This window comes from Sorex araneus, chromosome 5, assembly GCF_027595985.1.
Source record: "Sorex araneus isolate mSorAra2 chromosome 5, mSorAra2.pri, whole genome shotgun sequence".
In the NCBI taxonomy this organism is placed as follows: Eukaryota; Metazoa; Chordata; class Mammalia; order Eulipotyphla; family Soricidae; genus Sorex; species Sorex araneus.
In genome coordinates this window covers 30,056,219-30,628,934 of record NC_073306.1, presented here as the reverse complement: position 1 = coordinate 30,628,934, position 572,716 = coordinate 30,056,219, and the positions used below count along the sequence as shown (strand labels likewise).

Here is a 572,716-nt window from a genome sequence, read left to right as displayed (position 1 = left end):
GCTCCTGTTGCAGAGCATGGCACTCCACCCTCTGAGCCAGAACTCTGATCTACTGTACCACTTTTATTTTAAAGAGTTCACGTTTTCATGAATATTTTTACAAGAGATACTTATATGACTTCTGATGGACACCGAATCATAAACTGTACATTGACTTTTTTGCATGTGAAACTGAAATTAAATGTATTTTTAAGGGATTTCAATTCATTTTTAAAGGTGTACCTTAGGTTGGGACTGTTTTTGCCGCGCTGCCTTGCACTTGCTTAGCCCTAGCTCCGTGCTTTTTTGGCGGTGCTCAGGCTATCATATGCCTTTTCGGGATCGAACGTGCTTTTCTATGTGCAAGCCAGTTGCCTTCCCTGCTGGACTATCTCGCTTGTAGACCCTTTTTCTGATATCATTTATTTTTATATCTGTACTCATGGTTTTTTGTATCTTCTTAATCTCTGGTTAAAAGCAAGAGGACACATGGTGTCCTCCAGTGTGTAATGCTCTTCGGTGAAATAAACAAATTTTGAGGATGAGTTGTCTCCTGTCGTGACTATGACCGTTCAGGTCACCGTGGTCTGGTCAAATGCCAGAAGCCATGGGCTACCTGCCCATTATCTTGCCTTTGCCCTCCTCTGTTTATGTCTGTGGCATTATGAGTTCTATAGGGGCGTGGGTGGCCTGTTGACAGGTACTCAGACCCAGGACAAGGCAGAGTCATAGCCCCTCTGCGCCCTCTCTGGTGCCTCAACCATCTCTACCTTCCTCCTGCATGTGTGCAGGGAAGGGACTGTGGCTTTGCATGGACATGGTCAGGTCTGGGAGACCTGGGCTTCTTTCCCTTCTGCCTGGTCTAGGAGCTCACGGGCCTGCCACTGAGGCCAGAGTTCCTGCTAGCACCCAATTATGCCAATCCCTGAAAAGACATCTAGAGAAAATCCACCTCACTCCTCAGACCCAGTGTTCTCTTTGAAAAACACGTCTACCCATCCATACCATGAATCAGAGCACAAGTCTGCAGATTCCTTTCCATATGAAGATTGACTAAGGCCTCTGTGAACTCTTGGAGATCCCAGAGAGATAGCTGATTGGTGTGGAAGCAATGAATGCCTGAAACAACTATTTTATGAACAACTTTTTACATCACAGTGGGTAAATAAAGTTTAATTGAACACAGTCAAATTATTCGAGACAGTCATGTTTCAAAAACTACTTCTTGCCTCGGTGAGGAGGCAAGTTCCCACCATGGAGATGGTCCCCCTCGACACTCCCCCCAAACCACCACAGATCTGCCAGCAGACAGAGCGCAGGCAGGGTGAGGAAACCCAGTGTCAGCTGCCCAGACCAAGCTCACTCCTCAGCCCACTTGCCCCACAGGAGGCTCAGGGTCCTAGAAGGCTCAGGCCCTGAGAGACCTGGGTGGACGGGGCTGCCCCCAGGACAGACTGGGTGGGGATCTTTGTTTGTGCAGGAGCCAGGTCAATGAAGGACCAACATTCACCTGTGTCCCTTTACATGGCTCCTAGCACCCCTGGGATGGAGCGGTGATGGTAGGAGAGCGAGCATGCAAAATGCTCTTCTATTGAGCTCAAAGTGGGCCCAAGTCTACAAGAGTGATGGACGCTGCACGCCTTTATCATATTTTTGTTTGTTTCGGGTAGCACCTGGAGATGCCCAGAACTTACTCCTGACTCTGAGCAAAGGGCTCACTCCTACTAGGGCTCAGCGGCCATCCAGGGTGCCAGAATGGACCTGACCAGGCCACCTGCAAAACACTGTATGATCTCTCCTGACACCCTCCACAATAAGTCTTCTCTCTAAGCCTCATTTTGCCCAGTTTATAAAGACCAGAGACCATTATAAAGGCCAGAGTGATAGAACTTTGGGCATTGCATTTGCTTTGCACTCAGCTGTCCCTGTTCAATCTGAGCATCCAGTATGGGCTAGTAGACTTTGCTCTAGCAAATCAAATTGATTTAGCATTTTAAAAGTCTTTATTATATAAGGATTTGAGACAAAGAAGGGCCAGAAGTACTGATACTGTGGGCGTTACAACAGCCTGGTACGTGAAGGGGGCGGGGCGGGAGGGCGGGGCTGTTTACTGTTTCTGTTTCCACAGGGCATATCTGTTTCGGATTGAACCTGGATTTTCCTTAGCACTGTAACCTCAGAGTTTTCTTTTTTCTTTTTTTTTTTCTTTTTGGGTCACACCTGGCGATGCACAGGGGTTACTCCTGGCTCTGCACTCAGGAATAATCCCTGGCCGTGCTCAGGGGACTATATGGGGTCCTGGGATTTGAACCTGTGTTGGCCCCGTGCAAGGCAAACGCCCTACCCGCTGTTCTATCTCTCCAGCCCCAACCTCAGAGTTTTCGATGGCACCTGAAATACTTTTTTTCTTCATTTATTTTCTTATTTATTTTTTTATTTGCAGTCCAAATCTAGGTCTTGACATGCAAGACAATTGCTCTACCATTAAACTTCTTAATGACCGTAAAAGTTGTTACTATATATTTTTAGATGGTCAATATGGACATTTAATTTCAGAACTTAATAGCCCTTATATAATATCTATATCAGGCAGATATATAGTATATATTATATGTACATGAGGGATTTTGAGTAAGTCCGTGGCAGTCACAAGACATCTTATAGCCTAATTCTCCCTCTGCGAGAACCTGGCTAGCTACCAAGACTTTCCTGCCTTCAGAGGAGAGTCTCACAAACTCCCCCATGCTGTATTCCTAGGCCAAAATCAGTAACGATGATGGATCTCATTCTTCTGACCCTGAAAGAGCCTCCAATATGGCACCACTGGAAAGGAGGAGTAAAGATAGACTTCTAAAATCTCAGGGCTAGGATGAATGGAGACGTTACTTAAACGGCTGAAGAAATTCGATGATTAACGGGATGATGACGATCTTGATGATGATGATGAGGGGTTTTGAGGTACATAATGCATGTAGCAGTAATAGATTATATACAGTGGTAAAGCGTTTAGATGGAGGCAATTATCTTATGGAGATTAACTGTAGAGACACTGTCACCTGAAGCATCTATACTGCTCTTCTTTCTCTTGCTATTAGTACATATTAAATAGCTAAGGTTACATTTTATTTATTTATTAGCATTTGTTTTCATTTTGCTCTTTGGGTCACACCAGGCGATGCGCAAAGGTTGCTCCTGGTTTGTACTCTAATTGCTCCTTGTAGTGCTCGATGAACCAGATAGGATGCTGGGAATGAAACCCCATCGGCCGCGTGCATGGCAAATGCCCTACCCGAAGTAAGGCTACAGCCGTGAATGGAAAAAAGTGGATACTTCCTTCAGCTGTGTCGGGGGTGTTTTAATCCCACCCTCTCATTTGCGTATTTTATATACATACTCCTGTTTTTTTGTATCTCTTTATCTTTGGGTTCAGAGCAAGAGAACACATGGTGCACTTCACTGTGAAATGTTGTTCGATGAAAAAAACTGATGTTGAGAAATAGTTGTCTACTCTCGTGACGATCACTGTTCAGTTTACTTTGGTCTGGTCAAATGCCAGTAGCCACGGGTGACCTGCCCATTGTCTTGTTGTTGACTCTCGTCTGTTTATAACAGTGGGATTATGGTGCAACAGGGGTTTTGGTGGCCTGTGGATCAGAAACACTTACCCAGGTCGAGGTAGAGTCCTAACCCCACTGAGCTGTAACGGTGCCTCAGCCCTCTCTACTTTCCTCTTGCATGTGAGCACGAAGGGACTGTGGCTTTTGCATGGACATGGTGAGGTCTGGAGGCCCTGGGCCTCTCTCCCTGCTGACTGGTCTGGGAGTTCATAGCCCTGCCCACTGGGGGCTAGTTGGGAGTACGTTTTTGTACCCAGTTGTGCCAATGCAACAAAAAAGTATGGAGAAAATCCACTCTACACCTCACACCCAGGGATCCCTTTCAAAAATACTTCCCACGCACCGACTGCCTGAAACAGAGCACAAAGCTGCAGATTCCTTTCTCTGTAAGATTGACTCAGGCCTCTATGAACTTGGAGGCTCTGAGCTACAGCAGATTGGTACAAAAACAATGACTGCCTGAAAGAACTACATTATGAAGAGCTTTGTCAAACCCAGTGTTTACATAAAGTTAAAACAGAAATTTCAAAATCACTCCAGACTATCATGTTAAATAATTGACCCTTTGCCCATGTGAAAGGTAGCACTGTTTCTCTGTCGTGCCATTGTTCGTGGACTTGCTGGAGCGGGCACCAGTAACGTTTCATTTTGAAACTTGTTGTTATTGGTTTTGGCATATCGAATATGCCATAGGTAAAGTGGGTCGGGCATTTGCCTTGCAGATGGCCGACCCGTGTTGATTCCTCCTTTCCTCTCGACCAGACTGGAAAGATACGAGAGTTTCCTGCCCGCACGACAGAGCCTGGCAAGCTACCCGTGGTGTATTCGATATGCCAAAAGCAGTTTCAACAAATCTCACAATGGAGACCTTACTGCTGCTGGCTTGAGCAAATCGATGAACAATGGGAGGACAGTGCTAGAGTGCTAAGGTGTCCAGGTGAAGGGGCACATTCCCACCACGGGAGATGCCAAACCCTCATAACCCTGCCCCCAGTCCAGAGCAAGGCAAAGGTCTGGAAGCCCAGTGTCACTTGCCTCAGACCATCGCATCTCCACAGATAGCTGTGCCCCACTGGAGGCTGAGGGTCCCCAAGAGGCCCCAACCTCTTAGAGACCGGGAAGGGCGGGGCTGCCCTCAGCCAGACAGGGTGGGGCTCTCCCTCAGTGCAAAAGCCAAGCTAATGAAGGGACCAGTCTCAACTGTGTCCCTCAGCTGGGGTGAGAGAGAGCAGCTCTGGGATGAAGAAGTAAAATGCGGGAGAGAGAGCGGTAAAATGCGCTTCCACTAGAGTGTAAAGTGGTCCTAAGTCCTAGTTTGACCCCAGCAACTTTGGTCTCACTAAGGGCCGATGAGTAGACTTTGCTCGGGCAAATCAAATTGACTTAGCATTGTCTAAGTTTTCTCTAATACATATATTTTACACATAACCATTTGTGACAAGGAGGGGCCAAAACTATTGGTACTGAGGGGGCTCCAACAGCCTGGTATGTGAGAGGGGCGGTGTGGGTAGGGCCGTGCCGTTTATGTCTCTAAGTGTCAACAGGGTATCTCTGTTTCGGTTTGAACCCGGATTCTCGTTTGTTCACTAACCTCAGAGTTTTTCATGTCACCTGAAACCTCTTTGCCCACCATATTTACTTATTGATTGATTGACTGCCATCCAAACCGGGGTCCTAAAATGCAAGAATATTATTCTACCACTGAGTAAAGTCTCAGATTTGAAGAAAAGTGGTTATTTTCGGTTGTTTTTCCTCTCTCTATATTTTTTCTTTGATGGTCAGTATGGGCAATTCAGTTCCAGTACTGGTTCGACCTTATACAATATATGCTTTTCTCTTTGCCTTGCTACTCGTACATATTAAACAATTACACTTACATTTTATTCATTATTTATTTATTTACTCTTTGCTTTTTGAGTCAAACTTGCAATTCACCGAGCTTATCCCTGGCTTTGTACTCAGGAAATACTTCTGGTGGTACTCCTGAGACCATATGTGATTCTGGGAATCAGACCCGGGTGAGCCAAAAGCAAGTCAAACCCTTCTAGACTATGGCCTTGGTGGGATTGAAATCTGAGGCTCCATCACAGCATGTGGATGCTTGTAGGAAACTCTCTGGCCGAGCTCTTTAGGGCCTAAAGGACATTCACACCCAGTCACAGCAGCATCTCTTTTGTCTGCAGACATGGCCCTCCCTGTCCTAGCTGTGCACAATTAGTCTCCTATCCTGGATGTTTTTCTCTCATGTAATGTTCGAGAGCCCATCCCTCAGCAGTGTCCATTCTCAAACACCAATGAACCAGTATCATTCCCACCCCCGTTCCCATCCCTCCACCCAGCGTCTTTGGCAGGGCATTCCAATTTGTTCTCTCTCTCTCTCTACTTTTGGGTGTTGTGGTTTGCAGTAGGGGTATTGATTGGCCATCGTGTTCAGGCTCTAGTCTACTTTCAGCACGCATCTCCCTTTCCGAGAAGGATCTCCAATCACATTTTACTTGGTGTTCCCTTCTCAATCTGGGATGACTTTCCACCAACATGTGAGGCCCGCTTCCAAGCTATGGAGCCAACCTCCTGGAGACTGGCACTTTTAACCGCCCGGTACTCACCAAATTTTTCAATAGCAGCATGAGAAAGTAATTCCTATTTTCATCTCTGCACTGCATTATCGTTCTTCACCTCTCCCGAGAGGTCGCTCTCCTTGACCTGAAATGGATGAAATGGTCAAGCACAATGTTAAGTGGGGTAGACTGAGTCTGACCTATAATGAAGTCAAGTACAAGTGGAGTCAAAAACAGAGTCACAATAAGACACATTACCCCAGATGTCCATAAAATCTGACAGAAAAATGACCAACAGACAAACCGTGAAAAATGCCAGTCCTTTACACAAAAACTTGTCCAGATATGACTGCCCTGAGCACCTACTGAACGGAGTCCAAGTAGAGCTTGCAGTCCCAGGGTGTCAGGGATGTCTCCCTTCACACTCACTTCTTTTTTTTCTCTATTTATTTTTAATTAGTGAATCACTGTGAGGGTACAGTTAGAGATTTACTCATCTTTGTGCTCTTGTTTCCCTCATACAAAGTTCGAGAACCCATCACTTCACCAGTGCCCATTCTCCAACACCAGTAAACCCAGCATCCCTCCTATCCTCCCCAATCCCATCTCCCCCCACCCCACCCCGCCACTGTGGCAAGGTATTCCCTTTTGTTCTCTCTCTCTAATTAGGTGTTGTGGTTCGCAATAAAGGTGTTGAGTGGCCACTGTGTTCAGTCTCTAGTCTACATTCAGCCCGCCTCACCCTTCCCCCGCATGGCCTCCTACCGCATTATACTTGGTGAAACCTTCTCTGAGTTGCCCTCTCCCCAGAATGTGAGGCCAGCCTCCAAGCCATGGAGTCAGCCTCCTGGTACTTATTTCTACTAGTCTTGGGTCACACTCACTCTTGTTGACTCTCCAGTGGAACTGGTGGAGTCAGAACCCTTGTAAAATGTCTGTCCATCCTCAGAACCCCCTTTAACTCAGGCCCCTCGATCTTAAGGAGACAGCCCCTGAGCCTCAGGTCTCTCAGTCTCTGAGACTACTACTGAGTTCATTCACTCAGGGTTCTGGGTCTTAAGGAGACCGCCCCTGAGTGACCTCGTATTTTTGTTTACTTTTAGAAAACCTCTGTACTCCTCTAAGGTTTGTGTAAGTTTAACTGAGACCTCGGACGAGCCCCCAAAACCCGTGTTTCCCGTTTTACGGGTCAAAAATTGTGATGCCTAACATCCAAAAGAACAAAAGCAACCGCTGCTGGAGAGGATGTGGGGAGAAAGGGACACTTCTACACTGCTGGTGGGAATGCCGACTGGTTCAGCCCTTCTGGAAAACAATTTGGACGACTCTCAAAAAATTAGATATTGAATTCCCATTTGACCCAGCAATACCACTGCTGGGAATATATCCCAGAGAGGCAAAAAAGTACAATCGAAACAACATCTGCACATGTATGTTCATCGCAGCACTGTTTACAATAGCCAGAATCTGGAAAAAACCTGAATGCCCCAGAACGGATGACTGGTTGAGGAAACTTTGGTACATCTATACAATGGAATACTATGCAGCTGTTAGAAAAAAGGAGGTCAAGAATTTTGTAGTTAAGTGGATGGGCATGAAAAGTTTCATGCTGAGTGAAATGAGTCAGAAAGAGAGAGACAGACATAGAAAGATTGCACTCATCTATGGTATATGGTATATAGAATAACAGAGTGGGAGACTAACACCCAAGAACTGTAGAAATAAGTACCAGGAGGTTGACTCCATGGCTTCGAGGCTGGCCTCACGTTTCGGGGAAAGGTCAACTCAGAGAAGCGATCACCAACTACATTGTAGTCGAAGGCCATGTGGGGGAAGGGAGTTGCGGGCTGAATGAGGGCTAGAGACTGAGCACAGCGGCCACTCAACACCTTTATTGCAAACCACAACAGCTAATTAGAGAGAGAGAACAGAAGGGAATGCCTTGCCACAGTGGCAGGATGGGGTGGGGGGGAGATGGGATTGGGGAGGGTGGGAGGGACACTGGGTTTACGGGTGGTGGAGAATGGGCACTGGTGAAGGGATGGGTTCCCGAACTTTGTATGAGGGAAGTATAAGCACAAAAGTGTATAAGTCTGTAACTGTACCCTCACGGTGATTCTCTAATTAAAAATAAATAAATTTAAAAAAAAAAGAAAAGTTTCATGCTAAGTGAAATGAGTCAGAAAGAGAGAGACAGACATAGAAAGATTGCACTCATCTATGACATATAGAATAACAGAGTGGGAGACTAACACCCAAGAATTGTAGAAACAACTACCAGGAGGTTGACTCCATGGCTAGGAGGCTGGCCTCACATTCTGGGGAAAGGGCAACTCAGAGAAGGGATCACCAACTATAATGTAGTCGAAGGCCATGTGGGAGAAGGGAGTTGCGGGCTGAATGAGGGCTAGAGACTGAGCACAGTGGCCACTCAACACCTTTATTGCAAACCACAAAGGCTAATTAGAGGGAGAGAACAGAAGGGAATGCCCTGCCACAGTGACAGGGTGGGGTGGGGGGAGATGGGATTGGGGAGGATGGGAGGGATGCTGGGTTTACTGGTGGTGGAGTATGGGCACTGGTGAAGGGATGGGTTCCCGAACTTTGTATGGGGGAAGCATAAGCACAGATGTGTATAAATCCGTAACTGTACCCTCATGGTGATTCATTAATTAAAAATAAATAAATTTATTATTAAAAAAATTGTGATGCCTAGACCTCTTTCCTTTCTATCGTTATACACTTGATACCTTTTAGTTGGCTAACTGCTATGGCCAGAATTTCCAGTATTATATTGAATAGGACTGGGGAGGGTAGGCAACCTTGTCTTGACCCTGATGTAAGAGGGTAGGCTGTTAGGTTCTTCCCACTGAGAATGATGCTTGCCAAGGATTTGTGGGAGATGGCTTTGACTCTATTGAGGAATGTTCCTTCAATGTACATTTTGCTGAGAGTTTTCATCATAAATGGGGGCTGGATCTTGTCAAATACTTTCTCTGCATCTATTGTTATGGGCATATGGTTTTATATATTCCTTTCATTGATATGATGGATTATGTTGATTGATATGTGAATGTCAATCCATCCTTGAATCCCCGGGAAGACTCTTACTTGGTCATAGTGTATGATCTTTTTCTGAATCGTTGGATTCTGTTTGGTAGGATTTTGTTGATGATGTTTACATCTGTGTTCATCAGGATTATCTGCCTTTAATTCTCTTTCTCTGTGGTGTCTCTGTGTGCTTTTGGTATCAGGGTGATATTTGCTTCATAGAAGCTGTTTGGAAGTGTTACTGATTCTTTGATTTCAGAAAAATCTTTAAAAAGATTGTAAGTCCTCTTTGAAGATTGGAGAAATTCACTAATGAATCCAAATGGCAAGAATTGTATATTTCTGTGGGGTTATGAGTGCTAAAAGGTCTCGCGTGGTCTGTGGAGACAGGTAGTCAGACCCAGGACAAGGCAGAATGAGAGCCCCACTGAGCCATCTCCCGTTCCTCAGTCATCTCTACCTTTCTCCAGCATGTGTGCAGGGAACGGACTGTGGTCTTTGCATGGACATGGTTAGGTCTGGAAACCTGGGATTCTTTCCCTTCTGCCTATTCTAGGAGCACAACCCGGCCCACTGAGGCTTAGAGTTCCTGCTAGCGCCCAATTGTCCCAGTCCCTGAAAAAATGTCTATAGAAAGTCCACCGCACTCCACAAACCTAGTGGTCCCATTGAAAAATGCTTCCTACCACCCACACGGTGAAACAGAGCCCAAATCTGCAGATTCCTTTCCGCGTAAAGATTGATAAAAGGCCCCTATGATTCGTGGAAACCCCGGAGCTATAGCTGATTGGTGCGGAAACAATGAATGCCTGAAATGACTGTTTTATGAACAACTTTGTAAATCACAATGTGTAAATAAATTTTAATTTAAAACAGTCAAATTATTTTAGACAATCATGGTTCAATAATTACTTCTTGCCCCGGTGTGGGGGCAAGGTCCCACCCACTACAGGACATGTCCCCCCTGAACACCGACCCCATAAGCACAGGCCTGCAGCAGCCAGAGCAGGGTCAGGGTCAGGAAACCCCGTGCCACCTGCGTAGGCCAGCCTCACTCCTCATCCCTCCTGGACCACAGGAGGCTCAGGGCCTCCAGGAGGCTCCACCTCCTTGGGGATCTTGGTGAGCCGGGCTGCCTCGAGGCCAGACATGGTGGGCATCTTTTTCAGTGCAAGAGCCAAGACAATGAAGGACCTGTACCCCTCTGCATGGCTCAGAGCAGCTCTGGGATGCAGGAGTGTGGGCGGGAGAGCGAGCACGGAAAATGCTCTTCCTCTTGAGTGCAAGGTGCGCCCAAGTCTACAACAGCGATGGACGCTGCATGACTCCATCACATTTTTGTTTGTGTTGGGTGCCACCTGGAGATGCTTAGACTGTGCTCTTGCTTCTCAGCAAAGGAATCACACCTACTAGAGCTCAGAGGCCATCCAGGGCGCCAGAATGGACCTGACCAGACCACTTGCAAAACACCGTAGTATCTCTCCTGACCCCCTCCACAAAAAGACCCCCTCTAAGCTTCATTTTGCCCAGTTTATAAAGACTAGTGACTATTATCAGGGCCAGAGTGATAGAACAGTGGACAGTGCATTTTGCTTTTCACACAGCTCTCACTATTCGATTTGAGAATCCAGTCTGGGCCAGTAGACTTTGCCCTAACAAATCAAATTGAATGAGCATTTTCTAAGTCTTTATTATATAAGGATTTGAGACAAGGAAGGGCCAGATGTACTGAATTGAGGGGGCTACAACTGCTTGGTATGAGGGAGGGGCGGGGATAGTAGGGCGGGGCTGTTTACTGTCTCTGTTTCCACAGGGCAATTCTCTTACGGAGATTGACTCTAGAGACACTCAGTCGCCCGAAGCAGCTATGCCGCTTTTCTCTTGCTCTTGCTACTTTTACATATTAAACAATGAAGGTTACATTTTATTTATTTTTTACGAATTTCTTTTCATTTTACTTTTTGTGTCGCACCCGGGAATGCACAGGGGTTAGTTACTCCTGTCTTTGCACTCTGTAATTACTCCTGGGAGTGCTCACGGAGCCACATAGGATGCTGGGAATCAAACCTGGTCAAACGAGTGAAGGCAATTGCAGTCCCCGATGTACTTACGCACCAACCGTGAATTAAACAAGTGTTTATTTTCTTCATAGATTCTTTTTCATCTGCATATTTTTATATCCATACTCGCAGTGATTTTGTATCTCCTGATCTTTGGTTTCAGAGCAAGAGGACACATGGTGCACTTCACTGTGAAATGATCTTCGATGAAATAAACTAATTTGGAGAAATAGTTGTCTCCGGTTGTGACTACCCCTGTTCAGGTTACTGTGGACAGGTCAAATACCAGGAGCCATGGGCAACCTGCTCATGGTCTTGTTGTTGGCCCTCCTCTTTTTATTGCAGTGGGATTAGGAGTGCAAAAGTGGCTTGGGTGGATTGTGGATCAGGAACTCAGACCCAGGCCAAGGGTGAGTCATAACCCAACTGCGCAAGTACCAGTGTTTCAGTCCTCTCTACCTTCATCCTGCATGTGAGCAAGAAGGACCTGTGGCCTTGCATGGACATGGTGAGATCCGGAGGACCTGGGCCCACCTCTCTGCTGCCTGTCTGGAAGCTCATAGCTCTGCTCACCGAGGGCTAAGTGGGAGTTCCTGCTGGTGGCTTGTAGTGCCAATCCTCGAAAACACGTCTGGAGAAAATGCACCCTACCACTCACATCCAGTGGTCCCTTTCAGAAATACTTCCCACTTACCCACTGTCTGAAAAACAGCAGAAATCCTCACAGATTCCTTCCTCTGTAAGATTGACTCAGGCCTCCTGGACTTGGACGCTCTGAGCTACAGCTGATTGGTGCAAAAACAATGAATGCCTGATAGAAGCGTATTATAAACAGCTTTGACCAAATCCAGAGTTTAAATAAAGTTTAAACAGAAATTGAAACATCACTCCAAAATATCATGTTAAATAATTGAGAGTTTTCCCAGGTGAAAGGTCCACTCTTGCTCTGTCATCCCGTTGTTCGTGGACTTGCTAGAGTGGGCCCGAGTAACATCTCATAGTGAGACATGTTGTTAATGTTTTTGGCATGTCGAATATGCCACGAGTACAGTGGATAGGGCATTTCCCTTGTAGGTGGCTGACCCGGGTTGATTTCTCCTTCCATCTCGGCAAGACTGGAAAGCTACGAGAGTTTCCTGCCCACATGGCAGAGCCTGGCAAGCTAACCGTGGTGTATTCGATATGCCAAAACCAGTTTCAACAAATCTCACAAAGGAGACCTTACTGGTGCTGGCCTGAGCAAATCGATGAACAATGAGAGGACAGTGCTAGAGTGTTACGGTGTCCAGGTGAAGGGGCACATTCCCACCACGGGAGATGCCAAACCCTCATAACCCTGCCCCCAGTCCAGAGCAAGGCAAAGGTCTGGAAACCTGGTGTCACTTACCTCAAACGATCCCAACTCCACAGACACCTGTGCCTCAGAGGAGGCTGAGGGTCTCCAGAGGCCCCAGCCTCTTCGAGACGGGAAGGGCGGGGCTGCCCTCAGCCACAGGGTGGGGCTCTTCCTCAGCGCCAGAGCCAAGCCAATGAAGGGACCAGAACTGAACTGTGTCCCTCTGAAGGGGTGAGAGCAGCTCTGGGATGGAGGGGTGTGGGCAGGAGTGAGAGCCGGTAAAATGCGCTTGCACTTGAGCGCAAAGTGGACCCAAGTCTACAACAGCAATGGACTCTGCATGACTCCATCTCATTTTTGTTCCTTTTGAGTCCCACCTGGGGGTGCTCAGAACTTATTTCTGCGTCTGAGCGAAGGAATTACTCCTCCTAGGGCACAGGGGCCATTCTGGCGCCAGATAGGTCATGGCCATGTCACCTGCAAGATACCGTAGTATCACTCCTAACCCCCTCCACGAAATGTCTTCTCTCTAAACCTTTATTTGCCTAGATGATAAACACTTTAGGCCTTTATCAATAAGGGCCGAAGTGATGGAACAGAGGATAGAAATTTGCCTTGTTCACAGCGTTCCAAAAATTCCCAGCATCCAGTCCGGTCATTCGTAAAGCACCAGGAGTGATTTCTGTGTGCAAAACTAGGAATAAACCACGAGCCCCGCCGGATTAGATCCCCTGGCAAAAAGAAAAGAACAGACTTCATCAAAGGTATCTCAAGGTACCCAGCTGAGATGGAAATGTGCGACCCTCTGAGGACAGCTGCCCTGCGCCTTTGTGTTCATGAGTACCGTTAGTATGAAGAAAAATGTACTTCTGCCAATTGAAATCTCTGTTTGACCTGGTGGGCCAAGAACTCACCATCCAGGGGTCCCAAGACACGCCCCCAACAGGCGTGGCCAACCAAAAAGTGCCAGTTTGGAGTCCCGTACATCCCGCGAGACCAGGGGGCTATTAAAGGCCAGCCAAGCACGGCCCACTCTCAGTGCAGACCCGTCCACTGAAGGCCTCGCTGCTCGGTGCCGTCGCTGCCTCGGCTGACAAGGTGAGTCTGCAACTCGAATCTCGGGGTAGGGTGTGCATGAACCTGAGGTGGGAAATTATATGATCGAAGTCTCCTTGGCAGCGGGTTTCCCCTGCTCTAAGAGAAGGGAATTAAGGCATACCAGAGGGATGGCCAGCTCTGGGTTGTATAGACTGAGCGTCTCCCAAGTGCTCACCCCGTGCTTGGTCAGTTTGGTTCAGCCTGCAGTGGGGATGTAGGGGTAAGGGATCAGACTAACCGGTTGGTTCCTAGAATCTCTGCGTGGACCTGAAAGTTGGATAGCTGGTCCACATCTCCCCAGAATACTCTAGCCCTCAGGAACTAGCAAACTCGGTGGAAAAGGTAGGACTGAGAACTGGTAACTGGAAGGTATGAGGACTGGGAGGGGTGTGAGAGGAAAATGAGGCTCAGGGAGGCTGGGAATTCTGCAAGGGATTGAGCATGCCCTGAACGTCATAGTTGTCAGGTTTTATGTCCCCACAGTGCTGGGTATGATCCTGGGTTCCAGTTCAGTATCGTAGAAAGCTAGAAATAAGGAGGAGAAATAAAACTTACCTGCTGTCATGTTCCCAGGATCACGAAGATCCTAGGAGACGCTTAACCGTGGCTCCTCGAAAATGGGAGCCTCTGCCAGTTGCCCAAATGTGACGAGAAAGCTAACATCTGAGGAGTGGGGAGCTGTTCTCTCTCTGCCCCTAAGTTGAATTAGAGATTGCTTCCTAGCACGTGACTCGCAGGTTGTGGACAGACTTGTTTGCTGGGGTCCGAGTTTGACCCCAGCACCCTTGGTCTCACTAAAGGCCAATAACTAGACTTTGCTAGGGCAAATCAAATTGACTTAGCATTTTCTAAGTTTTCCTAATATATATATACACTTAAAAATATAAGTATCTGTGACAAAGATGGGCCAAGAGTATTGGTACTGAGGGGGCTCCAACAGCCTGATATGTGGGAGGGGCGTTGTGTGTAGGGTGGGGCTGTTTACTGTCTCTAAGTGTCCACAGGGCTTCTCTGTTCCGAATTGAACCCGGACTCTCGTTTGTCCACTAACCTCAGAGTTTTACCAGGTAACTGATACCCCTATATCAACTAGATTGATTGATTGATTGATTGATTGATTAATTGAATGCCGTCCAAACTGGGGTCCTAAAATGCAAGAAAATTGCTCTACCACTGAGCAAAATCTCAGATGTCAAGAAAAGTAGTTACTTTCAGTTTCTCTCTCTCCTCTCTCTCTCTCTCTCTCTCTCTCTCTCTCTCTCTCTCTTTTCTTTAATGGTCAGGATGGGTAATTTAGTTCCAGTACTGGATAGACCTTATCCAGGGACAGAATCCAAGTTCCAGTACTGGATAGACCTTATCAAGGACAGAATCCAATTTGATGCAGGATATCAAACCCAGGGTTTCCTCTCTGAAGTGAGTGCCCTGCCTGCTTCACTGTCTGATCCTAGTGACCATTTGCATTTAAGTTAGGTGGCAAGCACTCAACCCCACCTTGAATTTCCACACACATTGTCAGAGGCCAGTGTCCAGACTGCCCTGTACACTGCTGGGACGCCACAGAACAGGAGGGGAAATGTTTCAGAAGTATCACTGAGCAGATTGGAGCGCACAAGGGATGGATTCAGTGCAGAATCCGGGAGGGGTTTGAAGAGAAAACGGTGGGGTGTCAAGAAAAAAGTAAGCGATCCGGCTAGGAAAGCATCCATAGAGAGGAGGGGGAGGAATGAGGTGGGCGGTTATATTGGACACTGACAGTTCTCTAATTGTTGTCTCTTTATTTTCAGTATTCAACCATGGAGGACAACAGCCAAGAGAGGACCCCAGACATCTTCCATGGTCTCTTTGAGAGTCTTGAGGAGTTTCTCGAGACCTATGAGGTGGACGATCCAGCGGTGCCTCAGCACCAGCTCTGTGCTGCCCTGGCTTCCCGGAGTCCAGCCAGCCCTAAGGCCCCTGAGGGTCAGGACAGCTTCCTCGATCAGCTCCTTGAGGAGCTGCAGACGCCTGGGCCTCCCGATTCCCAGGCACAGGCCGGCCCTCAGAAGCTGACCCAGAACCAGGTCAGCGCTCTGGATCCGCTCCTCCACGTGCCCCCAACCTCTGTTTCACTCAACCTTGAGGGGCCAATTGAGGACAAGGACAGTGAACTGGACCAGCTCCTTGAGGATCTCAGGGACGTGCCATCCTGGGAGAAGAACAAGAGCTGCTCTGCTCTGTGCAATCCCACCGCTGCCTCCCAAAGGACACCTGACACAGACGTGCTGAAGACCTTCAATGGGGACCAGACCCTGCCTGGCAAATCTACGGAGATTTCTGGAGGTGAGAAGACCCCTAGACAGATCAAATCGCCCCACTCTGGTGCCCCTGGAATCCATGGGATTCAGATGTCCTTCTTAGGAGGTCAGACCCTGCATGGGATCCAAAGACCTTTCCGTTCGGGCAGTGGGACCCAGATGCCCATCGCTGGTGCCCAATCCCCTTGGGGGACCATGATATGCTACTCTGGGGACCAGGCACAGTGTGGGAGCCAGATGTCTCCCCCTGCTCACCAGAATGAAAACGCGAGGCAAATCTCTTCTAGAGTGGACAAGTTCATCCCACAGGTAAGGAACCGAATAATTTCCCAATTGGATATTGGAAAAAGTGTGTTCCATTTGTATTTTTCTAACACTCCGTGGCAATCCCAGAAAGACTCTGATCTTATATTTTCCTTGTGCTCTGAGATTCCTACTGTACTGCTCTGGGGACCATAGAGAGTGCCAGGATTAATTTCAGTGTAGCCCCGTGCAGAGCATGTTTCCTGCCCACTGGACCATCTTACTGGCCCCTCTAAAGATTCGATTTTGAGTGATGTGATCCCTATGGATCTCCACTCATATTGTTCAAAGCCAGGGTTGGTAGAGGCTTCCCACTGCACTGGTAGACTGCCTTGACACAGAAAATTTTCATTTCAGTGCGGTCAGTCTGGCCACATTTGGGGGGCACCCAGAGTGGAGTCAGTGAAGGATCTGGAGGAAAGTAGAAAGAAAAGTATGGGTTGTCAAGCAAGATAGATGGGGAGGTGGGCTAGGAGACCATGATCAGGATTGAGGGGAGAAATGCAGAATTGGATTGAGCTGAACACGTGTCTGATTTTGTTCTTTGTGCTGTTGTTGTTTAGGATTCTAGTATGAAAGACAAGAGCCAAAAGATGACCGCTGACATCGTGCGTGAGAATCATGCAGAGGTACTCCAGACCTGTGAGGCAGGAGATCCAGCTGTTCCTGATCCTGAGCTCTGTGGTCCCCTGACTCCCCAGGGCCCAGCAAGAACACAAGAGGCCCTAGACGGGCAGGACATTCTCGATCAGCTCCTTAGGGAGCTGCAGATCCCCAGGGCTGTCACACTCCAGGCTCAGGGCAGCCCAAATGAGCCATGTCAGAACCAGGCTAATCATCCGGATACAGTCGCTGAAGGGACCCAATTCTCTGAGTCTCTGACTCTGCAGGGCCAAGGCAGTCCAATGATGCCAACTGAAGACAAGGACAGTGCGCTGGACCAGCTCCTTGAGGAGCTGATGGAGACGACTTCTCGGGAGCAGAACATGAGCTGCTCTGCTCAGAGCAATCCCACAGTTGCCGCCCACATGACTCCTGACGCAGACATGCTGAAGACCTTCCATGGGGAACAGACCCTACAAGAGTGTGCCACCCAGAAAAAGGGGAGTGATCAGGCCCCATGTGTGTACCGCATGCCATACACTGGTACCCAGATAATAAATGGAATCCAGATGCCCATGGTTAGTGTCCAAACGCTATGGGGAAATCAGATACTTTCCAGTGGATACCAGACACCAAGTGGGAGCCAGATGTCTCTTTCTGGACAGCAGACTGTATTTGGGACTCCAGTGTCCATGAACACGAACCAGTCCTACTGCGGGAACCAGTTGCCTTTCACTGGTGCCCAAATATTAATGGTGAATCAGGTACCATTTAGCGGGGTCCAGACCATGAATGGGAACCAGATGCCCCATTCTGGAGTGCCGATGATCCCTGTGACAGGACTCCCGACAATGACTTTCATCAGTGACCAGACCTCCACTGGCAGTCAGCCTGTGTCTCAGAGTGGCACCCAGAGCCTCTATGGCATCCAGATGGTGCCACAGGGATCGCCACTGCCACAGTCAGGATTCCTGTATGCAAGTGCCCCTCTGGCGCAAGGACCATCCCTGGAATCAGAGCGGCCAAAGAAGCGCCAGAGGAGAGAGTACATCATAAACGCGGATGGTCTGAAGCGCTATGTGTGCCCTTTCCAGGGCTGCGGGAAGGAGTACAACAAAGTTTCCGACCTGCGAATCCATGAACGAGTCCACACTGGTGAGTAGGAACAACTGACACTCAGTTCAGATTGTTGCTCCTCCCTTTATGCTAGGTTACTCTGGTGGCCTAGAAAAGGTTGAGAGATGAGAGGGGAAGTGCCCGCGGTCCTAGGGGGAGCCTACTTATGGCCAGAATCCAGCTGGCTGGTCTCTGTGGAGTTGACTGTGGGCGGTTGGGACATGGAGAGATTGGTTTGCCCTTTGGGGCTCATCTTGACCTTGTCTCTCGGGCACAGATACCCCTTCACCACAATTTTCTCCCTGCTCTGACTCTCAGCGCTCTGGGTGTCCCTTACCCTCTTCCAGTTTTCCTCTTTTTCCAGCTCATGCAGTCTTTCTCTTCCTCTCTCCTACACATCTTCCAGTCTGCTCAGCTGCTCCCCCTACCCATGCTCACACCATTTTCTGCTCCATGCATTCATGCCTGATGCATAACAAGTGACACATCTCTCTCTTCCAGGAGACAAGCCCTTTGTGTGCGACGTGACAGGGTGTCCGTGGAAATTCCCCCGCCCCTATGAACTCAGAAGACACAAGAAAACTCACACTGGAGAGCGTTCCTTCCGCTGTCCTCAGTGTCCCATGGAGTTTGCCCGAGCTGATCATTTAAAGCAGCATGCAAGAGTGCACAGATAATGCTTGTCCATGAATGATACACTCAACAGCCTCGTCTCCCAGTGAAGACTTTTCTTGGCAATTCACACTAAGGTCTACATATAGAAGAAGATATTATGACATCTTATTTCTCTTGTTACTGTTTTTGGCATCTATGCCACACCCTGAGGTGCTCAGGAGACTGTGAGGTACTGAAGATGAGTGTCGGATTCCTGTTGCAGAGCATGGCACTCCACCCTCTGAGCCAGAACTCTGATCTACTGTACCATTTTTATTTTAAAGAGTTAACGTTTTCATGAATATTTTTATGAGATACTTATATGACATCGATGGACACCGAATCATGAACTGTACATTGACTTTTTTGCATGTGAAACTGAAATTAAATGTATTTGTAAAGGATTTCAAGTCATTTTTAAAGGTCTACTTTAGTTTGGGCCTGTTTTTGCCGCGCTGCCTTGCACTTGCTTAGCACTTGTTCCGTGTTCTATTGGCGGTGCTCAGGCCCTCGTATGCCTTTGCGGAATCGACTGTGCTTTTCCATGTGCAAGCCAGTTGCCTTCCCTGCTGGACTATCTCGCTTGTAGACCCTTTTCCTGATATCATTTATTTTTATATCTGTACACATGCTTTTTTGTATCTTCTTATTCTCTGGTTAAAAGTAAGAGGACACAACGTGCCCTCCACTGTGTAATGCACTCTGATGAAATAAATTTTGAGGATGAGTTGTCTCCTGTCGTGAGTATGACTGTTCAGGTCACCGTGGTCTGTTCAAATGCCAGCAACCATGGGATACCTGCCCATTATCTTGCCTTGCCCCTCTGTTTATGTCTGTGTCTTTATGAGTTCTATAGGGGCTTCGGTGGTCAGTGGGGGCAGGTACTCAGATCCAGGCCGAGACAGAGGCATAGCTCCCCTAGATTTCTCCTGTGCCTCAGTCCTCTCTATCTTGCTCCTGCGAGTGTGCACAAAATACTTGACCTTTGCAAGGACCTGGTGAGGTCTGGAGGATTTGGGCAACCCTCCGTCTGCCTGATCTGGGAGCTTATAGCCCTGCCATCTGAGGGCTAAATGGAGTTCCTTCAGGTGTCCAATTGTGCCAGTTCCAAAAAATAAATTTTGGAAAATCTTCTCCACTCCTTGAATCTAGTGGTCCCTTTGAAAAATACTTTACAGGGGCCGGAGGGATAGCACAGCGGGTAGGGCGTTTGCCTTGCACGCGGCCGACCCAGGTTCGATCCCCGGCATCCCATATGGTCTCCCAAGCACCGCCAGGAGTAATTCCTGAGTGCAGAGCCAGGAGTAACCCCTGAGCATCGCTGGGTGTGACCCAAAAAGCAAAAAAAAAAAAAATACTTCACAACCACTTCGATTCTGAAACGGAGCACAAATCTGCAGAAATTCTTTTTCTTTAAAGATTGACTCAGGCCTCTATGATCTTGGAGTCCCCGGAGCTGCAGGCGATCGGTTTAGGAGAATGAATGCCTGAAACAAGTGTATTATAAACCACTCCATCAATCCCAGTGTTAAAATAACATTTAAATTTAATAGTGAAATTATTCCAGATAATCATGTTTCAATCATTAGGACACTTTGCCCTGGAGAGGGGAAATATTCCCACCATAGAAGAAGCATGCTCGCAGTCCAGAGCAGTGCCAGGGCCTGGAATCCAAGTGTCACGTGCCCCAGTTCAGCCAAAACCCTCAAAACCCATGCCTCACCATGGAGGCTCAGGGTCCTCAGGAGGCTCCGCCCCCTTAGAGACCTGGGAGGGCGGGGCTGCCCTCAGGCCAGACAGGGTGGGGATCTTTGTCAGTGTAGAAAGCAGCCCAGGGAAGTACCCAGACACATCTGGTCCCACTGCAGGGGTGAGAGCAGCTGTGTATGGAGGGGTGCAGAGAGGAGATAGAGCAGGAAAAACACTCGATTTCACCTGAGTGCAACATAGTCTCACATCTAGAGTAGCGATGGACCCTACGTGACTTCATTACATCTTTGTTTGTTTTGCATCATAACTTGAGGTGCTCAGAACTTAAAACTGTCTCTGAGCGATGTGATCACTCCAGCTAGGGCTAATAGTCATCCAGGGTGCCGGATATGACCTGTCCAAGCCAGCAGCAAAACATTGTAGAATCTTTCCTGACCCCCTCCACAAAACATCTTTTCTCTAAACCTCTGTTTGCCCAGCTGATACAGACCATTTTGGTCCTTTATCAGGGACAAATTGATAGAAAAGTGGGTAGAGCATTTGTCTTGCTCGCAGCCTTCTAAATTTGATCCCAGCATCCAGTATGGTCATTCGTACACCACGAGGATTGAATCCTGAGTGCAGAGCTGGGAGTAAGCAAGGAGCATTGAAGGGTTTGGTCCCCTGGCATAAAAAAAAAAAACTTATAGCACTTTGGCACTATCGTCCCATTCTTCTTTGATTTGCCTGAGCGGCCACCCGTAATGTCTCCATCGTGATACTTGTTGTTACTGTATTTGGCATATCGAATATGCCACGGGTAGCTTGTCAGGCTCTCCTGTGTGGGCGAGATACTCTCCTAGCTTTCCGGGGTCTCTGAGAGGGATGGAGGAATTGACACCGGATTTAAATCGTACAAAGAAAACGCCCTACGGTGGTGCTTTCACTCCAGTTCTCAAAGGTATCTCATGGGACCCTGCTGAGATGGAACTGTCCAATTCAGAAACTGAAAAGGTATCTCGTTTGGTCCTTTACTTTCGGCACACATCTTTCACGAAATATTCCTCCAAGCATCATTGACATGGTGATCCCTTCTTTATTTCTGCTGCCTTCTTCTCTTTCTCTTGAGACAGGCTTCCACCTTTGAAGCAACATTGTGTCTACTGTTTGGGTGTCAGTCTCAAAATAGGTTTTTTTTATGTTCCACAAGTGAGATCAGTCATTCTATGTCTGTCCCTCTCCTTCTGACTCATTTCACTTAGCATGCTACTCTCCATGACCATCCATTTATAAGAAAATTTCATAACTTTATCTTTCCTAACAGCTTCATAGTATTCCATTGTGTAGATGTACCAAAACTTCTTTAACCTGTCCTCTGTTCTAAGGTACTTGGGTGGCTTCCAGATTCTGGCAATTGTTAATAGTGTTGCAATGAACATACAGGTGCAGATGTCAATTCTACCTTGCTTTAACAGCAGCATTAGAAAACATTTCCTATTCTAATCTCTGCACTGTTTTACCTATCTTCTCCTGTATCGAGATATCATGGCGCTTGTGCTTTTCATTGCTGAAATGATCAATCACAAGGGAAATTGGGGTATGCTGAGTCTGGCCCATAATGAAAGCACAAGGGGAGTCAAGAGCAGAGTCACACGATGACACAATACACCAGACGTCCACATTATCTGACACGGAAATGACCAACAGTGAAAAAACAAGCAGTGAAAAATGCCGATTATGTACACAAACACCTTTCCAGATCTAAATCCCCTGAGAAGCTACCAAATGGAGTCCAAGTAGATCTTGCAGTCCCAAAGTGTCAGGGACGTCTCCCTTCACACTCAGCTCGTGTTGACCTTCCAGTGCAACTGGAGGAGTCAGAGGCCATGTAAAATGTCTGACGGTCATCAAATCCCTCCTCTTACTCAGGCCCTTCAGTCTCAAGGAGACTGCCCCTGAAACTCAGGCCTTGCAGTCTCAATGAAACTACTCCTGATTTCCTTCACTCAGGCCTTTCGGTCTCAAAGAGACCACCCCTGAGTGACCGCGGGTTTTTGTTTTCTTTTAGAACCTCCGTACTGTTTTAAGGTCTGTGTATGTTCATCCGAGATCTGAGACGAGCCCCCAAATGATGTACCCCGGCTTTCGGGTCACAAATAGTGATGCTAGTCCTCTTCCTTTTCTATGTGTATACATTCGATATCTATTTCTTGCCTAACTGCTATGGTCAGAATTTCCAGTACTATATTGAATAGTATCCCAGAGACGAATCTAAAGAGCTATGCAGGAATATCCCATCTCACTCAAGTGAGAGAAGGAATCCAGAGTTCTGACTTCAATTGACGGTCAAGAATCAGGATGCAGTCTCGTTTGCCAAGGCATCAAAAATCAGATGGGCCAGTCATGTAACGAGATTCAGAGACAACCGCTGGACTAGAGCTGTTACCGACTGGATTCTACGGAACATCAGAGGACCGCGTGGCCGCCCACCAACTAGATGGTCAGATTTCTTGTCAAATCCCTGAATGAACGGTCTGAGACTCTTCCTGTTCCTGGAGCGAGCAGATATCATTGGGCTGCATAGCACGCGACAGGGACAAATGGAGAAATTCCTGGCACCCGCTTGAGCAAATGAAGTTCAACGGGACGAAAAGTGATGCAAGTGATACAAGTGATATTGGATAGGAGTTTGAAGGGCAGAAACCTTGTCTTGTCTCTGATCTAAGAGGATAGTGGTTAGGTTCTCCCGATTGAGAGCATTGCTTGCGATGCATTTGTGGGAGATGGCTTTGACTCTATTGAGGAATATTCCTTTAATGCCCATTTTTCTGAGAGTTTACATCATAAACGGGAGCTGGATCTAGTTAAGTGCTTTCTCTGCATCTACTGATATGGTCATTTGGTGTTTATCTTTTATTGATATCATGGTTTATGTTGATTGACTTGCGAAGGTTAATCCATCCTTGAATCCCTGGGATGAGTCCTACTTGGTCATGCTGTATGATCTTTTTTATGAGTCCTTGGATTCTGTTTGCAAGAATTCTGTTGAGCATCTTTGCATCTGTGTTCATCAGATATATCTGACTTAAATACTCTTTCTGTGTGGTGTCTCTGTCTGCTTTTGGTTTCCGGGTAAATTTGCTTCATAGAAGCTGTTTGGAAGTGTTTCCGATTCTTCAGTTTTCTGTAAAAGCTTTAAAAGGATTAGAAGTCCTCATCAAAGACTTGGAAGTATTCACTAGTGAATCCATGTGGCACTCCTCTGTATATTCCTGTGGGGTTAGGAGTGCTAAATGGGCTGAAGTGGCGTGTGGATACAGGTACTCAGACACAGGACAAGCAGAGTCATAGCCCCTCTGAGCCATCTCTGGTGCCTCAACCATCTCTACCTTCCTCCTGCATGTGTTCAGGGAAGGGACTGTGGACTTTGCATGGACATGGTCAGGTCTGGGAGACCTGGGCTTCTTTCCCTTCTGCCTGGTCTAGGAGCTCACGGGCCTGTCACTGAGGCCAGAGTTCCTGCTAGCACCCAATTGTGCCAATCCCTGAAAAGACATCTAGAGAAAATCCAGCTCACTCCTCAAACCCAGTGTTCCCTTTGAAAAACACGTCTACCCATCCATACCATGAATCAGAGCACAAGTCTGCAGATTGCTTTCCATGTAAAGATTGACTAAGGCCTCTGTGAACTCTTGGAGGTCCCAGAGCGATAGCTGATTGGTGCGGAAGCAATGAATGCCTGAAACAACTATTTTATGAACAACTTTTTACATCACAGTGCGTAAATAAAGTTTAATTGAACACAGTCAAGTTATTCGAGACAATCATGTTTCAAAAACTACTTCTTGCCTCGGTGAGGAGGCAAGTTCCCAACACGGAGATGGTCCCCCTCGACCCTCCCCCCAAACCACCACAGATCTGCCAGTAGACAGAGCGCAGCCAGGATGAGGAAACCCAGTGTCACCTGCCCAGACCAAGCTCAATCCTCAGCCACCTGCCCCAAAGGAGGCTCAGGGTCCTAGGAGGCTCAGGGCCCTGAGAGGCCTGGGTGGACAGGGCTGCCCCCAGGAAAGACTGGGTGGAGATCTTTGTCAGAGCAGGAGCCAGGTCAGTGAAGGACCCACACTCACCTGTGTCCCTTTGCATGGCTCAGAGCACCCCTGGGATGGAGCGGTGACTGTAGGAGTGCGAGCACGCAAAATGCTCTACTATTGAGCGCAAAGTGGGCCCACCTCTACAACGGTGATGGACGCTGCACGCCTCCATCACATTTTTGTTTGTTTTGGGTAGCACCTGGAGATGCTCAGAACTTACTCCTGCTTCTGAGCAAAGGGCTCACTCCTACTAGGGCTCAGGGGCCATCCAGGGTGCCAGAATGGACCTGACCAGGCCACCTGCAAAACACTGTATGATCTCTCCTGACATCCTCCACAAAAAGTCTTCTCTCTAAGCCTCATTTTGCCCAGTTTATAAAGACCAGAGACCATTATAAAGGCCAGAGTGATAGAACTTTGGGTAGTGCATTTGTTCTGCACGCAGCTGTCCCTGTTCGATCTGAGAATCCAGTATGGTCCAGTAGACTTTGCTCTAGCAAACCAAATTGATTTAGCATTTTAAAAGTCTTTATTTTATAAGGATTTGAGACAAAGAAGGGCCAGAATTACTGATACTTAGGGGGTTACAACATCCTGCTATGTGGGGGGGGGGGGGGCGGGAGGGCGGGGCTGTTTACTGTTTCTGTTTCCACAGGACATCTCTGTTTTGGATTGAACCTGGGATTTTCCTTTGCACTGTAACCTCAGAGTTATCGATGGAACCTGAAATACATTTTTCTTCGTTTATTTTCTTATTTATATTTTATTTGCAGTCCAAACCTAGGTCTTGACATGCAAGACAATTGCTCTACCACTAAACTACTTCTTAATGACTGCAAAAGTTGTTACTATATATTTTTCAGATGGCCAGTATGGACGTATAATTTCAAAATATAATATCCCTTATATAATATCTATATTAGGCAGATACATAACATATATTATATGCACATGAGGGCTTTTAAGTAAGTTTACGTGGCAGTCGCAAGATATCTTATAGCCTAGTTCTCCCTCTGCGGGAACCTGGCTAGCTACCAAGAGTTTCCTCCCTTCATAGGAGAGTCTCACAAACTCCCCATGCTGTATTCCTATGCCAAAATCAGTAACAATGATGGGTCTCATTCCCCTGACCCTGAAAGAGCCTCCAATGCGGCACCATTGGAAAGGAGGAGTAAAGATAGGCTTCTAAAATCTCAGGGCTAGGATGAATGGAGACGTTACTTAAACGGCTGAAGAAATTCGACGACTAACGGGATGATGATGATGATCTTGATGATGATCAAGGGTTTTGTGGTGCAGAATGCATGTAGGAGTGATAGATTATATATAGTCGTAAAGTGTTGAGATGGAAGCAATTATCTTATGGAGATTAACTGTAGAGACACTATGTCACCTGAAGCATCTATACTACTCTTCTCTTTCTCTTGCTATTGTACATATTAAACAATTAAGGTTACATTTTATTTATTTATTAGCATTTGTTTTCATTTTGCTTTTTGGCTCACACCAGGCGAAGCGCAGGGGTTACTCCTGGTTTATACTCTGTAATTGCTCCTGGGAGTGCTCGATGAACCAGATAGGATGCTGGGAATGAAACCCCGTCGGCCGCGTGCATGGCAAATGCCCTACCCGAAGTAAGGTTACAGCCGTGAATGGAAAAAAGTGGATACTTTCTCAGTTGTGTTGAGGATATTTTAATCCCACCCTCTCATCTGCATATTTTTATATACATACTCCTGTTTTTTTGTATCTCTTTATCTTTGGGTTCAGAGCAAGAGAACACATGGTGCACTTCACTGTGAAATGTTGTTCGATGAAAAATACTGATTTTGAGAAATAGTTGTCTACTCTCGTGACGATCACTGTTCAGTTTACTTTGGTGTGGTCAAATGCCAGTAGCCACGGATGACCTGCCCATGTCTTGTTGTTGACTCTCCTCTGTTTTTAACAGTGGAATTATGGTGCAAAAGGGGTTTTGGTGGCCTGTGGATCAGAAACACATACCCAGGTCGAGGTAGAGTCATAACCCCACTGAGCCGTAACGGTGCCTCAGCCCTCTCTACTTACCTCTTGCATGTGAGTACGAAGGGACACTGGCTTTTGCATGGACATGGTGAGGTCTGGAGGCCCTGAGCCTCTCTCCCTGCTGACTGGTCTGGGAGTTCATAGCCCTGCCCACTGGGGGCTAGTTGGGAGTACCTGTTTATACCCAGTTGTGCCAATCCACCAAAAAAGTCTGGAGAAAATCCACTCTACACCTCCCACCCAGGGATCCCTTTGAAAAATACTTCCCACGCACTGACTGTCTGAAACAGAGCACAAAGCTGCAGATTCCTTTCTCTGTAAGATTGACTCAGGCCTCTATGTACTTGGAGGCTCTGAGCTACAGCAGATTGGTACAAAAACAAAGAATGCCTGAAAGAACTGTATTATCAAGAGCTATGTCAAACCCAGTGTTTAAAGAAAGTTTAAAGAGAAATTGCAAAATCACTCCAGACTATCATGTTAGTGATACGATTTGTCACAAATCATAACTCTGTTTTGGTTTGAACCGGGACTCTCATTTGTCCACTAACCTAAGAGGTTTTCATGACACCTGAAACCTCTTTGCCCACCATATTCACTTTGATTTCTGTCCAATCCGGGGTCCTAAAATGCAAGAAAATTACTCTACCAGTGAAGAAAGTCTCAGATGTGAAGAAAAGTGGTTAGTTTCAGTTGTTTTTCCTCTCTCTCTCTCTTTTTTTGCTTTAATGGTCAGTATGGGAAATTCAGTTCCAGCATTGGTTCGACCTTATACAATACGTGCTTTTCTCTTTGCCTTGCTACTAGTACATATTAAACAATTACACTTACATTTTATTTATTATTTATTTATTTACTTTTTGCTTTTTGAGTCACACTGGCAATTCACCAGGCTTCCCCTGGCTTTCCACTCAGGAAATACTTCTGGCGGTACTCCTGAGACCATATGTGATTCTGGGAATCAGACCCGGGTGAGCCAAAAGCAAGTCAAACCCTTCTAGACTATGGCCTTGGTGGGCTTGAAATCTGAGGCTCCATCACAGCGTTTGGATGCTTGTAGGCAACTCTCTGGCTGAGCTCTTTAGGGCCTAAAGGACATTCACACCCAGTCACAGCAGCATCTCTTTTGTCTACAGACATGGCCCTCCATGTCCTACCTGTGCACAATTAGTCTCCTATCCTGGATATTTTGAATATCCATGAGTCTCAGGGAGAGAAACCCTGGTCTAGATGAGGGCTTCTTACACTTCTTACACATTTTCACTTTTGTCACTGTTTTTTACCAAGAATTGCTTACACCAACCTGGGATATCAGTTCATTCAAAGGTATAATAAATATGTTACAAAAAAAGCAACTTGATAGACTCAAAACCAAAATTAAAAGAAGGACTAACGGGGCTTTTGTAAGACAAAGAAAACCCCCACAAGAACAATAAACCCCACAGAAAGCCGACACAAACCCCATGACAATAATCACTCTCAATGTCAGTAGTCTAAGTGCACCAATTAAAAGACACAGAATGGCAAAATTGATTCGGAAACAAAACCCAACATTCTGCTGCCTACAAGAAACACACCTGAACAGTCAGAACAAACACAGACTTAAAGTCAAAGGATGGAAAACAATCCTGCAAGCAAACAGCTCCCTCAAAAACCTGGGGTGGCCATACTAGTTTCCGACAACATAGATTTCAGGTTGAAAAAGTTTAGAAGGGACAGCGAAGGTCACTTTCTATTTATCAAGGGATATGTACAAAAGAAAGAAATCACACTCTTAAACGTATACGCATCTAATGAGCGACAAGCTAAATACTTAAAACAAGTCCTAACAGACTTTAAGGAGGACATTGCTAGCAGCACAATTGTAGTCGGAGACTTCAGCACCGCCTGTACTAAAATACAGAAATCCAGAACCTCGAGGCCGCTACTGTGGCCACACGACCTCATATCTCTTCATTCTCAGCAACGGAAAATAAATTATCAAATGCTTCCTTTCCAGCAGGTCCAACTCCGGGGGCGGGGGAGGAGGGGAAACTCTAACAATAATAGTGAATTTTTTGTTTGTATGTAATCAAAGTAAAGAGAAAGTAAAGTGAAATTTATCAGCTACACAGGCGGGGTGGGGGGCTAGTGGGCGGGGATGGTTGGGGGGGAGGTTTACCGTGGTTCTTGGTGGTGGAATATGTGCACCGGTGAAGGGATGGGTGTTCCAGCATTATGTAACTGAGACTTAAGCCTGAAAGCTTTGTAACTTTTCACATGGTGATTCAATAAAAATTAAAAAATAAACCCAGGTTCAAACCGGAACAGAGATGCCCTATGGAAACAGACAGTAAATTGCCCCATCCCACCTACCCCGCCCCTCCCACATACCGGCTGTTGTTGCCCCCTCAGTATCAGTATTTCTGGCCCTTCTTGTCTCAAATCCTTATATAATAAAGACTTAGAAAAATGCTAAAGCAATTTGAATTGCTAGACAAAGGCTACTGGCATATACTGGATGCTCAGATCAAATGGGAACAGCTGCGTGCAAAGCAATTGCACTACCCACTGTTCTATCACTCTGGCCCTTATAATGGCCACTGGACTTTACAAACTGGGCAAAATGAGGCTTAGAGAGAAGACTTTTTGTGAAGGGGGTCAGGAGAGATACTACAGTGTTTTGCAGGTGGCCTGTCCTGGTCCTATCTGGCACCCTGGATGGCACCTGAGCCCTAGTAGAAGTGATCTCATTGCTATCAAGCAAGACCAAGTTCTGAGAATCTCCAGATGCTACCCCAAACAAACAAAAATGTGATGGTGCCATGTAGCCTCCATTACTGTTATAGAGTTGAGCCCACTTGGCGCTCAAGTGGAAGAACACTTTACGTGCTCGCTCTCCTGCCCGCACCCCTTCATCCCAGAGCTGCTCTAGCCATGCAGGGACACAGGTGAGTCAGGGTCCTTCATAAGCCTGGCTTCTGCACTAAAACGATCCCCACCCTGTCTGGCCTGAAGGCAGCCCCGCCCACCAAGTCTCCAAGGGTGTGTAGCCTCCTGTGGACCCTGAGCTTCCTGTGGTCCAGGTGGGCTGTGGAGGGAGGCTGGCTGGGGCAGGTGACACTGGGTTTCCTGACCCTGGCCCTGTTCTGGCTGCTGGCAGGCCTGTGCTGGTTTTTTTTTTGGGGGGGGGGGCGGGCGAGGCAGGCCATCTCCTGTAGTGGGAACTTGCCCCATCACTTGGGCGAGAAGTAATTATTGAAACATGATTTTCTGGAAAAATTTGACTGTTTTTAATTAAACTTTATATACACTCTATGATTTGCAAAGTTGTTCATAAAACAGTTGTTTGTTCATAAAACAGTTGTTTCAGGCATTCATGTTTTCTGCATCAATAAGCTATAGCTCTGGGGTCTCCAAGTGTTCACAGAGGCCTTAGTCAATCTATACGTTGATATTTAAGCGCAGTGGCCACACGTGTGTGGCCTTTCCACTCCTGCACGAGCATGATCCCCGAGCCAAACTAAACCACTTTGGGCACCAGCAGCTCTCAGAAATGTCTCTAGACTGTGAACTGAGCCACTGCCCCATGCAGTGCCAGGAAGGAAGTGTTTTTCTCTCTCGGCTTTTCCATTTTATGAGCACCACAAAGGGAAGTAAAAGCTTGCAGTGATGCAATTTCTGGCAGAAATTTCCCTGGGCTTTGTTACTAAAATACAGAAACCAAAACCGCGCGGCTTCTATTGAAGCCGTGCTAGACCTCATATCTCTTAATTGCCAGCAATGTAAAACATTATCAAATCGTTCCTTTCAACAGGTCTGACTTGGGGGGAAACTAAAAACAATAATAGTGAGTTTTTTCTGAAATATTGAAGGTAATCAAAGTAAAGTGAAATCTATCAGCTACACAGGCGGGGGTGGGGTGGAGTGGGGGGAGGTATGCCGGGGCTCCTGGTGGTGCAAAATGTGCATTGGTGATGGGATGGGTGTTGAATATTGTATAACGGAGACTTAAGACTGAAAACTCTGTAACTTTCCACATGGTGATTCAATAAAAAAATTTAAAAATCTTTACGCTGAGAGGAATCTTCATATTAGTGCTCAGTTTTATTGTGTGGGTGGCTAGGAAGTATTTTTCAAAGGGACTGCTGTGTTTGAGGAGTGGGGTGGATATTCTATAAACGTTTTTACAGTGATTGGCAAATTGGGCACCAGCACGAACGTTCACCTCAGTGGGCAGGGCTGTGAGCTCCCAGAACAGGTAGAAGAGGAAATGGCCCAGGTCTTCTGTCTTGACCATATCCATGCGACAGTCTCTTCCCTGCACACATGCAGGAGGAATGTAGAGAGGGCTGAGGCATTGGAGGTGGCTCAGTGGGGCTATGACTCTGCCTTGTCCTGGGTCAGAGTACCCGCCTCTGCAGGCCACTGGAGTCACTTTAGCACTCATAACCCCATAGGAATATACAATTAGTGCCACATGGATTCATTAGTGAATTCGTCCAATCGTCAAGGAGGACTTCCAAACTTTTGAAAGATTTTTCAGGAAATCGAAGAATCAAAAACACTCCCAAACAGCTTCTATGAAGCAAATATCACTCTGATACCAAAAGAAGACAGAGACACTACAGGGACAGAGAATTAAAGACATATAACCCTGATGAACACAGATGCAAAGATCCTCAACAAAATCCTTGCAAACCGAATTCAAGGACTCATAAAAAAGATCATACACCATGACCAAGTAGGACTCATCCCGGGGATTCAAGGATGAATTAGCACTCTCAAGTCAATCAACATAATCCATCATATCAATAAAAGAAAAGATAAAAAACTATATGACCACATCAATAGATGCAGAGAAAGCATTTGACTAGATCCAGCCCCCGTTTATGACGAAAACTCTCAGCAAAATGGGCATGGAAGGAACATTCCTCAATAGAGTCTAAGCCATCTCCCACAAACCCATAGCAAGCATCATTCTCAATGAGGAGAACCTAACACCCTACCCTCTTATAACAGGGATAAGACATGGTTGCTTGCCCTCCCACTCTTATTCAGTATAGTACTGGAAATTCTGGCGATAGCAGTTAGGCTACTAAAAGATATCTAGTTTACACAGATAGGAAGAAAAGAGGTCTAGCTGTCACTATTTGTGACCCAAGACCCGAGATGCACCATTTGGGGGCTCGTCCGAGATCTCGGATGAACCTACACAGACCTTAGAACAGTGCAGAGTTTTTCTAAAAGAAAACAAAAATACAAGGTTACTCAGCGGTGGTGTCCGTGAGACCCAGAACCCTGAGGGAAGGAACTCAGGAGTAGTCTCATTGAGACTGAGAGGCCTGAGGCTCAGGGGCAGTCTCCATGAGAATGAGGGGCCTGAGTTAAAGGGGTTTCTGATGATGGTCAGACATTTTACAAGGGTTCTGACTCCACCAGTTGCACTGGAGGGTCAACAATAGCAGAGTGTGAAGGGAGATGTCCCTGATAACCTGGGACTGCAAGCTCTACTTGGACTGCGTTCAGTAGGTTCTCAGGGCAGTCAGATCTGGAGAGGTTTTCGTGGAAAGGACTGACATTTTTCACTGTTTGTCTGTTGGTCATTTTTCTGTCGGATGTTATGGACGCCTAGTGTAGTGTGTCTTAGTTGACTCTGTTTTTGACTCCTCTTGTGCTTGATTTCATTATGGGTCAGACCCAGTCTACACCACATTCCCTTGTGATTGACCATTTCATCAATTCCAAGCCCAAGGACAGTGACCTCTTGGGAGAGGTGAAGAAAGGTAAAACAGTGCATGCAAAGATGCAAATAGAAAATGTTTTCTTATGCTGCTATTTAAAACTTTGGTGAGTACCAATGGCCTGGTTCTGTGTCTAAAGCATGTTTGAATGTGAATTTGTAAAGTATTTGGTGTAAAAATCTTATGATTTGAGAAAATAAAGGACTTTTAGAATTAAGCCAGGAAGTTTTTCCTATGCCTCATAAAAAAAGAAAATAGAAAAAAATTATGGTTGAAGGGTTTCTTAAGGTAGTGTGTTAATGTATATGTGTTTATATTTGTACTGGATTATCAGGATATGAGTAGAAATTATTGTTTTACATGAAAACAAGTTTAAAGAGTAATGGGTTAAAAACATGAGTTTTTTTTTCTTTTTGGGTCACACCCAGCAATGCTCAGGTGTCACTCCTTGCTCTGCACTCAGGAATTACCCCTGGCCGTGCTCAGGGGACCATATGGGATGCTGGGAATTAAACCCGGGTTTGACGCGTGCAAGGCAAACGCCCTACCTGCTGTGCTGACTCTAGCCCAAAAACATGAGTTTCTAAACTTGTAAAATTGTTGCAAAACTTTAATACCATCAGAGTTTAAACACATCAGTTTTTTGCTGGACTTTAAGACCCGCCTCAGGCCTTCTTGCTGAAGGAAAAAAAGTGAGTCCCTTTACACCCAAGCGGTTAAAAAAGGCCCCTTTGTTTTAGTGACCTTGCAGCTGAGCAGAGGCAGCTGGCCCTGGTCCCCTCTCCCTTCTCAGTGGAGGCAAGTGAGAGCTGAGAATGGTGACAGATCACAGTATTATGTTGATTCCAGTCTTGACGTTAGGGGGTTAATACTTAGGTGCTAAAAGTTGTGAACGCTTTTTGAATAGGGAATATCCAGTAGACAAAATATGTATTTGTGGCAAACAGGAATTTCAGGTCTAAAATATTCTAGTAGAAGGGTTTTGTTCTCAAAAATTAAGAAAGGAACTAAGAGATAAAACAGAAAACTAGAAGAAATATTTGACCTGTGTTCTCCGAAAAATATGAATAATCTAAAATTTTGTTCCCTTTCTCTATTTTTTTGTGATTTTCAAGGATTGTTTAAAAATACAAGCTTAAACTTAAATATGTGACGATTTGACTTGTGTCCTGGAAAGAAAATAAAAATTGAGGTTAAAGTCACTTTAAAAAAACAATAATTGTTGAAATGTTGAACATAATCAATGTAAAGAGAAAGTAAAGTGAAATTTATTAGCTACACAGCGGGGTGGGGGTTGGGGAGGTGGGGGTGTGGGCGGGAGGTTTCCTGTGGTTCTTGGTTGTGGAATATGTGCACCGTTGAAGGGTTGGGTGTTTGAGCATTGTGTAACTGAGACTTAAGCCTGAAAGCTTTGTAACTTTCCACATGGTGATTCAATAAAAAGTTTTTAAAAATTAAAAAAAATACAAACGCAGTCCACTGGCAGTGATGAAGTGGGCAAATGAAGGAATATGTAGGTAAATGATATATGTGAATCTTGTGAGTATTTTAACTATAATTCTGAATCCTATGTTATAAGATCTTTAATTATGAAGTTTTGAATATCAATGGGACTGATGTAATGCTTTGAATAGAGTGCCGGAGAGTACAGTTAGTCATGGTCATTGAGATCCTGATTAGCAACTTGTTTCCAAATTTCTTGGTAGATCAAAGTATATTAAGTTCAGTAAAATTAAGGTTAAAATCTGTGAGACATGACTTTAAGGAAGGAATATAAGTGTGTATTATAAGTTAAAAGGATGATGGATGGAGATCATTAGTGGGAAAAAGGAAAGGACCCCTACCAAGATATCCCACTGCACGGAAAAGCCTGGGAAGCTACCCGTGCCATATTCAATATGGCAAGAAGAGTAACACCAAGGAATAATTACTGAGTATAAAGCCAGGAGTAACCCTGTGCATCACTGTGTGTGTTCTAACAAGCAAAAAGAAAATAAATGAGTATGTGTGTGATCTAACAAGAAAAAAGAAAATAAATGAGTACGTGATAAATAAAATGTAACCTTAATTGTTTAGTATGTACTGGTAGCAAGGGCACCAGTAATGTCTCCATTGTGAGACCTGTTGTTTCTATTTTTGGCCTAAAGAATATTCCACGGGTAGCTTGCCAGACTCGGCCGTGCTGATGGGGTACTCTCGGTAGCTTTCCGGGCTCAACGAGAGGATGGAGAAATCAAACCAGGTCTGCCACGTGCAAGAAAAATGCCCACCTGTTGTACTCGAGGCATATTCGATAATCAAAAACAGTAACAAGTCTCACAATGAGACGTTACTGTAGCCCGCTCCAGAAAATCAAAAAACAACGGGACGAAAGAGCAACAATGCTACCCTTCATCTGGGTAAAATGTCAATTTATTAACATGATAGTGTGGCGTGATTTTGCAATTTCTGTTTAAACGTTATTTAAACACTGGGTTTGACAAAGCTGTTCATAATACAGTTATTTCAGGCATTCATTGTTTTCTCACCAATCATCTGTAGCGCAGAGACTCCAAGTTCATACAGGCCTAAATCAATCTTACAAAGAAATGAATCTGTGCAGCTTTGTGCTCCGTTTCATGGTGTGGGTGAGTGGGAAGTATTTTTCAAAGGGACCTCTAGATGTGAGGAGTAGGGTGGATTTTCTCCAGACATTTTTTTGAGGATTGGCACAACTGGGTACCAAAAGGAACTCCCAATTAGCCCTCAGTGGGCAGGGCTATGAGCTCCCAGACCAGTCAGCAGGGAGAGGGCCAGGTCCTCCAGACCTCACCATGTCCATGCTAAGGCCACAGACCCTTCATGCACACATGCAGTGAGAAGGTATTGAGTTCTGAGGCACCAGTATGGCTCTGCCGTGGGCTGGTCTGAGTTCCTGATCCACAGGCCACACAAGCCCCTTTTGCACTCATAACTCCACTGTTACAAACAGAGGAGGGTCAACAAAAGACAATAGGGAGGACTCCCGTGGCTACTGGCATTTAACCGGACCTCCATAACCAGAACAGTGATAGACATGACAGGAGACAACGATTTCTCCAAATTAGTTCATTTCATTGAAGAGCATCTCACAGTGAATTGCAGCATGTGTCCTCTCGCTCTGAACCCAAAGATAAGGAGATACAAAAAACACAAGTGTGGCTATAAAAGTATGCAGTCAGAGGGAGGGATAAAAAATACCCTTGACAAAACTGAAGAAAGTAACCACTTTTTCAACTCATGGCTAGAGCAATAGTACATCGGGTAGGGCGTGTGCGTGGACGACCGGGTTTGATTCCCAGCATCCTGAGTGTTCCACGAGCACCCCAAGGAGTAATTCCTGAGAGCAAAGTCAGGAGTAACCCTGTGCATCACCGGTGTGACCCCAAAAGCAAAAAGTGAATAAGTGTGTAAAAAAATAAATAAAATGTAACCTTAATTGTTTAATATGTACTAGAAACATGGGAAAGAGAAAAGCAGTATAGATGCCCTGGGAGACAGAGTGTCTCTAGAGTTAGTCCCCATAAAAGAATTGCCTCCATTTTAGCGCTTTATTACTGTAAATAATCTATCACACCTACCTGCATTCTGTACCTCAAATCCCCTCGTGTATATCACTGTCACTGTCGCTGTCATCCCGTTGCTCATTGATTTGCTTGATCAGGCACCAATAACATCTCCTTTGTGAGACTTGTTGTTACTGTTTGTTAATATCGAATATGCCACAGGTAGTTTACCAGGCTCTGCCATGTGGGCGAGATAGAAAATAAATTATTTAGAGGCTGCTATTGAGGCAGGCTTGGGTGGTGTTGGGAAATTAGCAATATTGGTGGTGGGAAGGCACAATGGTGGTGGGATTGGTGTTGGAATATTGAATGTGATCAATCATCATGAACATCATCATCATCAACATCATCCTGTTGAAAACGGGAATGCCCTGCCACAGAAGTGGGGTGTTGTGGAGGGGGATGGGGTTGGGGGGTGGGAGGGATACTGGGATCATCAGTGGTGAAGAATGGGCACTGGTGGAGGGATGAGTTCTCGAACATTTTATGACCAAAACACAGCACGAAAATATGTAAATATATAACTGTACCTTCTTGGCGATTCACTAATAAAAAATAAAATAAAAAAAGAACTAAAGGAATGAAATTCTAAATTAAATTTTTTTAAAAACACATTATCCGTTGATCGTTGATTTTCTTGAGTCGTCTCAGTAAAGTCTCCTTTCGTCCTAGCCCAGAGATTTTAGAAGCTTCTCTTTACTTATTCTTCCCAATGGTGCTGCACTGGGGGCTCGTAGGCGTGCTGGCCGATCATCATGAACAACTATAAAAATTTTTTTAATTTAAAAAAATACAAAATTATACCATGGCTATTTTTCAATGGCACTTTCTGTGATACTCTATCATTATTTGCATGACAAAAGACATGTGGAGCATGGCCCAGAGTGATATTACAGCAGGTTGGGCATTTGCCTTAAATGCAGCCAAGAGTCCAGCAGGGCTCAATCCCCAGCTACTCATATGATTCCTCGAGCACTGTCAGGAGTGATTTTTTTAGTGCAGCGCCAAAAGTAAGCCTGAGAATCACTGGGTATGATCCATATATCACTTGTATCACTTGTCTTCCCATTTTCTTCGATTTGCTTGAGCGGGTGCCAGTAACATAGCCATTTGTCCCTGTTGCGTGCTAGTGCAGCCCAATGATATCTGCTTTCTCCAGGAACAGGAAGAGCCTCAAATCGTTCATTCACGGATTTGACGAAGAAATCTGACCATCTAGTCGGTGGGCAGCCACGTGGTCTTCTGATGTCCTGTGGAATCCAGTCGGTAACAACTCTAGACCAGCAGTGGTCTCTGAATCGAATTACATGATCGGCCCATCTGATATTTGATGCCTTGGCAAACGAGACAGCGTCCCTGATTCTTGACCGCCGACAGAGGAAAGAACCCCGGATTCCTTCTCTCACTTGAGTGAGATGTGATACTCTAGCATAGATCTTTTGAGTCCTCTTTGGGATACCCTAATAGCGTTCTCATCCTGTTTGCGTAGGGCCCGGGCCTCTTAGGCATATGTTAGTGTAGGAAGAACGGTGGAATCGAAAAGATGTGCCTGGAGTCGGAGGTTCTTTGTCTTCTTAAGCACTTCTTGGATGCTCTTGAAGGCGGTCCACGCTGCTCTCTTCCTCCTGCGCAGTTCTGGCAACAAGTCATTCCTCATGTTGATTTCTCGACCCAGGTACACACAGCTGCTGCATTTGGAGATGTTCGTTCCATTGAGAGCAAATGGAGCGTCAGGAATTAGTTCGTTTTTCATGAGCATCATCTTGTTGAGATTCAACTGCAATCCAACGTTTCCACACTCGTGGTCAAAGTCGGCCAGCGTTTGTGCCACTTAGCTAATGTTTGGCATTATGAGAATGATATCATCAGCGAAGCGGAGGTGGTGTAGTTGCCGACCATCTATCTTCACTCCCATTCCTTCCCATTACAGTCATTGCATGATGTTCTCGATTGTGGCACTGAAAACTTTCGGTGAAATGATATCACCCTTCCGAACCCCTCCTCTCTTTACATCAATGATCACTTCCTTGTAGAGTGATGAAATCCTGGTGGTGAATCCACAATACAGCTCGTGGAGGATTTTGATATACTGAGTTTGAATGCCCTGTTTGGCTAGGGCTTCGATGACCGCTTCAGTCTCAACAGAATCGAAGGCCTTTTTTAAGTCGATGAATGTTAGACAGAGTGGCATCTTGAACTCTCGCGAAACTTCAATGAGCTTGGTCACTGTGTGGATATGGTCTATCATGCTGAATCCCCTTCGGAACCCGGCTTGCTCGCCTGATTTTCCTTCATCTAGTGTTCTGCCTATTCTAGTCAGGATGGCATGAGTGAACAACTTGTAGATGACAGACAGCAGGCAGATTGGGCAATAATTGCCAATGTCGTGGATGTCTCCCTTCTTGTACAACAGACGGTTCTACTGGTTTTCCACTGGGACGGAACTTTCCATTCACACAGGTAGCATGTGAAGAGCCGAGCCAGTGTATTGACGAGTACTGGCGGCAGATTCTTCAGGTGTCCGTGTCTGACCTTTTCCGGACCAGGAGATGGTGGTCCAATCCCGTTTGGAATTTGGGGGGAACAGCGACATTGGTCAGGAAAAACCTTCGATTGAATATGATGTGGTCAATTTCATTGCGGAACTATCCACCGGGAGACTCCCATGTCCAGCATTTAGATTTGGCCTTCTGGAACTGTGAGTTACCCTGGATATGGTCTTGGTCAACATGATGAATTCAGACAGTCTCTCACCCTGATCGTTCCATTCTAGGCCATGGGTCCTAATGTGGAGTTCTTCAGGCGACCTTCCTGGACCTATCTTGGCATTAAAATCACCAACAATGATCTTGTAGAAGGTGTTGTCTTCTTTATAGAACTTCTCCAGTTCCATGTAGAACCTCTCAATTTCTTCTTCATCGTAGTTGGATGTTGATGCGTAGACAATGAAGATAGAAACTGCAGGCAGTGAGCCACATCTATTCAACCATAATCGTCCGATTCAGGTTGTTAGGCATTCGAATGAATCAATGCTCATGGCCAAGTTCCATGTTTACAAGGACACGGACACCACCGACACCGTTTGCCTTACATGTGGCCAACTCAGGTTCGATTCCCAGCATCACATAGGGTCCCCTGAGCACCACCAGGGGTGATTCCTCAGTGCAGAACCAGGAGTGACCCCTGTGCATCACCGGGTGTGACCCAAAAAGCAAAACAAAACAAAACAAAATAGAACAAAACAAAAAAGAAATAAAACGAACGGTTTGAACATGGCAGTAGATGGAAGTAAGGCAGGTTGAGATTTAACCTCATGTACAGGTAGGGTCAGCGCCCCTATCAGAAGGAAGTAGCTCCAGAAGACGGAACTTCGATGATTATACCTTTAAATATTTATGTGGTGAAGTCTCTAGGGCAACATGATGTTGGCAGAAAATCCCTTCTTGTGAGTGAGAACCCCTTCATGGAGGAACCCTGCTTCCTTTGAAATTCCTTTGAGTCGATTGCTACTTCTCCAACTTAGCCTTGAAAAAGAAATTGTAAGCCAGAATATGTGATCTCTCTCTTCTCCAGTTATCGTTGGCCCCTAGATATATTAGGCCCAGCTCATGTGGGTCATGAAGCACACTGCCAGAGTAAACTCCTCATTCGTACACTTGAGAGATCTGGTCTGAATAAGGAAACATAAGGCTGCCACCCGCGTGGCACTTCTCAGTGGAAAGGTCCTTACATGATTACCTTGAACACACCAACTGCTCTGAGGGTGGAAGGAATCAAGATCTGGGTGCATGCTTCACATATAGACAGAAAACACTGACCAGTGATGTGTCTGGACAACGGGAGATGACCCTCTCCAGATAAGACTGAAGAAAGTGACTTAAAAGGACCATGGGAAGGACACAGGTTATTCTCTGACTCTGCAACTGATGGTACTCAGACAACAGTACAGAAAGTTTCCACAAATATTGGAAAAGAAAGAGTGGAATAGTCCTCCGCTCCCAAAAGCAGATGATCCCAGAGGCCCACTAACTTCTTTCGACATCTAGTGGCTTCTTGAGAGAAATGCCTCTAGACTGTGAACTAAGCTACGTCCCCATGCCATCCTGGGACGGGAAAGGTTTTTCTATCTCGACCTTTCCTTTCACGGCGGCGTGGCAACCGCCATATTATGGAGCCAAATAACCGGGGGTACAAGCTTTCGGTGACGCGAATTCTGACATAAATTTCTCTGGGCATAATTACTAAAACACCAGAAATCAAAATCCTCACATGTCTTCATTCCCAGCAATGCAAAAGAAATTATCAAATAATGCCTTTTCGGCAGGTCTGATATTTTGAAGGGAAATACCAAATGATAGTCATGAGTTTTCCGTTAAAATATTGAATGTAGTCAAAGTAAAGAGAGTAAAGTGAAAGTCATGAGCCACACAGACAGGTGGGGCTTGGGATGGGAGGTTTACTGGTGTTCTTGGTGGTGGAACATGTGCACTGGTGAAGGGATGGGTGTTTGATCATTGTATGACTGAGACTTAAACCTGAAAGATGTGTAACTTTTCTCACGGTGATTCAATAAAAATTAAATAAATAAATATTTTTTTAAAAAAAGAGTGAAATAGGTGGATCCCTTTACCAGGGCCATGTATTAGGATGATTCCTCATATGAACTACAGAAAAAGGAGAAATGTTAGGTACCCTAAAGCCAGACCTAGAGCCAGACTGCAGTCTTGACAGGCCGAAGCTAACAGCTATTAATATTTGTTATATTAATATAACATTTGATAAGTTAGTCAGTTTTGACTTTGTTAAGTTTTGACTAGGCTTAAGTTTATGTTTCCAGAAACTGAAATAGTAATTTCTGGAAAGGAACTGCTGGAACATCTGACTGGTCATGAAAGGTCACTATGTCCATGTTTTGGAACAACCACAAGGTGCTTTACTGTTATTATGTCCAGTTTTTGAACAACTAGAAACTGACTAACTTATCAAATGTTATATTAATATGACAAATATTAATATCTGACGACTGTCGCTTGGTCACTACCTATATAAACTGATTGCACTTGGAGGTCAGGGTTGCTATCAGAGACTGTATTGTGGGAGAGATAGTTGACCTCAGTTAACTGGAATAAAACTCCTTTGCACTTGGTTTACTGCATCTCTGAGTTTGTATCCATTCACACCGTGGTCCCAAAAGCCAGGTACAAGAGGACGATATGATACTATACTTAGAAAAGCCTAAACAGTCGTTGGAACAAGAAAAGCCTCTTCAAAAAGTGGTGCTGGGCTGGTTGAACTCTACAAGAAGAAATCATCCAACGCCGTCAAAAAATGGGGCAAAGAAATGAACAGAAACTTTACCAAGGAAGAGATACGAATGGCCAAAAGACACATGAAAAAGTGCTCTACATCACTAATCGTCAGAGAGATGCAGATCAAAACAACCACGAGATACCACCTCACACCACAGAGACTAGCACACATCCAAAAGAACAAAAGCAACCGCTGTTGGAGAGGATGTGGGGAGAAAGGGACCCTTCTACACTGCTGGTGGGAATGTCGGCTAGTTCAGCCCTTTTGGAAAACAGTATGGACGATTCTCAAAAAACTAGAGGTTGAGCTCCCATTTGACCCAGCAATACCACTGCTGGGAATATATCCCAGAAAAGCCAAAAAGTATAGTCGAAGTGACATCTGCATTTATATGTTCATCGCAGCACTGTTTACAATAGCCAGAATCTGGAAAAAAACCCGAGTGCCCTAGAACAGATGACTGGTTGAAGAAACTCTGGTACATCTATACAATGGAATACTATGCAGCTGTTAGAAAAAATGAGGTCATGACGTTTGCATATAAGTGGATCAGCATGGAAAGTTTCATGCTGAGTGAAATGAGTCAGAAAGAGAGAGACAGACATAGAAAGATTGCACTCATCTGTGGAATATAGAATAATAGACTGTAAGACTAATGCCCAAGAATAGTAGAAATAAGTACCAGGAGGCTGTCTCCATGGCTTGGAGGCTGGTGTCTCATTCTGGGTAACTCAGGGAAGGGACCACCAAGTAAAATGTGGTCGGAGGTCATGTGGGGGAAGGGTGATGCGGGCCGAATATACACTAGAGACTGAACACAATGGCCACTCAATACCTTAATTGCAAACCACAACACCTAATCAGAGAGAGAGAACAAAAGGGAAGACCCTGCCACAGTGGCAGTGTGGGGTTGGGGGAGACGGGACTGGGGAGTGTGGGAGGGATGTTGGGTTTACTGGTGGTGGAGTATGGGCACTGGTGAAGGCATGGGTTATCGAACTTTTGTATGGGGGAAACATGAGCACAAAAATGTATAAATCTGTAACTGTACCCTCACGTTGACTCTCTAAATTAAAAATAAACTAATAAAATAAAAAAAGTGGTGCTGGGCAAAATGAACAGCTACTTTGGGAAAAAAATAAAGGCTGATCTCTGTCTAATACGAGGCACAAAAGTTAGATCAAAGTGGGTTAAAACCTCAATATAAGACCTGAATCCATAAGGTACATGGAGGAAAATATACGCAGAACACTCCAAGATATTCAACCTAAAGGCATTTTTAAGGATAAAACACCATCTCCAAACAATTGGAAAGACACAGAAACAAATGGGTCTACACTAAACTAAGAAACATCTGCAGCTCCAAGGAAACAGTGACAAAAATACAGGGAGCTCCTATGGAATATTTACCAAATAGTCATCTCATAAGGGGTTAATATCCAGGATAGACACTAGTAGAATTGTACAAATACACCCCACCAATCCCAACAGAAAATATGGAGAGGAAAGGAACAGAAGCTTCCTCAAAAGAGAAAAACAAATGGACCAGAGGCACATGAAAAAATGCTCTACATCGCTAATCATCAGGGAGATGTAAATCAAAACAACAATGAGATATTACCTCATACCATCTCATCTCACACATGCAAATGAACAAAACAACCAATGTTTGCGTGGATATGGGGAGAAAGGGGTGCTCTTTCACTCTTGATGGGAATGCCGACTAGTCCAGCCCGTTTGGAAAGCAATAAGGACATTCCTTCAAAAACTAGAAATTGAGCTGCCATATGACCCCACAACACCACATCTGGGAATAAATCCTGAGGGTGCAATAAAGCACAGTAGAAATGACATCTGCACCTGTAGGTTTATTGGGACACTATTAACAATTGCCAGAATCTGGAAGACACCTGAGTACCTGAGAACAGAGGACCGGTTAAAGAAGTTTTGGTACATCTACAGAATGGAATACTATGCAGCAGTTAGGAAAGATGAAGTTATGAAATTTTCTTATAAATGGATGGTCATGGAGATTAGCATGCTAAGTGAAATGAGTCAGAAGGAGAGGGACAGACAGAATGACTGAACTCATTTGTGGAATATAAAATAACCTAATTTGACACTGACACACAAACAGTAGACACATTGGCCAGGAATATTGCCCCAAAGTTGGAAGCCTGTCTCAAGAGCAAGGGAAGAAGGCAGTTGGGATAGAGAAGGGATCACTATGTCAATGAAGCTTGGAGGAAAATTTCATGAAGGGAAATGTGTGCTGCAAGTAAAGGAACAAATGAGATAGCCTTTCAGTATCTGCATTGCACAGTTCCATCACAGCAGGGTCCCATGAGATACCTTTGAGAACTGGAGTGATAGCACAGTGGTAGGGCATTTTCCTCCCACGATTTCGAGCGGGGTCAATTCCTCCATCCCTCTCGGAGACTCCAGCAAGCTACCGAGAGTATTCCACCCACAAGTATCCCACCCACACGGCAGAGCCTGGCAAGCTACCCGTGGCATATTCGATATGCCAAAAACAGTAACAAGTCTCACAATGGAGACATTACGGGTGACTGCTCGAGCAAATCAATGAAGAATGGGACAACAGTGCTAAAGTGCTACAATACTTTTCTTTATGCCAGGGGACCAAATCCTGCGATGCTCCTCAATTACTCCCGACTCTGCGCTCAGAAATCAATCCTCGTGGTGTACGAATGATCATACTGGATGCTGGGATCAAATTGAGAAGGCTGCGAGCAAGGCAAATGCCCTATCCACTTTTCTATCACTTTGGCCCTGATAAAGGACCAAAATGGTCTGTATCGGCTGGGCAAACAAAGGTTTAGAAAAATATGTTTTGTGGAGGGGGTCAGGAAAGATTCTACAATGTTTCGATGGTGGCTTGGACAGATCAAATACAGCACCATGGATGACTACGAGTCTTAGCTGGAGTGATCACTTCGCTCAGAGACAGTTTTAAGTTCTGAGCACCTCAAGTTGTGATGCAAAACAAACGAAAAATGTAATGAAGTCCCAGAGGGTCCATCGCTACTCTGGATGTGAGTCTACTTTGCGGTCAGGGGAAACAGAGCGTTTTTCCTGCTCTATCTCCTCTCTGCACCCCTCCATACACAGCTGCTCTCACCCCTGCAGAGGGACCCAGGTGTGTCTGGGTACTTCACTGGACTGCTTCCTGCACTGACAAAGATCCCCACCCTGTCTGGCCTGAGGGCAGCCCCGCCCTCCCAGGTCTCTAAGGGGGTGGAGCCTCCTAAGGACCCTGAGCCTCCATGCTGAGGCATGGGTTTTGAAGGCTTTGGCTGAACTGGGGTATATGACACTGGGCTTCCAGACCCTGGCACTGCTCTGGACTGCGGGCAGGCTTCTCCTATGGTGGGAATATTCCCACTCTCCTGAGCAAAGTGTCCTAATGATTGAAAGATGGTTGTCTGGAATAATTTTACTGTTTTATTTAAATGTAATTTTAACACTGGGATTGGCGGAGTGTTTTATAATACAGTTGTTTGAGGCACTGATCGCCTGCAGCTCCAGGATCTCCAAGATCATAGAGGCCTGAGTCAATCCTTAAAGGGAAAGAATTTCTGCAGATTTGTGCTGTTTCAGAGTTGGGGTGGATGTAAAGTATTTTTCAAAGGGACCACTAGATTTAAGGAGTGGGGAAGGTTTTCCACAGAACGTTTTTTCAGGAATTGCACAATTGGGCACCTGAAGTAACTCCCATTTTGCCTTCAGAGGGTAGGGCTATAAGTCTCCAGATCAGGCAGAGGGAGGGTTGCGAGGACCTGCAGACCACACCAGGTCCTTGCAAAGGTAAAGTATTTCGTGCACACATGAAGGAGCAGGATGGAGAGGACTGAAGCACAGGAGAGGACTAGGGGTCTATGACTCTGACTCGGCCCGGGTCTGAGTACCTGTCCCCACTGACCACCGCAGCACCTTTAGAACTCATAACCCCACAGATATAAACAGAGGAAGGCCAATTCAAGATAATGGGCAGGTAGCCCATGGATGCAGACTTTGACCAGACCACGGTGAGCTGAACAGTCATAGTTACGACAGGAGACAATTTATCCTCAAAATTTGTTTATTTCATCGAAAAGCATTACACAGTGGAGGGCACCATGTGTACTCTTGCTTTTAACCCGAGAATAAGAAAATACAAAAAAACATGAGTACAGATATAAAAATAAATGATATCAGAAAAAGGGTCTACAAGCGAGATAGTCCAGCAGGGAAGGCAACTGGCTTGCACATAGAAAAGCACAGTCGATCCCGCAAAGGAATATGATGGCCAGAGCACCGCCAATAAAGCACGGAACTAGGGCTAAGCAAGTGCAAGTCAGCGCGGCAAAAACAGTCCCAACCTAAAGTAGACCTTAAAAATGAATAGAAATCCCTTACAAATACATTTAATTTCACTTTCAAATGCAAAAAAGTAAATGTACAGTTCATGATTCGGTCATGAGTATCTCATAAAAATATTCATGAAAACGTCAACTCTTTAAAATGAGTATCTCATAAAAATATTCATGAAAACGTCAACTCTTTAAAATAAAAGTGGTACAGTAGATCAGAGTTCTGGCTCAGAGGGTGGAGTGCCATGCTCTGCAACAGGAATCCGACACTCAGTCTTCAGTACCTCACAGTCTCCTGAGCACCTCAGGGTGTGGCACAGTTGCCAAAAACAGTAACAAGAGAAATAAGATGTCATAATATCATCTTCAATACATAGAGCTTAGTGTGAATTGCCAAGAAAAGTCTTCACTGGGAGACGAGGCTGTTGAGTGTATCGTTCATGGACAAGCATTATCTGTGCACTCTTGCATGCTGCTTTAAATGATCAGCTCGGGCAAAGTCCATGGGACACTGAGGACAGCGGAAGGGACGCTCTCCAGTGTGCGTCTTCTTGTGTCTTCTGAGTTCATCGGAGCGGGGGAATTTCCACGGACACCCTTTCACGTCGCACACATAGGGCTTGTCTCCTGGAAGAGAGAGATGTGTCACTTGTTATGCATCAGGCATGAATGCATGGAGCAGAAAATGGTGTGAGCATGGGTAGGGGGAGCAGCTGAGCAGACTGGAAGATGTGTAGGAGAGAGGAAGAGAAGGACTGCATGAGCTGGAGAAAAAGGAAAACTGGAAGAGGGTAAGGGACACGCAGAGCACTCAGAGAGTCAGAGCAGGGAGAAAATTGTGGAGACGGGGTATTTGTGCCCGAGAGACAAGGTCAAGATGAGCCCCAAAGGGCAAACCAATCTCTCCATGTCCCAACCGCCCACAGTCAACTCCACAGAGACCAGCCAGCTGGACACTGGCCATAACTAGGCTCCCCCTAGGACCGCGGGCACTTCCCCTCTCATCTCTCAACCTTTTCTAAGCCACCAGAGATACTTAGCATGAAGGGAGGAGCAACAATCTGAACTGAGTGTCAGTTGTTCCTACTCACCAGTGTGGACTCGTTCATGGATTCGCAGGTGGGAAGCTTTGTTGTACTCCTTCCCGCAGCCCTGGAAAGGGCACACATAGCACTTCAGACCATCCGCGTTTATGATGTACTCTCTCCTCTGGCGCTTCTTTGGCCGCTCTGATTCCAGGGATGGTCCTTGCGCCAGAGGGGCACTTGCATACAGGAATGCTGATTGTGGCAGTAGCGATCCCTGTGGCACCATCTGGATGCCATAGAGGCTCTGGGTGCCACTCTGAGACACAGGCTGACTGCCAGTGGAGGTCTGGTCACTGATGAAAGTCATTGTCGGGAGCCCTGTCACGGGGATCATCGGCACTCCAGAATGGGGCATCTGGTTCCCATTCATGGTGTGGACCCCGCTGAATGGCACCTGATTCACCATTAATATTTGGGCACCAGTGAAAGGCAACTGGTTCCCGCAGTAGGACTGGTTCGTGTTCATGGACACTGGAGTCCCAAATACAGTCTGCTGTCCAGTGAGAGACATCTGGCTCCCACTTGGTGTCTGGTATCCACTGGAAAGTATCTGATTTCCCCATAGCGTTTGGACACCAACCATGGGCATCTGGATTCCATTTATTATCTGGGTACCAGTGTATGGCATGCGGTACACACCCGGGGTCTGCTCACTCCCCTGTTTCTGGGTGGCACACTCTTGTAGGGTCTGGTCCCCATGGAAGGTCTTCAGCATGTCTGTGTCAGGAGTCATGTGGGCGGCAACTGTGGGGTTGCTCTGAGCAGAGCAGCTCATGTTCTGCTCCCGAGAAGTCGTCTCCAACAGTTCCTCGAGGAGCTGGTCCAGCGCACTGTCCTTGTCTTCAGTTGGCAGCATTGAACTGCCTTGGCCCTGCAGAGTCAGAGACTCAGAGAATTGGGTCCCTTCAGCGACTGTATCCGGATGATTAGCCTGGTTCTGACATGGCTCATTTGGGCTGCCCTGAGCCTGGAGTGTGACAGCCCTGGGGATCTGCAGCTCCCTAAGGAGCTGATCGAGAATGTCCTGCCCGTCAAGGGCCTCTTGTGTTCTTGCTGGGCCCTGGGGAGTCAGAGGACCACAGAGCTCAGGATCAGGAACAGCTGGATCTCCTGCCTCACAGGTCTGGAGTACCTCTGCATGATTCTCACGCACGATGTCAGCGGTCATCTTTTGGCTCTTGTCTTTCATACTAGAATCCTAAACAACAACAGCAAAAAGAACAAAATCAGACACGTGCTCAGCTCAATCCAATTCTGCATTTCTACCCTCAATCCTGATCATGGTCTCCTAGCCCACCTCCCCATCTATCTTGCTTGACAACCCATACCTTTCTTTCTACTTTCCTCCAGATCCTTCACTGACTCCACTCTGTGTGCCCCCACATGTGGCCAGACTGACCGCACTGAAATGAAACTTTTGCTGTGTCAAGGCGGTCTACCAGTGCAGTGGGAAGCCTGTACCAACCCTGGCTTTGAACAGTATGGGTGGAGATCCACAGGGATCACATCACTCAAAATCGAATCTTTAGAGGGGCCAGTAAGATGGTCCAGTGGGCCGGAAACATGCTCTGCACGGGGCTACACTGAAATTAATCCTGGCACTCTCTATGGTCCCCAGAGCAGTACGGTAGGAATCTCAGAGCACAAGAAACCATAAGATCAGAGTCTTTCTGGGATTGCCACAGAGTGTTAGAAAAATACAAATGGAACACACTTTTTCCAATATCCAATTGGGAAATTATTCGGTTCCTTACCTGTGGGATGAACTGGTCCACTCTAGAAGAGATTTGCCTCGCGTTTTCATTCTGGTGAGCAGGGGTAGACATCGGGCTCCCACACTGTGCTTGGTCCCCAGAGTAGCATGTCATGGTCCCCCAAGGGGATTGGGCACCAGCGATGGGCATCTGGGTCCCACTGCCTGAACGGAGAGGTCTTTGGATTCCATGCAGTGTCTGAACTCCTGAGAAGGACATCTGGATCCCATAGATTCCAGGGGCACCAGCGTGGGGCGATTTGATCTGTCTAGGGGTCTGCTCACCTCCAGAAACCTCCGTAGAGTTGCCAGGCAGGGTCTGGTCCCCACTGAAGGTCTTCAGCACGTCTGTGTCAGGTGTCCTTTGGGAGGCAGCGTTAGGATTGCTCAGAGCAGAGCAGCTCCTGTTCTTCTCCCAGCATGGCATGTCCATCAGTTCCTCAAGGAGCTGGTCCAGTTCACTGTCCTTGTCCTCAATTGGCCCCTCAAGGGTGAGTGAAACAGAGGTTGGGGGCACGTGGAGGAGCGGATCCAGAGCGCTGACCTGGTTCTGGGTCGGCCTCTGTGGGCCTGCCGGTGCCTGGGAATCGGGAGGCCCAGGCGTCTGCAGCTCCTCAAGGAGCTGATCGAGGAAGCTGTCCTGACCCTCAGGGGCCTTAGGGCTGGCTGGACTCCGGGGAGCCAGGGCAGCACAGAGCTGGTGCTGAGGCACCGCTGGATCGTCCACCTCATAGGTCTCGAGAAACTCCTCAAGACTCTCAAAGAGACCATGGAAGATGTCTGGGGTCCTCTCTTGGCTGTTGTCCTCCATGGTTGAATACTGAAAATAAAGAGACAACAATCAGAGATATGTCAGTGTCCAGTATACCCCCACACACACCTCATTCCCTTCCCCTCCTCTCTATGGATGCTTTCCTAGCCTGATCGCTTACTTTTTTCTTGACACCCCACCGTTTTCTCTTCACACCCTTCCTGGATTCTGCACTGAATCCATCCCATGTGCACTCCAATCTGCTCAGAGTGATACTTCTGAAACATTTCCCCTCCTGTTCTATGGCGTCCCAGCAGTGTACAGGGCAGTCTGGACCCTGGCCTCTGACAATGTGTGTGGAAATCCAAGGTGGGGGTGAGTTCGTGCCACCTAACTTAAATGCAAATGGTCACTAGGATCAGACAGTGAAGCGGGCAGGGCACTCACTTCAGAGAGGAAACCCTGGGATGGATCTCCTGCATCAACTGGGTATCTGTCCCTTGGCAGGAGTGGAAAATTAAAAAATAAATTTCAACCTTTTTGGGGGTCCATATTTATTTCACCTGTTGAATGAACTGATATCCCATGTTGGTGTGAGGAATACCTGGTTGAAAAAAGTGTCAAAAGTGAACAATGTGTAGGAAGTGTAAGAAGAGCTTATCTAAAGTGGATCAACATGGAGAGTATTACGCTAAGTAAAATGAATCAGAAAGAGAGGAACAGACATAGAAGGACTGCACTTATTTGTGGAATATAAAGTAACAGAATGGGAAACTAACACCCAACGATAGTAGAGATAAGGACTAGGAGGATTGCTCCACAGCATGGAAGCTGGACTTACATTCTGGGGGAAAAGACAGCTCAGATAGAGAAGGGACCACAAGCAAAGGATGCTTGGACGGCCCGCTTGGGGGGCGAGATATGTGCTGAAAGTAGACTATAGTCCGAGCATGATGGCCATTTAATACCTATATTTCAATTCACAACACCCAAAAGGAGAGAGAGAGTGAAAGGGAATGCTCCTGCCACAGAGGCCGGGGGGGGGGTGTAGGGGTGTGGATGGGGTGGTGGTGGTGGTGGGATTGATACTGGGAACACTAGTGGTAGATAATGGGCCCTGGTGGAGGGATGGGAACTCGGTCATGGTATGACTGAAACATGAGCTTGAAAGTTTGTAATTCTGTAACTACTTCATGATGACTCACTAAAACATTAAAAATAAAATTTAAAAAAGATAAAGAATTATTTACTAACAGAAAAAAAAAAGAAGAAGAGCTTATCTAGACCAGGGTTTCTCTCCCTGACACTCCTGGACATTCCAAACATCCAGGACAGGAGACTAGTTGCCCACTGCTAGGACAGAGAGGGCCATGTCTGCAGAGCAAAGAGACGCTGCTGTGACTGGGTGTGAATGTCCGCTGGGCCCGAAAGAGCTCAGCCAGAGAGTTGCCTAGAAGCATCCTCACGCTGTGATGGAGCCCATTTTTAATCCCATCAAGAACAAAAGTCTAGAGGCGTTTGGCTTGCTGGTGGCTGACCCGGATCTGATTCCCAGAATCACATATGATCTCCGGAGCACTGCCAGGAGAAATTCCTGAGTGCAAAGCCAGGGGTAAGCCCTGTGAATTGCCAGTGTGACTCAAAAAGCAAAAAGTAAATATATAAATAATAAATAAAATGTAAGTGTAATTGTTTAATATGTACTAGTAGCAAGGCAAGGAGAAAAGCAATATAGATGCTCCTGAGAGACAGATTGTCTCCTTGAGTGAATCCCCACAAGGGAATTGCCTCCATTTATACGCTTTACCACTATAAAGAATCTATCCCACCTACACTCATTCATACCTCAAACCCCTTCAGATATTGAATAAGGTGTATCCAGTACTGGAACTGGATTGCCTGTCCTGACCATCAAAGAAAAAGAGACAGAGAGAGAGAGAGAGAGAGAGAGAGAGAGAGAAACTGAAAGTAACTACTTTTCTTGACATCTGAGACTTTGCTCAGTGGTAGACCAATTTTCTTGCATTTTAGGACCCCGGTTTGGACAGCAATTCGTCAATCAATCAATCAATATGATTGAAAAGGGGTTTCAGGTTTCAGGTAAAACTCTGAGGTTAGTGGACAAACGAGAGTGCGGGTTCAATTCAGAACAGAGAAGCCCTGTGGACTCTTAGAGACAGTAAACAGCCCCACCCTACACATAACGCCCCTCCCACATCAGGCTGTTGGAGCCCACACAGTACCAATACTCTTGGCCCATCTTTGTCACAGATACTTATATTTTTAAATGTATATATATTAGAGAAAACTTAGAAAATGCTAAGTCAATTTGATTTGCCCAAGCAAAGTCTACTTATTGGCCCTTAGTGAGACCAAGGGTGCTGGGGTCACACTAGGACCCCAGCAAACAGGTCTGTCCACAACCTGCGAGTCACGTGCTAGGAAGCAATCTCTAATTCGACTTAGGCGGATAGAGAGAACAGCGCCCCTCTTCCTCAGATGATAGCTTTCTCGCCACATTTGGGCAACTGGCAGAGGCTCCCATTTTTGAGGAGCCATGGTTAAGCGTCTCCTAGGATCTTCGTGATCCTGGGAACATGCCAGCAGGTAAGTTTCATTTCTCCTCCTTATTTCTAGCTTTTTACCATACTGAACTGGAACCCCGGATCATACCCAGCACTATGGGGACATTAAACCTGGCAACTATGACATCCAGAGCATGCTCAATCCCTTGCTGAATTCGCAGCCTCCCTAAGCCTCATTTTCCTCTCACACCGCTCCCAGTCACTAGTCCTCAGTCCTACCTTTTCCACCGAGTTTGCTATTTCCTGAGGGCTAGAGTATTCTGGGGAGTTGTGGACCAGCTATCCAACTTTAGGTCCACAGAGAGATTCCAGATCCCAACAGGTTAGCCAGAACCCTTACCCCTACACCCCCACTGCAGGCCGAACCAAACCGACCAAGCACGGGGTGAGCACTTGGGAGACGCTCAGCCTATACAACCCAGAGCTGGCCAACCCTCTGGCATGCCTTAATTCCCTCCTCTTAGAGCAGGGGAACCCCCCGTACCCAAGAGACCTCCACCATATAATTTCCCGCCTCAGGATCTAGCACACCCTACCCCGAGATTCGAATTGCAGACTCACCTTGTCAGCCGAGGCAGCGACGGCACCGAGCAGCGAGGCCTTCAGTGGACGCGTCTGCACTGAGAGTGGGCCGTGCTTGGCTGGCCTTTAATAGCCCCCTGGTCTCGCGGGACATACGGGACTCCAAACTGGCACTTTTTGGTTGGCCACGCCTTTTGGGGGGCGTGTCTTGGGACCCCTGGCTGGTGAGTTCTTGGCCCACCGGGTCAAACAGAGACTTCAATAGGCAGAGCACATTTTTTTTCATACTAACGGTACTCATGAACCCAAAGGCGCAGGGCAGCTGTCCTCAGAGGGTCGCACATTTCCATCTCAGCAGGGTACCTTGTGATAGCTTTGATGAAGTCTGTTCTTTTCTTTTTGCCAGGGGATCTGATCCGGCAGTGTTCATGGCTTATTCCTAGTTCTGCACACAGGAATCACTCCTGGTGGTTTACGAATGACCGTACTGGATGCTGGGAATTACTGAGACAGCTGTGAAAAAGGCAAATTTCTACCCTCTGTTTTGTCACGTCGACCCTTATTGATAAAGGCCTCAAGTATTTATCATCTAGGCAAATAGAGGTTTAGAGAGAAGACATTTCGTGGAGGGGGTCAGGAGAGATACTACGGGGTCTTGCAGGTGACATGTCCATGACCTATCCGGCACCTGGGTGGCCCCTGAGCCCTGGGAGCAGTAATCCCTTCGCTCAGACGCAGGAATGAGTTCTGAGCACCCCCAGGTGAGACTCCAAAGGAACAAAAATGTGATGGAGTCATGCAGAGTCCATTGCTGTTGTAGACTTGGGTCCACTTTGCGCTCAAGTGCAAGCGCATTTTACCTGCTCTCTCTCCTGCCCGCACCCCTCCATTCCAGAGCTGCTCTCACCCCTTCAGCGGGACACAGTTCAGTCTGGTCCCTTCATTGGCTTGGCTACTGCGCTGAGGAAGAGCCCCACCCTGTCTGGCTGAGGGCAGCCCCGCCCTTCCCGTCTCGAAGAGGGTGGGGCCTCTTGGAGACCCTCAGCCTCCTGTGAGGCACAGGTGTCTGTGGAGTTGGGATGGTCTGAGGGAAGTTCCACTGGACTTCCAGACCTTTGCCTTGCTCTGGACTGGGGGCAGGGTTATGAGGGTTTGGCATCGCCCGTGGTGGGAATGTGCCCCTTCACCTGGACACCGTAGCACTCTAGCACTGTCCTCCCATTGTTCATCGATTTGCTCAAGCCAGCACCAGTAAGGTCTCCATTGTGAGATTTGTTGAAACTGGTTTTGGCATATCGAATATGCCACGAGTAGCTTGTCAGGCTCTGCCGTGCGGGCAGGAAACTCTCGTGGCTTTCCAGTCTGGTCGAGAGGGAAGGAGGAATCAACCCGGGTCGGCCACCTGCAAGGCAAATGCCCTATCCGCTGTACTCGTGGCATATTCGACATGCCAAAAACAGTAACAACAAGTCTCACTATGAGATGTTACTGGGGCCCGCTCCAGCAAGTCCACGAACAACGGGATGACAGAGCAAGAGTGGACCTTTCACCTGGGCAAACTGTCAATTATTTAACATGATATTCTGGAGTGATTTTGCAATTTCTGTTTAAACTTAATTTAAACACTGGATTTGGTCAAAGCTGTTCATAATACACTTCTTTCAGGCATTCATTGTTTTTGCACCAATCAGCTGTAGCTCAGAGCGTCCACGTTCAGGAGGCCTGAGTCAATGTTACAGAGGAAGGAATCTGCGCATATTTGTGCTCTGTTTCAGGCTGTGGGTGAGTGGAAGTATTTTTCAAAGGGACCACTGGGTGTGAGAGGTAGGGTGGATTTTCGAGGATTGGCACAACTGGCCACCAGCAGGAACTCCCACTTAGCCCTCGGTGAGCAGAGCTATGAGCTCCCAGACAGGCCGCAGAGAGGGGGGCCCAGGTCCTCCGGATCTCACCATGTCCATGCAAGGCCACAGGTCCTTCTTGCTCACATGCAGGATGAAGGTAGAGAGGACTGAAGCACCGGTACTTGCTCAGTGGGGTTATGACTCTCCCTTGGCCTTGGTCTGAGTTCCAGATCCACAGTCCACCCAAGCCCCTTTTGCACTCCTAATCCCACTGCAATAAGCAGAGGAGGGCCAACAACAAGACAATGAGCAGGTTGCCCATGGCTCCTGGTATTTGACCAGGCCACAGTAACCTGAACAGTGGTAGTCACAACCGGAGACAACTATTTCTCCAAATTAGTTTATTTCATGGAAGAGCATTTCACAGTGAAGTGCACCATGTGCCCTCTTGCTCTGAACCCAGAGGTCAGGCAATGCAAAAAACAGGAGTATGGGTATAAAAATATGCAGATGAGAATGAAACAATGAAGAAAGTAACCACTTTTTCAATTCACGGTTGGTGCGTAAGTACACCGGGTACGGCAATTGCCTTGCACTCGGTTGACCAGGTTTGATTCCCAGAATCCTATATGGCTCCTTGAGCACTCCCAGGAGTAATTACAGAGTGCAAAGACAGGAGTGACCAACCCCTGTGCATCCCCGGGTGCGGGTGCGACACAAAAAGCAAAATGAAAGTAAATGCGTAAAAAATAAATAAAATGTAACCTTCATTGTTTAATATGTAAAAGTAGCAAGAGAAAAAGAAAAGCAGTATAGCTGCTTCGGGTGACTGAGTGTCTCTAGAGTCAATCCCCATCAGAGAATTGCCCTGTGGAAACAGAGACAGTAAACAGCCCCGCCCTACTATCCCCGCCCCTCCCACATACCAAGCCGTTGTAGCCCCCTCAATTCGGTACATCTGACCCTTCCTTGTCTCAAATCCTTATATAATAAAGACTTAGGAAATGCTCAATCAATTTGATTTGCTAGGGCAAATTCTACTGGCCCATACTGGATTCTCAAATTGAACGGTGAGAGCTGCGTGAAAAGCAAAATGAACTATCCACTGTTCTATCACTCTGGCCCTTATAATAGTCACTGGTCTCTTTAAACTGGGCAAAATGAGGCTTAGAGAGAAGACATTTTGTGGAGGGGGTCAGGAGAGATCCTACAGTGTTTTGCAGGTGGCCTGGTCAGGTCCATTCTGGCGCCCTGGATGGCCCCTGAGCCCTAGTAGGTGTGATTCCTTTGCTGAGAAGCAAGAGCACATTCTAAGCATCTCCAGGTGGCACCCAACGCAAACAAAAATGTGATGGAGTCATGCAGCGTCCATCACTTCATGCCCCAGTGAGGGGGCAAGTTCCCACCACAGGAGATGGCCCCCCTTTCCACCGATCCCCCAAATCTGCACAGGCCTGCCAGCAGCCAGAGCAGAGCCAGGGTCAGGAAACCCAGTGACACTGTCCAGGCCATCCTTACTCCTCAGCCCACCAGCCCCACAGGAGGCTCAGTGTCCCAGGAGACTCCATCCCTTAGAGACCTGGGTTGACGGGGCTTCCCCCAGGAAAAACATTGTGGGAATCTTTGTCAGTGAAGTAGCCAAGCCAGTGATGGACCCACACTCACCTGTGTCCCTGTGCTGGGCTGAGAGCAGCTCTGGGATGGAGGAGTGAGGGCAGGAGATCGAGCACACGAAATGCGCTTCCGCTTGAGCACAAAGTGGGCCCAAGTCTAGAACAGCGATGGATGCTGCATGACTCCATCATATTTTTGTTTGTTTTGAGTAGCACTTGGAGATGCTCAGAACTTGATCTTGCTTCTGAGCAAAAGGATCACTCCTACTAGGGCTCAGGGGCCATCCAGGGCGCCAGAATGGACCTGACCAGGCCACCTGCAAAACACTGTAGGATCTCTCCTGACCCCCTCCACAAAAAGTCTTCTCTCTAAGCCTCATTTTGCCCATTTTATAAAGACCAGAGGCCTATTTCAGAGCCAGAGTAATAGAACAGTGGATAGTACGTTTGTTTTGCATGCAGCAGTCCCCGTTTGATCTGAGCAACCAGTATGGGCCAGTAGACTTTGCTCTAGCAAATCAAATTGATTTAGCATTTTAAAAGTCTTTATTATATAAGGATTTCAGACATGGAAGGGCCAGAAGTACTGATACTGAGGGGGCTACAACAGCCTGGTATGTGGGAGGGGGGGGCGGGTAGGGTGGGGCTGCTTACTGTCTCTGTCTCCACAGGGCATCTCTGTTCCGGATTGAGCCTGGGATTTTCCTTTGCACTGTAACCTCAGAGTTTTGGATGGCACTGAAATACTTTTCTTCTTCTTTTACTTTCCTATTCATTTTTTTATTTGCGGCCCAAACCTAGGTCTTGTCATGCAAACAGTTGCTCTACCTTTTATTTTTCAGATGGTCAGTATGGACATTTAGTTTCAGAACTTAATAGCCCTTATATAATAAGGACTATTATTATATTAGGTAGATATATAATATATATTATATATATACATGAGCAGTTTTGCGGTACAGAATGCATGTAGGTGTGATAGATTATTTACAGTGGTAAAGCATTTAGATGGAGGCAATTCTCTTATGGGGATTAACTCTAGAGATACTCTGTCACCTGAAGCTTCTATATGCTTTTCTCTTTCCCATGCTATTAGTACATATTAAACAATTCAGTTTACATTTTTTTATTTTTACGCATTTATTTTCATTTTGTTCTTTGGGTCACACATGGCGATGCACAAGGGTTACTCCTGGCATTGCACTGTGTAATTATTCCTGGGAGGGCTCGAGGAACCATATAGGATGCTGGGAATAAAACGGGGTCGGCCGCGTGCAAGGCAAATGCCCTTCCCGAAGTACTATAGCTCCAGCCATGAGTTGAAAAAGTGGTTACTTTCTCTTTTTTTCCTTCTTTTTTTTTAAATTTATTTTTTGATTAGTGAGTCACAGTGAGGGTACAGTTACAGATTCACACATTTTTGTTCTTGTTTTTCCCTCATGCAATGTTTAAGAGCCCATCCCTCCACCAGTGTCCATTCTCCACCACCAATGAACCCAGTAACCCTCCCACCCCCCCCCCATCCTCCCACCCCACTCCGCCTCTGTGGCGGCACATTCCAATTTGATATCTCTCTTTCCTTTTGGGTGTTGTGGTTTGAAATAGGGGTATTGAGTGGTCATCCTGTTCAGTCTCTAGTCTACTTTCAGCACGCATCTCCCTTCCCGCGCAGGATCTCCAATCACATATTACTTGGGTTTCCCCTCTCTATCTGGGATGACTTTCCCCCAGCGTGTGAGGCCAGCTTCCAAGCTATGGAGCCAACCTCCTGGTATTATATACTACCATTCTTAGGTATTAGTCTCGTACTCTGTTGTTCTATATTCCACAGATGAGTGCAATCTTTCTATGTCTGTCCCTCTCTTTCTGGCTCATTTCACTTAGCACGATACAAAAAGTGGTTACTTTCTTCAGTTGTTTCTAGGGTATTTTTATCCCTCCCTCTCATCTGCATATTTTTATATCCATACTTGTATTTTTTGAATCTCTTTATCTTTGGGTTCAGAGCAAGAGGACACATGGTGCACTTCACTGTGAAATGCTCTTCGGTGAAATAAACTGATTTTGAGAAATAGTTGTCTCCTCTCGTGACTATCACTGTCCTGGTTACCGTGGTCTGGAAAATGCCAGTAGCCACGATGACATGCCCATTGTCTTGTTGTTGGCCCTCCTCTGTTTATAACAGCGGGTTGTGAGTGCAAAAGGGGCTTGGGTGGCCTGTAAATCAGGAACTCATACCCAGGCCAAGACAGAGGCATAGCCCGACCGAGATATACCGGTGCCTCAGCCTTCTCTACCTTCCTCCTGCATGTTTGCATGAAGGGACTGTGTCCTTTGCATGGACATGATGAGGCCAGGAGGACCTAGATTTCTCTCCCTGCTGCCTGGTCTGAGAGCTCATAGCTGTGCTCACTGAGGGCTAAATGGGAGTTTCTTTTGCTGCCCAGTTGTGCCTAACCCGGAAAAAATGTCTAAAGAAAATCCACTCTACTCCTCACATCCAGAGGTCCCTTTGAAAATTACTTAGCACTCACCCACAGCCTGAAACAGAGCACAAATTTGCACAGATTTCTCTCTGTAAGATTGACTCAGCCCTCTATGAACTTGAAGGCTCTGAGCAACAGCTGATTGGTGTGAAAACAATGAATGCCAGAAAGAAATGTATTATGAACAGTTTTGTCAAACTCAGTGTTTAAAGAAAGCTTAAAGAGAAATTGCAAAATCACTCCAGACTATCATATTAAATACTTGACACTTTGCCCAGGTGAAAGGTAGCACTGTTGCTCTGTCGTCCCATTGTTCACTGACTTGATGGAGCAGGTACCAGTAACTTCTCATTGTCAGACTTGTTGTTACTGCTTTTGGCATATTGAATATGCCACGGGTACAGCATGTAGGGCATTTGCCTTGCAGGTGGCCAACCCAGGTTGATTCCTCCTTCCCTCTCGGCCAGACTGGAAAGCTACAAGAGTTTCCTGCCCGCATCGCAGAGCCTGGCAAGCTACCCGTGGCGTATTCAATATGCCAAAACCAGTTTCAACAAATCTCACAATGGAGACCTTACTGCTGCTGGCTTGAGCAAATCGATGAACAATGGGAGGACAGTGCTAGAGTGCTATGGTGTCCAGGTGAAGGGGCACATTCCCACCACGGGAGACGCCAAACCCTCACAACCCTGCCCCCAGACCAGAGCAAGGCAAAGGTCTGGAAGCCCAGTGTCACTTGCCTCAGACCATCCCAACTCCACAGACACCTGTGCCTCACAGGAGGCTGAGGGTCTCCAAGAGGCCCCACCCTCTTTGAGACGGGAAGGGCGGGGCTGCCCTCAGTCAGACAGGGTGGGGCTCTTCCTCAGCGCAGGAGCCAAGCCAATGAAGAGACCAGACTGAACTGTGTCCCTCTGAAGGGACGCAGCTCTGGGATGGAGGCGTGCGGGCAGGAGAGAGAGAGGGTAAAATGCGCTTGCACTTGAGCGCAAAATGAACCCAAGTCTACAAAGCAATGGACTCTGCATGACTTCATCACATTTTTGTTTGTTTTTGCATCATACCTGGAGGTGCTCAGAACTTATTCTTGCTTCTGAGCGAAGGGACCACTCCTACTACGGCTCAGGGGCTGTACAGGAGCCGGATAGGACCTGGCCAGACCGTCTGCAAAACACTGTAGTATCTCTCCTGACCCCTTCCACAAAACGTCTTCTCTCTAAACTCTGTGTGCCCAGCTGATAAAGACCAGAGGCCTTTATCACTAAAGTGATAGAACAGTGGGTAGGGATTTGCCTTGCTTATAGCCGTCCCAGTAAAATCCCAGCGTCCATTATGGTCATTCATAAACTGCCAGGAGTGATTCCTGAGTGCAGAACTAGGAGTAAGCCACGAGCACAGCTGGGTGTGATTCCCTGGCAAGAAGAAAAGAACAGACTTCATCAAAGCTACCCCATGGGACCCTGCTGAGACAGAAATGTGTGCCTTTCTGAGAATGGCTGCCCTGCACCTTTGGGTCCCCGAGTACTGTTAATATGAAGAAAAATGTATTTCTACTCACTGAAGCCAAAAAAGGAATTTTGAAATTTTACTTTTTGTTTTTCCAAATGCTCAGGGATCATTCCTGACCATGGCCAGAGACCAAGTTGGGTGCAGGGGATCAAACCCAGGGTTTCCTCTCTGAAGTGAGTGCCCTGCCTGCTTCACTGTCTGATCCTAGTGACCATTTGCGTATGTTTTGTGGCACTCACTCAACCCCACCTTGGATTTCCAACCACAATGTCAGAGGCCAAGGTCCAGACTGCCCTGTCCACTGCTGTGATGACATAGAATAGGAGGGGCAAAATTTCAGAACTATCACTATGACCATAATTGGAGCGCACACAAATGGATTCAGTGTAGAGACCTGGAGGGGCCTGAAGAGTAAACGGTAAGGTGTCAAGAAAAAAAGAGAGCGATCAGGCTAGGAAAGCATCAGTAGGAGATGAGGGAAAGAGAATGAGTTGTGCGGGGTATATTGGACACTGACAGGTCCCTGATGGTTGTCTGTTTCTTTCCAGGATTCAATCATGGAGGACAACAGCCAAGAGAGAACCCCAAGCGTCTTCCAAGATTTCTTCGAGAATCTTGAGGAGTTTCTGGAGACCTATGAGGTGGAAGATCCGGTGGTGCCTCAGCACCAGCTCTGTTCTACTCTGGCTCCCCAGAGTCCAGCCAGCCCTAAGGCCCCAGAGGCCAGGCAAGCATCCTTGATCAGCTCCTTGAGAAGCTGCAGACGCCTGGGCCTCACGATTCCTAGGCTCAGGCCGGCCCACAGCAGCCAATCCAGAACCAGGTCAGCGCTCTAGATCCGCTGCATAACGTACCCCCAATCTGTGTTTCTCTCACCCTGAGGGGCCAGCTGAGGACAATGACAGTGTGCTGGGCAGCTCCTTGAGGACATGCCCTCCTGGGAGCAAAACAAGTGCTGCTCTCTCAGAGTAATCCCACCACTGCCTGCCACAGGACGCCTGTCATAGACGTGCTGAAGACCTTTAGTGGGGAACCGACCCTGCCTGACAACTCTACAGAGATTTCTGGAGGTGAGCAGACCCCAAGACAGATCAATACGCCCCTCTCTTATCATCATCCCATGATTGGAAGTTTCATGAGTATGTTTCTGATCCGGACAGGACCTCTTATGTCCAGATCCCCCATTTTCTAGTAGCTATGTGGTCACACCCATAAACTGCCCCTGGCGCTGTGAAATCCCTTCAACAGCCAACATTCAGAGACTATAAAACCAAGCTCCCGGGGGCTGGAGCGATAGCACAGCGGGTAGAGCGTTTGCCTTGCACGCGCCCGGCCCGGGTTCGATTCCCAGCATCCCATATGGTCCCCCAGCACCGCTAGGAGTAATTCCTGAGTGTAGAGCCAGGAGTAAGTCCTGTGCATCGCTGGGTGTGACCCGAAAAGAAAAAAAAAAAACCAAGCTCCCGCGAAGAAGCCGCGCGACATCTTATAGCCTAGTTCTCCTTCTCAGAGAACCTGGGAGTTTCCTGCCTGCATGGGTGTTTCTTGCCTGCATGGGAGAGCCTGGCAAGCTCCCGCGGTGTATTCATATGCCAAAAACCAGTAACAATGATGGGTCTCATACCCCTTACCCTGAAAGAGCCTCCAATGTGGCACCGTTGGGAAGGACGAGTAAAGAGAGGCTTCTAAAATCTCAGGGCTTAGAAGAATGGAGACATTACTGAGACTGCTTGAGAAAATCGACAATCATGGGATGATGATAATGATGATAATGTTTATAAGGAATATTTATATGTCTTCCAGTGAAAACTGAATCATGAACTGTACATTGATTCTTTGCATGTGAAACTGAAATTACATCTATATCTAGGGTACCGCGGCCCGTGCAGCCAACCTGAACCGCAGCCAGAGAGAGGGAATGAGAGTTGAGTGGGCTAGGGAGGACTGCATGCAATATACGGCATACAGCAAGTTTATTAAAATCCAAGCAGGTTATATAGTCTTACTTTAGCAATAATCAGCAGGTTATGTAAGTGGCATAAACATTATTAATCAAGCAGTGCAAGCAACTTTATTTTTGCCAATATTGCTTGTTTTTCGGTTCCTTCTTACTATTTTGGTTCCTTATCTCAGCCTTGAGAAACATGGGAAAGCAGATGTGGCCTTGATCATGGCCAAGGTGGACGTGAGTCAATCCTCCCTTCAGCCTCCTTGCGAATCCAGCTGCCAGAGCATGGTGTCCCTTCAACTTTTCTCTTGAGGCAGGTCGCCAGAGCATGGTGGCCCTTCGACCCCCTTTCCAGGCTGGCCGCCAGAGCATGGTGGCCCTTCGGCCGCCTATCAAGGTCAGCTGTCAGGAGATGACTCGCCCTCAGGCCAAGTTTCTCCATACTCGTTCCTGTTTACAGGAACTAAGGTAGGGAGTGCCTAGGCTTTCCCCGCACCCAGTCCCTGTTTACAGGGACAGAGGCAGGGTGTCCAGGCCCATCCCCAACACTAGGGAATTTAAATTCATTTTAAAATGTCTAGTTTAGGGTGGGGGCTGTTTGTGCCACACCACCTTGCTTATGGTTTACTCCTAGCTTAGGGCTCTCCTAGTGATGCTCAGGCCATCATATGCCATTGCAGGGATTGACTGTGCTTTGCTATGTGCAAGCCAAGTGCCTTACCTGCTGGAATATCTCACCCTTAGACACTTTTTATGATATTCTTTATTTTTATATCTGTACTTGTGTTTTTTGTATCTCCTTTTCCTTGGATTAAAAGTAAGAGAACACATGGTGCCCTCCACTGTGAAATGCTCTTTGATGAAATAAACTCATTTTAAATAATAGTTGTCTTTTGTCATGACTATGACTGTTCAGGTTATTGTGGTCTGGTCAAATGCCAGTAGCCAGGGGCTACCTGTCCATTCTCTACGGCCTTGGCCTCCTCTGTTTATGCCTGTGGGGTTATGAGTGCTAAAGTGGCTTGGGCAGCCTGTGCAGCCAGGTACTTGACCCAGGCCAAGGTATAATCATAGTCCCCCTGAGTCATATCCAATGCCTCAGCCCTCTCTACCTTCTTCCTGCATGTGTGCAGGGAAGACCTGTGGCCTTTTCATGGACATAGTGAGGTCTGGAGGACCTGGGCTTCTCTCTCCCTGCTGCCTGGTCTGGGAGATCATAGTCCTGCCTACTGAGAGCTAAGTGGGAGTTCCTTCTAGCGCCCAGCTGTGCCAACCCCTGAGAAAAACATCTTGGGAAATCCACGCCTCTCCTCAAATTCAGTGGTTCCTTTAAAAAGTACCTTCCTCCTACTCATGAGCAGAAACCCATCACAAATCTGAGGGTGCCTTTTATTTTTCTTTAAAGGCTTGACTCGGGCCTCTATGAACTCAGAAGCCTCGGTGCGCGTTCCCCTGGAGATCTCTCCGGCCCTCGGAGAGACAACAGTGGAAAGCGCTCCTAATTGGGTGGTTTCTATGAGCAGTCCTGATCTGAAAATAAAGCTGATGAGGATAATAAATAGGGGGCTCAAGACGATAAGTACCGATCAAGAGCGTCTTTATTAACAGCCATGCTGGTTTTATACCTTTCTTAGCAGGGGGTTGGTACATAAGTTGTCAACCATCAGGGAAGTGTCTTCTCAGACCAAATAAGGAGAGGTTCGGGGTGTTATTTGGTGGGCTTACAACATTCTCCAAGAGTATGTTGAGAAATAGTGGGGAGAGGAAGACAAGGGTTTATCTGGCAGGAGCATCTGTCAGGAGGAATGCACAAGGCTTTTAGTGTAAAGGAAGGCATTCTACTTTACGGGCTTTTTGGGGTCTCATGGTTACCTGCCCTGGGCTACTTTTACTTCTCGAGTTTAGCTATTTCCTTTGTCACAAGGGCACCTGTGCCTCAGGTTATGCAAAGCTGGTAATGGAATTTTCCGGTTTGTCCAGGGTAAAGGTTTCGGGGTCCTCTTTTGTTCAGGGTCCTGAACAGTCCCCAACACCTCGGAGCTGCAGCTCATCTCTGAGGGACCAACCACATTTGGAAGATCACTTTCCATGTTGCACCTGTTTTCTAGGAAATAGTGTCATGGTAGTAATAAATTCAAAATAATCTGTGGACCTTGAGTTTGTGACCCCATTGTTGAGACTTTAAATGTGAAGTCCTTGTCATAAGTGTCCCCTGTTAGGTTTCCACCTCCCAAAACCATACCAACAGTAGGGGAGAGAGAAACAAACCTAGTTTTAACACCACATCAAAGTCCTATCACACAAAGTTTTGAGATCAGGTGTTGAGAGAGGGGTGCTTTTTACCCTGTTCCAAACAAATGGTCATCTGTGTGTGTGTGTGTGTGTGTGTGCACGTGCATGTGTGTGTACATGTTTCTGCACCAGAGTTTAAACTTTGGGTCTCACAAATGTGAGGACTGTGTAATCCTCATTGACTGATATTCCCCGTCTTTCCTAGTCTTTTCGTGGAGCAGAGAGTGAAAGGGTGGTGGGAATAGGGCTAAGGTTGGAAAAGCATGGAATCCATTGGGAGACAAGGGACTCAGCCATGATTCCCAGAAAGGAGGCCGCCTAGTGGGGTATTGCGTGGAACAAGACTCACACAGCAGCATGATGACTTTGACCACTACTTCATAAAAAAAAAATTCATTGAACTACCTGGGCATGGTTGGCTGATAAAGCAAGTTCCTCAAATAATGTTGCCAAGCAGGTCACCAAGCCAAGTCTAATAGCTCCCTGTCTTCTTGGGCCTCTCTGAATTATGCAAATTGGAATTTTCTCAACTGCTTCCCTGTGCTTAAGCCAGAATCCTAGGTGACCGCATTCTATGCTCCAGTGGTCTGATGTGCAAGAGCTGTGACCATACTACCTAATCAGTCTGAGCAACAGTCGCCAACCAGGACTGTGTCCAGGTAGCAAGGACAGGCTGATCTGGAGCAGTGAATGGAACCCTGAGGCACTATTCTGGCCAGTTCAGGAAGAGATGCCTCAACACTTAATTGTGTTTTCCCTCAAGGCCTCTGAGGGACTGTTCTGTTTCTCCAGGTCCCAAGTCAAATGTTGACAAAAAGGAGGTTCTCTGGTGTCTGGCCAGTGGAAGACAAGGGCGATGTGCTGGGCCAACCTTCCCAGGACAAAGGGGTGACAATAGTCTCACATTCAACACCTTCCTCCTGGATGGCCCTGAGAGAGAATCCAGAGCCTCAGGGAGGTAGGAGTGTGTGCATTGGAGAGCACAGCCAGTGTGGCTAAGAGACTCTTTGGCATCTCTTACTCTCCTCTTCAGATGTTGATTGGCTCCTTTCATTTATTTATTATTTTTATTTCTAATTGATAAGGACATAATCACTGGTGTGCTCAAGAGCTAATTCCTGGCCCTGTCTTCAGGGGTCACTCCTGATGGTTCTCAGAGAATATCATGAGGTGTTGGGGATTGAACTAGGTGACCACATGAAGGCAAGCACCTCTCCTCTTTATTCTTTCTCTGACTCCAACAAAACTTTGTTTTTATTTATTTTTTATTTCTTGGGTCACACCTGGCAGTTCTCAAGGGTTACTTCTGGCTCTGCACTCAGGAATTACTCCTGGAAGTGCTCAGGGGACCATATGGAATGTCAGGGATCAAGCCCAGGTTGGCCGCATGCAAGGCAAACGCCCTACCCGCTGGACTATCACTCAGGCCCACCAACAAAACTTTAAATATTATTGCATGTGTCCCAAAGGCACAGAAAGTTCTCCATAGAAGATAGTAGAGTTGCAGCTGTGAGCATCCATCTTCTTCACGGATCACAGAACCTGGTGCACATTCCTGGAGCAGCCTGCACTGGCCTGTAGGAGCCAGAGAGAACAGTGAAAAGTCAACAAGAAAATAATCGAGGCTCATCTGAACCAACATTGCTCTGCTACCTAAGGTGGATAAACCCATCACAAAGAGGATAACAAGAGCCAACATCTTTGATGACTATGGAAGTCAGAACCCTCCACAGAAGGCTTGAGACATGGGGATTAGAGATGAGGCACAGGGATTAGGCACTTTCCTTCCTTGAAATTGATCCTAGTTTGAAACCCTAGTGAGGTTTATGGTCCCCTCAATGCTGCAGGCATGATTTGTGATCCCCAAAGTCACAGATAAGAGTAATCCCTGAGCACTGCCAAATATAGCGCCAACTCCAAATCATATCTTAAATTGTATATGATAAGCAGACGAACAAAACAATGAAAATACCCTAAAAAGCTAAGAAAAATGTCCCACCATATCAAGTAAATTAAACATGACCAGAATTCTTCTCCATGAATACACAGACAATTCATTATTTTGATCATTCATCAAATTAATCAATATAACACATGGCATAAGTAAAATAAAGAAAGAAAACCCACTTCAATTGGTGATGAAATTTGGAACAATTCAATACCCCTTTCAGATGTAGAAAGATTAAAAATTTTAGAGCAAAAAAAAGGAAAGGAGGGAAATTCCCATCACAGGGCTGGGAAGGTAGTCAGAGGAAGGGCACATTCCCTACTTGTAGAAAGTCCTGGGTTTGATGCCCAGTACCACCAAGGAAAGAAAGAAAGAGAGAGAAAGAGAGAGAGAGAAAGAAAGAAAGAAAGAAAGAAAGAAAGAAAGAAAGAAAGAAAGAAAGAAAGAAAGAAAGAAAGAAAGAAAGAAAGAAAGAAAGAAAGAAAGAAAGAAAGAAAGAAAGAAAGAAAGAAAGAAAGAAAGAAAGAAGGGAGGGAGGGAGGGAGAGAGGAAGGGAGGGAGGGAGGAAGGAAGGAGAGAGAAAAGAAAGAGAAAAGAAGGAAAGGAAGGAAGGAAGGAAGGAAGGAAGGAAGGAAGGAAGGAAGGAAGGAAGGAAGGAAGGAAGGAAGGAAGGAAGGAAGGAAGGAAGGAGGAAGGAAGTAGAGAAGGAAGGAAGGAAAGAGAAAAGAAGGAAAGAAAGAAAGAAAGAAAGAAAGAAAGAAAGAAAGAAAGAAAGAAAGAAAGAAAGAAAGAAAGAAAGAAAGAAAGAAAGAAAGAAAGAAAGAAAGAAAGAAAGAAAGAAAGAAAGAAAGAAAGAGAAAGAGAGAAAGAACAAGGAATCTAAACTGAAAAGAAAAAATACAGTAATGTTTTCAGAGGATACAAACATGAATGAAGAAAATGTAAAATTCTGGTGCGGGGACATACAGCACATATCTCACATGTGAAGCCCTTAGGTTATATTCCTGGAATCCAAAATTGGAGTACAAAATCCTCTCAATAATATTGACACATCTTTATGCACATGTACTGAAAACCTATTCAAATAAAAAAAAATTCAATCAAGTCATGAGGGACCTGCCACATAGTTCCTGAAGCAAAACAGCATAGAATTATCAGGCAGGATAGACTTCCTAACCAACAGAATGGAATAGTGTTGAAGACCAGGAAGGCCCCAATGTCCAAAGAGCCCATTCATAAGTGGGACGAGGAGATAAACACTTCCACTTAGAAGACACAATGATGGCCAGTAGGTATATGAAAGTGCTCATTGACACTCATGATTTGGAAAATGAAAATCAAAACAACATCAGATATCATTTCATGCATGTGAGAATGGAACATATCAAAAGATCCCTCAGTACTACCAGGAGTAATTCCTGAGTGCAGAACCAAAAGTAATCCCTGAGCACCGCCAGGTCAAGGTCCCCCACTGCCCCCTGGAAAAAAAAGGCTTCTGCCCAAGTCAGTCCCAGAATATCATTCTCATATCCCTGAAGGGAGAAAAACAAGGGAGCATCAGTCGCTGAGACTCAGTCTTCACTGTTTGCTGCAACATGGACCTCGCTAAAGCTGAGCCTAAGTCTGCTGAAAGAAGTTATCCCAGCACAAGCCAAGAGCAAACTCTATTATTATATGAAAATCAAGGCTAGACTAGGTCCTCTTCCCAGCAGTAACATGCATCTGATATGCTTCCCAGTCCTTGCTGAAGACTCTTTTCCTTAGATGAATTAGAACTGAAAGGAAAATAGAATTTAATGAAATTAACATAGTAATCCAGGCATGACCATCTCTGCTTTTTGGTGGAAGTAATTGCAATGAAGAATTAATCTATGGCCTTGGAAGCATTTGACCACAATAATTAAATGCAGAGAACACTTAAGAGCTTTGCCCTGAGCCCTGAGTACTTTTGGAATTGGGCTGGAGCTATATCACAGTGGGTAGGGTGTTTGTCTTGCACTCGGTCAACCTGGGTTTGATTCCTCCGCCCCTCTTGGAGAGCCCGGCAAGCTACCGAGAGTATCTCACCCACAAGGTAGAGCCTGGCAAGCTACCCATGGTGTATTCGAGATGCCAAAAACAGTAACAACAAGTCTTACAATGGAGATGTTACTGGTGCCCGCTCGAGCAAATCGATGAGCAATGGGATAACAGTGATACCATGACAGTGATACTTTTGGAATTATCCCAAGAATCATGTCTTTATCAAAAATCTTGAGTGAAGGAAAAGATAACAGAACTGATTGGGCTGTAGAAAGGAATTGATGTGGCTCTTTATTTTTTGTGACTACAAGTGAGGATATTCTAAGCCATTGGGACTCGGTAGTATATTAGGCTGTTTCACATAAAACACAAGATTGAGGAAGGAGGTGCCAAAAGATTTACAGGGTTTTGTGGCATGTGGACTCAACCTGGCTAACGCCAAAATAGGCCAAGCTTCAAAAGCAGTTCTTCAGAAGCTTCTACAGGCTAGATCCAGGATATACCATTTCTAGGGAAATCATTTATTCATCTGACATCCTGCTAACATATCTGCCATAACATATCTAACATATCTGCTAACATATCTAGCGCTGTATGTATAGTTGACACAGTGATGAATGACAGGACCACAGTGACTCTGTTTTGGAAAGCCAGACTCTATGCCCTATGGTCATGAGTTTACAACCTAGTAAGAAAAGCATGGCAGACCCCAAGAGCACGGGCATAAATGCCCAGACAACTGACCACGGATAACAAGGATGATTCCAGTAACTGTAACAAGATGTGTTAACTGCTCTATTTTGCTTCTGTACCCTCTGCTTGCTTGCTTGCTCAAGGCCAGGAAAATGCACCTGGCAGGGGGACCCAGACACCCAGACACAAACCCAGGCACCTAGGCAGAAGGGCACAGGGCTTAAAAACCTTTCCCTGAGTGAATCGGAGTTCCAAGTCTCTGAAGCTGGTGAATTCTTAGCGCTGAGTCCCTTGTATATATTTTGGTGTGTTAATAAAACCCTAAAAAATCTGTCCTGTCTCTGTGTGTCCCAGTCGGCAGCTGGACTCAGGCTTGTACCACTTGACATTTGGAGGTCCCACTGAGATCTCTGGCCATTTAACAATTAATACAATGAGTTTCAAGTTTCATATAAGTATTTACTAATTTTCTGTGATTGTTCCATTCCTGTTTAAGCATGCTGGTAGGTTTTGTTCACTTGTTTTGTTCCTGTTGTATGTTCCTGATTTATGACCTACCCATTGCCTAGCTCCTAGGGTCATTAGAAGTCCTGCCTCTAATTTGTTGTTTCTGTTCCTGCTAAGTTTCCTTCTGCAAAGTGAAAAAATAAAATAAAATTTAACTAGAAAAAATTTTAAACTTTTAAAATTAAGGGGTTACTAACACAAATACAAATGTAGACGTTCACGTCTAGTCTTGTCAAAAACTAAGTTGTTGACAAAATTGAAAAAAACTAATTTTAGTGAAGTAAATAGTATTATTTAGGAAATATGAGATAGGGAGAGTGATCAAGTGGTATTATGTATATACATATATATGTATGTATATATGTACACATATATATAGGGAGGTAGAGAGAGAGCGAGTTGAGGTGTGCTTTGGCAGAATTCTTAATATTATTCCTCCAGTGTATTTCTTTCCCCGTGTGCCTGTTTGAGAAAAGGAGTTTTTCATTGGCTCTGGCTCTGGTGTCCCTGCAGATTTGAAGATAAAGAAATGAAGACCTGCAAGTTAATATCAGGTTAACAATTAATAGTCATAAAAATGTTCTTATGTGATCATGGAAATGATTACTCTGCACAAGAACAGAGTGTTGGAGAAATGCTTCTAAGCTATAGCCCCATGCCGCCCCGGAGGGGAAGGGTTTTTGTCCTTCAGCCTTTCCCATCTCCGGCAGCATGGTGATCACCATCTTTCAGAGCCTATCGGACAGAGGTACGAGGTTGCAGTGATGAGGCACGAGGGGAATCTCGGGATGGTGGTTCGGAACCGGCGCTGCTCCCCGCCCAGACAAGACCCTGATTGGCTGCCCACGAATGGCTCCTCCACTCCTGAATGGCCATGATCCCAGAGGCACACAAACCAATTTCAGAACCCAGCGGCTGCTGGCAGAAATCCCTCTGGACTTATTTACTAAAATACCAGAAATCTAAAACCACGCGACCACTGTTGTGGCCACGAGACATCATATGCTCTTCATTATCAGCAATAGAAAACAAATAATCTAATGATGTCTTTTCGGCAGGTCTGATTGTTTGGGGGGAAATTCCAAATAATAATAGTGGGTTTCCAGTCGAAAATTGTAATCAAAGTAAAGAGAGAATAAACTGAAAATTATCTGCCACACAGGCAGGGTGGGGGGTGGGATGGGGGGTATACTGAGGTTCTTGGTGGTGGGACATGTGCACTGGTGAAGGGGTGGGTGTTTGATCATTGTATGACTGAGACTTAAACCTAAAAGCTTTGTAATTGTTCTCATGGTGATTCAATAAAAAAAAGAAAAAGAAGAACCAAGTGTTGAAAGTAGGTAAAGGGACACACATGATAACCTTTCAGCATCTGTATGAACCATAATACCTAAAATGAGAGCAAGAAATAGAAAGAGAGAGAGAGAGAGAGAGAGAGAGAAGAGAAGTGCCTCCCAGAGAGGTAGGCTGGGATGGGGGTGGTTTTGGGGTTAGGAGGGAAACTGGGGACATTAGTGCTAGGAAATTACACTGGTGGAAGGATGGGTGTTGGAACACCGTATGACTGAAATCCAATCATGAACAGCTTTGTAATAATCTACCTCCCAGTAATTCAATAACAATAAAATTAATATTAAAAAAGGAGGGGGCCCAGCCAGCAACCATGAGCTTCTACAAGCATGGCTCCAGTATGTGGGGACCAGGACTATTTCTCCGAAAAGCATGGGTGCACTGGAACCTGGCAGATCCATCCCGGCTCCCAGTCCACCCCTGACCACAGAAGTCATGCCCTCAACCTGCCCCTGGAGCCATCTTGCGGGACTCAGTAGTGAAGAATCCTGGCCGGTGGGTGCCGCAATACAGAGAATGCTCCGGACCCCAAACTGAGCCGATATCACCTGGGTGCCCCAAACGGAGCAGGTGCAGTCTCCCCATCTTCTCCAGATGGAATCCCAGCAACTATGAGCTTCTACAAGCATGGCTCTGATATATGGGGACCGGGACTTTTTCTCCAAACCACACTGCCACTTACGCTGTGGCACAACCTTTCCTGATATGCAAAGTGAGCAATAGAAAATAGATGATCTAGGCTGGGCAGCCAGGACCGGACTGTCCGACCAGAGGGTCCGCCAGCCCCGAGCGCGGGGGCAGGGGTGGCCGCGCCCCACTGCTCCGCCTCCCGCGGTCAATGCCGCTGCAGCCATGTCCATCTGGGACCCGCAGCCAGGCCCGGTGCGCCTGATCCCCTCACTGAGCTTCCTATCCCTCTGTGCCCACGCGCTCTGCGTGTGCCCCGGACCCGATCTCAAGCCAGCATCCAGTGGGTAGGGACCCCCGCCCCTTGCCGCCACTGACCCTGCGCTTCCTGCCTCCCTATCCAGGTGCACCTGATCCCCTCATTGAGCATCCCAGCCCTCTGTGCCCTCGTGCTCTGCGCTGGGCCCCAGACCTGATCTCAAACCAATGTCCAGTGGCCAGAAGGGGCGTGGCCTCTTTGGTAGTGGGCGTGGCCCCGCTGCAGTGGGCATGGTCTCCGGGGGCAGCCGCAGTTATTTTCCCCTATTCTAGTATACTTGACAGACGTCTCAATCCCCATTAACTAACTTTGTGGAGATCTCCCCAGCTACCTCAAACACAAAATGCAAATAAACCACTAGCCTACTCTAATTGCACCAAAATATCGAAAACTCACAAAAAGAGAGATTAGCTCTAGTGAACTGGAAGGTCCCACCTCCATACAATCGTGACAGCATGAAGAAACAGCGCAAATCCCCACAGCAAGGAGAGGATGAAGAGTCCAGAAGCCTCAGCAGGGGTTTCCCACAAATATGATCTCACTGATAAAGAATTCAGAGAAGAAATTCTGAGAATGTTCATTGAACTTAAAGAAATGGTGGAGCAGTCAGCGAAGAAATTACGGTAAGAAATGAGAGCAGAAATAGGAAAGCTACATTCAGAAATGTCACAAACAAAAGACACTATAGACGAAATAAAAAACACAGTGGGAGCCTTCAACAGTAGAATGGCTACAGCTGGAGATAGAATTAGTGAGCTTGAAGATGAGCAGCAGAAAGCCCACAGGCTACAACAAACAATTGGAAAAGACCTCAAAATAGCTCTAGGGTGAATCAGAGACCTAGGGGATGATGCCAAGAAGAATAACATAAGAATCATTGGAGTTCCAGAAGGACAGGAAGGCAACCCTAATGAGAAAGCCACAGTTAAAGAAATCATTGCTGAAAGGTTCCCAGAGCTGGATAATGAAGATGTTCAGATCCTAGGAGCCCGAAAGGTGCCAGCTGGTAGAGACCCTAACAAAAAGACTCCAAGACATATCATAGTCAGAATGATGGATGCCACAGATAGGGACACAATACTGCAAGCAGCAAGGTCAAAAAAAGAAATCACATATAAAGGAGCACCCCTTAGATTCACAGCAGACTTATCAAAGGAAACCCTCCAAGCCAGAAGATAATGGTAGGATATAGCAAAAAAACTCAATGAAATGAACGCCTCACCACAAATACTTTATCCGGTTAAGCTCTCACTCAAACTCGAAGGAACCATACACCATTTCATGGATAAACAACAGCTAAGGAACTTCATAGACTCAAAACCAAATTTAAAAGAAGGACTAAAGGGGCTCTCCTGTAAGAAAAGAAAAACCCCTACAAGCACAACAAACTCCTACAGAAAGATGGCACAAAACTGCACAACAATAATCTCTCTCAATGTCAATGGTCTAAATGCACCCATCAAGAGACACAGAGTGGCAAAATGGATTCAGAAACTGAACCCAGAATCCTGCTGCCTACAAGAAACACATCTGAATGGTCAGAGCAAACACAGACTCAAAGTAAAAGGATGGAAAACAATCCTTCAAGCTAACAATTCCCTCAAAAAATCCAGGGTGGCCATACTAGAATTAGACAATATAGATTTCAGGTTGAAAAAGATTAGAAGGGACAGCGAAGGCCATTTCTTGCTAATCAAGGGATATGTACAGCAGGAAGAACTCACACTCCTAAACGTATATGCACCTAATGAGGGACCAACAAAATACTTAAAACAGCTGCTAACAGATTTTAGAGAGGACATCGCTAGCAACACAATAGTAGTTGGAGACTTCAACATCGCCTTCTTACCTCTGGATATATCAACAAGATCAAAACTCAGCAAGGAAACACTGGCCTTGAAAGAAGAAATAGAAGAGAGAGAGAGCTAGTAGATCTATACAGGGCTTTGCATCCCCATAAAAAAGAATACACATTCTTTTCCAGTGCACACGGAACATTCTCCAACATAGATCATGCGCTGGGCCCCAAAGCATACCTCTATAGAATCAGGAAGATAGAAATTGTATCAACTATCTTCTCAGACCATGATGCACTGAAGATAGAAATTAATCATGCACAGACGCTGAGGACCAAACCATACACCTGGAAATGAAACAACTCAATGTTGAACAATGAGTGGGTCAGGGAGTAAATCAAGGAAGAAATCAAAAGGTACCTGGAAACAAATCAAAATGAATACACGAGCTACCAAAACCTGTGGGACACAACTAAAGTCATGTTAAGGGGAGAATTTATAGCTCTGCAAGCATATCTCAGGAAGGAAGAAAGGGCACACATAAATAACCTGACCTCACAGCTCAAGACCTTAGAAAAGGACCAACAGAAGGAGCCCAAACCAGGCAGAAGGAAAGAAATAATAAAACTTAGAGCAGAAATCAATGATATGGAAACCCAAAAAACAATCTGAAAGATCAGTGAATCTAAGAGCTGGTTCCTTGACAAAATAAATAGGATTGATAAACCACTAGCAAGACTCACAACGAAAGAGAGAGAGAACTCTAATAAACCGAATCAGAAATGAAAGGGGGCATCACAACAGAAACCAAAGAAATTCAAAAGATCATCAGAGACTACTTCAAAAGTCTGTACACCACGAAACAAGAGAATCTAGAAGAAATGGATAAATTCCTGGATTCTTCTAGCCTCCCAAGGCTGAACCAAGATGATTTTGAATACCTGAATAGACTCATTAGTATCAAGGAAATCAAAACTGTAATCAAAATTCTCCCCAGAAACAAAAGTCCAGGTCCAGATGGATTCACTAGTGAATTCTTCGAAACATTTAAAGAGGACCTATTGCCAATTCTTCTCAAGCTCTTCCAGGAAATCGAGGAAACAGAAACACTCCCAGACAGTTTCTATGAGGCACATAGCACCCAAATACCAAAACCAAACAGAGACACCACAAAAAAAGAAAACTACAGACTGATATCTCTGATTAACACGGGTGTGAAGATCCTCAACAAAATATTAGCGAATAGAATCCAGCAACTCATCAAAAAGATCATACATCACGACCAAGTGGGATTCACCCCAGGATCCAAGGATGGTTCAACATTCAGAACTCAATCAACATAATCCACCATATCAACAAAAGAAAGTATAAAAACCATATGATCATATCAATAGATTCAGAGAAAGCATTTGACAAGATTCAGCACCCGTTCATGATGAAAATGCTCACCAAAATGGGCACAGAAGGGAACTTCCTCAATATAGTCAAAGCCATCTACCACAAGCCTACAGCAAGCATTATCCTCAATGGGGAAAAACTAAGGGTCTTCCCTCTAAGATCAGGGACAAGGCAATAATGCCCACTCTCACCACTTCTGTTCAATATAGAACTGGAAGTACTTGCAATAGCGATTAGGCAAGAAAAAGACATTAAAAGCATCCATAAGGAAAGGAAGAAATCAAGCTCTCACTATTCACAGATGATATGATATTATATTTAGGGAACTGCAAACCTCTACCAAGAAACTCCTCAAAACAATAGACTTATATAGTAAAGTCTCAGGCTATAAAATCAATACCCAAAAGTCCATGGCTTTCCTATATGCAAATAATGAGAGAGAAGAAAGTGATGTGAAAAAAGCAACCCCGTTCACAATTATGCCTCAGAAAATCAAGTACCTCGGAATCAACTTAACTAAGGAGGTGAAGGACCTGTACAGAGAAAATTACAAAATGTTACTTCACGAAATAAAAGAGGACACGAGGAAATGGAAGCACATCTCCTGTTCATGGATTGGGAGAATTAACATTGTCAAAATGGCAATACTTCCCAACGCATTATACAGATTCAATTCGATTCCTATAAGAATACCCATGACATTCTTCAAGGAAGTGGATCAAACACTCCTAAAATTCATATGGAACAACAAACCCCCACGAATAGCTAAAGCAATTTTGGGGGAAAAGAAGATGGGAGGCATCACCTTCCCCAACCTCAAGCTCTACTACAAAGCAGTAATAATTAAAACTGCATGGGGCTGGAACAAAGGCAGAGCAGTAGACCAATGGAACAGGGTAGAATACTCTTACACAAAACCTCAAATATCCTAATCTTTGATAAGGGAGCAAGAAACGTAAAGTGGAGCAAAGAAAGCCTCTTTAACAAATGGTGCTGGCAACTCTGGACAGCTACTTCCAAAAATTGGACTCAGACTTATACCTAACACCATGCACAAAAGTCAGATCAAAATGGATTAAAGATCTAAACATTAGATCAGAATCCTTGAAGACAAGGTCGGCAAAACCTTCCATGACATTGAAGCTACAGGTATCTTCAAAGAGGACTCACCACTGACCAGGCAAGTGGAAACAGAGATAAACAAATGAGACTATCTTAAACTGAGAAGCTCTGTACCTCAAAAGATACAGTGACCAGAATACAAAGACAGTCTACAGAATGGGAAGGGATATTCTGTTGGAGACTGTTCAGGACCCTGAACAAAAGAGGGCCCCAAAACCTTTACACTGGACAAACCGGAAAATTCCATTACCAGCGTTTGCATAACCTGAGGCACAGGTGTCTTTGTGACAAAGGAAATAGCTAAACTCGAGAAGTAAAAGTAGCCCAGGGCAGTTAACCACGAGATCCCAAGAGCCCGTAAAGTAGAGTGCCTTCCTCTACACTAAAAGCCTTGTACATTCCTCCTGACAGATGCTCCTGCCAGATAAACCCTTGTCTTCCCCTCCCCACTATTTCTCAACCGACTCTTGGAGAATATTGTAAGCCCACCAAATAACACCCTGAACCTTTCCTTATTTGGTCTGAGAAGACACTTCCCTGATGATTGACAACTCATGTACCAACCCCCTGCTAAGAAAGGTATAAAACCAGCATGGCTGGTAATAAAGACACTCTTGATCAGCACGTGTTGTCTTGAGCCCCTTTTTACTAACCTCACCAGTTTTATTTTCAGATCGGGACCGCTCATAGAACCCACCCAATTAGGAGCGCTTTCCACTGTTGTCTCTCTGTGGGCAGGAGAGATTTTCGGGGGAACGCGAAATATTCAGCCAATACCCATCGGATAAGAGGTTGATATCAAGGATTTACAAGGCACTGGTTAAACTCCACAAGAAGAAAACATCCAATCCCATCAGGAAATGGGGCGATGAAATGAACAGAATCTTTCTCAAGGAAGAAATCTGAATGGCTAAAAGACACATGAAAAAATACTTCTCATCACTAATCATCAGGGAAATGCAGATCAAAACAATAATGAGATACCATCTCACACCACAGAGACTGGCCCACATCCAAAAGAACAAAAGTGACCTGTGTTGGTGGGGATGTAGGGAGAAAAGGACTCTCCTTCACTGCTGGTGGGAATGCCGACTGGTTCAGCCCTTTTGGAAAACAGTATGGACGCTTCTCAAAAAATTAGAAATTGAGCTCACATTTGACCCAGCAATACCACTTCTGGGAATATATCCGGGAGACGCAAAAAAGTATAGTAAACGTGACAGCTGCACTGATATGTTCATTGCAGCACTGTTCACAATAGCCAGAATGGAAAAAACCCGACTGCCAGAGAACAGATGACTGGCTAAAGAAACTTTGATACATCTACATAATGGAATACTATGCAGCTGTTAGAAAAGATGAAGTCGTGAAATTTGCATATAGGTGGATCAACATGGAAAGTATCATATTAAGTGAAATGACTCAGAAACAGAGGGGACAGACATAGAAAGATTCCACTCATTTGTGGAATATAAAGTAACAGAATGGGAGACTAACACCCAAGAATAGTAGAAATAAGTATCAAGAGGAGTACTCCACAGCTTGGAAGCTGACCTCACATGCTAGGTGAAGAAGCAGCTCTGATAGAGAAGGGATCACTAAGCAAAGGGTGCTAGGCGGACCCACTAGGGATGAGAGATACAGGCTGAAAATAGACTATAGACCGAACAAGATGCCTACTTAATATCTGTAGCAGACCACAACACCCAAAAAGAGAGAGCAAGCAAATGGGAATGCCCTGCAACAGAAGCAGGGTGGGGTGAAAGGGACAGGGTGGGGGTGGTGGGAGGGATTCTGGGACCATTGGTGGTGGAAAATGGGCACTGGTGGAGGGATGGGCACTCGATCATTCTAATGACTGAAACATGAACATGAAAACCTGTAAGTCTGTAACTTTGTCTCATAAAATTAAATAAATAAGTAAATAAATAAATAAATTAAATAGATGATCTAGCATCTGCCCCCTAGAAGGCAGGCTTGAATGGTGGTGGGAATATCCAAGCAAAATATAATGCTCAAAACTGTAGAGAGTATCTGAACAATTGTCTGCTGTAGAGACAAGGTAAGGACTGAAATGAAAGAGGGGATAATGGGGATATTGGTGGTGGAAAGTTTTCAGTGGTGGAGAGATGGGTGATCGATCATTGTATTGCTGAATATCAAACATGTGGCTTTTGGCAGAAATGTGTCTGGACTACGCATTAGGTTTCCAGGGCCGGACCACCCCAGGTGGGGATAGGTTTCATGCCTGGCCTGTTTCCCCCGGTGGCTCAGTAGCTGCCGCCATCTTCCAGAGGCCTAGGGACAACCAGGGAGGGGCCCACAGTGATAAAGAACGTGGAGCCTCATGAGATGGGGGCAGAGCCAGTCCTTTCCTCCCCTCCCCCCCAGCCCCTATGAGACCCCAAGTTGCCACCCATGAATGAGCCTTCTGGCTGCTGATCAAGCTGCTTATGGGCCATGATCCCAGAGACTCAGAAACAAAGCTCGGAACACAGCGACTTTTGGCAAAAATCCTTCTAGATTTAATTATTAAAACTTCAGAATTCCAAAATTGCACGGCCTCAATAGTGGCCACACATCATCACATGCAATTCATAATCAGCAATAGAAAACAAATTGTCTAATGTTGTCTTTTCGGCAGATCTGAGTGTTGGGTAAAAACCCAAATAATAATGGTGGGTTTGGTGTCGAAATGTTGAATGTAATCAAAGTAGAGAGAGAGTAATGTGGAAATCGTATGCCACACAGGTAGGGGGAGGGTGTGGGATGGGGAGGATACTGGGGTTTTTGGTGGTAGAAAATGTGCACTGGTAAAGTGTCGGGTGTTTCATCATTGTATGACCGAGACTTACACTGAAAAGTTTGTAACTGCTCTCATGGTATTTCAATAAAAATTAATTAATTAATTAATTAAAAATAATAAAAAAAAATTTTAAGGAGAAGGCCTTGCAACATCATATGCTCTTCATTATCAGCAATAGAAAACAAATAATCTAATGATGCCTCTTTGGCAGGCCTGATTGTTGGGGGGGGGGGAATTCCAAATAATAATAGTGGGTTTTCTGTCGAAAATTGAATGTAATCAAAGTAAAGAGACAGTAAAGTGAAAATCATCTGCCACACAGGCAGGGTGGAAGGTGCAATGGGGGGTATACTGGGGTTCTTGGTGGTAGAACATGTGCACTGGTGAAGGGATGGGTGTTTGATCATTGTATGACTGAGACTTAAACCTAAAAGCTTTGTAACTGTTCTCACGGTGATTCAATAAAAAATAATTTTTTTTAAAGAAAAGAAGGGGGGGCTGGAGCGATAGCACAGTGGGTAGGGCGTTTGCCTTGCACGCGGCCGACCCAGGTTCGATCCCCAGCATCCCATATGGTCCCCCAAGCACCGCCAGGAGTAATTCCTGAGTGCAAAGCCAGGAGTAACCCCTGAGCATCGCTGGGTGTGACCCAAAAAGCAAAAAAATAAAAGAAAAAGAAAAGAAGGGGGCCCAGATAGATAGTACAGTAGATAGGGTCTTTGCCTTCACATTGCCAACCTAGGTTCCATTCCCAGTACCCCAAATGGTCCCCCAAATCTGCCAGGATTCCTGCACCCTGACAGCAGAGCCAGAAGTAAACCCTGAGCACTGCTGGGTGTGCCCCCACCACCAAATGGTTTTAAGAAAATTTTGTACCAAGACCTTTTTCTTTTGTTGAGGGGTGGAGGTTACACCCAGAAGTCCTCAGAACCTTTTCCTAGCTGTGTTCTCAGGGATCACTTCTGGCTCTACATTTAGGGGAATCAAACATGTCGCCAGGTATCAAACCCCAGCCCACCATGCTCAACGCCAGTCCTTAATACCTGTTCTGTCTCTTCAGCCCCTGTACCAAGACTTCTAACTGAGATTTGGAAAGTAAATTAAATGGAGGAAATTAAAATTTAATCAAAGTTAATTTAATGTACATAATCAAGGTAAATCCTATGACAAATTGCTTGGGGGATCTTGGGATTAAAACATGGTATATGACTTCTTGATTTTACCTCTGTGAGAAATAAACGTGCAAATATATCATTTTAATTTAAATAGGACTCTAGATTTGGCTTAAATAAAAAGACTCAATTAAAAGAATCACCTAAATTTCCTTTTAATTCCCTTATGAGTCATATAGTTTATCATTATTTTCACAGTATTTAAGAATTGTAAATGTAAACGTAGGTGTACAGTAAAGTTTAATCATACTGTAATTTATTTCTTCATACAGTTTTTTTCTGTGTAAATCTCAGACAAAAATAAAAGTAATGTGTCTATGAGATATGCTTACTGTTCTAATTAGAAGAAGTTTTAAGGGTCATATTTTTCTCAGATTTTTTTGGTTTTGTTTCGGAAGTCTTAGAAGCACCCCTAGTGATGCTCAGGAGATACCTCTGGCTTTGTGCCCAGGGATCAGTCTTTGTGATGCTCAGGAGTTCATATGCAGTTCTGGGGATCAAACTGAGTTTGGCTGCATGCAAGGAAAGTGCCTTAACCCCTGTACTATTTCTTTGGCCTTCGAATTTTTTGGAGGGGCCTCATGCATAGGTATCATACATGCAAGGCAAATGCTTTACAATTGAGTTATGTCCCTGGACCAATGTCATATTTTTATTGTATAATTATTGTATAATTCTTTAATAATAATTTAATTCTTCATCTAAAATTGCTCTTTTTAGAATCTTGTACTGATAGAGAATCGAGATAATTAGCAGTCATTGCTTATCTGGAAGCCTCCACAGAAATTAAAGTTTAGAGAGGGGAGAAAACAAAAATTGTAAGTTGTGATTTTCAAATGAACTTTTGATCTTCAAATAAAATTTGTCTTATATATTCTTGACTATATTTGGTTTCTGGAGGTCTTCAACTGTCAAGGCTCTGCTTGGGGCGGGGAGGGAAAGGCAACCCATCCCCTCCAAGGAGCCCCGGTGAAGAAAGCCAGGCGCAGGGGGCAAGAGACTCTGCGTTGCTCTCTTCCAGGAGCTTGGTTATATAGTCTCTGGATGTTGGCCCTTGGTGGGATTACACAGCGCCAGGGGCAGTTTGTGGGTGTGGCTGCCAAGCTACTGGAAAATGGGGGTCTGTGTGGAGAAGGCCCAGTCTCAATCCGAGCAGGCTTGGAGATCTCAGTCCCGGGTCCTGCACACCTGGGTTCCTCTGCCGGTCCCTTCATGCTTGAGGCTTATCCAAATGTGTGGAGAGTGGCCTTGAGCATGGCTGTGGCTGAGTTCTGGAAGTCTTCAACTGTCAAGGCTCTGCTTGGGGCAGGGAGGGAAAGGCAACCCATCCCCTCCGAGGGACTCCAGTGAAGACAGCCAGGCATGGGGGGCAAGAGACTCTGCATTGCTCTCTTCAACCCTTTTCAACCAAGCCATTCTCCACATGTTCGGACAAGCCTCAAGCATGAAGGGAGCGGCAGAGGAACCCAGGTGTGCGGGACCCGGGACTGAGATCTCCAAGCCTTCTCCACCCAGACCCCCCATTTTCCAGTAGCTTGACAACCACACCCACAAACTGCCCCCTGTGCTGTGTAATCCCACCAACGGCCAACATCCAGAGACTATAAGACCAAGCTCCCAGAAGCGCGTGGCCACAAAGCGGCCGCGAGACATCTAATAGCCTTGTTCTCCCTCTTGGAGAACCTGACAAACTACCAAGAGTCTATTGCCCACACGGGAGAGCCTTGCAAGCTCCCCATGGCGTATTCATATCCCAAATACAGTAAAAGATATATACATATGTACCTCTCGGAGAGCTCGGCAAGCTACTGAGAGTATCCCAACCACACAGCAGAGCCTGGCAAGCTACCTGTGGCATATTCGATATGCCAAAAACAGTAACGATAGGTCTCATTCCCCTGACCCTGAAAGAGTCTCCAATCGTTGGGAAAGACGAATAAGGAGAAGCTACTAAAATCTTAGGGCTGAGTGTAATAGAGACACTACTGGTGCCCACTCGAGTAAATCGACGAACAATGGGATGACAGTGATACAGTGATGTTTGGTTTACATATGTTTAAGTGAATATGTAAAGTCAGTCTATACCTCAACCACATTGCCCTGAATTGGACCATTCCAAATGACTTTGGTTCATGGGATCACTGGGGAATTCATACTGCTTTTGGAGGCACTCCAGTAAAATTTTGACTTAGTAGGCCTGGGGTTAGGACCAGATAATGAGGAATAGTGACTTAAAGAGGAAAACTAAGGCAACTTCTATCAATGTATAATAAAGTAGCAAATATTATAAGAAATGTATAAAAGAGAAACTAGACTGGTAGCTAAGAGAAAAAAAAGAATTAAGCTCTGGAGTCAGAGAGATAGTACAGCAGAGACACGACACTTGCCTTGCCATTCTCCAGATGTTCGGACAAGCCTCAAGCATTGACTGTCCCCAATACCCCATATAGTCCCCTGAGCACCACCAGGAGTGATCTCTGAATTAGGAGTAAGCCCTGCACACTGACAGTTGTGACCCCCAAAGTAACAGCAACAACAAATTGAGCTCTGTGTACATAATCCATGCCTAAAACAAGTGAAAAAAATCAGGGGCCAAAGAGATAATACAGTGAGCAGGGTGCTTGCCTTGTGGGTGTCCAACTGGGTTCAATCGCTGACACCACATATGGTCCCCCAAACCTGCCAAGAGTGCAGAGTCATCAGTAAATCCTGAGCACTGCTAGGTGTGGCTCCAAAACAAAATAAAATGTCATTTTCTTTCTGTTTTATATTGTGGCCACATTGGTTTCTAACATTGATAATATATTACAGGGATACAGTAGTATGCTTTTACTTCTGTGTGTGCTACATTTTGTTCACAAAAAAACCAATTTTGTCTTTCACCATACCTTTGGACCTTTTTTTTCTTTTTGGGTCACACCCAGCGATGCTCAGGGGTGACTCCTGGCTCTGCACTCAGGAATTACTCCTGGAAGTGCTGGGGGACCGTATGGGATGCAGGAGATTGAACCTGGGTCTGCCGTGTGCAAGGCAAACACTCTACCCGCTGTGCTTGGATTTTTTTTTTTACCTCTCATCCTCCTTCCCCTGGTTTCCAGGATTTTGTGGCTTAAATCTGTGTTGTTTCTTTGAGTAGTATTCTATCTTTTTCTCTATTTATTAGCAGTGCTGCAATAATTCTGAGGGTATCTTTTTTTTTCTTTTATGGGGTTTGGGCCACACCTGGCTGTGCTTGGGGCTTACTCTTGGCTCTGTACTTATGGATCACTCCTGACAGGGCTCTGGGGACTATATGGGGTGCCAGAAATCAAACCTGGGTCCATCATGTGCAAAGAATTTGCTCTTTTGAGAAGACTTAGTAGGAGTGGAACCTTAAAGAATTTTCTCAGATGTCAGCAGAGATGCTGGTCACCTATCTTGCTTTTTAACATGCAAGGAGGCAAAACGCAGGAACTCAAACTCTAGTTTTTATTTAAAATTGACTTTGTCCAGTATTAGAAAATCAGATGAACCTGAAGGCACTATGTTAACTTGGAGTGGAGCTAAATGGAAAAAGTCAGATAGAGACAAATTCTTGTGGAAGATAAAGACTCAAAACGAGGGGATGTGGCTCAGTGGTAAAGCACATTCTTCAAATGTGGAGGCCCTGAGTTCATTTCCCAGGGAAGAAAATTAGAAAAGGAGTCAAAACTAATGGACAAACCACACGAAGCAAAAACAAGCTTTTAATATTGCAAGAGGGGCTTGAGCAGTATTACAGCGGGTAGCGCTGCCTAATGTGGCTGACCCAGATTCGATTCTTGGTGCCCTATATGGTTCTCTGAGTTTGTCAGGAGTGATCCCTAAGTGGCAGAAGTAAGCCCTGAGCACTGCTCGGTGCAACCCAAAATCAGAACAAACAAAAACAAAGATTTAAAGAAGAAAATAGTATCTACAAGAAAAGAAGTGGAATGGGGGAGAGTGGAGCGGAAGAGGTCACCAGCCATAAAAGAGGGCGGCTGGACAGAAAGCACAGAACATAAATTACCAACAGGATGCATTCAATGTTACCATTATGCTTTTCATTTTCTATGTGACTTACAGGCTGGTGCAATAGCACAGCAGGTAGGGTGTTTGCCTTGCATGTGGCCAACCCAGGTTCGATTCCTCCGCCCCTCTCAGAGAGCCCTGCAAGCTACCGAGTGTATCTTGGCTGCACGCTGAGCCTGGCAAACTACCCGTGACATATTCGTTATGACAAAAAATGGTAACAAGTCTCACAATGAAGACGTTACTGGTGCCTGCTCAAGCAAATCGATGAATAACTTGACTGACGACAGTGTGACAATACTACAGGTGTGACTTACAGTGGCAGATGGTTTTCAGGATTTTGTTTTTTATATAGCTTATAGTGGTAATTTTCAATTCCCAGTTTGAGGACAAGGGCCCAGCTGTAGGTATCAGAAAAATTTAAAAACACTGATTTAAGGGAGGGGGGGTGTCTCTCATTTTCTGCATTATTTTCTCCTTTTGTATATCATTCACCTTTTTTGCTAATGAAAGGTTTTCATTTCTTTCTTGTTTCTGTGTTTCTTCTGTGTTGTATTGTTATTTTTAGGACCTGGGGTTTAGTACTTGCCTTGCACATCGTTGACCCTGGTTTGATTCCCAGCACTGGAAATGGTCCCACAGCACCCCTTGGATTGGCCCCCAAAACCACAAAAATAAAGTAAAATACGTAACACCTTTATACATTTTTAATCCCCTGATCTGGGGATTAAATCCTGATCTGGATTTACACCAGTTTCACATCATTAGCACACAAAATCTTCATTCCTATGCAGCTCCTTTCCCACTTTTTTCTGGAAGAGATAATGGGTTCAATATTCCCTGAAGCCTGGTGCCGTTAAATTTATGTTCCTACAGGGCCAAGGCTGTAGCTCATTGGAAGAGCAGTTGCCTTACATGTGTGGATCTCTGAATTCAAGTCCAGGCACTGCAAAAAAAATTAACCTTTTTGTCCCCTCTTTCCCTCCTACCCATGCACCCCAAAATTTACTATTCTACAGCCTTGATATTACAGGTTAATGGTCCTACAATTTCCATATGTAGATATATGTTATTCCACTGTTTCCTTGTTTTGAATATTTATATTGGGAATGTAATGCCAGATTGCCTTTTTCTCTTATAAGTAAGTTATTCTGGTTGGAGTTCTATATTTTTAATTTAATAATTCTACTAGCATTTATCACAGCATTTATCTCATCTGGACCATTTATCCTAGCATCTATGCTATCACCAGGTAAAAGTGAAACCATTTCAAAAATATTTCCTTGATTAAAAATTTTATAATTAGTTTTATTTTACTGTTTTCTTTTGACTTGGTTTGGGTTTGGGGCTACACCCAGTGGTTCTCAGGACTTCCTCCTGGCTTGCTGTCAAGGATCATTGCTGTCCGGGCATAAAATCCTGGTCACCTTATGCAAGGAAAGTGCCACACCTGTTCTACTATCTCTGGTTCCTATTTCACTATTTTGATTTTCCTCCTCAAGGACTGCAGTTATACATCTGCTGAATCTTTCTGCTAATTTCTTATATCTAGCTCTCTCTTTTAAATATCTCTTTAATTTTTTTTTTTGCTTTTTTGGGTCACACCCGGCGATGCTCAGGGGTTATTCCTGGCTCTGCACTCAGGAATCACCCCTGGCGGTGCTCGGGGGACCATATGGGATGCTGGGAATCGAACCCGGGTCGGCCGCGTGCAAGGCAAATGCCCTACCCGCTGTGCTATCCCTCCATCCCCAAAATATCTCTTTAATTTTTAAAATAATTTTCCTGGCTCTTTTCATTTCTACTACCTATATCCTTTTTAGTACTTTTATTTATGTGCTTGTCTTATTTTGGGGGTAGCACTCACACTTTGTGTGCTCAGGGCTTCCTCCTGGTTCTGCACTTAGGGATCACTGATGGAGGGGCTCTGGGGACCATATGTGGCCCCAGGGATGTAACCAGGGTCAGTTGCATGCAAGGCAAGCATTTTCCCACTGTACTATCTCCAGACCCTGATATAATATTTTTAGCCTCTGACTTCTCCCTTGAACACCTTATATTTTAGTCTTCATTTCTGAGTTATTTTGTTTATTTACTTTTACTATACTGGGGCTCATACCAGAGATTCACGTATGAAAAACAAGTGCTACCTGAGAGCATGTCCCTGGCCCTGAGGTATTTTGAATTTAGGTTACATCGTTTCACAATTTTCCTCTGCTATGTGATAGATTCTTTCCCCCTCCCATAATTATTCTCTCTTCTCCCTCTCTCCCTCCACCTCTTCCTCTACCTCTCTGTCTGTGTCTCTCTATCTCTGTCTCTGTGTCTTTCTCTCTCTCGTTCTCCCTCTCCCTCTCTCTCTTGTGCTTGGCTGTGCTCAAGGCTTACTTCTGCTTCTGTGACCACTCGTGGCAGTGCTCAGGGAACCTTATGTGGTGCTAGACATTGAATCTGAGTCAGCCACCTTTAAGACAAGTGTCTTAACTCTTGTGCTCTCTCTGGAACCATGAATTCTAATTTTTATTTGTTTTTGAGCAACCCCTGAAGGTGCTCAGGGGCTGTTCCTGGTTCTACACTCAGGAATCACTCCTGGAGGTGCTCAGGGGATGCCGCGGATTGAATCCTGGTCAGTGGAGTGCAAGACAAGGGCCCTACCCACTACACTACTCCTCCAGTTCGAGTGTCTGCTTGTTTGGAGCTTTTTTCAATCTCTCTTCTTGTCCTTTAGAGAGAGAGGAAAGAAAGAAAGAAAGAAAGAAAGAAAGAAAGAAAGAAAGAAAGAAAGAAAGAAAGAAAGAAAGAAAGAAAGAAAGAAAGAAAGAAAGAAAGAAAGAAAGAAAGAAAGAAAGAAAGAAAGAAAGAAAGAAAGAAAGAAAGAAAGAAAGAAAGAAAGAAAGAAAGAAATTCTCTAATAATATTTCATGACAAGTCAGACTGACAGTAGCATTGCACGGTAGCACTGTCATCCCGTTGTTCATCAATTTGAAGCGATAGCACAGTGGGTAGGGCGTTTGCCTTGCATGCGGCCGACTCGGGTTTGATTCCTCTGCCCCTCTTAGCCCGGCAAGCTACCAAGAGTATCCGGCCCACACGGCAGAGCCTGGCAAGCTACCCATGGAGTATTCGATATGCAAAAAGAACAGTTACAACAAGTCTCCCATTGGAGACGTTACTGGTGCCCGCTCAAGCAAATTGATGAACAGCAGGATGACAGTGCTACAACAGTGCAGTGCAACACTTCATGATGAAGCACAATTCACAACTCCCTTTTTTAATGGCTTACAACAATATTCACTTGTTCTTGCTTATGAATCTGCAAGCTTGGATCATTATTGGCTTCACTGGGCCCATAAAGTGGGCCCAACTGGGCTTGGGCCTGCTCCTAAACTCTCAAAGTTTCTCAAGTTCTCCCTGAGCACCACAGGCTATTACTTTAGCTAAAGCAGAGCACAGGTCCAGGAGGAACATTTGACATGCTGAGGGCTATGTCTTCCCTCTTTAGTGGCCTAAAAGTTAAAAAAATAAAAATTTGCTTTTGTGTGTCTTGGGTGGGGGCGGGGCCGAGGGTGGGTGGCCTGTCACATGTAGCTGTGCTCAGAACTACTCCTGGCGCCATGCTCAGGGGCTTGATTATATATGGTCCTGGGAAATGGAACAGCAGTTGGCCATGTGCAAGGCAAGCGCCCACCCAGTTGACTGTGTCTGGGACCCTCTTATTTTCAGCACAAGGGGCCGGGCCGGGTGTTCCCTCACTCTTCTAATTTGACATCCATAGGACCAGGATGGCCTGAGGCTGGGCTGGGGGCTCAGGGAAAGGCACAAACCCAGGGTTTCCGCTCGCACAGACCCTCTTGCAGATCCCTGGGCTCTGTTTTTGGACCCAGCCACCAGGACCCCCAGATACAGGTGCGGGGGTAGCCTGACACCATGTGGTCAGCACAGCCACCCCAGAGAACCTCCACAGAGAGGTCCCTGGACCTCCCAGAAACACATCAAGGATGCCTCTGGGCTTACTCCTCACTGTGAAGGAAGATGAGGGGCTGGGCTGTGTCCTCATGGCTGCTGCTGGTTTCCCATGCCTGAGAGGGGAAGACGGAAAAGGGGAGACAGCAGCTGGGCTCCTCTGTCCCCAGGACTCCCTTCCTCCAGCGGCTAGCCCTGGTGAGAATGCAGACACTGACTCTTTAGGGAAAGTTGAAGTTCCATTTTCCAAGCCATGGCATTTCTGCCTGCAAGCCTTCACCACATTGAAGTGTTACTATAACTTCAAAGAAGCTGTGGGTTCTGAAGTAGCAAGCGTTGATTGATTTCACTTAAAAGAGGCGCCCTACCAGGATGGCTGCACAGCTTGGAAGCCGGTCTCACTTCCTGGGGGAAAAGGCAGCTGGGATAGAGAAGGGACCACTAGAGTAAATGATGGTTGGAGGCCTCACTTGGGATGGGAGATGCATGCTGAAAGTAGGCCATGGACCGAACATGATGGCAGAGAGAGAGAGAGAGAGAGAGAGAGAGAGAGAGAGAGAGTAGGAGGGAGGAGGGAATGTGCTGCCACAGAGGGAGGGTTGGGAAGGAGTGGGGGTGACGAGAGGGATACTGGAAACATTGGTGGTGGAGAAGAGGCACTGGTGGAGGTTCATACATACGCAGACACTGCATGACTGAAACGTAATCACAAAAGTTTGTAAGTCTGTAAAAAAATAATAATAATAAATTTTTTTTTTAAAAAAAGAGGTGCTCTAGAGGCTGGACACTTGATTTGCATATGGCCCACTTGGGTTCAATCCCTGGCATCCCATAAGGTCCCCGGAGCATTGCTAGGTGTAATTCCTGAGCACAGAGCCAAGAGTAACCCCTGAGTATTGCCGGCGTGCTCCCAAAAACAAAAAGAGGGTCCTTATGGGTGTGTGGCTCCAAAGGGATGGCAGCAGGTGTGGGCTAGAGCCTTTAAGCCCAGGGAAGCCCCATGGTCCCCTGGACAGAACTCAGGGCTCCCACTGGTGAGCCAGGCCCTTCCCCGATCCTCTCCCAGAGCTGGAGTTGATGTCTTTTCTGGCAGTGTTGGGGATAGAACCCAGAGTGCCACATGCTCAATTTCTGCCGCTGAGCAGAATTTTTAAAAAATATTTGTATTTTAAAAATATATATTTGTATTTTAGTGAGGCATAAGTTATGTTAATAAATATTTCTTTTTTCATGATTTTTATTCTGACAGATAGGATCGAGAAACGCCATATTCTCCTCTACCCACTCTCTCCTAAGAAACATCACAAGTTTTCATTGCACCTTCCATTACAGTATAATCCTACAGAATTATTATTATTATTATTTATTCATTTTTTTGCTTTTTGGGTCACACCCGGCGATGCACAGGGGTTACTCCTGGCTTACGCACTCAGGAATCAATCCTGGCGGTGCTCAGGGGACCATATGGGATGCTGGGATTTGAACCCGGGTCGGCCGAGTGCAAGGCAAACGCCCTACCCGCTGTGCTATTGCTCCAGCCCCTAATCCTACAGAATTATTCTAGCCCTTCTCCTTTCCACATTTGTCATTCCCTTCGGCAGCACTCAGAAACCCCATTATTGACAGTATGTTTATTTGCTCCCCAATGCCCTGGGGCTTCCTCCTGGCTCTGTGCTCTGGGAGCCATAAGTAGGTGTCAGGGATCAAACCAGCATCAACTCCACCCAAGGCAAGCTCCTTAGCCTACCTACTCGCGCTCTGCCTGCATCCTGGTCGGTCTTGGCTTCACCAGACGGGCCACCCTGAGCCTGCCAGTACTCTGATCTTGGCCTCGCCAGTCATCCCAACCACGCTGCCTCTTTTCACTCCAGGGCCCCTGAGCAGATTTTCGAGTCCTGGCTTGCTCACTACACCAGCTGTGTTGCCCACCACGTGACTGCCAGACCACGAGAGGGCGTAGGGAAGAACAGGGTGAGCCCACCCTTCCTGACACTGAAGCAACACATTTGTGGTCCACCAGGGGCCAGAGGAGGCAGTGACCTTTTTGCCAAGTTGACCTAGTTCAAATCAATTTCCACTGATGGTGTTTTTAATGAGAGCTGAAAGTTGCTCACACTTTCTAGAGCAAAATTACTCTTGTTATTTTTTTATGAAAAACTGAAAGAAGAGTACTTACAAAGAAAAAGAACGCAAGCAACCCCCCCCCCCGCGCCCCCAGGAGGAAGGTGCTGTGGATAGTGCTCAGGGGCTATTCCTGGCTCAGTGCTCAGGAGTTACTCCTGGAGGGGCTGGTCCGTACCATCTCTCTGGTCCAAGTCCTTTTTTCTTTTTTGAGTCAGATCCGGCAATGCACAGGGGTTACTCCTGCCTCATGCGCTCAAGAATAACTCCTGGCAGTGCTTGGGGAACCATAAGGGATGATGGGAATCGAACTCAGGTCAGCCACGTGCAAGGCAAACGTCCTACCTGCTGTGCTATCGCTTCAGCCCTGGCCCAAGTCTTTTAACAAGTATCTTGAGTGCAAAACTCTTTAGTTTTATAGTCAGAGATCTCTGGAAGAAATAAATACTGTGCTGGCTTTCACACAGAGATAACTCCCTGGGTCCACATCCTCAGTGGGCTCAGGAATCAAGCAGCAACTCTTTCCCCATCCTCCCAGCCCCCACCCCTCTTCTCAGACCAGGCAAAAACTGCTTTCCTGTTAGAGGAGCCTGGGAGTTAGAATTCGGTTCCTTCTAGCGGAGCCCCTGGGTCGCTCTGGCCCTTGGGCTTCCTCACACTAGGTGGCAGCCACGTCCCTCTTCTCATCATTTGGTCAGCGCTTCCTTGCTTTAGAAATGTGTAATACTGAGGGAATCTCTAATGCAATTGTGACTTCTCTGTCTCCCTGCAAATACTGCCATATGTCACTTTACACATCGAATGTGCCCCTCTCCAGGCTAGAAATGATTCTTTTCCAACGTGTTGTGGCAGAATTCCTTCTAAAAAGGAATCTGGTGCCAGAGATAGTACAACAGAGACAGTCCAGCAGGTAGGGCGCTTGCTTTGTAAGTGACCGGCCCAGGTTCGATTCCCGGTACCTCATATATGTCTCTAAAGCTGCACTAGGAGTGATCCTTGAGCACTGTCAGGTGTGATCTCAAAACAAAGCAAGGAACCAAACTGGCACTGTGCCCTGGGGTGGCCCTTACTCCAACTCTGAGTCCCTAACCCCCCCTTTACTTTATGGCACTCTGGCCAAGGAGCCCAGGTCTTCTTTGGGGCACAAATTTCCTTTGCTTTTTAAATATCTCTGCCATGTGCAGCCCATCAAATGAGCCCAGGTCACCAAGGTGCTGGAAAGGACCAGGTTGCAGGGACGGGGCACAGACATGCTTGTGGAATTCATGCACGGCACGAGCGGCTCCATCATTTGCATCATGAAAGGCCCGGTCCATGAGGGGGATGCGATGGCCTGCTGGGGTTGGAGCGAGAGGCCCGTAGGCCGCGCTGAGCTCCAGCCAGTCCTGGATAGATCTGGCTTGACCCCATGGTCACCCGTAGATGACCTGTCACTGTGAATAAACTGATTTCTACCATGTGGGAAAAACAAAACAAAACAAAATACTGCAGACAGAACTACCACCTTTCTGGGGCCAGAGTGGTAGCACAGTGGGTAGGGTACTTGCCTGTACGCAGCCAACCCAGGTTCAATCCCCAGCATCCCATATGGTCCCCCTAGCACCACCAGGAGTGATACCTGAGTAACCTCTGAGCATTGCTGGGTGTGGCCCCCAACCAGCCCTTCCCCTCCAACACACATGCAAACCTACCCTCTTTCCCTTGGGGCCTCCGGCCTCAGAGCTGCTGCAGAAGCCCAGACCTGGCCACCCCCTGGAGCAAAGTGCCTGCAAGCCCAGCAGCTCCAGCAACCAAGAAGTGGGTTCATTTCTCCTCTTTTTTTTTTTTCTTGTAGAGCTGGGTTGACCACACAGGCAGACATATACTTTATACTCCATCTTCTTCACAGGAAAAAAAGAGACCAAAATTCCATTTCCAAGAACTTTAGGATTACTATGGGTTCACTAATATACCATGCAAGCTGGCAAGATAGTAAGCGGGTAGGATGCTTGCCTTGCACCAGACCTGACCGGGTTCAACCCCCAGCATCCCATATGCTGAGCATATCAGTATGGCCCCAAAACACACACACAAATACATTATTGGAAATTATTAAAATGAAAATCAAATAATAGTGCAAAAATATGTCCTTTGAAAAAGAACTTTTCTGACTCTGTCAGTTTGCAGGAAGCAGCAGCCAGGCACTCCCGAAAATCCTTTCAGAACCAATCTGGAGTTCTGAGGGCAGGATTCATCTCTTCAATATGCAAAGAAGCCAAATAAACAAAACATAAACAGAACAACAACAAAAACACAGAATCAACCCCCTCGTGGCATTGGTTGCCTTGAGAAGAACAGAGTCTGGCGCTTGCAGCTCCTCAAAAGATAATTCTCTGTGTTGACATTCATATTGGCGTCTCCATTTACGCTGCTGGATAGCTCCTGCCACACTCACTCTGTGATTTGACTTTATGAGCCAGGACTATTGGAATCCAGATTCATATCGACAGATCTTGCTCCGTGTCTCCTCTTGTAATTGGAAGCAAGAACTCACAGACCAAGCAAAGATACAGCCAGATTCCAAATGGTGAAGGTTGCTAGGAAGAGATCAGTGCTCACGTTTTCCAAATCTGTCTGCCACTGATGATTTTGACCACAGAGCTATATCCATTGGGGTCCATTCTCAGTCAACCTATTCTTAACTTGGAGAAACATTTCTGAGCCTATGGAGTGCAGTTTGAAATGGCCTGCATGCTTCTGAGAGATGCTTCTTGCAGAACAAGCCCTACCTACAAAGCATAGCTCTACTGGCCCTGTGGACAAAGACCTGGCGTTTACAACTGAAGGGGATGATGAAGTCTCCAAGACCTTCATTCCTGGAAGGTCTTGAAGAAAGATCACAGAGATAGGCATAGCACAGTCTATTCAATGTGCCAATGAGCCTACTCAAAAGGCTGGTGAACCAGACTACATGGATATTAACAAATACAGAAGAAAGCAGTAACACACTGATGACAAACTCATACTTAGAGCCAAGATTTTTAGAGTTGGTGGGGGGAGGGTTAGATGGTTTAGGAATGAATCAGGTCAGATGGAATTTTTTTTCCAAGAAATTTTGTGGAGGGGCTGGAGCGATAGTACAGCAGATAGGGCACTTGCCTTGCACATGGCTGACCCGGGTTTGATCCCCAGCATTCCATATGGTCCCCCAGCAACACCAGGAGTAATTCATGACTGCAGAGTCAGGAGTAGCCCCTGAGCATTGTTGGGTGTGACTTGAAAAGTAAAATAAAAAAAAAAAGAAATTTTGCTGAAACTATAATGAGATGAAGTTATCTCTTAATATGTATATATATGTATAATTTGATATGCCAAAAACAGTAACAACAAGTCTCACAATGGAGACATTACTGGTGCCTACTTGAGCAAATCGATAAGCAATGGGATGACTATGTATAATATATTAATATATACAATATATTAATATATGTATAATATATGAATAATATGTAAAGAATTGGTTTTGGGGTTATACCCAGTAGTGCTCAGAGCTTACTCCTGGCCCTGTAGTCAGGGTTCATTCCTGGCAGTGCTCAGGGGATCATATGTGGTTCCTGGGATCAAATACCAATTGGTGGTACACAAGGCAAAGACCTGGAATATCTTTCTAAACCCAAGATGCTTTAATTAAGAAGTTATATTTAATGATACTTCAGAAGTAATAGGGAACTGTAATAATGTTTTCATATGAAGAACAAAGATTTTTTGTGTGTGGTTTTAAGGACAACTGTGAAATTAAACTATTGCACCTGCTATGAGAAATTTTTTTTGCTTTTTTTTGGGGGGGGGGGTCACACTCCTGGCTCTGCACTCAGGAATTACCTCTGGCAGTGCTCAGGGGACCATATGGGATGCTGGAAATTGAACCCGGGTCGGCTGCGTGCAAGGCAAATGTCCTACCCGCTGTGCTTTTGCTCCAGCCCTGCTATGAGAAATTTTTGTGTAAATTTTTTTTTAGTTTTGTTTTAAGGGGCCCCAAGCCCAGTGGTGCTCTAGCACTATGGAGATTGAACCAGGGTTCCTGCATACAAAGCATTCATTCACTCCAGCCCTCTGAACTTTCTCCCCAGGCTTCCCACCCCACCTGTAATTTTGTGGTTTCATTTGTTTTGTTTTGGTTTTCATTTGGGGGCACATGAGCTGTCTCAGGGCTTACTTCTCTGCACCCAGGAGTCATTCCTGGCCTAACTCAAGCATGGGAGATCAGATGAGATGCTGAGGATCAAACTCAGGTCGACTGCTTTCAAGGCACCTCCTGTATTTTACCTCTGGTTCCATCCACCTTAGCTTATATTGATCTAGTATGGCACTTAAGTTGCTTTTCAAGTCAGAGAAATTCAGAAAGTTTTCTCTCTGTTGGGGCCAGAGAGACAGTACAGTGGATAGAGCGCTTGCCTTGCACACACTGACACAAGTTCAATCCCTGGCATCCCATTTGGTCCCCCAAGGCCACCAGGAGTGATTCCTGAGTGCAGAGCCAGGAGTGAACCACCACATGTAGTTAAAACAAAACAAAACAAATCAACCCAGAGTATCTCAAATCAAAGGCCATCAACCTCTACCTTTATTTTGTTCTAATTGGTTAACTGAGAGATTACTTCTTATCTCATTTTCCTCATCTGCCCTCATTGAGGAGGAAGAAAAGGAGGGGTACAGGGCCGGGGAGGAAGCAAGAAAAAGGAGAAAGGAAAGGATGGAGTGTGAGTGAGCCCTTTGGGAAATTTTTCTACATTGGGCCCTGGATCCCATAAAGCTGCCATGGAACTATTTATCCTTCTCAAGGGAAGCATATGGGATTAACAGACTGTGACAATGGTCTTTTATTTTTCCATAATATTTTAACTTCTATCTGTTAAAAGGCTTTCGTGGCTAAAGAAAGCAACTTAAAGAAAATAATTTGTATTATAAAATTTTTATTTGATCTAACACTTGATCTTTCTCTTTTGAGTTCAGTGGTTTCACTGAGGAGACACGTGAGGTGGGAATTCAGACCTTTCAAAATGGGAACTTTCAAACACACGCAGAGAGAACAGGATAACAAGCCTCCTGTCTCCCGTACCTGGTTCCAATGAGAATCTACATTCCCTTGATCTTGTTTACACTGTCTCTGTCCACCACTCTTCTCTGCTGATGGGAGTATTCTCAAACAATCTGCTATGATATAATAACTTGCACGCTTATCTCTGACGTTCTCAGACTGATCTTTAAAACCATTCCAAAACAAAATTTTGGGGGTGTATTTTTATTTTTAAAATTTTTAATTTTATAAAGTTGTTCATGATAATTTATCACTTGTATCACTTGTCTTCCCGTTGATCTGCGATTTGCTCGAGCGGGCACCAGTAATGTCTCCATTTGTCCCTGTCGTGTGCTAGTGTAGCTCAATGATATTTGCTCGCTGACCATCTTGTTGGTGAGCGGCTATGCGGTCTTTTGACGTCCCATAGAATCCAGTCGGTAAAAGCTCTAGTCCAGTAGTCATCTCTGAATTGCATTACATGTCCGGTCCATCTGATTTTTGATGTCTTGGCATCCCTGATTCTTGACCATCGACGGAGGTCGGAACTCCGAATTCCTTCTCTCACTTGAGTGAGACGTGATACTCATAGCACAGCTCTTTCAATTCCTCTTTGGGATACCTGAATAGCATTCTCATCCTGTTTGCATAGAGCCCAAGTCTCTGAGGTGTATGTTAGTGCAGGTGAAATCGAAAAGATGTGCCCAGAGTCGGAGGTCCTTCGTCCTCTTAACCACTTCTTCGACACTTTTGAAGGCGTTCACGCTGCTCTCTTCCTCCTGCACAGTTCTGGAGCCAAGTCATTCCTCACGTTGAGTTCTCGACCCAGGTACACATAGCTGCTGCATTTGGAGATGTTCGTTCCATTGAGAGCAAATGGAGCATCAGTGACTAGTTCATTTTTCATGAGCATCGTCTTGTTGAGGTTCAGCTGCAATCTGGCCTTTCCACACTCACGGTCGAAGTCAGCCAGCATTTGTGCCGCTTGGTTAATGTTTGGCGTTATGAGAACGATGTCATCAGCAAAGCGGAGGTGGTGTAGTTGCTGACCGTCTATCTTCATTCCCATTCCTTCCCATTCCAGTTGTCACATGACGTTCTCGAGGGTGGCACTGAAGAGTTTTGGTGAAAGTGCTCCAGAACCACATGTGATACTGGGGATTTAAACTGATTCGGCACAATTCAAGGCAAGGCCATAACCTGTACAAGCTCTCCAGCCCTTCTCTCTTAAATTTTATTTTTTGTGTGTGTTTTCTTGCCTGTGTTTTCTTACTTGACTGCATCCAGGAAATTACTCTGGATGGTGCTAGAGGTTCAGGTAGGGTGGGGGATCAGAACAAACTTCCTGGGCTTCCCAGAGAGAAGAGGCAAACAGGTAATTCAAGGCTTACAGACATACTCTCAGCCCCTCCTCACTTTGATTAGCCACGCTTTGGGTGGGGGGAGCTTCCCAGCAGTGCTGGGGGCCTTCAAGGCTACCATAGCAGAGCTCGGGAGACCATGTGGTACCAAGGAATGAACCTGGGCCCTGTGCACTCCAGGTTTATATTCCAGGTTTATATTTTAGTGAACCAGGCCTAATCCTCAGCACCCAAAACAAGGGAAGAGTTGTGAGAAGAGATGTTGAGGCTCGCGTGGCCAACTTGAACCTTGGCCGGAGAGAGGGAATGAGAATTGAGTGGGCTAAGGAGGACTGTGTGCAATATACGGCATACAGCAAGTTTATTGAAATCCAAGCGGGTTTATATAGTCTTATTCTAGCAATGATCAGCAGGTTACATCTTAATCAAGCGGTACAAGCAACTTTATTTTTGCCAATATTACTTGTTTTTTAGGTTCCTTCTCTCAGCCTTGAGAAAGATGGGAAAGCAGATGTGGCCTTGAGCATGGCCATGGCAGACGCGAGCCAATCCTCCCTTCAGCGTCCTCTTGAGTCCAGCTGCCAAAGCATGGTGGCCCTTCAACTTTTCTCTCGAGGCAGGTCGCCAGAGCATGGTGGCCCTTCGACCCCCTTTCCAGGCTGGCCGCCAGAGCATGGTGGCCCTTCGGCCACCTGTCAAGGTCGGCTGTCGGGAGATGACTTGCCCTCACACCAAGTTTCTCCATACTCGTTCCTGTTTACAGGAACTAAGGTAGGGAATGCCTAGGCCTCCCCCGCACCCAGTCCCTCTTTACAGGGACAGAGGCAGGGGGTGCCTAGACCCGTCCCCAACAAAGAGATACATACAAAAGTGCCTGTGGGTGTGAGCAAAGCCAGGTCTGTTGGCGTGACTGCTGTTGGCACCCCGTCTCTGTGGACCTGCTTCCCAGTTCATTTCCCCCATCGCTGGCAGCTGCCCGTCATCCAGCCCAGCGCTGGGTGTCTAAGCGCAGCATTCTTTCAAGCTGAGGACAGGAAGAGAATCTGGGGACCTCATGGTGCAGGAATGGACCCGCTGAGTCATTCTTGAAGGCCTTTCCTCTCCACTTTCCCCAGACCTCCTTGTTCCAACCAAGCCATCCCACAGGCCTTAAATGCTTAAGCCCCCAGCTGTGCTAGGATCCTGGCCCTGCTCCAGAATGGTGTCTCAGCACAGGCTTCTCAGAGCGGCATCTGGCAGTTCCATTCCTCCTGGTAAAGTTCACGGCTATATCCCAGAGGGGTGCTGGGTCCTAAGGATACTTTGTCAGACATCCAGCATCCTCTCAGCATCTGTTGTATCAGCCACATGCAGGAACCACATGATCCCCGAGAATCAGAGATCAGGCCTGAGCAACTTCACACAAAGAAACCTGCTGAAGGCATGTGACGAAGGCTCCTTTGGAGACCTCCATCACAGAGCATACAAATAGGGCCCCAACACACCCCGGAGGCTCTTCCTGGGCCTGTCTGAACTCTATGACTCCAGTTACTGTAAGGAAGCCCCTTGCAGCTCCAGGACAAAATCTTTCTTTACCTCCCATTTTCCATGTTGGGGCCCTCCTGTAACTGCATTTTTTCCAGGGGTTAAAATGAGGCTGAAGAACACCACTGGATTCCCAAACCCGGGGTCTGTTGTTTTGTTTCACGTTTTCTTTTCTTTTTCTTTTTCTTTTCCAGAAATGATCTTGAATTTTCCAGTTGCTATATATAATTGTAAAGGTTCAACCTGATTTTATCAAATGTGATTGCTTAAGTTGATGGAGTTTCTAATTTTAAAATAATTTGATGGTTGGGGTTCTGCTTAGGTGGTTAATAGTCACTGCTGTTATTGTGAATGGAATCCTATTTCCTATTACATGTTCTAATTGGTTATTGCTGGTCTATAGGAGAGCTATTGATTTTTATATGTTGATCTTGTATGTGGTCACCTTGCAGAATTTTCTTATTAGTTCTAATAGTTTCTCAATTGATTTTCTTGGTAAGCAATAGTGTCATCTGAAAATAATCACAATTTGCCTCTTTTTTTTCTAATGTTTATTTCTCTTATGACTTTCCTCCTCCTCTTGAGTTAGAGAAAGTATCTGTGCCATTTTGGATATTAGTGATGATAGGGTCATTCTTGCCCTAGTTCTAATTTTAACTGGGATGTGTCTATTCTTTCACCAATAAGTATGGTTATTGGCTATAGGTGTTTTTTTCTGTATATGACTTGATTATTTTAAAAAGTCAAACTAGGGGCTGGAGTGATAGCACAGCGGGTAGGGCATTTGCCTTGCACTCGGCCGGCCTGGGTTTGATTCCCAGCATCCCATATGGTCCCCTGAGCACCTCCAGGATTGATTCTTGAGTGCGTAAGCCAGGAGTAACCCCTGTGCATCGTCGGGTGTGACTCAAAAAGCAAAATAAAATAAAATAAAATGTCAAATTACAACTGCTCTTTTCCTAGTTTTCTAGGGGGATTTTTTTCTTTTATGTTGTTAATGGGTGCTGAATTTATTAGTATTTAAAATTTTTAATTTATCAATATATAAGATAAATTGCTATGTATTCTAATGCTTAGCTACCTTAGCAATGCCAGGATAAATCTTCCTTGAATTTGATGAATTATTCTTTTAACACAGTGCTGGATTTAATTTATTAGCATTTTATTTAGAATTGTTCTTAAGTGGGATCATGTATTTCATTTTCTCTGGTTGTCCTTGTCTGCTTTCATTTCAGGAAATGCCAGACAGTAAAATGTGTTGGCTGACTTTTCATCTTTTTTCCCCCTTCTTTCTCTTTGATAAATGACAACTTTATAATTTACTCTTAAAGACTGACAAAAAAAAACCCTTACCAATTCTATTAAAGAAAATGGAACATCTTAATCAAGAAGTAGGATAAAATGTATTCATTCATTGAATACTGTTAAGTTTTCTAACATACAACTTGGAAACATCTAGTATGCATGTTTAATTTCAGTACCATGAATTTAAGATAAAGTATGCTTGCTATGTGCGTGAGGGCATATTACAAATTATCATAGTAATCGTTAGTATCATCTTCAAATTTTCTTTTAACATGTTTGATAATTTATTCCCAATATTTTCTTTTTTTTATTTTAGAACCATACCCAAGCAGAGTCCAGGGCTTACTCCTGGCTCTGCACTCAGGGACCACTCCTGATGGGGCTCGGGGACCATATGGGGTGTCAGGGATCGAACTTTCAGAATGCCTTGGGTCCCACCAATGACATTCAGAGTCTAACTCTGAAGCTGACCTTGTAGGAACTGATGCTGTTTCAGCTGGAGTTCTCGAAGTAGATGGTTTCACTGGGCACCTTTGCCCTGTGAATACCAGGGGAGACCCCAATTGGTAGAAACAGACATTGTTTATGGGGTCAGGGGGCCTGCAGTAGAGGTGCTTGGTCTGCTAGTACCTGAACCAACACTTTGCCATGGAACTGTTTAACTTCCCACTAAGGAAACAGATGCCTTTTCTTATCCATAACTTACAATAGCCATGCGGTATCTTTTAGGGAGAAGTCTAGGGCTTGGATCTAGTTTGATCAAGGGTGACAGATTTGTTTTCTTTTTTATGCAGAAATGGCTCAAAGGGCTAGAATGCATACATGTCATGCAGGAAGGAGCTCCAAGTTTGGTCTTCCGAACAAAGAATAAAAGAGGAACTCTTGAGTGCTTCCTGGTCTGGTTCAAAGACAAGAAAAACAGAAGTATTTTTGATTTTTTTTAAATAAAAATTTTATTTTATTAAATCACCGTGTGGAAGATTACAATGCTTTCAGGCTTAAGTCTCAGTTATACAATGCTGAAACAACAATCCCTTCACCACTGCCCATATACCACCACCAAAAAAAAAAAAATCCACACAGTACACCTCCCATCCCGCCCCCCCACTCCCTACCTTGTAACTGATAAGTTTCATTTTACATTCTGTTTACTTTGGTTACATTCAATATTTCAACACAAACCTCACTATTGTTGTTAGGAGTACCCCACTAGATTCAGACCTACTGTGAAGACAAATAAGGTCGCGTGGCCGCTACTGCGGCCGCGCGGTTTTGAATTTCTGTACTTTGACACAAAGTCCAGGGAGATTTCTTCCAGATATTGGATCATTGCAGGCTTGAAAACCCAATCTGTGGTCGTCTTAATATGGCGGACACCGCGCCCTTCATCCCCAGAGAGAAAGAGGCGAGAGAGAGAAATACCTTTCCCCTCCTGGGCGGGCACGGGGCCGAGGCTTAGTTCTCAGGCTGGAGACATTCTGCGAGGAGTTGCCCATGCCGAAAGAGGTTTTCTTGGTCTGGATTCACGCTTGTGCAGCTGCGGAGAGGCCGCACATGCGTGCAGCCCCCGGGATCACATCTCGGCAGTGGGAGGGGCCGGTGCCTCCCCTTTGATTTTTTATTTTTGCCTCAAACTATCTAATAAGAAAATATATGGAGAAGAAGAGCAACACTGGGTGGACACGTTTACATCAATTACATCAACAGAATCTTTCTTAGCATTAGTAATTACTTGCATCATTCAGAACTATAGTCACAAATAGGAAGGCAATTCTCTCTACCATTGATATTTTTTCCCCCAGCACCTGATTTCTATTTTAAATTTTTTTTATTTTATAAGGTGGTTCACAATTTTTGATTACAGTTAATATTCAAACACCAATCCCACCACCAAATTTGGGATGTTTTCCATCCCAAGCCCCAATCCCTGTCCCAAAGCACAACCAAAATGATATATTTTGTATTGTCTGTTATGGAAAACCGCTGAAAATGCTACAAAAAAGTACCCATAGAGGAGACAGTGTGAAGATTGTTCTATTTTGGCAGGGGCCATTAAGACATCCTTTAGAATATCACTAACATGTTGTTAACGGTTGAGTGATGTGAGCTTTCATATACATATATCTGAAACTATGTATATATGCATATATATTTTTTCCTCTGTGATTTATTGCCTACTATTTGAACCCCATGAAATGTGGTGTGGTACTTATGGAGAATGGGTGAGGAGTGTCTTATGATGCGTCCGCGGCCGTGCAGTCCAGGAATACATTCACTCATACGTGAGGCTCGGCCTGAGCGTGTGGGGAGTAGCCTTGAGCGAGGCGGCAGTTGGGTTCTGGAGGTTTTCGGCTGCCAGGGCTGGGTCCCTTGGGGCTTGAAGGGTTCTCACCCACACCCCTCTGCAGCACCCTGAGTGAAACAGCCTGGCGTAGAGTCCGGCCCAGCACCTGATTTCTAACTCTAACTCATCATCTATAAGCACCATAACCTTCAGGATTTGTGTTTTTCAAGGAGCCGCTTTCAGCACTCCTGTGGGAAGCATCTTTGTCGGATTCTTCATCATCCAGGTCTCAGACCTCTAGTCCTACTGGCCCCCATATTCAGCCCCAGTGCTAATGCTAGCCCTTCATCTATCGAAGTCTCCCTCCGCCCCCAGGCCCCGCCTTTCCTGCCTGACCTGTTATTCAATCCTACCTCTCCCCACACTCTCTGCTAGCACTGGTCATTGGGCAGGATATTTGGCCTTTCCTATTTTCTTTCTCTTTTTGGTTTTTGAGCAACACCTGTTCATGCTCACTCAGGGCTTAGTCCTGTGTCTGCACACAGGGACCACTCCTGATGGTGCTCAGGAGACCATATGGGGTGCGGATATTGAACCTGGATCAGCCATGTGCAAGACAAGCACTTTCCCCTGTAGCATCTCTTGGCCTCCTTTCCTACTCCCCCCACCCTGGTTTTTGGATCACACCTAGCACTTCTTAGGGGTTACTCCCAGCTCTGCACTCAATAACTGATGCTCAGGGTGCCATTGGGGAGACAGTAGAGAAGAAGCAGGAGGGAGGAGGGGACATGGGAGAAGAGCCAGACAGGCCCTGAGGAGCTCAGGTCGACTATTTCTGGGCGCAGTGGTGATAAACAGGCTGGGGGAGGGGTGAACCTACTGTATTTGGATTCCATATCCACAGCCAGTCATGTAGGATCCTGGGGATTGAACCTACATCGGCCACATGCAAGGCAAGTACTTTACCCGCTGTACTCTCGCTCTGGCCCCAACTTTCCTATTTTTCTTAACTAGCTTATATAACCTGAGAATTGGGTATCCTTCAAAGACTTTCTCTCTCTGATTAGGCTCTGATGATGTGCTCTTTTCATACGTTGAATTGGGGAAAAATTTCAACTTCTTCTGTGCTCTAAAGTTGACTGGAACAAATGAGGAATAATCTGTTCCTTGAAGGTCAGCCAGAACTAACCTATTTATAATGTTCAGCCTGTTACCTTTTACAATTGTTGCTCATTAATAATAATTTTAGTTTTTCTAAGGTTATTGCTCAAGCTGGTTCTCCCATTCTTGGAACAATTTTGGCCACTTTTTTTTTAAGTTAGAAAAATGGGCAGAGCAAGAGTTTGAAAGGAAAATTCACTCTGGGGCCCAGGCCTGGGGAGGTGTGTCAGGACCCTTTCATTATGGCCTGACAGGGGTATGCAGGCCTGTCGGCTTGAGAGAAGAGGGGACTCCTGCAGGCCATATCACAGGCTTCCTAGGGGCTAGGAGTGGTCTCGGCTTCTCTACCTTCTGGCCTCTGACTGTGTGGGCTGTCTGGTGTGTGGACACCCCAGTTCTGCCAGGCTGAGAAGTCAGGGTTGACATTGGGCCATTTCCCATTGTCCTTGTTTCCTCTCTGAGTTTCCTACATCAGAGCCATCCCTGGGCCGTCTTTTTTTTTTGGGGGGGGGGGGGGGCGGGGCGGAGATTCACACCTGGAAGCGCTCAGTGGTTACCTCTGGCTTTGCACTCAAAAATTACTCCTGGAGGTGTTCAGGAGACCTCCCCCAGCCTATGGGATGCTGAAAATCGAACCCAGGTTGGCCAAGTGCAAGGCAAATGCCCTACCTGCTGTACTATCACTCTACCCCAACCCTGGGCTGTCTTTGACCTTATTAATTCGGTTCTGTGTCCATTTGAAAAAGTAGAAAATTTGCTCTTATTACTAAGAAATGTTTTCTTGCTTTCTGGGCTGCATCCTCAGGGGTCACTCCTGGTGGTGCCGGGGTGACCATGTGGTGCTGGGAATGGAACCCAGGGCCTCACACAAGCCACACAATCCCATCCCCATCCCAGGAAATTTCCCTTTTTTGGAAGGGGAGGGGCGGTAGGGAGCACTCCTAGTCGTGCTAGGGGTACACTTCTGATTTTGTGCTTGGGGGTTGCCACTGGCAGTGGTTTGAGGGGACCATGTGGTTCCAGGAGTCAAATCTGAGCCTCTACATGCAAAACCTGTGCTCAGCCTGTTAGCTAGCTCTCCAAGCCCTGCAAATCTATTGCCTAATTGGTGGGAGCCAGACATGGTAATGAAGATAGCCACCATAAACCTCCCCTTTCCCACAGTTTCTTTCCTTTCCTTTCTTTAAAAAAATTTTTATTAGCAAATCACTATGAGGTACAGTTACAGACTTACAAACTTTCGTGCTTGTGTTTCAGTCATACAATGGTTGAGTACCCATCGCTCCACCAGTGCCTATTTTCTACCACCAATGGTCCCAGCATCCCTCCCACCATCCCCACCCCATCCCCTCCACCCCACCCGCCTCTGTGACAGGGCATTCCCTTTTGCTCACTCTCTCTCCTTTTGGGTGTTGTGGTTTGCAATAGAGGTATTAAGTGGCCATCATGTTCAGTCTATAGTCTACTTTCAGCCCGAATCTCCCACCCTGAGCGTTTCCCACAGTTTCCAAGGAGCACCTCAGCATAGGGGGTCTCATATTGAAAAGCTCAGAGGAAAAGGGATGGACAGTGGGAGAAGAACGGGGAGGGAGAGGGGGCATGGGAAAAGAGCTGAGGGCCAGGCAGGCCCTGAGGAGCTCAGGTTGACTATTTCAGGGCCCAGTGGGGACGGACGGGCTGGGGAGGGCTGAGCCTGCTGTATTTGGATTCTGTATCCACAGCCAGTTAGATTCTGGTTCCTCCTGCTTCTCCCTTGCCAGCTACCTGACTCCTCGGCCTCCTAGCCAAGCTTCAGTCTTGCTCCCTGCCCCACCCCCGCACACACCTTCCAACTCAGGAGGAAGGAGAAACCTCCTTTGCTCTTGGCCCTGCAGCCTACTTGGCAGCAGCTCTTCCAGGCTTGGCAGGACCTGAAGGGGTCTTGGCAGCTCGAGGGGCTCTTGGGAAGCTGTCCTGGTACCCGCAGCCTAGTGTCTGCGGGTCAAGACCTCACATGGGGTCACATCACGGAAGGTGGCAGCCAACATTGACAACAGTAAAAGGTTTCTGAAGGGGGCAATGGTTGTAAATGCTCTCCAGATCAACACATCAGGGACTAGAGGTGCTTGTGGTTGGGTGCACGTTTGTCAGGGTGAAAAGGGTAGTGAATGGGAGGAGTTGAAGAAGCCCTGCCACAGGGGCTGGAGCGAGGCACAGCGGGTAGGGCATTTGCCTTGCATGCGGCCGACCTGGGTTCGATTCCAAGCATCCTATATGGTCCCCTGAGCACCTCCAGGGGTGATTCTTGAGTGCAGAACCAGGAGTAACCCTTGTGCATTGCCGGGTGTGACCCAAAAAGCCAAAAAAAAAAGAAGAAGAAGAAGAAGAAGAAGCCCTGCCACAGAGGACAACTGGGGATGCTGCAGGGCAAACCACCGGCTGGGCTGTAGCAGCACCATTTTGCCCCTGTGGAGGAAGAGTGGGAGTCGCCGGGGAGGTTGAGAGACACAGCCCTCTCACACCCCCTTCTCAATCCTAGGACTTAGTCAAGAGGCTTGGACACATCCTTTCTGAGGATTTCCCAATGACAGGCTGAGATTGGGGCCAAGGAACGATGACATGGAATTGCTCTCCAGTACAGCTTGAATTCCTTACTCACTGCCTACCTACCCCTGATCTCATCTTCCATTCCCCTCTCCTCACCCAACAACCCAAGACTCTGGCCTTTTTTTCCTTCATGTCCCTTCAACATGAAGAGTGTTTTCTCATCCATCCAGGGTCACTGTGTGTGTGGTTTCTGTCTGAAACACTCCCTCCTCAGAAATGCCTTATCTGTTCCTGTCATTTAAACACCCACTCAGATTCCCAGCCCTGAGGGAAAACTCTCTGGAAAATGCTTTGTAAAGGGGTCCACAATCCTCTTACCCCACTGTATTTTTCCACAGCTCTTAACACCATCAAAACTTACTAGATGTTATTTATATTATGTATTATTTATATGCCCAGTCTTTCTCTTCCTCAAGAGATAACTGTATTGCTTTCACACACTGGAGCCTGGGGCCTAGAACAACGCTTGAAACACTTTCACCAAACCGTCCCAGGATCTCACTCAAGGGAACTTTTTTATTAATCACACAACTCATTGGCTACAAGGAGGGGTCTAAGTGTTTGAGGCAAGGTGCAGGGCTCTGTCTACTGGTTCCAAGGCCCTTTCCTTTACTCTGTGGGCAACTTCTACTGCAAATTGAATAAGTTTTTAAGAGCTCAGATGATTCCCCAGGAATCGGGCCTCAGGAACACAGAAGAGTTTATACCTCTGGCTCAGTTCTTACACATTGTGGGAATCTAGCTAGACTTGTGGCTATGGCTGCTGCTGCTTCCTTGCACCCTTGTGCCAGAATACTACACAATCTTTATGGTTCACTTGTGAATCCTGCTTACATCTTAGGGCAGGCCTTGTTGAGCTCTTTTTCTCCTCCTCCTCCTCCTCCTCCTCCTCCTCTTCCTCCTCCTCCTCCTCCTCCTCCTCCTCCTCTTCCTTCTTCTTCTTCTTCTTCTTCTCCTTCTCCTTATTCTTCTCCTCCTTCTCCCCCTCCTCTCCTCCTCCTTCTCCTCCTCTTCCTTCTTCTTCTTCTTCTTCTTCTTCTTCTTCTTCTTCTTCTTCTTCTTCTTCTTCTTCTTCTTCTTTTTCTTCTCTTCCCACTCCTCTTCTCCTTCCCCTCTTCTCCTTTTCCTCCTCTTCTTTTTGGTTGTTGAGCCACATCCAGCTGTGCTCACTGGCTTATTCCAGACTCTTTATTCAGGGATCACTCCTGGGGGACTTGGGGAAACCACCTGTGATGCTGGGCTTCAGTGCTGGTCAGCCGCCACTGTATATCTCTCGGGCCCAGGTTTAGTCTTCTTAATGCCTTCGCAAGGCATTATCAATCGCCCATGCTCTCTTGGGGGCCTACTTGCAGAGATGCTTGGCAGGTCATGTGGTATGGGGTCAGTCCCTGGCCTTGGACACAACAGGCATGTGCTCTGTCCCTTTGCACTACCTTCCATCCCACCTCCCCATGCTTAGTGCCCACTGTCCCCCATGTTTGCAGGCTGACTTCCCCTGTCCCATCTGACTGACCTCAGGACCCTCTTGAAGAAGTGACTCTCCCAAGACATCAGCAAGTTTCTTCTCTTGAAGGTTACCTCCAGCTCTCCCAGCTGGGGGCTGAGTCCCAGGGCCTCTTTATAACCCACACAGTTCCCAGATGAGTGCAGGCCAGGACCTTGAGCTCCAGGAAGGCCCAAACCACAGACAGCCCAGACAGGCATGCAAGCGAGGGTCAGGCCTGGCAGCCATCCTGGGAAGTCGTCGAGCTTATCTCTTAGGCCCTGGCCTTTAGCACAGCGCCTTGTTCATACTTAGCATTAGGGAGCACGTAGCAATCACCATCACTAGCTCATTTAATGAAAAAGAATAAAGGTACCAACACTGTGCTAATGTCTCACGGGTACTTATCGTCCTTCAAGCAGCTATTTATTTTTAAAATTTTATTAATTTAGGGGCTGGAGAGATAGCACAGCGGGTAGGGTGTTTGCCTTGCACGCGGCCGACCCGGGTTCAAATCCCAGCATCCCATATGGTCTCCTGAGTATGACCAGGGGTAATTCCTGAGTGCAAAGCCAGGAGTAACCCCTGTGCATTGCCAGGTGTGACCCAAAAAGAAAAAAAAATTATTAATTTATTTTTATAAAGCTGTGCGTGTTTGGATTTCAGTCATACAGTTATTCCAACATCCATCCCTCCACCAGTGTACATGTCTCAGCACCAGTGTCTCCAGGATCCTTCCCAACACCCCAACCTGCCTCTCTGACAGGCGCTTTTCTTCTCTTTCTCTCTCTCTCTCCTTTTCTCTCTCCTTTTGGGCACCGTGATTTGCAATATCGATAACTCAAACAGCGAGTTAAACAGCTATCATTGTGACGTTCACTTAGTGTGTGAGCCCCGGGCTGAGAGAAATCAAGATCGCCAAACTCTGCGCTCTCTCGATATCGCCTGAAACGCAACGGGCAACGCTGAGCGGGGAAACGCCAGAGGGCCGGCGGCGCGCGGGAGGGAGCCCAGGAGCACGCGGGGCCGCGTGGGGCCCCGAAGCGTCCCCGCGGGGGTTGCCAGCCGGCCCCGTTTCCGCGGCGCACGCGCCGGAAGTGTTTCTGCCGGCCGCGTTTCCACGGCGCCCGGCCGGAAGTCTGGGTCCGCGGGTTTTCGGGGCTCCGGGAGCTGCGCGGCGGCCGCGGCGGCGGCGCGGGGTGGGTGGGGGGGCGTGCGGTCCCGGCGCGGGAGAGCCAGAGCGCGGCCCGCCCCCTGCCCTGCCCTGCCCTGCCCGGGGCCCGCGGCGCCCCGCCGCTGCCCGGCGCCATGGCCACGGGCGCAGATGTGCGGGACATCCTGGAGCTCGGCGGCCCCGAGGGCGACGCGGCCTCGGGGACCATCAGCAAGAAGGACATCATCAACCCGGACAAGGTAGCGCGGGCCCGGGGGCGTGCCGCTGCTTAGGGGGGACCCCTAGGGCGGTGGTGGCGGCGGCGGCAGCAGCGTCCCCCAGGCTGGCTCTCCCCAGGGGGCTTCGCGTGTCCTGTGCTCTCCGAGCACTGAGCTGTGTGTGTGCGGGGGGGGGGAGGGACTTCGGGGGGGAGTGTAGCGGGGCCGGTCCGGCTAGACTGCCCAGGGCCTGGCACCCCTGCCCACCCCGGGTCTCATTCCTGGCCCCGCACATCATCCCTGAGCACAGAGCCAGGAGCTAAGTCCCGAGCACTGCCAGGAGTGAGCCCTGAGCACTGCCAGGAAGGAGAGAGTTTGAGGGAAGGATTCTAAGGCAGCTGCCTCTCGCCGTCTGGTTTTTCCCCGCAGAAAAAGTCCAAGAAATCCTCGGAGACGCTGACCTTCAAGAGGCCGGAGGGCATGCACCGGGAGGTGTACGCGCTGCTCTACTCGGACAAGAAGTAAGCGGGAGCGCGCCCGTGCCCGCGCTCTGAGCCCCGACCCTGCACCCTGGCACCCGGCCTTTCCGCAGCTGGCCCTCCCTCCGGTCCTGCAGAGCCCGGGACAGGGCTGGTAGTGGGTGGCAGGGCGGGGGGCCCTCTCTGCTCCCAGAGACTTCTGTGTCCCCCTTCTCCAAAAGCCCCCTCCCCATCTCTCCACACCCCCTGACGCCTCTGACCCCCACCAACCCTGCTGCCAGGGATGCGCCCCCACTGCTGCCCAGTGACACAGGCCAAGGTTACCGCACCGTGAAGGCCAAGTTAGGATCCAAGAAGGTGCGTCCATGGAAGTGGATGCCGTTCACCAACCCAGCCCGCAAGGACGGAGCCATGTTCTTCCACTGGCGCCGGGCAGCTGAGGAGGGCAAGGACTACCCCTTCGCCAGGTTCAATAAGGTGAGCCCCGAAACTGGCCCGCTGGCCCACTTACCTGGGTCTCGGGGTCTTTTCTGCCCACCCCTTCCTAGACTGACGCTGGGTTCTCGTGGGTTCTTTTGGCACGTAGAAGTCCAGTGCCCACTCTGCTCTCTGCAGACCTGTCCCCGGTGGGCGTCTTGTTTGCCATGTTTGTCGTGGCTCCAGTTGCCCTGCGCAGGCCAGCGGCCCCCGTTTCGTAACAGTAATGCCGTCTAGCGTCACCGTGCCCATGCAGCTGTCACTTTACCTCCCTTCTCTCCCTGGGGGCCCCGCAGGTACTTTGGATCAGGACCCTGATCTTCCCTCTGTTCCCCACCTCAAGCCTGCCCCCCGTTTCAATGAAGCCCACTACTACCCTTCCTTCCAGTCACCCAGATTGGAAACTCGGGGGTCATCCCTGGCTTCGCGCCCCTTTATTTCGGCTCACAGTGGGACAGAAGGTAGAGGGAGACAGAATATGCCTGTGAGCAGGGAAAGAAAGGCTGCTCCTCGGAGGGCCAGCGGGAGAGCGGAGCTGGGAGGGAAGGGGTCTCAGGGGGGATGAGTGGACGAGGGTGGGCGGGGAGTGCCCTTGGCTCGGCCCCTCTCGTCCTCGAATCCTCCCCACTGTTTCCTGAGAGGCCATATCGGCCGGGCTGCTGCCCCTCTGTGCTCGCATCCTAGTCCCAGCTGAGTCACCTGTGCTGGTCTGTTGCTCAGGTGAACAACGGCCTGAGCCAGCCTCACCGGCCAGCACTGGCCGGGCCATCTGTGAGCCGCTGCACAGCACACCCCACACACCCCAAAGTTGGGAGCAGTCTCGGCTCGGTCTAAAGCACCAGGGTCCCCAGCCTCCCAGTCCCAGTATCTGTCCTGTAGCCCACTGTGCCCCCCAGCACCTAGACACCACCGCCTGGATGACTGCCAGGCTTGCGTGGGAGAGTGCTGTGCTTCCTCCAGCTACTCTGTTTCTCCGCCTCACCACCGTCCCGTGGAGAGGGCAGCTGAGGAGGATGGCAGGAGGTGAGGCCTTTAGGTGCTAGGGGGGAAGCACGGAGGAGGCCGCTGTGGGGAGGATAAGCACGTTCGTCCTGCATTGAGTAATGAGCGCTCCGTGCCACGTCAGACTGGCATGGAGGACACAGGGCCTGATGTGACCACAGGAACCAAGAGACTCTCCACCCTGCCGGGAACAGGAGGCTCCTGGCTGCTCCCCAGGGAGGTTGGGCAGGGGTGCCGTGACTTTCGGCTGTGGGTGGCAGGAGCAGAGGCATGAGGATGTGCTTGTCCCCACAGTGGGTGTCTGCTGGGGAGAATGAGGCTGGCAGACTCAGGCGTTGGGTCTGTGGCCAGAGTGGGTCTGGTTCTAGAAAGATCTGGCAGCTGTGGTGGGGTGAGGGGACTCCCATCTTCTCCTGGGGACCCGGCCAGGGCAGCTCTGCTGTGCCCTTGCAGCAGCCAGACCCTGAGTCCCGGCACAGCGTGGACCCCAGCCTCACATCCTGCAGCCAAGCCCCTCGTCTGCCCTTTCTCTGCCTCGGCGGGCAACGCTGTGCCTCCAGCCCGCAATCTCAGGAGAGGCAGTGACCTTGAACCACATGGCTCCTCAGCCCCCACACGGTCCAGGGCACTTCGACAGGGCCCACAGGCGGGGCTCAGGCTCATGCCCGCCCGTCTCTCCCCTTCCTTCTGCCCCAGATCCCCCACTGCTGAGCTTACCCTTAGTTGTCACTGCACCTGGGTCCCTGAGCCTGCCCTCGGCTGTCACTGCACCCGGGTCCCTGAGCCTGCCCTCGGCTGTCACTGCACCCGGGTCCCTGAGCCTGCCCTCGGTTGTCACTGCACCCAGGTCCCTGAGCCTGCCCTCGGCTGTCACTGCACCCGGGTCCCTGAGCCTGCCCTCGGCTGTCACTGTCCCCCAGGTCCCTGAGCCTGCCCTCGGCTGTCACTGCACCCGGGTCCCTGAGCCTGCCCTCGGCTGTCAGTGCACCTGGGTCCCTGAGGCTGCCCTTGGCTGTCACTGTACCCCCGGTCCCTGAGCCTGCCCTCAGCTGTCACTGTCCCCCAGGTCCCTGAGCCTGCCCTCGGCTGTCACTGTCCCCGGGTCCCTGAGCCTGCCCTCGGCTATCACTGTCCCTCGGGTCCCTGAGCCTGCCCTCGGCTGTCAGTGCACCTGGGTCCCTGAGGCTGCCCTTGGCTGTCACTGTACCCCCGGTCCCTGAGCCTGCCCTCAGCTGTCACTACTGTGTTCTCACATCTCTAAGCTCTGTGGCCTCAGAGCTGCGCCTGCTCACTCACCACCCAAGCTCATTTTAGTGGGCTGAGCTATGCCCAACGGGGGGTTGCTCCTTGACTGATGGAGCTGCCCCTTCCTCATTTCCGTTGTTGCCACCACACCGTCCGGATATCGCCATATGTGCCTGAAGGTTTGCATGTACATGGCTGCAGTGCCCAGAAGATGGCACACTTATGGCCTCAGGTGGCACCATGGCATTGCAGCTGGGAAGCAGATTTGGTGGCGGGCCGTGGTGGGCGTCAGACTCTGAGCTTGGGGCCGGAGAGATGGTGCAGTGGGTGGTGGGTGGGGCACTATCTTGCCTTGCACCTGGCTGACCTGGGCTCCAGCCCCAGTACCATATATGGTTCCCCAAGCACTGCCAGGACTAAGCCCTGAGTGTAGGTGGATGTGGCCCCAAAACCAATTCCCTCCCTCCCGCCAATACACAGACCAAACCCCCCACACAGCCTCTCACCCTGCCTGCAGCAGGCGCTGCCCACTGAGCCAGGTCCTGGGCCTCCAGCTCCTCTGGGTTATGAGATTTAAAAAGAAAAAAAAAAAAACATTTTAAACAGTGTTCAGGTGCCCTGGATTGCACCCAGCAGTGTTCAGGGGGCGGCTGGGGATCAAACTCAGGGTCTTGCACATATTAGGCACGTTCTCTGTCACTTGAGACATCTTCCTTGCCCCCCAGTTCTGAACCTTTTACTGGGATGTGCCAGAAGGACACTTCACTGAGCTGGGAAGCCTGAGTGCTCCCCAGAGATGCTGCCTGAGAGGAAGCAGGCGAGATGCCCTTCAGGAGGGAAGGGCCAGTGCAAGGCAGTCAGCAGGAACAGAGGCCCAGGAGAGCCTGGAATGTTCCAGAAGGTGCTGACCACCTGACTAGCACAGCATCGGAGGGACACGTCTGCCGACAGGCTAGCTCACTCCCTGACTGTATAGTCGGGGTGCCCTGTGCACCCTGCAGGGTGCACAGAGCAGTGCTTGGAGAGTTTGTGAGTTATCTAGATGGCCCTTAGCATGTGTGGGCTAATTGGGCTCATGGTCAGAGACATATTCTACAGCCGGGCTTGCATTATTTGGAGGATGTTTATTTTAAGTTTCCAGTTCTGCAGGCTGAGGAGAGGAAAGTGATTTTTCAGAAAGAAACGGTTTATCAGTTCCTTCCTGTTAGATCAGCAGCGTATGTTTCTGTACGATTGTCACAGAGACTTCTAGATGCCAACCCCCAGTCTCCTCACCTGGACCAGTGGTGGTGGTGACACGAGCACTGGCCCCGGCGGGTCTCGGAGTGGCCTGCTCCGTCCCAGAGCAGACCTGGTGCGGGTGGCGTGAGCAGGGGCGAGGCGAATTCTGGGACGCCTGAGAGTGTGGCCAGGGCAGGGGTGAGGCTATGCCTCTGGGGCTTAGGGTTAGGTGTGGGGGACTAGGGTGCTGTGGGTTGGGAGAGTGACAGGCCACATGCTGAGTTTGAGGTGTGAGTGGCCCCTCAGTGGGACACGTGTCCAAGAGCAGGCTTGGGCTAGTGTGTTTTGGGGGGTGGGAGGGAGCTGGCACCCCTCCCCCCAGCGTTCTCAGTGACGGCTTCCATCTTGGTGCTCAGGGACCGTGTGGTGCCAAGCTCGTGCTCCCACCCGCTGGGCCATCTCCTCCCCGACAGAAGCTCCTGGTGTGGCCCATCATGGGCTTATTCCTAGGGCCTCCTTTTACCTTCTGGTGCTCAGGGCTTAACTCCTGGCTCTGTGCTCATTCCTGGCCGGGTCAGAGGACCATTCCTGGGTCAGTTGCTTGCAAGGCAAGGGCCCTACCCACTGTACTCTGTGGTCCTGCGGGTCTCTTGGCCTCCCCAGCTGGTGGAGCCCTTTGTCTTTGAGGGAGGCCAAGGAGGCCGGGCGTGGGGGTGGGGGGCAGAGGGCGGGCCAGGGTGGAGTAGCCAGCCCCAGGCCTCAGCCCATCTGTGGAAGTGTGGGATGTCCCGGGGCTGCAAGGCTCACTGTCACCACTGGGTGGCAGGAGTGCTCCAGACAAGCCGTCTGAACTGGGCGCTCTTGGGGCTCTCTCTGGATCCCGCCTCACCCCACAGCCGCCTTCAGGTTGCACCCCCTCACTGTTCTGTGCGGGCAGAGCAGGTGCCCAGTGTGTGTGTGGGGTGGTTCTGGAGCTGGAAGTGCTGCAGGTGCTCCCCGGGCCTCCTTTTCTCTCCACGACACCCCTCCCCACTTTTCTCCAGCTGTGATCAGCAGGGACGGAGGCCCGGCCTCTCTTTCCTTCTGTTTTGGGGCCACATTCATCGGTGCTGGGGGCTACTCCGGACTCTGTGCTTGGGGGCTGCCTCCTGCATGTGGAGCCCAGGCACTGGCCCTCGGAGTGCCCCACGGTGTCCCCTTGTGCCCCAGACCGTGCAGGTGCCCGTGTACTCGGAGCAGGAGTACCAGCTCTACCTCCACGACGACGCCTGGACCAAGGCGGAGACCGACCACCTCTTTGACCTCAGCCGCCGCTTCGACCTCCGCTTCGTGGTCATCCATGACCGCTACGACCACCAGCAGTTCAAGGTAGCCCCTGCCACCCTACCCCTGCCCGTGTGCCCACCCCAGGCCTGCCAGCCTTCCCCTGACACTGAGCAAGTCTCTCCACCCTGTGTCTCAGAAACGGTCTGTGGAGGACCTGAAGGAGCGTTACTACCACATCTGTGCCAAGCTTGCCAATGTGCGCGCCGTGCCCGGCACGGAGCTCAAGATACCTGTGTTTGACGCGGGGCATGAGCGGCGCCGGAAGGAGCAGCTGGAGCGTCTCTACAACCGGACCCCCGAGCAGGTCAGCCGGGCCCAGCTGCCCTCGGCCGCCCTCGGGAGCCCCGGACAGCCCACACCCCTCCCCCAGGTCCGCGCCCCCCATCTCAGCCCCACCCCCTGTCCCAGGTGGCAGAGGAGGAGTACCTGCTCCAGGAGCTGCGGAAAATCGAGGCCCGCAAGAAGGAGCGGGAGAAGCGCAGCCAGGACCTGCAGAAGCTCATCACGGCGGCCGACACCACGGCCGAGCAGCGGCGCACCGAGCGCAAGGCGCCCAAGAAGAAGCTGCCGCAGAAGAAGGAGGCGGAGAAGCCGGTGTGGAGGGGCAGGGCGGTCCTCAGACAGGGGGCCTGGGTTTGCAGAGGGGTCGGGGACCAGGCTTGGCTCTTCCCCGTGACACCAGGGTCCCCTCTGCTCCTCTCCAGGCCGTCCCTGAGACCGCGGGCATCAAGTTTCCAGACTTCAAGTCTGCAGGCGTCACGCTGCGGAGCCAGCGGGTACGTGAGTCACTCGTGCAGGGGGGTGCTGGGCTCTCGGCACCCCAAGATGCTACAGGTCCCAGGGCTGGCGCCAAGGAGAGGTTGGGCATCGCAGCGTCATGACGTCCTACTGATGTCCCAGCTTTTCTGCCACCCCCCCACCCCCCGTGGCTCTCTGGCCCGTGTCCTGAGCTGCTAGTGGGGAGTTGGGCCTGAGCACCCGTCTGGGTCGTTGCAGATGAAGCTGCCGAGCTCCGTGGGGCAGAAGAAGATCAAGGCTCTGGAACAGATGCTGCTGGAGCTGGGTGTGGGTGAGTGGGGCTGGGCCCTGCAGGCTGGGGGAAGGGCTGGCAGGTGGCGGGTGGCCTCTGTCCTGGCCTTCCCCGCCCCCCAGCGCTGCCCGTGCCTCGCCCGCAGAGCTGAGCCCGACGCCCACGGAGGAGCTGGTGCACATGTTCAACGAGCTGCGGAGCGACCTGGTGCTGCTGTATGAGCTCAAGCAGGCCTGTGCCAACTGCGAGTACGAGCTGCAGATGCTGCGGCACCGGCACGAGGCCCTGGCCCGGGCGGGCGTGCTGGGGGGCCCTGCCACCCCCGCCCTGGGGCTCGCCCCCGCCTCCGCCGAGTCAGCTGTGCCCGAGCCGGGTTTGGGCCCCGACCCCACCAAGGACACCATCATCGATGTGGTGGGAGCACCCCTCACGCCCAATTCGGTAAGGGCTGGGGCCCCGGGAGAGCTGGGCTGGAGAGCCGGCGGGGAGGAAGGATGTGGGTGCATGTGTGGGCAGGTGCGCACAGCCCCGCTTCCCAGGGGCCGTGTAGGAGTCCTCCCGGGGGCTGAGGGGAGCAGGGGGGAGCCGGCGGGGAGCACCTCCCTGGAGGAGAGGCTCACGCCATGCTGGGCGCTGGCCTCAGGGCCACTGACCTCCGCACCCGTCTGTCTCCCCAGAGGAAGCGGCGGGAGTCGGCTTCCAGCTCGTCTTCTGTGAAGAAAGCCAAGAAGCCGTGAGGGGCGCGGGGCGCGGGGCCCGCCATGTAAATAGAAGCACTGAGCTGCACCAGCCGCTTCCTCTCCTCCTTCACCACGGGCCCCTCGCGCAGTGGGCAGGGGTGGCCACCGGGCCCACCTCGGAGGCTGGCTCCTGCCTGCAGGCCTGGCCCCTGCACCCACGGCAGCCCAGCCCGCGCACGGCCCGCACACGCCCAGGCCTCATTCCCCGACTTTATTCAGTGGCACGTTCACAGCAGGGTGGGGGTACACACAAGTGGGGCCTGGTCTGTCCTGGAGCCCTGGGGGCACCACGCACCATGCAGTATGGGTAGGAGGGGGCACAGGGGCCGGGCTGGCCCCAGCAGAAGCCTGTGTTCCAGGGAGGAGGCGGTGGGGGCCTGGCTCCCCCCAGCCCAGGCCCACAGCGAGAGGGGCTGACACTGGGCTGAGGTGGGGGAGGGGAGGGGGCACAAAGTATCTGCTCCAGAGGGGCCGCGGAGCCAAGCCCTTTCCCCGGGCACAAGCCCCCAGGGCAGCTGGGGGCCGCTCTGGACGTGGAGCTGGGCCACTCTCCTTGGTCCCTCCGTGAGGGAGAGGAGGGCGCTGGCCGGGCCAGGCGGCTACCCTGTCCTGCCCCATCCTGTCCTCGGCCAATCAGAACGGCTTCGACGTCTGCTTGAAGATGAAGCCGCGGTAGGCAAGCGTCTTCATGATGTTGGCGATGTTCTTGCAGTCATCTAGAGAGGAGGAGAAGGCATTTAGGGGCCGCGCCTGGCCCTCCGCGCCTGCAGTTACACAGGGAGCAGGGCGAGGCTCGGAGAACAGGCTCTAGACAGGGGCCTGGCCCCAGGGGGACTGCATCTGGGCTCCAGGTCGGGTGGACACTGGGGCCAGCAGAAACCTGGTCTCAGTGCCTCTCAGTCCCATAATTCATGCTGGAAATTGGCCAGCGTGTCCCGCCCAGCCCCAGCAGTGATGTATGGGCGCCGTCGCAGTAAGAAAAAGGCAGAGTAAATGTGTAATTTCTCCCTTGACGGCCCCCGGCCGCCGGGCGATCCTTCTTGTTGCCGCCGCGTGGGGACGGCCCGTCCGCCACACTCCGTCTTCCCGCCACCCGCCTTGATGTCTCCATTTCATTACTGTGCGGCCATTCATCACGCCCACGACCAGGGTGACTTTGCCGCACTTGTGTGTGTGTGTGGGGAAGTGGCCCGGGATGTAATCACTGGTGACAGGCACCAACCTTGGCACTTGCAGGCCAGGGCCCCAAGGCCCAGCCTCGTGTGCCGCCTAGACAGTGGGCACAACGGCCCAGGCGGGAGGTCCCCGAGGGGGCTGGCCAGTGGCAGCCCCACCCCCACCCCACCCCGCACACACCAGTGGCCCTCGGCCAAGCCCCTCCCCTGCAGGGCCCTCATTGCTGGGGGTGCAGCCTGTCGGGGTGAGGACAGGTTCCCGCGTGGGCTTTGCTATCCCAACGTGGGCCAGAAGGAGGCGCAGCTGCCCACTGGGACATGGGCAAGGAAACGCCCACAGGCCTGGGCTTGGCTTTCCCCGAGGCCCCTCTTCCTCTTTACCAATCCCCACTCCCAGATGCCTGAGCCTTAATCTGGCCTCAGCCGCCACCAGTCCTCGTGGGATCAGTGTGGTGAGACCCCAGCAGCACTGTCCATCCGTGACCTCACCAGAGGCGTGGGGGGGAGGGGCGCTGGGACGGTCAGAGTGGGCTCAGGACTGCAGCGGTCAAGGCCATCCCTTCCTCCCACCGGGCCCTGCAATCCAACCTGTGCAGAACCGCAGGCCAGTCCTAACCGTCTGGTCTCGGCTCAACAGGAATGGACCCCGGGGAATGGGACCCCGACACCGGCCTCAGCACCCCGAGAGGCCGGTCGGAGGCAGGACAGTGGGAAGACAGATGGCCAGGAGTGGCGGCCATGGCAACTCCAGACGTGACCCATCCCCGTGGTTTATGGGCCGGACACGCACCCCGCCTCAGCTGAGGCCTGATCATTTGTCTCCCTTAGCGCTGCGGGTCCGTGGGGGTAGGGGACAGAGGGCGATGCGGCGGGAGGCATCCAGCAAGGGGAAGAGGGCAGGAGGGGCTGGGAGCTGGGACAGGACCTCCCAGGAGCTACTCGGAGGGTCATTTTCCCAAGTCGGTCTGGCCTCAACAGGACCCTCTGATCCTTCCTGTCTCGAGCACTCGGGGGACTGTGGTCACTGTGCATATTAAGAATAAGTCCCCTCGTTATCTGCAATTACCCAGTGGCCACACACCTCATTTCTTCCAGCAGAAAAGAAAATTAGTTTTCTATTGACTTCATCTGGCTCCTCCCTCGTTGCCGGACAAATCGCTCAATCTGCCTCCCCGGACCCAAGTGAGTGTGCCCGGCCCCTCCCCCCAGGCCACCAGCCGACCCCTGGGCCACAGCACTGACCCCCCACCCCTGCCAGGCCCTGAGCTCTGTCCTTGACCTGTCCCCATCCTGCACGCTGGACACCTTAACCACCCGGAACTCCAGCCCCCCAAGGGAGCCAGGGCCTCCGGACTGCCTGCATGCTGGCAAACAAACGCCCCGACCGCCAAGCCCGAGAGGCCCGGGGGCATCCCACCACACTTCACCCCCTCGGCCAGTGAACAGCACCCCAACACGCCCAGACAAGAACCTTATCTCTCCCCCCAAGTCCAGTCACGTACGAGCTACACAGGGAAGTCTCATTCTGTGCTGTCCTTCGCCCTGTCAGCTGCCCCCCAAGTCCACGCCCCTCTGCTGCTCAGACAACAGCATCTGCACTGGTCCTGGCCCTGTGACCAGGCAGTCACCTTGCCTGCTGCCGTAAGTGGCACTCGGAGGCCCATCTGCCTCCCCCCTCCTCCAGGCTCCAGGACCCTTTTCTGTTATCTGAAGATGACTCAGGGTTTGGGGCAGACCTGTTTCTAGTCTCAGCTTGAGCCTGCGGAACCGCCCGGCCGCTCCACTGTTGGCCTTGTTCGATGGGCTGTGGGGCACTCACCACAATCCCGGCGGCTCGAGGAGGGAGGTGGCCGTGGTGCGGGGATGGGCGGGGTCAGAGTGATAGTACAGTGGGTAGAGCGCTTGCCTTGCACGTAGCTGACCAGGGTTTGATACTCCGCACTCCATTCGGTCCCACCAGGAGTGATACCCACGTGTGGAGTCGGGAGCACAGTGGGGTGTGCTCAAAAATAAAAAGAAACGGGGAGGTGGCAGCACAGATGGCCCGGAGCTGTGTGAGCCCGCAGGTGGCCAGAGTCCTCTGTATCCGCCCTGCCCAGCAGGGTCAGCCTGAAGCGGCAGTGGCTGTACTGTCTCCAGCCCCTTTTTCTCTTGTGTGTGGTACTGAGGATCAAACCCAGGGCCTCACACGTACAAGGCAAGTGCTCCACTGCTGGGCCACAGCCTGCTCTGCACTGTGGCCCTGAATTGTTTTTATGTTGTCGAGGCCACTGTGGGGAACAGGCGTACAACTGGCACCTACAAGCAGGGCACGTGTGTCTGTGAGCTGGACCATCTCGAAGGGAAACAGGATGCAGCACGCAGGCCGGCGTGACCTCGGGAGGGGAGGCCCTGGGCTGCAGCGACCCTCGCTCCCTGCCCTGCAGGCTCGGTCGGGCAGTGGAAAGGAGGGGGCTGCGGGAAATGCACCTCGTCCCGTCCCCAAGTGGACTGTGGGAGAAGTCAGGGCTAGAAGTAGGGGCCAGGTTCAGCACAGGGAATAACGTGTCTGGGGCACTTTGGAGGGCGGGTCCAGGGCGTCCAGAAAGCAGAATCCAGTTAGGCGGCGGCACGAGGCGTTAGGGAGGAGGGGAGGGGAGACCAGTGGCGGGGGCAGGACTGACCAGAGGGTCTCTGTGGAGCCCTGGCCAGGAGTGGCGAGCCTAGGTCCGACTGCTGAGCGCATCGGCTGGGCAGCTGCAGTGGTGCAGGACCCCGGGAGTGCAGACCTCAGTGTCCTGGAGAGCCTCAGTGTGAGGTTCTGGGGGAACCTCAGGCATCTCCTGTGCAGATTCTAAAGCTTCCACACACTGGTTTTGGGGCCACACCCAGCGGTGCTCAGGGATGGGGGGATGGGGAGTGGAACCCGGGCAACAAGTTCAGCCCATCAGCTCTCCAACCCGCAAACTTGCTTGTACCTTTAATATTTTTACCTGCCTGGAATGTCTTGTGCTTGTGGTGAGAAAGCCTCAGCCTTCTTACCCCTGAAGAAAGGGCTGGGAGGGTGGGGCGGGGCGGACGCCCCTCAGAAATGACTCTTGAATCCTGTGTTCTAGTCTGTCGTGGGACAGAGCCAGGAAGGGGTGAATGAGAAAGGTTGAAAAAGGCAGACTGGCCGGGCTGGCGTGCATGCATCGCGCATGTGTGTGCACCTCAGTGGCATAGGATGGCCAGCAAGATGTGGACCAAGTTTGAAAAAAGGCAGACTGGCTGGCCTGGTGCGTGTGCGCGCAAGCACATGTGTGTGCGTGCACACGTGCCTGAGGGAGTTCAGGTGTGGGGTGTGCCTGAGCCCATGTCATGGGGTAGCAAAGGTAGAGTAGCCTGAGTGCCCAGAGCAGAGGCCCAGCTTGGCGGGGTCTGGCCAACTGAACTGATCCCCAGGCCCAGGGGCCACCTGCACCCCGGGACTGTAACTGCTGTTCTGTATTTCACTGGCTAAACCACTCGACCCGATGCTGGGGGCCTCAAGTGCACCCCCAGGGTACAGTGCAGGGCACGAAAGACAGTGAATGAATTCCAGAGCAAGACAGGGCCAGGGCAGTGAACTTCATTGGTTTGCTTTTGGGCCACAACCTGGAGGTGCTCGGGGCCAGGGGGTGCTGGGAATCAGACCTGGGGCTTTAGGACACAAACCGTGTGCCCCAGCCCCGGGGGCAATGAATTCTGAAGAGAGCCACCACAGGACCTGTGCGGAGGTTCTGGGTTCAAGTGCCGCACCTTCTCCTAATTAACGGTGTGAACTTGCACAAGCTACTATTCTAGTTAACCCCTCGGTGTTAGTTTTTTCTTCTCTGAAATGGGAATAATCATCATAGCAATTATTTCCCTCCAAGGGTTATTTTAAAATGAAATGATTTTTTAATTGAAAAGTGCTTAAAACAGTGTCTGGGCGAGTCACCAGTGCTGTCGGGCCAATGGTGACACTCTCGGAGTCACACCCCAGGGTCCCCACCCTCTGTTCTTTGTCCCAGACATGGCCCCCCTAACCGTTCCCCAGACACTGACCCCTCTCCCTGCAGACACGGCTCCCCTCAGCCACTTTTCCTCCCCCAGCCCTGGGCCCTCCGAGCCTCAACTCCAAAGTGACCCCTTCTCTCCACCCTTCCCCTCCGCCCCCCCGCCCCTGAGGTGCCTGGGGTGCCGGGGCTGATGGTGAAGGATGACGGCGGCTGCACAATAAGGGAAAAGGCAATTTCATCTTGATTAGCAGCCGATTTCTCTCGCCGTAATAAGCGCGCTCCAAATAATTAGCGTGTTTTACGTAATAATGAAATTACAGAAATGCAGTCCACTTATTCAAACAACTCACCATTACCATATTTTTAAATATTAGACTTAATTAGAGTTTATCACTTTAGAGAAGTATGCGGACCGAAGATGTTTTTAAAAAAATCCTCATAAAGTGTTTATTAAGCGCTGGTAAAGCTGGGATAATGATGTGTTTGGAAATTAAGGCAATCAAACACTTACCCCGGCTCCTGGAGGCCGGCATGGAAATGAGGCCATTACACGCCCATTACCCGCCAGCTCACTGCCACTTGGGGGGCGGGGAGAGGACGCGCCTGGCCGGAGAGGGCACCGTGCCCGGGAACGCGGTGCCAGCCGCCCCCGGCCTGACCAGGAAGCCCTGCAGCGTGTGCCTGTGTCCTGGCCCTGGCACAAGGTGTCCATGCCCTCCCAACCCCAGCGCAGAGGTGGGAAGGACCAGAGGGCAGCCAGAGGGACGGAGCAAGGGGAGGCAGAGGGTGAGGCAGCTGCTCTCCCAAGTGGGGCCCCCGGGAAGGGCAGTCAGGTGGGGGGGAGGGGGTTGTGCCCAGGTGCACATCGTCGACCCGCTCGCGCTGGGGAGGCCTGGGAGCGGGGTGTCGGGCGAGGGGCCCGCGACTCCAGGCCCCATTTATCCCGGTGAATAACTAATTCCAGAATTTATAGTGCTGGGTTTTTGTTCTGTGGCCATTTATATCGTCGAGGGGAGGAAATGAAGAGGCAGCACGGACGCCACATCTTTCTGTGTTATTGCTTGTCTGCCATTTGCAAATCATTATTAATTGTGGGCCCCGGTGGCGGGCTGGGCGGGGGCCGCGCTGGGTACATCCACATAGCTCTTCATCAAGGACCCCAGCCGCTGCCCCAGAGAGCCAATTACCCCGCCCTGATTGGGATCAGATAAAGAGGGAATTTTTACAAATTAGGGAATAAATAGAATTTCCACACAGGGCGCGGGCAGGACCTGAGAGGCGGTAATGAAAAACCATCCGTCACCATCAGCGCGGCCTGGGCACACAGCCCCAGCACCCCCGCCCCTGTGGGCCCGCCCTGATGCTCAGGGTCCTGGATGGCGGGTCTGTGGACACCCCGGGTGCCCCCCGAGGCCCAGACGTGGGGAGAGGCGTTCCTTGGAGGGCACTGTCCCACATGCCCCGAGCCCTTCCCTCAGGGCCCCCATGTGCAGGAGTCAGGGGGAGGGCTGAGGAAGACGGGGCAGGAGAGCACAGGACGGGGAGCACATCCACGCCCCGACCGCTCTGGCAGCCCAGGGCAGCACCCCGGCCCGGCCCACTCACTCTGGCCTCCCATTAGCGCTCCTCCCCCTGGATCATTAAATATGTATATCTTATTACACGCCTTGTTAGAGTATCGAGCTCTATTGACTGATGATAAATCCCGAGCCTCGTCTTGGCCATAAATTTATCTGGAGATGATGAAGACTCAATAATCTAGTCAGGCAGATAATATCATCGGGCCTTAAAAAAGATCATTACATTATATGTCAGAATTAAAAGTGAAATACGCCGAAGTAACAGGGCGGCTGCCCTGGCCCTTCCAACAGGGGCCCGCCCCCGCGCCTCCGCCCCGCGCCCTGCCTGTACCCCATCCAGGCTGGCCACAGGGAGGGCCCAAAAGCCTTGGCCTCCACCTAACTTGGGGCCGGCCCACTGGAACACCCAGGAGCCCTCCTAGGGCATGAGGCCCGGGCCGGGCAAAGCATCTATCTGCCCGAGGCCTCAGGGGGACTGTCTTCTGTCCCTGAGTAACTCCAGTGGGTAAGTCCCTGCAGAACGGCCTGATTAGAAGGACAGATTCCTTCTAAAGGGCAGACCAGGGCACTGGACGGAACGAGGCTGCTCCCTGCCGGGAACTGGAGCCTCCCCGGTAACCCACGTGTGACAGTCCCTGCTGCCACCCTCAGCACAGCAGACACTCCCCGGGGGCTCCTCCCGGCCACACCCTCCACCTCTCAGCTTCCTCTGAAACACGACATCCCCAACCGCCCTGCTGTGACAGGGCCCCCCACGCAGGCACCCTCTCGCCTGCTGTACTCCCACCCCCCACTTTGGCTGGTTCCTCCAACAGTGATGTCCCTGCAGCCAAGCAGCCAGGGCCCCTCCACCTGGGGGACACCACAGTCCCCTTGGCCTGGTTTAGGAGGAGCCTGAGGGAAAAGTCTTCATGGGCAGGGAGGGCAGCTGCAGGGATTCGGGGAGGATGAAGAGGAGGAGCAAGGATAGATGCGGCCCCGGCCCCCGCCACAGCTCTGAATGAGCCTCAAAGTTTTGTGAGGTAACAGATCCCCTGATCACTTAAGACAGTCTTGTTCTGTTTGGGGGCCATCTGGTGGTGCTGGGGGTGGGGACAAGGATGCATATGCATGGGGCACCCACTGCAGCCCTCTGGGACCCTCCCTAGCCCCAGTTAGGATCGCCTTTAACAAATGACACTGAGCGGGGCTGGAGCAACAGTATAGCAGGCTGACCTGGGTTCAATCCTTGGCACCCCCAAGCCCTGCCAGGGGTGACCCCCGAGCACAAAGCAAGGAGTAAGCCCTGAGCATGGCCAGGTGTGGCCCCAAAAACAAAAAACAAAAGATAGTTAATGGATGAGGAGGCAGACAGCAGAGGTGTTAAGGCACTTGCCTTGCATCCCACTGACCCCAGTTGGAATTTCCAACACCATATATGGTCCCAGAGCACCACCAGGGGTCACTCCTGAGCAAAGAGCTAGAAATAGCCCCCGAGCACTGCAAATATATATATCACTGTATCACTGTCATCCCGTTGCTCATCGATTTGCTCGAGCGGGCACCAGTAACATTTTCATTGTGAGACTTGTTACTGTTTTTGGCATATTGAATACACCACGGGTAGCTTGCCAGGCTCTGCCATGCAGGTGGGAGTCTCTCTCTCTCTCTCTCTCTCTCTCTCTCTCTCTCTCTCTCTCTCTCTCTCTCTCTCTCTCTCCTCTCCTCTATCATTGTCATCCTATTGCTCATCGATTTGCTCGAGCGGGCACCAGTAACGTCTCCATTGTGAGGCTTGTTACTGTTTTTTTGGCATATTGAATACGCCACGGGTAGCTTGCCAGGCTCTGCCATGTGGGGAGATACTCTCAGTAGCTTGCTGAGCTCTCTGAGAGGGGCGGAGGAATCGAACCTGATTCGGCCTTGTGCAAGGCAAACGCTCTACCCACTGTGCTATCGCTCCAGCCCGCCTCTCTCTCTCTCTTTTTCTCTCTCTCTCTCTCTCTATATATATATATAATGTACATACATATGTATATATACATACACACATATATACACACATTTATATTTTTTGGGACGGGGGCAAACCCAGATGTGCTAAGGGTTTACTTCTGGTTCTGCATTCTGTACTCAGGGATTGCTCCTGGCAAACCAGATGTGGTGCCAGGGATCAAACCAGGTTGGCTGCATGCAAACACCCTACCCATTCCACTATTGCTCTGGCCTCAAGAAAAGATCTTTGAAACTGGGGTGTCTCTCCCGGCTACAAACACAGTGACCAACAGCGACTGTACAGTGGCTGTGATGGGAGCAAGGCCAGAGAGAAGGGCCGTGAGGCCCGAGTCCAGCCTGGGAAGGTGGCAGGTGCCCCTCTGCCGCTCTCCCCCAAACATCTGGCGGGATGGCTTCCTGCTAGACTTGGCCGTGCTTGTAACAGTCAGAAGTCACGTCCAAACAAGTGAGTGGTCACATTTTGAGGAAAGTCCATGTGAGAGGGGAGAACATACAGCTTCCCAAAGAAACTTTGTGTGGGGGGGGGAGGGCGCAGGGGCAGCTCCCCAGCAGTGCTCAGGAGCCCTGGGGTGTCACTCCTGGCACAGCTGTGCAATGCTGAGTGTTGGGGGGCATGTATGATGCTGGGGGTGTACTCCAGCCCTTAAGTGATCTCCCCAGCCCCATGATTACACTCTGCAATCTAACTTGACGTGGTTACAAACTCACTACTCTAGCTCCCCCACGGCTCCTGGCCCACCAAGACTGGGGCTGGTGCTCTCTGCTCTGCCTTCTCAGCACACTGCTTCCAATTTCCAGAAAATGGAAAGAGCCCAACACAGCTGCCGGAGGTCCAACCATCATCCCTACATTTTAAGAAAGAGGAAGATGGGAAGAAAAAAAAGAAACCAGAGAATAATCTACTCCCAGCGATCGGTACTGAGGTAACTGTTCTGGTGGTCCCACAGCCAGCTGCACACGGGGCTTTCTCCCGGCTCTACACAGAGTACCACAGCTGGTGGGGGTCAGGAGATCAAGTGGGGCTCCAGGAATCAAACCCGGGTTGGCTGGGTACAAGGCAAGTGCCCTATCGGCTGTGCTATTGCTCTGGCTATCCCTTACCCTTTCTGTTTTGTTTTGCGGGGGGGGGGGGGGGGGCTCCCAAGCAGCACTGAGGGGATCGGGGGGCCGAGCCTGGGGGTTTTTCCTGGCAATTCTCAGCCAAATAAACCAATGGTTGAATGCTAAGGTCCGAGGATGTGGTGCTTTCTAGGACCCCGTGGTTCCACGGACTGGGGCCATACCCAATGATGCTAGGGTCAGAGGGCCATGGGGGAGCGCACTGAAGCTGGGCACCGGCACAGCAAAGCCGGTAACCCCACCTCAGGGGTGGCGCAGGGTCCCACCGCTTCTCCTTTCATCTCGCTGGCTGGAACCCAGGCATCGGAGTCTCAGCTGCAGGACAATGTCTAGACAGGAGGTCGTCGCTGGACACTGCAGCCCCCCTTGTGCAGGGGCTCTCTTCAGAGAGGACAGGGGGAAACGGGGGCACCCACTGGGCGGCTTCTCAGCGGGCAGCTGGAACTCCTCACACAGGGCCTGCAGGGCCTTTCCCGCCAACACTCAACTCCCGCTGCTTTCCCTTCCCTCGCCCTTGTCCTTTGTGTCCCAGAGACAACAGGTCAGACCTCCCACCCCCATCAAACTGCAGTCATCCGGCCCTGCGGCATTCGTCCCCGATCTTTCTGCCGTCCACAGCCCAGTGCCCTGGCACAGAAGCCACTCTCCTAGGAGCCTGCAGGTCTCATCTCGTCCCAACGTCCTTCCCAACTGTCCTTTTGCTTAAGCACACAAATAGGTTATATCTTTGCCCTATTTATTTATTGTTTTAGGGTCACACCCGATAATGAACAGGGTTTACTCCTGGAAGGCTCGGGGACCCTATGTGGCGTCAGGGATCAAACCCAGGTCAGCTGCATGGAAGGCAAGCACCCTACCTGCTCCAGTCCCCAAATAATTTTTGTTTTAGTGGGAGGTGGTTTTTTTTTTTTTTTTTTTTTTTTTGTGCCACACCTGGCAGCGCTCAGGGCTTACTCCTGGTTCTGAGCTGAGGAATCACTCCTGGTGGGGCTCAGGGGGTCATGTGGGGTGCAGAAACTAAATCTAGGTTGGCCACGTGCAAGCAAGCCTACCTGCTGTACTGTCAATCTGGCCAAGACCTTTGCCCATTATATTTTGTTGTTTTTGTTTTTGCTTTTTGGGTCACACCCAGCGATGCTCAGGGGTTACTCCTGGCTCTGCACTCAGGGATTACTCCTGGTGGTGCTTGGGGGTCCATATGGGATGCTGGGGATCAAACCCAGGTTGGCCGCCTGCTAGGCAAATGCCCTACCCACTGTGCTATTGCTCCGGCCCCCCTGGCCCACTTTACCAGGCACCCCCAGGCCTGCTCTTGGAGCCCGTGCTCCCCCTTGGGCAGGCTCCTCACTTGCTCATCTCTAAGCGCTCATCTTGCTCTTCATGCCTGTATTCTCTCTCGAACACGTTTTTTTTTTTTCTTTCTCCTCATGTCATTCTAACTTTTGCTCAATAAAAACTCTTGCTTCATGAAAAACAACCAAACCCAAACACTTCCATTCCTGCCCTGTACCCCACTTTCCCCAAGCTCCTCCCCAAGGGAGGAGCTCCGTGAGCCGCTGATGGCCACCTCCATGACCCTTCCTTCAGCTTCAGTGACCTTTTCTCTCCCATCGTCTACCACCCCTAAGACATGGGGGGCGTCAGCTCTCCCTGGCAGCTGAGGCTTTCACTCTCTCTCCCAGGCCATTACCAGGCCCACTCCTCCTTCTCCTCCAGGTGCCAGGACCCCTAATTTTTCCTTCTGAGCCACCAACCTCACGCCTCCACCCTCTGCTGAAAACCCCTCGGTGATGGGTGGGCGCAGGTGGGCTGAGGGAGGCCTGTGAGTCAGAGGCTGGTGGCTCACCCCATGCAAGACTCTGGGATGGACAATGCACGACAGAGAGAAAGCAGCCCGTGAGGGTGGCTCTGTGCAGAGGCTGAGCCTGCGTCTAGGACGTTCCCTGCGCCCGCGCCTTCTCCCCTGCTCCCCTCTGAGCTTTCTCTCAGGCTCTTCCCTCTGCCCAGAGCAGCCGTCTTCCCCGGGCCCTGGTTGCTGTCATCTCCTGGCCTGCTTCCTGGTTCTACGCCTATTAGGGCTCTCTCTGTGTCCCCACCTACCCATGCCCCCCAGTGGGGCTGCTCTGGTCACTCCTGCTGGAACATACCTCCTGAGGCACCCAGGGGTGACCTGCACCTCAGACATGGAGGGGACAAGGCAGGACCAAAGGGGGTGGAACCCCCCTCCCGCCCAAACTCCTGCCACCAAGCCTAGGCAGGCCCGGGCCTGAAAACTAGCCCCAGTACTTGACCCTGATTCCAGTGTCCTGTGGGGGTCAGCCTGGCAGTGCCCCCCTCAGGTCCCCTGTATCTTGGTTCCTTCAGGTAGGTGGCCGGGGCGTGTGTGCTCACTGGTCTGGCCAGCCTTACCTGGCAGCCAAGGCAGTGGGGAGGGAGGGGCAAGGGGGGCGCCCCCCATCCTCAGCAGGGATGCCCTGGGGAAGGGCCCGCTCAGCCCAGGGAGCCAGGGAAGGGGGCCACCCACCCCAAGGCCAACCCCACCTGGTAAATATTTCATCCTCAAGCTGCTCAGCTAATCCCTATTAATTTCAACGCGCCGCCTTGCCTGGCTCGGCTCCCGATGCATTATTTATCCCCTTTGTTTGTTTGTCGCTAACAGGTGGGCCCCAGCGGAGGCGCTGACTGGGGACAAGCCCACTCCATCACAGCGTGGCCGTGAATTAATCATGAGGACTAATGGGAACCACCTCGGCTCCGGGCACTCCCCTGGCTGCCCCCGCCGGCCCTGGCACCCAGGGGTGAGCAGCGCCCCCCAAGTCCGTGGAACTCAGTTCAAGGCTCCACATCTTCCCCTCTGCCTCCCGTTCTGTCACACTCAGGGGACAGGCTGACAGGGAGAGGCACACAGAAGGCCCTGCCCTCAGGGCACATGCAGTCTGGGGACATTACCCCTCCTTTCCTCAGTGCCACCTTGTGAGGGGCTGTAAGAAGGTGCACACAGGCGAGGGGACCTCCCAGGAGGCGTCAGGGAAGGCTGTGGAGCAGCGCTCTGAGGGACAGCGGGGGAGAATGAGGCCTACGGCTGGCAGCCCTGAGGTGAAAGGGGGACGGGGGGGGGGGGGGGGGGGACGGGGGGGGGGTTCTGAGGCGGTGTCTGAGGGCCAGGAGTGGAGCCGCAGGTCTGAGAAGGGGCAGTGAGGCCTGGGGGGGGGGGGCGGGGGGTAGTCCTTCCCTCCCCTATGACCACCATTTGCCTGAAAGAACCGGGGGGGGGGGGGGGAGGTGCATCCTGAATGACCCCCACTAGCACGCTGCCCTGCCAGGCCTGACCTGGGCGTGTTGCCCAGCGGAGGGCGCCACTGAGGCCCCTCAGCTGCCCGCTCGGGACACGCCTGTGCGCGTTTGGTCTGCGGGCCCAGGGCGGCGGCCGGCACGTGAGTGGGCGTGTGTGGGCGAGAGAGGATGCCCCACACCGCCCCGGCGCGGGCCAGCGTCCCCGGGCTCCAACGCACCTGCAGCCCGGAGGCGCGAGCACCACCGCCGGGTTCAAAGGGGGCCTGAAGCGAGGGGCCCGGCCACCGGGGGACGGGCCTGGCCGGCCGCCGCGCCCCCCGCGAGCCTGCGGAGAGGCGCCAGGGCGCCAGGGCCGCCCCGCCAGGGCCGGGCTGCAGGGCGCGCACGGTCGGGACCGCGATCCCACTCAGAGCGGCCGCTTTGGAAATCCATATGTCTCGGGGCGCCCCGTCCATCACGGTGTCAAGTCCCGGAGCGGAGGCATCCATCAGCGGCCCCGGAGCCCGGCCGGGCCCGCCAGGCCGGCCCGCGCCCGCACACCCCGGCCGCCGGCCCCGCGCGGCCCCGCGCGCCGAGCCAGGCAGCCAGCACGGAGGCGGCCTCGATAACTCGCTAACGTGCTGCCCATGCTGTTCTTAAAAATTTATGACTGTGCAACATGAAAAATCCGGCTGAGGAGCCGTCATTAGCCGCGCTGCCTTCCTCCCCCACCAGAGCCGCCCTCGTAAATTGAGATTTATGGCTGCGGCAGGCGGGGCGGGGGGCGTGTGCGGGCGGCGGGGGTGCGGGGAGGCCGCGCGGCCCAGGCAGGCCCCAGGGCTCCCCCGCGCGGCGGCTCCGCGCACCGCAGCCCGCGCCCACGGCCCGCACGGCCCGCACAGCCCAGCCCGCATGGCCCGCACAGCCCGGCCCGGCCCGCAGTGGGGGCACAGCACGCGGGCCCAGGCGCCCGGCCAAGGACGGGCGAGCCGCGAATTGGGATCTGGCATCCTCCTCGCTGGACCCCCGTAGAAGCCTCTCGGCTGGGTGGAGGAGAGAACTGATGTGTCCCCGCAGGTGGGAGGAGAGGGGAAGCCCCCGGGGCCGGCAGGGGGACGAAGACCAGGCCAGGCCAGGCCTCACAGCCCCGTCCCCGTGGAACCTGTCCAGTCCGTCGCCCCCACTCCACTCGCAGGCCCTCCCCCAGAGCCGCCCCACTGCCTCCTCCCCTGCTCACTTAGCCCTGTCAGCCAGGCCATTATGAAATTGGGGTTTCATTTACAGACTAATTAAACATTACAGCTTGTTCACAATTACAACGCGGGGATGAGGGAGTAACTAATTACGGAAGAAATGAGCTAACATTTATCTCTGCTCCCACCCGCCTCTCCCCACGGCCGCCCCCCACCCTCCCCCAATCTGGCTGCTTCCCTCTAGCTGGTCAGTCGCAGCTCTCCGGGCTCCTGTCCTGCGGAGGGGGACGAGAAGCACCGGGTGGCCTGGCCGCAGGTCGGCCCGCAGCTCCCGGCCGCTCCCTGGCTCTGCGCAGGGCCCAGGCGTGGGGACGTGTGGCTCTGACATCCAGCACCCTGAGGTGTGGCGTGGCGCTCCATAAACGCTCACCGCCTGGGAAAAGGTTTGGTTTGGGCAGCAGAGGACAGTGTGTGTGACAGGCGGCGGGTCTGCATGAAACCCACCCCCAGAAATGGTGAGAGGAATGGCAAGGGGCTGCAGGGGATGGTCCATGCGGGCCAGGCCGGAAGCCCACACTCCACATCTCCAGTGGGGGAGTCCATCCACCCTCAGGCCCCAGGTGTCCCTGGGCTCCTGCAGTTGAGCTCACCCTTGAGCTGGCCGGCCTTGGCCTCAGGCCAAATGGCCCCTGGGGCTCAGGCGCCCACAGGGAGCCTGGGGTGCCTCCTGTGGGCAGGAGTCCTGGGGCCTGGCTGGCCTGGCACAGAGTTTAATAATAGTAACGGGGAGTATAAGCGTTTCCATCTTTCCTGCCTTTGGGCAGAAGAAGAAAGGAAAGAGGAGGGAGAGGAGGGAGTGGAGGGAGCCGGCTGAAGGGAGGCTTTGAGGCCTCAGAACTCACATCAAACGGCCGGATCTGGGCCTAATTGTCTGACCCCTGCCCCTGCCTTCAATCAGCTCCGCGGCTCCCCGCCCGCCCCTCGCCTAACTAGCAGCCATGTTCTCCTCATTAGGACAAGCTCCCCTTGCACATGTGTCCCCGGACATGTCCCCAGCACTCCCGGCTCCCAGCCCTGCCCGCTGGGAGGGTTCAGCAGGGACCCAGTTTCGGAGCCCCCCTGCCCTCCCCGGGGACAGCCACCGTCTGGCCTGCACTGCCTTGGCTCACGCCCTGGGCTGCTGGGGTCTGGAGGCCACGCGCTGCGACGTCACTGGGCTGGCTGTCCTCCTGCGTCCTTCCCGGCTGTGGCCAGGCACCGAGCTCCTCAGGGCAGGGGGTTTGAAGCCGGTCCCCCTGGGTCTGGTGAGGTCAGGGTACGGGGCATGTGGGCAGAGATGCTGGGGAGAAGCATCTGCATCCGACTCTCCCACCGCCTCCCCCATACCTCCTGCAGCCTCCTGTCCTCACCTGCAGCAGAGGCGCCAGCCCGCCTCCCCCAGGGCCTGGGGAATTCGAGGAGATAGGAGTCTTCAGGATCAGGTACTGCACCCGGCTCTGAGCCCACGTGGAGCAGATGCTGATGGGGCCCAGACCGAACGTATATGCCCCATGCAGCCAGCAAGGGGGCGGGCTCTGGACAGTAACATGGAGAAAGGGAGGGACTGCACGAAAGGGGCCAGAAACAGCCGGCAGGGGCGGGCACACCTCAGCCAGAGCTGAGATGGGGGGCTGGGGTCAGAGAGGGAGGCCGAGTGCAGGCTGGCTGGGCTGCTCTGGGAATCCATTCTCAGGGTCCGGCCTGCAGAGGGGCTGGCCTGGTCTGGGCCCTGACATTGTCTCTCACCTTACACCAGTGGTAATGACTTGCAAATATTGATGAAAACGCAAACTACAGAGATTGTGTTTTTCGGGGAGTGAAGGTGGGGCGAGGGGATAAGGAGGAAAATAAACTGAAATGAAGTCTGGTTATCTCCCATCTGTGGCTGCTCCTAATCCGCCAGCCCAAAGGAATCCAATGCAGCCCCTTATCGGCCCTGTCAATCACCCCATCGGCGCCCGGTGGGCACCGCAGGCCTTCACGAGGCACGCGCTCCCACATGCACTCGTGCATGCACTCGAGCAGCCACCTCCCCCCCCCACACACTCCTTTGAGTGGGAGCAGCCAGCACGCAGGTCCTGCCAGATGGAGGCGATTTGCATAATATCAGCAGTGGAGGCTGCAGGATCACCAGGGGTCAGGGCGCTGACATCCGCACAGTCTATCTGCAAGTGCTAATTTGGCCGGCATTGATCTGTCTTTCTGATTTCTTTGTCATTTACGTCTGCGATGGTTTGACAGGAGATACAGAGAGAGACAAGGGGAGGCCAGGCCAGGCCCCAGGCTAGGAAGGTAGGAAACAAAGATTGTACTTTCCAGCCCGTCACCCACACAGGCCCTCCCGGACAGATGCCTGAACCTTCCTCCATCCAGGCAAGGCCCACTCGGTGGCCTCCCTGTCCCTTGTCCACGCACAGCTGCTACTGTAGACTAGAGCCCAGGGTCTGACAAGGTGCAGTCCCTGGGGGTCTGCAGTCCCTGGGACAGATCAGCTCGGGGAGGAAGGAGGAACAGGAGTCCCCCGAGTACTCGCCAGTAGGCAGAGGCAGCCCACAAGTGCCTCTGAAGTGAGCCCTTCTCACGGCCACCCACACCATCTCCTCTCTCTTCCTGGGACCCACCACAAAGAACTGGACGGGAGGGGCTGGAGCGATAGCACAGCAGGTAGGGTGTTTGCCTTGCATGTGGCCAACCTGGGTTTGATTCCCAGCATCCCATATGGTCACCTGAGCACTGCCAGAAGTGATTCCTGAGTGCAGAGCCAGGATTAACCCCTGTGCATCGCCGGGTGTGACCCAAAAAGAAAAAAAAAAACTGGACAGGAGCTGGGCATGGGGGGCACAGGGACGGCTGCTGTCCCTGTCCTCCTAGTCCCCATGATGGCCAAAGTCAGGGAAGAGCCCGTGGGCTAAGCCAGAGAGCACCCATTCACGGCTCCTTGGCTGGGGTCACTGCCTGCATCAGCAGGTCATGGCGGCATCACCCCTCCAGGAGGAGAGAGCCTGGCACAGAAGCACATGGTCACTGTCATGGCGCCAGGGGGCTGGAGCCTGGCCAGTGCAGCCACGGGGCTCCACCTCCTCCCTCTCCTGGTGCCCACGGTGGCAGGGGCAGGCCAGGGCCAGGCCGATCAGAGGGATGCCCCCACCGCTGGGTGGGGGCACTGGCATTTGGTGTGTGCTAATCCCAGGCCCGAGGTCTTCTGAGGGGCCCCGGGAACTTCAAGGAGGGCAGGCAAAGCTGAACTGCAGACGAGCTCATTAGCCTGCACCCCCCTCCAAACCCCCCCCCCCCCGCCGCAAGGAGGCGGGCGGGCGGCCCGGAGCACGGCGGCGGCGGGCGGCAGAGAAAAGGCTGTCACCGTCCTTTCTTCCTTTTGGTACAAGCGTCTCCTGGAGCCGCTGATTCTCCCGCAGTGACACCTCTCACGGGCACTAATGAGATCCGTGTCACCGAGCTAATGCGCTCTGACTGGACTCCTGATAGACACCCCACTCCTTCAGGGGAGACCACAGGCCGGCCGGCCCACCCCACCACCTGCCAGCCCAGCTCCTGTGCCCAACTGTGGCTCCTGAGAGAGGGCCGCCGTCCCGGGCAGACCCCTGCAGGCCCACAACAGGTGGGGCAGAAGCCTGTTGTGAGGGTGAGGATGGAAGGAGCCGAGGCTCTGCCCTCAGAGTTGGACAGGAGGCGCCTGGCCGTCCCCTCGATGCCTGGTCCCTGGCCCCTGGGTTCTCATCTGCCCACACGCTCCCTGGGCAGGGCTGGTGTGGAGGCAAACTACTCACGGGGGAAGCTGCGGGGAGTGTCTCCTCCGGGGGCTGTGCTGGAGCTGGAGGGGCCCATAGGGGTGGTGGTGGGGGCTGTCTGTCCTATTTTCTCTGTGGGCAGCACAAGAGACCCTACTGACCCCTGAAGGGAAGACGGGGACCGGCTCTGGGCACTCAAGCAGGTCACTTCCTGGGCAATGCTGGGCAGCCTCCTAGGCGGCTATGGACAGAGCATCTGCTCGGGAGGACCCTTTCCTCCGAGGACCCACCCGCTGACCTCTGCGGGAGCAAGAAGGCCGCCCTGGGGGGCCACCATGCCTGGGAGCCCGCGGTTTCAGAGAGCAGGCTCTCCTCGGGCGGTCAGTCGCACTGACCTGTCCCTCAGCCCCAGGTCGGTGTGAGCAGGACACCGGGTCTGTCCTGGGACAGACACGGCCCTTCCCAAGAGTGACCTCCAACCCGGGCCCTCCCCTGTGGCCACCCCTTCTGTGGTCTCTCCTTTTGGTCTTCCCGGTCTAAACGCGGGCTGCTCTGAACTGACCAGGCCACTCCTTGGCCTGACCCCGACCCCGGTGCAGGCTCCCTGGGCCTGGCCTCCCACCCCAGTCAGCAGTCGGGTACCCCCAAGGCCAAGGGCCACGAGTGACGTGTCTACAGAGCCACTGCCGTGGGCACTGTGGACCTTCCCACATGCCGTGGAGGCGGCAAGCTGCGGGGGCCACAGAATCTGTGCCCGGCGCCGCCATGCCCCACCTCCACCCCTCAACACCGCTCCCCACTCCAGGCTGGCAGCTCCTCACACAGTTAATTAGCACCATGTCACTGAGGACCAGCCTGAGTGGCCAGTGACAGGCGCTGACCCCTGACCCTGGGGCTGGGAGGCAGTCCACATCAAACTCTTACAGCGCGACCCTTTTAGCACGCACAGTGGCTCGGGCACCGCCAGCTGAAGCTCATTAATGCTGTCTCTTTGGCGCGAGGGCCATTAACCCCGCGCCTCGCCACCCAGCCTCCCCTCCCCGCCTCTCTCAGCCCAATTAATGCCCTGCACCCTCCTCCCTCCCCGCACCCGCATCCACACCCCTCGAACCAGCGAGCAGGGCACCTTCTTCCTTCAGCTCCAAAGACCCTGGGCCAGCCACCCCATGACCCGAGGCGACCCTGGTGCCCAGGCACTCATAGTGTGCCAGGCCCCCACCTTGGCACAGAGACTCCACCAAACCTACACAAGAGCCCGAGACAGCAGCCTTATCCCCTGCCTCGGTCCCAAGCCTGGCGGGGGGAAGGCTGGCGCGTCCTGCGGGCCTCTCTGAGGGGGACCTGCTGGGGACTCGGTCCCGGGCAGAAACCCCTCTCTGAAGCAGGGAGCCCCCAGCAGCCTCTCCCACGATGACCCAAGGCATCTCTGAGCCTCCCCCTCATGTGCCACCCCAGCGGTGGCAGCTGTGGCCACTCTGCTGGTGCCCTTCATGCCCCGCCTGGGTGGCACCTGCTTCTCAGCGCCTCGCCCACGGCTCTCCAATGCCTCAGAGCCGTGCCCCTCGCCCGCTCGCCTCCCCTGATTCCCTAAGCCCGGTGCCCAGTTCAGTCACACAGACTCCTGTGACATCCCCACGAGTCCCCACACGGGGGCTTTCCCAAGGGCCTTGAGCCTGTGGCCCAACAAAAGGCCAATTCACCCTCCCACAGTCCCCTTCAAGCCTGACCTACAGGTCCTCTGGGGAGGAAACACCACACACTGGGCGGGGTCTCCTCCAGGCTGGACGGAACAGTGCCAGGGGCAGGAGCAGAAGTTACTGCAGGGACCCCCCCAATGCCGCAGGCAGCTGACCCTAGGACCCGGTTCGGAGATTTAAAGGGAAAAGTAGACGCCACCTGGACAACTGAGGAAGGGGAGTGTCCCTGGGGCAGCCCCTTGGGCAGCCTGCGGGCCCCGTGGCTTATCCCCCCACCTCCCAGGCACACAGGTCATGGGCACCCCCAGGAGACACTGCCCCTCCCTGCTCAGAACAAAGCCGGGGCCTGTTGAGTCCCCTGCTGCGAGAATCTGCATGCACGTGTGTGTGCACGCACACAAATAAGACACGCGCGCAAAGGGAACGGATGCATCTCCTGATGGAATCCACAGGCTGATGTGGCTTCTACATGCTGACAAGCGCCTTCGGGAGAATGTACACAGATGTACCGTTACACACACGCCTTACCCAGAGCTGCGGACGGGCAGGCACACGCAGCTGGTGTCTCCCACACACAGTGAGCAGAGCCACTAATCCAGAGCCCTGTCAGCTCCCACCCCAGCAGGAGTCCTCCCGAGGGAGCACAACTCCCCCCCCAACACCACGCCTTGTACCCCAAGTGTCCTCTCACAAACCAGGCACTGTTCAGTGGGGGCTGCTGGGGCGTCAATACCCTGTGGACGGAGTCATCGGTCAGAAGGACCCCGACTAATTAAAAGCTGGTGAGGTTTAAATAATTCATCTCCTTAACTCCCATTGATCGCCCAGTTTAGTAGCCACGACTTGAAACAATATTAAACAGCCTCCTCCAGCTCCATGGGGGTGGACCAGCTGACGTGTGCCCACCCTCTGAGGACATCACCCACCCGGGAGGCCCTCGGGGCAGAGGGGACGTTGGGGGGCCCCTGTGGGCAGGGAGTGGCCTGCATCCCGGGCGACCTGTGACCCATCCGAAGCCCAGACCCCCAGCCTTCTCAGCGTGGCTGTAGAGGTCTTCAATGGTCAGGTTCTACTCCCCCCCAGCCCCCACAGCTTCAGAGAGCACCCTGGGGGGCACTGGGGAGCCACAGGAGCCACAGAGCTACTTTGTGCAGCGGGGCCGGGGGAACGCGGGCGGGGGCGCCGTGGAAGACTGACCGATGCCGCTGTGGGGCCGGCCTATGTGCTGCAGGCTGAGGCCCTTGTTCATGTCTAGGAGTCCATTCTTGGGCCAGCAGCCCATGGCGAAGCTGTATGCCTGGAAGACAGGAGGCAGGTGGTTAACAGAGCCCACCCACTCACATGCCAACCCTCCCCATCCCGATCTGCCACCAAGGGCTTTCTGTCGCCATGCGGCTTCCTCAGAGTCCCCTCCGTGGGACCCTTCCCCCACCCCTCCCCCCAGGAGATCTTCCCCCAGAGACCCCCGCTCTCACTGGGCTCCCACCTGCAAGCTCCTCGAGAGAGAGTCCCCGTCTCCCGAGAAGCCCCCTCCTTAGCGTACCCTTTTAACTGTGCACCCCTCCGCAGCACCCTCTCCAGAGCCCAGCACTCTCGCTCGGCCCCTCTGCAGCTGCAGACAGGGTAGGAGCAACCTGCAGATGCAGGGACCCGGAGTTCGCAGGAGGAAGAGGAAGACTGAGCGTGCCAGCACTGCCTGTGAGCTGGAGGCAGAGTGCTCGGTGGGGCGCAAGCAAGGCCACCCGGTCACCGAAGCAGCAGTGAGAGGAGCACATGAAGTGTGAGTGTGGAAGAGGGGAACAGTGTGTAAGTGAATGTGTGTGTGTGAGAGTCAATGTGTGTGAGTGAACATGGGTATGTGTGTGTGGGGGGGGAGAGTGTCAGAGTGTGTGTTTGAGTGTGAGTGTGAGTGTGAGTGTGTGGCAGCGTATGTGAGAGAGAGTATGAAAGTGCAAGAGTGAATCTGTGTGAGTGTGAGAGTGAGTGTGTGATTGAGCGGGTGTGTGTGTGTGTGTGTGTGTGTGTGTGTGTGTGTGTGTGTGTGTGTGTGTGTTCCGTGGGGGAGTAGATCTCCGCTGAAGGTCAAGTGCTCACTTATGCATATTCAAAGCAGCCACCCATCGATCTGTACTTAATTGTTTTCCTGGGGTTGGGGAAGGGAGTGCTGGGGGCATCGATCTGCTCCCGCCCCAGCATTCCATTGCCTCCGTCTCTGACTCGCGACACCTGGCCGCCACCAACCTTTACGGGGGACAGGGACAGCAGGACCAGCATCACCTTCTCCCGTTTCTCTTACAGCACCCTACAGGCACAGCTCACTGCATGTCCCAAGTGGGAAACTGAGGCCCAGCAAGAAGAAACTCACAGAGGTCAGAGCACTGCTAACGCAGTCCTGGGCTCCTACGTGTGTGTGTGTGTGTGTGTGTGTGTGTGTGTGTGAGAGAGAGAGAAGAGAGAGAGAGAGAGAGAGAGAGAGAGAGAGAGACAGAGACAGAGACAGAGAGACAGAGAGAGAGAGAGAGAGAGACATGGCCAGCTGACCACACCCCTCTGACCCACTGAGAGGGCCCCAGATCCCAGGCTGCCCTTCTTGCAGGTGGCAGTGTGTGGGCAGTGGCTAGTGGGAATGAGGCTGGGTATGATGTGGCCGGCAATGGATGGTGACTGCACTGATGGTGACTGCACTGAAAGTGACCACTGGCCATGGGCAGGTGGGCACCGCAGGGCCCCAGCCCACCACAGACCCCTGTTCCGATCAGTGGGGCCAGGACAGAGAGGGAGCTGAGTGAACACCCTTCCTTCACAGCTGCAAGAAGCAGGCCGCCGGCCCGGGCGCACAGGTCCACCTTGGCCCCCCAGAGTCCATCACCCCCACCGCAGAGCTGCGGCCCAGCTTCCCAGCCCGAATCCCCGCCCTCTCCCAGGCCACAGCTGTACCCACACCGGGGGGCTGCATGTGAGGCTCAAGGACAGGGGAGAGGACGCTGGCTGCCAGCCAGAGCGGAGGGAAAGCCGCCGGTGGGCGGTCCATAGCCAGAGGAGCGGCCGCGCGCGGTCAGGGCCGCGGCTGGAGCGCAGCGGGCCAGAGAGCAGCGGCGGGCCGGCTTTCAAGTACTTTAAAATCACTTACAAAGGCCGGATTAAACGATCAGAAATTCCATTTAATAGGACAAATAAAGAAATAACAATCTACTCTATCAGCCTGGAGAAGGCGAGCGGGATGGTGGGTTTTTTTTTTTTCCTCTCCTCTAAAAAGGAAAAAGGGAAGGAAGGGGGAAAAAGAAGGATAATGTGTGTTTACTCAAGCAAAGAAAAAAATATTTAAGTGATGTCGGGGAGAAGATTGCAGTAACTAGTGAAGAATAACATCGTCTACTTTGCTGTCAAATCACACCCGAATTTCAGTAATAGATTCTCGGCTGACACTCAATTCAATTCGAAGGTGATCCTGCTTTATCCCAGCCCATCAAATATTAAACACTTGCATTAGCAGGTGCTGCCGCTTCCCGGCTTAGAGGGGCGGGCGGGCAGGCGGCAGGGCGACGGGGCCCCTCTGCCGTGCTGGCGGCACAGGGACAGGGCAGCTCAGCGTTATCGGCACGTCATCCCCAGCCTTATCGCCGCTGAGCGGGAGACCACTCCAGATAACGTCAGATGCTTGCCCCGACGTGTCACTGTGATTAGATTATTATTATAATTATGACTCCCCCAGATCTCCCCAGCCGGAGACGTGTGCGAGGGGTGTATGTATGTGGGGAGGGGCTGCTCCCGGGAGGCCCAGGCTGGGCCTGGCTGGACCAGGGTGCACGGAGCCCCAGGCAGGCGGCGGCCCGGCCCGCCTGACGGATGCCTTTCAGGAAGGGCAGTCTAGCTTGTCAGCGGAGGCCGAGATGAATCGGTGTCATGCCGCCTGGTTTCATATTCCCAGACAAGGCGCGAGAACCAATTGCTGCCGTGCCGCGGCCCCATCCAGCACTTCCTCGGGGGCCCGGGCGGGGGAAGGGGCGGTGCGTGCACACGGGTCTGCCAAGCTCCTAATAAGAGGGATTTAATTTTTACAAATGCTGCTTCCAGCGGGGCCTTCACATACCAGCCCAAGTCCAAAACGATATTAAAAACGGTTAATTAAAACTGCTCTCCTTCAGCCGGGCTCCCCCTGCTGCTCCTGCTGAGGACTGGGCGTGTCTCCTCCAGGTCCTGCCACACTGCTGAACCTTCAAGCCTGGACACCCGCCTGGGCCAGCACTTCCCCGCTGGCACAGTTCCAGGGCATAACACCGCAGGCTCCCTACAACTCCTGCTATCTTGGTAGCCTCAGGCACAGCCGGTGGCCACAGGAAGCCATTCAGAGATCTCGGGGTCCCCCAGCAATCTGCTCCTGCCCATATGTGGTCGGCTCTGCACACCTGCCACCCCTCTGCACCTGTCCCCATGCACCCACCACCACCAACACTCATTCACGGAGGCCAAGCTAGCTCCCTCCACAGCTACCATGCAACTACAGACAGACAGACCCACGCACGGACAGACAGACAGACCCACCCACGCATGGACAGACAGACAGACCCATGCACGAACAGGCAAACAGACCCAAGCACAAACAGGCAGACAGATCCATGCATGGACAGGCAGACAAACCCATACACGGACAGGCAGACAGACCCACATACAGACAGGCAGACAGTCCCATGCATGGGCAGGCAGACAGACCCATATACAGACAGGCAGACAGTCCCATGCATGGGCAGGCAGACAGACCCACACATGGACAGGCAGACAGACCCACGCACAGACAGGCAGACAGACTCACACAGGAGAGGAAGACTCACACCAGGACAGGTAGACTGACTCATACACAGACAGGCAGTAGACCCATGCACGGACAGGCAGACAGACCCACGCACAGACAGGCAGACAGACTCACACAGGAGAGGAAAACTCACATAAGGACAGGTAGACTGACTCATACACAGACAGGCAGTAGATCCATGCATGGACAGGCAGACAGACCCACGCACAGACAGGCAGACAGACTCACACAGGAGAGGAAAACTCACATAAGGACAGGTAGATGGACTCATACACAAACAGGCAGTAGATCCATGCATGGACAGGAAGACAGATCCACACACGGACAGGCAGACAGACCCATGTATGGATAGGCAGACAGACACACAGGAGAGGAAGACGCACACATGGACAGATAGACAGACACACACAGACAGACATGCATGGACAGGCAGACAGACTCACACATGGACAGGAAAACTCATAGAGACAGGCAGGCTGACCCACACAGAAACAGGCAGACAGACCCATACACGGCCAGGCAGACAGACAGACACATACAGGCAGGCAGACAGATCCACACACAAACAGGCAGATAGACCCATGCAGGAACAGGCAAACAGACCCACACATGGATAGGCAGACAGACCCATGCACAGACAGGACGATAGACCCACAAACAGGCAGACAGACCCATGCAAGGACAGGCAGACTGACCCACATACAGGCAGGCAGACTCAGACACAGACAGGCAGACTTACACAGACAGGTAGACGGACCTAAACACAGACAGACATACACAAACAGGCAGACAGACTCACACAGACAGGCAGAACTCACACACAGATAGGCAGACAGACCCATACACGGACAGGCAGGCAGACTCACACACGAACTGGCACTCACACATGAACAGGCAGACAGACATACCCAGACTGGAAGACAGACTCAGGCGGACAGACAGACCCATGCACAAACAGGCAGCAGACCCACACGTGCACCACTCAGCCTCTCCCTGGGGGCTCCCGCCCTCTGTTAACCCCACCAGAGTCTGCTGAGTCCAGCTCAGACTTCGGGCAGAGCCAGGCTGGGCGCCCAGGAGCCAGGAGAGCAGGGGCCTCAGGAACCAGCCGGCCCCCTGCAGTTGGGGCAGCCAGGAAGCCTTCCTGGAGGCTGTGGTCCTGGAGGGTTTTGAGGGCTCGACAACATCGGGGGAGAAGACACAGCAGAAACAAAGGAAAGAGATAGGCAGGAGCACGCTGGGTTAGAGCACAGCAGGGCAGCCAACGTGGGCAAGAGGGCAGCTGGGGGGGGGGTTCCCTGCAGACTCATGGTAACACCTGCATCAACCAAGGGGCCCTCGTTGCCATCTCTGCCTTTCCCCCACCAACCTTCCGGCTCCGTCAGGGATGGGATGGAGGATCCTGTGGGCAGGGGGAGGGGACTCACAGGCTTTCTGGCCTTGCGGGGGTGAGGTGGGAACCCCGTTTTAAGATGCTCTCCAGGCTCATGTGCCCATGTCCCTTTGTCAAGCCGGCTCCACATTCTCAAGGTGCCACTTCTGCAGTGGCACCCCTCCCACCCCCACGGCCCACCGCCCTGCTGGGGCTTTCCCGGCGCAAGGGCTACAAGGGAAGCTGTGCCTCTCCCTGGGGCAGGCACACGCGAGGGCCGGCCCAGCAAGCCCCAGCACCCAGCCCAGTGCCAGGCAGGCCCACAACCCCCTTCCCCGGGGCAGCTGTCATTTCCATGCGCGGGGAAGCAGGTGCCGAGCGGCTCCCGGCTGGCTCTCCCTCTCACGGCTCTGCCCGCCTTGGCTGCTGCCCCATTAGCTTAGTGGCCAGCCATCTGCGACGGGCCTGCCGCGCAGCCCTGCTGGAGCCGCGGCGGGCGGCCCCCTGTGTAACAGGGAGCTTTGCCATTAGCGCCTTTAATATTCTGACACCTCAGCACAGCCTGCTATTACATGCAAACGCTGATCGCCCTGTGAAATTACATTGCTGGGCCCGCGAAATGGAATCGTGTATAATCAGCCTCCTCCATGCACTGTCAGTCCCATCACAAACACGGCGCCCGGCGGCTTACGGGGGCTTAGCAGCTGCGACAAGTGTATTGGGTTTAATAGATGAAGTAGCCCTCATCGGCAGCAGCATCAGATCCTTCAAAGAGCAGAGGAGAGGCATCGACAGCTGCCAGGGGGTCTCGGCCCACCCATTGGCTACTGACCAGGGCCCTGCGTAGGGTGGACACGGAGCGGGCAGGGCTGCGGTGGGGAGCTAGAACTCAGCCCGGGCTGCAGGCAGAAGCCCAGGCCGTTCTGCAAGTTCTAGAAACACTAGTGCTTCCATGGCAGTCACAGCACACCAGGTCCCCCTGCAGGCGGGGACAGGCCTTTTACCAGGACTCTGGGGACCCGGCACCTTGTGGGCCAAAAGCCAATGGGCCATTTCCCAAGATGAGAAAGCAAATCAGATAGCCTGCCATTCCCATGACCACTCAACCAATGACACTGGCAAGATAAGGGTGAGGGGGCCGGACAGACACACGAGGCCGCCCTGCCAACACTGCAGCTACGGGAACGAGCACTCTGAGAGCGCTGCACCCGGCAGGCCAGGCTGCCCCGGCTCTGGAGTCCCGCCGGTGACCAACGCTGTAACAGGTGAGTGACTGGGTCTCCGGTGAGGATGAGGGCTGTCCTCCCCAGGCACACCTGAGGCCGCCTAGCAATGCCCACGCTCATGCCCACCTCCTTCGGCCATCCTTGGTGCCACCACCCAGAGCCTCCAGTCTCATGCCCCTTCCCAGGTTCAGGCTATTTTCCAAGACAGCTGCCACCTGGTCCCCACCTCACATGCTCTCCTGACACTGTGACTCTGAGCCACCGGTCGTCAGAGTGAGGCCTGCGTTCCTTCGAGGGGGAGCTGGCTTCTGCAATCAGTTCAGCTGCAGAGTTCAGTACTAGTACTGCTCCGTGCCGTCGAGACTACTTCAAGACCTGGGGCGGCTGGTTCCTCTCCTCATTCCTGGGGACAGCCGCCCTGGGCTCCTGAGCTGTCCTGTCCACTAAGCTGGGCAGCCATGCTGGGAGGAAGCCCAAGTGAGCCTGTGCAGAGACCAACACAGTGAAGCCAAGTGACCCGGTGGGGGCAGAGATCTGTCCAGCCAGCCGCTCGCTGCTCTGAGCAGGCCCCTCGGTGCCAGCACCAGCTCTGGTCACAGACTGCAAAGGCACGAGAGCCTGAGCCCAGCCACTTCCTACGGCAAAGATTAAATAAACCCACGAGACAGGACGCTGAGATCCTCGTTCTTAAGTCACCAAGTTCAGGGCGATGACTGAGGCTGTGATGCTAACTGCAAAACCTACGCCCACCTGCTGCGGCATGCACTCCGCCAAGCGCTTCAGCTTCTTTCCTGACACTGCAGGGCTGCTGCCACTCTCGGGGGCGTGACCCACAGCACCCACCTCCAGGATCGGAGCAGTGGCTTCACCATCTACAGGGCCGCCTGTCCAGGAATTTAGCCTCTAGAGTTTCTCGGCTCTGTGTGCCCCAGTGACCTGCTTCCTCCACCCTTCTGGTCCTCTGGCCCCGAGCCACACATTGGGCCTTGTCATCACCCCAAACCGGACAATTCCCCCTAGAATCTCATCAGAGTCTGCTCTGAGCCCAGTCTCCCAATCCGTCCAGCTTTTCTACCCACTCTGCACTTACTTTCGCTCCTTTTCTTTTTCCAGAGGAGAGCACAAACGGAGAGCTCTCCTACCACAAGTAATAGATACACTGTGCCAAGAGCGTCAGCTCGGGGGACAAGGCAGAGGCCAGAGCATCAGGGTGTGATGGGGAGCCTTGCTCTGGAACCCATCTCCACAGTGGGGCTCTCCCCTGCCATCATTTCAGCTGCAGAGTTCAGTACTAGTACTGCTCCGTGCCGTCGAGGCTACTTCAAGACCTCTTCAAGCAGCAGGTTCCTCTCCTCATTCCTGGGGACAGCCGCCCTGGGCTCCTGAGCTGTCCTGTCCACTGAGCTGGGCAGCCATGCTGGGAGGAAGCATGAGTCACTCGCTCCCCACCCTACCCCTGCCCCTGCTCTGGCCCCAACTCACTTCTCCTCTAGGGAGCTACACCCCTGGGATGGAGTCCCAGTAGCAGCCATTCCCCAAGCCGCACCTCTCCTGACCAGCTATGTTCTTCCCTGGGAAGGAAAACCTCCAACCCCACCTGAGCTATGTCAGAGAAAGTTACTGGGTCTAGAAAGAGCCACTCCAGACCCATGAAGGCTCTCTTCCCCCAGCTTGGACGGAGAGCAAGGAGTACTGGGCAGAACCTCCCAGGGCAGCCGAGTCCCCAGATGGACGCAATGGTGCCCGTCCCTGAGCTGTTCCCCGGGGAAAGACGTGGCCCTTCTTGGATCCAGGCTGCTGGCTCCTCCTTTCCCACCATCTCAACCCTGCTCTTCATCCTCATCCCCTTTTCTGTGCGCTGCTCTCTTCCCACCAGCATTCAAGCACCGGCCTGACTCTCTGTCACAGAAACTTCTGTTTCAGTTTGCTCCATACACATGGGGTCAGGGAGATCCTGCTCTGCCTCAGCGAGGGTTCCCTGAGCTACTCTCAGTGAAGTGCTTAAGCAAAGGCTGGCTCTGAAAAGTACACGAGCATTAATTAAAGTCCACCAGCCACTCCCCACATTCAGACTTCTCAAGGCTGTTTGCACTCGCCTCCAGTTAACCATGGCCCCCCTCGCCTCCTCCTCCAACCCCACCCATTCCCTGAGGTCTGGTTTCCAGCCCTCCCTGCCACTCAGCTATGTGCGGGGCAGCAGTGCTCCAGTGCAAGTGTCCAGGGGCAGGTCCAGCCTCCTGCAGCCAGCTCTGCCCTGCACCCATTCGGTTGTGTTTCTCTCCACATCCGACTTGGGGAGCATCCCTCTGAGGCGGTGGGTCGCCTGTGCATTTATCTGGTCACCTCGAGAGCACTCACATCCCCTCTCTGCTTTTGTTCCTGCTCGGCCACTCTCCCCAGCTCTGACCTCTCCAACTGCCCAATCAGGATTTCTTGTTGCTCAGTCAGTGGCCAACATGAGCTGAAAACCCATTTGGGTGTCTCTTCTCTCACATGCTCCTTCCTGGGTTCCCGCATCCCAGAGAAAGCAACATGGCCTGTGGGTCTACCAGAAATACAGGGACCCTGCTGCCGCCTCCTCCCTTCCACCCACCAAGCGCGGGGGCCGCTGTTTCACACCTCCAGGGCTGGCTCAAACTCTTCCTCCAGCTGACCACCGAGAACACACTCCATCCTCTCCCGCTCCCCGTCTCACTGAGCACAGACACCACAAAAACTCAACTGGACAGAACCTTCCTCGGGCTGGGGACATGGCTCGGTAACCTGGGTTCAATCCCCGGCACCAGGGGAGGGGATTATATATCTTCATTTCTCTTCCCCTACTCATCCCTCTTTAACTTTGGGTTTTTTTGGGGGGAGGGGCAGGGGTTGTTGGGCCACACCTAGCTGTGCTCATGGGTGACTCCCAGCAGTATTCAGGGGACCATATACAGTGTTGGAGATTCGAACCAGGGTCAAAGGTATCCCGGAACAATCTTTCCAGCACCGCCCCCCCTTCAAAACCATTGTCTGAAGAGCCACTACAACATGAGCTGTTTACAAACTGGGGTTACCTCCCAATGTTGGGAGGTCCAGGGCAGGGCTTGTCCCTGCGTTCAATCCCATGATCCCCGAGGAGCAGTGAAAGAGAGGCAGCTTTCTCTGGCAACACTTCTGCCAGGGAGCAAGGGTTGGCGGTCAGTCTCAGAGGCGTTGCCTATGCAGTCCCATCCAGTCTCCTTCAAGAACAGCAAAACAGGGCTGGAGCATAGCACAGCGGGTAGGGCGCTTGCCTTGCATGTGGCTGACCCGAGTTCGAGGCCCAGCATCCCATATGGTCCCCCAAGCACCGCCAGGAGTGATTCCTAAGTGTAAAGCCAGGAGTAACCGCTGTGCATCGCTGGGTGTGACCCCCCCCCAAAAAAAACAAAACAAAACAGCAAAACAGAGACAAGGAGAACGGGAGCCTCTTCCTACCCATCCTCTCCTCCTCTAAACTCTAACCATGCAGGCAGCCGCCCCGCATGCGTGACCCGGTCCGGGGAGAGAGTCACCCACAGCCCTTGGCAGCAAAAGGCCAGGCCCCACACAAGGGGCCCAGAACCCCCTCATGGTGCCCCGGGTTCTAGCAGAGGAGCTCCTCCCCTTCAGTCCATCAGCAACAGTGGGGAGGGACAATTTTCATCTTGGGGTGCCAGCCTGGGTCCGAGGCGACCGGGGACGGCTGCCCATGCCCGAGAGGAGTCATTTCCCTCCTGCTCTTGCTCACTTCACGATGGAGTCAGAGCGGCTGAGCTTTCTGGGGTGACAGCTAGGGGGTCTCTGGGCCATGCTGCCTCCCGCCTTTGCCCCCCTAGAAGAGGGCTCCACGTGCACCCCGGAAGGCAGCGGGGCAGTCGGAGGCAGCTGCCCAGGGTGAGAGCTCCATTGTGAGTTTTCTTTGTTTTCATTACAATTTCCTCTCCCATGGCTTCTTTTGAGCTGGCCCATCCCTCCCCGGGGTGCTGGGGATTGAATGAAACACCACCCCCGGCTCCAATAAGTGTATTTCAATTACATCTGTCACTGCATAACGATATAATGATATATCATGTGATATTAAATCCATGGTAATCATATCAGGGATTTTTTTTAATCGTGCACTAATCGCATTATTACATCTCTATAATTAACAACAGGAGGTATGGAAATTCAGTTAAGGCCGAAGGCTCAATGTACTCCCCCCACGCTACCCCGCCTAGTTCCCCCCGCCCCCATTAGGGCCCGATGAGGAGATGGGGACCACCGGGCACTAGTGAGATGGGCCAAAGCCTCCAGCCTTGGGCAGTGCTGGGAACATCCAGGGCAGGCAGTGAGAGGCCAGACCAGAGATTCTGGGGCAGAGGCCACTCAGGTAGGCCCAGGGACGAGGCTGCGGGGCCTTCAAGACCTGCTGCCAGTGCTGCCCCGGGTCATCTGCAGTGGGAGAAGTCACCTTTCCTGGAAGGCACTTGAGGGCGAGGTATAAGGCCAGTTTTGCCATCTATCTCTGGCCTCTGGCCCAAAACTCCTCGTGCCACCCTTGCTCAGATGTCCTCCCTCCTCCTCCCTCCCTTTCTCGGATCTGGCCCTTTGTGGTCGCAGCTTGGGCCACTGGTAGGTCCAGCAGCCATGATGGTGCTGCCTCTCACCCTCCAGCTGAATAAACCCGATTCTGCCCAGGGCCACTGCTCCCCAGCTCTCTCTCTCAAGTCTAGCCCTTTGGAGGATGTGACAAGTGGGTTTTTGATCACCAGTAGGGTCCCTCCCGAAAACATTCCAGGTTCCTGTGTCCTCCCACCCAGGCTGATCTGGAGAGGGGAGGGGTCTGGGACTGCAGCCTGAACTATGTCAAATGACCCTGTCTCTCTCACCCCCTCCCTGATCCTGAGCTGTGAGGGCCAAACCCCCCAGGGGGGTCAGAACCAGTCTGCAAAGCAGAATTCTATGTTTCAAGTCCAAAGCTTTGAACCTGGCATGTAACTAGTCCTCAGTGAGAGGCAGGCATTTTGCTAAGTTTGACTCTCAGAAGTTGGACAGGCCTGAAGATAAAAGAGAAAAATCATGTCCTTTTTCCTAATAAAAAGGAGACACTAATAGCAGTCAGCACTTAAGCAAAGCACTTTAAGTTTCTAAAGTGCTTTTCAAATTAAAATGCAATCCTTTATCAAGCATGTGGCACCCTCCCACCCACACAGGAAGGCGCGTGCATGTTTGCACGTGCACACAGCACACACAGGAAGGCATGTACACGCTTGCACATGGAACACACTGGAAGGCATGTGCATGCTTGCACACAGCACACACTGGAAGGCATGTGCATGCTTCCACACGGCACATACTGGAAGGCGCTTTCATGCTTGCATACTGCACACACAGGAAGGCACGTGCATGCTTGCACATGGCACACACTGGAAGGCACCTGCATGCTTGCACAAGGCACACACTGGAAGGCATGTGCATGCTTGCATACAGCACACACAGGAAGGTACCTGCATGCTTGCACACGGCACATACAGGAAGGCATGTGAATGCTTTCACATGGCACAGACAGGAGGGTGTGTGCATGGCTGCGCACAGCACATACTGGAAGGAACCTGCATGCCTGCACACGGCACACACAGGAAGGCACCTGCATGCTTGCACATAGCACACACTGGAAGGTGTGTGCATGCCTACACATGGCACACACTGGAAGGCGCATACATCCATGCACACGGCACACACTGAAAGGCATGTGCATGCTTGCATACAGCACACACTGGAAGACATCTGCATGCTTGCACATGGCACACTCACCTTCACTCTCTCTGAGAGAAATGAAAAGGGTGCTCAACAACCTTTTATGCCAGACCTCCCACCCTCCTCCGGGGCTTGCTCATAATCAAGCATCTACAATGTGCCAAGCTCTGTGCAAGCTGGAACAGATCAAGAGGCAAGACCACTGTATTCAGGGGCCTCCAAGCTAGAGGGAGAGACACGTGAGCACACGTTAACCCACACAGGGTGAGACACCAAGATCCTACAAGAGCCCTGAAGGAGAAACCCTGACCTGGAGGGGACTTGCCAGGAAGCACCAAGACCGCCTTCTGTGGCTGTCCACAGCGGGCAGCATCAGGAGATCAGGAGGTGGTGGAGGGCCTGGAGCTCAGTTCAGTGATCTCCACTGAGACAAGAAAATTCCGGCAGCCCGAGGCTGGTGCCTGGACTGTGGAGTGGATTGGATCACCCAGGAAGAGAATGAAAGTCAGGTGAGGGCTTCTGATGTTTGGAGGGAGGCGAACGCTGGACCGCCAGAGCTGAGACCCAAAGAGCATCCTCTCAAGAGTATGTCCACGTCCGGGCATGACTGCACCTCCACCCACTCTGTGGCAAAGGGTCGCAGGTTCGGGCACCCCACTGGCCCGTTCACGGACACTGTAAGGCCACCCACAGCCGACGTGTGCAGTACAGACAAGCAGCTGCATGTCCTCAGAGGGCTGCTCAAAGGACGACAGGAGTGACCAGTCAGTGGCGGCTGAAATAAGGGCCTGAAGAAGCAATGCAGGCTGCTCTGCTAGGAAGGAAGGGGAAACTGATCTAGCTGGGGGAAGGCCTTCATCAGCTGTGGCCCAGCACGTAGGAGGCACACATCACAGCTGGAGCGACAGGCAGCGATGGTGGAGGCTGGGATGCAGGGCCTGGGCGGGGCCTCAGGGGATCCTTATGGGCCTGCACTGTTCCCCAGGGCAGGGGGCGCGCATGAGAGTCAGCCACTCTTCAGGTGGTTCCTGGGCTCCTACCAACGTCCAAGGCTAGTTCCTTGGCACATCTACTGCACTTTATCATCACCATCATTATCTTAATCTCCCCCCCACCCCACCCCACCCACACACACATATATGACATTCCCTTCACTGCTGCTGTTGCAATGACCTGGGTCACACAAGCACCTGGCTGGGACGCTTGCTGAGTCGTGATGCTCCCACATCTGGCCACAGTGCTCATTGAGGTCTGCAGTCTCGGACATGTGCTTGCTCGGGATTCGCTGCCGTGCTTACACGTGCTTATCAGGGGTCACACTCTGATGCCGCCACATCTTTTCTGCCCTTTCCCTCCTGTTTTTGGGCCACACCTGCTGGTGCTCAGGGATCACTTCTGGTGGGGATCGGGGGACCACAGAGGGTGCTGGGGACAAAACCCAGGTCAGCTGAATGCAAGACAAGTGCCCTACCCTTTACTACCTCTCAGCCCCTTTTTTCTTAACTGCGGTGCTCCCCAGGGATTGCACCCCCTTTTGTGGTGCTTGCTCGGACATCTAGCGGTGGTGAGGCCAAAGCTCCTGGGTGACACTGGGGATCACAGACGGCAGAGCTGCCTCACCACCAGCCACTTGCAAGACAGACCCTCTCATCAGCACTATCCCGTCACCTCCCCTCCTGCCTTAAGTATGAGGCTACAAGGCCTGGGAAAAACTAACAGAGCCAAGACCACTTTCCATCTGGGAGGAAAGGAGGAAGTCACGTGAGCAGCCACCCCATCCACTCACAAGACTCGTGTTACTGCAGGCCGGCCAGAACCCAGCAATTCCCCTCACTCACTCTGACGCTGACCTGCCCTGAAGGTATACAGCCCTTGGCAGGGGAACACACGCAGGTGCCAACTAGGGCCCCGGCACTGCGCTAGAGGGTGAGCAGAGAACCACCTGGAGGCAGAGGAGGAACATGCTCGGAGCCTGCCATGGGCTCCTGCTTACTGCCCAAACAGCAACTGGCCAGGACAGTGCTGCCCACTGTCCACAGAGCAGGTTGGGGTGGAAACGCCAGGAGGGCCGAGACCAGGCCCGGTGAGCCAGCAGCCACCATCTTCTGGTGGCAGATATAGGAAGGTGAGAAGCAAGTGGCCAAAGTGTCACCTTTTGAGCAGGCAACAGCCCCGGAACTAATCAATCCCGGAAATGGCCCCTCTAGCCCCCAGCCTTTCCCTCTTCAGCTAGCGAGGCCCGTGATGCGTTCGTTTCCGGGGCCCCTTCCTGATCTGAATCTTACCAGGTCGGCAGCTCGCAGACCTTCCACAGGAGTCAGGCTTCCTTCTGTCCTTGCAGCTGTGCACGCGCTCACCACCACCTCCCACACTCGCCGTCCTCTGCCCTCTCCCGGTCCTAACCGGCTGCTGAGATCCCCCTTCAGGAAGCCCCCTGCTCCTCCGATTTCTCATTCCCTTCTCCAAGTCCCACCCTGGCCGCCGCAGCTCATACCCTGGCTGTCCCCCACCACACTTGGCTTAATTTCAGATGTCACCTGATCCAGCACTGCCTCCGACTTGCCTGGTCTAGGGACTGTCTCGTGGCTCCGGGAACCCGGATGTCCCCGTCAGTGCCGGAGAGCGGCTCTGCTCTGGGAGGCGCCGGAAGCAGGCAGGGAGGATCTGGGTCCCCACTCCCTCTGCCCACAGTCCTCTGAGAACTCGACGGGCCTCCACTTGAGAAGGGTGCCGAAAGCAATGATGTCCCCCAGTGCGACGGGAGATATTTGTGTCTGCTTTACCCTTGGCTTTCTGCTCCGGTTCAGGTAGGCGCGGGGTGGGCCGGCTGGCAGATCTGAGAGCGCGGCACGCCCCAGCGGGCAGGGCGCACAGTGCGGAGGAAGGCGCGAGTCAGTCTGGAGTGCTCCCCATTTATCAAGCTCACGCAGGCCGCCAGCCGAGCGAGTCTTTCTATCATTACACCTCTCAAAATCCGATTCATACCACTAATCCTGCCTTCATTCTCCCAGATTAATAACATCTCTTTCAACCTTCACAGTGTGATAAATAGACAAAGAGAGAACAAAAGGAGAGACAGAAGAGAGAGAAAGAGCTGGAGCAAGTCCCCATAATAGAGAGAGCCGGGAAAGAGGAGAGGGAAGAAAGGAGCGCAAGCAAGCGCAGGAGCGGCCAGAGGCTGCCTCGGCCTTAGAGAGCCGCTGAGGAGCGGGAGCCAGCGCTGCGCCCCCGCCAGGCACTCCGCTCTGTCCCGAGAGAAAGAAAGGCTCGTTAACAGCTCCTTCCTGCCTCCACTTTTGTTCACGTTCTTTTCTTCTCTTCCAATCCTGCTTTAGGTCAAATTCCAGTGAAAATGAGTCTCCTGGCTTCCGGGTCCCCCAGCCCCCCTGCCGGGGCCCGGGAACCCAGCAGGGCGGGATCTGGGCCCCGGGCAGGGCAGGCCTGGGTCTCGGCCTGTCTCGACCTGGCCGTGCCAGGAGCACAGAGAAGGACTGGCAGTCCCCACCCGAAGGCTCGGAACTGAGCTGTCTTCCAGCCCACCGAGGTCCTGGTCTCTCCCCAGCACAAGCTCACCTGCCACTACACCCCACTTGGCTCAGATGTGGCTCATGCTATGTCCCCTGTACATGCCCTGGCCTCCTCAAAACTTCCAGACTCCTCGTGGAGTCCTTCCAGGAGAATCCATGTTCTCCGGGACCTGAAGGCATGATCCGGGAGGGGCTGGCTCCCTCCCTTCCCCCCTCTCCCCCCTTCCAGGCCTGGCGTTCAAGAGCCACCTTGTCAGGTCACGTCCAGCCTTTCTTAATGTTGCCCCGACCAGGGCGAACAGAAGTCCAGGCCAAACACTGTGCCGGGCAGCAGGGAATCCTGACTCAGAAGCAGAGGGCGGCACACGGCATTCCTGGAAGCTCCTGGACCCTGGACACTGCCCCCACTTCACTGCATCCCAGGGGAGCACCACAGCTTGAGCACTCAGCATACTCTGGAGGGGCGAGGCCGCAGGGGTGGCTCCCGGTGTGGAAGGCAGGCCCGCCCCACTCCCCACGCAGCCCCCAAGGAACAGCTGGGACAAGATGTGCTGCTGGCGGTGGGTCCCATCTAGGGAGCTGGGCACAGACGCTCACCAGGCTCTTCCCCCGAGAAAGCCGCCTCCCCCACCAACAAGAGACACACTCCCCCCTTTCTGGACTAAGGTGGTTGCTGCCTGCTGCCCGTCAGCTCCTGGGCATTTTGACCTTTGGCGCTTCCAGCTCCAACGCTAGAGCTGGTGCAGAGATAGACCAGTTAACTCCTAGACTTGGGGAGAGCAAGTCAATGTTCTGTGAAGTGTCTCCCGGGGGCCACGAGAAAAGAGCAAATGGGCAGGGGGAAGCTCCTGGAGTCACATCCCTCTCAGAACCCCCAAAGTGGCCCAACCCCACAGCAGAAGAAGTGACACGCTTGCTTCCCCATTTTCCACTTGGGGCTGTTGGCCTCCATCTGGGTGGTGCTCAGGGGCAGAGGTGGAACTGGGACGCCTGCGGGAAAAGCATGTGCCCAGCCCGTGGAGCCACATTTCCTTCCACCTGCTCTGCCAGGTCTCCGGGACCAGACTGCTGCAAGAGTGGAGGGGAGAGGATGACAAAGACTGACCTTTGCCCACGTGAGCCAAGAGGCAGGGGGCTGCAGAGGAGGGGGCAGGAGGAGGGAGAACTATACAGTCACAGGGAAGGAGACTGGTGCTTCTCACAAGCCGCCTAGCCCACAGGTGCCCTGCCCTCCAGGAAAGCGGTCCAGCTGCCCACAGAGGCCACACCAGTGCCAAGCCCAAGAGCAGAGTGGCACCGAGGAATCCTTTCCCTGCTGGAGTCCACACAGCGGGCAGGTCGAAGAGCCTCTTCTAGTCCCATGGTCCTGTAGACAGTTTCTCGACCTTGTTCCAGCGGGGCCCCTTTTCCATCTTTTTCCTTCCCGTGGTTCCCCCTGTCTCCCTGGCAACCTCCTAGTCCTGTGCCATGGGCCACATTTACACAACTGTCACCTTCGGCCTCCCCTGGGATATCCTGGGGAGGGAGGGGGACTAGATGCCCCAGTTGACGCTCCAGATAGTCAGCAAGTCAGCAGACTCACACAGCCCTAAACTGCCTCTAGCCAGCTCCAACCCTCAACACTCTAGGCAACTTCCTGAACAACACCCGAGGGACTTGGAAAGATGCTCCAGGCCTCCCACGCCCCCAGGAACAGGCCTGTGTTGGCCCTGGGAGGAGTCACAGCAGCGCCTCACACCCCACCCCAGTGCATACTCAGCACCTACAACCCAGGAAAGCACCGGGGCTGGTCTGCCCCACGGGACCCTGTGCTCTTACGGCGAGAAGGAACCAGGACCCCAGACGATGACCAGGGGTTAGGGACAGAGAGGTGAGATGACCCAAGAGTCTGCCAGTGGACGCTCCTCTTCCCGACCAGAGTGAAGGGTGCTCCCCGAGCACCAGGTGACAGAGCCCCCTCCTCCAGGCAGCCAGCGGCCCTGAGCAGGAAAGGAGTTGGGTCCTAATGTGTAAAAAGCTCCAGCAAAGCAGAATCATTTACTCTTCGGTGCTGACTGCTCAGCAGAGCTAATAAATCTTGCATGAGTAGGGCCGATTCTAATTTCCTAATATGAAAAGGCATTTGGATTGAGAGAGAGGGGGAGATAAAAGTGATTGAATCTCCAATAGTCCAGGTTACTGACAAGAAACATCCTGCTCAGCCCTCGAGAAGGATGGCGGCCCCCGCACCCCCATCCGTTCTGCCCCCCTCTCTGCACGATACATCTCAGTCTCTTCTATTGACAGGACGTGGCTTTAAACACAGTTACACAAGTTATCATTTCTGCCTTCTGATCAATCTGAATTTTCAGGACAATTACCCTCTTAATCAATGATTGCTATCAGCAGCCCCGCGCCTGGACGGATTTCTCAGCGAGGTAATCATGCCGCCAGGCTGGACGGCGCGTGCATAGGCAATGAAGCTCCGGTGGGGTCTCCTCCCTCCTTCCCCATCACCCCTATCCCGGTGCCGCCGCCGGGCGCGGGGACAAGGACGGCAAAGTGTGAAGGCCACTTCAAGGAGTGACGGGAGCAGGAGGAAGGGAGAGGAGGGGGGCTCCGGGTGATCCAGCAGGTCTTGCCGACCACCACCTGATTACGGAACGAGCCTATTAAAACCCGAGATTTACTGCCCACCGCCCCGCCCACCCCCACATGCCCTCCTGCCATCATTTCTACCTCCTAATTAGCCTGATAAAGCCCAATTCTAATTATGGGCACAAACTATTAGGGTGAGTAAGTGCAAAGAAAAGAGAAATATTGGTTTTACTAATCTCTCAGAGGCTGCTGGGCCCAGAAGCGCCTGTTCTCCCTCTAAACTGGCTCCAAGGGGCCTCTTCTCCTTGGAGGCCCAGGCATTAGGAGCTGTTGCAAATGCCAGCCTGGCTCTGGGCAGACACCAGCCCACCCAGCTCACCACCACAGTCCCCTCGGAGTCAGTCCTCCGTGTGCCGAGCAATCTGGAACCCCTTGGGGAAGGGGGAAGGAGAAGAAGCTGGAGCAGCTCTCAGCCCCCGTGAGTGGGGCCAGCAAGGGCTGGTGGGGGCCCGCAGGGGTGGCCCAGGGCACTGAGGAGGGGGCTCTGGGACCAGAACAGGTCCCCCAGATTGCTCCTACACTCGAGGAGCAGCGGGCACTGGGAATGCGCACGTGTCGTCCACTCACTCGCAGTGTGCTCACCGGGGGCTGAGTGGTGGCAGGGCAGCATGAACAGTTCAGAGGCGACCCTGACTCTCAGCTCACAATCTAACGGGAAAGTCAGGCGAGGGTTTCTAAAAAACTGAAACCAATAAAGAAAACAGGTACATGAATGTTCAGAGTGGTGTCATTTGGAAGACCCTGAGTGTAAAATGAGCTTCTTCCAAATGGGAACAGGCAGGTGTGCACTGATGGACAAATGGACCAAGTGTGGCTAAGCCATAATGTGGGTTATCATTTAGCACTAAAAAAAGACTAAGGACTGGTCCGCAGAGCTAGTATGGAGGGTCTTGCTGGAGACCAACTCTGGTTTGATGCCTGGTACTATATACGGTCCCCTGAGCACAACCAGGAGTGATCTCTGAGCGAGCCAGGAGTAAGCCCTGAACACCCCCAGGCAGGAGGGAGGGAGGAAGCGGGGGAGAGGGAGGGAGGGAAGGAGGGAGAAAAGACGGGCATGACTCAGTACAACATGGAAGAATCTGGAAACCCTAAATGGAAGGAGCTACTCATAGGGGCTAGGGAGAGAGCTCAAAGGATGGAAGCACATGCCCAGTATGTGCAAGGTCCCAAGTTTAACTCCATCACCACATCTCCCTGCTTCCCCAGCACCACCAGGCCTGAGCACTACTAGGCCAAGTATCATCAGAAGAGGTCCCTGAGGGCTGCCAGGGAAGCCACTAATGCCCCACCCCCCCTTCGCCAAAGAAGCCACTCACAAGAGAACACATAAAAGAAATTTCAGAGTTGCAAGAGCAGGCAAAGTGATAGAAAACAAGTAAGAGGCTGCGTAAGGCTGGGGCTTTGGCGGGCAGGGGGGGGGGGAGGATAGAAATGAGCAGGTAAGTGGGGCTTCTTTTAGGCAGAACAAAAATGTTCAAGACTCAGCCCTGTGAACACAGGGGAACCCATGGCTTGCACTCCGTAAATGGGTAGACTGTGGGACACTTGAATAGCAGCTCCAAACTGTCCCGATGAAGAAAGAAGCAAGAGGGAGGAACAAGCAGCCAGAAGCCAACTGGCCCTCAGCGGGCAGGCGACAAGAGCTAATACAGGGCCTCAGCAACCCCAGGGGGAATCGGGGTCTGCCTCCACAGGAGAGATCAAGGCCACACAAGAATGAGCGCAGGGGTTCCTGACCAACAGCAGCCATGGGACTAAGGGTGAGCTCTGCCGCACTCAACCAAGAAACCGGGTCATGAAAACTACAACTTCCTGGGGCCAGAGCAACAGTACAGCTGGGAGGGTACATGCCTTGCACGCGGCCAAGCCAGGTTCCATCCTGGGCATCCCATACAGTCCCCTGGGCCCCACCAGGAGTGATCCCTGAGCATCACTGGGCATGGCCCAGAATGAAAAAGAAGGAAGGGAGGGAGGGAGGGAGGGAGGGAGGGAGAGAGAGAGAGAGAGAGAGAGAGAGAGAGAGAGAGAGAGAGAAAGAAAGAAAGAAAGAAAGAAAGAAAGAAAGAAAGAAAGAAAGAAAGAAAGAAAGAAAGAAAGAAAGAAAGAAAGAAAGAAAGAAAGAAAGAAAGAAAGAAAGAAAGAAAGAAAGAAAGAAAGAAAGAAAGAAAGAAAGAAAGAAAGAAAGAAAGAAAGAAAGAAAGAAAGAAAGAAAGAAAGAAAACTGTAACTTCACGCTTCACAATGTGGAACAAAAACAAGTCCTGAAAATAAGGTGATTTGCTCAACATGGTTGGGAGGTCTTCCTTCTCATCAACGTTAGCACAAATCAATGTTTTCTGCGGACCTGCTGCAGCTGACGGGGAGTCTCAGAGGGCCGGTGAGAGAAGCAGTCCTTAGCTGATTGGTACTGGGTAGCTTGGGGTTTGACAGTTCAGGCCCAGGAAGTGTCACAGTTGAAAGGCCATGGTGTGGGGAGCTGAAATCCAGAGGTTAAGTCCTTAAACCCCTTTCCCAATAAAGTCTAATGACCAGAGAGGGTTGGGGTTTTGTCTATTCTGCTCACCAGCTTCAGAGCGCCCGACTCAGTAGATACCCAAGAGCCGTTCATCCACTTCAAATGAATGAATGAACACCCATGCTGAATCCAATCCAGTCAACACACATGGGTGGGACACCCGCTGCGAAGCGGGTGCTTGGGTCACTAGCGTGAGCGCTCTGCTTTCGGGGCTGAGTGCCGGACACAGAGCTGCCCGTTCCTTCCTTCTCCCAGACCCGAGGCTTCCCTCAGACCATAGGGAATCTTGACCAGGTATGGTCCAAACCCGGCTGAGGCAGGCAAGAAGAGAGCCAGGGAAGCTGGTGGGTGGAGGGCTTCAGGAGCGGGTCCCAAAGCAAGCCACAGTGCTCCGGGAGCTGAGAAGGGAGTGACCACCCCTTCCAGAGCCAAGCTCAGAGCCTCTGCGAACACCCGGCACACTGGCAGGAGGCTGGCAGAGGTGAGATGTGACCTGCAGGGGTTGAAGAAGGGAGGCTTGAGTCCCCAAGGCCCCCACCAGCCTGCGCCCTGGAGACAGTGGGGAGGGCCATCAGTGCAGTGGCTGACCACAGTAAGGAGGGGGCTCCTCCCTCTCCCAGCCCCCATCCCCTGGAGGGTGCCCCCTCCCTCCCCATCCCTCCTTCCCTCCCCTTCCTTCTCACAGAGCTTCCCTCGAGCCATAAAAATAAAATAAAACACAAACACCCACAGTCCAGGAGGAGGGCGTCAGACAGATAATGGGCATTTTATATCTTTTTATGACACTCCCCATAGGCAGCTCGGCAATCACAGCGCAATAAAGGCAGGCATGCAGCTTGCATAGTTAAACAACTGCCGGGTAATTAGGCACAGCAAACACACCACCAGGGAGGCCTGGGGCTGCCCTGGGACCTGCCTGCAGCCTGCCCTCCTGCTTGCAGCCAAGTCGGGGCCAAACCCAGGCTTCCCACCACCACACCAGGTGGGGCGCTGAGGCCAGGCCCCAGCTGCTATCAGAGCACTGTGCGCTCTCTCACATGCACGCGCATGCACACACACACACATACACACACACACATGTGCGTGCACACATACGCTCACACACACATATATGCACTTGCACACCAAACATGCACTCCCCCAAACTCGTGTGCGCACATGCACACACGGGCACACACTTGCACACACGCACGGACACTCACACATACACGTGCACACACACATGCTTACACACACATGCACACCCTCACTCACACACATGCACACACACACACACACACACACACACACTTCCTGCCGCTCATCTCCCCAGGCAAAGGGTGCTCCTCTTCCAAGTGGGGCACCCTTTGGTGCCGCTGAGGAAGTCCCAAGCCTGGCTGCAGGGACTAGCTCCTCAGGTACCACTGAGCTTCTCAAGTTGCAGGCAGGGACCCTGGAGCACACAGATATGCCTGTGTGGAGTCTCTGGCCAGAAACGCCAACCCGACAGAGTTGGAGTTAAAAAAGAAAAACTATTCAAGGGGCTGGAGTGATAGCACAGCGGGTAGGGCGTTTGCCTTGCACGAGGCCGACCCGGGTTCGATTCCCAGCATCCCATATGGTCTCCTGAGCACTGCCAGGGGTAATTCCTGAGTGCAAAGCCAGGAATAACCCCTGTGCATCGCTGGGTGCGACCCAAAAAGCAAAAAAAAAAAAAAAAAAAGAAAAGAAAAACTATTCAAAAAACTAGTTAAAAAAAAAAAACTGGAAAACACTTTGCATACTAGACACCTGAAACTATACTAATGACCTCTCTCTTTTGTGGGGTGGGTGGGGGGCTCCCACACAGTGCCCAGCGGGTCTGGGGTCACTCTTGGTGATACTGGCCCCACCAGACCACAGCTCAATGCGAGGTGGTGTTGGGGCCAACGGCTTTATCTGGTGGTGCTGGGCAGGAGGTGAGAGCGAGGTCCATGGGGTAGTAGGGTTCAAACTTGACTCATGCATGCAAGGCATGTGCCCTGACCCCTGAGCTGCCTCTCCCCGCTTGTGTTTTCTCCATTGGCCCCGACCCACCCTCTTCCCATGAGACTGAGAATGTTGTACAGGGGGGACCAGACCTGCTCCATCAGGTTCGAGGGCTTCGGGGAGAGGTTGGGGGCTGGACGTGAACATACGCGTCCTGGCTCAGAGCACCGGTCATGTGGCTCCCAAGGCCCAGGACTAATCTGAGCAGCCCTCCCCGGTGCCCGCTCCTCTAGCAGCCCAGTGGTCAAATTCAGCCACCACAGGGCACTCACAGCTAACGAACGGGATCCAAGAGACAAGACCAGCTACAAACCCCTCTGAGGACTGAGCCAGCCCAAGGTCCCCTCTCTCAGAGCCCCCACGGGACAAGAAGGCACATGGGCTTCAGCCACTGCCCACAGAGAGCTGCCAGCAGGCCAGCCGGGCCCATGGAACGGAATCCCAAAACAGCGGCCCACGTGAAGGCGGCCTCACGCCACGCTGCTGGGCCTGCTCCCCGCTGCCTGGGGCCCGGGGTGGGGGGCAGGGGGAGCCACACGCTGTGACAGGGTACTGACAGGCCTTTCCCTGTGGTTCCCTAGGGTACAGTGTATGGTCTGCTGCCCCCAAAGGCCGGGAGAAGCCCCAACCCCGAATGGCATGCAGCCCCGTCCAGGACCCCCACAGGTGCCAGTCATCCCAACGCCTCCCGACACCTGGGAGTGCCCTCCTTGTCTTCCTCACACTGTCCACTTTTCCCCAAGGCTGGAGGCCAAACTGCTATGGGCGAAGGAGCAACTCCTCTGGCTTTCCTTGTATCTGCCTCATTTTTTTTTTTGCTGGGAGCAAAAAGAGGGAGTCTGGGGGACTCTGAATGACCTCAGAAGCATAGAATGATTGCGCTCATTTGTGGGATATAAAAAACATAGCATAATTAATCCAAGGACAGATATTAATCCGAGGACGGAGAAAACAGGGACCAGGAGGACTAAACCACAGTTGGGAGCTTGCTACAAGTGTGTGGAGGGCAGGGAGAGTTTGGGTAGAGAAAGGCCCACTATGACAATAGTAGCTGGAAATGATCACTCTAAGTGCTGGAAATGGGTCAAGTACATACACGATGACCTTTCAGTATCCACACTGCAAAACCATGATGCCCAAAGGGGGGGGCGGTGGGGAGAGAGAGAGGGAGGGAGAGAGAGAAAGAGAGGGAGGGAGAGGAAGAAGGAGAGAAAGAGGGGAATTAAAGGGGGGGAAGAAAAGAGAAAAAAGAGCCTGCCATAGAGGAAGGTGGGGTGGGGCGAGGAGAGGGGAACTGAGGACTCGGGTGCTGGGAAGTGTACTTGGATGAAAGGATGGGTGCTGGAACACAGTATGATTGAAATCCAATATGAACAACTATGTAACTATCTCACTGTGATTCAAAAATATTATAATAATTTTAAAACAACTTTCTTCTTTTCAATGCCCTCAGAAGGACGTGTGTGAGGGCCCGAGGTGAGATCACTCATCAGGCCCCTGGTTTGTCCAAGGACCCAAGGCCTTCGAAGGGCCAACGAGCAGCACCAGAGCTCCTGACCTCCCAGGGCCACAGTCCAGGCTTCTTCACGATGCGCCACAATGTCTTCTGGGGACAAGGCCTCCACGGGCTCCTCTGGATGACCGGGGTCAGGCCCGGAGTGCACACCTGCACCCTCATCCATCGTACCCCATAAGGGACACACACACACACCCCTCAGTCCACAAATACACAGATCCACCGCCTTAAACACGGGGATGCACGTGTGCCCAGGTGTGTCCCTTGTACAGAGCAGCCCACCAGGAGATGGGCACCCTTCTCAGGAGACCCGCAGCAGGAGGCTTGCTCCATCCTCCCCGTTCTGGCCTTCACTGCCCCCATAACTGGTCACGGCAGGTGTGGGTTTGGCCATGCGGGTGGCAGCTTCTACAGGACAGTGACAAGAAGGGAGTTGTGAAGGAAAGAGCCTTTCACCAGACATGGAGCGAGAGAGACAGTACAGGTACAGTGCCTGCCTTGCACCTGGCCCTCCAGAATGCGCCCAGGCATCCTCGGGAGCTGCCCCAAGCATCACTAGGTGTCACCCCCACCTAAACCCTGACTTTTGCATCCTGGTCATGAGAAGCTGAGCGGAATTCTGGAGCTCTGTCTACTCTGCAGCCTTAGAAGAGGCCCGGGAGCCCCTCCCTTGGCCAGCAGTGTCGAGGAGGAAGTGGACTAGGGCGGGCATACACCTCAAGGCTGGCCTGCACCTGCTGGCAGGTTTCCGTGATGCCGTGAGGCCTGGACAAGCTGCCTCTCCAGAGCAGCCGGGGGCGGGGGAGGGGGGCGCCTCCTCCCTTCCTGGACCTTCAGGGAAGCCGCGCTGCCCCCTCCTCTCCCTCTCGGCAAGGGCTAGAATGGCAACCACCATCTCCCCAGACAGGAGGGAAAGAGAAAGGGCAGTCACGAGGGGCCCCGCAGCTCTCAGGGCTAACCCTGCGCCCCGGAGGGCCCTGCCTCCCCCCCACACCTCCACAGCTCCCTGCCCCTCATCTGGCCCCTGGTTTGTCCAAGAAGGAACTGAGGCCTCAGGAAGGGTCAATAGGCAGCACCAGAGCGCGTGTCCCCCTAATGCCAGGCCCTCTCTGGGTCCCCTCTGCCGCAGATCCAGGGAGTCAGGGGAGACATCCTGGTCCCTTCCTCAAGTGGCTCATTGTACTGTGCAGGGACAGACCTGGCCACATGTACTAACCAGCCCTGGGCTCCGTGCCCAGAGCAGCAGGACTCTACTGTGTGGCATCCAGAGTGCCAAAGCCACACCCCAGGGGCCGGGAGGTGGCTCAAGTGGTAGCGCAAGGGCCCAGGTTCCACTCCTGGTCCCAGCTGGGCCCCTGAGCACCAAGTCTTCAAGCAACCCGGCCAGAGGCAGCCTCACTGGGAGTAGTCCCAGGCCCACTGCTTCCTCAGGATGCCCGAGAAGGACAGAGGTGGCTCACAGGGGGAAGGGACTGAGAAGAGCTGCGGGAGGCAGACAGGACCCCAGGACACCGAGGCTCCCTGAGGATCTGCCACCAAGGGCCCCGAGGTCACCCCCTCCCTGCTGCCGGGCCAACCAGTGCGACCCCCTGAATCCCTCACGGTGCCTTGATCTTGTCGCTGCTCCTGCTCTGCCCAGCATGGCCATCCCGACTGCCCACTGCCGTCCAGGGCTGGGGCCTCCTCCCCCCAGCTTCCTCCGTGGGCACAAGCATGACCATATCCTGGAGCAACTGCCCGTTCTCTGCTATTATTATTACTGTTGTCATGGGAACTCTACCTGGTGTTGCAGGGGGCACCTGAGTCACACCTTGTGGTGCGCTGGCCTGGCTGTTCCAGTCCTTTTTTGTGGGAAGAAGGGGCTGGACCACACTGGAAGTGCTTGGCAGCTACTGTAGGCTTTATGCTCAGGGAGACTCCGGTGGTGCTTAGGAGGGGCATAAGATGCTGGAGATGGAACTAGGGATGGCCAATGTGGCAAGCCGTGTCTCCCCCTGCCGAGGGGGGTCTCTTCCACCTCTCCCACAGATAAGCTCTTCTTTCAAGGCACAAGGGTTCTCTTCATGGGGCCAGAATGATGGTACAGGGGGCAGGGTAGCCTTGATGGCAGCCGACCCAGGCTTGATCCCTGGCACCCCATACAGTCCCCCAAGCCCACTAGGAGTGACCCCTGAGCATAGAGACATGAGTATGCCCTGGGTACCACTGGGTCGTGATGTTCAAGGTTACTGCACCTCCACCACCACCAAAGGGTCCTTTCCAGCCCTGCCCTTCTGGCCCTTCTAGTTTGACTCTTTTTGCCCCCTCTTTGAGTAGCCTCGGTTCTGCGAAAGTATATGCAAAAACTGGTCTGTATACACAAGAGAATACTACTCAGCTGCAAAAAAAGAGAACATCTTGGGGCTGGAGCAAATAGCACAGGGGGTAGGGTGTTTACCATGCACGTGGCCAACCTGGGTTCAATTCCCAGCATCCCATATGGTCCCCTGAGCACTGCCAGGAGTAATTCCTGAGTGCAGAGCCAGGAGTCAGTCCTGAGCATCACCGGGTGCGACCAAAAAAAAAAAAAAACCCAAAAGAACCATCTTGCCTTCTACTACAACATGGCAAACAGAGAGAGAATTAGAGGAGGGTGAGTGAAATAAGACCGAGGAAGACAGACAAATGCCAGATGTTTCTCCCGCATGCTACACAGAGATACAAAGCAAAGGAACCACCATCTCCAGTGTCTCTTTCCTGAACAGGGTAAACTTCCTCTCCTGCAGCCCAGGCACATGGACTGCTCCTTCCCTTGTTGGCCACAACAGTGCCAGGAGCACGGAGGCTGAAGTCTCCACGGAGAGCGGGGCTCAGAGAGGTGGGACCTCAGGTGTGGACGGCGCTCTACTCTCCGGCCTCAGCTTCCTCACCTCTATGGCAGCTGCGCACAGCATCCCTTAGAGTGATGCTTAGGGGCTCAGTTAATTCGCAGAAAGTCTGTAGCGTAGCACCTGTTCCTCTGGGGGGCCATGCGGTGCTGGGGTGCCTTGGCATGTGACTCGTCTCCCAGGCCCCCGATTACATGTGAGGAAACAGAAGTCCCAAGTCAGTGAGTAACTTGCCCTAGGTCACACCAGGTAGATGGCGTGGCAGAACTGTCTAAAGTGAATGTGACTGTGTCGTCCGCTGGACTGCCAGGCAGGCGTCAAGGACTAAGAGGATCGAGTTTGCCTGTCCGCTGCGGGGAGCTGGTGCAGGCTCAGCGTGAGGCTTCTCCTGCCGGAAGCTCGTGGAAACGGCCCAGGGAGCCTCTTTTCCCCAGCTCCTGCTCAGAAAGAGCATCCGGCCTCCAAGCACTCTCTCTCCCAGCAGCCTGGCCACCTGCTCTGGTTGGGCGGTAAGTGGCAGGACGAGAGGAGCAGGCCCAGGACAGCCCCTGCAGTGGCTACGCACCATCTAGTTTTGCAGAGGATGATGATACCATGGCTCAAAGCAGCTCAGAGAGTCTCCGAAAACCACGCAGCTACTAAATGCGCCGCTGATTCTGAAGCAAGGTGGACCCAGAGCCCAAGGTTCCAGATTCAGCATCTTTTTTGTTTGTTTCTGGGCCAACCCCACCAGAGCTCAGGTGTTACGCCTGGCTCAGTGCTCAGGGACCACTCCTGACAGTGCTCAGGTTAACCATATGGGGCTCTGGGGCTGGAACCCAGGTCGGCCGCATGTAAGCCAAGAGCCCTACCACTGTATTGCTGCTCTCCCATACCCTCTGATTCGTCATTCTTTGCAGTTCAGAGTGATCAAGAAACGTACTCCCAAGTCACAAAACTAGCTGGCGGCAATGACAGGAGTCAGACCCCTCAGCCGGAAGCACTGTCTTGTGCACTGATGGTGTCCTGCTTGTGAGCCCCTTCCCCTGTGACCAGGGTACCCCCCGGCGCTACCAGGAGGTTGAGTGAGGGTGGGCCTCACAGGAGCTGCTCCTTCTGCTCAGGCTTAGACAGGCAGTGCTGCCACGAACAAGATCACAGATCCATTTAAAAGCCAGACAACTCCGCTCTAGCTTTTTCACAATGTGCTTTATTCATTACAACAAGATCCAGATCTAAGTTCTACCAAGTAATCAAGGGGGAGCAACTTGACTCAAGTGCTTAGACAGTCCTCAAGCGCTCAATGAATTCAGCCGCCTACCTCTCCCCAAAGGTCCCCAAGATCACACTGGGGCTCCTTTCCTAAGATACTTAGTTACAAACTCAGTGTGGATAAGTATCTTCTGGGTTGCACAGGAGGCACAAGGCCTTCCAGGGCTGGAGTCCCACGAATGTTAATAACCCAAGCAGCCAAGAGGGCTCAGGTCCTGAGCTCTGGCAGGAAGCGATCAGGAAAAGGAGTTTCTGTCTTTCTCACCCTTTCTCCAACTCCTTGTCTGAGATGCCTGAGTCAGACAGTCTGGGGAGAAGAACATGCTTCCCTGCCTGCAGATCCCAGTTCTACCTCTTCCAGGCTATGTGTGCTACTTAACTTTCCTAAGACTGTTGAGCAGGGGCCTGGATGCCTGGACTCTGGGACTCAGCCCAATCTTCAGTGTGGGCTCAATGAGTAATTCTCGATACCTAATGGTACCAGGCCAGTGACAAGCACTGGCAATTCAGAAACAGGTGGGATGCAGACTGCAGGGGGCTGATCTAAGGGAGCAGAGAACACAAGGGCATGACATACCCGGACTGCGGAGTGCCAAGGCCAGAACTATTCCTACTTGAGGTGAGGCAACTCAGAGAAGGCTTCAGAGAAGGGTTCTGAAGTATGCATAGGGGTTTTCTCAACACCCCAAAACCCAAAAGACAAGGGGGCAAGGGGCACAGAATGGGCAAAGGACATCAAAATAAGCACACATCGGGGGAGCCGCAGAAGTCTGGTGTGGCTAGGATGCGCTAGGAGCCAGTAGAGGGGCGGAGAGGCCGCTGCCACGGGCTCCGGCACCCAGGCTACTGCGACGAGGAGCAAGGATGGGCCCGGTGGCTTCCGACCCTGCCCTGCTGGCTCCCATGTGCTTCCTGTCAAAACCAGCACGCCGCGGTGGCACCCCTTTCTGTGCCTTTGATTTAAGAGTTCCTCTCCTGGCCCTGACAGTAAGGCATTTCTGTCCCACAGATTATAACTCACTCTGGGCTATTATTCAGCTCCCCAGCCCTGGCCCTGCTGCAGTTAGTCCAAACATAATATCCTTCATGCATATATTATCTGTCTCCCTATTATCTGGAATCATTTCGGAATTAAATTTCAGTCCTGCAATATTGGCTTCAGGAGCGGCGCGCTTTATGGGCTAGTCAAAGGTTAGAATACCAATCAAAATAACAGTGCCGATGCAGCGAGACATTTTAATATTCCAAAACCCGGTAATTGTAAAAGGACATAATATTTTTTCCCTGATTACCCCAAAGGCAACACATGTTAACAAGGCGAGGGAAGGAGTGAAAGAAATTTCAGAGTTCAGACAGCTGTAAGACATATTTAAAGGCAGAGCCCGGCAGGGCACTGCACGGGGGAGGGAGGGGAAACGGGACGAGGCCTGCTCCCCGGCCTGGCACCCTGGCTCCCCACGCGGCCTTGCCTCGCCATCCCAAGAGCTGGCGTCGCCCAGGGTGGGGCCAAAGGGGAGTGAGCTCAGCAGGAGGAGCTTGAGGCTCACCATCGAGCTTGGCTCTCCAGGGCACTAGTTCTCAGGCCTCTCGTGGGCTGCTCCCCCGGGTGCCCCCCGCCAGCTCCCGTGCTGCACACGCTGCTCTCCTCGCTTGCACGGGGCACTCTGCGTCCTGTCCTCCACGCAGGAGGCTTCCCAGGACAGCAGGAGACGCTGACTGAGCGGGCTGTGGAGCTGGCTCCCACCGAAACACCGGCTGTAACTCGCTATCCACTAGCCTGTGGGCCACACCCTGGACGCGGGGGCAGACTGGTTCTGATTCCATCTTGGTGCACGCCCTCCCTCCTCTGGGATCAGAGGACTCACACTCCCGGCGGGGCCCTGGGCCTTCACGCTCTCCTTGGTTTTCCTCCTGGCTTTGTTCGCATTTGCGTCCCAGTGAGCTTCTGAACCGTCCCCACCAGGGCTCCGCAGCTGACGCAGGCCACTTTCAGCTCTGGCGTCCCGGCCACGAGCACCACAGCACCCCTTCCTCAGGCCGCTGGACATCCCCCCCAGTTCCGCCAGAGTGAGCAGCAGCGCTGAGGGTCCGTGCCCATATTCTCGGCTCGCCCAGCCCACTCGCTGGCGCTTCCAATCTGCAGCATCCCGACCTGCTGACCTGCCGATGGCCCCCAGCAAAGAACTTCATTAAGGCCGAGAATTTATTCCTCCATAAGCCCTTAATTTATTACCGCACTGATTGGGACTCTGAATGCTCCAAGGTCAGGAAAAGTCGTCTTCAGTGGTAGACACCAGCCCGCGCCTCAGCAGCTGCGCTTGCTCTCCCTCCTCCCAGGAGAGGGGGGGACACAGAAAGGCTTTGTGAAGGGACCGAGAGGGCCTCCTCATCCTCACAGCTGGTCTCCACCCCACCCCCCGCAGAGCACCCCAGTGTGGTAGCAGAACCTAGAGCCCACATGGCAGAGAAAACTCGGACCAGCAACTTTCATAGCTTGGAACATCCGCTCAATTATAGGGGGCCCCATCCCTACCACCTCTGAGCATGACCCGCTGAGCACGGTCTGCCAGGACTGAGCTAACCTTCCCAAGGCCGTGTGCCTGCTCTTCCAAGGCCCGTCCACACAGACCTGGGCATCAGAAGGGGCAGGAACTCCAGACCGCTCGGGAGGGTACTGCACACGCTAAGGGGCTGGATCTGAATGCACATGAACTGTGGACGATGTAAATGCATCAACTCATGTACAGCCAGTACGCAACTGTCCATGCACACAGCTGTGTTCTCTACGGGTCTCACCTGACCCAGTCATTTCTTCATCTCTTATCTGGAGGAACACTCCCCTCCATCCAACCTTTGCTCCCCCTCCCGTGGTCATACCTCCAGGTGTGCTGCACGGAGAACTCCCCAGCTCTGAATCACTACCCTGGCCATCCTTCTCCCTAGCCACTATCTCTTATCCCTCTCCCCGGTGTGCTCGACTAAACCCAACATGCCCGTTCCTCGTGCTCCTAGGAATGACCTCCTTGCCATCCCAACAAGCTTTATCTTCCGATGCTGTGGTCCATCCTGGCAGCCACTGTCTTGAGATACCCTCAACTCTGTGATTCCTTCCCCCATGTTGCTTGGGAAGACTGAGTCAGCCTTCTGCATGCCCACCGCCAGGCCGGTGAGTCTGCCAAAGCAGCCGGACACAAGAGCGGAGTGGCTCCACTGGGGTCAGGCCCTCCGCCTTGCTGGCCATCAACTCTGCCTGGAAGTTCTCCTTCCCAAGTCAGCTCACACGTCTGTTCTTTCCTGAAAGCACAGGGGCGCCCCACCTTCTGGGAACGGTGGCACCTCTTCCCTCTGAGTCACCAGTAAAGGACTCCACGCCATCAGCGGGGAGTTGCCTCAGCCGCCCTCACCAGACCCTGGAGCCTGCCTTCACCACTCCGCACCACAGGAAGCGGGAGCGTGGCTTTGGAGAAGAGCCCACTTCCAGAAGTTGGACTCCCCATCCGTCTCTTCAGTGGCCGGGAGTCCTGTCACCCCTCTGTGTCCTACCTTTCCTCCTCTACGGGTGCTCCAAAGTTGGAGACAAACCAAAGCTGCTGCGGGCCCGCCCCTGCCCCACCACTGCTCGGCCTCCATGCACGCTCCTGAACAGGCCTGCATCTCCCTCCTCACTGCTCCTTTCAGTTCCTGGAATTTTTTTTCTTTTTGGGTCACACCTGGCAATCCACAGGGGTTATTCCTGGCTTTGCACTCAGGAATGACCCCTTGGCGGTGCTCAAGGGACCATATGGGATGCTGGAAATCAAACCCGGGTCAGCCACGTGCAAGACAAACGCCCTACCCACTGTGCTATCGCTCCAGCCTCCGTTCCTCGAATTTTGGCCCCTGTCCTAACATGACATGAAGGTCTTGACCAGTGGTGTGGCAGTCGGTGCCCAGCCTCAGCGGTGCAGCTCCCCCGTAGCTGACCACTCCTCGGAACACTTCCTGCCTGGACTTCAGAGCATCACACTCTCCTGATCTACCTCTTACCCCCCGGTGCTTTCCCTTTACTCCTTCCTTCCTTTCAGCACGGGAGTCCAGGAAAACTAAGTTCTAGTTGTGTCATGTACCAGTGTGAGACCCTGAGCACGTTTCATCATTACTCCATGCCTGTTTTCCTTTGTTAAAGCGTGGAAAATGAGAATCGCCACAGTGTAAGGTTGCGAAGATTAGCTCATGTCAGACATGCACAGCATCTAGGGCAATACCCACGTAACTCGAAACAGAAGTCATTTATAAACTGGATAGCCACGTCAAGTACAAACAGATGAAATTAAGTTTAGTATTATGAACTAAATGTCCACTTCAAGTAATAGCAAGTAAAATTAAGTTAGTAACATATCTAATTTGACTGAGTACAACCAAAGACCATCATTTCAACAATTATAATCAGCATAACAATTACTGAAGTGAACTTTTTATTTTTGCATTTAATTTTCATGCTAAGTTACATTTAATAAATATCCCAAGGGGCTGGAGAGATAGTATAGGGGTTAAGTTACTTGCCTTGCATGCTGCCAACCTTGGTTTTATTCCTCGTGCTGCTTATGGTCCCCCAGACCACACCAGGAATGATCGCTGAGCACAGAGCCAGGAGTAAGTCCTGGCCACAACTGGTGTGGCCCCAACATCAAAATAAATGAAAATAATGAGCTATACCCCAATTGGATGTTAAATATTCATTATACTTGACTTGAATTTATATTTTAAACAATTAACTATAGCACTGTAGTACTGTCATCCCATTGTTCATCGATTTGCTCGAGCGTGCACCTGTAATGTCTCCATTGTGAGACTTGTTACTGTTTTTGGCATATCGAATAAGCCATGGTAGCTTGCATGTGGGCGGGATACCCTCGGTAGCTTGCTGGGCTCTCTAAGAGGGACGGAGGAATCAAACCCGGGTTGGCCGCGTGCAAGGCAAACGCCCTACCCAATGTGCTATTAAATAGCTTAAATAATTAACAGCTGAAAATATATTTATCTTAGTTGCTTCAAATGTACTTAAAATCTTAAAATTTTGGTTTTGTTTTTGAGCTGCATCTCATGGTGCTGGGAGCCCTTCCCAGCTCTGTGCTGGGGGGACCATGTGGCATCGGGGACCAAACCTGGGCTTCCTGCATGCAAAGCACATACCCAAATACCAGAGCCCACTGAGTTAGCTCTGAGGACCCTAAATAAAATTTAAAATCTGTTCCTTAATCTGCATTGAGTTATAAACTATACTTCTAGCAATCTATTGTCACAGGTGGCTGGAGCAACTGTAATAGACAACACAGGTCGAGCATGCAAAATGCCCTCAATAAGTAGTAACTATTATTGCTACTACTAGTGAAATTCCTTCTTTATTTCTGTATTTGTTTCTCCTTTAACAAATGCTGGTATTTCTCAGTATTCTGTCCTAGGTGCTCTTTTTCTCTCACCCCACACGTGGGGGAGGTAGAACTGAGCCCAGGGCTGCAATGGTGCTGTGCACACCGCTCATGCCCTGCATTTCCAACCCAGATTTCACTCCTGAATCCCGGGCCTTTCCAGTTTCCTACATCAACCACTTCACAAGAATAGCTCCAAAGCATCCCTACTCAACATAGCCCACCCGGCATGAATCCTCTCTCCCATCCCCAACCTTGTCCTTCCTCCATTATCTCAGTAAATGTGTTCCAATTCACTAGCTGCTCAAATCATAATGACCCTGGAGCCATCGTGGCCTCCCTCTTCATCCTCGACTCTCGCAGCCAATCTATCTCCACTTCCTGTAGAGCTCTGCTCGAACACGTACACCTACTTTGAAAAAATCTGTCCCAACATATTTGGTGTATTAGGAAACAATTTAATATAACACAAGTTCTGCATTTCATTATGTGCAATTCTGTCCATAAGCAGAACATTCTGAACACAGAAAACTATAAACTCAGCCTTATAAGAACATACAAAATGCGCGCACGCGCGCGCACACACACACACACACACACACCTTCTTCAAACATAAACCAGCTACCTGGATCACCCTATGCATTACAAGCCTGTGGTAACATCTTTTCCTCTGATTCCAGAGAACTCCCCTTCCAACACTTCACAGTGACTCACAAGCTGCAACTTTTCTCAGGCCTATTTCTGCAAGCAAACTTCAGGTTTCTGCCAAGGTAAATATTGTGGGATTTATGTATTTATTTATATATCAACCAACTAATGCACTAAAATTATGCCATCATTTTTATTAGGGCTCTACCTTTTTTATGTGTTGATGATGAAGAATTCGAATATTGTGTTCCTAACCTTAATTATTATTATTTTTGTGTATGTGAGTAGTGCCAGGGAGCAAATGCAGGTCTCCTTATCACTTACCACTTAGCCACACTGGCCAGCCCTCCTAACCTCATTTTTATTGCATGACTTTCCACAGCCTGGTAAGTTTTAGGAAGGTACATGCTGCAGTGAAGTGTACTGACTGTACCCCTTACTCCAGGATCAGTCCATTTCTCCCCATTTCCACTGCTGTCAGTTTAATCCCAGTGGTGATAAACATTACTTGGAATATGGCCAGCTGAAATCTGCAGTTCTCACCCGGGCTGGGACTTCCCCACTGGACAGTGGTCCAACCCCTGGCAAATCTGGGGATGTGGGATGGGCGACGGGCATTGGTGCAATGACTTGGAGAGGGGGCAGTCTTGGCTTTCAATGCTACAAAGCCAACAACATTGCCCATACAACGCTTTGTGCCAAACCCACCCTACCAACTGCAGCCCCACAGAGAAAAGCCAGTACTGGTCTCTCACCTACCCCTACTTCTCTCTACACTGCAGCCATAGGCATTTTCAAGATGCAAATCCAATGCCCAGTGACCCTTCAATAGTACCCACCTTAGGGGCTAGAGCGATAGCACAGCGGGTAGGTGTTTGCCTTACAAGCGGCCGACCCGGGTTCGATTCCCAGCATTCCATATGGTCCCCTGAGCACCACTAGGAGTAATTCCTGAGTGCAGAGCCAGGAGTAACCACTGTGCATCACCGGGTGTGACCCAAAAAGAAAAAAAAATAGCACCCACCTTACCCTAGGAACAAAAATTGAAACTGGAAAGATGGCCAAGCAGCTCCGGTCCCTCTGGTTTCATCACGCCCCTCCTCTCTCCACAGTCACCATGCTTCCAGTGTCACTCACCCAAAATACAGTGACCGAACACTCATCCAGGAAAGTGATGAAACAATTTACTGCCACAAACTGTTCAAAGTAACGGGGACGGAGAGCAACAAAAGAGGCGATGCTATCCTGCCCTCATGGAGCTTACTCTAGCACTATGAAGCTCAGGCTTCTCCCCACCTCAGGCCTCACCACTTGCTGCTTCCTCTGCTCATCCATCCTTCCAAGAAACAGCTTGGATGACCTTCCTTGGGGAACCATTCCCTGCCCCATGAAAGCTCCCAAATGACAGGAGCCCAGAACTCTGAACGTGGTGGTACAGCACAATGAAACTATTTCATAATCACCCTTTCAGTTACATACCTGGCACACAGACAGCACTCAAGAATATGTGCTCAAAAAAAAAAAAATATGTGCTCATCGATGAAGATGCGTATACTGAGATATGTGCTGTGTCTCTATACTTTATTAATATGCATATGCAAATACCTGCCTGTGTATATTCCCATGCACTTCTGTGTGACTGTATATGTACATGCATGCATATATGGACACAGAGAGAACTTTGATTATTCCTGCCTAGGTGTATTCATCCTGTTTTTCAATTTTGTGTTTTGTTTTTTGGGGCCACAACTTATGGCATTCAAGGGTTATTCTTTTTATGTCAGTTCTTGGGCCACAACAAGCTGTGCTCAAGGATCCCTCCTAGCAGTGTCCAGGGTACCATATGCAATTCCAGGAATCTAGTATCTTACGCCCTGTACTATCTCTCTAACCCCTCAAGGGCTATTCCTGGCTCTGCTATGAAGTGGCCCCTGGTGGTGCTCTGGGGACCATATGGGTACCAGGATCCAATTAGGGCAAGACAAGGACCTTAACTCCTGTACAATCTCTCCAGCCCTCTGGGTGAATTCATTCTGAACATGAGTGCTTATGTGTATATTTAGGGATGTGTCTGTGTGCATGTATGTGTGCATCTGTCTGTCTGTCTGTGTCTGTGTGTGTCTGTGTGTCTGTGTGTGTCTGTGTGTTCTGGCCCTTAAGAGCAGCTCTGACCAGGGGGGAGCTGGAGGCAGGGTCCAGGTCCTCCCTGAGCTGGCAGTTCAGCAAGAATGCAAGATCATGCAAATGTAAGACAACCCAAATGTTAGCCAAAACCAGCCAACTCCATTTACTACAAGGAGTGAGGATGGTGGCGGGAGAAGTGGAAACCTGGCCTCTGGGAAGCTGCTTCTCCTGATATAACCCACACCGTCCTGGGCAGAAGAGGGCAGCAGAGATGCCCGCCTCTTCTCAGATCAGAGGCCCTGAGAGTCAGGGCTAATGCTGTGGCTCCCTGACCAGGTGGCCAAGCAAACCAGGATCCACCCCACTTTTATCACGGGGCAAAGCTGTGCTGGAAGAACAGAGAAGGGGAGGACAGAGAAAGAGCAAGAAAGAGCAGAACTTGCACGTGCCCAGAGTCTGGGCCACACGCAGGGAAATGGAGTGGAGGAAGGCTTTTGCCTAATATTCTGCATCCTTGACACTGCCATCTGGCTTGGCTTTTGTCACTGGTGTGAGTGTGTATATGGTGTCAGGGATCGAACCAGCAGTCTCACAAACGCCAGGCACGTGCTCCAGGCAGCAGCAAACCTGGTCCTCAGAGCTCTAACTTTTGTCCTAGGGGCCACACTGCACAGCCAGCGCATGGCTCAGCAGTACCAGGGTGTCACCGGGGACCAGCTGGCAGGGCATGGAGGGGAGTCTATGCCAGTGGAAAGATTCCCAGCCCTGCACGAAGTCTTGATGGCGAGGGCCAGGATGACCATCCTCCCTCCTGCCGGGCCCACAAGCACACCCAAAACACAACTGGCTGGAGGCCAGAGAGGAAAGGTCTAGACTCCTTGCCTTCCCCAGACTTTCACCATCACCAATCCTCAGTTTCCCCTGGTGCTCGGGACAGCCTGGCAGAGGACCAAGCTGAGGCTCAGGACAGCATGCCTCCACCCCGCTCCTGCTCCCCACTGAGTTAGCAGCCCCAAGTAGCCCCACCGCCACATGGACCAGCTGCTCCCCAAACTGGCAGGAAACACGCACGCACCAAAAACTCGAGTGAACTTCACAGAGCAATTGTTCATGGTCAGCGCCTACCGTGCCTGGCTGGGCCTTCACATTTCATTTGCTGAGCTCAGCACTCAGCACAAATGCACCCTGACAGCCGGCACGTGGCACCCGGCAGCCTGGCCCTGCCCTGCGCTGAGAGGCCTCTCCGACACGGGCTCCCCGAGATGGGCCTGCCAGGCAGCTGTCGGTCACAGCGTGAACAGACTCTGTACCCAGCCTGGACCCGGCCACGGAGGGGGAGCAGACTCGGTCCCTGGGCTCCAGAGGAAACCAGCCATGGAGTTGCCCCCTGGCCAGTGTCCCCTTCTAACACGCAGCAGGAACTGGCTCCAGGGCCTGTGGACCATCCTCACCTGAGCCAGGCTCTGCCAGGAGAAGGCAGAGCCACAGCCACCCTGAACCGGCTCTGCTTGCCAGCCCCAGGAAGCCAGAGCCAGTCGGGTGGTCAGAGGCGAACACCTTCCCGTCCCAGGAAGTTACCAGCAGAGACGCACCATCTCCTATAGACAATGAAGCGTGGCCCAGAGAACTGGTACCCTGAGCCATTCCTTTCACTGGGACCTCCCAGCACTTTTGGGTGAAGCAGGGGGCAGTCCCACCCCCTGTCTGAGCCCCAAGGAGCTCCCCATTCCCAGAAATAACCATAATCCTCTGGAGCGTATTAGCTGCGGGAAGGATGGAGGGGATGGAGAAGTGAGAGAGAGATAAAGCAAAGCAAAGAGAAGAGAAAAGGAATGTGGGAAGGGAGGGGATGTGAGCGCGGGAGCAGAGGAAGGCCCGAGGGGGTGCAGACACGTACCTTTTTCAGATTAATCCACTGCTTGAAGTAGTCTGCCACCGGCAAGCCCAGGTACTGGCACTGGTCTGGGAGCCTACAAGAAAGGGAAGAGGGACGTTGGCCACAAGCCCATCCTGGTACAGACTCCCAAACTACTCAAGCCAGGAGCATGGGGGACAAACCACAAGGCCACCTCCTGGCACAGGCACCTGCTTCTGGCCCCCAGGTACTGGTTTCTACTTCATCAGCCGACCCTGAAGTGAAAACCTGGAGATGGGTCCGAAACCTTGGCACCAGCTACTGCCCCAAGGTCTGCACCGTGCTCAGCATCTTACGTTTCCATAGTCATCTTTAAAGCAGTGCTGGTGTAAAAGTTCTGTGGCCTGCATTTACAGATAAGGAAATGAGATGACCGGAGGTTACTGAAGGTCACCAGGTAAGGATGCTGGTGTGCATGACTGAGCCCTGTTCTGTCTCACCCAAAAGCCTGTGTGCTGTGATTTTGATAGGGCAGGAAGACAGGGATCTAAGACAGAAGGAGAGGAAGGAAGGACATAGGCCGTGCTCACAGGGGCTGGCGCAGTGGCCAGGGGGAGAGGTCATGCTGTCTCTGGCACTGTGTGGCCCCTGAGCACGACTGGCTGTGCCCTGGACCCCGAGCACTTACAACTATCACCACCAAGAAAGTTAAAAACGAAACAGGAGTCTATTCTTGAGTTTCCTTTCTTTAAATCGCAATTGATAAACTGTCTCCCCCTCGTTCTGATGATGCCATTTTATCCACATGTGTCCACTGGACCGTGTTTTTTACTGATGTTTAATGAGTCCGGCACTTCAGACTGAAAAGGAAGACTTAACTCCTGCCCACAGGGGCTCACAGCTGGCTCAGTGGAATGGCCCAGAAAAATAATACAGACAGAACAGTCTTAAGTTGGAGCATGGGGTCCAGGGCGGGTGGAGAAAGGTGCTAGAACTATCCCCTGGGAAAGTTCATACAATTCTCTCAGAGGAGCTGGGCTACGAGGCCACAGAGAAGAGTCATGATTGACAAGGATGGCCTCAGGGGCAACCAAACCAAACACTGAAAAGGATGGGGTGTCCCTGGGAGTCTGGGCACCAGACACGGAGCCAGACAGCTAGGTACGGAACTGGGCTGCGAGGCGTCTGGCTGCGGAGAGTGGGACTCAAAGGTGGGACTCGGCTGGACCTTGTACTACCCACCAGGACAGGCAGGGAGAGGCGGGCAACAGCAGAGAGCCTCTGGGACACTGTTTGCCTCAGTTCTCAAATTCCCGACTCAGTGTCTCTCCTTCCTGCCCGAGCCAGGGTGGACTACCTCACCCCACAGCAAGCACGGGCAGGAGGCATGAGTTTGAGGGTGCGGTTTTTGGCTGACACGTGGCAAGCATTTGGAATTGGTTGAGTGTGAGGTGCCCTTGGGACATCGGGCTGGGGGATGATATCTGAGGGTTATCTGGATACTCCGGTTTGAAGACAGCTCTGGAATGGGGACACAGATGGCCTGAGGGTTGCTTTAGTTTAAGTCAAATAGAAGCCAAGAGAGCAAAGAAGACCACTCTGCCTCAGTGTGGAGTGGGATGAGCCCAGGGCCTGGGCTGACGTCATCCGTCTTGCCGAGCTGAAATGGTAACAGGCCACCCAACCAACCATCCCCGCACAGGGACTCAGTCCACAGAGCAGCCAGCTCCAATGCTGAACTCCGCCCCTTCCCAGAACATTCTTCCTTAATACAGAGCTAAACCCAACACTGGTCTCCCTGTCACTTTGACTTTGGCTTCTGGTATGTCTTTAGGGCCTGCACAGAACAAGACTTCTGTAATCTCTTTCTTGTAGAACCATCCTCCCAAGATCCGAGAGCCCAGGGAGCACCACCCTCCCATACTCCTCTCCCAGCCACATGCCTGCAGCTCCTTCAAGAACACCTCAGGACGTGACAGGTCACACACCAGAACCCTCTGCTTGGGTCCTGCCTCAGGGATCTGACGTCCAAGGTCATGCATACACTGCTTTCTTTTGGGGGGGCTTGGGGGGAGGGAACGTCTGGCGACGTTCAGGGGTTAACTCCTGACTCTACACTCAGGGATCACTCCTGGTAGTGCTCAGGGGACAATATGGGTTGTCAAGGATTGAACTAAATGCAAAGCATGCGCCCTACCTGCTGTGCTATCTCTCAACCCTCATTATGCATGCATTTCTGTGCCCACTTCACCTGTGGCCACCCTAAAGTATCGTGGAGCCAGCCTTTCTTCTGGATACAGACACAGAGAAGGGATTCTGCAGCCTCAAACCCAGGTCTCACTGGGGTCAAGTGCCAGACTGGGCAAGCAAGGGAGAAGCAGAGGAAAGGCCGGCAGACTACCTGAAGACCACAGCAGCCTGACGAGAGGCCATCAGGCTGTGGAGCAGAGAGCAGCTTGCAAGTGTGTGCTGGGGAGTGAGAGATTAGAAAGTGGCACCCATAGGCACAACAATCTCCTTTTTAAGGGCATTCAGCAGAGAAGAGCTGAGTGGCTGCTTCCCCCAACAAAGTCCAAGGGCAAGTCCCGTCTTCCCTCCACTACCCTGCAGTCAGCAACTAAGAGGATCCCCATGTTTCAGGCAGTAGAATAAAAAATCTACTTTTCTGAGGCCCAAGACAGAATACCCCAAAGGGCAGCGTCCTCGCAAACATCCAGATGGCACAGATATGTCAACTATCACCAAGTTCTTGGAAGGGGCATTCTGGCCACAGGCCAGAGGATAAGGGGGCCTTCAGGTAGATGTGCCCATGTGGGAACGCAGGAGCAGCTCTGCCCGGGCACTAGGCAGGTTGCGGAGAGAGCCAGAATGTGGCTGCTGAAGACACATCTGTATTGTCTGGATAATCGCTGCATCTCCACTGCTTTTTCTTTCCTCTTACTTATACGCAGAAATTATGAAAATGCTGGCTGAGCTCTGCTATTCTAAAAAATTGCATTTTGGGGAGCTGGAGAGAAAGCACAGTGGGTAAGGCGCTTACCTAGCATGTAGGGGACCGAGTTCGAGCCCTGGCATCCCATATGGTTCCCCAAAGCCCACCAGGAGTGATTCCTGAGCACAGCCAGGTGTGGCCCAAAGAACCAACAAACAGAAAATTACAGTTTCCAATGTGGCCTAAGAGAGAAAAGGCCTGAACGGAGCGGAGTCTGGGAAGGAGCAGGACAGAGGGATGAGCAGCACGAGGCCATCCTCCCCGGCACTCTCGAATTCCCGTGGACACAGGGCAGGTGTCCTGCTGCATGCCGGCTGGGACAAAGGGGCTCCTGTCAGTGGAATGGCACAGCTAGACAGCAGCCGAGACACACCTACCCCACTCAGGAGCAGGTGCCGGGAGGCTCCTGCTGCTTCTCAGGACTCCCAACAGGGGGAGGGCATGAAGGGCAGACCGGACAGCAGGCCATGGCTGCCCACACGCCCCAGCCACAGCCCTGAGTCTCTTTTGCCCTCCCTGGGGGGGCTGAAGCGGGCTTCTCAACCTCCTTCCAACCCCCATCCTACCGACTGGTCCCTGAGTCTCAGGCCCTGTCCTCCCTCATTTGCCCAATTTTCCCAGGAGGCCATGGGGCAGCCAGTTGAAAAACGCTGGTCTAGAGCCTGCGTCTCACTGGGCTCTAGTCTCTGCAGCAACGAAGGCAGTGAGCAGACTCACGTGTACTCTGGTTAGGGGTCCCCTAGCCCAGAGCTCTTCAACCCTGGTACTCAGGCTGCTGCCAGCACGCAGGGGCAGAAAGGCGGAAAGCCACTGATCTAGCCCTCAGTTCTAACTGCCATGGAAAGGCTGAAGAAGGCTGGCAGAGCTGTAGGGGGTCCGAGTCCTGAGATCCCAAGCCTGAGCAGGATAAATAGAGCAGGGCCCAGGCCCATCTTCCCAAGCCCAGTGCCAGAGTCCCAGTTGGCAGGCATCTCACGGGCAGACAGCTGCCACCTCTAGGGCAGCCCCTGTCCCCGCTGAGATCACCATCCCCATCCTGAGAGGAACGTGGGGCCCAGAGAACACAAAGAACCTGCACAACCACACACGTGGCCAGGGCAGGACTGGAAACGGGATTGCAGCCGGGCAGGGCACAGAGATTAGCCGTGGGGGTGTGCTCCGAGCTACCCGCAGGCCTGGGCCGAGGGAGGCAGGGCGCAGGGTGCTTAATGCTCATGGAGTCCAAGGCTAGCCCAGGGAGTCCGGGGTCCCATCAGTCTGGAAGGGGAATGAGTGAAAGTCACACTGACACAAAGGGTTGGAGCGCTAGGAGTCCTCAGCAGGCCTGCACCCCGGGACAGCGGGCCCTGGCAGCAGGCCCTGGGCAGCCCGGGGGCATGAACGTGCGGCAGGTTTATGGTGCTTGGGCCTCCGTGCAGCTGGAGTCACTGGGCACAAAGCTCCGGGCCGGCCCAGCCTCATCTGGCCATGCTTATTACCGCTGCCCAATGAAACTTTATGCACCGAGCCCACAGGTGTGACTTCCCTTTCTTTATGAGGGTCGGAATGACATCACCACTGGCCAATAGAAAGGAGCCAATTATGTCCAGGCCATAAAAAGGAATGAGATTTCCCCCCCAACCAAATCAAAACTTCCTTCAATTTCATGAAGGCAAGGGGGCCCCCCAGTTCTGCCTACGGGCTCTAAACCGAGGGGTATGATCGCTTTCCAGATTCCACAGGGCCAGGGGCCAGAATGGGACTCCACCTGCGGCATTTACCACGCGGGCCTGCTCTCATCACGCTGGCCCTGAGGGCAGCAGAATGTCACATCCCACCCTCGGACGCTGACTGACTGGCATCTCCCCTTCCATCGGAGGCAGGCAGAAGGATGTGGCAGGCCTCGAGTCCCCTCATTCCTTTGAAATAACCACAAAAAATAAAGAAAGCTAAGAATACCCCACACACACCCCCACCAACGCGTGGAGTGAAGGCAGAAGCAGGGTGGGGGCACGGCACAAGGGGAAAGGCCCTGCCTCCCCCGCCCACCACCTGCAGCCTGGCGCGGGGCTGGGCGCAGACGGTCCTGATGGCAAACAGGTGTGGCTGCCCGGCGCCAGCCAAGCAGGGATAGGCTCATTAAGGGAGCGCCACCCTCGCTAATGGGCACGGGCAGGAGGAAGCCATTGCGAGCATGAGTCTGGCTTTGAAGATGGGGTGAGGCGGGGCCGGGGGCTGAGCGAGGCTGAAGCTGAGGAGCCAGCAGCATCCCTGGAGGCCGGACAAGCGGACACCAGGGATCAAGAGGGTCCTGGACCCTCCTCTGGGTTCCTCTGTGAGCAGGGCCAGCCCTGCATCCAGGTGCCAGCCTCGAGCCCTGGGGAGGTGGAGGGGAGCAAATCCAGAGCCACGGCCGATCCCTCTCTGATGCTCGGGAAAGGCTGGGCCACTCCATCTCGAAGCAATACGAGGTGTGGGGCCAGGCCGGGGCTACACCGCAGACCTCCAGGAGCGACTCTGGTTCCATCCACCGCAGGGAAGGGGAGGCTACTGCAGATCCCGGGCCCTGGGAAGCCACGGTGGGACTCGAGAGGCACTCCCTGGAAAGGAGGGGGCCGGTAGCCCTGCCCGGGGACAGCTGAGGAGAGGCTGGGGCTGGCCCTCCAGGGTTGTGGTTGGAGGGGATACGCTGCTCGTGCCTTGGCTGAAGCTCATGCCACACCTGATGGGCAGGAAAGGCCACGCCCCTGGCGGCCAGGCCAGGAGCTCGCATCGAGCTGGGGCGGCACCAGCACTCAGGCCTGAAGCGCTGGCAGAGGCCGCAGTGCAGGCAGCTTCCCGGAGATGGGGACACAGCTCTTTGTCTCTCCCGCTTCCATTCCCCCACCCGGAGGAGATAAACAGAGCCGGGTGATAAACGGCCCGCCCTTCATGATCACTTTTGCTCAAGTTGAGGAGAGGAGCTGGTGATGGATGGGCTGGAATTTGGTTATCAGGAAGGGCTGTCAGCCAGAGGTGCCTATCTCCTCCCCCACCACGCAGGGCATCATTACACGGTGGCACGAGGTAAAATATGAGTGCGGGGAGGGAAGGAAGAAAGAGGGGAAGGCTGGGCTTCCTCACGGAGCAAATTGAGCAACAATGAGCGCAGGCACGAGGCTGGGACGTTCGTTATCTGCCCGTGACACCTTTTATCTCGGCACAAATTGGTCTTTCCTCCCCCACTGCATCCTCTTGTACAAACAGAGGCAGGCACAATGTGTCAGCCCTGCAACAGCACAGCAATTTAACCCGAATTAGTGAGGGGGTCAAGCCAGGAAATAGGGGTTTCTCATTCCAACAGGTTCCTTAGTCTCCGCTCGAGCCACCGCGCTGGGGGGAGGCCGGGGGAGAGAAGGCAGACTCATAATTGAATTCACTCACTTGGCCACTGCTGATGTATAAAAAATTAATGCTCGAGCCTCCTGCTGATCAAAGCCCCTTAGTTCCTGGGCACCTGCGCGGCACACCGAGCAGAAGGCCGGGCCTGGCTGCTCCAGCAGGCCCGCACACACAGTGCTCTGGGCCAAGGCTCGGATCCGAAAGAGCAGGGAGAGAAAGGTACCGCCCCGACAGCAGCTCCCCGACCCGGTAGCCCAGCCTCGGGGCCAGCAGGGTCCAGTGGAGGGCAGCGGGGCAGGCCGGAGAGAGACGGCTTATGTTTGGGTTTGGTCTGGGGGCCACGGCCGGCTGTGCTGCGAGGGCTATATGGGGCGCCAGGGATTGAATCCGGGCCGGCTACCTGCAAGGCCTTCGTGGCTGTCCTATGGCTCCAGCCCGAGCGAGGGATTCTGGAGGCGATCATGTGATGGACAGTTGCTGACAGTTCAGGAACACACGTGAGAGCTGGGGATGCGGCTCAGTGGTGGAGCATGGCCCTTGAATGGGTGAGGCCCAGCCCATCTCTCTCCCTCTCCCCCTCCCCCTCCCTCCCTCCCCTACCCTCTCCCCCGAACAAATGCATTCAAATCGACAGGCACTCTGGCTTCCCCCACCACAGGTAGTTTTCCCAGTGCCCCTCCCTGGGCCAACTGAACACTTGCCCCCCTTCTATACACACCCCCTCCACACACACCTGTGCCCAAACTAGGGGTATCAACGGCACCACTAACAGCACTGACAGGCTAGATGCAGAGACCCATGGAGAGGCTCCACAGGCTGGGGCACTGTGTGGCAGGCACTGGGGCCTCGGTTCAACCCCTGGCACTGCTTGCCTCCGCCTCCAGCACTACCAGGGATAGTCCTGGCAGCCCCCACCACTGGTTTTGTTGGCGGAGGTGTGGTTTTGGTTTTTCCAGGGGGTGGGGCCACACCAGGTGATGCTCAGGGTTTACTCCTGGCTCTATGCTCAGGGATCACCCCTGGCAGTGCTCGGGGGACGATATGATATGCAGTGCCAGGTACTGAACCCAGGTAAGCAACTGTACTATCAATCTAGCCCCATAACCAGATTTTTTTTGGACTCCCTGCAAGCCCCCTGAACAAAGGAGGAAGTGGAGGAGGGAGAAGAATTGGGTCTATTCCAATATCTCCCCAGTGCAGACCCTACGGCAGGAAGGTCCTGGAGAGGGGTTGGGGGTGGTGGCCGGGTAGCACATAGCACAGCACTGCCCCCCGCCCCCATCCCTCCCCATCATCATAGTTCCACCACCACAGACCACCTGGTCAAGGGACCCCATGTCCTCAGGCACGTCACATCCCTCATGCCCTGCACAGTGGAGACTAAAGGCTGGCTAGGGGGAACATAGTTTAAAATGAGATGGGGCCTGGGCTCTCCGGTCAGCCAAGACCAAGCCCTCACCCCCAGCCTCGGGAGGTGCCTCCAGGCTGCCTACGGGGAGAAGACAGACCCTCAGTCAGGAAGAGTACCAGAGAGACATTATGGGGAATGACAGGCAAAAGGAAAGTTCTCAGAGCAAGCCCACTGTAGCACTGTCGTCCCCTTGTTCATCGATTTGCTGGAGCAGGCACCAGTAACGTCTCCACTGTGAGACTTGCTGTTACTATTTCTGGCATATCAAATACGCCACAGGGAGCTTGCCAGAGCAAACCCAACCATTCAAAAACAAATCCCAAGAAGTTGTAGGTGGGGGAAAAAAAGACCCCTTAATCCAAAGGTTAATACACAGGACTAGAGAGGGACTCACCGGGCTGCAGGGGGGCCCGCACGCAGGAGACCGCCAGGTTCCCCAAGCAGCACCCATGCACAGAGCCAGGAGCCCCCAAACCAAAATCCACAACCCAAACCGAAGCAAGATATCCAAAAGAACAATCCCCAACAACAAAGAACAATCAACAAACACACAGAGAGCAGGGAACAAGAGTCAAGGCCCCAGCCTAGGAGAAGAATGGAGAAGACGTTTTTGGGGGACGTGGGGGTCACTCCTGAGGGGGATGGGGGCAGGCCCCCTCCCAGGCAGGGCCAGTGCTCCGTGATGGCTGTACTCGGGGAGCTCCCGGGCCACGCAGCAGGCCACCACAGCAGGCAGCACCAGATTCACCTCGGGCGAGGCAACGGGGCAGGGGTCCTGAGCTCTGCCTCGAGGAGGACAGTGCTGGGGGCGACAGACCCCCGGAGAGGCAGCTTCCATCCCGTTTGCGGGTCGGTGGGTGCATGCACTCTCCAGCCCCATCTCTCTCCCTTCCTTCTCCGCACGCCCTCGGCCCTGGGAGGAGGAGGCACTGTTGACTGCTCAGCCTCCTCTGCCCCCACACTTGCCCCCCATCCTCTGGGACGGCGGCAGGTTACAATTCCAACCACAGGCTTCAGAAAGATGATACACTTGCTGGAGCGAGCGCAGGGTCAGGAGAGAGTGCCGTGTGAAACACCCGCCTGACAGCTGGCTCCTTGTCTGTCTCCCTCTCCCCCCAACCCCCTCCCCAAACTTGTCATGGTACAAGAGTCTATAAGCAGCCCATCAGCTCTAAATACCAGCGTGCGTGAAGCAGGAGCACGGGAGCGAGGGAGCGGGAAGCCGACAGCCAGCGCCTCTGTCGCCAGCCTGTCAGGGAACACTAATGAATTTCACCAGCCGCAGCAGCAGCCATGCTTGGGGGCGGGGGGTTCCAGGGAGCACTCTCACAGTATTTAAACATCTTCTCCCCAAGCCCCGTGGATAAATGTCACGCGCCAGCCGAGAACTACGACCCCACCATGAGGGCTTCAAGGCAAGGCCGGGGTTGGGGCCAGCAGCCCCGAGATGCTCCCCAACAGCACGGAGGGGATGCGGGAGCGGCCGGCGGGGCTCTGAGGGTAGGAGGGAGGCCTCGGGATAGGAAGGGCTGGCCGCGTGCAGGGGAGAGGGGCAGCGGGGCCCGCGTCCCAGCAACCTCAGCGCCCTCCTTGCCACACGCCAGTTCCCAGAGGCTGGAGTATTCACTCTCCCAGGAGCCTCCGACAAGTGAAGACAGAGCCTGGAGGCTCCACCAGGCTCTCCCCAGCCTCGAGGCCCTCCTCTTCGCCGCCATGCCAGGCAGCTTCTCCAGGAGGTGCTGGCTCCCTCTGGGTCCTGGGTGACCCCCTCCCTCCCCTCCCTGGTAACACATGCACCTCTGGCCTGCCCTGGGCCACAGCTGCCATGTAACACAGGGCTGGCTCCGAGCCAGGGCAAACCCGGCCTGGCAGAGGAAGCCCTGGGAGTGCGCCAGGTGCCACCTGGGAGCTGTGTGGCGCAGGGGCCTCCCCTCAGCTCCCCACAGCTCTGATCTGCGGTGTCTGATCTGGCAGCGACCTGCTCTGCAGGGGGCAAATGACATTTAATTTCCTCTTGGTTTCCCTCTGGTACAGACGAAAGGCCGTCACCTGCGCCTGGGTCTGGCGGCACGGCTGGAAGAGTTCCCAGACACGCGGCTCTGGAGAGGTCCCCAGCAGCAGAGAGCCCCGGGAACCTCAGTCCCCGCCGCCAGGGAGCGGCACGGAGCTCCAAAGGCCCAGCAAGTGTCCGCAGCTCCACCCTGCCCCGAAGCCCTCAGGACCACTTGCCAATGATTCTGACACCCACGGGCTCCTCCATGGAGCCCACAAAAGCCACCACACGGGGCCACTCACACATGGCAGGATGGTGCACACACTCCGTGGAGTTGACTAGCCAGGGTCTCCCAAGGCCCCTCTGCTGAAGCCAACAGACCAGAGCCTCTGCAGCCCTCCAGGGCCAACTTGCCAGGGAACGGGCACAGCAGCCCAGCTGTCGGGACCGTGGGCATGTCGCAGCTTCTGGCCAGTGCTTGCCCAGGGCGGGCTGAGGCTCAGGAGGGGAGCAGCAGCAGGCATTCCCAGGGCATTCTGACTTGGCCAGGGAAGTCAGGAGGCCCCTGACCGGCTGAACTGTCTCCGCCTGGCCTGGGGCCACCGTGACCCTTTGCTGGCTGCTCAGAGTGGCCTCTGATGCCCCCTGGAGGCTCCACAGAGAGGTGTTCTCGTAGGCCTGCGGTCGCGGTCTGCCCCCTGCCCCCAGGCTCCTCCACGGGTCTACCGATGCCAGAGCCAACTCCTTCCAGTCCTGTCAGCGCTTGGATGACAATGTCACACGGGCAGGTCTGTGGGTTCCAAACTGCTTCCGGGAGCGCTATGATTCTAGAAGAACCTAAGGCTCACTTTGTGGCTTGGAGAGGAAGGGGAGAAGACAGGGCGGGGTCTCGCCCCAGCTTCGATGGAAACCTAAAGGGCTTTCTTCAGCACTGTGCTTTCACCAAGTTAACTGCGACAAAGACAACCCGTTTGGGCTCCCTACCGTGCTCCTCTGAGGCTCAGAGTCTGTTTTACGCCTCCCTTACCTGACGGCCTGATCACCTGTGGCCCCTCCTGCTGCACCCAGCACTAAAGATCCACCACGGCGGGCGCCTCCCAGGTGGATCCCACACTGGTGGGGAGAGAAGAGCCACACAGGTGGGGTAACTGACAGTGTCCCATTCCCAGCGGGCACCCGTGGCACACACGGGCACACCACCTACCACCACTACTCATCTAAATTGACCCCAGGGGACCCAAGAGACTACTGTATCTGGCCAATTTGGGGTCAAAACACAGCATATTCCAACTGGAAATGTCATTCATTAAGAAGTTTTTCAAACCTGGAACGTCGGCCCAGGGGAACACAGGATAACGGGGCGTCCGCTGAGGACTCAGGGTGCATGCCCTTGCAGGAGGCTTAGACCCCAGTTCTGTCCAGTGGGCTGGAAATGGGCACAGCCCCTCATCCCCTTCAACCAAGGCCCTTGGCTGTTCCTGCAGCCAGCTTTAGGAGGGCGTGGAGGGGGGCGGTCTGGAGACCGTGCTCCTCCAAGCTAAAGCCACTTGTTAATAGGACCTAGATTCCCTTATCCCCGAGAAAGGAAGGTAGCGAGGAGCCCTCTCCCATCCCCACCCCCATGCCTCCCCGCAGGGCCAGGGAGGACAGCCATTAGTGTGTGCCTCGGCAGACAATGGGGAGAAGTCTCCAGAGCAAAGGACAACTGCAGCAATTAGAATGCAGGGAGGTTCAGAAGCTATTTAACTGGGTGACCCCTGAGGTCGCTGCATCTGACTCCCATCCCTGGATAAATATTGTATGAGAGGGGAGGGGGGCGCGCGGGAGCCCGTGGGAGTGCGGCTCCTCCTTCGACTCCTTTCCCCACCCCACGGCTGCCTCCAGCCACCACACCAGGAACATTATTTACAGCCCTGACAGTCAGAGCAATCACGGCAAACCAAGAGGGAATGGACAAAGTCGACTCACCCAAACTGACGCTGCCAAGGAAAGAGGAAACCGGTGCAGTGGGGGAAGGGCCCTGGGCCGAGGCGGAGATGCCAGAATCCCCCTGCACTCGTCACCCCCAAACCCCAAACCATTGGCAGGTGGAACTGGTCCCAACTGGAAGGAATAATTCAGAAATGGGACATCTTTTCACCATGCGTGTGTGTGTGTGTGTGTGTGTGTGTGTGTGCGCACGCGAGGGGGGGATAGGGGTGGAGGGGGAGGTTGTTGGGGCGGGGGGGGGGTGGTATCTGGAAAGGAACAGGGCGGTCCAGTCCCAGGATGGACCCCTTAGCAAAGATGGGTGTCCTGGTTCCCTGCCCCAAGGAAGGGGGACTCGCCACATGCCACTTCCAGCCAGTTCCTCAGCTGACCTGGGGGGGAAAGGCCACGAGCAAGAGAGTCCACGGGAGCGGCGAGGGGTCGGGGTGCGGGCTGTGCCTCCGCCCCCGCATGCGCCACTCTTCCAGTCCTGCTCTAATGCACCCTGACATGCCTCTGAAGACAGAGAGCTGTTTGCAGTCAGCACCGTGATTTGTTAGTAATTATTTCCATGGTGTCACATTGCTGTCACTCTGTTAACAAAGAGACAGGCTGCCTCGGGCTGCCTGCAAGAAAGAATCGCAGAGAGAAAGGCCTGTCAGGCTGCCGGGATTCTGTGTGCTGCCTGGCTTTCTTCCCCGAACCAACATCCTTGCGGGCTTTGGAAGAAAGAGTTTTACAGAACTCCCCAGTCTGACTCGTGCCACCCTTTAGCCAGGGACACAGAGGGTCTCTCACCCGCTCCCCGCAGAGGCCCCGCCAGCCAGGGTCCCGTGCCAGTGGGTGCCCGGAGCTCCCTCGCCTGCTGCTCCCCCACTTCTGCCTCCCTGGGGTGCTCATGCTCCCATATGCTCTGAGAGTCTCACAAAATCAGCGGATTTCAGACCAAACGGAGGCAGCTGCCGCACTGGCACGGACAGTCGTCAGGAGTGGTCAGACGGGGCTCTTCCCTCCCTGAAACAGTCCGGGACCAGAGCTGCCCAGGGGGCACACCCCAGGGGCCTCCTGGTGCCTGTACCTCGGCGACAAGACCCCCACGGGGCTGCCCTGTCCACACTGCACGGCAGGTTTGCTTTGGAACAAAGTAATGTCTCCATTACTCGGGCTGGGAATTAGAGGACAGATTGGCAAGCGCTGACAAAACAGAGGTCACTCACCTTACAGGCATGGAAAGTTGGAGATTAATTCTCTCCTCTCTCGGAGGGAATCAGACTTCCCTGCAGGAGAAGGGAAGCACCGGGCCGGAGACACCCTTTCACTGCCAAGCCACAGCTCAGGGAGACAAAAGCCCACAACAGCTGCAGAGGCCCGTCAGGAGGGCAGTGCCCCGGCAGCTGGCCTCACAGCAGAGAGGAGCCCCACAAGATGAGATTCTTCAGCATCTGGCCCCCAAAGGCAGAGGGAACGGGGAATGTAAGTAATACCAGGAAGTGGGGTGTCTGGGAAGTTTTCTCTTTGCTCATCCCTCTAGCCTCGATACCTAGAATAGAGTTGCAGGTATTCAATAAACAGCTGCTGGAAGAAGGAAGTCTCGGGTCCACCCGGCTGGCCCAAAAGCCTGGGGCCTGCCTGTGTCTCTCACAGGCGCTCAGGGGACGGAGGCACTGCAGCTGCCACAGGGAGAGGGACGTCCACAGGCTGCGACAAACCGAGAGGCTCCACGACGCTCCCATCACACAGAACATTGGCAAATGCATCCAAACGTGGACTGAAGGACGAAAGAAGATGGGGAGCCCCCAAAAGGAGAGAGGGACACCAACGTGGAGAACCCCCGGGGACAGCACACAGGGAAAAGGCTGACCAGCAACACCTATGGCGAAACCTCGGGCCCAGCCAGCTGAGCAGGAGAGGAGGCCACTCCCAGAGGAGGAGGACCTGTTCCACTGCACGCTTGGGGAGTCAGGGCAGTGGAAATGAACCCCGTAGCCAAGTCAGAAGAGTGGCTGCCTGGCACAGGGAGGGCCCGAGCGACTGGAAAGGGGCCCAGGAGACCACCTGAGATAACAGACCAGGTCATGGTCTACATCTTGGGGTGGGCCCCTGAGTGTCACCTGGATGAAAAACAATCTGAGGGGGGCCGGGGAGATGGCACAAAGGGTCGGAGTTTGTGCTTTGCATGCTTGACCCTCCTCCCCCCATTTCATCCCATTGAGCACCACAAGAACAAAATGAAACAAAACACAATACATTAAATACATGTCACGTGCCGATATAGCGATAAATGCAAATACGCACCAAGCCCTTCCACCTCACACTTGTATGTCGCTGCCCCGACACGTGCCCTTCACAGCTTGATTTCTAAGGTCACACAAAAGTCGGACTCAAGGTCAACTGAGTTCCGGGGCTCTGCTCTTCTGAGAGCAAACACCAGTTCCACCGAGGGGACTTTCAGCAGCACGACCTCCAGCCTTCACTCTTGCCCTGCTAAAGGCCCAAGGAGGCCAAGCAGTGACCTGGGCCTGGAAAGGCACATAAATGTTCCCGGCCCAATGCAGAGACCAAGCTCTGGGTCTAGGAGGTCATATGGCCCCCTAGCCGCTGCGGATGGGCTTAGGGACTCAAAGAAAGACCGTTCCATTAGGTCATGATCCCGGGGGTCCTGAGATTGTCCTGAGCAGCCTGCCTGTCTGATTCTGCCCCATGCCACTAAGCCAGAAACCCAGAGACACCCCCAGGAGCCACAGACACAGGGCTGGGCAGAGACCTGGGGCATCCCCACATCTGTGGGGAAGTGGAGCCCTGCTTCTGGCCCAGAGCGGGGCTGACACCCCTCCTGGATGGTCAAGGCACACCACAGCAGGGAGAGGACCCAGCAGCAACACTCGCCCCAGGACCTTGGAGCATTAAAACCAACTCTGGGGGGCCAGAGCAGTAGCACCAGTAGGCAGGGTGCTGGCCTTGCGTGCGCTGACCCTGGTTCAACCCTGGCCCCTCATACGGTCCCGCAGCATTGCTGGGGTGATCCCTGACACCACGAGGGCCCCATCCACCCCCACGCCCTCCCCCGCCTCTGACCACCATTAAAAAAAAAGTGGGGGAGGGGGAAGAAATGAAATGAAACCAACTCTGAGAAGCTCTGGAGCTGGACCTCCTGACAGGACACAGCGTCCTCGCTTGGCTTTCCCTAAGGAAGACCTACTTTCCAGGGGTCACTGAAGTGACTCGGTCCCTCCAGCACAGACCCCCAACAGCGGTGTGACAAGGCTGAGGCCAGAGTCCCAGACTCCAGCAGGGAAGTGCCTAGACAGTGGGTCACGGAGGGTCAGGGGGTGCGGCTAGGGACTCCACCGTGCCCAAAACCCTTCCGTGAAGACCGACTCCCCCAAACACAGGCCGGGCTGAGGGACAGGCAGGCAGCGTGAGCAGGGCCCAGGGAGGACACGGGTCACCTCCTGCTGACCGCCACACCCCAGGGCCTGGGCGGGAGAGGCGGGGCACCCCTCGCGCAGTCCTGGCACCTCGGCCCAGGTTGCTGTCAGGCTAACGAAGCTCCCCGCACACTCCATCTGAGCGTGGCGGGCGGCGCCGCACCACTGGCTTCAGGTGGCTCTTCTTTAATTAATGGCCTCCCCGGCTCTGCGGGGAGCTTCACCCCACAATGAATGGCCCTCTCTCATTAGAGCAGGCCTGCCGTGATGTATTCAGGGCGAGGGCCAGGATTCATTTCCCTGTCTGTGACTTGGGGAGGGGGGGAGGGGGGCGGCAGCGGGGAGAGATTTATATCGAGTGACTTGGATTAGCTGCAGCTCAAACATGACCCCATCAACTCTAGCTGCCTTCCTGGGGTCCACCCGCCACACCTCTGCTGGCGAGCGGGCTCCAGGGAAACGAGAGGAAGGGCCAGAGGTCGGTTCTCCTTCTCGTGGGCGCAGGCTCCATCTCCAAGGCCCAGAATCCCCTCCCCACCGCCCCCAAAGACAAGCTCCTTGTTCCCCGGAGCCAGGCCTGACAGCCCACCTTGCCCCACAAGCCATCTTCATGGCCAGGCGGCTGACCCACTGGCCTCGGCTGGAGGACGGCGGGGCCCCTGTCTGCGGCAGGAACCACCCTCACTCCCACCTTGTGGGAGTCCGAGTCTGCACAGGACCCACGGAGACTCTGGCCCAGGCAGCGCGGCCTGACAGGAAACACACCAGCGGGCCATCAGCTTAGCACGGCGACCCCAGGTGGGGAGACCCCAGGGAGGACTAGGCTTCCCCTGCCCCTGATCACGAGGCTGAGCAGGGATCAAGAGGGGAAGGGGAGCCCTTGAGGAAACAGGGAAACACCCATGCGTGTTCCCCAGGATGGTCAGAGACGGGGAAGCAGCCCTGGGCACTCTGCATGGCACCCAGGGAGAAGCGAGGTGGCCAGGTGGGCAGTGGACAGCACAGAGCCCCGAACACTCCTCAAGTCCCAGAAACCTGGCGTTCAGTTTGGCTTGTGCTTGGGAGCAAAGCCTGTTTCAGAGCCTGTGCTCTTTCCTTCCTGGGCTCTCCCAGAACCCCACACCCACAGGCAGCTGGAGGGCGGCCTCGCCTGCCCTCGCCCGCCCCGCCCTCCCCAACTGGCCAGGTCCGTCCTCTCGGCGCTGCTCTCGAAGGCTCGACTCCCTTCCCTCCTCGGAAAGAGATGTAGCTCAGTTCCGCTTTGCTAAGCCCTATTTGGCAATGTGTCCAAACACATGCAAACTTAATTAGTTCAGGAGGGGAGCCCAAGCGCTTGCAGTGACAGATAAAAGTATCGGGAAATGAGACGAGTCAGGGCTGCCAGGGAGTTCTGACTCGCACCCCCCCACCCCCTCCAGCCTGGTTGTCCTAGCCAGGCAAGGCAGCACCCCTGGGCCAAGAGAGGCAGGCTCCAGGGAGCTTCAGCACCAACGAGATGTCCATTGCATGGACAGAGGAGGCGGGGCGGTGCTTTCCAGAAAACAGCCAGGGACTCACTCATCTGTAGCCAGACGAGGCGGCTCTTGGTCAGCCCCTAGTCGATGGCCCCTCACTATATGCAGCCAGGGATCAAAGTCACCGAGTCTGCAGCAACGGCCAGGTTCAGGCAGCACCCCAAGGCCCTGCCACTGGACGCAGACAAGGAGGCGAGGAGGGCGTTTCCCTCTGTATCCCTGCCGTGGCACACGCATGGGTCAGGTGCACAGAGCATAGGGCGTGGTGGGGAGACTCCCAAGCCCAGAGTCAGGGTGCCAGGTTCAGGTCCCTGCCCTGCCACACACTGGCTAAGCCTCAGGTCCCTTGTTTGTGGCTAACAGGGGATGAGAGTCTCTTAAGAAATGACTCCCCCGGACTGTGATATGTACAAAGAGCAAAGAGAACTCCTGGTGCGTAGCTGGCATTCGCCGAGCTACTCTCATGACGTGCAGCCAGCTTTGGAGGAGCATCCTCAGCCTGAGTCCCAGAGGAAGCCCCCCGACCCTCGTCCACATGGCTCCTCCATGACCCCCTCAGGTGGGCGTCTCCCCAGCACCCACCATGGACACCAGGGTGTGAAGGGGCAGTGAGGAAATCCAGGCATTTCCTGGCACTGAAGCAATTCATTCTGGAGCCCTTACACAGGTCCGGCAGATCTTTGCTTTCTCCCTGAATCTGTTTTTCCTTCCTGAGCAGGAATCCCACAGGCCTGCTCCGCTGCGTACTGCCCTGGTCTCAAACAAATACTCAATAGCTACGACATGTCAAACCCGGTCCTGGGCCCATGGTGGTGCTTAGAATCCCGTTGAAGAGACAGCCGTAGAGAGCTAGAACGCAGGTTGTTGTTGTTGTTGTTTTAATAAATGGTTAATGACTTTATTTATTTATTTGCTTTTTGGGTCACACCCAGCGATGCTCAGGGGTTACTCCTGGCTCTGCACTCAAGAATTAACTCCTGGCAGTGCTCAGGGGACCATATGGGATGCTGGGAATTGAACCCAGGTCGGCTGCGTGCAAGGCAAACGCCCTACCTGCTGTGCTATCACTTCAGCCCCTAGAACGCAGTTTACACGTGAGTAAGGTCTCTCACGGCCGAAGAATGGCATCTAGAGCGTGGCGCTAAGCTGGAGTGTGTCTGGCTCGCAGAGGGAGAGGTGAGAGGGGAGGAAATCCAAGAGCAGCATTTCCCAAAAGGGACAATGTCCCTCCCTGCTGCCCCTGCTGGAATAACCCAGGGGGCAGCGGCTGCCTTGGGAGCAATGGAAGGTGCTTTCACTTAAAGAAGACAGAGCTTCAGGGGCACTAAGTGATTTTTTCCCCCTGAAAGGAGGGGGGGGGCTGGCCAAAGAGCCTAGCTTCTTACACAATGGATCAGGACCCCACATGAGTAACTGAGTATTACTCAGTTTTCTAAAAACTGGCAACAGTGCAAGTTCTAAACATGCAAAGACCAAAAATTAATCCAGTATCAGCCGCCACATAAGAAGCTGGAGAATTTCCAGCAGTTCTCACCCTGTTTCATTTCTCGATGGAAAGGGTTATGAGTGGGAAGAGCCTATTCGAGAGTACTGAGAGATCAGGCTAGAGAAGCACCAGAGCCCAGGAAGACTCGATGCACAGCTGACTCTGACTGGTGAGCTGGGGAACCCCAGTGGGGTGAAGCAGGTTGATGGCATCATTGGTGCCAGGAGGGGATCAAAAGAGAGACTCGAGACTGGCGGGGGGAGGCCTGTTGGCAGACTGTTATATTCATCCAAGGGGCCTACAGCAATGCTCCTCGGGCTGTGGTAATAGGTGTGTGTGTGTTGGGGGTGAGGGGGAGAGACAAAGACCGGGAGAAACCTCAAGGAGTGAAAATCAACAGGATCTGGCATATAGGATCTGGCAGGGTCAGAGGGAAGAATCAAGGGTACCTCAGGATCCTGACAGATCCAGACGGTGCCCATCATCGTTATTCTTTAGAGGCTCCTCCCTGGGCATGCTGGGGGCCCAGAGGCCACCCCGGGGGGACACCTGACCTATAGGGGTAGGCCTGAAGTTGCAGTGCTCTAGTCAGAGATCCTGAGGCCACTGGGACACGCCTGGTGGTGCTCAGGGGGACCATACAGTGACCGGGTTTGAACCCAGGGTCCCCTGTGCCAGTCATTAGCTGAGAGGTTATAGGAGGATGAGCTGTTGGAAGGTACTGGAGTTGAGGGGGGTCTATGGACATGCTGGTGGAGACATGGTCGCACAGAAACGCTTGGAGTCCAGATGGCAGATGGAACAGACTACTGCACAGGAATCTCTGTTGCCGTGTCATCCCCATTTCTTAGTTGGAGAAAAGGTCAGATTAGAAAATTCCAGCAGACAGGGGACTGTAGCAGTTATGGCAAAGGGTAAGATCACCCTGGTAGGTGTGAATATGCAAAGTGGAAAGGAAGACTGGAATAGACCAAACAAATAACAGTACTTTTGTTTGCTTTCGTTTGGGGGCCACATCCTGCAGTGCTCAGGGCTTACTCCTGGCCCAAAGCTCAGGGATCGCTCCAGGTGGGGCTCAGGGGTATTGAGCTGGGGTCAGCCACATGCAAGGAGAACACCTTAAGCTCTGCACTCTCTCTGAAGCCCTGTGTGGTTTCTCAAGGCCAGGGCAAAGTTAGATTTGCAGCTTTGCATTCAAACCCACCCGTGGGGCCGGGAACAGCAGCCGTGACACCCCTGTGAAACTCCAAGGCAAACTTAGCCGCCTCAGCCCAAAGACATGACACTAAATGGTTTTGTTGGGATGGAAGCAGGCTTCTTCTCCCAGTGGGCCACTGGGGACCAGCCACTGCAGTCCCGTTTCTGAGTGCCTCACTAATCAGGCCCTTTCGCACTTGAGTGGTGTGACGCTGGCTGGGAGAGGGGGCTGGGAGGCGCAATGGGGGGACACAGTGTGGGGAACGGGAATATCTGTGAGCTCTTAGATTGGCTGCACGTGGAAACGAATTATCAAAACAAGAAGCCAATCGCGTCCTGGCCAGCTGTGGGTGTCCACTCACCACACCCCTGTACACGCCCCCGCCCCCCCAACCCCCACTCCCGGCCTCGTCAGGCTCCTTAGCTGCTGTCACTGGCAGGGCCCACGGCGGCTCCCTGCCGAGGTTCCAGGAACACCGATAAGCGTGCGCTGTCACGCAGCGCTACTTAGGTTTCCTCTCTGGCTGTTTTTATTTTGTTACACATTTAATTAAGAGCCTTCCCAGCAGTTCAGCGAGTCCTGCTTCTGAAAAGAGCTCTCCTCCCCCACCCCAGCGCCTGACATCTGGGGCCTTCCCGCACCCTGTTCTGAGCTCCAACCTCCCAGCCCCTGGAGTGGCCCGCACGGGCTCACCTCTGTCTCGCTGTGAGTGTTCACCAATGACAGCCTTGGTCTTTAACTCTCTGCTCTGTTGTTTTCTTTTTTTCATCAATAAACTAAAGCAGGTAGTTAGAACGACCGAATGAGACATTGTATTTCACCACAAAACCACCACAGATTTTATGCCAAATATTCACGCAGAAAAAACCATTCTGGTTTTAGTTTTTGGTTCTTTTTGGCAGCGGGCATTGGGGGCGGGGGGGACTCCCAATCAATGCTCAGAGAATGCTGGAGCCACTCCCAAGGACACTCAGTTATGCAGGCTGGCAGCTCAGTGCTAGGGCCCTAAGGATGTGATGCTATTGGGCCCTGGGCTGCGGGGACCATCAGAGCCACCCTGGCAGTGCTCAAAGGCCTCTGGGACACATCCACCATACTCGGCGCCCATCTGGTGCTGGAGGCCAAACCCAGTAGGGCTTGCATGTATACTGTCTCCATAGCCCTGTGACACTTAATTTTTAATTGTGCCAGTATTGCTTGGGAGAGGGGGGGAAACCAGGAGGGTGACAATTATATGCAATGGCAACGATCATGTGGTAAAGTAGAGTATGGTGGGGAGGGGGTTGCTCATTAAAACCTGTTTTCAGGGCACTCCATCTGCAGTCATTTGCATCCAGCTTTGGGGGGGTGTCATTGCTCTACCCGTAGTTGATGGAACCTCTTTTCTCTCATATTCCCTACGTAAAACTACTTCATTTAAAAATTAAAATTAAATTGGGGTTCCTTAGGCCAGAGATGTGACTCAAGCTTTGACCCGTGCCACGCGCAGCCCTGATGGGCCCTGAGCACTGCCAAGTGGCCTCCGGGCATCATCTGCTCCCTTTCACACAGACTCATGGCTTCTTGCTGACGTCACTTCTCGTGGCGATGGGAAGCAGCCTCCAGAGTCCCCAGAACCTGCCCGGAGCTCACTGCGCCAACTGGCCGTGAGGGCCAGAGAAGACAGACCTGGAGAACCCCTCCCTGAGAAATTCCGTCTTTCTCACGGGAGACCGCCTCCAAGTCACGGGGGAGGGAGGCCTGCCAGAGAGTCTCCAATCTCCCACACAAGTCTCACAGGCATGCACCTGAACATGCTCCAAAGTTAGCCCAGAAGGTTCTAAAAATGTAAAGGCTTGAGAGAGGAATGCAACAAAGGAGAACGCCCTGCAAGGACGGGGGCGGGGGGGTGGGGTGATGAGAGGGGCTGCTCCTCTGAACCATGCAGGCCCTGGGCCCGAGCCCCACCCACCCATGCAGCTCTCCCACTGCACAGCTTAAAACCACCTGGGACGCCGGAACCAGCAGGTCTTCCCCCAAGCCAGCCTGCCTCAGCCAGCTGGTAGGATGGGTGAGGGCACCCGGGGACAGCTGGGTAACCCTGGAGCGGCAGTCGGTGTGCGCACATGGGGCCGAGGGGTGAGGAGAGGAGGGTGAGGTCCATGTGAACAGGCCTCGCTCAGCCTTTCTCCCCAAGGCCTGGTACCCAAGAGCAGACTGACACCCGCAACTGCCCCTCAACAGCCCGGTGTAAAGAGGACTTAGCGGCCAGGGCCTTGTTTGGAAGGAAAGGTTCCTCCAGAGCCACGACTCCCCATCCACATCCACACCCCTGTGTGTTGTTTCGAGCATCAACACTCATACTCAAAAGCTCACTCCCTTCCCCCCCACTCACACATACACACACACACAGATTCATCCCCTCTCTCTCTCTCTCTCTCTGCCTGCTGCTGCCTTCAGTCACAGAGAACACAGAGATATCAATTCTGTCAGTTCTCAGCAAATAGCACCCTGCCCTACCAGGTATCCAGGAGGAAGATGTGTCCACCCACCAGGGAAATGGCCCTGTCCTCCACGGCCCTGAGCAGCATCAGGGCACCCAGGAGGCTCTGGCCCAGGCAGCTCCGGCCAGCAGGGCAGAGCTGGAGCCAGGCTGGCTCAAGCTACTCAGCTGCTCTGGGTTTTAATTTCCTCCCCCATAAAAGAGGGGTAAGAAGAGTAGTTAAGTGAGTTACTATTTCTCAAGTTTCTGGAACCAGAAACATCACGTGGTTGGTGGCTGTTAAAAATACCCTCTTTTATCTCCTTCCTTGCAGGGCAAGAACTACTAAGTACCCCACAAGCACGTGCTGGGCTGTGAGACAGGCAAAGGCAGAGTGTGAATCCTCTACTCCCTGCTCTGGAGGCAGAAGGCCGGGGGTGCTGCTCTCTCCTCCCCTGACAGCCCCAAACGTGAAACCACCCCTGACCCAACCGCCCCATGGACACTGAGGTGGGTGGGCAGCCAGCCCTGGCTGTGGCACAGGGGCCCTTCTGATACTCACATGACTTTCAAGTCCCAGTCCCCACAGGTGACAAAGATTGACTTGACGTTGGGATCTAAGAGGCCTTCCTTCGCCATCCACTCATCGACCCTCTGGAAAGTACACAAGAAGAACAGATGAGACTGTCCATTTTTTTTTTCCTCCCTGAATCTGTTGAAGAGCCACGACAGAGAAACACAGATAAGCTACTGGCAATCAGAGCAGGAGAAAATTGTCATTTTATCCAGCCATGATACCGCTGGGGGCTCTCAGCCTTAGCTCAGAACCAAGCAGGGAGATCCCTGCAGGGAGATCCCACCAGCCCCAGGATGGGGGTGAGGGGGACACCCCAGAGGAGTGTGTGTACAGAATCCCAGCAGCTCAGCACAAATTCCTCTGGCCCCGGCAACAGCACAGTCTATACACCCAGTGGCTATCCGGGGCCAGGAGAACAGGCCGGGAGAAGCGCTGAGCAGGGACTCAGTCTGCCCAAGGTTTGTGACTGGATAGCTTTGGTGACTCCTCAGAAGGTCATGTTCTTTTCCCCCTAATTCTAACAGAAACAGCCCCTTTTCTGGACTGGAGTTCCAGCTTAGCCCAGAACAGCACTGCCGGCTCCAGCCTAAAGCCTTGTACACTGGCCCCAGGCTTTATATTTCTCCTCTCCACCAAGTCACTGGAAATGACTCCCAGCAGACCTTAGCTCAAGAGGCGAGTGTGCCCGACCTTTAAGGGCTGGAGAGACAGTGTCGGGGTAGGGCACTTGCCTTGCATGTGGCTGACCACAGTTCGATCCCCAGTGCTGTATGGGCTCCCCTGAGCATTGCCAGGTGTGGCCCCCACCACAGTGCCACCTCCCACTCCCCCGTGATAAAATTAAAATAAATAAAAGTCATGTAACTTCTCTGAATGTCTGAGAATTTCCTGCAGAGCTGTAGGAGAATTAAATGTGGTGATGAATTAAGTACCAAAACAAAACAAACAGTAGGCTAAGATGGGGAGGGCAGGTCCCTGCAACAGAAGAGAGAGAGGGGCAGGGTCCTCTCCGCTGGGCAGCGACCGAATGCCTCAGCATGCAAGCGAGCAAGCAGCCACGGCTCCCTTCGCAGGGACACAGGAAGAGACGCAGACAGAGGCAGAGCCGAGGCTGCCGTCACCTGGTAGCTGAGAAGCGATGACCTTTGGGGTGGGGGTTATGCCTGGTGTAAAAATGTGATGACCTTTGGGGGACACTTCCAGCTCCGTGCTCAGGAGTGGCTACTGGCAGTGCGTGGCGGACCGTGCAGTCCCGGGGACTGAACCATGCAAGACAAGGTCCCCATACCATCTCTCTGCATCCTGACGACCTACTGAACACCTGCCTGCCTAGGCCAGAAGCACCTTGCAGGCAGCTCTGCTTCACCCACTGTCTTACATCCTCACCCAGCAAAGTGCTTCTCAGCAATTCCTGAGTGGCTGATGTAAGTGGAATGACAAAAGCCCACAGCGTGTACAAGGAAAAGACAGGAAACAGCCGAGGGACCAGGTTAGGTGTGCCCGTGCCTGCATGGGGGGAAGTACATGGAAATGAGGAAGAAAGGTTCCTCCTGGCAGACGTAGGCTGGCACTCTGGGCATCACAGGACCAGGAGGCCTAGGCGTGCTGATACAGTGGTGGGCAGGGCCCAGCATCCTCCCTGGCTCCATGGCAACACATGGCCTCTCTCCCGCCCTCCCCTCTCCCTTGCCTAAAGGAAACAAAAAGACTTTCCCCAAGAACAGAGGGAAGGTAAACCTGGAGCTCCCTAAGTTAGTGAACTCACCCTCTCAGACTCACTCAGCCCCCTGCCTGCTAGGGCCCCCCAGTGCCCCCCTGCACATGCTGGTCCTAGAGAAGAAAGCAGGACAGGGCTCCAAGAGACAGTGCCCAGCAAGGCCACACCTTCACCAGGAGATACCCCAAAGCCCTCTGGGCCCAGCACTAACTCAGGCAGTGAATACCTAGCGGGTACCTTCTCTTAGGCGGTATCCACGGAATCAGGCCTGTCCTTTTCCTCCCCTGCTCTGGACACTCAGCTGGAGGAGTCACCATGGCCAGCCCCAGTCTGCTGGTCTAAAGGACCCAGTCTGAGTCCTCCAGTACTAAGGAAGCCCAGGGGCCCTCCTGGGGATCTCGGCCGACCAGACTGGCAGGATATGGTGCTGCTCAGACCACACGGTGCCAGGGATTACCCAGGCCACTCCGGCAGTGCTCAGGGGCCTCCAGTGACACACCCAGGAATCTCTCCTTCTCACCCAGCAAGTATGGTGAAGAAGCAGCATCACCCTGCAGGGGAACTTCCAGTTCTCCAAGATCCCTCCCTCAGGTAGACCTGGGTCCCACAGTGGGGCACCCCTGAATCCCACCAAGGAAAACAGTACAGGTTTGGCACTGGCCCGGAGCAAGCAGCCTCTCCCAGCATGCCAGCCAGAGACAGGCCTCCCTCAGGGTCCAGCTGCAGCTGTGGAACTGACTGGGACGCAGGCCGGCTGGGTCCCCTCTTTCCCTGAGTCTGGAGAGCAGTCATGCCGTGGAGCCTCCTTAGTCATGGGAGCAAGTCTTTCCTCCAACTAGGGGGTCAATGGGGCTGAGACCCCTTAGAGAGCCTTGTACCTTCTTGGCATCTACTGCAGGCACCAGCGCAGACCCTACCACAGAGTAAGGGCTCTGCAGAGCCAAAGGGAGCACTGGCCCTGGCTCCACTCCCTCGAGAGGCCCCAGGAAGTTCAGCTTGCATTTCTCAGGACCTCCTGGCTCCTGGGTTTAAGCAACAGAGGTAGCTCAAAGGGCTGGGGCACATGCTTCACTCATCGAGGCCTGGGTTCAATGCCTGCCAACCACCCCCTCCTTCCCATAGCTGACCGCTTCCAACACAGAGGTGCCCTACGATTCCTCGGACGCTCTGATCTCTTGTGTTCATGGGAACTTTCTGGGTTCGTGGGCCTGGAAACTAGAGAAAGCATCGGCCAACCAAACACGACCCACCGGCTCTTTCTCTCCTTCCTCCCCCGGGTGAGGCAGGACTGGGCCTTCTCCCCCTCTGCAGAGCCCCCAGGGAAGCCAAGGCCTACCCTCCCCTCTTCCTCCAGGCAGGAGCACGAGACACGTCCTAACCTTTCCCCGCTCCCTGAGGAGAACATCCTAGAAGTGTGGTCTCCGCCAAGGGGTCTGAAGCCTTTCATCCGATTCCCCTCCCACAGGCGAGTGCTGTCATTATTCTGATTAGGAAGCATTGCCCCGGCAGCCCCTGCACCCCGGCAGGCCTCGCAGCCCGCAGCCAGCTGCCGAGGGCCGGGTGGGCGGCGCGCACCTCCTGGAGGAGCTGACGGCAAACAAAAGCCATCGACGACAGGAGCGCTGGATGAGTTAATGAAGTGCTCACATGCCACCAGGCGCCGATGCTCAAGCTAAACAAAAACACCTCGAGCCCCTGGGGGGCCAGTCCTGGGGTGCTGCCACTCCGCTCCCTGCGCCCCAGCAGCCCAGCCGGCGCCTGGAGCAGGCCCGAGCAGGGCCACGGCGGGAGGGGGCGCCGCGGCTGATGCCGGGCAGTGCTCGGACATCCTGTCAGGGAGTCTGACGGGAACAGCTGGAGATGACAGATCAATGGTTCAATACTCTCAACAGCATGTCACTGATGTGACAGCAAATGTTATTCTAATCAAGCTATAATCATAGGCAGATTACACGGCTACAACCTCAGGAGGGCGGGAGAGAAAGGCAGCGGGAAGGGGTCAGGGGTTAGGAATTAAAGGTCACTCCACCTACCTCCAGCACTTGCTGCAGGCTTGGCTGGCCATCCACCATGGCTTGAATGATTCCGGTGAGCTGAGAGAGAGGAAGAGAAACAGCAGATGGGTGTGAAGCCAGGTGCAGGGCCGATGTGCCCAGGCCCCTGCCCTCCGGGGGGCGCCTCCCGGAGACTCTGCTGCTCCCCGCTCAGCACTGCACACGAGCCTCAGGAGTCAGGCCCAGGGCGCATGCAAACTCCCCCCACCACACCCTGCCTGCGATGGGGCACACAGCTCTCTGTGCACCGGGACCGGGGGAGTGAAGGGTGGCTCAGACCCTGTCCAGCTTCTACCGCATTTCCTATGTCTGTAACAGTTAACGTGCTCGTAACGCCCCACCAACTGTAAGCTTGAGGAAATTCAGCTCCCAGAGCCAGAGAATTCTAGGGGTACTAACAACCCCTGGGGAACGTGTACCCGAGAGAGGTGTTCTTGGCTTTAAGTCGCCCCCTTTCTATGAGAGGCCAGGATCAGCGTGTCCCCCCACCACCAAGTCCGTCAGAAGTGGGGGTACCCATAGGCATCCCGGGTACCTGGGACCTCAACCAACGTGCCCGCAGGAAAAAGCCACCTTGGAGTGAGCCCACGAAAAGGCCTTGAGTAATGTTTCCCGATACCCTGTGGACCGTGAAAACGGCCCCAAGCGTGGGTGACGCTGGGTGAGGTGATGTTATTCGGGAACCTGGGGCTCACAACACACGCCTCACTTCAAGCATCAGGTTCCAAGACCCTGCGGTGCAAACTGTGGGGGTCGAGCTGCTGCATGGCCGCGCGGGGGGCAGGGAGCTGCCGGCAGGCGCAGACGGCAGGGACGGCTGGAAAGCCACAGGCAGGAGCTCCCCGGACGTCCACAGTCGCCTCCTCTCAGGCTGGCTGGGAAACTTTTATTTTGTTTGAGAGGGGGTGGGGGGGATGAGACTCCAATTAAACTCTAATCACATTTGGTGAATACCAAAGACCCAACTCGCAGGCAAGACGCCGCCGGCTGGAGGAGGGAGGCCACTCTCTCCCAGAGACTTACGGGGAATGGTAATACACACCTTTTAGGGAAGAAATTTTCATTTTAAGAACGCTGAGTTCCTCTAGGTGGGTTTCTGTAGTTCATCAAGTCATTATTAGGTGGTATTTTAAGGAAGTGTAAGGACACAGCCACTCTATTTTATATTCCAGAAACTGTTTTTATATTAATCTGTATTTTAATTGGGTAACAGCTGCTGCCTACAGACTTCCCATGGTCTAAAAGGAAAATAAATTAGAAAGATTAACTACACTGTTGCTCCGCACGGCTTTAACCCACAGCATGCCCACCCGGCTGGCACTGCCACACCCTCTCCTGGCGCCGGAGACCCCGGAACTGCCCAGCAGAGGGAGGGCCTGAGCCCAGAGGAGAAGCGGAGAGAGGGAGGATGGGGGGGGGGAGCCCCAGGTCACGGCTGAGCCCGAGTGCGAGAACTCTTGCTTCAGTCCACAACCATCCCCCAAAAGCGCTGGCTACGGCTGGGCACCCTCTGCCAAGGAGGGCCTAGGGAGGGCCCGGAGATGCCCGCCCTCAGGAGCCTATCCTGCTGGCCACCAACGCCCAGGGCCGGCACCTCCCTGGCCACCAGCCTTGACTAGCTGAGTCCTGAGCAGGTGCTGCAATTCCCAAAGGACTTGCACTCAGACCCGGGGCAGCCTTGCAGGGGGAGGCCGCCCCACGCCTCCCACAATGAATGGCCCTGCCACCTCATCTCTGCATGGCACGGCAGAATGGGGTGAGATGAAGAAAACCAGCCCCTGTCTCTGACACTGATCACAGCTCCGAAGGGAGAGGCAGTTCGGGGAAATCAGCTGTAGGAAGTTCTGCCTGAAATCTACCCCGGGCCCCTCGTGCTGCGCGGGAGCCCAGCCCCACTTGGGTTAATGTGTGTTTGTAAGAAGCTTTCGCATCCTCCCCGTGGAAGGTACTAGAGCAGAGCCAAGTATTATTAAGCTGAGAAGCAGGGCTCACAGGCTAAACAGAGCTCAGAGACCTTCGCCACTTAAAGAAGGAGAGGTGAGAGGAAGAATTAATGTGTGCTCCCTGGCTCCTTTCACCGAGGGATTAAAGATTAACTCCCGCTTCTCCAGACTCGGAAGCCACAGGCGAGGGGCTTTTGACCCTGACTGATAACGCGGCCGGGGGCTGCGGGCCCTCCCACGCCAGGGCTTTGTCCCAGTGTCCTCACAATCACCAGCTCCTTCAGGCAGCCGCGGTGGACACGCAGCTCCCGCTTGCCAAGAGCCCGTCAGCGCCCAGCGCCTTCTCCTTTCACAGTTTATCTCCAACACAATCGTATTCTGACACCAAGACAGTTTGTTGATTACATAAGCACTTGTCTCTGGTGTGCAATCTGATAATCAGACCCACTCTTTCTCCTCAGACAAAGAGACCAATAAATCTCACCCTTTATAAGTACAGGTGCAAGACAAAGCCCTTTACAGGCATTTAGCAAAATGGGTATTTTTCTAGGTTTTTCATGACAACAACAAGGAGGAGGACTCCCATGGTCAGAGACCGAGCTGCAGTCCAGCTGCAGGGCACAGGACTGGGGTGAGGGGGGCTGATTCCAGAGGTGGTGGGAATGGGCCTGCCCAGCCTGTTCCTGTCAAAACCATGTTCCTCTGGGCGGGCCATGGGCAGGAACTGAGAAGGGACCCCCGAGAAGGCAAGACTATATTCAGTACAAAGAGCGGGAGGGGGCCCTGAGGTGGGCTCCACGCCCACCCACGCACAACCCTACTTCTGTTGACCAGCTCATCTTTCCCCACATGCATGAGCTCCTGTGTGTCCTCAAGTCTCATCTGTGTATACACACCCACACGTGTATACACGCATACACACACGTGTGCGCGCACACACACACAGAACAGCCAGGGTTCCCGAGAACTCCGGATGCTCTAGAACAAAGCCCTTCGGGAGTCGTCACTAGCATGGTGGCGCACTGGAGCTCCTCGCTTAGGATAACATTCTGCTTCTGCTCCTACCCCCATGAGGCAGCTCCAGCGAGGCATGACACTCACCCTGCACCCATGTCCCCTACAGTGCCATCCCGTACGGAGACGAGGCAACATTTAGTCAGCTTGCCAAGAGAGCGACACTGTCCCCCTGAGGGGCGCTGTGCAGATGTGGGGGCAGTAGCAGCCTCAATTCCAACTGGGGATGGTGGTGGGATTTTTTCTGCTGGTTTGCTTAGAGAGGAAAGATTCCTGGGATGCTCAGTGTTTGTTTGTTTGTTTGTTTGTTTGTTTTCTGCAAAGACAGTGGCAGGCCAGGTAAGTCTGAGAACCTCCGACTTAAAGGACCCAAAGTAGACAGAACAAGTTAGCAGTATGACAGCAGCAGGGAGAAGCAAATCGTGGCGGAGTAAGTCTCTGATAACATCCATTTGTTTCAGGAAGGGGCTGCGCCTAATGATGGCGCAGAGAAGGGTCGGCTGGAGCTTCTGCCCCCCAAGGAGCGCGGTCTCCTGAGGAGCAGGAGCACCCACAGCCAACTCGATGGCTCAGAGCCGCCGGGAGGCTAAGGCTTCCCAGAGAAGGTGACCCTGACCGGAGTCCAGCAGGACAGCGGGGGCAGCCGTCTGCAGGCAGAAGGACCCCAAGTGCAGCCACAGACTGAGAGAGCGGCCTCTGGTCAGACTCGGGGCTGGGGGCGACAGGAAGCAGGTCGCTAGGAGGAGGTATAGGAAGGCAGGAAGGAAATGAGGGCAAGTCTGGAGCTCTGGGACCTGAGACAAAAAAGGCAGGCTCAGGCACAAGCCTCAGAGAGGCCCATCTCACCAGGCCCGCTACCTCCGAAGTATGGCGGGGGAGGAGGAGGGAGGTGGTGTCCTTGAGGGAACTTTCTGGAAACAAGAAACTGCACGTTCATCAGGCTCTCACAATCCATTCCCTTGCCCTGCTTTGGGTAAAAAGCCGTTTTCCCAACACTCCCGAACACCCACTCCTGTCCAGGGCCAAGACCCAGCAACGCTCTGACTACGCCAAATGAATGCAGCCTAACTAATGCTGGGTTCCCCCAAAGCTGGGGGCAGAGAGAGAGGAGGACGAGAGGGCGACAACACTACTTCCAGGGCAGCGCGGGGCTCAGGCGACCAGCTGGGTCAAGGAAAAGTGCTCTGCCTCGCCTTTAAAATGGTGATCTCACAGGGGGCAAGAAGAAAAGACGAGCGCCCTCTGGTGGCGTAGGCAGTTCTCGGGGAAGGGAAACTGAACAGGGGGCCAGAGAGGACGCTGCTGGTTGAAAGGACAAAAGGTCAACTGCCCTCACCGAGACCAGGGGGCAAACCCCTGCGGCAAGTACCAGATCGACCCTTAGTCGGAGCTAAGTCACCTCAGGGTGAACTAAGCCTCCCAGAAGTTGCCCCCAGGACTTTCCCCAACCTACCCCACACCCATTGGGGAGGATCACAATTCACTCCCCCATTTCCCTTCCCTGCATAACAGAACTCTGGAGGAAAACACAAAGTCTCTAATGCCTCAAATTCTCCAGTGATCATACTGTCCTGACCCACGACTCCACACCAGTCTTTGGTCACCCCAGAACACGTCACAAGACCAGCCCGGGGAAAGGGGCCACAGAGGGCTTCTCCATGCGGTCCTGCGGGCTGAACTCCTCAGGGTGCCTCCTCTCCACCAAAGGCTCTGAGGTGCCTCCGTAAGCATCAAAACCCTCAGGCCCAGTTTCAGACATCTGCCAAACGTGGGGTCTATCTATACCAACCTGCTGCCATGGGGGCAAAGTCTGGCACCCACCGAGGAAAGGGCCAGGACACTATCCTCCTGCCACCCTGCCCCAGTGGCTGGCCTCCTCTTTCCTCCGTAGCAGGCACACTGGCGCCATCCTAACCGATGCCCCCTGCAGGGGCACCACGCAAAGGCAGAGACAGGGCAGCAGGGTCCTGACGGAAGGTGAACATGACCTTCCAAGCGACTGAAAGCTCCACCTCTCTCCAGGAACTTACGGGAAAGAGGACCCGGGAGCCTGAGCCCATAAACATTGTCCTGCTCCGAGACCCCGGGCACTGGTCTCCAGCCAGTAGAGGCAGCAAGAAGGGGCAAAGGGGGCGGAAGGCTAGGACGGGACTGTGCCATTGCTCTCCCACGGAGACCACAGTGCGCCCAGTGGATGCAAAGCCAATCTCTGGGCCCACTGCACATCTACCTTAACTGTGGGTCAGAGCTAAGCTTTCCGTGAGCAGCTGTACAGGGCACCCAGAATGTAAACTCCATCCCAGCAGCCCCCGTGGCCCAGCCCGCGGCCCTTACCTCTGTACAGAAGGGAGTAAGCTGTGGGTGCACCACGGGCTGGACATACATGTGAAAGGTGGACTCGATCTCCATGGTCCGCCCATTTAGTTTCAGGATGGGGAACTCGATGATTTCCTACAGTGATAAAGAAAGAAAAAAAAAAATAAGGAATAACCATCTCAATGAACAGCTCAGAGTCAAAAATGACAGTGTTTTGTGCTTATTGTTTCCTGCCAGACCAAACTTAAGATGGAATGGGACAGTGCCAGTTTGGGGACCATCCTAACCCTACTTTTGTTGATACCCTCAAAGGGCCCAAGGGCTGAATGCCCACCCACTCATCCACCACCCACCCTCTGGGAAGGGGAAGGAAGATGCCAATCTCCTCCAGCTTGCCCTTACTGATTCTCTCACAGGTCGCTTTCTCCCACCCTGAGTAGTAGCCCTCACCCCCTGCCCAAGTTCCTGCCCCAGAATGAGTCTGGATCTCCAGCCAAATAGACAGGCAGCCATCAGGGCAGTGCACACAACTCTGCACATGAAATTTAAACAGAGCCAATGAGTTTCTTCAAGTCGTTTTTACAAAAAATAAAAAAAAAAGATATAAATAATAAACAAAGCCAAAGGGGATACGGAAGAGTCGGAGAAAACTGAGTAAGAGTAATAGGAGCTGGTGCTTCCCACCTTTCTCTCAGGCAGTGCCCCCTCTCCCAGCCGCCACCCCCCCACCGCTTAGCCAGCCCCTTCCCAGTCCACTGGAACGTAATGGAAGAGAAGGAGGAGGAGTGACAATTTGTTTGGTGTCTCTAAGATTAATTTGTCTCCGTTATTTAATAGAGATGCACAGCACCAAGGTCCTGGTGTGCAAACAGGCTTGCAGAACACTGGCTGTGCGTGCGCTCCTCATCGCTCCTGGGAAGGGAGGCCGCGCCAGCGGGGGAAGAGGGCAGGAGAGAGCACGCGCAGAGCAGAGAGAAGAGGAACGCGGGGAGAGAGAATAAAAAAAATTATTGCTTTTTAATATTCAAAAACAGTTTGCAAAATTTAATCAAAGCAGAGGAAAAGCTAACATTTTTACCACTTTGACATTTTTATTAGCGCTTTCATAAATTTTTAAAACATGAATGGAATTAGTTTACAACACACACACACACAAAACTGCCCTGAAAACATCTGGAAGAGACAAATAGGAAATAATAAAAAAAAATAAATAAAAGCAAAATCCTCTAAGTAAAATTAGCATGTGGGAAAGGCCCCCGCCGCAGTGCGGGGCCGCCGCCTCTCGAGGGCCCACCCTCCGCAGAGCCAAGCAGACCAGTGCTCTGGGCAAGGTGGAGGGGACACAGCCCAGCGCCCGGGGATCCTGGACAGCCAGGGCCCCTGCCAACAGCCCGCTCCTCTCGGGCTGGCTCAGGAAGCATCCAGGTCAACCCAACACGCCGCAGCGGCCAGAAGACCACGCCGAGGCATTCCGCTCTGGGGCCAGACAGGTTCGGAGGGTCTGGGTGGATCCCCAAAGACGGGAAGGCTGCTGCGAGGCCCAGAGACAAGAAGGGCAGAAAGGCTGCACAGCAGAGGCATGGGTGAGATGGGGGGCGGGGGACAGGCAGGTCAACCTGGGGGCACCTTCCTCTCCAGGGAGGAGACCTGGGATCTCATCCCCCAGCTGGCAGCCTCTGCTTCTCCACAGAGCACCAAGCAGGAAGTCAGACGAGAGTCTGACTCTTGAAAACAAAACTGAGACATACACATATACCCTAGGCACTGCCCCCCACACCCCCTCAATCAGCTAGCCCAAACTCCTAGCTCTGAAGTGGGGCTCCTGGGCCTTCTGAAATCCTGGCCTCTCCTGCCTGGCCCCTGCAGAAGACAGTTTCCCAAAAGTGCTCTCAGCTGTGCAGCGGGCAAGGAGGCCCACGCACTGGGTCCACAATGAGATCGAACCTAACACGCAACCGTACTTTTCATTTAGACTTTCATTTGGAGAGAAGCCGTGTTTGGAGACCTGCAGTTTGTCCTGCTAATAAAGACAAGTGTGGGGACCTTTAAGGATGCCATTCATCTCTGGCTTTTATTAAATTCAATTTTCTTAAGCCCATGATACATTATGAAATTAGGAGTTGACATTCCTCTGGAAACAAAAATATCTATCAAACATAAATAGAAAAAAACCCTCTATTACCAAGAATTTATGGCTTAAAGTTGATCTCTTTCCACTTTTTTACAAGCACATGGTTTGTTTTAGATATCTGAAATGCTGTTATAGATCTAGAATTTCATTAGTATTTATTTTGAAACAGTAAGCGCTTCAGCTCCTACTCTGGCCAGCACGGAGGCAGTGACCCCCGTAGACTGTCTGGAAACCTGGACTCCGCTCCCCCACAGCCGCTGAGTATTCAAGCTTTCCCTCTTCTGGTCTCCCCGACACCTTCCCCGCCTCGCCGCCAAGTACTCAGACCTCCCCAGGAAAAGGGGCAAGCTGACCTTAGCTCCATGCAAAAAAAAAAAGAAGTCTCCCACATTTCAAGGGAGAACCCTGGAATGTGCAGGGGCCAGGGACCCCAGACCCAGCAAAGTGGAGCTCTCACAAACACAGCTTCCAGTGGCACCAGCCTGACCACAGGCTTTAAGGTCACACCTCCAAGGGCAGGTGTGCGAACAGGAGTACGAGGGTGCTCTCCGGCAGACCCGCCAACGCAGCAGTGGCCTGCTCATTAGTATATTCATGTCAGTCACTGCCGAGACAAAACAGAGTTTCCACCAGAAGACCCAGTCAAGCTCAGAACCTCACAATGCAGCTCGTCCTTGTAGAAGAGTCCTGGTCGGTAACAAGCTGGCACTCAGCGGGGCACGTGTGGTTTACCCCACACGTTCAGCGGTTTTCAGCTGACCAAGATCAGAGAGGTCACCTCGACACTGTAGGTGGACCGCACTACCTCCAACTCAAGAGTCCATGTAGATGTGTCTAAGGAGAAGCACCGAGGACCCGACGCTCTGAGGAGAAAACTCCTTCCTATCTCTCCTCCTCCCCACACCCCACTAGCACCAAGAGTCTCATCTTTCAAGGAGCCCAGGAAAGGAAAGAAGAGTTTGTTGCTCCCACCCCTTCATCCTGCCTCTAGCAGCTGGTTCCCAAGTCTTTACTCATGGATACCATTTCACATTTCACTCCATTAGAATTCCCTGAGTGTCTGCTGGATGCTAGACGTTGTACAGGTGTGGGAGCGGGATTTAGAGAGTAGACAGTCTCTGCTTTGGAGAAGTGCACAGACTAGTGAGCAGAAAAGAAACGTGAATAAATAATGAACAATGCCCTACAAGAAATCTAAGTGCAGGAACATATCGAATGGGGTGTTTTTCAGTTTGCAGAGTGCTTTCAAACACGCTTTCCTATCTTGCATCAATCCTGAAAGACAGGCCCTTTCTCTCAGACTCGGGCAGTACCTACTATTCATGAGGCAGGAGCTGGGCATGGACACAAACAGATACACCGAGATATGGCAACCCTCCCTGGGGTGTCTGAGGCCTGGGGGAGGGGTCTGTCCCAGTGTCCTTGAAGACACTGGAAAAAGGAATCATTTCAGTTCTTCTCTTCACTGAGGTATTTATTTCATTCCACGTCCAGACACTCTACAAATGATCTTACTGAATGGTCCTGATGACCTATAAGGTGGGAATCATTATTATAATCATAATCATTATTATCCCCATTTTACAGATGGGGATAACAGCAGCCAAAGTTGAGGCTGCTATTAAGAGACAGAGCCGGGGCTCCAAATGGGGAAATGAGATGTAAAGACAGGGGACAAGCAGCTCTCAATGTCTGCAGGGTGACACAAGATCTGGTTCCATCATGGGGAAGGTGATCTGCGGGGGCTCGGTCTGCTCTCTGAGGAAGGATGGCTGCTATCAGGCTGCAAGAGCAGCGGCAATAACTTGTCCAGGCAGAGTCCCAAAGAAATGCCAGGCATGAGCTTCTTCCAGGGGATCAGTGGCCCAGGAGGCACCCTGGGGCTGGAGCCCAGACACCAGAGAGCCAGCAGTGCCAGCGCCCAGCTCCCCTGTGGCACAGACCTCCCTCTTTCAACTTGTTACCAGGGAGGAACAAGTGGCAAGACAGACAAATGCCCCCCCAGAAAAACTTGCATGCACTGGGGTCTCCACAGAAACATGATTGGGGCGTGATTTACCCAATCACAAACACAGCTGATGGGAGAGCCAGGATTCAAACACAGACTATCAATCTCCAAAGCAATTTCTCCCAGGCCCTCTGCCTCTCATCAATGAGAAGTGGTTTTTCATTCTTTCTCGGCAGCCACAAACCACCAATACCCCTTCTTACTGTCTGTCTGGGACCAAGGGTCTCCTAATCACAGAGCTTTCGGTGCTAAGATTGGGACAGCTGGTCACCCTACACCATATACAAGGTACTTGTACTACTAGCTGGCCCAAGGAAAACGCATCATTAACCCCAAAGCTTGTATGATGATGTTAGATGGGAACTGGCCAACATTTGACAGCTAAGGACAAGAGTCACAGGACTAGAATTTTTTCCAAAGTATTCATGGTTCCAACCCCTTTGTGTATCTGCTATTTCCTTCAATAAAATGCCAACGGTAAATCTTGCAAGTGGAGGTGGAGGGTTGGTTGTGTCTGTGTTAGAGAGAGAGAGAGAGAGAGAGAGAAGAAAGACTGAAAGATAAAACGGCAATACCAAGTAATGTTCTTTCACCTTTTTACATGATCAGATGTTTTGTTGAAGTAGAGATTTTAAGCACAGCTGCTTTCTAATTTGTTCAACTTGGAACCCCAGAAAACTGAGGACAAAACAGCAGCAGCATTTCAAATGAAGCTTCACAGCCCCAATCAGCAGATTACAAGAAATAAATGTGCAGGTTGTTTCCAGAGTATTCAAACTCCCTTCAACTGAAGTGTCTGCAGTGATAAGATTATACTTGAAGATAGGACCACAACAAAAGGATTTTAAGCAGAGGGGACTTGGGGTAGGCTGCTGAATTTCTTCACAGTGGGACAGAGGGTTCAGAAATGGATTTTCTGGGCCATTTTCTTCCCACAGCAGAGCTTCTTCTCTGCCTGAATGCATGTTTCTGGGGTCCAGTCTGAGCACTTCTCGGGGTGTTCCCCCTGCAACCCAGGAAGCAGCATTCCCTCTAGTTAGAAACAGCAACAACTAATCTCTCCTTTCTCTCCCCCTGCTAACAAACCCTAGAGAAGTGTGCGTCCCTGCAGAGAAAGGTTCTGTAAAATCCAAAAGCAACATCATGGACCCACTAAGCAGACAAAGCAGGACCTGCTAAAAGCAAAGGGCTCTCCCCAAATACCTGGTGTGGGAATAAAATTCCCAGGCAAAGATGGTCCCTTCCCCAAAGGACCAAGAAGCCCCCTGGCCACCGGGAAGCAGGGAAGTGAAAGGGAGGCTCGAGGGCTGCACTGGGCAACCCTCAGGGCACGGTTTGCTGAACAGCTTCTCCCTTGGTTAAAAAAAAAAAAAAAAGACATTTTATGCACAAGGAGCTTATTTCTTAAACAAACACTCGTGGTTTTGATTTACACCACAGCCTGCTCCTAAATAATTTATGGCGGGTTAAATTTATTGCCGAGCCCTGGCTGGCTGCAAATTCGAATTGCCAAATAATTAGATTTTAGGGCAAAGCTTATAAATTACCCGTCGATTTGTCCGGACTTGTTTGTCAGTTGCTTTGTGCTTCAGGTCATCTTTGGCATTTGGCTGTTTGGGTTTTAATTGCTGATTTACACTTTGACAGATGAGAGCTGATGCTCGAAGTTTCAGGACAAGGAAGGGTAAAAAATCGGAGCTTTCAAAGGCTGATTTTTCACCTATGTTCCTCTCCACCCAGCCCTTTAGACCTCAAAGCAATTAAAACAGGAAAGAGGCACAAACCAGATACTACTATTCTTTATTTGGCACAGTGGGTGGGGGTGAGGGCTTGCAGAATAAAAATCATGATTTACTTTCAGTGACATCTGAATTTTTAAAAACGTAATACTAGTAAATGAAGGAGTCTGAGAGTTACCCGGGGGGGCCCACCTGTATCTCCCTCAACATGCCCTTGACTCTGAATCAGTCTCAGTGCACACATTTTTAGTTGCTCAGTGGTAAATAACTTGAGATATTAGTGGCCTTTGTGAAACCAAACCTTCAGGGCAGCAAATAACCACATGACTGCTTTTTTGGTAGCTACCTGTGTACAAAGATATGTCATGAATTACTTGAGACAAACCTCGGGTGTGTAGAGGATCGGTCCCCAGAGGCAACACTGTAGGAGAACATGAAAGTGGAAGAAAAAAAATCTCTCTAGGCAGACTCTGCTGCTCTGCCCGTTAGGTGGAGGGACTGAGGCTTTCTCCATGCTATCTGGAGAAGCCAGGACCCCCCTAGTTATCTGCTGTACCCCAATGCTCACCAAAAATCAGAACACTGATTGCAATCCTCCTGATAAAAGCCAACATGCAGAGCTATACCTGCCAGGCACAGTTTTAGAAACTTACATTTCATCCTCCCAACAGTCCAATCAGACTGGTCCTATTATTATTATTATTATTATTATTATTATTATTATTATTATTATTAAATTCTGGCTTTGAGGCCATACCTCGTGGTGCTCAGGGCTTACTCCTGGCTCTGTGCTCAGAATTCATTCCTGGTGGAGCTCAGGAGAACATACAGGGTGCCCAGCATTGAACCCTGATTAGCCATGTGCAAGGTAAGCACCCTGCCCACTTGTACTATCTCTCTAGCCCCCAATACTCCTATTCGCCGCACTGTCCAATAGTGCTACCAAGGCATCAAGAAGAGTATAAGCAATTCGCCCAAAGCAAGACGGGTACACACTCAAATCCAGAGGACAGTTCTAGAGGCCACACTCTGAACCCCGATGCTATACTGCGTCTCAGCACATGTTGCCCTCATGTTGGAGGACTACATGGTGGCACCTAGGCACCTGCACCCATAAGCCAGGTTCGCTTAATCAGTTAACAAAATGGAAGAAAGTTATGCAAATGTGCTGGAGATCAAAAGATCAATCAGAGGCTTGGTGAGACAAAGGCCGTTTTCCAATCAATGCAAAGACTGCACTGAAGAGCATTAGCTAGGGGTAAGGCTGTGGGGCTGAGCCACCAAGATGGAACTGCACCCTCTTAGAGAGACAGTGGGCACCCAAAGAAATTGGCTGGCTTCTGGAGCTCTTGTCCCATCCCCCCCGCCACAGAACACCACGCCCGCAGGGCTGCTGCAGCCATTCCCTGTTCTCTATCCACACTGAGAGCCAGAAGCTGGCACCAGGAAGTGGCAGTGCTGACAGGACCATTTGAGAACCACCAAGCCACAGTGCAGGCCGCACACACTAAGGCTGCCCGCCCTTGCCCAACACCTGACCGGCCCTGGTGGTGCTCAAAGCAGGGCGTCTCCCAAGCAGCAACTGTCACCCAGGGCAAAGTCCTGGCTTCACCCCAGGCTTTCAGAATCAGAAACGGGGGGCAGGGCAGCAGGGAAGTAGCAATCCGTGTGTTAACAAGCCTTCAGGTGATTCTGAGGCTTGATGAAGCTTAAGAATCAACAGTCCGGGGCTGGGGTAAGGTGCTTGCCTTGCATGTGGCCAACTCCAGTTTGAGCTCCAGCACTTTACATGGTCCTCTGAGCACTGCCAGGAAGGACCCCTGAGTGGAGAGCCAAGAGTGGCCCCTGGGCACTGCCAATGTGTGCCACCCCCACGCCCCCTGAAAAAAAATACCTCATTGGTCTAGACCAGTGATTAGAATCAGTAATTCACTGTTTCTCAGACTTCAAAAGACTTCCCAGACTCAGACCTCACCTGAAGAGCTTGTCAACTCCAGGGTTCTCCTTAGCCTGGAGGAGCGCCTGATGGTCCCCACAGAATGAGAACACTGCTAGTGAATCTCAGAAGGCAGCAGCTCGCCAGAGATCTCCGAGCCAATTCCGCCGGGGCACCTCAGATGGAGCAGGTGTGCCCTCGCCACCAGCTCCAGGTGAAACCCTGTGGCCACGAGCTTCCAGGAGAAAAACCCAAGGATGTGGGTTCAAGGACTAAGACTCCAGGCCACATGAGCTCTCGGGAGGAGAAAGGCCAGCCCTTCCCGTCTCCCGCAGGCTTGGGGTCCTAGCCTCGGGGCGCCATCTCAGCATATCAACAGCCCTTGATCCAGAGACTCCCAAGTGAATCTCAAAATGGACTAGCTCCCTACAGAGATGTCTCTGGACCCCAACCATTTACAATTTTAGAATCCCAGAAGTGCACAAACACTTTTGCAGCCGCACGACCTGGTGACATTCATAATAATTAATAGAAAATAAATTACCTGCCCCTGGCAGGCAGGCTTGAATGGTGGTGGAAAAATTCGAAATAATGGTAGTGGGAAAGTGTAATGGTGGTGAGATTGGTGTTGAAATATTGAATGAACTCAATTAACATGAACAACTTTATGAAAACAAAATTTTAAAAATATATATAAAGAAAGAACTGAAATAATTGAGGCTGGAAAAAAAAAAAAAAGAAAAAACAATGAGGAAGCTGCTGGCTCTGACTGTACTTTGACCAGGAAAGTTGCAGTCGAGAATATCGATCTAACGAGCTCAGCAGAGATACTGACCAAGCCCAGCTTCTCAGCTTCTCTCTCAGTGCAAACCCTTCCTCGGCCCAGTGTCAAAGCACCTGGGGCAAGCCCTTTAGGTCTGCCAACTGCTCCGGCTCCTGCCATCAGACATTTCATTCTTAAGCTGCCAAGAGCCAGGGGAGGAAAACTGGCACGTCATACCCCAGAACTTTATAGCACAAGCTGGCACGTCCCTGTTTGCAAGCCAGCTAGAGGTCTTCCTGTCATGGCAATGCCTGCCCCTTGGAAGGAGACTGTCGATTCCTACCGTGATGGCTCAAGGCAGAGCGCCTGTCCAGCTAGCACAATGATCCTGATCTGCAATCTCTAGCACACCACGACCACATGCGCAAGTACTGCAACCAGTGTGTAACCTCCAGTCACCACCACACTAGTGAAAGGGAAGACAGAAGAACACTGTTGGGACCACAGAGCTTGTCACACAGCTTCCCCCAAAAACCACTGTTCGTCTGTCCAAATGAACCAACTGGCTGCCTCTATGAAAACTGCTCATTACAGACATAAGCCAGGCGCTCATCTGGTCTATCTTACTGCTTCTGGGGCCGAGAAAGGCTTAACACTGGGTCACAAATCTGGAATAAGACCACAGCAATTCCTGCAACATCCAGAGGCATAAGCTGAGGATTCCTGCCAAACTCACCAAGCACCCTACTCCATGCCATCCCTGTGAACTTCCTGTAAGACATGACCTGGCCATCGATTTTCCTAGGCATATCACCCTCCTAATGGGAGCAGACCTTATCAAAATGATGTTTCGTCCCATTCTCCTGTCCCTAAAAACGCTTCTATTTCCAACTAATTACCAAGATTACCAATTCCTTTTAGTTAGCGTTGCAGTCAAATACTATCAATACTTTTTTAAAAAAGGGGGTGGGAAGTAGTCCCTCAACTCCATTTCCAGACCCTCCAATCTCAAGTTATGGCTCTGTTTAAATCACACTTCTGTAAAGCAAGGTTCCAAGCTCTCTAGCTAGCCAGCATCCCATCTACCTAACCATCAAACCTACTTCCCACAGGCCAAGGGCAAACTGTTCATCAAACAAATCCTGAAGGAGTCATGACCGACATCACATGAAGGAACTCAGCAATACCACATTAGGATCTTTAGCTCAGAGCACCCCATGGACAACCACTACAGGTTCCACATTCCAATCCTTACGAAATCTCTGAGCATCACTGACTCGCAGGGGTCCACTAAGTATCCAAAGGAGCTACGAGCTACTTAAATGCACAACTGCCAAGCTCAACTCCTCCCCAGCACACCCAGGGGCTCCAGCACATTCTATCACCACTTGGGTCCAACCACTATCACCACTTAGTTCTTTCAAGAAATGTCTCCTAACCAGTTTCCCTCTACCCATTTTCTTTTTTTTTTTTTTCTTTTTGGGTCACACCCAGCGATGCTCAGGGGTTACTCCTGGCTTTGCACTCAGGAATTACTCCTGGCGGTGCTTGGGGGACCATATGTGATGCCGGGGATCGAACCCGGGTCGGCCGTGTGCAAGACGAACGCCCTACGCTCTGTGCTATCGCTCCGGCCCCACCCTCTATCCGTTTTCTCCCTCCTTCCCTCCCTTCCTTTCTTCTATCCATCCATTCTGGGGTTTTTTGTTTGTTTGTTTGTTTGGGTTTTTTTTGCTTTTTTGGGTCACACTCGGCAATGCTCAGGGCCTACTCCTGGCTCTGCACTCAGGAATCACTTCTGGCAGTGCTCGGGGGGCCCTATGGGATGCTGGGAATAGAACCCGGATCAGCCACGTGCAAGGCAAACACCCTACCCGCTGTGCTATCGATCCAGCCCCTATCCATCCATTCTTTTTGGTTTGGGGGCCACACCCAGCAGTGCTCAGGGCTTATTCCTGGTTCTGCATACAGGGATCACTCTCACTCCCGGTGGGCTCAGAGAACCATGTATGGCCCCAGGGATCGAATAAACACCTTACCTGCCTTACTAGCTCACCAGCCCCACCCTACAACCATTTTCAGCCCCCTGGAGCCCCTTTCTCTCTTCCCCATGAACTCCAACTTGCAGTATCTATTCCCGTTTCATCTCCTCCACCCAAGCAGACATTCCCACGTCCAATTCTGACTTAGTACAATTCCTCCTATGCTTTGCCCCCACCTTCACGGAGGACTCTTACATGTTCCTCCCCTTTCAGTGGCACTAGCCTCTGCAAACACGTGTCTGCCAGCACTGGCCTTTCAGAGCAATACTTCCTGGGCTGGAAGATCTCCCAGGACTAGGCCCAGGGCACAGCACCGGAATCCAAGTGCATTCTCATGTAACATCTCGCCGGCTGGCTAGCCAAGACCAAGATCTCCCACTCGCATGCTACAAACAGGGACAGAATCCAAATCTGCATTCCTCCTGGAGTACTCCACCTTCAGACTGTTTCCCCAAATGTCTACTTTCCTCCTATCTGACGCTCCCTGCGCCTAACAGGGTTTGGCAGCCCTCAATATACAGAAACCCTTCTCTGCCTGGCCCAGCCTGCCGCAGACCTGCCAGGCTCGGGGGCTAATGTCAATCTGGGAATGCTAAAATTCCAAGCTCTTAAGCTATGACTCAATCTTCATGGTGAGAGCTCAAAACTCATCACATAAATGTATGACTGTGGGCTTTTCTTTTTTTTTTTTTAAGTATTGTGAACATCCAGGATAAGAGAAGAAAAAAATAATCATCCCAATGGCATCTTAATCAAAATGATGTAGGTTCCTTTTCCCCAACAAGACAGAGAGATGGAGAAAGGACCTCCTGATATCTGTTTCCTGGTGTCATGACAAAGATCGGTCTACACAGTAAGGAATATAATCAAGGGGGGGAGGGTAGGGGGGAGGGGAGTGGGGAGAGGAGAGAAGCTTTAGGTTTCACACCACCCCCCACCTCCCCACCCCCACCCCCAGCTCCTGCCCTCCCAGCCACTGGCTTGCTCTCTGTGGCTGAGCAGCTGCTGCAGGGAGGGTTCACCTCCCACCTCACCCCAGCCCCCCAACACACCCAGACCCTGCCCTCCAGCCACCTCTGCCTTAGCAAATCTCATCAGCCACAGACTCCTCCCCTGCTTCTGTATTAGTCAGCCCTTCCTTCCACACCTCTCACGGTCAGTCTGCTTGACCGGTCGGTCCAAACCACCTGGTCTATGGAAGGTGGACGGCTCTGGCCTCAGAGTTCTCTGGACTTGAAGCCTAGGCGGCCTTTCCACGGCCATGCACAGGGCTGGTCATTCCCTCCTCTGTGCTCCCAGCTCCCATCCTGGCCCACAGAGGGTCATCACCCTCACACCACTTCACACACTTCCACACACTCTCCCCATCTCAACCATGAGCTCCCTGAAGGCTCGAGCCCGTCTTTCTATCCGGCATCTATGCCAAGCTTAAAGCTGCTGTGCGGAGAGGGAAAAGAGGCCTCTTCTTCGTTGCTTTAAAGGTGGCGACAATGAGTCCTCCACGTTCCTTTCCTGACTTGGTTGGTTTTGTCATGTCCAACAAAACCTTTCAAAGGCAGCCCAGTGTCACTGATAGTTTACAGTCCCTGATTTCTTTCACCGTGTATCAATGGCCCTATTCTTTAGAGTCCTTTCCCCACGCCAACCTTAACTTAGTGTCTCACAAAATCTGCATTCCAACAGCTGTCTGGGCCCGGGGGAGGCCACCAGGATAATAAGAGGCTGGGGGGGATGTTTCCTGATTTGCACTAAATTATGTGGTGATTTTGTTACTAGTGACCCAGAGCTCCCCAAGGAAAGTTCCTGGTTCCATCCCCAGGCAACTCTGTAGCCTAACTACACACCACCGCAGCTGAAAGGTAAAAGCCCCGGGGAAGGGAGAGAGGCGACTGAAGAGAGCAAATAAACCCACTTCGATCGCACCCAAATACACGAGGCAGCAGCACCAGGCAGCAGCGCTCCGCTCCCAGGAGGTATATTTCACTTCCGCCTTGCTGGGTCTGCTCCAATAAAGCAGCGCCCTCCCTCTGGCTTTCACGGGAAGCTACAGTGGGGCCAAGACCCGGACACAGCAAATGCTTGTTCCCATTCAGGGAGAGGGGGGAGAGGAGGCCCCGAGAGAGGGTTGGGGGGGAGGGGACGCCCAGCCCAAGCGGGGACCACCGGGAAACAGCAGCCCAGGAGGAGGAGACTTCACGGGGTGGGGTGGAGGGCATCACATTTATGGAGGCCCCAACAAAAAGGACAAAAGGGCCGAGTGGGCTGCCCCATTCTCACCACCACCAGTGGCCACCAATGGAGGAATTCATCTGCAGTGAGGCTGGAAGAGAGGTCTTCAAGCCGACGTGTCACAAAAAAGAAAGGCAATAATTGGTCTGATGGGCAGGGGGAAATTATTCCAGGGCTTGGGAGCCTGTGGAAGAACACTTACAGCTCGCACAGTCGTCATAACTCAGCCCCCTCAAGCATTTTGTGCTCTGCTTATGGTGTTAACTTTAATGTCTTAACATATAACACCATCCACACTAACACAAAATACTACACGCGCCAGATGAGGCTGAGTTATGGTTGCTGTGGGAAGCATAACTTTGAATTTCCTGATTTTGGTGCATTTAATCTCAACCATAATGTTACATTAACATCGGTTTTGCATTTCATTTCCCAGTTTAGAAGAATAGCGTCAGCGCCTTCGCCTGTCTGCATCAGGAAAAAAAGTGCAGGCCGGCTGGGGCCTGCAGCGCAGCCTAACAACTGGCTCACCCCATGCACAAACCAGCCCCACCCGGCTCTGCCTCCCTGTGCCAGGCGAGTGGGCAGAGGAGGGGGCTCACCCTACGGGGCACTGTCTCCGAGGTTCACTTGGGCGTGTGGGGCACCAAGGGCTGAGGGGAGGCAAGGCAATGAGGGGGGAGAGCCTGCCTTTCAGCCTTGAACAGAGGAAAAGGGAATCAATAGACGTTGATTTGTAGGGATCTTAACCACTTTCCTGTAAAGTTTTCCAAAATGTCTTTCTCACAAAAGACTAATAATGCCATGCAGGCTCTAAGGCATGCTGACATCCTCCTGGAGCTGCTCTTTGATAGCCTTCTCCCGTTGCCATCATCCCTTCCCCAAGGCCCCCTCCCAAAATAACCTAGCATCCGGACAGTTTCCTATAAAAGAGAAACACCCCTTACACAGAGATCTAACTCAAAATGCAGATAGAATCTGTTCAAGGTTGGAGGAGGGAGGGGGAGGAAGGAAGGAAGGAAGGAAGGAAGGAAGGAAGGAAGGAAGGAAGGAAGGAAGGAAGGAAGGAAGGAAGGAAGGAAGGGAGGGAGGGAGGGAGGGAGGGAGGGAGGGAGGGAGGGAGGGAGGGAGGGAGGGAGGGAGGGAGGGAGGGAGGAAGACAACGAGGAGGAGGAGAAGGTGGAGGAGGAGAAGGAGAGCTCCTATAGACAAAGAGCAAACAGGAGACACTGCCACCCAAAGGTTATTTCTCAGAGCTGAGGGCAGGCAGCTGAGCAGTGGGCAGGGTTCCAGGCTGCTTCCCTGGGGCCTCGGGGTGAAATCCAACTTCATCAGACACATCCACACCAAAATGAGCAGCACCAACTTCTGCAAATGAGGACAAAAGAGCCACAACTCTTCCCCCAAACAAATCAAAACCTCCTTCTACATTAGGAAACGGTTCCTCAAGCAAGAGGGGAGCCTTATTCCTCAAAACAAGAGTCTCTGAAGTATTAGAACCACCCAAAGTAAACATCTTAGTGAAAAAATATTTTCAAATGGAAACCAGCCTCATATGTAATTTATGCTCATCTGAGTTGAAACATGGAAAACAAAACCCAGCAAGTGAAGAACCTGACGTACGAGCACTTCAGTAAAAGGGCGCTGTCCCAATGTCCCTTCCAAGCCAGCAGGATCCTGCAAACTTCAGGGAAGCTTTTTTTCAGTAATGAAAGACAGGCATTTTAAGTTGCTACTAACAAGTCTCAACCTTTCATGCACTACTCATCCTTTCCCAGCCTGAGAGTGGTCCAGTGGGTCATCTCACCTTCCTAACTGTTGATCAAGCATTGTAGAGGTTTAATGAGGTAGAGACACATTGCATTTATCACTTGCCCTAGATCCACTCAGATCCATCACCATGTCACAGCAAGAAGTTAGATTGATCTGACAGGATTTGTTCTTCTTCACAAACTCATGTAAGTTATTACTCAGTACCCTATGCTCTCTTCTAGCTGTTTGCTGATTGATTATCTGACGATCAGGTCAAGTATCTTCTCTGGAATCACAGTAAACTAACGGGTCTATAATTTCTAAGATCATTCGTAGTCCCCTTTTAAAGATAAGCTAGACAGCAAGTGCTTCTTCCTGAGTTCTCTACAGCAACAGCTAATAATGAAGCAGGGTAGCCAATTCCTTAAGTGCCCTTGGAATCACATCATCAGGGTTCATTGATTCTGGAGATAAGCTTTAGTCAGACCCAGAACCTGGTAAACAGCAGGAAATCCTACATCAGCCTGGTTCTAGAAGGCCTAAGTGGCTGTGTCTGGGCAAATCACTTGGTGATACAAGTGACACAAAGCTGTACTGCAATGTGTCTTCTGTACTGCAATACATTAATTTTAAAAAGAGCAAATGCCATTGAAAGAGAGGTGTGAGTTGATACTGACAGAGCAAACTGAGACATAAGCCAGTCTTCCCCTTCCACAGCAGGGGCAGACTACTCTGGAGGACAAGAGAACAGAACTACATGATTCTCTGGGTTCATAATCTGACCGAAAGTTCAGAAGCATACCTACAAAGCATATGCCAGGTGGGAGAAAGTAATAAATGCCATCAGACACCAAACGATCATGAGGATTCAGAAACAGGATCAAATACAAGAAATAAAGATGTGCTAGGTTTTAGACTTAAGATCTACTAGGGCTTAATGACTGACATCTATGTCAGGAAGGGAATATTAATAGGATATGCCCCCTGATTCATAACCTAAAAAAAATCTGTGTAATCAATCTGCCCACCCATTCCCCATCCACCCCCTATCCTCACGCCCCCCCCCCACCACACAGACACACCCACACACACACACACACACACCAAACACAGCATCAGGGCAGTTTGGAGTGATGGAAAAGTCTCTCTAGCATGGGCAGGAGCAAAGGGCTGAGAAAGTAAGTATGGCTTGGGAACCCAATATCTATTCAACTTCATTCAAATCTCCCTTCCTTAGGACACTCTCCTGACCCTGCTCCCACCCTCCCAAGCTTCCAATGGCCCTAAGGCAGAACACTACTCTAAGGTAAAAAGGAATACAAGGAGAGAAAGTGAAGAGATTGCTCTCTATCTTTTTTTAAGTTTCTAATTTCCTACAGATAGAACCCCTAGACAGAAAAGCACGACTCGAAGAAACAGGTGCAATTTCTCTTTGACCAGGCTCCCCGCCCCCTATCTCCCAAGCTCCCGATGCTGCAACCCCTTTTCCTCTCTGACTTACTCCTGAAAGTTGTTCACACATCCAAAATGACACACTTGATAATCTAGTGCCAGTGTTCTAGAACTAGCACTAGACATGGCCAGAGTAGAATGAACTGTTACCCCAGCCCTTACTCATTCCCCTGAAAGCAAGCACCCAGCCTTCAGAGAGCACAACACACGTGCTGCTCTGCGGCTGATCCAGTCCCTTCGGAGCACAATCTTAAAAGCAAAAGTTTTCTGAACACAGCTGGAGGCTAAGAAAATAAAAGGTAAAAGGTAAGCAAAGAAACCTTCCTTTCCAACACATCAGTAGTGAAGGATACTTACTCAGGTTATCCAATGTTGTATGTAAGAAATTTACCCCTTAACACTGGGACTTAACACATCAAAAGTCTTTTTTTTTTTTTTAATCTCTCAGAGCCTCTGTGAGCCTTGCAAGCAAGAATTCAGCGTGGCTCAGCTGGCCAGTGTGGATCAGGTATGTGGGGAGGCTGAAAGTCAGACGTTCAGAAGCTGAAGTCAGATGTCTACTCTGGCTGAGTTCTCTGAAGGCCTGAACGGGACTGGCAGATTCTCTTCCAGGACAGCACCAAGGAACACCACCGACAAGTCACTACCAGTTTTTATCTAAGAGCCTGTGTTCTGGCACTGGCGTATTTATACTCTGCGGTGCTACAGGCACCCAGGCCTCCCGCACGCAAGGCAGGCACTTTACCATTGAGCCACACCCCAGGCCTAAGAGCCTCAATTGTTGTTTTGCTTTGTTTTGTTTTTTGAGGGAGAGAGGGAAGGAGGTGGTGGGGGGGGGAAACTGGGGTAAGGGTTGGCCCACATCCAGTGGTGTGCTCAGGAATTACTACTGGCTCTGTGCTCAGAGATTACTCCTGTCTCGGTTTGAAGGACCATACAGGGGGCCTAGAATCAAATCCGTTCAGCTGCATCCAAGCACCTTACCTGCTGCCCTGTCTCTCCGGCCCCTCAACTCTTATGTACATATGCCTTTCCACAAGGGTGCTTTAGAGTATCCTCTTGGCATGAGAGTTGACTCCTTCCAGAAAAGGTGACCCCACACAGCCAGGGCTACAAACTTAGGCTCTAAAGTCCCACCACGTTCCTTTGGGCCCCAGGCAGCCACACTGGTAGCTTCCCTCCCTCCTTGCCCACCCTACCTTTTCTGGAGCGACGATGCAACAGTTACCTGAGGATGAATCTGTGGCTTGTCACACGTAGCTTCAAAGTCCAGCACTAAAAAGTAGTGATACCTCTGGGGAGGGAAGGGCACCATTGCCGCCATGGACGCGCCAAAGCCGTGGGCCGCCAGCTTTCTGGTGGATATGGAGCAGAACTCCGGAACACCACAGGGAGAAAAGAACTGGGAGCCCAGAACTTTTCTTGCTCTTGAAAGTAAATATGAAGAAAATCGAGCTGCTCCAGTCTGTAAAGGTGCTAGCACTGAACATCCAGAAGCATCTAAAACTTAGGGAAGGAGAGTTAAAAAAAAAAAAAAAAAGACAATCTGGGTTACTCCCCTCCCACTGCAGCTCTGCCTCGCTGTCTAGTCTTCAGGAAAATTCAGGCCACATGAACCACACCCAGGCTCTCAGGGCCCCTTCTCTAAGTCACAGCCTTTGTTACAAAGTTCAATACTTTGTTACACAGTTCAAAGTTCAATACTGGCACCTCCCGCATTACGACAGCTCCCCACCATCCTCCCAACAGGAAGCACTGGCCTGCACCAAAAGACGAGTCCTCGGCTGGTTCAGGACAGAGAAGGGAGAAACTCTGGTCACCGTTCCCATGGCGCCGCCCATGTGAGAGTGAGTGGCACTCTAGTGGTGGCAGCTAAGCAGACTCAGGCCAGCCGTGGAAGATGATGCTGGAGCCAGGTATCCTTGCCTGCTCCCTCCTACCCTTGTCCCCGTGGGGAGGCGAACAGCCTCAGTGAGGAGGAGCTGGCCCAGGACATTCCCGGGAGCGATTCCGCAGCCCACCAGTAAGTGGCCCCCTAGGGGGATGCATGAAGTCAGGAGCGGGAGCGCACAGCTGCCAGCGGCCCAGCCTGTCCCATTTGCTGCCTTTAGACTCACTCTTTCCTAGAGGCCCTGAAGGGCCGCAGGGCTTTTTTAAATGGGGAAGAAAAAGAGAAAACCCAGATGTGGCAGTAATGGGAGCATTGCTAAGTCTAGTAAAGTTTTCTGAGTGAACATGTGCAAAAAAAATAATAATCCAAATCACTTTTCAAGTTTTCCCTTTAAATTTGCAGAACGTCTGCTCCTTAGAGGGCAAACTAAATATAAAAATCAAAGCCTGAGTTTTACTCACAAATAACTCAAGCTTCCCCCCACCCCTAAAAAGGAACAAAGCAGCAATTTTTGTCTTTCCCCCTCTCATACATTAACACTCAAATTCCCTCAACTATAAGCCTCAAACAAGAAATCTCACCACTCAAACCAGAAATAGCTATAGTTTATGCCTTCCAAAGCCCCTTCTGACCAGGCCCTGAGCTTGCTTCTAAAAGGCCACGAACGGGCACACAGCAGTCTGGGATGGCCAAGGACACTCGCAAACAATGGGGTCATTACAACCAAGTGGACGTGGACAATGCTCAGTGTCACTCCCTGCTCAGTTCTCCCAGCTCACTGGATGAGCTGTATGACGTGTCTGCATATTTATTAGGATATAGGCAAAGGTGGGTCCTCAACTGCCCTATCTCTCCAGTGAGGTTCCAAGGGAACACAGTAGAGCTAAGACTAGAAGGAATTTTAAGTTCTCCATGGATCCTGTGAACAAGCAAAGGACTTGTTTTCACTATAGCTTTATACTCTCTACAAAAATGGAGCCAACATTTCTTGATCCAGGGTGGACAAATATTGGCCTGAGATTCATTATGGAATCCCTCTGAAAGGCAAATGGGCCAATATTCCTTTGAAAGTCAAAATCCAAAATGACTCCTCTCACCCACTCCTCAATTCCATGGGAGCCCTGCTGAGATGACAAACCAGTGTGCTCAGATTACACATTTTCATTTAGATCCAAAGTCCGTGGGGGGGAGGGGCAGGGGGGCTTTGAACTCTTCTGTAACCCCTCCAAGTCTGGTCATGCATAAGGACTTTTGAAATTCTTAAATATTCTCCATTATGTATATGAAATACATTTGGCATGTAGACAGGCAACCCTCCCCTTCTACCATAAGGGAGAGGCAATGAGGTGTCCTGAGAAGGAACTTCCAGGTCTGAATCCTGGTTTTGACACTTATTTGCCCAAGTACCTCGGGTAAGCGTGTCTTCAATTTTCAATTCCTCCTCTGTTCAGATGACAACAATAGCAGTACCTGCTCCTCATGTGAGAACAAATGAAAGGGCATATGTAAAGCACTAGGAACAGTGTCTGGTTCATAAGGCTCAATAAACATTAGCTTACTATTATCACTACAATTATCCTATTGAGCTATGCTCACTTGGCCAAGGTTGGATTCTCTCACTCTGGGTCTATAAGCATAATTAATGTCTAAGGCAATATCCGAGAGTAACATCCATTTCCCCTGCACATTCAGGACCTCCCCTGTGGCACGCTCCCTTCCCGGGACCACAAATACAGTCAGAGCTGGAGGTCCTCGTGCCTGCAGACCTTGCTGTCCTCCCCCGACTTCACCCTGGGCAAACGGGCTGTGAGCGTTTTGAAAGACACTAGAACATCAGGCCTTCCCTGCATACCAGTGGTCTCTGGAGTGAGACTTCCCTTACATCGAATAACCAAGTTAGGAGAATTCAAGAAACAGAGGGCAGGCTTCCTTTTCTGAAAAAGCCAATCTAATGGCTTTAGAGCCATTCCTTGATGGAGGGAGACAGGCGTCTCAGCAGTTGGAGTCACAGGAGCTTGAAGGGTCCACGGAAGACTGTCAGAGCCTAACCGGGGAGGAGGGTATCTGGAGGAGGGTATCCACACAGAGGTGTGTGTGTGTGGCGGGGGATGGGGGGCCAAAGCCTGGCAGCTCCCCAGTAGGAGTGCAGGCATCAACATGGGGGCAGAGGTGGCTGATGCCAGGAGCCACCGGTAAGAGAAAACCTGGGTGGAAAGGCCAGTGACAAAGGGACAAGCTGGTCAAAGAAGGGCTTATGAGAAGCATAATGAGAGAGAGGCTTCTCACAGAGAATGAAGCTGAAATATGGGAAGGGGAAGAAATCACGGTGTAAAATTGGAAGTGGAGATAACAATGTGAACTCATGGTTTCTGGCATATAAAATATATAAAAATAAAGATGTAAATGTGAGAATATTTACACACAAATTATGCACACATGCATGTATATTTTCCAGTTATGTCTACTGAGGGGCCAATATTACACAAAATACTCTAACAGCAAGGAGTATACATGCCATTTGAGTTCCTTCTAAATAACATTCCCCACTAAATAAACCCATGCTTTTGGAGAAACATAGGATTCTGGGGGGTTGGGGGCTGTGGTAAGGGAAGTGTATAGAAGCCTGGAACATCTTTTTGCAGTAGGAAGCAAAGAAAATGCTCAGTATATAAGGGGTACATTTCCAAAGTATGCAGAAGTCAGTCTGAGGTAGCTCCCACTGCAAAGAATGATGCTAACAGATTCTAATGCATTAGATGAAAAAGAAACCGTGAGTCCATAAAGGAATAAATATTGATTTGGTAAGAGACACTTACCTAATTTCAAAGTCTGTCCCCACAGAATGCTTATTAATAATAACAGAAAGTTTACAACAGAGACATCTGATGACATACCAAAAATAATTGATGGGGGGGAGGGGAATGGACACAGTTTGGTTCACACCTGGAGGTGCTTAGAGGCTATGCCTGGCTCTGTGCTCAGGAGTGACCCCTAGCAGTGCTCTGGGGCCCATATGTGGTGCAGGGCATCACAATGGAATCAGCCACATGCAAACCAAGTGCTTTAACTCCTGTACTCTCTGGCCAGGCAGATATCACATTAATCAAGTAACCAAAATGAATCATCAATAACAGGATAAATCAAAATCACGCAGCACATGACAAAGAGCAATGGGAAGAACAGAGCACCATTTCTGCGATGTTCTTGTAGAAGATGCATTACTTGCAACTAAATACGAGAAAATGTCCAAGAAATCCTAATGCAGGAATCCCTACACAGCAGCCGCCAGTAATGCGGGTGGACCCTTCCCTAAAGGAAGTCTAAAGGAGATGACAGACTCCATAACTAATGCAGTGGAGCATTCCAAACCAGATTATTTTGCTACAAAAAGCATTATTAGGACAACTGGCAAAACCTGAATGGGATTTGAGGATTAGATGAGGTAACCTATGTGGTCACGCAGAAAAATGTCCTTGCATGTGGGAAATAAACCCAAACTCCTCAGGGTGACAAGCTGATGGGTTGGCTAATGATTTTTCCAAGGATCTAGGGCAGTGCTCAGGGCCCCCACTTGGGTCTCCCGCACGTGGGGTATGTGCTCCAGCACTCTGAGACATTCCCCTGGGCCCCAGGCAGGCAACATAACTCAGGGAAAATGCTTTGTATTAAACCTCCAACTTTCATGTAACTATAACAAATTTAAAACTTAAAAAAAATTTTAATCCTCATAAACATGGTTTTAGAAAAGAAACAGAACGGACTGTATATATGGAGGCTTTCTCTGGCCAGAAGGCTAGCAGGAGTCAGCCTAGAAGCTCTGGGTGTCCACGATGAGAAACCCACTTAATACTCCCTCACTAAAGTGGGGTGCAAGGGTAGCAAGAGCCTTCTCAGGAAATCCCCCTGCACTCCCCGCAGGGACCTCCAACTGTCCTTAGAGACACTGGCACCTGGGGTCTTCCCTTTCTCTTGACACCTTTTTGTTTGACTGTTTTTCTTTGGGGGCCATACTTGGCTGTGCTCAGGGATGACTCCTGGCGGGGAATGGGACCATATGGGATGCCAAGGATCAAAGCCGGGTCAGTTGTGTGCAAGGCAATTGCTCTGCACTCTGTACTATCTCTCTAGCCCCTCTATGGATGGCCGTTATACTTTAGACTGTAGTTTCTAGAAGCTAAGTATATAACATATCATCAAGTAGGAGAATTCTTAAGGGGGAAACTCAGAAGAAACAAATAGTAGTTCTGTGTATTTCTGGACACTGTCATCAGAGACATGATTTATACACATTTACTCTTAGACACCCCTTTCCTTGTCCTAGCAAATTAAAGGCAGCAAATAGCCCAAGGCAAGGAGGAAGATAAATGATTCCACAAGATGCGAGGAACACCCGGCCCCTGAGACTGCTGTGGTGGTGTGGGCAGTCCAATTTGGGAAATAGGCCTGTGCCACAGCCCCTGGAGGCTGGCCTCTGTGTGGGGTATTTACACAACAGATACCAATGGCTCCTCTGCAGCCATTACTGTCAGTCAGGTAAATAATGCCTGTGCCAAAACACACATTTAATGAGAGAAATAATATGCCTTTATAAAAAGCCTCAATCTGTATTTACCTGAGAGACCAGAGAAGCACCAAATCACCAGATTAGTGGAACCACAGAGGAGTCATTCTGGTGTCTTGGGTAAATAGACATTTTATAGCCTCCATTACTGGAGAGGGGGGAAGGGAGGGTGAAGAGAGGGGTCCAGCCTGTCACATGCACAATTAGAGTCAGGACGGGAAAGAAGAAACACCATCATGAGAGCAGGGGTCTAACTCTGACCCCACCTCCCTACCACACACACTGAGCTTTGCACCAGCTTGGGAGATGATCCTCACCATTAGAAGCCAGACTGGCAGGAAGGAGGCACATTCCAGAGAACTCCCAAGGCACCCGGAAGGAGAGAGCGCCCCAGCTTCCAGACGCAGGTGCACAGGGACACCTCCTGAGGCAGAGGCACCGCCCGGGAGCAAACCCTAGATTACCTGCCTGGAACTCAGACGGTCATGGGCTCAGTCTCAGGCAGCTAAAAATAGTCTGGGAAGATTATAAATAAACTGTGTGCCTTCTAAAGTCATTATCTTCATTCTAATGAATGCATCTTTACTGCCAGAGCATGGCCTATGAAAATCACAGGTGAAGGAAAAACTCGAGAGAAGCCACAGGGCAGCCCCTGGGGAAAAACAAGCCCCAGAAAGAGAAAACGGGGACCCATGGTGCACACAGCCACGTGAGAGGAAGAACTCAGCCGCGTGACTTGTGCCCATTCTTTCTCAACGTGAAAAACGGGGGCCAGGGGGCTGAGTCTAGACTGCTGAATGCTGGAGACTGAGAGAGAACAAGGTTTGGCTCGTCCGGACCTCTACCAAACTCCCCAATGGCACTTAGGGGGGAGCAGGAGCACCCTGCTGGCTCCTCTCTCAACAAACGCCCTCCTCTCTCCAAGCTGGCCTGCCTTTGGCCTTCAGCTTCTGCCGCTTCTGCTCCAAGGCAGGGCTACTGCAAGCTCATCCAACATCAGAAGCAGCTGCTAATTACAAACCATGGCAGAGCTGAGTCACTGAAGACCTTAGGAACACCAAATTCTGATGGCAGCATCACAGGCCACAGGAGGCTCCCTCTCCCCTTCAATTAGCTGCCTCAGCAGCTCAAGGCAGCACAGAAAAAGAAGGAGCTGTTTGTGACTTGCCTGCTGTTTGCTAACACATCTGCCACACCTGGGAGCTTGGCGCGCGCTCCTTCAAGGGACCCAAGCTGGGAGACATCCCTTTGGCAGGTTCTGCGAGTCAGTGGTGAGCCCACCACACCCAAGGGGGTCTGGGAGCTTGTTCCTACTCCACTGCAGGTGGCAGGGCAGCCAAGGGAAGGGGGGCACTCTTTTCCTGACACTTGCTGACCCAGAGGAAAGGCACCCAGAACCCACACCCCTGCTTCCATGACACCATGCATATGGACACAAGGACTCATGGAACCCTGCTGCCAGAACACGCAGGCTCAAATCCTCACTCTACCACAGATTCTTTGTATTATACCCCGATACCTATCTCTCTGGGGTCCAAATGCAGCCAGAGTAATCAAAAGTGCTTAACACAACACTCAATAAAAAGGAATGATTCAACAAGAGGAAGTCGGCCACTGGACTGGCGACATATATATTCCATCTCATTTAAGCTCCCACTACTAAGCACTGTAGAAACAGAGTTTCCACTTCCACCTGCGGACACGAAGGCCAGAACACTCAGTTCTTCAGGTGTCCCTGTGCTCCGCCCCGATTTCCTCAGCAACCACCAGGCTACACTGCTCATCATGCAGTTTCATGCAGCCTTAAGTTGGGGCAGGAGTTTAAAAGTAACTCAACCATAACCAATAAATGTCCAAATCACCCAAATCTATACTCATGAAACATGTTTTTTATACTTTAATAAGAAAAACAAATTTCAGTCCTAGGTACAAAAAGCGGAAACGGTAAAAACCTGCCTTGCATCAAAACCGCTGCAACACCAGGAAGCTGAATGTGCGACTGGAACAGCTCTGCAGAGCACAAGCGAGCCACGCTGGGGCAGAGGCCAACAGCAGGACAGGGCACGGCAGGACAGTGCTGGATCAGCTAGCTCAAGGGCAGGGCCCTCAAAGAGGCTTTTCCTTTTCAAATCAGTTTCTTGGCAGATGTTACTGCCTCTGTTTCGCTTTGCACTTCCATTTCACCAGGCAACTGCACCTTCCACAAGATCAGCTCTAATACTCCCACCACCCTGTTTTTTTTTTTTTTTGGAGGTGGGGGTAGAGGGGTGGTTGAGCTACTCGACTCCACACTCAGGAATCACTTCGGTGGGATGCTCAGGGGGACCATATGGGATGTCAGTGATTGAACATAGGTCAGCCACACACAAGACAAGCTCCCAAATCTTTCCTTTAGTAGCTTCCTCAGATACTCCATTATAAAGCTGATTTGTGGGCTGGAGCGATAGCACAGCGGGTAAGGCATTTGCCTTGCACGGCGGCCGACCCAGGTTTGATTCCCAGCATCCCAAATGGTCCCCCAAGCACAGCCAGGAGTAATTCCTGAGTGCATGAGCCAGGAGTAACCCCTGTGCATTGCCGGGTGTAACCAAAAAAGCAAAAACAAAGAAAAATAATTAAATAATAAAGTTGATTTGCTTGAATATGATTCAACTAATTGTACAGGCTAATTGTTTCACAGCTTTATTTCTCTACATCTACATTTTAGGTATAACATGTTTAAATTTACATACAAGATTTACTTGTTTCTCCTGCTACCAAGAATTTCCAGGGAGGGGCTGGAGCGATAGCACAGCAGGTAGGGCATACGGCCGACCCAGGTTCGATTCCCAGCATCCTATGTGGTCCCCTGAGCACCACCAGGAGTGATTTGTGGGTGCATGAGACTGGAGTAGCCCCTGTGCAATGCCGGGTGTGACCCAAAAAGCAAAAAAATAAATAAATAAAAAGAATTTCCAGCAAGTTAGATGAGAAGAATGGGAGGTAGGCATATGATATGTATGTTGATATGTATGTACATATGCACATGTGTGTGCAGTTAAAAAAAAAACTTATCTGATGGGCCAAAGAGATAGTATAGTAAGTAGGGGACTTGACTTGCATGCAGCCAACCTGAGTTCAATTCCAAACACCCCATATGGTCCCCAGCCCACCAGTAAAGATCCCTGAGTGCAGAGCCACACGTAAGCCCTGAGCCCACTGGGTGCGGCACAAAAACAATAAAAACAAAAAGCACGTCTGGCATAATTTCATGTTTTTTTTCCCATGCCCCTTAATGCATTTTAAAATTTCAGATAGTATTAAGAAAAAGCATAGGACTGTTTTAAAACCTAAAGAGTGCATGAGTTTAAACAGTAGGAAACATTGAGCTTGACATAGATCCTTAAGGGCAAGGAGTACATTTTATTCATTTCTGCATTCCTAGCACCCAGCATGAGCCAGGCACAAAGTAAGCAACTGTTTGCACAATGAAACAGTATGTCCAAATTCATGGTGTCAACTGCTCTGGAATCAGAGGCTGAAACAGTAAGCAAAGCAAAGCAACCCCCCCTTCCCCCATCACCCTCCTCACCCCTCTCACTACCTCTTTTTCCCTCTCAACCTCTCTCTCCCATTCCTTCATAGCCAACAACTCCATTCTGTTGTACCCAATGGAGAGAAAGGGAGAAGGAGAGAGAGAATTGCCTTGGTGTCAGAATACTATTAAAAGGATTAATTTAGGGACCGGTGTTTGGACTGTCACATCCAATCACTACCCACAGATCTACGGCTTCCCAAATCAAGCTCATGCAAAGAGGAATCAATTGCAAGGACATAGAGGGCCTGAACAGGCATACTAATGGCCTCCTGAGGTGCCAGCGGCCAGCGCTGACACTCCCATAAATTATCTGCCTTTTGATTTTACCTGTAGCTGTGGGGCACAAGGCACAATTTTGAACATATCAAAGCAATCTCTCGTAACCCAAGGCTCCCCCAAGAATGTCCCCAACGGAGGACGGGCTAAAAACAATGACCCAAAGGGAAATCTGCTTCCCCACAGACCTGGTTCTAGCAGTCATCAATTAAAGCCCAACAGGCCCGTGCGGATACAGTGGGACCCAAATTGAGCCATGCAGACGTGGGCAAGGCAGACCCTGCCAGATACAGCTCTCCCTCGGAGAAGAGAAATCACGGCAATAACTGCGCACAGCTGCATCTGCAGGCCAATCTGCACGCCTCTGACCATCTCGGGGCACAGGCCCCGGCAGCACACTGCTCTCCAGCTTTCTCAGCAGGGTGGCAGGGAGGGCCAGGCCGACCAGCTGACCCACCTGAGAGAGAGCTGGTGCACAGCACTGCAAAGCCTCCTGGGAGGCGCTGTACAAAGTTCAAGGCAACGCTCATCAGAGACCCAGAGCTACAGGGAGCCACACAGAGCCCGAGCTCTGGCAAATTTCTTTCAGGCAGCTGCTCCATTCAATTCACTGACATGCTGGGGCCAAGGTCCACCCTGAAAATGTTCTGGGGTTCTGAATGGGCCTGCTGCTGCCTGAACACGGTCCACTAGGAAGGGCGGTGCCTTTGTTTAGTTGTAATTTCCTTCTATCTGCAGCGGCCCCCCACCAGGGGCTGTGTTTCTACCCTATGAGCCACAAAGGCTAGATGAGGCTAGATGAGGACCCCAATGCATAGAAAATCAAAAGCCAATTCAGGCAATAGCTTTCTAAAATTTTTGTAAAATAAAGCTAGTAACAAAAGTTATCAGGTGTGCTAAGAGCTTCACATGCCTTAGTGTCCTATTAAATCCCTTAACCAACCCTATCGAGTCGCAAGTCTCGGTGTACAATGGAGTCCCACCTGCACTGTACAGATAGAAAGCAAGCTCAGTGAGGTCACGTGAGCATTGTTAGCAGAAATCTATAGGCTTCCCTCCAGCAATGCAAGAGCTTTGGGGCTTGTATGAGGAGAAAGGCAATTCATTGAACACTCAACAACCATTTGGTCCCCTGACATTTACCATCATACATATGCCATCATATGTGATCCTACTCAACTAGGAGACCCCTTCCTCAAAGCAGGAAGAAGTCATCTGTTGGCTAAAGAAGGAAGGATTGAGTAGGACATACACAGAATGAGGACAATTCCCTGGAAAGCATAGGAAAGTGGGGCCTACCTATGTGTTAGCTTGAGAAGTTCAAAGCAATTGACATTAAGCGGCAAACTCTGAAAGATCCTTACTAGGCTCCATTTATTCCCTATTTTCTTTTTCTTTCTTTTTTGTAGTGCTAGGGATATAACCTAGATCTCACGCATGCAAATGCATGCACTTCACTGCTAAGCCACATGCCTGATCCCTAATTCCCTACTTTCAACAGAAAAAATTGCTATTTTTTTTCATTCTAATATCAACTTTCCCTTCCTATATCTTTTCTAGTTTGTGAAATAGGCGCCAGTATTGCTAACAAAAATTAGTAACCAAAATCAGTATACACAGACTCAAAGATTGTCAGATTCAATTTTAAGTGTCAAAATACTGCTTCAAAAAAGGAAATAAAATGCTACCCACGTAACTGCCACAGTCACACTCTCTGCCCTCAGCAATGTCCCCTCCAATCCATTCCTAACACTGAAACCAGAGCAAACTTTCTAAACCACAAATCTAATGTCGGTAATCTTCTTAAACTCTCCTTAATAGCTGCTTACACTCTTTGATAGTGTAATCCAGGGGTTGGCACACTCTGGTTCCTGGGCCAAATTTAACTTGCTGCTGGTTTCTGTAAAATTCATGCCCATTCCATTTTATGAAAGCTTTATGTTGAACAGCAGTTAAGTCAAGCTGAAGAGCTGTGACAAAGAATCACTAAACCTATCTTGCCCTTTAGAGAAAAAGTTGTCCAACCTACTCCAAGATTTTCCCCCACACCCACCAGTCTACTGTTAAGAGTTTATTAAGGTTCTGTTTACCTTTCCTGCTTTGTTTCCAACATGTTCTCCTGCCCCCTGCTCCCCAGGTGGTCTCTGGTTCAATCACAACGAACTTCAGTTTCTCAAACTCTACAATGCTCTGGCCATTGGTTCCTCAAGTCTTTGTCAAACTAGGTGAGGGGATTCACTCCGCAAAAGCCTTCCTGGCATACTGTCCTGGGCTGGGGAGTACTCCCAGAGTCTCTCTATTTCCCTAATGAGTATTTTCATAATGTTAAACTGCTCCTTTACTCTCTTCCAGGAATATAAAAGGTCTTTGGTGTTGGGAACAGTGGCTGTCTTATTCTTCACTATAATGTCACAACACAGCAAAGTGTCTGGTCCTTAGTTACTGAACAGTATCTAATCACCAAAGTCCACTTTTTTTACCCAATCCCTAATCTTTATTAAATGCAGTGTTTGGGATTATCATCTATCTAAAGGGGATCCATCAACTCAAGCTAAATCAAGATCCCAAAGGCCTTGACCAAATCCATGTGTGTATTTCTTGGCATAATGAAGTATATCGGCTTATAAGTAGGTGTTCATGTGATGCCCATAAAGGAACTGAGAATCTGAAAGCAAAACTTGATTATCTGTATTCTCCACCTCCAACTTTTTACCACTTTACAGACATTGTTTAAGTTTTATAAGTCTCTGAGCATATGGTGCCTTCACAGAAAAATAAAACGCCCACCCCACCACCCTACTCCCACCCCAATAAACCCAAACACTCAGAAGGAAGAATTCAAGACGAACTTGACCCGGCAACCGGATTCTCACCTCTCCTCACTTCGAAGATGCCGAGACTGGCAGCTGGGGGTACTGATGGTTCTGTGAGAGCCGGAAAGCCCCAGTGCTGTGGATAAATACACATCTCTGCAACAAGACTATTTCAGTATAAAGGACAGAATTCCCGGGGGCCACTGTCTGAAACCATTTAAGGAGCTTCCTATACTTCACACTCCTAAACTCACACTACCTTGAAATACAACCATGTAGAAGGACTGTGCCTCTAAAGAACTTTCAGAAGCTACTAGAACTGTGGCGTTTCTGGAGTAACAGTTTTCTCTGATAACATACTCTTCTCCTGAAGGATTATCTCCTAGCAACACCAAAGGTTTACAACACCTGAACTTGGACGGAGAAAAGACTGCCGAATGGTAGCTCTCTGGATAACTCCAGAACCTTAGCAAAGCAGGAAAAGGCCGACAATCTTCCAAACTCACCAACTGGGGCCAGAATTGAGGAAGGAGTTAGTCAGCTAACACAAACCCATTTTGCAAATGGCCACAAAGACTAGGAAATACAAGAGACTTCTAGACCTGCCTCAAGTTCTAGGAAAACCAAGACAAACTAACCCCAAGTCACCAATGAACAATCTATCACTTCTATCACCTCAATCTGATCTCCCAAGAGACTAGAACATGTTGAGGTCCCCTCAAATTTGGCAATGGCCTCTACACAAAGAAGCAGCTGGGTTGGAAGCACCCATTTCTGCCTACCACTTCAAACATGTAAGACTTCACTCTACTCAGATCCACCAGGGAAACGCCACTCACAACGGTACCCCACCACAAAGAAAATACTTCTTCAAAATGAAAGAAAATAAAAATACTCTTATTTAGAAATTTCAAGTTGGAAGGAAAGCTCTCAGTCAAGCTCTGAAACCTAGCTAGCCGATTATTTACAGGATCTTTGGGCAGGAATTGTTAATGAGCTTTTAATTTGGAGTGCTTAAGTTGCCAAAGTGCTCTGAGCTCCAGTGAAGCACCACAGAATCCATAAAGGAAACCTTATCAATCACTTCCAGGCAGCTCCCTGCCCCCAGCCCCCCACCTGTCATATGAAAGGCAGTCAACTGGGTTTCTAACCAAGATCACATACACACATATTAGTGGAGTCACACTCCAAGTCCCTGTTTATAAATTGGCTTTTAAATGGTAGGGGATTCAGGTATAATATACTTAAGCTCCAAGCACGAGCCCACTAAAACAAGGCATGCTATATATGATAAAGTCAGAATAAAGCAGAATTTGATGAAGCCAATTTCTGGTAGAAACTCTACAATCAAAAATCATTCAGCCAATCACAACCTACTACAGTTCAAATACATTATAGTCTCTGCCCAGTGGGATTCATGCGGGGATTGGGGGGTGGGAGGTGGCCCCTCAGTTAAGACTGATAAAATGTCTAACAAGAACGTCAAAAAGTGGTCCGAGAATTCCAGCAGAGATACACGGTCAGTTTGCAATATCCCACCCTAATATCAGAATCCAAATGAGGCCGCATTTAAGCATCCAAGTTCAACAAAGACCATTTATATTTCACAATAGACACAGCCAAGCCCAAATGCAAGAAAACACCTGTTGCCCTACCCTTTGCAGGAAAAGGAAACTGAAAGCTATCCTCTCCGTCCACCATCACTACTGCCACGTCGACTATACACAAAGAATGTGTGCATGTGTGTGTGTGTGCGCGTGCGCGCTTACGCGAGCATGCCGTGTGCGTGCGTGCGTGTGCGCCAGGGAGGTCGGAAAGCACATGTTCTAGGCCCTTGCTCGCTATCTACCCCCTCGAATCAAACCTCTCTTCCCCTTCCCTAGCAATCCCAGGTCAGCAGCCTCCATCCTGAGTCGGCCTTGCAGAGCCCGACCCCGCTCCCTCTCCACCAGCAAGTCATGCATCCAGGGTCAGCACCTGGGCCAGCATTCCCGGCAGCACAAACCCTGTACCCCGCGACCTTCACCCCGCATGCATTAACCAGGGCCCAACCTGGGGGGGCCACTCCGCATCACCCACCCCGGGGTGTTGCCCCCAACTCGGGCCCATCCAAGTCCAAGGGAGCGAGAGGGGAGGGGCTGGGGGCCAGGAGACCAGCCCTCCTTCCCAGGGCCGCCCCCGCCCCCCGTCAGCGGCGGGAGAGGCTGTCGCCATGGCAACGCCCCCTCCTCGGGGCCAGTGCGGCAGGCCCCCTTCAGGTGCAGGCCCCGACGTCTCCCTCGGCCGCTGCCGGCGCTCAGGGCAGTTTATGGCAGCGGGCGCGGCCCACGCCGACTGAGGCGCCGGCCAGGCAGAAGCAAGGCCACCTCCGCCTGCTCCCCACCGCCCGTTCCCGGCCGCCTCAACAGCAGCAGCCAGCACCACGAGTCCACAACACACCGACTCACCTCCGCGCACTCTGACCCCGGTTGACGCAGCGGATGGGCGAGCGCGGCAGCCAACCGCTGCGCTCGCCGCAGCCATCTTCAGCCAATAGGCCGTGAGTGGGCGGGGCTTCGCCTTCCCAAATGCTTGTTCGCTCAACGACATGCGCTTTAAGGTGTGTCAAGATGGTGGCACTCGCCGCCTGGCCTTATGGGACTTGTAGTTTGGGGACTGCACGTAGTCAGAAGAGCATGAAGGGCGGGGGCTCACTTCTCAGCTGTGAAATAAACAATTTGAAATACAAAGACTTTCTAAGGACTAAAGCGATGCAGGTCCCCGCCACCTCGGTTTTCCCACCTTCTGATATGCCCATGATGGTGAGTATCAGCTCACAGGGTGACGTTTTATTTAGATGACACTTCTCAGGATTTCTGCATTCAACAAGTCATTATGCTCATTTACTCTCTGATGTGGGCCTGTTTGGAGACTGGAGAGGAGACCGCGGGGGCTTAGGCTAAGCAGCAGGGGCTTAGGCTACGGAGAAAGAAGCTTATCTTTCCGAGGCCCTCCCGAAGGAAGGGCCTGATTCCTGTCGGTCCCAGGGGGACCTCCCGGGGGGGAAAGGACCCAGTTCTCAGCTGTCTGTCTCTGTCATCTGAAAAGAGCTGTGGCCAAAACCCGGGACTCTCTGAGAAACCCTGAGCACCACCAGGTTGTCAGCTCGGAAGCTCAGTGCTGGTCAGTCTAGTGATGGCTTGACAGGCCCCAAACAGCCAGGAGCCATCTTGCAGGCCCGGCTTTCATTCCCAGTGCTGCCATCTGCAGTGTCTGCCCTCTGCGTATTTTCACGTAGGAGGAAGATGTCATCGCAGGCCCTTCCATCTCCTTAGGAGGGAGCTTTGCTTTATGATTCACGCCTGAACCGGGAATGCCCTCCTGAACCCCACAGAGCGGCTTCCATGATTCTATTCTGCACCTCCGGAATTTCATAATTTTAAATGATTGCCTGTTTCTTTATTGTCACCGCCCCAGAAAGGCAAACCCCTTTAGGACAGGGATTATTTCTGTATTGTTAATTCTGTGTTAATAGTAACTAGCACTTTCCCAAGCTTAAAGCAGGCATGCAATAAATGGTGGTGGACAAATGAGGGAATAAACAGCAGCAACATGTCACCGAACCCAGGGTCAGCAAACTGCAGACATATCTGTTTATCCTCCAATTCTTGGAGCTGGGATTCCCCTTCCAGCTGTCATCTAAATATTAATTCCAACTGATCAATCAGTGAACATATATATATATGCATATATATACATATATATGTATATAGTGCCCCTTCTAAATGTCAGGCACTGTTTCTGTTGCTAAGGATTCCATGGTGGAAAAAAATCCATAAGCATACAAAACTCCTATCCTCAAAAAGCTTTAATAGCAAAGAGAAAAAACAGACAATAAACAGATAACTAAAAGTAGGCAAGAAGTCCTTAGTTGGTCTCTCTGCTCTGCTTTTGTTATACCCTACATCTGGCTGGGAATAGGGCACAGCCAGCCTTTATGGCTGTAAGAGTGAAGGAATCTACACTATATACAATAGAGACTTTAAGACCCAGCTTCCATATCTACCATAGAACCTTCCGTTGTTCACATCCTTAGAACATACTTTCCCCCTCAGTGCTCTAGAGCTCAACTGTGCAGCTTCTGGGACTGCAGTAGACTAAATTTAAGACGAAACCTAGGCAAAATACATTCAAATAATATACTTGGAGAGACCAGTCTATAGGCGGTTCCCTACACTGACACCTAACTCAGGATGCAACTCCTTCACTAGCCCTGTTGAGATTTCCTCCTGGAAAACAGATCCCGAGGTAACTTTTCTTCAGAAAATATAGTTGATTCTTGTATAGATATCCAGGACCCACTTCTACACAGATACTTTATAATCCTCCCTCTTTCTCCTCCTCCTTCTCCCACCTTCTCGTCTTCCTCCTTCCTCCACATTAGTCAACTCAATGTAAAGAGAAAGAGGATGAAGACAAAACACTTAAGTCATTTTCCTCTCTATGACTTACTTCATTGTAAGACTAAAAAATATATATTAAAAACATACAAAATATATGTTAATTAACCGCAGCAGACTACTAATAAACTTTCTGGGGAACTAAAAATTATATGCGGGGGGGCTGGAGCGATAGCACAGCAGGTAGGACGTTTGCCTAGCACGTGGCTGACCCGGCTGACGATTCCCAGCATCGCATATGATTTCCTGAGCACCGCCAGGGGTAATTCCTGAGTGCAGAGCTAGGAGTAACCCCTGTGCATCACCAGTGTGATCCAAAAAAAAGAAAGGAAAAAAAAGATTATATGCGGATTTTCAACTGCATGAAGGGGTGACGGGCATTTTGTGAGCCATAGTACCACTTTGCTTAAGGTTATAAATTCCCAAGTGTAAAATCCCAAGATGGCAAGAATGAGTGCAGAAATGAGACTGGCAGGGAGGGAACGAACACACAAGGTATATGTGTATCTTCAAAGAAAACAGCAAATTGTTTTGTGTGCAGCTCTGTAGCAAGGCCAAAGGGAGGGTTGAGTTACCCTACTGCCTCAGTAGCCACAGGGGGCGCCAGATCCCACACCCTAAAGCCCTGTGGTTCATCCAAATCTTGAAATGATAAGAGACGTCATAGCCTCTGATTTGGTACAATTAGGCCCACTTTGGTGCACTGTAGAGACTGTCGGAACTTAACCCTCCGCCCAGCAGAGGGCACGACCACCAGGTGGGTTAGTGAATGAGAATATGGTAGTGACCGCTGGGCTGTCCACAAAACAAGTGGCCAAGACTCAGGGTGGGAACGTGCCAGGAAGGCAAGTGAATTTTGGGAGACAGATGAACTGAATCCAACACCTGGATGCAGTTAGACCCCGAGCAGCTGCCTGGTCGCTGGATTAAATGATTGAGTTAAGTGAACCCTGGAAGCAGAAACCAAAGAGAAGTTTCTGTCAAAACCTCAGGAAAAACAGCACGATGGCTGTCAAAGCTGGAACCTTCTCCAGAAATCAGAGGGCTGCAATCCCAGCGCCAAGGATAAACGCATGGTAGCCCCGAGACTCGGCACAGCTTAGAGGATCCAGACCAGTTCTGAAACCATTTGCTGTGAGAACCGGAAGGCAGACTCAGCCGTCTGTGTCCCTGTGCGCTCTGCAGACAGCATGCTGCAGTTAGGAGGGCTGTGGACTTGGACAGTGCAGGTCCCAGCTGAGTTCTTGCTCCACCTGTGACCTGAGGCGAGTCACAAGCCCCTCTGAGGCTGTTTCTTAGTCTGTAGAGTAGAAATAATGCCAGTGCCTACCTGTTCCTAGAACTAAATACTAACATGCTATACACAGTACACAACACTTAAAATTTCCATAGGTATGGGAATAACAGTAATATATTCCTGCCCCTTCCCTTGCAACTCCTCACCACAACCACCACCTCTACCTCTTCTTCGCGCCCTCCCTAGAGCAGTGGGGGCTGGACTTCAGCCTACTCTCCCCGGGGCTGCTCCCCAGGAGCCAGAGCCATTCATCTCCCTGGTGACCCGAATCTGAACTAAGAGACGGATGTGGGGTGGCTGAGGCCAGGGTGGTTATGTGCTCCCTTATCTCGGTGCCCCTCACTAGGGCCTAGTTAATTTTCCCTTTGATTTTAATATAGATTTATTGAAAGTTTCAGTTATCAAAACAAACTGCAGCAGCAAATTGGTGTTCTTTGCAGGCCTACAAGTGCCTATAAAGCTGCCATGCTCTGGAACGAATGGCGCTCTCTGGGAGGTCAGTCATGGCAACAGGAAGCCCCTGGGGACACACACACTGCAGTTTAATATTTTTCTTATTAGCCTTTTTCTTCTTGGCCATCTAAGCCTCCCCTTTAAATCGGAAATCAAATGGAGCCACCTGCCTGGGGAGGCGGTCTTTCCCCAGCTGCTCGGCTCTGCTTTCTGAGTCCCTCTAATCCTAGCCTCCGCCTCAAATCCTCCGCACGCCCGCAGCCTTGCCCACTGCTCCAGAGACTTGTGATTCACCTGCCCCAAGGTTTGTGACTCACAGGCCACCTCCACTGCAGAAGGCTGGCTGGGGTCATTCAACCACTTGTCATAGGCTCAGCCTTCCTAGAACTGATAGTGGTCTGGGGTCTCTTCTAGGTTTGGTGTTGAAAATGCTTTCTGGGGGGAGCAGGGACACAGCCAGCTGTGCTCAGGGCTTATTCCTGGTTCTGTGCTCAAGGGCTTGAAGGATCATACATGGTGCCAGGGACTGAACCCGAGTCAGTTGTATGCAAAGCAATTTTTTTTTTAAGAAAAAGAGTTGTTGGGAAAAGTGGGTAATCTTTTTGGATCTATTGGCCTCAAGAGAAACTAAAAGGAGATGGTGGCCTAGAGGTGAGGCAAGGTTTTCTTTCAACCTGAGTTTTGTTTGAATTTCATTCTGCTGTCTCCACTGCCACTCCCAATATGGTACCTCCCTGCAGCCCTAACTTCATTTCTGATGTCGCCTTTTCTGGTCCCAGTCAGTCTCCCTAGAAACCAAGTTTTCCTGGCTTCAGTGGCTTTTGTAGTTAGAACCATTCACCGCCTCCTCTAGGCTCTGGAATCAGAAGCCCAGGGAGATGGCTCAAATGTCAGAGCACGTGCCTGACATAGATGAAGCCCTGGGTTCAATCCCTGTACTACCTGACTCCCCTTCAAACCTTGGGGTGGCCTTAGTGGCTTCCAAGCACCACCTGGCCCCAGCATCATGGAAAATAGCTTCTGGGTACCCCCAGATCCATGGCCCCATTAAGACTAAATGTCACCTCTTTTGGCGAACCTTTCCAACTGTGACCAGCTCTGCCTCTTAAACCTTCTACAAGTGGTCTTTCAGATCTAAACATGGGGGGCGGTGTGAGAAGGGTCTCCCTTCATAGAGTGTCGGCTTTGTGACATTTTTTTTTTTTTGCTTTTTGGGTCACACCCGGTGATGCACAGGGGTTACTCCTGGCTCTGCACTCAGGAATTACTCCTGGCGGTGCTCAGGGGACCATATGGGATGCTGGGAATTGAACCCGGGTCGGCCATGTGCAAGGCAAATGCCCTACCCGCTGTGCTATCGCTCCAGCCCTGGCTTTGTGACATTTAATTCTAATGGTTGAGTAGGAATTTCCCAGGCCAAGGATAGGAGGGCAAAGAACGAAAGATGAAAGCTTTGTAGGCAAAGGCGCCAGGTGAAGGCATGGCCCATATATAAAAGGGAAGGAAGTCAGCTCTCTTGGAACATCAGGCATGGCGACCCAAGGATGAGAAAGGAGGCAGGAATTAGACTGTGCAGGGAAGCAGCTCAGTCTTAAAGCCCTGGACTTGCATGTGTGAGGCCCTGGGTTCCGTTCCTGGCATGTAGAAAAAAAGAGGGGTGAAAAGAGAGAGGGAGATAGCACATTCTTAGATCAGGCCAGCTATTAGGAGCAATCCCTCTTGGGGAATTTGGACTCGATCTCAAGGTCAGTAAAGACCCAAGAAGAGCTTCAAACAGGGCAGTGACTGGTTCAGCTTGGACGTAGAGAAGTGCCAGGCGCACTTTAGGTACTTCCCAGCCACGTAGAGATGGCGAGAGATCTGGTTAAAATGCAAAGTGTGATTGTGAGTCTGGGACAAGCCTCCCAGTCTGCATCTTTTTCTTATTTGTCGGGGGCGGGGGGGGGGTGTCAAGGGGGAGTGGGGATCTGGGAGGGCTTACTCCTAGCTCTGCACTAGGGAGCCAGATGGAGTGTCGGGGATCGAACCCAGGTCAACCACATGCAAGGCAAGCACCTGCAGCCCCCCAATCTGCATTTCTAACTCACCACCTGTGACGCTCATCTGGAAACCCACATGTGGAGCAGCAGGTTGTCAGGAGCACCCTCTCTGGAGCCTGCCTGCCCCCAGTTCACCACCCGCCTCCCCACACGGGTCCGCAGGCCCAGACCTCATTTCTCAACTGCTACACCTCTTCGCTTGCACTTAGCATCTGTATCGAGGAAGCTGTGTGTGGAAATACCTGCTCCGAGCAAAGGATGGGGCAGGGCGGGCAAGGGGCAGAGGCACTGTAGGGAGACAAAAAGCAAGATATTTTCCTGCTCCGGAGTATTCCGTGTCATCTCTGAAGGGGCAGCTTTCCCAGAGCTGCCCTCTGCCAGACCTGTCATAAACATGGTAGATGAGGCCTGTCTCCGCGCGCTCCCTGGGGTCCGCTGCTCCTGCCGCCCCATCCAGAGATGAGCCCGTTTATCCCCAACGTTCGTCTCTGACCTCTAAATCAATTCTCTGTCTGATACAAAACCCCAGCGCCAGCTCTGTCCGTTTGTGGGCCTGAGGAGTGTGGCAGTCTCACAGGCTCTGGAATCATCTGTGAGGGTGTCACAGCCTCACTCCACGGCTCAGTCCCCACAGAAGTGACCTCAATTCTGCCCGTGTCTCAAGGCGATTGTGGGAATTAGTGTGACAGGGTAGGAGAAGCACTGCAGGAGGGCTTGGGGAGCCCCTTCCCCAATAACGGCTCACGTTTGCTTTCATAAATCCAAGTAGCATGTGCACGAAGGCTGACCTTCTCAAAGGCGCATAAGCAAAAGTGCCTGCATCCCTTCTCGGTCTGGGAGGGCCTCTCGTCAGCATGGCCCCCTCCTGCTGTTGGGGAGAAGAAAATAGCTGGAAGTCACTGCAGAGAAGCTGAACGAGGCAACCTTTGGGGTTCATGTACGGGGCACAAGGTTTCAGCCCCGCTACACCAAAGCTCTGTGTTGAGAGTGGCTTTGTGAATTCTCTTCACCCCTGTACCCGTGATGTACCACCCCCCCACCCCCCGTCCAGGGTCACCAAGGCTGCCCCTCCTTCCGGCTGCAGGGAAAGAGGCAGCTTCAATCATTCATCTTAATGTCTCTATTAAGCAGGGTTATGACCAGCATGAGACAAGAAACAAGGTCTTTTAGTGTAAAAACACGGCTCCCAGGCCTGGGCCCCAAGGGACTCCCTCCCAGCACCTCTGTGGCTGCTCAGACCCAAATGTCAGGCAGCATCTGCCCCAGAGGACCCCTGTTCCCTGTTTGCCCAAAGGGAAGAGCTAGGACTTAGCATTTGGGGTATCTATGGGGGCCAAAAGGCTCTGTGAGTTGGGCCAGAGATATAGTATAGAAGGTAAGGTGTTTACACTGCAGCCGACCCAGCTTCCATCCCCAGCATCCCACGTGGTCCTTCGAGCACTGCCAGGCGTGATTCCTGAGTGCCAAGCCAGGAGTAACACCTAAGCACTGCCAGGTGTGGCCCAAAATACCACACCCCCCCATCCAAAAAAAATAAAAGAGGCTGTGTGGTAGAGCCTGCCTCCTGGTTTGGGGTCTCTGCCCTCATCCCTTCCTCATCCTTCTCCATCCACGTGGAGGCAGCCTCAGCCACTGGACCCCTGGCCCCATGGAGGACAACAGAACAGTTCCTATTCTGGAAAGGCTATGGATAGCTGAGCAGAACTGGATCGCTAGCCCAGTCATTAGTGCCTAAATGTTTAAAGTTGAAACCATATTTTTCTTTATTCACCCATTTATTTATTTGGCTGTTGCTGCTATTTTGGGGGGCATACCCAGTGGATCAAACCTAGGTCAGCTAAATATGAGACAAATTCCCTACCCATTTTACTATTGCTCCAACCCCTAGAGATGGTTTAGGATCCATCTGGAATTTAGAGTAGTTTCAGGCCTGGTCCTGGGGAACTGTCAGTCCAAAAGGACTTACTGGTTCTTACCTATCACCATGCAGGGCCTGGATTTGTGAGTGGCAGCAGGGACAACCTCCTTAAGTGGAGGGAAGGCTCAAGGCTCCTGGTAATGGAACCAAATTGCCACAGCCCAGCACACGTTCAAGAGGCGTCAGAGGGGGCCTTGTGCATGGACACCCCCCCTCTGCATCAGAGGCCTAGAAACCTGAATAATTGCTCCCCTGTGAGGGATGTCCACATTCAAACATAAGCCCTCACTCTTAACTGGCGTGGGAGGACAAGAGCGTGGACACAGGAGGCAAAGGTTCAGAGGCTGAAGTGATGGCTCACCCAGCCCACTTTCTGACCACAACTGGCCAGCCCTTAGGCCACTGTGTCTCTGGTTCTGGCTTCTCTGTCTATAGCCTTCCTGCCCCAAACACGGCCTTTCCCACTGGCTACCCAGGGGCCTGCCAGCTTGATGATGCTTCAGCTTTGAGGCACATCAAACTGGATTGCCCCCTTCTTAGCAGAGACACAGAGCCAGCCGTGGCTGATCCCTGAACCCCCCTTTCCTCTTTGTGTGGCTCCTAAAGCTCATGGGAGTCTGTGGGAGAGCATGAGGTCTGCCTGCCTGGGTCCTGGAACATAAGTGCAGAGAGGGTACAGAGGGAGCATGGGGTTCCTTGGTCCTCTTTATGTCAAGGAAGAAAATTCTCTGCTCAGGGGTGCTCCCCACTCTTCCCCTGCCAGCTAAGAGGAGTCTGGGGAAGGGGCATCTGAGCAGCTGAGAGCAGCACAAAGTCAGAGTGAGTTAGCGCCAGTCCCGGGGGCTGTGTGGGCCAGGCAGGCTTTCACAGAGGTATCCAGGGAACGAGAAACACCAGCAAGGAAGTTGCCCCATTAATAAATAAGAAGGCGGGAAATTAATGACGGTCTGAAAATGGCTGAGCTACTGAACTTGTTCTTTAAATCTGTCTTTAACAAGAAAAATAAAGAAAAGAGATTTGGCCAATTAGGAGGTAATGAAGACATTGTAGAAATAGCACCTGACAAAAGCAGCCCTAGGAGGTGGAGGAGGGGGGCTGCCGACTGAACATCCACAGCCTTGCCACCATCTGCACCTCACCCAAGGCCCTCAGAGAAGAAGAGTAGCCATGGAGGGGAGGACGGGGTCTTCATGGGGCCCAGGCTGGGAGAGGGAAGGAACTAAGTAAGCTGGGGAAGACCCCGCGTTGGATTTAAGTGATATTTTTCAAGAGACTCTGGCGAGTGAGTCAGAACATTCTTATTCCTCCCACACTGTGTGAAGGACAGGATTGGAGAAGGAAGTGGGGGGTCAAAAGGAAAACAGACGGAGGCACCTTGTTTCATACAGGTGACAGAAGGGGAGCCAAGAGGGGAGATCTCTGAGAACAGGAAAAAACAAAAGTCCCCCCAGCATATTTTAGGGAATCTGTGCTACCAATGAGAGACAGGAAAGGAGGGCAGGAGAAAGAGGTCAAGAGGAGAGGTCGGGGCTCAAGAGAAAGCAGGGGAGTCCATGGAAGAAGGGAAGGGTGCTACTCAGAAGGGAGGTGCCGGTGAAGGGACAGAGGCCTGGGTCCTGACCAGCTCTGGGTAAACCATGTTCTCAGCTCTGCGCTCGGCTGAGGCTTCGATGATCATCCCGGCAGCCCAGGGACTCTCAACTCCAAGGCTCAGTGCAGGCAAAGCAACTTGGAGAAGTAAGAGAAGGGTGAGAATAAGAGGATGAGAAAGCCTTTGAGAAGGGGAACTTTGAAATGAGGAGAGAGCTCTGCAGGGCGGGTGGGCGCTATGTGGAGAGTCTGGGACACCCCCAAGGTCCCTAGGACCCCAGCGCTCCTCTCAGTCATTCCGGGGAACTGGGCACAGTGGGAGCCCATGAAACTGGTCTCTTGGAGGACAGACAAGAAATGGAAGAGCACCTGGGAAGATGCAGGTCGAGGTGGAGTCTTGAGGAAGGATGGCCCCCAGCCCCTGCTCTGCCCCAGGAGGAGCACCGTGCTCCCTAGTTATCCCAACCCTTCTCCCTCCCCTCACCAGGCAGGGGTGCCTGCTCTGCAGCCTCGGGAGCATGGCGGGGGGCTTACCCCATGCCCAAGGAAACCAAGACCCCAGTTTCTGGAATAGCTGTGCCCTGGCGCAGAAAGCTCACCTGCTGTAGGATCTGACTCTCAAATCCGGTTCCAGGGTTTGATCCAAAGTGGCTGGACTGTGACAACATAGACTGTGATGGGGGTGTTGGGGGTGCCCAGGAAAAAGACAGGGCAGGGTGATGAATAGGGGCAGCCAGGCCTTGTTAGAGGGGGTGGAGAGGAGGCTGCGGCAGGGATGAGCCCCGGGCCTGATTTATCATCTTCAGAGCTGATCTGAGCGAGAGGGGTTAAGTAGGGAGTTAATGAAATCCGCAGATGCTGCTAAATGGGAAGATCTGGGAGCACCACAGCAAGAGGGGACACTTAGAGGGAGGCAGGCAGTAGGCCAGCCCCTGAAGAGGGACGTTCCCTGGGGGCGGGAGCGGGGGAGGGGGAGAGAAGATTGACATCTCCCAGAGGAAGGAACCTGAAATCAATCTCTGAAGTCCTGCTTGGGCCAGCCAGGGAGAAAGAGGTTAGACAGGAGGTGACGTGCAGGGAGAATGCAGGACCATCCCAGCAAGTTCTCAGTCAAGCTTCATCTGCTCCCGTTTCTACAGGACTCAGTAAACCCTGAGCTCCCAGGCAGCCCCAGGGTCTCGAGTCAAGGAAGCAAATGGGTCAGGCCTCTGCTGTCCCTTCCCCTGGGCTGAGAGGCGAAACAAGTAACTACAGTTCACTGGGGTAAGTGCTGTTGAACAACACAAAGGAGCGAGCAATTAATTCTGACAGGGGAGGGCGCAGAGGTCAGCAGGACATTAAAGCAAGGCTTGAAAAATAAGGATTTTTACCAGCAGATAGGGGGGAAGAGGGATTCTTGGCAGAAGGGAACGGCCAAACAACCAAGGCCAGGGAAAGCACAGGGAATGCCAAGAAGGGGAGCTGCATGGCAGACCTACTGTGGTCTGAATATGCATGAAATCACAGCCCCGGCCCATAGAGTGGCTCTGGTCTGCAGACTGCTTCCTCTACTCCAGGGATCGGGCAGAACTCCAGGATAGGCTTGCTAGAGGATGAAGCCCAATCAGTCACAGAGCTTCTGACAGGAAGCCTGGCATTCAGGAAATACAGTGTAAGTTATTATTATTATTTTATTTGCTGACGTTTCAAGGTTGAAATAAGCAAAACTGGGCCAGAAGCAGGACAGCGCCTCAGACATCCATCTGGGGAGTGAGCAGACAGGCAGTTATTTAGAAGTAGGGACTTGGGCACCTGAGACAGGAAGTAACGAACCAATGTCATGACAAGGTGAAGCAGGTCAGACCTCAGAGGCTGGAACTTATGTGCGAGGGGGACAAGGACTCCGGAATGATGGGAAAATTAGGACCAGACCGCCAACACCTCAGAAAGACCACACAAAGGCAAGTTTGGGAAATAGAGAGAGAACAGTTTGCATCATTGGCCAAAGAGCCACGCTGTTTCTTCCCCTAGCAGCCCTGAGAGTTTGGGTGAGAACAGGCTTTCCAAGAAGGGCCCCTTCCCTTTCCTACTTGGGCCCAGGCAACTGTCCTTTCAGGGCAAAGGGAGAGTGGCAATCTCTGTGTCACTCTCTTATCCTCCCTGTGGATGGGGGGAGGGTGGCAATGAACATTGGTCGTGTGAATGAACTGAATGAACTAATAGAAATCTAGAAGCCCTGCAGCATAGAATAGTCTACTCTCCTCCACGCACTGTCCTTCCTCACTCTGTTCCACAGCCATCAGCATGAAGAGAAACGGTTGATCATGTGGCTCAAACACAACAAAACAAAACACAACCTTGACTGAGAGATAGTGTAGCAGTTAAGGCGCTTGTCTTGCATGAGGTCAACCCTGGTTCAACTTTCAGGACTGCATATGGTCTTCCGCGAATACCCAGGAGTGATCCCCGAGTAGACAGTCAACCATAAGCCCTGAGCACTGCTGAGTATGTTCCCAAAACTAAAATTAAATTAAATTAAAAACTAGCCTTGGAATCAGGCAGTCCCAGAATCAGGCTTTGTTCCACAACTCTCCGATGCTATACTCCTTAGGAAGTTACCTGACCTCTCTAAGTCTCAGTAACCTCCTCTGTAAGGTGGGAATGGTAGTAACAACAACAACAATAATAATACCTACATCATAGAATATTGTGTGAGTAATTTAATAATTCATATTAAAAGCTTAGTAAACTACATGGCACACAGAAAATAATGGTTAGATTGTTATTTGGAGTAGAACTGTAATTGTAAGATGCAGTAGGATTCAACAAAATTAAAGCAGCGATGGGCGGTAGTGATAGTACAGTGACAGGGCTCTTGCCTTGCATGAGACTGACCTACGCATCCCATGTGGTCCCCTGAGCCTCTCCAGAGGTGATCCCTGAGTGAAGAGACAAGAATAAGCCCTAAACATAGCAGAGTCTGACCCTTCTCCCCCCAAATTTTTAAAGAAGTAATAAGAAAACATCTTAATTTTTCCTTCTCCTGCATTTTGTACCCCTTCTCTATGGGCCTATTCTTGCCTTACTGCTCTACAAATTTTGGGGGGAATATTCTATATCCTTTTTTTTTCTTTTTGTGTCACACCTGGCGATGCTCAGGGGTTACTCCTGGCTCTGCACTCAGGAATTACTCTTGGCGGTGCTCAGGGGACCATATGGGATGCTGGGAATCGAACCCAGGTTGGCCGTGTACAAGGCAAACACCCTCCCCGCTGTGCTGTTGCTCCAGGCCCTATTCTATATCTTTATTCTCATCAAAATTGGGTTCTAAGACCCACAAATTCATAAGTTATGCAGGCCCAGTGGTAGTCTGTCCAAAAAGAGAAGAGATCATGAAGCGGCTGGAGCAATAGCATAGTGGGTAGGGCGTTCGCCTTGCACGCAGCCAACCTGGGTTCGAATCCCAGCATCCCATATGGTCCCCTGAGCACCGCCAGGAGTAATTCCTGAGTGAAAAGCCAGGAGTAAATCCCTGTGCATCACCGGGAGTGACCCAAAAAGAAAAAAAAAAAAGAGACGAGATCATGTGAGATTGAGCAAGACCAGTCCTGGAGGGCTCGAGCAAGTTGAAGAGCAGGTATCCCAGTGTTACCAACTGTCACATCCATGTCACAACACTGTTGTCCCTGTGCTTCTATCTGCATACACCTAGCTTGCCCGGGTAGGATTTCTTCTGACTAGGAATGCCCTGCCTTTGTATGTGGATGGGCTGACTCAGTAGATAGGTGGGTGTAGTATGAAAATGTTCTAAGGTGACTTTGAAACATAGCAGATAAGAAAAGGTCCTTGCCATGGGCAGAGCACTGGCCATCCATTTTGAGAGGGATGAACAGTGACTCATGAATCAATATACATGGGTTCATGGGCACTACTCGTGACCCGGTTAACCAATTAGGGACCCGGAAAAGCAATATTGGAAGACTAAGGACAAGGTGGTCTGAGGTAGTTGTTGGTGAATGGGTATGTGAGAATGGCATGAAATGTGAGGATCTTTGTGCATGCCAACCAGGGAGTGTCTGCCATGGGAGGGGCACTAAACCATGGAGAAAACAAAATGAGCCCAGTTGCATTTGAGATCTACCATCACTAGCTACTCTAAGGCCTGTGTAATGACTAGGTAGTGGAAATAGCTGTGATGGTACAGATGGGTGAAAGCCATTTATAAGCCCAATAGCATAAATCTCACTGACCAAGATTGACCAGTCACTGTCACTACAAAATGTCTAAGTTTACAGGTAACAGACCAGTGCTAAATTACCAAGTACGGAAGCATCTATCATTTGGCCAAATTAATGACAAGTTGTCTATTTGGGGCCCTTCCAATTCTGTAAGGAACAGAAATTCACTGATCACAATAGACACACACTAGTAATGAGTTGCCAACAACAGCACCACATGAAAGGTTACAAGCATTTGATCCAGAGCCTAGGATTCATATAACATCTGCCATCTCAGCAGGTGTTATACCGAATGCTACAGCAAAGCTGTTACAAGAGACAGCCCATATCCTGGGTCCCTTGGTTGTAGCACAGGCTACAGCTCCTGGAGCTGCCTTCCTAATTGAGCAAAAGAATGACCCATTAAAGGCATAGTCAAAACACCAGCGAGCAGGTAATATTCTATGAACAATGGAGCGCCATCTTCTTGGATATTGGCTCTGAATTGGGTCAGTTCCAACGCACTGTTTCCCCGAGAGACATTTGGTAAAGTCTGGAGAAAATATTTTCCAGTCCCATGACAGGGAGGAGGTAGTGATACTGACATCTATCAAGTAAAATCAGAGATGTGTATACTACAGTGTCCCCACCCCACCACTAACCCAACACACCCACCCAAGTTATACAGTCAAAGGGTCAGTAGTTCCAAGGTTGAGAAACCACATTTTAGAAAGCAGTAGACAACTCCAGCCAAAGACCTCTAAGGGAGATATGCCCCAAGTAGGATCCAGAAGCCAAGGCTCCATCACCACTACTCCCAGTGATCCACTAGTGAAACATGTACAACTCTGAGCTTTGCGAAGTTAAGAGCTGGTTCCCAAAGGAGAATTTTTTTTCATTAAGAGACACAGCAAGAGTCCCCTGAACTATCTGACATAGCAGCTGCGTTGGTTTTTCAGGTTCTTCATGCCCAAGGGAGCACAGGCTGAATGAAGAACCCCCATTTCGATCACTAAGAAAATGGTGGCTGGAGGAACCAGTTGGGATGGGAGATGCATGCCGAAAGTAGATAATGGACCAAACATGATGACCTCTCAGTGTCTGTGTTACAAGCTATAATGCCCCAAAGTAGAGAGTATGGGAAATATTGTCTGCCATAGAGGCAGGGGGAGGGTAGGAAAGGGCAGGTGGGGGGAATACCTGGGATATTGGTGGTGGGGAATGTGAACTGGTGGAAGGATGGGTTTCTGATCATTGTGAGATTGTAACCCAAACATGAAAGCTTGTAACTATCTCACGGTGATTCAATAACATTTAAAAAATTAAAAAAAAAGAATCCCCATTTTTTGGCAGCAGTGATTGCTTTTGATCATCCAAAGGCAACAGGGGCTGGAAAGATAGTACAAAGTATAAGGCACTTGCTTTGTATGCAGCCAACTTGGATTTGCAAAACCATATATGGTCCTCTGGGTGTGCCCCTCACCCCCAACCAACAGGAAGCAGCAGAGCTCCACAATGGGACACTTCAGTTATTGGCTTTAGAGTTGGTCCTCTACTGTTACTCTGTGTCCCTAATTTGACTGTATAAAGACAAGTATAATAACCACAGCTTGAGGAAAGCCTGAGTGATCGGTCTGAGATTCCCCAGATTCCTGAGAGTCTGACTCAGCCTCCAGGTGAGCTACCCAGACCAAGAGACGTGCTAGCTGAGAGCTAAAGAAATCTAAAAGAGGGGCTGGAGCAATAGCACAGCGGGTAGGGCGCTTGCCTTGCACGCGGCTGACCCAGGCTGACCCAGGCTGACCCAGGTTCGAATCCCAGCATCCCATATGGTCCCCTGAGCACCGCCAGGGGTAATTCCTGAGTGTAGAACCAGGAGTAACCCCTGTGCATTGCTGGGTGTGACCCAAAAAGCAAAAAAAAAAAAAAAAAAAAAAAAAAAATCTAAAAGAGTCAGTACAGCTGGGCAGGAAGGATTATGACTCTGAGACAGCTGCCATCTGGGGTTCATGCTACAAACCTTCCTCTTCTAAGCTTCCCTGATCGCTGGGGAAATGCTCTCAGAAGCCAGATAGAATGATAACTTGGGGCCCAGGCAGCTTGCAGTAGGTGCGGTGCTTTCCTGGGAATGAGGGGTACTTCATCTACTGCAGGGGCCACAGTGTCAGACAGCCCTTGGCCTTCAGCCTTGCTGAGGGATATCCACAGCCACAGGAAATTTCTTTCACCCCAGATCCTACCTCCTTCCAAAGGCAACTCACATCCAAGAATCAATCATTACAGGGATAGAAGGATCTATCCTACTTCTTCCAACTCTGGGTTATTTTGAATCTACCTCAGTTCCAGAGCTGATGCCATATAGACTGAGGCCTTTTTGGGACCTCAACACAATTCTCCTTTTCTTGGCCATTTTGTTCCTGCTAGTGGTGTGGGGGTCCCAGCTTTTTCCTTTGGTGATAGTCCCCAAAGCACTCTTGAATAAACATCTTTTTTGTTATGGAGCCACATCCAGTGTTGCTTAGAGCTTACTTCTGGATCTACACTCAGGAATCACTCCTGTTGGTGTTCAGGGGACCATATGGGGTCTTGGGTATTGAAGCTGGGTCTGCCACATGCAAGGCAAGACTATACTGTCACACAGGTCTGTTAAATAAAAATCTTTCATGCTAGACTGTGTCTCAGAATCTGCTTTTGGGAAACCCAACCTATAACAGCTAATTTAAAAAGAAAAAAGAAAGACTCTATACATGTTGAACTTACATTCTAGTGGGATAGGCAAGCAAAAGGCAATAAAAATAATAAGTAAATGTTTGGAAAAAAGACCTAAGTTTTGAGGAAAACAGAAAAAAATAAAGAATGATCAGGAGCTCGTGAGATAGTGCAAGGTAAGTAATGTGCTTGCCTCACACGCAGAAGACTCCAAGTTGATTCCTGGCCCCACATGGTCCCCTGGGCACAGCTAGGAGTGACCCCCAAGCACAAAGCCAGAGTACTTTCCAAGCACTGCCAGAGCATGTAAAACACAGCAAAACAAGACTCCCGCCCATCCAAAATAACAACACTTGGAATTTGGGGCTGTATAGATAGTACAGAGGTTAAGGCACTTGCCCAACCCCAGTTCAATATTCAACACTGCATAGAGTCCCCATAGCACTCCAGGGGTCACTTCTGAATGTAGAGACAGGATTAACTCCCCAGAGCCACTGGGTGTGGCCATCCCCGGCCAGAGAGAGAGAGAGAGAGAGAGAGAGAGATTAAAAAGATTAGTGCCTGGTTGTGACAGACACATGTTGGTTGAGTGTCAAAGTGGGCCTATTGAGAAACATGAGATTTGAGGAAATTTCTGGTTAGCCTGAGATTCTGTGTATCTGGAGATACCCCAAGTAAAGGGAGGAGCATGAGCAAGACTAAGGCAGAAACCAAAGTACTCCAGAAGCAGCAGAGGTCAGTGCAGGCAGAGTGGGGTGAGCAAAGCAGGGGACGACAGCAAGGGAGACAGAAGCTGAGCGGTAACAGGCAGCACCGCCAGGCCAGGCAAGCTTTGGGGACTGGGCTCTCCCTGTGGTTGTATGTGTCACAGTCTCCTGTGATTGTTTCATTTTCTACTCGTGTTACTTAAACACGAGTGTGCTGTGAATAGGGACACACTGACACACAAGCTGGTAATCGGGGGTCACAGAAGAACATAGATGAAAGTAAGGAAGTCACCATATAGAGACTTAGGGTCGCTTGGTGAGACATCATGGAAAACACAGAAATGCTGAGGACTAGATGGTTGCTCGGGATACCATTGTTCTAGAAATCAAGTTTTTGCTGCTGCCTCAGAAAGGACCATTCATTGATCTCCACTCCGAATTTTGCCACGACAGTCACAGTACTTTACCTTTGCTGCTAAGCGCCCAGCTCTCCCAACCAACACGCGGAGATAATTTTCAAGAGAAAAACGTTGACTTTGTTCAGCCACACCCTGGTTAATAATGCTTGAGCAGAACTTTCTTGCTAGACCCCTGACCAGCCAACAGACTTAACACAAAGGCGGCCAAGTGTCGGTCCTCAATTCAGCTGTGGTGAGAGAAATCAAGTGGTTCAATGCAACATTTGGTCATCTGCGCACCAGGAGTTGCCCAGGGCTGCTCCACCTGGCAAGAAGCTGTAGACACCGGTTAGCCATACTCCAGGACAGGTTTTCTCCCCAATATCACTTAGCTCAGTGACTAGCAAATCAGTCGTTCTTGTGTAATGTCCACCTTCTCCCCCAAAGGGCCCAGCACAGTGCCCTGAATGGATATGGCAATGGTAATTGTTTTGCCATGGAGGGCCAAAATAACCAGAAGCAACAGGGTGGAGAAGGAAGCCGGGTGGAACAGTGAGGCAACATGTGAATTCTTGGCCGAGGCTGTTTGAGCTCTCTTCCCAACTCAGCCACCCAACAGCAAGACGACTTTAATTAAGCAAGGGGCTTCCCCTCTCTGGGACTTAGTTCTTACATCTGTAAAATGAAGCCATGCGTGCGCTCGGACTATTGGGTGCATTGAAATGAGATAATATGCACCAAGTACTGCCTATAGTCCCTGGTCCAGAGTGGTACCTCTAGAACAGTGCAGTCACCCTTTCCCTGTGTGGGCTCAGGCCCATAAGCCTAGAGCTTCAGACTCAACTCTGGTCTTCCAAGTGGAGGCTCCTGAGCACACCCCGGCTCTGAAAGCAGCAGGGTCATTCTCAGCTGACCCACCCCTCAGTAGCAAGTAAGCTGAGTCCTGGGTTTCCAAGGGGACTGTTCCCTACAAGCGAAGAAAAGGACAAGGGAGGGTGTTCCCCCAAACCTGGGTCAGTAGTAAATGTTTTAGTTATCAGGCAAGCAGGCTTTTATACAGTCAGTCTCCTGATATGAGGCTGGGGGAGGGGAGAGAGGAGAGAGAAAGAGATAAAGAGAAGAGAGGAGAAGGAGAAGGAGGGAGGGAGGAGGAAGAGAAAAAGAGAGAGAGAGGAAGGGAGGGAGGGAGGGGGAGGGAGGGAGAGAGGGTAGGTGGGAGGGAGGGAGGGAGAGAGGGTAGGTGGGAGGGAGGGAGACGTGAGCACAGTCAAGAGCTACAGGTTGTAATTCAGTTCATTCTATGCCCCTCTGAATAGATCCAGTGTGGATAGGCCTTCAGTCTGCCGACTCTAGGCACATTGGCATCTGGCTAGCTATCTGCACATCTGTGAACTTGAAGTTGAGTAGAAGATGGGGCTTATTCAGGGCCAGGCCGGGCCTTGTTTTTGTTGTTGTTGTTGTTTTGCTTCTTGAGCTTCCCTCCAGGCTGGCTTGGAGAGCATGACCTAGAGCTGATAGAACGTGCAGTTCTGTTTGGGACCCCCTTACTCAGAGGGGCTCCCTCTCTGTGGGGGAGAGTTCATGGATCTAGGAAAAGGGTGAGAGTCTTGCCGTGGTTCAGGTTACACTGAGGAGGCAGCAGAGGGCAACAGTCAGAGTAGAGAGCACGGGGAAGAGGGAGTCACTCAAGTGTGTGGGGCCCTCCCCGGCCTCGAACAAATCCTCTCTCCCTCTCTCCTCAAAGCACCATGGCAGCCTGTGCTGTGGGCAGGAGACTGCACAGTCTCTCTTTGGGGCTTTTGGAACCTGGTGGTTGTGTCTCTCGTTTCTTTCAAGCTGTAAATGCTACAAAGCCTTCTGCTCCTATGCTCCTCCCCACTCTATCCCTCACCACCTACACCCCCACCCGCCAGAGAGCGCCCAGAGCAAGACCAGCAACCGTTTGTACTGCACAGCTTGGGGGGGGGGGGGCGGGCAGGGGGGAGCTCTCAGCTCACTAGCCAAGAGACTTTTTATCAAGGTTCTTCTCTTTCTCTCCCCAATTCAGCAATGGATTTCCTTTGAGGAAATGGCGGTGCCGTAGCACCACCAGGGGGCACCAGGGCTTCTAGGTACCAGGGGCCCAGGGACAAGGAACCCCCTTGGCCGTGGAAACACAGGTCAGGTCAGGCGGGCATCCTGCAGGCCAGCAGAGCGGGGAGAATGTGCGCTGACTTATCTAGCAAGAAACGAGAGGACTGGGCCAAAGAGCCCCATTTTGTCCGGCCCTACACTACCTGCTATAAAATTAAATGATCACAATGAGTACATTAATTACCTGACACGGATGCTTTAACCTAACAAAATTATTAGCCATTCCAGATTTAGAGTTTGTACAGCACTTTATATTTGCAAGGGCGTTGCAATAACTTACCTGGCTCAGGGGCACTGTGCCCCCCTCCTTCCCCACGTGTGACGTCCTTAAAGGATTTCTTCTGGCCAGCTTCTGAGGCCAATGCTCCCCTGCCCTGCTTGTGTGCCCAGAATGCTTCTTTGCTCTGCTAGCTGCCACCTGGCACCGCCTTCTAGAAGCCCCCTTATCTGTTCCTTGAGTTCCCTTAGCACCCAAGAGCTATGAGACCGTGTCTTCACGTGGATTGGATCAAGTCTTTGCTCTGGCTGAGGAATTCATGGACTTAAGGGTGGCAGCTCTGGCAGGACTGGTCTTGGGATCTAAGAAAAGGGTCTCTCTTGTCCTGCTGGCTGTGGCTGCAAGGATGGAGCCATGCTGGCCGGGACACAGAGCAGAGCCTGGAGTTCAGGGTCCACAGGATGTGATTGCAGGTCCGGTCTGAGGGACCCAGCAAGCCCTGGGTCCCTGGAGGGCCTGGCATAGAGGGACAGGCTGCTATGCAGGTTCAATGCCAAATTGGAGGGACTGTCACAGGAAACGTTCCTGGGAGACTTGTTGCCGTTGGCTTGGGTGTGAAATCTGCTTCCCAGGCACAGAGATCAAAAGTCCACTTGATGGATGTCTGTGTACACACGGTCCTTGCTTGCTTTCATCTTCCTTCCAGAAAGAGGAGTAAACATTCAACTGGGGAGCACTGCGGGCGTTCCGTGGAGGAGCGGTGAGAAGAGTCATTGAGAGCAGACAGGACCACCAGGGAGAGTGCCCCGGGTCTCGAGGAGGAGCGAAATAAGGGTATTTGCAGCGTTGTGGGTTTTTTTTTTTTCTCAGTATTTCCAGAATTTCTCTAGATGAAGGTCTTCGGGGATTTGGCTGGAAGGCAGTTTCAAAGACTCTGACCTTCAGGCTGAACTTATAGATCTTCTCTGACACAGATCAGAAGTTTTTCCCAACAGGTTTGTAGTCGTGTTCTATGAAAGTTGAGGAAACATGGGTCTTCTGTGCAGTGTTTCTCAAAGCACATAGTCAGGTGCTTCAGAGCAGAGCTCTGGAGCGGAGTTGCTCTCAGTCTAGCCTCACTGGTAAGGCACCTTCCCCTCCCCTCAGGCAAGGGGTTTAACTTCTCTGAGGCCCAGTTTCCTCATTTATCAATTTGCTGTGAGGACTGAACAGTCAGTACCCCTCAAATGTTTTGCATATTGTAAGTGGTTATATTATATTATATTATATTGCAAGCGAGAGTTACTTAGGGGAAAGGACACAGGAAGGCCAGGGATCTGTGGCTCCCAAACCAGGCATCTGAAAGCAAATTCATTAAGTCATTCTAGGTGAAGAGGTAATAAGGAGGAGAGGGCATCAAAAGTTAGACTGAGCGGCTGGAGAGATAGCATAGCGGGTAGGGCGTTTGCCTTGCATGCGGCCGACCCGGGTTCGATCCCCAGCATCCCATATGGTCCCCTGAGCACCTCCAGGAGTAATTCCTGAGTGCAGAGGCAGGAGTAACCCCTGTGCATCGCCGGGTGTGACCCAAAAAGAAAAAAAAAGTTAAACTGGGGATGACAAGTGTGGTAGGGTCATGAGGAAACTCCTGAGGGCCATGGTCCAGGAACAGAATATCCAGAGAATCCACCTCCAGAGAGGACATGGGAGGGACAGGGCTAGATGCTTGTGCCCCTCAGCAGGATGTCTATAGTCTGAGTTCAGCCTGTGTCTCCCCTGCTCCCTCCTGACAAGGGGCTAGTCCGTAGCTTTCGCATCCCCTGTTGTCCTTCCTCCTCCACACCTTCTATCTCCCTCCTCCATTTCTGGGCCTCTGACAGACTCCAGGGGGTGGGGGAGCAGTAACTACTGCAGGGCAGAGACCTCCAGGAGCCTGGCACCAGCTCAAAGTGATAAGGGAGTGTGGAGGGGCCCTACACAGAAGAAAACCTGTCTGGGGGCCCAGAAAGTTCCACAGGCTTCAAGTGGCCTTGTTCACCTTCCTACATACTTTCTTCTCTGGGAAACAAGAGCAACAAGGTCCTCAAAGCCTCCCCTATCCACAAGCTCCCTGGAGACTCTCTTACTGGGTCAGCACCAGGATGACAAGGGGGCAAAGGGGGACTCTAGCTAGGGTTTGGCTCTGTCTCTCTTGGTCCTTGAATCTGAACACTGAGATGTCCAGGCCCAAGGCCTCGGTCCTCCTTGTGCTCCCTCCACAGTGGGGTCACCCACCATGCAAGGGAACAAAAGCACCCAGAGGTACGTGCTCTTCTCTGGAAGGGCATTAGCAAGAAGAATCTGGGCTAAGAATGAGAAAGCCAACTGAAAAAGTAACTCTGGGGGCTGGAGCGGACGATACAGCAGGTGCTAACCAAGCTAGGTTGGTTTGTTGATTTTTAGTTGAATCACCATGAGATGCGCAGTTTCAAAGTTGTTAATGATTGGGTTTCAGTCATACCATTCCAACACCTGTCCCTTCACCAGTGTACATTTCCCACCACCAATGTCCCCAGTTTCCCTTCCACCCAACCCTGCCCCAGCCTGCCTTGTAAGACACTTTCTCTCTGTCTCTGTCTATCTCTCTGTCTCTGTCTGTCTGTCTGTTTCTCTCTCTCTCTCTCTCTCTCTCTCTCTCTCTCTCTCTCTCTCTCTCTCTCTCTCTCTCTCTCTCTCTCTCTCTCTCTCTCTCCTGGCTTGATCCCAGACACCACATACAGTCCCCCACAATCATTTTCAGGTGTGCTTCCTGAGCACAAAGCCAGAAGTAAGCCCTTGAGCAATGCCAGGTGTAGCCCTTCCAAAACAAAATAGTAAGAAAAAACTAATATGTGGTGTAGTCCATAGCCTACAGGGGGTCTTCAAAGGAAAATCCTAGAATTACAATTCATGTGTATTTTTATTGGAAAAAGAAAGAAATTGGGCTTTACTAATATTTGCCATTGAGACAGGCTCCTGTGGTAAGTCTTGACTGCCTGCCACATGATGTACCCTGAGTGGACACAGTGCAGACAGCGTGGTCAGTGGCAGCTCACTAAAGGGAGGAATTTGCTGCATTAACTAGCTTTAACTCAACCTCTTCATAGAACGGAGATGTTTTCATTTATTCATGGAGTATCAGGGATAGAACCTACGGCTTCACACGCGCGAGGCAAAGACTCCACCACTAAACCACTTGCCTGATCAAAGGGATGGTCTAAACTGGATTCCTGCAAACATGGCTTGAAAAGAATTTTTTTTTAATTGCTGGAGTTGGAGATAATAGAGGAAGTAAGGCATTTGCTGAGTATGTGGCCATTCCTGGTTTGATCCTTGGCATACATATTGTCCTCCAGAAGGATCAGGGGGCACTCCAAAGCAGAGCCAGCACTTGCCACAGAACACCAATGGGTGTGGCCCATCCCTCTCCCCCAACCCTCCAAAAAGAAAAACCAAAACGCAAGCACAAGCAATTACTTCTACTGCTAAGAGCTCTCCCTCAGAGTAGCAAAACAAACGACAAACAAAAACAATGACTAATCAGATCTGACAAGACTCAGCAAACTCTCTTGGAAATTATTAAGAATAGCACTTGCAATATGAATTTACATATTTTATAATTCTGTCCTACGTATATGTTGTAGCTTGAGATTAGCAGATGGAAGTAATTTAGAAAAAGATGTACATGTACTGGGAAAGTGTTTGCAATTTTTCTGAAAGTAAGCCATAGGGGAAAAATTTACAGACCACTCTTTTAGCTTATTTGTGTTCGAACTTTTGTCAAAAATAATCATTGTTTTCCAGAAAGTAATAAAATAAAGCAGCTTCCCAAGCATATTTGTTCCACCAGCTCCCACCCCCACCACGCCTCTCTTCCCAGCACCTTCTTGCTGGTATCTCCCATTTGGGAAAACACTGAGATAAAAACCTCAGTGCTCTTCATTTGTGATGTGTTATTTAGTGTCTGGCTATTATTCTTTATCTATGAAACCTTGCATAATTGTCTTGAGATTCTCCAAACCTTGCTTTGCTCATGCGCACCTCATTACAGAGTTGTCAAAAGAATAGTATAAAAATTTCTAAATGACAGACACTTTGGGGGTCCTTGACAAATGGCTTACATTATTACCATAGCAACCATTTGCTATTGCTAATCAAAGGTATTGCTACACCAAGGACTGGGAAATTAATGGGACAGATAACATTTGACACAACGTCTTTTAAGTACCAGAAAGTTCCCATTTGTTTTGGGGTTAAGTGCTGAGAAGGCAGAAGTGAGCATGGCAGAGGAGAGCATGGTGGAGATGAATATAGCGGGGTGAATATAGCGGAGGTGAGCATGGCAGAGGTGAGCATAGCGGAGGTGAGCATGGCGGAGGTGAGCACGGCGGAGGTGAACATGGTGGAAGTGAGCATGGCGGAGATGAGCATGGCGGAGGTGAGCATAGTGGAGGTGAGCATGGCGGAGGTGAGCATGGTGGAGGTGAGCATGGCAGAGATGAGCATAGTGGAGGTGAGCATGGTGGAGGTGAGCATGGTGGAGGTGAGCATGGCGAAGGTGAGCATGGCGTAGGTGAATAAAGCGGAGGTGAGCATGGCGGAGGTGAGCATGGCGGAGATGAGCATGGCGGAGGTGAGCATAGTGGAGGTGAGCATGGTGGAGGTGAGCATGGTGGAGGTGAGCATGGCGGAGGTGAGCACGGCGGAGGTGAACATGGTGGAGGTGAGCACGGCAGAGGTGAACATGGTGGAGGTGAGCATGGCAGAGATGAGCATAGTGGAGGTGAGCATGGTGGAGGTGAGCATGGCGAAGGTGAGCATGGCGGAGGTGAATAAAGCGGAGGTGAGCATGGTGGAGGTGAGCATGGTGGAGGTGAGCATAGTGGAGGTGAGCATGGCGGAGGTGAGCATAGTGGAGGTGAGCATGGTGAAAGTGGGCGTGACCTGGAATGTGGCTCTGGTTTGTTCAGGATGACTACAACACCTTCCTGACTTATCTCCTTGATTTCATTGACCCCACTGTTCCCTTGCCTCAGTTTCTACCTTCCTGGGAGAGATACACCTGTCCTCATCACTTTCATCCCTCTTTCTCACATCTAAAATCCTTCTGCAACTCTTTTTTCTAATACATTTCTTTCGCTGCTCCATTTAGTTTTCAAGTGTGTTTGGCCTTTCCAGATACAGCCGAGATCATCGTCCGATCTTACAACTCACAAATAAGGAAAACAAGGTTGCCCTTGAGAGAATTTAACTTAATCAGCAGGTGATGAAAGGATCCCAGTGTCTTCTCAGCCCTTAGGAAAGGTTACTTGACTACGAGTCAGAGGTATTAACACATCTCAGGAAGAAAACTGCAGTGAAAACTGAAATGGAACTCAGACCTAGAGGAGAGCAGGGAGATCAGCTTTATCTGAATGCGGTCAGCCCCGGGAGGAGATTACAAAGAGGGGAATCTGAGCATTTCAATCATTAGTCTGCAGGGCTATTTATTTCCTTTGGCTGGAGAGACCCTGCTTCTTCATACATTTCAGTTTCCTCGCTCAGCATTCTCCTCTTTTAACCTCCTAGATGAAATGTTCCCTCTTTTAATGATCAGTTCGAGGAATACCATCAGGGGACCCGTTTACTAATTGTTTCCCAGGTACCTACAGACTCGGGTGGGGTGCCTCTTGAGAGGTCTCAAGCATTATGGTTAAACAGGCTATGTTTGGACTTCAGTCATTCATTATTGGCTTTTCATGGAGCATGTTTGTCTTTTTTTTTTGTATGAAGGCTGAGTTCTCTATAGTTCTTCATATCAGGAGAATTTTCTTCTGTTATATATACTGAGACATCTTTTCCTTTTCCTTTGTTACTTTCTTCAGGAACACCAATTTTTCCTTGGTTATATTTTCTCTGTGTAGACACATTTTCTTTTTTTCTCATTTTCTTAAGAATTAACTTCTCCCTCTGATTCTCAAAACTCAATCAAAAATCACCTCATTTCTTATTTTATCTTATTTATAAGCTATACTATAGTGTTTGATCAACTGCCTAGTAAGTTTCTTTATACTCTTTTTTACCTCCTCCTAATGCTTTATCATGTTGCCTTTGAGTTATTTATTTATTTCCACCCCCACTCCCACCATAGCATGAACCAATCATGAACAATTACCCCTACCCCCAACTGGTTATATTTTCCAACAGTGAATTCTTTATTTTTTTTGCCTGCCACAAAAATAAATTCTTTATTTTTTGCTTTTTCTTTTCTCTTTGCTACCCTATATTTATACATTTATTGTATTGTTATTGTTGGAGTTCCTTTATAATACTCAGTCAACCTTATTCAGCCCAGGAATGGGACAAAAAATGCAAAAGAATCTGAGTTCTAAAACAATTGATATATGGAAGCTCTTAGCTGTTTTTCTTTGTTTGAAGTTTTCTTGATTTAGTTTAGAGTTACCAGATTATCTTGTGAAATCCTGGGACTGTTGCTCATAGCAGCTCAGTCCTCCCTTGCACTGTCTGAGCTCCAGCTACAGATTGGTTGACAGACTCCCCCAGCCCCTCCTCGGGCTGTATTTTGAGGGGAAAATAAAGCCCAAGTGTCATATCATCTGGTAGAGACTTCCTCTATCCCTTTCTTAATTTTTTCCAATGTAGAGGTAAATTGGGAGTAAAATTTGAATGAAAATTATAGTCCACTTGGACCAAGGAGGTGGCAGTAGAAATAAAGAAATAAAAATGGGTGGAGGGGTACCACATCTGGTGGTACTCAGGGATGACTCCTGACTCTGCATTTAGGAGTCACTTCTGGTGAGCTGGGGGGAACTGTATGGATTGAACCCAGGTTACATGCATTCAAGGCAAGTGCCTTACCTGCTGTTCTATCTCTCCAGCCCAGAAATTTAAAAAATTTAAACAAATTTTAAAAAATAGTTTGGAGATGTAATTCATCATCACTGTATCACTGTCACTGTCATCCCATTGCTCATCGGTTTGCTCGAGCGAGCACCAGTAACATCTCCATTGTGAGACTTGTTACTCTTTTTTTGGCATATCGAATACATCACGGGTAGCTTGCCAGGCTCTGCCGTGAGGGCGAGATACTCTTGGTAGCTTGCCGGGCTCTCCAAGAGGGACGGAGGAATCGAATCCGGGTCAGCCGCATGCAAAGCAAGTGCTCCTCTACCTGCTGTGCTATCGCTCCAGCTGTAATTCATCATAATTTTTCTAATATAGACTAGAGCTTATGCTGTGCATGCAGGAGCCCTGAGCTGATCCCTGGCACTGCACAGTCCTCTAAACACTGCTGGGAGCGTCCCTCAGCACAGAGCTAGAAGTGGCCCCTGAACACTCCCAGGTGTGACTCCAAAACAATAACAAAAACAAATGTTTAACATGGGAAGATATGAGAGGGGGAGATGCCAAAGATGACTCATATTTCTGGATGGAAGGAATAGATTTAACATGAACGTGATGCATTTATCTGTGCTTGTAGTGTTGGAAAGACCTCACTTATATTCATTAAAAAGATGTCAGGTTAGGGGGTCAGAGAGATAGCCCAGTATGCAAAGCATTTGCCCTGTATGCAGCTGACCTGGCTTCAATTTTCAGTACCACATATGGTCCCCCAAGCACCTCCAGGAGTAATCCTTGAGCACAGAGCCAGGAGTAAGCCCTGACCACTGATCCCTGAGCTCTGAGCCAGGTATGACCCCCAAACAAAAACAAAAACAGTCAAAAAAGATGTCGAGTATAGTTAGACACAGCAATCTAGGCCACAGGCAAGAATTCTGAACTCAAAGTACAGGTTTGAGGAGCATATTGCAAAAGTGAATGAAACCACAGGAAAAGCAGTGATTACTCAAAGAGTATTGTCACTGTCACTGTCATCCCATTGCTCATCGATTTATTCGAGCAGGCACCAGTAACATCTCTCATTGAGAGACTAACTGTTACTGTTTTTGGCATATCCAATATGCACGGGTAGCTTGCCAGGCTCTGCCACGTGGGCGCGATACTCTTGGTAGCTTGCCAGGCTCTCCGAGAGGGGCGGAGGAATCCAACTCGGGTCGGCCACATGAAAGGTGGACACCCAACCGCTGTGCTATCGCTCCAGCCCACTCAAAGAGTATTAAATAAATAAATTTTTAAAAAGATTTCCTAGGATAGATCCCCTGGATGCTCTGATATTTAAAAGTTTAAAAGCAGAGGAGAGAGAATCTAGGACAAATTGGGAATAGGAAAAATTCGGAGTGTGATGACTCAAACAGGAAAGTGTGCACTTGAGGAGATATTCATGGTAACGCTCAGAGTAAGTGAAATGATGGACTGCACATGCTAAGCTAGCGAGTGAAGACAGGAAGGGGGCAGAAGAATCAATAATCTAATATTATTCAAGTGGTAGGAAGAACAATTGCAATTGGGTTCATCTAATAAGCAAGCTAGAAGGACGGGGATTGTGGTCAGAACGCAGGCTATTGGAATTAGTGGTTGTGGAAGTGGGAAAGAGGAAGGATTTCAGGAGATAAAGAGTGGCTAGGGAGTGTCTGTGGGCTAGGTGCTCACGGAGCTTTGTCGGGAGACAGACAAGTGGAGGCACATCTCTCACAAGGACTCTGCAGTGGTTTAGGAGGATGGCAGGCAGGACTGTGCAATGAGAGAAGATGGTAAGGCAAATGCCAGTGTCTTCTGTGGAGGAGCACACACAGGGGCCGAGGACAAGCAATGGGGGCAAGGGAGGGCTGTGGTGGGCTCTGAGTAGCACCAGGAAGCACTCTCAATCCTGACATCACACAGACTTCAGGGAGGGAACTGCAGGGAAGTAGCCCAGAGAGAGCCAGGTTTGGGTGCAGTGGGAAGCCAAGGAAATGACTGTGAGATTCCAGAAGGCAAAGGGAAGGTTTGGGCAGGCAGAAAAAGGTCATTAGGTTAGGCTTAAGGACTATTTTCAAAATAATGACTACACAGAAGACAAATATAGAAAAGGAACAGGTGCTTCTATTTGGGACATTGACCTATGGAAAGAGGGATAGAGCTTAGACTCAATTGATCCTAGGAGAGGTGTGGACACAAGGGTTCAATTAATGTCAGCTGTGGTCTGGGAGGTCCAGCCAGTACTGTGCCTTCTTCAAAAATACTTCATTGGGCACCAGAGAGACAGTACATTTGGTAAGGCGCTTATCTTGCTTGCAGTTCACACCAGCACCCCATATGGTTCCCTGAGCATCTCCAGGAGTGATCCCTGGACACCAATCCCGGGGTAAGCCCTAAACACCACCGGTTGTGGCCCCCAAATCAGAACAAAGTCAAACTTGATTTTCTTTTTTTCCCTTATTTTCCCATCTTCTCTTCCCTCTGTGGACTCAGCAGACACTGTGGTGAAGCACACAGCCTGGTCGTAGCTTGCCAGCCACACAGCTTGGGCTGGCACTCAGAGGGGTTGAGGAAGGCAGTCGTTAGTGGCAGGGATTGTGCACACTGGACTGTGCTGCTCCCAGGAGTGAAACACACACATGACTGCAGTGTGGTGGAAGCTGCATGAGCACTTCATGCAGGGGATCCCAGACTGCGGCAGAGGTGCCAGGTCCAAATAGCATGGGACCGTGCTCAGCGCACGCGGCAGCATCTTGTACTTTCAAGGTAAGTGCTCTCAGCCAGAACTAGTCCCCAGACTCCCAAAGGTATTTCTTTTATCCAAAGGTATTGTAGAGTCAATGCGGCAGGGGACTACAGGAAGAGGAAAGAAGTTTAGAGGTTTGTTTTGGTTTTGTTGGGGACAACACCCAGCAGTGCTCAGGGCTTACCCCTGGTTCTATGTTCAGAGATCACTCCTGGCTGGCTTGGGGGACCATGTGGGATGCCACAGATTAAACCTGGGTCAGCTGCATGCAAGGCAAATGTCCTACCCACTGTACTATCGTCCTGGTCCCCAGAAGTTTCCTGTTTAAGGTTCTTTGAGAAGAGGCGAAGAACAAGAATTCCAGAATAATTTGGTTCTTGGGTGCAAACTCCACTGGTGTCCTGTTTAATCAGAGGAGGGGAGGTGGGGTGGATCTTGGTGTTTCGGTACATACAGCTTGGGATGCGGTGTGGGGGAGAGGGGCTCTGTGTGGCCCAGAAATGGATGCTAGAGCCACAGGTGCGAGTTTCTCCAGAACATATTTTTTTCTTTTCACTCTTCAAGTGTAAGATGATGCCTAGAATATTATTTCAAAATATTTTCACTTGCGGGGCTGGAGCTATAGCACAGAAAGTAGGGCGTTTGCCTTGCACGTGGCCAACCCGGGTTCGATTCCCAGCATCCCATATGGTCCCCTGAGCACCGCCAGGAGTGATTCCTGAGTGCAGAGCCAGGAGTAACCCCTGTGCATTGCCAGGTGTGACCCAAAAGAAAAACAAATATTTTTACTTGCTTTTATAGGCTCAACAGCTAAGTGATTTGTTTGGCTCATTTTCTTCAAAATAGTCTCTTCCTTTTTCCTACTATATATTTAATTTTTGACTCATGTAACTTTTTCAAATGTTTTGGGGCAATAACTTGTGGTTCTCAGGGATCATATCTGGTGGGTCTTAGGGGACCACATGGGATGACGGGGATTGAACCCAGGTCAACTGTGTGCAAGGCAAGCACCCTGCCCACTCTACTATCTATCTCTCCTGCCCCTCATGTAATTTTTCCCCCAGGGGACATGCCCAGCTCATGGCTTACTTCTGGCTCTGCACTCCTGGTAGGGCTTGAGGGATGATAAGAATTAAACCTGGGTCTGTCACATGCAAGGCAAATACCCTACCTACTGTACTATCTGGCCCTCCTATTGGCTTACACTTCCCTACACAGGGCCAGGGATGTCTCTCAGGCAGGAGAACATGTACCTGAGAGCACAGGATTCAGTCCAGTACAGGTGGACCCTCAGCACCATGGGGAATGGCCCCAGGGCAGAGGCACTTCCAGGTGTGGCCCCCACAACAATGAAATAATATTTATGAATAAATAAAAGAAATGGATAGATGATTTCTTCAGCACAAGACAAATTATGGTTTAGGATTAGCATGTTGATAGAATCCCAAAGTCTTAACAAAACTTGGCACTGCCAAGTAGAAGGAGGTAAAACGAAAAGTTGGAGTTTGGGGTAGCACTTGCCAGTGGCTTATTGAATCATCAGGAAACAGGAGCAGAAGCAGCCAAACTCACCACAGCACAGCTTCCTCGCCATCCTCACCCGGAGAACTTCTGCACACCCGATGCCTGAGCTCCTCTCAGTCTCCGAGGCTCTCTTGGTACTTTGTTTTTTGAGCCACACCCAGTTGTGCTCAGGGCTTACTCCTGGCTCTGCACTCAGGGATGGCTCCTGGCAGGGCTAATGGGACCACATGGGATGTGGGGGATTGAGCACGGGTCAGTCAAGTGTAAGGCAAATGTCCTCCTCGCTGTACTATCCCCCCAGCCCCAGGACTCTCTCGGTACTTTTTATGTATGGATCTGTTCCATTGTGTCCTCATTATGGGAGCTCTCTGTTTTTTTTTTACCCACATGTAATCACTTTTAAGACTCATATTTTCTCACATGTTAATGGCTCTAAAATTTCAATGCTTCTTGTAATCCAAACCGTTCTTTGATTTGATGAAATATAGTATTTTATATCACCACCTCCCCAGCCTAACATAATTTCTGATACACAATAGCACTGAAAAGATATTTCTTTACTGATTAATATGTAATTATGAGGTCATGAAAGTTTTTTTTTTGTACCAGGGATTCAGCCCAGGGCCTCATATATATAAAACATGTGCTTTTTGAGCCACACCTGGCAATGCACAGGTTTACTCCTGGCTCTGCACTCAGGAATTACTCCTGGTGGTGCCTGGAGGACCATATGGGATACTGGGGCTCGAACCCGGATCAGCCACGTGCAAAGGAAACACCCTGCCCACTGTACTATAGCTCCAGCCCCCTCAATGCCTACTTTTTATATACAATCTCTCTCTCTCTCTCTCTTTATCACGCTCACCCCCCCAATCCTGCAATATAGGGAGAAAAAATGACAATAAGAATATTAAAATAGGGCTGGAGATAGAGAGCTCAAAAAGCTTTTGCAGTCCCAGCACTGTAAGATCCCCGAAGTACCATCAGGCGTGGTCTCCCCAAACCTACCCCCCCAATAAAAAGAATATTTAAGTTTATGAATTACCAAGTGCTATAACTAGTTTCATCTTGGTTTCCAGTACCAGGTTCTTCAACTGGCAGTGCCACACCAGGGAAGGCAGACGCAGCATAAACACTCCAGTGCAGCCCACCTGGGCAAAGCGCCTCTGAAAATGGAGCACCTTGAAGTGAAATTCACACCACATGTGAGCTGGCTGCATTCATCTCTTCCCAATCTTCAGAAGAAAGGGAGGGGAGAGATGCCACGGAGCTCAAGTATAATTGCTTATTAGGCACTGTTCAATGAGGGAGGCAGTAAAAAAAGTGCAACTACTATTATTGCATAGTAAAGAGCACCTTATTCAGCTCCTGGGAAAGATTGAAGGATATTTACTGCTAAAATGTAATTTTCACTCACTTTGAAGAAATCATCACAAGTACTGCCCCTTTTTCTAACTCAAAACCGTAAAGTCAATCTCATGAAATGTTTAGATTCCTTTGTCTGGGTGGGTTCTTTTCTGCACATTTCCTGCCATGGGTTACACTACCTTCCTCTCAACTTTCAGAGTCCTTTTAATTGCACACATAAATTTCCTGATGCTCCTTATCTTATTCCCTGATTTTGATTTTGTTGCAATAATATCTGATTTTTTGGGGTCACAATTAACTTCCTTACACCTTGGATATTTTGTTTCTCTCTATCAGCTTGTTTGAAAGGCGGGCGGGGATGGGGAGAGGGGGGAGGCGGTGTTCCAGTGTACACATGTCTATTTCTTGGAGTTTCTTCTCTCTTGGGACAAGAAGGGAGAGCTTTCAGTAAAGACCATCACTCCAGCAAACAGTGAGCACTGATTTTATAAGTCACATGAAGTTTCAAAACTAGGTTTTACCTTTCGTTACAGAGAAGCGTCATGGCAAAACCCGACTTCCCTCTTTCTGTCAAAAATAATGCCTGGGTGGGGGCTGGAGAGATAGCACAGAGGGTAGGGCATTTGCCTTGCACGCGGCTGACCCGGGTTCGAATCCCAGCATCCCATATGGTCCCCTGAGCACGGCCAGGGGTGATTCCTGAGTGCAGAGCCAGGAGTAACCCCTGTGCATTGCCAGGTGTGACCCAAAAAGCAAAAATAATAATAATAATAATAATGCCTGGGATAGCCTGGAGTGATAGCACAGCGGGTACGGCGTTTGCCTTGCACGTGGCCGACCCGGGTTCAATTCCCAGCATCCCATATGCTCAGTAACCCCTGAGCATCGCTGGGTGTGACCCAAAAAGCAAAAAAATAAAAATAAAAAATAATGCCTGGGAGCTATAAGAAAAATAATGTAGTTAGATTTCCAGATAGTTGTCCCCCTTCTATTTCTTTTCCTGATTATGTTTAATTACTCACTTTTATTTTATAGTCTTACTGGATGAACTCTTTAGTTCTGTTTCCACTAGTTTTTTGGACCAAGCTCCTGAATCCCACTTCTTCTATTTTACCTGCACAACAGATGTGTAAAAGCCTCCCCCTCAAGTTTTGTGTGTGACAGTGACTTAAGTGCCAGTCCTTGAGTGACTTGCTGTGTCATTTATTATTCAGTTCAGAACTTCCCTTCATCACTTACAAGTTGAAATTCCTCCCTTTTCTTAGCAAGCTCTAGTCCTCATGGCACAGTTTTTCCATATCCATGGGATCTTCTAGTAGACTGGACATAGAATTTACTCGGACACTTCGGAGAGTGAGAGAGCAGGCCCTCTCGGTGACTGAGCTGGAAATGCAGGTTTGTAAGCAGAGACTTACAAGTCCTAGGCAAGGCCACATCTGATCTACACCTGGCCTCTTCTGGCTGCACACCCTGCTTCCTGCCCTGGGAGTCGTCTTCAGACTGGCCTTTCAGACGTCATGCTTTCCTGGCCTGAGTAAAAACTCTTTTGTAACCAGCACTACCAGTAGCTCTGCTCGGAACACACGGATTTCTTTTCTGGATCAACAACTTCTGTGTTTCTATTAAGAATCTTTGACTTTCCTAATTCCTTCAGATCTTATATTCAGCCAGTGAGCAGAGTTTGTCAGTTCAATTCTAAAACGTTTTTGAGTATTGATCAAAGTAAAGAGCTAGGGATAAAAAAGAGCAGCAGGAGCTGGAGAGATAGTTACAGAGGGTAGAGCGTTTGCCTTGCACGTGGCCAATCCAAGTTCAATTCCAGCATCCCATATGGTTCCTTGAGCACCTCCAGGAGTAATTCCTGAGTGCAGAGCCAGGGGTAACCCCTGAGCACTGCTGGGTATGGCCCCAGAACCAATAATATTATTATTAATAATAATAATAAATAAATATAAAGAGCAGTAAAGGACCAGAGAGATAGGACAGCAGGTAAAGTGGTTGCTTTTTATGCAGCTGACCTGGGTTTGATCTCCAGCACCATGCATGAGCCCCTGAGCACTGCCAGGAGTGATCTCTGATCACAGAACCGAAAGCAAATCCTTTGCTGGGCATGGGCTCCCCACAAAAAAATGATCAATAGAACACAATCTTGGGGACCCAAGAGATAGTGCAGGGGTTAAAGTGTTTGCCTTCCATCCTGCTGACCCAGGTTTGAATCTATAGCACCACAAATGGTCTTCCAAGCACAGCCAGGGGTCACTCCTAAGCACAGAACAAGAAGTAGTCCCTAGATGCTGCTGGGTGTAGCCCAAACCCCATGCCACCCCCTCCAAAATAAACAAAAAGAAATGATATACAATCCAGATGTACAAAAAGCTTACACTTTTAAAGGGGAAATAAATATGTAACTAAATATATGTAACTAAATAAGTATGTAAATAAGTCATTTTAACCCAGTAAAATGCAAAATGAGAGCATTGTTGTTATAGTGGTGGGGTCAGGTATTAGCAACACTACTCAGGTGGCGTTTCAGAAATGAAGACACCTGTAGGCTGGAGCAATAGTGTACAGCTAGGGCTTTTCCCTTGCATGCCACCGGCCTGGGTTCCATCCCAGCATCCCATATGGTCCCCTGAGCACTGCCAGGAGTGATTCCTGAGTGCGAGGCAGGAGTAACCCCTGAACATCACTGGGTGTGACCCCCCCACCCCCCACACAAAGACATCTGTAGTTTATTACGTGAACTAATAAATATGTATTACCTACTCTTTGCTAAACACTCTAACTAAGAGATACAGGTTTGGTTCTGTCCTTTAGGTGCTTACACAGTTAGGGGAGGCAGACAATATGAAAGCCAGGAGGCTTAGAAAGAAGACAAATGAGGCAGTCAATCCTGCTCCCACACACAGAAGGGCTAAGCCGAAGTCTGAGAAGATGAATCAGAACAGTTAGGTGAGAGGCAGAGGGAGAGAAAGCCAGGTGTGGAGGTGGGAGCAGGGATGATGTATTGACGCACTGAAGAGACAATGCAGCTGGAGAGGAGAGAGATGTGGGGAAAGGGAAATAGATTGAAGCTGGAATGGAGGCAGGGGTCAGCACAAGTAGCCCTTGTAGATCATATTAAGGACTTTGAACTTTATCCCCAGGTCAATGTGCAGCCATAAGGTAAGCATTAAATTGATGTTGTCATAGCTTAGACAAGAGATGGTGGTGAAAGGGGAGCAAAGGAAGGTGTTTAGAAACATACAGTGATACAATTGGTAACTGGTGATGAGTGGTGAAGGATAATGGTCAAAGATGACTATCAATCAGAATTATTCACTGAGTTAAGGAACAAGTTTGGGATGAAGATGATGACCCAAATTTAGATGTGCTGGGGTTTGAGGTACCAAACCTGGGCACATCTAAATTTTTCTAAAATACATCTAACATATTCAGGTGAAGAGCAGGTGAGCATATGGGTCTGGAGCTAAAGCTTTGAGAATTTAGGGGATATTAATGATAAAAAAAATACCATGAGAGTGAATTAATTTACCTTGGGAAAAAGTCACAGTGGGAAGAGATACGTGCCTTAGAAGAGAATGTAAAAAACATTTAATGGTCACATAAAGGAAGATCTGTCAAAGATGATCAAGAAGAGCAGCTAGAGAAGAAAGAAGAAAATCAGAACCTAGTGATGTTGCAGAAGTCAAAGAGAAAAAAAGCATTTCAAAGAGGGAATGGTGAAGTAAAATGAGAAATAAAAACTGATGATCTTACCAAGAGCAGTTTTTGAGAGAAGGTAGGCCTGTAATTCAGATTGATGGGGTTGAGGAGTAAGTGGGCGGTGAGGACACAGAGGCAGGTTGGCAGGCCACCCTTCACACAAGTTTGGGGAGGAGGAAGAGGGACCTCGAGAACTGGAGAAGAATGGAAATGAAGGACTGAGAGAGATTTATTTTAATGAGAGACACTTGCCTGGTCTGTGTTTAAATGCTGAACAGAAAGGAATGATTAAAGAGCAAGAGGGTGACAATAGTAATGAGACAATGCTAATGTAAAGAAAGAAAACCAGGGCATCAAAGCACAGGTGGTGGGCCAGCCTTTGAAAGGAGAAGAAGCCCAGCTCCGGCCCTCTCTGCACAGGAACAGAGGAGAAGGCAGGAGGTACAGGAGCAAGCAGGAGGGGGTGGCTGAGGCCTTTCCACTTGATGGGTTTTCATCTTTCAAACACAGGGGCTCAATAAATATTTATTAAATCAATGAATGGATGCACATAAAACGACTCTGAAATCTGCACAGCCCCTTCCTTTCCTCCAGAAGCATTCTATTGTCTAGAGAAGTACAGATGATGGGACTTCGCATGTGACTCAGTGGCAAGGTGCAACCCTTACCACTTACGGCTTTCATCCCCACCATCACTAAATAAAGAGCAGATGATAGTGGAGATGGGCAGGATTCTGTGGCCTGTTGGGAAGAGGAACCTCAGGAAGTGTACCTTTGAGAAGATGCTTTTAGGGAGGGATGTCAATAGCAGAAAATAAGGATGCTAGGGGCTGGAGCAATAGCACAGCGGGTAGGGCGTTTGCCTTGTACGTGGCCGACCCGGGTTCAATTCCCAGCATCCCATATGGTCCCCTGAGCACAGCCAGGAGTGGTTCCGGAGTGCAGAGCCAGAGTAACCCCTGTGCATCGCCAGGTGTGACCCAAAAAGAAAAGAAAAAAGAAAAAAATAAGGATGCTAAAGTCCTGCTCCAAGTGAAAATCAGAGGGACAGAATGACAATATTGGATAGAGTCAAAAGGAAAGGCCTGGGGCCGGAGCGATAGCACAGCGGGTAGGGCGTTCGCCTTGCATGCGGCCGACCCGGGTTCGATTCCCGGCATCCCATATGGTCCCCCAAGCACCGCCAGGAGTAATTCCTGAGTGCAAAGCCAGGAGTAACCCCTGAGCATCGCTGGGTGTGACCCAAAAAGGAAAAAAAAAAAGGCCTGGCTGATTATTCCCTACAGGTTTGTTTTGTTCTATCCTTATCTTTAAAAAATCCAAGATCACTCTTTTCCATTTTCCAGCAGCTTCAAGCCACAGATTTGACTCTAAGAGAACAGCTCATCTATTGAGCACTTACTGCTTGCCAAGAACTGCAGTGAGTACCTTTCATCCAATCTTCAACTTTACAAGACAGGTGTCATTACCATTGTCCACTTGAAGATGGCAAAAATGAAGCTTCAGAGACGGCAAATGTGACGAGGTCACTCCACCAGTAAGTGACAGAAACAAGGCTGAAACCCAGATCTGCCTTTAACTGTTCTTAACCGTGGTGCTATCATTTCCTCTCAAATTTTAACAATTCTTGCCATTACAAATAGTCTTCATGGTACCGCCAGGAGTAAACTGTTTCCTGACATACCATAGGCATTGTCCTATGATATTTCCTTTGGTGGGGGGCCCATACCCAACACGCTTAGTTCGGGGGGTTACATCTGATGATGTATGGGGACCATATGTGGTGCCAGGATTAAGACCATTGTTGAGGCTGCAGATGCATGTAAGGCAAGTGCATTAACCCCCAAACTATCTCTCAGGCCCTTTGTTCTTAAATGTTCAAGTCTTAGGGTCAGAGAGATGGTTCAGAGGACTGGAGTGCATATTTTGCTCACGGGAGCTCTGGTTGTTGCATAATTTCCCTAAGCACTTCTAGGAAGTGAGAGCTCTGAGTCAGAGCTCTGAGTCAGGAGAGATCCCTGAGCAGTGTCTGGTGTGGACTAAAACCAAAAAGTGAAAATCCAAGTCTTAGGTTGAAGAGACGGCAGGAAGTAGGGAACATACCTTGCATGTGACTGCATTAGCCTGACCCTGATTCAATCCCTAGCACCACATATATGGTCCCCTGAGCACAGAAATAGCGTAACCCCTAAGTATTGCTGGGTATGGCCACACCTCCAAAATCCAAGCCTTATATTCTTTAATTCCTTATTTAAATCTCACTTTCTCTAAGAACTTTGGGAACCCTAAAACTCTGATAGTATCTTTAACTTTTGAAAGCCTACAAATTGCCTGTGTTAATCAGTTGATAAATTTTATCTGCATTATAGTCAAGTTGTGTATTATTTTACTTGGGGATGTGGGGGAGAAGGGTTTGGGACCACATACAATCAGGCTTAGGAGGTATTCCTGAATCTATGCTCAGGAATAATCCCTATCAGTGCTTGGGAACCATATGAGGTACTAGAGATTCAAACTAGCATTACAAGGCAAGTCTCTTAATTCCTGTACTATCTCTCCTGGCTCAGGCTTTAAAAAAAAAAAAAAACCAACTGGGGCCTTGTCCAGTAATGCTGGTGGTGGTAGAGTGAAGGGTATCCCAGCAGTACTCAGCAGGCCTGAAGATCCTGCTCTTGACCCAGTCTGGCAGACCTGGATTACACCAGTTTATATCCCGTTTGTTAGAGTTATGACAAGCAGTGGCAGGAACTGAACTCAGAGCCTAGCAAATACCAGGCATGTGCCTCACCCATTTGAGCTATACCTTTCACCCCTAGTTAACTTTTGATTAAGACGTAAAACCACCTATCTTCAGGCTCCTTAGAGGACAGCAAGCACATCTATGTCCTGCAGGGAAAACATCATTTAAAACGTCTTCCCATTGTTCCATCCACAGTTTGCAGTCAGTGAGTATGTGGTGCTAGATTTCTGGGTCATTGTCATTTTGATAGGAAGTCTCCAAGAGCCATGGAGAACTACTTCACAAAATGTCTTGTTGATGTCAGTCTGATAAGTGGAAGAATTATTGTTTCTGTTGTGGGTTGATTAATTTATCGTTCAGTTACAAAACTGGGGAGCTCAAATAAAGACCACTGGCTTGGGGGTGGGGGTGGCTTTTGAGAGGGAGTGTGGGAAAGCAGTCCTTTTATTTTGCAAAGGTTTTTTTTTTTTTGCTTCCAAGTTGTCGTTTTTTTTAAAAAAAAGCCCAAATTGGTTGAACTTGAAGTTCCCCTCCTCCTTTCTTTTTCTTCAGAGCCTTTTTCTAAACCTTCTTCCCTTAAAATGACTTTTATTGATTTTCACTCAATGAAAGTTATTCTTCAGAATGAGGATGGACAGGTCAGAGAGAGAAATTTACCCTGGGTTACCTGTGGAATAGGTGTTCCTCGGTATCCAGGCTTGCTTTATTTGTTCTGTTTCCTGTATCCAGAAACCTGCACACTGGAGATCATTAGGTCCTCTGTGTCTCGCTCAGAGCTTGAGTACAGTATACTAATAGATCAATTTATGTGTTCATTCATTCAGCAAACATTTATTGAGCAGGCATGTCCTAGGCATTGGAGATACTAAGATGAATAAGACATAGTCACCGCCCTCAGTGACCTCCAGATGAACATGCAGGGCCCTCTGGGTGGGGGCTGGGGTTAGGGAAGGCTTCCAGAACCAGCTAACTGAAACGCCTGCCTTAGGGACTCCTGGGAATAAAGAGATCAGCCTTGTGAAATAAATATAAACATCTCGATGACGTTAGCCAACAAGAAAGACATTTATTAATAAAAGACAAGTCTTTAGGTTTTATTTTGGTGGGGAGGTTCACACCCGGTGATGCATAGGGGTTACTTCTGGCTGCACTCAGGAATGACTCCTGGTGGTGCTCAGGGGATCATATGGGATGATGGGAATAGAACCCGGGTTGGCCGCGTGCAAGGCAAATGCCCTACCCACTGTGCTATCACTCCAGCCCCAAGAAAAGACAAGTCTTTAAATGAAAAATAGAGACCATCCCCCAGAAGTCTGGAGGCCTAGAGCCATTTCTAGCAATGGGGTATGAGAGTTTCTTTACTCTGGGGCCCTAGGCCTATAGCCCCTCATGCCTTACACGTATATGCTTTATCACCTGACCACCTATCTCCTTAACCCTTTCTTTTTTTAGTTTTGGCTCATACCTAGTGGTACTCAGGGGTTACTCTTGGCTCTGCCATCAGGAATCACTCTTGGTGGGCTCCACCAACCATATGGAATACTGGGCATCAAATCCAGGTCGGCCATGCACAATGCAAGTGCCCTATGTGCTGTACTATCTCTCTGGCCCAGAAAAAAAAATCTTTAACTATTATACTCTGGCTTTTTTATACATTTTCCCTCTAATTTTTTTGTCTAGAGTCTGATCACTCTCCCATCTATATCTGAAATTGCTTTCAAAGTTATTTTCCTGTACCCTGATCCGATCGTGTCATTTATGGCTTGAGAATTTTTAAGGACTTGTCATTTGTTCTGTAGCTCTTAATTATATCTGTCCATCGACAGTGGGATGTTTTAGACAAGTATAAAGAGTTGGTGTGCAATTGTGACCCACCCCCTTTAGCCCAAGAGTCATTTCACTATTGTTTAACACTGGTTTTACCAAGTCAAGCACTCTGTTGTGTGGAGTATACAGAGGGGAACTTGTCCTGGCTGGGGGACTCATGAAACTTTCTGAATCTCATCCTCAGATTGAAAGTCAACTCAGTCCAACAGAAAACAATCTATTGTGATAATGACTATGCAAAACAAAAGCCTATAAGCAGATCAAAGTCTGATAGAGGGACCGAAGCTTAATCTATAAATAACTACAGCACAGTGAGGGAAATGGAGAAAGAAATGCTTAGTCTGTTGTGATAACCGAGTTGAGGAGAGAGGACTGGTGAGCAATATAGCTCACCTGGAGGAGACTGGGCCTAAGCATTCTTGTAGGATGATTGGGAGTTAGTTAGCTGTCAGAATTTTCAGTTCCTGGGCTGGAGAGATAGTAAGAACAGAGGTTAAAGTGTTTGTCCTGCATACAGTCAACTCTGGCTTGATCTCACAATGAACCCCTGTGCGCTGCTGGGTGTGATCTAACATTTTCAAGTGTTCAAGTGTTTTTTTAAAAGAATGTTTAGTTTTTTGGTGTACCAAGTAAGACCCTTAACAAACATTGATATATACCTTTCCAATGCACCCTAAATCTTTGTGGGATTCTTTGGAGGGGAGCACACCTAGGAGTGCTCAGGGGTTACTCCTGTTTTGGCACTTAGGCATCACTCCTGGTGGTTCTCAGGGGCCATATAGGGTGTTGAGGATGAAACCTCAGTTGGCCACGTGCAAGGCAAACACCCTACCCATTGTACTATTTCTCCAGCCCCATAAAATCTTTGTTTTTCAACTTAGGACAAGAACCTGGGTTGTTTAATATTGGAGATGGAATATGAGAAAGTATTGGATAAAATGTGCCTCTTTTGGGGGTTTCATTATTACTACAGTATAAATAACCTTAAACATTGTTTTATATTAAGGCCTAATGTATTTGTGGAGTTGAAGGCAAAATTTCCATTGATTTTTCAAGGTGAAACAGGATATGCAAATACCAAGTTGGCAGCAGGTTATTTCAAGCTTGTCCTTAGACAGTGCCATCCACCACCCCCTCGGTTTGTTTGTTTTGGGGTCACACCTATTGGTGCTCAAGACTTACTCCTGGCTCTGCGCTCAGGGATCACTCCTGGTGGGCTTGGGGGGCTATATGTGGTGCTGGGATTGAAACCCAGCCGGCAACATGCAAGACAAGAGCCTAACCCTCTTACCATAGCTCTGGCCCTCACCACCCCTTCATAGTGGGAGAGTCTGAGATATACCATAAGAATGTGTCAAGAACTTACTTGCTTCTGCACCTTAGCATATGCTATTTCCTCATACTGGGGTATTCTAACTTCCCTGGCAAATTCTCCTTACCCTTCTAGTGAACCCATCTTAAATAATATTCTATTCAACTGTGGTTTTCAGTGCAATTTAAATCCATCTCATATAGTAAAAGTTTTATTTAATTACTGGAAATGGGGTGTTAGGCTCTGTGTTCAATGGTGCTCAGGGGCTACTCCTGGCCCTGTGCTCAGGGATCACTCCTGGCTGTACTCAGGGACCATATGTGGAGCTGGCGATTGAACAAGGGTCAGCTACATGCAGAGTAATTCCCTTATCTCATAATATTTCTCCAGCCCAGAAATAGATATTTTCATGCACTCGCTTATGACTGGCCACTTTCCTAATAGCTTCAGAAAGCCAGGTCCTCCCTTCTGAGCATTTTCCCTCTCTTTATTCAGAATTTCCAAGATAGCACAATTCATATATACTCTACTTGAATCAGCTTCTGCAGCAAGACCATAAGCTTCATTAGGGTAAGGATTATTTTAACAAGTTTTCTCTTTGAGTCCTGAATTACTGGCACTCAATAGACAATAAATGAATGCTGAATCATAGTCTTGACCTTTCTCTGTGTTACTTCTGCTCTTAAAGTAACATCTTTACTGTTTATCTTCAGAGAGAGATGGGACAAAAAGTATGTTTTCTTTCTTTCATTCCCTTCCCTCCCTCCTTCCCTCCTTCCCTCCCTCCTTCCCTCCCTCCTTCCCTCCCTCCTTCCTTCCTTCCCTCCTTCCCTCCTTCCTTCCTTCCCTCCTTTCCTCCTTCCCTCCTTCCCTCCTTCCTTCCTTCCCTCCTTCCCTCCTTCCCTCCTTCCCTCCTTCCCTCCTTCCTTCCTTCCTTCCTTCCTTCCTTCCTTCCTTCCTTCCTTCCTTCCTTCCTTCCTTCCTTCCTTGCTTCCCTCCTTCCCTCCTTCCCTCCTTCCTTCCTTCCTTCTTCCTTTCTTCCTTTCTTCCTTTCTTCCTTTCTTGCTTTTTTTTCATTTTGGCCACATCTGGTGGTATTCAGGAGTTCCTCCTGGCTCTACACTCAGGAATTACCCCTGATGATGCACAAGAGACCATATGGGATGCTGGGGACTAAACCCTGGTCGGCTATGTGCAAGGCGAGTGCCTTACTCACTGTACCATCACTCCGACCCCAAAGTATATTTTTCAAAGAGGAACTTTGCTTCCTAAAGTATCAAGACCTTGGCAGGGGTGGGAGGATAATTTTTCTAGGATTTTACACCCTGCCTGGGTCCCATAAGTCAAATATATCAAGTACAACATGTTCTTAGCTGACTTGTCCCAAAAAGCAACAGGGGCATGCTGCTCTGGAATTCTCGGCATCCTCTTCGACCACTGATGCAATTGGGCAATTGGTCTCCACGCCAAATCCCTTCATTCCCTTCTTGGGTTTAAGTTCTCATGCCTGCTTCTTGCATTGGTCACTGACAGTATGTTTGTTCTACTACAACTGCCCTTTGCTCCTTTTAATGCTTTCTAATGAATATTAAAATTATAAAACTAATGTTGCTTCACTGAAAAACAAGCAAAGAGAAACATGTACAACTAAGATTCAGTACCAGGAAGATAGTAAAAGAGTTAAGGTGCTGCCTTGCATGCCCCTGGCCCTGAATTTGATCCTCACTATCACATCTGGTTTCCGGAGCACCACCAGAAATGGCCCTTGAGCTCAGAGCCACAAGTGGCCCCTGAGCATCCCTGAGTACAATCAAGAAGAGTCAAAGTCCTTCATTCCTATATTTCCCTGCTGCCCAACATTCACCCGCATCCACACTCCGCTCTTTAGACATCACCATCATTAGCAGTTTAATGTATATCCCTCTAGGCCTTTCCTGTCAGTGTGTGTGTGTGTGCTCTTGTATATACAAATAGCAAGTCATACTATTCCTCCCACTTGACAATATACAATAGGCATCCTCACATGTCAGTACATCCAAGTCTATCTCATTCTTTTTAATGACTGCCCCCTTTTAATTTGACAATCTTAATCACCTGTGAATGGGAAAGCCAAATAATCAAGCTTATTAGAATTGTACCTAAGAAAGAGTAAATCGGCTCTGAGTGAAAGCTTGAGAAATCCTCCTAGGAGTAAAATGTGTTAACTTTAGTGCTTGGACTTTGTAATGTTTATTTTGGCTATTCTGGGACCCTTTGTGCTTATTTCCTGACTTGCTGTGTTTTTGGATGGCTGAAAGAGATGGTAGCAGACCTGTGAATGAGTGATGAGGCATTACATACTCTCAATTTTGTATTATAATTTTGCTGATTTCATGTGCTTTTTATCTTTGATTTTTTTTCACTTAGATTCTCTTATTGGTGCAGACTGTTTCTTCTCACATTTAAGAACTTGCATCATAATGCAAAGCATTTTATGTGGAAGCAGTTAAATATATTTGGCTTGACCATTGGGAAGGAGCTTCTTATCTATATTGTCTACCTGTGAGAACATGTACCGAATTTATGAGAATGCTGCAAGCTAATCTGAGGAAGTCTTTTACTACCAATGAACATTAAAGTACTGACAGCATCTTGTCCTCTAAATAAAAACATCCTACAAAGAATTTCTATAGGGTCTTCCTTCTGCTTTTAGTTAACGAAGTAAGAGGCCGTACGCTTTTGATTCTGCCTTTTAGATCTTACAGTAATGTGTCCCCTCTTCATTCCATGCCCCTTGTCAGACTCTGGTATATCCCAGCTATGTCACCGGTAATGGACTTCCTAATTGATCCCCATCTTCTAACTTCCACCTTGTTCACCCAAACTAGTGCTCTACAGAAAACCCATCAGTCACACCTCTACAAACCCCTCTAGAGACTTCTCATTAATTCTAGGATAAAGGCCACTTTCCTTAGCATTGGCTACAACATCTTTGGTTGATTTGCTCCACATTTGAATATTTCTTGCTACTCAATGCCTCATACTTGAATTTCCAGGGAAATTGAGTGGCTTGTAGTTGCTTCAATATGCTATACAAAAGATTCTCAATAAGGCCCAAGACATCGTACAGCATGTAGGGTACTTGCCTTACATGTGGCTGACCCAGGCTTGATTCTCGGCATCCCATATGGGATGTTTCTGGTCCCCTAAATAGCACCAGGAGTAATTCCTGAGAACAGAGCCATGAGTAACCCCTAAGCATCACTGGGTATTACCCCACCCTCCCAAACACAGAACAAGAGTTCTCAAATGTGTGTTAAATGAAGTACCCTGTTTAGTTATAATGACCATCCAATCTGCTAGGCTCAGCATGGATGCAGTTCATGACTCTCATGCCAATGCAATTTTTAATAGTGCTCCTTCTCACCATCAAACTTTTCTTAGACCAATGAAATGTGTGGCCACCCTGAGTAGTTATTATCAAATTGATGTCTAATTCTTTCTTTGTCCCCTCTACTGGGTAGTGAGTTCTGGGAAAACAGAATGTGTTTGCCCATCCTACTGTTATATCCTCATTTATTGATTTAACTAAAAGGCTAACATGTTTAGATACTCAAAGTATAGTGTTGAATAAAATATGGGGTGGAGAAACAGTACAGCAGGTTAGACACTTGTCTTGCTTATTGACAACCCAGGTTTGATCTCTACCATCCCATATAGTCCCTGAAGCACCACAAGGAGTGCATTGAGTGTAGATCTAGGAGTAGCACCTGAGCTCTGATGGGTGTGATCCCAAAACCAAAATAAAAATAAATAAATAAATAAGTAAATATGACTCTTGCCCGCATGACGCTTACAATCCTGTGGTGGTGGCAGGGGTGATCATCTAGGGGGAAGAATAATGCCAAATATGAAAAAAGAATTACTGCTGTGCGGATGGATAAAGATTTAGAGGTTCCTAAACAAACAACTCTAATCCTATGGATTACAGGCACAGAAATAGTCATCAACCTACAACTCTGGGTTGACCAAATTAGTATTTATAGAGTTGCAAACATAAATCTTTAAATACAAACGCGTCTACCTAACTACATGTAATATTTCTGTGCTAACTTCATGATGAACCTTTTTGGGGGGCGTGAAATCCCAGCAAAATAGAGACCTTATAGGCTCTGTTTCCAGCGGGACAACTGTCACACCCCCCCCCACACACACACACATACTCAGTTCACAGGTAAATTATCAGTATGTACACCATCCCCTTTCTTTCTAGATGAGAAACTTGAGTTTCAGAAACTGAGCCACAAAACAAAGAAATTAGATTTAAGCCAGGATTAGATTTTGGTTGGGCTTTGCTTTCAGAGCGAGGACTAGGCTTTCATAGATTGGGGGACAGTGTTTCCACTGCAGGTAAATTACAACCCCCTTCCACCTCAGCTTCTTCCTCCCTGCATAAAATTCTCCGGATTAATTAAGATTATGTAAAAGCATTGAGACTTGTACCCCTGCATCTAGAAGGCACTCAGGGAAACCGGCTTCTCCAGCCATCTATTTATCCTCCTGTCTTTGGTGCATTAGAGGGTGATATAAAATGATTCAAAGAGAAAGAACTATAATAGCAACACCAATAAAAATGTTTATTCTCAAATCAGGGTGTTAAATAAACTAGGCCCTCTCTCCTCCCTCTAAAAATTACGGTTTTATTTATATTCATTTCATTTATTATTATAGTCAAATACCCAGAGAAGCATTCCAGGAGCAAAGCAGTCAGTAGGCAAGGCTTCTCTGGGAGGAAAAAAAAAACAAAAAACCACTATGTATGCCGGAGCTGGAAGTTAAGGGGCCATTCACCAGCCGTGGGTGTCTGTCCTAAAGATTCACTCCCTTATTCTTCTCCACTTTTGGTTCCAGAAGGGAAGAGGAGCACCAAGCCATTCCGTGAGGGCACTAGGGAGGGAAAGCGGGGGACAAAGGCAGGCGGCAGCTTCAGTTGCCACAAGGTCCTTGTGGCGACCCCAAGACTTTCAGGCTCTTGGGTGAGGGCGGGCAGGTCTGTTCTCCAGGAGTGCCCTGGGTCTGGACTCCATTTCCCAGAGTCCCTTAGTGCCCTAATGTATTCAGTGCTCCTAGTGCCTGTATGTGTGTGAGTGTGAGAGAATGTGTGTGTGTGTGTGTGTGTGTGTGTGTGTGCGTGCGTGCGCGCGCGCGTGTGTGTCTCGGAGTCCCTGGGAGAGTGGAGGCTCATTCACTGATTAGAGCCAGCGCTGAGAGGCAGCACTGCTCCTTCTCTCACACCAACCGAGTCTCTTGATCTGTACATGCAATCCCAGGCAGCTCGCGAGCACAAACCCGGGGCCAGCCGCCTGCTGCTGCTGCTGCTGCCGCCGCCGCCACCGCTGCCTCCGCCGGCCCAGGGCACCCGGGACTTTTCATGCACCGCACTCCCCGCCTTCTCCCCTCCGTGTCCACAAAAGTGCGACCGTTCTCCTAAGGAATTTCCACGGCAAGTATGGAGCCCAGAGCGGGGTGTGGGGAGGGGTGTGCGTACCCTAGCGGGGTGGGTGCCAGCGCGGCCCGGTTGCTCGGGAACCTGGCTAACTTTCCGGGGTCGGTTTCCAAGGCATTCGGGCGCCTCCCCCTCTGCCCCCATCCCGCAAGCCCACCCGGCAGGGGCAGGGACTGGGACTGGCTCGCCCAAGAACCTTCGCGCCGGTGCCTCCCGGCGTCCTTGCCCTGCGCGCTCTGTGCGCTGCCGCGCTCAAACTTTCCGTCTGGAGTTTTCCTTAATGTGTTTTATTTGGGGGGTGCGAGGGGGAGGGACCAGACGCGGGCATTGCACTAGTCGGGAGGGTGAGGGGACAGCGAGGGAACGAAGCAAGACTTCTCTTACTAAACCCACCCCACTTTGTTTGGGTCCGTCGCCCGAATGCCCGCTCGCCCGACTGCCCAGTGTATCGCGCGGTGATTTCCGGCGGGGCCGGGTGGTCCCCAGTGGGAAGCCGGAGGCTGCGGGGCGGGATGGAAAGGGGGGATGGAATGAGAAAGGCCCCCGACCGCCCCCACGTAGCACCCGGCCGGCTGGGTGGGGTATCCAGGGCGCAGGCTGGGAGCCTTGGGGGCCCCGGGGGGCTTCGCTTCACTTTCTCCCCCAGCCCGGGAGGGCGTGAAGGGCGTGGAGGGAGGTGGGGGTGGGCTGGGGACCCGCTGCAAGCAGGAAGGAGGCAGGTGCTGGCCCCGAGGGGACCGTTCTCAAATGCAACCGGTAAACTCCCCGCTTCACTCCGCTGCACCGGCTTGGCCTGGGAGCAGCCTGACCCGTGGGGGGTCTCCCGGGATTTTCGGGGTCGGGGTTGTTTCGTTTAGGTCCTACGGAGCCGGGCGGGAGGACACCCCCACCCCAGCAGCCTGCGGCGCGTTGCTCTTTCCCTAGTTTTGTTTTCATCTTAGACCTGCCTTTCACCGACTCAGAATTTCTGCTTCTCCGACTTGAGAACAAAACTTTTCCGCGAGCACGCCGGGCGCTGCCGTCCTGCGGCCGTCGCGCGCCGCAGCCCGAGCGACCGCGTCCAGCCGCGGCGGGCCAGGCCACCGTGCTCCTGAGCCTCCGGCCGCCCCCCACACCCCACCCCCGCACCAGCCCCGGGCTTTTCAGGGCTCGGCCTGGGCGTTTCGCCTTTGTGCTTTGTAAGGGAAAGCCTTTTCTTCCAGGGCACAACAAACTTGGGCGGAGAGCTTCCGTGTGTGGCCCCCCGGGCGAGGCCGCCCACCGCGGTGAGGCCGCCCGAGGGGATGACCCGGCGGTCCTCGGCTCCTGGAGCCCCGCCGTGAGCTCGAGGCCCGTGTGGACCCGGAGTGGCGAGGGCGCGAGGGAGCCCCGAAAGCGCGGGGGTGCGGGCAGCTGGAGGCAAAGGAAGAGCTCCAGCCGGGCGTTAAGAAAGCGCTGCTGTCTCTGGCTTGACCGCCGCCCCGGGGAGGGCCCGAGCATCGGCCGCGAGCTGGGCGCGCGTCTGCCTGGGTGGGTGCAGGGGGCAGGATAGCTCGGGTGGGGCTCGGCCTGTCCAGGCCAGGCCGGAGCGCTCGGGGGGTCCCTGGCCTGCGCCGCCTCTGTGGTTCCACGCAGGCCAAGACTCGGGCACGCGGTGCCCACGATGCCCACTGTCCTCGTCTCGCCGCCCGTCATTGCCCCGGATTTGGTTTGAGGGGCAAAAGGCAAAGAAAGAAAAGAGAGAAAAGGGCGGGCTGTGTGGACGCGGCGAGGCAGCTTGGAGGGAGCGGAACCAGCAGGGGTGTCTGGCCTCCGCCTCGGCGCGTCTCGGTGTTTTTTTTTTTTTCTCCCCCACCCCCACCCCGCGGCAAGTGGAAACTGGGCGGAGTGGGGGGACAGGCAGCAGGAGCGTCGAGGAAACGCACTGCGGGCGTCTTCCGTTGCCACCGCCGCTGGCCCGCGGAGACCCAGCCCGAGTGGCGTGAGTTGGCTCGCTGCGCCCCGGGGCGAGGAGGGAAGGCCGAGGGTCGGGCGGGGACCCAAGAGGACCCCGGCTAGACGCGGAGCGAGCCGGGACACACCTGTTCTGCGCGCCCTTGGGGTGCGGCGGCCGCAGAGCCCTGGGTCCCCAGCCCGGGAGGAGCGGGCTCCACGCGCGGGCGCCTACCTGCGGGAGCGCCGCCATCCAGGAGGCTGGTGGCTGCCCGCCGGGGCGGCGGCGCGCGGCGAGGGGACCCGAGTGACCCGCGGGGCGGGGCTGTCCAGGGACACGAGGTCCTGGGACTTTGATCGAAGGCAAATCCCTTCCGAGGCCCTGCCCCGTTGGCCCGACCTGGCTGCGGACCGGGGCCCCTCGCACCGACACCTTCTTTTCGGGTGGGTACCCTGGCTGCCCAGTTACCCGCAGATGGTTTCGTGCGGAGATAGCGGGGCACCTGAAATATTCTTTGTGCACAGGCCGCGGGGACTGGGCGAGAGGGGTCAGGCTAAGGAGTGGCGGGGCCCAGCTTGGCGTGGGCCCCAAGTTTAGATCGCTATCGCCCTTACCGCCGCGTCTTCCGTTTTCCCTAAAAGAGTCGCTTTCTCCCTGCTGGAGAAGGCTCGGCGGATTCTGCACCCGCGCGCTGAGCCCGCAGCCCCGCCGTCGCGCGCTCGGACAGGAGGGCGGGCCGGGCTGGGCACTGCACCCGAGCACCAGTCTTTGCTGGGGTCCCGGCCCACATCAGCGCCCCAGCTCCGCTGTGGCCTCTGGCGTCCCCAGCCCTTGCAGGTGGGGGGCGGGGGGGGGACATAGTTTCTGTTAGAGCAGAACATTCAGTTTCCTTCAGTGTGCGAGAATTCTCTTACAGCGAAGTCTGTGAACTTTAAAAACAAACAAAAAACACCTTTCTTGAGTTCCTCGCACCCCCATCCCCGCTGGCCTTGTTCCCCATTGTTCTCTCCTTTTTTGAAGTTGCCTGTTAATTTTTTTTAAAGTTTATTTATCAAAGGGGAGAGCAGGGTTTCATGGGTTGTATTATTTTGATTCCTGGCCTCTGGAAACGGCTCCGAGGAGACCACAGTGTCACCTGTTGTGATGAGCAGGGGCGTGCGGGGTGTGCGTCTCAGTGGCTCGGAGCTCGGCCCCGGGGACCAGCCTCGCAGCTTCTTTGTAGCAACCCCTGACGAAGGGCTAGACTCCCGGCTGCTGCGGCCGCAGCGCCGCTTCCTTCCCCGCGGGCAGTGGCTCGGGCCAGCCAGATCGGACGATGCCCCGGGCTGGCTAGAGTCAGGGTGGGCGCTTGCCCACTCTGACTTTCTCGCTGGCTCTCTGCTTTTGCGTGCGAGGGTAACTGGTTCGCGCCCGAGAGCCGGAGCGCTGCGCCGCAGCCCAGCCGCGGACCGTCGCAGGCTCCCCAGGCTAGCGTCTTCGTTTCATTTGTCTTGGTGCTGGCACGTTTCACCACGCAATTAGTAATCTCACTAATTATTCAGTGAGCTGGCGTTTTGTAACGGTGTTCCACTTGGGTCGGTGGGTGATTTAACAAACTCTCCACCACACATTCACACACGCGCGCGCACACACACACACACACACACACACACTCATAGAACTGAACTCAACTCATCACGTCAAGGATTTGAAAATTTTAAGACTCAATATTTGTTGGTTCCTCCGTCCAACCTCACTGCCTGCCAGACAATTTATTTAGCTTCGTGGATTGATTTCCCCCCTCCTTGTTTAGTTAATTCAACAAAGACTTTTTGCAATCTGTTTGGAGTTTGTCTGATGCCGTGGAAAAGTAGCTGATGATTTATTTGGTTGCTTTTCGATTTCTGTCTTCAGCCCTTCTTTCTCCTCCTTTCAGCGGGGATGTCAGCTGTTATTACTTCCTATTGATCCCTTTGCAAAGTGAGAAGTGAACTAAAATTAATGTCAATTCCACTGCTCGGATCAATAGCTGGAGTTATTTTAATCTGGATTTGCACGAAGTGCTAAATTAAAAAAAATCAGCATAGAGGCAGAAAAGTAACAGTTACTTACTTTCCTTTTGCCCGGTTCTTTACAGTCGCCCAAATGTTCCATCAAGCTGATTATCTTACAATCCATATTTTTTTAATTAAGAGGGTCAGTTAGTTTTCTTATTTTGGGTTCTGTGTTTAAACCCATGACATTTTGACATTGGGAGTGTATTAACTATAGATTTTCATAATGACTGTGGTCTGCTGAAGCCTCGGCTATACAAGTTGTTAATGTGAGGAGGGGTAAGAAAGAAAAGGGAAAAGGGAAAAGCACTCCCCCATCCCCCACGGAGACCAACGCCCACACGGTGGAGTAAAAGAGATGTGGCCTGGAAAATATTGTTGATTTATTTTCCGCCTAATGAAGTTTCAAATGAATAACCAGGTTTGAGTGATTCACCCTGTTCTGTTGGAGTGTCCGGTGCTGTGGCCAGATTACTAATTTATGAAACTCATTTAACATAATGAGGTGATCTAGGAAGTTAAAAGAGAAAGCAAATCCTCTTGGTAATGGTTATTTGGGGGTGGGGGTCCCACTCCTCCCCTCCTTCCTTCCCCTCACCGGGGTGCATTGTGTGTGCCCTTTTCTCCAGCTTGCCTCCATGATGCTGCTTGTTGATAGACAAGTAGCCATTGCTGTTGGGAAGAGCTGCTTGGAACCCCTGCAACAGCCCTAACCTACCTCAAGAGCGTCCATGTTGGGCAACCATTAATCTGACTTGAAAACAGCCAAGAACAGGATTCCCAGACTTGTCAGACTAACTGGCTGTCTTTGGCAGATCCTTCTCTGCACTGCCACTGCTACAACTTGACAGGAAAGTTATTTAAAATTTGGAAGAGAGAAAAATCCGTTAATGTGAGATACATAATCTGGTAATTTAGCAATGATGTCTATAAGGAAAGATGCCAAATGAGGAAGCAGTCTGATGGTGTGCACTCATCTTCCCAATTAATAACACTCATTGACACGTCTGCTACAGGATGGGAGAAGGAAATACTCTCTTTGCACTGCATTAAGTCTGGAGGATTCATCTACAGTTTAGCCAAGCTTTCTCTGTTTGAGGGAATTACCAAAGCTATGCCAGGTGGGGTTGTTTAAGGGAGGGGGAGATTTTATTTGAGACATGACTCAATTTCAAGGTTATAATTTGTAGCAGATGGTGATTCGGGGGTCACACTTTGAGTTTCATTAAGTTCCTATTTAGTGTATATTTCTGAAGCTAATAAATTCAAGTATTTATCTTATTTATTCTGAATTTTGATAGCTAGTACTCCTCCCCCCTCCTACCAGCTACCCTCCTCCCCTAGCAAAATAAATTTTAAACCAGAATCAATGACCATGAAAAGGCACCACCTTACCAGAAAACCTCATTGGAAAGGAAATTGAAAGAAGTCTTTCCCAAGGCCTCCAGTTTGTTCCAGAGGCCTTTCTCGGACGGACATGGACTCTGACTGGGCCAATAAGCCAAGCAAAATAAGTCAAAAATTTTGTTAACATTTTGCTCTAAATGTTAATAGCAAATTCAAGGCAGTTTACAAATCTACTTAAGAGTGAGTGCATTCGTAACTAAAATTACCCATCCGCTCTTTGCTGCCCTTGTTAGAAAAATCTTCCAGAGAGGATATGCCAAAGGCACCCATTATGGTTTTAAATATTGTCAGAGATGTCAAGCATTTTATTGATGAAGGTTCTATTCCTTTTCAGAAAAGAGAAAGACTGTATGATTAAAGAGGGGTGTGCTTCAAAATTAACATTGCTGTTGTCTCTTTGCAAAACAATCATTTCTGAAAATAGGTCTTAGATGGTACATGAAGATATGCCTGTAGGTGTGTGTCCATGTGTGTGATTTACCCACAGGTCCAGTGTGTACCAACAAATATGCACAGAGTCTTTATGTACTTGTTTTAGGGTTTTTTTTGGTACCAGGGACTCCTTAGAGATAAGATGAAGAAAAGATGTGCCTTTGTGTCAGGGAAGATTGGAGGATACAGGTAGAACCAGGTCTCTGCACATCAGGCCAGCCATGGTTGGCGTATGCAGGTGGGCACCCTGTAGAAAACAAAAGCCCCCTAATCTACTGGTGGCTTGGCCTTCCAAAGCTCATTTGCTCAGGGAATATTGTATTTGGAGGTTTTATGATTTTTTTTCCTTTGCTGGGCTCAGGCGCATTTCACCCGGAACGTGTAGGGACCAAAGTCAGCTACGCGTACATCACAGTAAGTTGTCTATTGATTTTCCTGAATGAAAATGGTCTGATGCTGCTGCCCACTGGCTCCTAAAGCCCGTGGTGTCTCTTGCCCGAGTGTCTGTAAGCCAGAAGGATGGTGTTTCGATCACTTGGGGGTTTCCTTTTCTTTTTTTTTCCCTGCCCTGACTGTCCTCCCTCTTTTCTTTTTTTCTCTTTGCTGTTTCTGCAGGTCATAGAAGGGGATGATCCCCCAGTAATACCTGCTGCCCTGATCCAAGGTGCCCTTTGGCCTCCCTCCCAGGGACCACTGCTTCTTGTGTGACACCGGCCGCAGAAAGACACTCCGATGGACTTACACCGGGCAGCCTTCAAGATGGAGAACTCATCCTACCTCCCTAACCCACTGGCCTCGCCAGCACTGATGGTCCTGGCGTCCACAGCAGAGGCCAGTCGTGATGCATCCATCCCATGCCAGCAGCCACGCCCCTTTGGCGTACCTGTTTCAGTAGACAAGGATGTGCACATCCCATTCACCAATGGTTCCTACACCTTTGCCTCGATGTACCATCGGCAAGGTGGGGTGCCAGGCACTTTTGCCAACCGTGATTTTCCCCCTTCTTTACTGCACCTCCACCCTCAGTTTGCACCCCCCAATCTAGATTGCACCCCCATCAGTATGCTGAATCATAGTGGCGTGGGAGCTTTTCGTCCCTTTGCTTCCACTGAGGACCGGGAGAGCTATCAGTCAGCCTTTACGCCGGCCAAGCGACTTAAGAACTGCCATGACACAGAGTCTCCCCACTTGCGCTTCTCAGATGCTGATGGCAAGGAATATGACTTTGGGACACAGCTGCCATCTAGCTCCCCTGGTTCACTTAAGGTTGATGACACTGGGAAGAAGATTTTTGCTGTCTCGGGCCTCATTTCGGATCGGGAAGCATCATCTAGCCCAGAGGATCGGAATGACAGATGTAAGTACTTGGGTGCCAACCCTCTCCTCCTCCCAGTAAGCCCCGCCTTCCAGGAGTGTTCAACAGGTCCGAGGAGGCTGTTTTCTGCCTCTGAGCGATGGGAAGGGGCAGCCACCTTCTACTGCACAGGGCTGACAGGTCCTTGTCCAGGGCCATCGACAGCCCTTGCTGGAAATGTTGGCCTGAAGGTAGCCAGAGGCAAGTTGCCTCTCACTGCCTTTCTCTCCAGGACACGCTTGACTTAGTCTCTGGGGATTCTGAGGTGAAAGATGGGTGCCATATATGTACTGAAGTGAATGTCATTTCATTAGAAAGTGGAGGGTTCCTAGGGGACTTGGGGTTGCGGGGGGATAGGGGTAGGTCTTGAAGAAACTTCTCCATTCCTCCTCCTCCTCAAGTTTCTTTGATCTTGGTATGATTTTTGAGTGTTTCCCTTGCGCCACATGCAGCAGACTATACATGACTTTATTTTCACAACTCTCAGCCCTTGTCCACATCAGGCTGTTTTTCAGAGGACAAAGGTGTCGTCAATCACCATAAAGCATTTCCCACAGCTGTGTTTTCCTTGCCATCGAAAGGCTAAAAAGCCTGACTTCTCTGGGGATTTAACAGGTTTGCTGGATGCTTCTCCTGGACTCACTTTTAGGACTAGACCTGGTTGACCTGGGTGATTGCCTCATATTTGATGTTCACAACTGTTGTTAAATTCTGTTTATGGAACGGCTTTCTCCTGTTCTCCGAGTGTTGGGCTGGGCTCTTTTGACATTCACTAATTGTTGGAACTAAACCTTTACTTGGAGCTGGTAGATGAGGAGAGCTGAACCCTGCAAGCTTCTCTTCTGATCTAATGAGAAAATAATTATGACTTGAAGCTTTGGGGCTGGGATAGACAGAGCCATGTTCTTCAGGCCTGGTGAGAGTTTATGAAGTGAGGGTGTTTTTTTCCCACCCAACCCTTTGTTCTAAGACCTGATCCCTTTTATTTTCTTAAGGAAACGACATCTGAGGGTTGCTTTCCCCTCTCTATTTTTTTTTTGTGCTCCCGTCCTCTCTATAACCACCCACACGAAGACCATTTTGTTCTCTTCTCTTTATGATGCCGAGGAGAGTAATAGAGACATTGCAGCTCTCTCCCCTGTCGGCACTGCTTCCTCAGGCTGTCTCCTTGAATTAGGCACTGTGTTAACTTTCCTGCGCTAAAAGGCATCTGCCTAAACCCAGCATACCTTTTCAATAAAAGTCATCATAAAATCAACCTGCCTTGTAAATCCATCGCTCTTTGGTTTTGAAATATGTTGTGAGTGTGTCTTTTATGTCAGCGTCTGTAAGCCCGAGACCTCCCCACTGCAGGGAGGAGGCTGCGTGTGACAAGCGCGTTGCCGGGGGCTCTCTCACTTCTGCTCCAACCTCTCCCTCCTTTTCCCTCTGGGTACAGCTGACATGTGTGTTCGGATAGACCAGCAGAATGTGGATGGCCATGCTGTCGATCTGCTTGATTTTATTTGTGTTTTCATTTGTCGGTGTGCATGGGAGCAAAACAGGCTGTAATCAGACCTCTGACTAAAAATGCCCTGGGCTTGGGTGTGACCAGATTCTGCCCCAATTTCCCCCGCCTCATAGGAGTTGAAATGAAATCTCCAGTATACACAAAGTAACTCCTGAAGATTCCCAATCTTTTCTTCACTTCTAACATAGTGCATCTCCCGTTTTCCATCCTTGTAGTCCAAACCTGCCTCAGCATCCCCCCCACCCCCCTCCAGTGGGAGGAAGCTTGTTAGTCAAGTCAGAACTCAGAGATATGGATATCCATCCCCCTCCGAGTGTCAAAGCCATAACTCTTCTGTTTGCCTGGTTTGCATTGTGCGGTGGTGCCATCCCCCCTGGAGATGGATCCCTTGCACAGGAATACGCCTGGGTGGAGAAAAATTAAATGAGTCTGGCTCCCAAAGTGAAATGGAATTCTGACCTTGAAATTAATGAGATTCTGATCAGAAGGGTGGGGAAACTTCTGCATTTCCAATTGTCACGGCACAGATATGGGAGCTCTTTCCCCTCCTAAGAATATTTGTTTGAAATACTCTTCCTTTAGAGAGTACTTGTGTTCCCTCGCTTCTCTTACACAAACATTAAACCTTTAGATGTGTCCATCTGTGTAGGAGGTTTGTACACCCACATTATTACCTAGAGTTGCCTTTGGGACTGATCCTTAACCAGAAGCCAAGCTGCAAAGTGAAGAGGAGGCTGGCGCTGGGCACAACCTGGCACTGAGTGCCTTTCTCCTTGCCTTGCCCAGAGGCCGGTGGCAGCCTTCAGGGGCTCTCCCGAGAGGCATCTGTGCTTCTGCTGTTGAGTTTGGAGGCATACAGGAGAAACGTTCTCTTTCTGTAGAAAGCACGGAAGAGGCACTGTGACAAAGTCTGTAGCAGCTTCCTGGCTCTTGTCATATGCCGACGTGTGCCGGAATATTTATGGTCGGTTTTATGTAAATACATATTTAAGGGCCGTTAGAAGGCCTGATTATTCCCACTAGATGCCTTTCAGGTCCTCCCTACAGAACCGTTTTGAAATAAGTAATATTTCTCTGATAATCGAGTGACAGTATACAAGACAGCTTCCAAGGGGAGAGCTGGGCAGGCAGCTGGGGCAAGGCGGGCAGCGGGGAGGCCAGGAGAAAGAGGAGTGTTCCAGGAACAAGGAACAGCATCCATGGGCCTTTTGCTCAGATGGCCAGAATGAGCCATCTGTATTTTAGCTTTCTGTTCTTGCAACTCAGAGTTAATTTCTGATACGATTGACTTCAGTTTTCAGTTCTCTTCATATAAATAAAAAATTTTTTTTCAGAACATGTAAAAATAGTGTTTCAATGATCTGTAGCAGAAAGACTTCTTAATTACCACTTGGCATTAGTTTTGTTAAAGAGGGGTGTGTGTGTGTGTGTGTGTGTGTGTGAGAGAGAGAGAGAGAGAGAGAGAGAGAGAGAGAGAGAGAGAGAGAGACCTTACTTAGAGCAGAAGTTTTATGACGGAGTTTTAGGTCAGTGAAAAAATCAGTTTTACAATGGAAACACTGAGAGTTTTCACTGTGGCAGCCACCCCCTGCTCACACACTGCCTCCATATGCAGAGCTGTCCACATGTGAGAGCATTTGAGAGCGGGGTCTGCACGCATGGTGCAGTGCACACGTGTTCACTCCTAAAACCTGGGCAGCCTTTCTCTTCTAATGAAATGTGTGGGTATTGTGTGTGTGTGTGTGTATTAGAAAGAATTATAGCTGTCTGGTTTAAAGTCCTGTCTCTTGGAGTAGAGGATTCCAGTTTGCTTGCTCTGCTCATCTGCCTGGAGTGGCAGGTGAAGTAGGTGCTGGGGCCTTAGAGGGGGAAAAAATTGCCAGGATTGACTGACTCACCCTGGAAAAGGGAGAAATGTTTGGTGGGAAGCCCTGCACAGAGGATGCAGCTTCCCACGAAGGGAACTGAGGTAACTCCTGTTTATTGTCAATCCCTGAACTAGTCTCCAAGGCTCCTTGTCCAGGGAAATGAAGCTAAAATTTATGGACCAATTATGAATAGTCCACGTGTGTCTTACATATGAAGTGTCTACAGATATGTTTCCCAGGGCTTTTAAAATAAACATTTCCTCATTAAGGAAACTTTACAACAAAAGGGGAGATAAGTATTGTCTGCTGCTGTACTAGAATGGACACATTTATTATCCCCTCTGGCTCTTAGCATGTGTAGTTCCTGACCCATCTCTTCAGGTCATCCCTGGGTCTAGACGCCTGCCTGCCCGATGACACAGGACTTGGTCATTCTGCCAACTGTAGCTGGTGCTTCTGTGTGCTCATGAGAGGGCCCCGGCCTGCCCTGTGGAGGAGGAACCCACTCTCACCCCATGGATGCACAGCTGCTAACCACAAGCTGTCCTCTCTCTGTGGCCACTGCTGGGACCCTGTTCCCATCTCAGAAGCACTGGAAGTCATTTGGGGCGGCCCCAAACTCTCAATAGGAAGTAGAGTTTTTGGAGTCACAGATGGGACCTGATCAAAGCTCTTCCATAGAAGACCCTGGTCCCATGAATTAGATCAGCTGAGCCTACACAGGCCCTGGACCACCGGAAGGAAGTTGCACAGGGCGGGTGGTTAGGGTGTGTGTTCCCAGGGCGAGGCAGACTCTAGATCCGGGTTTGGAAGAGATTGACTCTCTCGGAGAACGTTTTGGGTAGTGCGTGGGTGACGGGCTCACCTCCCGGGCAGTAGTTGGAGCAGACAGGTGAGCGCCTTACAGGGAACAAATCGTGGAAGGAGGGTCGGGCCGCCCCTCTGCGCCGCCGACTGCTCAGCTCCCGCCCGCTGGAGCTCCCTAGGCCGATGCCTGGGTCCTGCTGCGCCCCTCGTCCCCTCCGCTGCCGGGGGGCGGGGAGGGGGCGCCAGAGCCCCGGTGCCGGGCGCAGTTTTTCTGCCCGTTCACAGCCCCGGAGCCTCCTTTTCAGGCTGCTGGGTTTAATTGTCTTGTTGGGATAAAGAAATGTTTGCACAGCTAAAGTGGGGCCGGGCTGGACGGCGGCGGTCCCTGATGGCCGCAGAGCCATCTGGCCTGGCTCGGCGCGGCTCGGCGCGCCGCCCGCACGCCGGCGGGGCTCGCGCCCGCGCCCGCTCTCCCGCGCTAGCTGCACGCCGCGCCGCTCCGCCCGGCGGCCGCCGCCTCGCACGGCCGGAATGCCTAATCACCATGGTGAGAAAGCGGACCCGCAGCCGTCCTCCCTCCTCGCCGCACCCGCCCTCCGCCAATTGTCATGCAGAAGCGATCCGGGCCGCCGCTTCCCGGCGGCCGCCAGCCAGCCCCGCGCAGCCCCGCGCTTAGGGGGGCTGGTAATTGATCGTTTGGGGGAGGGGGCGCGGAGAGGCGCGAGGACGGCCCGCCGGGAGCGAGGACCGCAGTCCCAAAGGATGCCCCCATGGGCCACCCTGCCGCCCGGCTCCCGGCCGCGGCGCCGGCTCGCCCGTGGCTGCAGGAAGGTCGGGGAGCCGGCTAGCTAGCCGTCGCTCGCTCGGAACGTGGAGGCAGCGGGACCCCGGCGGGCGCGACCCCCCGTGCCACCGCCTCCGCCGCCGCCCCTCCGGGACCCCCGCCCCGCCCCAGCCCGCTACGTCCGCGCCCCCCGAGGAACCGAGCCCGACTCGGTCGGTTTCCTGCAAGACGTCCGAGCCGCAGGGAGAGAGCAGGACGGGGGGAGGGGTGGGGGCAAGGAAGGAGGGAGTGTGATCCGGGAGGGGGGGCGCGCCCACGCCGGCGTCCGGGGACTGGGGGCCCGGCAGGTGGGCGGGTGGCTCAGCGTGTAGGCGAGGGGGCTCCTGCGCGGGTCTATGGGGGGCGGTGCGCGTGTTCAGGAGGGGGTGCAAGTCCCCGGACGCGCGCACCGGGGAGGATGGATGTGCGAACGCGCGCATCTGGATCGCGTTTTTTCTCTCGGCCAGAACTTGGAGGTTCCTTCTGGAGGTTCGAGGTGGTCTGGGCGAGTTGCTTCATATTTCGAAACAAAAACCCTTCCAGGAATGTACCCCAGGTCCCGGGGCGCGCGCAGCAGCAGGATGCCTGGTGTTCGGACGAGGCGAGTGGCCCTGTGCGCTCGTGGAGGCGCGCAGCCAGCACCGCGGGGCTCGGTCAAGTCCGGGCACTTTCTGGAACTCTTCCCACGGGAAGTTTTCCGGGGCTGTCTTCCGGTCAGCGGCCCCAGGTTGATGATCTGGTGGTCCTTTTTTTGTCTGAAAACAAAAAACACACATTGTATCCAAATAACAAAAGTTGCTCTTTCGCTCCCCACCCCCTTTCCTCGTTAGGCAGGGAAGAGGAAACTGAAAAATAGAATTATATTTTTATATTGGTTTTTCTTATTTTTAACCCTTTTTAGTACATCGAGCTGCTTAATTAATACTGGCAGTCTTTGAAATGTAATCTTTGTCAATATTCAGGATCTGGAGGGATAATACATATCAGTAGTTATCACTTTTATCATATTTTAAATCTCTACATATATATGGACAACAACTGGCAAAACCCGTTTTTGGATGTATTCTTATCAATACTTAGAATTTGGGGTCATGCTATACATTATTATAAAATACACATGATTTCAAAACTGAAATAAGAAAAATTTTTTGATTTGAATATTCGCTTTCAGCAGTACTGTGGCCTTGCCCAATGCAACTTCGCCCTCAAAGAGAATGATTGAAGTCTTCAGGATAGCTTTGCTATATATTTAGTAGCTAAGATGCCTTAACATTTTTCAAAGTGCCTGTTAAATTGTATTTGTAATTAAACTGTATTTTCATTCTCTATAGCCTTAACATCTATGCTGCAGTGTGGGAATTTGTAACTATCTCTTTGGGGCAGAGCAAAGAATTTTTTGCAGAACTTTCTTTGTTCCTTCTTTAGATAGTGAGTTGGACTGTATTGGGGCCTATAGAAATGATAGTCTGTGGTATGATTCAGTGGAACTGGTAGATTCTCAGGAAACACAAATAATTCATTCCCATTCAGCCTTATCCAAAGGATCAGATCTATTATGAATTTAGTGTTTTAATCACAATTTATTTTTAGTGTTAATTCATTTTTTAACTTTTGCACTGGTGCCATCCCACTGAAAGCTTCCATAAGTATTACTGGAATTTTAAATAAATTGATGTTGGTGATTATAATCTAAATTTTACTTTACATTTTAACCAGTTTACTATAGAAATCTGTGCTATTCCAAAGGTGTAGTGACATGCGGTAAGAAGGAAAGGAATTATTTCCACCTTGAAGTTTGACGGCAGTAGGTACATGCCCCAAGTGACCCTTCTCAAATATAGACTTACTTTGCTATTTATTTGAGGTACTAAAAATTCTTTCTGAATTAAAGTCATTCAATATGTGCATTTCTTTCCAAAAAAATGTGTTTTTCTTTCCTTTCTAGAAACCTAAATTCAGAGTCTGTCCCTTCCCAAATGTTCCCCCAAACCATTATATCTCCTTGAACAGAACCCACCTGTGCTAATCTGATTCGGGTGTGCTTTTAGCCAGGAAAAAAAATGTCCAACTAAGATCCTAGTAGAAGCTGGAAACAGATAAGTGAAGTGGGGAGTTTGTAGTCACATATAAGCATCTGGCAATTCCAACGTTTGACCGTCAATTTTCTCTGTGGAATGTGTTCTGATTGAAGATGCCGAAGAGGAAATGAAAGTTGTGTTTGGGGGGGTGGTGGGGGGGTCATGGTGATGCATCCAGTACATTCCTTTCAGCAGACATGGAGCTTTAGGACAATCTAGAGCTGTGTGTGAAACCTTTTGGTACAGTCTCAGGAGAAATCAAGCCCAGTAAGCCCAAGTGTGACTCACCAAGTGAGGGTTGTCTTTTGCCACTGAAATTCATTTGCAGGCTGAGACTTATGGCTTTGCATCCATCTTAGAGAGGCAGACAGAGCTGGAGGGAGGGGGCAAAGCTGGCCCTGGAGAGACCTTTGCTTTCTTTTCAGGCAAAGGAGCCCCATCTGGGTGCCAGCTAATCTTATATCGTTCTCATTTGACCCACCTTTTTTGGGAGGAATTGATTTAAACCAAGTTAGTGTGGCCTAGTATGATAAATACCTGATAGAGGACTAAGTGCTGTATTTGCCCCTTTAAGACTCAACTTGAAGGTCTTCCAGATCAAAGGTGGAGGAGACAATATAACAGAGTTGTTATGAATTCAGCCTGGGGAGTAAAATCCTGACCCTTTACTAACTGATTTGCTCTGTGGCCTTGGGCAAATTGCTTAATCCGGGCCTCAGCATTCTCACCTGTAAAGTGGGCCTTATGCAGCCGTAAAGGGTTGTTGTGAAGGACTGAATGCAGATAATGCTGAGATCGGTCCTTCCACATACTGTTTGCTACATAATGAGTTATTTTTTTCGAGGACACTCTGGCGGTAGGAATCCTCATTGTTAGAAGCACTTCTGTGGCCCAATACAGGGTCTTTAACTATCACATGGATGCAGGGGTCTTTTGAACACTCAGGCCTGATGACTGTGGAAGAGTGAGAAAGACTCAGAGCCCTCTTCTGTGATAGCCAGCTGCTTTGCCTGCCTTCATTAGTATCCATCCACCAGCACTAGCCCTGATGGCCCTCTGACCTCTATCTCCCTTTGTTTTGTTTAGAAGCAAGGTAATATTAAAGAAATCAAGTCTCTGAGTCCTGAGACACTTGACTGGGATTAACTCTCTGGGTTGTGACCCAGGTTAGAGAATGTGAATCTTAATATTTCTGATTCTGGACGTTTGTGTTGCCAGGCATTGTTTGAAATAAATGGGCCTATAGAATTTGCACGCAAAGTCCTGGAGGTTCTAGTATGGCCTTAGATTTTAAGTTCTACAAGGACTTTCCCCCTCTTGCCTATGTGAGAGAAATCTGTGAACCTTCCCCCATCTGTGCGTGTCACAGTCCCACAGCATGATGGATTGTCTCTGCTTGGGGGAGGCTTAGGACGGGGCTTGAAGGGGCTTGTAGGTCAGGAGAGAAATACAGCAGCAGGACCGAGCTGGGAGGGCTGCTGGGGAGGGATTAGCCCGGGAAGGGGAGGGCAGGGCTGGGGCGGGGATGGGCCCTTCCTCGGTGTCTGCCTGCATTATTTTAAGAGTAAAAGGGAGCTGTCCATTACCCTGAGCACACAAATAAACGCAGTGTTTTTCTCTTTGTAGAATGCAGGCCCCATGGGGCTTGAGACGAGCAGAGAGGCTGCACATCAGTGGGAGAGGTCGGCAGGAGGAAGGTGGGAAGGACTGGATTAGAGTCTGTTACTGAAATAGGCCTAAATTTAAACAGTCTTTCACTCACATACAGAAGCAGCCCTGTGGCTCCAGACAGCCACTGGAAATCAGTTGTTCAATACTAGGATCGCTATCATGGCTTCATGTAAGAGATGGGGCTAGGGGCCAGAGAGATAGTACAGTGGGTAGGGCACTTGCCTTGCAGCAGCCTGCTTGAGTTTCATCCTCAACACCCCATATGGTCCCCCCCAGTCCCACCAGGAGTGATCCCTGACAGCGGGAGTTAGTCCTGAACACAGCTGGGTGTGCACCCCCACCCCCACCCCCCACTGGGGGGGGAGGGAAGGGAAGGGTCTGCTGGGAGTGAAATATCCCCCAACACTCTCACTGTCTTCTCTCCCCACCCTTTTGCGTACACAGACATGAAGGTGTCTGCGAGGCAGGAAGGGAAATGCTCAACATTCTTCATTTTCAGGTTTTAAAGAAAGGCGGGAAGTCTGGGACTTGGGCCCAAATGCCAAAGCCATAGCTTAGAAGACATTCTAGTGAAGGCAGGAGCACGGTCTGAGAGGTAAAGGCAGCAGAGCAGGCGAGGGTAAGTAATCAGTAGACCTGCAGTTAGGGCCAGGCTTTAGCTTCCTTCCTGAGCAGTAAAATTAAAAAAAAAAAAAAAGTCTTAGAACAACAAAAGTCTGGACTCATGGGCTTCCTTCCTGACAGGCCAACCTGGTGGGGCTTCATTCAGACTGAGCTGCAGTCAGGGCTGATTTACGGGTAAGAGAGTCCAGACAGACGGCCAGCTTAACCCTTTCCTACCCGCAGAGCACCTCCCTGCTCACCGCCCTCCTTTGGCCTGGCCCATCCTACCATGTATAGTTTTTCAGTGTCCTGTTTTTTGTTTTTATGTTTTATTTTTTTATTTTTTTATCCTTCACTATCATTCTCTTCATGAGAAAGCTGAGTGGGTGAGAAGTGGAGTTACCTCTTACCTGTAAAAGGTCTTACCCTTAAGTCTGGTGGAGCTGGCCTTGTGGCCTGTGGCCGGAGGGAGGTAAGGGAACTCTGGGTCTCAGTGGCATTATTCTGACATTGGCACAAAGTATCCACCTTTGATCGTGCAGTCAGTAGGGGATTATCCAGGACGCCTTGTTCCACTTCTACTGTGGAAGGAGAAACACTGCTTTGTTGGGGTGTTCTTGGGTGCCAGGGTGGGTGGAATCATGCAGTGTGCAGGAGACGGCTCCCTCCGTCTTTTTTTGTTTGTTTGTTTGTTTTTTGGGTCACACCCAGTGATGCTCAGGGGTCATTCCTAGCTTTGCACTCAGGAATTACCCCTGGCGGTGCTTGGGGAACCATATGGGATGCTGGAGATCGAACCCGGGTCAGCCGCATGCAAGGCAAACGCCCTACCCGCTGTGCTATCGCTCCAGCCCCTCCCTCCGTCTTGATAGACAGTGGGATATGATCAGTCTGTTGAATCACACAGCAGCCCTCATGGAGAACCCGCCTGGTTCCCTGCTCTGCGCTGGGTGAGCACGAGAGATTTCAGTCCCTGCTACTCTCGCTGGAGCTTATGGTGTCATAAGCCATCGCGGGATGTGATAAAAAGTGCTTTTATAGGGGAATTAAATAAAATGCTGTGGGATTAGAAGCAGGAGCACCTCATCTCGCCCAAGAGTTGGGATGTTTCTGGAGCAAGTGACCTTTGGGCTGATACCTGAACATCAAGAGAGAGTTATCTGGGGCCAGAGCCATAGTCTAGCCTTGCGTGCGGCCCACTTGGGTTTGATCCCCAGCATCCCATCTGATCCCTCTGCGCACACTCAGGAGTAATTCTGTGTGTAGAGCCTGGAGTAACCCCTGAGCATTACTGGGTGTGGCCCAAAACAGAAACAAAAAGGAGTGATCTACTTGAAGGGACTAAATGTTGCCCTTTGCTTTTCCGGGTAAAATACAGCACCAGAGAGCAAAATAAAGAACTGAGAAACTGCCAAGGATTGCTCGTGAGAAAGTGAAAATAGAATTTCTCTCCACCAGGGTTGGAGGCCTCAGATCTCTGCCATGTGCTTATTCAGGTGATCCCAGGACTGTCCATTTGCTACTTCTGAGGCCCTATGGTCTATAGGGTCCTACTTTTACAGTAGCTTTCTTGTGTGTGTGTGTGTTTTTTCTTTTTGAGTCACACCCGGCAATGCACAAGGGTTACTCCTGGCTTTGCACTCAGAAATTACTCCTGGCGGTGCTCGGGGTGGAAGGCTGGGAATTGAACCTGGGTCGGCCACATGCAAGGCAAACGCTCTACCCACTCCAGTCCCTAAAGTAGCTTTCTAAGGAGAAATCCCCAAAGCATGTTCTGATGAAATGTGACTCCTTCCAACCCAGGAGCATCCAGAACGATGCTCTTGCAAGAGCAGGGACCGCCCCCCTGCCGGCATGCAGGGAGTTCCCTCACGGGCCTAAGTCATTTTGCTGAAGTTCATGCTCAGCTCTGCTTGTTGTCCTGCAAGGGGCCTGATAGGCCTCGAGGCCTAGCGGTTCAGTGAAGCCACCTGGCACTCAGGGTTTTTTAAAGGACTTCTTGGCAAAATTTCTTAGGGAGGCTCACGGCTCAGGCTTGACCCTGGTGGGGGCTGTTAGACATGGAACGCCAAGAATATTGAAGAAGAATAAAAGAAGGCAAAAGAAAACGTTCTGGCACAGCCCATGAAATCAGACTAGGCAGTTCCTGTGAGCTGGGCCTTGATGCGCTGCGGTCCTGTTGTGGTTTCCCCTGCCCGGGCCCCTTATCCTTCTGGGCTCTCTGCATTCAAGGCACTTCCTGAGCTCTGGGGTGCAGAGCCCTTGCTCTTTGCAGGGGAGTCGGAGAAGTACTAGATGACCCTTCCTCATCTCAGGCCTTCTGGCTAAGGGGAGTGGTTAGGAGATACCGATGCAAAAGAGTGACCCTCTGTCTGGGCTTGCGGAAGGTGTCATCTACCCCCAGGCTGATGTTCTCCAACTGTGACCCGAGGACTCCTGTTTCCTGAGCACATATGGTTAGTGAAGCAGCAGGGACAGAGAGCGTGAGCCATGATGCAGATTCCCACACAAACTGAAACAGGGCCGGTGGGAAAGTAGCCCTGGGAGTCTGAATACTTAGCACACAGACCTAGGTGGTTTTTGTGTTCTTCAAGGTCTAGGATTCATTCGCCTCAGGTGAGAGTGCTGGATGGAAGCTCTGGTATGGGAGGACGGTGAGCCAGGCTAAGGCCAGTAGAAAGGAGTCTAAGTTTTGGTTTTTGGATTTGGGGAGGTGGGGTGACCCAGTGGGGTGTCAGGGGCAACTCTTGGCTCTGTGCTTAGGAGTCACTTCCAGCCGTGCTCAGGGACCATGCAGTGTTGGGAAATCCAGCTGAGATCAGTCTTGAGCAAAGCAAACCTTACCCCGGTGTTATGTCCAGGCTCACAGAGGAGTCTGGAATTCCTCCTTGCAGTCCGGGAAAGTAAGAGTGTCAACACAGGGTCTCTGCGCAGTACCCCTGTCTGCAACCCCCCTCCTGGCAGAGGCCAGACCTGGCCAGCTCTGCCTCCTGCCCCGGCTTTCCCTTTGCTTCTCCTTGGATTGATTCCCGTCTCCCTTATTGCTGATCAGCTGAGTGTGTGTGCTCAGGCCGCCCCTTCCTTGGTACAATATTGTGATTATGAGGTGGCCCAGTGGAGGGGATCGAGGTGCTTAGCCAGATGTGAGGGGGCCAGTGTGCACTTCAGCGCTCCTTGGGCTCTGGCCAGCGTGGCTTCTCGCTGCCGTTATGCTGCCCAAGGGTTTCTTGCCAGCTCCTTGCTCCTGTCCGCTGCAGCCTTTCAGCAGAACTTCTCATGCTAAAACGCTCATTTGTAAAGAAATCAGGGCGGGAGGGTTCGAGGGATCTCCCAGTGGCAGCATCAGTCACCCTCACTTGGCTTCAAGTTTTAACCCTTCTGGGGGCAGCTTCTGGGGGGTACCAAGATTAGATGCAGCCTTGATGATGCAAGAACCTTCCTAAGGAGGAAGGTTCAAGTGTCCACAGACTCCTGGACAAGAACTGGTGCGCTCAGCAACCTGCTCCTGGGGCTGGAGGGGCTGCCCGCCCTGCCACCTTCTCTCCCTGCATGCCACCAGGGAGCTGGCTCAAAGCACCCCGCCAGGCGGCCAGCATGCACCCGGCCCAGTTGATCTCCGGCACTGTGTGGCTCCCCAGGGTACCACTGGGTGAGACCTGGTGGTTCCTCAGCTTCACGTGGGAGGCCCAAAACACAAGCACCACAAAATACAATTATAAAATCAAGCCCATCACTCGGTGTGGTTATTGTTTGCGTGCTCTGTGGCCTGCTGCTCTCTGCGGGTTAGGCTCTCTCTGTCCCTCGCCCTGCCCCTGGCTCTCTCCGTGCTGCTCCCCCAAGGCACCTGGTCCTGTGAGTAACTGTGGTGAGGAAAAGTGATCCCTGGAGCGCTCTCCTCACTCTCACACTGTGTGATGGAAAGTCATGACTCAAGGCCCTGGGTGCTGCTCCCTGGCCAGGCACAGGGTGGGATGCTGTGGCTCATCTTGTCTAAGTGACACAGCAACTTGCCCTGAACCCAACACCTCACAGACTAAGTAGAAGGTGAGGTGGAACCTTGGCCTTCCTGTCGGCCCTGTTGACCTCCCAAAACTATAGGGGTGTGCTTGGTTCTCTAAGAGCAACCTGGTAAATGCCCTATACACCCCCACCTCCGCCTCCATTATATTCATCCCAAGAACTTCAGTCTAAAGAGCTCAATGATCTTGTGTCGAGGGGGTGCCCTCTTATCTGCCAAGTCAGCCCTGGCTGCCCATTTCCTGCCCAGGTGGCCAGAGACCAAGGTTCAGTGAATTGGTGACTGGAGATTGGCAGGCACTTTCCTCCATCCAGATCTCTGACATCTCTTCAGGAATATGATTTTGCCAGATTCCCAGTGAGAGGAAGTCACCCTCAGCCTTTCTCCTCTACTACTGCAGAGAACTTTAGTTCTTGTTTTCAGGGCCAGGGCTGGGGTCCTTCTTTGCAGAGCAAATTCGGCGAAGGCCTAAGGCCACCAGCTCAGGAGGGGGAGAGGGCCAGTGGCCCTGAGACAGGGCAGATGAGGAGGGCAGGGGCTGGGAGGGTTTGGAAGGACTTGTCTCAGAGGTGAGCGCTTCAGAAGCCAGAGCTGGGCCTGAAGGATTGGAAAGAGCAAGCATTTGAAAACAGCTTTACTTGTGCGGTAAACTTCATTGTGTGATTATTTAATAGACCATTAACAAGCAGATTCATTAACAAGATCTTAATTAACAAGTTCCAGGGTTATTCCTCCCATGTCCCAGGGGGACTGTTCTGCTCTGTAGTCCCAGAGACTTCCTATCCTTAAACTCACCATATCAGATGCAGTGCAGTCCAGTCTTTTTACTGCAGAAAATGCAGGGTAGAGCGCACACCTCCCACAAGATGCCCTCACCCTCTGTGCCTGTCCTGTACCCAACCTGTGAGTCCCAGATGTGTGTCCCAGATGTTCCCCAATAACTCCTTCCAGCCATGGGAGACAGTTCTTGCTGTGAGCGGCAGTTTACCGATGTGGAAATGAGGGCACAGAGAGCATGACAACCTGTCCATTGCCACAAAGGACAGGAGCAGCCGAGGTGGGATTCCTATCGTGAGATCAGGCTTCCGAATGGGGTTCCTCTTCCGACAGAAAGAGGAACCTCTGGGGCAGTGGGGAGAAGGATGAAAACCGCTCTGGGGAAGCCAGGGGTGTGCTTGAGTGACAGGCCCCAAAGGCAGGCACAAATCTGGGCTTCCTCCCCTGGCGCCCCGAGTCTGCTCTTGGCCACACCCCACAACTAAGCATGTGCAACCCGGAGCCATTGCTTCCACAGCTGCAAAGGGAAAGGGAAAAGGAAACTGGGGGCCAGAGAGATAGGACAGCAGGTAGGGTGCTTTCCTTGCACGTTGCTCACCCAGGTTCGATCCCCAGCTCCCCATATGCTCCCCAACCACTGTCAGGAATGATCTCTGAGAGCAGAGCCAGAAGTAAGCCCCGGACACTGCTGGGTATGTCCCCCAAACAAAAACCAACAAGAAAAACAGATTAGATGCTCCTCTCTGTCTCACTGAGATAGTTCTTTGTGAACTTTCTTGTTCCAGTCAAGTGCCCCCCACCAAACTGGTGGGTCCCCACCAGGGCATGGGAGGAAGGTACCCCAAAGGCAGACCTTCCACAGAACATAGGCCCTAAACATCTCCCCCATGCCCCAAGGAGCATGCTTGACAGAGATGGATTTTTATTTTTTATTGTTTGTTTGCATTTGGGGCTTCCATTCAGGGCTGACTCCCTGTTCTGCACTCATGAATCATTCCTGGCTGTGCTTGGGGACTCTCTGGGGTGCCCGGAATCACACCCAGGCCAGCAGCATGCAAGGCAAGCACCTTACCCACTGTACTCTCTCCCTCTCTCTGCCCACAGTCTTTCTGTGCCTTTATCTCCTGAGTGTAAAGAGCAGCAGTTGCCAGCACCAACCTCCCCCAGTTGTCTTGAGAATAAAATGAGTTCAGAGAAAATACCCACAAAGACCCAAGAATAGCCCCCACACCAGGCATGCCACTGACAAATGTTCACTGTGATCCTTATTGCAAGGCTGGGGTGCAGCGATTCATGGAAGGGTGCCCTCCTCACCCGCTCTGCAGCGGGGCCCCAGGATAGGGCAGGGCAGGGACTCTGGCAAGCCCTGGCCTCTGGTAGGCATGTGCAGTTTATGATGGGGTTCCCCCAGCTGAAAAAATAGGGAGTGGTACCTACAAGGCTGGTTTTCCTTTTCTTTCTTTTCTTTCTTTTCTTTCTTTTCTTCCTTCCTTCCTTCCTTCCTTCCTTCCTTCCTTCCTTCCTTCCTTCCTTCCTTCCTTCCTCTCCTTCCTTCCTTCCTTCCTTCCTTCCTTCCTTCCTTCCTTTCTCTCCTTCCTTCCTTCCTTCCTTCCTTCCTTCCTTCCTTCCTTCCTTCCTTTCTCTCCTTCCTTCCTTCCTTCCTTCCTTCCTTCCTTTCTCTCCTTCCTTCCTTCCTTCCTTCCTTCCTTTCTCTCCTTCCTTCCTTCCTTCCTTCCTTCCTTCCTTCCTTCCTTCCTTCCTTCCTACCTTCCTTCTCTTTCTTTCTTTCTTTCTTTCTTTCTTTCTTTCTTTCTTTCTTTCTTTCTTTCTTTCTTTCTTTCTTTCTTTCTTTCTTTCTTTCTTTCTCTCTCTCTCTCTCTCTCTCTTTCTTTCTTTCTTTCTTTCTTTCTTTCTTTCTTTCTTTCTTTCTTTCTTTCTTTCTTTCTTTCTTTCTCTGCCCATTGGTTTGGGTTGAAACAAGGAGGATGAGTGCACCCCCTCTTCTCATTACCTGAGAAGGCACAGGGTGGAAATAACTCGAATCCTGCATTAACTTCCTACCTGGGGCAGGACAGCCAGCCATCAGGACTGAGTCTGGGGAGAAGGGGCTGGCTAGTCTTGTTCTTTCTCCTGCCTCGTCAGCTACTCAGAAAGCCATGAAGCGTTTGCTTTTTGCCAACTTTGCCAATGATACTGGAGAGAGGAGAAGGAAGTGGCAGAGTGCCTTGAGTTATTGGGCAATTTGAGTTCGGAATAGGTGCAGATTACTTTTCTTATTTTCTAATATTTACATAAATCTAACAATTTGCACCTTTATCCTAAGGGAGGGAAACACCCTTTTCCTCCATCAAGTTTCTCATTCCATTCACGCATCTACAAATGCTCTTCTCCAGCTCATGGTGAAGACTCGGGGGAGAAGCTGTTCTCACAGCTGACAAGGCTGGTTCCCATCCCCCATGGTCTTTCATTCTGGATCCAGGCTCATAACCCCTCTCTTCTCAAACTGGCCTCTGGCTTCCCAACTTAGTACCCTCGTGTTCTTTCTAAGTAGCTTGACCCTAATATCACTTTCTTTAGCAGTGTTCTAACTTCTAAGAAGCTTAATGGGCAAGGAGATTGTGGGGTCTTTGACTCTCTGAGCCTCAGCCCTAAGTGGTTTATTCTCTTAAGCTGATTCCTGGTGGTGGACAGGGCCTTACTGGATAAGAAGTTGGGGTTGGGGGGTTAACAGTCAGAGGAATGGGATTCTTTCCTGCCCTCTTTGCACAGGGCTCCTCCCTCCAGCCCCTTCCTTCCCTCAGATTCTGTTTGTAGAGCCCAGGAATGAAGGGTGTGGCCTTGGAGCTCAAGGAAGGAACTTGCCTTCCAGGACTTTGGAAGCTGCCTTCTTTTCCTGCCCTCTGCTGGGCCTTCTCACTACTCCCTCTCTGGCCCAGGTGTTACTGCGCTTCAACCAGTCACCTCTGGATGTTTTGTTTCTTCCCTTCCAGTTTTACTTTCATCTCTCTTCCAGGTCCAGCTATAAGAAAAATAAAAGGAGCCATGAACTAAAATGATAAACTAATGATTTGAAGAAAGAAAATCATGTATGGGATGTAGGGGAAAGAATCAATTCCATTCTAACAAAGGAATAATGCAGAATTCTTCTCCATGTCCCACTCCCCCCGCCCCCCGAGTTATCCAGATGAATTTATTCCTGATGACAAAAAAATTTATTTTGATTTCCCTATTAACAATTTCTCTTGGTTCAGCAGGGCCAGTAGGTTGGAAGAACAGGGGAAGATGGTCTATTTTTTATTGAATCATTTTGAGCAGCAGAGAAATTATAAGGGAATTTTGTCATCAGGAATATGTAAGGTCACAGAGAATCTAGAGGGATTCAAGAGGGTAAATGTAGGGCTGGAGAGACAGTACAGGGGTTAAGGCACTTGCCTTGCATGAGGTGAACCCCAAATTGATCCCTGGCACTGCATATATGTGCCAACGCCACCAGGAATGATCCCTGAGCACAGAGCCAGGAATAAGCCCTGGGCAGCAGCCAGTGTAGCCCTCAAACAAAAATAAACAAAAAACAAGGTAGCACTGTAGCACTGTCGCCTCATTGTTCATCAGTTTGCTCGAGTGGGTACTAGTAACATCTCCATCGTGAGACTTGTTGTTACTGTTTTTGGCATATCGAATACACCACGGAGAGCTTGCCAGGCTCTGCTGTGCGGGCAGGATACATCTCGGTAGTTTGGCGAGGTCTCCGAGAGGACAGAGGACCCGAACCCGGGTCAGCCACATGCAAGGCAAACGCCCTACCTGCTGTGCTATCGCTCCAGCCCCAAAAAGAGGGTTACTGTCACTGTCACTGTCATCCCGTTGCTCATCAATTAGCTCGAGCGGGCACCAGTAATGTCTCCATTGTGAGACTTGTTGTTACTGTTTTTGGCATATCGAATATGCCATGGGTAGCTTGCCAGGCTCTGCCGTGTGGGCGAGATACTCTCGGTAGCTTTCTGGCCTTCCCCGAATAGAGACGGACCGGTCTTCGGTTGACAGTATACAAGTAGCTGCACTTCCCTGCTAGAATCTCCAAAAAGAGGGTAAATGTAGAAGAAAGATAAAACAGTTATAGGTCTTAGCAGAGAAATTAGGCAGAAGATCAAAAGGAATCAGACTAAAAAGAAGGAAAGAGGGAGAAGGAGACAGGAAGTTGGTGGGAAGCCTGAGGCAGGTTTTAGGATGATAGTTTGCCAGCTCACACTGTTGCTAACCAGGGCCCCCCACCCACAGAACTGGGAGTATAAAGGAGTATCTTGTCTTTTGGAAGGCAACTTAGCAACATCTTCCTAGGAAAATTCTAAATGCAAATATCCCTGGAGGATTTCTCCTTTACATATTTGGTTGAGTACATGAAGATATGTGTACTTTATAGTCCTGTTTTGTCATTTGAAAAAACAGGAGCAGCCAAAATGTGCACTGAGAGGGAACTGGCAGACTAAATGACAGTCTTATAATACTGGTTAAAAAAAAAAGAGTCAGGACCTTATAGATGTCTATGTAAAACAAGGTGCATGAAAGGCATATGACCCCCTTGTTACAGAAAAGAATGCTCCAAGTTATATACCCTTACATATAAAGGCATATAAAACTTTTGAAAGGTATATAAAACATTTGAAAGGGTACAAAAGAAATGAACAAGACTGGGATGAAATGCAGCAGTAATATCTTGTTCTATTCTCTTCCGTAGCATTTGTGAAAACATGCTTGCACATTATTTTTGCAATTAAAAATCTACCGTGATCTCTAAAAGATAATTTGAAAGTGCTGGAATAGTAAAAAGACTTTAGGTAAAAATAAAGGAAAGCAGGCAGGAAAGCAGGCCCAAGAGATAGTACAGGGGTTAAGGCACACAGCCAACCCTGGTTCTGTCCCTGGCACTGCATAGGAGCATTGCTAAGAGTAATCTTTAAGCACAGAGCAAGGAGTAAGTTCTATGTAATGCTGGATATGGTCCAAACCTCCCCTCACCCCAATGAAGAAAATATGAAGTATGGAATTTAGTTAATAATAGTGTATCAATACTGGTTCATTAGAAGTTGAAGAGATAGTACAGTGGTAGGGTATTTGCCTTGCGCACGGCAGACCTGGGTTGGCTCTGTGGTATATCACATGGTCCCCTGATCCTTCCAGGAGTGAGCCAGGAGTAAACCTTGAGCACCGTTATAGCCCCAAACAGAAAAATTTGGTTTATTAGCTATGATAAATATGCTTCACTCATATAAGATATTATTAATAAAAATTGGGTGTGAGAACTACAAACTTTCTTGAGCATCTTTGCAGTCTTTCTGTAAACTATTCTAAATTAAAGGTTATTTAAACCAAACCTTTTTTTTTATTTGTTTGTTTTCTGGGCCACAACTGGCTGTACTCAGAGCTTACTCCTGGCTCTGTGCTCAGTGGACCATATGTGGTATAAGGAATTGAACCTGGGTCAGCTGCTTGTAAAACAAGCTCCTTACCCCACTTACCCCACTGTATTAATCTCACTGACTCCAGAATCAGACATTTTTTAAAAAACTGTATTATAAGACTATATGGCTAGGTGCTGGAGCCATAGCATAGTGGGTAAGGCATTTGCCTTGCACACGGCCAACCCGGGTTTGATTCCCAGCATCCCATATGATCCCCTGAGCACTGCCAGAGCCAGGAATAACCCTGAGCATCATTGGGTGTGACCCAAGAAGAAGAAAAAAAAAAGACTATATGGCTGAGTCCATATAGTTTGAATGGTTGAATCTTGGCTTCTGGGCCATTATACTCTTGTTTCATTTCTTCTATCCTTTGTGTTTTTTTTTTATCACCAGGATGTCTTGTTTTCCTGTATTATAGAACTAATAAGTTTTCTTTAATTGTGCATTGGTGAACACAACAGCAGTATTAGTCCAGAGCAGGATTTTGTTTTGTTATTTTGGACTTACACCTGGCAGTGCTCAGGGATTACTCCTGGCTCTACACTCAGGAATTACTCCTGGCAGTGCTTGGGGGACCATATGGGATTACAGGGATTGAAACTGGGTCTGCAACATGCAAGGCAAGTACCCTGACCCTTTGTACTATCACTCCAGTGTTTGGGAAGGAATTTTTTACATAGCTGGAGGCCAAACTCAGGGCCTTACACAAACAAGGCTTGCACTGTACCCCTGGACTTTGCTCCCAGACTGGAGAGGAATTCTAAAATAATCAGGGTCAGAGTGATAAAGTAAGAGTTAAGATGCGTGCCTTGCATGTGCCTGGCCCCACTGGAGGACCAGCCCCAAAGGAAGCAGCACCATAACCACAGACCCTCATGCTGAGCTGCCATCTCTGCTGGCTGAGAATCATTAGCAGAGGCACCCAAGCCTCCTGGGCACTGCTTGGAAGACCCTGAACATTTTATTTTTTAATTAATTATTTTTTATTGTCATTTGGGGCCATACCTGACAGTGCTCAGGGGTTGCTCCTGGCTTTGCACTAGGAATCACTCCTGGCAGACTCAGAGGACCATATGGGATGCTGGAAATCAAACCTGAGTGGGTTGTGTGCAAGGCATTTGCCCTACCCACTGTACTATCTCTTCAGTCCCAACCCTGAAAATTTTAAGGAAGTAATCAACAAAACTTGGTCAGCCTTTTGATAATCACCGTATGCTGACAATTTTAAACAATGCCAGTTATAAAATATTTCTCCTTAAAATACCTTTTGTTAGTCTAAGTTCTGAAAAATGTCTGTGATTACTCTTAGGTTTTAGCTATATATTAGTAATTGTCTTTGTGTGTGTGTGTGTGTGTGTGTGTGTGTGTGTGTGTGTATGTTGAGCTACACCCAACAGTGTCCAGGTTTAGTCTTGAATTTGTGCCCAGGAGTGCCCCTGGTAGTTCTTGGGGGTGCTGGGGATTTGAACCAGGGTTGGTGGTCTGCAAGGCAAGCAATAGAACACCTGTATTATCTCTTTTGCCACATATATAAGTAATTTTCAAATTAACGTATTAAAAATTATTCTTGAAATAAACATTGTATCCGCTAAGGAAGAGTTGGCAGGACTCCCAGTTATACGGGAGGGTGCTGACTTCTATAGAACAATTTCCCTTGGCAAGGAGGCCAACTTCCCACTCGGTTAAGCACATTTAGGGCATAGTTTCTACCCTCAGCTCCTGGGGTGCTGCTCTTCCTGGATCTCAGCCCTGCATTCCAAGCAGACAATGAGAACAAACTGATGTAAACATGAAGAAAACAATGATTTCAATCCTGCCATTCTTTGTGACCACTGGGTAGTCTTACTTGTGTGGAAGCCTTCAAAACAATAAAACCAACCACAAATTTTCAGGAGAGACCTTTTTGTTTGGTGTGTGCAAATTATAGATTGTCTAGTAAATGGCTAAGTTAGAATATATTTAAAAATATGTTTAAAGCAACACTTCTTTGGAAATTGTCACTGACTTGAAAACTCAAGAGTTAACAGGTAAATTATTGTGGTCAATGATTACTTGATGGAAAAGAAGCTGGCCTGCCTCTAGGCCCAGGGAGGTGATGGTGTCTGAATGAAATGCCCCTGAGTGGCAGCCGGGGTAGTGAGAGAAGGGGGGGAGGGTCTCTGCACATTTGAGGAGCAGAGAGAAGGTCTAAGGCTTGCTCTGATGTGAAGGCAGAAGATGGGCAGTAGTAGGTGAGTGGAGAGGGGCTCTACCACCATCAATCTTTGAATCAGTGAACTTCATTCTGGGGGCAACAGGAAGTCCTGAAGGGTCTACACAGGGACCAGTGCCTGGGTGTGCTTGATCATTTAACACCAGCCCACTGGCTGTTGTGTGAACAGCAGATTTAAGTAGAAAACTTGTAGCAGAGGACCATTGTCATCTGGCGTCCATGGAGTCACAGTGAGATGGGAAAGGGCGGCGTCTTGTGCTTTTTGAAACACCTATACTGCCTTTCCCATAGTCAGATACAATAAATGCTAAATAAATAAATAGATGAAAGTACCTCACCGACTCTCTCCACTCCCCACTTGTGACAAGAGGCTGAGAGATGTGTTCTGATTTGGGAATCCAAGACTGTTTATCTCCTATACTGATACTTAGCAATGTGGCTTTGGAGTGAGTCATTAGATCTCTATGAATCTCAGTTTTCTTGTCTGTAAAGTGGGAATGAGCTGACTTGCTTTTATTTCTTTGATGGAAAGAAAAATATAACTGAGGCCATGTGTTTCTGGGATGGAGCACTGCGGTCTGGAGGCAGGAGATGGTGGCTGTGAAGCTGGGATGTGGTCATACCCACTGTCCTCTAGCCCCCAGAAATTGGGCACCTGTGTTCCTCAGGACCACTTGACCTTTTCCCAGTTGAGATGTTCTCTCCGGAATCTAAAATCATGCTGGCCTTTGAGTAACTGGAACTTCAAGCCATAAAGGGGAAAATGGAATAGAGTTGGTTTGGAAAGAGAGCGTGAGGGCTAGCCACTTACTTCAGCACCATGCATGCTCCCCTGATTGTAGGAGAGTCACACCCCCAAGTCCCTTCATTTCCGAGCAGAATGGTGAAGTGCTTGGCTTATGCTTCCTTCACACGCAAAGTGGCTACTCCCTGAAGCAAGTTTCCAGTTTTCTCTGCAAAAGCTCCCTGGGGCACAGGGAGCTCTAGTCTTGTATGTAGTTAAATGCCTCGATTAAGGATGCAATCATAGCTGTTTGGCGCTGTAAATCATTTGACCCTCACCTAGAGCAGCCTGGGACTTGGGGACCTAGAGATGACCATTCTCAATCAGTAAGAATCAGGGGAGAAAGTTTTTATCCTTAGAACAGAAGCAAGAAGACATAATTTTTTAAAGGTTTTCTTGCCAAGATACTTGTGTGTGTAAGAGAGAGAGAGAGACAGAGACAGAGAGACGAAACAAGAAGACCTACTTTTATTTTTTTAAGGTTTTTCTTGCCAAGATACTTTTATGTGTGTGTGTGTGTGTGTATGTGTGTGTGTGTGTGTGTGTGTGTATGAGAGAGAGAGACAGACAGACAGACAGATAGACAGGAACAGAAATAAGAAGGTATAATTTTAATTTTTTAAGGTTTTCTTGCCAAGATACTTTTATGTGTGTGTATGTATATGTGTGTATGTGTGTATGAGAGAGACAGAGACAGAGACAGAGGCAGACAGACAGATCATAAAAAGGAAGAGAAATAGGCCCAATAGTGAACAGAAACTATTAGCACAAAGGCCTGGGGATGGACTGGTCTTGTAGGAAAGACAAGGAAGTAAGTTTGTCCAGTTTAAATCCCACTTGAACCGCATGGTTTCTGAGTCCTGAACCTTTTGAGGTTCAAGTTGAGTGCACTCTTGACAAAACGTGATTTTCTGGTTCACGTCAGAAAAGGCTTTAAAAGACTTGGAAGTCTTTTCCTTGGGACATCAAACAGTCCTCAACAAAGCAGGGTGCTGATGAGATGCTTGCAAATGAACAGATTAAATTCTCCCGTGAGGATTAGATTCTCCTTAAGAAGCATGTGAAGTTGGCAGCACAGGAGACGTGGCAGCACCCGAATAGAGACCCAGGGCATTCGGGGACCCGCGGTGCCCTCCCCTCTCCTGCAGCATCTCCCCAGCCTGGAGGCTGACCGTATCTGTGATAAGGTTCCCATGGGAGCACCCAGGAATCAGAAATGGAAAACCCAGTATTCTGTATTCTCTAGCCTGCCCTAAGGCAGCAGTTATGTCCCCCATTGCAAGGTGTAAATTAACTTAGAAAAGATAGGTCATTCCTTTGAAAAATTGTCAGCAGTCTGGGTGGCTTAAAGCAGAATTTTGCTTATTGAGCCAGCTTCAATCTTCTGAGATACAGGATGGAAATGTCCACTCCTTTGTGGTGCATGGACTAGCCACTTTGGGCTGGGGTCGCAAACCAAACAAGGCTGGAACGTTTCTGGTCCAAGTGAGCAGCTGGAGCTAAATGCGGCTGCATAGACACTGCTGAGGCTGAGTTGGCTGCGTGCTCACGGCTTCCGAGCCGAGCAACTGAAATATTAATGATTAGCTTGAAGGAGGAGCAATGACTGGGGCCACTCTCCTGAAGAAACCATAATTAGCAATTAAAATATATTTAAAAAACTCTTCCAACCAGCAGCTTCTAAATAAATAATTGTCACTGCTGATTGAACATGTTTTATTTCCCTGTGTTTTCCCTTCCCTCTCCCCCCCCACCCACCCTGCATAACTTACAACCCTGTAAATGCTCACTAGCTGTTAATATGATTCTGTCAATACGTTTACCATGGTGACTTGGGCTGTATTTGGCGAGCATTTGAAGAAATCAGTCACTGGTTGGAGGGAGGAAAGACAAGCTGTCGATATCCGGGGAGAAATGCTAATAACCCTGGTGACAGATCGTCCTCTGGATTCTCCAAGGGTTAAGAAAAAGCACCTCTTAGCCCTGGGAGCTCAGGGTAAGTGTGGTGACTTGTTAGGAGGTGCAGGCAGCAGCTGTCACAGGCTGCAGTGTCCTTCGCATTGTCTTACTCTGCTCCTGTCCGAGCCACAGCTGAGTTCAGGGCACCAGTGGGCCTGGATTTGGATCCATATTACCTGGCTTTTTAACTGCATGACCTTTAGCTGTCCCCGAACTTTCTCTTTCTTTCTCTTCTGAGAGATTGTACTACTCGAAGGGTAGGAGGGCCTTGCACAAAGGCCTTGCGCTGCATCTCATACTCTTTTTTTTTCTTTCACTTTTTTGGGGTCACACCTGGCGATGCTCAGGGGTTACTACTGGCTCTGCACTCAGGAATTACTCCTGGCGGTGCTTGGGGGACCATAAGGAATGCTGGGAATCGAACTAGGGTCATGTGCAAGGCAAACGCCCTACCCGCTGTGCTATTGCTCCAGCCCCTGCATCTCATACTCTTCTGGAGAGAAAATGAACTCCTGGCCCCAGCACAGTGCCTAGAAAGCATGACACCGTATTGGAATCTAGTTTATATTCCCTTAAACTTTTGTGAATTTTGCCTGTGGTGCTGACTTTATCAGTAAAATGTTGAAATATGCTGACGTAAAATTGATGCTCGGATGCAACTGATTAAGTTGACACTTACTTTGTAAGGGCCTACTAAGTGCTGGATAATTCTTGACACAGGAGACATAGCAAAAAAAGAGCCCAGGTTCCTGGAGAGCTTATAACTGTGTTAGCCAGGAAGCCTATTCTTGGATGTTTCTCAAGTTCTCTATAGCCCAAGCAAGGGGACACCAGTTCTGACGCCAGGGGATCCTGAGGAGGAGGTCCCATTGGCTCTCTGCCATGATTTTAGTAAGTCAGACACCTACACAGAGAGAACCATTCATATTTTGGCTTTCAGATTCCTTTCTATGTGTAGATAACTCAACATAAATATTTTTACCTACATAGGCTCATACTAAAGTACTTCCTTCCTCCTTTCTTTCTCTCTTTCTTTCTCTCTTTCTTTCTCTCTTTCTTTCTTTCTTTTTTTCTTTTTCTTTCTTTCTTTCTTTCTTTCTTTCTTTCTTTCTTTCTTTCTTTCTTTCTTTCTTTCTTTTCTTGCTTTCTTGCTTTTTTGTTTTTTATTTTGGGGGCCACACCCAGCTGTATTCAGGGCTCATTACTGGCTCTTCCCTCAAGGATCACTCCCTGGTGGTGCTTGGGGACCATGGGGTGCCAGGGATCAAACCCAGGTTGGTCACATGCAAGGCAATCACACTACTTGCTGTACTATTGCTCCAGCCCTAATGAAGCTTTTTTCTCATTTCTTTCCTGTTCAGTTTCTGACTTTTTGACTTGCCATTAGAGGTATGAAGCTGTTTCTTTTTCTTTTATATATTAAAAAAAAAACCTTGCTTGGGTGTTTTCCTTGTACTTATCTGACCCAGGTATGATTCCCAGCACCGCATATGGTCCCTCAAGCCCCTCCAGGAGTGATCCCTGAACTCAGAGCCAAAGAGTAAGCCCTGAGCACCACTGATGGTGCCCTCAAACCCTCAAAATTTTAAAAATTAAAAAAATTAAACAGTGTTTGGGTTAGCTTTTCTTTAGTTTGGTTTTGCAGCCATACCCAGTGATGCTTGGGGGCTCAGTGCTCAGGGGAACATGTATTGGGGATTGAGCCCAGGCCTCCAAGTTGCCGGGAGTAGACTCCAACCCTTAGAGCTATCTCTTTGACTCTCTCCACCCACCCCCCAAAAATCACACACAAAAACATGCCTCTTGGGCTGGAGCAATAGCATAGCGGGTAGGCGTTTGCCTTGCACGCGGCCAACCTGGGTTTGATTCTCAGCATCCCATATGGTCCCTTGAGCACCACCAGGGTGATTCCTGAGTGCAGAGCCAGGAATAACCCCTGTACATCGCCAGGTGTGACCCAAAAAGCAAACAAAAGGAAAATGAAAAAAAACACGCCTCTTATTGATGTAACATTGATCTTAAGAATAAAGCATTGTAATTCATCATGTATTTATTACATTATGATTGCCACTTATTTTGTTGTTGTTGTTTTTCTGGCCACACCCGGCAGTGCTCAGGGCTTACTTCTTGCTATGCACTCAGGGATCACTCCTGGGGAGGCTTCGGACTGTGTGGGATGTGAAGGATTGAACCCAGATCAACTGCATGTAAGGCAAGCTCCCTACCTTCTGTACTCTCTCTGACCCCATGATTGCCGCTTTTAATCAGTTCCTAAAGCTACTCAAATGTGCAGTGATTCTCTCAACGGTTAGTCTCCAACTTAGAAAGAAGTCAAGATCCCAAGATCTTGTGTATGTCCACTCAAAGGGAAGATAAGAAGCTTTCAGATCTAAAAGAAGCAGTTCATAGGCCCCCAAGATAATTGATGAAGTTCACAACCTAATGGGAAATACTGTCAGGAGTATTTTAATTAAATATGATAAGTGGCATAATAGGAGAGTGGAGGATACGATGGAAGGTAACAAAGGGGAAGCGTGACCAAGGCCAGGTTTCAGACTACACTGCTGGGAAGAACCGATGTCCAACAAGACACTTGAAGTTCGCTGGGTCAAGATGGGGCAAGTCTAGGGAACTGTCCATTGCAAAGACCTACATTCTGGAACTGCAGTAGCCTTGATGTGGGGCCTACTTCAGTTTAAGTTAATGAGGGAAGATTGAGATTTGATTCCCTGCAGTGCTGACTCCCCAGCTGGGAGCGGCGGCTGGTAGAGAGGGCAACCCAGTGTGAAGCAGTCCTATTCTCAGAGTGTTCCCATGGATGCAGCTGTGGAGAAGTGTCTGCTGTGCCAGGGAACTGAGAGGGGGTCACTCCCACCGGAGAAAGTCAATGCAGGCAGGGGGTGGGAGGAACATTGGAATAGTGAAAGAGGAAGGGAGCAAGGCGTGGATGTGAGAGACGTAGACTAGAAATACAGGTTTGTGGAGGAGAGAATGCAGGAGCAGCTGGAAAACGTTTGTGAGGTTTGTTACTGTTGAGTGTGGCCCAGAGATTACACCAGAACAATTTTATCACTCATTCACTCATTCCACATATGTATGGGACACCCACCTTCTTTTTTTTCTCTTTTTGGGTCACACCCGGCGATGCTCAGGGGTTCCTCCTGGCTCTGAACTCAAGAGTTACTCCTGGCAGTGCTTAGGGGACCATATGGGACGCTGGGAGTTGAGTCTGGGTCAGCCACGTGCAAGGCAAACGCCCTACCCACTGTGCTATCACTCCAGCCCTGGGACACCCACCTTCTACGATGAGCTGTTAAATCCTAGAATTCAAGGTGAGGCAGACCTCATTAGACCTTCTAACAGATCACAGTTCTTGTGGGAAGAGATCTGCAAATAGCCAAGAGTATTGCACAGAGATATTTAAAGATGTTTAGTTACATGGTTGAGTTCACAGGAAGAGCACCCAACCTAGAATGAGATTTAGAATCCCCTCCCTCCTTTTTCCCTCTGGTTTTATAACTGAATTTGACAATTGGTGATTAGTTGTTGCCTGCAGTGACTACACTTTTGAAAGTGGTAACAAATACACAGATAACCACAGAGAGAGCTTGTCTGAGGAATCTTCATGCTCAGGACAGTTTCTGGACAAGCGCACATGGATACAACTTGGGACATGGACTATTCCTGTATCCCAGACATTTTTTTTTTGAGTCTGGTGTCATTGCTCATTTCTGGAATTTCCATCTTTTGCTTGTTTGGGGGCCACACCTGGAAATTCTCAGGGGTTACTCCTGGCTCTGTACTCAGGAATTACTCCTGGAGGTGTTCAGGAAAGATATGGGATGCCGGGGATTGAACCTGGGTCAGCTGCATGCAAGGCAAGTGCCCTACCAGCTGTACTATTACTCTGGGCCTCCATCTTCTCGACAAATTTGTGAACCGAGTGCCCAAAAAGTACTTCTTCCCCCCACCCTCCGCCACCCTCCGCCCACCATTCTGTGGATGCATTTTTTGCACGTAGATGGTGTCGTTTCTGGTCACTACCTTGTAGATTGCAGACAGCCATTGGCTGCCTTCAGTTGCAGGCTTTAGTCTACCCAGAAAGCAGGAATCCCCTTATACCAGCTCCCATTAGTCCAGGAAGACCAACATGATGGCGTCCATTTTAACCCTGTCCTCTGCCCCTCACTGGTCTCCACAGTGATTGCCTGCCTGATCTCTAAAAGGCAGTTCTAAGTTAACGTCATAAAAAGGGGTCCAACACATGTCCCCCTGTCTCAGCAGTCATGCCCATAGGCCACTTCTGGCTGGTACCAGATAATCTCGTCATTGGCCACCATCAAGATCACATGTCCTTCTCTCCCAGAAGGGAGCATAACACAACACTTGCCATAACCATGCCTCCAAGCCCCATGCCAGACTTTTTCACCCGGGGTGTCCAGAGGGGATTGGGTGTGACCTCTCCCTGCCCCAAGGGACACAACTCTGGCAACCAAAAACCTCCAGAACTCAACCGAGCCTCATCCATGAGTGAACCTATTCCTGGACTGCATGGCCACAAATGCTTCATACCACACACTCTACCCATACTCCAAGAGTACCACACCACGTTTGATGGGGTTTAAAGTAAGAGGCTACCAATCTTAGAGGGAAATTTTTTTTTTTGCGTTTTGGGTCACACCTGGCGATGCACAGGGGTTACTCCTGGCTCTGCACTCAGGAGTCACTCCTGGCGGTGCTCAGGGGACCATATGGGATGCTGGGAATCAAACCCGGGTCAGCCACGTGCAAGGCAAACGCCCTACCCGCTGTGCTATCACTCCAGCCCCAATTGTGAACTACTTTAAAATTTAAAAAAAATTTAAAGGGATCTAACAGAAATATTTTGATAAAAAGATTTTTCTCCCTCTTAAAATTTAAAATAGTATTTCTTTTTCATGGGCTGGAGCGATAGCACAGCGGTTGGGCGTTCACCTTTCACGCGGCCGACCCAAGTTCAATTCCTCCGCCCCTCTCGGAGAACCCAGCAAGCTACCGAGAGTATCGTGCCCGTACAGCAGAGCCTGGCAAGCTACCCGTGCGTATTGGATATGCCAAAAACAGTAACAGTAAGTCTCTCAATGAGAGACGTTACTGGTGCCCGCTCGAACAAATCAATGAGCAACAGGATGACAGTGACAGTGACAGTTTCTTCTTCATGGTTTTCCCCATCTCAGATAATATAGCATTACTTCTCTGTGGTTTAGGACAAAAATGGTTAGAAAACTTTTCTCCTCTTTCTTGCTTTCTCTTTTTCTTTTTCTCTCTGTCCATCTGTCTGTCTGTCTCCCATGCTTTAGTTTTGGGCCCACACTGTGTTCAGAGCTTACTCTGTGCTCTGTGCTCAGGCACTACTCCTGAAGGACCATATGCAGTGCTAGGGATCAAATGGGGTCAGCTAGATGCAAGGCGAGCACCTTATTCACCATTCTCTCTCTTTGTCCTGTCTCTTCACACACAAGTGCCCTCTTACTCAAGTTTCAAGTCAAGTGAAAGTAAGACGTCTGAGATTGGCAGTAGCTCAAATCACATCTAACTTAATCTTGAGACCAATATTTTCATTTATCAGAATTCACACCAATTATCTCTGCCATTTTAGCTTTGGCCATGTGTCTCTAGCTGCCTTCCAGACATTTGCTTTTGGATATGGTAAAGGCACTTCCAGGGGCTGGAGAGATAGCACAGCGGGTAGGGCGTTTGCCTTGCACGCGGCCGACCCGGGTTCAAATCCCAGCATTCCATATGGTCCCCTGAGCACGGCCAGGGGTAATTCCTGAGTGCAGAGCCAGGAGTAACCCCTGTGCATTGCCAGGTGTGACCCAAAAAGCAAAAATAAATAAATAAATAAAATAAAGGCACTTCCAACTGCAAGACCAAAACAGGAGTTACTATCTTCTCTCCCAAGAAATCTCTTCTTTTTTCTTACTACCTATTTTGCTTTGTTATACTATCAGCTATTTAACTCAAAGCCAGAATTCCCCCCATCACCTCACCCACTTAATCCAGTTGCTTGCCACGGGGTAATAATTTCCTTGCTTTGTGCTTCCGTCCATCTCTGTTTCCTTCTCCTTGATTCATACCATGCCTACAAGCACTCAGCACTCCCTGACTTCAGTGGTACCACTCTTCCAATCCATTCCATACTTGCTGAATCTGATCTTCCTAACCAGCAAACCTGCTCACATTGAGCTACTTTTCTGTCACCAAATTTCTGTCACCAAATTCCTCAAACTCCCTTTCTAAGGGATGCTGGGAATTGAACCTGGGTCGGCAACGTGCAAGGCAAACGCCCTACCCGCTGTGTTATCACTCCAGCCCCTGGTTGCAGTTCTTTAAATGCTTTTTGACACTTTTCTTCAACAGAGTTAACTCCTTATTCTTCCCTGTGCCTTTAATCTAGCGAATACTTACCTCTTCATCTTTTCAAAACTCGGTTCAGGGCCAGAGAGATGGTTCAGAGGGCTGAGCACATGCCTGGCATGCAGGAGGCCTGGGTTCAATCCTCACCAGTGCACGGTCAGTCCCCTGAGCACTGCTGGGAATCCCCAAGGGAATCCCTGAGCAGCGTCAGTAAGGCCCAACCTCCAAAATAAATTAAAAATTCAAACTTGTTTTCTCTCTAAGACCTTTCTGTGCTCCTCATTCCTCAGTAACTTTGCTATATTTTGTCCTTTTATGAGTACAACTACTGTTACTAACAGGGTACATTTCCCCCATTGCACATGTTGGTTCATAATCAGACTGTACGTAAAGGCGCTGAAGACATGGGAAGCTCTTGGAAGGTAGGGAAATTTCTTTTGGCTCCTAGAAGTATTCATGGGACCATGTGTGGGGCTACAGGATTGAACTGGCGTTAATTGTATGCAAGGTAAATGCCTTAACCCTTGACATTCTCTCCAGTCCTGAGCTAGGGAAATTGCTTATCCCTTTTAAAAATTCTCTGGGCCTTGCACAGTCTCTGCCACCAAGTGGGCATGGAACACACTAGAAATTTTTGTTAATGTTATTACTAGACTTATGAGAAAATGGTTCTTTCTTGCCTGTGATTTCTTTGGAGTCTTGGCACTTACATGCATGTAATGACATTTGGTTTAATGAACAGGTAACTTTGGAAAGCAATTGCTTTATTTTTATTTCTCTTTGGGTCACACCTGGCTATGCACAGGGGTCACTCCTGGCTCTGCATTCAGGAATTACTTCTGGCGATGCTCGGGGGACTATATGGGATGCTGGGAATTGAACCCGGGTTGGCCGCGTACAAGGCAAACACCCTACCCACTGTGCTAGCACTCCAGCCCCAACAATTGCTTTAGAGCAATATTTGAAGTAGGACTTTTGAAGCCATGAGTATTAAATTTTCAGAGAAACAAACTGATTTATATCCATTTCACGACGATGAAATTTTAGGCTTGAGCTAACTCAAAGTGAAATTTTATAGGAACAAATATCATTTCTGACCTTGCTGCTTGACTTTAAAAAAATAAAGTTAATCTATAAAAGTAGGGATTCCCTAGCTTATTAATTCACATGGAAGGAGGCAGCTCAAATCTCTTACGAGATAGTGCTCATCTAAAAAATATCCAAACATTCAGAGTTCCTCAGGGGGGTTGGCTGGAAAGATGAAACAGAGGCACAATGCTAAGTTAGCCTTTGGTTAGCTGTCAACAGGCCTGCCACTGTGACCATCCATGGCCTGCTGCCTGTGCTCAGAAGGACCATCTGCTCCCAGCCAGCCCTTCTTAAACCCTTCCAACTGGGCAGAGCATGTGAGGTTCTCCTGCTCTGCTTGCTTTTCATCAGAGAAAAGCTTCTAGTGCTGTCTACTTTTGGGTATCACTCTGCCTATCGCCTTTTCCTCTTCTTTCAGTGAAGTCCATCATAAAGGAAGTAAACATCAGGGACACTATTTATTGCCATGATAACCTTGATCTGCTCCAACTTCCATTCTCTAAAAAAAAAAAAAGTCCAGCTTATCTCTAAGCAGGAATAATTTTCATTGCTGGTGTTAAGAAATTACAATAAGGAAGGTCCTGACTTACAATGTCTTTTATTTTCATTATATGACGGTTCCAAGGTGATACACATTCAACACAAAGTATCCTCCACATTTAGAGTTTGGATCTTTTCCTGGGCCCAGCCATATACCCTAAGATACTGCCTGAAGATGCTGGACACAGACTGGTGAGCACAGTTCCAGTGAGCCAGGAGATCTCGTAGGTAGGAAACTTAAACTCTACACACTGGCCTTTCCCATACAATATAGTCTTTAAGAAAGAGTCCATTCTTGATGATAAAATGGACTTGTATTCCATGATTTTCCCCAGTGCAGCCTAATGCAAGCATTTTGAGTGTGTTTAAGGTAGGCTAGAATAGGCTCTGAGGTTTGGTAGGTTAGGTGTGTTCAATGTATATCCAGTTTACATTGAGTTTTTGCGATGGAATCCCATGACAAGTGAAGGTAGATTAGTGTTTCCTCACTCATGCTATCTTGAATGAGGAGCAGTTCACTTTGATTGTAGGATAAAGAGATAGTTTGGAGTCACATCAGTGTGATTCATATTGTTGCTTCTCACAATGGCATGATCTGGAGTTAGTTGCATCATATTATTTTCATATGAAAAGTGAGCTACTCTACAAGTTACTGTCAGGATGAAAAATAATGATGTTAAACATGTGGCCCATTGAGAATCTCTGAAATATCTTTTAAATCTGTATACATATCTCCATCCCTCCCCACCCTGGCGGCCAGCAGTGTCCCTGTTGTGAGCCACTAACTAGGTCTCCACTCTAGATTTCTCAGTCATCTTGACCCTGGTCTTTTGCCACTAGTCTTGCTTGGCTCACTTTGTTCAAAGCAAAGGTTGACTTGAACCCTTAACAGGTGTCTGTCTCTGGTCTGGACCCAGATCTGTAGCTGCTGTTTCTTGAGTGCCCATCCATGGTAGGTGCTGGTTTTGCCTTGTATGTGTGATCTTGTTAATCCTCATAGTAAGTCCCTCATGTAGTATCGACATTTGCCGCCACTCTGCTAAGACATAAGCAGCTAGCTCTGTGTGTGTCCATGTTTGTCTGGTTCCAAGGACAGTGATCTGTTCCTGTGTTGTGCTGCCTCTGATCAGATTTATCAGAGCCTATTGCTACTAAACATTCTAATCCTATTACTAATTCCCCGAGTGCCGATTCTGGGCTTCCCATACGCTCTCCTTGTAATTTGGCTTTGCACATCATTTGGCTACAGGAGATGAAGGTTGATGCAAATATCTCGCTGTATATAAACAAACTGACACTGTACTTTTTTACCTCACTTTATTGTGCATTGGTTAATGCATAAGCCTCTCTGATTTCTCTCAACTTGAACAGAATTGAGTTTCTGGACCAACAAGCTGAGGCCCAGACTGTGGGCTAGGATAAATTTACTAAGAAAAGTAGCGCCTGGTAGGAGTCTTCTGGCAGCTACTTTTCTTCTCCAAGCTATAATTTTCTTATGCCTACTTTTAACCTGGGTGACAGTGATGGAAAAATTTTTATTTCCATTGACACCTAAGTGCTTTGATAGACTTTTAGATAATAACCAAAATGAAAGCTATATCTACACTTGGTTTCCTGAGACCTAAGCTAGCATCTGTGAACCACTCATTTCATAATGTTTTCTCAAGCTTTTAATCAACAAACATGTTTTACACCATATAACATGGGAAATACAAAGAAATTAATCTTGTCCTTTCCCTCAACATACAGTGTCTTGCACACTAAGTAATGGGGGAAAAAATCATGATCAACAAAACTCCCAGACCACACTGCTTTCACAAAATTAGCATCCTTCAAATGGGTTTGATCCAGACCCTTTCGAAGGATGCTTATTTTGTGAAAACAGTACTCGGGCACTCTCTCCCTCCTTCCCTCCCCACCCTTTCTCTCTCTCTCATTTCCTCTCCTTCCTCACATTCTTTAAATAAAACCTGTTTTTATAAAAGAGAGGAATAAAAGAGAGGGAAAAAGAGGGGGAAGGGAATGAGGGAGAGAGAGAAAGCCAGTATTACCACATGCCTGGAAAAAAGATGAAAACCAGTTAAGCAGAGTCTGATGATTGAAGGCTGATGTCCTGGTGCCACTTCCTCCCAGACAACTCCCAGTCCAGCTCTGGCTTCACCAAGAAACCACAAAATTGTGACAGCCAACTGCCCTTTGGACATACCATCTCCATGCAAATCTCATGAGCCTCTTAATCATGACACATCAATTTTTTTTACGTTTTTTTAAACTTTTTTTGTCTCACTCTGAGATAGACCCTTACAAAGCTGTTTATGATTGGATTTTAGTCACAGTATTCCAACACCCATCCTCCCTCCACCAGTGTACATTGCCCAGCATCAGTGTCCCCAGGTTCCCTCCCATCACCCCCACCCTCCCACCCTGCTTCTGTGGCAGGCGCTTTTCTTCTCTCTCTCTCTCTCTCTCTTTCTCTTTCTCTCTCTCTCCCTCCTTTTTTTGGGCATGACACATCAAATTTTATTTTATTAATTTTCCATCTATGAAGAAGTGATAGAACTGTAAGAGTCTGATACTGGTTTGAATCACAGCTCCAGTACTTTATGACTAAATGACCTTGGAAAAGTCCCTTCTTTGCATTAGGATGTGATGAGATCATGAATACAAAGCGTTTAGCATAATATCTGCACATAGTAATCATGAAATGTCGTCTGCTGTCATAATCCGCCCCCAACTTCCACTTTTCCTTATTTAGTAATGATGCCATTATCCGCTCCTTCCTTCTCCTTTGCCCCATCTTATCTAATTAGTTGCCAAAGCGGCACGTTGTACTATTTATTATCTTTCAAATTGTGATTCATCTAACATACACTTCCTCCACATCTGTTGAATGCCAAATATGTTGGGAGGCTCTGTAGACGCAGAGATGTATGCGTAGTGGTCATTGTGGAGGTAGATACCTACCTCACTGCAGTCTTTAGGTGATCTACATAATGGGAATGTGTGTTAAAGGAACAAAAGAAATCAAAAAGGAAGCAAAAGAAATCCTTTGCTCTCGTCAACCAGTGCTCTGCTAAATCTGCCTCACTTCTTACTAAAAATATTGCAGGGGTATTCTTCTTATTGACTTTTAAAATGTAGAGACAAAGCAAATACATGCTCATTGTGAAAATAAATAAGCTGTAGTAGTCTCTTATTTTTCTTCTTTAATGCTCCTCCCATCCACAAAGGTAAATACTCTTTAGAGTATGTACCCTTCCAGGCCTTTTCCTATTTATTCCTGTGTACTTTTATGTTTATTTATATAGACAAAAACATGTCTTTAATAGAGATAGGATCACATCATAAACATGGTGTATTTTTTCATTTAGCAATTCATCTTTACTTTTTTCCATATAAATACATACTATAAATACGTTGTTTTGTAATTTGTTTTGAGTCACACCTAGTAGTCTTAGGTGCTACTCCCAACCTTGCACCTTGAAGGTGACTTCTGGAGATTCTCTGGGTATCATACTATGCCGGGGATTGAACCTAGGCTTCTAGCATGCAAAACATGTGCTTAGTCCATTAAGCCAAGTCTCTAACACAACTTCTTTATTATTTTATTTTTTGTTTTTGGTTGGTTTTTTTTTTTTTTGCCTTTGGGGTCACATCAGACAGTGCACAGGGGTTAGTCCTGGGTATACACTCAGGAATTACTCCTGGCAGTGTCGGGGGACCATATGGGATGCTGAGAATCAAACCCGTGTAGGCCGTGTGCAAGGCAAACCCTCTACTTGCTGTGCTATTGCTCCAGTCTTTCTTTTCTTTTCTTTTTTTTTTTCTTCTGGCTTTTGGGTCACACCCGGCAATGCTCAGGGGTTACTCCTGGCTTTGCACTCAGGAATTACTCCTGTCGGTGCCCAAGGGACCATATGGGATGCTGGGAATCGAACCCGGGTTGGCCACATGCCAGGCAAATGCCCTACCCACTGTGCTATCTCTCCAGCCCCGCTCCAGTCTTTCTTTATGATTTTAACCCCTAAATGCCTGTGCTATATTTTGTAACTACCATAACGTATTTAATTATTTCCCTAATTGGAAAGCCCTTTGCTTGCTGGTCCTCACTCCTATAAGCAACACTGCAGTGGAACTTGTGTTTTTATGAATCTATTTATTTCTGCAAGTAAGATTCTGTTAGTGAAGATGCTGGGTTGAAAAGTCTGAGACGCTAAATTTTTGTCAGAGCATGCTCAATGATCCTCATCCCCGCTGGCCCAAAAGATGACCATTTGCACTCTCTGCCGGCACTGTGTGATCCTCCTTTATTTCCCGATGACTCATCAACAATAGGTGTCCACAGACTGACAATTTTTGTAAATCGAATGAGTTTTAAATGCCATAATACTATATGATAAATTTGTATTTATGTGGTTCCTAGAGAATTTGAGCAGGCTCTCATCAATTTGCTGATCATTTACATCCCTTCTGTGAATTGTCTGTTTATATTATTTATCTATTTTGCTATTAGGTTGTCTTTTTCTTATTGATTTGAAGGCTCTCATCATTACTTTATAATATTCATCCTGTTTTATATGATTTCAAAATTTTTCCTAGTCTTATTGCTTATCTTTAGTTACATTGTCTTATACAAAATATTTTTATTCTTATCTGTAGTAAAATCTGTCAGTCTTTCTATTTTGTTTTTTGGGGGTTGCTTTTGCTTAGAACTATCTCCTTACTCTCCAGAATATTTTATATATGTCATCTTTTCTATATAAATATACTTCTCCCTGTACTTTCATGGTTTTATTATCTGGGTTCTATCACTAATATAATTTGAATGAATTTTTATGAATAGTGTGATTATAATTATTATTTAACATTTTTCTAAGAGAATTTCTAATTGTCCCAACATAATTAATTAAAATTTTTTTCCTTTCTTACTATTTTGAATTGCTAGATTGTATATATGTCTGCTCCTGGATTCTATCCTGTTCCCTTGATATTTTCAATCCATTTTTGTGCCAACACCACATTGTTTCAATTATTATAATATTACAAGATATTTTTATACCTTATGGGACTGAAAACTATATGTTCCATACTTTTAATTCTTTTTTATTATCTTTCTTTTTTCTTTGTCACGTTGCTTTTCTTTCTCATAAGTTTTGACTATCTTAGTACATTTCCTTTCATATGTGAACTTTAGAATAAATATGCTCATTTCCATAAAATGGCCTAGGTCCATAAAATATCCCTAAGTATTTTGATTGGAATTTCATTAAATTTATGATTTAATTTGAGTCCCATCCAGGAACATGATGTATTCTTCACTTATTTTTGTCTTCTTTTAATGTCTTCCAATAAAACATACAATTTCTTCATATAAATCTTGGAGACATTGGTGAGTTTGGTCACATGTATTTTATTACTTGCTATTATAAGTAAGATGTTTTCCATTGCATTTTTCTATTTGGTTATAATTGGTGCCTAGGAAAAGGAATGAGTTTTTGTTGTAGAACTTTTTATCAAGTTCTTACTAAACTATGTAATGGTTTTGAACTTTCATAGTTAATTCTTAGATCATCTAAGTTGAAAAGTAAGTCACTTGTATATGGTTACAGTTTTTGAAATTTTCAAATCTGCCTTTGAAATTCTTTTTTTTTTTCTTGTCCTATTGCACAGTCTAGCCCCTCCAGTGCATACTCATTGGTTGCTGTGAAAGCAATGAAAGTGGCATCCTGTTGTCTTGTCCCTGACTTTAATGGGAATGGATTTAACTTTATCAAATTAAAATAAATAAATAATATATTTACTATTGGTTTGCTAAAATGTTTTAAAATTTCTTTTATTCTTATTCAGTTACTTCCTTTTTAAAAGAAAACATTTTTGGGGCTGGAGCGATAGCACAGCGGGTAGGGCGTTTGCCTTGCATGCGGCCAACCCGGGTTCGAATCCCTGCATCCCATATGGTCCCCTGAGCACGGCCAGGGGTAATTACTGAGTGCAGAGCCAGGAGTAACCCCTGTGCATCGCCAGGTGTGACCCAAAAAGCAAAAAATAAAATTAAATTAAATTAAAAAAATAAAAGAAAACTTTTTTTATTGAATCACTCTGAGAACAGTTACTTACTTCCTAAGATCAGAAATAGATTTTTAAATTTATTACTTTCTGAAGTATCTTTTCTGGCCATCACATTTTCCCTCCTTTCACCTATTTATACAATAGGATTATTGTATAAATCCTCTTAATGGATTTGACAATTTCTTACATTTTGGAGGGGATGAGTACCACACCTGGTTGTGCTCCAAATTAACTCCTGGCTCTGTGCTCAGGGATCACTCTTGGCAGTGCAGTATCTCCGTGCAGTGCCAGGGATCAAACCTGGCATGTCTGTATGCAAGGCAAGTGCCTTACACACTGTCCTATCTCTCCAGCCTGCAATTCCTTACACTTCTAGATCAATCTTGTCATGAAAAGTATTCTTTTGAGAAAAATTAAGTTTAAGATATTTGCATTGATGTTCTCAATTAAGTTCATCATTTGCTTCTACTTGTATCATTTGCTCCCATGTTGGAAAAGTGTTGATTAATTCAGCACAACCTTTTTGGCCTGAGGAGGACCATTTTCACTCTTAAAAATTATCAAAGATTTTCAAATAACTTTGATTATATGCAATTCCTATCATATTAAAAATAAAGAAAAATTTAAACACAATAATATCCAAGCATACATGTTATTTATTACCAAACAATGACTCTATCATATGACATTGTTAGTCTACAAAACACTGTTGTGCACATGTATGACAGAATGATAGTGAAAAAGAAAAAAAACATATTAGTATTGTCATCAAAATATTTTTGAGCTTAGGGACTCCTAGGAAGGGCCTCAGGGAAACCTGAGGTCATATTTTAAGAACTGTTGCTTTAGAGGCTGGAGCAATAGCACAGCAAGAAGGGCATTTGCCTTGCATGCGGCCAACCCGGGTTCGATTCCCAGCACCCCATATGGTCCCCTGAGCACCGCCAGGGGTGATTCCTGAGTGCAGAGCCAGGAGCAACCCCTGTGCATCGCCAGGTGTGACCCAAAAAGCAAAAAAAAAAAAAAAAAGAACTGTTGGTTTAGCAGAATGAATATTAAGTTTTGCAATTTTCTCTTTACAGATATAAATATCATAGAACTTATTTATGCCTTGAAAATAGATTCATATGTAAATTATTTGGAACTGATAGTTTTAGAATGGATTTATGTTTGCCAACCATTTCCATTTTTTATTTGATTATCGGTCTACTTGGGTTTCATAATAGTTCTTATTGAATCAATTTGTACTTTTATATTTACCTAGAAAATCATGCCATTTTATTTTTAAAGACAAAGCTACCCTTAAATCACAATTTTCAGATTTTCTTTATATCAAAAATTAAAAATTTCTGCGTTGTTCCCAGTGTGGTTTGCCTGTTTCTTTTTTTTTTTTTATCATCAATTGTATTTGCTAAAGGTTTATCTCTTATATTCCTGTATATTTTATGTAGAGCCAGGTTTTTGTATGATTAATCAAGTTAGTTGGATTTTGTTTGTTTTCACATTCATATTGACTTCTTTTATTTTGGTGAGTTTATTTCTTTTTAAGTTGCAGTATCAGAGTATATAGGAAAAGTTACCCTCTGTAGTGTACAGTTCTATGAATTTTGACAAGCACCCACAATCATGTAGCAGCATCAAGATAGAGGAGAATGTGACCATCATCCTCAAAAATTCCTCATTCTCTTTTGAATCCTGGGTTCCTGGCATCTTGCTTCTGTTTGGGTAGTCTGTCCCTTTCCATTTGAGTAGTGTTCCAATACATGGGTATGCGTACCACCATTTCTTACCCATTTGCACACTGAAGGACGTTTGGTTTCAAGTTTGGGAGCTGGCTGAAAATAAAAGCATGATAAGCATTCTCAAATACTTCTTGTGTGAACATAAATTTTCATTTTTTCTTGAGTAAATGCCAGGGAGTGACATTTCTAGGTCATAAGACTAGTCTAGGTTTGACTTCATAAGAAATTGCCTTTGTGTTTTTCTGTCGTTTTCCATCTACTGAACTTCTGTCTCCTGGTTTCGTTGATTTGTCTTTTTAGTCCCAGGGATTGAACCCAGAGTTCCCGTACACACCAGGCAGGCATGTGGTCACTGAGAGATTCCAGCCTCTGAATTTCTGGTTTTTTTTCATCCTTATCTTTCCTTCTCTCTCTTTTTATGAAGTAAGTTTGGTTTTCTCAAGCAAGGGCAGTTTAGCAAGGGCCTGTGGCACAGCACAGTGCCTGAGGGTCTGAGAGGACACCTCAGTGGGACAGGACTTGGGGAGTGGTGAGTCAGATGATATTGAGAGCCTTTCCTAAGTGAGACATCTATGGCTGGGGTGGGCTGAGGTCGGGATGGGGTGATGGGGTTCAAATAAGAGTACTCTGGGAAAGACAAGAAGAGCAAAACGGGGTAGAGAGAAATGAAAACAAGAAGTACCTGACAGGGCGAGGTGAGTCTGCCCTTATGATATATACTGAAGCTTCTCCAGGGAGTCCCTGAAGCCAGACAGCCAGGAGACAAGAAAGGAGTGTGACTGAGGCGGGTATGCTTTGGGGTGGGAGTAAAGGGTTGAAGACCCTAAGGGACCTCCCCAGCCTTAGGTCTGTGCTTCTAAAAAAAATATTGTTCGGGGGGCTGGAGCGATAGCACAGTGGGTAGGGCATTTGCCTTGCACGCAGCCAACCCGAGTTTGATTCCCAGCATCCCATATGGTCCCCCAAGCACCACCAGGGGTGATTCCTGAGGGTAGAGCCAGGAGTAACCCCTGTGCATCGCCGGGTGTGACCCAAAAAGCAAAAAAAAAAAAAAAAGAAAATATTGTTCGGGTCTCCGATTCCCAGAATTTAAAAAGTGACTAATTTGGGGTAAGGAGGCCACGACCAGCAGTGCCCAGGGCTTACCCACAATACTGAGGGATCACTTCTGGTGGGCTCAGGGGACCCTATAGGGTGTCAGGGATTGAAGCCAAGTAAGCTGCATACAAGGTAAACCTCTACCCTCTGCACTATCACTCCAGAATGATAGTGACTCAGAAAGATGACTCAGTTTGGAGAAAGAACCTACCAACATCAGTGGGAAGAAACAAGCAGAGGCTCTGCGTGACCCCTGCCAGGACCACATCCTTTGCTCTTTGGTGGGGCTTCCCCGAGGAGAGAATGACACTTCTTCCCACTGCAAAATGCACAGGCTTTTTGGTTATTGAGAGCCCAGTGTCCCTAGAATGATATGAACCCTAAATGTGGTTGGAGAAGGAAAGCCAGGAGCAGGGGATGAATGTCGTCTTCTTTCTGATGACAGGACTTTCATCACACCTCTCTCACTGCACAGAATGGATCTTGACCTTCTCTGCACAAGAAGGCCGTGTACCTCTCAGACACCAGGAAGCCCACAGGGTTAAGATGCAGTGTCAGGGAAAAAAATCTCCATGTAGAGTGGGAATGGCACAATGAAGGTGCTTCATTTAGGTAACATATAGTAGGAACCTACTACACGCCGGGCACTGGGCAGCTTTAAGGGATCTAGCCATGAATCAGCTAAGTCCCTGTCCTCAGGCAGTTCTACATTTGGAGAGAAAGCACACCAGAATGTGGTGGTCTCTGCCTGAGACAAGGAACACTTCGGTGAGAGATGGCACTTGCCACACTTCCTTCCTGTACCTACAAGGCAACCAGAACAACCTTTTTTTTTTTTTTCCAGTGGGGTGGGTTTGGGCCATACCATTAGGTGCTCAGGGGTGATTCACTGCTTTGAGTCAGGAGAGACTCTTTTATGCCTGGGGTCATGCCTGGGATCCAACCAGAATCAATGGTACGCAAGCAAGCACCTTCACCCCTGTTCTATCTCTCCGGTTCTAGAAAAATCTTAAGTACAAAACTGAAAACTATATTCCCTTGCTCACTCTCACCAATGGCTTCTTGCTGCTTTTGTAAAACTGGTCCTGATCATATTAGTCTGTAGCATCCTGTGAAATCTAACCTGTCTCTCTTTCCTCTACCTTCCAATCCTGGCCCCTGCCGTTCCCTTGTGCTGGCACACGCATCCTCCCACACTGTCTCTTTGCCTCACTCTCTTCTGGCTTCTACTCATTGGCTGAGTGAATCCTGCATATCCTTTGGAGCTCAGCCCCAACGTAAATTCCTCAGAGTTCCCCCATCGGATCCCTTTTCGTGCAGTCACTCTTATTCTCATAAAACCTGTGCCTGCCCTCCTTTCCCCTCTTCATCTTCTCTCCTCATTCATTCACACATTAAATCAATCAACATAAGCATAACTAGAAAGTGATCATTGTGATAAATGCTTTCAAGGAAAAGAACAGCTTGTCACCTCCTTTTAATAACATAAAATCATATGTTTATATATTAGTTGATTTACACAAATCGATTTTCAGAATTATTTTTTGAATAAATGAAGAATAATTATGTGTCATAGTATTCTAGTCAGAGAAACCCAGCCCTGCCCCCACCCCAAAATGGGACATTGTGCAAAGATATGGAAGAATGAATGTGTGAGAAGTAATTGGCAAACAACTAGAAATATAAATATATATGCTGGTGGAAGATTTTAAAGGTAAGCAAGGTCCTTATTTTTGTAACTTTGGATTATTTTCTAGTGGGAATCCAAGAATTTTTAACAAGAGAGCGTTCTTCCCAAGTTTGTATTTCAGAGAGAAAACTATTTCTTCATCTATTGCTATTCTATCTCTGCAACTTAAAATTCTAAGACAGAGAGATTGTGTGGCCAGAGAGCTAATACAAGGATTAAGGTGCTGGCCTTGCATACTGCCTACCCAGGTTCAAATACCTGGCACCATCCACCCATAGGCAGGAGTCCCTCCTGAGCACAGAGCCAGAAAAAGAATCCCAAGCACTGCTGGATGTGTCCAATTCCCCTGACCTGGTAAAACCGGGGATCTTACTTATCCAGTGTTGTTCTAGTCAATTAACCAGTCAGTTACTATGGGAAACCCTAAAAAGTGCTGTATGTATATTTGCAACATTTACTGTAACTTAGAATATATCAATGCACAAACTGCTTGCAATATTTCAAGTAGAGGTTCCAGGTCTTTCTGTAAGTATGGTCTTTCTTCTTTTGTTTTGTTTGGGGCCACACACAATGGTGTTCAGCGTTTACTTCTGGTTCTGTGTTCAGGGATCATTCCTGGTGAGTTTTTGGGGCACCATATGTGATGTGGGGATCAAACCTGAATCATCCACATACTAAGCAAGTGCCTTATCCACTGTACTATCACTCCAGCCACTGGCCTGTCTTTCTTGAATTACTGCATCCATTTGAAGAGTCTACGAATCTCATCTTTAGCATCCTCAACTATTTAAGTTTCATATTAAAAAAAATTATTTTTGGTCACACCTGGCGATGCACAGGGACTACTCCTGGCTCATGCACTCAGGAATTACTCCTGGCGGTGCTCAGGGGATCATATGGGATGCTGGGAATTGAACCCAGGTCAGCCGTGTGCAAGGCAAACACCCTACCCATTATGCTATTGCTCCAGTCCCTCATATTAAAATTTTAACTTAATATGAAGGTTAAATATCCTTGTAAAATAGTCTTTTTAATCATTAGGATTTCTGCTTTGTGTGTGTATGTGCGTGTGTGTGTATGCATGCATGCATGTATGTGCATACACATATAATGGTTAAGAGCATAATTTTTCATGCCACATTGCTTGGGTTCACCTTTATAACTTAAGCAACTTAGCTTCTTCATGTCTTCATTTCCTCAATACCCACTGCAGAGAGTTACTGTGAATGCCAAATAGCTATTTTATAAAAAGACTTAATGTGGTCCCCAACAGATAATAAACAGATGGTTACTATAGATGGCCGATATGTGCTATTTTCCATGGATATTTGCCACATACATAGTTGTCTCACCCACACCCAATAAAGAGATTTACCTTGGTTGAGTCTTTCCAGATCATTGGGTTTAGTATTCTTAGAAACAACAAATCTCTCTTTTTTGCACTGCTGGTTTTACATGATATTTAATTAAATTATGTAAATACAGTAGCTGCTCCCATAGGCATAAACAAATTTGGGAACAATCAATAACTTATGCTCAATTGGAGGACGTAGATGTGGATGTGCCCGAGAGTATGCTGCCATCAGGAACATGGAGGGGCTGGAATGGCACACACTAGCCAGTGGTAGATGGGGTGCAACATTTCTGGGAACCCAGTGCATTAGTCAAGAGGAGATTAATTAAGTCTGCAGCACATTTTTAATAACAGATTCTTTTTATTTGGTTGGTTTGGCTTGGGACCGCACCCAGCCGTGCTCAGGGCTTACTCCTGGTTCTACACTCAGGGATCACTCCTGCAGGGCTCAAGGGACCATATCTGGTACTGGGGATCAAACCCAGGTTGGCCTCGTGCAAGGCAAGCAGTGTACCCATGGTTCTATTGCTCTGGACCAATGGCAGTTTCTATTCTAGCACCATCTCTGCCTTGTTCCTATTACTGCTCTGTTTTATTTTCATCAACTTTCTGGACCCTTAAATCTTCCTGGTTACCAAAAGAGAGAATGATCCCTTATGGATTTTAAAATAACTTTAAAAACAGACAAAAGGAACTTCAATAAAGTTGTGACTTTTCCCATGGAGATTATTTCAGTGTGCTTTAAAAATAAAATTTTTTCTCCCTATGTGTTGCGATGATTTTTACCTTGTCGCTGCCTTGAGAATGTTTATCTGTTGAGTGGTCCAGCACCATCTTTGACTCATCCGTTTGTTCTAGTCTTTCACGCTCATCCCATAATCTCTTCCCTACCTATCCCCCATCCTTTCCCCAAGAAGCCTAAATTCACAATTCCATCTCTTTATTCTCTGGCCAGTATCTTCTACCCCCTTTTCCCTTCACACTTGTCCTTAGAATTCATTCAGTAACCCTCCAAACATTACATGTGCTGAACCTGGGGTGACTTTGTAGCTCTCAGATAATATCCTCTAGACAACTGAATGCAAAAGTTAGGAACCTCAGAGAAAGAGTAAAAGTCAATACAAAGATATGGGAACAAAGCAGTGGAATTTTACCCTTCAACTGTTCAGAAGAGTCACAGCACCAGATATGGGAAGAACTGCCAGTAAACTTAGCATCTGTGGGATGGAGATCTGTATAGAAGGGCCAGACAGGGCGGGAGCTGCCCATGAAAACAGCCACTTGCAGGGGAGCCTGAATCTGCAGAAAGAGGCCTTAGAGGAGTGGTTATTTGGATCAAACCTAACAAAGACGTGAGGGAAGATCAGCTAGAGCCTTGGACTGAGTAGGGAGTCAATGCACTTGTTAACAGACTAATTAATTAGAACTGAAACAATTAGAATGTCGCTAGGGATCCCTGTGCTAGGTTTGGGTTTCCCTAGAAGCTGACCTTGAGATAAGGATTAGTTTATTTGAAAGACAAAGGAACACTGGAGGATGGAGGGGCGTGAAACAGTGGGTGGGGTGAGGGTGGGGTTAACTAATAAGGGAAGAGTTCTCCAGTAACAACCACAACCAGTGAGCAATTAGAACTTGGTCCCATTGGGAAAGCTCTGAAGTCTGTGAACACTGAGCTCTGGGTTCCAAGGATGAGGGAGCTGGGGTATTTATATTCCAGTTCCTACAAGCCAACGGCGGGGGGGGGGGGGGGGGGGCAGCTCTTTGGCGACACTTCTAGCCTGCTGCTGAGCTGCAGAGAAGCAGGCCTGGGCCCAGGGGCAGGCAAATACAGCTGGTGGAGCTTGGAGGTCTGGTGTGCACTGATGTCGGAAGGGCAGGGACACAAAGTGGGCAGCGACAGCCCCGCTGCCACCCCCACCCCTAGCCCCCAGTGGGGCAGCACATGGCATCTGCGGCCTCGGGGACACCAGCTAGGTTTCTGTGATTCTTCATGGACGAGAGAGGTTGTTATCTAGTTATCAATATTATCAGTAGTTATCTAGTTGGACTGGAGCCATAGCACAAGTGGGTAGGGCGTTTGCCTTGCACGTGGCCGACCTGGGTTCGATTCCTCCATCCCTCTCAGAGAGCCCAGCAAGCTACCAAGAGTATCCTGCCCTCATGGTAGAGCCTGGCAAGCTCCTTATGGCGTATTCGATATGCCAAAAATAGTAACAAGTCTCACAATGGAGAAGTTACTGGTGCCCGCTCGAGCAAATCGATGAACAATGGGATGACAGTGCTACAGTGCTACTTCTTTCAGGCATAACAGACAGAACTTCAAACACTCCAGGGTCTGGGATATGTCCCTGGCTTGTGTGGAAGCTCTGAGTCCAGTTCCTCAGCACTGCAAAAAGAAAAGGGAGAGAAGAAACATCCCTGGCCTTTCACCCCAAGTATGGCTTTAATTGATCGCTGTTGGTCTCATAGCTAAAGCATAAGCTCAGGAGGGGAGGGACAGAACTCATGTTAGCACTCACATATCCCTCGTGTCTGGCACAATGTAATCAATAAATATTTGCTTAATAGAGGGAGGGGAAAGGAAAAACAGGAAATGCTATGATGATGCCCAGATGGGAAAAAAAAATGCTGAGATTTTGATCTCACTGGAAGTGGGTTTTCTATGCAGCTAATGAAATTCAAACTTAAGGACCCTGTTTGCATGACTTCTTTCAAGACTCTGGGAGAGATCTTCACAATAATTTTATATGGTCGGATCTCTTAAATTTACAAAACTGAAATATAAAATTAAAATACCTCAAACAAGATTGAATAGCACTGCTGTTTCCACTTCAGTTTCCCACTCCCATCCTGTGAGTGGTTCTTGAGCTCACTTTGTCAAGGGAAAAGTGAGTTGGGAATGACCTTGGTTTATTTAGTTTAATGAGATCTATGCAAGGGGTGTGGTTACTCTGCTACTGGTTATCTGGAATGGCAGATGCTTCCTTTAGCTTGCTCTCTGGCATCAGGACACAAAGGTGCAGGGTCTAGAGCTTGTCAGGTACCTGAGTATGTCTTAGGGCACCCTAGAGTAAAAGAGAAACACAGTTTAATGAGTGTGGAGTCACCCATCTTAAGAACATGTTATCAAATATTTTAAAAAGTAAATAGAAACTTATTTCCTATTTAGGTTAAAATAGAACCTCTCACTTGTCAGAAATATACTTCCTGGGGCTGGAGTGAGAATAGAGTGTTTACCTTGCATGCAGCCAACCTAAGTTTGATCTCAGGCATCCCATATGGTCCCCCAAGTACTGCCAGGAGTGATTCCGAGTGCGGAGCCAAGAGTAAGCCCTGAGCACTGCTGGGTGTGGCCCAAAATCCAAAAATAAAAGAAAAAATATATATATACATATATAAATACTTCTTTATGCAGCATATACAATAGCATATGCATCACAATGGTTTTTTGTTTGTTTTTTCTGATCCCAGAGCTTCCCTTATGCATGAAGACATGTGCTCTACGGAGGGGAGAAGGCAGATGGAATAGAGAAGGGATCACTAAGAAAATGATGGCTGGAGGAACCAGTTGGGATGGGAGATGTGTGCCGAAAATAGATAATGGACCAAACATGATAACCTCTCAGTGTCTGTGTTGCAAGCCATAATGCCCAAAAGTAGAGAGAGAGTATGGGGAATATTGTCTGCCATAGAGGCAGGAGGAGGGTGGAAAGGGGGTATACCCAGGATATTGGTGGTGGGGAATGTGCACTGGCGGAGGGATGGGTGTTTGATCATTGTGAGATTGTAATACAAACATGAAAGCTTGTAACTATCTCACAGTGATTCAATAAAATTTACAAAATTAAAAAAAAAGACATGTGCTCTATTACTGAGTCACATCCCTGGGTTTTTTAAAACAAAAAAAGTAAATGGGAATCACAGACTGAAGAGATAGTACAGTGGGTAAAACGCTTGCCTTTTATGCAGACTACCCAGCTTCTATCCCCAGTAGTACATAGCATCAAGTGATCCCTCTGCACAGAGCCAGGAGTAAGCCCTGAGCACATCTGCTTTGACTGAATACCCAAAAATTTAAAAACTGAAAATGGGAATCACATGAAAGGAATATGATAAAATTCCTGTTCATGGAACATAAATCTGGTAGTAATACTACCAGCGTTATTACCACTAGTAATGGGACCAGTTACTCCTACTACCTCTGGAGTAATACTACCAGTAACAAGTGCATTCTAGTGTGATGTTATGTATTTTATATATCCTCAAAATATTGATATCCCCAATGTCAGTGAAACATAAAATAACAAAGATAGCATAAGTATCTAGTAAGCTATTATAGCTAGGACATCAATAATAAACTGGTAATAGGGTGTCAATAAAGTCCAAGACTGTCCAGGAAAATTTGAAATGCCTTTAATTCTATCAGTGCTCATATGAAAGAAACTTGATAGATGATTTCAAATTTCATAATCCTCTATAAAATTTATATACTAATACTAATGGGGAATTTTGAAGAGGAAGAAAACTAATCTGAATTATCAATAATAAATGAATTTTGATCACTAAAAACAAAGACTGAATTATATTTATGTTGTCTATAGAGAAGGATATTTTTGGAGCCAGGGAGATGGCACAGGAGTTAAAGCACTTGCCTTGATTGCAGAGCCAGGAGTAACCCCTGAGTTAGCCAATCCTGATTCTATCCCCAGCACTGTGTATGGTCCCCTAAGCACTGCCAGGAGTGTCCATGAGCACAGACCTAGGAGTAAGCCCTGAGCACTGATGGGTGTGGCCCAACTCAAAAAAGAGATTCTTTCAAATTGTTATTCACATATTCACATTAAGAGTTAATCAGGGGGCTGGAGTGATAGTACAGCAGGTATGGCATTTGCCTTGCACGTGGCCAACCTGGGTTTGATTCCCAGCATTCCATATGGTCCTCTGAGCACCGCCAGGAGAAACTCCTGAGTGCAGAGCCAGGAGTAACCCCTGTGCATTGCAGAGTGTGACCCCCCCCCCAAAAAAAAGGCTGAGTCAATCAGGGCTGGAGAGTTGGTTCAAATGGCTGAGCACATGCTATGCACATGGGAGGCCAGAATTTGATCCCCAGCAATGAATGCATGACACCTGAGCCAGAGCCCTCCCACCCCTCCGCTACACACACACACACACACACACACACACACATACACACAGAGCTCAGAGTCAGGAATAGACCCTGAGTATGGGCAATCACTGATATCCGCCCCCCCCACCTCGTGCAAAATAAAGTCATCTGCACCTCAATAGTTGTAGAAAAGAAACAGTTAGGGGTATCTCCAACAATTTTTAATTTATTAAAATTTTTATGACTATGGTTTTACTCAACTCTTAAAGTTCTGTAATATATTATACTATCATCATCATTCTAAATCAATGTTCATTTTGAACATAATTTTACTTTTATAATTTTGTTTCTTGAGAGGGCCCTCAAACCACCTAAGAAAACCATGTGCTATCTCAAATGTCTATATGGAAATGATATCATCAAGTATCTGAAGTTTAGCCTAAAATTTAACCCAAAAACAAAAACCAAAAAAATCTGGCAGACGGCATAAAAGCTGCCACATCATTGAGGTGCTTGCCTTGCCTCCTGCCAACCCCGGGTTGAATTCCAGCATCACATATGGTTCCCTGAGCACTGCCAGGCTTCAGTGCTGTGCACAGTGTCAGGATTAGCTTCCTGAGCACTGCTGGATGCGGCTCAAACATACCTCCCACCCCTGCCCAAGATAAACAAACCTGTCAGAAATGAAACTGAAGAAATCATGAGATGACCAGTTGATGGAAGTGGGGCCATTTAGCCTGAAGAAGAGACATCTCTGGTGGGTGTCTATATTAGCAGGTCTCGCTACATCCAACATTGGGGAACAGACTTTCTCAAAATTCAGTGCCATCGATGGTGGTATTTATTTCTTGAATGCAGGGTAATGTGAATCAGCTGGGGCTGCTTACCTCATGATGAAAGGCGAAAACGCAAGTGACCAGGCAAGCACATTTCAAGCCTCTGCGTGCATTATGTCTGCTAACAGACCATTGGTTTTTCTGTATTCGTGTGCAAGGAGTAGGAAAGTCATTTTGCTCTGCTTTGAGGATAAAGCAAGTCATATGGATGAGGGAAACCAGAAGTGGAGGATGAAGTGAATGATTGGCAAACAACTATTTTTTTAAATTTTATTTTATTGATTCACTGTGAGATAGTTACAAGCTTTCATATTTGAGTTACAATCACACAATGATCAAACACCCATCCCTCCACCAGCGCACATTTCCCACCACCAATATCCCCGGTATACTGCCACCTTTCCTACCCTCCCACTGCATCCATGGCAGACAATATTCCCCATACTCTCTCTCTACTTTAGGGTATTATGGTTTGCAATGCAGATACTGACAGGTTATCATGTTTGGTCTTTTATCTACTTTTGGCACACAACTCCCATCCCTCCAATCATCATTTTCTTAGTGATCCTTTCTCTATTCCAGCTGCCTTCTCCCTGCCCACTCATGAGGCAGGCTTCCAACTATGGAACAATCTTCCTGATCCTTATACCTACTGTCCTTAGGTCTCAGTCTCATTTTATGTTATTTTATATTCCACAAATGAGTGCAATCCTTCTATATCAGTCCCTCTCTTTCTGACTCATTTCACATAGCATGATACTCTCCATGTCTATCCACTTATAAGCAAATTTCATGACCATCTCTCCTAACAGCTGCATAGTATTCCATTGTGTAGATGTACCAAAGTTTCTTTGACCAGTCGTCTGTTCTCAGGCACTTGGGTTGTTTCCAGATTTTGGCTATTATGAATAGTGCTGCAATGAACATATAGGTACAGATGTCATTTCTACTGTGCTTTTTTGCACCCTTGGGATATGTTCCCAGAAGTGGTATTGCAGCATCATATGGAAGCCCAATTTCTAGTATTTGAAGGACTGTCCATATTGTTTTCCAAAAAGGCTGGACCAGTCGGCATTCCCACCAACAGTGAAAGAGCATTCCCTTTTTCCCCACATCCACACCAGCATTGGTTGCTTTTGATTTTTGAATCTGTACCAATCTCTGTGGTGTGAGATGATATCTCATTGTTGTTTTGATTTGCATCTCCCTGATGACTAGCGATGTGGAGCATTTTTTCATGGGCCTTTTGGCCATTTGTATTTCTTTTTTGAGGAAGCTTCTGTTCATTTCTTCTCCCCATTTTTTGATGGGGTTAGAGGATTTTTTCTTATATAATTCTACTACTGTCTTGTATATTCTGGATATTAATCCCTTATCAGATAGGTATTGGGTAATATTCTTTCCCATTCTGTGGGCTTTCTCTGTACTTTGATCACTGTTTCTTTTGAAGTGCAGAAGCTTCTTAGTTTGATGTAGTCCCATTTGTTTATGTTGTTTCCACTTGCTTGGTCAATGGTGTTTCATCCTTAAAGATGCCTTTAGCTTCAATGTCATGGAGGGTTCTGCCTACATGTTCCTCTATGTACCTTATGCTTCATCTCTGACATTGAGGTCTTTAATCCAGTTTGATCTGACTTTTGTGCCTGGCATTAGACAGAGGTCAGAGTTCATTTTTTTTTTGCAGGTAGCTATCCAGTTTTACCAGCACCACTTGTTGAAGAGGCTTTCCTTGTTCCACTTCACATTTCTTGTTCCTTTGTCGAAGATTAAGTGGTCATATATTTGGGAGTCTGTGACAGAATATTCAACACTGTTCCATTGGAGTACGGTTTTGTTTCTAGCCCAAGACCATGCTGTTTTAATTACTACTGCTTTGTAGTACAGGGCAAACAACTATTTAAGCCACCTGAGCTGTCACACCAAAGGAAGAGCAGTTTTCCTTGCCTCCCATTCCTCAATCTATCCTCTTTCCTTGCTTTGACCCAAATCACTGTCTTGTTTATTTTGCTTCATTATATCTAGAATCTGATTCCTCTTCTACATTTTCACTGAATTATTTGCCCAGATTGTGGCCGCTACCTGATAATTGCACTCCTTGTCTCTAGCTTTGTCCTGATTCATCATCCACAGGACTCCTAGCTATTATGAGTATCTCATCAGTATCAGCATCATTATTATTAGCTACTTTGCATTGCGCTTTCCGTTTTATATACCTAACTCCTTCATTATACTGAGAGCTTTAGCTGGCTAGCGCTTATTTCTTTTTGAATCTCTAGCATCCAACACTGGTTCTGACATGCCGTGAAATTTCAATATGAGAAGAAGGGGGAAAAAAAGAAAGAGAATGGGATTCCAATATAAGTCTGCGACCTTAAAACCTGAGCTCTTGCTTCTCTACCATAATTTAGCCTTTGTCACAAAAGTGGTGCTGATCAAATAAGGATAAAACTCAAGCTCTGTCACTGCTGCACAGGGGAAAACAGCTACTAGATCTAGATTCACTGAAGACTCTCCTATAATCGCAATAATCCTTCTTACTCTGAATTCTTCAAAATGGAAAGGTCTAGAAGCCATGAACATTTTAAATGGCCATAAGTACTTCAAATATAGGAAATAGATGTCCAGAGTCACTCTTAGAAAAAAATGCATATATCCAGGCTTTTTTCTTTTCTTTTCTGTTCTTTTTTACCTATCAGATTGGCAGGGATAAAAAAAAGAAAAGCAAAAACCTTAACATTGTACAACAAATGGTGTATACAGAGACCGTCACATATATTGTGATAGGGGCAAAAATGAGTCTAGTTTCTGTGGAGGGCAATTCAGCTCTTTATGTACTGATATGAAAAGGTCTCCAAAATGTCCCTTGTTGTAAGTAAAAAGGCAACATGCAGAACACGACATACAGGGTTACCTTTTGTTTATACTGGGGAAGCAGGAAAGGTTAGACCTGCATGTTATTATTGCTCAGGAAAGCTCTCCGAAGAGGTATAAGAAACTGTTAATAGGCACCAGCCTGTGGGAGAGAAACTGAGCTGGAGAACAAGAATGAAAGAAATTTCTTTTCCATTGTATATTCCTTTGTATCTTTTACATTTTGTTCTATACAGAATGTAATTGTTTAGGTGACAGGAAACATTAGCAGGAGATTAACAACTTATAAAACATATATGCAACATAACATGGCCAAGAGTTACAGCCGGAACAGGTGCTGAATAGGGATAGGCGATAACCCAGGCAGGTAGTTTAGGGAGGTGGAGCTGCTTGGAATGAAGACGTATTTCACTATAGGCAACAAAAAAAGAAAATCTTCAGGGGCTTAGCACAGCGGGTAGGGCATTTGCCTTGCACGCGGCCAACCCGGGTTTGATTCCCAGCATCTCATATGGTCCCCTGAGCACTGTCAGGAGTAATTTCTGAGTGCATGAGCCAGGAGTGACCCCTGTGTATTGCCAGGTGTGACCCAAAAAGCAAAAAAAAAAGAAAGAAAGAAAGAAAGAAAGAAAGAAAGAAAGAAAGAAAGAAAGAAAGAAAGAAAGAAAGAAAGAAAGAAAGAAAGAAAAAAGAAAAGAGAGAGAGAGAGAGAATCTTCAAGATCGAGGCCACATCACAGGCAGAGCAGCACTCTGGGCAAAGATGAGAGATGCGGATAGAGGTAGTGTGGTATAGAGGGAGGATACAGGAGTTGGATGGAACTCCAGTCATTGCCCTGGAGTCACGGGATCTGCCGGATGGAGAGAAGCAGGGCTCCCGGCTTCGTGAGCTTCTTTCCACTGGAAACACCTGCCATGGTTAGAGCCAAGAATGGGTTGGAAGAAGCAAGTGCAGACGTGCACGGGGAGGCAGGAAGCAGACGCAGTAGTCAGAGGGAGTGGCTGTTGAGCATTGCTGCTAACTTGCCAGGCCAAAGGAGCGTTCCAGGGAGTGAAATTGGTAGGATGGAGCAGTGACAAAGAGGAAGCAACGTGTCAAAGTACAGTCAAACCAGACCAATGACTGGCATGTTCACTGAGGTAGAAAACAATGGAAAGGATCTACGTTTAGGAGGAGATATCAGAGTTAGTTTAGAACATGCCGAACACAAGGGACAGGAGTATGGGTCAAAGCTATGATAGAGCACATGCCTGGCACATGGGAGGCCCTGAATTCCATCCCTGGCACCATCTGTTTTTTTCTACAGCACTGCTGGGTGTGGCCCTTTGATGTGGCTCTGCCACTGAGCACTACAGTACCAGGCCACATGTGGAATGGTCAGGCCTGTAGCCCTGACCAAGCTGGGAGTGACTCCCAGCCTCACTTCCCCACCAGCCCCGGCACCACTAAATGTGACCAATTAAAAAAGAAAGAAAAAAATGTGGCCAAGGTGAAGAGTTGGATTTTTTTTGGGGGGGCGGTCACATCCAGTGATGCACAGGGGTTACTCCTGGCTCTGCACTCAGGAATCACTCCTGGCAGTGCTCGGGGACCATATGGGATGCTGGGAATTGAACCTGGGTCGGCTGTGTGCAAGGCAAAACACCCTACCCACTGTGCTATGGCTCCAGCCCAGGTGAGGTGTTTTTGAGAAGATAGTCAATATTACTTATGGCATCTACTGCACAGCCTAAACAGACTTGTTTCTTTGTTTCTTTGTTTTGGGGAGGCAGCACCTGATTCTGCCACAGGGGTTATACTGGCGGTGCTCAGGGAGACATAAAAGATGCTGGAAGTCAAAACTTGGTAGGCTGTGTGAGAGGCAAACACCTTACCCACTGTACTATCCCTCCTCTCCCCACGCTTGCTTTTTGATAAAAAATGAAAAAGGGACGGAGAGATAGTATAGAGATTAAGGCCGTCGGCCTTGGCCTATGCCAAACCCTGTTTGAGCAGCAGTAACAAATATCGTCCCCCACGAACCGCCGGGAGTGATTTCTGAACAGAGCCAGGAGTTTCCCTTGAATACTTTATTGATTTTTCTTCTTAGCCTTTTTGTTTGTTTGTGGACCACACTTGGCAGCACTCAGGGTTTACTCCCGGCCCTGTGCTCAGATGTTGCTTCCGGTGGTGTTCCAGGGACTATTGCAGTCTGAGGGTCAAACCCAGGACGCCCACATCCATATCATGTGCTCAGCCCTCTGCGCTGTCTCTCCAGCCCTCCTTTCTCACTAGTTAGTGCTATAGCTGTATCACTGTATCCTGTCATTCCGTTATTCATCGATTTGCTCAAGCGGGCACCAGTAATGTCTCCATTGTGAGACTTGTGGTTACTGTTTTTGGCATATCGAATACCTCACGAATCACGAATCACTAAATTCTATTGATCGTTGATTTCTCGAGCGGTCTCAGTAACCTCTCCATTCGTCCTATTCCTGAGATTTTAGAAGCCTCTCTCCACTCGGCCTTCCCAACGATGTGATGCCGCATTGGAGGCTCTTTCAGGGTCAGGGGAATGAGATCCAGCTTGTTACTGGCTTTAGCATATGAATACACCATGGGAAGCTTGTGAGGCTGTCCCATGTGGGCAGGAAACTCAGTAGCTTGCTAGTTTCTCCCAGAGGGAGAAGTAGGTTATAAGATATTGCTTCGGGGTGCTTGCTTTTAAGTCTCTGGATGTTGGCCGTTGATGGGATTACACACACCTGGGTTCCTCTACCGGTACCTTCATGCATGAGGCTTGTCCAAATGTGTGGAGAGGGGCCTTGAGCATGACTGTGGCTAGGTTCTGGTGGTCTTTGGCCACCAGGAGCTCTGCTGGGGGGAAGAAGGGAGGTGGGGGAAGGGAAGCTGGAGCCCATCCCCTCTGAGAGGCCCCGGGGAAGACAGCCAGGCATGCGGGCAAGAGGCTCTCTGCATCAAATACCTAAACAAGATTATTCTAACAGGTTTCTAAATGTGTCCCGTTGACCTTTAGCCTGCTCCTTTCAAGTTCTTTTAAAATTTGGAGATTAAAAAAAATTCTATTCTATAACATAAATTCACCATTTTAATTCTTTTTGAAGTCTATGCCTCAGGAGTTTTTATATACTCACAGTGTTATGGACATCACTGATTAATTCTAGAACATTTCCATCATGCTCAAAAGAATCCCCATCTTTCCCAACTTCCTCCTCCCCCCATTCCTTGGCAAGTGCTGACTTTCTTTGCCTGTCGATTTGCTACTTCTGGATGTGGACGCTAAATGGAATTATGTCTGGCTTCTTTCACTTCACATTTTTGAGACTCATCCACATGGTAGTACTTATTAGCACTTCATTTTCATGGCTAAATGATATTCCATCGAATGGACACATAAGTTTTGCTTATCCACTCTCAGTTAAATGGGTATTTGCTATTTCCACTTGTGGTAGGGGGGCCTGGATAACACCCAGCGGTATCAGGGCTTACTCCTGGCTCTGTGATCATGGCTCAGTCCTCACGGTGCTTGAGAGACCATAACTAGGCAGGGTTCACACTTAGAGCCCAGGGCTGGAGCAAGAAAATAGGGGTAGGGCATTTGCCTTGCATGTGACCAACCAAGGTTCAATCCTCAGCATCCCATACGGACTCACAAACACCACCATTCCTGAGCACAGAACCAGAAATAAACCCTAGACCCTGAACACATTGGGTGTGCCCTCATGACAAAACAAAACTGAACTTAGGCCCTTGATAAGTTCGTACCCCAACCCGATGAGCCTCTCTCTGGCCCCTATTCCCACTGTTTGACTCACGATCACGAAATCCCGTTAATCATCGATTTCTCGAGCGGGCTTAGTAACCTCTCCATTCGTCCTTTCCCTGGGATCTTAGAAGTCTTTCTCGACTTGGCCTTCCCAATGATGTCCCACTGGAGGCTCTTTCAGGGTCAGGGGAATGGGATCCAGCTTGTTACTAGATTTTGCATATGAATACACCATGGGAAGCTTGCAAGGCTCTCCCATGTGGGCAGGAAACTCTCAGAAGCTTGCCAGTTTCTCCCAGAGGGAGAAGTAGGCTACAAGATATTGTGTGGCCACACACTTCTGGAGCTCGCTTTTAAGTCTCTGGATGTTGGCCATTGATGGGATTACACACACCTGGGTTCCTCTGCCTGTACCTTCATGCATGAGGTATGAATTTAGGCCCTTGATAAGCTCCTACCCCAACTCGATGAGCCTCTCTCTGGCCCCTATTCCCACTGTTTGATTAGTATGAATAATGCTGTGTTACTGTGCAGGTTTTAGAATGGGCATGTTTTCAGTTCTCTGGGGTATAGACCTAGGAGTGTAATTTCTGGATTGTGTGGCAACTGTATTGAACATTTTGGGGCGCTGTCAAATGATTTTCCATAGTGGTTGCGCCGCTGACAGTCCCCTTTCCTATCAGTAACCCGCAATGATTCCAATTTCTTCACCTCATGGCTTTTCGCACTTTGCTTGTTATCAGCCGTCCTGGAGTGCAGCCGCATCTCCTTGTCGTTCTCCCACCACAGTGCTCATCATCTTCTCAGTTTTGGGTCTTTCTGTGTCTTCTTTAGTGAAGAGACTTTTTTTTTTAAGAAAGCAATCTCACCATGTTACTTTAGTTCTCAGCATATTCTATTCATTCCCTATTTCTGAAATAATAAAATTTCCCATGCCTGTAAGGTCCCTCCTGTTCTAGCCTCTGCTTCTCTGTGCGGCCTTTCTGTCTCCTCCATGCACTCCGTGTTTTTCCCGAACTAAGGGGAGCAGAGGGCTAGTTTTCTCCTTCTCCTTCTCTGCCAACATCTCCAACATCAGAAAATGCTCAGCCCAAGGTAGAAGCGTGGCAATGCAGAGGGGCCCACAAGCCTGCAGATCCTTGCACTTTGTCCCGTTTTCTCTCTTGTACTTGGCAACTCTGACTGTTTCTTAGTTAAGCGAGATGGGTCCTGCAAATTCTTATAATCACATCTGCAGGCTTTGCTGGGAGGTTTCTGGTCTGCTTGGGCTGTCAGGTGTGTGTTTCCTCTTGTCCCTCCCACGGTCCTGAGACTCGATGTGCCAGGAGGAGGCAGGTGGGCAGAGACGGCAGCCACTCATTCTGGCCGCCCTTCCCCTCTCTTGTCTTGACTGTAAGGGCTGGAAAGTCCGCTTCTATTGTGATTAAGTTATAATTTAAGGCAGTGAACATGTGCTCTGCTGGCGGCTATAAAGATTCAAATCATAAAGTTTTACAGTGGAACAGTTTCTGTAAAAGCATCGTTAGGAAGTGGGAACCATGCCTTTAATTCTTATGACATATGGGACTGCCTGGTGGGTGTGGATTTCTGTGGAGTTTCACAGGGCGATGGTCTCTAATCAAAGTCAGGTTCTCCTTTGCTGCAGTGATGTGGCCCATCCAAGGATGGGGTAGAGGTGGGACTTTTCTCCCCACTTCCATTCCTAGCTAATCATACCAAGTGTAAGGAACTCTGAGAAATCAAGAGTAACCCTTGTGTCACTGAATCTTTTAAGATCCCCATCTGCCTACCTGGCCGCATTCACTGGGGACTCCGAATCCTCCTCTATCTCTTATTGCACAAGGGGCAAACCTAGACAGTGAACCACACCTAACTGGAAGGCGGTATTCTGTAGAGGGATCAGTTGAGGAGACAGAGATGGGCACTGTGACTAGGTCAGTGGCATCAAGAGAACAGTAATAATATAGACGCTCTCTTCAACTGTCACTTCCCTGACTTTACAAGTTAATGACACTCTGTATTCTATGTAACATCCTAACTGAGGCCCACAGCACTCTCCTGGCTGATTGATTTTGTTGCTTCAATGTGGCCCCTCCCTGCTCCTTCAATCAGCTGACCTGCTGCTTGCTCCTAAGCCTGCCTCTGCCAGTAGTACCTATTGTTGAAATGGCCTGATTCCATTAAATATTTTGTTAATGGAGCCAACGAGACAGTACAGCAGGTAAGGTGCTTGCCTTGCATTGCAGACCACCTGGGTTTGATCCTCTGTATCCCATATGTTCCCCTGAGGAATGCCAGGAGTAATTTCTATATGTAGAGCCAGAAGTAACCTCATGAGTATTGCCTGTGTGGCCCCCAAACCAACAAATATTTTGTTAACTCCATAATATCAAGAAGAATAATAGATGTTTGTTGTTGTTGTTTAAAAAGTCAAATTGAAAACAGGTGAGTTCTTTTTTAAAAAAAGAAAACTAATCATGGTTGAAAGAGACCAACTGAGGAAGACATCCCAAGTCTGAGAATCTGCATTCTTGTTCTTTAAGTTCTTGTTCCACTATTCTAAACAAAACCATTAACTGTAGACAACCTAGCTTGTAATTTATACAGGAACCGCCAGAATCAGATTTGTCCTAATTCAGTGCCACCAGTGACTGCATTCAGCCTTTACAGAGGAAGGAGTTACTGTCTTCATTTTACAAGTGGGAAAACTTAGAGTGCTAATCTTGTCCTAGTTCACAGACTGACTCTCTCTGGTGTGTTGGCTGTGGAGCCAAAAAGAAGAAAATGAAAAGTCTGATGTGGAATATATGAACAAGTGGGACTGAAGAAGAGGTATTTGTGTTTGATATTGAAGGTAATAAGTGCGACTTGTGAGGCTGCTAGGAATAGAAATCGTTGTCCTCACTTTGGAAAAAAATGTGGCATTATTTTCATTTATTTCATCAAACAGCTGGTAAATCACCCAGTCTGCATTGTAGGTCCTGTGCATTGGCAATAGGCAAGATAGATAAAAATCTCCAGCCTCGTACATGGTAATGCATGCACTGGATGTACAAATCCTCACATCTTAGTCATTCTATGCTGAACCATATTCCCCAGAGAAATTCTTGCTCACATATCTCTAGAGATGTGTAGACAAAGATGTTTGCAGCAGATTCATTCACACTGTGAACAATAAAGAGCTGTAGAAACCTGTATGTATATTCACAGGATATGGATGCACAGACTATGCCTGTAATGAGTACATGGAGTAGTGAAAATGAATGCACTATAGGAATCAACACAGAACTCAGAGAAATACATTGAATTAAACATAACCATTATGCAGATCCATGTAATACACTCTTATAAAGCTCCAAAATTAAATGATATATTGATTAGGAACATACATAATTGGTAAACTATAGATAAAAGTAAACACTGGGCATGAAATATCTGGAATATTGGTTATGCAAGAATAGTGGGCTAGCCCATAGGAAGATTCACTAGGAGGGCACAGATATTGGAGATCACACTCTCTTTCTTGGTTGGATGGTAGGTCACAATTGTTCATGTGATCATTCTATTATCATTGTATCTTCCATATACCATATGTAAAGTTTCCTAAAAGATAATGTAATGCCCAGGAGCTGGAGGGACAGTACAGAAGGTAGGACACTTGTCTTACACACAGTTAACTAAGACTTGGTCCCCAGCATCCTATATGGTCTCCTTGAGGCTACCAGAAGTGATCCCTGAGTACAGGGCCGGGAGTAAGGCCTAAGCAGTGCCTGGAGATCCTCCACCTACCCCTGCACCCCCCACCAAAAAAAAGTAATGTCTCACAGAAGGAAAAGTTTGGAGTTGGAAAAGCCACAAATCCAGATCTCCAGAAACAAATTGCTTTGCCCTGGTTTTTCTCCCCACCCTGCCCTGTGGGAGGCTGTACAGGCTCTGCACCTTCTTCTCTTCTGGTCACAGTTTGTAATCTGTGACCACAGCAACAGTGCAGGCTTGACCGGAGGCAGAGGCAGCAGATGCTGCATGGGGAGGCCTGTGAGAGCGCCATCTCCAGGCCCCCTTCATTCAGGCAAGTGAACACTCAGAGTTACAAGATGTGCCTCCCTCTGGGCATAGAGCCATGAGGCTGAAGATGGCCTTGAACCAAATGAGGATTTGGGCTGGGCTTGTTTTAAGTGGACAAAAGACACCAACCAGACTTTATGGGGAAAGAAATTGCTCTGACCATGGCAGGAGCTGCAGATGACCTGAGCTGCGTTTTTGACTCAGAGACCCCTTATTTTCCAGAAGTCATCAGACCTCATTTAAACAAATGACATATCCATTGTGTGTTTTGGTAGATGCTTCAGTTTAGTTACCATGAAGCCAACATAATTCTTTGGAAGAACAACACATTAGGACCAGAACCAAAGAGTTACTACTGCCAATAAGGGGCTAGTGGAAAGAGCAAAGTACAGTGGGTAAGGCACTTGCCTTGCATATGGATGACCTGGGTTCGATCCTCAACACCCCATATGATCCCCCAAGCACTGTCAGGAGTGGTCCCTGCATGCAGAGCCAGGAGTAAGCCCTGAGCACAGCTGGGCGTGGCCCCAATACCAAGATTTAAATTTAAATTAAACAAACAATAGAAATAAATTTTATTTCTATTCTCTAAAGTTGCTTTCTAAGCAATCTCAAGGAACATGCCAAGTATTTCCTAACATTTCTAGATTCATTTGCTCACCTTTAACATTCCTTTATTCAAGGGCTGGAGACATGACTCAATTGGTAAAACACATGCCTAGAATATGCAAAACCCTGTGTATGATCCATAACACTGCATGTTCCTCCCACTGCCGGATATAGTACTGGTAGCCCCTGAGCACTGTCAGGTGTGACCCCGATGGCTCCTAAGCATTGCTTCATCCATTCACCAAACCATCAGATAGTATGGCCAAGAGTGTTCCCACCCCACCCCCCACCCAAACACTGCTAGCTGTGATCCCTATAAGAAATTCCTGTATTTAACAAGTATTTACTGGCAGCCTACAATGCACCAGTGTGAATCCTGGACTTTGAGACAGCATTAGTGAATAAACAGAGAAAATCCATTCCCTATAAAGCTTTTAGTCCAATGGGGAAAATAAGCAAGTAAATACACAAATATTTTTGGTTTCAAATGGGAATGAATGCTAAGAAATAAATCATCATCATCATTCCGTTGATCGTCGATTTTCTCTAGCAGTCTCTGTAATGTCTCCATTCATCCTAGCCCTGAGATTTTAAAAGCCTCTCGTCACTCATCCTTCCCAACGGTGCCGCATTGGAGGCTCTTTCAGGGTCAGGGGAATGAGACCCATCATTGTTACTGGTTTTGGCATATGAATACACCATGGGGAGTCAGGCACAACAGTATAGAATAATCTGGATATCTTCTAAGGAAAGTCTCTGAAGAAATGAGTTGAAATAAAGATCTAAAGTTAAGACCTGCTATGAACAAGGGCTTATTCAAAAAGGAAGGAGTATTTTCACTGGCTGAGGCAGAAAAGTATTTGTTGCATTTGAAGAATGAGCAAGAACCAGTGGCACCCATGCTTTAAAGAGTGGCATAGAACCAGTTAGACATTGCTACTTAACAACCAGCCACAAACAGGGCCCTCTGGCCTCCTGAGCGCTACTTGGAAGAACTCCTACTCTCCCCCAATAAGAAAAGAGAGAAAGAGGGAAGTAGACATACACAGGAGTCACCAGAGGCAGAAATCATTGTGGCAGTTAGAAAAACATTGGCACGTCCTCCCAGGATAAATGCTGGGAATGTTCCTTAATTAGGCCCAAGTTCTACTCTTACTAGAGCTCAATTCTTTATGTTCCTTATGGCTCTTCTGTCTCAAGGAGTCATTCCTTTTCCATCATCTTTGGACACTCCCAAAGAAGGCATTAAATAAAAGTATTTGATGACTCAATGGCTCTTTCAGTTGTTTGCCTGCCTGTAGAAATTTTGAGACTCAGAGACCTTGTCAAGTCTGTGTCTTGACCAGCATTGCACTTGCCAATACAACTGCCTCACAAACACTTTGGATTTTCTATGCACTTGATACTTTGTCAACTCCATATGTCACAGGTCATACCCCTGATTTTTACAAGACATGATCTATCCTGATGTAATTATTCTGGGTATGTCAGGCTGCTATTGCTTAAAGCTTTCTGGGAGCCTCTTTACCAGCTGAATGAGCTTACCAGGTTCTGCCTTATTTTCTTCAGAGCTTCATGCAGATCCGAGATTTTTGCCTTACCTTGAAACTTTACTGAAAGCACCCTGGATGTGATGTTTAGTCCCAGAATGTGTATGAATTTGAAAATATTTTACTGCAGAAGCTTGAGATAAATATTTTTTAAACTCAGAATTTTGCTATTTCAATAATCCCACTAAAGTATATTTGCAAACTAGGCAGTCTTTTCTGAATTTCTTTCTTGCAATTTCTCACTAAATGTAGCTAAAAGCAGCCAACTCATGATTTCAGTTTTTTCCCATAATTTCTCATCCTAGTCTTACCACTATGTTCACGACTGCATAATACCAGTTGCTGTTATGCCAGTCTTTTACATTATCTTCTCACTGCCTACTACCTACTTCCAAAGGCAGTGTCGGATATATTAGCTGTTTAGTTGTTTTGTTACAACAGCATCTCAATATTAAACTGACAGGAAAAGAGACATTTACCAAGGCAAAGGAGAAAGCAAGATGACACACTGGGGACTGGAGTGATAGCACATTGGGTAGGGCATTTGCCTTGCACGCAGCCGACCCGGGTTCAAATCCCAGCATCCCATATGGTCCCCTGAGCACCGCCAGGAGTAATTCCTGAGTGCAGAACCAGGAGTAACCCCTGTGCATCGCCAGGTGTGACCCAAAAACCAAAAAAAAAAAAAAAAAAAAAGCAAGATGACACAAACTCAACCCCTAAAAACTCCAATCTTTCAGATCTAGTAGAGGATGAGGAGAAAGAAGTCTGAGAAGAAGTAGGCAAAGATACGGTGAAGTGAAAGAGCAGAGGGGGAAAATGTTTTTAAGAAAGAGCAAATGGTGAGCTCTGTCAAAGAGGATTCAGGAAAAAGCTGCGTCTCTGAGATTTGCAATCTAGAAGGTGATTGGAAACCTTGAGAGCCATTTTAGTGGACTGATGGGACAAATTCAAATTGACACTAGTTAAAGAGTTAATGGGAGGTGTGAAAAGGTAGGCAGCAGATGGAGACAACATGCAGCCATGTTTGGCAATAGAGAAGAGCAGAAAAATATGATAGCAGGTGGAGAGGAAGTTGAGTCAAGTGAGGGATTTTTTTTTAACAGAAAATACTAGTACATGTGTGTTTGCTGATGGAAATGATCCAGACAAAGAAGACTGATAGTGATAGTGCAAGAACGAGTGATGATTGTACTTGTGCAAGAACGAGCAATGATTGCACTTTTTACAGGCAAGAAGGCATGGGATCCAGAGGACAGAGAGAACTAGGCTTTGCTAGGAGGAGGGTTATTCTCTTAGGTGAAACAGGACGGAATAAGGAGAAGGGGGATATCAATTCAATTCGGGTATAAGAAACCAAAGTCGTAATAGTTAACACTTCCCGGTGCTTATTATTTGTCAAGAGTGGGTTAAATGCTTTGCATTCTGTCCTTAATTCCTATAAATTAGTCTTGGTTTTATTTTAGCCCAGTTTCATAGAAAATATAATAGGCTCAAAACAGTTAAGATTTTACCTAACAGTTTTCAACTTCCTAGTAGCAGAGCTGGGTTATGAACATGGTCAGTCAGGCTCTGTATCCGTACTCTTAATATCTCTTCCAAATGGACTCAATTTATTCTTCCACAGAGAACCAATATTCAGAAAATGAGACAACTCAGAATATACTTTAAGCCATACCAAAACTGGTCTAGTCTAAAACCTTCTAGGGTCCCTCCTTAGGTGAGCAGAGAATGCAGAAATAAAATATTTGAAGGAAGGGGGGAGATCAGACTAATACTAAAACCAGTCTCTTCCCTTTTCATATCCTGCATATTTTCTTTTTTTTTCTTTTCTTTTTGGGTCACACCCGGTGATGCACAGGGGTTACTCCTGGCTCTGTACTCAGGAATTACCCCTGGCGGTGCTCAGGGGACCATATGGGGTGCTGGGAATCGAACCCGGGTCAGCCGCATGCAAGGCAAACACCCTACCCGCTGTGCTATTGCTCCAGCCCCTATCCTGCATATTTTCAAGCAGTTTTGCTACCTTCTCTCACTGAGCAATGAATCACTTCTATAAACCATGAAGCCTTTCTGTAGAATGAAAATGTCTTCTAGTTGTCCTGAGGTACTGGAGTTCCAGAGGATCAGGAATGGGAGTGTTCACTTTACACATTACTACGCCTTGGCATAGTCCTGGTTAGTTCAAATTAGTGTTATTCACACACTCAAGAGGGTCATTCCATTTCCTCCAGGACAGTTAGCTTTGCCCTGCACTGACCAGTGCTGGAAACCCAGCTTTCCAGTATCTTATCTTTTTTTTTTTTCTTTTTGGGTCACATCCAGTGATGCAAGGGCTAACTCCTGGCTCACGCACTCAGGAATTACTCCTGGCAGTGCTTGGGGGACCCTATGGGATGCTGGGATCGAACCTGGGTCGGCCGCGTGCAAGGCAAACGCCCTACCTGCTATGCTATCGCTCCAGCCCACCAGTATCTGATCTTATTTAAGAAAATCTGAGTAGAAGTATGTGGAGGAATACTAGAGAAAGGAATGCTTTCTACATCTCAGTGTGTAGCGTGAGGAGAGGGAGGTGTGCCATGCCCGTTTCAGAAGCATACTCGTGTGACCGAGCACATGCCTTGTGCTCATCCCCTAACGGATAGTGAGCTCAGCTGGCTCAAGGGGTTTAGAGATGAATGAGGCTCTGCTGACCTTGAAGAACTCACACCAGTAGGCAAGCAGCTAATTTCACCCTGCAAAGGTGTCACATAAAGATCTGACTGAGTTGCTCTGAGCCGGCAGTGTAGGGTAGACAAGGGCTCAATGCAGAGGGTGTCAGGGCCTGCATTGGGGGCAGCTGGATGGGTCTGAGATGATGACAGGTCATTTGTCTTCACTGCATGTTTATAATTGTTTGGATGACTTTTTTTTTTTTTTTGCTAAGCTCTTTCATTCAATGAGTAGTCTTTATTTTTCTTTTAGATAGCATTTACTACAGCATCTTTTTTCTTTTTTAACTTTTTCATTGAATCACTGTGAGATAGACCATTACAAAGCTGTTCATGATTGGATTTCAGTCATACAGTATTCCAACACCCATTATAGATTGCCCTCTTGGACATCGACCTGTTCTCTCTTGAGCTGTCCAGTGGTTATCAGAATGAATCCTGCCAGGTATGTGAGGGACCAGGGACCCAGGATCAACTCATCCCACACCCCACCCCACAAAACTGTGTACTCCCATTCCCAAGTTAAGAGTCTGGCCTTAGCTGTCCTCAGCTCCATACTTTATCCACTCACATATCAGTCTCCACAGACGACCCCAGCCATGGTTTCTAGGCTCCACATCTTACCTGGTCTCACCAGCTGCAGAGTCTCCCAAGTTTTGGGAGATCTCATTTTTAGGCTTTACCAGGCTGGGCAGATAAATGGTCTGAGGTACCCCTCTTCAACAGCAGCTTCAGCCTGGTGATTTGGGAGCTCAGGTTTGTCAAGTCCTCCAGCGCGGAACTCTCGGCAGGATGTCTCAGAGGGCCTAAGAGAAGAAAGAGCGTGGAGCAGCAAGAGGAGCTCATTTGCTCCAAGGAACGTGACCTACATCCACTGTGGCCAGAATGCAGTCCTAACTCATGCTCTGGATGCTGGGAAGGAGAGGAAACAGGTTTCACTGGGCACACAGCACACGGCGGTCCCAAGGGTGGTATGACACAGAGAGAGAGAGTAGACCACTGAACTCTGATGCCAACAAAGTCAATGGAACAACAAGATTCCCACGCTCACATTCTACTTCAGGTTCTGGGTAGATTGGCTGGGAGGGACACATGCCAGCCCAGTGCCTAGACAGGGGCTGAAGAGGGAGCAGGGGGACAACTGTGACAACTGTGGGGAGAGAGACAACTGCTCTGGCCCCACGGGAGTTGACTCATCTTGTCTAGTAGAGAGTTCTGGAAGAGGGTTTTCTGGCAGTTCTCAAAATACCACTGGATCCGAGGGAATTGATATGCTCTCTTCAGCCTTTTTCCACCTGGGTAAGCATGAAGCTCTGAGGTATCCCGTTAGCATAATGAATTAATCTCTCTCTTGTGCACAGAGAATGTGCCAGGTAGCGCTTCCAGTTGTACCCTCCTCGGGAGAACTAAGAAAATTGTGACCCAAGTAACTAGTGTGTGAGAGTGTGTGTGTGTCTGTGTGTCTGTGTGTCTGTGTCTGTGTCTGTCTGTTCAATCAGGAACCCTGGTGGAAAAACCTGGACCTGAGAAGAAGCAAGTCCCCTTTTACATGTGAAGTCAATGTTCCGGGCTCCCTCCCTCCCCCTAATCTCCTGGACCCCCGAAAGGAAACAAACTGATGTCATGAGAAATTCCTTTCTAATAACAAAAACAAATGGGAGGTCTCCGGGGAGGGTAAGCGTGGAGAGACGGAGGTTGTTTAAGAATGAGAAAACGGTCACTGCAGCTCAGAGTTCTGGTTAAGCATCAGCAAGAATTTTTCCAACATCATTTTGATTCAACAGAGACAGTGGAATCACTGTAGTAAAATCTCAGAGTGGGAAAAAATGTAAAGAAAACCAAAACCAGCCCAGGCTGCTTTTCCCCAGGAAAGGCATCAGTCAGGCAGCCGCCCGAGCCAGCGCCTCTCAAGAGCCTGTTTTTCAGTGTCACGACGGTGGCTCTCCATGCTCAGGGTTTTAATTCCAGCCTCTAATCTCAGTTGCTTCTGTGATAAATTAATTGTAATGATAGAGGCCCCAGTTACGAGGTCTGCACCGTTTGCTTGTAATGTGAGCGACAGGTTTAGGGCCGGCTTTATTTAAGGTGCCGGTAATTACATGGGAGTTAGCATATGCAGGCAGAGATATGATTCATCCTTGCAGCCACAAGCATGACACAGCTGTTTGCGGGATAAAATAGGGGAACCGTGTTGTTACAAAATGTTCCCCTTATTATACCTCATTAAAAACAAGGCTGTGATAAGTCAGGACCGGCGATGAAGGAAATGGATGGCCCCACTGTCAGCCTGATAGGGCAGGGGCTCGGCGCGGCGCTCGCTCGTTTCATTTTCGATTTATTTTTTTTTTTTTAAATGTTTTTGTCCTTTCTCTGACTCTTTGCTCCCTGGTATTCAGCAACTCGCTGAATACTTGGGGAAGGAACATCTCCCAGACCCTCTTCCTTTCTTCTTATGAAATGGGGGTCTGCCCTTTTCCTTTCTTAGATAAGGCTGCGAATTTTCAGAAAGAGAAAGCATTCGCTCAGAACAAAAGGAGGGGGGTCTTTTTGGCGACCTGTCCCAATTTTGTCCTCCTCACCTTCCACGGGGGCACACGGGCTGCAAGCTCAGAGGCTCCAGCGGGGAGCAGAGCTTCAAAGTCACAGAACATCAGGGGCAAAAGAAAGAGGTTCGTCCTTTCATGAGATAGACATGTGCCGGCTGCCCCCATCATCTGGCTTTATAAAAATAACTTTCAAAATGGAAATGGATTTTGGCCTCATTTTCCTCTGTCCTTCCTCTCTCTCTCAAGGGAACTAGTGAGAGTTTAAACCCTCATGCAGATTAGCACTGAACCACAGACCCAAGGCCAAATAAATTAAGCTGTTCCTTATCAAAGGGGATAGTTCGGAAAGATTGGAGCCAGGGTATAGGGAGTATTCTTCAGACAATAGCCATTCGGGGCCATTGCAGGAGGGCTGTGCCACAAGACATAGATGTATCTATCTGCTCAACACTAAGGCCCACATGGTAAGCCTTACTGGGTGAAGGCGTGGGCTGGAAAGCTAGACTGAATGGAATCAAATCTCAGCTCCACCAACTCCTAGTTGGATGGCTTTGATAAAGTTGAATCAAAACTCCTCAATCTCCTTAATCTATAATCTATAAAAGTATCTTAGGGATCAGGGATGTAACTCAATGGTAAAACTCATGCCTAGCATGTGTGGAAGATCTGGGTTCAATTCCTGGTACCTCAAAACAAAAATAAGCAAGTAAAATGAAGTTGGCTATGGTCTTACCTACCTCTAGGATAGTTATAAGAATAAATGAGGGGATGGGCTGATAGCACAGCAGGCAGGGCATTTGCCTTGCACGCAGCTGACCCGGGTTCGATTCCCAGCATCCCATATGGTCCCCCGAGCACCGCCAGGAGTAATTCCTGAGTGCATGAGCCAGGAGTGACCCCTGTGCATCGCCGGGTGTGACCCAAAAACAAAAAAAAAAGAAAAAAAAAAGAAAAAATGAGAAAATTGTTATAAAGAACTTAGAACAATGCCTGGTAAACAGCAAATTCTAAATACTAATTTGGTGGGGGTTAATGGGCTGTTTGGGCTACACCTGACTGCTCAGGGCTTCTGTCTGGCTCTGTGCCCAAGGGACCATACTTTGTGCGAGAGATCAGACTGGGGTCAGTTGTGTGCATGCATAGCAAGTGCTTTGCCTCTACTATCTCTCTAGCCCCAATAGGTTCTAGATTCAATTATAAGTAACAGAGTTAGCAGCTGCAAATTTCTAGGAGCTAGGCTATGTGTTAGACTTAAATGGATAGGTTGTTTTGCTCTTTTTTTTTTTAATGTGGTGGCTACATCAGAAATGAAAACTTTAATCCAATTTGTGACTCTTCTTTAGAATTCAGGGTTGGGGGAAAAGTCAGATAATAACAAGTATTGATGAGGATGTGGAGAAATTGGAATAGCTGTACACTCCGAGTGAGAACATAAAATGATGCAACATCTTTGGAAAACAATCTGGCAGTTTCCCAGAAAATGTTAAACATAGAATTACCATTTACCCATACACTCAGGAAAACTAAGACATATGTCCGCACAAAAACTCATATACTGATGTTCATAGAAGCATTATTCATAATAGATAAAAGGTGGAAACAACCAAATATCCATCAACTGATGAACAGATAAGAAATATGTGTCTTATATATATATAATGAAATATTGATTTTTTCATAAAAAGAACGGAGAACAAGATAGTTAATAAAAAAATCAACACAGCATCCCGAGGTTTGATCCCCAGCATCCTATGTGGTTCTCTAATCATCACCAGGAGTGATCCCTGAGCACAGAGGCAGGAGTAATCCTTGAGCACCACTGGGTGCAGCCAGAAAAAAAAATCAACACCATACTTAAATTATTTCCCAAAAATTGAAACATTCGCCTCATTTTATGAGGTCAACACTATTCTTTTTTTTTTTAATTTATTTATTTTTAATTAGAGAATCACCGTGAGGGTACAGTTACAGATTTATACACTTTTGTGCTTATACTTCCCTCATACAAAGTTTGGGAACCCATCCCTTCACCAGTGCCCATTCTCCACCACCCGTAAACCCAGTGTCCCTCCCACCCTCCCCAATCCCATCTCCCCCCCACCCCACCCTGCCACTGTGGCAAGGCATTCCCTTCTGTTTTCTCTCTCTAATTAGCTGTTGTGGTTTGCAATAAAGGTGGAGGTCAACACTATTCTAATAAAACAATACAAGATGAGAAAACTGTAGGCCTTATCTCTGGTATGTATAGTTGCAAAAACATTCAACAAAATATTAGTAAATTGAATTCAACAGAATATAAAAGGATCAAGGGGACAGGGGTATAGTGTAGTAGTAGAGTACATGACTCACAGGTGTGGGGCTTTAAGTTCAATCCCTGCATTCATGCTATGCACAAAAAGCAGAATCTTGTAAGATCATGCCATGATAAGTGGGATTTATCCATGGAGTACAAAAATGATTTGCTATCCACAAATCAAGAAATGTGACATTAATAAAATTTAAAATATAAGCAATATGATTGTCTCAATAGAGCAGAAAAAGCATTTGATGATAATTTAACATATATCTGTGTTTAAAGAAAATTGCTCAGCAATTTGGATATAGAGGAATCTAACACATAAATCCTGTGTCTGACAAACCCAATAGCTGCTCTCATACTCAACAGTGAAAGCTTGAAAATTTTTCCTCTAAATCAGGACTAAGACATAGTACCTGAAGTACTAGCCATAGCAATCAGACAAGAAAAATAAAGGAGATGCATCCAAATTGTAAAGGAAGGAGCAAAATTGTCTGTTTTCAGATGATATGGTCTTATATGCAAAAAACCATAAAGATTCCACCAGAAAAATTACCAAAGCTAGTAAGAAAATTCCATAAAGTTGCAGTGTACAAAACCAACTCAAATAAACCTGTTGCATTTCTAAGCACTAACAATGAAACATCTGAAAAAAGAAATGTTACAAAATTTCATTCGCAGTATCCTCAAAAACAATAAGATGGTTAGGAATAAATTTAACCAAGGAGGTGAAAGATCTGCACGTTGAAAATGATGAGACTTTAATGAAAGAATTACTCAAGAAAATTCAAGTAAATGGGAAAATATCCCATGTTCATAGACCAGAAGAATTAATGTTAATGTTAAAATATCCATATGACTCAGAGGAATATATAGGTTGACTATAAGTTCTATAAAAATTCCAATTACATATTTTCCACAGAAATAGAAAAAAATCCAAATATTTGTTTTGAACCACAGAAAACTATAAATTTCCCAAGACTGAGTACATGTTTTGCATGCCAGAGCCCTAGATTAGATCCCCCATCTCCACACAGTCCCCCAGCACTAGCTGGAAGCTACCTGTGAGCACTGAGCTGAGAGTAACCCCCAAACATTACTGGGCATGGCCCCCCCAAAAAAGAATATGTAGTATATATACATAATGTAATGAAATACACAAACACACATATATACAACATAATATTATTTAGTCATCAAATAGAAGAAAATCCTGCCACTTCCAGATCAAATAATATAAATGGACCTTAACATTATGCTAAGTAAATAAGTCAAAGACAAATACCTTATGAATATATATATATGGGATCTATAAAAGCTGAACTCAAACAAAGAGTAGAATAATTGTCTCCCGGGCCTTGGAGGCAGAGAAGTGGTGAGATGTTAGTCAGAAGTTTCAAACTTCCAGTTATAAGATGAATTAGTTCTGGGGATCACATGGTGACTATCAATAAAAACACTGTATTTTATACTTGAAAGAGGTTAAAATCGTAGACCACTGTACTTTTACCAGAAAAAAAAAAACATAATCACAGGAGGTGGAGGAGGATTTCTCTAACCCTACAGTGGCAATCAATTTGTGATAGAAATGCATCAAATCAGCATATTATTCACTATTTGCTATCAGTCATGTCTCCATAAAGCTGAGGGGGAGGGGGTCAGGGACAAAGTACTAATTTGTGCTATAACATGGGTAAAGCTGGAGTACATCAGGCTAAATAAAATAAGCCAGACCCAAAGGCCTTGTAGTTTAAGAAATGATCAGAATAGACAAATCTAGAGACAAAATAGAGAAGTTTCTTAGGGCCGGGGGAGGATGATGAAAAGATTGAGGGAGATAACCGAAAGGTGTGGATTAGAGAACATGTGATAAAAAAAAAATTGTTCCAGAATGCATGGTAGTGATGATTGCAAGACCCCTTGACTAACCCAGAACAGCAAACATTACCCTTAAAATAGGTGTTGTGTAGGTATCGTATGGTATATAAATTACACATCAACAAAGACTTTTTAATGAAGGGAAAAAAATAATGAGGACTTAAACTAGCAAAGTAATAGCGGTGATGGAGAGGAGGGATAGAGAGAGATTTAGAGCCAGAGAATACACTAGACTCAGCTCAAATTATGATGCAAGAACAAATTAAAAGAAGAAGACAATTCATGATAAAAAAAAAAAAACTTCTAGCATTGTTGCCTAGGAGTAATGCATTAACAGAAATGGGAATTTTCCTTAGAGAGAAGGTTTTCAGGGAGCTGGAGATGTAGCTCACTGTACATGGCCCACAGATGTGGGGTCCGAAGTTTGATCTCCAGCACCACAAAAACAAATAAAAGTGTGTGCTTGGATAACAGAATGAGTATTTCCACAGTGCTTGATAGAGAACAGGTGATAAGCAAACACATAATGTATTCAACTGAGGTGGATCTACAGGCTACAACAAGATAGTACCAAAGACTGTCTTCAAAGAAGGTGTCTCTAAAGTAAATAGTGTAGCAGGAAAATAAAGGTGCAAGAATAATTTCAGAGGGTGAGCGCTGGAGAGATAGTACAGCAGGTAGGGTGTGGCCCACATGGCTTTGATCCCCAGCATCCCATATGGTCCCCCAAGCCCCACCAGAAATGATTCCTGAGTACAGAGCCAGGAGTAACTCCTGAGCACCATTGGGAGTGGCCCGAAATTCTGCCCCCCCCACCCAAAAAAAAAGAAAAATAAGAAGAATTTTTAAGGGCAAGTTGCTTTTAGCCTGCAGCTAATGGGAGGACCTAAGCTCAGCAAGAAAACCAGGGAGGCACTGCTGAATGATGAGAGGAGACATTTGCTAGACACTGTTCTGAGCAGAATAAACGTATGTATTGGCCCAGAGGTCAAAGGGGAGCAGAGAGTCAATGAGCAGAGCTGGCGCTCCAGGAGGACAGATGGTTCTGCTCACCACATCTCTGGTTTAGAATCATGGCTGGCACACACAAAGCACTCGGTCCAGGTTGATTGAAAGAATAAAGCGCTACAGGAGCAGACCGTGCGCTGGAGAGGCAGACAGCGCCGTTCGTGCGGCCTTTTATAAGCCATGTCAAGCGGTGTGGGCTGAATCTAAAAGACATGAGAAGCCATGAAGAGTCTTCAGTGGAGCGGAAAGATGGTTCCAATTGTATTTCAGAAGCAGCAGGTGGAGAGTCAAGAGTGGCTCTAGGCTAGAGCCTCGAGGGAGGGGTCCTCCACCGCCAAGACGGAAAGCTAAATGAAAGTGAAGGAGAGAGAACATAGTGCATTTTAGGTACCTGGGGGAAATGCGGGTGAAGTGGGTGGTCTATGTGAATTCGCCAGGGGGACCTCAGGAGAGGATGGAGTGGTGCACAGTTCTGTGATGACTAAAATTGTGGAAGTAAATGGACTTTCCTTGAGGAGGATGGACAGGCCTAAGGAAGAAGGAAAAAATTCAGAGCCTTGTTATAGTGGCCAGAAAGATAGCACAAGGGTCAGACACCTGCACACAGCTGGCCCAGGCACAATCGCCAGCACCGCGTGTTCCACTCAAGCACCACCAGGAACAACTCCTGAGCACAAAGCCAGGAATGGCCCCTGAACACTGCCAGGTGTTGTCCCAGCACCGCCCCCCAACTCCCTGCCAAAAAACAAATAAAAACTAATAACAAGACAAAACAAAAAAAAACCCACTACTATATTACCTAAAGTCCTGCGGGATGAGGAGGAATGCTGTGGAAAGGAAGAGAGGCTTGAACTAATAGACCGAGACCCCCTTCCAAGTGTGCTGCAGCGCTGGGCGTAAGGGAAGAAAGCCCTGAGCCCCCATTGACGTGGGGGACTTGCCCCATCAGCAGTTCCCGTGCTACCCTTGCCCTTGGCCGCTTCGCATGAGTAGCATGCCTTTCTCCTGAGCCCGGTGCGGTGCTGCACGTAATAGATTCGTGTGATGTGGCCCGATGGTCCAGAGCACAGCCATGACTCTTTCCTCCCCACCCCACAAACCCGCCCTCCCTGTTCACCTTGCAAGCGGCTCAGATGAAAGCTTCCTGGAGCATCTTCACTTGTGGGTGTTGAATAATTCTGCAGCCCACCCAGGCGGGAGCACTGGGGCAGAGTCTCAGTGTGAGAGCAGAGGGAAGTGCTTCTTCCCTCCAGACAAGTGATGGATGTGGAGCTTGTGGGGCCTACCCTTTTCCCCCTTCCTGTTGCCTCACAACTACAGTCCTGGCCAGAAGAGCCTCTCTGTGACGGCCTCCAAGGGGCCGGGCAGACTCCTAGCTGTGTCTCCTGGCCAGTTCTCATCTCTCCCTGTATGCAGAACCCAGCTAAGTAAAACTTCAAGACAGAGAGAAAGAGAGAAAGAGAAGGAGAGAGAGAGAGAGAGAGAGAGAGAGAGAGAGAGAGAGAAGAAAAGTACCTGCCATAGAGGTAGGGGTGATGGGAGAGAAACTGGTGACATGAGTCATGAGTGCTGGGAAATGTACACTGGTGGAGGGATGGGTGTTGGAATACTGTATAACTGAAACTTAATCATGAACAGCTTTTGTTTGTTTATTTATTTGTTTTGTGCCACACCTGGTGGTGCTCAGGGGTTACTCCTGGCCCTGCACTCAGGAATTACTGCAATTACTGCTGGTGGTGCTCCAGGGAGCATATGGAATGCCAGGGATTGAACCCAGGTCAGCTGTGCACAAGGCAAATGCCCTACCCATTGTACTATCAATTCAGCCCCATCGTGAACAGCTTTGTAAGGGCCTATCTCATAGTGACTGAATAAAAAAAAAACAAAGTTAAAAAAAAAAAAACTACATGCCCTATTAGAGCACTGCTAGAAAGCCCCCTCCAAATCAAAACACAATCAAATAAAATCATCTGCTTTTATGCCCTCAGACCCTTATCCATCCATGTGGGAGAATCTCCTCAGAGATTCTCATCGTAGTATAACCCAACTCCAGAGTGTAATAATGCTTCTCATCTGTGTGGTAAGCCTTATTGCTCTCTCACCACCAACTCTACCACATGATCATCCTTCTCTTTGACCTTGGTGATGTTTTATTGTATGACAGTGTATCCCCAAGTTGTCTTCCTGAGTGAAGACTGAACTTCAGGAATGTAGCATCATCCTTTTCCCCAGTACAGGATAATCACCCCATTGGCTCAACTTCAACAGTTTCCCTCATTCAGAGTTTACTTATACTCTACATTTATTACTACATTTATTAAGCACATAGTAGACTATTTTCAAGACCCACTCTCTCATGTCCCACCCCCTTTTTGCTACTAGAAGTCACGTCCTACAGTTTTAGGATAAAATTCCAAAACTGATACTGGGGGAGGCGGGGAACTGATGCCATTCCTTCTCACCCGAAGTCCTAAGACATCTGGGCTGGTCTTGGAGGCCAAGGGACCTGATACATGAAGAGCTTCTTGTGCTTGCACAGACATCCAGACCATATGGGTGACACAGCCCTCTCTTGGCCCTGACCATGGCTGTTCCCCAGATCTGTGCAGGCCAGTAGGAAGCAGATTTGGTGAGCCATGAACTTTCCATTCTGGATCTTTCCTCACACTCTGCATTGCTTCTGGAGTCTCAGAAAAGAAAGACTTATTGGTAGGTGTGAAGTGACGACTCCAGAGATCCCCATGTTCCTAATAAGATTGTCACATCTCCAACTCCAAGTCTGCCCCCGGCTCTGCCAGGACCATTGCCATCATGTTTGTTCTGTATTTCTTTCACCACAGACACTCCAACCCACAGAAAACTCTGACATACTGGTGTGGCTTTCCTGAAGGGCTCAATAGCTCCCACAGTCTGGGGTTCTCATCTTTACCTGCTAGATTCTTATTGGAATCACTGGGGAAATTTTTATTTATATTTTTCATTTCATTATATTAAGCTACCAAGAGTATCCCGCTCGCATGGCAGAGCCTGAAAAGCTCCCCGTGGCATATTCGATATGCCAAAAACAGTAACAACAAGTCTCACAATGGAAACGTTACTGGTGCCCGCTCGAGCAAATCGATGAACAACGGGATAACAGTGCTACCGTGCAGTGCTATTGTATATATTTTTATTTATATATTATATAGTAATATATTTTATTTATATATTTTACATGTTTAATTTTATTCTTTTTTTTTCTTTTTGGATCACACCCGGCGATGCACAGGGGTTACTCCTGGCTCTGCACTCAGGAATTACCCCTGGCGGTGCTCAGGGGACCATATGGGATGCTGGGAATTGAACCCCGGTCCGCCGCGTGCAAAGCAAACGCCCTACTCGCTGTGCTATTGCTCCAGTCCCTAATTTTATTCTTATAAGCTAATTTGTTCAAGAAAAATTTTGAAAATACTTTAAACCAACTTAGAAGGGGTCAGAGAGATAGTAGAGGGGTTATGGCATGTGGTTTGCATGCAGCTGCAGCTGCCCTCAGTTCAACCTATGGTACCACATGATCCCCCAAGCATCACCCAATGCAGTCCTGGAGGTCCTCAAGCATTGTAGGGGTGACCTCGATAATCCCCAGCACCACTGGGCCCAAACAGCACGCATCCTTTGGCTCTTACATTGAACCTCCAAGCTCTCTAAACACAATTTATGAGACACAAACAAAAAAACCAATTAACCAGTTCCTTTATATGGGGTAAAGCATTTAAAATATAGAGAGAACAACGGACTGGAGTCTTTGCTTTGTATACAAGAGACCCGGGTCCAGTCCTCAGTGCAGCATGGTCCCCTTGAACATCACCAAGAGTGACCTCCGAGCACAAAGTTGGAAATAGTCCCCTGAGTTCCACCAGGAATGATCTGAAGAAGCAAAAGTTTAATAAATAATATAGGTATCCCCCACTATTCAAAATTTCTCATTACACCACATTGCATTGATGAAAGATCTGCGTAGTATATTTTCACTAACTGAAATGCAAAAAATTTTGTTGACATTTACAACAAAAGTCAAAAAAGAAAATACATTCAATGTTTGCTTTTTGACAATCATTCCAGAGGTGGGAAGCAACAAGTGTGGAACCTGGAGCAGTGAGTGTTTATTTCCCAGGAACTGTATACTTAAGTGATACCTGCTCCTAATAGACACTAGAGTTATTTTGGGTTGGATTGTCCCTTAGCATGAGTTGGTACATTGTTTGGGGGTCTGGAAATACTCAATTTGTTTTGCATATAACCCAATGGTGCTTCTCTATGCCGTTTTGGCTCTGGATTAGTGGTTTCACAGGAGCACTCTCTTCAGATAGGGAAAGAGACCTTCGGATTCCCCTCCCGGCCAGATTATTATGTCATTGATTCTAGATACAGCCTGGGCACTATTTGAAAGCTCTCCGAGTGATTCCAACTTGGTGCGGCCTTCTTTGAGGACCACAGCTCTGAGCTGACCCCATCCTTACCCTCCTCAACTCCTACAATCCATCAAATCCCCTGCGCCATTAATTCTCAGACTTTAACAAGATCAAATCATGCAGGAGGGCTTGTTAAAAAATGGCTTGCTGGGCCCCGCCCCCAGAGTTTCCAGTTCAATGGGTCTGAAGTGCAACTTGTGATTTGCTTTCCTAATAGGTTCCCAAGTGTCTCTGATGAGGCTGGTCCAAGGATCCCACTTTGAGGACCATTTCAAATATCCTGCTCTCTTCTGATCCTTGGGCTTCCCTCCCCCAGTGATTTGGTCCCCCACCCTACCAAGGATGGGAACTCCAACATTCATTCCTGAGACAATAGGGTTACCGATAATCACACCCTTTGTCATATCCATTTTAATTATCCTCCCTTCCAACCACCAATTTCCTCTGTGAAGTGCCCCGCTTCCAACCCCGTGGAACTCTACTCCCCTGACCCTCCTCTGATCATACCCGCTGCCATTGTCCCTCATCCAGTCGTGCCCTAACTTCTTTCCTCACCCTGCTCAGATTCCATGGCCCACTATTATTTTTGCTCCTTTACATGTACCCTACACCAATTCTCTTACCTCTCTTTCAAGATACTCTCCCAGCAATACTTTAATCCTTAGTGAAGTTCACCTCTTGCTTCTTTTGCCTTAATTCTTGCTTCTCGTTTAATTGAGAGAATGGAGCAATCAGGAACTAACTCCTGCCTGCTCCCACTTCTCGTGTCGCAGCCTATTGAATCCATACCCTTACTCCACTGCTGTGCATTGGCAGGTCGGCCGTGCTGCTCCTTTAGAAAGAAGCCCCTGTGCTACACTCTGGGTCCCCTTGCCTCCAGCTTCCTTTAGGATATTCTGACAGTCGTTGTTTCCCCAATCTCTACATCGGATTTTTTCCCTCTATTTTGGATCATTCCATCCATCACAGAAACCTGAGATACACTCTTCCTTCTTAAAAGCCTTCCGCTGTCCCCTTGGCTCCTGACAGATAGTTCGCCATTTCCTCATTCCCCTTTATAGCTCTACTCATCACCTTCCTCTCCTTTCATTCCCATGGAACACCCCAGGGTTAGATTGGTTTTTTTTTTTCCCCTGGACTGGAGCAATAGCACAGCGGGTAGGGCATTTGCCTTGCACGCTGCCAACCCGGGTTCGATTCCTCCATCCCTCTGAGAGAGCCTGGCAAGCTACCGAGAGTATCCCTTGCTTGGCAGAGCCTAGCAAGCTACCCATCGTATATTCGATATGCCAAAAACAGGAACAACAAGTCTCACAACGGAGACAGTAGTGGTGTCCACTCAAGCAAATAGGTGAATGACGGGACAGCAGTGTGACAGTGCTACAGCCTTCCTCTGAAATGCTTGTGTCGGGTGACTAGTGATTCCCCTGTTGCCAAATCCAATGGCCAGTCCCCTGTCTCCATCCTGCTCTCATATTCATTACCTCTGTCCAGACATTCTTTATTGTCTTCTGGATACCAATTTCTCTGGTTCTCCTTCTATTGGTTCTTCTTTGGCTGGCTTTTTCTTCTTTCTCTGACCTCTAAATGTGGAGAACAGTGGGCCCAGTGCTCTTGTCTTTTCCATCTGTACTCCTGTACTTCCTGTACAGGAATCGCAGCCAGTCTCGTGGCTTTAGTATCTGTTCTAAGCTGGTGACCCCCAGGTTCCTAGCTCTAGTTCAGATTTCTCCACCTGCAGTTCCAGCTCACCTACTCAGCTACTTACTGCGTAAGTCTAGTTGGCTATGAGCCGGTAGCTCAAATGCCAAGCCCAGAACTGAGCTACGGATTTCTTGTCACTGCAAATAATTATCCCCTTTGCTTCTTCCATGTCAGTAAATGGCTGGTTCGGCCTTGCCTTTGGATCAGGCCCCAGGCCTGGAAATCACCATCCTTGCCTCCTTCCTGCCCATACAACCGCTCCCCAAGTCCGTCCCGCTGGTGCCGTTTCAGACCGACCATTCTCTCATTTTCATCGCATCGCCGTGGGCCCGGCCACCATCATCTCTCACCCAGGTCATTTTAAGTCTTCTTAAAAGGGGTCTTCTCCCTTCTCCCGCTACTCTTCTTCTCTTGTATGTAAATTCTGACATTCCTCTGGCTCCCCTCTCATGTTGATAAAAATTCACCCCCAACTTAGTTGTGTGATTGATGTTGTAATACTTTAGGCCTAAAACTCAACTACCAATAACTTTGTAAATCATAGTTTTTTAATAAAATGAATAAATAATGTTCTTTAGAGAACCGCCCCCCAAAGGGCTGGAGTGATTAGTACAGCAGGTAGGGCACTTGAATTGCATGCAGCTGACCTGGATTCTATCAGGCGCAACACACAGTGCTCTGAGCACAACCAGGAGTGACCCTTGAACACAGCCAGTTGTGACCGAAAAGCAACAACAAAACTTCACTTCCTAATGTGTTTGCCACAGAGGCAGGGTGGGGTGTGTGGGTGGGTAGGTGGTTGGGAGGGAGACTGGGAACATTGGTGGTGGAGAATGGGCCCTGGTGGAGAAATGGGTACTCGAACATTGTGTGACTGAAACGTAATCACGCAAGTTTGTAAATCTGTAACTGTGTCTCATGGTGATTCATCTAAAAAAATGTTTTTAATAAAAAATAAATTAAAAACAAACAGACAAAAAAACTTCACTTCCTAGATTTAGATTTTGGAGATGCCCCATCATTCTGTTTTTTTTTTTAATAATTTATTTATTTTTAATTAGAGAATCACCGTGAGGGTACAGTTACAGATTTATACACTTTTGTGCTTATACTTCCCTCATACAAAGTTCGGGAACCCATCCCTTCACCAGTGCCCATTCTCCACCACCCGTAAACCCAGCGTCCCTCCCACCCTCCCCAATCTCATCTCCCCCCCAACCCACCCTGCCACTGTGGCAGGGTATTCCCTTCTGTTCTCTCTCTCTAATTAGCTGTTGTGGTTTGCAATAAAGGTGTTGAGTGGCCGCTGTGCTCAGTCTCTAGCCCTCATTCAGCCCGCAACTCCCTTCCCCCACATGGCCTTCGACTACAATGTAGTTGGTGATCGCTTCTCTGAGTTGCCCTTTCCCCGGAACGTGAGGCCAGCCTCGAAGCCATGGGGTCAACCTCCTGGTACTTATTTCTACAGTTCTTGGGTATTAGTCTCCCACTCTGATATTCTATATACCATAGATGAGTGCTGTCTTTCTATGTCTGTCTCTCTCTTTCTGACTCATTTCACTCAGCATGAAACTTTTCATGCCCATCCACTTAACTACGAAATTCTTGACTTCCTTTTTTCTAACAGCTGCATAGTATTCCATTGTATAGATGTACCAAAGTTTCCTCAACCAGTCATCCGTTTTGGGGCATTCGGGTTTTTTCCAGATTCTGGCTATTGTAAACAGTGCTGCGATGAAAATACATGTGCAGATGTTGTTTCGATTGTATTTTTTTGCCTCTCTGGGATATATTCCCAGCAGTGGTATTGCTGGGTCAAATGGATGCCCCATCATTCTGTCTAACATCCTGTGGCCTCCCTGTGCCCGCCTGATCCCTCCCCTTCTCTTGCTGCCTTCTCTCTGTCCCTTCATGAACAAACAACTCAGCTCAGCCGGTGCTGCCCCTCAGGCCCCTGCTCCATCCTGACTCTCAGGGGCACAGCCAGTGGCCCCACACATTCCCTTACCACACAGCCCCTACCTGCAGCTCTTTCTCGGTCCCTTTTTCTTGAAATAGTAGTGACTCGTCAGTGTGACAGTTGTCTGGCCTCCTGGAACAGAAGCTCTGTGAGGGCGCCTTTTATTTTGCTCACTGCTATTTCCCAAAGGAGCGCATGGTAGAGGCCCAATAAATACTTGTTGAATTCAGTCATTCATTGAAAATGGGTTCACTCTTTCCTCCCCAGTGACCCCCGCCCTGTAGAGGGAGGTGGCCCCCAGGTTGCCTTTCTCTGTTCCCTAATAGCCTCCTGGCCACCACCTGGGCCCCCTCCCCTCCCCAGAGCCTGCCCTACTGTCCTAATTGCTCCTGCTGCCGAGGGAGGTAGCTGGAGTGTGAAGAGGGAGGCGAGTGGGAGGGGCTCCATCTGCCATTTGGGGGGTCGGGGAGGATAGGGGTGAGAGCTCCTTTGCTGTGTGGGGTGCACCCTCCAGGCCGGGATGACGGCGGGAGCTGCAGGCCAGGCCTTTCCATCCAGACTTGCCCTTGGACCTTCTCCTCTGCTGCCAGAGGGGTTCCTTGAGCCCTGTGCAGGCCCCGATTTCTCTGGGTTTGGCCAACTGGCCGCAGAAGGCAGTGGGGGTGGGGGAGGAGGACAATGGAGCGCCCGGAGCCAGCTCTCCTTTTCCCCCCAGCCTGAAGTGATACAATGATACAAAGGGAGAGTCTTGTGCTGGGGGAAGGGAGGGGGCCGGGTCCTTTGTCCCGCTATTTTATACATTACTGGGGGGTGAGGGGTTGGAAGGTTGGCCGGGTGGGCACTGGGCTGTCAATATGGGGAGGAGCAGAGAGGGGTGCAGAGGCCTAGGAAAGTTTTTGAATTTCAATCAGATTGGCTTTGAAAGAGTTTGGCTTTTGTTGAAAGCGAGAGAAAGGTTAATGCTAACGTGGTGGGGGAGGGGGACAGGGTAACTCTAAAAGCAGTCCTGTGTGCAGGCTGGTCAGCTGTGGACACCCGGGCTGGCAGAGGCTGGGCCTGGGCGAGCAGAGGAGGAGCTGGGGCCCATCTCGCTTCCCCAGGCCTGACCCGAGGGAACAGTGGCCGCTCCCTGTGGCCCAGAGGCGTCAGGTGGGGTTGTCGGTTGCGGGTAATGAGCAGAGAGGACCCTGGGTGGGAAGGGCCAGAGACAGGTAATCTGTTTCTTCCTTTTGGGGTCAAGTTCCCTCCAGAGCCCCTACTCCCACCCCACCCACTGACCACAGGACAGGTCCTTGGGAGAGAGGGAATGGTGAGGAGGCCTTGAAGGTGAGGAATCCACAGCCCACCCCTGCTTCTGCTGACCCTTCTCCTGCCTCCTAACTGCTCCAGAAATAAAACCCACCGTCTGGCACTCTCACAGCCTCCAGCTGTAGAGGGTGCTGGGACTGGCGTGGGCGGCTGCGAAGCTGGCACTGCCCAGCTCTGCACATCTGTGGCATCGCAGATGTGCCACATCCTCCATCCTTCTCTCCCCTGCATCTATAAAGGACACATCACACCACCCCACACAGGGGCTCCCGACTAAGATAGCCCGTGTTCTGGGGGGTTCTTGCAGACTGGGGGGGATGGTTCTCCAATGTGTTCTTCATTCTTTGGATTACCGACCAGCCAGTGATGGCCCAGAAAAATCCCAAAACTCCAGCCCAGAAATATTTGGAAAGACCCCAAGGAAAAGAGAAAGAGAATTGTGGGGGGGGGGAGGGGAGGGGAGAACGGGATTAGGATTATCCCTATTTGTACATTAGTGAAGATCTGCACACAGTTTTTGGCCTCACCCTCATGAAGCAAATATTTATGCAGTAAAAATGTGTTAAGCATCCCTGGGTTAAACACTGAGCCAGACCCTCAGAGACACAGAGGGAATGAGGATGGCCCCTCCCCTGAAGGGGTTCGCCATTTAGAATAGAAAGCAGGGAGTATGCAAATAATCACGATACAATGAAATCAAATACATCACTAGGCCACACAGTATGTTGTAACCTAAGTCACATCTAACTGAATTTGAACAGAGAATGAATACTGCAGTAAAATGTGTGAAGTATTCTTTGCAATGATGTTCACATTTTTGTCTTTAATAAAGGAGTATTGGATGTGTTTGCAAAGGAAAAGCATTGCGAGCGAGATGGTCGGTGAGGGGGAACACACCCCACCAAGCAAGAGGCCTCCAAATCCAGCCTAAGGGAACAAAGAAGCTTGAGTCGGGTTTTGTGTATTTACTAGAGGATGCCCATAAAGTGCCCTTTATCCATTTTTTTGCAGCAAAATAAATAAATAAATAATGCAATAATCCCAAATAGCCCTTCCACAGCCTCCAACTCCCAGTGCTCTACCAGGAAGTCAGTTTTCAGTTTTTGAGTTCCTCTTTCAGGACTCCATCCAGATGAAGCCCGGCCACTGCGGGGCCAGTACTCTCAAAGCTGGCCCTTGCACCAGGACCATCAGCTTTCCCTGGGGCTTTGGCAACGGGAATGCTCAGGCCTGGCCTCACCTCTGGATCCAGAAACCCAGGAGATGGGCAGGCAACAGCATATGTGTTGTTTATGCCTCCCGGCTGACTCTGATGCTCCTGGCCCTAAGCTGATGGGTCCTACTGCTCTAGGTTCAATGGCCCGCCTGGTCTTCAGACATCACTAGTTCAGGGCAGAAGGCCAGTTGGGGACCGGAGCGATAGTACAGTGGGCAGGGCATTTACCTTGCACGCGGCCAACCCGGGTTCAATCTCCCACATCCCATATGGTCCCCCCATGCACCGCCAGGAGTAATTTCTGAGTGCAGAGCCAGGAGTAACTCCTGAGCATCTCTGGGTGTGACCCGAAAAGAAGAAGAAGAAAAAAGAAAAGGCCAGTTGGTGAGCTCCAACACCTGTATTGGGTCAGTTCTTAGATTCATCCATCTGCCCTGAGTGGACACAAATGACTGTCACACAACTCTGTGAGGATCTCATAACCTGGAGTCCTGGGATTCAGACCCTTCGCACCCTGTCGGGCTCCCCCCAGGCCTCACATTCTGGGCTGTGATAACACAGGCCACGGTTGGTTTCTCTGTGATGGACTCTAAACTACTAGTTAGGACTGGGGACGGGAGAGAGGACGGGAAGCCCTTTCTTCCCTCTGTGATTTTTCAGATGTGTCAGTACTTCAGGAACAAGACTCAAGTTCCTGGCACCTGTGTCTCTTTGTCATTTCTCTCTCTTGGCCCCAATGGACGGTTTCTTTCTGTAAAGGTGCCTTTGCTAAAGCCACTTGACTATTTGTGTCTTAGGCTGATATTAGGGCTGGAGTGATAGTGCAGCAGGTAGGGGGTTTGCCCTGCACGCGGCCTGCTCAGGTTTGATCCCAGGCACCCCAAAAGGTCTCCTGAGCACCACCAGGAGTGATTCCTAAGTGCAGAACCAGGAGTAAGTCCTGAGCACCTGTGGGTGTGGTCCAAAATATTAAAATTTTAAAAATAAAGAAAGGAGAAGTTGGCATCTGGGGCCAGGGAGAAGACACAAAGGGCTGGAGCACAGGTTTTGCATGCAGAAACCCCAGATCCAACCCCTGAGCACCATCAGGAACAGCCCACAAGCTTCAAGCTGGGAGTAGATCCCCCCCACACTCCCAAGACAGCTGGGGGGGTCCGAAAAAGGAGAAAGAAGTTGGGGCCATCTTTCCCCCCAAATTGTCTCTCTGGCTCTCTACACCCCACCCAGTTTTCCTTTTCATTTTGACCCAGAAATTTTAGGTGCCCTTGGGATCATTTCAAGCCTCTGCAACCAAGAGTTGTGATCCTCAAAGGTGAGACCAATTCCCTTCAGGGGGAAAGGAACAGCAACCCTAACTAAGGCACTGTGGTCCCTGATTGCATAATCCATCTCCGCACCCTCACCCCATAAACCAGGTGTCATTTCCCCCAGGTTACCATGGAGGAGTCTGGAGCTAGGGAGCCGGCACTTGTGGGGGTCCCAAAGCTTTTAGGTAGCAGCAGGATTGAACCCGACGTGGCTGCGCTCAGGATGCCCCAAGCAACCCCAGGAATCAGGGGATTCCTCTACCTCTCTGCTCCTCGCAGGGAGCACCAAGGCTGAGTGCATCCTGGCCGGGTTGCCTCTGGGTTCGTCGCAGGCTTGAGCGTTTCTTAACGCTGTCCTCCCCTTCTCCTGGCCGCTGTGCTCTGCCTCCTCCCCCGTGGGGCAGGATTGCGTGAAGCCTGGACAGGGTGCAGGGCCCACCCTGCATTAGCCCCACGGCTGCTGCCCACCGCAGAGCAGCCCTCTCGCCCAGCTCGGCCTGACTGCTCGCCTGCTGGAGTTTGCATTATTTATTTAATGTCTTGTACCGTAAATAATGGTAACTTTATGGTTATTAGGAACGGGTTAAGGTACATGCGGGTAGCACCAGGCTGCCTTCAAAAGGAACAGTCCTGGCATAAAATGTTGCGATAATTGCTTTACTGCTGAGTGTTGGTCTTTATTTTGTGTCTGATTTGTCCCTTAAGCCAGCGTAACATTCTCCCCACGGCAGGAGAATGCAGAGAGCAAATTGAAGGGCTGAGCATGAACAATGCGACATGGTGCACTGCTGGGTTTTTCTTTTTTCCTCTTTCTTCGTTTCTCCCTTGACCTCCCTCCAATCCTCTCTGCTCCCCTCCCCCCATGCCCTGCCCCAGTCTCCGCCCTCCTCAAGCGACTCCTTCTCCCCCACCCTTGACACCTCAGAAAGGTATCCCAGTTTGCCCTGTGATTTGAAAAGTGGGTTAAAGAGCTCAGCTAATCCTTAGCTCTTCTCCCATCTTCAGCAAACAAAAGAATAAACACAAACAAGGGGCCCGTCTTTTGCCTGGGCCCCTGACCAGACAACTCTGGTCTTCAGGCTCAGAGCTTGCTCTCGGCCCTGGCGCCAGGTAGGACACTAATATTCATTCTCCTCAGAGCCCAGTTGTCTGACTCGACTGTCTAGCCCAGCTGGGTGGTGGGGTGGCTGGGGGTGCAGGAGCACTGGCTCTACCAGCCACTTTTGGGGAGTAGGACAAAGAAATGGTTTGGGATGGGCACTGAGACCCCTGTCCTCTTCCTGCCATCACACCAAGCAGGAAAGCCCCGTCACACTGCGGAGGAGGGCCACCAGCGGCTGAGGGAGGAGCAGCGTGCAGGGGTGCCCTGGGCTCTGCCCTTCACCCCACCCTCCCTGCACCTGTTGCCTCGGCACCTCCTCTCCCACCTCACTTGGGGCCACCCCGAGGAGAGAACCTGAGGTGAGAACCAGCCTGGGCTCTCCCTTTCCCACCCACCTGCCACAGGCTGGTAAACCTGGGGATGTGGCCCCTCCCTGGAACCTTCCACCTCAGTTTCCTCTGTCAAGCAAAGGAAGGCAAGCGTTCCTGCCTTGGCGGGTGGGGGGGGGGGCAGGTGCTGGTGAAGGTCAACCCTAGCAAATAACGGGCCAGAGCTGAGCAGAGCAGGCGCCCGGGTCAGGGCTAGGGGTGCCCCGGTGCAGCCCCCTCTGCTCTCTAGCCACCTACAGGTGGCTGGTTCTGGGTAGGGGAAAGAGGGTGTACACATGGGGGAAGTGCAGCCGAGGAGGGGGGAGAGGAGGAAGGTCCACCTGCCCAGGCCCCTGCAGAGCAGGAACCCCAGTCCTGCCCCCCCCCCCCCCCCCCCCCCCCGGCAAAGGCAGCAAGGCAAACAAACCCCAGGGCTTCACACGGCTCAACAGGACATCCTGGGCCAGTGCTCCCCCCCCCCCCACACACACACACATACACACCGCCTCTCACCCAGCGCCCTCTCCTGCCCAGGCTGTCGCCCTTCCTCCCCCAGGGCTTCTCTTCTTGGCTGTGATGAAGCCCACGGGGGTCCCTGCACCTTCACAGCCAGCGGCTCTCGGCTCCGGAGACCTGAGGGGATTGTGGGTCTCCCCACTTAGCCCAGCTCTCTAGAGCCTAGTAACTCATCAATAGCGGAAATTTGAACAAAGTGGAGAACCTGGGATGAAAGTGGAAGTGTGGCGGGGCTGGGGGTGGGGGCCAGGGGCAGGGGATGGCTTTAATTAGGGATCCTTGGCCTCTTTAGTCCCCGGGCTGGTTGGGGTAATCCAGTTAGAGTCCTTGCCTTTCATCTCAGCTGGCCGGCCTCTCGGGGGCCCTGTCACAGCCTTTAGGGGGCAACAAGTAGCGGGCAGGCTGGAGGGGTGGGGGCTGGTACCGCGCTCCTTCCAGCTGGACGCAGAGGGGGGTGCGGAATGAAGCCAGCGCAGCAGTTGGGCAGTGAAGTGGCCGGTGCGGGCGGCTTGGGCGCTGGGCGGCTGTCTCCTGACACCAGAAACTCTCTTTATGAAAGGATCAAGTCGGCAGCATTGTTCTCTGGGCCAGGGAACCAAGGGCTCAGAATGCTCTTTTGTGTGGAGGTGCCCCCCCACCACACACACACATCCCCCTTCCCTTTTCTCCCTTTGAGTCACTGCTGGCGGTGCCTCTGCGCCCAGGCTGGGGGGTGGGGGGCGTGGGGAGCCATGGAGTGGTGGAGATGGGCTCGGGACAAACAGTCCTGGGGGAACCATCTGTGCTGGGGTAGGACCACTGGAGCTGAAAAATTAAACAGCGTTTTCAATTAACTTTTCCTCCCTTGCAGGGGGGGGGGGCGGCCGGGTGGAGTGGGGGTGGAGCAGCCTGGTTGAATTTAACCTTTGAAACGCTGCACTGGAGCCAAGGAGGAGGGAATGACCTTTCTTCCTGAGGCAGGGGGGTGGGGAGTGGGGAGGGGTTGCTTCCCCCAGCTAGTGAAGGGACCCTCTCCTCTGGGGAATCTTCCCAGATGGGTCCTGGGTCCAAGTTTCGCCCTGTGCCTGGTGGGTTTGTGAGTGGATCCCCTGAGCACATAGCCTGAGGGGAGGCAGCAGGTGGCCTGAAGACAATTTTGCCCTTGGCGCCCGCTTGCCTCTTCCTTTCCTGAAACGCTGTTCACTTCCACCTCACAGCCGCCGTCCGGGAAAGAGTGGAATCGTGTGGAAGGGGCTCCACTGAAGTTACAGTGGGGCCCAGATGTGCCCAAAGCCTTTCCCGCTCTGTCCCGTCGGCCATCAGAGGGTGATAGGACAGGGGTGCCAGGCCCAAGAGTCGCAGCCCGACCCATCTCCCATTGCTGGGTTTTCCACCTGTGGCTTCTCCGTCTTCTCTGAGAGACTGAGCCCGGCTCTTCCTCGGCCCAGCCACATGGCGGCAACAGGGCTTTCCCCCTAGTCTGTGTTCCTAGCCGGGCCAGCTTCTCTCGCCTCGGGAGTCTTGGGGCCTGAAGAGCCCCGGTAGTTTTCAAAGGATCCATGCAAGTCTTCAGACCTGCCAGAGGAGATGGAGGGAGGCGATCCCTCCAGGGTGAGGGGAAGCCAAGAGGTGACTTGCAAAACAGATGATCTTCGGACCGGACCTCAGGGTTTCGTCCTGACCTCTTTCAAATGGACTCTCCCCACCAAGATCCTCAAAGGCTCCCCTACTCCTCCTTCTGTCTAAACTCAAGAGTTGAATTCTTTCATGGTAGTGTTTCTCGCGTGTTCTCCTGAACTAAGGACAGGGCCCTGTTTCTAGGTGGCAAAAGGAGGAGCAGCGCCACTGGCTTCATTCGATGCCTCACCAGCCCTGGTTTGCATCAGCTCCAGGGACAAAGATGATAGAGAAAATGCACATGGGAGGGAGGAGTGTGGCTCAACTCCTCTGCGTGGGTGCTTGGAACTTCATTCTTCCTCCCCAGACCTGTGTCTGTGTCCTGTGCATAGTGGAGGATGCTGCCCCTGCCCTGGCCTCAGTTCAGCTGCTTACTGCCCCCCAGGTCCCTCGTCCCCGAACCACCCCACCTGCAGCAAACTGCTTCTCCTTTGCCTCATCCAATGTCGGAGTTTTGCTTTTCAGCCTCTTGGTGGTCGCTTGACTCATCCGTCTGTCTCTGACTTTTCCTCCTCAAAGATTCATTTTTTTTTTTTCTGTTTGTTCTTCCACTGTCAGTTTGGTCCTCTGGTTCTGCCTTCTCCTGGCGCTCCGGGCTTCCTTGAAAGAGCACATTGTCATTTGGAGCTAGACGTGGAGGGCACTTAGTGTCCCTCTTCCACTAGACCACGAACACTGTGAGAGCAAGCGTCGTGCTACTTTGTCCACTGCTCTTGTGGCAGCCACACAGCAACTTCCTCCATGTTGAAGGAATGAATAAACTACTGAGTGAATGAATGGAAGGAGAGGAGGGAAAGCGAGCAACTCACAGAGGAAAACTCAAGTTTTCCAGGAGTTAAAGGAGAGGATCGACTATTGCTTTAGCACTGTAGCACTGTCATCCCGTTGTTCATCGATTTGCTCGCGCGGGCACCAGTAACGTCTCCATTGTGAGACTTGTTGTTATTGTTTTTGGCATTTCGAATACACCACGGGTAGCTTGCCAGACTCTGCCGCGTGGGCAGGATACTCTCAGTAGCTTGCTGGGCTCTCCAAGAGGGACGGAGGAATCGAACCTAGGTTGGCTGAGTGCAAGGCAAACGCCCTACCTGCTGTGCTATCGCTCCTATTGCCTTAACACCCAAAAAACTTCTAGAAGCCCTAATGGAAGCCAGCCTATGGCCTGCGTGGAGCAGTGAACAATCAGGGCAGAAGAGGGAGGGGGCGGGGGAAGGCAGGCAGCTAATTGCAACTTCGCCCCCAGATTTCAAAGATGCCAGTCCAGGGGGGAGCCTGAGAAGGACAGGGCCAAAAGGATGCTAAGGATTGCAGCCTGTTCTGGTGGAGGAAAAAGAAAAGGCTTGATTGGCTAGAATAGCTGCTTTGGGAGAAGTAACCTGAGTTTTCTACAAAATAAACGATTGGCTTCAAGAGGAGAAAGAGGATAGATGCCGGGGCTTGTGGGCCAGGATGAATGAGAGGAAATGGAGAGGGACTTGAACTAGGGAAGGGTTAAAGGGAATAAACATGTTTAGCAATCTACGAGGATGAGGGGAAGGGAGAGGTGGAGGGAAGACCAATGAGCATATAGACCGCTAATAAATGAAGAGAACAGGGAGATTCATCTTACCTCCTACAGCGCAGAGATACTCAGCTCATTTTTTAGATCAGTCTTTAAGAAGAAAAATGACAAAAAGGAATTTGGATAATTAGGAAGTAAATGCAGACTGTGCAAAAATCGTTACTGATAGAAAGCAGGTAGGAGAATACTCAGAAAATGTGAAGGTTTCACCAATCAGCAAGCCAGGATGACATCCATCATGAGGTATTAAGGCTAGTGTTCTGGGAACATACTAAGCGGGGAGCTGATTGAACCACTTATAATTATATCTGGAAAATCATAGAAAGTAAAAGGGGCCATCAGGAGCCTCGGGACGTGAAATGGATGTGCTCCTGTCTTCTGAAATGTGGTACAGCCATCCGAAAAACGTGCCTCCATTCTGTTGGGCGCTGGATCCAGTGCAGGGTTGGAGCCATGGGATAGGGGTGGGGGGAACCAGTCAGCTTTGAAGAAAAATCGATTTGAGTGTGTGTGTGTGTGTGTGTGTGTGTGTGTGTGTGTGTGTGTGCACCAATATGCCTAAGGGCCAAACCACCCCAAATGGAAAGCACTTAGTGATCTGACTGGAACTAGAATAGCAAATATGTCGTGACGGCTGTGCCACAAGTGGCTGCTGTTCTGGCAGGTTCGGGCTTGGACCGCTGGTACAGGTGGATAATGAAAATGGCCCCAAAAGGGAAAAATCAATGGCGGGGAATCCTTTCGGTGCAAGGGATCCCCTCCAGATGAGCTCAGAGGGCTCTAAGCAAATGAACAGTCTCTTCAGGGACCAGGAGAAGCTGTGTATGACGGAGGAGGCTGGTGGCAAGGTGTGACTGGGGAGCAGTATGGGGACCTGAACAGTGGTGAATGTCAGCACCTTATTAGGAGGGGGGAGAGGAACTAATGAGTGTGCTTGAGGGAAACTCCCCGCCCCCGCCCCCCGTTTTCTTCCAGGGGCACCACAGAAAACTGTCTTGTACGGCAGGGGGCGGGGGACACCCAGTCTGGGTGTGGTGGCGCTCTTGGACCTACATGCAGAGGACTCCAGGGAGTGGGTTCAGAAGGAGCGGGCCGGGCTGAGGGGGGCTAGCTGAGAGGGCGTGGCCCCTCGTGGTAATGATCCTAACTGACTGCACAGTCCCAGCGCCCCGCGCGCTTTTACAAGGTTAAAGCAACAGCTTGAACCTGTATGGGGTGAGCATTTGTTTCCTTTCCAGATTGCCAGCTAATGAGGAAAGATTAAAGGAGCTAAATCTGTTTAGCTTGGCTAAGTGACGACAGAGGCGGCGGGAGCGGAGGCCATGCTGGGCGAGCGGAGGGGTGTGATAACTGTCTGCAGATTCGGGGAAGGTGTCACTCCGGCGGGTGCAGGAAGAGTGGGGTCTCGGGAGGTGCCAGGGGCCTGTCTCCGCCCCAGGACAGTTTCCCCACGCTGACCCTGCTGCCCACGAAGGAGAACACAGAGCTGGGGAGTGGCTGGGCCACGCAGAGGCCACCAGGCCCAGGCACTGTCCCCAGGGGCCAGCTCTCCTTTTGGTTTCTGCTGATAGCACCCTCGGTCTCCCCCCACCGCCCACCTGCACTCCCACCCACTGCCCTTACTACCACCCACCCACCACATCTCTCCGCCTCAGGAGCTGTTGTGGTGATTCATAGCCAGGCTGAACTTGGATGTTGCCTTCAAAGTCTTCCAAAACCGTGAGCTCAAGCACTGCAGGAAACGCTGTCCCAGCGGCCTCCCAAGGAGGCCCAGGCGGCCAGGCCCAGGGTCTGAGGTCCCATGGGTGCCCCGACTGGGAGCCCGAGAAGAGCCAGGCACCCGCTCACCCCACTTCCTATTGGCAACCTCACAGTTAAACACTTAAACAATCTTTCTTTCTCCTCTTTTTTTTTTTCTCTCCCCCCACTCTCTCTTTCTCTCTCTTCTTTTCAGAGTTGACAGGGGCCAAATAAAGGCCCTTTTAAAAAAAACACACAAAACAATTTTGTTCCTTCTGAAAGTGATGGAGCGAAAGTGAGTGCAGATTATAGGCCTGTGCGGCGAGGGCCTTCCTGATGGGGGGAGAGCGCTGACATGATGGGAACCTAATGGCAGTAATTGGCCCTGGCTTTGACAGGGCCCATATCACAGCTCAGGAAGAGAGAGATGTTTAAAGTAAAAATTTACACAAAATTATATGTTTTCGGGGTGAAAACGACTGTTTGGATTTCATTTCTTGCCTTCCCCTTCTTCTCCCGGGTCTCCCTCTACTTCGTGTGTGCACACACACGTGTGCACAGGGATGCACACGGGCCCTGACTCTGTCCCTTCCAGGTCCCATGTCTGACTCCAGCTCTTCACAGCCTTCTGTGTTCTCCCTGAATCCAATGGAGGCTTTGGTTGACTCTCGAAGTTTCTCCTTCAGGGGTAAAAAAAATGTAAAGGAAGAAAGGAAAAGAGAGTCATCCAAGTCATATGTTAGTGCCCCCATCATAATTTCTTCTTGCGTACCAGGGCTCGTCCAGACCCAGAGAACAGCCAGCCAGCATCTGATCTTTACCCCTGTGTAACTGGTGAAGAGTGGGTGACTCTGCCGACTCAGCGCTGAGCCCACCCCGGCTGTGGAGTGTGGCCCCTTCATCTTCTTCGTTGCTGTAGTCCTCGCACCTGGCCGAGTGGCCCGTGCCTCAGTTTCAGTCTCAGTAAAATTAATCGCCTGGGATAACATTGACTGGTTAGCAATGTTAGAAGCCCATGCCTTTCTGTGTTTAAAATGCTGAGACAGTCAGCTTTCATCTGGGATACTAGAGTATTGAAATAATGGATTCTTCATTGCCTCTTGACAGGCGGCCTGACAGACAAACTTGGCAGTGGCAGAATACACGGACACTGCTAAGGTGCTCGCGCTGCTCAGAGTGGCTGAAACTTTCTCCATTGTGAACATGGAAAAGGGCCTACAGTTAAATCCCAGCTAGCTCCCTTACTAACACCATGTCCAGTGCAGGCTGGTCCCTTGGAGCCGGCAAGATGCTCTGTAGATCCTCCTTTCGCCCGGGATATAAGGGAATGTGTGGCTCTGCAGAGAACAAGTCAGCTGTCGGTCTTATATTTTTTGTTTCGTTTTTGCCATACCCAGCTGTGCTCAGGGCTTACTCCTAGGCTCTGCATTCAGGGATCACTCCTGGCCAGTGCTCTGGGGACAAGATGGGGTGCTGAGGATCAAACCCGAGTCAGTTGCATGCAAGACAAGTGTCTTAACCCCTGTACTATTTCTCCAGTGTATTTTAAAGATGCTTTTAGAGGTTTACAGTTTGACCAATTTAACAAGGTGCACAAATGAGGGAAAAAAATGGAATGTTTTGGTCGCATGAGTCCACTGTGAAGTGTCAGGACCCTGGAATCCTAGAATCCCAAGAGAGAGAGGGATTGGAGCCATTCTGAAGTCCCCCTACCTGATTACATGCATGACCACCGCAGTAAGTCCACCTACTCAGTTACATGCATGACCATTGCAGTAAGTCCACCTACTCAGTTACATGCATGACCATTGCAGTAAGTCCACCTACTCGGTTACATGTGTGACCACTGCAGTAAATCCATCTATTCGGTTACATGCATGGTCAAGCAGTAACCACTCAAGCGTCAGGTGTGTGTGTGAAGATCATCATGTCTGGCAAAGAAGGTAGAATTTAGACTCAAGAAAGAAGAAGCCAGGGCTGGAACACGACTGTAGAGCAGGAGGACACTCGCCTTACAGCCAACCCAGGTTCGACCCCCAGTACCATATATGGGTGCCCCAAGCCCTGCCAGGAGTGAGAGTGATCCCTGAGTACAGAGCCAGGAGTAATCCCTGAACATGCCAGGTGTGGGCCCACATCTCCCCAACACCCACCCCGCAAAAACAAAGAAGAAATGAAGGGACTGGACACTGTGCTAAGTGTGGGTCAGTGCTGAGAAGGAGGTTGGTGTCAGGTGTGAACACAAATGCACACCACTGCAGGAACCAGACAACTTCTTAAAGAATATGCGCCCCTGCGCCCAGCTCACTCCCCGGCTCTTCACTTCAGTCCTTGAGGGAAATGCCACCCCAAGTGAACCAGGTGGTTCCAAAACCAACTACCAACGGATTCCAGAATGTACGGTGGATCCTTCCGGGAGCTGGGAGAAAGACAGGAGTGTTTAGAAGCAAATGGAAATGATGCCCCTCAAACCATGGTAGTCACTAAAATAAACAAACTGATGGTGAGTCAGAAGAATTCAGGGGAAGGTCCAGGAGGGAGGTCAAAGGGCCCTATTTGTGTGTGGGAACCAGGTTCAATCCCCAACACCACATAGCCCCCAAACACAGAGCAAAGAATGGTCCATGAGCATCACAGAATGTGACCCAAAATAAAACAAACAAAATACAAATACACACACACACTTCAGGAGGAACCGTCACTGTCACTGTCATCCCATTGCTCATCGATTTGTTTGAGCGGGCACCAGTTACATCTCTCATTGTGAGACTTATTTGTTACTGTTTTTGGCATATCCAATACGCCACGGGTAGCTTGCCAGGCTCTGCTGTGTGGGCGGGATACTCTCGGTAGCTTGATGGGCTCTCTGAGAGGGGCGGAGGAATCGAACACAGGTCGGCCGCGTGAAAGGCCAATGCCCTACTGCTGTGCTATCGCTCCAGCCCTTCAGGAGGAAATTCTTTTTTTTTTTTTTTTTTTTGCTTTTTGGGTCACACCTGGCAATGCACAGGGGTTACTCCTGGCTCTGCACTCAGGAACCACTCCTGGCGGTGCTCAGGGGACCATATGAGATGCTGGGAATTGAACCCGGGTCGGTCTCGTACAAGGCAAACGCCCTACCTGCTGTGCTATCGCTCCAGCCCCTCAAGAGGAAATTCTTGACTCATCCAAACTCTGGCCCAGGTGTTCAGTGCTGAGTTGTCAATGATCCATGAGACTAATGTGCTGTCAATATAAGAAGTGATTCCTTACAGCCACAGGTTCTTATACATACCAAGGCATTTGGTTAATGAGAAGCATTTATTTGTACCAACATGAATGGAAAGCCTCCTCTGTTCAAGGCATCACATTAATGAGTACCCTTATGACCCACTTTTTTTTTATTGAATCACTGTGAGATAGTTGCAAGCTTTCAATGACCCACTTTTTCATTTGAGTCTTGTCCGTCTTATTTTCCCTTGTGTATGCTAAATCAAGATTCTGAGTAAAGGAGGAAAATGACCGGCGTCCTCAGAAAATCCAAAAACGTGAGAAGGTTTTTTTGGCAGCCTCAGAGTTTGCCACGCTCTGCCAACTCTCCAGAGTCCAGGGAGACAGATGCCACGTCCAGACGTTTCCTCCTTTGGCATCTAGCACAGAGACAGTAACCTTGGGCTCCTTTATTCCTTCTATTTGGAGGAACGAGAATTGGCCGTGACATGCATGTTGCTAAAATATCGTCCTCTGGGGTCCAGAATCATGGTGGGGCTGCAGGTGCCTCTGGGCACCGCTGGGCCTGCTAGACAAGGCAGCATGTTGATCTGGGGACGAGATGCTAACCCTTCTAGTCAGACTCCCTGGGACGTGGTCTCAAACTTTCTTTCTGCTGTGTTCTCCTGAAAGATTAGCAAAAGAGCTGTGTCTGCATCTGCTCCTGTGCTCCTCTAAACTTCCCGAGCCACATTGTGGAATCTCAGAGCCGTGCTGGTCATGCACTAGGTTTTTTATTTATTTATTTATTTATTTATTTAGGTTTTTGGGTCACACCCGGCGATGCACAGGGGTCACTCCTGACTCATGCACTCAGGAATTACTCCTGGTGGTGCTCAGGGGACCATATGGGATGCTGGGAATTGAACCCGGGTCGGCCTCGTGCAAGGCAAACGCCCTACGTGCTGTGCTATCACTCCAGCCCCCGAAATAGGTTTTTTAAACTGCCTGGTTTAGGGCTGGGGAGATGGTCCATAGCGCTGGCGCACATGCTCTGCATTTAGGAACCCCGGGTTTGATCCCCAGCATCTCATGGCCGCCCCAGCAGTGCCAGGTGTGCCCCCCACCCCACCCCAACAGAAAATAATTAATGAATGAACTGCCTGGTTTGTTTTATTTATTTTTGCGTCATACCGGTGATGTTCAGGGGTGTGTTCCTCCTGGCTCTGCAGTCAGAAATTGTTCCTGGCAGTGCTCAGAGGACCCTATGGGATGCCAGGGATTTAACCTGGATTCACTGTGGCTCTGTGCAAGGCAAACACCCTGTACACTGTACTATCACTATAACTCCAGCCCCTGCCTGGTTTGTGTTCAAGCTAAAGATAGAAAGATGCTTCACTTGTTTGTTTGTTTGTTTGTTTTAAGCTCCTACTTAAAAGAATTCTTAGTCACTGAGAATAAAACCAGCTGAAGAGGCATTTGGCTGGGGTCTGAGTGAGCTGCAGCATCTCTGGAAGAAGCAAGCACCCAAATCAGCTGGAGACCTCTGGGAGGCCTGAGTGGGCCAGACTTGGAGTGATGTTGGAGGAGGAATGGAACTTTGAGAAAGAGCAGAGGAAGGCGTTCCAAGCAAAGGGATTGCAGATTTGTTAAAGGCATGAATTCTAAATCAACTAATCCGAGGCACTAGCTTCTTAAAATGCACAGCAGCTGCTACGTTTACTCTCCTCATTTCTGTGATAGTCACACGCAACATTTGGAGAGCATGAGCAAGGGAAAAGGGCTTAAGGAGTCACTAAGAGAAAAGATGGAATGAAACAGAGGGAAGGAGGAAGAGAAGGGAGAGGGAACCAGTGTTCAGTGCATGCCTGTGACGTAAGGGCAGTTTAGACCATCACTGTTAGCATTTGTTCAGAACACTGAAGAAGGAAGTTTAGAGAGGGGCTAAATTCCTCCCCCTCCCTGGCCATGCTCTCCATCCTCTCGCCAACAAATGTCCAGTGATCAGTAAGCCCGTATTCCAGAAACACAAAAATGTATGCAGTCGGTCATTTATTCACTGATTTAACATTCGTAGGATCCACAGATATGGATCAGAAGCTTTGCGTAGACCAAACATGAAGGTGCTAGCATGACAGCAAATCAGACCAAGTCAGGGAGGGAAATGAGAAGAAAACAGAGGGGCGGGCCAGAGAGATGGCACAGGGTTTGCGGCCGCTTACCTTGCACACTGGCCCAGGTTGACTCTCCAGCGCCCAGTGATCCCACAGCAATGCCACAAATGACCCCTGTGTGCAGAGTGGTAATTCTTGAGCACAGCTGGGTATGGCCCAAGAATCAGAAAAATTCAAAAGAGAAGGAAATGCAAAGTGGCTCATGCCATTCTAAAAGTGAACTTATCTGGGCCCAAGCAATAGTATATTGGTAGGTGCTTACTTGCAGCAAACCCAGCTTTGTTTCCCCTACATTCCATATAGTCCCCCAAACACTGCCGGGGTGATTCCTAAGTGCAGAGCCAGGAGTAACCCTGGGCATTGATGGCTGTTGACCAAAAACAAACAAACAAACAAATAAATAATAAGGGTAGGTTTATCATAGTGAGAAAGGATCTCGAAGAATGGAAGTCTTGCCACCCTGATGAAAAGAAGAGCAGAAGCAAGCACCTAGAAAGAAAGAGAAGCTTTGAAAAAAACAAAACTCTTGCTCAAGTAGCTCCATAGCACTGGGAGCAAGGTTCTCCCAGAAAGAGAGCAAGAAGCCCAGGTTGGGGACCTCCTTGACCTCTTGCCTTTGACTCTGCAGGGAGGGTGAATCTAGAGCAGAAAGTGTAGGTGTAGGTGTCAGTCATCCATCATGGCCCACAGTAATGTGCCAGAGAGGAAAGCAACAGGGGAGAGAGGAGGGTTGGAAGTACAACCTTGAAACCAAATCTATTTGTCAAAACAAAGACTATAACTTCCAGAGGCAATTGGGGACCACTGGGAGTGGTTTGTTTGTTTGTTTGTTTGTTTGTTTTTATTGAATCACCCTGAGGTACCCAGTTATAAAGTTGTTTGTGATTCGGTTTTGGTCATAGGATGCTCCAATACTGGGAGTGTTTAAATGGGAAGGGCATGAAGTTTGGCATGGTGAGATAAATGTATTGGAAAGATTATTCGTGGCTAGTGTAGGGGAAAAAAATGGATTCATGGCCACATGCGCAGAAGTCACTCTGTTTCTGCCAAGAAGGTAGTCTATAGATTGGACAAAAGTAGAATGGTTTATATATATATATAAACCATTAATATATATTATATATGTTTATATATATATATATTATCTGAATTCCAAGGTAATGTGTGTGTGACTCTGAAACCCCTGAGTTGCTAACATTATAAATAGACAGAATTTCTGGGCTCATGTATCTGTGTACTTGTACAGGTTTGGCCTATGCTTCTGGAAATTTCCTCCCTTCCCCTTGCCTGTCTTAAACTAGAAGTCTCAGATCAAGCCTTCCCCCCAGCCCTTACACTGGGTGTATTACTTCAGATAAACCCACTGCTTTGTAGCCACCATTTTTCTCATTTAGCTCTCAAGCTTCAGACTGGAGCGATAGCACAGCGGGTAGGGCGTTTGCCTTGCACGCAGCCAACCCAGGTTCGATTCCTCCCAGAGAGCCCAGCAAGCTACCGAGAGTATCCCGCCAGCACGGCAGAGTCTGGCAAGCTACCCGTGGAGTATTCAATATGCCAAGAACAGTAACAGAAAGTCTCACAATGGAGACGTTACTGGTGCCCGCTCGAGCAAGTCGATGAACAACAGGACGACAGTGCTACAGTGCTATGGCTCTCAGGCTAGACTCGAGTTTTCAAAAGCTTAGTCTGTGCAAGTTTCTTTGGAGTCCCATTAATCAGTTATGATTCACAGAAAACAATAGGTTTTCTCCATAACTATCCATAACTATCAGACGACATGAGATTTGCTGATGTACTAGTGATCTGGGATGATCTGGTCATGTGACCAGAGAGGGAAGCAATAAATGTCAATTCTTGCACTTGAACCCCAAACTCCAGCTGCAGTGAGACAGAATGAGAATGCAAAATTATCCACTCTGCCAGTGCCTGTGGGGTCTTTGGTACATGGCCCATGTTTGACACTGGATATCAGGCAAGCAGCCAGAGAGACACATGCTTTGACATCCTGCTAGATGACAGGTGTGAAACAAGGTGTACAGGAAATGCTAGCGAGAGGAATATAGAGCTGGGTGGAGCGCTTTCCTGGACTGGAAGGTCTACATGACTCTGGGAGGAAGCAATACATGCGCTGACAGGAGATGCTACTGAAGGCTTCCGGCCGATGGTTGGCAGGAGCTGCGAGAGGTGGGTTCGGGCAGGTCTTAGCTCTATGATTCCTCCCTTAGGTAAGTCTTCCTGCCTTTCCTGACAAGGTCACAGCTGCTGTAGCCACATAGATCGCTCTGGTGGAACTTAACCTCTGATGCAGATTTACGTTTATGTCTGTTGTTATTTGATAAATGCCCTCACCCCCACTGGGCCCGGTGCATAGCGAAAAACCCTTTCCTGGACTCACCTGTATCTCTGAGAGCTTCAGCTAGCACATGCAAGCCACAGGCTTAGCGCTAACGTTTTTTCAAATGAGTGAATGTAAGAGTGAATTAGCGAGTGAATGAATGAAGGAGGGAAACTAGCAAGAAGGCTGAGAAAATGTGAGATTTGGGTTGACAGTCAGCTGTGCATTTAGCCACCCATTAAGACAATTATAAAGTTGGATTTTGAGTTTAAAAAAATCTTTCTACTCTGCCCTAGCTAGATTAAGCCTAGAGTGTTGCTTTCTTTCCTAGGAACCTTTCTGTAAGGATTGGGACAATATTTGCAAAAGTTTCCATGGAGAAATTTTCATCACAGAATGGAAAGATGGTGGAATTTCTGACTCAGACAGACCTGGGTTTGAATTCTAGCTCTAGATGCTGACTGGATCAGACAAATCATTTAATGTCTCAGAGTCTGTTTCTCTGACTATAAAATAACAATAATAGTATGCAGAGTTCTGAAAGTTAAATGAAATAGCATATAAAATGCCTGGCCTGGTATCTGGCACATAACAAGCCCCCAGTAAATGTGAGTCTCATATCATTAGGAGTAAACTCTGGGCCATTTGACTTGAGGAAGGCTTCTCGATGAGAGTAACATGTGAGCTGCTCACTAGATAGAGGCTAGAGGAACTCTAGTTAGCTGAAGGAGAGAGAGAGAGAGAGAGAGAGAGAGAGAGAGAGAGAGAGAGAGAGAGGCGCTCAGGTTCTTGCCCTCAGTCAAGATTGAGAGCAAATGGCCACATTCAGAAATGATAGGGAAAGGGAAAGTAAGGCAGGGAAGCATGGGAGGAGTCTTTTTTATTGTTGTTGTTTTTGTTTTGGGGCCGCACCTGGCAGTGCTCAAGGCTTACTCCTGGTTGTGTGCTCAGGGCGGGGCTCAGGGGACCCTATGTGGTGCTAAGCATCAAACCTGGGTAATCCACCTGCAAAGCAAGTGCCTTTCCCACTGTATTATCACTCCAGTCACTGGTAGGTCAGTCAGTCAGTCTGTCTGTCTGTCTGTCTGTCTGTCTGTCTGTCTATCTGTCTCTCTCTCTCATTAGTTTTGGGGTCATACCTGTCAGTGCTCAGGGCTTACTCCTGACTTGATGCCTAAGGATCACTCCTGATGGGCTAGGGGAACCATATGGAATGCTGGGGATTGAATCCAGGTCCACCACGTGCAAGGCAAGCGCCCTACCCACTGTGCTATCTCTCTGGCCCCTGGAATCCTTCTTAAAGAGACTTCTCCCTGGGGCAAGAGGATAGCGCAGTAAAAGGCAAAAGCCTTTCCCTTTTATATGCTTTTAATAAAGATGGGTGGGTAAGCATTTTTTTATTATGTTTCAAGACTGTGGACCATCAAAACAGAGGAGAGGACTAGAAAGATAGTATAGCGAAGAAAGTGCTTGCCTCGCATGCAGCTGACAGGGATTTGAACCCCCACACCACATGTGCTCCCCCAAGCCTGTCTGGGGTATGACCCCTGAACATAGAGCCAGGAGTAAACCCTGAACACCGCCAAGTGTAACCCAAAATAACAGAACAAGGATGAGAGTACTGAGATAATTCTTTTATGCTGTCGGGATCCAACAGGGCTGAGGTCCCCCAGGTTATCAGGCACCACCTGGGCTACCCTCCTTCCATTTCTGACAATTCCCTTTCTTTCCATGACCCTCATCTCGCCCTGACTGTCCCCTGGCCCCTGCCATGAGCACTATGTGGGGCTCTACAAAGAACCAAGCAGGTGGGGCCCAGTTTTGAGCTGCAGGCCAAGAATTTCCACCTAGGCAGAGACCTTATGTCTGAGATCCCACCTTTCCCAGGGAAGTGGAACACCCAGGTACCACCTCTCATGAGTGTACCCACTTTGGAAAGTAGGGAACCAGGGCGGCAGGATTTTGCCAACAACTGGATGACCTCTGAAGGCCTGGCCTCGGCACACTGACGGGTTGGGGGTTCGAGGGAGCCGGGGGTGCATGGGCACATGCTGATGTGGGCAGCACGGCCAAGACAAAGCCTACATTTCCCCCAGCCCCACCCCCACCAGCTTGGAGCTTGGCAGGAAGGCCCGCAGCTGCTCGTCCAAAGGGTGGCTCTGCGGATGGGAGGACCAGAAAGGGAGAAGGCAGGCGGGAGATGGGAACGAACACATGTTCAAAAATAAACACTGCCTCCTGCTAAATGGGCTAGAAAGCATCTGTAAGAGGGGCTCTGGGCCGGGGGCAGGGGAGGTCCGAGGATGGTGAGTGCGGGAATGTTTTGTCTGTAGAGTTGGAGTGGGGGGCTTCCACATCCTGCCCCCCTGCCACATCTGGGGAAGTCATCTGTGCCGGCCTGATGGCTCCCCGAGCACTCCTGTTTTAATGGCTCGTGGTGCCGCAAGAAGTGGCCCTGTAATGGCCATTCCAGGCCGCCCTGGGGAAGGGGCTAGAGCGGCCTCCAAGCGGCCAGTTGGCCTCCTCCCACCCCAGCCATCCACCTTTCAGCCTCTACGCCCAGGTGAGCTGGCCCGAATGCTGGTTGGAGCCTTGGCCCTGAGGACTTTGGCCTTCAGTGCTCAGTGGGGACTTGGCCCGACTCCCCCAGCTGCCTTGCGTCTGTGAGCTCAGCTGCCACCTCGATCCTGGTTTCTTTCTTCTTCTGGTATCGAGCTGTGGCCTCTGCACAAGAGCGAGATCCGGGCCTAGCAGGTCACTTCCCAAATCAAGTGGTGCAGAGAGGGTGGGTCCCACACAACTGGGCATAGCTGCTTTGCCCTGTGCAGCCTGGAGATGGGGGGACATAGGAAAGGCAGCAGAGATTTGTGCCCAGGGACTCACGCACTCTGGCCTCTGCTGTGTCCTAAGGCCCAAGACACCCTCCAGCACCTACCCTGGAAGGGAGAACGCAGGTGCAGCCAGACTCATGGCCCTGGGAACTCTGAGCTGGGTGTTTACCTTGTTTATCTTGCTGTCAGCCCTGAGCAGTTACCTGGAGGCCCCAAGGGCGGGAGATGCATGTGGAGATGCCCGAGGGTTAAACGGATTGAGTCATAGGCAGTGGCTTCTGCAAGGGTGAGACCGAACCCCCCACACACACATACACACACACACACACACACACACACACACACACACACACACACACACACACACTTTGGAGCCCCCCAGCAGCCTGGCCCGGGTGCATGGGGAGAAGCCGGAGGGGGCAGAGGAGAGGGGAGGCTCGAGGGCTCGTAAAGCTGCAGGTGTGAGATGTTGTTATTTAGTCTAGAGCCTGGTATGTGACAGCCAGGGCCCTCTCTGCTGTGACTGGCCGCCACCGCCTCTGCTGGCCAGATAATTAGTCCATTACGACTCTCCCACCTCGGGTGGGTGGGGGCAGGGCAGGAGCCCACCCTCAGACTCCTTGTAATTCAACTTCCTGTGTTTTATGGAAGCAGGCTGTTGGGGGCAGAGAGTGAAAGGCCCTCCTTAGGCTGGGCCCACCCCTTCTCCGTGCCCAGCCCCCCACCTCCCTCCTTCCACCCCGTTGCTGTGGTGACCAAATGTTATTTCCCAGCTTTCGGAGTTCAAACTAATTTGTAAAAGTTTCTCCCATCTCTTACCTGCCCCCCGGATGCCGTCGGCACGGGTGTCTCTCCGCCCGGCTCCTCCTCTGCCTGGCTCTTGCCCGGCATCTCTCCTCTGTCTCTCTCTATTTTTATTACACGCTTATCGCCTTTTTCCCTCCTGCTTTTGAAATTGATTTCCTTTCCTTTCTCCCCCTATTCAGGACCTAAACGCTGAATGTTCGATATTTCATTTGAGACCGCTAATCGCATTACTGCCCTTGACGTTTTACAGATATCATATTATGGGCGCAAATTTGGCAAATTATTAGCGCTGTAATGTATAGCTTGTCAGAGGTATTTAAGACGCTAAGAGCCCAAGGCTTATCGGGGTTAGCAGAGAGCTCTCGTTGAGCTTTTGAAATGCAGAGAGCCAGTTATAAAACACACTGTGACTCTCTCTTCAGCGGGTGGAAAAAAAAAAAAAGGAAAAGAGAAAAAGAGAAAGAAAAAGGGAAAAAAAAATGTCACCCGTCTATCAGAGGCTCCCAGGGCTGATAACAAGCAAAATTCTTCTCTGTGGGTTTCACTGGAAATGTGAGAAGCTTTTAAAACATTTCTCAAGCTGTCTGGAAAAGGGGAAAAAAAATCTTTATTGAAAGGATGTAGCAATCTTTTTTACTGTGGCCTATTTATCTCTGGGGAAAAAGCTGTAACAAGAAGATCCCCTACCGGCCATCAGCCAGTCGGGGCCAGCCTGGCTTTGGTGGCTGGACTTTGGTGTGGGGGGCTTGCTGAGAGAGAGTCGGGCCACCTTTGGCAAAAAGGGGAAAGGCGAGTATGTTGCCCCGAAGAGCAGCCTCAGGGCAACCTCCGGGCAGTGCTCAGGGCCCCTCCTGTGTCTCATCAAATCCCTTCTGATGATGGAGCCGCTGTCACAAAGTCCCTGAACCTGGCAGAGCTGCCCCCTTGCTGGCCTGCCTGTGCCACCTACCTGTTGGTGCCCACATAGGACCATGCCTCTGCCTCCCCCCAGTCTTCCTTCCCTCCTCCCTTCCTCCCTGTTCTCTCTGCCTTTTGTCCTGCCATCTGCCATTTGTAGACATCTCCTCGATAGGCATGTCCACGTTGATCCTTGGGTCCGTATCTCCCAGCTCGGGCCTGTATTCTGGGAACTTCAAAACCCACATGGGCCATCCAAATCCCGGGCTGCTCTGCTTCAACCTCCTTCCACCCTACAAAAACACAAGTCCAGTGGGGCCTGGCCCACCTCCGTCTCACCATTCCCAGATTTCTTCACCCCTGAAATCATGAGCTCCAAATCCCACCCCCTGACCACCACCATCCAGGCTGGCTTCGGTTCTACTCCCTGATTTCCTCTCAATCTTTGAGCTTGATTAGATGGTCAATCCTTGGACCATTCCTAATTTAACAACCCCCCGGGGTCCACCGAGCTTCACTTTCCTCACCCACCCTGACCTGTGCTCCATCCCTTCAAAGATTTTCCTACCTTTTTGCATGCAGGCCCATGTGAGTTCTACCTCAGATCTCGATCCAGATTCGTCCGTATGTCTACCACTGGTCTCCGTGCTTGACTGAGAAAACCCCATCACCGTCCTGCCTGCTAGCAGCTTAGCCAGGCCTGTGGCTTATCCCGTAATCAATTCTCTCTTCCCCTTCCCACAGCACTTGGCTCCCTGCCCACCCACCCCCCGCCCCCCACCCCCCCCCCAGGACCGTGCCCATCAATGCAGGGAGTGGGCGGGGCCACCCAGAGCCATTCCCTACCTAGGATGTTTGGCCAGCCTATTTGGTGCTTATAAAGCAGGGATGCTCAGGTACTCAGGAACCTCCTGCTGCCTTCTGGAGACCATATGGGTTTAAGAATCAAACTCAGGGGCTCGCACATGTTAGCCATGTGCCCCTACCACTTAAGTCATATCCCTGGTCCCAGCTGTTGCCAGGGCCACACATCCTGACTTGGCCCAATCCTCCCACCTATGCTCCCAGGCCCTCAGCGTCTCAAGACTTTGACTTCCATCACTTCCTCTGTGTTTTCAATACCTTTTCTCTCCCCCTTTGCTCCCCATCAAATCTTTCTTTTAAATCTTTTTTTCCCCCATCTTTCCATGAGATATTTTATGCACTTTCTGCTATCTCATCTCTGATAAACTTGCAGGAAAACCATCCTCCTGCCCTTCCTCTTTTTCAATTTACTCTGCTCCTTCAATTCACTCAGCCTCTTCCTCTATTTTCATTCAGCCCTTTCTTCTCCAAATTCTTTTTCTCTAACTTCTCGCATTCATTTTCTTCCCTTTTTTTTTTTTTTGATGGGTTGAGGAGGATATGGAGGCCATAGCAAGCAGTGGTTTTTTTGGGAGGTGAGAAGGATTTGGGGACCGTATCAAGAAGTGTTCTGGGCTTACTCCTCACTCTGTACTCAAGGATCACTTCTGGCAGTGTCCAGGGGACTATAGGCAGTGCCGAGAATTGAACCAGGGCCAACCGCACACAAGGCAAGCATCTTACCTGCTGTACTATCTCTTTGGAACTCCCACTCATTTCTTTTTTGGGTTTTTGGGTTTTTTTTTTTGCTTTTTGGGTCACACCTGGCGATGCACAGGGGTTACTCCTGGCTCTGCACTCAGAAATCACCCCTGGCCGTGCTCAGAGGACCATATGGGATGCTGGGAATGGAACCCAGGTTGGCTGCATGCAAGGCAAACACCCTACCCACTGTACTATTGCTCCAGCCCCACTCCCACTCATTTTTTGGGTCTTCTTTATACTCCTGTTCTCATTCCCTCACTCCTTCTACTTTCTAAGCCCCTCTAACAATTTTGCTGCCCAGATTCACTGGTTCTTCTACATCCCTTCCCCAAGCGAGTTCATCCATGCCTATGGCTTTACTTGCCAAACATGTACTGATGATCCTGCCCTTGTGTACAGCATCAACCTCAACCTCCCAGCAGGACCATAGTCCCACTACAGGTCCACTTGCTCCCTCAAATCCGGATGCAGAGCACCTCAGCATCAATATACAGAAGTAACACCTGTATATTTTTGCAAGCCTGCAAATTAAACAGTCTTAAGACTAAACCCACCACCAGAAACCTAGTTTACCTACATTCTTCCCTCTCTTTCCTTGCTTTCTTTTATGTATAACAAGATAAGAAATCTTGTGTGTTGGGGGAAAGTAACTTCTTTGACCTATATCTCATATCCAAACTAATTCCAGAGTAATTGAAGCAATAAATCTGAAAGATACAGCCTTTTCTTTGTATCAGATATGAATATACCTAGATATATAGAGAGCCTCACCATAAACAAAAATAAAAGGCAAGTGCCAAAATGCTACCAGGGAAACAAATATTTGCAGTAAACATACTTGACGCCTTTAATATACAAAGAGCTCTTACAAATAAATAGAAAGCACTAATACCTCAGCATATGATGAACTATGATACAAATAAACAGTTCACAAGTGAAGTATAAAAGTCGTCAAACTAATATAGCTAATATTGATGAAATAACATTTTGCTATGCAAATTGACCACCTATAGAATTATGATGTTCAGTATTAACAAGGGTATAGTTAGATGACTTTCTTATGAACTATCAGCAAAAGTATCTCTTTGTATAACCTTTCTAAAAGCAATATTGTAATGTGTAGCAAAGGTCTTAAAATATTCATGTCCTTTATTTTAGTAATTCCCTTTTTGGAATCTGTTCTAAGAAAATAATTAGAAAAGTGTGCAAAGATTTATACATGAGGATAATTATTTCAGCATTATTTATAGCAGAGAAAATCTGAAAACAATATAAATGTGTGACAACAAGGAAAAATGGTTACATAAATTATAGTAGAGTAATATAATGCAATATTGCACAGCCTTTTAAAAATCATGCTTTTTATGACCATTTCAACTGAAATCCTCAAATACTATTAAGTGTATACATAGAAAAAATAAGAAAAATTATACCAACCTGTTACAGTAGGTGATGAGTTTCAGGTTACTTAGTGTCCTTCTTGGTTTTCTAAATTATTTATAATGGTTGTATATTACTTTTACAATAAAATTATATGAAACTTATGATCATCCTCCAGTGGTGGGACATCTACTTTCTATAGCTTGCTTCCTCTCCGATCTTTTCTTACAATCCCTGCCAGTGACCTGTAAAACACCTCATCTTTCCCTAAGTAGATCCTGCTTTTGCAATATTATGTCTTGTCCCTCTGCCTTTTGTAGTGAGAGTATTTCTTGAGGACTAGGGAAATGGTTCAATGACTGGAGCACTTGCTTTGTATGTGGGAGACCTGAGTTCGAGTCCCAGGAACACATGTGGTCCACCACCCCCAGCTTACTGCCAGGAGTGACCTCTAAGCACTGAGCCACAAGTTACCCCTGAGCACCAGCCACTATGGTCCCAAGACAGAAGAGTTTCTTCAAACCTCAGCTCAGGACACACTTCTTGTTCCAAGTGTTTTGGGGTATCTCTGATATTCACCCAAGGCACTCTGTGAGAGCTCCGATATGGTAATTAACTCTATCAGATTGTAAGGACCCAGAGGCCAAAGGTTTTCCTTCCTTATGCTTAGTTTCTCAGCACCTAGCACAATGCCAGGCAGAATGAATGAATATTAGATGAGAAGACTAATCTGAGGATTTCTCCCTCTTTGATGACTGAAAGCAGAAGGGAAAGATTCCCTCTAGCCATGCCATGTCTGCGTCCAAAGAGCTCTGAAAGATGACCCAGTCCTACCCGGCATGTTTAAATCCCCCCTGTTGGGACCAATTATTATCAACCAATCCCTGCTTAAATACCTCTTATGACAGGGAGCTCATTACTTTTCAAAGCAGTTCTTTGGGGGACAACTATGATCATTAGAAAATACTCTTCTCGAAGGGATTTCAGGGCTGGGGCTGGAGCGATAGCACAGCAGGTAGGGCATTTGCCTTGCACACGGCCGACCCAAGTTCGATTCCCAGCATCCCATATGATCCCCTGAGCACCGCCAGGAGTGGTTCCTGAGTGCAGAGCCAGGAGTAACCCCTGTGCATCGCCAGGTGTGACCCAAAAAGAAAAAAAAAAAAGGATTTCAGGGCTGGAGCACATAGGGCAATTTGCCTTGCAGACAGCTGACCCAGGTTTGATCAGTTGATCCCCAGCATCCCATATGGTCCCCCTGAGCACTGCCAGGAACAATTCCTGAGCACAGAGCCAGAAGTAAGCCCTAAACATTGTTGTATGTGACACCCCCATACACACACACAAAAAAAAAAAAAAAACAGGAGTTCAAGAGTGGGTGTCGGGGACAGAGAGTACAGGGTTTAAAGCATGTGCCTTGCATGTGGCCAACCAGGGTTTGATCCTTAATACTCCATATCGCTCCCTCAGCCCCACCAGGAGTTACTCTTGAGCACAGAGACAGGAATAAGCCCTGAGTCAGGCAGGTATGGCCCAAAAATTCAAACCAAAAAAATTAAAAAGAGAGAGAGAGAGTTCAGGGACCAGGGAGATAGCCCAATCAATGGTCTAAGCACCTGCTTTGCATGCCAGAAGCCCTAATTCAGTTCCTGACACCTCCTGCTCCACTGAGCACTTCCAGGAGCAATTCCCAGGTTTCAAGCTGGAAGTAATCTCTGAGCACCCTGTGTGGCCCCACCCCTCCCCCCACCCCCAAATAAAAAGAGTCCAAATCTTATAAGCCTTAATTATTAGCTTTAACTTTCACCTATTGTTTTGGGGTTTTCTACATAGGGAAGGGGACATTCAGGAATCTTTGTATTTTGTTTTTGTTTTGGGGCCACACCAGGTAATGCTCTGGGCTTACTCCTGGCTCTGCACTCAGAAATCATTCCTGGCAGTACTTGGAGGATCAAATGGGGTGCCGGGGCTCAAACCCGGATTGGCCATGTGCAAGGCAAGTGCCCTACCCTCTGTACTATCACTCTGGCCCCACATTCAGGAATCTTTCAAGGGACCTTCCCTCCTCCCCCCCTCCCCCCCCCCCCCCCCCCGCCCCGCCTCTTAACCAGCCTCTTCACAAGCTGGCACTTCTCCTCAGGACAGTTTCCTGCCCTCAGTTGAGGTAGGTGCTGTTTGCTGCCCTCTAGAGTCAGTGCAGGTGAGGCTGCTGCTTCCCTGCAGTGCTTCACTCCTGGGAAGGCTCCGGGTTTACAGCCGGCCTGCACACATACCATTGGGGTTGGGAGCTCCCACAGGACGGTGCTCAGACCTGCCTGTGGGTGGAGAAACAACTGAGTAGTACATTCACCCCTGGCTCCTGCTGAGCTTGTGACCAGCTAAAGCCCCACCCCCTTCACTGCTAAGTCTTGCCTCTTTTATCATGTTCTTATCATATTGGGTTTTAGATTAAAAAAAAAATTGGGTGGGGGGTCACACCCGGAGATGCACAGGGGTAACTCCTGGCTCTGCACTCAGGAATTACCCCTGGCGGTGCTCAGGGGACCATATGGGATGCTGGGAATCAAACCTGGGTCGGCCGCATGCAAGGCAAATGCCCTACCTACTGTGTTATTGCTCCAGCCCCTTTAGATTCAAATTTTTACAGTTACTGTTGATGTACAATTACTGTTGATGATGATGATAATGATGTCTATTGTTTATGAAGCTCCCCCCCGCCCGCCTATATACCATGGATAGCTCTATGCCCATACCAATTGCCTCTATTACATCCCTATTCCTTATTAAAACTGCGGGACAGGGTATTATCCTTTCCATTCTAGAGGTAGGAAAACTGAAACTAAGCAAGGTTAGAGCTTTTCCCAAGGTTGAGTCACTTATCAGAGACAGAATTGTTTTGTGACTTCCACAGCCCGGCTTCTTTCTTGATGTTCTAACAGAGTGCCTTTCAGTGGGAAGACATGTGACTGTGGGCTGGTAGTTGGCTGGTGGAGCCTGGCAGTGACAAGCTGTCATTCCCCTGTGTCCTTTCACTGCCACCCTGAGAAAGGCGTCAGCACCTGTGTCCTGCAAACAGGAGCAGCCCAAAGTGGAGGGAGCTACTGAGAGAGACCCTCAGAACTCACAAGAGGAGAGGGGAGTTCGTGAACCCTGGGCAGGGGAGCTGGGGTCAGCCCGGCTTTCTGGGAGCCGTCCCTCTACCTGACCCTGCAAGGACTAGACTCAAAGGAAGAAGGAGATGCCAACCAAGAGGGCTTTGAATGCCACAGAAACGGCTCTGTCTCTCCCCCTGGCTTTGAGCTTCTCAACTGTGCTGGCTTCATGATTTTGACCAGATGAAAAACCCAGAGACTGGAGGCTTGAATTTGACCTATTGGTGTGAGCATAGAGTTTCTGTCCAAGTTGGTTTGTTCAAATGATGCAATAAATAAAACCATGAAGGACTTGGGCTGTGCTAGGCTGAAGCTGGGACTTCAGCCGGAACTGTTCTGGGCTGGGACTGCCATAGTAAGACACTTGCCCAAAGAGCTTTCAAAGCTACTTACCGCCTAGATTTCAAAGCTACAGCCTCAACTAAGGCAGAGAGATGCAGTCAACCCAATTTTATCCTGGGCATTCTATATGGTCCCCTGAGCACCAGGTCCCTGAGTGCAGAGCCAGGAGGAAGCCCTGAGCAGCACTGTTAAGTGTGTCTACCCTCACAAAAAAAAAAAAAGTCTCCTTTGGAATATGATTAGACCCAGCTGAGCATTACAGAGGTATTGGATAAGGACCAAAGACAGAAGATGATGCTGAAGAGATTCATGGAAGTTCTGGTAGATTCCGCTAAAGGGTTCAGGCTGATGTTTTTGTCAGTTTGTTTACCCATTTCCTCTTAGTCTCAAGCCTGTTCATCTAATGCTGCACTCTGCCAGGGTGCTGGTAATTTAGTCTGTTTTAGAGACATAAGCTCAACCTTCCATTTATCTTTCATTCTTAGGTTTTGTTCTCAGCTATCAGAATGGAGGATGGGGGAGAGTGGGGGGGAGGTCTTTCTTTTATCATCATTGCTGTCACGGTCGTCATCAGAATAACCAAATAATAAAACTTGGAATTGCATATGAAAACAAAGTGTGATCCTCCATTTCATCAGCCTAAAGTTGGTGATCCATCAAAGCTTGCTTCTGGCATTTGACCAGTCAGAAGGTCATTTAGAGACATTTAAAGGTCAGACACAAGGAAGGCGACAAAGAACACACCTTGCATATACATGGCGACCATACTGTGGAACTCTCCAAGGGGGGCCGTCATTCAAAGTGGACTGGAGGGAGGAATGGTGAGTTACAGCGCTGCCTGGATTGTCTGTGACAGGCTCTACTTCATCGTCAGGCAGCATTGGTGTGGCAGGAAGGGCCTCATTCCATTTCTTTCCTTCTTTGTGGGAAGGGCTTCTAATACACCTTCTCCCGAGGCCCCTGCTTCTGAGCAGTAGGTGAACTCCTGCAGCTATTACCTTGTCCAGTTTAACATTGGGACCCACCATCCAGGAAGAAGGCAGAGTCCAGGACACATGTGTTCCAAGTTTGAATTCAATGTGTGCATTAGTAGCTCTACTAAGGATCACTGCTATAGGGAATGGGACAGCTGAGGGTATATCCTTAGCCCTTAAGCTTAACTTTCTGATGCCACAGGCATCAGGACAGCACAGAGGAAAGCAAACTGGACTCTGTCCTTTGCCACCATTCCTGGAGGGCAGCTAAAACTGATGTCTCCTCACAGGTCTAGGGACTTGAGGCCTGCTAAAGGCTAATGGTCCAAGAGCGCCCTTTGTAGAATGAGCTGCTTCCTCCCTGCTAGCTCCTTAGAGTGAGACCGTCAGAGCAGGCTACCCACTGTGGGTCGGGACTGCTCCAGAGAAACCAGGTTCTGAGGAATAGCGAATACCCCTGCAGATTCTCCTCCAACAAATATGGCAGGTCCTGGGCCTCTTCCGGCTTCCGCTGTGCACAAGGTTGCCCTGCATCAAAGAGCCCCCATGGGCCTTTGCTATATTACCGTGAGGGTGGAGGCCCGGAACCTTTGAGGTGTGGCTTGGCCCAACAGAGGTGAAAAGTTGGGGCTTCCCTCCCTTCCTCTCTTCTTCCCCCCAGCTTCCTGGATGGAAGTGGGGCTCTGCGGGCACAAAGGCAGAGGGGGACTCTTGGAGAGCCTCTGATCTCCAGAACATCTTCCCAGAACAAAGCTGCCTTCAGAAGGACTCATCCCAGTCTCGGGGGGCCACGCAGCGGGGTGAAGAGTCGCTTTGGATTGGGATCTGGCGTGGCTGCTCTGGAAGGTGGGAGAGCCCTTGCAGCCTGGCAAGGGCTCATGAAACACGGACTGGGGGCGGCCCCTATGCTTTGGAGGGCTGGGAACGCCCGTCTGGGTCTCAGGCCCACAGGCCCACAGGTCCACCACAGGCCCACCGAGTCCTCAGCCCCCCGCCACCCCCACCCCTCACCTTGCTCCCCCTGCCTCTGAGTCAGGAAGGATGGGATCGCCTTGCTTCACTCTCATGAAATGGCGCATCAGTAAGTGCTACTTAAGAAAACACATGGTCTGCCCCTCGAAAAGGCCCCCCTCTGCTGCTGCCGCCACCAACACCTTTCTTTATTCCGCCCAAACCTCACCAAGGGGAATTCGAAACAACTGTGGTGATAAATCCGCCTGCAGATAATTGGCAAGAAAACAACACTTGTGCAGTATATAACGTTTTATGGTTGTTTCATGTACTTTATTATAATACTAATGAGCAGTTATATATCAGGAGCTAACTGCACGCCGGATTAGCTTGTTAGCATGATATGAAATGGCAGAGCAAACAGTCCAGGCCCCTCGCTCCCTGCATGCCTCCCCCACCCTCCCTTCCTACCCCTCGGTCCCATTTGCACTCAGTAATTAGTATGCAAATTAGGCCCCGGGACCACACAAGTTCTAGTATATTACAAGGGCTTTATTATGCTCTTGTGAGTACATGATGGAAACGGCCCATGACAGTGTTTATCTCACTACCTCTGTCTTGCCTTCTCCTTCTCGCTCTACCTCTACACACACACACACACACACACATACACACACACACACACACACACACCCTTCCTTTTCGAGGTCTCTAGTCAACCCTTCCAGAATCAGACCTACAAACTTGATAAAGGTTTAACTAGATCTTTCTACCTCTATTTGGACATATCTATTTGAACATGGGAAGCCTGGTCCTTCCACAAGCCCATATAGTTACATTCCAACTGTCATAACTAAAGGAAAAATTCCCTTGGCCAGTGGTTGTTATTTTGTGTGTGTGTGTGTGTGTGTGTATAAAATGTGTGTGTGAAGAGAGAGAGTATGAACAAAAAGGACACCTTAAAAGTTGGTGCAAAGCAAGAACCCCTTACATTTATTTTTGGGGTTTTAGGAACCCCAAAAGCTGTGTATGGAGGGAACTCATAGTCTGCTTACTTCACAATGAAGCTTTAATTCTCACCCTGGAATTAAAGTTCACCCTTTTCATCTCTTCAGAGGAAATCTGTTCTTTTCATTGTTTAGTAAACAGTTTAATATTTCAGAATTCCTGACACATCTCAAATGATTCTCTTCCTAATTTGCCCAATTGGGGATGGCAAGTGGAGGCTTTGAGTCATCTTTCTGTCCTGACCATCTCTGCCCTGGTGACCATCTCGTCAGCCCCCTGAGACACCATCCCCACCCCCACCCCAAGAGCCCTTCCCTCTTTTGCACCATACGCTATCCCTCGAGCCGTGTGATCCAAGTCTTCAGAAGTCTCTTGGCAAATACAAATATAGGGATTCTATGAACTCTTCTCGGACTTTAACAACCCACACTTTCAGAATTTTTTTTTCCTCCTACATGTTGAACACTTCATTAGTTCTGGTAAACACTTCGCTTGTGTTCCAAGTTGTGGAAGCAATCCTTTTTAAGTCGTGATTCTGTGTTTTATCGTGGCGGCTGTCTCTAGCCTTGTTTCACAGTAAATTTGTTAGCCATGTAGTTTATGGCTTTGAGTAACTATGTTGAACCAGGCAAAGGACAAAATCCTGTCGTGTGCCCTTGGAGATAGAGGCTTTTCAAACACTGATCAGTTTCCTTTGGGTCCCATTATCCAGCCCTCCCCCAACCTCCCTGCTCTGCTCTCTTGCTTTTTCTCTCACACCCTCTCTCTTCTGGCTGCTTTACTCAACGAACAAGTTTTGAACCATCCTTCCTCCTGGAAACATGGCCCCGTGATCTTCTATTTCCCCTGACGCTACCCCTTCCCTTCCCGGCTCCCTTCTAGTTACATTCCTTAATAGACTAGTAGTGTACACACCCCCTCTTCCCAAGCAGGGTGAACTCTCTTGGTTAGTTTCTGCCCTGCCCAGGACCCAACAGCTTTTACCTCGGTTGCCAATCAAATGGACACTTGTTTGTTTTGGCTTTTGGAGGCCACACCCGGCAGTCCTCAGGGCTTACTCCTAGTTTTACACTCAGGAATTACTCCTGGCAATGCTCAGGGGATCATAAGGGGTGCCGGGGATTGAACCCAGGTTAGCCATGTGCAAGGCAAACACCTTACCCACTGTACTATCTCCCTAGCCCTGAGTGGGCACTTTTCTATCTTGATGGTTTTCAATTTCACTTTTTTTGTGTGTGTGTCTTTTTGGGTCACACCCGGCAATGCTCAGGGGTTACTCCTGGCTCTGCACTCAGGAATTACTCCTGGTGCTCAGGGGGCCATATGGGATGTAGGGATTGAACCCATGTCCGCCGCATGCAAAGCAAATACCCTACCCACTGTACTATAGCTCCAGTCCCTTTTAATTTTTGCATTTGAACCAAAACTCTTCCTGTGGCCAGTCATCAGTCCATTACACAATGACTCTCCTCACTCTTTCCTATTTATCTCCTAAGGTAGCTCTGTCTTCACACTCATCCCTCAATCCTTTCACTTTCTCCCTTATTGCTGTCTTCCCTTTTCTCTTTATTTATTCTTTTTGTTGTTGCTTTCTAAAAATAAATGCCATTGAGCAGTTCCAGTGCCAGATGCTTTATCAGGTGATAAGTTTCAAAGATACATGCGACAAAGTTGTCTTCAAGGGGACCAGGCTATAAGAGTTATCACACAGGGGCTGGAGCAATAGTACAGCGGATAGGGCATTGGCCTTGCACATGGCTGACCTGAGTTCAATTCCCAGCATCCCATATGGTTCCCTGAGCACCACCAGGAGTAATTCCTGAGTGCAGAGCCAGGAGTAATCCCTGTGCTTCACCGGGTGTGATCCAAAAAGCAAAAAAAAAAAAAAAAGTTATCACACACTTCAGTGAGAGTTTGAGGAAAAGGAAGGTGCAAAATATATATATATATTCTAGGAGCCAAGAGGAATGGGTAAACCAACCTGGAGAGGATGGAAATAACTGGAGGAAAGATAGCACTAAAGTCTCTTTCAGGGGCTGGAGCAATAGCACAGCAGGTAGGGCGTTTGCCTTGCATGTGGCCGACCCGGGTTCGATCCCCAGCATCCCATATGGTCCCCTGAGCACCGCCAGGAGTAACTCCTGAGTGCAAAGCCAGGAGTTACCCCTGTGCATTGCCGGGTGAGACCCAAAAAGCAAAAAAATTAAAAAAATTAAAAAAAAAATAAAGTCTCTTTCAAAGGATGAATAAGAATGAAACAAGGAACAAAAAATTCCTTGTTTCTGAGTCTACAAACTGCTTCACTGCAACACTGTTCCAGCATCTTCTGACTCACCTCTCTGTTCCTCAGTCTATTCTCACCGATCATGCTGAAGAATCTAAAATTGCAAATCTGATTCTTTCTAAAATACTTCATTGACTCTTTTGGCCTAGAGGGTACACTGCACACTCTTCCTCGGGAAGCTGGCCTCTGTGTGACCTGCCAGCTCTCTCTGGGGGGTTGGCTTGGAAGCTGGGCTTGCCTACTGTGATGGGGTCCATCAGCATTGGCCATGAGCTATCTAATCTAGAAAAGGCATTCTCCCACTCTGGCTCTGATTGGACTTTGAAGAATGCCCCTCCAACCCACCCAAGCTCAAAGTCTTCCTTCCAAGGAAAGCCCTAAGCTCTCTTCCTTTGCCCACCTCTCATTCCCTGGCTGCAGCAAAGCCCTCCATGCAGGCAGAAAGAAAAGAGAGTGGGGCAGTCGCTGGCCCAAGGAGAAAGATCAGAAAGGAAGAATCCGTAAAGCATGAGCACAGAATAATGGGCTTCATGAATACTTAGCATAAGGAAGAGAGGGGGAAAAAAATCTGTGTAGCAGGCAGTTTTTGTAAAGCGTTGAACTGTACCACACATCACCCCCTGACAGGCCCTGATGTTAGCTCCTAGAATGGATCACAAGAGACTCATTAGAAAAAACAAATATTATCGCACGCTGAAATGATTTATGGAGAAAAATGAAAAATTTTGTGTTGTTGCGTTCCCTCTCACTCACTCCCCCTTGCCTCTGCCTTCTTATGGGGAAGTTATTTATGACTCCAGACCCTTAACAAGAGAACAGCAAAGCTCTGAGCTGATCACTCCTGCAAACTGCCTACATTTGATTTTTATTAGTGACTTAAAGCTTCCTTTTTTTTCTTTATTGTCCTGGGTGAACCAAAATGCATTTTAATGCCTGCTATTCAGGTCAGATAAGAAATGTGTATAATGCCTTCCACACAAACCAGCCGCTGCACTGCTTCTGTCCAGAACTAGGGGGTGGGGGAGAGGAGAGGGGAGGGTAACTTGGGAGGAAGAAGGGCCTCAGACACTTTGAGAGGGCCAGCAAAGAATTGAGCACCTGATTCCGCTTCTCCTAGACTGTCTTCAACATACAAGCACTTAGGTTTCCTTATTGAGGTAGACAGTGAACCAACTGAAATTTCAGGCAAGGAAAGGAGATTGTAGGAACGTATCTGGTGATGTTTGCTGTGTCAGGCATTATTCCAGAGTTGTCACCCTTTCTAACTAGGAGTTGTTCACTGCCCTTAGACCTGTTTTATGGAAGAGGAAACAGTCTCAGAAAAGTCATGTTACCTATCCAATGTCACATAGCTAGGAGCTGTCTGTTCCAGGATTCAAATCCAAGTCCCTGTTACTCCCCCCTACTTTTCCTCTGCCCACAAGGTCTCTGAGCGCTAGTGGAGGTTCCTCAGACTCGGGTCAGAGTCTCCGTGGGCTCTTCGAGAAGCCCTGCCCTTGTAGATCTACACAAGCCACCCTCACCCCCGAGGAACGTGTGCATCTTCCAGGAGGCTCTGTCCCCTGTGCCTCATTGCCTCTGTCACCATCCATCCCTCCTGCACTGGTCTCGGCAGTGGGGACTGGAGGGGACTTTACAAAGCGCCACGTAGGAACTTTCTTCACGAGAAAACATTGGTGTCTGCGCCCCAGTGGAGTGTGGTGCCAGCATCTCACTGCAGCGACCAGGATGAGGTCTGGCTGACCCCACTCTGTCCCTGTTCTCTCTCCATCCTAAAGGCTCTCTAGATGGGAAGCCAGTGGGCACCAGCGCAGAGCCCGTGACCCCAGAGCGCCCTCGAGCAGCGTCATCGTCTCCCTGTTTCCTAGTTAACTCCATCCACACACTGTGACTAATGCTCCGACCACTGAGCATTAACAGGGGTGCAAGGACTCCTCCAGCAGGGCTGACTGGCTCCTGTGTGGATCTGGGCACCCTGAACCCAGAGCAAGCCGCCAGCCAGCCTCGAGTGCCCAGCTCTGGAGCATGCCCTGCTGATGTGTCTACACTGGAAATGTGTCTACAGTGGTGAGGAAGTAGAGCACCAGGGCAGGAAGTAGAGAACTCAGGAAGTAGGGAATTAGGGCCGACTTGGTGTGGTGCTCACCCCAACGGGTCCTCATCTGACACTCCCCCATCCCCGATGGCCCCTGGGAGAGAGGACCGTGTCACTGAGAACATGGTGCTGGGAGCCCCCCATGAAAGGCCAAGGGTCTGCACTGCAATGTGATCCGTAACTCACTCTGACAACTGAACAGAAGGAAGTGCCGCCCAGCCCCCAGCCTCGACCCATCCTTTAACCCCCAGGAGAGGGAGCCCAGTCTGCCAGCAAACAGGGCTGGGCCGTGGGGCCTAGGGTGCAAGAGAGTGAGGTGGGGGAGGGAGAGAGAGAGAGAGAGAGAGAGAGAGAGAGAGAGAGAGAGAGAGAGAGAGAAGGAGGAGGAGGAAGAGGAGGAGGAGGAGGAGGAGGAGGAGGAGGAGGAGGAGGAGAGGGTACCCTGGTGGAACTGAGCTCCTCCCAGGCCCGCTCCAGGCCGGCACGCTGGGCCTCATGCCTGCGGGGACCCGTCTCTCGGCAGTGTTGCTAGGTGCGGTGGGCTGGGCGCCTGCCACTGGCTGGCCCAGGCTCTGCCTAGAGACCGCTGGGGAGGCTGGGAAGAAGGAGCTGCATTATTTGGTTGATCCCTCCCTCCCTCCCCCAGCCTCAGCACAGTGAGCTTTCCGGAGGGATGGTTATGAGCCAGCCCATCCCCAGGCCTTCCTCTTTGTGCCGAGACCTCCCCGTCAGACCCCCCACCTTCGCCGGCCAACCCCTCCCCCTTTCCCTCGGTTCAGCAGAGCCAGAGTTAAGCCCGGGGTTAATGCCCAGTGACACCTGCAGGTTGGCTAGTGTTGTTGACATGGGGGTGGGGGGAGGGGAGGGGTGATGGGGGAGATCGTTGGTGGCTTTATTATGGAGAACTCAGCAGGCCTGGGGCCTTCTATTGTCCAAGTGGCAAATAAATAAATAGGAGAAAGTAAGTCTTCCCCATGGCTTACCGACGGGAGGTTAACAGCTGGACATGACATGACAAATTGGGCATTTTTCTTTGGGGACTGATCCTTACAGCAGCTAGCAGGGAGAATGAGACTGAGAGGGAGGGGGAGCAGAGAGAGAGAGAGGGAGAGAGGGAGGGAGGAGGAGGGAGGGGGAGGGAGGGAAAGAGGGAGGAAGAGCAGGGTACGAGCACTGGGCGACTGAGGTTGACTGGTGCTGTCCGTGGGTGTGTAAGAACAGAGCATCATATTTTGATATTTGAAAAACAGAAAATATTGTACACGACTGCCTCCGGAGTAAATTCCAGCGCCCCTCAGAAGCTGGGTATCTAGCTGAGGAGGGGGACAGCCCTGGGATCTGTTCCTTGGTCCCCTCCCTACTCAGCCAAATGGAAAACCAAAAGGTCTGCACAGGTCACAGCCCAAAGGCTGTCCACCTCTGGCGGCACAGGGCGGGGACAGGCAGACAGTTGGCCGATAGTCCCAGCAGGGCAGCAGGGAGCCCCCTCTATGTGTGGAGCTGGAGGAGCCAGCGGCAGCTCTCCCAAGACCCCTGCAGTCTTCCTCTTTCCCAGAAGTAAATCCCCAAACCACCTCCAGTGCTACTAATAAGAGGAGGAGGCAAAGCGCACGGGGAGCAGACTCTGCCTGCCAAGGGCCAGAGCCACCTGACCTGAGACCACTCCTGTCACCTGTCACCATTTGCGGAAGCAGGCAAACCCGCTACTGCTCTGGGCTCCACTTGCTCTGATTTCCCACCTGCTCCTTCCCTCTCTGAGCCTCAGTCTCCCTGTAGGGAAAATGGAGCCTGCTACCGCTTGGGTCAGAGAGATAGAACAGAGTGTAGGTAAGTTGGGTTTGGTCCCTGATGCCACATAGGGTCCCCAAACCCAAGCCAGGAGTAAGCCCTGAGCACAACCTGGTGTGGCCCCAAAACAAAAATAACTGAACAAAAAGGAGATTACACCTCCTGAGGCTTATATGAATGAATGCACGAAGTACCAAGTTCTGGCTGCTCCTGAGAAATTCTTTATAGCTTAGTTTTGGTCTGATTAGGCCAAACTTGTCCTCCCTGTGCCCTGGTGTTTTAAGATTGTCTACAGGGCAGATTTTCACTGGAATGTCCTCTGGGGAGCAAGGAAGTTCCCTTCATACTCCAGGAAGTTAGGCCTCCTCTATCGACAAGGACTGGGCGAGGGTTAGGCAAGAGCCTTCCTTGGCCGGAGCTGCTCCCTTGGCCCCCAGCCCTCTGGAGCACATGTCCCCAGCAGCGTTTTCTCAGGCTGGCAGTGGTGCTGCCGAACTCCAGAGACACTGAGAGGGAAAAACCTGAATTTCCAGAGAGTTTGTGGCTTGCTTTTCTGGAAGGCAAACTCTCCCTCCACTCTCCCTCTGGAACCAGACGGAACCACAAGGAAACGGCACAAGATGCTAACAAATTCATTCATTCAAGAAGCACTTATAAAACCTTAGAAAGCGGGTCAGGCCCTGCTCCAGGTGCTAGAAGAAGCTTCAGCTTAGAGGCCAACCCCTGCCCTCCTGAGGCTCAGGGTCCTGCTCTCCCAGATGGCTGCTCTGAGTGGGCTCCACGAAGGACCTCACCCCTTCCCACATGCTGCTGAGGGGGCCTTGGCCTGTGGCCTGCCCAGATGCTCTTCCCGCTGGCCCCAGACTGAGCCTGCACTGGGAGCAGACAGGGGACCTCAGGCTGGAGAGAAGGCGACTTCGGCCACGTGCGACTTTATGAAAGGTCTGTCCACGCCGGTCACTCCTCTAGGAAGCTGACGTCACTCCCTCCCATCCAGGCAAGGCTGCTGAGATGGCCAGGAGGAAGTGACCTGGCCAGGCTCCAGAGCTGGAAATGACAAGAGCGGGGCCAGGCCAGGTGGGAGTGCGGAGTCTCAGCAATTCCCTCTGGGCTCCAGTGCCTCCCACCCCGGGGGTTTACTGGAGAAAGTCCTGGGGAGTCCAAGCCAAGAAGTGCCGCAGAGCAGAGGTGTTCAAAGAGCAGCGGAGAGGAGAAATCTGGGCAGATATGGGCTGGGCGGGACTCAGAGCCCCGAGGATAATGTGCTGCAGCTTCCTCATCAGAAAGCCCTGGGAAGCTCCCCCCAGCCCTCACCCCACCTCGCTGGACTCCTCCCTCCTTAGGAGGGTGACAGGGTGCTGGGCATGTGTCCCTGAGAGAGGGGGACTAGGCTTCTAAGGAGCATTGCCAGAGCACGAGCGTGGATGGCAGGTTGCAAGAGCACTGCAGGGAAGCCTTGCCCTGGGGAAGGGCTGCCTCCTCTCCAGGTGGGCATTTCCCAGGGGGGGAAATGGGGAACCTCTTGATCGTGGTGATTCTGACCATTCAGTCTCTACCTGGCCAGTACCCAAGGACAAGGACCCTTGTCTTTCTGTCCCAGCCCAGAACCTGGGCTCGGGGGCTCTGCCCAGCCCTGGAGTTCCCATTGGGCACTTGTACCTGGAGAATCCCGTCCGTGCTAAGGGTCCGAGAGCTGGAGCCCCGGGAGCTTTCATCTGCCAGGAAGTCCCTTCCCCCCCCCCCCACAGCTCCCTGCTCCTCGCTCCCCTATATAATATTCCACGTTAGAGCTCATAAATGCTGCTGCGGGTCCCCAGCCTGATTGAATTTGGAAGCCATTGTTTACAGACGTCTGGCTGTACAGGGGGGTTTATTGAATTTTCCATGAAATGTTGCTCCCCTAATGCTGTAAAAGGCAAGCAGCCCACATCAGAGGAGCCCGGGCCGCTGGATCAGGTTACCCCGAGATGGAGTGCTGGCCTCACAGTCCTCGCCGCACCCAGCTCTGGCAACAAGCAGGCAAGAGTGGCCTCGGGGATCACTCCTGACCCCATAGGGGCACCCCAGCACTGGGCAGTCTCTGTTGCCCTCTCCCCGCCAGCCCCCTTCCGATCAGTCCTAGAGTCTACCTCAAATGTACCTCTCAAATCCCCAAATCACAGCTCCCTCTCACCTGTCTTCCTTCTAACAACCCCAGTGGTCCAGGAGCCCCACAGCCCGCCCCTCTCTCACCTGCACAGACCCCTGCATTGCACCACCCAATGCAGATGTCCCACAAAGGTTGTTCTGGAAAGAGGTGGGAATCGTGGACGAAAGGGAGAGAGAATCCACGTGTTTCTGAGTGTCTCAGAAGGGGTAAGGAGGACCCTCCATGCCAGGTGCCTGCCACCCCAGTCCCTGGAGTTTGTGGACACCAGAGACCCCAGGGCACGGAAAAGGTGTTGCTGACCAGGTATGCCCTGACATATTTTAAGAAGGCACAGGACCAAGCATCTTTTTTAAAAGATGCTTTAAAAGCACAGCCCCTCTCCACTCCCCACGCCCTGCTCAAAGATTTTCTTATACATAACCATCTCCCCTTCTCCCACTGCCTCCTTCCCTCCTGGCATTCCACCACTTTATTGAATCACTTCTCTTAAGGGTCATTAATCTGCATTCCCATGTCTGCCTTGTTCTTTTTTCCTTCTCATTTGTTTGTTTTGGGGGGCACACCTGGCAGGGCACAGACTTACTCCCGACTTTGAGCTCAGGATCACTCCTGGAATGTTCCAGGGACCATCTGGGGTTGCTGGGGATTGAACCCAGGTTGGCCACATCCAAGGCAAGCACTACCCGCTGTGCTATTGCTCTGGGACCCTCTGCCTTGTTTTTGCCCTTGTCTGCATCACTCCAGCTCCCCTGCAGGCAGCCCTCAGGAAACCTGCCCCCTCTCCCACCAGCCCCCAGCAGACAGCTCCTTCAGGGGTTCTTGGACACCCTCCCACCCTAAATAAAAGAAGTATTTTCCAGAGTTCTCTCTTTGACCCTCTTTTCTGAGTCTGATGATCTCATCTATGCCCGCAGCTGCCGGTAATGCCTTTATTTGTATGTTCCTGAACCTAAAGTTTCAAACCTGACCTCTCACTGCTCTGATGCCGTTGTGGGGAACAGCTTCATGCCTGGCCCATGGTGAGGCTGGATTCATCCTCTAACTGCCTCTCCCTACCCCCATTCAGTGCCTGCGAGCTTAATCTCTTGGCCCCAGACATCACCACCTCTGCGTTCCCACTCAGGAACTCTCCACGGTCTTCAGTACAAATGTGCTCAACCCATCTACTCACTGCAGATAGACTCTCCCCTGGAGCCACACCCCACCCGGAACGCAGCTGCGGTTTCATCCCAATACACACAGGCCCACCCACATTCATCTCTTGGGGAGTGCGTGCTCCTTCCATGCAGATGCCGGCATCTTTCCCTCTTCCCTTGTGGCCTCACATCCTTCTCATCGCACCAGGCCCTGAGTCCGTTAGGTTCCTTCTATATGTCCCCAATCTCCAGTCCCTGCTACTGATCAGTTCAGGTCCTCGGTAGTGCTCACTAAAATTCCCTAGAGCTCCTCACCACATGGTTGAAGTCTCTGCTCACCACTGGCACCCTGCTGTGAGGTACAGCTTGCTAAGGTGCCCCCCTAGAATACCTAGAATACCTGCCTAACCACTACCCTAGAACACCCCTCATTGCTCTTCATTGCCCTCCAAGTAAAACCCCAGCTCTCCAAGGCCTCCCCAGACCTGCACATACTAGTCCCTTTACCTGTTAAGGCAGAGGTAAGCCCTAATGCCTCTAATCAGTTCTTTTAGTTCATTCCAGATTCTTCCAAAAGACCCAGTTCAGAGGATCAGTGCAATCCTGGGCCTAGAAGTCTTTTCTGGAAAGTGCCCCCTCCACCCCTCCAGGTATCAGTGAGTCCTTTGAAAATATATTGGGAGCCAGGAGATAGGACAGTGGTTAGGGCGCATGCCTGGCATGCGTCCAGCTTTGGTTTGATTCCCAGAACCACATGGTCCCCCAAGCATTTTGGTGTGTAACCATAGAGCCCCCTGAACATGGTCGGATGTGGCATCAAAATCTTCAGTCTCAAATCCTTAGGTCCCTACATTGAGCCCCTGGTCTTGTTGGCTGGTGGGGCCCCCAGACCCAAGCACTATGTGCAAGGCCTCCCAGTATATGTATTTATGTATTCATTTATTTTCATTGCCCTTCCTCTTTTTGCTAATATTGCTGTTGTGATAAGCAGAGGTCATACACATTTGACCATAGTGCCCACTGGGGTCATGTGGTACCCAGGCACATGCTCACCAGTCATCACATTCCCAGCCATGGAACACACATGGTCTTAATTGTGGTGTTCTTGGTCAGACCCTTCCATTGGGGTGCTCACAGGCATCTCTGCTGTGTACTGGAGATGGCCTTGGGTTGGCAGGGTCCCAAGCAGCAGAGCCATCAGGACCGTGATTGGTGCATAAGGGGACACACACCAGGGATAGAATTTGTGACCTCACAGTTGCAGTTCTGCCACTGAGCCATCCCCCGCCCCAGTGATCTCCTCTTCCCACTAAGCCGCCACAGCACTTGTTCATGCCACTGTCACATCAGATAGGCTGTAGTGCTGTTGTCCACAACCATCTTCCACAACTAGCCGATACCTTATTTAGCTCACGAGCCCCTGCCCGCACATCCTAAGGCTCTTTGTGGGAAGCCTCTAAACACAGATTAAACTTAAGTAAAGGATGCTCATGCACCGAGGGAAAGTAAGACTTTTCCTCACAGCACCTTTCCAGTGGTTCCCAAAGGGACAGATTCCAAGAACGACCATCTCTTTCTCACATCCCGTTGCCCTAAACTGAGCCCAGTGAATTCTCAGGGATCTCAACATGCAGTAGGGTGAGGTTTCCTATGACTGCGAGGTCCTCAAGTCTCCTACTGCTCCTGGTCCCCCAGCTTTAACTGGCCTGAGTGTGTGTCCCTTCCAGGCTGTCACCCCAGTCTGGCCAGCCTTCCCCTTCCTCTCCCTGACTCTCTTGGCCTCTCGTCCCCTCCAATGAGATGGGAGGGCCTCCGAGGGAAAACATGTGTTCACCACGTTAGGAAAACACTCCAAGCTGCAGGGGCCAACCTGAGGGAGGGGGTCTTCAGCCAAGGACGCCCAGAGCCCCACACCACCTCCGAGCTCACAGACAGGCCAGTCTCCCCCTGAGTGGGGGGCAGGCAGTGGCTCAGGAGTGAAGTCGCAGGACCTTGTTTTCTCAGATTTAATTGGTTTATTTGTCTTATGCCTGGGCCCCATCTGTCCGACAGCCAAAAAGAAAAGCAGCCCGAGCTCCACGCCACCGTGGGAGCCCAATCCGCAGCCCGCAGCCCCGCAGGGATTGGAGCCGCTTGAGAAGTTGGGACTTTGTCGCCTGCAGGGAGGAAGCCTGGGAGGGCCTCAGGCCCCCAGACCCAATCACCCAGAGACAGAGAGTAGGAGTCTTTGTGTGCAGGCCCTCCGAACTCTTGACCAGCATCCCTCCTGGGGACCCTAGGCAAGACCTTGGGGAGTGGGGGCAGCCCAGAGAGCCCAAGGATGCCCTCCCTAATGCAACTTAGGAGGCAGGTGTGACGTGGAAATGCTTGGGGTTGGGGACACCCCTCCCAGGAACCTCATATGGGCCAGTGTCAGAGTGCATTCATTCACTGGGAGTTTCCTGGAGCCCGGCAGCTGCCCTTGGTTTCACAGTGTCCTACGCCGAACTCATCACCCTGAACCCAGAGCCCAAGGGGCAAAGACCTCTTATCCCAAGTGGCAAGGGAGCATCTGAGAGTGCTCGTTGTCTGCCATGGGCTCATGGAAAGAAGGAGAACTAGGGACTCAGTAGACCCAGAGATTCCAAAGATATGCAAGAATTTTGCTGTTCTGAGCGTCAGAGTAAGAATTTCTCCAGAGCACAGCTGAGACTGCCTCAGGCTTGCCCAGGCTCAGGCTTCCCAGCCCAGCCCTAAGGTTGGGCCATCTGAGCTGGGCCGGAGTAACAAGCAAGGCAGCGTGTAGAGCTCCATTCACCCTCTGGGTCCTGAGGTGATGAGTGGACTGAGAAAGTCAGTGGAGAAATGCAGGGGCTGAAGGACCCCGATGCTTCTCTGGATGGGTCAGTCACATCCTCGCCTTCCTGACTGGGGTGTGCTGCAACAACACACTTTGACGTATTTTGAGTGTGTGGTGCTGAGGCTCATACCCAGGACTTTGTAAGTGAGAGGAAAGTACTCTGAACACACATTTGGAAGGATGGGGTTGGGTGATTGCCTGGTGGTACTCAGGACTATTCCTGGCTCTGCTCACGTGGCCCCTGGCAGTTTAGGGCGCCTTATGAGATGCTGGGGATCAAACTAGGGTTGGTTACATGCAAGGCCAGCACTTTATCTCCTGTGTTATCTCGCCAGCCCTGGGCATACATATTTTTGAAAATTTCTGATAATCTAACCCTGGGTTAGATTCCTTGAACATAAATTATTAGGTCAGAGAAATCATTGGGCCATAAATTATTTTAAAGTCCCAGATCCCTACTGATAGCTTCCCAGAAAGTTTCTGCTAATTTGCAATCTCATCAGCAGCGTGAATGATTTTACCCATCATCTTAAACCTTCGTCTCCATTATCAATTTAAAAATCTTTACCAATTCGATTAGCCAAAAACAACAACAAATCCAAAAAGCCACTTTCTGCATCACTGTAGCAATCTGCCCCTTGGCCCGTTGGTCTTTCCTCCAGCCGCTCCCATACCCCGCTCAGTTTGTACCACCTGGAGACCCAGTTTATTACGTTCCTCGGTGCACAGAATCCTCAAGTCTGTCCCGCAACGTGCCTGCTCCAGAGGCCAGAACTCCCCAGACCCCACAAGCCTTCCAGTCCCTCTCTGACACGTACCTCAGATGGGAAGCACCACCCCAGAAGAGGCAGCCGCTGTCCATCAGTGCCCGCTAGATGATTCCTGAAACAAGGAAAGTGCAGCCGAGGGGCCTCACTGAGAAACCTTGTCCAGGACTGGCTCAGGGTACCCAGGGGGAGGAACCAAGCGGCAGCCCCCAGACTGCAGCAGTGGGAACGCCACATCCCCCTAACAGGCTGTCCTCAACAGCTCCTGAACAATGGGAAAGAAACCATTCATCTTTGACTTCCTGCTCCTGCTCCTTCCTCTCTTCCTTTGCTTTCCATCCCTGCTGGCCCTCTGAGTCAGAAACAGTCTCTACCTTCTCTGCCTTCCTCCCTCTCTCCATCACCTATCACTCATCCATCTGGATTCTTTCCAGTCTCCCTGTCCCCCTCCTTGTCCAGGCCACTAGACCAGCCTTTGAGATGTCTCCCTGCTCCTATTTTTGCTTTTTCCAATCTGTTCTCCACACCAAGGCCAGTAACGTCAATACAAATCTGATCATATCCCTTCCAACTTATAAACCACCAGTGGAGGCCAGAGAGATAGTAAGGGTAAGGGGCATCCAACTCGGGTTCAATCCCCAGCACCCCATATGGTCTATCGAGCCCACCTGGAGTGGTCACTGAGCACAGAGCCAAGAGTAAACCCTGAGCACAACCGAGGGGAGGGGGCAGTGGTGGGGGGGAGGCAAAAAGAAAAAAAAAAAAAAGAAAAGCCAAAAAAGTGGTTTCCCGTTGCTCTCAAAAAAAAGACCCGAACTCCTTCTGACAGCCTTGAAAGCCCTAGAGGACCTGTTTCCTGCCTCCTCTCCAGTCTTGCTGCTTCTCCCCTGGTCTACAAGCTCCAGTCACACTGACATCTTCAGATTGCCAAGGCTCCAGGTCCCAAACCCTGGCCTTTACAAAAGCTGTTTCCTCTTCTATTTTTTTTTCTGCTTTATTTTGCGCCAACACCTCATGGTGTTCTGGGCTTACTCCTGAGTCTGCAATCAGGGATCACTCCTGGTAGGGCTCAGGGAACCGTACGTGGTGCCAGGTATGGAACCAGGATCCAAGGAAAGCACCCTCCATTGTACTCCCTCTTTCATCTTCTTCTACCTTTCTTTCCTTTTCTCCCTCTCCCCTTACTCTTGAAAATCCCCAGACTTCCTTCTGATCTTAACTAAGATCAAAAGGAAGCCTTCCCTGACCTACCCCCAGATTAGGAAGGGTGCCCTTGTTAGATGCTTAGATACATTTCTACATTGCCCACACTCACCCCTCTAATATGGTTATCTTACTATTATTGCCTGATTTCTCATGAACCTCTCCCACAAAATTGTGTGTTCGGGGAGACCAGGATTATATACTGTTGTTATATCCACGGTGCCTAGCATAAAACATGGTATGTGCTCCATAAATAGTTGCTGAATATAATAATGAATGAACCAAGGAATGAATGCTCTAAGCCATACACATACCCAGCACTATCATTCTCTGAGCATCAATTTAACTTCTTTTTAGCCATTGTGTTCTGCAAAGCTCACAATCGTGGCTCCAACAAGCTCTGAGAAATTACTCAAGTCAAAGCATGAAATTAGCTTTCTCTCTGATTTCTCGGGAGTCTACCCAGCAGGGAAGGGCACTTTTTACTAAGACAATCGTGGAAGGGCATGGTAGACAAAGTAGGATGGGAAGGGCAAATTTAGGCCAGCTACAACCATATTCCTGAGGAAGTCTACTGTCCTCATCAGGCTTTTCACAAAAAACAGGTCCTTGCTAGAATAAATGAGGGAAGGTTAGTGAGGGGACTGTCTTCAGAGAGTAGTGGGGACTCCATAGGGAGCTGGTGCCACAGGTGTGCCCAGAAAGAGTGAGTGGTGGGGACTATGGTCTCAGGAGCCAAGGCAATGGTTCTGTCCTGCAGAGTCCTCGGCATGTCAAAGCCAGTAGGAATGTCAAATGTGAAGGAGCTGCTGGGGGGTGGTTGTTGGTGGTTGGCTTCTGGGGCCTGGAGTAAGTACGTGGAGGGCATGGTATATGGGGCTGAGGGGCAGAGACATCCCTGAGTGTCTCTCAGACAAAAAACTTGAGGGTCTTGGGCTGGAGCAATAGCACAGCGGGTAGGACATTTGCATTACACGCGACCAACCCGGGTTCGATTCCCAGCATCCCATATGGTCCCCTGAGCACCACCAGGAGTGGTTCCTGAGTGCAGAGCCAGGAGTAACCCCTGTGCATCGCCAGGTGTGACCCAAAAAGCAACAACAACAACAACAACAAAACCTTGAGGGCCTGAACAATCAAAGCTCCTTGTCTGGGGCTTCTTACCCTCCGCATAGGAAAGTCCTCACCAGCCCTTACCTCTGACAGCTGCTCTCCTGGAGTAGGGGACCGGAGGAATCCGGGCACGCTTGTGAGATGACACTCCCTGATCTATCCATGACCCACAGCATTTTCTAAAGAGCCAGGAACCTGCCAAGAGTTTCTTCCATGTGTCTCAAATGAGAAACTTCAATTTTAGACCCAAGAACGAGAAGCTTGATTGGGAAGTTTTTCTGAGGAGTGTCCCATGGTCTGGGGCCTGGAGTCAGCTGAGCAGAGAATGGAGAGACAAAATCTACTTTCCCTGAGAAATCATCAGAAGCAACTCTCTGAGGCTAAGGGAAGCAATACCCAGAAGCAGTTCCTTGCACACAGCCAGGGGGAGCTAATGGGGGACTGGACTGGGATTGTTTGGGAAGCATTTAGGGGCCTCCTGCGCCTTGTCTCCATTTTAGTTCCCCTCTGCTCTCTTCCTCTACAGCAATAGTACAGCTTCTCTTATTCTAACTCAGACCTGCCCTTGGCTCTTCTTCCAGATTTCTGCAAGGACTTCCTAGCTCCCTGTTAATGATTTCAACTCCTTAATGCTTTCTCTGCATAGTTTTGAAAGTGGTTATTTCTAAATTGCTGATTAAAGGGGCCTCGCACGATAATATAGCAGGGAAGGCACTTGCCTTGCAACCGGTTGACCGGGGTTCAATATCCAGCATACCATAGGGTTCCCTCAGCCCATGAGGAGTGAATCCTGAGTACAGAGCCAGGAGTCACCCCTGAGCATTGCCAGGTGTGGCCCAAAAAGCAAACAAAAACAAATGAAAAATAATAATCTACAGGTTAAAGCATGTCTCGCCCCTTTCTTAACTTTCTTCAGTGATCCCTTGCTGCCTTCTGATCAAGGTTAGACCCCTTAGTTTTGTGTCTGAAATCTTTTATGATCTAATGCCACCCACCCCGCTCCCCCCCCAGTCTCAGCCCCTTTGGCTCCTTTTTTATATAACCTAAATCCCAGCTACACCAAAGCTCTGCAAATACCAATTTATGTTCACTCTGTGGCTACACTTTCTCTTTTTATTTCTTCAGCCACTGTTAGGGCCCCCATCATGTTCCAAGATTCAGCTCAAAGACACTTTAAGCCTTTGTGCTATTCATCATTCCCTCTCTGTGCCCCTGGCTAGAACTTCTTTCTATCCCCATACCGTCTCCTTCTTACCCATGTTTTTCACCCCTACCAGACTAGGCGCTTCTCCGAGACAGCACCACTCCCCTTAGTGCTGGCACAGTGCTCAGCACATAGAACACGCTCCATTTATAGCCGGTTGGTAGTGACCTAAAGACAGAAATGCTTCTCTTTCTCAAGATTTGACTACTCTCCTCTGGTTATCTCCTCTTTCTAATTAATACACCCCCCTCAAATCTTTTCTGCCTCTGTCATCTCTCTCTAATGTTCATTTTCCACCAGAGATTCCTTTGCACAAATGTTGCTGCACAAGTAGGAACCACCCCCCCCCCCCACACACACACACACACACAGGAAGCCAAGAAGCTTCAGCAGAGCAGAACTGAATTCAGTCCTTGCTCGCTGAGAACCCTGGGAGGACGGAAATGGTCAAGAGAATCCATGTGCTGATGGAGAACCAAGCCCTGGGGTCCCGATTCTGCATCTCTCTGGGAGTTGAGCTGAGGGAGCTTCAACCTGCTTAGCTACAAAAATCTGCCCATTGTGTCAGATCTTAAATTTGAGAGCTGATAGATGCCTTGTCTGCCCTTCTTCCATTTCAGAACCAGATTGGCACGGGATCTTGGAAATTCTGTTTTATTCTGCATAGAGTAACCCAAATTTCCCTGCTGTTCATCTGACACTATTCTAGTCTCTCTATCTCCGTCTCTCCTTGCCCTCGACCCTCCACTATACTGTTGTCTGGATCGAAACATGTCCTTTATTTTTCACCCCCAATCTCGAGACTTCCCTCTCTCCAACATACTTTATTTCCCTCTCTACTTGTCAAACGCCAACTTGTTCTTCAAGGCTCATTTCAAAGGTTGCCTTCTTCATAAAATCTTTTTTGATCCCATTTCCAATCTCCCTTTTCTTTGAGTGTCCACGGTCTCCTGCCTTTTTCTTACAGCAATCACTATGTCCACCCTGTGCTGACAGTTCTTTCTAATCCTCTTATAAAAGTGTAAGCTTCTGGATAGGAGCTGTTCAGGTTTGCCTCCTGCACAATGCTTTGTCATAGGAGGTAATCCATGAATATTTATTGCACTGAATTGAAATACCTTGAAAACCAGGATCATGCATATTTCGTTCATTCACTCACTGAACAAACCCTGCCTGATTAAGAACCTGTAAGACTCTGTCTCCCATAAATTTGTCCAAATACTTTTTCATTCATTTGTGTCTTCCACTAGCCCCACCCCTTGGGATCATGAATATCTTAAGTTTACTAGCCTCTGTGTAAAATAGCAATCAACAGTTTTCATCCTAAAAGTGCTTGAGTTTCAAAGCAAAGCCACAGCGCCCAGGGTTTCAGGACATCACGAGTCAGTCTCCAGTCCCCTTCTCCACATCACTGTGGCTTCCTGCACATCCCTCAGCAGCCTTGGGAGTGAGCCCTGGAGTCTTTCTTTCTCGGAGCCACGGCCCCCATCTTATCTTTCCAGGGCAGGGGAGGATGGCAGAGCAGAAGTGCTGTGGTGAGACCAGCCCCGCCAGAGGCTTTTAGGAGAATATTCCCCTTCTTTCTTTCATATCTTGTTCGCAGCCCTCCTTGTCTTTTGGCCAACAGCCTCAGAGAACTGTCTAAATGAAGAATTTCCGGGTCCTTTGCCAGAACCATGGCTGACCATAAAGAGTTGAGCACAGGAGAGGCAGTTTTGATGTGTTCATCACAAAAGTCACTGCCTTGCACTTGCACACATTTAATTGAGTCTGTAGCCTTTTGCCCTGAAGTCTTCCTGCCAAATAGATCCAGAAGGATCCTGGAAAACAGCAGCCCAGGGCCTGGCCTCCACCGTATATTCTCCTACTTTCCTTGGCTGGATGCCTGGGGCTCTTCTCTGGGAGAGTCCTGGAACTACGTGAAACAATAATCACTTCCACTTCTCTTCTCCCTGTCTAAGGAGACTCAGATTGCAAGAGTTTGCCCACATCTACAAGGCTCAGAGCCGCTCATAGTACACTGAGGGGAAGAGAATCAGACTATTTAGAAGTGACCTCTACTGGGCTGGAGTGATAGCATAGTGGGTAGGGCATTTGCCTTGCACATGGCCAACCTGGGTTCGATTCCCAGCATCCCATAGGGTCCTCTGAGCACCACCAGGAGTAATTCCTGAGTGCAGAGCCAAGAGTAACCCCGTACATCGCCGGGTACCACCCAAAAAGCAAAAAAAAAAAAAAAAGGATTTAGAAGTAACCTCTACTGTTTAGGGCATTAGTCCCATACACCAGGCTCTTCATATACATTCTCTCTATTGAGGATCAGAGTTAATCCCTACAACAGCCCCATTTCACAGATGAAAATGCCAAGGCACGGAGAAGCAGCTAACTTCCCTATGGTCCCAAAGCTAATAACTCACAGGTAGATTTCAGATTCAGGTGTATCTCACTCCAGCATCTTTCCCGCTTCATTACCTGATCTCAGCATGGAATAGTGTACACCTATGAATAGCCCTGGAGGAATGGCCAGTTAGTGGAATATTCTGGTTTCTGCCAGAATATTCCTCCTGTGTTGAGTCACTCATCTCAGACCTTAGCCTCAACTCATTTCCTGGGGAGCTTTTCCCAGCTCCCACTATTTATTTACAGAACACCAGCCCTTGTGTCTCACATCTGTATTTAGGCCATTGTTTGTTTGGTGGCCTCTGTTCCTGGTAGAGAGCAAGCCCATGCAAGGGCAGGCCTGTGACTATCTTGCTCACTGTCTCCAGCATCTAGCACAGTGCCAAGCATGTAGCAAACAGCTCATTAAACTGAGTTGTTCGGCGCATCTCCCCATCATAGCGTGGCACTGGCCATCCAACCCTGCCATCCTTCTTAGACCTAGCACTTCCTCTAGCAGGTAGGGCTCTGAGGCCCCCCACCTCATTCTCACCACTTGTCACTGGGCCGTCGGCAGTTTTGGGGGGGGCACTGGGGTGCTGTTGTGTTGAGGCAGGGCCTCCCCTCGGCTCCACAGGGCAGGGTGCCGACAGGAGCAGCCCGGCCGGTAGTCCAGGTTTCCCTTTGCTAAGCTTTTTCCTGGGGATGATTTAAGGGCCTGAACAGATAAGTGAAAAGCAAACCCGCAATGAAGTCAGCACTCTGCTTATTAAGTGGAAAAAGCTGTGCTCGGCTTATTGAAATGTTCATTAGACAGATATATAGAGATGAGGAGCAGGCGGTGGCCGGCCGCACCCTGGGCCCTGGCCCAGTGCCTCAGTGAGGCAGGGACCCTCGGGGGAGGCCTGGGTCCAGCCCAGAGGAGAAGGAGCTGGGGACAGGGTTGGGGGGAGGCCAGAACAGGTGGCAGAGGCCTACAGGAGCCCCCAGACTGTGTGGAGAGAGACGTGCCAAGGAGGGAGGGCTGCAGGAGGCCCGTCTGCGTGGGCCAGGGGATGAGGGTCTCAGCCCTAGAGGTCCAGCCACAACTGGTCCACTTCACGGAGGAGCCCCTTCTCCATTCCGCTCCCCTCCCCAGGGAGCCCCTCTTGGGGAACCTGCACCTCAGAGACACTTCCCGAACCCCCCCACTCCTCTGTCTACAGCTCAGTCAGTCAGACGCCCTCACACGGGTTCCCGAGGGGAGCAGGGCCTCCCCCAGACAGATACAGCGCCCCCTCCTGCCATCTTCAGTCCCACCCAGGGAACCCCAACAGAGCCAGTAGGAGGTTGGGGTGAGCGGGAACTCATTGTTGCCAGCACTCCCCACCCGGCTCAGGAAGGGAACATTGAGTGGCCCCCTCACTGGTTACTGGAAGGGTGGATGAGGACAGGACCTGGAGTGCTGACATGGGGTTCACTATCATCTTCCGAGTCCTTCATCTGTTCCTTCATCCCTGAGAAGGGAGGCTGTAATGACCAAATGGCGCAGTGGGGGTCCCAGCAGGAAACGTGGGGGAACAGACAATCAACAGTGTGTGGAGAGTCTTCCCACACATGCTCCCTCTAACCCACACTCACTCGACAAGGGCAGTTGAGCTCCTAGAACCTTCCGGGCTCTGCCCTAGTAGTGTTGGGCTGCCAAGAAAGAGGCTCCACACCCCCTCATCTCAGAGCACCAGGACTGGGGCAGATAGCTGCCCCCATCCTCATGAGCCCTGCTTCCGGGGGGCCACACACAGTGCTGCTGGGGGAGACAGACTGGGCCAATCCCCATGATGCCTGGCCAGCACTGCCAGCCAAGGGGTGTTCAGGGGTCAGTACAGCTACCCCGACAGTGCCATCGAGCTCAGAGCCTTGCACACACTAGACGTGTGCTCTACCACTTAAGCTGTCTCCCAGCACATCCGGCACAATTTTTTGGTTCAGCACACAGTGATGCAGTCACTGGGAGTGACTCAGATCTGAATGGTGCCTGAGAAGTTTACAGTCCAGAGACACATGTTCCAGGAAGCCGACTGTTAACAGCCAGTGCCGTGAATGCAGGGGCAGTGATGGGAGCTTTCTCGAAGAGAAAAAAGCTTTCAGTTCGAGCTGAGTCTTTTGAAAAGAGCATTTGGGGGGCTGGCGAGATAGTAGAGTGTGTAGGACACTTATCTTGCCCATGGCTAATTTAGGTTCAATCCCCAAAACCCCACATGGTCCCCTAGGTACCGCCAGGAGTATTTCCTAAGCAAATAGCTAGGAGTAACTCCTGAGCATCGCTGGTGTAGCAAATAAATAAATAATAGAAGAAGAAGAGTATTTGGGACTGGGAATGTGGTTCAGTAATAAGGTCAGTGCTTCTGTGGATTTCAGACATACACACTTCCCCACACTCACACATATTCACACACACACACTCTCACACACATACACACACTCACATATATACACTCATGTCCACACTCACACATACACACTCGCATGTATACACCCAGCCCCACGCTCACACGCTCACACTTGCCCTCACACTTTCACAGAAATACATACATTCACACACACTCTCTCACAGACCTTCCCCCCACACTCTCACATGTGTATATACATTCACATACATACACACACTCACACACACAGGAACAATTGTCAACCAGGCTTTCAGGAAAAGGGATTCCTAGGCAGACAAATTAAGAAGCTAGAGGGCGATGTGAAGAGTTGGGCCACTGGGGACCACGATGGGACTGTGGGAAAGAGCAGGGGAGCCCAGATCCCTCGGCCATCCCATGCTCCATCAGTGGGCGAGACCCATCCTGAAGACACCTGGAGCCCTGAGGAGAAAGTGGGCTCCAGGGGCCGGCCAAATGCCAGGCCCTCGGGGAGGCGGTTCCCGCTGGGAGTGGACTCAATGGCTCGGAGAGACAGAGGGAGGAGAGGCAGTTGTGTCATGGGGAGCACACACGCCTTGCGCCCGCGTCCCATCCACAGCGGTGCCGGGCCTGTAGGGCCTGCGGAGCCAGCGGCTGGCATCTGCTCTGCGCTGCCTCGTCCCCCAGCCCCCCCGCCCTCTGCCTCGCTGGCTTGGGAGGTGATTAGTAATAAAACTTTAACAAGCATCCATAGGTGCGTCTCCCTGTCACTTTTATGGGGCCATTTCCTGAGCAGAGATATAGGAGCGTCTCAGCCCCTCCTGGCCCTGGTCTTGCTGCTACCATTCCAGTCCCGGCCTTAGTCCCGGCCTCAACCGCGGCAGATCCCGCACAATGCAGAGAGTGGGTGGGGAGCACTCGTACCTCCAGGAAGCCCTCAAAGAGAGGCCTCCCTGGATGCCTCACGGTTCGTGCCAGTGTCTAGGTATTATTATTGCAAAGCCTGTGGCCATTATAAACCTGAAAGGGCTTCCCTGCCCCTGCCCGCCAAGCGCCTTTCGGCCTTGCCTCAGAATTTCCCTCTGTTGATTCATTGCCTCCCCTGAGTTTACCCAAAGCTGCCACCAGGGAATGAGCGTTGGTCAAGACTCCTGCTCGCTCCCTGCCCTGGGGGGATGCTGGGGTGCTGAGGGGGGCCAGAGGGTGGTGATTGGCCAGAGAAGGGAGCCCCTCAGGAGCAGATGGCAGGGGTGAGGTGTGTGTGTGGGGGGGTGGTATTACCTGGGGGGGGGTATTATCTGGGGCAGCACTGGATCTACCCTCGGCCATCCAGGGCTTTGGTGACCCATGTCTTCCAGTCATCTTTACTCCTAAATGCAGATCCCCTGCAGACACAGTCAGGCCTGTCTCGGGGTCCCCTCTCCAGGAGTACCCAGGGGACAGGGGCTGTGAGGGCGCATGGACAGGGGTCTTCCTTTCCTCCCACAAACCTTTGCCTGTCTCCCCTTTGGCCCTTCTAGTCTTGTTCCTGGGTTTTTTTTCTTCCACGAGTCTCTCAGACTTCCCCACGGCTGATGTACCCCCAAATATGTCTCTTCTCCTATCTGTCCCCTGAGCTGCTGACCCCATTTCCAAGCACCCACCAAATTCCCTTCAGTCCAACACCAGTGGGGGTTTCTCTCCTGTGAGCTGCTCTGGCCACTGCCCTGAGGACTCAGCCCAGTGGCCCCAGGTTCCTCTGTGAGGTGACCCGTCAGTTGTGAATGCTGTGAATGGTGAGGGGAGGGGGTGGAAGGGGACCAGAAGGTCACCGTTAAACAAGCGTGAGGCAGATCCTTCTCTGACTTCCTCTCCCTCCTTGTCACCACAGCCATTTGTGTCCCCCTGTGCCTGACCACGGCAGTAGCCGCTGGCTCAGGAATGTCCAGCACGACCAGGTCACTGAACTCTCCTGGGTCGGGGGAATTTTCTAAACTGCTCGTGCCTGACTGTCTGCCCAGAAATACAGATTTTCTTGCTCTCGGGATGGCCCGGACATCTGTGCTTTTTAAGCTGCTTCCTCCCTACAGCCGCAGGCTGAGCGGCGACCTGCACCCACCCTTATGTGGTCAGGGCTGAGAGAGGGCGCAGCGGGCAGGCCCTTGCCTTGCACGCAGCTGACCGGGGTTTGGTCTCTGGCGTCCCGTATCATCCCTTGAGCATCACTAGGAGTGATTCCTGAGTGCAGAGCCAGGAGTTACCCCTGAGCATTGCCAGGTGTGGCCCAGAAACAGAAAGAAAGACAGTGAGAGAGACAGAAAGAGAGAAAGCAACCACGTGTCTCAGTGTTCCCTGCCCTTGAATTTTCAGTTCTCCCAGGACAGGGACTGTACCTGCAGCAGCTCTGTCCCCCAGAGCCCACAGGGGACCCTCCGCAAGGGGTCCTCCCCAAAGCCTCGGGCTGATGAACAAGGAATCCGGGCCCAGCCAGCGGGCAGGAAGCTGTGGCTTCCAGGCCAGGAGTGTGCCGGTACCTGAGAGGAGTTGACCTCTGACCAGGAGAATAAGGCCCACTGGGGACAGTCTGAGAGCCGGGGGAGAAGGCAGGACGGGAGAAGGGCGGGTGGGAGGAGGCAGGGAGAGGTCAGAAAGGCAGAGTTTCCTGAGAGGTGAATTATCAGAGGGACCGCCACGGGCCGGGCAAGCACCTCGGCCGGGAGTAATGGAGTTAGGGAGGTAGGCCCGGGCAGGGGCTGGGAGCTCAGCAAGCAGCTTAATCTGCCCCCAGGAAGTGCAGGCTGGGGACAGGCAGGCAGGCGGCAGCAGCCATTCCTCAGCGGCTAATGCCCCCGCCTAACACAATTACCCCTTCCCTCTGCAGCAGCCCGGGCACGGGGGAGGTTGCACGGAGGGCAAGTGTGCCCCGCAGCTGAGAGGGTGGGGGGCAAGGCTGGATGGAATCCGGTCAGGGGTTCCTCTCCAGTATTAGACTGCGCCCGCCCTTCTGCGCTGCAAGAACCAGGGCCAGAGCCCCTCGCTGCCCCTCCCGTCTAGGCCGCCAGTGGGGCTCGGTCCCAAAGAACCTTCCCCCGGCAGTGGCCTTCCCGCTTCTCCGAAGCCCACCTGCCCCCCAGGGGCTGGCTCGCTTGCGGCTTCTCACTCCCCCCTCACGGCCTCTCGCCTCCTGCCCCGCTCCACATTGATATAAATGGAGGCTTCGGCTGCCTTTAAATAGTCCGATCTATCAGAGGGGCGCACGCTGCCCATAAATCTGCTGGGGCTGATGGCTCCCTAAGTGGACTGATAGGGGCTATTTCCGGCAAGGTGTTCGGTTACTGGGCCCCTCCCGCCCCCCCCCCCAGCTTGCCCTTCCCCAGGGGCAGGGACCCTTTCTGTCATCTGGTAATTGGCATTTTTTCACTTGCACTTGGTCGTACAGAGGGAGTGCAGAGCCCAGCCCGGCCCCTAACCGGATTAGCATCGGCTCGCAGAGAAGGCCTCTCCGCAGTCGACCTTCCCGTCCAAGAGATCAAGATCGAGCTGTTGGCCCAACAAGAAGGGGGCGGAGAGGGGAGGGGGGCTCCATGGGGACCAGCCCCGAGCAGGTGATGCCAGCCTCTTTCCCAGACCTCGGACCACTGGGCGTGGAAGGCCGTAGAGGGGCTCTAGGCTCTCCATTCTGACTCCCAGAGGCCATCACCTGGGCCCCCTCAACGCTGTTGGAGCTCACCTGGAGCTTCCCTGGGCAGGAGGTGGCTGGTATTGAGCAAGAGACAGAGGTCGGCGGGGAGACAGGTCCTAGGGGGAGGCTGCAGGGCGGGGGCCCCGCTGTACATTACCCTAATCTTGAGGGCAACTGCTAATGGATAGATTTCCCTGTGGGAGAGAGAAGAGACCTCTGACGCCCTGTCCGGCCTCCTGGCCCCGACGCCTGCTCAGGGAGACACAGATACCCTTGGAGGTCGCCCCGGCGGCCTCTGGTCAAGAGGTCACGGTGGCGGGTCAGAGCAGGGCACTGACAGAACTCTGCCTCCCAGCCCCCCGCCCCGCTGCTCTCCAAGGACAGAAAGCCGAGGCCGCCTGGCCTGTGCCCAGGACCCCTGGGATCCTCCTGCTCAGGTGCTTGTGTCTAAAGAGCAGGAAAAGCCCGTGCAGGGTGGGGCAGAGCTGGCCATAAGCCGAGCTCCTTAATTACCCTGGAGTGGTGAGAAGGTACTTCTCAGGCTGCTCGCCTGCTAAATTCTGGGTTCTTGGGAATGAGACTCAACTGGGGGTATGCAGGGGTTCCTTATCAAGAGGCAAGAGGTAGGATTTGGCAGGGGGGCGGAGAGAGGGCGGCGTGCACAATCAGTGCTGCTCAGGGCTTACTCCTAGCACTGTGCTCACAGACCATATGTGGTGCTGGGTTTGAGCCCTGTCGGCTGATGCAAGGCAAGCTCCTTACCGGTTGTCTCTCTCTCTAGTCTTGGAGGTGGGGTTTCTTGCTAAGGGCTCCAGTGAGGGCAATAGGAAGAATCCAAACACAAGTCTTGGCAGAGGGTTACTTTTGCACAAGATGAGATCTGCATATTACAGTGACCCCATTTCCGATCAACTCTGGAGGATGTAACAAGTCCCGCGTTACTGAGATGAAACAAGATGGGGACAGGAAGGGCATGTGGCTCCCAGCAGTACGGAAGCCTTCTCCTCCTGACAGTGACAGACATGGTTCTGTGAATGACATCATAGATGGCCCAGCGTGGTGGCTGTTAGGAAGGCCCTTAGGAGCGCTTCTCGAGCTGTCTTTCAGGAGACCTGGGGGGGCTCTCGTTCAGGCTCAGGGGGGACTCCAGACCTCCCGGTGTAGCCTTCATTGCTCATGTGGGACCCTCTCGCCGTCATCCCCAGTGAAGCCCTTCTTCAGTGGGTAACAGGAGGTGGGAAATTAGCCAGGCCCAGCTCAGCTCTTACCTGCAAAGAGCCCCAGTCTAGCGGAGAGGAAGGCCTGTGAGTGCGTGAGAAAATGGTGCCGGGTATGCGCCTGGCCCTGCCCTCCCCTGCCCCGGCCTGGGCACTCCCTCTGGCCTGACCCACCCCTTCTCCGGATTCACCATCTCCAACATGGCATGTGTCAGCCTCTCTCTGCTCCCCCTTCAGTGTCCCTAACCTCAGCACCATAGTGAAGTTGTCACAAGCAAATTTAGCCCTCTTCGAGACTCTCTTCACGTTCAGGTTCCATGTCCAACCAGAGAGCCAGCAGAGTTCCTTTGAACACTGGCCGGCATGCCATGCCCACCTCTGTACTGAACCCTGCAGGGACCGTGGCTACACATGGCGGGGAGGGAGTCTGCCTATGGCCACATCTGCTGGCCCCATGTCCCTCTAGCTCTATCCAGCCACACAATTGCCAGAGATAATGGCGATGTCACCAGAACTTCCGTGAGTGGATGGTGAGGCTCACGCACACGAAGAGGCAGGAAGCTGCACTCCCAGCCTTGACATGTATTGTAGAACAATGGCCAACCAACAACACTTTGTATAAAAGAAAGCAGCCAACTCTGCTGAATTGCAAGATACTTCCCTATATCCTTGCCCTTCCGGAGCTTGACCCAAACCTATATATCCCAGAGAGAAATCAAGGGCAAGAGACCAATGACGAAGACCAGTTGTGATATGCCTCTTCTCTAGGGCCCCACATTTAGGCTGGGTCTTGATGGATGAGGAGGATGACCAGGCTGGGGACTGGTGAGCTGGGAGCTGTGAGGGCAGGAAAATGTCAGCGGCAGAAGGGGCTTGGAGGTATGGGGAAAGCCTCCTGGATGGAACCTAGCCCAGACATACTGTGTGGCTTAAGATAACTCATCCCCCACTCTGCCCTGTCTTTCTCATTTATGGAAAGGAGGAGGGTTCTGTGGGAAGATATACGAGGACGAATCCTTCCTGAAGATTCTAGGACAAGACAGAACAGTTTGGGTACCAAGTAGAATGCAACAGCGGGGCCTGGCTTAGGTCTTGTTGGCAGAAGAGTTTCAAGTCAGAAAAGTTTGGCTTCAGAACTTGACCTGTCATGGGCTAGAGGTAAAAACTTCCTTCCTGTCCTCTACTAACAGGCATTGAGGTTCCTGAAAAACTGAGGGAGAACAAAGCCTTTCTCACCAGCGTCCAGGGCATGGGGCACAAAGGCAAGAGGATGGTGGCCAAGGCCTGGTCTCCCTAAGGAGATGCTGGAGAGGGACTTTTGGTCTCTTTTTAGACTTGCCTCTCTCCCCGCCCCACTCTCCCCCAAAATTATTATAAAGAATTATTGCCATTAGTACGTCTTTCCTACTGAAAGGAGAAAATCGCCTCATTCATAATTTATACCCTCAATTACTATTAATAAAGAAATATTTCAGCAGAAAATCGCCTGGGAAAATTACACGTAACATTGCATTAACATTCTATTTGAACATTTTCATCACATTTGTTATAGAGTTAATAAGAGGGATACGGTCCCCTGACTTCTTCATGAAATTATGGGCTGACGATGATAGTTTAATCTTTTAGACTTTATATAATATATTCACTTTACTAATTGAGCTATCCAAGGAGCAGTTAGAGATGTTCTTAAACGTGGAGACAGAGGAGCCAGGGCCGTGACTTTGCTGCTGGAGGCACCACCTAGCAGGGTGGGCGGTGGGCGAATCCTGTGACCGGCCAAAGGTGGGCCTGGACCCCACCCAGTAGAGTCCAGGGTCTCTGTCCCCACAGCATTGACCTAGGATAGATAGGAAGGCGTGGGGCAGGCTACTGAGGTCCCAGAGAGGGAGAAGAGAGGTCATGGAGAGGGGAAAGGAGACATAAGGGTGTTCCTTTCTAGATCTTTCCTTGAAGAATCGTTCTCCTGGATGCCTTCTACTATCATTCTGCTGAGCCCAGGGAAAGCTCAGACCCATAATGGTTTGGAAGCAGTACTGGGTAGTGGTTTAGATACCAAGAGTTCCGGGGGCTGGAGCGACAGTACAGCGGGTAGGGCGTTTGCCTTGCACGCGGCCAACCTGGGTTCAATTCCCAACATCCCATACGGTCCCCTGAGCACCGCCAGGAGGAATTCCTGAGTGCAGAGCCAGGAGTAACCCCTGTGCATCGCCAGGTGTGACCCAAAAAGCAAAAAATAAGTAAATAAATAAATAGATACCAAGAGTTCCTGAGAAAACAGAGCTCATAGCAGTAACCCTGCAATGGGCCCTGGAGACAGGCTGGAGAAGAGGGTACCCCCTGTGGCTTTTTCTTATGCAGTAACAGAAACATGGGGAGCATGTTATTGGGGAGCAGTGTGGAGTGGGGCTGAGACAAGCACCTGTAGGTGCTGTGTCCCTGTGCTGGCGCACCTTAAGATAAGCAACAGTGCAGGGAGCCCGACTTGGGAAGGGGTGCAGTTCTGCCCCCCACTCGGCTCAGATGTCCTCTCCCTGCTAGAGAGGTTTATTTGAGGCTGGGGGTCACACCCAGCAGTGCTCAGGTGTTGCTCCCAACTCTGTGCTCAGAGTTCCTCCTAGAAGTGCTTGGAGGACCATGCAGTGCCTGGGATTGAAGCTTTGTGTCTTCATGCTAAACCTACACTTCAACTCCTGAGCCGTCTCTCCGTCCCCTCCTGCCTCATCTAGTGTTACCCGCTTCCTTGTCACTTTCTAGGGCTGTTCTCTGGGCTTTTTCATAACTTTTGCTCATTTTTTTTGTTTGTTTGTTTGTTTTTGGTTTTTGGGGTCACACCCGGCAATGCACAGGGGTTACTCCTGGCTCATGCACTCAGGAATCACTCCTGGCGGTGCTCAGGTGCTCATCATGGGATGCTAGGAATCGAACCTGGGTCAGCCGCGTGCAAGGCAAATGCCCTACCCACTGTGCTATTGTTCCAGCCCCATTGTTCATTTGTTTTAAAGCTATCCCTGGCAGTGCTCAGGGACTACTCCCAGCCTAGTGCTCAGGAGACTGTGGTTGCTTGGGACTGACTCTGGGTAGGCCTCCAGTTTGCAGAGCAGAAATTTTGGCCTTTTGAGCTATCTCCCAAGCCCACTTTTTCATCAAATTTTCCACTTGTTATTTTCTCCTCTCCATCCCCACAATTGGTACCATAGGGCCCACACAGCATTGTTGAATTGTTGGAAATGACGTACAGAATTTGTGGATGTGACCTCCTGCAGAAGTTAAAAACTGAAGTCTCTCCTTCGTCACTGGCTCTCTTGGAGCCCTGAAGCCTTCCTCTTGCTTACCTGCCCTAGCGGCCCCTAGGAAACTGTTCAGACTTCTCACTGCCACTTAACCTCCCTACAATCTCTGTCTCCCAGTATCCCTGCAAGCACAAGTATGTTACTCCCCTGTGCCACACTTCTCCAGGCCTGTCTATCTCTCAGAACAAAACCCTGCATCTTAATCTGTCCGAGTGGGGCTGGAGCAATAGCACAGCGGTTAGGGCGTTTGCCTTGCACATGGCTGATTTTCAGCCTCCCATATGGTCCCCCAAGTACCACCAGGAGTGATTCCTGAGTGCATGAGCCAGGAGTAACCCCCATGCATCGCTGGGTGTGGCGCAAAAAAGCAAAAAATTAATTAATTAATTAATTAATTAATTAATCTGCCCTAGTGGGCTCCTGCCGGACCCCTGGGTTTCTCTCTGCCCACCTTCCCTGCCCCCTCCTCAGGGGTTCTCCTCTGCAGCCACTACCCCAGAGCTTCCCAAGGGCACCTTTGAACTTGCTCTCTGCCTGAGATACTCTTCCCACAGACTCCCACGATCCTCTCTCTCTCTCTCACTGCTCCGCTCGCACATTTACTCCAGAGTCACCTCTTCTGAGAGCCCCCGACCAAGCCCCTCACACTTGGGGTCCCTCGCCCAGCTTCACTCCCTCTCCTTCCTGGGTCTGCTCCGGCAGCAGGTCGGTCATGCTCACTCTCCATGCCCGGCACCTGCCACCGTCCCTGGAACATGGATTGCTGCTGAATTTATCAAATTATTCAACCCCTCCTCACCTCCTCACACATGACTTAATCTGACCTCCTCATCCTTTCTGGACCAGATCATATGCGTGGCATTTATATCCATGTTAAATTGATTTTCTCTGCACATGCTCTGTGAACTCAGACACTCCCACTGAGTATTTCCCCAATGTACCAAAGGCCTCCAAATCTCCTTTTTTGTTTTTTTTGGGGGCCACACCCAGTGATACTCAGCAGTAACTTCTGGCTGAGGAATCACTCCTGGCAGTGCTTGAGGGACTGTGTGGGATGCCAGGGATCAGTGAAGCAGCCACGTGCAAGGCAGGAGCCCTGCCCCGCTACACTATCTCTTCCGCCTAGGCCTCCTAATCCTAACTCCAACCCACATCAGTCTCCCAGGCTTCCGCCCATTTCCCAGCCACCCGCAGACACTTTCCCATAAAGATCTCTACAAGTCAATACTTCCAACAGTGAATGCATCATTTTTCTCCCTCCTTCAGTTCCCCTCGATGTTTAACCCAGAGACTGGGAGTTGTTTTAGACCCCTCCTCTCTTGCATGAATATCCGTTCACTCTCCCGAGTCTCTCAATCCTACTCTTCAACGGTTCCCTGATCTCTCCACGTCCCTCCATCTCCAAGGCTCCAGCCAAGCCCAGGCCACTGCGTCCTCCCTCCCTGGCCGACAGTATCAGCCTCCAGCGGGTCTCCCTGCCTCCATTCTCCTTCCCCTCTAACCCGTCCTCTGCGAGATGCTTTATGTTTTATCTCAAACATAAATCTTGGAGTCAGAGATAATGTCCAGGCCTCTAGCTTGAGGAATCAGATGATAATGACTCCGATCACATTAAATGGGAGAGGAGGCAGTCTGGGGACATGTGACATTTGACTGCCTTTGTGGCAGTTTTTCACGTGGCTGGCTTCTCCCACTAGGTGGCAGAGATCATCTCATTTACCTTTGTTTCCTCTGTGTCCTCGGCACCCAGCACCATGCCTTGTACAGAGCAGGTGCTCATGAATGTTTATCGCCTGCAATCGACTCCCTGGAGTTCATCTGGGGAGGGCTAGTTTTGGAACCTTTGCCTTGTTAGCACCCCACCACAGTTACTGTAATATTTATTGTCCATCATCTCTATTGGCATATCTGATGCTTTACCAAACAGTCCCATCATCAGCACTCCCCCTGGCACGCTGCAATCCCCCCCTAGTTTAGTCGTCCTTTTCCTCTCAGCCAGCTGGCCAACACCCCAGCAAAGCCAGCCCGTCTCCAGGCACTCAGCAGACAGGCTGTGCTGCCTCCAACGAAGGTTCTGATCCCTACATCAGCATCTGCCACTAAAGATCTGGGTCCTTCTCAACTCCTCTTGTCTATGATACCAAGATATGATACCGATTTTGTTCTACTTTGGGGAGAGAGGTTGGTGAGGAAGCATGGAGGACCTCAGCAGGGAATCAGTACAAAGAAGAGGCCTTCCCGTGGCAATCCCATTGGGTGACATGGCTGAGGACAGGAGAGCTTGGAAAAGGAACTGTCTAGTACCCAAGGAAGAAAGCACCGAGGCGAAGAGAGGCGGAGAGTCTGGAGGGGTAAACAGGCAACGAGACCCCAGATGGCAGGGGAGGGAGAGATATAATATCATTATAAAATGATAGAACCTGAATTATAGAATTATTAAATTATTATAAGGGTAATCATAGCTGTTACTAATTGCACGCCTTAAGTGTCCTCAGGTAGCGTGCCAAGTGCATTATCTCATTCGCCCTCCACTAGAACTCTGTGAGTGAGGTGCTGAGGAGTTTGAACTTCACCTTGTTTATCTTGAAGGCCACGGGGCTCCACGGAAGGCCCTGAAGGGAGAGCGTTGCAAGGTCAGATTTATCTTGAGCCTGACCAGGAACGCAGGAAAGGGCTGTGAGACGAGGGATATCAAGGGGAATGACTGTGCCTTTGGTCTCTGAGAACCCCAGGTGAGAGAGAAGAGATGAGAATCTGTGTCAGGAAATGGAAGCTGGGCATCATGGGAAGCGGCCGTGCCCAGGACAGAGTCCTGGGCCCAAATCAGGAGCAAGTTTGAGAAGGGATGCGTTGCTCTGCCTGACAGGTCATGCTTCTGAGTTGGTGTCCCCTGATGGCGGGATATTGATGTGTGGCCCAGGAGAGCATGAGGGGAGACAAAAACTTTGGCCCATCCCAACAGAGGAACCAATTCAGTCCAGGGGTATGTGTTCTCCTTCAGGGCAAAAAGCTGGGTTGATAAGTCATAAGCGTGAGTCTCCCTGGGACCCGTGTCTATGAGTCAGCAGGAACCAGCCTTCAGGGCCCCTCAGAGTTGCCTCTCTTTGGCCTCATTCTGATTCTTGAGTTTCTCCAGCTGGTGTGGACTCTGCCCCTCTGCATTTAGAGCCACCTCCTCCCTTCCCCCATCATACTGATCCTTCACTCACACTGATCCTTCAGGGTGGGTTGAAACACCAAGCTTGATCTTGCCCACCCTTGAGAAGGTGAGCACTGGCTCTCAGAGCATTCATGGCCCGCTTCAAGTTCCTTATAAGAAGGTTGGGCAGCAGAGACAAAGGCCTCCTAAGGAGTCACTGGTCCCTGACTACACTTCCCTAGATAAGCCAGATCCAGATCACTGGCCCTAGCACCCAGGGGGGCTGGGGACAGGCCCATAGTAGTCCTGGGAGCAATAGGGCCTAAGAGAGATCACCCAGGTCTGCCTGGCCTGTGCCCATTAGAAACTCTGCCAAGTTCATTCCTCCATCATTTATAACGTATTTGCTAATCTTAGTCGTTCTGGCCACAGAAAAGCCTTCTCTGCCCTCCAGGCCTGGGCGGTCACCCCTCTGAACCATCAGCCCCTCCCCACCATTCCCCCTGTATCTCATGCTTCATGAGTTCATTGCTCATCTCTCCCACTTGTCTGAGCACCGCTTGAGAAGTATTTGCTTAGTCAATGAGATAATTGTGCTCCCACTGTGTGCCATGCTCCAGGGACCACTGTTGATTAGCACAGGGACCCTACCAATCTAGGGGCTCCATCTGCCTCCCCCCACCACTCATACTCCCCCCCACCACCCGCTTCACTTCAATGAATTACCATAGATCACTTCATCTGAGTGGCAAATGCTTTTCAAGTCTTTGCAGGGACATAATTTCCTTTGATCCTCACAGCAGCTTTGAGGTACATGGCAGATAAGACAGAGATTAGTTCCCAGACCATAGCCACCAGGAAGAATGGTGGGGAGGCTGGGGGTGGGCGGGAGGGGACTCCGCCATCTTTGTTGTCACAAGTTCACTTGAAAGAACAGGCATAGAGATCACAGTATTCCAGCAGATCTCTTGGGGGGGGAGGGTGGTGTTTCAGGGGATGGACATTTGGCTTGAGGGTCGGGTCCTATCCCATTTCCCACCATCATAAGGCCAGTGCTTTTCCTGGCCTTGCACATGTAGGATCCACCCCACCCTCCATCTCCTTCCTATGCCTAAGCTTAAGGCACCCTGGGCACGGAGAGGCCACTGGCTGCCCAGCCAGGACAGGATGGGCCCCAGTGTAAACCGGATTCGCCTTGTAAACAGCCAAGCAGCTGGGCTCCATCTTGGCAGGGGAGCCCCAGCAGCAGCCCAGCAGGACAGCCCCAGCCCAGCAGGGTATTGTCCAAAGAAAAAGGGGGGAAAAAAGCTGAGTAAACACTGAGGGTCAGCCAGTTTTTTCGTCTCTAGCTTGTTATTTCAGCCGGACAGTCGCTGTGCTGACCATGGGCTGGGTTGAACTGGGCCAGCTTGGTCAAACTGGGCCTAGTAACAGTCTCAATAATCCCCCTGGGCCAGAGAGATAGAGAGCACTAAGGTACTTCTTAGCGCAAAGGGCTTGTCTTACATGGGGGAGGCCTGGGCTGGATCCCTGGCACCACATGGTCCCCCAAGCAACGGTGCAACGGTACAAGTACCACTGGGAGCAATCCCTGAGCACCAAGCTGGGAGTGGCCCCTGAATACTACTAACCATGGCCCCCAAATCAAAATCAAATCAAATACAACCATCTTCCTTCCCTTACCTATTTTCACCTCTTGTCACTTCAACTCACTTGACCATCTCTACTCCAGGGTCAATGCTGGAAAAGGAGCAAAGATGGGCCAGCAGACATGTGGAGACTTGGCCCTGGAGGCTGATGGGAATATCCAGAATGCCGAGTCTCCACTCATGCATGGAGACATATCTAAGGCATGGTGAGGGGGTTGGGGGGAGCATAAGGTGGAGAGTAATCAGATAGACACCCTCACTCTGGTCTTCAAAGTGATGTTACTCTCACCCGACATTAGTCTTGATCTCCAATGTTCCATTTGAAGCCCAATCTTTCCTTTCGGTTTCCTCATCCCAGTCATCTGTGATCACTGATCAAGTACACACTTTGACAGCCTTCTCCCCACTATTTTGGTCCCCAAATTTTCCTACCCACTGACACTCCTACTCCTAGTTTTGCCCCTCTGCCTTCTGAAGCCACAAATATATTCCCTTAAAATATCTGAATAGCCCCTCTTCCTCCTGAGATTCAGCTCTATTCAAGGTCTCTGAACCATCAATGGCTTTCTCCAGAAGGAGCCCATCATCATCTTGAGAGCCCAGTGTCTGTCTCTCTCTGTCTCTGTCTGTCTCTCTGTGTCTCTGTCTCTGTCTCTCTGTCTCTCCCTCCCTCTCTGTCTCTCTGTCACTCTCTCTCTGTCTCTCTATGTCTCTGTCTCTGTCTCTGTCTCTGTCTCTGTCTCTGTCTCTGTCTCTCTCTCTCTCTCTCTCTCTCTCTCTCTCTCTCTCCTCTCTCTCTCTCCCCTACCACTTCCAGGTTGTCACGTGTCACCCTTAAATGGAAAGGAAGTCTTTCCCTTCACCCTTGACCAGACCATTTATCACTTGCTATCTTTGTCCTCTATTTGCTTCTTTGTTAATCCCCCAATACCCATACACACATTAGTCTTCTTGACCCCATCTCTGTCCTGCATCTTAGGGACTCTGAGATCCCTACTACATGATGAGCCATCTGGCCCCCTCATTTCTTGTGTTTTGACCACCTTCAGTGACCTTAGCTACTCTTTTATTGTGCCTCTCTGATCTGATGTCATTCATCCATTCATTTAACACAGATTTATTAAACACCTACTCTGTTCTCAGCACAGGAGATAGAGTGATGGACAAAACTCTGCCATCAAAAAGCTTTTGCCTTAATGGTTGAAAACAGACAAGGGAAAAATACAAGATAATGAAGAGATCTTTAGTAGGAAGGAAGTACACAGCATGATAAAATAGAATATAGTAGGAAGGACTGCTTTACAGAGGATGATCAAGGGAAGGATTCTCCAAAGTGACATTTGAGCTGAGAACTGAAAGAAAGGTCCTGGGCAGGGAAAGAATTGGGGGTGATCAGAGACTGATAAGAAGGTCAGAATAGGGATGGAAGAGACAGTGCAGCAGGTAGGGCACTTGCCTTTCATACAACCAACCCAAGTTCAATCCCTGGCACCCCATCTGGTCCCCCAAGTACAGAGACAGATAGATAATAAGATCTCCATAAATGTTAGCTACGTGGGCTTTGGGGCTGGGCAGTTAGGTATGAAAGAATGAGATGTAGAAGGCACAGTGATGAGGAGGCAAAGGTAGAAATTAGATCATAGGGGACTTACAATCAGGCAGGGGACTTGATCCAGAACAAGAGAAGACTGACAGGGGCTGGAGCAATAGCACAGCGGGTAGGGCATTTGCCTTGCACGCGGCCAACCCGGGTTCGAATCCCAGCATCCCATATGGTCCCCCGAGCACCGCCAGGAGTAATTCCTGAGTGCATGAGCCAGGAGTAACCCCTGTGCGTCGCCGGGTGTGACCCAAAAAAAAACGAAAAAAAAAAAAAAAGAGAAAGCTGACTTCTGAGAAAAAGTGGTTTATCTAACCCACTTTTCTGTTGAAAAGGAAGTGAGGGGAATAGAATGAACAACAGGTCAGTCTGCGGCCAAGGATTTGGAGGAGAACCTAGTAAAAGTTGATAAATTATGAGATTTCTATAACTCCCCCCAGTGCAGAAACCAAGACAATTTAGAATATCTGAACAGACCTATTACTATTGAGGAAATTGAAATTGCAATCAAAATTTTCCCCAAACAAAAGCCCAGACTCAAAGCGTCAGGACATTTTGTTGAACAGCCTCTATGATGGTAGAGAGGAAGATCATGATGCAACATGGAGTCAGGGCTTGGCTGAGTGGTCTTGTAGGATTTGGGCTCATTGGTGAGAAAATAGTTCAAGGATTGAGTCTGGGTAAAGAGATAGCAGGGTAGCAGGGTGGCAGATAGGCCCTATAATCAGACACTGGGGTGTCTTCCTGAGGTCAAAGGGAAGATACTCAGCTGTAGAATATGTTGACTTATTTCATTGTCACAACCCTCATTATATCACACTACACTCTAAATGATAAAGCAAATTGCCATGGTATAAGTATTCCCATTTTTCAAAGAAATTGAGGTGCAGAGAGAGTAAGTAACTTACCAAAGTCATACAGGTAGTATATTATGGAGTTAGGATCCAAATCTTTACAGTCTGACTTCAGAGCTCGTGCTTTTTTGGCTTGGCTAAGAGCAACATTTTTTAAAAATTTTACTGAATGACTGTGAGATAGTTACAAGCTTTCATGTTTGGGTTACAAGCACACAATGATCAAGCACCCATTCCACCAACAATATCCCCTGGTATATCCCCCCTTTCCCACCCTCCCCCTGCCTCCATGACAGACAATATTCCCCATGTTCTCTCTCTAATTTTGGGCATCATGGCTTGCAACACAGACACTGAGAGGTCATCATGTTTGGTCCATTATCTACTTTCGGCACACATCTCCCATCCCAACTGGTTCCTCCAGCCATCATTTTCTTAGTGATCCCCTCTCTATTCCATATGCCTTCTCCCCTCCACTCATGAAGCAGGCTTCCAACTATGGGGCAATCCTCCTGGCCCTTGCATCTACTGTCCTTGGGTGTCAACTTCATGTGATGTTATTCTATACCCCACAAATGAGTGCAGTCCTTCTATGTCTGTCCCTCTCTTTCTGACTCATTTCACTTAGCATGATACTCTCCATGACTATCCATTTATAAGCAAATTTCATGACTTCATCTCTCCTACCAGCTGCATAGTATTCCACTGTATAGATGTACCAAAGTTTCTTTAACCAGTCATCTGTTCTAGGGCACTTTAAGAGCAACCTTTGCCTCTTCTTCTTTGCCTAACTTATCCATAAAAACCAGAGTCAAAAAATATTCACTCTCCCTCCAGCCTTTCCTCGTCTCCCAGCTCCCCAGTAATTAGTACATAAGACACCTGATTAACTTTTAACAATATTATTGATATATAATTTAAAGCATAAGACTTAATAGGGTGGGTTATTGTTGCTGTTTAGTATAGTCACAGAACTGAGCAACCATCATCACTGTTACCTAGTTTTAGAATATTTTTGTCTCTCTTAAAGAAACCCTACTGGGAGTCAACCCTCCTCTTCCTGCCTCTCCTCCCCAGACTAAGGTACCCACTAATCCACTATAAATGTATTTATTCATGTCAAAGGATCTACAAAAGTGTTCTTGTAGGACTGGTTTCCCTCTTAGCATATTCTCAAGGTTCATCTGTGCTATAACATAATGTGTCAAAACTTTATTCCTGGGCTGGAGCAATAGTACAGTGGGTAGGACATTTGCCTTGCACGCGGCCGACCCAGGTTCGATTCCCAGCATCCCATATGGTCCTCTGAGCACTGCCAGGGGTGATTCTTGAGTGCAGAGCCAGGAGTAACCACTGTGCATTACCAGGTGTGACCCAAAAAGCAAAAAAAAAAAAAAAAAAAGCCCACAAAAAAAAAACTTTATTCCTTTTTTTATAACCAAACAATATTCCATAGTATGGTTAGACCACATTTGACAAATACCATCACCAGCTGAGGCTCATTTGGGCTGTCCCAATGTGGGGCTCTGCTGAATAAATGCTGCTACAATCACCTACACATTTTTGTACTGACAAACGTTTTCCATTCTCTTGACTAAGACTGTATTTAACTGGTGGGGGCGGGCAGTTGGAACGTTGTGCTTGGGAGACCTGAAGACCCACCAATAATTCTCAGTGAGCCAGGCCTGTGGTTCAATTATAAGAGATTGAGGATAAGGAGCTGCTCAGGTCCTACAGCGCCAGGGATTATTTAGGTCACTCTGACAGTGCTCAGGGGCCACCAGGGCCACACTGATGATCCTCAGGGGACCTCTAGGGCTGCATCCACTAACACCTGGAGAGCCGTGTAGTGCTGGGATCAAAGCAGGGCCCATGTTGGCCACATGCAAGACACGTGACTTAACCCTATACTATCTCACCAGCATATATACTTATATTTTTTACTGTTTTTTTTGTGTGTGTGGGAGTGAGTTTTGGAGGGGGGGTTGGGAGAGGGCATACCTAGAGGTGCTAGGGTTTACTCCTGGCTTTGTGCTCAGGAATCACAGCTGATAAAGTTTAGGGTATAATATAATATGCCAGTGATTGAACCTGGGTCAGCCATGCCCTGCCCACTATACTATCTCTCCAGACCCTTTTTTTTTTTTGCTTTTTGGGTCACACCCAGTGATGCTCAGGGGTTACTTCTGACTCATGCACTCAGAAATTACTCCTGGCGGTGCTCAGGGGACCATATGGGATGCTGGGAATTGAACTGAGATCGGCTGCATGCAAGGCAAACGCCCTACCTGCTGCGCTATCGCCCCAGCCCCTCCAGACCCTATATTTAATATTTTTAGGAACTGTCTGTTCCAAAACAGCTGCACTGTGTTGAAACCACGTGGTTGCTGGTTTCTCTACATCCTGTACAGCACTGTCTTCTTTATTATAATCTTCCTAATGGGTATGGACTGTTCTGATAAACTTTATTATTATTTGGGAGGGCTTAAGGGCCATGCCCAGCAGTGCTCAGGGCACCAAATATTTTTTAAACTAAATATAAATCCAGAGGTTCTAAGAAAGGCAGAGGCTAGAGTCAAGGCTTGAAGGATGAGAAGTTATTTTCCTGGTGACCGAGGAAGGCCTGAGCCAGTTCACTGCTGGGCAGGTGTGTTTCCCTCTGCTGGCTCTGAAATACAGAATTCCACGCAAGCCTAGGGCCATGCTGGCAAGCCCTGCTTGAAGACACAGTTCCAGGAGGAATAATGACTGAACCCAAATCTCTTTTGGAGGAGGAGTGGGCCTGACTGTGCTCAGAGCTTACTCCCGGCTCTGTGCTTAGGGATCATTCCTGATACAGCTTAGGAAACCATATGCCATGCTAGGGATCAATCAGGATCGGGTACATTCAAGGCAAGCACTTTACTCACTGGCCTTAAACCCAAAACTCAAATGGTTTTGATTGGCTCAGACCATGGGTAGCCCCCCACAGCCAGATAAATTCTCACTTGAATTTGAGTTCAGGCCAAGGGAAGAGAGAGCTAGAGGAGCTCTAGGGACTTTATATAGGAAATTTAGAAGAATCTAGAAACCCTGTGGCTACGTGCAGGGTTCTGTGCCCCAGAACAGTAGAGGCAGGGACCCTCTTCCGCTCTACTTTGTGCTCCTCGGGGCCTCAAGACTTTATCCAATGAGGGAGAATAAGCCCCGATCAATGAGTCTAATTGTCCCCATGGAACACATGGTTTGATGGTTTGCCAAGAATGACGCACTCCTGGTATTTAGCATCTGTGACCTTCGCCACTGTCCCAGGAGTGGGATAATAATAATAGCTAATATTCATTGAGTGCTTATCATGGACCCAACATTCTTGATTCCAAGAGCTTTTCCGCACCACCCTATATCAACCCTGAGGTAGTTAAATTATCTGCGTATTTCAAATGAAGACAAAGGCACAGCCAGAAGGCAAGTAATGTGGCCAACATCACACCAGTAGAGAGCAGATAGACCAAGATTCAGGCCCAGGTGAGGAGAGTCCAGACAGACAAGAAGCAGTGGCTTCCGGGGAGCCAGCACCCATGCCTGTGGTGGGGCCCTTCATCTCTCTGGGGAACCCAGACCTGAGACCTTAGGTTCTGGTATGGGGAGCCTAAGAAAGAAGTGGCCCCAAGAGGTACCAACAGCCCTTCCACCATGGGCCTGTTTGGCCAGCATGAGGATGGGGCAGGGGCACACTTCGTGGACCAGGTCCTGGAGCATGGGGAAAGATATTTCTGAGTCCTTTTCTGGCACAAACAGCTATTCATTGTTGACTTGGTCCTCATCCTGTGACCTCTGCTGACACTTTCTTGGATATATGAGCCTTGAGCTCCTTGGAACTGATCCTGAGAAAGCTGTCCCTTTAGCAGTAAGACAAAGAACCTCCAAAAGATGGGATTCCTTATTGCATCAAATAAGGTCATTGCCATCAGATAGTTAGGCGGCGTATTGAACCATGACAGTAGAAAAAGGCAAAGCATTCCTAGTGGAACAGAACTTAAGTGCCTAGGAGTGGTGACACTTGGGAGTGATGTTCCTTTCCCTGTTAGGAACCACCAGGCAATCAGCAAATACGCTGGAGACGCTCAACAAGACCGATGACAATGACCACTCCAGGGACTATCAATAATGCTCTCAGATTCCCTCAAAGACAATCCAGTTCTCCTAAGACAATTGTGTGAGACAGAGCTCAGACCTTTTCTGACTGAGCCCCACAGGCTATAAACACAGACCAGCGGGTTGGATCTTCCAGAGACATAGATGTTAGCTCAAGCTGTGTGTGAACTTCGCAAGCAGCCAAAACCCTGGAGTAGGAATGTCGCCGGGGGCTGTCTGGAGTCTCTTGGCTTTGGTGATAACTTGGCCAGGCCCTGTCGGGGGATCTTGTAAAGAGGGGCGGGTCCACAAAAACTTTTGAGTTTTTCAGTAGAATTGTTCAGGGCCCTAGGGTCCTAGTTCAGCCTCTTTGACTAGCAGAGCTCTAGAGCTTCGGAGCACCCTTGCTTGCCGTCTGGTTGTATGTTCTCCTCGGGACTCTCGGGGACCAGCCAACCAAGAGTCTGTGGCCTACAGGGCCCAGCTCCAGGACTAGGTCTTGCTTTCCCTAGCACAGAACTTTCTAGATCAGGAAGTCGAGCCAAAGCCAGGCCTCAAGTCAAGGCTAGGGCAGGGGTCTACCCAGGGAGAAATGCTCTCTGTGCTCCATAGCTGCAGTCTTGTGGCTAACCGGGGCTGAGAGGGGGAGTGGCCTGCAGGCCGGAAGCCTCCTCCGTGATGACATCTTCATTAGGATTTTCCTCTCGTCATACAGACCCTGCACCACACGCACACACATATATAACTATTGGAAAAACGATTTTAATACCCATGGCACATTGTCCTTGTGTGATATAAAATCCAATGACATGTGGCATTTGGAAAAGGTCACTTCTCCCATCAGGATTCATTAGCCTGTTTCAGCCTCTCCGCCGGCAGGATGGGTTCCAGCTGCCTGTCCCCTGCAGTGGGACCAGCTGGACAGCCCTTGGGGACCCTCCCTGGAGAGCAAAAGGAGAGCTAGGCCGGTCATCCTTGCCTTGGCCACACATACATGCCAGAGGCATAGGGTGGAATTAGGGAAAACCAAGTGTTCTGGGAAAACCCAGGTTTTCAGGTGTGGAGTGCGTGGGACGGGGAAACGGGCAAAAGCTTTGGTGTTTTCCTATGAGGATTGTCCTTTGGGCAGAGGATAGATGGGAGGGACTCTGGGGTGACACAGAGGGAAGAGGGTGGGGAGTCCATGTGGGGCTATGGGGGTGGGGGAGGGAGCATCCCCTAGACCTTGCTTTAGGGGATCTGCATTGAACCCAGGCTTTCCGGGTACTTTGTTCATTGATCTTTGGCCCAGCCTGGTCTTACTCGGCTCTTGTGTTCTTTCATGGGATTTCCTGTCTATGCGTGAAGCAGCAGTGCCTGCCAACTGGGCACATAGACCTGGTGTGGGTGGCGTCCAGGCACCAGTCAGCTGGCAGCAGGGACCAGGGCTGCTGTGTGCAACCAAATGCTGGCACTAACATCTATAGGCCACCCCAGCACTCACCTGGTGGTGTGAGCTTGTTCCCACAGAAGTGGGGGCACCTGGCCTGGTTTTTGGCTTGCTCGGTGGGAAGAATCAGTGGGAGAGGAATGAAGACAGAAGAAGAGAGACAACTTTGAAACACTACCACAGCGGCCCAGGAGTTCATGAGCTCGGGGAAGGGGGACAAGAGAGAGGGGCTCCCCGAGGCAAAGCCAGAGAAACCGGCATCGCAGCCTAAGCAGAGGGGGCCCCGGTCCCTAAGTGCAGCACCTTTCCATTCATGTACACCCCAAACATCTATTCTCTTGTTGTTTGGGAAGGCCACACCCAGCGGGCCCAGGGCTTAATTATTTGCTCTGAGCTCAGGGATCACTCCTGGTGAACCTCAGAGGAACATAGATGGTGCCAGGGATTGAACTGGGTCAGTTGCATGCAAGGCAAGTGTATTAGCCACTGTACTAGCTCTCTGGCCCCTTACAAACATCAGTGCTTACATCCCAACAGTCTGAGGATAGGATAAGAGCAAGGAGAAGAGCTAATGAGACAAGAAGACAGGAGAGTGTACTATGCTGGAAGTGAAGAAGTCTGTTTAGAAAGTGCAGGGAGCAACTGCCGTTGCCAACGCAGAGTAAAATGAGGACGGCTGAGATTCTGCCAATGATGAGAACGGGCAAGTTGCCTCACAGGCCAGCCTGGTGCAAGCTCTTCTGGGGAAGGATGGGAAGGACTGAAGAGTAGATGACCCACTCTTTGGAGGAGTTTTGCTCGCAGAAGCAGAAAGACACATTTCTGCAGAGATTTACCTGGGAAATGTTCATGGAGAACAGCAGCCCCGTGAGGTTCTCTGCTGGTGCTGTGCCCCCAGAAGGAAGCAGCCCAGCCCTTGGCCTGGGGGCCTCACAAAGCAATGGGGGAATGAATGAGAGAAAGGCCTCGTTCCTCATCCTTCCTGCAGCTCTGTCCCCACCCTGTTCAAAGAGAACTAGAAGCCCTGCCCTCTCCTGGTGGACTCAGCTCAGCTGCCCTTCCCTGCCCCTGTCCCAAACACTGACCAGGTGTCCCACCAAGTGGTCATATCGGGTCCTGATTTTTTTTATTTTGAAAATGTCATCACCAGGGCACTATAATCAGGAGTAGCCCCCTAAGTACCTCCAGAAGTGGTCAAAAGCGGCAAAAGGCTGCCATGCTTTCAGATCTCTGTGTCCCAGATGTTCCTTCAGGTTCATCCCTAAATTCTGATATTTGAGAAAACTGTAGTGTTTCCTCAAATGGTGACTGTGATTTGGTCATCTGGTAATAGAGACTGAATGTAAACATAACCTACTTCCCCGCCAGGATGATGTCAGCCCTCTGTAATAAATATTTCCCTCTCATGTGAGCTAAAGAAATATTTTCTGAGACCAGAGCAATGGTACAGTAGGTAAGGCACTTGCCTTGCATGTGACTGACATGGGTTCAATCCCTGGCACCTCATAGAGCCCCCCTGAGTTATTCCTGAGCACAGAGCCAGGAGTAACCCCTGATCATCGACAGGTGTGGCCCAAAATAGAAAGAAATATTTTCTGTACACACAAATATGTATATATGCATAAATGTTACAGATGGGTGCAGGCATACATATGAACAGATCATTAAATATGATGCTAGAATATGTATGATGAGTATGCATAAAATTTTAAATATAGGGCCAGAAAGATAGTATGCGGTTGGTCCCATTTCGATCCCAGCTTCCCATATGGTCCCCCAAGCATTACCAAGCACAGAATCAGGAGTAAGCCCTAAACACAGCTGGATAGGGTCCAAAAACAAAGAAAATGAAAACCCTGTGAGAACAATGACACTGTAATGTTCTTTTCTATGTGCTAACTCTACTGACTGCAAGTTTAATTGTAATGCTTTTCTTTTTCTATTTTTTTCCTTTTTTCTAAAATTCCTACTAAATATACTCAAGAAAAGCTTGATTTTTAAAATTTTCATTTACTGGGGCTGGAGCCATAGCACAGCGGGTAGGGTATTTGCCTTGCACGAGGCCAACCTGGGTTCGATTCCCAGCATCCCATATGGTCCCCTGAGCACCACCAGGGGAAATTCCTGAGTGCAGAGCCAGGAGTAACCCCTGTGCATTGCCGGGTGTTACCCAAAAAGCAAAAAAAAAAAAATCATTTTATTTACTTACTTATTTTTAGTTTGGGGGCCACACTCAGCTGTGCTCAGGGCTTACTCCTGCCTCTGCACTCAGGGACCACTCCTGGCAGGACTCAGGGGACCATATGGGATTCTGGGATCAAACCTGGCTCAACTGCGTACAAAGCAAGTACCTGCTCACTCCAGCCCCAAGAAAAGTTTGATTTTAATTTTTTTTTTTTTTTGCCTTTTGGGTCACACCCGGTGATGCCCAGGGGTTACTCCTGGCCCTGTATGCAGAAATTATTTCTGGCGGTGCTTGGGGGACCATATGGAATGCTGTGAATTGAACCCGGGTCAGCTGCATGCAAGGCAAATGCTCTACCCACTGTGCTATCACTCCAGCCCCATGTTTGATTTTAATTTTAAAAAATCTTGACTTCTTTGTGATGACATTGGGAATACACATTATTTATTGCCTTATCAATTAAATAATAATAATAGGAAAATATAGATCTGTTGTCAAGAATAGTTGTGTACAATGAAATTCGGAGCTGACAAATTCACAGAAATTCTGTGCACATGTACAACAAACTACTGAAGAATATTAAAATAGACAAATAGGTGAAAAGCTTGAATGTGAATGAACCAGAAGAGAGTGATCATGGCCTGTTTCCAACACGACTATGGGTCCCTGTGCAGTTAAAGAAAAGTCGCTTCCTCCGGGTGGTTACTGAGAACAGCATTTTTGGAAGTTAGATATGATGTTAAATTACTCAATTTTTCCCTAAGCTGCCCCTGGGACTTTGAATTACCAGTCGTATCCTCCACCTTATTATGTTATTTCCCTTTTCACATTGAGTAAAAAGGATTCATTTCTTCCCTCTATCTTTTTTTTTTTTTTTCTTTTTGGGTCATACCCGGCAATGCACAGGGGTCATTCCTGGCTCATGCACTCAGGAATTACTCCTAGCGGTGCTCAGGAGATACTGGGAAACAAACCCGGGTCAGCCATGTGTAAGGCAAATGCCCCTACCCGCTGTGCTATTGCTCCAGCTCTTCCCTCTCTTAAGGAAGGGCAAGAAGGGACAATGGGACACTGACAAGTTAGTGACTCTGGTGGTGGGGGTGAGAAGTAGCTTTGTAGGTATAAAACAATAATCTGGGAACTGCTGTAAACCACATTGGCTCAATAAAAATAGGGGGCAAAAAAAAAGTAGTCAAGAGTTGGGGTGTCGACACAAACAGCTGAGCACACGCATTGCGTGGGGAAGCCCCAGGGCTGATCCCTGGTACCACAGGGTCCCCTAAGCACCTCTGGGAGCAATGCCTAAGCCCTGAGCTCAAAAGCAAGGGTAGCAAGCTGTCCTCTCCCCACCCCTAAGTGTGTTGGATTTCTCAGTGAATGGACAAATGGGAGGCACATAGACTAGCGAAAACCAGTTACAGCCTCAGACAGTGGAGCAGTGACCCGAGGTCCCCATCGACCGAGGACCCCTCTGCACTCCACTCAATGCTGCCGCCTCACAGCCTGCAGGAGACCTGAATCTCCTGTTTTACCAAGAGGTTCTGAGAGGGGCCTGGACTTGCTCAGGACACAAAGGGCTCGACTCACTCAGCCTGCCAGAGGGTTCCAGAGAGTCCTTTGGCCCTTGGATTGTCCCTCTTGTGATGCATTTAAGCCAAAGCACAACTTATTGGCCGTGAACCCACCACTTAAGCCAGGTCAGGCTAGTCTAACCCTCCGCAGCAGCCGCCAAGGAAGGAGCTGCCCGGCGGTTCATTCCTCTTTTACAGCCCTTGTCAAATTCCAAAGCAAGTTGTAAATTCATTAACCTCTAACGGATTAAGCTGTACAGCTTACTTAGCACCATAAACAAGATCATTGGGATGTTGATTTTCCCCTTTTATTGCTTCGCTGAAGGAGAGCCTGGCCTGCTTGGGCTCTGGAAGGAGAGGTGGGCTCCCCAGGAAGGGAGTGGGGTGCTGGGGATCCCAGCTGGCTGCCCCTGGGGAGCTGGTGCTGGCCGGACCCAGGCTGGGGAGCTCAGTGCTGATGTAACCCAGGACTTGTCCTGAAACAATCATGAAGTAGCAGCCACATATCTAGCCCACTGAGCCACAAGTTCTCCCTGAAGCTGGTACCAGCATCTTGGGGAAAAGCAGAGGAGAGGGCTGGACCAATAGCACAGCGGGTAGTGCGGCCGACTCGGGTTCGATTCCCAGCATCCCATGTGGTCCCCCGAGCACCGCCAGGAGTAATTCCTGAGATGCAGAAAAAAAGAAAGAAAAAAAAAAGCAGGAGCCGGAGCGATAGCACAGCGGGTAGGGCGTTTGCCTTGCACGCGGCCGACCTGGGTTCGATCCCCGGCATCCCATATGGTCCCGCAAGCACTGCCAGGAGTAATTCCTGAGTGCAAAGCCAGGAGTAACCCCTGAGCATCGCTGGGTGTGACCCAAAAAGCAACAACAACAACAAAAAAAAAAAAAAAGCAGAGGAGAGAAGGTCTCAGCCCGAACCTCCAGGTTCCCCTGCTCCCCATCCCCGGCTGCATGGTGGCAGGTGGTGGCTCCCTTTCCTGGACCGCCTCCAGACGGCTCCTCCAGCTCAGCTCTGCAAGCAAGACTGATAGTCTGCTGAGTCCCTCTTCAAGAACGCACCTGACTGACCGGAAGTGCTCTCTCGCTCTCTCTCCTGGAGCTTTGAACCTCTTTCCCCTCATTGTCTCTGAGACATGGATCTAGCCAGCTCTGCCACCGGATCTGCTGCCTCCATTCAGCTCACTGAGAAAAAATATCCACCCTCGTCCACACCCAGCCCCCAAGTCCTCTCTGGCTCCGCCCTTCAAATCCTCTCGGCAAGTGTTGGAAATGGCTAGTTCCTCCCTTGCCACCTCTCTGCCCTTCCCTCCTCCAGTCGCACAGTCTTCCTGGTCGGCCCACCTTGCTTTCTGCCCTTCTTTTGCCAAGATCAGTGACTCCCCAGACTATCAGATCTTGGTGGTACTCTTCCACTTAATAGATGTGCCACAGAAACCTGGTTTCCGGTGACACAGTAGTAAATAGAGCAAGACAAGAGACCTGGAGAGGTTTCAGACGGCTGAGAGGTCAGAAGCACAGGCAGCTGGCCGGGGTTCACACCTCAGCCCGCAGTGCACTGAGCAAGGGCCTTCCTCCCTCTGCGTCCAGCGTTCCCACCCCTAAGCTGGACTCGACATCGCCTAGAGGGAGAGGTGTCTGTGGACGGAACTCCCTTAGTTCCAGAATGGCACCTGGCCCGCCCTCTGTGTTAGCTGTAAGGAACTCACCTGCTGCCACATGGCTAGTAGCAGTTGGCCACGCTTCGACTAAAACAACCTATGTGTGGGGCAGGGGTGGGGGCAGTCTCCCAAGTGGCACTCAGAAGACCCTAGAGCCCCACCTAGAGATTCTCAGCCAACCAGGCAATGGTTCAATGTGAAGACTCAAGGATGAGGGACTCCCGGGCCACCTCAGTGGGCCAAACCTGGCGGTGCTCAGGGGGCCATGTTGATGTCGGTGGGCCCCTCGGGTGGCTTATGTGAAACAGGGAGGATAAAGATGGTCACTTTCTCCCCGTCCGTCTCTGCCACCAGGATCCAGGGTTACTGGGTTCTTGTCACGCTTCACAGAAAAGAATTTCAGGAGTAGACAAGCAGTAAAGTAAAACTGATTTTATTTAGAGGTTTTGAAGGGAAGGAGGAAGAGAGAACAGGAAAGAGAGTGGCATGCTCAAGAGAGAACCCGGGTTTCACCAAGGGCAGAGAGAGCCCCTAAACACATCCCAGCATTAGACATGAAAGCACCCATCTCAAGAGGGGAGATGCGGGCAACACGTGTGCTCAAGTGATACATGTGCTCAGGTGCCACATGTGCTCAGCCACATGGGCGCAAGCAGCACATGGGGTTGGGCAGTATATGTGTGTCCTTCCTTTGTTCAAGGTGGCTTTTATGTTTTTTTTGTGGGTTTTTGGTTTTGTTTTGTTTTGTTTTGTTTTTTTTTGGATCACACTTGGCAATGCACAGGAATTACTCCTGGTGGTGCTCAGGGAACCATATTCGGGATGCTGGGAATCGAACCCAGGTCGGCCGCATGCAAGGCAAATGCCCTACCCATTGTGCTTTCGCTCTAGCCCAAGGTGGCTTTTATAGGGTTTTTTCAACCTACCCTCATGTGGGGCTTTTCCCTAGATAAGAGTCCATTACTAAGGTTGTTGCTAAGTGCATAGAATTGGGTGCGGCCTTTCAAACTCCTTTTTTTGACCTTGGTCCTGCTGGATCTTCTCTGAGAGGATGGGTCCACCCTTCTCTGGTCTGGGCTAGCTGAGGGCTAATCGGATTAAGGGGGAGGCCGGAGGGTATTCAGGAGGAATTTCCTTCATGGGGAGGGGTCCAATCTCCTGAGGGTCTGCTGCTGAAGGTCTTATCTCGGTCTTGTTCAGGTTTAGGACTTTTACTTTCAGGGAATTTCATTGTAAATTCTGGTGGCTTTCTTCCCTAGAAGTTTCATTGCCATGGGGCCCTTCCCTACCTATCTGCCTGCCTACATCAGTGTGGCACAGGGGATCAAACCAGGGTCACCAGCAAACAAAGCAAGCGCCTCTCCTTACTGTACTAGCTCTTGGGCCTTTCCTCTAGTGGTGGGTACCTGGGAAATATTTGCACAACCATTAATTTAACATGCACGCATGTTCATTTAGTCAGTAGGTCTGGGGAGACAGGGTGAGCGGACTGTCAGTGAATGGCTAGAAACGGAAGCATGGAGAATCCCATCGCTTCCACTGTCAGTATGTTGGACAGCAAGAGATAACAGAACCATCACCATGCAAGGATATTGTCGTTCGGGTGGTTGACAGTTGGGGGTGCAAACCCAGGAGAGAAAGCAAAGGGGAAACGGGTATGGGGGGGTCCCGTGGGGAAGGGCAATTGAAGCTGCCTTCTCTGACAGCCAAGAGCAGAGGCGGGAGCAGGGTCAGGGGTGGCAAGAGGATAGCTAAAGAGGAAGAGGATGGGGCACCGAGGGAGGTGGCAGAGCTGAAGACCGAGGAAAAACTATAGGTATGGTGAGGAGGACATGAAGGGCTGATGCCACAGCTGCTTGGGGTCCAGGAAGCAGCCAGCCATGAAGTCCAGGTGATGATAACACTGGTGTCAGCAGCTCTCCCAGAGAGTAAATGAAGCCCTGGGCTCAGGTCCTTGTTCCAGGAGGCAGGAAGAAATCAGGAAGCTGGTGGCCTTTGCAGGGGAGAAGTCACATGTGTTTTGTTCGGGGGGCACATCCAGTGATATTCAGGGCTTACTTTTGGAGATGTACACGGAACCATATGGGATGCCAGGGAATGGAACCCAGGTCAGCCATATACAAGGCAAGCGCCCTACCTGCTGTACTATCTCTCTGTCCCAGAAGTCCCAGAAGAGAAAGTCTGGTTTGGGCACAGAAGGCGAGAGGAGGAGCAGGCAGATGAAACCAACACGTTTAAGCATGGTTGGTGCTGGCCCGGGAGAAAAAAACACTGAACCTGGGCAGAATGGGAGAGATCAAGGAGTGGCTGATGGTCTCGGAGCTGACGAGGAGTGTGAGCTGCTTATAGAAACTTTTCAGTGGCAGAAGAATTGGTGACTGCAGTGACAGGGGGTGAGAAATAGTTGGCAATGTGTGCAGGGGCCAGGGATGTGGTCCAGGGGGTAGCGCACACATTTCCCCCAAGTGAGGGAGGCCTGAGGCTCAAGCCAGTGTGGGAATTAACTAATTGATTCCACTAAGGCCTTTGCTGAGTAGCTGGTCACAGGAAGTACAAATATGAAATCACTTTCCCTTGTGACTTTTACCAGCTGGGCCTTATCCAGTGTCCTTTCTTGGCCTCTCAACCCCACAGATAGATCCCTGCCCCAGGGTCCCCAGTCCTGGTATTGAAGATTCCTGCAGTTTGAGTTTCCAGCCTTCAGTATGGGTTCAGGAGGCATCTCTAGGTTTGCGGGGGAGGATGTTAATTTTGGTGGGGTTGTTTGTTTTTCGGGTGACACCCAGTGGTGCTCAGAGTTTACTCCTGGTCTGTGTTCAGGGATCACTCCTGGCAGGCTCGGGGGCCATCTAGGGTGCCAGTGATTAACCTGGGTTGGTCACATGTGGGTAGGCAAGCGTCTACCCACTGTGCTATCCTGCCAGCCCCTCATCTGGGTTTCGTTCTCCCTTATCTTGGTCACCTTGCAGAGGGCAGGCCTGTCTGCCTCTGAGACTTGTCCTCCTCGTAAGACCGAGCCTCTGCCTCCCCATGCTGTGGAAAGGCCACGCTGGGCACACGAGTTCACATCCCTGAATCTGCTTCAGCCTTGCTTTGCTCCCTCGGCCATCATTTGAGTGACACTGATTTTGCCCCTACGAGATCAGGGCTAAGGATTAAACAAAGGAGGGGACAAGTCAGGGTGTGGTTCATCCCTAGAGCATTTACTTTGCTTTCTTTACCTTGTGAGGTCCTGAGTTGGATCCCAGTCTCCTGCAAAAAAAAAAGGATTAGACAAACATGCATCTTTATGAGCTGTACTTAACACAGGACCGGAACCCTTGTGAGTAGGCTAGGCTAGCTCCCAGCCAAACACGTGCACTGTAGGCCTACCAAGTAGTATGTGCATGTGTGTGTACCTGCGTGTACAAGAGTTATGTGTGGGCTGGGAAGGGGGCACCCTTGTGAGTCAGCTATTGTGTGTGTGTCATTGCCGGCAGCCAGCCCCGGGGCTGTAAATCCTGCCTCTGTGCCTCGGAGTGAGCACTTTATAGCCCAAGGTCAAGCCCATGAATCATAAGTGGGGCTGGCAGGAAGCAATGGCGCTGGACTGGGTGGGGCCAGGCAGGAGCAGAGCTGGTCCAGAATCTGGAGCACTTGGAGAGGAGCCCAGCTCCTTTCAGCTAAGTGATGGTTCCCCTGGACCCCCTTACCCACCCACAGGGACTCTGGCAAGGACAGAGCCACTCACAGTGGGCTGCCACCCTGGCCAGGCCTCAGGGAGATTTCTGGGTGCTGGCATTTCCTGCCGGTGGGGGAGCTGCTCTTCGGGCTCGGGAGGATGTGGGGCTCGAGCCCAGAGCGCCCCATCCAGCAGCTGTGAAGCTCCCGGCCCTTTTGAGCCAGCTGCTTTTATTTCTTCTTTTTCTCTCCAATCTGTCTTGGGGAAAGTGGCCCCGATAAGGCAGCCCTTTCACTCTGAAACCTTTTTATGACTCCAGCCATAATTAACTCGAGTAATAAAATTTTTCAAATCCAAATAGATATAATTAACATTTAATGCCCCTGGTTGGTGCTGGTGGCTGGGCCCATTAAGAGTGCAGTATTGATTGAGAAGGTGAGCCAGCCAGGCCTGCACTGGGCTGGGGGCAGAGGTGGCTGGAGCTGAGCTCGCCCGGGGGCTCCAGCCCAGGTTGGTTGGTGGGGGGAGGGAAGGTGGCCAATGGGCACCCCTGCTTTGGGGACCAGGGTCTGAAGAGCTCTCGTGACTGGGGTACCCTTTCCCCTCGGTGACCTCAGGCTTTCCAACCATGACGTGTTGGTGAGGGTCTGCACCCACCCTGAGGCCAGCTCCTCTCCCCAAATTCAGCAGGCTTTCTGCGGGTAGATGGGGCTCTTCTCCCAGAGGTGCCCTGGCTTCTGGCCGGCCTGTTTCCATCTCTCCTCTCTTATTCATGCTGCCCACTGGCCACCTGCTTCAGGTTGACTCTCACCCAGTCGATCCCATTAGGAGTCTTAACTGAGGAGACCTTCACCCCAAGAGGCTCCAGCTGCATTCGAATCCCAGTCTCTCTGCTTCCTGGAGGGAGTCACCAACCTTCTCTGAGCACTTCTGTCTCTGTGAGATAGGAACAGCTGGACTCTTGGCCTCCTAAAGGTGAATTTTGTCACCTTCGCTCGCCACCCCAGGTCCCGCGTGATTTCCCTGCACGGGGGCAGGCGGACAGAACTTCACTTCTGCTCCTAGTCTCTCAGTCTCTCTTCAATCTGGTAAACTTAGCATGTTCTTGGCCTAGTATGAAACACCTGGGCCAAGAGAACAAACAAGATGCGGCCAGACCAGGCCCCTGTGTGCAGGGAGCTCAGCACGGGGACAAAGGGCATGTGGTCAGCTGGTTTATGCTAAGGCACCTTCGGGGGAGAGTGACAGCCAGCGCATTCCATGCTCACACCACGTATGGTCCCCTGATCCCACCGAGAATGAGCCCTGGGTCAGAGGGCAGATCCTGGTACAGGCTGGACACAGGGGTCACAGACAAAAAGCGGGAGGTCATGGTCCCCTGGCAAGGCCAGGTGTGAAGATAAACTCCTGCCAGGGCTGTGATCAGGGCTGGTCTGCAGAGAACATATTTCCTGGGAGGTTTCACTGGTGTAGCTTCTCCTATCCCAGCTGGTTCCCGCGGCACGGTGGAGGGATTGACTTCCTGGGCACCCCCAGTCCTGCCGGGCAAAGGGGCCTCCTTCCTCAGTCTGCCTCTGCTCCCAGGCTGACCGTCCCCCTACCTCCATGAAACCCTCATCTCCTGCTCTCCACAGCCCCTTCCCAGCCCCGAGGAGCCCCCATTCTTCCCGGGGCCCTTCTAGCCCTGGTTACTGCCCGTTTGGGGCAACATCTTGCATTGAACTTAAGTTTGAGAGTCTTAGCTTTCCTCAGTGCCCCTGACCTGGGTGTTTGCTCCGGACCAGCTGGAGCTACGGTCCGCACCGCCTCTGGTCTTCGAGCAGAAACCAGGTAGAAAGGGACTATTCTGCCCCCCAAGGCTGGTGGCAAGGAAGGCAAGGGCATGTCTGCTCACTCTGTGCCAATGCCTGCAAACAGCGAAGTCCGGAGTCACGAGCTACGTACGGAACCCAGGTCTGGCCTGTGGTTGGCCCCGGAGCCAGGTCCTCCCGGGCTCACCCAGCAGAGGGAGCAGCATGCGTGAAGGCCGTAAGGGGCAAGCAGATGCCCACAAGAGAACGTGGGGGAGCAGGGCCTGGTGGAAGGGTGGGGTGCGTGCTGAGAAGCGTGGTTTGCACACCACGCCTCGAAGAACTCACCCTAGAACCTAGGCCTTTGGCGTCCCAGAGAGCCTGCAGTGGAGCTTGAAGTCTCTGCTCCCTCATCAGTAAAAACGGGGAATAATGGAGGCTAGAGCAATAGCACAGCGAGTAGGGCATTTGCCTTGCACGCAGCCGACCCAGGTTCGAATCCCAGCATCCCATATGGTCCCCTGAGCACCGCCAGGAGTAATTCCTGTGCAGCGCCAGGTGTGACCCAAAAAGAAAAAAAAAAGGGGGGGGAATAATGGTCCCAGCTGGCTCGAGTCTCTGCGAGCAGGCCAAGGGCGGAATTGGGAGATTCCAGATGCAGAGAATCATTCCGATCACAGCCTCAGGCTCTGCCTAGAGACCAGGGGGCCAGAATGGTCTGTAAGTCCTCCCAGCTCTGGTTTCCGGGTTTGTTTGGGTGGTGAGCCTTGTCCCTGACCACTTCTAGCTCAGAGAGGCCCAGGAGTGTATTTCCCGGACTCACAGCACACTCTGGGTCCTCAACCCCAGTAGAACAGGCCCCATAGTTTTCTTCATTCTCCTCCGTCTCCAGCCACACTCGTTGGTTCTGCTGAGTGTCTGGCTGGCTGGAGATCGGCGGTGAGCCACTCTTCCTTCTCTAGTTCACCTGCACCCTGGGTTGCTCCCTCCTCCAGGCAGCCCTCCTTTCTCTGAGCCCCTTTCGCCAAACTCATGAGCATCAGAACCTGGGATCACTCCCTCCCCCCATACCTCAGCAAATGCGCTCCCAAACTTTGAGGGTGTCCCCAAGTTGTTTCAGACAACACCTGATTAAGCTGAGCAGAAAGATCAAGAAAGGGAAAGGTCAGTCAGAACAGGGGTCAGAGGGGAAAGGGCAGAGAAAGTGCCCCCTGGAGCATAGCCTGCCTGACTGTGGTGGACTCCTGCGGGCAACTTCCTCAGGCCTGTTCGCCACCCTCAGGACAGGGAACAGGACCCGATGACTCAGCGAGGGCACGGGAGTGGAAAGTGTTTTCCAGAAGACCAGTCACTGTGCTGGGGGGCGCGGGGGGTGGCCTGCGTGGAAGGGGGACCGCTAGCACAGTGGCAACACCTCTGAAGACTCCAGGTGGCCAGTCTGGGCTCCTGAGCTCCCGGGCACACAGCTGTCCCAAAGGTTCCCTGGGCACGGTGGGGAATGGCCCAGATAAGCCACCCCATGAGGCTGCACCACACACTCTCCTCAATGCCTCAGTGATGGCACCCGGGAGCTGTTACTGGGGCCTCCTCCCTCAGTCTCAGGGTGAGGGGAGGAAGACGTGGCCAAGGGCACACAGTAATGCTTTCAAGGCCGGGTCTAAATGGCCCCACACTCATGTCTCCCCTCCCCATTCCTTCTGAACTCCTTCCCCCGCCTCTGGCCCAGCCTGAGCCTGCTAGGTGAAGGGGAGGCTGATGGCCGGGCTTCTGCAGGAGGGGAAGGGGTGCACGCTCGGGGCCAGAGGAGAATGGTCCTGGGGTTAAGGGGTAACAGGGTCTACAGCTGCCGAGTACAAAGCCCAGTGTGCAGCGCAGAGCTGATCTGGGTGGTTCTCCCCTGTCTCCCGCCTAGGAACACGCAGGCTCCAGGGGAAGTGAGGTCCCCTCTCTGGTCCCGGCAGAGGGCAGAAGGACCAGGCGACCTCCCAGTCTGATCACTCCTGGCCTGGTGATTGCCGTGGGTGGAGAGTTTAGTGTAGGCAACCGAACAGAGCCATTCTAGAAGCCAAAAGCCTTATTTTTAAGCTCAGTAGTAAGTCTTTGAACACGTACTTTCCCTGAGCCCTTCTAAGAGACTTTCGTTTTTGAAGGTCCTAAGTATCCCAGGGCAGCAACCAAGGAGAGTGTCAAAGAGCTGGAGTCCATGCCTTGCCCGCAGCACACCCCTAGGGCCATCCCTGCCACCACTCGCCCCCCTCAGCAACACCAAGTATGGCCCTGGTCACCCCCGACACCACTGGACCCAAGCCCTGAATCGCCAGGCGCACACAGCCAGGCTGAGAACAGCCAGGGCAGCCTGAGGACCTCCTGAGCACTGCTTGGGAGGTTCCCAAATAAACATCCCAGGATATTAATAACAATAGCCACTACTTGCCACAGAAGACTTCTATGTGTCAGCACTAAGACTTTCTGCAGAACCCTGGGTGAGCAGGAACCCCCACCCCCACCCCCACCACATCACAGCCTCCTGGTTCCGTGCTGCTCTATTTCACAGCTGAGAAAATCAAGGCACAAGAAAGCAAGATGTGTTTCTCAAGGCATGGTTTTTTTTTTTTTTTTTTTTTTTGCTTTTTGGGTCACACCCAGTGATGCTCAGGGGTTACTCCTGGCTTTGCACTCAGGAATTACTCCTGGCGGTGCTTGGGGGAACCATATGGGATGCCGGGGATCGAACCCGGGTTGGCCGAGTGCAAGGCAAACGCCCTACCCGCTGTGCTATCGCTCCGGCCCCAAGGCATGATTTTAAAAGAATCCTTTCTTTTATTTAAAGGGTTAGTGGGAATAATTAGAGACATTTAGTAAATGTGGGGGACTTGGGTGCGTGAATGCGGGTCTGCCTCTTAAAGGCCGAGTGCTCACACATGCAGGAGTACCTGTAGCAGGTGACACGTCCCGTGTGACAGTAGTTCTGTGGTTGGTTCCACCTGTACCCCATACCTGAAGAGCAGGGACCCCCGCCCTGCCCTGGGGCAAGGCCACACTACTTCTATCTAAAATCACATTCCTGATGAGAAATCCCAGCTCTGTTCGGCTCCTCCCGTCCACTGGCCCTGCAGCACGTGCTTCCGGTGCTCAGGAGCCCATCAGGGCTGGGACAGGGCTGGGCTCCTCAGAGAAGCCTTGATCAGGAAGAAAAGCACGGGAGGCTGCCCTGCCTGCTCTCCCCACGGACTGGCATGTCCACACACATACACACCCTCATCCACATGCACATACTCAGGCTCACAGGCACACACTCATCCCCATGTACACACTCAGACACACACATGCTCATACACATGCACTCTCACATACACTCAACCCCATGCACACACACATGGATGCACACTCACACACACACTTTTATATGCACATACTCTCCTCTACATGCATGTATCAGACTCACACATATGCACTCTCATCCCCCATCCACACACTCATCCCCATGCACACAGACTAAAACACATGTACACACTTATCTGTATGCACACACTGAGACACACACATGTTCATATACATTCACTCCTACACATTTATCCCCATGTGCGCATGCGCGCGCGCGCGCACATACACACACATACACACGCAAACACACCCAGACTCTCACAGTTACATGCACACCCTTCCCTCCCTCCTCCATCAGGACCCGGCTAATGCGTATATCCTGCTCAGCCTTCCCCCGCTTTCCAAGAACAGAGCCCCTGTGGCATGGAACACCACAGCACATGGCCAGACCAGACACCCCTCTCCCTGGCAGAAAGGGGTTTGGAACCGCTTGTGCTCGGCTAGATTCCACGTTGCTTTTCCCTCTGCCTGAGGAGAATTCCTGAGCCCTGGGGCTGAGGCCTGACGGGAGGACAGGGCTGAGGAGCAGGAAGCACCCCAGAGGCCCGGACTCTCAGAGTCCTGTTCCCGGATGGCGCTGAAGTCATGAGTAGCCCAAAGTGTGTGAGAACTGAGACGAGTTGCCGTGGGGGTGTAGCTCTGAGCGTGGGAACTGGAATTCGTTGGGAAGAATCTCAGGTTGGATTAGGGTTTTTGAAGGTCCTAAGTATCCCAGGGCAGCAGCCAAGGAGAGTGTCAAAGAGCCGGAGTGGGGTTCGAGCAAGGACAGCGTTGCCCGGCAGCCCTGGTCTAAGAACTTGACTAAGGTGAAAGGAGTGATGACAAGGGTTGTCCGTGGAGAGGAACAGAGCCCGTGACCCTCAGCTAAGGCACGTCTAGGCTGGAACCTCGCTACCCAAAAGGGGGTTTACAGATGAGCAGTGCCCGCTTTCCCTCAGAAAATGCCAGAAATTCCAGACCAGAGGCCCAGACAGATAGTAGAGGAGGTCAGGCACTCTAACCGCTGGCTCTACATATGGCGGAGGAAATGCCCACTTGGACACCTTCTGCAGCCAGGCCTGCCTCTCAGAAACTACCTGGGGTGGGGGTGGGGAGCGGAGAGGGTGGAGATTGGGCCACTCCCAGTGCTTCAGGCTATTTCCAGCTCGATGCTCAGAGGTCATTCCTGGGGTGCTCAGCGGACCACGCGGTGCTGGGGAACAAACCTGGGCCTCCAGCATGAAACACATACTTAGCCCACTGAGCCATCTCCAGTCCCAGGATCTCCATTTTAACCAGAACCCCCAAGTGCTCTGTGTACCTCAGGTCTGAGAAGCACCGAGGAAGCCCTCTGGGCCGGAAGACCTGAGGGGTGGGGGGAACCTCCCGGGTGCCCTGCCTGACACCCCCTCCCAGCGCTGGAGCCACAGCGACACCTACTGGCCAAGGTGGCACCTAGGCTACCCCCTCCAGGACATCTGGGCCCTGTGGTCAACCCCACTTCCCAGACTTTCCTGGATTCTGGCTTCCCCCGGGAGTGAGGGGAGGGCAGAGGGGCCGGCGCAGGGAGGGGGGGTGGTTGGAGCAGGCTCCTGCAGGCTGAGGAAGGTGGCACCAGGAAGGTGACAACTAGTGTAGTCTGGCCCCTCGGGAGAAAGCGAAACCCAGTTTCCTCTCTCTGCACACAGCTCCCAGCCAGTGTGGACAGGGTTCTGCGACCCCGCCCGTCAGCTGGCACCCTCTCCCATCAGAAGGTGGGGATCAAACCTATGTCTGAATGAGAATTCCTGGAAGCAGACTTTCAGGAACAGCTTGGGAGGGAACCACTAGACGCTTCAGGGGACTTCCAGGGTTCTAAGGCCAAAGGCCAAAGGCCAAAGGGCAGGCAGGGACCAGGGAAGGTGGAGAAGGAGGCAAAGCTACTTGTACAGGGGAAGTAGCTGACTGGCCCCCTAGGGACCTGGCTAATAGTGGGTGGGGGGCTGGGCTCTAGGCTGGACCAGGGCAGAGAGAGGAGCCCCTTTGGGGCCAGCAGGAACCTTCCATCATTCTTAGATGCCAGCTTGGTTTGGCTCCCTCCAGCCCTCTCTCAGCGTTGAGAAGGGGTTTGCCTGAGAACTAAATGATTGTGATTGCTCACAGTGTCTGCCATTAGTGGTGATTAGTTAAAACATCAGAGTCTAAACAGTCAATTGGTTCTAATAATTAATACTATGGCTCAGCTGTGATTGAGAGGAAGCGAGAGGAAGTGGGGAAAAGAAAGGGAAATGGAATTGGCTCCATAGCCACCATTTGTTGGCCCTTGTGCCGATGGCCGGGTGCCCATAGCCCCCAGTGCCCACAAGTGTTTGAATCAGTGACTGAGTTATGTCATAGCCACCCTGTTTCCTTATAGGTAAGATACAGTGCACAGAAAGGCCAAACTGAATATGCTCAGTAACAATGAATAAATGAATATATACGGCAGTTTCCTTGCTGTCCAAAGAAAATCCCTATTTGGTATGACTTAATATATTTGGGGGGGGGTTGTGGCCACACCCAGTGGTGCTCAGGGCTTACTCATGATTCTGTGTGCAAGGGTCACGTATGGCATGTGGGGTCAGGAATAGAGCCAAGATCAGCCACATGCAAGGCAAGGGCCTTACCCTGTACTATCTTTAAACCAATAGGTTATTTTGAATTTGAAAACATTTAAAGATTTTTTCCCCATACAAAGTTCCCAGATCCTCCAAAAATAGCCAAATCATACCAAGTAAGAATATTCTGTTAACAGAGAGTGGGGGCAACCTGTAAATGAAGTATCAACAACTGAAATTCAAACCCAGGTTAGCCTGACTCCAGAAATTTGGGAGAGGAAGGGTGGCAGAATTTGCAGAGACAAAGGAAAATAGGGAAAACACAGCTTCGCTTCTCTCTGCAGCCCTCTTGCTCCTGTGTACACACTCCCAGTCACGTAACACCCTGACTTTGTCTTACACACACACACACACACACACAACTCTGTGTGTCTTTGTCGCTGTGCCCCTCGCGTACACACTCTGTCTCACATACACTTTGTGTGTCTTTGTCTCTCTCTCACCTCTGCACACCCGTTCCCACACCCACACTCTGTCTTCCCTCCTGCAGGGCCTTCTTCCGCACTCCTCTCCTGGCCTTGCCACTCCCACACTTCACACGGCGTTTCTCTCGGTCCCCACGTCGCACACCTCACGTCACATGCTCCTGGCTGCCTTTCCCCCTCCTCCCAGCACACTAGTGTGCCCGCCTGGCCCACAGCCTGACCCTGGCACACGCACACACTCACCGCACACTCTCCTGCACTTCTTTTCTGTCTCACAGAAGCTAACGCTAGCTTCCTCACAAACTTCCTACTGGCTCTTTCTCACAGCCACGCATGTTCTCCAGGGTCCCGTCCTTCTGCCTGGATGCAGAATATCACTGGGTCCATGGACTAAAAATGCAAACACAAAACACACCCACACAACGCTCGATCTCTCTCTCTCTCTCTCTCTCTCTCTCTCTCTCTCTCTCTCTCTCTCTCTCTCTCTCTCTCTCTCTCTCCTCTCTCTCTCTCTCCTCTCTCTTTCTCTCTCTCTCCTCTCTCTCTCTCTCTCTCTCTCTCTCTCTCTCTCTCTCTCTCTCTCTCTCTCTCTCTCCCTCCCTCTGTCTCCCCCCCCCATTTCCTCATCCCCCTTCCTTCCACACTCTGCACCAGCCTGATTGCCCTCCAGGAATCTGCCTACAGGGCTCTAGACCTGCTTCCCCTTAGTCTAGGCTGCCTAATTTTTTTTTACTTGATTTTTTTTTTAATTGAATCACCGTGAGAAACACAGTTACAAAGCTGTTCATGATTGGGTTTCAGTTATACAGTGTTCCAACACCTGTCCCTCCACCAGTGTCCGTTTCCCACCACCAATGTCCCCAGTTCCCTTCTAGCTACTCCCCTCTCCCAGTCTACCTCTATAGCATACATTTCTCTCTCTCTCTCCCTCCTCACCCCCCACCTGGAGGGCCTTGCAGCCGGGCAGGGGGTCTAGCCCAGCCTCAGTTACCAGCACAGGCTCTGCTGCACCCGCCCCCTTTGCGGGTCACGGTGGCCTCCGAGCAGCCGGCAGCAGGACGGCTGTGTGTGCATTGCTATTAATCACCCCTCCTGGTCCGCTAACGAGGCTAATGCGGTAAGTGACAATAGCCCATCTTGGTTCCTGATTTAGGGGCTCAGGACGGAAGCTGGGCTCCTGGGAGTGAAGACGTGAATTCTCCACGACACTAAACCTTCAAATAAATCTCCTCCAGTCAGAGAAGCCCAGGGCACTAAATCCCACGCGCCGGTAATTGAAACCCTTAGAGCTTTCTTGGGTAGGGAAATTGCTGCAAGAGGGAGAGGGAGCACAGCCCGGGGTTCTGGTGGGGCGCGGGTCAGCGTGGACGCCCACGGGGCTGGGGGTGGGCTGCTGTGCTGCTGGGCACCCCTCCTGGGGCCGTGGGCTGTCAGCATTCCTGGGGCTGGGAGTTCCTGGTGGCAGTGACACCCCACCTGCCCACGGCCGCCTGGTCTGAGTTGTCTCTATGGCAGCAGTTAGGTAGGGAGCAGGTGACTTTTGAGAACCCTTGGGGCTTGAGGCGGGGGTTGGGCTTTTTGTTTTGTTTTTTGTTTTTGAGACCCTTTGGGTCCAGGAACTAGCAATGATACAGCAAACAGGGCGCCTGTCCCGCACGAAGCCAACCCGGGTTTGATCTCCGGCATCCCATAGGGTCCCCCGAACACTGCCAAGCACGATCCCTAAATGCAGAGCCAGAAGTAAGCCCTGAGCACCACCAGGTGTGGCCTCAAAACCAAAAGGAGTAAAAAGAAAAACCCCAGGGACTCTGCTTGGCCCTGACCATGAAGCCAGGCTTTGTCTTTTTGTTTAGTTTTCTTGGGGGAGGGGAGGTACACACCCAGGAATGCTCAGGGCTCGCTCTTGGTAGGACCCAGGGAAGCATCTGGGGTTGGCAGCATGTGCCCTTCCTCTGCCCTGTCTCTCTGGCCCAGGCAAGGCTTTGTCAAACACGAAAGGAATTTTTTTTTTTCTTTTTGGGTCACTCCTGGCTCTGCACTCAGGAATTACCCCTGGTGGTGCTCAGGGGACCATATGGGATGCTGGGAATCAAACCCGGGTCGGCCGCGTGCAAGGCAAACGCCCTACCCGCAGTGCTATCGCTCCAGCCCCACTAAAGGAATTTTTAACATGACTTGGGTTCTTTTCCTCCCCTCCTCCAACCTTCACCCCAACACCTCCACCCCACCCCTATCTTTGAGTCTTCCCTTAGAGTGATCTCACAGCCCCACAGAATCCTCCTCTCATTAGTGTGGTCACTGAACCTTTCCAAAGTCACCACCACCCATGCTGGGCCAGCCTCTCTGCTGGGCTCTGGGTGCCCCCACATGAATCGGTAACCTCCCTGCCCTCAAGGAGCTCCGAGGCTGCTGGGGGAACCAGATGGATAGACAAATAATTGCAATCTTACATGGCGTGTGCAATAATAGAGGTGGAGACAGAAGAAACGGAGCGTGAAAAAGAGTGCCCGTCATTATCAGGGAAGGTTTCACAGAGGAAGTATTGTCTGAGAGAAACAGGAGAGGGGCTGGAGCTCAGAGAGGAGGGGAGGGGAAAGGAGAGAGGGAGAGTGGAGGGGATAAGGAAGAAGAGAGGGAAAAGGGGAGGGGAGAGATGGAGAGTTGGGGGAGAGGGGAGGGGAGAGGAGGGGAAATGACAGCAGGGGAGAGGAGAGAAGGTAAGGAAAAGAGGAGAGGGGGAAAGGAGGGGAGGGGAGAGGAGAGGAGAGATTTGCCCTGTAGAGCCGGGACTCCTGGCAGTGAAGGTCCCTGTGAAGACCCTGAAAGGGAGCCTGTGCCCCAGGAAGGGAAGGGAATGGAAGGGAAGGGATGGGACAATCTGGCCTTGTGCTAAGGATTTCAGAATTTATGCTGTGGGCTTTGGACGCTGAAGAAGGGGTCTTAGGAGACTGAATGATGGGATCCAACTTGTGTTTCAGGAAGCTCCTTCTAGCCCTGGAGATAGAAACGGATTAGAGGGGAGAGAGATGGAGACAGACTGTCAGTGAGCAGTGAGGGGGCCTGGGCAAGGACCGTGAAGGAAAGGTGGTTCTGAGGGGGTCTTCAGAAGTGAAGAGAGCCAAGCCGTTACTTTTTTGTGAATCTAGGGACCAGAGTGAAGAGTCAGGGTCCGCTGTGGGGGGTGGCGGGGGCCGTGTTGGCAATGAGGGCTGGCTCTTCTTGGTGGTGCCAGTTCTTTGGAAGTAAAAAGAGCGAAGCTGTTAGTTTTATCTGGGTCTAGGGACCAGAGTGACGGTACAGTGGGTAGGGCACTTGCCTTGCATGCAGCAGTCCCCAGCACCCTGTATGGTCTGCCAGGTATAAACCCTGAGCACCATCAGGTGTGCCCACTCACCCATCCCTCCCTGAAAAAGAAATGTGGAGCAGAAGTCAAGTTTGGGCTGTGCTCAGAGTTGGGGCAGAGGACGAGACACAAGCTAACTCAAGGAGAGCAGACGGTAGTCAAGAGCCGCGTCGCTCCCCATGATGGCTAACCCGGAGCCCCTTAGAGCCCCCTGCCTCTGCCCTCTGTGGTAAAACGTGGGTGAATAGTAGTATCAGCCTTTGATCAATTTGGCTCGATCAGCCCCAGCCCTTCCTCCTCGTGTGTCCACCTCCTGCTTTCCCCCGTCCCCAGGGCAGCCCTGCTAGACTCTGGGGCTGAGGAGTGCTCCACAGAGCTCCTCCCCTCTCTGGGCACCGCGGCAGTCTGACAGCCTGCTTACATCATTATCGTAGAGCTTCCAAAAGGACAGAGATTTCACTGTGCCTTTCGAGTGTGGTATAGTGGCTAGTACACAGAAAACCCTCAATAAATATTTGTCAAAGTAATTCATTAATAGAGCCAGAGTATCCATTCTATTTGCAAATGATGACCACCAAGAATCTGATTGGGAGCCGTTTGAGAGGAGAGTGGTGGGAATGAAAAAAATGACTGAGGGGGCTGGGGTGATAGTACGGTGAATAGGGCGTTTGCCTTGCACTTGGCTAACCCAGATTTGACCCCCCCGCATCCCATATGGTCCCCTGAGCACCACCAGGAGTGATTCCTGAGTGCAGAACCAGGAGTAAACTCTGAGCACCTCTGATGTGGACCAAACACACAAAAAAAGAAAGTAGACTGAGCTAAGAGGGATGGCAGGGAGACGGAACAGCAGTAAGGCACTTGCCTCACATGCAGCTGACCCGGGTTTGATCCCCAGCCCTTCCAGGAATGATCCTTGAACAGAGACAGAAGTAAACCCTGAACACTGCTGGGGGTGGTCCAAAGAAAACAACAACAACAAAAAGGGGTGAGGCAGTGGTTCAAACACCAGAGAGAGAGAGAGTCCAGAGGTTAAGGCACTACTTGCATGTGGCTGCAGCCACAACTCTGATTTGATGCCCTGAGCACTGCCAGAATTGGCCCAAAACCAAACAGAAAAGCAAAAGGTGGGTTTGGGACAGATGAGTGGTGGGTGGCAAATAGGACCCAGTATCTTGGATAAGGACCAGGCAGAGAAAGGACAAGAGTGACTAAATGCCAGGTGGAAAGGGTGAGCGTTGATGTGATGGGAAGATGCGAGTGTGTATGGGCTGATGGGAGGACGCAGGAGAGGGATCACGACCGTGTCCCCAGAGTACACAGGCAGAATGAGACTAAGCCCCGAAGAAGACTCAGCTTGACAGGAAGAGGAAGTGAGGAGGCGAGCACGGGTCTGGAACTCAGGCCCAAGGACTCTTGAAAGGCCCACCCCCTGACGATGGGCAGGGGCGTCAGGAGAGTGAGAGCGCATGGAACTGTCTCTGTGGGGACGGGGAGCATGCGCTGACCAGGTGCACGGGAATAGGGTGCTGTGACTGGGAACTGGGAATTTTTTTTTTTTTTTTTGCTTTTTGGGTCACACCTGGCGATGCACAGAAGTTACTCCTGGCTTTGCACTCAGGAATTACCCCTGGCGGTTCTCAGGGGACCATATGGGATGCTGAGATTTGAACCTGGGTCAGCCGCATGCAAACGCCCTACCCGCTGTGCTATTGCTTCAGCCCCGAACTGGGATTTTTTTTCTTTTTTGGGGGGGGGTCACACCTGGCAATGCACAGGGGTCACTCCTGGCTCTGCACTCAGGAATTACCCCTGGCGGTGCTCAGGGGACCATATGGGATGCTGGGAATCGAACCTGGGTCGGCCGCGTGCAAGGCAAACGCCCTACCCGCTGTGCTATCGCTCCAGCCCCTGAACTGGGATTTTTTATTGGCACGTATCCGCGTGGTTTTGTGATTTTCCCAGCTGTGTTTAGCCGTCTGCGTGTCTCAGACAAAGAGTAGCTGGATTGTGGAACAGGCAAAAGAAGAGGTTGGGTGACTTGGAGAGAAACTGCAGAAGGGATATCCCAGGCACCCAAGCTCGAATCACTGGAGCGCCGTGTCTAGAGCTGGGAGGGGCCTGGGGAAGAGCTCTGTCACAGACAAGTCAGGCAGTTGACATGTCGTCCGGGACAAAGTGGAGCACAGGGAAGTGAGGAAGCCAGAGCAGGGGCGACAGGTGCGTACCCATGTGCTGGGGAAGGTGGCAGAGTGTGCGGGAACGGGGAGGAGGGAGGCGGGGAGGTACCGACCTCAGAACCCACAGGGTTGAGAAGTAGGGATAGAGGCAGCAGGTGCTCCTGGCCTGAAGAACCTGGGAAGTGGGAAAATAAAACAGTCTGGCCTGGAGAGGGCTACCGGAAGTGGCATCTGCAGAGGACGGGCTGGTTTCCGGGGAAAGTGAAGGGAGAAGGGAGAGGGGGAGTCTGGGGATGAAGGATGCTTATTGGCGTGGTGCTCAGTCCCAAGGGCAGGCCAGGAAGATGGTCAAGAGGTCTCAGCCAGGCCCCTCCCACGCCTCATTCCAAGGCACCTCTCTGAGGACTGGCCACCTCCCTCCCAGCCACCTTCCCCATGGACATTCTCTTCTTCACCACCATCAACTCTCCACCCACCTTCCCCAGAAGCCCCCGTGCCATCCCCGCGTCCTTCCCTCCTCTTCCCTCCCCTCCCCGGGCCCTGCCCTGCCCCACCCCAGCCGGCCTGAGTGAGCAGCACCCTGCACCTTCATTTCTCAGGTCACTGCTTGGCTAATGGGCTATTAATTTGCTCAATCGTCCCCTGTGAGGCAAACTCAATTTCTGCCAGCCAGTCGTCCCTCCCTGTCGACAGCGTGATTGATTGGAGGAACAGCTGTCACGGCCCGGCTGCCTGCTCCCTGCCTCCGTGCCCGTGGGTCCACCGCCCCTCCTCCTCGGGACGCCGCCCTGCACCCGCAGAGGCAGCGCACCCCTGCCACCTGCCCAAGGATCTGTCGCCAGCAATGAAAAATGACAGAAATATTTAAGGACAAATAAGGTTTCCCAACGCAATTGAAAATGATTACAGGCAGCTACAGATGGGGCCAATCTGATGCGCAGCAGCAAATCAAATCGAATTTCCTTATCGGCGTATTATTTTAGGCGTTATCTGGCACGTTGATGCAGTTATCAATTCAATTTCAGCCGCCGGTCCGCTGTTTACTGTCTCGCCTTTGCTGGGAAAAAGGTAAACATGCTCAGCCCAGCAAATTAATTTCTGGCTGAAGCCAGAGGCTGCAAAGGACTGCTCGGCGCGCCCACCCCCGGCCCCCACCCTGGCCCTGGGGTAGGCCCGAGCTGCCCCCAGGAGCACAAGCCCCTCTTGCTGCCTGCCCCAGCCTGGCCCGCCCCCCCCAGCAGGATCCAGGGCTCCTTGGAGGCTGAGGTGACCGCTGTGGGCTCTGCAGTGGCTGCCAGGGAGAGGTGAAGGTCTCCCATTAATTCCCAGCTAAAAATGACAAATTCATCTTGGACGACAATTAAATGAAGTCAGTAATTGATGCTAATTGATCTCCAGATGCGAGGGCTCCCCTCAGCCCGAGCAGCACGTGGCAGTCTTGCTCACGTTCCTCAGCCCTTCTTGGTCCTCCGCCCCTCTCTGTTCCTCTCATGGTCCTGGCTCACCCGGTGGGTGCCCCCCACCCCCGCTCTGGGTCTCTAATCCCAGCAGGTCTGGCCACCTGGGCTGGCTGCAGGCAGTGCCTGAGGCCCAGCCCTGCAGGCACTTGCATTCAGAGCCCCAGTTGCGCCCATCCAGGGAGCCAGCAGGTAACCCTGCCCTCCTCAGCGGCTCTGGATTTATTGCCCACAGCTGCCGAGGCTCCCACTTCATTTTTATAAGCCCGTGGTCAGAGCCAGCAGGCGGGGAAGCGCACTCGGGTTTACTCAGGTCTCAGCAATGCAGGTCTAGCTTTTTGGCTCCATGACTTGGGGCCTGGGGGAGTGGGTCTGGTGACGGTGCAGGGAAGGGGACCCCCGTCTGTGTATGGAGATAGGTGTCAGTGCTCAGGTGTGCTCCTGTAAAGGTGAAGACACCTGTGGGAGCTCGTGCACTCACCTGAGGGTGAGAGCCGCCGTATCCCTGAGCTGGGCCTGTTTCTGCAGTGCTTCAAGTTTGGTCCCAGGCAACTGGGCAGTCCCTTTGCCCCACCTGGAGGGGTTGCAGTTTGAAAGTTATTAACAAACGGAGGAAGGGGATGGAATCGTAGCTCCGGAAGAGGAGGGGGGCAGTCGTGCTTGGGACAAGGTGAGTGGTGGGAAACAGCCAGGACTTTGTGCCCTACCAGCCTCGACGCAGATTGGCTGATGCATTTGGTGGGAGCAAAGGCTCCTGGGCCAAGACTTGGGACCCATGCTAACGGCGCGGAGAGTGTGATTCCACCTTAACCAGAGTATGCCTCCCGCTCAAGCCCAAGGCTGACTCAGGTCCACGGCTGGCCTGCAGATGTTTGCCACCAGCCACCCAGAAGCTTGACCCAGGCCCTCTCTAAACTAGAGACAGTCAACAGCATCCATCGCAATAGGGCCCCGGGCAGGCTCCTGCGTCACAGGATCTGGGACTGGCAGGAGGCCATGGGGAGCAAGCAGTGGTGCCAACCTGAGCTTCTTCCGCCAGTGGAGTGGAGGAAGAAAGGGAGAGAGCAAGGGCACCCTGGCATGAATGTGCCCTTATAACTGGGTGATCTTCCACACGCTAGAAGCCTGATGTGTGTGAGGTCTGTTCATGTGTTTCAAGGCAGCGACACATAGAACAGGTGACAGACAGCATATACATCAGGAGAGATGACTGGCCAGGATCAGGGCACATTCACAGAATCCAAGAAACCCCGCTGCAGTGCCAAGGGATGTGGCTTGGTGGTAGATCATTTGCTTGGTTGTGTGAAGCCCTGGGTTTGGCTCCTGTTACCACCAAAAAGTAAAAAGAAGAAACCGTAGAGTGGTCTCCAGCTAACATCAGCTTTGAAGAAGGACGATGATCATTTACTCACTCATTCAAGGAGTATTTGTTGATATCGATGGTTACTGTACTTTGGTTTCCAACTTCTACTAGATGTTGGGGCTATAGCCATGAACTGGTTAATTCTTGCCTTCAAGAAATGTGCAGGGTCAGAGAGATAGTACAGAGGGTTGGATATTTGCCTTGCATGCAGGCAACCCAGGTTTTAATCCCTGGCATCCCATATGGTCCCCTGAGCACTGCCAGGAGTTATCCCTGAGCATCACCAAGTGTGACCCAAAAAGCCAAAAAAAAAAAATATATATATATATATGGGCGCTGGAATGATAGTACAGTAGGTAAGGAACTTGCCCCAAAACAAACAAAAAACAACTGAAACAATGTGTAGTCTGGGGCTGGAATGATAGTGGGCAAGACACTTACCTTGCACACAGTCTACCTGGGTTCTATGCCTCAAACCCTGTTTGGCCCCTGAGTAGCCCCACCAGGAGTGATCCATGAGCACAGAGCCATGATAAGGAGTCATCCCTTATCACACCGGGTGTGGCCCAAAACAAAACAAATAAATGTAAGCCAGGAGAAGGCGATGGACTGAGACATCCCAGAGACAATCAGACACAGAGACAATCAGCACTGTTTGCACAGGCAGCGCTGAGGCTACAGGACATAGAGCAGGCCCCTAGATAGGACTGGAAGAGTCCGGAAAGGCTTCCTGGAAGAGGCAATTCTGAGTCTTAAAGGTTCAGAGTTAGCCAGCTTGTGAAACTGCTCCTCCCCGTAGTTTTCTGGTGGCTTGGCAAGCCCAAAGCAGTGACAAATAGGCCTATTTGGTTCCAAGTGATTCTGAACTGCTAAAAATGTCACCTCTGCCCTGGAGCACCGGCCACTGCCCGGAGGAGTGAGCAGGAAGGTGCACGGCTGTTGTCAGGGCATCCTGGGACTGGCAGACAAGCACGGGCCCTGGCTAAACACACGTCTCTCCTCTGCCCGCCCCCCCCACCACCACCTCCCCGACCAGGGATGCCTATTAATCCTGACAAATGATGACTTACGAACATGTAATGCAAACTGATTCATCATACATTCAAATCCGCCGCCCCGCCCCAGCGGGAGGCCCCAGCCAGACAAGTGTATTACACGGATAATGTATTTGACGTATTAATAAAACCAGCCGCATTGCTCTGGCGCGGGGACTGGGGAATGCCAATATACGATGACAGATCACATATTGATGAAATCCAGATGTTTGGAATCATAGTCTTGGGGCCTTGTTCATATTGACTGAAGGTAAAAAATGCCGTCTGTCAGCCTGTTAACTCTTGCTGTTCTGCGCCCAGCCAAGCTGCCAATCATGGCTTTCTGGGAGGAAGGGAAGGGAGGAGGGGGTAAGTGAGAGGGAAGGGAGGGGAAGGTGGTTCAGGTGAACAAAGGGGGTGGTGGGTGGTGGGACTCTGGATCACGGCTGGGTGGGACACTTCCGCACCTTATGCTGTTACCTGCTCTGCTACCTGTGTCCCTGGCCCTGGCCCTCCCTGGTTGCCCTTCTTGCCACTGGGTGTTCCTTCTTAGTCTTTGATGCCTTAGTCTTCCTAACCTGTTGGAGTTCCTCGGGGTTTGGGCCCGGCTTCCTCATCCCGTATGCTTCCTCCCTAAGTCCCCTCTTTTGTCTTGTTTGTTCATTCAGTACCTGCATACCATGTCTCACATGCTAGATATTGTTCCCGACGCAAAAGATACAGTGAGCTTCAGCTCTTCCCTACACGCCTGTGTGTGCAGTTCTAGCATCTAGATTTGGATCCCAGAGGCTGCTGTTGCACATTCGCACATGGCTGAGGAACGTCTCAGAGCCAGTGCGTCCGGGACTGATCCCATTCTCTTCCTCACCCAGCCTGCAGCTGCTCCTCTCCAGCCAGTCAGGGAATGGTCTGCCACTTAGCAGCCGCTCCAGACAAAACCCTTGGAGATTCCTGCTTGACTCCCTCCTGCCCTCTAACTCCCACGCCCAACCCATTCCACACCCAGATCCCCCCACGTCATCCTCCTCCTCCATCCCAACTGACACCTTGCTGCCTTTGCCATTCTCCGTTTTATAGTTAGATGGTCTTTTTTCCAAAGCAAGCAGGGACCTGGAGAGAGAGCTCAGTGTGTCGAGTGTATAGAAAGCATGCTTTGCATGCAGGATGCCTGGGCTTATTTCTTAGCACTGCATCATCCCCACAGCACCTCCCCAGCGTACCTCTACGCATAGCCCCCAAATCAGAAACAAATCAATGAATACATGTGTTAAAATATAGGCAGGGCTGAGAGAGAATACAGTGGATAGAGCTCTTGCCTTGGACGTGACCAACCTGGGTGTGATTCGTAGCATCCCATATGGTCCCCGGAGCCCCACCAGGCGTAATTCCTGAGTGCAGAGCCAGGAGCACAGCGGCAGGTGTGGTACCCAGGGCTTACCAAAAAATAAAAGAAAATGCAGATGTCTAGATCACTCCCAATGGTTTCTCACTATGTGTTAAATAGTAGCACTGCTGTCCCGTTGTTCATCGATTTGCTCGAGCAGGCACCAGTAATGTCTTCATTGTGAGACTTGTTACTGTTTTTGGCATATCGAATACGCCACGGGTAGCTTGTCAGGTAAGCAGAAATCATTAACATTGTTAAAAAAAAAAGTTCTCCTGGATCTGGCCTCGGTGTCCCCAGAACTCGGCACTCTGCCCCCTCATACTCTACTGCAGTCACTCTGGACTCTTTTCAGTCGTTCACCGAGACTTTCTCCCCGGTGCCTTCAAACACTCCACGGCCTCTCTGTGACACTGCTCCCTTACCCCCCAACCGCTGCCTTCCTGGTTCCCACTCAGCCTTCAAGTCTGTGCCCATCTCTCACTTCTTCGCATAGCAGCCCAAATGACATAACTCCCATAGTCCCACGTGCCTCCCTGTTCTAAGATCACTCTGGGGACACTGCTTTAATGGCTCTCTGCACAGTTAGGCCCGAAGCTCCCTGAGGGTGGAGAACGCGGCTGTCTTGTTCATTATTGCAGGCCTTCAGGTCTATGCAGCCCCACGTCGGTATCCAATTAAGAGGTGTTGAATATCCCTGAATCATTGCCGAGGTGGTGATGGGTGGGTAGTGGGGTATTGTGCAGTGGTTAAGCACACCAGCGTCTGAGCCAGACAGACCAGGATTTTAAGTCCCTGTTCCAAACCTCCTAGCTCTGAGACTTCAGTGTTCTGCGCCCCACCTTCTCCTCAGGGAGATAGAGATAATCATACCGACATCATAGGACTATTGTAAGGATTAAATGATTAAATGACTTAAATATGTGCAACACTAAACCAAAGCCTAGCATAGAATAGCACTCAATAAATACTAGTATGAGCAGACAAATCATGGACAAATGGATGATTACCTAGATGGACCGAGAGATTGCTGTGCAAACCCATACATAGAATTATGGGTATGGAAAGCTAGGAAGAAGGAGGTCCATGGAGGCCAACACGGCCAGAATCAGGAGACCTACAAGTGGTCCACAATCTGGATCATTCAGAGAGGAAACCAGATACAGAGCAAGGCTAGTCTGCTACGGGGATAGGCAAGAACCAGGCACAAACCACAAACTATGCCCAGGTCCTACCAGAGACACTCCTGGCTCCCCAGCACTGTACACAGCCCTGGTTTAACTGGCTCCTCACAAAAGACCTGGGCATTATTGTCCTTGTTTCATGCAAGAGAAATGCCAAATTCCGGAGAATTCAGAAGCGTTAGTGATGTGCCCAAAGTCCCATGAGGAGCCCCTTCACAGGGTGCTGCTGGAAGGTTCTGTGTCTTGGTCATGAGGAAACAGAGGCCATACTAATGGGGATGTGGGAGGAAGGGACCCACATATATGTGCATACAAGCATGCGTATACTAGTGAAAAATCCCAGCTCCACTGCCATTTTCTTTTTTTCTTTTTTGGGTCACACCCGGCGATGCACAGGGGATACTCCTGGCTCTGCACTCAGGAATTACTCCTGGTGGTGCTCAGGGGACCATATGGGATGCTGGGAATCAAACCCAGGTTGGCCGAGTGCAAGGCAAACGCCCTACCCGCTGTGCTATTGCTCCAGTCCCTGCCATTTTCTTTAGGGTTACCCATACACCTTTTTTGGTTTTGGTTTTGGTGCCACACCCAGGGTACTCACAGCTTATTCTTTTTCTTTCTTTTTTCTTTTTTTTGGGGGGTCACACCCAGCAGTGCACAGGGGTTACTCCTGGCTCTGCACTCAGGAATTACTCCTGGCAGTGCTGGGGGACCATATGGGATGCTGGGAATCGAACCCAGGTCGGCCGCGTGCAAGGCAAACGCCCTACCCACTGTGCTATCGCTCCAGCCCCTCACAGCTTATTCTTAGCTCTGTGCTCAGAGGTCACTCATATCAGGGCTTGGGGATGTGCAGTGCTGGAAATTGAACCCAGGTCAGCGGCATGCAAGGAAAGTGCCTTAACCCCTGTACTATCTCACCAGCCCCTATACCTTCATTTTAACCCTCGCCATTCTTAAGTTAGGCACCAAGCTGTAGAGGAGCCCTGTCTTTGTTTTTGTTGGGAGGGGCTGGGGGGTCCCCACCTGGCCAATCTTAGGGGCTACTCCCAGTTCTGTGCTGGGAGACCATGGCTGGAACGCTAGGGCCTCCTGGATGCAAAGCGTGCACCAGCCTGTTGAACTGTGTCTGGCCCCAGCCCTGCCTTTTATTCTCTACAGCTGGGATTTGCTGCTTGCATACCCGGAAAAGGTTAGACCGAACCCATAGGCAGTAGGACCAGGACAAACCCAAACCAGTGAAACCCAAGACAATCACACCGTGGGGAGTGACAGGCAGAGCAGGCTGGTGGTCTGGGAGGGAAAGGAACACTTTGCCACATTCTCTGGAGTCCATTCTGCACCCAGAAATCAGCAGAGCAGAAGCATCCAAGCGGCCCCTGGAGTTCCTGCTCCCCTGGTCAGAGGCTCCCAACAGAGGGGGGCAGCAGAGGGCTGATCTGGGACCCCAGGCCCCTGAGGCCCAATGCTTGAGGGCTGAATTGGCGGGAGCCAGGCCCGGGCCAGGAAAAGACAACCTGGCTCGACCTCCGCGCCATCTCGGCCACAAGCTGCCCCTTCCTGTGGGTGCCACTCATTTGGGGGAAGGTTGGTCCCCCGGGAGGTCACCAAGTCAGGGAGCCTCCTGGCAGGGCCTGGCCTCGAGGTCACCTCCCGGCTCTGAAGCTCAGGTGCCCCATGCCTGCGTGGAAGGGGGTCTCGGCCCCGGCCCCTCCCTCTCCTGCTCAGGGCATACCTGCAGCAGGCAGGCGCCAGGCAGCAGGGAAGTGGAGGTGGCAGCGCGACGCGGGGGGGCGGAGGGCTGCGGTAATGAATGTGGACGGGAGGCAGAATGAGCGATCCATCTTTGCATGGGCCGGGAGGGGGCTGCGGGCGGCCCCCACACACACTCACACACTCAATCAGGCGCTGTCAGACCTCCGGCCGCCTGGCATTTTGGTGAAGAATCTCTCAGCTAAAAATTGTTGTCAGTCCCATTTCCTCGTTATCAGTGCAAGGGCTGAGGCAGCGCCCCGGGATTAGCAGGAGCGCCGCGCGCCCTGCGCCCGCCGTCCTCCGCCGATAACACCGGGCCTCCCGCCTCACCTCCCCATTCATCATCTTTAGCACTGACAGCCCGTCCCAGTCCCTGTCCCCATCCTCCTGCTTCCCACGTGTCCCCTCTCGGCTGCTCAGCAGGGCTCCTGACCTCTCCCGGGAGCCAGGCCTGGCGAAGCTGGACGCCATTCAGCCGGGGCCTAGACCACCTGTGGCAAAGGATTGGGGTGCAGGGGGGGGCTGGAGGACAGGGGTGAGGGGAGCCCCCAGAGGAGGTGGTTTGGCTATTGATGGGCTGGGTCTGCCTACCTGTGGTGCTGGAGACGAAAGATTTCCTCAGGCCCCCCAGCCCAAGACGAACTCGCCTCCGTTCTTGGGAACTGTGGCCAGGGAGTCTGATGAGGGTTCCTTTCAGGCCAAAGAAGAGCGGGGGGGTGGGGAACACCCCCCCCCCAAAAGACCATGGACCCCTCCTCTCTCTCGGCCATCCCTAGTGGTTTTATGGCCCATTTTACAGCCACTGTAATGGTCCAGGTCAAAAGCTTCAGGGAGCTGTATTCTGGGAATTATGCAAACGAGGAGCAGGCCCAGGGCCAGAGTATGGATTTTATCATTAAACCTGGGCAGGCCATGTCGTTAGTGCAGTAAAACCTGAGTCCTGACCACAGGCCTCAATATAAAATTATAGGGAACACAGCAGGGGTGGGGGGGACAGAACGGGACCATGCTGACACCTGCCACTCTAGCCCCAGAGAAAACGGGGTGCAGGACCCCTCTGCAGACCTCTCAGTTCTGCTCCTGGAGCTGGGAGCCAGGAAGACACCCGATTGTGAGGCCACACTTGGCAAAGTAAAAGGTTGTGACAGCAAAGCAGATGGAGTGAGAAGAGGCTGCTGGGAATGAGGAGGCCTGGGCCCTCAGAGGAAGGACTCGGGAACTCGGGAGCATTGAGGGCCAGACCAGGTGACCCCAACCCCGTCAGACCTCATGCCGCAGATAATAGATAAGGCTACTCAAGCAACCGCCTAGGTCATCACTGGCTTTTGTTTCTCTGAAAGTTGATTTTTGAGCCTCTCTGGGCACCAGTGGAAGGAAGCTGAAGGAAAAGTCCGGGAATTAGCTAAAGAATCCCTGTCTAGGGTCAGGGTTTACACAAACAGGCAGGGATGTCTCTCAATGATTAAGACCTCCCAATCCCACATCTGTAATGAGAGATCGAAAGAGCACTGGGTTGGAAGAGTGACAAGGCCTAAAGGCGGTGGCACTAGGAAACCCACAGTTTCTTTCCTACATGGTACCTTCCAGCTAGCATCAGTAAGAGAAAGGAGACAAAGGCAACAAAGTTCAGGTCCTAACCAGATCACAAGCCCGTTCTGTACCCACACCTCTGCATGTTTCCAGAGTGTGCAAGTTGAAGGGGTTTCAGAGAGAGAACCGAGAATCCATGAAGTCCACAAGAGACCAGTGAGATTATCCAGGGGAGAGGACCCGAGACCCGAGCGGGGAGAACATGGATCCCAGGAGCACTGGAGTAACGGAAGAGACAGGCGTGGTGGCTCACGAATGTGGGAGTATGGGAAGGCTAAGGCGCCCGGTGAGGGCAAGGGGACAGGCCTGGCTGATGGAAGGTGCAGGCACGGTCAGGGCACAAGCACTGCTAAAGGAGGAGCAGGTGGGGAGCGTGGGGACAGGTAGACAGTTGAGTGTAGACGGTTGAGTCTCAGATGCTCACCTGGTGTCCAGGCTGGGACATTGTCAAACCACTTGGCTGTAGGCTTCTGGAGTGGGACCTGGGCGAGACACGAATTCTGGAGTCCACGGGGCTAAAAGGGGTGATAGGGCCATAAGAAGGAAGGGGGTTCAGCAGCAGAACAAGAAGAGCTGTGGGGGCAAGTCAGGAGAAAAGGTGGCCGTGGGAGAGACTGCTGGCCTGTCAGTCACCGGGTCCTTCTCAGTCTTTCTCGCCTAGGAGCTACCAGATCTGAACGTATTCTGAGTTCCCACAGGTCCACGCTAGGCCTGGTTCAAAACTGACTACATTTGTTGCATGACTCCAAGAACTTACTCTTCGTCCCCTTTTCTTCCCTCTCCTGATTTGGAGAGGCAGGGTGGGGAGGGCGTGACCAAGCCAAGGCCTTCACTATCCTGTGGGAAAGGGCAGGATGAGCTTTGATGGCTCTGAGCACTGACGGTGTCCCCAGAGACCGGGGCATCTTCGGCACGGCCACAGGCTCAGAAGCTCCTCAAAGAGCGACGCTCGAGGCTGTGAGGCATCAGGCTCCCCCCTGTACTAGCCCAGAGGCCCCAGGGGCAGCAGCAGGCTGGGGGTGCCGCGTTTCCTCCACAGACGAACCCTGCTGATATGTCTGTCTCTTCTTCCCTCCCCAGGCAAGAAAAAAGCAACTGCCTTGTTTGACAGCCAGGCCCCTATTTGCCCCATCTGCCAGGTCCTGCTCAGGCCCAGCGAGTTGCAAGAGCATATGGAGCAAGAACTGGAACAGCTGGCACAGCTGCCCGCCAGGTAAGCCACCTGCCAGGGAGTCTGCCTGCAGGTCCCAAGAGCCCTGGCCCTGGGGTGGAGACCAGGCTCATGCCATGCTCCCCGACTCTGCCTTCAGTGCTCAGCTCTCCCGCTGAATGGTGTTGCCTTTCGGTTCTTCTTGATCTGTGTTTGGAAATCAAAGGAAAGTAACACTGCGCTGAGCCCGGGCTGGGGCGGGAGAAGGTCTTCCCAGGAACCACTAGGGGTCACTCCTGAGCACCACAGGGTGTGGCCCGAACATCCCCCTCCCTCCATGGATAGTAAGCTTTGCTTCACTATGAATCTTCCAACGGGAAGAGGACTCTCTTTGGTTGTTGTTTTGCTCAGGGCTTACTCCTGACTCAGCTTCAGGGATCGCTCCTAGTAGGGCTTGGGGGATCATTTGTGGTGCTGGTGATCGAACTGGAGTTGGCTGTTTGCAAGATAAGCACCTCACCCCTGTACTCGCTTCTCTCTGGCCCCTGAAAGGTGACAGTCTTGAAAAGGGGCTCAGGCCTGTCCCCCATGGCGATACCCCAGTCCCCTTGTCCCAGCCAGAAGGTCCGGGAAGAACCTCCTCCAGGACCTTATTAATAGAGAGGACAGAGGAGGCATGTGAGATCCGGAATCATTGCGGTTCAAAGCAACCACTGCATTTGCTGGTGAAATCTTGGCATCAGGATGTTACGTTGAGCTCAGAGGGGAGAGTTGTGTGTTTGTTTAGGGGCCTGGGGTCCTGCTGGGAAGACTCTGTGGCTACTAGTGGGGGGTCACCTGGGGCTCCTGATGGTTGGGGTGGGGGATGCAGCTGCCCACTGGAACCCCAGCTGTAGCCCCAGCCCAAGCCCCCTCTCTGTGAGCTGAGCTTCCTCACTGGATAAGCAGCTTTGGGGAGGACAGACGGCTCACACGGCAGCTCAGGGCCCTACTGCGAACATTCCAACCAGCGAGATGGAAGCTGGATCCCTTCTTAGAACCTAATCTCAGCAATCACTTCCTGCCACCACTTCCACTGTCCTCTCCCGACCAGGACAGTGTTAGCGCCTCCAGACTCCAAAGGAGGGGACGTTCACCCCACAGATCATGAGGAGTGACACCCTCCCATTCCAGTCCTGCACCTGGCCTGGGAGCCAGGGTTGTGGCCATCACGGGCAGCAGGGCAACAGCCTGGCCCACTACTCCACCCCACTGTTCATTTCAAGTCATCAAACTGGTCTGATTCTCTTTCCTTCTACCCTCACATCAATACCCCCTGCGAGGCGCAGGGGGATTCAAAGGTGAATCATGCTTCAAAAGTGAAGCGACGGCAAGGCCGTCAGATGCTCAGAGGGGAGGGGTAGGGAGGGAGTGAGATCTGAATTGAATTTTGAAGGAAGGAGTATTAGCTATTGCTGTGATACAAATTGCCTCCCGTCCCCACAATCTAGTAATGTAAAAATAACATCTAAAGGGTCCACGTTCAATGGGCTGGAGCACATTCTTTGTAGGCAGGAATCCCAGGTTCAATCCCAGCACCGCCTGATCCCCCTGGCACTACTGGTGTGTGGCAAATAATAATAATAATAATAATAATAATAATAATAATTTTTATTTAGTTATTTGGCCTTGGGGCCACACCTGGCTGTGAAGAGTGCTTCTTCCTGACAATGTGGTCCCAGGATTTGAACCTGGATCAGCCATGCACTAGGCAAATGCCTTAACCCCTGTACCTTCTTTCTGCAGGACCCCGTATTTTTTGAAATAATCATTATTATCTGTTTCTATGAGCCATCAATCAGGCAGTTTGATTTGATGGGGCTGCTGTGGGCATTTGTGGCTTCTGGCTCAGTCTCTCAGGAGCTTGCAGTCAAGATGTAAGCCAAAGCTGCATTACGCTGAGACCGCAGGACCCATTTCCAAGATGATGCCCTGCTCCCATGGCTGCAGGCCTCAGTTCCTCCTCATATGGGTCTCTCATTGGGCTACTTGAGTTCCCCAGTGACACAACAGCTGACTTTACCTGCTACTGATTTATTTCATCTTCACAGTAACCCGTGGAGGTAGGTAATCACTCTTAATGCCCATTTTGCAGATGAGAAAGTTGAGGTACAGGGAGGCCCCTTGACTTCTGTAAGGTTGCTCAGTCAGGTGTAAAGACTCCACACACCTGTGAGGACGAGGCTGGAATCCACCCCAAACGAGGGCAGAGAGAAACCCCTTCCCGCCCCCTGAGTTCCCTGCCTTCGCCATCGGGAGGGTTTCTGGGTAATTTGCAAAGAGGACAGAGTGGAAGTGGGGGAACCAGCAGGACCCCCCAGGGGTCTGGAGAACTATGTGCCGGCTCCCTCTCTGCCTCCTGGTGGCTGTCACAGCACAGCTGGGCCTGATCCATCCACCCTGCACTGCCCAGGGCACCCACACGCCACAGACCGCCCGTCGCTGGGCCCCTCCCACCCCATCTCTCCGGTGTCCGGTGTCCCCCCTTTCCCCACCCCCGCGGCCCCCTCTTCGGGCCCCTACTTCCGTGCCCCTCACGTCCAGGCCCAGCACCCCTAACCCCTGGCACGCCCCCCGCCCCCCACGCCCCGATGTCTGACAGCCGGACAGCGGGATCTGCACAGCAAGTGAAATTCCCGTCGGATCGATAAAGCCGAAGCGCTGGCGGCGACGGGTCGATGGTTTTATCTGTCTGGGCCCCGGCGCGCCCGGCGCGCTGACAGTCCGCGGCCGGCAAAGGCGTTCAAGGGCAGCCGCGCCCGCCGCCCCGCCCGCCGCGCCCCGCGCCCCGGCCGGCCCCACGGCCCGCCGCCGCCCCCGTGATTTATCAGCATCTTTAATTGGAAAAAATTTGCGAATTAATTGATTTCAGGAACTTGCCAATTAACATTGTAATTGGGTGCGTGATAAATTCCCAGGGAACGTGGCAGCCCCCTCCGGGCGGACGGCGCCCGCTCGCCCGGGTGGCGCACGCTGGTCCAGGGCCCCGCGGGGCGGCCCTGGCCCGCACCTGGCCCTCGCGGAGCGGGGGTGGGGCAAGATGTGACCCTCGGACCCCGCGATCGCCTCTGCTCCGCGCCCACAGCTCCTGCAGCTGAGAAGGGCCTTCCAGTGACCATTCGCGCGGGGTGGGGGGGCGGGGGGGCCGGGAGCCACAAGCCTGGAACTTGGGTATCATCCTACCCCAACCTTCCCGTCCCCTCCTCCTTCCTCACCTCCTCCTCCTCTCCCTCTCCTCTGCTTCTTTCCTTCTTCCCTCTCCCCTCATACCTCTCCTCCCCTCGCCCCTCCCCTCTGCCATCATTCCATCCTCTCCCTCCTCCTCCCTCTCTTTTCCACTCTCCTTCTTTCTCTTCTCTCCTCCTCGCTTTCCTCCTCTCTCTCTCCCTCTCTCTCCCTCCCTCCCTCTCCCTTTCCCACCTCCCCCCTCTCTCCCTTCCTTTTCAGTTCTACCTTTGTGCCCTTTGCTCCTTTCCCTCAGCCAAGCCAACTCTTGAGTCCATGAGTGCCCCTGCCTGAGTATCCCCATCACCTGCCTCTCTCTACAGTGCTCTCCAGGAGCTCCCAAGGGTGGCTCTGGTATGGGCCTTCTTCCTCCCTCTGCCCAACAGGGAGAAGGCTGCCATTTCTTTTTTTCTTTTTTTTTTTCTTTTTTTGGGGGGAGTCACACCCAGCGATTCACAGGGGGGTTACTACACTCAGGAATTACTCCTGGCGGTGCTCGGGGGACCACATGAGATGCTGGGAATTGAACCCATGACAGCTGCGTGCAAGGCAAACGCCCTACCCGCTGTACTATCGCTCCAGCCCAGGGCTGTCATTTCAGACATCCGCCAAGGGCTCATCCAGGAGAGACGGCAACTTCTGGCTCCCAAACTAGGTCTGGCTGGTTTTCAAAGACACAGGACCAAACACACATACAAAGCACACAAGCATACGTGCACACTCACTCCGGCACACCTAGATGGACTCGTGCTCCCCTCCCATATCCACACGCACTCACAGGGAAAGCGCTGATACTTGTCAAAGCGTTTTTCCTCGAGATCCCAGACTGTGGCCTCTCCCCACCATTCCTCCTCCATCATCCTTCTCAGCCTCACTGGTCTAGTCCAACCGTTAGACCCCAGATCTTGGAAAGAAAGGACAGTTCTATGGGTGCTGTGGGGCTGCCCTGGGTGTGCCTGTGCAATGACTGTTGGTGAGATACTTCCTGGGAGAGCTGAGCTGAGCGCCATCGGCTGGAGGCTGAGGACAGAGCCTGAACTGAGGGCAGACGCAGGGAGCCGTGGAGGAGGCTGGGTAGGCTCGGGACAGAGCGTGAGGCTAGCCAAGGACAGCAGTGGCACACAGCAGCAGCTGTGGGCATGCAGAAGAGGGAACAGTGGCAGGCAAGAGGAGGCAGAAGCATACTCTCACAAGGACTTGTGAGAGGGGATTTGCTAGGATACCTTCTGCCCTGGTGACTAGATGGGTGATGGGGGCGGGGCAGCAAGTGTCCGAGTGACGGAGAACAGACAGAGACAGGGCTCTGGACGTGCTGAGTGTAAGCTGTCCCAGGGACGTTGAGGAGTGGAGTCTGGCTGTGAACAGACAGGAACATCGATGCAACGAAGGGTGTTGGGGGCGACCCCCAGACTTCCCTGGGAGCTCTCAGACAGGGGTTTCCATCCCAAGAGGCTGGAGCCAGGGACGTAGAGAGATGGCACAGAGTTGGATGTGGGGTTCTGCCAGAGCTTGGAGACATTTCCTGGGGCCCCTGGCACCCCTCTGAGATCTGGCCTCTAAGCTGGGAGCTGCTCCTGGCCGTTGCTCTGAGAGGAAGACACAAGAGGGAGGCTGGGTGGCTGTGGAGGCGAGCCTGGGTGTGGGGCTGGCAGTGCCCCCACCCCCTCTTAAGCCTTATTTAAGGCCCGCTCCGGTGTTTGGTTGGGTAATGAACTAGATAAACAATTCCCCAAATAGATTAAAACGAAGTGTAACTTATAAAGGCGGCTGGTGATGATGGTTTATTCCCGGGCAGCGCACCATTTCTTTATTTCCAAGGATAATTCAGTGTAAATCACCTTAATTAAAAGTGTCAGCCCAGCCCATGAATATTGTACTTAGGAACGCGTTTCCTGGGTCCCAGTTATAATTTAAAACCCATGGATCAGTAGGCGGTGAGTGACTGAGAAGGGAGGAAATCACTGGGGGGGCGGCTGTGAAAACAGGGAGGGACAGAAGGCAGAGAGGCTGGGCTGGGCTGGGCTAGGCAGGGCAGGAGCTGGGCTGGGCTGGGCAGGAGCTGGGCTGGGCTGGGCAGGGGCTGAGCTGGGCTGGGCTGGGCAGGGGCTGGGCTGAGCAGGGCAGGAGCTGGGCTGGGCTGGGGCTGGGCTGGGGCTGGGCTTAGGCTGGGGCTGGGCTGGGCTGGGCTGGGCTGGGTTTAGGCTGGGCTGAGCTGGGGCTGGGCTGGGCTGGGTTTAGGCTGGGCTGAGCTGGGGCTGGGCTGGGCTGGGCTGGGCTTAGGCTGGGCTGGGCTAGGGCTGGGCTGGGCTGGGCTGGGTTTAGGCTGGGCTGGGCTGGGGCTGGGCTGGGGCTGGGCTGGGCTGGGCTGGGCTTAGGCTGGGCTGGGCTGGGCTAGGCTGGGCTGGGCTGGGGCTGGGCTGGGCTTGGGCTGGACTGGGCTGGGCAGAGCAGGGGCTGGGCTGGGCTGGGGCTGGGGCTGGGCTGGGGCTGGGCTGGGGCTGGGCTGGGCTGGGCTGGGCTTAGGCTGGGGCTGGGCTGGGCTGGGTTTAGGCTGGGCTGGGCTGGGGCTGGGCTGGGGCTGGGCTGGGCTGGGCTGGGCTGGGTTTAGGCTGGGCTGGGCTGGGCTGGGTTTAGGCTGGGCTGGGCTGGGCAGGGCAGGGCAGGGGCTGGGCTGGGCTGGGGCTGGGGCTGGGCTGGGGCTGGGCTGGGCTGGGCTTAGGCTGGGGCTGGGCTGGGCTGGGTTTAGGCTGGGCTGGGCTGGGGCTGGGCTGGGCTGGGCTGGGCTGGGTTTAGGCTGGGCTGGGCTGGGCTGGGCTGGGTTTAGGCTGGGCTGGGCTGGGCTGGGCTGGGTTTAGGCTGGGCTGGGCTGGGCTGGGCTGGGCTGGGTTTAGGCTGGGCTGGGCTGGGGCTGGGCTGGGCTGGGCTGGGCTGGGTTTAGGCTGGGCTGGGCTGGGTTTAGGCTGGGCTGGGCTGGGGCTGGGGCTGGGCTGGGGCTGGGCTGGGGCTGGGCTGGGGCTGGGCTGGGCTGGGCTGGGCTGGGTTTAGGCTGGGCTGGGCTGGGTTTAGGCTGGGCTGGGCTGGGCTGGGCTGGGGCTGGGCTGGGCTGGGCAGGGCAGGGGCTGGGCTGGGCTTAGGCTGGACAGGGCTGGACTGGGCAGGAGCTGGGCTGGGCTGGGCTGGACTGGGCTGGGCTTAGGCTGGGCTGGGCAGGGCAGGGGCTGGGCTGGGCTTAGGCTGGGCTGGGCTAGGCTGGGCTGGGCTGGACTGGGCAGGAGCTGGGCTGGGCTGGGCTGGGCTGGACTTAGGCTGGTTGGGCTGGGGTCAGACCTCCTCTCTCCAAGGCACCTTTCCCCAGATTCATCCGTCTCCAGAGGTTCCAGGGCACTTGGAAATGATCAGATTGCTTGAGGGAAGGGAAGGCAGGGGCCCCACTTAGAGAGGGAAGGAGTCTGGGCCACACCTGACCGGCTCTAAAGAAAGGGAAGAAGACCAGTGGGAAAAGGAGTGGCAAATGGGAAAGCTGCCCACCCAGAGCCCCAGAGTCCCCACAGCTTGGGGCAGGCAGGGAGCTTGCCTTGTATGCAGCCAATCCAGGTTCGATCCCTGGTACCATATATGGTCTCTGAGCACAGAGCCAGGAGTGAGTCCTGAGCACCGCCGGGTGTGGCCCAAGATACATAAATGATTAATGTCCCCATAGCTGTCCAGCAGCAACCGACAGTCAACAGGAGCCTTCCCGAAGTGGAGAGAGGAAGTGAACTCGGAACTCTGCCCTGCGTCCTAACCCCTGAGGACCCTTGGGGAGTCAGCGCCACTGGCATGGCACTGCATGAACACAATTCCCATTCTCTCTGCCCATCAGCTCCATGAAGATTAAAGGAGGTCACATAGAGAAAGTGCTTAGCCCATGCCTGTTGCATTCACTGTTCATTCTTTCCCTTTCTTCTGTTCCAACCTCATCTGTTCAGATACTGTGCAGACCTCAATGGTCTTGTCTTGCTGCCTCATTTCTGTACCTGCAGAGCCTTGCACAGGGGCCATGCCAGTACCTGTTGACTGAGTGGCAGAGTGAAGGGGTGATATATTCGGGAACTCGCCAATGAGAGCCGCTAACTGGGTTCCCCCATCTCACCAGTGCTGCACCAGGGCCCAGCACAGAGCAGGAACAAAAGGACCATTTGTGAATAAAATGGCCAAGACCAAAACAAAACAAAACCGGGGTGGGGGTGGGGGTGGGGGGACGGCTACAGTATAGCAAGTAAGGTTCTTGCCTTGCTTGTGGCCAACCCCGGTTCAGTCCCTGGCATCCCATCTGGTCCCCTGAGCCCCGCCAGGAGTGATCCCTGAGCCCAAAGCCCTGAGTAAGCCCTGAGCACTGCTGGGTGTGGCCCCAAACAAACAAACAAACAAACAAAACAAAACAAAAAAAAACCTTGAATAAAATGGAACCCAGAGGGGCCAAAGAGATAGTACTGCACGCGACTAAGCCAGGTTCAATCCCCAGCATCCCATAAGGTCCCCAGAGCCCTGCCAGGAGTGATCCCTAACAGAGAGCCAGGAGTAACCCCTGAGTATCACTGGGCGTGGTCCAAAAACAAACAAAAAACAACAACAAAAAAAACCCCAAACAAAATAGAAGGCAGGTGGGGCCGGAGCGATAGCATAGCGGGTAGGGCGTTTGCCTTGCACGTGGCCGACCCGGGTTTGATCCCCGGCATCCCATATGGTCCCCCAAGCACCGCCAGGAGTAATCCCTGAGTGCAAAGCCAGGAGTAACCCCTGAGCATCGCTGGATGTGACCCAAAAAGCAAAAAAAAAAAAAAAGAAGGCAATCTGCCTGTCCTTGGTCCCTGGACAGGCAGATTGCTCAGCTTCCCAAACCCCACGGAGGCAGGGTTGTGTGGGTGCAGAGAGGCCTGTGTGTGAGAGTGTGTGGGTGCAGGTGCTCCCTACCCAGGGCTGCATGAGAGCCATGTCTCTGCTGTCTTGTCTCTGGGGGTCTGTGCACATCCCTGAGCCGCCATCCAAGGGATTATGGCACTAGTAGAGAGGGACCTGACATGTGTGCCCCAGACTTTCTGTCAGCTTTCTCCACCTGGACAGTACTGACCTTTAGGGCTGGATAATTCTTGGTGATGAGACGCTGCCCAGTACCCTGCAGAGTAGGTAAGTCCTCTTTGCTCTCACGTGAGCGTTTTTGTCTGGGGGGCCTCACCCGGAAGTTCTCAGAGTATATTCCTGGCTCTGTACTCAGGGAGGGCTCAGAAGATCATACGAGGTGCCAGGGATCAAACTTGGGTTGGCTGGTTGCAAGGCAAGAGCCCTACCCGGTGTCCTATAGCTCCGGGTTCTGGTGGGGCCCTTTTGGCCTTCAAGGCACTAGTGGCTGTTTTTTATTATTCTGACCGGAGTAGGCAGCCTGCAACAGAATCTGCTGCTAAGAGGACATTCACTGCTCTGCCTGCTAAGCAGAGTGGTAGAATGATACAACCAGGAACTCACCAATGAGAGCAGCTAGCTGGGTTCCTCATCTCACCAGCACTGCATCATTGGGGCCCAGCACAGAGCAGGAACACAAGGACCATTTATGAACAAAATGGGAAAAAAAAAAGGAACAAAAACAAAACCCCAGGGGGCTGGGGGGGTAGAGTATAGTGAGTAAGGCACTTGCTTTGCATGTGGCCAACCCAGCTTCCACCCCCAGCCCTCCACCGGGTCCACTGAAGCCCGCCAGGAGGGATCCCTGAGCCCAGAGTCAGGAGTAAGCCCCGAGCACCGCTGGGTGTGGCCCAAAGCAATAAACAGACCGCCCCTCCCCACCCTTGCTGCCAAATAAAAAAGAATAAAATGGAACACAGAGCAGCCGAAGAGCTAGAACTGCACCTATGGGCCTCGGCCTTGTCTCACATACAGGCCTGAGCACTTAGGGTCCCCCACACCCATGTCAGTGAGTCCAGCTGTGAATCCTGCTGTGGGGGCGTCTGTCTGTGTCTATTGTGCTGTGTGGCCGGAGAGGGGGCCCCACCTGTCTCACTTGTATGCATGGCCATTCAGGGGGGCCCTCTGTGAAGGTCTGTGTTCACTGTGTCAGCCAGCACCTCAGTATGCATGCGCATGTGAGGACACATACGTGAATGTGTGAGCACAGATGTGGTGGGCATAGTGGGGGGCGACGGGGAGGGAGGGACAGGAACAGGGATATTAATGTTTCTGAAGTGGATCTGATTTGATACGTCTTGTTCCATTGTCAGCATCTGTTTAGCGGGGATTTGTAATACTTTGTGGCTCTGGATCACTCATGCTTAGCGCAGGATGTGGCCTTGCATACCAATTTTGTTATTAAACACAGTCCTTGCCTCCCCCACAGCCCATCCATCACCTCCAGCCCCCACTCCCGCCTCCCCCGAGCCGCCCACCATATTTCAGGGCCCAGCTCCCGCCCGCCTGCCGCGCCCGATGCCGGAGGGCCTGGGGCTGACAAATTGAATCAGGGGGAGATCATTCCTGGCCTAACGCAGTTTGCAGCGTGTTGGAGGGAGAATTGACAAGAGCCATGTCAGCTCCGTCACCCCAATCCCACAGGAGCTAAGAGCAGGCAGGGGACGGTGGGGGGGGGGCTGCAGGCAGGGGCTTGGGGTGGGGGATCCAGGACAAGCAAAATCCTCGGGGCTGGTGCCAGCAGTCAGGTCAAGCTCCTCTCCCCCAGCTCCGTGGCATGTGGCAGGGGGTGGGGGGGAGATCAGGGCAGACACCGTGCCTAGTGTCCTCATCTCCCCATCTCTCCCCAGGGGGCCAGCTCTGACCTTTGACCCTGACGGCCTCTGGGTTGACTGAATGGGGCTGGGCTGGGCAGGGATTCCAATCTCCTTCAGGTCTTCCTGTTCTACCCTGGCACAATCTGGGCAAAGTGAAATGGTCACCCTGTTTTCTTCTTTCTTTGGCAGCAAAAATCCCCTTCTGAAGGATGCCATGGCTCCCGGCACACCCAAGGTAGGTGGGCAACTGTGTGTCCCCCTCCTGCTCCCCAACCTCAGACCGAGGGAAAGGAGCTTTTCCTGAATCCCCGTCTGTCTCCAGACCTGTGCACTCGAGCATGTGTGGCCTCTGTGTGTGTGTGTGTGTGTGTGTGTGTGTGTGTGTGTGCGCGCCTGTGTGTGTCCACGTGTGCTTGGAGTGGGAGCCGAGGATACATTCATCTGACTTCCTCCTCGGGTAGTGCAGAGAGGAGTCAGAGTCCAGAATGGGGTGGTGGGCGGGGAGGGGGCCCCAGACTCATGCCAGGGACGTTCAGTCCAAGGAGGACGGTGAACACAGCAGGCGCATAGTGATGCCGCTCCCAACAGACAGTGGGAGCTCCCACATGGCCCTGGGCTGGGGGTGACGTGGCTGTGCTTTGTCCCAAGGGTGACTGAGACAGTACTGAGGTCCTCTGGCCGACCACCTCCCCCGCTTGAGCAGACTCTGGGACAGGGGCCTGGGAGCATCAGAAGGACACGGGAGAGTGAAGGGCAAGGGGCTCTCTCCACACTGGGGCCAAGTGCCCCTGCCCCGGGATGTTATTGGTGCCAACAGCCCCTCGAGGTGGCACAGAGGGATTTGAGCTGTGGGTCCTGGTGGAAGGACTAAGCCCTCCCTCCTCCTCTCTTGTACGTTCCCCCAGCATTCCTGAAGGCAGGAGCCCCTGGCCCTTCTTCCAGGGATGAGTGACATCAGGGAGGAATGTGAGTGGACAAGACAAAAGCAAAGCCAGTGCAGAGGAGTCGGGGCAGCAGCTTACAGAGCCTGGTATCCCTAGTTCAGAGGCTGCAGAGCCCCCAGACATATGGGAAGCTCAGCGATGAGGCCCACCAGGCCGGAAGAGGGGCCCGTAAAGGCTCCAGTGACCCCCATGGGGGCAGTTTGGAGAAAAGAAGCCACAGGTCTCACCTCTTCCACGGGGCTGACCTCACGCCCTTCAGGCCTGCTGGGCACTGAGGGCCCCTCCGGCAGCATTACTGAATGGGGCAGACCCCCACTGAGAAAGCAAAACTCCATTACCCCAGAAACAGATGGGTGGGGGGCTGCCAGGCCCTGACCACTCAGAAGCGAGGAACACTCCCCAGCCTGCTGTGCTTACTAACTGCTGCTGAGGTGAACGAGTCCTGCCTAAGGCTGCAAGCCGACCACCACCACTGACCCCTGAGCCAGCCCAGCAGGCCTGGGAGGGGACCTCAGGGAAGCTGGTGTACTCGGGACAGACACAGATGCCATCCGTGTCCCGCCCTTGCGGTGACCCGCACACCCAGAGTAGAGGGCTACCCTGTCCCATACAGGCTCGTGATGCCAGCTTTCCTGTTTCCGGCCGTGCTCACCCACAAAGAGCACCATTGCAGGGTTTTCCATGAGCCAGGCTTTAGAGGAGCAGGTCATGGGGCAAAGAGGCACAAGGTAGAAGGTTCAAGCAAGAGACTGGAAGGCTGGGGAAGAAGAGGGAGGGAGGAGGCGGAGAGGGCGATGGGGCCTTAGACAAGATTGATGGCCTCGTTGCCATTAAGAAAAAAATTAGCCGGTGGCGGCTATCATATTAAAGGGTGAAGAAGCCGTGAATTATTTTCTTAAAGATCTTATCGCTTACAATGATAATTTTACCTTCCAAAAGGCCACTTTTAATGAGGCGAAGAGCCAGGCAAAAAGTCATGATTTAATGCCGGGATTTTTTTTTTTCCCAAACACATTTTACTGCTTTTTGGTCCATGTTTAAAAAGCGCCAGTGACCTTTTTTTATTCCACTTGCCCCAGGTGTAATGCTGAGGCCTCTCAGGGCTTCTAACCTAGAGAGAATGAGAGTGAGAGAGAGAGTAAGAGAGCAAGAGAGAATGAGAGCAAGAGAGAATGAGACAAGAATGAGAGAAAATAAGAGTGGGAGAAAGGAAAGGGAGGCGGGGAGGGGGCACCTTCTCGGGGGAGAGACACAGCCCCCCTGTGTGAAAGCCCAGATCTTTTCCAAGCTGGGGGCCAGGTCACCCAAAAGGCCCTGCCCTGGGCCTAGATAAGTCAAGAAGCGGCCCCAAGTTACAGGAGAGCCCACCAGACGCCCCCCAGCCGCTATCCGCTCGCAGTCCCAGGCCACCCCTCCTTTCCTGGCCCTTGCCTGAGGATGTGCGTTGTGGCCACGCATGCGGGTCACATCCTGAGGCTCGGTCGGAGATGAAGGATAAATGGGCGCTCCATCTTTCCCAAATTGCTTTCTTTGGGCTGTCACTGGCGATTTGGCATGGCTTTCTCGGCGGGGAGACCTCCGAGGAATTGTCTGCTTCCACTTGCTTGCTCACTCAGAGCTGCGCGAGCTGCAGAAGCGGGTGTGTGTGCATGTGTGTGCATGTGTGTGTGTGTGTGTGTGTGTGTGTTGGAGGGTCGAGTGGGATTGCTTCAGGCCTCCCGGCCCCCAGTTTGCTGCTTCACAGGCCTTGGCAAGAAGCAGCAAAGCAGGCGGAAGGTGCCATGTGGTGTTTAGAATCGTGGCGCTCGCACACAATTTTAAGTGGACAGTTTATTAATCTAAACTGCAGGCGTATGTAGAAGAGGCCGTGTAGACTGACTTTGGGGGATTAGTTTTGCAGGGGTTCCTGCTAGGGTCATCGCCGCAGCGCAGGGATAAATGGACCCAGCGCACATCCAAACTGCACGAGGAAACTCATACATATGATTTCATTTACTGTCTCCAGAGTGGGGCTGCCATCAGCCTATATTAGGGGCAAGCGGGGTGGCTGGTACATGGCTTTACCCCCAACCTTTTGGGGAGCTGGGGGTATCCTGCTCTAAAGGAGAGTGAAATGCAGTCTCAGCCCCTGGGCAAGGCCTAAGAGTCCTTCCCCTATGGGGTCAAGAGGTGCCTCTCAGGGGCACCCCTCCCTGTCCCTCAATTCCAGCATCTCTTGTACCCACCCTCCCCTCCCAGGTCCTGACCACACAGCTTCAGATTCCCAGGTGGGCCGGTCTCCCCCCTCCCCTCCCACACACATGCTAGCACACTGGCTAGGTCTTCTTCAGCCTGAGGCCATGCGCCCTCTGTCTTCTTTCAGTCCCTCCTGTTGTCTGCCTCCATCAAGAGGGAAGGAGAGTCCCCCACAGCGTCCCCGCACTCGTCAGTCACCGATGACCTGCACCACTCGGACAGATACCAGGTGAGGAGGCTGAGGAGCCGACACTGGGGGCTGTACCTGCTCTGAGGCCCGGCAGATGCTAACCTGAGTTTGGGTCCCCTAGGGCCTGTGCCCCCACCTGAACCCCAAGGTATAGGGAATGGGCCTTCATGAGGTGGATGTCTAGGTGCCCTGGGATCTGATAGGCCGGAGCCCCTGGGGACTGTTCCTTATGGAGAAGGGAGGCTACCACAGGGCTTGGTTTCATGAGGGACCCAGAGAGAGACAGAGTCAGACTTGTCTGCGAATGCCAGACCCTAAGACCAGAAGAGGAAAGAGCCATCCAGTCCCGCCAAGCCCCCTGCTTGGGGCCCTGGGCAAGGAGCAGCCCAGAGTGTCACCCCCAGGGAGTAATGACTTTTTTTTTTGCTTTTTGGGTCACACCCAGCAATACACAGGGGTTACTCCTGGCTCTGCACTCAGGAATTACTCCTGGCGGTGCTCAGGGGACCATATGGGATGCTGGGATTCGAACCCGGATCGGCCGCATGCAAGGCAAACGCCCTACCTGCTGTGCTATCGCTCCAGCCCAGGGAGTGATGTCTTTATGGTGGAAGGAAAAAGCTCCCCAAAAAGCTTTAGTCTAGGGAGAGACTCATATCCTGAGGCCCAGCCAAATGGAAGGACAGAAACATCGAGGAACCTCCACCTCAGCAGGGATAGACAAGGCTTCTCAGGACCCCACTGTGAGCAGGGAAGCCCAGCAGCTGACCCTGACGTCGGGAAAGAAGCAGCAACCTGGCCAGCATGCGTGGAGCCTGGCAGCCGGAGCACAGCTTAGAGAAGGCAGTGCCAACTGTGGACCGGGCACCAGTCTCCATCGGCACTTCCTCTGCTGGAGGCCCTTCCAGGGGATTCAAACACCAAAGCCCTAAGTGTCGGCCCTGGGCAGGGATCCTGGATCTCAGGAACCCAATCCCACCCGTGGGTGACAGGAATGGCATCCAGACAATCCTGACGTAGGTGGTGAGTCCGCCTGAGCCTGGGGGATTCTGATTTGAACAGGAAACGGGCTCAGTGCACTCCAAGGCGCACACAGAGTCCCACCTTCAGAGGCTTGTCCTCCTACGTCCCTCGTAGCACTAGGCTCACTCTGTGCAGCTAGGAAGAGGCACTGTTACACATAGGCCTGGCTCGCTAGAAATGGCATCAAGGCCCTGCATTTCCATTTCAACTCCTAATCCCCAAGCCATGCTCACCATATTCATCTAACTACATCATTTTTTTAAAAATCATATTTACTTAAGGGTTTAGGGGGCACACTTGGCTGTTCTCAGAGTTTACTCCTGCCTCTGTGCTCAAGGATCACTCCTAGAAGGGCTTAGGAGACCATACTGGATGCCAGGGATTGAACTGGTCAGCTGTCCCATGAAAGGCAAATGCCTTACTCACTGTCCTGTCGGGCCATGTTTCTCTTGCCTCATATTTTCACACATGCCCCTCTTTTAAAAGGGGATTATTTCACCCCACACATCCCTTTCCTATATGTCCTACAATACCCTACCCAAGTACCATTCCCTCCAGAAAGCCTTTCTGGATTAGCTCTTTCTTCTCATGACTCACCTGTCCCATTATTACCATGAAATGCGCTGCAAAATCTACTGACATACATATCAAATCACCCCAAGACTTAGTGACTAAGACAATTTATTTTCTGCCATGATGCTGTTGGTTGGTTGTGTTTGTCCGTGGTTGTCATACACTCCTTCAGCTAGAGGGCTAGCTGGAAAAGAAAATACAAAATGGCCTCACTATGTGTCTGGGTCATCTTCCAGCAAGTTATATTCGCTTCCTGATTAGTCAGTCTCAGCGCAGTGTATGCACACCAAGAGGGTAAAGGGCGAAGATGCAAGGTCTCATGAGCCGAGATTCTAGAACACATGCAATGTATGGCAAGCAGGTCACAGAGCAGACCCATGATCAGAGAGAGGGGGAATGCTGTTTTTGAGGTACCCTGCAGAGTTATGGCACAGTGAGCCTGCCTCCTCCACCCAACCTGGAGTTCCTCCAGGGAACAGGCTTCATCTTATCCTTCTTTACACACTTCCTTTACTCAAACATCGATCCAGGGGCTGGAACGATAGCACAGTGGGGAGGGCATTTGCCTTGCATGCGGCCAGCCCAAGTTCAATTCCCAGCATCCCATATGGTCCCCCATGCACTGGCCAGGAGTAATTCCTGAGTGCATGAACCAGGAGTAACCCCTGTGCATCACTGGGTGTGACCCAAAAAGCAAAAAAAAAAAAAAATTTTGATCCAGTACTCACCCTCGTGCTGCCCAGTATCCTTGCCTTCTAGGTGTTAAACTTTGCAAGTCAATCAGCATAGCCTGGCAGCTATGCTAGAAAAAAGGGTATATTCAGAGGGGGTAGAAATAGGTTCCAGAAAAGTGGATCAGTGGGTACTGATTCAACAGGGTTTCAGAGGATGAATAGGAGTCCACACTAGAGAGCAAGGCAGAAAGGACACTTCGGTATTTAGGTCCAAGGTAATACCGTAGTACGTGAGTCATGGGTCATGGTGTATGACAGGAAGATGTATTTGGGGACTGGTGAGCAGTTATTTTGTCAAAATGTGGAAGACAAGGTAAATGGTAGGGATTTAGGGATTATCTGGGAACTTATCCCCTGACCTTTACTCAAATGCCATAGGAAGCTGTGTGGTAACCCTGGATTTGGGGTGTCTGTTTGTTTTCAATAATAGAAATAGGCCTTGAGACCAACTGGTATTGGTTACTGGTTGGAATTTCTATTTAGTCACCTTACCCTTTTAACCATTATATCACTTTACCCTCATAAAACTGTGCAAGGTAGCATCCATTGCCCCCAATTTATTGCAAAGGAAGCAGGCTAGAAGAGAAGTGGCCTTTCTGAGATACAAACTATGAGCAAGAGATTCAGGATTTGAACTTGTGTGTTTGGCCCCGACTTCTAGATGCTTTACCGGTCCTTCACAGGGCTCAGAGGTTTGCTCCATAAATATCCCCCTCTCCTTCACACTGAGAAGTCCTGCACGCTAGCCCCTGTGCTGGGTGACTAGACTGAGACAGCCCCCCAGGAAGGGACTGTCTGTAAATAAGCAAATGTGCAAGATCAGAGGGAAGTCAAAGGGCTATAAAACTTCTGAGGAGGCAACTAAGCAACCCAGAGTGCTCAGGTTATAACAGCAGTGAACCAGACAGGGGATCCTGGAATATGAAATATCACAGAGCCCTGAGGCCAGAGCACAGCATGCTCAGAGGGCTATGGGTAGCTCTGCAGAGCAGAGCATGGGAAGGCAGTGGGGGCGGGCAGTAGTGGAAGAGGAGTGTGGAGTGGAGCAGAGGGCGCTTCAGAGAAAGTCCCTGCCATGCGACTCAGATCTCCCAGGCAAAGAACCGCTGTAGAATTTACAGAAGCAGGGTCAGAGCATTAGCACAGCGGATATGACATCTGCCTTGCATGCAGCCAACCCTGGTTCAATCCCGGGCATTCCTTATGGTCCCCAGAACATGGCCAGAAGTGATTCCTGAGTGGAGAGTCAGGAGTAACCCTTGAGCATTGCCAAGTGTGGGCCCCACCCCCCAAAAAAATAATGTACAGGAGTGAAAGGTAGCAAGGTCTTTTTTTTTTTTTTTTTTTGCTTTTTGGGTCACACCTGGCAATGCACAGGGGTTACTCCTGGCTCTGCAGTCAGGAATCACCCCTAACGGTGCTCAGGGGACCATATGGGTTGCTGGGAATCAAACCCGGGTCGGCCGCGTGCAAGGCAAACGCCCTACCCGCTGTGCTATCTCTCCAGCCCCAACAAGGTCAATTTTTTACGATACAAAGAACATGGACAATGTGTAACAAAATGGAGAAAAACAGAAGACCAGGGGAGAGCTACGAATTTAGATAGCCTCTGAACTAAAACCCTTCACTCAAGAATAACAGCTGAAGAAACTCAAGAATACCTTGCCTATACCAAGCCCAGAGCTCCAGGCACTGGATTCACCCCCGCCCCTATCCTAATCGTTTTTTACGAGGGGCGGGGAGGAGAGCGCAATGGGCTGAGCGCAGGCGAGGCTGCAAGTGGATCCCGGTACCGCTGGTACCTCGGGTGGAGCAGCTCCGAGGCCCATGGGCTGCTCAGGGACGAGTACCCGGAGTGTCCCTACCAAACCAGGGCAGCCCCCTAACTTTTCTGTGTGCGCTATCCTGAGGGAAGGGATGGATGCACCCTGCTCGGTTAGGCCTGGAGGGCTGACTGGCAGGAGAGGTGGCGATGACAAGCTGGAAGCAGGCGTCCCCGGGGTCTGCAGGGCCGAGTGTGCGGACCGAGGGCGAGGACGGGGTCCAGAGTCCCCAGCAGGCCCCGCTGCGTAGCGGAGGGGGGCGTCCCCGTGAGTGCGGGGGCGGGTATGGGCCTGGGCGCGCCGGGCCGGGCCGGGCCGGGCCGGGCCAGCAGCAGCAGCGCGGTGGAGACTTGGGCAGCACCGCGGCGATGGCCCGGGGCGCGCTGCCCTCCCAGCCCCTGCGGCAGGGGCGGCCCCCAGGGGCCGGGCCGGGATGGGCCGGGGGGCGGGAAGACCTGGCGGCCACCGGGGCAGAAGCCCGTCGGCTCGGCGGCCGGTGGGCGGGCCCCGCTTACTTTCTACCCCCAAGCCACGCAGCTGTTCGCAGGTCCCAGTCCGGCCGCCCCCCACCCCCCACCCCCACGGTGAACTTTCACCCCCGGCGCGCGACGGCGGCGGGTCACGTGATCAGGGCCAACATGGCCGCCGCCGCCACTGGGAGCTGAGTGCCGCCGCCGCCGGGCAGCCGGGAGGAATCCGCCCGCATCGCCGCCCTCGCCGGCCGGGCGGCCGCGGGGCCCCGAGTGCCAGAGGCCGGGGCTGGGGCGGCACCGCGCGGCGGCCCCGGGGTCCCGTTAGAGCAGCCCCCGGCGGCTATGCCGAGGGCCCGGAGCGGCCGGCGGAGCAGGGGGGCCGGCGGAAGGGAGGAAGTAGGTTTGTTTACGGGTTGTTTGGGGCGGGGCAGGCCCGGACCCGGGGCTGGGATGAGGGCGAGGGGGGAGACCTGGACTCCGGGCCGAGCCTGACGCGCTCTCTCGCTCTCTCTCTCTTTTTTTTTTTTTTTTTCCGCGTCTGCCCGGGATCTTCTCCCAGACCTTCCTGCGTGTGCGAGCCAACCGGCAGACCCGGCTGAATGGTGAGTCTCTCGGCCCCTCCCTCCGCCCCACCCCCGGCCGCCTCCTCCCGCGCCGCCCGCAGCGCCGGGCTTGCCTCGGTCTCCTACACTTCGGGGCCCGTTGGTTTCGTCGCAGTCGCAGCGCCTCGGCAAGCCCTCAGTTTCCCCGTCTGTCGAATGGAGGTTAACGGGCCCCGGCTCCCGCCCCAGCCTCTCCAAAGGCCCCGGAGAACCCTTGGGGGGCAGTAAGTGCCGGAGAATGAGGAACAAGCTACACAATTCCACTCGGGAGCCGCGCTTTGAATTTGCACACTGCTGGGATCTCACTGTACGAGCCAGCAGGGCGCCGAGAATGTTTTTCTTCCAGTTTTTAATCAGTGCCCAGTAGTGTGAATACAGCCTCTCCACTGAGACTTGACAATGCAGTGAGATCTGGAGTTCCCACGGCAACAGGAACTAACTCATCCCAGGGCTCTTTGAGTTAGCAGTCGGCCCACATTTCACAAAGGTGATCAGCGTGGGCCCGCCGGCGCGTAGCGGCCTTCTCTGAAAGCACACCGTGTACGCACTACCTGGCCGCCCCCGCCCCCACCCCCACCCCCGATCCCCTTTTGGATCCAGGCCTCTGGCAGCATTTCTGTTTTGCTGAACACAATTGAAGGAGCCTAGCTTTTTTTATGCTGACTAGGGTGTGGTCTCAGGGGATTGGCTGTAAGCGAAGCCCCTTACAGGGACTCTGGGTGAGTGAGGCCGTGGAGCATTGAGATGCCCCAGGTTTTCTTTCGCCTGGCTGAGAGCCCCACGCCTGGGAAGGGGTGCTTCTTTACTCGGGGCAGTGTGCCTTGCAGCCTAGCTCTGAAAATGTGCCCAGCATTTTGTGAGTAAGGGAACTGAAGCTGGGACAGGAGAGGGTGATTTGTTTAACATCACACAGCTGGGCTGCAAGGAAAGCAAGCTTTCGGTCTAAGTGCATGTATCCCCCAAGCCTCTGATGCTCCAGCCTCACCGTCCTACCTCTTTGACACAAGTTCTGACTTTACTTGGAAGTTAAGGCAGCAGAACTTTTCCACCACACTTGCTTACTTCTGAACTTAGAAGGTGAGTGATGAAGGGAAAAGAGCCAAGTGTGCTTTGCTCATCTGACAATTTCCAGGTGATAACCAGTTCATCTGGTGCTTCTGGGATTCATGGGGTCTGGCCTAGGTGGACTGGACAAGGAAAGCACCCGGTATCTTCTCCTTGACTAGTCTCGGGGATTTGTTTCTCTACTCAGCTACCAGGTGGCCCCTTCTTACCAACCAGGCACTCCCTTGAACTCTAGGTAGAGTAGGAGATTCTTCTAGTGATGCCTTTCCATTGGCACGCTGCCTTCTGGAACTCTCAGGGTCCCTTGCTCAGTGCCTTTCTGTTATCTAACATCCAGCCTCCATTCCAGAGCTTGCTCTGGATTTTAAAGGTGGCACTACCTGAGTTTTCAAGAGCCAGGGCAGTAAGGCAAAGAGCTAATCATTCGTTATCCTCAAAACCAAGTTGGGCCCCAAAGCAGTCACATTCATTCAGTCTGGTAAGAGCACAGGAGATTGAGCTTTCGCAGACTTCTCATTCCCGTTGGGATGGTGACTCTCCTATTGGTCTGGGTCTTCCTGAACCTTGTCTTTATTAGCCTTGGAGTATCTCCCTGCCTCGAATCCTGAGCAGACTAGAGCTCGGGACCCTGTGTCTGTTACCCTCTTTGTGGTTTGGGGTTGGGAGGGCGTGTCATATCCCATGGTGCTCAGGCGCCTTTCCTGGCACCTTTCCTGCTTGGAGAACCATGCCGCAGTGGAGATGAAAAGCCCCAGGCTCCAGCATGCAAAGCATACGCATATAAGCCATCTCCCTCCCACCCCCATGCATATTCTTGCTGCCCATCAGACCGAAGGACTTGGTCTTTGTTGGTACTGATTAGTCAGGGCATTCTTGGGTAGACCGTTTTTGGCACTGGAGTCAGCTTTGGTTTTCTGTTCTGCCTTTGCCATTTTTTAGAAATCTGGACAAGTGGGCTCTATCTCAAAGAGCCTGAAGTGTCTTCTGTTACAACGAATAATGCAGCCTTGGCTTCAGGGTACAAATTAAAGGCGCGCTAGCCTAAGGTGCTTAACCCTGAGACTGGGGGGGCTCTGGCGGGTAATGTTTCCGCTCTCTCCTGTGTCTCCGGCAGCCGCCTTCATGAGTCTTGTCCTGCTGAGGTCAGTGTCACGAGAAAGTTCTAGGCCAGAAGCCCCTCCCTGCCCACACCGCTGCAGAGAGTGGCCCACTCAGCTGCTGCATCCAGGAAGGGGCTAGAGGGGACCAGTGTCTCATTGTGACCCCTTCCTGCTGTGGTGACAGGAGGGCTGCAGAGAGGGATTAGTGAGGTAATTAGAAATGATCGCATCTCTCAGTATTAATTAGCAGTGCTGTGGGCTTGCCGTGTGCACTTTGGAACTGAGCCCCCGCGGGACAGCGCAGCAGGCAGCCCTCTGCCTCTGGGGCCGGCCAACCCTCGGCACTGATTAGAAATGATGGAGCCCGGGAAGGGTTGCCCTCCCATGGCCCCCAGGCTCGCCCACTCGGCCCTCAATGCCTCTGAGATTGGGCCTCGGTCTCCTCTTCTGTAAAATGGGGCCAGTGGACAAGGGAGAAAGTCTCCCTGCGGTGACTCTAGGTAGGACACAAGAATGTTTCACAAGGCTCGTGGCCCAGGAGCAGCTAAGTGGATTTCAGCTACTGCATGCACCGCAGGTCCTTTCGGGCTCTTGGAGGATCCTGGGCGTCACACCGAGCTTGTTCTCTCCAGTTACATCTCTTGACACCAAAAGAGCCCATGCTCCGAGCCCTCCAAGGAGCTCCCTGGCAACTTGGAGTGTCTGTGCCTTGGAGTAGGCAGTGCAGGTAGGGAGATGCAGGTTGACTTTGAACGGCGGTGGCTAGAGTGGCACTTGGCTGGCGAGGCGCAGGCCCCTGTTCCCCGCGCAGGAATAAAGGTGTGCATCCTGATGGCCAGGTCAGGCGCCGAGCAGAAGGGCGCGTCGCTGCCGAAAAGGCATGAGGTATCAGCTCTCCTGGGACCCGGGGAGCTTCAGTGACCGTCTGCCTCTCCTGTGCTTTGTTCTCGGTCTCTCCATGCAGCTCGGATTGGGAAAATGAAACGGAGGAAGCAAGATGAAGGGCAGGTATGTCCCCTGTGCAGCCGCCCCCTGGCAGGATCGGAGCAGGAGATGAGTAGGCATGTGGAGCGTTGCCTTTCGAAGGTAGAGGGGCTCTCACCTCTCCCTACCGCCCTGCACCCCCCAACTCCCACTGCCTTCACATCTGTGGGCTGGGGTTTCCATGCGCTCCTCGCAGCCTCTTCCTCTCTGTTCTCTGCCTTCTTGGCCTTTGCTTCTTCCCCCCTTCTCTCCCACCTTCTCTGGGGCTCCCATGGCAAATTTGGGAAGAGGCCTGGGTGTGTGACCTCTAGATGGGTGTATGTCCAAGGTGTCTGGTGCTGGGGGCCCATCTGGCTCACCGCAGCCGGGGGTTGGGGCTGAGCCTCCCTTGCAGGCCCTGGGGAGCAGGTCGGCTGGCCTGGGACCCACGTGATCCTGCTCTGCTCTTCACAGAGGGAAGGCTCCTGCGTGGCCGAGGAGGATACCGTGGACATCGAGCAGGAGAACAGCAACCGCTTTGAAGAGTATGAGTGGTGCGGGCAGAAGCGGATACGGGCCACCACTCTCCTGGAAGGTGGCTTCCGAGGTACTTGCCGCCGAGACCCCGGCAGTGGTGCCCTGGCTGCCAGGCCTCTGCTGGGAGCCGGGAGGTCAGGGCTGGAGGCTGGTCATCCAGACCCCCCACGACGGAGCTGCCACTGGCGGGGCTCCTTTGTGGCCACACAGACTGCCTGTGATGTGCATATTAAAATGGATGTATTTGGGTGGGTAAATGGAAGGCTGCAAGCTAGGAATGACGAGGGGGGCTCTCAGCCTCGGGTGATGCATTGAAGGTGACAGCCAAGCCGCGTTAGCACCTGCATAAAATATTAAAGGGACGGTTATGCATTTATCACTCCATCCCTCTTAAGGCTGATAAATGAGAATCCAGCAACCTGCTGTACACCTCCAGCACTGGGCCCTGAGGGCTTCCAGGCACGCACATTGGATTCTGCTCCTCCTCCTCGGCCCGTGTCAGGGAAATCAGTTCCAGAGGAGAGAGTGAGTTATGGCAAAATCTGACCTCCCATGAGCTTCACTGGAGAATCTAATTTTAGCTCTGATCCCACCCCTTCTCCCAGGATGCCCTCTGCCCCGGAGCAGTGGGCCTGTGTCCAGCTGCTCCCTGCAGCCCTGGGGCCTCCCCAGGATTCCCAGGGCCCTGCCCAGCTCCTGTGGGAAGATCGCCTCGCTCAGTGGAAGTCCCCACCCTCAGGTCAAAGGGTTGCAGGCATCTGCCCGGAGGGGTCCAGGTCCTCGCCTCACACTCCCCTGCGTGGGCGTGGTCCCCTGCCTCTCGTGCTCCTGTCTGCTGGGGCACAGCTGGCGCTGCAGCTTGTGGTCATTAAGTGCGCCAATCTGCTCCCGTCTGCCTCCTGTTCTTTGGGCGCTCTCCCAGGGGGCACCACTGCACCTGCCCCCCTAATCCTCCCCCGCCCCCCCCCCCGGGACTCACTGCAGCTTGGGAGGGAGAGCTTGGCTGGTCCTGCACTGGAGTGTTGGGGGGAGGGGCAGGCCCAGGTGGGACACTAGTCCTCTGGGCCCTTCATGTCACCCAGGCGTTTGGGGGGTGAGCCAGAGTATAAATCAGGAAGGCCCACCAGGTCAGGCTTACCTAATCCTGTGCCCGAGAGCACACAGCTGCCCCCCACTGCCCTGTCCCAGTGTGTCGGCGCTCTGAGGCGCGGCAGGGCCCTCACAGGGCTAAGAGGCCCGGCCAGGTGGGACGCTGCATTCCGTCGCACCTTGCAGTGCTGGGGCCGCTTCTTAGGCATCTTGGCACAGAGCTGGGGCCGCCTGCTTCTGGCTGAAGGGGCTCAAGCTGCCCCGGCCTGTGATTGGACAAAGCACCTTCCTGCGTGCTGGGTGCACTCGCTGGGCGGGTGGGGGGCTCTTAGGCCTGGGGCGGGTGTCAGTTTTCCCTGAGTGTTTACACTGAGGTGATTCCTTTCAAGAATTCCTGAGGGGGGTTCAAAGGGGGCCTTTGCTTTGAGCGGTTTGGAGAGCGAGAATGCGAGTGAGACTTGAAGAGGGCGCCGGGCCGGAGGTGCCTTTATGTGCAGAGAATTGCTCTAGCTTTCCTGATAGAAGCCGCTGCCGCCTCTTCAGCAGCTTAGTGCAGTCAAAAGACGGGCGGACTTGAAAGGCTGTTTTACAGCGAGAGCAGCAGGGGCCACGAGGCAGAGAGCAGGGCGCGGTGGAGCAACGGAGGCTGGGCCTCCTCAGTGGTGGGGGGGCTGTATCAAAGGGAGGCCCCGGCGAATCCCCACTGCCCGGGCTCCCAGAACCCTGTCTGCAGAGACTGGCCATCCGTCAGTCTACCCTTCTTAGCCAGGACCTTAGGCCCAACTCTTGGGGGGCTGGGTGTGGCCCGCCAGCAGGCTGGTGTCAGCGCAGTGCATTGATCGCCCGCCGGGCGGGCCGGGCCACAAACCGGGCAGCGCGTGCTTAATGTGATTGAAAGGCAGTTAAAATGGCGGTGACCTTTTCAGGAGGAATTAGATTGCCTGCCAAGACCGGTTAGAGGGAGTGATAACGCCGGCTGAAGAAGCTGCCCGGCCGACTTCAGAGAGAGCGAGTGAGGCAGGATGAGCCGGCAAGCGGGGAGGCCCATTTAAGCTGCACTATGCGTGCTGACAGACCCGAGATTGCAGTGCTTGTTAGATAGGAAAGAATTGGAGAACTGCAGATAAGTTGCCATGTCCCACCCGCTGTCCCAGCTCCCGAGGCCCGGACCATCGTCATCCTCACTCCAGCTTCCCGCCAGCCCAGCGGGGGCTGACGGAGCACATCAGCTCCCTGCGTGTGATCTGCATGGATGCCTGGCAGCATGCAGGAGTTCAGAGGGGATGCTTGCTGCTGGGAGCCCCAGGATCGGTCCCCAGGGAGCCTCACTGCTCACTGCTGAGCAGAACCTAAAGTTTGCTAGCCTGCCACACTTCCCCACGTGAGCACACAGAGCACACCTCAGAAAGCTGCGCCTTTAGCGGTTCCCAGGGCCCTGCTCCTGCTGTGACAAGTGAGCCCCTTTCCTGGCCCTGGCTCCTGGGTCCCAGAGAAGTGACTGGCAGTTGTAACAGCCCCTTCCCTGGGCACTTAACCCCTGCTCCCCTGCCACACACACACCGGAGGAGCCTGGAGCATCTCTGAGCTGCAAGGGACAGGCCTGGAGGGAGGTCCCGGGAACACCCAGGGTCCAGATGAGATGACAGTGATGTGATGGGGACTGAGGGGTGAGATGAAGGGATTGCCCGGGAGGTACGCAGAAAGCAGGAGTTGTCTGTGCTGCTGTATCTGTGGACCCCAGCATGGAGCCTCTGACCCAAACAGGTGCTGGGCGAGAGCGCGCAGGCCCTAGCCTGCTTCTCTCAGTCCCCGAGGAGGCCCCTTCTTACCAGTGGCTGGGCTGCGATCAGGGAGAGACAGCAGGGCGGCCCTAACACGATCCTCTTTGTTCGTTTGTTTGGTTTTGCTTTTTTTTTGTTTGGGGTCCACATATGGCAATGCTTGGAGCTCCCACTGGTGCCGGGATCAAACCCAGGCCTCCAGCAGACAAACCATGAGCACTAGCCTCTGAGCCTTCTCCGCAGCCTCTTCCCAGAGTCTGTCTGAAGAAAACTTTAGCGCCAGATTGTGAATCAAGGCAGTGGAAGGGCGCTTGGGCACAGAAATAACATCCTGGCCCTGACCATTGGCCCCCAACGGTGGGAGCTGGGTTCTAACGCTGTCTCCAGCATAGCCCTGCTGCCTGCCCGGGTGAGTGACAGGTGCTGATCGAGGCCGTGGATGTGGGGGTGTCAGCCTGCTGCTTTCTGCCTCCTCCCCCTAGGCCTTCCCGGCGGGAGGAGTGAGGAGAGGTGGCAAGGAGCAGGCCACCCCCTGTCCCCCGTGGCAATCGGTGGGATTTAATCGCCTCCTGGAGCACCATTGTTAAGCGGGGACAAGCAGGAGCAAGTATCAATGGTTTTAAACGGTGTCTGTCTCCCCGCGTCTCCCCTGACGTGAGGCAGTGAGACGCGCTATCGAGGAGGCCCGGAAAGTGGCTAAGTGCGTCTGACACACGCCAACTCCCTGCCTCCACACTGGATAATTGCATTGTCAACTGTTCGGCGAGGTGGCAGGTGACACTGCAGGCCGATTGATTGTCCCGCATCGCAGCTCCCCAGACTGTCAGCTCCCCAATCGATGGCGTTTACACAAGACACCGTAACTGCATCTGTAACTAATTCCAGTGTAAAACTCTCCGGAAGCTGCTGGCCTGCACCCTGGGCCCCTGGAGCCCCGCCCCTGGAGGCCCCACTGAGGGCCTTTCTCGGGGCCCCGGTTCCATAGGGAGCAGCAGGTGAGGAGATCGATGGCTCCTTTCTTGTGGTTTCGGGTTCCAGGACGTTACTGCCCCTAGTCAACGGGCATCTCCAGTTTCTCAATCGATCTGCTGATCAATTGATTAAATTAACACTGATTTTTTTTTCTTCTTCTTCTCGATGACCCAGGAAGAAATGAGTTTATGAGAGGAGGTGTTCTGATAAAATTCAGGCTTGCTTGTCCTTTCTGCACTGATGCCCCTCCCTGGTTCTCAGTGTTCCCTTGGAGGGAAGGGCGTTTCCCCGGCACCCCCGCCCCGGCAGGGCACCCCCGTGCTATTAAGCAGCACTGAGCATTGGGCTCGGTTTGCTCTAGGTAGCAGCCCAGGCCTTTTCCCACTTTGAGTCTGGCCCGATCGAGGCAGCCCCCTGGGTGCCTGAAAGGTGCTCTGGTTCATCATGGAGGTCTTTCCTGGGCTCCCACCCTTCCCTGACTAGCAGCCTCACAAGTGACAGCTTGCCGATTGTCCCGGGCCACCTGGGAGCAGCCCGAGGAGTGGGAAGGCGCCGCCATCTTCCTCCCTCAGTCTTGGTGGCCTGTTCTACAGCTGCGGAGCTGGGCCTCGACACCGGCGGGCGGTCAGGGGCGCTGGCTGCATAGAGCGACTTTATGGCCATTTCTTTTTATCCTGATTCTGCCAGAAGTCAGCAAGTGACATTTCAGTAAGAAAATAAAGCTTAATGTGTGGAGGAGGTCGGAGCAGGCTGGGGCCGAACCAGAGTAGGGTTGGTGGTTGCCACCTGCTCAGGACCACTGCGGAGTGGCTGGGGTCTGACCTGTGTACACGGGGGATGCCATCGGGGGTAGCATAGACAGCAGATGCTTTTCTTTGGCAAGTAAAAAGGCTGTGTCAGGAGGCCACCGTACAGCTGGGCCTTCGGGCCACGGAAAGAGGTGCTCTGTGTTGCGTCCGGGCCCGGGATGTGCTTGGGCATCCTGGTGCCATGGCTGCTGGCTGTGCTGCACAGAGCCTGCTAGGGGCTGCCGCCTGGGACCCTAGCTTGGCTGTCTGACGGGTGGGAGGCACTGGTGAGACGCAGCACTGGGCAGGATTTTGGAGTGGCACAGAGGTAGGTGGACAGGAAGGGCAACTGAGAGCAATGTGGGTGACGGCACACTAGGCACCCGCGTGCCTCTCGTGCACCCCCCACACAGGCAGCCAGTGTGGTGATTGTGGGGCCGGAGGGACCCACAGCAGCTGCTACGGGAGGTACAGAGTCCCTGGAAGGATGCTCAGATAGGCATTTGCTTGGCAGCCTGGAGTGTCAAAGACGTGGGTTGGGGGACACAGGCTGGACACCACCCTAAGACCTGCTCCAGCGGGCAGAACTGGGCCTTGGGGCCCATTGGCTGCTTTCTGTGTTGAGAGGCAGGCATGGCCTGGCAGCTCAAGAGTACCCCATTTTCTTAGTGTGCCCAGGTTTGTATGCTGTCCTTGTCACCCACCCATCTGCCAGGGCCAGGCCGGGCCCAGGGTATGAGGCTGATGGCTGGGCTGTGCACCCGGGGGAGGGGGTGGTAGGCTCGGGGCGCGGGCGGTAAGTGAGCCTGATAGCTACATTCTGATTGATGGCGGAGTTTGTCTCCCAAACTGTCAGAGGGTTTATAGAGGTGCCACTCACCCACGAGGCGGGAATTGCTTGTCAGGACACCTGGCCGTGCACAGGAGACAGAGCTGTAACTTGGTGTTTTCTCAGCTTAATGGCCCTGCTGCCGACCTGCCTGCTGCTTTGGGTTTGTTGCTGCCGCGGCGTCGGCAGATGAGGACTGGCAGCCCCACTTCCCAGGGCCGCCTCCCACTAGGACGGAAGCAAAGAGAGGGAAAGAAGGCTCAGGGGGAAAATGGGCTAGGGATGTGCATGTGTGACTCCCAGCCTTGCCCCCCCCCCCAAAAAAAAAAAGAATTGAGCTTGAACACTTGAATTGGACAGAAAGGTGAGGACATTCCAGGCCGAATAGCCTGAGGGAGTGATCCTTCGGGTCCTGAGAGGCAGGATGATGCCATTGGGTGCTTGGGAAGACAAGGGAGGGGCCCCTGGGTGCCCGAGTCCTCAGGATCCACCCGAGGAACTCAGACTTGCTTATGCTGTTTGTGGGCCGCAGAAGGGGCCGCACGAGAGCTCAGGGAAGCAGGGAGGGGGAGGAGACTGGAGAGGCCTTGGTGGCAGTGACCCCAAGGGTGGAACCCTGAGAGGGACAGGAGTGGCCGGAGGAACGTGGGTGAGCAGACAGGACCCCAAGCTGCCCCCTCGCCGTCTCAGGGGTGTGCCTGCGAGTGCTCAGTGCAGAGTCCAGTGCCCCGGTTTCTTCACCCCTGCAGTTTGGTGCTGGCTTCTATGGTGCAGTGCTCCGAGACCCAGGGAGAAGGTGCTGGGTGTCCCAGCCCTGGCTGTGGGGATGGACAGTGGGGGGCTTTCCGACCCCGGCAGGTGACCTGGTTCTGCTGTGGCTTCCACTGTGGCCCAGAGTCCACATGTGGCCATGTTCAGGCCCTTGATTAGCCCAGCCGCCGCCTGGCCACCTTCACACTCAGAAGCAGGTGTGCATGCCTGTCCGCTCTCATCTGTCCCTTTGTAATCCCTGTAACTGCACTTGTCCAGGAATCCAGGCTGAGTGAGGTGGAGATGAATTATTAATGTCAGGCGCTTCAGACACCAAATATTTGAACAGCTGCCTGGTGTTTTTGCTGGCAAGGACCTGGCGGCCAAAACCAGGCCATTGGCTGGGGGTCCCACTCTGGCTCTGCTGGGTCTTCGCCTGCCTGCTCTCTCTTCGAAGGACTTGTCCCCCTGGCCCAAGTGACGTGTTGCCAAGGTCCTAGGGGTGACCTTTGGCACCTGAGTGTGCCTCTCCACTTCTGAAGCCCTGGGAACTGGGGGGCAGCTTCTCCGTGTCTCCCATGGAGCTAGCACCTGGTGTGGTGCGGGCAGAGACCCCCTGCAAACAGCAGGCAGGACAGGGGAAAATGGGCTGCAAGGGCTGAAGGGACTGGAGTGTCCCATGCTCCAAAATATCACGCCTAGTCGCAGGCCCTGTTTGAAGGGCCGGGAGGAGCACCTGGGCCTGTCCTCACATCCTGCTCCCCACAGGCTCCGGCTTCGTCATGTGCAGCGGCAAAGAGAACCCAGACAGCGATGCGGACTTGGACGTGGATGGGGACGACACTCTGGAGTATGGGAAGCCACAGTATCCTTGAGGGACAGTGCAGGGGGCAGGGGTGGAGGCAGAGAGGGGGCCAGCGTCTGTGCCCTGGACAGGGCAGCCCTCGGGGCTCCCTGCACACCAGAATCCACTGTCCTTGACCGCCATGCCAGGTACACGGAGGCCGACGTCATCCCCTGCACGGGCGAGGAGCCCGGAGAAGCCAAGGAGCGAGAAGCACTGCGGGGCGCAGTCCTGAAGCAAGTGTGGGCAGAGGCCTGGGTGGGGGCCAGCGGGGCGGGCAGCAGGAGGCCCGGCTCCCCCCGGCCCGCCTGCCCTCGGGACTCACTCTGGCTCCCCGCTTTCTTCTCCTCTAGTGGTGGCCCCCCCAGCACACGAATCACACCCGAGTTCTCTAAGTGGGCCAGTGATGGTAAGTTGGGACCCGGCGGAACATGGGGACCTGGGGCCTGGCCTGCCCAGAGACTGAGCTGTCACTGTCCCTGCAGAGATGCCATCGACCAGCAATGGAGAGAGCAGCAAGCAGGAGGCCATGCAGAAGACCTGTAAGAACAGCGACATCGAGAAGTGAGTGTTGGGCCGGGAGGGGCCCTCTGCCAGCAGGAAGGCCGGCTGCCAGGCTCTGGCCCTCAGCACAGCTCGACCGTGCCGCCCTGGCACACAACTGGCGGTGGGGCCCAGCTGGTGCTGAGCGTGACTCTGAATCGATCGCTGGGCCACGGCCCCCGGAGCCCTGGCGGAGGGAGGAGCAGCCGGCCCGCCTGCCCGCGGTGGCCGCCTCCGCCCGGGAGCATGATGTATGGCCGCCCAGCCCAGCCGGCGCGCTTGATTCATCTCCAGTTTCTGTTTCTTAATCGGGAGCTAAATTGGTTTCATTTTTCTTGTCCCGGGTGGCGCTGGCAGTGGGTTTTAGGCAGGAGCTCGGGGTCTCATCACTTGTAGTGTGAAGTTTTGGCCGGAGCCCTCTGGCAAGGGAGAAAGGGATCTGTTAGCACTTTGATCTGGACAAAGATCGTCTCTGGCCTGGCTCCCTGCGAGCCACGGCAACTGGAAGTTTGCAGGTCCCTCCTTGCCCTCCGAGACGCCCAGGCAAGGCCACTTCTGGCCTTGGGAAGGGGCTTTGCCCGGGTCTGGAGCTGCCGCGGTGGGTGCTGCGCGTCCCGCACGCGCTCGGCCCGGCTGGGGTTAGGAGGCAGTCTCTTCATTCCGCGCCCGCGGCTCCGTCCTGCCTCCTGCCAGCAGAGTGGATTGCAGGCCAGTGCAGGGCCGGGTCGGTGGCCCAGGGTCACCTCCCATTTGTTTCCCTCCATTTTGTGTTGTCATAAATTCATTCCAGCCCGTTGTGGTTGATCAGTTTATCTCGGCCGGGGCCGCGAGTGCTGCTGGCATGATGTATGGGCCGCGGCGCGGGGCCCAGCTGCCCATGAATCACCGCAGCTGCTCTGTGTCAGCGCCGGAGCGGGCCACACGGGTTCGGCACAACCAGCTTGGGGGGGGAGGAATGACGTATGGATGTTTATTTAATAATTCTCTCCTACTCCAGCTGAGCAGGGCGGGCGGGGCCGTAAGGGGCGCCCACCCTCATCTGGAGGGGCTGCTCATAAATCAGAAAGACAAGATCATTAATCAGGGATGGCGCCCGAGGGGGAGGTGGGGCCAGAGCCTGTGGCCATGCTGGAAAGTGCTGCCCACCCCGGGCTGGGGGACATCAGGGCTGTGGTCCCACCTGTGTGAGCACAGGCACCAGAAGGCCAGGCTTCTTGGTTCTTGGGAGTGACTGGACTCACCTGGCCACATCTCTGTTACGTCTCCATCGGCCAGGACGGGGTCGGCTGGGCCCAGGACATCTCTCTCCTGGCACCTAGTTCAGGTTTCTCCCCGACGCCTCACAGCAGGGCGGTCAGGATGCCCTGGCTCCTTCCAGGAAATTCTCTGCCGCGTGCCCTGGTGGGGCTCAGGAATAGTTCCCAGCAGCCCAGGGGATGGACTTGGAGGATGGTGCGTTTTTTTGTTTTTGTTTTTGTTTTTTGCTTTTTGGGTCACACCCGGCTATGCACAGGGGTCACTCCTGGCTCTGCACTCAGGAATTACCCCTGGCGGTGCTCAGGGGACCATAAGGGATGCTGGGAATCTAACCCGGGTCGGCCGCGTGCAAGGCAAACGCCCTACCCGCTGTGCTATCGCTCCAGCCCCAGGATGGTGTGTTTTATGGAAGCAGACAGGCAGAAGTGCCCAAGGAGGGCAGGGCCTGGATGTGCCCAAGAAACTGATACAGCCTTAAAGCTCTCAGTTGGCAACAGGCACGAAACCGCTTCATGGTCTCCTGTACCCATCCTGTTTGCCGTTCAAACTCTTCCGTTTCTGGTTCCCATTTAGGGCCCGAGTCGGCTTTCCGGGGTAGCTCCCACTCCAGACCTTAGTTTCCACCTTTGAGATAATGCAGAGGGCCTGGCCAGCCTGGGAGAGGCGTGCGTCCTGGCCTCTGCGGGACTTCCCCAGCAGTCTGAGGCACTGGGCAGGGTGCCAGGGGACGGCCAGCTGTGCCGTGCTGCGCTGAGACAGGGTGTCAGGCTCCCCGAGCTGGCACATTGGGTGGAGTTCGCAGGAATCAGCCCCAGGCGGGTCCAGCCGTTCCCAGCTCTGCAGCAAGGATGAGGGCGGCCGGCCAGCAAGAAGTCACATTTCTGTGGTAGCCAGAGCCCTAGGAAAGGACTGAGGGCAAAGTGAAGGCCACCTGTGGAAGGCCACCTCCGTTCTCCCAGTGCCACTTGGCTTCACGCTTCCTGAGCTGATCATCTCCCGAGACTGGCAGCTCGTCTTGCCACAGTACTTCAAGCTGTTACTCCAGCCCGGCCCCTCTTCGCCTCCAGACTTGGCATCCCAGCCCTCCCCGCTCCCCTCACCCCCAGCCACTTCCTGTTTCCTGTCCTTCCAGCCAGAGGGGGTGGCAGGGGTCTGTGGGCCTGTCCCCTGCTGCATCTGCAGTGGGGGGTACACAGGCCCCAGCTGATCCCAGAGTGGGTCTCCCCGTCTGCTCCCACCTTGAGCGCACTATTCATTTCTGTGCTTTCGTTTCTTCACTTATATTATAAAGTGGGACGATTAGGAAGACCTTGTGGGATTTCTGTCAGGTGTAAATAAGATAATAATTATCAATCCCTCAGTACAGTCGCTGGCATTTACCAAGTGCTTCATAAATTCGAGCTATTTGTATTCTCGTCATCGTTATTCCCTGTGGCCCTTCTCCAGCGCCGTCTTGCCCTGCCTCCAGGAAGTGTTCTGTGAGCTCCTCTGGTTTCTTTTCACTCGCCTCAGGAGCGGAGTCGCCACCCCCAGTTCACTGTGGCCCCAAGAGGCTTTGGGGCTATAGGGAGCTTGTGGAATGGGGCTTGGACAGCAGCCAAGCCTGTGCAGGGGGGAGCCCCCACATCACCCCCCCACACACACACTCCACAGTCCTCCCACAGATGAACCCTTGCACTGGACAGGGCTGACGGGTGTGGTGGTCACTGTGGTGGAGTAAGCAACTGGCCCTCGGGGGACTGTCACCAAGGGGAAGTGGGTGCTGGCAGCCAGAGTTTCATGAGGGCTGGAAGGCTTCTGGGGGGAGGAGGACTTGGGCCTGAAAGCTGAGGAGTTGGGGATGACGCAGGAGTGGAAAGTGAGGTGCACAGGGAGAAACCAGGTTTGCTGAGGAGCGCGGCTGTACCTGAGGCTTGGGCGAGTTCATCCCGGGCTCAGCAGAGACGTGTTGGAGGAAGAAACGGTTGGGTCTGCAGAAGCATGGGTGCTGGGACAGTGGGCGGAGCCAAGGGGAATAGAGGACCCATGGGCGTCACGAGAATCCGGGTAGAGGCGGAAAGTGTGGGAGAGATTTGGGGGGGCAGGAAGGGAATGGTCGTAGGGTGGCTCCTGGCTAGCATGTGAGGAAGGCACCAGAGATGGTGCATTTAGCCCTAGAATATGGCGTTTGCAGATGGGGGCAGGGCTGTTTGTGCTTCTGGAATCCCAGGGAGTTGCCTGCCCAGCTATGCCGCGCCCTGTTCTCTCTACAGAATCACCGAGGATTCGGCTGTGACCACGTTTGAGGCCCTGAAGGCTCGGGTCAGGGAACTCGAACGGCAGCTCTCCCGGGGGGACCGTTACAAATGCCTCATCTGCATGGTGAGAGGCCGGGGTGGGGGCTGTCCAGGGGGGGTTGGAGAGGGTCTCTGCGCTGTCTGGGCAGCCTCTGAGTGACCCCCTTCTCGGCCCACCTGCCCCCCAGGACTCCTACTCGATGCCCCTGACGTCCATCCAGTGCTGGCACGTGCACTGTGAGGAGTGCTGGCTGCGGACCCTGGTGAGGCGGCGTGGGGGAGTGGGGGGCTGGAGGGGGGGCTGCCTGGGTCCACAATTAGCTTGAGCCCGCTTGGGAGGCAGAGGGGGCGACGACAGGGAAACAGAAGCAGAAAACCCCGCCAGAAGCCAGGGCCCTCCCCCCCCCTCAGCACCCTGCATCTCCCTCTGCACCCGCGTTTGTCCAGTTACTCCCCTCCTGGCTTCACTGCCACCCCAGAGGCCCACTGTGTCCCTCCCTCTGGTGAGATCCTGGGTCAGGAGGAGGCGGGGGGTGGGGGGTGAGCAGGACCGGGCCTCCCCCTCCCCTTCCCTCTCCCCACCCCCCATTACTAAGCGCCTTCTGCTCTTGCCCCTGTTCCTCGCTCGGGAGCGGCCATTTGGCCATTAAAATGTCGCCCGGAGACAGCAATAAAAGGCCCGGACGTGGGCTCTGTGTCCTGATCAAAGGCCGCGTGTAATCTCGTTAGGGCCGAGGCAGCCACAGCTGGACCCAGCCTTGTTCTCATTACTGGGGCTCCCGCTGTGGGGCTGGCCAGGCGGTTTGATCCTGGCGTCCCCCCAACACGGGAGCGTGCCTGCCTGCTCCCAAGCTGGCGGGCCCCGGGCCCCTATTCACAGTGCCGGGGGCTCTGGCCGCAGGTGCAGGCGCCCTGCCCGTGTGTAACCCAGGCCCCCTCCCCATTCTCCCCGCAGGGGGCCAAGAAGCTCTGCCCCCAGTGCAACACCATCACGGCGCCCGGAGACCTGCGGAGAGTCTACTTGTGAGCTGGCCGCCGTGGCCTCCCTTTGTACAGACCTTCACAGGGCGCCCGTGTACATACACGCACACACACGCACACACACACAGGACTCGAGCCAGCGCGCAGGCCCCAGGCCGGACCCTACCCGCTGGCTCCCCAAGATTGGGGACCATAGGTGTTCCAGGTTCTATTCTGGGGGGAGGGCAGGGAGAGGGGGCGGGCGGAGCGGGGGTCCTGCCACCCAGCCCCGAGACAGACAGACTGACAGACCGACATGCAGACACCAGACTGAAGCACATGTAATATAGACCGTGTATGTTTACAATGTTGTGTATAAATGGGACCGCACCAGGCCCTCTGCCCCGCCCCTCCTCTCGGCTTGTACGATTTTCTTCTTTTTTTTAAGAAGACCTGGAAGCAGGGTCTCCAGGGCTGGCTGGGGGCTCGGCCCATCCACCTGGGGTGCCTGCCCCTCCCCTCCTGTGGTGTCCCTCCCCTCTCCCGTGTGCTCCGTGGTCAGTGGTGTATATTTCTTCTCCCCTACAGGGGGCGTGAGCCCCAAGGGACATGATCCTCTCCTTAGTCTTAGCTCCTGGGGCTTCTATACGGAGTCGGGGGAGGCGGGAGGTGCAGGAAATGGGAACCGAGCTGAGCAGGGGCTGAGATGGGGCTGGACGAGGATGCCCCTGGCTGCCAGCCTCCTGCCAAGAACCATTCCTGGGACGAGCCGCTGTTCCAGGGTCAGTGTGGTCTCCCCGCCCCCTGCAGCCCCGTGGTGTGATGCTGTGTCTGTATATTCTATACAAAGGTACTTGTCCTTTCCCTTTGTAAACTACATTTGACATGGATTAAACCAGTATCAACAGCGCTGCCTGTGTGTGTGCACGTGAGGGGGTGCCGGGATGACGCGGCGGCCAGTGAAGCAGGGGAGCGGGGGTGACCGTGGGGACAGTCTGCTCAGGGGCCCTGGGACACGCCATCAGGGCGGGATGGGGCCGGGAGCCTGGACTCCCCACTATTGATGGGTAGGGCTCCAGGTTAATTCCTTATCGATGCAGAATCGTCAGCTCATTAATCACAGGAGAGGTCAGAGCTTAGGGGTAAGGAGGGGATGTGAGCTCTGTGCCCAGTCCAGGGCAGGAGCCGTCACAGGCTTGGGTGAAGTCACAAGCCTTGAGCCTCTGTCCCTTTCAGGTACCCTGAAATGAGCCAAGAACCAGCTATGCTGCCCCTCAACTCTCCAACTTACCTGTTCATTCGAGCACCCGTGGCTTGCTGTGCCACTGCCTGAGGCCCAAAGACCGTTATTCTAGGTGTGCCCACAAGTCAGGGGGCTGGATCTAGGCAGCTGGCACCAGAGGGGAGATGCTCTCCATGAGACTGGCCTCCACAAGGCAACCCACGGCCCCCGTACCAGCATCCAGGGTGCTGGGCAGGTGCCCAGAGCTGCAGGGAAGTCCTTAGCTGCCACAGAAATAGTCTCTGAAAGGCGCAGCTTGCCTCTGTGACCCCCGGCACCTGGCTCCATCCTCACACACCCTCCATCTTCATAAATCCACCCCAACACATCTCGAAACTCCTGGGGCGGGGGGGCACTGAGGATGAGCCTGGAATCCAGAGAAGGCCCTTCAGACCTCATCCCAGCTTGGTGGGACCAGACCAACTATCCTGACACCAGGGGCCTGGGGAAGGCTGGCAGCCTGCCAGGCAGGGCAGCTCCAGTGATGGCGGAGAGCGTGGCAAACTGGTGCCACCCAGCCTCTTGCAGGCATCCAGTTCTCCCTCTCCCTACCTTGGACTGCTGGCCCATCGCAAGTTCCTTCCCACCTGGGAGCCCTCTCTGGGAGGACACCCGAACCTAAGAGGCGGCACCAAGCCCACTGTGCCGTGGAGACCCTGGGGCTGCCTCATGGCCCAGGCAGCACTGCCACCTGTTGGCCATGACGGGGAGTGCAGTCACAGCCACACCAGAACAGGGGCATGGGGGAGGTGATGTGAGCCCTTGCAGACAGGATCCACCAGTCCTGGGGATCCCGGGTGGCACCCTTGCAGTCTGCCAGCCATCATCATTGTCTTCCACACGTTAGAAGCCCAACCCTGCCCACAGAGCCCCTCAGTCACCACAGGAAGCGCCTCTATCTGATTTTATTGAATACCAAGTGTGACAGCAAGTGACCAAAGCCGCCTCTCCTGCCTCCAAGTGCGTGCAGCCTCCCTGAGGAAGACCAGGAGTCGTGACTCCTGATGCTGTGCCCAGGATGCCTACTGGGCACACTGCCACCTTCCTGCTCTCTGCTCCCCACCGTTCCTCCCATCTGGCAATTCTCCTGCATCCATTGGTTGGTTTCCAGCAAGACACCGGGCTGGCCCCAGCTCTGCCTCCTCAGCTCCCCTTTTAGCTTCTCAGACTCTGCACTGGTGGGCAGGTGGGCAGAGCTTCAGGGATCCCCACTGAGGGTCCATGGGGAAGGACTTCCTGTTGGGGGGCTTTCCTGCGGATCACCCCTACCTTTGGGCACCTGCCCAAGAAGCTCACTCTTTGTTCCCAAGCCAGTGACCCACCTGGGCACATCCCCAACACCCCACCTATTAACCCCTTACATACCCAGGAATCAACAGCCTGGTTGGTGGGCAGAGCCCCACAGATACTCGGGCACTGCTGCCCTCTAGGGGCCAGGGGTCCTCTGACCCCCACAGTCACCCAGAACAGAGGGACCGCGAGGCTCTAAAGGGCTGGAGGGAACCAGAACGGGACCCCGCCTGGCTGCTGGTCATGGGGAGGGGCTGGGCACTTAGTCCTGGGGCTGAGGAGAGGGGGGCGGACTAGGCCCCCCGCCGTGGATGCAGCTGCGCATGAAGTTGATGCAGAGGCTAGTGTAGTGCGCGGGGAAGTCTCGGAGGTGGCTGACGTGGGCCGACGACTTGAAGTCCACGGAACGCACGCAGACCCGGTGTGCCAGGCGTGCCTCCACCATGCGCTCCACGTCCTTGGCCAGGACCACCCGGTCAGCCCGCGAGTAGAGGTAGAGCTCGGGCCAGCGGGAGGCGGCGTTGAGGAGCCTGTCGTAGAAGTGGGTGTAGAAGAGGGCGGTGAGCGGAGCCAGCAGGACGTGGAACAGGACGGCCACCAGGGCAAAGGCCCCCAGCAGCAGCAGGCGCAGCGCGGCCGGCCGGCGCTGCAGGACGGCTGCCAGGGCCCGCAGCGCCCCCACCAGGTTGCTGTCCCCGGGCCCGCTGTCAAAAATGGTGCCCACCACACGCAAGTGGCAGAAGCGCTGGCGGGTGTGCAGCAGCTCCAGCACATGGCGGTACAGCATGACGCCGGCGTTGCTGAAGACGTGGAAGAGCAGCGGCTCCTGGTCCACCTCGTGGTCGAAGAGCAGCTCCAGGAGCTTCTGGGCCAAGACACGCAGCGAAGGGATGCCCAGGGGCTCGGAGAAGAAGACCATGTGCCAGGGGGCAGTGTAGCGGATCACGATGCAGCCCTGGGGAGGGAAGAGAGGCCTGATGGGTCCTCAGGGAGGGATGGGGGGTGGGCAAGCTAAGGGCCCCCAACTACAAATCCCGCGGGACCATGAGTCAGGCGAGTCAGGCTGGGGCCTGGGCGCCCGTTCATTCCTGGTGCCACAGGTGCCTTCTGGAGGGGAGGTGCCCAAGGCCCGTTGGTGGAATAATCAGTTCAGGCTGGCCCAGTGCCCCTGGCCTGTGATGGTCGGTGAGGGCTGGGTCCGGGGCATAATCAGAGACATCTGGCCAAAGGAAGTCTCCTCACTCGGGTCCACTTCCTCTCACCCAACCTTGGAAGCTTCCAGCACGTTTAAGGCCTTGCTGCCTTGCCACACTCCACGGAGTGACTCTCCCCTGTACGGTATCCACCTTCCAGGCACAAAGAAGTGACCCCTAAAAGACCCAATTTGTGAGACACAGCATGTAAGCCCCAGCCTTGGCCACCAGGGGTCACTCTTGAGCCAGGCCAGCATGGAGTCCAGCCACCTCCTGCCCTGATATAGTCCAGCCCTGGCCTCAGACCCGCACTCAAATCCAGCCACTCCTTGCCCAAAACCTGAAATACAGTAAACGGCACGTCGCTGCCGGCATGTACCACTGGTGGCTCACACTTGGGTGTGGCTCAACTGACGCAAACCACAGCCTGTGTCAAGTGTCCAGTCCTGAAACTAGAGCCGGCCCTGACTCGAGCCCCGCAGCCAGGCTGACTGCATCTCCGCCTCCAGGCCAATCCCCATCCAGATGGGCCGGAACAGGCCCCGAGCCCTCAGAGGCAGGGAGAGCCCCGGGTGTGGGAAACGCTGAGCTGGGTGTGGGGTCGACTCCCACCGCGCAGACAGACACACAGCAGTTGTCTCCATCTCTGAGCCTGCTGGAAAGAACCACTGGAGGAAGCTACTGTGAAAAGATGCATCTCCGTGCCCGGAGCAGCACCTGGCATGAAGGGCACTTTCCCTGTGAGCGGCAGGAAGGAAGCGGCCGGGCCCAGCGCCTGGGTGCCCCTGGAGTGGCAGGTCAGCTGTACCCACTCTCTTGACTCCTGTCTCACCCCTGCCCAACCCTGCAGCCACTGCTGGCACCAAAGCCCCAGCAGACCTCAGCGCCCCTCCCAGGATGCTGGAGAGGGACAACTGGTGGCCCCTGGGCCCCAAGCTCTGCAGCCTCTACACATGCTCTAACTCCCCAGGGCGTGGGAAATGTCCTCCCCGACCCCCTGACCTGCATGGCCCACAAATACAAGCACCCCCACACCACCTCAGATGAAACACGTGCCAACACACACCACCCCCACTCGCTCGGACGACACCTACGGGCCCTAAGAAGCACAGCAACCCGGCCCCCAGCACCCACACCACTGGAGAGTATGCACCAGCATGCTGCACTCCTTCAGGCGCACGCATGCATGCACATGCACACAGGCACGCGTGCACACATGCACACGTACATACATGCACATGCATGCACACATGTACACACATGGATGCACACACTCTTCACTCCCCCTCAGCAAGCTCTATGAATGTGTGTCAATGCTGCAGACCAGAGCTGTGCCCTCTGGCGCCATCGCCTGTACACGCACATGGCTCACCCCGAGAATGCCCCATGTTCCTGTGAGGAGTGCACACGCCAGGCCTCCCAGCACCCACAGCTCTGGGCTCACCTTGAGGTCTCTGACAGGCCCCTCCATCGCCACCTCCCAGCCGGATACTCTGAGGAGCCCCTGGGTTGGGGGCCTGGGTCTTGATTTATCTGCTCACACTCAAGTCTCCCCCCAGGCCCTGCTCCGTGACACCTGCCTCCCACTCTTAAGCACTTGTCTCTTCCTCTCTCCACAATCCTACTCAGACCAAGCTCACAGCATCTGGTTTTTCCTTTTGCCCACGCTGGGGATCGAACCCAGGGCTTCTCACATGGGGCACATGCTCGAGCCATTGCGCCACACCTCTGCCTTTCCAGAGTTCTCTCTCCTGCCTCCTCTTCACCCCCTAGACCAACTTTGATTCTCCCCTCTCCACCTCGCCGTTTCCACGGACTCCAGCCTCCGACTGCCCTGCTCTTAGCAAGTCAGCCCCAAGTCAGGACCCCCGCCAGACCCGCTCCTGCATCCCCCGACAGCCTCAGGATCACACTCCTGGTAGACGCTCAGGTCACCTGCGCCCGGCAGTGGGCCAGTACCAGGAGAAGAGGGGCTGCTTCCGGAACAAAGCAACCCACCCACAGCGTGGCCTGTCCGGGGAAGCACGTCCTGAAGGGGAGACTCGGGAGGTGAAACTCCACAAGACGAACGTTTACTCATGAACATGGCAATGTGGAGGCCCGAGACTGAAAACCAGGCTCTGAAATGGCACGTGGAGGCCCGGCGAGGACGGCCCCAGGAGAGCAGCAGCTCAGGAGCGCCATCTCTAGGCCAGCACATGGTGCTATGTCCCACTCCACGACAACATATCAGGGATCTGAGACGGAAATAAATGTCTCCCTCGCTGCCCTGTCCTGCCCGGAGGGTAAGGGGCGCCCCTTCCTGACAAAGCCAGCCACTGCCCAGCTGCCTCCCGGCCCACTACTCCCCGCCCCTGGTCCTCACTCCTCTCCAATCCCTTCTTCTGACTCCCTCCCCATCCTCCCTGCCCTTCCTCTGCCTGCCTCTCTCCCCCTCCTCCCCACCTCTCCCTCTCCTCCCTGTCCCTTTCCTCTCCTCTACGGTGGCCCCACTCCAGGAAGTCCCAGGTCCACTCTGCCTGATGCCCAGTGCTGCCCCCTCCTTTCCTCACCACACTTGCCTCACCTTCTGCCCCTTCAAATCTGGCCTCCTCAGAGCTCTGTCCCACTTGCCCTTGTCCCCCACCCATTCCCCAGACAGTACCCCCTAGCCCCTCCCCCCACTCCTCCACCCTCGTCTTCTGGTGTGTCACTGTCTCAGAAGCAGCCCCCACCTCGAGCCAGAAATCTGCCCCACCCCTGCCTATACCAACTGCTCTGCCATCCATGCCAAAGCAGTTCCTTGACTTGGGGCTGGAGCTATAGCACAGCGGGCAGGGCGTTTGCCTGGCACGAGGCTGATCCGGGTTCGATTCCCAGCATCCCCTCCCCTGAGCAGCACCAGGATAATTCCTGAATGCAGAGCCAGGAGTAACCCCTGTGCATCGAAGGGTGTGACCCAAAAAGCAAAAAAACAAAAAAAAAGTTCCTTGACCCAACCTCTCCCTGTGCCCATGGCACCAACTCCTGCCCACTGTGCTCCTCCGTGCCCCACCACTCTGCAGGGAGGCACCCTGGGGAACAACCACCTAACCTCACACCCGCTCCTAGGTTCCCTGGGGGCCCTCCAGACCCATGGACACTGCCCTTTCCTCCCCGCCACACATGCCTCTTCCTCCACCTGCCATGAGAATCTGAGTGTAATGGAGCCGCCACGCCAGCAGGCATTACACACAGCAGCGAGTGGAACTCAGTGTAGCTGAAAATCTCTGCAGGGTGCAACCACCTGGGGCGGGACCGTGGCTCCCAGCCGAGCACTGGCCTTGCAAGTCTGACCCTGGGTCCCATCCTGGTCACCGCAGAAAGCAAACACAACAGAAGAGGTGGAGCACCTCGGAAAGGCGGGGGTAGGACAGCTGTGTGGGTGGGGAGGAGGCCTCAGAGGGACATGAGTGGGGGTTCCCCAAGCTCACACACACCTCGGTCACTAGGCAGACAAGGGTCAGTGGAGGCAGGTGAGGGCAGGTGCTACCGCAGGCCGCCACTGTCTCAGAGCTCTCAGGGCCGGCTTCCAGCCGGTGGCGGACACCACTGTCTCCTGTGGGAGCTCTGGTCTGGAGGGGCCAACAACATGAGGGGGGCCCCAAAACTCCCAGCCCCTCCAAAGGGGCTCTCCAGGGACCACAGCCTCTATACCCACTCTTTTTTTTTTCTTTAATTTTTTTTTTTTTTTGCTTTTTGGACCATACTCGGCAATGCTCAGGGGCTTCTCCTGGCAGTGCTCAGGGACCACAGAGGGTGCCGGAGATTGAACGGGGGTCAGCCGCGTACAAGGCAAGTGCCCTAACCACTGTACTGTCACTCCAGCCCCTTCTACACCCCACTCTTGAGCAGCCTAGGAAGAAGCAAGGAAACCTCCAGCCTGAGTCTCATTTTCCCGAAGTGCAGAAAGGCCTGGGGGTGCCCAGAGACGCAGTTTTCGGCCAACTGCCCCTCGAGATCCGGGCTCACTCCATCAGGAAAGGGCTCCGGGCCAAAAGCTGTGTACGGAGGTCAGGGGGCAGAAAAGGACAGGCTTTCTAAACTGCTGAAGGCTCGGGAGCACTTGTCCTTGGCATAGGCCATTCTTCTCAGCCTTCCCCAGGCCTGCCCCCTGCTGCTCAGTCCAAGGCCTTGGGACCCGGGGGCCGCCTGCTGCAGTACTCACCCTTTTGTGGTAGATGGTGCTGTACTTGGCAAGGTTCTTGTCCGTGCAGCCTCCCCAGCCCAAGAGAATCACCAAAGGCTGCCGGGTCCCGGCTTCCTTCCCGCCTTGGTTAGGCCCATTCTCTGAAACACAGACACGGGGAGCGGTTTGGGGGGGCTGTCAGCAGCAAGCTGGGATGCGGGGTGGAGGGGCCTGGCCAATCCCACCTGTTGACTGCACCTAGCCACGCATCTGCCCCCCTTCCCCCAGGCTGCTCCTTTTGGTCCTTCCCTCTCTGGGCTCTGGGGCTCTCGGGAGCACTGTGGGGTACTGGGAAATCCCTGTTCTGGGCCGGAGCAATAGCACAGTGGGTAGGGTGTTTGCCTTGCATGCGGCTGACCTGTGTTTGATCCCCAGCATCCCATATGGTCTCCCGAGCACCGCCAGGAGTAATTCCTTAGTGCAGAGCCAGGAGTAATCCCTGTGCATTACTGGGTGTGACCCGAAAAGCAAAAAAAAAAAAAAAAAAAAGGAAAAGAAAAGAAATCCCTTTTCTTCAGTGACTCAAAGGCACAGTCCAGGTAGACCAATCCCAGGGCAGCAAACAACAAGCCTTGGACCAAATCCAACCAGCTCCTGCCCACCCCTGACCCCCACCCCCACCCCATCTAACCCGCGAGCTGACACTTTTTGCCTTGCTTAGGCGGGCTGCCCCCGGCTCTGCTCGGGGTTTACCCCTGGCTCCACACCCAGGGATCACTCCTTCTGGAGCCTGAGGCACCATATCGGGTGCCAGGAAGCAAACCTGGATGGGGCACTTGCCTGGCAAGTGCCCAACCCGTTGTGCTCTAGCCGAGAGCGGGAAATTTCTTCAGTGGTTTTTGGGTGTTGTTTCAAAAATCAAAAGAAAAGAATCTTGTGCAACACACAGAAATGACAAGTGACCGTCTGCAAGCCAAGTCTGGAGTGGGTGGGCTGTCAGCACTCACACCGGGTTGCTCTCACCTATAACCACGGCGGGGCCTGAGAGAGTTCAGGGGGATAAGGAGCTTGTGTTGCCTGTGGCTAACCATATTTCCATCCCCGACACCGCAGAGGGTCCCCTGAGCAACATCGGGGGTAGTCCCTGAGTACCACTTCCTGAGGCCCCCCCAAAAAACCCAAAATAAAATAATAACAGATAAAATGAGAGCCAAGCTGAGGGCTGGGAGCTCAGACTGCAGGTGACAGTGTCTGAGGCCTGGGTGACCCAATGGACTCAGAGGGTCCCTGCCAGCCCCCCCGCCAGCCTTGTCACTCCAGTAATGCCGAGACTGGGCTTGGACCCCCCCAAACATCAGAGGAGACCATTAGGACATTCGGGGGGAAAGCCCCCTGGCACCCACTAAAGCTCTCCCCCTTGGGCTCTGGCCTCGGCCACGGGGGCTTCCGAAGAGGCTCCCCACAACCTGAGGGGTCAGACCTCGCTCATTCACAAGCACCCGAGCACCCCCCGGGGAGCACTAGGCCCTCCCGGAAGGGCTGCGCCCGCCCTGCCAAAGATCAAACCACTGGGAGTGCTTGGCTGCCACCCCGGGATTTACGGGTGCTGCTGGGGGCCTGGCAACAGTAAATCCCGAGGCTGGTTACGAGGGTGGTAAATATAAATCACTAACCTTTGCACAAAAGGAAGACCACAATTTCCTGTGGAAATTAATGTGATTGAAAAGTTCAGTGCGCCTGCTCTCCGGCAGGGGGGAGGCTGCCTGCGGAGATTAACTGCCCGCACCCCCAGGGTCCTACGTGCAGTGCTCAGCCTCTGCGGCACTCCTGCTGAGCGACCCTTCTCAGGACGCCTTGGGGGGCAGAGGGGGGAGCCACGCTCTCAGCAGTCCCGGGACCAGGCACGGCCCCTCGCATCTGTCCTGAATCTCCAAGTCCCACGCCAGCAGGCAGGCGGGCTTTCTGAGTCTCAGTTTCCCGAGTCCCCAAGCCCCCACCCCGTCCGCCACCTCCCACCTGCCACCACAATACGCCAGCAGAGGGGCCAAATCACAGAGAAGGTGGCCCCCAGGGTGGAGGGGTGAATCCCCGCCGGCCCCTGCTCCTGCCAGGGAGGAAGATCCTTTCTGGTGTTGGTTGGGTTGGGTTTGGGGCCACAGCCAGTAATGCTCAGGGCCTGCTCCTAGCTCTGCACTCAGGGGTCACTCCTGGTGGTGCTGGGGGCCGACCTGGAATTGCCGGGGACTGAGCCTTTGCCAGCCACTCTACCCAGCTGTACTACCGCTCCAGCCCCAAACTGTAACTTCATTTTGCTCTGGCACAGCCAGTCAAGGAAGAACGTCCTCACCGGGACTGTCTCTCCATGAAGAGAACCTCAGCCACAATGCCCGCATCAGAGCCTCGCCTCAGTGTCCCGAGAGAGGGAACTGGCATGGGCGGGCTTGCCCTGCAAATACCTCCCGGTCTCCCGGTCTCTTCCTCCCCCTCCCCCGCCCCTCCCTCTCTCCTCCTTCTCCCTCTCCCTCTTCTCCCCTCCACTGCTCAGGGCTAATTCCTGGCTCTGCATTCAGGAATTACTCTGGGCGGTGCTTGGGTACCCATCTCAGATGCCAGAGATCAAACCAAGTTTGGGTCCATGCAAGGCAAGCACTTTACCAGTTGTACTATCTCTCCGGCCCCTCGAAACTGTCTAGTCTTTGACTCAGTAATTTCAGTTCTAAGAAAGCAGATCACAGGGCCAGAAAGATAGTAAAGGTGTCAAGGGTCCAACACCACCTTGCCCACGGCCTCTATCAGCTCAATCCTTGGCCCCATGTGTGGTCCTTCCAAGCACTGCCAGGAGTGACCCTTGAGCACAGAGCCAGCACTGGGTGTGGCTCAACCCTCCCCGTAAAAAAAAACAAATCTTATAGACGGAAATGTAAAAGCTGAAACTACAAAATGCTTGAAGAAAACAGTAATCTTTGTAATCCTGAATTAAGCCATGTGTTTTCAGATGTGACCAAAGGGGAAAAGAAAAGAAATTAAATAGGGGCAGGAGCTATAGCACAGCGGGTAGGGTGTTTGCCTTGCACGCGGCCGACCCGGGTTCAATTCCCAGCATCCCATATGGTCCTCTGAGCACTGCCAGGAGTAATTCCTGAGTGCAGAGCCAGGAGTGACCCATATGCATCACCAGGTGTGACCCAAAAAGCAAAAATTTTAAAAAATTAAATAATGAGTAGAACTTCATCAAAATTTAAAGCTTTGTACTTCAAATGGGAAGGAAGGAAGGAAGGAAGGAAGGAAGGAAGGAAGGAAGGAAGGAAGGAAGGAAGGAAGGAAGGAAGGAAGGAAGGAAGGAAGGAAGGAAGGAAGGAAGGAAGGAAGGAAGGGAGGGAGGGAAGGAGGGAGGGAAGAAAGGGGAGGGGAGGGGAGGGGAGGGGAGGGGAGGGGAGAGCTGAAGGAAGGATGGACAGACAGATGGAAGGGAGGCAGCACACATGTAGATGGCCCAAGCTGGATCCCTAGTACAGCGTGGTCCCCCAAGTACCAAGAGGAATGAGCCCCAAGCACTGCAGATGTGACCCAAAAGGGAACAACCCACAGGATGAGAGAAAAAAAAAAACTGTCAGTCACATCAGTCACATATTTGTCAAAGATATTAAAGGATTTCTATCTAAGATTTTTTTAAAAAAAACTTGTACAATTCAACAACAACAAGACAACCAAATGTTGGTGCCAGAGAGAGAGTACAGGGGCTACAGCTAATGCTAGTTCCACCCCCCCCTCACCCCACGGTCCCCCAAGCACCACCAGGAATGACCTCTGAGCACAGGACCAGGAGTAACCCCTGAGCAGCACCAGGTGATCCAAATACATCACCCATCCCCGCCCCCATCCCCACACCCCCCCAAAAAAAACAACAATTTTTAAAGCAAGGGATATGAACAGACATTTCTCCAAAGAAGATATAAAAATGGCCAGTTCGGAGGCGTAAAGATGCCCAACATCACAGCCATCAGGCGAAAAAATAAAATCAAACTCATAGTGAGATGCCACTTGGAATAGTATTGAAAAGTCAGGTAACAAGAGCCGCTGAGCAGTGGAGAGATCAGCGCCCTCACACACTGCTGGCGAGAACCGGGGAAGAGACAGCGACTTTGCCGGGGCCTCCAAGCACTAAGCACACTGTCCCAGCACTCTCTGAGGATCTACGCCAGAGAAACGACGCCCTACATCCACGCAGACCGGTACGGCGATGCTCACAGCAGCACGCCTGCCGGGAGGGAAGCAGGGCACGTCCATGCAGCAGAATTCCGTTATGATGAGAAGGGATGGAGAAGGGGCACGTGTCACAACAAGACGAACCTTGAGAGCAGATGCTCGGTGGGAAAGGCAGTCCCAGAAGACCACCGACTGCGAGACTGACTTTTTTGTTTGTTTGTTTTCTTTTTGGGTCACACCCGGTGATGCACAGGGGTCACTCCTGACTCTGGCTCTGCACTCAGGAATTACTCCTGGCAGTGCTCGGGGGACCATATGGGATGCTGGGAATTGAACCCGGGTCGGCTGTGTGTAAGGCAAATGCCCTACCCGCTGTGCTATCACTCCAGCCCCTTTTTAAAGGTTTTTGTTTTTGTTTTTGTTTTTTTTTTGCTTTTTTGGGTTTATGTGCAGTGGGCCACAGTAGGCAAATCCACTGGCAGAAGCAGACTGGCAGTGGCGGGAGCCGAGGTGAATGGATGGGGAAATGACAAACGGAAGAGGATTTCTGTGTGAGGTAGTGAGGATGTCCTGGAATTAGACAGTGGCGAGGCTTGCACAATTCTGTGAATGCACTAAAAAGCAGTGAACTGCCCATTCTAGAAGGGTACATTTTATGGTATGCGAGTTAGCTCTTAATAAGGCTATTATTTAATAAATGAATAGTACTACACTAAGTGAAAAAACAAGCTTAAAAGCAGTATGTATGTATAACAGAAAAACATATACATATAAGCAGCAAAAAAATGAGTAGCAATTATTTCCAGGATTAGCTATTTCTTTTTCATTATTTTAACCCATTTCCTAAAATCAATATGTATCACTTAAAACGTTCTCTTTTAAAAAACCAGGGATGGTGTCAGCAGAATCAAAGCCTCTGAGAAGTCAAGGGGGTCCGGGTGCCTGAAGCCCAGCAGGGCCTGGGGTTCTTTCCAGCACCGACACTGCTGGCGGCCGGCTGGAGCAGGGGGAGTTGGAGCCGGACCCGCTGTCTCTGCGCTTCCTCCCGACTCTGTGATCAGGGATCATTCCACATGGTGCTCAGGGGATCCTGTGTGGTGCCACGGATCACACCGGCTCTTGCTGCAGGCAAGGCGAGCCCAACTCGGACTCTTCTGCCAGATGGAACCAAAGTATATTTTCTTTTCGTTTTACTTAATCTCAGTTTTTAGGCCACGCCCCCCCCCAGCAGTGTTCAGGGGCTGTTCTTAGCTCAGTGCGGGTGGACAGCTCCCAGCATGCTCAGGGCTCTATGCGGTACCAGGGATCAAACCCAGGTCCCTTGTATACAAATGATAGGCTCTGTCCACTGAGCTACCTCCCCAGCCAATATTTTCTCTTCAAACTGCAGAGTCAAAAAAGGACCTCCAAGGTCCTCTATTCCCCAGAAACACTGGAATCCCACTATTCTATATTTAAACCAAATTATTATTATTATTTTAACTTTTTGAAATCACAATATAGGTGAGTAGTATAGCTCTCAGAGGGGACATACGATATAAAACCATATCTGGGTTTAAATCTCTGGCTCTGCCAAGAATAGCAATGAATGAAATCAAGTTCCTTATCTTGGAACTGGGGCTAATAATACACAGAATTAAATAAGATAATGACAGCGGAGGGCTCAGCAAGGTACCAAAAAAGTTCAATAAATTGAGGTTATTATTATTACTTCACAAGGAATGCATGCTTGCTGCAGAAATGGAGGAAAGAATCTCTAATAAAATTGGCATCACGCTGTTTTGTAATCTGCTTCCATTTAGCAATATATTGTGAACATCTCCCCCTGTCAGTTTCTATATTTCCACACCATTCTTTCTAGGGGCTGCAGAGCAGCTCCGGAATATTCCATAATTTATGGCGAACCTTCCCTAATGGGCAAATTTCCCCTTAGTGGACGTGATATTGTTTCCAATTTTTTGCTGTTATAAAAATCCTTTCACGGACCCCTCAACTGTGGCCCAGAAATGTAACCAGTGCCCTGCCCCAGGGTGACTGAAAAAAGGCACATAAATTGAAACTGGGGTTCCCCAGTTACCTGGCGTAACTCAGGGCCAGCTACTTCATGTCCCTCACTCCACCCCCAGTCTGTCCCTCCAATGCAAAACCAGCTGACAGGGCTCCCTCGGATTAGTGCTTCCTGGCGCCTCTGACCCACCATCATTTTTGTTCACACGTGAAAGAAATCATGATTGAAATAGAAGAAAGGGGGCCAGAGAGACCGCACCGAGGGTAGGGTGCCGGCCCTGAACGCAGCTGGCCTGCCCAGAGTGATCCCCAAGCAGGGCCAGCAGTAAACCCTGAGCATCACTGAGCCAAAAATAAAATAAAGGAAAGCCCTCTGTTTCTTTTCCTGTTGTTTTTGGTTTTTGGGGTCGCACCGGAAAGTGCCCAGCACTTGCTCCTGGCTCTGTGCTCAGGGATCACTCCTGGCGGGCTTGGGGGAATCATATATATGGTGCCAGGGATCAAACCCAGGTGGGTGGGGCTGGAGCAATAGCACAGCGGGTAGGGCGTTTGCCATGCACGCGGCCGACCCGGGTTCAAATCCCAGCATCCCATATGGTCCCCCGAGCACCGCCAGGAGTAATTCCTGAGTGCATGAGCCAGGAGTAACCCCTGTGCATCTCCAGGTGTGACCCAAAAACAAAACAAAACAAAAAAACAACCCAGGTGTGCCACGTGCAAGGCAAGTGCCCTGCTCACTGTACTATGGCTCTGGCCCTACCTCTGTTTCTTTTAGAAAAAGCATCTCTGGGGTCCCCACAGACCAGAGGAAGCTGAAATCTCAGTGCACCTTGCCGGGGCCTTTGGGATGGCTTTTTTTCATCTCATTCCCTGCTTAGGAAAGCAGCCCCCACTGCAGGCCAGGACCCACCAGCTGCCTGTCAGCCCCCCAGAAGCTCAGATCCACTCTGGGTCTCTGAGCTTCCAGGAGCACGTACCATTCCAGATTGTGGCCTGGGTACCAGTGAGCCTCCCAGCAGTGCTCAGGGGTCCATGAGGTGCCATGGAGAAAATCTGGGCCCTCGTGCATGCTAGCTATGTCCTATGCCCTTTGACTCATCTCCCCAGCCCTGAGTCTACATAGTTTTTGGGCCCCATCCAGCTACACTCCTGGCTTGGTGCTCAAGGGAGAGGGGGGGCCGGGGATCGAACCCTGTTCAGCCACGTGCCCTGCTCTCTGTCCTATCTCTCAAGTCCCGAGTCTACATTTCCTGACCCCTGCCAGAAGAGCAGACTCACAATAAATCATCCCTTCCCCTCTCTGTGACCCCTGGCAGGCCTTCTCTGTACCTTTTGCCCAGCCTGTAAATTCTATCACTTATTTCTGATCCGGTTCCTGACTGTGAGGGCAGCCGGGTGCCTGTATGCGGGCCTTCTCTGGCCAGTGGAGGCCAGGGCGTGGCTGACCTCTCTCTGGCTGGGAGGAGGGGCAGCTTTGGCTCAGGTCCCCATGCTGCCAAGAGACCCACTCTACTGGACGCCTCATCCTTGCCAGGGAGCACCTTCCTCAGGGAGGAACTCACTGGCCAGAGAAGTTGGGGGGTGGGGTGGGACAGGTGGGGAGGGGCAGAGAGCAGGCAAAGTTGAGAACAAGGGCCTGGTTTCAAACAAAGACCAGGCAGATTACCCCTGGCATGAGCAGCCCCAGATACCGGCCAGCAAAAATCCCAGCAGGAGGGACGGGGCCTGGCCAGCTGGGCCCTGAATGACCCCCTGACCTACAGCTGTCTCCAGCTCACTGACATGCCAGTCTCAGCTGCTCCCCTCTCGGTCAACTCCCAGCAGGGTTGGGCTCTGGTGCTGAGGCTCAAATGCACAGAAGCAAGCCCAGGAAGCAAAGAAGTTGGATGCCCTACGTACACCCCCACCACTAGTCAGTTATTGCTAAACAGAGAGCAGGGTGCCCGAAGCTGTATCAAACTGAAAGGGAACTTCCAGATGGAAAGCAAACGCGTCCAGGGGATGAGCATGCTGTTACCTCCTTCTGAGGGGTCCTATACCCTCCAGTCCAGCTCAAGTGGGATATGCACTAATTAGGGAAGGGTGTGACGAACGAAGGTCAGTCCAGAGGAGTGACCGCAAGGAGAGCCACATCAGAGGAAGAACACCTTATTCCTTCAAGAATGATTGGAGAAAGGCGTGAAACTGTCCTCTTAGAAAAAGATTGCCTCGGGGCTGGAATGATAGCACAGTGGGTAGGGCGTTTGCCTTGCACGCGGCCGACCTGGGTTCGATCCCCGGCATCCCATATGGTCCCCCAAGCACTGCCAGGAGTAATTCCTGAGTGCAAAGCCAGGAGTAACCCCTGAGCATTGCTGGGTGTGACCCAAAAAGCAAAAAAAGAAAAAAAGAAAAAGATTGCCTCGCTTTGTGCTGTACTCAGCAAGGCCCTCTGACCCTGCAACTAGTAACACGGCTGTGAAACCCTCACCCTTGCCCAAAGGGAGCATGTGCGTCAGTCACTTCTACAGCACTGGCAGCAGATCCACAGCCAGGACACAGCTAACGCTGAAGTGAAAGCAGGAATGAGCCAAGGACATGCTGGGGCTCAAGAGAGGGAAGCGCTTCCTAAGAATCCCAGTGGCCCGCAACAGGCCAGGAAGGCTGGAAGCATTCTGTTGGGGTCTGAGGCTAGAGACAAAAGGGTCCCCCTGACATTTCTTCCAGCCTCTTGGAGCCATGAGCAGAGCCCGCAGGCAGATAGCCCCTGGCACACACATCCCGCCTCTCCCTTAGCCCTGACAGTCCCATGAGGCGGGGTCTGCCTCTTGCTCCCATACTACAGGGCAGGAAACGGCTCAGAAAGGCTCAGTAACTGCCAAAGTCAGAGGACCAGCACGAGGTGGGGGTGAAACACAAACCAAGACCTTCGGCTGCCCAGCTGGACTACAAGAATATTCATCTGCCCTCCTGGCTGGGAGAAAGGTGACACCAGCCCCCAGCAGCTGAAAGTTCTAATATTCAGGCTTACTCATGGGGCGGTAATATTTTCAAAAACTTCTCAAAAAACTATTTGACATCTGTAAGTCCAAGAAACCTAAGGCAGGGGCTGGAGTGATAGCACAGCAGGTAGGGCATTTGCCTTGCACGAGGCCGACCCGGGTTCAAATCCCAGCATCCCATATGGTCCCTGGAGCACCGCCTCAGATGCACCGCCTCTGAGTGCATGAGCCAGGAATGACTCCTGTGCATTGCCAGGTGTGACCCAAAAAGCAAAAAGAAAAAAAACCTAAGGCAACAGATGCACCTCTCCGGAAATACAGCTGGTCTGGGAAAGTGATGCACTGGACAGGGAGGAAGGAGTGGGGAGCAAGGACATCCCAGACAAGAAGCAGCAGGAGCAAAGGCAGAGAAGCAAGGGGTGGGTGGACAATCACGGGCCATTTGGGGTTGCCAGAACATAAAACCTGAACAGTAGAAGGACATAGTAATCAAACAGATAAGCAGGTGACTGCTAAATTACGATGGCCTTTGAACATCATAGAAGGAATCAGGACTTGATTTATCCTGAGGGCAATAAGGAGCCACTGGAGGGTTTTATGTGAAGGCATGATAAGATCAAGCCTCCGCATCAGGATGGTAGCAAAGAAGAGGCCGGAGACTGGAGGCGTGAAGGTGAAACAGGATCGCAGGCAAGAGCCCTGCTAGGCTCAGGCTGGCAGCTACTTCCACCACCATAATTCCCAGTCTCCGGATCCCCAAACCTCCTCACACTGCCCAGGACCCAAGTCTGCTCTGCAGGGTGCTAACTCTGTGGGACCTGCCATTCACCTCCCGTGACTGTTACCCAGGGGTAACAAAGCAGGGAAGTAATGCTCATCATCAAGCTCCACTGAATGCCAGACACTGTCCCGGGTCCCTATGATTATCTATCTCGGGTGAGGGGTGCCGTTGTTAAGATTCTGTGCTCGGGGCACCATCATGATAGCACAGAGGGTAGGGCGTTTGCCTTGCACGCAGCCAACCCAGGTTCGATTCCTCCATCCCTCTCAGAGAGCCCTGCAAGCTACCAAGAGTATCCCACCGGCATGGCAGAGCCTGGCAAGCTACCCGTGGCATATTCGATATGCCAAAAACAGTAACAACAAGTCTCACAATGGAGACATTACTGGTGCCCGCTTGAGCAAATCGATGAAAAAATGGACGACAGTGCTACAGTGCTACTGCAAATCACAGAACCACTTCGACCAACAACAGTGCAAAGACAAACTATCTTGAGTTGTGCAACTAACAACCCCGCGGGGCCGGTTACCACCAGGCACCTACACTCTGCAGGGGAGGAAACTGGACCGCCGGGTCATACAAACGGGAGAAGTCAGATTAGTCAGATTAGTTTTAGTATTATTAGTATTAGAGTTCCCCTCTCCACTACCAAAGTGAGTGGACAGAGGGACGAGATATGGGATCTGAGGCAAGTTTCTGCAAGGCCCGGGAATACAGTGAATGGAGCCCCTTGCCTCAACCATTAGGAAGAGCCCAAGGTAGAAAGCTGGATCCCAAAGGAATCAGGAGGAATCCCGCCCTCAACAGCCTGCAGCCCCAAGAACTCTGACTTTAAAGACAGACAGAAAAGGGCCCTAACCTAGCAGAGGGCGCAGGCGGGGGCGGGGCTCGGACACCGCGGGGAGTGGGGTGGGGAGGGAGGAAGGTCACCTTGGGGCGGGGCTTATCGGGGCGGACTTATGGGGCGGGGCTTCCTAGGGGCGGGGGTTACATGGGGCGGGGCTTATGAGCCCGGACCTGTGGGACCCTAAAGGGAGGAGGCGGGTCGCGAGAGGGGCGGAGCCTCAGTTGCGCTCGCGCCCCAGTCTCGTTAGGGCCCCTCCCCGCGCCGGGTCCCAGCCCGTGTTCCATACCCTGACTCCCGCAGGGCTGATCCGGGATCTCGATGGTGTAGTCCAGCTCAGCCGAGGCCATGATGAAGCGCAGGCCCTCAGCGCAGGCCTCGCACCGGAACTCGAGCTCGCGCGCCCTCGCCGCAGACCGGGGGCCTCCCGGCACCGCCCAATCACCGCCCACCTCCCTCGAAGCTACCCAATCCCCGAGTCGCGCTCTCCGACTTCCCGCCCTAGCAACCAGCGAGTCTGTCCGAGTCTCCCGCGGCACCCGACTAGCTCGGCCCTAGCAACCAACCCCGCCCCGCTTGAGCCTTGGCCGTCATCTATTGGCTGGCTCTCTTTATCCAGATCATCTATTGGTCAGTGGAAACGCCAGTCAGAAAGAGTCCCCACCCTCCTGTGTAGGTAAGAGGGGGCGTTGCTGTATTCTGGAAATGGGGGACTGGGGCGGGGTCTTCCATCTAAATTGTGTCTCATCCCCGGCAGTACTCTCACATACATCATCTAGCTGTCTCTTCCGTCCTCCACCAGCTGCAACTCTGAGAGCTGGAGGTACAAAGCCGTACAAAACGGCTTAGGGGCCACTTGCGGGCCTACCCTCTGCCGAGGCAGTTACGGTGAAATGGTTGAGAGGCGAGGATGATGGATGGTGTCTTTGAGGGAAGGCTTCAGAGAGTGCCGGAGAACATAACGGGGCTGGGAGTACAACTTCTTTTATCTCACTTATAACAAATATTTGCTAGGGCTGGAGCGATAGGACAGCGGGTAGGGCGTTTGCCTTGTGTGCGGCGGACCTGGGTTCGATTCTCAGCATCCCATGTGGTCCCCTCAGCACCGCCAGTGCTCTGAGTGCAGAGCCAGGAGTAACCCCTGTGCATCGCCAGGTGTGACCCAAAAAAGAAAAAAAAATTACTAAACATCTGTTAATTTGGTGGCCTCTAGTGAGAATTAAGTTTTGGCCCTGGTATCTGTACGTCTGAAAGGAGAGGTGCCACGCATGAAACTGTGCTGACTCTATGCAAGGGATAGAAGACAGCAGAGGAGTAGACGTGAAGATTTAAGGAAGTCAGCATTTATGGCAGAGGGATGCTTTTTGATCTGGACTTGGAAAGATTTGTGGAGATACGGAGAGAGACGAACTTATAGAAGTTCCACCAGGGCTGAGTACCAGAAATTATGAGCACTTTCTTGCCAGAGGAGAGACTAATGTGACAGTTAGGTCCATATCCTGGAAACAGGCTACTAAGCTCAGCTTTGAGCTTATAAGTAGATCTTATTGATAATAAGAAAAATTTCCAGCCCGGAGTACAACTTTCTTTTATTGCACATGTAACAAATATTTACTAACCACCTATTAAGTGAGTGGCCCTAGTATCTGTCCATCTTAAAAGGAGAGGAGCCATGCATGAGACAGTGCATTAGTTAGTACAGTGGGTTAGTACAGGAGGTAAGGCCCTTTCCTTTCTGGCATGCAGCCAGCCTGGGTTTGAATCTCCAGCTCCACATATAGTTTGACCATAGCCAGAAGTTGCTCCTGAGTACCACTGGGTGTGGCCCAGCCCCCACTAAATAAATAATGTTCTTTAAAAACATTTTCCAAGGCCGAAGAGAAGTACAGTGGATAGGGCATTTTCCTTGCATGCAGCCAACCGGGTTTGATCCCTGGCAGTCCATATGATCCCTCCAAGCCCTGCCAGGAGTAACCACTGAGCACCTCCAGGTATGGCCTAAAAAAACAAAATTAAAGTTACCAATGCATACTATGCCTGTAAATGCAAGAATTTAGAATTTATCCTAAGTCATGGGAAGGCCTTTTGCAAAGCAGTAATGATCAGATTATGTCTTAGAATTGGGAAAAGAAGAGAAAAACATGAAGAGGTAGCAGGAAATAACAAAAGATGAATTCCTTATACATGTATGATTTTTTTAAAATTAACTTATTGCCTGGTAGATAGCAATAAAGGAGAAATGAAAGCGAGCTTGTAAATTCGTGACTTGGGCAAACAGACAAAAAGAAGCAGGGTATGTAGGAGATGATCAATTCTGGGCATAGTGGTTTTGAGATGTCACTGGTTCAGCCAAGAGGAGGATGAAGATGCCTGCCTAACTGGAGTTTGCAAGAGAAATAGAATGTGGTCGTCTGCGATGCCTTATAAATGATGGTCACACTTTTTGTTGGTGTTGGAGTTGCGTATTGAGCCTACCCAAAGACTCTGCGTAGGGTCTAAGATAAAGCCCTGAGAAGAACCCAAGTCTGAGGGACTGCAAGGGGAGTGAACCTGCAAATGTAGTTGAAACAAAAGTATCCCAAATAATAAGATCGTAGATTGGGGCTGAAAAATGGTTCGTAGGACTGGAGGACATGCTATGCTTACCAGAACCCCAGGTTTAGGACCCACACCACATGCTTCGTAAGGACTGTCAGGATTTTTTTTTTTAATTGAATCACCATGAGATAGACCCTTACAAAGCTGTTCATGATTAGGTTTCAGTCATACAGTGTTCCAACACGCATCACCCACCAGTGTACATTTCCCAGCATGAGTGTCCCCAATTTCCTTTTAATCAACCCCCACCCCATCCCCAACCTGCCTCTATGATAGGCACTTCTCTCTCTCTCTCTCTCTCTCTCTCTCTCTCCCTCCGCCCCTCCATCCCTCCATCCCTCTCTCTCTCTCTCCCTCCCTTATTTCTTTTCTCTCTCATGGGCTTTGTGGTTTGCAATACACGTACTGAAAGGTTGTCATGTATATCCCTTTATCTACTTTTAACACTCAGTTCTTGTCCAGCATGATCATTCCCAACTATTCCAACCACTATTGTCACACTGGTCTCTTCTCTATCTTACCTACCCTCCATCCCACACACACTTGTGGTAGATTAGCACTGTCGAGCACTGCCCTAGTAGTTGCCCCTAAGCACTACCGGGTATGGCCCAAAAGTAAAATAATGTGGGGGCTGGAGCAATGGCACAGCGGGTAGGGCATTTGCCTTGCACGTGGCCGGATCCAGGTTCGATTCCCAGCATCCCATATGGTCCCCCGAGCACCGCCAGGAGTGATTCCTGAGTAATTGAGCCAGGAGTAACCCCTGTTCATCGCCGAGTGTGACCCAAAAACCAAAAAAAAAAAAAAGTAAAATAATGTGTCAGAGAGACAGTAAAAGGTAAGGCCAACCCAGGTTCAAATCCTTAGCACCCCAATACGGTCCCCCAAGTCCAGCAAAGACTGACCCCAAGCACAGAGCCAGGAGTAAATCCTGCACTGCCAAAACAAAAACAAAAAGCAAAATACAAAAATAAAAATACAAAACAAAAGCTAATCATGATTGTTAGAATATGATATTCAGAGACCAAGGGAGGAAAACATGAGGGTTAATGACTAACCAAGTGAAATAAGGTTTGAAAAATGTACACCAGTTTAGAAACAAGGAAATTGGTAATGATGTTGGCAAAGGCTGTTTTCACAGAGAAGCAGAAGCAGAGGTCAAGTTTCAGGGAGTTGAGAAGTGTGTGAAAAGGTGTGGCAGGGAAGCCTGTGTGCACGCACAGTGTGCTTTCAAGAAGTTTGACTCTTTGGAAGAAAAAATTTTAAAGGTGCTAACTGGAAGGAGATGGGTATTTAGGTAGCAGACATGCTCTTAGATGAATCCAAGCAAAGATAGCAATGATAAAATCATAGAGGGGCCGGAGCGATAGTACAGTGGGGAGGGCCATTTGATTTGCATATATTGCATGATGCCAGGTTCAATCCCTGGCATCCCATATGGGCCTCAGAGCCTGCAAGGAATGATCCCTGAGTGCAATGCCAGGAGCAAGCCCTGAACACCAGCAGGTGTGGCTGCAAAACAAAAACAAACAAAACATAGAGAAAAAGATATATAACTGGTAGAATGGTGGTCCTGAAGAAAGAATAAGGTGAGGGATGCAAAGCATGGATGGAGAAATAGCCTTTCCAGGTAGAGGGACATTCACACATCAACAAGTTGTTTGGTGGCAGGAAGCTGAGGAAATTCTGGTTTGCTGGTTTCTATTTTCTCTATGAAAGAAAGTCATAATATCAGCCAGGGAGTGTGAAATTAGTGATGGTGGGCAAGGTTTGAGCAGAGCAGAGAAAGCTCGAAATAGCTCTGAGTAGAGAGGGAGCAAATGAGTGAGGTCACCCACAGATAGTTTTCTTGGCATTTACAAGGACTGTTGATGAGCCTTTGTAGCAGTAGTCTGGTCTGCATGATTTTGTAATAGATGCCCCGCCACCAGCAGCATTTCACCATCAGTGGTTAAACCAGTAGAGAAGTTATTTGATTGAGTCAGGTTTAAGTTTAACCAAATGGCTGAGACAGAAAGACAGAGGACAAGAAAGCTGAGAATCTGTCAAAAGAGTACTTGAGATGATCGACCTTGGAGTCTAGACTGTGTAGGAGAATGTTAGAGTGTTAAGAACTCAAAGCCTCAACAACATCTGGGAGTTAGGAAATAATTGAACCAGAAAGTTGTGGAGTAGACTAAGTTTGAGTGGCTCCCGGTGATGCTCCAGTCCAGGGTACAGCCCTGGGAGTCAGTAGCCACTGTGAAGACAGAAGACAGTTAAGACGTTGGCATGGACTACCAGGAGAAATTCCTAAACACAGAGCCAGGAGTAACCCCAACATCGAGTTGTAAGTTGTAAGTGAGGAGTAACCCCCACACTTGAACATCGCAAGGTGTGCCCCCCACAAAAATGATGTTGACCTAGTCATTAAAATCCCCTCAGGTGATGGTGGGACCATGAAGGGGGGAAGGAAGGAGGATGCTTGTGAGCCAAGTGCCAAAGTCCTTGAAGAGTAACAAAGGATGCGTGTTGCTGACAGCTGGGAGGAGCAAAGATCACCACTACCGAACAGCACGATCCACCCTCAAAGTAGCCAGGATTGGGGGGGGTGGGGATTGGTTTTGGGGGAATTTATGTGTGTGAAGCAGGCAGGTTTTGTTTGTTTGTTTGTTTGTGGCGTGCCTAGTGATGCACAGGGGTTACTCCTGGCTCTGTGCTCATGAATCACTCTGGACAGTGCTTAGAAACCAGATGGGATACCAGGGATTGAACTCAAGTTGGCCGCATGCAAGGCAAACACCCTGCCTGCTGTACTCTCTCTGGCTCCTAGCTCGGCAGTTTTAATTGAAAGAAATTTGCTGAGAAAGATGTGAGAGGAGAAAAAGGAGAAATATGTGTTCCAGAGAAAACACAGGCTTCTCCAGAGAATGCTTCCTTGTTTCTCTTCTTCCCTGTGCCTCTGTCTGGTGCTTCTGTGTCTCCTCCCCGTTACCCTGACACTTATGCCTCCAGCCTCTCTCAAATGGGAGTCCAGGGAGAGGGTCTCTGTCCCGTTCTGCAGGTGGAACCTTCAGGAATGAGCAGCAGTGACTGGTTTGTGGTGTCCAAGACCATCTGGGACAGTGAGCCAGGCTTGCAACCCCTACCTCAACCCCCTACTTTTTTGTTGTTCTTTTAGGAGCACATCTTTTGATTACTAGTACTAGGGGAGAAAGCCCTCTGCGAAAGTTTGCTTAGAAACCAAACCTAGTCACCTGCTGGTTACTATCAACTTTGGTTAATGACGAGAGCTGGGAATTCTGAGATTGTGTGGTTTTAGTTTCCCTGCATGAAAGAGAACCATTTGGCTGCTATAGAAGTGATTTGTGGTGGTGTCCAGATTTATTAATCACCTCTGAAAATGGAGAGGAAATTAAAAGCAAGGAGCCCACCCCGGGCTGAGGACACTGTCCATTTGTTGTCCTTACAGGATGCCCCGCCAAGGCGGGGAGGCCACACACAAACCAATTTGGATCGAGGTTCCTAATCCAGATTTTAATTTCAAGTCCTTAATTTTTTCAGATCATTTTCTCTCCAAGGTAAAATAATGACTGTTTTAATTGGCTGCCACTTACAGAGAGAGATTCCAGTAAGCGTGATGGCACCCACATATTTTTTCTCTGGCATCTCAGGCCTGCTCCAGTCCTTATGATCAAGCTGGTGAAACTGACTTTTACTACATGCCGCATCCCATGATCAGCTAACTATAAATCATATCCTCTTTTCCAAAAGCCATTTTCCATTAGTGCTAATTTGTTTGCTTCTCATTTCCACCGATCATTAGAATCTCTAGTAGTGAGCACCAAATTGGAAATAATTTCTTTGACATTTCAATTTTTTTTTCTCCCCTTCTTGAACACCATTTGGCGACCGCCAAAGAACATTATGGTTTGCAGAGGAACAGTACACACCAATTACAATTTAACCGACCATTCATGGCACTGAGTCCTGGCCCTGCATGTCCAAAATGACACCACTGCTGACATTGCCGCTCCCTGTCATGGCAGTAAAAAGCCTCAAAGACTTTGCCCTAGCTTTCTGCATGGAGATTGAGCCACTCTGCACAGGGCAGCCTTAGGGAGCTGGTCATTTTATGGACCTTCATAGATTTTGCGCTGGTCTTGCCACATGGAGATTCTGCTACTCTGCCCATGGCAGCTTTGGAGAGTTGGTCATTTTATGAACTGATGCTTTTACTCCACCATCAAGGCAGGAACTGGATGATTCACCCAGTGAGCATTTATTAGACATCTCTTTGTGGGGCTGGAGCGATAGTACAGCGGGGAGGGCATTTGCCTTGCATGTAGCCAACCCAGGTTCGATCCCCGGCAAACCATATGGTCCCCTGAGCATCTCCAAGAGTTACCTGAGTGCAGAGCCAGGAGTAACCCCAGAATTGGGGTTTGGGCCGGGTGTAACCAAAAAAGAAAAAAAAATCTATTTGTGTGCCAGGCACGAAGCTAGGAAGGACGTATGCTCCAGCAGGAGGAATGGTTATTTTACAGTATAGTCAGCAGAGAGGCACATGGGTAGGACAACAGAACAAGAACCACTAGTTGTCTGGGGGGATTTAGCCAAAAGAGACTGCCAGTGCTGTTGGCAGAGCTGTGTGGAGACCCAGAGGGTCCTGGGAGGGCCTGGTGAATTGAGAAGTTAAAACTGAATTATGGGGGCCGGAGAGATAGCACAGCGGGTAGGGTGTTCGCCTTGCACGCGGCCGACCCAGGTTCGATCCCCGGCATCCCATATGGTCCCCCAAGCACCGCCAGGAGTAATTCCTGAGTGCAAAGCCAGGAGTAACCCCTGAGCTTCGCTGGGTGTGACCCAAAAAGCAAAAAAAAAAAAAAACAAAAAAAATGAATTATGAGGGGCTGGAGTGATAGCACAGTGGGTAGGGCATTTGCCTTGCACGCGGCCGACCCGAGTTCAATTCCCAGCATCCCATATGGTTCCCCAGCACCGCCAGGAGTAATTCCTGAGTGCAGAGCCAGGAGTAACCCCTGTGCACAGCTGGGTGTGACCAAAAAAGCCAAAAAAAAACTGAACTATGAAATGAGGATGTGATTGCAGATGAGGTTAGTCTGGGCAAAGTCTTAAAGTCCCTTGTCTGCCAATTGGAATTTAGACTTTATCTTGGAGGTCAGAGGGAGAGATTTGGGGTGAAAGCCAGTATAGGAGCTTGCAGAAAGGCAAGCCAAGCAAAGGCTTTGCTGAGGTATTGATCTGGTTGGTGAACGTGGAATAAGTGTTGAAAGGAAATCAGAGGGGATGAGAAAAATAGAGCCAGAATCTAGAATACCAGGGAAGCGGGGACCCCAGATGGTCAGATTCAGAATGCAGGGGAGAGGGGCGAGAGTGATAGTACAGTGGGTGGTAGGTCATTTGCCTTGCACATAACTGACCTGGGTTTGATTCCTGTGTTGCCTGTGTCCTGCCAGGAGCCATCACTGACCACAGAGCCAGGAGTGAGCCCTGAGCACCGCTGGGTGTGGCACAAAACCAAAATAAAACATTTCAGAGGAGCGGGGCCTCTGCTTGTTGGGCACGTTCTGGGTGAAGTAGGAAGGCAGGGTTCTGGGGGCCTTCTCTGTGATTCTTCCCGATTCACCCTCCGCGCCCGGTCACCAGATCCCGTGCCTTCTTCCTAAGTAATATTTCTAATTCTTTCTGAAAGTGTCAGCAGTGTCTTTTGGCAAGATATTGGGGGCCTCCTAGCTGCAGCCGCATGTCTGCCTTGCTTCAGACCATCTTTCTATTTTGCAGCCTAAGTGCTCTGTCTAAAACAATTTTTGGTCTTGTCCTCTTGAATCAGCCTCCAGCATCCTCACGCTGCCCTCCTGGTGCAGGACAAACCCTGCTGCAACAGAGCACGAGGCCTGTCAGTCTCGGGTCTCTGCCCACTCCCCCGACTCTTCTTTGACCGTTTCCATGCTTCTGCCATGGAAGGCCCTAGAGATAGCACATGGATTAAGGCGCATGCCTTACATCCTGCCTGCCTCAGTTTGCTTTTTTTTGGGGGGGAGGTCACACCCAGCGATCCTCAGGGGTTACTCCTGGCTTTGCACTCAGGAATTACTCCTGGCGGTGCTTGGGGGACCATATGGGATACCGGGGATCGAACCCGGGTCGGCCACATGCAAGGCAAATGCGCTACCCGCTGTGCTATCGCTCCGGCCCCTGCCTGCCCCAGTTTGAAGCCCCAGCACTCCACACAGTCCCCCACGCACACACTGGGTTACTCCTGAGCACTGCCCCAAAATCTAAAAGAAAATAGGAATTACACTTTATCACTTTAGCCAAGTTTTCTGTATGTTGGGTAGTTGATCGGTCCTTGTGTGATACCATCACCTCTTCATGCATCAAAGAGCTGAAGCCTAAAGAGGGTAAGTCATTTGGAAAAAGTCACACACAGCCAGGAGGTAGATCATTCATCTCCAGTTTCTAACCACTGCACTGGACTGCCGCCACCTCACAGTTCTCTAGCCATACCTCTGTGCACTCAGCTGGGCATACAGAGAGTGGTCTCTGGAGTGGTGGGATGCTGCCTCCTAATTCCCACCTTCAGCCAATCTGGGCCAAGAGCGCAGATTTCAGAGGTGCCAGAGTTTAGATAGAAGTGCGTTGGTCTAAGGTGTTTGAAACTTTCTCCTGAGCAAACAGGGAGCAACTGAAGTGTTTGAAGCACTGGAATGGGTCCGATTGGCAGTTTGTTCAGGGGGCCTTACGGTGGAGAGTAGGATGGGGCAAGCCAGGATGCTGTTCCAGTAAACCAGGTGAGAATGAGTGTGTGGACCCAAGTCATGGCTGTGAAGGTGAAGATTAGTGGGCTGGTCTAAGGGAGATTTGGGTGGTGTGATTGGCAGGAATTGGCCATTGTTCCTGTAAGGAGGGCAAGGGAGAGAATGCACCAGGGACAGCTTTGTAGGGACTAAGAAGCAGTCAAGCAGTGGCTGAAGGACATGCACAGCGGCAGGAGTTCCCTTTGGGACTTAGTGATAGGAAGGCTGTGAGAAACCATTGAAGACCATGGAAACCGTCTTCATGGTCCAAGCTCAGGAGGGAGCCTGAGAAGTGGGGTCCAGGGGCCGTCATGCCTACAGATGATGCGAGGCGCATGAGTGAGGTCTTTTGATGCATCAGACAAGTTCAAAATGAATTTTAAATGCATCAAATTAAAAACAAAACAACCCGTAGTTCCCAGGACTGGAGCACACCCCTGGGTTCAGTTCCCAGCACTGCATGGTGGTCCCCCGGTGCCACCAGCGTCGCCCCAATGCCCCCAAAGCACTGCTGAGCACAAGGCCAGGTGTCCTTGGGAATGGCCCCCTAGTCCCTGAGCACTGCTTGGGGAAACCCTGCTCTCCCACGGAGAAAAATAAAACTGAGAAAACAAGTCACCCAGGCACAGATACTGGAATGACTCGGCCTCCTCAACAGAGCCATTTCCTCACACTGAAGGAAACCTTTTTTACTTTTTTAAGAGATGGATTTATATACCCAGACAGTCTACCCTGAGATCAAAAGTATCTCCACATTTTCAAAAACACACAAAAATAATTCTAATTTCTCAGAAGCTACTGGAAAATATGTTTCAACAAAACTAGAGAGTAAACCAACAAGGAGAAAGAGGTGAATCCGAAATAGGGTAACTGGCATCAAAGGGAAATCCCCCTGAGGAACTGGGCACATGAGTCCCAACTGGAGCAGAAAGACAGGCCCTGAGACAGTTCCCAGGGAAATGATGGATCTCATCAACTGTGGGGAACATTTGGGAAAATGCTCATTGCTCCCGTTTGGAAACATGCAAGAAAATCGCTGCAGAAACTTAAGAACAATAGAAAAAATAATTTTTTTTAACTTTTGGTTCACACACAGCATTAATCAAAACCATTTGTTGCTCTCAATCAAGCATAAACATATTCTTCAGCCCTTTTTTTAAGTTTTGAACAGGGGTAGGAGGTTGGGCTATACCTGGTGGTGTTCAGGACTTACTCCTGGCTCTGTACTCAGATAGCACTCCTGGTGGGGCTTGGAGGGTCATGTGTGGAAGGCAAGTGTCTTACCTGCTATAGTATGTCTGTCTGTCTGTCTGTCATCTCTCTCTCTCTCTCTCTCTCTCTTTGTTTTTTGTTTGTTGACCGTACTCAGCTGTATTCAGGGCTGACTCCTGACTCTGTGCTCTAGAATCACTCCTGGCCATGCCCCCCCCAAAAAAATTGTTCAGTTTGCACCCTGCATGAACCCTGTTTATTAACTTGGTCAAAAGTGTAAACACATGAACTGGAGCAGTAATATAGCAGGTAGGATGCTTGCCTGGCACAAGACCAACCTGGTCCTCCAAGCCTGCCAGGAGTTCTCCCTGGGATCAGTGCCAGGAGTCAGCCCTGAGCAACAATGGCCGTGACCCAACCCTTCCGCCCAAGTATAACCACTCATTTAACTGTGAATTGTGAGAAGCTACACTGTGAGGTTAGAGGAAGGAAAACTGGGAATTTTTCGACCGTCAGAATACAAAAGAAATATGGTCTAGGATGAACAAAGCAGGGCTGGAGCTATAGCACAGCGGGTAGGGCATTTGCCTTGCATGCGGCCAACCCAGGTTCGATTCCCAGCATTCCATATGGTCCCCTGAGCACTGCCAGGAGTTAATTACTGAGTGCATAAGCCAGGAGTAACCCCTGTGGATCGCCAGGTGTGACCTGGAAAGCAAAAACAAACAAACAAATAAATAAATAAAATAAAGCAAGGAGAGAGCACACAGTGAGCTGAGCACAGGCTTGGCATGCTGGAGGCCTGGGTATGCGCCCTGGCACCACACAGCCCACTGAGCACCACAGGAAGTAGCCCCTGAGCACAGAGCCAGGAGTAGCACCTCAGCACTACTGGGTGTGGCCTTTCCTGCAAAGAAAGACCTTCCAAAAAAGTCCCATCCTGAGATACTCAGAATCAGGGTTTGACATACAAATCTGAGGGGAAGGTACAGTTCAACCATAGTGTGCGCTGGCTGGAAATACACAGGGACCTACCTGAATTGAAAATGGATGGAGAAGGCCCAGAAAGGCAAGGGCTATTTCTGATAGCACAGCGGGTAGGGCGTTTGCCTTGCACACGACCGACTGGGTTCGATTCCTCCGTCCCTCCCCGAGAGCCCGGCAAGCTACCGAGAGTATCTCGTCCGCACAACAGAGCCTGGCAAGCTCCCTGTGGCGTATTCGATATGCCAAAAACAGTAACAACATCTCACAATGGAGACGTTACTGGTGTCCGATGATAGTTTTATTTGTATTTAGTTCTCCCTTCCTTGCCATTGCTGCTGCTGCTGCTGCTGCTGCAGGGTCCAGGGCTCTCACGTGCCTGGCTGTGGCACTCACCACAGGACCCTTTCCTGGTAGAGCTCATGCACCGGGGGTGGCCAAAACAACAACAGCAATAAACTTTTTTTGTTTTATTTTGTTTTGTTTGGGGCCATACCTGGCAATATTCCGGGGGGGAGGGGGGTTACTCCTGGCTCTGCACAGGAATTACTCCTGGTGGTGCTGAGGATGGAAATGCCCTACCCGGACTGTCACTCTGGCCCCATAATAAAATTTTGTTTTTGGGGCTAGAGCAATAGCACAGCGGGTAGGGCGTTTGCCTTGCACGCAGCCGACCCGGGTTCGATTCCCAGCATCCCATATGGTCCCTTGAGCACCACCAGAAGTAATTCCTGAGTGCAGAGCCAGGAGTAACCCCTGTGTATCGCCAGGTGTGACCCAAAAAGCCACACACACAAAAAAAATGTCTTTGTTGTTTTTGCCTTTTGGGTCACACCCGGCAATACAAGGGGTTAGTCCTAGCTCTGCACTCAGGAATCACCCCAGTGGTGCTCGGGGGACCATATGGGATGCTGGGAATTGAACCCGGGTTGGCCGCGTGTAAGGCAAACGCCCTACCCGCTGTGCTATTGCCCCAACCCCTGGCCCCATAATAAAATTTTAAGTAATTAAAATGTGAGCTGACAGATTCAAGAAAGACTTGAAGAGCTGTAACAATCTTGCCAGGGTATCTTTGCTAGTATCTTGAGTCCTGGACAGGGATCCCCATGAAGGTTCGGGTCATTTTTGTGTTCAGGTCAATCCCCAGCTATTCACCTGACTGGGTCTCGCCCTGGCTCCGTCCCGGGCCACGTGGATGCCCTTCCCTGGGCAGATGCAGACCCAGTGTCCTCTGGGGAGCAGTGGAGGGTGAGTCTGCGCCAGCGTGCCTCCGCTCATTGCTTCCTAATAAAATTCTGATAGCTGGGCCCCATCAATATCTCAAATATAGGTGAGGAAACGTTAATTTAGAATCAATTTTAGGATGTTTCAGACTGTAAAGTCCTTTTAACTAGATCTCTGGCGAAGATGTAGAAGCACTTTATGGGACTGTAAATTTCATGTTGAACAGTCTTCGTGAAATACACATCTTCCCCACACACAAGCTGTTCTCTCCATATCAATCACGGCCCCTGCGAGTAATGTTTCACAAATATTCCGTAAATCACAGAAAACCCCCATGATAATGTGAAATATGACTTTCACTTGTCTGTGAGACAAAAGAACGGCACATGCCTGGCTCCCATCAGCACTAACATTTGTTATGGATAATAACACTTTCAATCACAACTATTTTTGGAAAACGGGTTTATTTTAATCCTTCCCTCCCCAACTGCAAACACTCTTCCAAGGACACAGACTCCTACAAACCATAGTCCATTAATCCCACTATGGAATGGGAACTCCCCCACCCACTTTTTTTTTTTTAGTTGTTTTTTAAGAAAATGAGTCTAGAAATCCAGCGTACAAGGTTAAGGGGCATTTTACCTTAACTGATTGGCAGAAGAGGAAACTAGGTCCCAAAAGACCCCCAGAACTCTTCTTACACTGTGCAGATCCAGGGATGAGAGAGGCAGGTGGGGTTGGGGGAGGGGCGTGGTTAGTGAGCACCTCCCTCTCAGTTGGAGGAGCCCGGGGTCCTTTTGATTTACTCTGCCAGCAAAGACCCAAAGCTGCACTTTGGATCTTGGTTTTGTTGTTTTGACCACACCCAGCGGGCTCAGGGCTTTCTCCTGGCTATGCACTCAGGAATCACTCATGGAAGAGCTCAGATATCAGGGATCGAATCCTTGTGCATAGGAAGTGCCCTATCCATTGTACTATCCCTCTGGCCTGGGATAGTACTTCCGCTCTTCAGTTGTGGCCACCCCTACTGGGGCATCTTCATTCCATCACACACGCCTTCATCCTCCCAGTCTGAGTAGCAGGTGACCAGTCCCAGAGGTGCATTTTGGTTTGGGTTTTGATTGAGTTCACTTGGCTGACTGTGTGGTGCCAGGAGGGATACACAGCCCTCCCACATGCAAAGCGTACACCCCAGCCTTCTGCACCACCTCCCCGACCTTGGAGGAGTATTTCCCCCCCTAAAGTATATCTTGAATATATATACTTCCATGTAGGAAGACAAAGTCTCACCCTGCCTCCCACTGATGGCTAGAAAATCAAAGCTTGGGGCCAGAGCTATAGTGCAGCATGCAGGGCCTTTGCCTTGCTCACAGCTGCCCCGGATTCCATCCCCAGAATCCCATATGGTCCTCCAAGCACCACCAGGAGTAATTCCTGAGTGCAGAACCAGGAGTAATCCCTGAGCATTGCCGGGTGTGATCCCCACACACACACACACACCATCACCACACACACACACACACACAAAAAAAAAAAAAAAAGAAAGAAAAAGAAAAAAAAGAAAAAGAAAGCTCACAGAGAAACCCTGTTGTGATTTGCCTGGTCCTAATTCAACACCCCGTGATCTCTCTTTTCTCTTCCTCTGTAGCCAACCTCCGGACTGGCAGATCATGACTTCTATAAAGGAGCAGGCTGCAATTAGCCGGCTCCTGAGTTTTTTACAGGACTGGGACAACGCTGACAAAGTCGCAAGGAGTCACATCCTCAGCAGGTTCATTGAAACCAACCAAGGCAAGACTGGCCCCGAGCTGGAGCAGGAGTTTTCCCAGGGGGCCAGCTTGTTCCTAGTACGCCTCACCACCTGGCTCCGACTCAAGTATCCTTTGACGAACAAAAAGTACAGTAAATGTTGAAGGCAGTCTTCAGAAGAGAAAAAAGGGAAGCACTCAGGAATTACTCCTGGCAGTGCTCAGGGTACCATGTGGGATGCTGGGAATTGAACCCGGGTAGCCACATGCAAGGCAAACATCCTCCCCACTGTACTATCGCTCCAGCCCCAAATGTGGAAGATTCTTGAGACTCCATTTATATCTCTCTTCCCCTCTGATATGTCCTGAGTAATCTGATCCATTGTCACTATATCATTCCACCCAGGGACTCCCAAATATGGGCCTGTGCCCGGCTTTCTCTCTGAACCCTGTCCCCTACCCTTATCTCCAGCTGCCGCCTCCACTTCCATCCCACCTCCATCCCCCATACTCACAGAAGTTAGTCACGGAAAGTCATAATGTAGAAGAGAACATAACTAAAGCTGGTTTGGGAGGAGTGAAGTTTGGCTGGGGGCATGTTGAGTGTGAGGTGTTTGTGCTCAAGAGCTGAGAGGCAGATTGGAAACACGGATCCCTCTTAAGTCATGGATAACATCACTACTCCAACCAAGGCTTCTTAAACTTTTTCCACTTGCCAACCCTTTGTGCTGTAGAAGTTATTATGCAGCCCTGAGTATATGGATGTATAAAATAGATATATAAGTCAAACATTTACTGATAAATTTTTTAAAAAGAAATTAATTTTAAAGCTTAGGTTTGGGGGCACACCCAGCTGTGCTCGGGGCTCACTCCTAGCTCTGGCTCTGCGCTCAGGGGTCTCTCTTGGCATGCTTAGGGGATCATATGAGCTGCCAGGAATGAAACTCAGGGCTGGCAAGGTAAGTGCCTTACCCACTGTACTATCTCTCCAACTTCCTAAAGCAAATGTTTATAATCCAGTCTAGTCACACAACTCCATATGGAGTCACAACCCACAGTGTAAGAGGCTAGGGCCTGGGGGCTAGAATGATAGTACATTGGACAGGATACTTGCCTTGCACTCAGCCAACCAGGTTCAATCCCTGGCAACCCATGAGCCCCCCCCTCCAAGCACTACCAGTACTAATTCCTGAGTGCAGAGCCAGGTAACCCCTGAGCATCGCAGGGTGTGCCCCCCGCCACCAAAAATAAAAAAGACTAGGGCCTAGGGCATGATCCCCCCCCAATGTTCTTATATTGGGACCATACCAGAGGTTTAACACGCAGGCTTCCAGCTCCTCTCCCCATCTCCACTCCCAGGATTCTGATTTGGTGGGTTGGGATAAGGATGCTGGTCTTAAACACCCTGTGACTCTGAGACTGACGAGCAAGTATGATGCTGAGGGACATCGGTGACTACTGTGCCTGACTTCTTTCCCGCCCTGCATGTCCCCAAACACGGTGCTCACCCCTCTGACATTTCCTGTCAACACAGGATGAGGAGAGAGGCACCATGGTAGAAGAGCAAGGATAGATCCTATCTTTATTCACAACTTTAATTTTTCTGTTTGAGGGGCCACCCCCAGCCGTGTTTAGGGGATACTGTTCTCAGAGATCAGCCCTGGCATTGTTCAGGGGGGCATACATGGTGCCAAGGATCAAACCAGGGTCAACCACACGTAAGGCAAGAACCTAAGCCCCAAACCCCTGTTCTATTTTGCCAGTCCATAAAACTCTAATAGTTTAGGCTGGATATATAGTCCCAAAGGGAGAGCACTTGCCTTTCGTGTATGAGGTCCTGGGTTCCATACCCAATACCACAAAAAATAAATATATAAAGGGGCTGGAGTGATAGTATAGCGGGTAGGGCATTTGCCTTGCACGTGGCTGACCCGGGTTCGATTCCCAGCATCCCATATGGTCCCCTGAGCACCACCAGGAGTAATTCCTGAGTGCAGAGCCAGGAATGACCCCTGTGCATCACCAGGTGTGACCCAAAAAGCAAATATATATATATAAAACTTTCATATTTTATTCATCAAAGATTTTGTTATTTATTCTGATTTTCGACATAGTGCATTGATGGTTGGAGGGATAGCTCAGTGGCTGAGGGCATGCGCTTTATATAAAGAAGGCCAGGGTCTATCCCTGACACCAGTGGTCCCTGAACATTGCCAGGAGTAACCCTGGCAATGTCACAACATAAGCATATATTCTACACCTAAATCATTCATGGTTTGCTAACTTTCTGTGACCTTGTTCTGTACTAGAGCAAACAGGCTGGAATGTTCTGAGTCAGTGACCCTACCGCTCCCAGCCCTTCGGTTACACCTGCTTTGACAGAAAACAAATCAATGTAGCATCACTGTGTTTTGCAAAATCGACCACCACCTAATCCCTGATAAGCCTCCAATCCCTTTCCTAACCTTGAGCTTACAGAGTAGATCAGTAAAACTAAAGGCTTTTCATATTACGACAAAGTTATGAATCACCATTTACTGAATCATTTCCCTCTTCCCTTCCTTCCCTCTGTTGTTGTGGGGCTGACCAGAGTCATCCCCCCTTGATTGTGGTGCTCACTTTCAGTTGTGGTGGTCACCAGTGTCAGTCATGGTGTGCACACTCTCCAAGTGATGGTATTCTGGTGTCACACCCCTGGCTGTGGTACTGAATGGCGCTGCCAGCCTGGCACTTGTGGCCTCTGCTGACAAGGTGGGCACACGCCTGCTGTGCTGTCCCCAGCCCCATTGATGAGTCTTTGTGTTCTAGGCACTGAGCCACTTACTGAGCACGCATTAACCGCACCAAGCCTAACGCCACACCTAGGAAGTGGTTGGTATCACCCTGTCCGATAAATAAGCAAGCGGCACCCTACAGAGTAAGTTGCAGAGATAACGTTTAAAATGGGCCTAAAATGGGCCCGTGTCCCATGCACTGCACTTCAGGGTCTCCCACTCAGCGGTCAGTACAGACCCACAGTTCCACCTCCAACACCACCGAAGGAGGGAATCCGCATGTGTGGTCCCTGCAAGCATCCACAGACAGCAAGCCTGACCCCGAGACTGAGTCCTTGTCAGAGCACAGAGGCCTCCGCTCAAATCCTGGTCCCTTATGTTAACTCTGGAACTCTGGGAAAATCATCAACCTGAGACTGTTTCCTCCTGAAGTAAAGAGAAATACCAGTAGCACCCCTGCAGGGAACAAGGAAAGCCAAGCAGCTAACACGGTGCAAGGTACACAGTAGATGTTTCGGATTGGTATTGTTAGGTTAGTCCTAAGCTTCTGGGACTAATGGCAGAAATCATGAACCAGTAGTTGTACAATGAAAGTAAGACTAATTGGGGCTAGGGATGAGCTCAGTGGGAGAGCACTTTTTTTTACATGTGTGAGGCCCCGCCCAGCAACACACACACACACACACACACACACACACAGAGACTAGCCTGGAGCCTGGAGAGATAGTACAGCAGGCAGGCCCATGCCTTGCATATGACTAACCCAGGTCCCATCCCTGGCACCAAATATGGTCCCCCAAGCCCTGCCAGAACTGACTCCTGAGCATAGAGCCATGAGTAAGCCCTGGGCACCACCCAATGTGACCCGAAAGCTAAAAACAAACACTGGCATGGGACAGAGGGAAAAGATGACCGAAGCTGCTAGATTTATCTGTGACGAAAGATAAGAGGGAGGATGTACTGAGGCAGGAGTGGGGTCAGGGGCTTCAGGGGAGCAGAGTGAAGGACAGTGCAGGTACAGAGACCCCCATGCCTTGGCCCTCTGCTGTAGCAGCAACAGGCGCGGGAGACTCACTCACAAGCACAGTCTTTGCAGCAAAGAGCCTTTCCTAATGAGCCAATCTGTCTCCACTTCTATTGGCACCCTGGGAACCAGGGTGCAGCGGAGATAATTTGCCTCACACAAACCCCCCTCGACACAGCCCCATTACCTCCAGCCCATTACATTAGCCTTTCTCGGCCCTGGAAGCTCTCAGTCGTCCACATGAGCTGCAATAATTCCAGCTAATTTCTTAAGTGTTCTAAGAGCCTGGGATGTGTTATGAGCCTAGTAATTGTTGACTAGTTTCTCCTCTGCTGTCGCTTGATTTCATGCCTTGTATCTGAGTGCTCTGGGTACTTTATTACAACGAAGCTTTTTGCGAAGGCTCACATTAAAAAATAACATTAGACACTGCGGGTGTTTTAAATCAGAGTTTAATTTTCCCACCATCTCCTGTTGTTCTTTTGAGGACGACATGCTAATTCTTCATAGAGACAGTGACCTCCAGTATCAAGCTTTAAGCCAGTACAACGTGGAGAACCAATGGTGAAGCTGAGCCCAGGAATGAGGCACAGTCGTGGACGAGGCTGAGGCCCCCAGGACACAAGGGTCATGGCTTAGAAAGGCTCAGAGAGGCCAGAGTGACAGGAGAGCGGGCAGGGCACTTGTCTTGCACACCGCCAACCTGGGTTTGATCCCCGGCACTCCAAATGGTCCCCTGAGCACTGCCACGAGTAAGCCCCGAGCATTGTCAAGTGTAATTGAAAAAAGAAAAAAGAGAAGCTTAGAGAAGGGACTCCTGCTTTCACCTCATGCCTTTTCTTTATTAGAGCCTGTCAGAGCCCAGAGATTGTCCTAGGGAACTGTAAACACACCTGCCGGCTCCCCCAGGCCCTCCCCCCACCCCGAGGGTCACCCCTCCCCTTCCAGCCTTGAGGCCCACCTCAGGCACAGTGCACGGGGCAGTGAGTGGTCATCCTGGCCCTGGGAGCTGACAGGAGAGCTGGCCTGCGAGTCACTCCTTAACTCATCCTGCAGCTACCTAACGAGCTCTTGTCTAGATAAGCTTCTGCGGTCCATCGGCATCTTCCTTGCAGCGGTGAGCAGGTGAGTTCCACTCCGGAGCCATCTGGGGTGGTGCGGTCTCTGGCAGTCACACCACCTGGGACCATGGTTTCTGGTCCTCCCAGTTGCCCTCAGCCTGGGCCTCAGGGCACCACCCGCGGAGGCCCTGCCCAGTTGCTTCTCCGTTGACACTTGCCCAGTCAGTATGTTCCTGTCTGACTGGGAGCTACAGAAAACCAGCTCCTGCTAAGCTCAGGAAAAGAGAGTATTTATTGGCTCGCTTAACTGAAAAGCCCAGAGCTTAGGAATCCATATTGCAGTCTGCCTAGACTCAGGTGTTCAAAAAGTGTCCCCAGTGCTTGTCTTTTCAAGGCTTCCCCTCCATTTCCAGCTCAGTATTTCCTGGCCTGCATGGGCTGTGGTCCAGGGAAGCTCCAGCCCTGACTCGGCCAGCTCAGCCACGCCAGAACCGCAGCAGATCTCTCCCAAGACATCCTAGAGAGTCCTGGCTTTGGCATCCTGTGGAACCAACTTATATCACATGCTGGTCCCAAATAAATTCCTACATCAAATGACTTACCCTGTGACCTGTCCACCCTTCCCAAACCACATAGGCCCTGAATGCCAGAGCGGTGCCCTTCCTGAGGTGTATTTAGCGTTCCCATCTCATGCTAGAAGGAAGTATTTCCAAACTGTTATCCATGCTTTTCCCAGGAACATTTCCTGCATAGGAGGGCAAAGTATGTGAAAGAAGGACCTTACGATCTCTTAGAAAGATCAGTGCCAAACAGGTGACAAATGTTTTATTTTTCCTCTTCTATCGCTTGGGCCAGTTATCCATACCTTAAAGAATTTATTGAAGTTGGAGGCGTCCTGACTCTCTTGGAAATACTTGGATTGGACATCATCAAGGAGGAGAGCAAGAAGGAGTCCGTCAAGCTCCTGCAGATCATTGCAGACTCCGGCCGGAAGTACAAAGAGCTGATCTGTGAAAGCTACGGTGGGTGCTGCGACTCATCTTCCCACACCTGTGTCTCCTTAAAGGCTGGGGTCAGAGGTGGCAGCACCCCCACCACTGCAGGAGAATGTATCGTGGTACCCTGGGTGGACTCTGTACCTGCGCCTGTCACCCCCAAATTTCTGATTCCCTGGCTCACCACTGGTTCAAGTCTTCCCGTGGTGGCTTTGGAACTCCTGCTCCATTTTATGTAGGTGTTTATCACTTAGTTTCTGAGCCACATTTGACAGTGTCCATGGGCTGCTCCCTCCTGTAGCAGTGCTCAGTGGTCACTCCTCCTGCTGTACTGGAACCATGTGGCTCTGGGAATTGAACCTGGGGCTCCTACATGCATGCCTGCAGCCATCTCCATCTTAAACATCACTCTTTCAGGCTTCCAGGCAGCAAAGATTTGTTGAGCCATTGCTTAAAGTCCTTTGTGAAGTTAAGTGAATTGTGGATAAGCTTCAAAATAAAACAGAAATAATATCACCGAATGGGTGTGCTAGGTATATACTGAGGTGCTAGAAATACTACGATGAATAAAATATAGACCCTATCTTCAAAGATCTTATAGTGTGATGAGAAATATAAATAAATAATCTTGTCATTTTTAAGGATAGGGAGATGGTTCAGATGACTGGAGAGCGTGCCTTGCATGCACAAGATGTAAGATTTGATCTACAGCACTGCTTGTCCCCTTTGGAGCATTGCCGGGGTGGCCCTGGGGCCAGGCATCCCCCACCCACCCACCTCCCGCTGCTGGATTATATCAATGCCAAACCCAAGTGCTGAGCCCTCCGGCCCAGTTGACTGAGTATCAACAGGAGTGGCCACATGCTCCTTGAACATTCCTTGAGAGGCACCCAAAGACACATTGAATCTTTACAGTCTGACCTACCACATGCTTCCATGTCAAGGAGATGCCAGCCCCCTCCCTCTTCACAGCCCTCCTCTCGCTGCACCTTGTCCATGAAATGGGAATAACACACCCTCGCTATAGTTTCTGGGGTCAAAGTCCTTGCGTTTGTTAAGATATGTGGTAAACTGTTAAGCGGTCCCCATGTATTAGTTATCAAACAGCATTTTGTAATAAAAAAAAAAAGTACATTTCTTTTGTTTGGTTTTGGAGCCATGGCCAATAATGATTGGGAGCTACTCCTGACTCTGTGCTCAGAAATTGCTCCCAGAGGTGCTCAGGGACCCGCAAGGGGCCAGGGATGGAACCCGAGACTTCTGCATATACAGCATACTCGCTCCCCTTTGAGCTCATCTCTCGATGAGCTTTGACTTGTGCATTTTGCAAAGCCAATTTAAAATTGTTAACAGAGTTTGACCGGCTGTGACGTGCCAGACTGAAACAAATCCTCCAGCCACAGGGTCATGAGGGAAACAGGACAGTGAAGCAACACGAGGACAGGACCTCAGTTTTGTTCGGCTGAAGCACCTTAATCCTCGCGCCTCATGTGACGTACTCTTGAGTCGGGATCGTTTCTCATAAAGCCCTTCCCATGCAACATTGCCTGTCTCCTTTGCTCAGGTGTACGGTCCATAGCAGAATTCCTGGCAAAGTCCAAGTCAGAAGAGACCCAGGAAGAAGTACAGGCTCTGTTGAATTCTTTGGTCCATGGTAACCCCAAGTACCAGAATCAAGTCTACAAAGGCCTCATCGCTTTGCTGCCCTGCGAGTCCCCGAAAGCTCAACAGCTGTCCCTGCAGACTCTCAGGACTGCCCAGGTGAGCTCAGGCTGCTGCCCCTTCATGTTCCCCCCCCCGCCCTCCCCCCCACACAGCCAGCTGACAGTGACCCCCTCCACACCCCTGGGAAGCTGACTCCCCATCGGCTGCCCAGAGGCCAGTGCGGGGCAGAGAGTTCACTTCTCCCAACACAGTGATTTGTCCTGTTTACTTAAGGATCAGAAAGATGTTGGCCGACTTAAAACTGGCTGAGACAAGCCACAGGCTGATGAAAGGATTGTGGGAGAGATTAGCGGAGTCCCGCTGAGAGGGGAAGCCCCGCGGAGCATTTGTCCACAACTTGAGCCTGCAGAGGGCCCGGGCTTGGGGACGCTCCACCTCGCTCGCTGGCTTCTGCCTTCCTGTCAGGCAGGGCCCTGGAGTTAGAGCACGGCAGACCTGGGGCTGAGTGGCCACAGCTGAGATGGCACGCCTGTCCTGTGAGTCCGCCAAGCTAGCAGCTGTCCCTGTGGACTCCCAGCACTGCCTTGTGTGGCACCTCCAGAGCACCACAGGGCACCACTCCCTTTTTTTTTTTTGCTTTTTTGGGGTCACACCCAGCAATACACAGGGGTTACTCCTGGCTCTGCACTCAGGAATCACTCCTGGCAGTGCTCGGAGGACCATATGGGACCCTGGGAATTGAACCTGGGTTGGCTACATGCAAGGCAAACGCCCTACCCACTGTGCTATCTCTCCAACCCCTGGGCACCATTCCTGAGCACTGAGCAGAGCTGGGAGTAGCCTCTGAGCACTGCTGGGGGAAGCCCTCCTTCCCCTTTCTCCCCCCAAAAGAAAGCTTCAGGGTGGGCTGGGGGGGGAATGATGGGGAGAGCAGGGCTGGTAGGGCCCCGGCGTGCAGCCCGACAGGCATTTCAGAGGAGCCCAGGATGGGACAGCTCTCGGGCAGGGAGAATGCACATCGAAGTAGGCTGTCTGGCTGGGGCAAGTACAATAAAGAGACGACGAGCAGGTGGAGCAGAAAGGTGGTTCCAGCAGGCAGTGTTTTGGTGGACGAGGGGAATGGCCCGCAGAGGGGAAAGGGGCATCTCGAGAGCACAGCGGGTCGGGATACAGGGAGATCAGCAGCCACTCCTCCCGGGAGGGCACCGCAGGCAGCGCCAACAGCATTTGCATCCACCTGGCAACTTGAGGAGCTCGTGGGACCAGTGAACAGGGGGAACAAAAAGGGCTGCCTGAAAGTGTGTCCTTGCGGTGAGAGGAAGGTTTCATTCGCTCTTGGTTTGGGGGCCACCACCCAGCTCTGCACTCAGGGATCACTCCTGGTGGTGCTTCGGGGAGCGGATGGGGAGCCGGGAATTGAACCTGGGTCGGCCGGTGCAAAGTCCGTGCCCTACCCACTGTCCTACCGCTCCAGCCCGGGAGGGAGATGTTAGACGCGAGTGAGTTCACGCTCACGGGCCGGCGCCCACCTTCCCCTGCACTCGCTGCTGCTGAGAGAGCCTTGCCCGGGGCGACTCTGGGGGCATATTCTCAGCCTGTTCCCAGTCCCCTGCGGCCGCTCCTCTCTCCCTCCCGCAGCCACTGACCCGTGGTGTGAGGCCAGGGCAGGGCAGGGCATCCTGCAGCCCAGTCTCCCAGGCTGGCGAGAGCCACATCACCCCCCGGTCCTGTTGTCTGTCTCGCCAGGCGATTGTGGGCGTCACACACCCCAGAATCGTGGACTGCGTGCTGCAGGTGCTGCGCACCGTGCACCTGGACGTCCAGTATGAAGGTAGGGGGCAGCCGGTCTGCGCCAGGGCCCGGCACTGGGACGATGCAGCCACAAACGCTCTCCCCTGGTCACAGAGAGCCTTGCCCCAAGCATCCCAACAGACAGCCGGGGCAGATCAGGGCGGCAGGTGGGTCATTCAGGAGACAGCAGTCGGCAGTCGAGCCTGTGCCTGAATATCTGTTAGAATCTGGGAGGCCAGAGGCATAGTACAGCGAGTAGGGTGTTTGCCTCACACGCAGCCGACCTGGGTTCAATCCCAAGGGCTATGTCTGGGGATCCCAGCATCCCAAACGGCACCACCTGGAGTGATTCCTGAGTGCAGTCAGAAGTCCTGAGCGTCATGACGTGCCCCCACCACCACAAAAAGAAGTAAAGTGGGTGATAGAGCAAAGGCCCCAGTGTGTGTGGGGAATGGTAGGCAGATTCCTGGGGGGAAGGGTGTGAGGGGTCTTGGTTCAGGAAGACCTGGTGCCCCAGACCAGGAGCCCCCCTCCCCCGCGCTGCACAGGGGGCACCTCCCTGCAGGGGGCAGCATGGAGCCATCAGAGGGGGCAGAGGGGCGTGGCTGGGGGCAGCAGGGGGCCCCAGACATAGCCTGAGGCTGCTAGCCAGCTGGGAGCCTTCTGGGTTGTTCAAACATGGGGATGCAGGATCTGGAGGTCCTGCTGGGGGGGGGGGGAGAACACGTGGGCGGTCCCTTGGGGGTCAACACTGTGTGGAGATCCTGTCAGTGGCAGCAGGCCCAGGGGATGGCTCGGAGCTCATGCTAGGCAGGTGGGACCCCCGTACAGAGCCTGCAGGAGCCCTGCACTCAGGCCCAGGGCCACCCCCAGACCAACTGACCAGCCACCATTTCAGACGCAGAATCTCCGGGCTGAGGGCGGGGGTGAGGGCTGGAGGGACCCCAGAACTGCACAGAGATGCGGCTAACCCCAAAGCAAAGGTGGCCTGGCAGGGGGATCAGGTCCGCAGGCTTAACCAGACAACCGGGGAGGACCCGGGACCCCCAGTTCTGAGCCTGGAGTGGCCCTGAGCCCCCCTACAACCTGCCAACACATGACCCACTGACCATCCTTCACCACTTCCCAGCTTAAGTTTCTGAGGCCTTTAGTTAGTCCTTGCCAAACGCCAAACGCCAAATGTCAGGGCTACTTCTGGCCTCTCCCCTCTTCCTTCCCTTCTCCCCTCCCTCCCTCCTCCCCCTGGGTCTGGAGATGCCTGTATGATTCCCAGTCATGAGGCTCTTTGCTGGAGTTGGGGAGGGAAGGGGTGTGGCCTTCCCAAGGGTACCTCCCAGTCTATGTGGTGGAGCTCAGGGAGGCTGTGACTCCACTTGGCGCGTGCTCTGGCCTTATAGCTATCTCCCCAGTGCTCTAATGAGTCTTATGAGTGTGGGCTTTGGCTTTTGGCCACACCTGGTTGTGTGGGGGCCACTCCAGGTGCATGTTCATCTCCTTTCCCTGCTCAGTGCCTGGGACACGTTGGTGCTCAACAGAAGGTTGTTGAGTGCGTTTATTTTTTTTTTTTGGGTTTTGGGTCACACCCGGCGATGCACAGGGGTTACTCCTGGCTCTTCACTCAGTAATTACCCCTGGCGGTGCTCAGGGGACCATATGGGATGCTGGGATTCGAACCCGGATCGGCCGCGTGCAAGGCAAATGCCCTACCCGCTGTGCTATCGCTCCAGCCCCAAGTGCGTTTATTTTTAAAACGGCTTAAGAGGGCTGAAGGGATAGTACAGCGGAGAGGGCACCTGCCTTGCCTGCAGTCGACCCCAGCATCCCATATGGTTCCCCCAAGCACCACCAGAAGGGATCCCTGAGCACAGCTGGAGGTGGTCAAAAGACCACCTCAAGTTAAGCCTTGAGATAGAGATAGCAAAGCACGCTCTGCGTGTGGGAGACCCCTGTTCGCTCCCTGATACTGCATGGTCTCCCTGAGCTCCACCAGGAACAGCCCCAGAGCACTGAGGTGGGAGTAACCTCTGAATGCTTACAGACAGGTAGTCTTAAGAAAGGGGGGAGGCTCAACTCTCGTTGTGCTGGTGGACCTTCCAGAACTAGAACCTTCCCCAGCTTCCTCCCATATCAGGCCCAATCTCACGTCCCTGTGCGGCTACCACATGACAGCCGGCACCGGGGCCGAGACAGCAGGAGCATGAGGCTTTGTCATGACCTTTGGGGTCTGATGCTTGCTCATGTGCTGACAGTGAAATTGTCCCCACAAAATCACTTCAAATATGCCAGACCCAAAACAGGTGCTCAGGAAGTGTGTGCCCGGGCTGGAGCGGTAGCACAACGGGTAGGGCATTTGCCTTACACACAGCCGACCCGGGTTGATTCCCAGCATCCCATATGGTCCCCCTGAGCACCACCAGGAGGAATTCCTGAGCGCAGAGCCAGGAGTAACCCCTGTGCAATGCTGGGTGTGACCTCAAAAAAAAAAGGACACAAAAAAGTATGTGCCAAACGAATTATTCTTTTTGAACTAGGAACTGGTGATCTGTGACCCAGGATTAAGATTAACGACAGAGCGCATGTGTGAGACCCTGGGTCCCATTCCTGGCACAAAAAAAACGAAAACCTATAGGGAAAAGGAAAAAAAGTGTTAATGGCCTGGGTGGAACCGGCAATGCCAAAGCTGTGATTCAGCAGTTGTCCACGCGGGGGAGCTGTTTCACAGGACGCTGCCTGGCAGCTGAGGCGGAGAGGCTGGCTGGAAACTGAGCCCAGGCTGGACGCAAAGGCCCTGCAGCTTCAGGATGGCCCTAAGAGTGGTGACTGCGGAGGCTCAGGGATTAGCTCCCGGAGTCTAAGACACTTACGATGACAGATACAAGTGAAAGACCAAGTTGCTGGGGGCGAGACAGGACAGGGCAGAGGAGTCTGATGGCTACCGGGGAAGAGCTGGGAGGGCGGGAAGGAAAGGAGGCACAGAGGGCCCCGGAGGGCAGCAAGTAGCATTTGTCTCCCAAGAAGGCTCCAGGAAAGTGAAAACAGGAAGTGGAGAAGCCAGCGGCTGCGATTGGCCGTGGTGAGGGCCTTCTTAGTCTCCCAAGCCTTCCCGGCCCCCAAGCCCTCACTTGCCTCCCCCCATCACCCAGCTCTGCTCCTAGCCCGGCCGGCCTCCCCTCCACACTCGCAGAGGCCCCTGTGACCTCTCCCTTCTTCCCAGGCAGCCTCTCCCTGGGCATTGCGAATAGGATTCCATCTCGAAATGAGCCTCTCTGGGGCCATAGAGGGCACTTGCCTTGCACGCAGCCAACCTCGGTTTTGATCCCCAGCAGGATCCTGGATGGTCCCCTGAGCACCGCCAGGGGTAACTCCCGAGTGCAGAGCCAGGAGTAACCCCTGTGCATTGCCGGGTGTGACCCAAAAACCAAAAAAAAAAAAAAGGGTGAAACGGTAGTGCTGAGGCAATACAGCCCCTCCGTGCCCTGAGTTCCCCTCCAGAGACTCATGCCACCATTTTCTTCCTACTTTGCCTCAGCTGCCTTTGACCCAGTTGGTAAAAAAAGTAGCCACTCTTGTCTTCCACTGTTCCTCCTCCCGCTGCCCGGCCGTAGTCTCTTTTTCTAGTTTCTGCCCCAGACTGCCTGGTCCACTTCTCGCCTCTGTCAGCTCCCTCTCTGTTGTGTCTAGTCCCAGGGCTTTGTGTCTCTCCTTCTGTCATATTTCCAGGCAGCAAATCGGCCTATCCACCCTTCATAGAACTGTAGCACTGTTGTCCTGTTGTTCACTGATTTGCTCGAGCGGGCACCAGTAACATCTCCATTGTGAGACTTGTTGTTGCTGTTTTTGGCATATCAAATACGCCACGAGTAGCTTGCCAGGCTCTGCCGTGCGGGCAGGATACTCTCGGTAGCTTGCTGGGCTCTCTGAAAGGGATCGAACCCGGGTCAGCCACATGCAAGGAAAATGCCCTACTGGCTGTGCTATCACTCCAGTCCACTTACACCCTTCATGTCCCCCTGAAATTTCCGAGTGGATGTCGACAAGGCATCTGAAACTTAGAGCCAAAACGGAGCTCTCGAATTTCTTCCCCAAACCTGTGCTTGCATTTCCCCCTTTCTCAGTGAAAGACCCCGACACCAGCCCAATTGCTCCAGGCTGGAGTCTAAGGCTGGCCAAAGAGGGAGCCTAGTGGGCTGAGCGCATGCCTAGCCCCCGTCCCGGCCTGATATGGTTCCCCAAACACTGTCAGGAGTGAGCCAGGAGCACAGAATCAGGAATGTCCTCTGAGAACCTTCAGGTGTGGTCTCCAAGTCAAGCCAACAAAGGAAAGTGTAGGTCTAATAGCAGCTGACCTGCTTTCTCTCCGCCCACACCCAGCTGCCCAGTCACTCATTTCACTCAGCCTCTCCGTCCTCACGTGACCACCCCAGGTGTGGTCCACCTGCCTGTCTCCTAGTTTATCTTTCTGGTTCTGCTCTGACCCTCTGTAATCCATTCTCCCACTGCAGCCAGGACGCTGATGCTGATGATAAGTCTCGTCTTCTCCTTGTTCTCCTCCTCCTCTAACTTTCTACTTCCTTCTTTTTCCTTCTCTTCTTTCACCTCCTCCTCACCCGTCTGTGCTCAGTCACTCCCCAGGGTTCTTAGAGAACTGGGGGACTGGGGATCAGGTCTGGGGCTCCCACACATGAAGCATATACTCCGGTCCCTTGAGCAATCTTCTCAGCCCCCAGAATAACCATTTCACAACCCTGAGCCGTGCCCAGCACACCTAGCTGAAGTCCTGTTGCAAAGCACGAAAAGCTCTTTCCCTAGACCTTGACTTAATGGACAACCTCTCAAACCTCAAGCACCAACCCGGAGAGCACTTCCTGCCTCTCTCCTGAAGAGTCCCCCAGACCCTCCACCTGCCCCCCGGCCTTTCCACACGACATCACAGCACTCTTCTCCTTCCAAATCCCCTCACTTGTCACCCATTAGAAATCCAGCACCAGGGTGCTGGATTGATAGCACAGCGGGTAGGGCGTTTGCCTTGCACGCAGCTGACCCGGGTTCGATTCCCAGCATCCCATATGGTCCCCTGAGCATCGCCAGGGTTAATTCCTGAGTGCAGAGCCAGGAGTGACCCCTGTGCATTGCTGGGTGTGACCCAAAAAAAGAAAAAAAATCCAGCACCAGGAGATGAGACCACCCCCTGCCATGTTCTTCCTTACCAACATATCCCTGGTGCCAAAGCATCAGGGGCAAAAGCAAACACTGAAATATTTGCCAGGTGAATGAGTTGGGATGATGGAACTGTGTCTGCTCATTTGCATCGCTATCCTGGTTGGAAATAGAAAGGTAAAACTCTGGTATTTCAGGTAGGGTGCTTGCCAACCTGGGCTCGATCCTGAGCATCTCTTCTGGGACCCTTTTATGGTCCCCCACGCACTGCCAGGAGCAGTTCCTGAGTACAGAACCAGGAGTAACTCCTGAGCATTGCTGGGTGTGGCAAAAAAAAAATTGTATTTCAGCACAGATGGTTAAGTGGAGGCTGTTGTGTGAGTAATTCTTTATTTCCTAAGAGCTCTTCGGGCCAAGCAAGAGGCCCGCATGAGGGTGGCACAGGTCTGGTTCTTGAGCAAGGTAGCGTGTGGACAGGCAGAGGGGAGCAGTGTTCTGGCCAACAGCCTCCCCCAATTTCATTTTATTAATCGACCACTGTTTCACCGCATGTGTCACGTGGATCAGAAACTTCAGCTGGACCCAGAAAACTTAGCTTCGCTCCCGAGAGGCTGGGTACATCCTGGAAGGGAGCTGGGGTGAGGTGAGGGAGGGTCACTATGACTGACTGTTCCTTATGCCTCAGGCCCCTGTCAGCCTTCAGACTGGTGCCATTTTCACTTAACTTACTAGTCAGTCGGTCATCACGAACCCCGTGCATTCGTTTGTTTTAGTACCGCATTGCAGTTACATGGGCTCTGACTGTTGAGTTCCTTGGTCTTCCCTTGAGTGCTGCCTTGCACGCGGCTGAGTAGAGCTCAATCCCCAGCACCCCCTATGGTACCCAAAGCACCATCAGGAGTGATCCCTGAGCACAGAGCCAGGAATAAGGCCTGTGCACCACCGGGTATGCAGCCCGCCCCCTCAAAAGGAGACTGGACTCATCCAGGGACTTATGGTGGGGACTCTGAGCTGGGACTGACTTTAACCTTCAAATCGGCAGGTCTCTCACAGCTTGAGCTTGGTGCCTGGTGCCCAGCAGGGGGCAGTCAAGAGCCGGTTCTTTTCTGAGGGTGGGTACTCAGGACTTTCTCTTGGCTCAGTGCTCAGAGCTGAGGGGACCATATACGGTGCTAGAGATTAAAGCTGGATAAGACACGTGCCAGGCAAACATCCTTCCTGCTGCAATATTGCTCCGGGCCCCAGAGCCTGTTTTAAGGCATATAGTATTTCAGGTAGGGAACTTGCCTTGCACAGGCCTGACCCTGGTTTGATCCCCGACACCCCATGTGGTCCCCTGAGCCTGCCAGGCTGCAGGGCTGGGCTTGCACCCTTGTAGCCCTTGCACCTGGGGCACAGCACAGGGAAGACCCTGGGCAGGAAGTGGGAGAGACAGTGCCCATTCCCACCGCTTCCTGCCTCCTGAACGAGCCTCCAGGCCAGGCCTGGCCAGCTGCTGGCGGACATTTGGGCAGGGACTAGCCTTTTTGCTCTGGGTAAACAGTGACAGCTGTGAATTTTTAAACCGCCAACAGAAATGATTCGATGACTGAATCTTCATTTCCCCCCAGAGCGCCATGCGAGGCGGCCCCGCCAGCCGTGAGGCAGCAAGCACGGGGTCTGAAGGGACGGGCAGAAGCTGTGCCAGCCAGAGTGCTCAGGGCCTCTCCAAAGGGCCTCTGCCCGCTCCCTCCCACCCTGAACCTCCCCGGCACTGCCAGTCACAGAAAGACTTCCCGGGTGCACAGTGGGCACCTTTCCCAGCTCTCCTGGCACACCCGGGCGTGGGCAGAGCCAGCTGGTACTGAGAGCAGCGCCTTTGCTGCAAGGCTCTGTCTGGTTGGGTAAGAGGAGCCCAGCTGGGTGCCAACCCTGAGCTGCCCAGCTGCACAAGAAGGCAAAGTTTCACAAGCACGAACAGGGCACCTGCCGGCACAACCAACACTGCCCGACAGGGCCGTGCATGTGGCTTGGCGATACAGCCCTGGCCTTGTATGTGTGAAGCCTTGGGTTGTGTCCCTGAAACTGAATAAAAGAAAAGGGGCGGGGCCAGAGCAATAGTACAGCAGATAGGGTGTTTGCCTTGCATGAGGCCAACCTGGGTTTGATCCCCGGCATCCCATATGGTCCCCCGAGCACCGCCAGGAGTAATTCCTGAGTGCAGAGCCAGGAGTAACCCCTGAGCATCACCAGGTGTGACCCAAAAAACCAAAAATAGGAAAAAGGCTCTGTCCAAATTTAGGGGGCTGGAGCTTTGGCGGGACTGACCCTCCAGCTTCTAGAAGCATCAGAGGCGGGCTTCCTGCACGGAAGTGCTGTGGCTCACTGTGAAGTCACAGCCTCCCCTCGGTCCTCCACACCAGGCTCTGCCAAGCACAGAACACCCTGCAAGCACCGAGGGGACTTTGGCCTAGAGGAATGCAGGGCACTGTCAACTCTTGTCACCAAGTGGTATGGCGTGTGCTGGGAGGACTCAGAGCTCTAGGTCGACAGAGAGATCCAAGACAGGTCCTCTGACTCACACGGTGGCAATTTTGAAGGTTCCATTACAGCAGCTATGGTCCCTCGAGTGACCTAGCGCCTGTGATCCCTGAGCACAGAGCCAGGAGTAAACCCTGAACACCGCAGGGAGTGCCAAAAAGAAAGAGGAGGCAAGGAAGGAAGGGGGTGGTATCCGGCCAGGCCTAGTGAAGACTTCTGGCCTAGAGTTCCCTTTCCTGGTACCCCAGAGGTCAATTGAGCCCCTCAAGGTTGGAGCAAGTCAGGAGTGAGCTGGCCCCGAGTCAGCGTAGGGACCTCTGGGCTTGAACAGGAGCAAAAGTGGTCCAGAATCACCCACACCCTCAGGGCTGACAGTTACCTTGCTTACTCTTTATTATGATTAATAGCATTGTGGTTTAATTTTTAAGTATACAAAACATTTCTTCTCCACATCCACCAGAATGCCAAGATCCCTCCACCATGGCCCCTTCCTGTGCATCCCCACCCTCCCGACTCCCTCACCCACCCCATGGAAAACTCAGTTCTTTCGGCAAAATCTCAGGGATTTCTTTCTTCTTTCTTCCTCTTCCCCTTCCCCTTCCCCTTCCCCTTCCCCTCCCCTTCCCTCTCCTCCTTCTCCTTCTCCTTCCTCCTCCTCCTCCTCCTCCTTCTCTTCTTCTTCTTCTTCTTCTTCTTCTTCTTCTTCTTCTTCTTCTTCTTCTTCTTCTTCTTCTTCTTCTTCTTCTTCTTCTTCTTCTTCTTCTTCTGCTTCTGCTTCTGCTTCTTCTTCCTTCTACTCCTTGCTCCTCCTCCTCCTTGCTCCTCCTCCTCCTTGCTCCTCCTCCTCCTCCTCCTCTTCCTTCTTCTTCTTCTCCTTCATCTCCTTCTTCTCCTCCTTCTCCTTCTCCTTCGCCATCATCATCATCATCCTCGTTGTCCTCATCTTTGTCGTCCTCATCACCGCTGTCGTCATCTTCGCCTCCTCTTTCTTCTTCTGTTTATTTTTGGTTTGGGGGTCACATGCAGTGGTGCTCAGGAATTGCTCTTGGCAGGCTCAGGGGACCATATGTGGTTCCAAGGATTGAACTTGGAATGGCAGAACATTGTACTATCTCTCTTGCCTCACAAAATAATTTTCCCTTTTTTTTTTTTTTGGTTTTTTGGGTCACACCTGGCGATGCACAGGGGTTACTCCTGGTTCTGCACTCAGGAATTACTCCTGGCGGTGCTCAGGGGACCATATGGGATGCTGGGATTTGAACCTGGGTCGGCCGCGTGCAAGGCAAATGCCCTACCCGCTGTGCTATCACTCCAGCCCCTTCCCTTGTTTTTTAATTGAATCACCATGAAATATACACTAGTTCATGACTGAGTTTCATTACAATCTTCCAACACCTGTTCCTTCACCAGTGTACTTTCCCTCCTCCAATGTCCCCTGTTTCCCTCCTGCCACCCCTCAGCCTGTCTCTGGTGACCCCCTCTACCCTCCCTCTTTTTTCCTTTTAAGCACTGTGGTTTGTAATACTGTTACCAAAGAGTGCAAAACTTTTGTTTTGGTTCATTTTGGTACCACACCCAGTGATGCTCAGGAGTCACTCCTGACTCTGCACTCAGGAATTACATTCCAGTGCTTGGGGGACCACATGGAATGCTGGGGGTGGAACCCTGGTCAGCTACGTGCAAAGCACATGCCCTACCCACTGCACTATCACTCCAGCCCCAGTACAAAACATTTTTTAAGATGCCATCCATGCTAAACTTGAAACTTCTGAAAGGAAGACATTAATCGTGCCTCTTGACCAGAGGGTCTAACTTGGAGCCCAAGTCGAATAGCTGTTTTAGAACAAGGTTGAGCCTGAAGTGAGATCTCACAACTCCACTACCAGTTTCCAAAAGTGTTTCTCGAGGCTGGAGGAATAGCACAGCGGGTAGGGCGTTTGCCTTGCACGCGGCCGACCCAGGTTCGAATCCCAGCATCCCATATGGTCCCCTGAGCACTGCCAGGGGTGATTCCTGAGTGCAGAGCCAGGAATAACCCCTGTGCATCCGGGTGTGATGTGACCCAAAACGGAAAAAAAAAAATTTAAAAAACCAAAAGTGTTTCTCTTCCTGGAAATCCTTAGCAAAAGGCGAGCGGAATGTTCACACTAAGGGACAAACACCGCCCAAGCCTGCTGTGTGGCCTTCTGAGCCACTGCTCAGCCCCTGCACTTCCGTGCTTTGCAGTAGCTTTACTTCCATTGGTGAGAATTATTTCAGCCATACTTTTTTTTCTTGCTTTTTGGGTCACACCCTGTGATGCATAGGGGTTACTCCTCGCTCTGCACTCAGGAATTACTCCTGGCAATGCTGCGGGGGGGACCATATGGGATGCTGGGAATTGAACCCGGGTTGGTCGCATGCAAGGCAAACGCCCTCCCCACTTTGCTATCGCTCCAGCCCCATTCTGCCATACTTCTGCCATACTCCTGGATAACATCTCCTGACCATAGAGGTTGATTTTTCTTTCTTTTTGTTTGGGCGGGGGTTGGGGTGAGGGGGCCCCTCAGCCAGCGGTGCTCAGGGCTCACTTCTGGCTCTGTGCTCAGGGAGCATCACCGCTGGCGGTGCTGGAGGAGCCAGAGGGGAGATCAGGGATGGAATCTGGGTCAGCTGAGTGAAAGGCCGCACCTTACCCACTCTCCTCTCTCTCAGCTCCCGAGGGCTCATTTTCCTACTGAAACATAGTGCTGGTACTTGGACGCGGTACTAATTGGCAATGTCTATATTGCATTCTGGTATACAAATGAACAAGAAGGTGTTTCAACTGCTGCAAGCTGGGGTTCACCCCAGGCACTGCGTAACCCCAGAGCACCACTCGGAGGGACCCGGAGCCTCCAGAACTGCCAGCCTCCTCTTTTTCTATCATTCGTGGGTGCCGTGGTGATACTGTGGACTGCCACCCTAGACCTGTCAGAAGACAGGCGGAGTGAATGCCGAGTGAATGTTTGGAAAGTGTCACCAAAAGTCCCCTCTGTGCCTCCTAAGATCCTGCTCCTTCCTGACTGAGTCTCCCCTTCCTTTTGCTCCCACCCCTTCCCAGCTGGGGCAGCTTTAACCAAGGGCCGTGCCTCTCCCCGCCGTGCCCTCGGGGTCCCTGGCAATGCTCGCAATAGATTATTGCACAGGGAGCCTCCGAGCTGCTGGCACTTTCGTGGGGCCTGCAGGGAGCCTCCTGGGCGAAGAGTGGCCGGTGGGAAATAAGGTTCTCACTACCTTGCTCCCTCCCGCTTGCTCTGTCTCCCTCCATCTCCCTCCCCGCTGCCTTGTTCCCCACCCTTGGCTCACTTCCCTGGTCCACCCCGGGGAGCCAGTCCCCCTCTGCAGGGCCTCTGAACCTCCCAGCTGAGCAGGTGACCCTGCCTCCTAGGGCACCACTGGCAGGAGTGGGGCACGTGGGAGAGGGGTGCCCCCTCCGCCTTGCACGGTGCTAGCCGGTGAAAGTCTCCTAGCAAGACCCCACAGCGCCCTGCCCCTCCGCAGCCATCGAGCTGATGAAGGACCTGGCCAGTTATGACGTGTCCTCCACGCTGCTCCGAAGCCTCGTGGAGCTGCTGATACCAGACATTAAAGAGACCCACAAACTGGAGTACAAGATCCTCAGCGGTAGGCAGCGCCCGGGTGGGGGTGCGGGGGCCCAGGCCAGGGCGAGGGGCCCCTGAGCTGACAGCCGCCTGCTCCACCAGACCAGTCCATTCTCCAGTTCACCTCCCAGCTGCCCGTGTTCTTGCAGCAGGCTGCGGCCGCCAAGACCATCAGGTAAGCCACGGGGGCGAGGGGGCCCCGGGGTGACACTGCCCACGAGGGCGCCAGGAGAACACGAGGGGAGCGCCCCGCCCAAAGGCCGCCGAAGTCGGGACCCCTGCCCCTCGCCCAGGGTCCTGGCGCAGCACAACATGAGCCTGGCCGAGGAGATGCTGCGTCTGGGCGTGGTGCACAGCCTGATGGTCGCCATGGGCAACCAGGACCACAGCAACAGCCAGCGGCAAGCCAGCCTCGCGCTGGAGGTGAGCGGGGTGGGGCCAGGACTGGGCCGGCCGCCGTGGGTGGGGCGCGGTGGCCGCAAGGCCCGGCTCACCCCCACCGGGCCCGCAGTACTTCGTGCAGGTGTTCCCGACCGTGGACAAGCAAGTGCACAAGGCCATGGGGGAGGAACTCTACCAGCTCTTCCGCGTGAGTGTTCACCCACGAGGCCCTGTCTGCTGCCCTGTTGCCCCCGCCTCTGCAGCCCGGGTGGGCCCTGCGCCCACCATCTCTGCCTCTGCAGCCCGGGTGGGCCCTGCACCCACCATCTCTGCCTCTGCAGCCCGGGTGGGCCCTGCACCCACCATCTCTGCCTCTGCAGCCCCGGGTGGGCCCTGCACCCACCATCTCTGCCTCTGCAGCCTGGGTGGGCCCTGCACCCACCATCTCTGCCTCTGCCGCCCCGGGTGGGCCCTACACCCACCATCTCTGCCTCTGCAGCCCCGGGTGGGCCCTACACCCACCATCTCTGCCTCTGCAGCCCCGGGTGGGCCCTACACCCACCATCTCTGCCTCTGCAGCCCCGGGTGGGCCCTACACCCACCATCTCTGCCTCTGCAGCCCCGGGTGGGCCCTGCACCCACCATCTCCGCCTCTGCAGCCTGGGTGGGCCCTGCACCCACCATCTCTGCCTCTGCAGCCTGGGTGGGCCCTGCACCCACCATCTCTGCCTCTGCAGCCCCGGGTGGGCCCTGCACCCACAATCTCTGCCTCTGCATCCCCGGGTGGGCCCTGCACCCACCATCTCTGCCTCTGCAGCCTGGGTGGGCCCTGCACCCACCATCTCTGCCTCTGCAGCCCCGGGTGGGCCCTGCACCCACAATCTCTGCCTCTGCATCCCCGGGTGGGCCCTGCACCCACCATCTCTCCCCGCTCCTCCCGGCCGCCGCTTCCCTCCACTGCAGCCTGCTTCCCCTTGCTCCTGCCCGCAGAGCAACCCCGAGGACTTGTACTCGAAAATAGACAGCATTCAGGTGGACATCCTGGTGGCCAACAAAGTCAACGTCACCAAAGGTGAGTGGGGGCGGGGGAGGGCCCTGGGGTCTGCTGAGGCCCTGCGGGCACCAGGCTCAGGCTCGCCTTCCCCGTTTGCAGACCTGCAGTTCGGCAGCCTCACCTCCGGCTCTCAGGAGCAAAACTCCCGGGCCTACTCGGTACACTCCACTATGGAGGATGCGGATGAAGCTGATCCGTGAGCACCCGAGGACGCCGGGGAGCCCCGGGCCCTTGCAGGGAAGCGGGCAGGAGCTCCAGGGTGCCTCTGCCCAGGCCCTGAGAGTTGGAGGCCAAGAGGGGCAGAGGGAGTATTGCTGGCTGGGAACCGCCAATAAACTGTGAAAGCTCTGCCCTCTCTGCTGTGTGCAGGGGAAGGGAGCCGAGGTGAGAGCAGGCCATGGGCCGAGCGCCTGGGCTCAGCCAGGCTGGAGAGGGACATGCCTGAGGTCCTGGAAGCCCTGACCGTCCTGCCTGAGCGCTGGCCCTATTCCCCTCTAGGAACCGGCGCTTCCCTGCACTCCTGGTAGCTTCCTCTC

General features: G+C 51.1%; 5 protein-coding genes across 11 annotated transcripts; 3 read left to right on the top strand and 2 right to left on the bottom strand.

Annotated features, from left to right (window-relative positions):
• The first annotated feature begins 107,653 nt into the window (after positions 1–107,653).
• DMAP1 (DNA methyltransferase 1 associated protein 1) lies at positions 107,654–115,431 on the top strand. The gene is made up of 10 exons (XM_004621581.2): positions 107,654–107,907; positions 108,295–108,386; positions 108,626–108,821; positions 113,499–113,657; positions 113,752–113,919; positions 114,024–114,209; positions 114,320–114,391; positions 114,612–114,684; positions 114,791–115,086; positions 115,323–115,431. The coding sequence occupies exons 1-10, from the start codon at positions 107,803–107,805 to the stop codon at positions 115,380–115,382; spliced, it is 1,407 nt and encodes a 468-aa protein (XP_004621638.2). The 5' UTR covers positions 107,654–107,802; the 3' UTR covers positions 115,383–115,431.
• A 150-nt stretch (positions 115,432–115,581) lies between these two features.
• ERI3 (ERI1 exoribonuclease family member 3) lies at positions 115,582–237,753 on the bottom strand. 4 transcript variants are annotated; one of them, XM_055138405.1, is made up of 9 exons: positions 237,367–237,753; positions 235,375–235,450; positions 223,425–223,702; positions 206,163–206,279; positions 200,851–200,910; positions 197,086–197,177; positions 174,755–174,827; positions 136,404–136,503; positions 115,582–116,101 (listed from the first exon to the last, which is right to left on the bottom strand). In XM_055138405.1, the coding sequence occupies exons 1-9, from the start codon at positions 237,526–237,528 to the stop codon at positions 116,019–116,021; spliced, it is 1,041 nt and encodes a 346-aa protein (XP_054994380.1). In that variant the 5' UTR covers positions 237,529–237,753; the 3' UTR covers positions 115,582–116,018. The 4 variants fall into 4 exon arrangements, with proteins under 4 accessions (XP_054994380.1, XP_012791161.2, XP_004621634.1 ...); XM_012935707.2 differs by having other exon boundaries at positions 223,425–223,696; XM_004621577.3 differs by having other exon boundaries at positions 237,394–237,753.
• Positions 237,754–284,722: 46,969 nt separating this feature from the next.
• Positions 284,723–517,748, top strand: RNF220 (ring finger protein 220). Of its 3 annotated transcripts, none has more exons than XM_004621576.2 (15): positions 284,723–284,969; positions 291,372–292,113; positions 482,399–482,531; positions 492,677–492,722; positions 495,794–495,895; positions 501,042–501,084; positions 504,214–504,335; positions 504,687–504,819; positions 511,727–511,823; positions 511,952–512,038; positions 512,156–512,211; positions 512,288–512,366; positions 515,855–515,963; positions 516,067–516,141; positions 516,834–517,748. In XM_004621576.2, exons 2-15 carry the CDS (start codon positions 291,489–291,491, stop codon positions 516,903–516,905), a joined length of 1,779 nt encoding a protein of 592 aa, XP_004621633.2. In that variant the 5' UTR covers positions 284,723–284,969; positions 291,372–291,488; the 3' UTR covers positions 516,906–517,748. The 3 variants fall into 3 exon arrangements, with proteins under 3 accessions (XP_004621633.2, XP_004621632.1, XP_054994379.1); XM_004621575.2 differs by having other exon boundaries at positions 284,727–284,969; positions 504,214–504,257; XM_055138404.1 differs by lacking the exons at positions 284,723–284,969; positions 291,372–292,113; positions 482,399–482,531; positions 492,677–492,722; positions 495,794–495,895 and adding an exon at positions 500,628–500,878.
• A 1,261-nt stretch (positions 517,749–519,009) lies between these two features.
• TMEM53 (transmembrane protein 53) lies at positions 519,010–536,069 on the bottom strand. 2 transcript variants are annotated; one of them, XM_004621586.2, is made up of 3 exons: positions 535,859–536,069; positions 524,790–524,911; positions 519,010–520,365 (listed from the first exon to the last, which is right to left on the bottom strand). In XM_004621586.2, the coding sequence occupies exons 1-3, from the start codon at positions 535,917–535,919 to the stop codon at positions 519,673–519,675; spliced, it is 876 nt and encodes a 291-aa protein (XP_004621643.2). In that variant the 5' UTR covers positions 535,920–536,069; the 3' UTR covers positions 519,010–519,672. The 2 variants fall into 2 exon arrangements, with proteins under 2 accessions (XP_004621643.2, XP_054994383.1); XM_055138408.1 differs by lacking the exon at positions 524,790–524,911 and having other exon boundaries at positions 535,859–535,992.
• Positions 536,069–572,469, top strand: ARMH1 (armadillo like helical domain containing 1). The gene is made up of 12 exons (XM_004621585.2): positions 536,069–536,245; positions 550,036–550,263; positions 554,990–555,058; positions 555,850–556,016; positions 557,554–557,750; positions 559,401–559,485; positions 570,645–570,767; positions 570,848–570,920; positions 571,039–571,168; positions 571,257–571,334; positions 572,117–572,198; positions 572,280–572,469. The coding sequence occupies exons 2-12, from the start codon at positions 550,058–550,060 to the stop codon at positions 572,378–572,380; spliced, it is 1,311 nt and encodes a 436-aa protein (XP_004621642.1). The 5' UTR covers positions 536,069–536,245; positions 550,036–550,057; the 3' UTR covers positions 572,381–572,469.
• The last annotated feature ends 247 nt before the right edge of the window (positions 572,470–572,716 follow it).

Bases quoted from the DNA above. Each gene is read 5' to 3' on its own strand.
- RNF220 (XM_004621576.2), top strand. From the start codon at position 291,489: ATGGACTTACACCGGGCAGCCTTCAAGATGGAGAACTCATCCTACCTC. The intron at 482,532-492,676 runs GTAAGCCACCTG...TTTCTTTGGCAG, and splicing joins CTGGCACAGCTGCCCGCCAG to CAAAAATCCCCTTCTGAAGG. The intron at 512,039-512,155 runs GCAAGTGTGGGC...CTTCTCCTCTAG, and splicing joins CTGCGGGGCGCAGTCCTGAA to TGGTGGCCCCCCCAGCACAC.
- DMAP1 (XM_004621581.2), top strand. From the start codon at position 107,803: ATGGCCACGGGCGCAGATGTGCGGGACATCCTGGAGCTCGGCGGCCCC. The intron at 113,658-113,751 runs GTAGCCCCTGCC...CCTGTGTCTCAG, and splicing joins ACGACCACCAGCAGTTCAAG to AAACGGTCTGTGGAGGACCT. The intron at 114,210-114,319 runs GTGTGGAGGGGC...GCTCCTCTCCAG, and splicing joins AGAAGGAGGCGGAGAAGCCG to GCCGTCCCTGAGACCGCGGG.
- ARMH1 (XM_004621585.2), top strand. From the start codon at position 550,058: ATGACTTCTATAAAGGAGCAGGCTGCAATTAGCCGGCTCCTGAGTTTT. The intron at 550,264-554,989 runs GTATCCTTTGAC...CTCATCCTGCAG, and splicing joins ACCACCTGGCTCCGACTCAA to CTACCTAACGAGCTCTTGTC. The intron at 559,486-570,644 runs GTAGGGGGCAGC...GCCCCTCCGCAG, and splicing joins CCTGGACGTCCAGTATGAAG to CCATCGAGCTGATGAAGGAC.
- ERI3 (XM_055138405.1), bottom strand. From the start codon at position 237,528: ATGGCGACAGCCTCTCCCGCCGCTGACGGGGGGCGGGGGCGGCCCTGG. The intron at 235,451-237,366 runs GTTGGGCCCTGG...ATTTATCCACAG, and splicing joins ATGCGGAGTGGCCCCCCCAG to CACTGGGGCTTTCCGGCTCT. The intron at 136,504-174,754 runs GTACGTGTCTGC...CCTGTCTTCCAG, and splicing joins AGTGGATTAATCTGAAAAAG to GCATACAGCTTCGCCATGGG.
- TMEM53 (XM_004621586.2), bottom strand. From the start codon at position 535,919: ATGGCCTCGGCTGAGCTGGACTACACCATCGAGATCCCGGATCAGCCC. The intron at 524,912-535,858 runs GTATGGAACACG...TCTGTGTTTCAG, and splicing joins TCAGCCCTGCGGGAGTCAGG to AGAATGGGCCTAACCAAGGC. The intron at 520,366-524,789 runs GTGAGTACTGCA...TTCCCTCCCCAG, and splicing joins GCACCATCTACCACAAAAGG to GGCTGCATCGTGATCCGCTA.